The sequence below is a fragment of the Macaca mulatta genome, chromosome 19 (genome assembly GCF_049350105.2).
Source record: "Macaca mulatta isolate MMU2019108-1 chromosome 19, T2T-MMU8v2.0, whole genome shotgun sequence".
Lineage (NCBI taxonomy): Eukaryota > Metazoa > Chordata > Mammalia > Primates > Cercopithecidae > Macaca > Macaca mulatta.
The window spans coordinates 15,678,280-16,224,282 of NC_133424.1; the positions used below are offsets into that span (position 1 = coordinate 15,678,280).

Sequence of the window (546,003 nt, forward strand, 5' to 3'; positions counted from 1 at the left end):
TCAGCTACTCAGGAGGCTGAGGAAGGAGGATCACTTAAGCCCAGGAGATCAAGGCTGCAGTGAGCTATGATTGCACCACTGCACTCCAGCCTGGGGGACAGAGTAAGACCACTGTCTCTAAAACACTAGCAAATACAATAAAATAAAAATAAATGCAAAACTATTATTATCTCAAGGGCTGAATTTAGCCTATGGGTCATAGGTTGCCAACCCTGGTATAGATGGATGGAAGTGACAAGAGTTAAGGGGACAAACAAAGACCAAAAAGTGAGAGGTGAAGTGGGCTGAAAACCATCAGAAGATGAGGTGCCACAGGACCTTTGCAAATGCTGTTCCCTTTTCCCAACTCCTCCGAGTAAATTCCTGCTTGGCATTGAGATTTCAGCACAAACTTCACTTCCTCAAGGAAGCCTCCCCTAACCCCCATCGCTTGTCCAGCTACATCAGTTGCCCTAATGTTACACTCACTATCCCCTCTCTCAACATCACTCTCATCATCAGTGATCTCTTTATCACTGCAGTGGTTTCTTGGGGTGTTTTGTTTTGTTTTGAGACAGAGTCTTGCTCTGTGTCCCAGTCTGGAGTGCAGCGGGGTGCTCTCGGCTCACTGTAACCCCCACCTCCTGGGTTCAAATGATTCTCCTGCCTCAGCCTCCCGAGTAGCTGGGATTACAGGCACGCACCACCACGCCTGGCTGATTTTTTGTATTTTTAGTAGAAACGGGGTTCATCATGTTTGCCAGGCTGGTCTCAAATTCCTGGCCTCAAGTGATCCACCTGCCTCAGCCTCCCAAAGTGCTGGGATTATAGGTGTTAGCTGCCACACCCAGCCTCATCACTGCAGTGGTTTTATATTAGTTTATGTAATCCTTTGATTAATGTCTGTTTCACCCATTTGACTGAGCTGGGAGCTGGGGGCTGAAACTGTGTTATCTTGTTTATCTTTGCACCTCTGTGCCCCTGTAATTAGTACGGTAGTCAATCAACGTATATTTTCTGGCTGGGCAAGTGCCTCACGCCTGTAATCCCAGCACTTCAGGAGGCCAAAGCGGGCAATCACCTGAAGTCAGGAGTTCAAGACCAGCCTGGCCAACATGGTGAAACCCCATCCCTACTAAAAATACAAAAATCAGCCAGGCGTGGTGGCACGCGCCTGCAATCCCAGCTACTCAGGAGGCTGAGGCAGGAGAATCGCTTGAACCTGGGAGGCAAAGGTTGCAATGACCCAAAATCGTGACACTGCACTCCAGCCTGGTTGACAGAGCAAGACTCTGTCTCAGAAAAAAAAAAAAGAAAAAAAAAACTTTTTTATTCTATTTTATTTTATTTTATTTTTTGAGACGAAGTCTCACTGTGTCGCCCAGACTAAAGTGCAGTAGTGGGATCTCGGTTCACTGCAACCTCCGCCTCCCGGGTTCAAGTGATTCTCCTGCCCCAGCCTCCCAAGTGGCTGGGACTACAGGCGCCCGCCACCACGCCTGGTTAATTTTTCTATTTTTTAGTAGAGGCGGGGTTTCGCCATGTTGGCCAGGCTGGTCTCTAACTTTTTTTTTTTTTTTTGAGATGGAGTCATGCTCTGTTGCCCAGGCTGGAGTGCAGTGGCCGGATCTTAGCTCACTGCAAGTTCTGCCTCCCAGGTTTACACCATTCTCCTGCCTCCGCCTCCTGAGTAGCTGGGACTACAGGTGCCTACCACCTCTCCCGGCTAGTTTTTTGTATGTTTTTTAGTAGAAACGGGGTTTCACTGTTTTAGCCAGGATGGTCTCGATCTCCTGACCTCGTGATCCACCCGTCTTGGCCTCCCAAAGTGCTGGGATTACAGGCTTGAGCCACCGCGCCCAGCTGCTGGTCTCGAACTCTTGACCTCAAATAATCCACCCACCTCGGCCTCCCAAATTGCTGGGATTATAGGCATGAGCCACCGCACCCAGCCACAAAATATATTTTCTGAATGAATGAATGAGGAGGCAGTGTGATGGAAAGGCTTTAGGAATACCGGATGGGGCAGCCGAAGTAGACTGGGTTGGAACAAAGATACCTACAGTCAAGATTAAGTGAGAGGTGCCCTCCTCCTTTGACACCCCCAGCCTTCAGTTATGCCTGTCCCACACTCAGGTGCCTGTGGGACTGGGGACTCTGCTGAAATCAAAGAAGCCAGGTGCCTCATCCCACAGAGCAAAGCCAGCAAGATGGTGGGACTCCTTAATTTAGCAACAACAAGAGACAGAAAATAATCTGGAGATTCTCTGAAATCATACCAAGTTTGCCAGAAGAGGCTTGAGCCAATCTTATCATATATATATATATATATATATATATATATATATATATATATATATTTTTTTTTTTTTTTTTTTTTTTTTTTTGAGACAGGGTCTTGCTCTGTCGCCCAGGCTGGAGTGCAGTGGTGTGACCATGGCTCATTACAGCCTCGACCTCCTGGGCTCAAGCAATCCTCCCACCTCACCCCCCTGAGTAGCTGGGATTATAGGCACACATCACCACACATGACTGATTTTTTTTTTTGTTTTTGTTTTTGGTTTTTTTTGTATTTTTTTAGTAGAGACGGGGTTTCACTGGGTTAGCCAGGATGGTCTCGATCTCCTGACCTTGTGATCCACCCATCTCGGCCTCCCAAAGTGCTGGGATTACAGGCTTGAGCCACCGCGCCCGGCCCCATGACTGATTTTTTTATTTTTTTATACAGACGAGGGTTCACTATGTGGCCTATGCTGGTCTTGAACTCCTGGCCTCAAGCTATCCTCTCACCTTCACTCCCAAAGCGCTGGGATTACAGGTGTGAGCCACTGTACCCGGCCCTGGCCTGTATTAAGAGTACAAGAACAGACTGAGAGCAGTGGCTCACGCCTGTAATCCCAGCACTACGGGAGGCCAAGGTGGGTAGATTACCTGAGGTCAGGAGTTCGAGACCAGCCTGACCAACATGGTGAAACCCCATCTCTACTAAAAATACAAAAAGTAGCCAGGGGTGATGGCACATACCTGTAGTTCCAGCTACTCAAGGCTGAGGCAGGAGAATCGCTTGACCCTGGGAGGTGGAGGTTGCAGTGAGCCAAGACTGTGCCACTGCACTCCAGCCTGGGTGACAGAACAAGATTCTGTCTCAAAAAAAAAAAAAAAGTACAAGAACACTTCCATGTCTCCATGTGAAATTTTATTGGATGATTCAAAGCAAATCTTGAGATTCAGGAACTGAGGCTCAGAGAGGAAAAGTGACCACCCCAAGGCCACATGCCAGATCAGGGGCAGAGTGGGGGAATCCAGCTCAGGCTGGTGTGACCTCAAAACCCATCCCCACCCTCCCTCATGATGCTGGTAGCCTCCCAGGTTGGTGACTTGCCCAAGGTCACGCTGCAGTTTGGAGCAACTCAAAGCGTGTACCAGGAGGAGGGAGCAGCTCGGTATGGGACTCTGGGGAGTGAAACGTGGACAAGCCAGCAGGAGTGGCCACTTCCAGGAAAGTGTAAGAAAGATTCACTAAGATTTGGGCTGAAGGTCCCAGAGACAGGATTGGGACAATCCTCCCAATTGTCCATTTGCCAGGAACTTGGCAGGAAATGGAGGTGGTTTTGTTCATGTAAACCTTTGTGGTTGGGGTCCCAAAGGCATCCCTCACCTCTAATGATTTGCTAGAAAGACTCACAGGGCCGGGCGCGGTGGCTCAAGCCTGTAATCCCAGCACTTTGGGAGGCCGAGACGGCGGATCACAAGGTCAGGAGATCGAGACCATCCTAGCTAACACGGTGAAACCCCGTCTCTACTAAAAAATACAAAAACCTAGCCGGGCGAGGTGGCGGGCGTCTGTAGTCCCAGCTACTCGGGAGGCTGAGGCAGGAGAATGGCGTGAACCCGGGAGACGGAGCTTGCAGTGAGCTGAGATCCGGCCACTGCACTCCAGTCTGGGCAACAAAGCGAGACTCTGTCTCAACAAAAAAATAAATAAATAAAATAAAATAAAATAAAATCTGCAAAGGACCAGCCACAGTGGCTTATGCCTATAATCCCAACACCTAAGAGGCTGAGGCGGGAGGATCACTTGAAACCAGAAGTTCGAGACCAGCCTGGGCAACATGGCCAGACCCTGTCTCTACAAAAAATTTAAAAAATTAGCTAGGCATGGTGATGCACACCTGTAGTCCCAGCTACTTGGGAGGCTGAAGTCAGAGGATCACTCAAACCTAGGAGTTCAAGGCTACAGTGAGCTAGAATTGCACCACTGCACTCCAGATGGGGCAACAGAGCAAGACCGCTTTTTTTCGAGACAGCATCTGGTTCCATCACCCAGGCTGGGATGCAATGGTGTGAGCACAGGTCACTACAATTTCTGCCTCCTGGGCTCAAGCGATCCTCCCTCCTTGGCCTCCCAAAGCAATGGGATTACAAGTGTAAGCCACCATGCCTGGCCCCCATTTAAAAAAAAAAAAAAAAAAATCTGCAAAGGTAAAAGGCAGATAGAGCAGCATCTAGAAGACACCAGGCATGAGCTTCCAGCTGTTTCCTCCCGGTGGAGTTGTGCAGACAATGCTTAATTCTCACTGCCACAATGTGTAACAACAGGTGCAGAGTGTTGCTAACCAGAGGAGCTGACCCAAGCCTTGGTGTTCTGGGCTTTTTTTTTTTTTTTTTTGACAGGGTCTCTGTCACCCAGGCTGGAGTGCAGTGGTGCAATCTCGGCTCACTGCAACCTCTGCCTCCCGGGTTCAAGCAATTCTCTGCCTCAGCCTCCCGAGTAGCTGGGATTACAGGCGCCCACCACCATGCCCTGCTCATTTTTTGTATTTTTAGTAGAGACGGGGTTTCACCATCTTGGCCAGGCTGATCTTGAACTCCTGACCTCGTGATCCACCCGCCTCGGCCTCCCAAAGTGCTAGGAAGTGTTCTGGGTTCTTATTGGAGGTTGGCCACTGTATTACAATAGTTCCCCCTTCTTCGTGAGGTTTCAGTTACCTACTGTCAACAGCAGTCCAAAAATACTAAATGAAAAATTTGAGAAATAAACACTTTGGGCCGGGTGCGGTGGCTCACGCCTGTAATCCCGGCACTTTGGGAGGTCAACGCGGGCGGTTGACGAGATCAGGAGATCAAGACCATCCTGGCTAACACGGTGAAACCCCATCTCTACTAAAAACACACACAAAAAATTACCTGGGCGTGGTGGTAGGCACCTGTAGTCCCAGCTACTCGGGAGGCTGAGGCAGGAGAATGGCATGACCCCAGGAGGCAGAGCTTGCAGTGAGCCGAGATCACACCACTGCACTCCAGCCTGGGCGACAGAGCGAGACTCTGTCTCAAAAAAAAAGAGAGAGAGAGAAAGAAATAAACAATTTGTAAGTTTTTTTGTGGGTAAATAGTACGCGTATATATTTATGAATAACATGTCATATTTTGATACAGGCATGCACACATCAGGGTAAATTGGGTATCCATCCCCTCAAGCATTTATCCTTTGTGTTATCAACAATCTGATTATACTCTGTAAGTTATTTTCAAATGTACAATTAAACTACTTTTGACTACAATCACCCAGTTTTGCTAGCAATTCGTAAGTTTCTGGTTTTGGGTTTTGAGACAGTCTCACTCTGTCGCCCAGGCGGGAATGTAGTGGCACAATCTTGGCTCACTGCAACCTCCGCCTCCTGGGTTCAAGCAATTCTCCTTCCTCAGCCTCCCGAGCAGCTGGGACTACAGGTGCCCGCCACCACACCCAGCTACATTTTTGCATTTTTAGTAGAGATGGGGTTTCACCGTGTTGGTCAGGCTGGTCTCAAACTCCTGACCTCAGGTGATTTGCCCACCTCAGCCTCCCAAGTGCTGGGATTACAGGCATGAGCCACTGTGCCCATCCACAATTCATACTTTTTTTTTTTTTTTTTTTTTTTTTTTGAGACGGAGTCTCGCTCTGTCACCCAGGCTGGAGTGCAGTGGCCGGATCTCAGCTCACTGCAAGCTCCGCCTCCCGGGTCTACGCCATTCTCCTGCCTCAGCCTCCCGAGTAGCTGGGACTACAGGCGCCCGCCACCTCGCCCGGCTAGTTTTTTGTATTTTTTTAGTAGAGACGGGGTTTCACCGTGTTAGCCAGGCTGGTCTCGATCTGCTGACCTCGTGATCCGCCCGTCTCGGCCTCCCAAAGTGCTGGGATTACAGGCTTGAGCCACCGTGCCCGGCCCACAATTCATACATTTTAAATTGCATGCCATTCTGAGTAGTGTGATGAAATCTTGCACTATTCCACTCCATCCCAGCCGGGATATCAATCATCCCTTTGTCTGGCCCATCTATGCTGTAAACACCTGTTAGACCCTTACTAGCCTTGGCAGTTATGAGATCGACAAAACAGTATAGCTAGGGTTCAGTACTACCCACGGTTTCAGGAATCTCCCAGGCGTCTTGGAACATGTTCCCTGCAGGTAATGGAGGATTACTAGTGTCCTGGGACTACCATAACAAAAGACCACAGCCTGGGAGGCTTAAACAACAGAAATTTATTTTCTCATAGTTCTGGAGGCTGGAAGTTCAAGGTCAAGTTCAAGATCATTGGCAGGGTTGTTCTGCGGCTTCTCTCCAGGCCTTGGAAGTGGCTGTCTATTCCCTGAGACTTCACACTGTCTTCCTTCTATGTGTGCACACATCTGTGTCCAAACTTCCTCTTCTCGTAAGGCACCAGTCCTACTGGATTAGGACCCACCCTAAAGACATCATTTTAACGTAATTACCTCTGTCTCTAGCTCCGGGGTGTTTATCCACCAACTCCCCTTGACTGCCACAGAAGTGCTGAGCTCTGCCCAAACCTAACCAGTCCCTCCACCTGCATTTGGTCTTTCAACGAATTGGTCTGTATGTGCCTGGGGCTGGTTAACCCACCAGGTACCAAAAGCATGGCGCTTCAGGCCTGCAGTCAACGAGAAAGAAAATTGGGAGAAGAAAAATACACACATGGGGGGCTAGGTGTGGCGGCTCACACCTGCAATCCCAGCACTTTGGGAGGCCAAGGTCGGGGGATCACTTGAAGTCAGGAGTTCAAGACCAGCCTGGCCAATATGGTGAAACCCTGTCTCTACCACAAATACAAAAATTAGCTGGGCATGGTAGCACGGGCCTGTAATCGCAGCTACTCGGGAGACTGAGGCAGGAGAATCACTTGAGTCTGGGAGGTGGAGGTTGTAGCGAGCTGAGATCGCATCACTGCACCCCAGCCTGGGCGACAGAGAGAGACCCTGAAAAAAAAAATAGAAAAAAGAAAAAAAGGAAAGGAAAGAAAAGGAGAAAGGAGAAAGGAGAAAGGGAGAAAGGAAAAGGAAGGAAGAAAGGAAGAAAAATACATACATGGCCAGGAGCAGTGGCTCACACCTGTAATCCCAGCACTTTGGGAGGCCAAGGAGGAAGAGAAGACTCTAGCTCCAAATACAGTCACATTCTAAGGGACTGGGAGTTAAGACTTCAACATAGGAATTTGGCAAGGGACGGAAGGGAACATAATTTAGCCCATGGGTGTCCAATCTTTCTGCTTCTCTGGACCACACTGGAAGAAGAACTGTCTTAGGCCACACATAAAATTCACTAACACTAACAATCGCTGATGAGTTAAAAATCGCAAAAAAAAAAAAAGAAAACCTCATAGTGTTTTAAGAAAGTTTACGAATTCACGTTGGGTCACATTCAAAGCCTTCCTGGGCCACATGCGGCCTGTGGGTGGCAGGTTAAACAAGCTTGATTTAGCCCATAACAGCCACATAGATATGGCTGCCCATTTGTGTGACTGACCTTCGCTACTCAGCCTCAAGCCCCTCCAGAGGTCAAACTGATTCAGGGAGGCCCAACGCCTCCGCCGTAAAACACATTTTTGGCATAAACTCTGGCGTGACCTCCAGGTATACAAAGAGACTCTCATCACACAGGATACTCCACCAGCTTGAAGGCAAACTCTTCAGGAGCCAGACAAGGGCCAGACTTTACTTTGGAATGTGCAGGAGAGCCCAGAAGCATGGGAGGAAAGAGGCAGGAGCTAAGGATGATGTGGGGTGTCTGTCAAAGCCCTGCCCACCCAGCCACCTGTCCTCCCCTGATCAGCCACCTCTCTGCAGGCTGCTTCTGCTTCCTCTGGTATACCCAGCCTGTAAAGTCTAGAGGGTCCACTCCAGCAACCCAGGCCTGGGAGTTAGACATCAGATAAGCTTTGTTTAAGAGACAGGGCCTTAGCTGGGCACGGTGGCTCACACCTGTAATCCCAACACTTTGAGAGGCCAAGGAGGGCGGATCACTTGAGGTTAGGAGTTCTACTAAAAATTATAAAAACTAGCTGGGTGGGGTGGTGGGCATCTGTAATCCCAGCTACTCGAGAGGCTGAGGTGGGAGAATCACTTGAATCTGGGAGGCAGAGGTTGCAGCGAACCGAGACGGTGCCACTGCACTTCAGCCTGGGCAACAAGAGTGAAACCGCATCTCAAGAAAAAAAAGAGAGAGAGAGAGAGAGGGTCTCACTCTGTTGCCCAGACTAGAGTCAGTGGTGCAGTCATAGCTCACTGCAGCCTCAAACTCCTAGGCTCAAGTGATACTCCTGCCTCAGCCTCTGGAACAGCTGAGACTACAGGTGTGAACCACCATGTCCACCTGGGAGAGCTCTTGGCATGGCTGCAGGTGGCCAGTTGCTGAGTCTATCCCTGAGGCTGTGCAGAGGCCTAGCCAGCAGGAAAGTTCCACAGCCTTGCAGCTGATAAACAGAGACCACTCTGGAGGTGGCATAGAGCAACTAGAGACCCTCCTGCACCTCAGTTTCAGCTCTATAGCTGTCTGGCCAGACTTTTCCAAGGGTCAATGGGAGGCTCTGGTCAAGCAATGCTGTACCACTGTCACCCAGGTGAGACTGTGCTCTGCCTCAGGAAGCTGATTTATGATAACAGAATTCATAACCATTCATTATATACAATCATCCTCCTCTCCCTCCAGCTCCTGAATGCTACTCTGATGGATATCTCTGGGCAGCCACCTCTTTTCTGGTTCCTCTGAGTCTGACTTCCAGCCAGGGAGGCCTAGGCAGGCTGAGGTGTTCACTTTCTTCTGGAAGATGCCAGATAGAAGCAAGCCTCAGGTGTGGAAACAAATGGGAATGACCACGGCGGGTGGAGGAAGCTTGGGACCTGCTCCCCAAAATCTTCTCTATCTCCCATTCCCCAGGAACTGAGCACGGCAGGGAGCTGGTAGAATGGAGATGTAGCCCCACGGAACCACGCCCCATGCCCATAGCCTTGAAAACAGCCTAATGTATTCTTCCTTTTGCACATCAAACAGAGGCCTAGAGAGAATGTCTGTGTTTGGAGTCTGCCAGAAGCCAACCCTGAGACAAGGATTCAAGTATTTAGGAAATAAACAGGAAATACTGTAAGTGGGGTGATATGTGGGAGAGGGAAGGGAAGGAAGTCAGCAAAGAGCGTATTGATAAGCAGGTTTCTACAGTGGGCAGCTGGAGCTTAATCCCGTGGGTGAACACTAGGGGTCAGTGTAGAACATGAACCTCAATCATCCCACACAAGGGTGAGGGAGCTGGGGTATTTATCCATCAACTCCCCTTGACTACCACAGAGGTGCAGAGCTCTGCCCAAACCTGGCAGGAAATGGTCTTTTGATCTTTCAACTAATTGGTCTATATGTATCTGGGGCTGGTTAATCCACCAGGTACCAAAAGCACAGCGCATCGGGCCTGCAGCCAATGAGAACATTTAGGGGAAAGAAAATACACACATGGCCAGGTGCAGTGGCTCATACCTGTAATCCTAGCACTTTGAGAGGTCAAGGAGGAAGGATCACTTGAGGTCAGGAGTTTGAGACCAGCCTGGGCAACATAGCAAGATCCTGTCTCTACAAAAAAAAAAAAAATTTAAGTTAGCTGGGTATGGCAGTGCATGCCTATAGGCCTAGCTACTCAGGAGGCTGAGGCAAGAGGATTGCTTGAACCCAGAAGTTCAAGTCTGCAGTGAGCCATGATCACACCAATGCACCCCAGCCTAGGTGACAGAGGGAGATCATGTTTCTAAAAATAATAAGGCCAAGCACAGTGGCTCACACCTATAATCCCAGCCACTTGGGAGGCCAAAGTGGGAAGATCACTTGAGCCTAGAGGTTTGAGAACAGTCTGGGCAACATGATGAGACCCTATCTCCACAAAAAAATAGAAAAATCAGCGTGGTATGGTGGCACATGCCTGTAGTTCCAGTTGCTTGGGAAGCTGAGGCAGAAACATCACTTGAGCCTAGGAGGTTGAGGGTGCAGTGAGTTGTGGTAGTGCCATTGCACTCCAGCCTGAGCAATAGAGCAAGAAAAATAAATAAAATAATAATAATAAAGTAAATAAAAATAGCATGAAAATAATTTTTTTAAAAAATTTGAGACAGAGTTTTACTCAGTCGCCCAGGCTGGAGTGCAGTGGCATGATCTCGACACACTCCAACCTTGACCCTCCAGGTTCAAGCAATTCTCCTGCCTCAGCCTCCTGAGCAGCTGGGATTACAGGTGCCTGCCACCATGCCTAGCTAATTTTTATATTTTTAGTAGAGACAGGGTTTCACCATCTTGGCCAGGCTAGTCTTGAACTCCTGACCTCATGATCCACCCGTCTTGGGCTCCCAAAGTGCTGGGATTACAGGCATAAGCCACTGTGCCCAGCCATGAAAATAAAATTTTTTTTAAAGAAAAGAAAAAGGGCCAGGCACAGTGGCTCACCCCTGTAATCTCAGCACTTTGGGAGGCCAAGTTGGATGGATCACAAGGTCAGGAAATCGAGACCATCCTGGCCAACAGGGTGAAACCCCATCTCTACTAAAAATAAAAAAATTAGCTGGGCATGGTGGTGTGTGCCTGTAATCCTAGCTACTCAGGAGGCTGAGGCAGGAGCATCATTTAAACCAGGGAGTCAGAGGTTGCAGTGAGCCCAGATCGTGCCACTGCACTCCAGCCTGGGTGACAAAGTAAGACTGTGTCTCAAAAAAAGGGAAAGGAAGGATAAAGAAGGGAAGGGAAGGGAAGGGAAGGGGTACACATACAGGCTCTAAAATCTGTACAGCAACTAGCAAAATCCACAAGAATAAGCATACAAACATCATTGTGAAACTTAGAATTCATAACCATTTCATTACATACAATTTGCAGATAATCTGTTCTCACTTATGAAGATTTCTGATTGCTAAGAAAGAATCAGAGCCAATGGTGAATTAAATAGGCTACATGCAGGCAAATAAAGACAACAGGAAAAGTACAAAATGCAAAAAGATTTACAAAAACTAATAATAATAAATATTCATGTGGTATGTGGGTGTCATATGGGTGGGGCTAAGGGTTGCTCTCACCCCCATGTCAGACCCCAGCTCCCCTGAGACTCTGAAGTACCCCATTGGGACCTTAGTCCTGCAGCCTCTGCCCTCAACTTATAAAGAGGTATTGTCTTGACCCCTGACTTCTTTCCCCACTGTCAACAGCTGCCTCAAAGGCATCCACGCAGGGATCTCATAGGGAGGAGGGTGCACTCCACCCTTTTATAGACTGATGTCCCCCAAACACACACATCCAAGAAAAGTGAATAGCACCTAGGAGAACTGTATACCAACAGTTGTATAATGAGTATACCAATATATGCATAATGAGAGTCCCAGAAGGAGAGAAGTGAAAGGAACAGAAAGAATATTTGATGAGGCCGGGTATGGTGGTTCATGCCTGTAATCCCAGCACTTTGAGAGGCTAAGGCGGGCAGATCACTTGAGGTCAGAAGTTTGAGACCAGCCTGGCCAATATGGCAAAAAACCATCTCTACTAAAAATACAAAAATTAGCTGGGCATGGTGGCAAGCACCTGTAACCCCACCTACTTGGTAGGTTGAGGCAGGACAATCACTTGAACCCAGAAGGCAGAGGCTGCAGTGAGCCAAGATCACACCTCTGCACTCCAGCCTGGGTGACACAGTGAGACTCCATCTCAAATAATAATAATAATAATATTTAATGAAACAATGGCCAAAAACTTCCCAGAAGTCCAGAATTGATGAAAGACATTAATCTACACATCCACGAAGCTCAACAAACTCCAAGTAGGATAAACACAGAGAACCACACCAAGACACATTAAAACTAAACACACACAGCCTCCTGGTCCAGGCCTCTTGGACACCCCCTCCTATACAGACCTCCATCACCTGACACCTGATCTCCTACCTGAATATTCAGCAGTGAACAACATAGATAAGCATCACCTGATCACTTGGTGGAGCCCCAGTCTGGACAAGGAGGCAGATAAACCAGAACAAACCACTGGGACTGTTAAATTCAAGTTGTAGCAAGTGTTAGAAGAAAGGAAACTGAGTGATGTGATACTGACTAGACAGAGGTGGTGGACAGAAAGGGCCTCCCTAGAAGGTGCCATTGGACCTAAAGGATGAGAGAGAGGTAGCCTCAGAAGAACAAGGGCTTCCCAGGCAGAAGGAACCGTGTGTGCAAAGGACCTAAGGCAGAAACAGCTTGATGTGAAGGAGAACCAGAAAGGAGGCCATGGTGAGTGAATGGGCAGCCAAAGAGATGACGCTGGAAGTCTTGTTAGACCACAGTGGGAATCTGGATTTTATCCTAGGTGGGGTGAGCAGTCACAGGAACACTATTCAGCAGGATGGTGCCATAATCTGATTTCAGTTTTAAGTCCACTGTGGGTAATATATGGAGAATGAAATGCAGGGCTAAGGCAGATTATATTTTCCCAGATGGCCACAATATCTCCCACCCTACATCCATTTGTACAAAGTCACCTTGACTTGCCTCCCATGTAGAGAGGTATAGCCTGTGTCCACTTTCCTTGAATCTGGTGGCAGAAGTGACACAGCATGACACCCGAGCCTGGGTCAGAAGAGATGCAACTTCTTCCTTGTTCACTTTGAGAGGCCTGGGTGGCTGTCTAAGAAGTCTGACTACCCCAAGGCCACCATTGCTGGAAGGAAACCCGAGCCACACGGAGAGGCCTGTGTAGTTGCCCTAGTCCACAGCCCCAGCAACAGCTGATGTCAATTGCAAGACCTCTGAGTGAAGACACCTCCAGATGATTCAGGACCCCACCCTCCACCATTTTTTAGTCACCCCCTAGCCTTGGAGACTTCCCAACTGAGGTACAGGGACAGGCACTGTCAAATCTCCCCTGTCCAAACTGAACCACAGTATCTGTGAGCATCATGTAAAAGGGTATCTGAGACAAGTCTCAACAAATTTAGAAAGTTTATTTTGCCAAGGTTAAGGACACGCATGTGACACAGACTTAGAAGCTCCTGACAACATAAGCCCAGGGTTGTCAGGACCACTACCTTGATTCACGTCTGTAATCCTAGCTACTTGGGGGGCCAAGGCAGGCAGATCACTTGAGCCCAGGAGTTTTTTGTGTTTTGTTTTGTTTTGTTTTGTTTTTTGAGACGGAGTTTCATTCTTGTTGCCCAGACTGGAATGCAATGGCACAGTATCGGCTCACCACAACCTCCGCCTTCTGGGTTCAAGCAATTCTCCTGCCTCAGCCTCCCAAGTAGCTGGGATTATAGGCCTATGCCACCACCCCCAGTTAATTTTGTATTTTTAGTAGAGATGGGGTTTCCCCATGTTGGCCAGGCTGGTCTCGAACTCCCAACCTCACGTGATCTACCCGCCTTGGCCTCCCAAAGTGCTGGGATTACAGGCGTGAGCCACCACACCCAGTCAAGCCCAGGAGTTTGAGACCAGTCTGGGCAACATAATGAGACTCCATCTGTACAAAAAGTAGGGAAATTGGCCAGGTATGGTGACATGTGCCTGTAGTCCCACTTGCTGGGGAGGCTGAGGCAGGAGCATCACCTGAGCCCAAGAGGTTGAGACTGCAGTGAGCTGTGGTGGTACCAGCTAGACCAGCTTGGTCTAGTTTTATATATTTTAGGGAGACATGAGACAGCAATCGACATATGTAAGATGCATGTGGGTTTGGTCTGGGAAGGCAGGACAACTCAAACGTAGGGAGAGGGCTTCCAGGTTAAAGGTAGATAAGAGAGAAACAATTGCATTCTTTTGAGTTTCTGACTAGCCTTTCTGAATATGCAATTTACAGAGACAGTCACTTATGATAAGACTAAGATATGCCTTAGTCTGGCTTAGTGAAACAAATAGGCAAGGAAGCAATCAGATATGTGTTTGTCTCATGTGAGCAGAGGGAGTTTTGAGTTCTGCCTGTCCTTTGTCCATAAGGAATTTCCCTGTGGGCAAATTGTGAGGGAAGTGTGTAGCTCTTTTTTTTTCTTTTCTTCTTCTTTTTTTTAGACGGCATCTTGCTCTAATGACCAAGCTAGAGTGCAGTGGCACAATTTTGATTCACTGCAACCTCCACCTCCCGTGTTCAAGCAATTCTCCTGCCCCAGCCTCCCAAGTAGCTGGGATTACTGAAGCCCACCCACCATGCCTGGCTAATTTTTTTTTCTTTTCTTTTTTTTTTTTTTTTTTGTATTTTTAGTAGAGATGGGGTTTCACCATGTTGGCCAGCCTGGTTTTGAACTCCTGACCTCAAGTGATCCGTCACCTCAGCCTCCCAAAGTGCTAGGATTACAGGAGTGAGCCACCGTGCCCAGATAGCTTTTTCAACCTTGTAGCTATCTTAGGAATAGAATGGGAGGCAGGTTTGCCCTACACAGTTACCAGTTTGACATTTTCCCTTTGGCTTAGTGCTTTGGGGGCCTCAAGATTTATTTTCCTTTCACAATCACGACATGGTTGTTTTACATCATCACGTTTGGGGATGGTTTGTCAAACAGCAGTAGTAATTGGAATTTGGAGGTGAGAGAATTGAGTGGGGAAAGAGTGGCATGAGGAGACCAAGGAAGAGGCTTAAGGTGGGTTGGGTAGTGGGGACGGTCATTGAAACGAATGACACTACGGCTTGCACCAGGTTGAAGCAGTACCTGGGAAGGAGAGCGGTGAGACAGACCCAAGAGAACTTCCTGGATGCCATCACCCAGAGTCCTATCCAGGGAGGGTGGGTGAGGAGGAAGACCAGGGATCGTCACGTCCCATCGAAGCTGGAGCGGATCCGGGCACCCGGAGCCCCCATTCCATCCCCTCCCGGCCCCAGGCAACTACATCTCCCAGCATCGCCCGCTCAGGCCGCGGGAAAGGGAAAGAAAAAAAAAAAAAAAGTTTGGGCCAAGCATTCCCGGAATGTGCTTCCTGCTGGCTCGGGGTGGGGGGCGGGCGGGGAGGCCCGGGCGGGGCGGGGAGGGCGCGGGGCGGCGCGGCCGGAGCCCGGGGCGCGCACTCGGCTCGGCCCGGCCCGGGCCGCAGCATGGCCGAGCCGCTACTCAGGAAAACCTTCTCCCGCCTGCGGGGCCGGGAGAAACTTCCCCGGAAAAAGTCGGACGCCAAGGAGCGCGGTGAGCAGAGATCCGTGGGGGAAGAGAGGGCGCCGAACCCCGCCCTGCCTAGGAGCGGGGTCCCAGGGCCCCGAGGACAGACGGTGGGGGGATTAGGGGGAGCCCCCCGCACCCCGCTGCAGACTGTGGTGCCTCCAGCCAGGGGAGGGTAGGGGTCCTGGAAGGAAGGGACTGGGAGGGAGGGGGGCACGGACCGTTATGTGCAGCTGGCCGAGGATGCCAGCGCTGCGGGCTCCTTGGGAGGCCCGGGAGGGGGCCTCGCCCACGACAGGAAATGGGGCTGCGACTGAGAGCCTGGAGGGTGGAGGGGAGGAGGGGCTGGGAGGCCGGGACACTGGGGCCCAGTCAGGCTGGGCAAGGGGCATCGGAAGCCCTGGAGGCGCAGGATGGGAGATGAGGGGTGCACTCCTGCAAAGGAGAGAGGGGCGGCCCGTCAATCAGAGTAGCTGCCGCCCTCTACCTCCCACCTACTAACCGGTGACTGCAACTGCGCCTGCCTTAGCCCCAGGAAACTGTGCCCTTTATACAGATGGGGAAACTGAGGCACGGAGCAATGGGGTAATGTGCCCAGGGCCGGTGACTTAAACAGCTCTTTGGGCTTTGCTACCAATAGAGACCCTAGAGGGTAGACATGGGAGGTGACCAGAAGAGGAGTTCAGCAGGGTAGCAAGTAAAGACCTTAGAGAAATAGCTGCGTGGGATAGGGGGACCCAGGAAGGAAGGAGTTAAAGGAGGAAGGCCAGACCATTCCATGGACGTGCCCCTTCCCCCCAGGCCTTCCCAAAGATTCCCAAGGTTCCCAGGGCAGGGAGAAGGGACAGGGATGCCCAAACACAAACACACACAGGAAACAGCCCAGGACATGAGAGAGGAGAGGAGGGACGGAAGGGGAAGTCCCAAGGCATTAAGCCTGGGGGGCCTGGCCTGGGCTGAAGGACAAGGGCCCATCCCAGGATGGCGACAGAGTTTGGAAGACAGGAGGGAGGGTAAAAAGGGCAGGAGACTGGGAGTGACTGTGCTGCAGGGAATAGAGAACCCAGCTCCTCACTCCTGAGCACGTAGTGCCTGCTGTGGGCTGTGTACTTTTCCAGAAGGCTCCTGGAAGCCTCCCTGGACATGGAAATCACATCCCCCCATTTCACAGGAGAATACTGAGCCTCAGAGAGGGAAGCGACTTGCCCAAGGCCACACAAGTGCAAAGCTCCATGCCACAGTTATTGAGAGGAGAGAGGAAGTGGAGACTGGAACGCAGTACCTACGGGCCCCAGGAAGCCTGACTTAGAACCCTGAGGCTGCAGGGACGGAGTCCCCTTTTGGGATGTCAGGGATTGAGCAGGGGGCGCTCTAAGCTGATAACCGAGATCACTAGCCTGTGGCTGCCTATTCCAACCAAAAGAGCAGGATCCAAGGAACAGTGACTTATCAGGGGCGGGCCAGGGCTGTACACAGCATCCCACCCACTGATCAATTGCACAGGGCTGCTCTGCAGGAAGTGAGGGGCTGGGTCTCACTCCCCTTGCTCTCCACCAGGCCGCCCAGCCCAGCGCCCAGAGCCCAGCCCTCCAGAGCCAGAGCCCCAGGCTCCCGAAGGGTCCCAGGCTGGAGCAGAGGGGCCCCCTAGCCCTGAGGCATCAAGGAGCCCTGCACGGGGGGCCTACCTGCAAAGCCTGGAGCCCAGCAGCCGCCGATGGGTGCTGGGTGGGGCCAAGCCAGCTGAGGACACCTCTTTAGGGCCTGGGGTACCTGGCAGTGGAGAGCCCGCGGGCGAGATCTGGTACAACCCCATCCCTGAGGAAGACCCCAGACCTCCAGCACCTGAGCCCCCAGGGCCACAGCCAGGCTCAGCTGAGCCAGAGGGCCTGGCCCCCCAAGGTAAGAACAAGCTTCACATCTCCTTCCCCCAGGTGAGCACCAGCCTCACACCCCCTCCCCCTCAGGGGAGCACCAGCCTCACACCCCCTCCCCCTCAGGGGAGCACAAGCATCACATTCCTTCCCTTCAGGGGAGCACCAGCTTCACACCTCTTCCCTTCAGGGGAGCACCAGCTTCACATCCCTTCCCTTCAGGGGAGCACCAGCCTCACATCCCTTCCCTTCAGGGGAGCACCAGCCTCACACCCCCTCCCCCTCAGGGGAGCACAAGCATCACATTCCTTCCCTTCAGGGGAGCACCAGCTTCACACCCCTTCCCTTCAGGGAAACACCAGCCTCACAGCCCCTCCCCAGGGAAGCACCAGCCTCACCCTCCTCCCCTAAGCCCAGGTTCCTGGACCCTGAGGTCTGCTCTCCACACAGGTGCAGCCCCTGCCAGCCCCCCGGCCAAAGCCTCCCGCACCAAGTCCCCGGGCCCCGCCAGGCGCCTCTCCATAAAGATGAAGAAGCTGCCGGAACTGCGGCGCCGCCTGAGCCTGCGAGGCCCCCGGGCTGGCAGGGAGCGCGAGAGGGCTGCCCCTGCGGGCTCCGTCATCAGCCGCTACCACCTGGACAGCAGCGTGGGGGGCCCCGGGCGGGCAGCAGGGCCCGGGGGCACCCGGAGCCCGAGGGCCGGTTACCTCAGCGACGGAGACTCACCGGAGCGCCCAGCTGGGCCCCCGTCGCCCACCTCCTTCCGGCCCTACGAGGTGGGTCCCACAGCCCGGGCACCCCCGGCTGCACTCTGGGGCCGCCTCAGCCTGCACCTGTACGGTCTCGGAGGGCTGCGGCCAGCGCCAGGGGCCACCCCCAGAGACCTCTGCTGCCTACTACAAGTGGATGGGGAGGCCCGGGCCCGAACAGGGCCGCTGCGAGGGGGGCCGGACTTCCTGCGGCTGGACCACACTTTCCACCTGGAGTTGGAGGCCGCCAGGCTCCTGCGCGCCCTGGTGCTTGCATGGGACCCTGGCGTGAGAAGGCACCGGCCCTGTGCCCAGGGCACCGTGCTGCTGCCCACGGTCTTCCGAGGTAGGACACGTGGCTGCAGGGGAGGAGGGGCAGGGACCCCCAAACCCCACCGCCACCCCCGCAGAGTGCCTAGGGGGCTGGGCTCCGGGCAGAAGGTGTGACCTGGAGTAGGGAGGCCGGGGGGGTACATGAAGCTTCAGAGTACCCGGCTCAGGCCCTTGTGTCCTCAGGGTGCCAGGCCCAACAGCTGGCCGTGCGCCTGGAGCCCCAGGGGCTGCTCTATGCCAAGCTGACCCTGTCGGAGCAGCAGGAAGCTCCTGCCACAGCTGAGCCCCGCGTCTTCGGGCTGCCACTGCCACTGCTGGTGGAGCGGGAGCGGCCCCCCGGCCAGGTGCCCCTCATCATCCAGAAGTGCGTTGGGCAGATCGAGCACCGAGGGCTGCGGGTAAGCACCCACCCCACTCCACCCCTCTGGCCCCCAGACCTCAGACCCACTCTTCAGGACACCCTATGTACAGATGCCAGACCCCTACCCCAGGCCTGAGCCACTCCTAGCTCCAATCCCAGCCTAGACAAGGGCAGAAGGCCCCCCCTTGACTGTGGCACCCTGGGCAGAACCCATGGGTCATCCATCGATTTAATAACAGGATCCAAGCCCTCCTGGGGCTCAGAGTCTGATGGGGGAAAAGATACGACTCTAGTCATTCATAAATGTAAAACTAACTGGGACTAGAGTGGGGCGGGGGTGTACCTAGGGTCTGGGAGAGCTTAAAACAAAACCTGGGGTAGTCATGGAAAGCTTCCTGGAAGAAGCATCAGAGTTTCCTAAGTCAGAGGAGGTGGGAGCCAAGACAAGTAGTCCAAGCAGAGGGTTTACAAGGCCAGGTTGTCAAGGTAGTTCCAACCTCCCAGCCCCCAGTGTCCATTGCTGCCGTGGCCCAGAATTCCAGTGCTCACCCCACTGGGCCGATTAGTCTGTGGCCCCAGCAGGAAGATATTCACTCTCTCTTCCCGCCTCCAGGTAGTGGGACTGTACCGTCTATGTGGTTCAGCGGCAGTGAAGAAAGAGCTTCGGGATGCCTTTGAGCGGGACAGTGCAGCGGTCTGCCTATCTGAGGACCTGTACCCCGATATCAATGTCATCACTGGTCAGCATGGCCCCCTCTCCTCTGCCTGCTCACCCCCATTCAAGGCCTCACTTCAAGGCCTTGGGGCTCCTCTGGGACCTCACTCCTCCTATCTGACCTTGCTTTCACCCACCTCCTCTTCCCCCTTGTCTGTGCCCCTCCTTGGCCTTAGAAGCCAGTGGTGCCCTGACCAGAGGGGGCCCTGTGTTCACAGGCATCCTCAAGGATTATCTTCGAGAGTTGCCCACTCCGCTCATCACCCAGCCCCTGTATCAGGTGGTACTGGAGGCCATGGCTCGGGACCCCCCAAACAGAGCTCCCCCCACCACTGAGGGCACCCGAGGGCTTCTCAGCTGCCTGCCGGATGTGGAAAGAGTGAGTTGGGCCTGGTGGGAGTGATGGGACTTGAGAGTGGGCTAATTCCAATAGAATGTTTCACCCATGGCTGGGCCTGCGATGGGCATGAGCTGGCAGCAGCATCATATCCCCAAGAAATAGGTGCTATTAGCATCCCACTTCAAAGATTTGGAAACTGAGGCCCAAAGCAGTTGAGTGAGTTACCCAAGGTCACACAGCCAGGATGTGTCAAAAATGCATGCTGAATGCTGGTCTTTCAACCTACAAGGGAGGTTCCTGGCTGAGGGAACCTAGACAAGTTCCATCCCTCTCTATGCTTCAATACCTTCATCTGTAAAATGGGATTCATGGCAGCTTTGCCTTTCCAATGCTTAGTTGCCTTTGGCTTCAGTCTTCCCTCCAGCAAAATAGGCTCATAATACTAATACCTAATGATTAATAGTCTTAACCCGACCACATCCCAGCTATGAGACTGTGAACCTGCTTCCTTACTCTAGCCACCTTAGTCTCTTGCAGGTAGGTGCCCCAGGGGCCTGACTTTGTCTGACTTACATCCTCTCAACCCTCTCCCAGGCCACCCTGACGCTTCTCCTGGACCACCTGCGCCTTGTCTCCTCCTTCCATGCCTACAATCGCATGACCCCACAGAACTTGGCAGTGTGCTTCGGGCCTGTGCTGCTGCCGGCACGCCAGGCACCCACAAGGCCTCGTGCCCGCAGCTCCGGCCCAGGCCTCACCAGTGCAGTGGACTTCAAGCGCCACATCGAGGTGCTGCACTACCTGCTGCAGTCTTGGCCAGGTGAGCTCATGCCCAGGACCTGCACCACCAGTCTGAGCCAGGCTGCTGCAGTGATGCCACCTTAGGGGACCAATCAGTGTCTTGGGCTTGAAGCAGGCTACGTCCCCTCATGGAGTAAACTGGTACCTGGTTGCCTCAGCAACCAGTTCAGATCCAACCAATCTATCTGTTTTGTCTTTTTTATTATTATTATTATTATTTTGTAAAGACAGGGTTTCTCTATACTGCCCAAGCTGGTCTCAAACTCATGATCTCAAGCCATCCTCCTGCCTCAGCCTCCCAAAGTACTGGGATTATAAACTGAATCACTTTGCCCCACAGAGCAGATTCATCTTTACTTTTTTTTTTTTTTTTTTTTTTTTTTTTCCGAGATCTCTCTCTGTCACCCAGGCTGCAGTGCAGTGGTGTGACCTCGGCTCACTGCAAGCTCTGCCTCCAGGGCTCATGCCATTCATTCTCCTGCCTCAGCCCCCCGAGTAGCTGGGACTACGGGCACCCGCCACCACGCCCAGCTAATTTTTTGTTTTTTGTTTTTTTTTAGTAGAGACAGGGTTTCACCGTGGTAGCCAGGATGGTCTTGATTTCCTGACCTCGTGATCCACCCACCTCGGCCTCCGAGAGCGCTGGGATTACAGGCGTGAGCCACCGCGCCCGGCCAGTCCTGGCTAATTTTTATATTTTAAGTAGAGAGGGGGTTTCACTGTGTTAGCCAGGCTGGTCTTGAACTCCTGACCTCAAGTGATCCACCCACTTCAGTCCTCCCAAAGTGCTGGAATTACAGGCACGCACTACCAGTCCTAGCTAATTTTTGTATTTTTAGTAGAGACGGGGTTTCACGGTGTTGGCCAGGCTGGTCTTGAACTCCTGACCTCAAGTGATCCGCCTGCCTCAGGCCTCCCAAAGTGCTGGGATTACAGGCATGATCCAGGGCACCTGCTGCTATCCATCTTTGATGCAGTCAGAGGCCCTGCCTCTTGACATGCCAATCAGAGGTCTAGTCGCCTAAGCAACCAATTCTAGCTCCGCCGGTGAAACCCTGAAACGGTCGAAGGCCTCTTCCCACAGGCCAATCAGGAGCCTAGTTCCCTAAGCAGCCAATCAGAAGTCGGCTGTCTCCTCTCTGTATGACCCGCCCTGTCCCCCTTCAGATCCCCGCCTGCCCGGAGAAGCTCCAGATGTCGCGCTGTACTTACGACCCAAACGACAACCACCTCTGCACTTACCGCTGGCAGACCCCGAAGTGGTGACTCGGCCCCGCGGCCGAGGAGGCCCTGAGAGCCCCCCGAGCAACCGCTACGCCGGCGACTGGAGCGTTTGCGGGCGGGACTTCCTGTCTTGTGGGCGGGACTTCCTGTCCGGGCCAGACTACGACCACGTGACGGGCAGTGACAGCGAGGACGAGGACGTCGGTGAGCCGAGGGTCACCGCTGACTTCGAAGATGACTTCGATGCACCCTTCAACCCGCACCTGAATCTCAAAGACTTCGACGCCCTCATCCTGGATCTGGAGAGAGAGCTCTCCAAGCAAATCAACGTGTGCCTCTGAGCCAGAGGACAGGGCGGGACCCCGGTTACAAAACTGGGCGCCCGGTGGCGAAGGCGGTGCCCTGGTGACCAAAGAGAGTCAAACCTGTTGCTCAGGCCGAGCTCCTGGTTGTTAGGGAGTTACCATGGGACCAGTCGCATGTATGGCTGAGACTCATTCCCCGTTTCCGGGGCCCAGTATTTGGACACTAGTTGCGAAGTCTGGGTACTGGGGATTTTAGGGACCAGAGGTTGTGACCATCTTTCCTGAGCACCAAGGGTTTCCCCTTTTGTTGCCAAAAAGGCAGTTCTCGCGCTTGCTAGGCTGGCCTCTCTTGCCTCCCCTTGGCCGGGTCAACACCAGTTACGGTGTGCATCACCCTGGAGTGGTGAGTCACCTCTAGTCGGCCCTCTTGCTGCTGCCAACCAAATCAGTATTAGCTTTGAGCACTGCACTCTTGTTTCTCCCTCCCTTGGACGACACAAGGACTAGCATGAGGCACTGTTTGTGGGAGGCAGCCCCTATCCTGGGTTCCAGCATGGACACAGGGGCAGCCTGGGGCTTATGGAGAAACAGCTGGTTTCCCCCACCCTTTTCCCGGGAAGACCCCACGATTGGCCTCTAGTCAGCAAATGGAGATAACAGAGTCTGGCCTTTCCAATCCCCATCCCCTCATCCCCACCCCTGAAAAAAAAATTGAGCACTTAAACCCCTCTCTTTTGGAGGGGGCCCCCCAAAGCGTCAGGCTGGGGGCAGTCTGGTACGGAACATATTTATTGCCTCCATGCATGTGTGTGTGTGTCTGTGAGGACTGGTGTGCGTGGACACGTCTGGAGCAGGCGTGTGGGGCTCTTTCAGGGACCACAGAGGAGGGTGCAGTTGGCAGTGCCCAGCCACCCTGAAATCCCCAGTAATGGTGCCTCAGTGGGCCCCAGAGTTCCAGTGGGAGAGTACAGTTCCCTCCTGTCTCCCTCTTCTTTTCCGCACCTCCATCTTTGTGGATAATAAATCAATATGCACAGGTTCTGAGACTGAGTATGTGGGCCCACGTGGGCCAGAGGTGGTTTATTCAGTCTCCGTAAGAGAGGGGACAAAGGGCATAGTTGGGTCCGTGGAGAGGAGGGTCGAAGAGCTCACAAGGGAGCCTCTCTGAGCTTTGACCCCTCCATCCCCTCCTCAGGGAGGTTGTGGAGTCATCGGGCCTCATGGGATAGGCCCAGGGCAAGCAATGATGAGACTCCAAACCAGCTGGACACAGTCCAGCCGCAGGAAGGCAGCCAAGCATCCTGACCCACAAGGCCCTATACAGCAATGGAGCCATCGCGGAAGTCCGTCCTCCCAATGAGGATGTTCACCACGACCGGGTGGCCGTCTCGGCACTGCTGCTGGGCATCGTGCAGCACCTTGACCACCTGATCCTCGTTCTCCCGTGAGAGCAGCAAGCCCCGGGCCCCCAGACCCATGGCTGCCTTGTGATATTCTGAAAGAGAAGATTAAGTCAGATGGTGGCAAGGATTCAGCCCACCGCACGTGCAGCCAGCCGGGACTGAAACAGCCTCCTGTCCTCCCAACCTTGCTGAGGCCCCCTCACCAGTGTAGGCCAGGCTACAGGCCACGTTGCTGCCCAGAGACGGCACCTGCTCCCGAGAAATCTGCGTCCAGCCAGCATCATTCCCTACCAAGGCCATTACTGGGATCTACAGAAAGAAGATGAAGGCAGGCTGTAGCCTTCAGCCCCATGACTTGGCCAGCCAGAGGACAGAGACAGGGACAGGGCCTCTGCCAGACAGAAGGCTCCCTCCCCACCTCAGCCCACCCCTGGTGACATCTCCCAGAACCCCAGGCCCTAAGCTTCCCTCAGGCCAGCCCAGTCACCTTGTGTCTGACGAACGTATCAAATTCGATGAGGCTATAGCCAAAGGCTCCATCCCCAAACAGGCACCAGACCTGGTGGGGAGGGGACCCAGGATGGTTAGGGTGGATCAGGGCCCAGAGAGCAGCAAGTCTCCCAACTCCAGTGCTCAACTCCAGTGCCTCACCTCGGCATCCGGCCGGCACAGCTTGGCCCCAAGTGCAAATCCTGCGCCAACTCCCAGAGTCCCAAAGGCCCCTAAGAGGACCAAGAGCAGGTGGGTGTGAAGGCGTCCAGATGAATGGTGCCCACTGCCCCTGGCGGGAGCCTTTCCTTACCAGGATCCAGCCAGCACAGGGGGCCACGGGGCTGTACCAGATGGGCGGCAGTGCCCACAAAGTCCCCGCCATCCACCACCAGAATTGAGTTGTCAGGTAGCGTTTCCTCCACCAGCTGCAGCACCCGCACTGGGTTCAGGTGCTGGGCCACAGGCATCGCTGCCTTCTCCCTGCAACAGGACAGCGAAGGTCACCAGCGCTGGCAGCAGTGTCTGCCGGGAACCCCCTGCCCACATCCACTCCACCCAGGCCCCACCGAAAGGTCTGCTCCTTCTGCCGGTCAGCTTCCCGCAGCTCCTCCACCCAGTCTGGGGCCCATGTCTGGCCCTGAAGGCCCTCCACCAGCTTCAGCACGAAGGAACCCACATCTCCTGGGGAAGGAAGAGGACACAGCTGTGCGGAGCTGGCTTCCTCCTGTTCTTCCAGCACCAGAGGCCTCAAAACAGCAGGAAGCCAGCAGCAGCATCCGAGCGGGCAGACGGGAAGCAGGCCAGGGGTGCTCCTAGGAAAAAAACAGGTGAAACACCCCAGAACCAGGGGAGGGCAGCCCAGGTGAAAAGGGAGGTCAAGACCCAAGAAACAAGAGTTAAGGAGCACAAGGCAGGTGACAAACCCAAGCTGGCCTCGTCCCCTCCCTCTACCTCCTTCTGCCTGGGAAACAATGAAAAGAGCTACATCCACCAAGCACATCTTTCAATTCCAGGCACGTGGAAGCGCACGGCAAACGTTACTGAAGTGAACTAACAAACAGCCCGTGATGTATTTTTCACCACCCCATTTTTCAAATGATCAAATGGAGGCTCCGAGAAGGTGAGGCTCTCCCACTGTTCATCTCCAGTTCAGGCCTCCTCATTTCTGTCCTGGCCATTTTTAGCAGCCCCGCTGGCCTCCATCCGGCCCCCTTCCAGCGTGCCGTCCACGGCTGCTGAGGGGACCTTCCCAACACGGATGCAACGGTGCCACTTCTCTGCTTAACACAAGAGCGTCCTGTCGCCTAGGCTGCAGAGGAGTCAACATCCTCAGAACAATGAACAAGTTCAAGTCCAAGGGGACTCAAATAAGGGGAGGGCACAGATACAGCAGGAAGACAGAGAGGCTAAGGGGCCAAAGAGTGTGCAGTGGGCACACTGAGGGCAGTGGGCAGTGTGGGAGGGAACGTAATCACATGCATGTTTTCAAGCTTCCCTGTGTCCACCCCACCATCTGTTCCTACAGAAGCATCGATTAGGCCGGGCGCAGTAGCTCTGGTCTGTAATCTCAGCACTTTGAGAGGCCGAGGCAGGAGGATCACTTGAGGCCAGGAGTTCGACACCAGCCTGGGCAACATAGTGAGATGCTGATTCCACAGAAAAAAAAAAAAAAATTAAAAATTAGCCTGGCATGGTGGTGCAAGCTTGTAGTCCCAGCTACTCAGGAGGCTGAGGTGGGAGGATTGCTTTGAGCCTGTTGAGTTTGAGGCTGCAGTGAGCTGTGATCGCACTACTGCATTCTAGCCTGGGTGACAGAGCAAGACCTCCTCTCTAAAAAATAAAAATTAAAAAATATTAAAAAAAGAAGCATTCATCAGTTTGAGGGCCAACTATTTGTCTCTGGTTGACAGGCTGCGCCCTAGGGCAAGGTCTGGGCCTCGATCACCATACCAGGTTCAAGCCAGCTGCAGCAGAAACCAGGAGGAGAGGGACCGGAAGGAGCGCATATGTGTACGGGGGGATTAGGGGGCTCACCCTGCACAGCCTCCTGGGGCTTCCAGAAGACGTCTGAGTTGAGCAACATATCTTCCCGGTTACGATTGACAATGATGATCTTGCTGCTGTGGCTGAGGACACGGCCATACGATAGGCGAAAGTCGCACACGGTTCCTGGGGTGGAGAACAGGAATACAGTGGGTAGAGGCCCCTGTCCTCTACCTTACTTGATCCATTGTGGTGGACTGGATGCAAAAGACTCCCTGTTCCTCACCGAGTCTCCTTGCACCTGTGCCACCTGCAGTGACCTTGAAGCTCCCCACACCCCCTGAATCTGGGCTGGCCTCATGACATGCTTTGGCCAACAGGATAGGGCAGAGGCGGGTTGTATTTTCCCAGAATGGCCACAATATCTCCCACCCTACATCCACTTGTACAAGGTCACCTTGACATGCCTCCCATGGAGAGAGGTGCAGCCTGGGTCCCCTTTCCTTGAATCAGGTGGCAGAAGTGACATAGCATGACACCCGAGGCTGGGTCAGAAGAGATGCAGTTTCTTGTTCACTCTTAGAGGCCTGGGTGGGGCCAAGGAGTGTGCTCTGTCTGCGAAGTCTGATTACCCCGAGGCCATCATGCTGGGAGGAAACCCGAACCACAAGGAGAGGCCTGTGTAGTTGCCCTAGTCCACAGCCCCAGCAACAGTTGGCATCAATTGCAAGACCTCTGAGTGAAGACACCTCCAGATGACTCAGGACCCCCTCCCCCATTCCTGCAGACTCTACTTCAAGAAGCCACACAGCCTCCACTCTCTCTCTCGAACAACCACACTCCCCCAGCCCCACAGTTTTCTCATCCTTCACCAAGTCGGCTGGCCCAGGCTAGCCTACTGGAGGATGAGAAACAAGGGGGCCATGGAGACAGGGATGAAGAACCCTATGACCCCAGCTGAAGCCATCCCAGACCATCTGCAGGGCCAGCCAATCCCCATACAGGTGAGCGAGCCCAGCCTGGATCAGCACAGCTGCCTTCCTGCCTAACCCAAGAGCAGACTCACAAATGAGCCCAGTCAAAACCACAGCTACCACCTACCTTATAGGTGGGTCTTGAGAAATCAGAAATGCATTTTTAGCCATTGAGTTTGGGGATGGTTGTTACAGGGCAGTAGCTAACTGATACACCTATTATGTGTCTGGTAGGGTTCAAAGCGCTCTATGTGAAAATGTGTATCAAGTACAGTAGGTGCCCACTAGATGTTCATCCTCCTTTGTGTGAAGCTGGGTAACAGGGTGAGGGGGTTCCTGGGGGAAGGAGGGAAAGGAAGAGGCTCAGGCCCACCTGCTAGGACAATGACATCTGCCTTCTTCAGGGCCGCACTGCGGTTCTCCCGGATGTGGAGGGAGTGGTTGCGGCCTAACAGCCCCCGTGCCATCCCCCCAAGGAAGCAGGGAACACCCAGGGTCTCCACGGCAGCCCTAGGAGTCCAGACAGAGCAGAGGTCAGTGTGGCCGGGGCCTCCCGCCTCCCCAAGAGCACCCAAGGACCGGGAACTGGGAATGTGAAAACAAGGGCAGGGCTGGGGCTTCTCACCGAAGCTTGTCAGCAGACTTCGGGGTGAGCAGGGCCTGACTCCCTAGCACCATTAGGGGCCTCTTGGCCCGGCTCAGGATCTCCACACAGCGTTGAACCTGGGGCGAGAGGTGGGGCTCAAAGAATTGTCTTTTTATGTTTTTTTTTTTTTTTTTTTTTGAGACACAGTTTCACTCTGTTGCCCAGGATGGAGTGCAGTGGCGTGATCTCAGCTCATTGCAGCCTCCACCTCCCAGGTTCAAATGATTCTCCCGCCTCAGCCTCCAGAGTAGCTGGGATTACAGGCGCATGCCACCATGCCTGACTAACTTTTGTATTTTCAGTAGAGACAGGGTTTCACCACGTTGGCCAGGCTAGTTTGAACTCCTGGCTTCAAGTGATTTGCCCACCTTGGCCTCCCTAAGTGCTGGGATTACCACCGTGAGCCACCGTGTCCGACCAAAGGGCCACCCTTGAGTCGCCATGAGCACCCAAGATCAAGGCCCCAATACTGACTCAGGGAGAGGGTCAGGAGGCCCTGCTGGGTAGGGTCCTCAGACAAAAAAAGAGAGGTAATTCACCTGCTGCGGGGAAGCCTGGGGGATGTCCAGGGGCAGCGGTCCCTCGGGCTGAGGCTCCCATGCCCCAGCAAAGAGGTTGGCCAGGTAATTCTCTAAATACCTGCAAGAGGGAGGGGAAAGAACCAAGTTTCCAGAATGAACTACAAGGATTCCAGGATCTGAGGGAGGAGAGGGGCCAGGAGAAAAGCCAGGAGCAAAGTGACATGGGGACAGGGATGGGGAGTAAGAAACCTCAGGGGCAGACGAACCCTGGTGGCCAGGTCTCCAGCAGCCTGTTTCCCCTCAGTAGCCTCTGGGGTCCACCCTAACTCCACGTAGACCCTCAGAAGCAAGGAAAGCAGGCTCAGCATGCCAGGATTAAGCCTGTGGGTCCAAGAGATGTGCGCTCAAGTCCTGGCTCTGTCACTTCCTAGCTGTGCGACTTAGGGCAAGTGACTTCACCCTTCTGAGCTTCTTGCCTCTGTCAATGTAAATATGAACCTCCCTCTCCAGGTTCAAGGATCTGTCCATTTATGTCATGAGGCGCTTTGCGTAACACTCGATCCATGGGAGTTCTGAACACTATCCTCTCCTGCTTTAAACAGGACCTTCTGGTCTCCTTGCTCATTGGGCCCCAGGGCCCCAACTTTCCTGAAGGACCTGTGCAGGGCCCTGGAGACACAAAGATAGATCCTGCCCAGCCCTGCCCTCAGGGGACGCTCTGTCCAGCCAAAGAGAGACGCATGGGCATTGGCAGGAAACAGTCGGAGCTCAGAGCCAGAAGCCTCTGCTTTCACTGTCAAGGACAGGCTGAGACAGCACAGAAGCAGCCAAGGATGGAACCGTGGGAAACCCCGCAAGTAAAGAAAAGGCAAGGGAGGCTAAGGCAGGAGGACTGCTCGAGGCCAGGAGTTCAAGGCTGTGGTGAGCTATGATCATACCACTGCACTCCAGCCTGGGTGATAGAGCGAGACCCTGTCTCAAAACAAAACAAAACAAAAAAGGCAAGATAAGAGATAGCCTTGTGAGAGGCAGCCGGAGAGAGGGGCAAGGAGGAGGAGAAGGGGAGGGACTGACTGGGAATTGAAACCTCATCTCTACTAAAAATACAAAAATTAGCTGGGCATGGTGGACTGCACCTGCAATCCCAGCTACTGGGGGGCTGAGGCAGGAAAATCTCTTGAACCCGGCAGGTGGAGGTTGCAGTGAGCTGAGATCGCACTACTGCGCTCCAACCTGGGGGACAAAGTGAGACTCCGTCTCAAAAAAATAAAGAATGAGGCCATAGAACAAAATCACTACTGCCTGAGCTGACCCTCAGGGGCTTCACACACATCCGGAGTACCTGACTACCTTGTCCACTGGTGATGCCCCGTGCCTGTCCTGGAACCTGGCACATGGCTGCTGCTCGCTAAATGTATAGAAAGGAAGGGCCGAGGACAGGCAAAGGGAAGGGACTGAGGGGAAGGGAGAGAAATAGGAAGAAGAGGAAGAGGAGAAAGGAAAGGAGGAAAAAGAGAACAGGCCAGGCCCGGTGGCTTATGTCTGTAATCCCAACACTTTGGGAGGCCAAGGAGTGTGGGGAAAAGAAAGAGAGATCAGACTGTTACTGTGTCTATATGGAAAGAAGTAGACACAAGAGACTCCATTTTGTTCTGTATTTGAGATGCTGTTAATCTGTAACCCAACCCCCAACCCTGTCCTTGCAAGAGACATGTGCTGTGGTGACTCAAGGTTTAACGGATTTGGGGCTATGTAGGGTGTGCTTTGTTAAACTAGTGCCTGAAGGCAGCTTGCTGGTTAAAAGTCATCACCATTCTGTTAATCTCAAGTACCCAGGGACCCATACACTGCGGAAGGTCGTCGCAGGGACCTCTGCCTAGGAAAGCTAGGTATTGTCCAAGGTTTCTCCCCATGTGACAGTCTGAAATATGGCCTCGTGGGAAGGGAAAGACCTGATCGTCCCCCAGCCTGACACCCGTGAAGGGTCTGTGCTGAGGAGGACTAGTATAAGAGGAAAGAAGGCCTCTTGGCAGTTGATAGAGAAAAGCATCTGTCTCCTGCCCATCCCTGGGCAATGGAACATCTCAGTGTAAAACCCGATTGTATGTTCTATTTACTGAGAAAGGAGAAAACCGCCTTAGGGCTGAAGGTGTGACATGCTAGCGGAAATGCTGCTCTCTATGCACTAAAAAGGTTTATGGAGATATTTGCATATGCATATCAAGGCACAGCACTTTTCCTTAAACTTACTCATGTCACAGAGATCTTTATTCACATGTCTTTCTGCTGATCTTCTCCCTACTATGATCCTATTATCCTGCCACTTCCCCTTTTCCAAGATGGTAAAGATAACGATCAATAAATACTGAGGGAACTCAGAGACCGGTGCGGGTGTGGGTCCTCTGTATGCTGAGCGCCAGTCCCCTGGGCCCACTTTTTCTTTCTCTATACTTTGTCTCTGTGTCTCATTTCTTTTCTCAAGTCTCTCGTTCCATCTAATGAGAAACGCCCACAGGTCTGGAGGGGCAGGCCACCCCTTCAGAGGAGGGTGGATCATTTGAGGTTAAGAGTTCAAGACCAGCCTGGCCAACATGATGAAACCTCGTCTCTACAAAAAATACAAGTATTAGCCAGGCGTGGTGGCAGGCGCCCGTCGTCCCAGTTACTCGGGAGGCTGAGGCAGGAGAATGGCGTGAACCCAGGAGGTGGAGGTTGCAGTGAGCCAAGATCGCGCCACTGCACTCCAGCCTGAGCAACAGAACGAAGACTCTGTCTCAAAGAAAAAAAAAAGGAAAGGACAAAGATGTGAGGGAAGGAAAGGAGGAGGAAAGGAGAGGGCTCGAGTCTGGGCTCTGCCACTTTTTTTTTTTTTTTTTTGAGACAGAGTCTCGCACTGTCACCCAGGCTCCCAGGCTGGAGTGCCATGGCGTGATCTTGGCTCACTGCAAGCTTCACCTCCCGGGTTCACGCCATTCTCCTGCCTCAGCCTCCAGAGTAACTGGGACTACGGGCGCCTGCCACCATGCCCAGCTTTTTTTTTTTTTTTTTTTTTTTTGTACTTTTAGTAGAGACGGGGTTTCACCGTATTAGCCAGGATGGTCTCGATCTCCTGAGCTCGTGATCCACCCACCTCGGCCTCCCAAAGTGCTGGGATTACAGGTGTGAGCCACCGCTCCCGGCCTGGGCTCTGCTACTTCTTAGCTGTGTGACTTTGGGCAAGTGACTTCACCTTTCTGAGCTTCCTCCTCTGTAAATGTAAGAATGAACCTCCCTTCTGAGGTTCAAGGATCATCCTTAAGGAGGAGGAAAATGAAGAAGACGAGGGGAAAGGCGGGGAGGAAAGGGAGGAGAAGAGGAAGGAAGAGGGAGGAGGAAGAAGAGATGATGATGGAGGAGGAGGAGGAGGGCTGTCCTGAGCCTCTCCCCTCTGCTGCCTCCATGAGGGCCACCTTGCTTTTCCCACCCACCCAATTCATTCCTGCCCCAGGACCTTTGCACATGCTGTTCCTTCTACCTGGAATGCTCTCCCCACAGCTGTCTCCTCCCACTCCACAAGTGAATCAAAGGAGGATGGACACAGGCTGGAAGCTGCAGGAGAGGACGGGGGATAGAGGAGAGAATGGCAGTGGTGGGGCTATTCACCAGGAGACCACTCGGCCCACGAGGCCCTTGCGTGGCTTGGCTGGCACCATCTCCTTCTGGACCATGAAGTAGGGGTACAGCACGTCAATGGGCAGCTCCACAAACACTGGACCTGCAGGGGCAGGGAAGACGCTGAGTCCACAACATGTCCCCAGCCCCTCGGCCCCAGCACTGCTCAGCATCACCATCCTCCACCTACCTGGGGTGCCCGACTGGGCAGCAGCCATCGCAGCCCTCAGGGTGGGCACGATGTCCCTCACCCTCCGCACAGACGCACAGAACTTACAGAGTGGCCGGAAAAGGGACAGCTGATCAATGGCCTGGAGCGCACCCCGGTTCTGGCAAAGACAGAGGTGTGGTAGGGTTACCACATGAGCCCTTTAAGCCCCACCTAGGCCCCCACCAGCCCCCAAGGACTGGGTACCTGCAGCAGAGTACTGGCGGCCCCACCCAGAAGCAGGACTGGGGACTGAGCCATCTGAGCATTCTTCACCGCCGTCACTGTGTTAGTGAGGCCAGGGCCTGCTGTCACTGCCGCCACACCCACCGTTCCTGGAACACAGAGCCCATCACAGCCATGCCCACTCTCTTGGCCATTCTCCCACCTCTGAAAAACCCCAACCCTCACAGACACTGTATCCCACAGTCCAACCAATCCCCAGCCCTCTCCGCAATGCTCTCACCGGACAGGCGGGCCATAGCATCAGCAGCAAAGACGGCCGTGACCTCATGGCGTGTGTCCACCACACGGATGCCCAGTTTCTCACAGGCCACCAGCAGTGGGGAAATGTGCCCACCGACCAGCGTGAAGATGAACCGCACGCCATGGGCCCTCAGCACAGCGGCCACGTTCTCTCCACCATGCCGGACGCTTGCCTTGTCCACCTGGGCCCAAGGACAGGTGGAGCAATAAAGTTAAAGGTCAGGGCAGAGGGCAGCTGGGAAAGGGGGCAATCACCCTGCCCCAGGTAAGGGGGCAGGAGCAGGGTGAGAGGTCAAGAGAAGCTTGGTCTTGGTTAGGCATATATTATACTACACACCAGGCTCAAAGCAAGGCATAACATCTTATCAGATCCTCTTGTCACTACATCCCTCTTAAGCTGAGGACATCAAGACTTACCCAAGTAAGAATGAAAGTCCAATAGAACCCACGCTCTTAAGTGCCCCACTGTTACACTGCCTGTCTCCAGGATGGCAGGGCAATCAGGGAGAGAGGAGACGGTTATATAACCCAGGGAGTTTGCCAGGGAGCCATCTGCTGTGACTCCTGACTGTCCTCCAGTATCCCTGCAGGGCCTGGCAGCTGGGCTCCTGATTCCAGCCTCCCTGATACCCTCCTGATAGACGCTAAACAGGCCCAGGGCTTAGTTGACAGGCTGCCAGCCACCATGTGCCTGGCATAGGAGTGAGCTGCTGGCATAGACTGTGCCGAGGCCTCCCAACTCCAGCTGCCTCACAGCCCTACACATCCAAGGCTTGCTTTAAATCTCTGCAAGTCCTGAAGGTCAGTGGCATGACTCTTGGCTAGCAGAGGAAGGATCAGAGAAGGGTTTGGGGAGGGAGAGGTCAAGCTTGGTCCCTGCTAGGAGAGAAAGGGTTAAGAAGGAAGTCTGAGGAAGGGGTAAATTTCAAACAGGTGCAAGGAGTTCGGGGGAAGCCTGTGGGGTCAGCTCTTTCCAAACATGTCACCTAGGGCAAACCACCACACAATCTCTCTGAGCCTCAGCTTCCTCTTGCAGAAAATGAGGCAGAAAGAACAGCACCTACTTTCAAGGAAAAGGTTAACGGGTAGATAAGAAAGTCTACAGTACTGTCAGCAGAGGGCAACTGTTATGAAACTCACTGCCACCCCCTTGCTGGTGCCTGCCCTCTGCCGCATTTATCCCATCCAGTTTAGGGGTGCTGTCCATCTGTTCTGTGAAAAGAGTCACTGGGGAAGGAGGTAGGTGGGGTGCAAGTGCCCGGGCAGCGGCAGCTTCCATATTGTCTCTCACTAGTGGCAAAGTCCAGGCCCCCATACGCAGCGTGGCAATGGAGACGGGGCCCTGGACACAGCCTCTTACCAGTCCCTCTGGACTAGTCGGGGCTCGCTTTCCCACCCTGCGCAATGAGTGAGCTGGAAGCAGCACCACGAGGTCCCTCCCTCTTTGACTGCCCCCAGCCCACCTCCCATTCTATGTCCCGCACCTTGTGCAGCAGCTGATAGAAGAGCCCCAGGCGGTGCGCGGCGCCTAGCAAGGCGGCCACCAGCGTCCCGCAGGCCAGGAGCAGGAAGGAGGGAAATAAGCTCCCGGCAGGGGCGGCGGCCGCGGGGGTCTCCATGAGGTGGCACCTAAGAGAGAAAGGGCACTTCCCAGATTTGGGCGCGACAGGGAACCTATCCGGAAGAAATCGCGCCCCCTCTCCCAGCCCGGATTCAGGACCACGCCCCTTGCCGCCAGTTTCTGTGCGGCCACGCCCCCAACCCTGCCAGCCCACGCCCTTTGTGCGCCTAGGCTCGGAGTGAAGCCACGCCTCTCTGTGACAAGGTCACGCCCCTCGCGGGCCTAGCCCCCATCCTTTATGTCACCACCACTCCCACCCAAACTAGCCACCACAGGTCAAAGCGGCGACGACAGCACCACAGAGTTATCTTCCACTTACCTACCTGTCAGTGGACAGGCAGAAGCCCGTCCTCTTTCCACAACGGGACCCCAAAACTCAGCCCCAGGAGTGAGCCCGCCCCACGGTACGTCACCAAGAGGCACGAGGTCACGCCCCCAGGTTAGCTGGCGCGACCCTCCACGCAAGCCACGCCTCTCCCTTAGAGAGCGCACGGGCCCGAGCCTGGACCCAGACCCCGGGCTACGGGTCGAGGTCACATCGCATCAGGATGTAGTTCTCCCACACCAGCTCGACCCCCGAGGCTATGCACTTTCACCTCTAGGCTATGGCGTTGCCTCCTGCAGAATTCGGCCAGCTCCGTGTCACGTGACCCGGGAGCCCGTCCTTGCCCGGGTCGCCCACTTGGCTCAGCGGCGCCCCGTAGTCCGGCCCGATGCGCATGCGCACAGTCGGAGCCACGCTCCGGGGCCACCCGAAAGAGCCTTGCCTCTACTGGCCGCCTGGCGCACAGACCCCGCCTCCCCTCGCCTTTCATTGGCTCGCACTGCAGGCCTCACACCCATTTTATTTTTTTTAAACCTGGAGGCCACGCCCCCCGGCGGCTTCAGGATCCCAGACCTTTGGGGGCCCACCTTCCGCAGCCTTCCATTGGTCAAACAATGTAATCCCGTAGGTTCAGGCCGTCCGAACACAGCTCGCTTTCCACACCAGCGGGGCTGTATGTACCACTGCACTCTAGCCTGGGCGACAGAGCAAACCGTGTCTCACAAAATAATAATACTTAAAATGGTAAATTTTATGTTATGTATGTTTTCCACACTATAAATGAATATGCGATATATATGTGTATATTTTTTATATAATATAGTAGCAAGCAAAGGAACTCAAATTGAGTCACATTCTATAAAATGCCTAACCAGGCCTCTCTAAAACTGTCAAGGTCATGAAAAACAAAGAAAGACTGAGGCACTGCCACAGACCAGAGGCAGGAAAGGAGATGTGACAAGTAAATTAAATATAGTACCCTGGACTGGATCCAGGAATCAAGAAAAGGACAAATTTGCGGATAAAGCTAGTGAAATCCAAATAAAGTCTGGAGTTGAGTTAATAGTAATGAACCAGTGTTAATCTTTTTGTTTCAGTAAATGTTTTGTTTCAGCTTTTCTGTAAAGCTTAAAAAAAAAAAAAAAAAAAAGTCTTAGTAGCAAGGATACAGTTTTCCAGAGAGAGAGAGAAAGATGTTGTAATAGATGTAAATTCTTTCTTGGGAGACAAAGCTTTAACACGCTCCAAGACTAATTATGTGTCCTATCTCTCCCCAGATAAAGAAAGATTGTCACTAGAGAAATGTCCAAAAACCTTCTCAGCCGAAGACTGAAACAAATCAACAGTCCCTGAAACAAATATACACAGAGGACAAGTGACTTTTTTAAAAAGGGAAATGAGCCTGGCATGGTGGCCCATGTAATCCCAGCACTTTGGGAGGCCAAGGCAGGAGGATCGCTTGAGGCCAGGAATTTGAGACCAGCTGGGGCCAAAAAGTGAGACCCTGTCTCTCAAAAAAAAAAAAAAAAAAAAAACCGACCAGGTGTGGTATCTCACACCTGTAATACCAGCACATTGGGAGGCTGAGGCGGGCGGATCACGAGGTCAGGAGATGGAGACCACGGTGAAACCCCGTCTCTACTAAAAATACAAAAAATTAGCCGGGCACGTTGGTGGGCGCCTGTAGTCCCAGCTACTCAGGAGGCTGCGGCAGGAGAATGGCCTGAACCGGGAGGCAGAGCTTGCAGTGAGCCGAGATCACACCACTGCACTCCAGCCTGGGCGACAGAGTGAGACTCCGTCTCAAAAAAATAAAAATAAATAAGTAAATAAATAAACTTAGCCAGGAGGCGGAGGTTGCAATGAGCTGAGATCACGCCATTGCACTCCAGCCTGGGCAACAGAGCAAGACTCTGTCTAAAAAATTAAAAAAAAAAAAAAAAATTAGCTGAGCATGGTGGCAGGTGCTTGTTATCCTAGCTGCTTGGGAGGCTGAGAAGGGAGGATTGCTTGAACCCAAGAGGTCCTGGCTACAGTGAGCTGTGATCATGCCACTGCACTCCAGCTTGGGCAACAGAGCAAGCAAAAAGACCCTGTCTCTTAAAAAAGGGGCGGGGGTGGGGCAGAAGAGGGAACAAATACCATGTATCAAAATTGATTGATATTTAAAGAGAAATGCAACAAATTATAGAGTTAGAGGGATACAGTAAGGGCCTCTCTTAAGACGAGCAGGAGGACTCTCTAAGTAGGTGAGAGTTGAGCAGAGAGACCAGGAGGAAGTGAGGACATGGGCCCCACGAGAATCTGGGGAAAGAGTAATCCAGGTAGAGGAGATGGCACGTGTAAAGGCCCTGAGGTGGTTTATTAATTTCCTTTGACAGTCATAATACATTACTACAAATTGGGTGGCTTGAAACAACAGGAATTAATTTTCTTACACTCTGGAGGCCAGAAATTCAGCGTGGAGGCATCAGCTGGGCTATACATTCTCTGAAGATCTCTGGGGGAGGATCCTTACCTCCTCCAACTTCCAGAGGCTCCAGGCATTCTTTGGCTTGTGGCTGCGTCACTCCAGTTTCTGCAATATCTTCAGATGGCCTTATTCCCTGTGCCTGCATTTACTTCTGTTTTTTTTTTTTTTTCTTTTTTTTTTTTTGAAACAGAGTCTCACTGCGTGTCCCAGGCTGGAGTACAGTGGCGCGATCTTGGCTCATGGCAACCTCCACCTTCTGGGTTCAAGCAGTTCTCCTGCCTCAGCCTCCTGAGTAGCTGGGCTTACAGGCACACGCCACAACACCCAGCTAAATTTTTTTGTATTTTTAGTAGAGACAGGGTTTCTTTTTTTTTTTTTTTTTTTTTTTTTTTTTTTGAGACGGAGTCTGGCTCTGTCGCCCAGGCTGGAGTGCAGTGGCACGATCTCGGCTCACTGCAAGCTCCGCCTCCCGGGTTCACGCCATTCTCCTGCCTCAGCCTCCAGAGTAGCTGGGACTACAGGCGCTCACAACCGCGCCCGGCTAATTTTTTTGTATTTTTAGTAGAGACGGGGTTTCACCGTGGTCTCGATCTCCTGACCTTGTGATCCGCCTGCCTCGGCCTCCCAAAGTGCTGGGATTACAGGCGTGAGCCACCGCGCCCGGCCAGAGACAGGGTTTCACCAAGTAGACCAGAGTGGTCTCGAGCTCCTGACATTGGGCAATCCACCTGCCTCAGCCTCCCAAAGCACTGGGATTACAGGCATGCGCCACCAAGCCCAGCCCTCCTCCTCTATGTCTTATAAGGACACTTGATGTTGCATTTAGGTACCACCCTAATCCAGGATAGTCTCATCTTGAGACCCCTCACTTCTGCAAAAACATTTTCTAAATTACGTCACATTCGCAGGTTCTGAATGTACATTTTAGCATCTACCATTCAACTCATTACAAATGGGATGGGCTTTGCATGTGCAGAGAAAGTCAGGAAAGCTAGGATCGCTGGAAGAAAGAGAGCGGAGGAGGCAGGGAGGAAATGCTATCAAAGGCTGGACAAAGGCCAGACAGGTGTGATTTTACAGACTGCAGGAGGACTGCAAATTTTATTCTAAGTGAATTGGAAAGCCAGAGAGGATTTTGAACAATATGCAACCACACACAATCTGCGCGTGCTTATTCGTAGGAGCTCTATTTGCAATAGCTGAAAACTGGGGGAAAAAAAATCCCTTAAGAAAGGAGTAAACTGTGATTCACCCATACCATGAAACGCTGCTCAGCAATAGAGGGCCAACTACTAAAACGCAACAGGCAAGGTGCAGTGGCTCACGCTTGTAATCCCAGCACTTTGGGAGGCCTAGGCGGGTGGATCACCTGAGGTCAGGAGTTCGAGACCAACCAGATCAACATGGTGAAACCCTGCTCTATTAAAAATATAAAAAATTGGCCGGGCGCGGTGGCTCAAGCCTGTAATCCCAGCACTTTGGGAGGCCGAGACGGGCGGATCACGAGGTCAGGAGATCGAGACCATCCTGGCGAACACAGTGAAACCCCGTCTCTACTAAAAAATACAAAAAACTAGCCGGGCGAGGTGGCGGGCGCCTGTAGTCCCAGCTACTCGGGAGGCTGAGGCAGGAGAATGGCGTAAACCCGGGAGGCGGAGCTTGCAGTGAGCCGAGATCGCGCCACTGCACTTCAGCCCGGGCGACAGAGCGAGACTCCGTCTCAAAAAAAAAAAAAAAGAAAATATTAAAAATTAGCCAGGCGTGGTGATGGGTGCCTGTAATCCCAGCTACTCAGGAGGCTGAAGGAAGAGAATCTCTTGAACCCGGGAGGCAGAGGTTGCAGTGAGCTGAGATCGTACCATTGTACTCTAGCCTGGGTGACAAAGCAAGACTCCATCTCAAATAAATAAATATATATATATATATAAATAACTAGCCAGACATGGTGGCATGCAGCTGTAGTCCCAGATACTGGAGGCTGAGGCGGGAAGATCCCTTGAGCCCAGGAGTTCGAGGCCGCAGTAAGCCAAGATTGTCCTACTGCACTCCAGTCTGGAAGACAGAGCAAGACCCTCTGTCTTGCTAAAAACATAAAATACAACAAAACAGAAAAGCAGAGAAACACACAACACTTTGGATGAATCTCAACATAGCCTGATTGAAAGAAGCCAATCTTGGCCGGGTGTGGGGCTCATGCCTGTAATCCCAGCACTTTGGGAGGCTGAGGCGGGTGGATGACCTGAGGTCAGGAGTTCGAGACCACCCTGACCAACATGTTGAAACCCCGTCTCTACTAAAAATATTAAAAAATTAGCCAGGTGTGGTGGTTGGCGCCTGTGATCCCAGCTACTCAGGAGGCTGGGGCAGGGGAATCACTTGAACCCAGGAGACAGAGATTGCGGTGAGCCAAGATTGTACCATTGCACTCCAGCCTGAGCAACAAAAGTGAAACTCTATCTCAAAACAAAAAAGAAAGAAGCCAATTTCAAAGGTACCACTAATATGATCCATTGATACGATATTCTCCAAGAGTGACAAAACCATGCTGTGGGAGGAGAGATCAGTGTTGCCAGGGGTTAGGGAAGGGTGTTAGAATAAAAGGGGCAGCATAGAAGGTTTTGGGGGTGATAGAACTGTTTTGTATTGTGGTGGTTGCTTATGTTACAATTCTGATAGTGGTTACCTATGTTAAAATTTTTATTGAACTGAACTCTGAAAATGTTCAATTTTATTGCATGATCCTGTAAACACTAAAATTACATACATATAATTTTATACATATATGTGTAAATAAATAATTATATGCACACACACAATGTCCATAAATAAATAGTATTGTTTAAAGACACACTGGTGTCAAACCAAAGTGGTACCTTGAAGTAACCAGAAGGTTTGAAAGAGAACTGGAAGAGGGACTTAATTTCTGCCTGTTCAGTTCAAAGGCGTCTTTGATGTTACTCGCAGGAAACGCTACTGTTAAGTGTTTCAAGTCTGGGGAAGCAATGCACTTACCACACCCTCATATCCTCGTCAATCCTTATTTTTATGAGTTTCGTAGTAAGTATAGAGTCTGGAAATGTCACAGAGGGAAGCGATCATCAATGTCAGTTCCTCTCTTTGATGACTTGTGAGGCACAGAGGCGGGTGATCTCTGCAAGTCCCAGCGAGTGGTTCAGAGTTAAACTGGTTCCCAGATTTCCTGACTCTTCCCAGTGGGCATGAAATGCCTGTGTTTCTAAACGCTCCTACAGCCTTTGAGAAGGCTCCTTAGGCACTTAGAGCTCCTTCTAAACTGATGCAGGCCCCTAATCCTGGCTTTCATCTCCCTGGGCCAAGGACAGCATTGTGTAGGCTTCCAACCATCGTCATGAGGTGTGAGTCCTAACTGGCTCCACACCTGTAGGAGGTAATGCGTAACAGGGAATGGTGGAACTGGTATTTCCATCCACTCAAGCAAATAAATGAAAACCAACAAGCTCTCGCCACTGGGGAAAATAATCCACAGAAACCACAAAAACATTACTAAAGGAGTTGTTAGTAATGTATAAATGAACAGGTTCCCAAAATTTAAAAGAAAAATGGAGTCACCCTACATAACTTTCAATGTGCTCAACATGCCCCTCAAAACTGAAAAGGAGGCTGGGTGCTCATGCCTGTGATCGCAACCCTTTGGGGGGCCAAGGCGGGAGGATCGCTTAAGAGTTTGAGACCAGCCTGAGCAACTTAGAAAGACTCTGTTTCGGCCGGGCGCGGTGGCTCAAGCCTGTAATCCCAGCACTTTGGGAGGCCGAGACGGGCGGATCACGAGGTCAGGAGATCGAGACCATCCTGGTTAATACGGTGAAACCCCGTCTCTACTAAAAAGTACAAAAAACTAGCCGGGCGAGGTGGCGGGCGCCTGTAGTCCCAGCTACTTGGGAGGCTGAGGCAGGAGAATGGCGTGAACCCGGGAGGCGGAGCTTGCAGTGAGCTGAGATCTGGCCACTGCACTCCAGCCTGGGCAACAGAGCGAGACTCCGTCTCAAAAAAAAAAAAAAAAAGAAAGACTCTGTTTCTACAAACAATTTAAAAATTAGCCAGGTGTGGTGGTGTGCACCTGTAGTCCCAGCTACCTGGGAGGCTGAGATGGGAGGATTGCTTGAGCCCAGGAGTTTGAGGCTGTAGTGAGCTATGATCACGCCACTGCACTCCAGCCCAGGCAACAGAGCAAGACCTTTTCTCAAAAAAGAAAAATTGAAACCAGGCACGGGGACTCACACCTGTAATCCCAGTACTTTGGAAAGCCAAGGCAGGCAGATCACTTGAAGTCAGGAGTTCGACACCAACCTGGCCAACATGGTGAAACCCTATCTCTACTAAAAATACAAAAATTAGCCAGGCCTGGTGGCATGCACCTGTAATCCCAGCAACTCAAGAGGCTGAGGCAGGAGATTCACCACTGCACTCCAGCCTGGGCGACAGAGCAAGACTCTGTCTCAAAAAAAAAAAAAATTGAAATTGAAATCCAACATCCTGGGTTGAGCTGACCCATAGAAGCTTTTTGTTAATAGCCCAAAACTGGAAAAAACAAAATATTCCTCAAGAAGTGAATAGCTTTCAGTATTACGTTATGGCAAACCACTAGGTAAAACTGTGATGTCTTCAATAACAGAGCAGGTACTGATGGAGTCTCCAAGCTTTGGAGATGTCATTGGAAGAACTCAGACTATTTGTGTGTGTGTATTGACTACTTCTGGCTACTATTAATAATGAGAGAGATGTACTGTAGCAAGTGGAGATGGAAAGGAATAGAATTACATCAATGAGGCTGGGCCTGGTGCCTCACACCTGTAATCCCAGCACTTTGGGAGGCTGAGGCCAGTGGATTGCCTGAGCTCAGGAGTTCGAGACCAGCCTGGAGCTCAGGAGTTGGAGACCAGCCTGGGCAACACTGTGAAACACTGTCTCTACTGAAATACAAACAATTAGCAGGGCGTGGCAGTGGGCACCTGTAGTCCCAGCTACTCAGGAGGCTGAGGCAGGAGAATTGCTTGAACTTGGGAGGGGGAAGTTGCAGTGAGCCAAGATCGCACCACTGCCCTCCATCCTGGGTGAGACAGTGAGACTCTGTCTCAAAAAAAAAAAAAAAAAAAAAAAAAGAATTATATCAAGGGAGGCTCTTTCTCCATGCAGGCTACAGTTGAAATGAACTGACTGTGGTGATTCAGGGCCTCACAGGGCTTCAAAGCAAAACACCTCCTGCACCCACAAAATGAAGCATCCATGCAAGATGGCTCTGCTGAGGCAGCGGGTTCTCAGCAGCTTCCCACTTGGCACTCTCTTCTAGACCGTGAGAGTCAACCGAGGAGCAAGAGTACTGCCTCCCCTCGCAACTCTGCTTTTCAGAAAGCTAAGAGTAGCTGTCACTATGATAAGAGAATACCGCCGGGCGCGGTGGCTCATGCCTGTAATCCCAGCACTTTAGGAGGCCAAGGCGGGTGGATCACGAGGTCAGGAGATCGAGACCATCCTGGCCAACGTGGTGAAACCCTGTCTCTACTAAAAATACAAAAATTAGCTGGGTGTGGTGGCCCACGCCTATAATCCCAGCTACTCGGGAGGCTGAGGCAGGAGAATGGCTTGAACCCAGGTGATGAAGGTTGTGGTGAGCCGAGATCACACCATAGCGCTCCAGCCTGGGCAACAAGAGCGAAATTCTGTCTCAAAAAAAAAAAAAGAAAGAAAGAAAAGATGAGAGAATACCAAGGTCCAGGCATAGAGGCTGTAAGCCTGGCCTGCTTTGGCACAGTCTTTTGACTGTGATTATTTGACATTAAATAAACAATCTCAGCGGGGAGCAATGGCTCATGACTGTAATCCTAGCACTTTGGGAGGCTGAGGCGGGTGGATTACTTGAGGTCAGGAGTTCAAGACCAGCTTGGCCAACTAGTGAAAGCTCATCTCTACTAAAAATACAAAAATTAGCCTGGCATGATGGCGCATGCCTATAATCCCAGCTACTCGGGAGGCTGAGGCAGGAGAATCGCTTGAACCAGGGAGGCAGATATTGCAGTGAGCCAAGATCGCGCCACTGTACTCTAGACTGGGTGACAAAGAGAGACTCCATCTCAGAAAAATAAAATAAAATAAAATAAAATAAATAAAATAAAATAAAATAAAATAAAAACAATTTTGGCCGGGAGCAGTGGTTCATGCCTGTAATCCCAGCACTTTGGGAAGCCAAGGCAGGGGAATCAATTGAGCCCAGGAGTTTGAGAATTGGCCTAGGCAACAAAGTGAGACCCAATCTCTGCAAAAAATTTAAAAAATTAGCCGAGCATGGGGGTGCATGCCTGTGGTCCCAGACACATGGGAGCCTGAGGTACGAGGATCCCTTGAGCCCACAAGGTTGAGGCTGCAGTGAGCCATATTCACATCACTGCAGTCCAGCCTGAGTAACAGAGGAAGACCCTATCTCAAAAAAAAAAATCCCCCAAATTTGTGTCATGAGCCCACTCAAAATTGTACCAGCAAGAAATTAGATGAGAAAGCTTCAGAAATGGCCTTGGGGCATAGAAAACAATGAAGGGCCCTGCTAGAGGACAAAACCAAGGACCATGGAGGACAATGGACAAAGGACTTACTCTCTGGCAATGCTGCCCTTCAAGGAGTCTTCACAATTTCTGCCTAATAAAATTTGTATTTGTTTTGTTTTGCTTTTTACAGACTGGGTCTTTCTCTGGCGCCCAGGCTGGAGTACAGTGGCACAATCATAGCTCACTGCAGTCTCAATCTCCTGGGCTCAAGCAATCCTCCCATCTCAGCCTCCTGAGTAGCTGGGACCACAGGCACACACCATCACACCCAGATAATGTTTTGTTTCTTTTGTAGAGATGGGGTCTCACTATGTTGCCCAGGCTGTTCTCAAACTCGTGGCCTCAAGCAGTCCTCCAACCTCAGTTTCCCAAAGTGCTGGGATTACAAGCATGAACCACTGCACACCTAGTTAATTTCTGCATAATGAAAATTTCATATTGCAATTCATTGACTTTTGTGTATTTCCCATGCTTCCATTGAAGTTGGGGTTTTTTATTGTTTGGGAAATTGGGGGCAGAGGGGTTTGTTTGTTTGTTTGACTATGGTTTTATCATTTATACTACATGTAGACTAGAGGGAGCTTTCTAAGTTTGTAGGCCACCAGACCATGAGAAACCATACCAGAGCTCAATGGAGGAATGTTATATTTCAAACTGGACCAGTGAGTGGATGAGTCATGACCAGATGAGTCATGACACATCTAGACTATGTCTCTTAGATAGGGATGGTCTGTGTATGAGAATAAGGAGGTGCACGTACATTGTATGCAGTGGTACTAGTTCATCTAGTTCTGCCTGTTTAGAGAGAGGTGATTTAGATATTTCAGAACCAAGATATCTACAAGAGAAATAAACTCTTATCTTGCCAACTCAATGTTGCTAACTGGCTGCCTTTCATTGCGTATCTCTTTTAACTTAATTTCTATTTTTAGTTGTGGCAAAATACACATAACATAAACACTACCAGTAGGGTCATTTTTAAGTCTCAGTGGCATTAAATACATTCACACTGTTGTGTAACCATGACCACCACCCATTATCAGGACTCTTCCATCTTGCGAAAGTGAAACTCCATACCCATTAAACACTCACTACCCATTCTCATCTCCCTCAGGCCATGGTAACTCGTGTTCTACTTTCTGTCTCTATGAATTTGAATGCTCTGGGTACCTCATAGAAGTAGAATTATCTGGGTACCTCATAGAAGTAGAATTATACAGTACTTCTTATTTTGTTATTGGCTTATCTCACTTAGCGTACTATCCTCCAGGCTCATCCATGTCGTGTCAGAATTTCCTTCTTCTTAAGAATGAATAATATGGCCGGTCACGGTGGCTCATGCCTGTAATCTCAGCACTTTGGGAGGCCGAGGCGGGCGGATCACGAGGTCAGGAGATCGAGACCATCCTGGCTAACACGGTGAAACCCCGTCTCTACTAAAAAATGCAAAAAACTAGCCGGGCAAGGTGGCGGGTGCCTGTAGTCCCAGCTACTCGGGAAGCTGAGGCAGGAGAATGGCGTAAACCCGGGAGGCGGAGCTTGCAGTGAGCTGAGATCCGGCCACTGCACTCCAGCCTGGGCGACAGAGAGACTCTGTCTCAAAAAAAAAAAAAAAAGAATGAATAATATTCCGTTGTATGGTGGTATGTACTACACCATGTCTTATTTATTCATCCATCCACTGAAGGGCAGTTGGGTTGCTTCCAACTTTTTTGGCTATTGTGAATAATGTTGCTCTGAATATGGGTGTACAAATACCTCTTCAAGAGCTTGCTTTCAGGTTTTTTGGATGTATACCCAGAAGTAGAATTGCTAAATCATATGCTAAATCCATTTTTAACTTTTTGAGGAACCACCTGTATTCGTCCATTCTCATGCTACTGATAAAGACATACCTGAGACTGGGAAGAAAAAAAGGTTTAATTGGACTTACAGTTCCAATGGCTGGGGAGGTCTCAGAATCACGACAGGAGGCAAAAGGCACTTCTTACATGGCAACGGCAAGAGAAAATGAGGAAGACACAAAAGTGGAAACCCCTGATAAAACCCCGTCTTTACTAAAAATACAAAAATTAGCTGGATGTGGTGGCACACACCTGTAATCCCAGCTACTCGGGAGGCTGAGGCAGGAGAATTGCTTGAACCAGGAGGTGGTGGTTGCAGTGAGCCGTGATCATGCCACTGTACTCTAGCATGAATGACAGAGAGTGAGACTCCAAAAAAAAAAAAAAAAGAAAGAAAAAACCCACACAGGTTTATTATCTCAAAGTGTTTATAGATCAGGAATCTTAGTTGGGGCACAGCTACTCACAGGCTGCAATCAAAAAGTTGGCCAGAGCTGCGGTCTTATCTGAAGGTTCAAGTGGGTAAGGACCCTTTTTCTAGTTTACTTTTTTTTTTTTTTTTTTTTTGAGACAGAGTCTCGCTCTGTCGCCAGGGCTGGAGCGCAGTGGCCGGATCTCAGCTCACTGCAAGCTCCGCCTCCCGGGTTCCCGCCATTCTCCTGCCTCAGCCTCCTGTGTAGCTGGGACTACAGGCGCCCGCCACCTCGCCCGGCTAGTTTTTTGTATTTTTTTAGTAGAGACGGGGTTTCACCGTGTTCGCCAGGATGGTCTCGATCTCCTGACCTCGTGATCCGCCCGTCTCGGCCTCCCAAAGTGCTGGGATTACAGGCTTGAGCCACCGCCCCCGGCCTCTAGTTTACTTTTGTGGTTTTAGCATGAATTAAGTTACTTGAAAACTGTTGGACTAAGGGCCACTTCCTCACTGGATGTTGGCTGTAGGCTACACTCAGTTTCTTGCCTCTCCAAATAAGCTGTTGGCTTCATCAAAGCCAGCAAGAGAGAGATTTTGCTACCAAGAAAGATGCCAGGATCTTTGTAATACAATCATGGAAATGGCATCCACTCAACATTTTGATATTCTACTGGTCAGAAGCAAGTTACTCAAGAGGAGGGAATTATATGAAGTCATGACTACTGGGAGGTGGGATCATTGGGGGCCATCTTAGAGGTTCCCTGCCGTACTGTCTGCTCTTCTGTATTTTAGGGCTCCAGTGCCTGACCACTTGCTTCCCCAACTTCTAGCATCACCTTCTCTCCTTCTAGTACTAGAAAGGCATTCTCCTCCCACCTTATCCTTATAGTAAACTTTACCCTCGCTTTCCATGTGACCATGATGACAATCATTTCAAGGGAATGTGATTTATGGGAAAGTGGCAAGGATTTCAACACACACATCTGTTTAGGCTGGGTGCAGTGGCACATCCCTGTAATCCCAGTGCTTTGGGAGGCCAAGGCAGGAGAATTACTTGAGCCCAAGAGTTCCAGATCAGCCTGGGCAATGTAGTGAGATGCCATCTCTTTTTTTAAAAAATTAGCCAGGTGTTGTGTTGTGTGCCTGTAGTCCCAACTAACTACCCAGGAAGTTGAAGCAGGAGGAGCCCTTCAACCCAGGTGTTTGAAGCTGCAGCGAGCTATGAATGCATCACTGCACTCCAGCCTGGGTGACAGAGTGAGACCCTGTCTCTTTAAAAAAAAAAAAATCTGTTTAGAATTTTCAAAATAGTATCCTTGTGAGAGTCATATAATCATGTATATGTTTAAATATGCAGAATGAGCAGCAGAAATAAAAAACAGAGATGCAAGGAGAAACATTGTAAAGGCAAGGCACAGATGTCTACATGAAAAGTTAGAGTTATATGAGATGATGACTCAGTTTCCCCAGCATGATCAGAAGAGTATTGAAGGGGAGAGTTTCCCTTAGGCTTGGCCTATTTTCTTCTTAGGCAATTCTACTTGTAAGTGTATCAACTGGATTCAACAGGAAGTGGAAGACACACTGCTTCTGGATAATTTGGGGGAAGTTTTTCAAAGGGGCTCTTTGTAACGATGTGCACAAAGTTAAGGGCTGGTGCAGCACCCCAGAGCTAGCAACACTGGGGAGCTGTTAACACTTACTAATGCCTGATGGTGCAGGGAAGAGAATGCTTACAGATGCCCAGAGAAAGTGGCTTTGTAGAAGGGCCTATGGCCCCTAGTGAAGACAGCAGCCAACTACAGCAACCAGGCATCTGGTATCTCTATAGTCTCCCTGACCTTTCTTTCCTTCTGACCTCCATCTCCTGACAGTGCCTCCAATTGGCCAAACCCAACCAGAAAACCAGAGGGTGCCAAGCTCATCAATGTGGTCCATATAGGTTGGTCTCCCGAGACAGCAAGCAAAGTAGACCTTTTGGGACAAATAGAAAACACAGCACATAAAGCACTGCGCATATCATATTTTCCTGGAGAATTTTATGGTGTCAGCTTCATCATCAGTGTTCAGCAAACTTTCCTTTTTCTAATTCCACAAAGTATAAAGGTAGGTTATTGATTGAAGATCTTTCTTCTTTTTCAATGTAAGCATTCACAGCTATGAATTGCCCTCTGGGCCCTGCTTTTGCTGCATCCCATAAGTTTTAGTATGCTTTGTTTTCATTTTCATTCATCTCAAAGTACTTTCCAATCTAACATAATTGCTTCTTTGACCTCCTGGTTAAGAGCGTGTTGTTTCATTTCTGCATAGTTATAAAGTTTTGTTCTGTTACTGATTTCTTATTTTATTCCATTGTAGTCAAAGATACTTTGGATTATTTCAATCCAACATCAGCATCTAATTAAACAAAAGTGAACCACTAAAGCACAATGAGACACCACTTTACATCTATTAGGATTGATATGATTTTTGAAAACATAAAATAGGCCAGGCACAGTGGTTCAAGCCTGCAATCCCAGCACTTTGGGAGGCCAAGATGGCAGATCATGAGATCAGGAGTTCAAGACGATCCTGGCCAACATGGTGAAACCCCCTCTCTACTAAAAATACAAAAATTAGTCGGGTGTGGTGGCACGCACCTGTAGTCTCGCTACTCAGGAGGCTGAGGCAGGAGAATCACTTGAACCTGGGAGGCGGACCCTGCAGTGAGCCAAGATTGTGCCACTGCACTGCAGCCTGGGCAACAAAGCAAGACTGTCTCACAAAAAAAAAAAAAAAAAGAAAAAGATTAAAAAAAAAAAAACTACTTATTAGTGTGACAAAATAAAAGAATGCTGAGGACAGTGTCAGTCCAGATCAATGCTACTAGACACAACCTTCCACAGTCCACCCTCAAGGAGCTGCCTTAATAGCACCCTCCACTGGTGCACATCAGACACTGCAGACCACCATACATTGCAGTCAAGTCCAGGAATTGAGACAAAAGAAAAAGCATCCATTCCTGAGCTTATGCCAAGTCTCAGGCACTATTAGTTGACAAAGTCTATCTCATTTAAGGCATGGGAGTGAACCCTGTTTACCAGATGGGACAACTGAGTCTGTGGAGGTACACATGCTAATAAAAACCCTAGAGTGTCTGGGCTCAGTGGCTCACATCTGTAATCCCAGCATTTAGGGAAGCCAAGACAGGAGGCTCACTTGGGGCCAAGAGTCTGAGATCAGCCTGGGCAACAGAGTGAGCCCCTATCTGTACAAAATTAGAATTTTCAAAATTAATCGGGCACAGTGGTGAACACCTGTAGTCCCAACCATGTGGGAGGCTGAAGAGGGAGGATCACTTAAGCCCAGGAGCTGGAGGCTGCAGTGAGCCATCATTGTGCCACGGCACTCCAGCCTTGGCAACAAAGCAAGAACCTATCTCCAAAAGAAAAAAAAACTAGAATAGCATGAAACGTAAACCAGGTTTTTGTTTGTTTGTTTATTGTTTTGTTTTGTTTTGAGACTGAATTTCACTCTTGTCTCCCAGGCTGGAGTGCAATGGCGCCATCTCAGCTCACTGCAACTTCCACCTCCCGAGTTCAAGCGATTCTCCTGCCTCAGCCTCCCCAGTAGCTGGAATTACAGGCGCACATCATCACGCCCGGCTAATTTTTGTATTTTTATTAGAGACAGCGTTTCACCACATTCGCCAGGTTCGTCTCCAACTCCTGACCTCAGGTAATCTACCTGCCTCGGCCTCCCAAAGTGCTGGGATTACAGGCGTGAGCCACTGTGCCCTGCCAAGCAGGTTCTTATTTAAAAACACCGCGGCTCCGCGCCAGGCTCCTCCTCAGAGCCACCCTCACTTCCTTGTTCCTCAGAGTGTATACCACAGGGTTCAGCAGTGGCGTCACCACCGTGTAGAACACGGCCACCAGGCGGTCCTGGTCGGGGTTGGCCCCGGACTCCGGACGCAGGTAGACGATGGAGGCGCAGCCAAAATGTACCACGACCACGGTGACGTGGGCCGCGCAGGTAGAAAAGGCCTTGCGCCGGCCAGCTGCGGAGGGAATCCTCACGATGGCTGCCACGATGAAGGCATAGGAGAGGAGGATGAGGACGAAGGAGATCAGCACCACCAGGACGCTCAGGAAAAAGATGCCCAGCGCCTTGTGGGTGCTCTCGGCGCAGCTGAGCTTCAGCACCGGGGCAATGTCGCAGAAGAAGTGCTCCACGCGGTCTCCGCGGCAAAAGGGGGATGAGAAGATCATGCTGGTCTCGATCAAGGCCACCAAGAACCCACAGCAGAAAACCAGGGTTCCCAGGCAGAGGCAAGCGGTGGGTCTCATGATCATAGAGTAGCGCAGGGGGTGGCAGATGGCCACATAGCGATCATAACCCATCAGGGTAAGGAGGAAGCATTGACTGCATCCCAGACCCAGGAAGAAAAACATCTGAGCCCGACAGCCAGGGATGGAGATGGCCTGGCTCTCCATCAGCAGATGAGCCAGCATGTTGGGGATGGTGACCAGCGTGTAGCAGGTCTCTGAGAGGGACAGCACCGCCAGGAAGCGGTACATGGGAGTGTGGAGCAACCTGTCCGTATGGATGATGGTGACAATGGTGACGTTGCCACCGAGGGTGACCAGGTAGGTGAGGAAGAACAGGGTGAAGAGTGTGGTCTTCAGGTGTGGGAGGCTGGAGAATCCCACCAGCAGGAATTCTGTCACCAGCCGGGTCCCATTTTCCTGCTGCTTGTAAAGAGACAGAGAGGAGACAACAGAATGGGTAAAACAGAGTGATTCATAAAGGTCTGCAATGCATCAGGTAGCAGTGGGGAAAGAAAATCATTCCTGGCCAGGCACAGTGGCTCACGCCTGCAATCCCAGCACTTTGGGAGGCCCAGGTGGGTGGATCACCCAAGGTCAGGAGTTCAAGACCAGCCTGGCCAACACGGTGGAATCCCATCTCTACTACAAATACAAAAAACTTAGCTGGGTGTGGTGGTGGGCACCTGTAATCCCAGCTACTTGGGAGGTTGAAGCAGGAGAATCGCTTGAACCCAGGAGGCGGAGGTTGCAGTGAGCTGAGATCATGCCACTGCACTCCGGCCTGGGTGACTGAGTAAAACTCCATCTCAGAAAAATAATAATAGTAGTAATTCCTGTTTTGCAAAAACCGAAAGGGACACTCAGAAACAATAAGTCCTTTGTTTTCCTAAGAGTCACACAACTAGCAAGTGACTCTTCCACAGATAAGAAAATCAGAGGAATGTATGAGAAAATGATATTTGGTATGTGGAAGGAAAATGGTAAGTTTGAATTTCCCAAGAAACAGATGCTTGATAAGGATTCAAGAGAAAACATTCTATGTAGAAGATGATTTCAAATGACATGCGTAGGGAAGTGGGAAGTGAAACAAGCAAGGTAAACAGCCAATTCAACGCACATCACCAAGGAAGGTACTGCCGTGGGCCACTGGAATTTAATCTTATGCGCAGAACCCTTGGACGTGTCCAGGAATATACACTTCTGTGTTTTTCTACCTGAGGTATGAGGGAGCTTGGGAATATATCCACTCAGTCCCATTAGCCACTGGTTGAAGGTTTCTCTCAGGAGGCATTAAAGTGCCAGCACATGCCGCTTGCCATGTCTACAGAAAATTCAAAGTCTGGCTGCTGAGCAAGAAAACTAAGAGCCATGGGGATGTAGGTGAGAATTTTACAGGGTCTGCTATAGTTCCATGTGAAAAAGAATATCTGTCCAGGCACAGTGGCTCATGCCTGTAATCCTAACACTTTGGGAAGCCAAGGCAGTTGGATCACTTGAGGCCAGGAGTTCAAGACCAGCCAGACAAACATGGTAAAACCCCATCTCTACTAAAAATACAAAAATTAGTCAGGTGTGGTTGTGTGTGCCTGTAATCCCAGCTACTCAGGAGGCTGAGGCAAGAGAATTGCTTGAACCCAGGAGGTGGAGGTTGCAGTGAGCTAGGATCATGCCACTATACTGCAGCTTGGACAACAAAGCAAGACTCTGTCTCAAAAAAATGAAAAACCTAAGAAGGCAAATCTGAAATGAACCAAATAACACTTTCAGGAGAGTGAGGTCGGCAAGATTGTGGAATAGAAGTTTTCTGTCTTTACTTACTTCACCTACCGGAAATCCGCTGGCAACTCTTCAAAGTTAAGAATTCTATCATTAATATCAAGACCTTGGGAGTGAGGCTGAGATGCCCCCTCATACTGAAGAGCCAAAAAAAAAAAAACAGTCATGGTGAAACAGTAAGAGGAATGGTTCTCTCTGACTACACTGCCCCTCCCTGGGGCCAGCAGGACACCATATGCTGAGAGTTCTCCTGGACCCATGGTTTTTGCAGTAGAAGGGATGAGTTGGAAGTGAGCATTCAGCTTCTCTACCATTCTGGGATGCTTCACGGGTAGCTTGCTCCTATCTCGTCCCACTTGAGATGCTGGGAATGCCGGCATGGCTGGACACCAGGGGTCAGTTGGGTCAAAGAACAGCGGAGAAGGGGCTCACAGGAACCAGTTCATGGGTTTTGGTGCTTGCTCTGCATCCCCACCAACAGAGGTGCCGATATGGTTAGGATATTTGTCCCCACCCAAATCTCACGTTGAATTATACTCCCTAATGTTGGAGGTGGGGCTTAGTGAGAGGTGTTTGGGTCATGGAGGCAGATCCCTCATGGCTTGCTGCTGTTCTCACAATAGTGAGTGAGTTCTTGCAAGATCTGGTCATTTAAAAGTATGGAGCAATCCCACCCCACTCTCTCTCTTGCTCCTGCTTTTGTGATGTGAATTGCCTGCTTTCATTCTGCCTTTCACCATGAGTAATGCTTCCTGAGGCCTCCCCAGAAGCAAAGCAGATGACGCCATGAAGCATGCTGGCACCATGCTTCCCGTACAGCCTGCAGCACTCTCAGCCAATTTAACCTCTTTTCCTCATGAATTACTCAGTCTCAGGTATTTCTTGATAGCAATGCCAAGAATGGCTTACTACACTTGACACACCATAGAAACTAGCAAACAGCATCATGTGCAAGAAACATGGTGCATGTTGTTATTCCTAATAACATTACCACCCAGCCAGGGAAAACAACATCCAACTATGCCTGATCAGAGACAACTGAAGAGCCCAGCCAGCAGCCACACATGATGGCAGAGTCCAGCCAGTGCCCTTACAAGACTGTGGAGCACATTCAGAAAAATCACTCAACCTCAGAGAACAGGAAGCAGCTCAGCCCAGTTAGAGAACCCCACAGCAAAGTCTGCCTGTCCAGAGTTTCAACCAGCCAGCCCATCCAAAATTCCTAAACTAAATAATAAAGGTCTACCACAACCAAATTACACCTGCAAAGGCTGGAAAGGATGGCTATCTCCTCAAATATAAAAGCGACTACATAGGACACAGGTTTATGTTTTAAAAAAAAATGACACTACTAGAAAAAAATAATAAAGCTCCAGTAACAGACCCAGAAGAAAAGGAAATCTATAAAATGCCTGAAAATGAATTCACAATGATTCTCTAAAAGTTCAGGAGTCTAAAAGAAAATACAGATAGAAAATTAAATGAAATTTGAAAAAACTCTATAAACAAAATTAGAAGTTTGGCAAAGAAGTACAAACAATTAGAACCACAAATAGAAATCCTAGAAAGAAAAAACCGCCGGGCGTGGTGGCTCACGCCTGTAATCCCAGCACTTTGGGAGGCCGAGGTGGGCGGATCACAAGGTCAGGAGATCGAGACCATGGTGAAACCCCGTCTCTACTAAAAATAGAAAAAATTAGCCGGGCGCAGGGGCGGGCGCCTGTAGTCCCAGCTACTCGGGAGGCTGAGGCAGGAGAATGGCGTGAACCTAGGAGGCAGAGCTTGCAGTGAGCCGAGATTGTGCCACTGTACTCCAGCCTGAGCAACAGAGCTAGACTCCGCCTCAAAAAAAAAAAAAAAAAAAGAAAGAAAAGAAACAGTAAAAATTCTGTGATGACATTCACATACATTCTTTATACTTTTTTGAATTTCCCAAATTTCCTACATCAATTGCTAGTTTGTGTCAATAGAAGAAATAACATTTCTTAGAGGAATTTTTTCTCTTGATAAACTCTTCCTGGTTAATCAATCTAGTTTGACAGAGGAAGACAAAGGTTGGGGTACAGAATGCAAAACATGCTAAAACCATTTGTAACTAAAGTGTTTTGTTTTGTTTTGTTTTGTTTGAAATCGAGTCTCACTCTGTCACCCAGGCTGGACTGGAGTGCAGTGGCACAATCTCAACTCACTGCAACCTCTGCCTCCTGGATTCAAACGATTCTCCTGCCTCAGCCTCCCGAGTAACTAGGATTACAGGCATCTACCTGCCATCAAGCCCGGCTATAATTTGTAATTAAAGTTTTAAGAAATAATCTGAAGAGGGAGTGCCTGTGGAAGAAACCCTTTAAGGTATTATCACAGGCCCCCTTCAGGTATAAGCCAGCCCCTTCTTGAGCATCATATGGGAGGGAATTGGAAAGGAAACACCCCTCGATATTTGCTCAGTGTAGGAGTGTCCTCTACCACAATTAACCTGCCTCCACTTGCTTGCCTCCAGTGATGAGAAGATCACTACCTATTTTTAAAAATGCCCATTACCTAGAGCAGAAATCTTATGCTCAAGGACAGCCCCTCAGTGGCCAGCAGAAATACCAAGTAGAGCTCGGTAATTTTGCAAGCCTGGATTTGAATGCTGGTGCCTTACCAGGAACAGGGTGACCTTGGTCAGCTAATTTTGCTCCTCTGAGCTTCATCTATGAAAGTGGAGATTGATCTTGTGAAGTCACGGGTAATAGGAAGATGCCCTGACAGTGTTAGGAATCTTTTGGTCTCTAACTTTTTTTTTTTTTGAAACCGAGTCTCGCTCTGTCTCCCAGGCTGGAGTGCAGTAGTGCAATCTCGGCTCACTGCAACCTCTGCCTCTGGGTTCAAGCAATTCTCCTGCCTCAGCCTCCCAAGTAACTGGGATTACAGGTGCCCACCACCACGCCTGGCTAATTTTTTGTATTTTTAGTACAGTCGGGGTTTCACCATGTTGGCCATGGTTGGCCAGGCAGGTCTCGAACTCCTGACCTCAGGTGATCTGCCTGCCTAGGCCTCCAAAAGTGCTAGGATTACAGGCGTGAGCCACCACACCTGGCCAGTCTCTAACTTCTTGTGAGGACACCTGGGATTCTTATTCTGTGCTCTGCACTGCTTGAGAGGCAGAGCGTAGCAGGCATAATTTGCTCACATTCTCAGTCCTGGCGTCAGGATTGGAACCCAGGAGCCTGTCTCTGGAGGCTGTGCTTTCGGGACTGTGAGTTTCAGCGGCTCACCTTTCATTCCACACATCTTCATGAACAGCTCCTCTGTGCCAGGTGCTGCTGAGGGCATGAGAACACAGCAGGGAACTAAATGGGCACAGATCCCTGCCCTGGAGGAACAGAAGGTATTAGGGGAGGCAGCTGGGCAATAAGCCACAAACAGGATAACTCAACAAGTGAGTTACATCAGAGCTAAGTGCTAGAAACAGAAAAGAGGACCTAAAGGGAGAATTGGGAAATCAGGAGAGAGTAGCCATTTTTAATGGGATGGTCAGGAAAGGCCTTGTTGATGTTTAATCACAGTCAGCTCAGAATTTTTTCTTCCTTGACTACCCCAATTTTCTGATCTCAGCTCTAGGCTAAAGATGGATCAGGGTGGCTTCTCCAGCCAGGCAAAGACCCCGAATTCACAATTGAAAAAGAGTGAGGGAATGAGTCAAGAGGGAGGAGAGCATTCCAGGTAGAGGCAACAGCATGTGCAAATGCCCTGTGGCTGCACCATGCCTGGTACAGGAGCAGCAAGGAGGAATGGTGAGGGAGAGAAAATGAGGGAGAGGGAGCAGGTGAGGACAGGGAGGTGACAGGGAGGTGTTGTCTAGGCCTTGTAGGTCAAGGGGAGGATTAATCACTTACTCCTAGTGAGGTGGGAGCCGTGGAGGGCTCTAAGCAGAGGCGGGACATCCCCAGGCTCAGGTGTTCCCAGGCGCCCTCTGGTGGCTGTGGGAAAACAGTGGGCGTGAGACATTGGACACCAGGTTAAGAGGTGACTAAGCTGGTCCAGAACGATGATAATGGGACCAGTGTGGACCATGTGGGCCCATGGAGGTGGGCTGGCCATGGTGGGCACATGGAGGTGGTGAGGAGTTGCCCATCTGGATGGGTTCTGAAGGTGAAGCCCAATGGATTTCTTTCTTTCTTTCTTTCTTTCTTTCTTTCTTTCTTTCTTTCTTTCTTTCCTTCCTTCCTTCCTTCCTTCCTTCCTTCCTTCCTTCCTTCCTTCCTTCCTTCCTTCCTTCCTTCCTTCCTTTCTTTCTTTCTTTTCTTTCTTTCTTTTTTTTTTTTTTGAGACGAGTCTCACTCTGTCACCCAGGCTGGAGTGCAGTGGCGCAATCTCGGCTCACTGCCAGCCCTGCCTCCCGGGTTCACGCCATTCTCCTGCCTCAGCCTCCTGAGTAGCTGGGACTACAGGCACCCGCCACCACGCCCAGCTAATTTTGTTTTTGTATTTTTAGTAGAGACGGGGTTTCACCGTGTTAGCCAGGATGGTCTCGATCTCCTGACCTTGTGATCTGCCCTCCTCGGCCTCCCAAAGTGCTGGGATTACAGGCATGAGCCTCCGCGACCGGCCGACCAATGAATTTCTTGATGGGTTAGAAGTGAGTTTAGAGACAGGCTGTGAATGGTGGCTCATGCCTGTAATCCCAACACTTTAGGAGGCCAAGGTGCGCAGATCACTTGAGATCAGGAGTTCAAGCCCAGCCTGGCCAACATGGTGAAACCCTGTCTGTACAAAAAATGCAAAAATTAGCTGGGTGTGGTGGCACATGCCTGTAATCCCAGCTACTTGGGAGGCTGAGGCAGGAGAATCGCTTCCACCCAGGGGGCAGAGGTTGCAGTGAGCTAAGATTGTGGCACTGCACTCCAATCTGGGCAAGAAAGTGAGACTCCATCTCAAAAAAAAATTAAATAAATAAATAAATAAGTCAGGCACAGTGGTGTGCTCCTGTGGTCCCAGTTACTTTGGAGGCTGAGGTGGAAGAATTGCTTGAGCCTAGGAGGTTGAGGCTGCAGTGAGCTGTGATCATGCCACTGCACTCAGCCTGGGCAACAGAGCGAGATCCTCTTGAAAACAAAAACAAACAAACAAACAAAGCACATTTCCATTCATTCATGTATTCATTGAACAAATATTTAAATATTTTTTATTAAAAAATTTTTTTGGCTGGGCACAGTGGCTCATGCCTGTAATCCCAGCACTTTGGGAAGCCGAGGTGGGTGGGTCACCTGAGGTCAGGAGTTCAAGACCAGCCTGGCCAACATAGTGAAACCCCGTCTCTACCAAAAATACAAAAATTAGCCAGGTGTGGTGGCACACGCCTGTAATCCCAGCTACTCAGGAGGCTGAGGCGGGAGAATCACTTGAACCCAGGAGGCGGAGGTTGTAGTGAGCTGAGATCGCACCATTGCACTCCAGCCTGGGCAACAAGAGTGAGACTCTATCTCAAAAAATATTTTTATTTTTTTGAAAACAGAAGTAGGCCGGGCGCAGTGGCTCATGGCTGTAATCCCAGCACTTTGGGAGGCCGAGATGGGCGGATCATGAGGTCAGGAGATCGAGACCATCTTGGCTAACACAGTGAAACCCCATCTCTACTAAAAATACAAAAAGTTAGCCAGGCGTGGTGGTGGGCGCCTGTAGTCCCAGCTACTCGGGAGGCTGAGGCAGGAGAATGGTGTGAACCCGGGAGGCGGAGCTTGCAGTGAGCCAAGATCACGCCACTGCACTCCAGCCTGGGCGACAGAGCGAGACTTGGTCTCAAAAAAAAAAAAAAAACCAGAAGTAGGTTCAAAGAAAGGTGGTGGAGGAGCTGGCAGCATCACACTGGGGGATAGGAGCAGGGCCAGCCCACCTGGAGTTCAGCGAGAACTCTGTCCATCTCAGTATTGCTGGGGTTGGGGACACACAGCACCTAGAGCTCTCAAACCAACAACCTGGTCCCTCTCCGCTCTCATCTTGGAGGTGGCATCTGCCCCAACCCCCTGCACCCACCCCGGACAGAAGGAAAAAGAAAGGAGGAAACCCCAAATGTGGCTGAACATTAACCCTGAAACAGCTGAGGAGCTGTGACTGAGTTTGCCGAAATATGTCCAGATTGCAGGCCTGATCCAAAAGGAGGTCAATTTACAGGAGCAGAATATTCCTTATTTGCCCACCTGGAGCCCATGAAAATTGCACCCATTGAGAGCACCCAGGCTGGTTTCTTGCTTAGTGAAAGAGTTACAGGGAACCAGTAGGTGCTGAGCTCAGGGACCAAGCCAATGCCACCTCCACAGTGCAGGGGAGAGGGGACCACGTAACACTCCTGAGAGCTGTCTGGAGCCGGGAAGGCGAGCAATGCATGGGATTGGGGTCTGGAGTCTTTCCCTTTCCTCTTTCTTCTCATCAGGGAGACCCCCAAAGGCCCTTCTTCTCCCCTTTCAGCCCCACCCTAAATGACTGTGTGTGTGTGTGTGTGCGCGTGCGCGCACGTACTCATGAGACTCTAGGGCACATGCGTGTCCACACCCTACATCTTCTCTGTCTGCTTGCACACCTGTTCACACCATAACACTGTGTCTGCGTGTGTGTGACTTTTCAGGCGTCTCCCTTTGGTTCCCCCAGATGCGCCTCCTTTCCTTTCTGGGAAAATCTCATATTTTCCTCCAGCCCATGCTTTGCAGTCGGCAAAAAACGGATCAAACGCCTTTCTGGGAAACTCCATCCAAGAGTGTCACTGCTCAGCCTTTGCTGGGTTAGCTCAGTCCCTCTACAGTTTCTCTCTCTCCCCATTTGTTTGTAGATCTGAACCTTAAGGCCAGGGATGGGCCGGGGTGGCTTCTTCAGCCAGGAAATCCTCTGAATTCACACTCACCATTGCCAAGGGAGGCTCCTGCAGGGCCTGCTGGCATCGCTCTGTTCACCACCTAAAAAGGGAGGGGCTGAGGATACAGCTCCCATTATGCTGAGGGTCCCCAGAGCTGCCATCCCAGGGGTTCCCTGAACACTAACAAGTCCCACGGAGATCAGGCAGGTGCACCCTGAGGGGCTTTTCCCTCCAGGAAACTCAAGACCCCTGGGTCAGCTTCCTCAGCCCGCAGGTCCTGAATGCACAGAGCGGGAAAAGGACTAATTACCATTTCTCTTTGTGGATGACAGTCAGAAATACACTCATCACTGCATTCGTGAATGCTCCTACTACCCACCCATGCTAGGCAAGGCTGCTTCCTTAGGAAATGCACCCCCAGGCCCTGCCCTCGAAAGAGGGAGGAAGCAGTGGATCATTTGATGTTGTTCTACCAATGTTGCCCGGGCTTAACATATCTGGGTGATCTCAGCCTTCTCCATCCCTCCTTCCCTAGACCATTAATTACCAAATCAGCATTCTTCCTCTCCAAATTCTCTCTGTCCCTTCACCTCCACCCCAACTCAGGACTGCATTATTCTTACCTGTTGCAAAAACCTGCAGTGTCAACTTCCTCCAGTTTGACCTCTGCACTGACCACCAGGACAGAAAACTCAATCTGTGCTCCTCCTCTACTCATGCATCTTCCGTGGCTTGCCATTGCCCTCAAAGTTTAAAATTCCTCCATCTTCACACCCAAGACCCTTGTGATATGACCCCTGCCACCTTTTCTACCTCTAAATCCAATCATTGCTCCACTTATAACAACATTCACACATTTATTAAATTACAACAAGGAAGGAAATTCCTCCTCTGGAACTCCTACTTTAGGCAAACTCCAACTTTCCCTAAAATCTCACCTCCAGCATCACCTTCTCCAGGAAGCCTTCTATAAGAACCCCCAAGCTAGTCATATGCAGTATCTGGGCTACCAGAGGTCCTGGGTTTTCTCTTCACATTGTCTGTGTTCCTCTGTGTCTCCTGTTAGCTTGTGAGGTGTCTTGGACCTGGCCTCAGCTTATTCCTTTCTCCAGGAGCATTAAACTTAGATGATAAATCCCCTCCTTGCAATGCTCCTTTCTCTTTCTTTTCATGGTATATGCTTCTTCTCTGGCCACTCTTCCTTAGCCTCCTCCTCTTCTGACCCCTAATATGATAATTCCCCAGGGCTCAGTCCTAGACCTCTTTTCTCTCCCTAGCTGGTAAGTACAGACTCATGATTCTGTGTACCCACTCTATGCCAAAAAGCCTGCATAGTTTGGGTTTCCCCCAGACACAGACTCTGAGACAAGGATTCTAGTGAAAGTAAGTTTATTTGGGAGGTCATCCCAGATCTGAAGAAGTGAAAGTAGGAACAGAAGGAAGTTTAAAAAGCATGTCCTATCAAGTAAGTTATCCCTGTAAGCAACTGGGGTCAATCCCACTGGGGACCTCTGGGTGGCAGCATAGAACATTCACCACAGAAGGGCAAGGGAGGTGAGGTATGTATACACCCACTCCAGCTGGTCATTGTTGAGGGTTGCTCCTGAGTGCATTAATTATCCAATAATCCTGCCCTGCTGTATGTGTGGATGGAGTAAGCTTTGATGTCCAGAGAAAGCCCTCAGACAAATAGATGCAAGCACTGGATGTTGGAAATCAGGACAATATGCAGCAAAGTGGTCAGAGAAAGTGGATGTGGGCAGGGGACCAACACCATCTGCTGCATGTGGTTTGTCCACTTCATTTCTGACCATTCTTTGTCACTCTCTTTCTGTACTTTCGCTGTTCTGATATTGAAGCAGCTCATGGCTTCAACCTTGACTCTCTTCTTTCTAACTGATTAGTACAATCATATGGTTTTAAATATCACTTCTATACCAATATTCCCCAAATCTACATCTTAGATCAGCCATCCACTCTGAGCTCCAGATGCATAAATCTAACAATCCATCATCAACCAATGTGAGGTGGGATGTCAGAAAAAATGTCAGAGTATAGACCTCCTTAAAGTATGTCCTCCATAAAGAAATGAAAAAGCTAGAAAAAATTGTTAGACTAAATTTTTGAGAATTCTAGAAATTAACTAAAGTCTTGCAGCAACTCTGAGAGCATGTATTCAAAAAATTACTGAATATCAGTGAGAACAGCATACTAGTTAGCATTTTAATATATCTGGTCCTATCCCCCACTCTCCAGCTCCACGGTCATCTTGAAAAATAGCATCCCAAACTCTGGTGCAGCCTGACATCCACCAGAGAAAGCAAAATAGAGCCAGAACCCTTTCAAGCCTCATTCCCAAAGAATTGTCTTTTTTATTTTTGTTTTTGTTTTAATTTTTTTTTGAGATGGAACCTCTGGAGCCTCTCTCTGTTGCCCAGGCTGGAGTACAGTGGTGCGATCTTGGCTCACTGCAACCTCCACCTCCCGGGGTTCAAGCGATTCTCCTGCCTCAGCCTCCCAGGAAGCTGGGATTACAGGCACGTACCACCACGCCTGGCTAATTTTTGTATTTTTAGTAGAGACAGGGTTTCACCATGTTGGCCAGGCTGGTCTCGAACTCCTGACCTCAATGATCCGCCCACCTCAGCCTCCCAGAGTGCTGGGATTACAGGTGTGAGCCACTACACCAGGCCAAGAATTGTCATTATTTATCATGCTAGTGATTCCCTGCAAGATCCCACTTGCAAAGCTCTCTGTATTTGACATGGTTCTGAGATAAACCCATGCAAAAAGACTTCTCCTTGGGGGTCCTTTGTTGACAACAGCTACAGGAAAGTATTTTAGCTTCATGGATGCCTGAGGCAGTGAGTAACAGTTGAGACAAATAGATTAAACCAAAAGCTAGGGAATGAGCTGTCTATGGAGGCTTTGAAAAGCTCAGATAAGGCTGGGCACAGTGGCTCCTGCCTGTAATCCCAGCACATTGGGGGACCAAGGAAGGTGGATCACAAGGTCAGTAGTTCAAGACCAGCCTGGTCAACACGGTGACCCCGTCTCTACTTAAAAATACAAAAATTAGGCCAGGCGCAGTGGCTCGCACCTGTAATCTTAGCACTTTGGGAGGCCAAGATGGGTAGATCACCTGAGGTTAGGGTTCGAGATCAGCCTGACCAACATGGAGAAACCCTATCTCTACTAAAAATACAAAAAATTAGCCAGTCATGGTGGTGCATGCCTGTAATTCCAGCTACTCAGGATGCTGAGGCAGGAGAATTGCTTGAACTCAGGAGGTGAAGGTTGTAGTGAGCCGAGATTGTGCCATTGCACTCTAGCCTGGGCAACAAGAGCAAAACTTCATCTCAAAAAAAAAAAAAAAAATTAGCTGGGCATGATGGTGCGTGCCTGTAATCCCAGCTCTGGGGAGACTGAGGCAGGAGAATGGCTTGAACCCAGGAGGCGGAGGTTGCAGTGAGCCGAGATCATGCCACTGCACTCCAGCCTAAGCAATAAAAGTGAAACTCCATCTAAAAAAAAAAAAAAAAAAAAAGGGAAAGAAAGATTGGTAGATAGATAAATGAAAGATGATAGAAAAATAGAAAGATTCATAGATATAAATAGACAACAGAGGACAGAGAAGCATAAGATAGATATAGATGGATGAAAGATAAACGATAGATGATAGATCTAGATAGATAATAGGTAAATGATTGACATGCTAGACAGATGAGCATGCACAGAATGTAGGCAAGGAATGTTACTATACCTTGGGGCTCACAATGGTGGACAGACTTTATTGCTTCTAGGCCAAAAGGGCCAAGCAGAAGAAACAATAACCCAGACCCACAGAGGGTAGGTAGCTGGAGGGAGAGCACTGCAGGTACCCTGCAGGCAGGTAGCCAGGGAGATAAATACATTCCACCCTCTAATCCCTCACCTGTGTCTCTCATTGGCCAAACCCAAGTGGAAGGCAGAGAGTAAGGAAACCCATTGATGCCATCCACCTCGGTCATTCTCCCAGAGCACAGAAAAGAGTGGAGGAAGATGAGTGCAGATCTGGAGGCAAAAAGCACTCAGCTGTTTATCATTGTCCTCTCAGTCAAGAAACTAACTAGGATGTCAATTCCAAAGTCCCCAACCCTTCCCAACTTCAGCATGCCAATGAAATCACATACATATGAATCTTTGAATCTCATTAGTTAATTTTCCCCAATCACCAATGCAGGCTTCCTAGTCCTCAACCTAATATCCTTCCTGCAGTCATTCCAGGGAGCTCCCAGTGTGGATGAGTCTCACGTGTGCTTACAAATAAGTCAGCTCCACGAGGTACGAAAGTAGGTTCCTCCTGTGGGACACTCTTCTTCAATATTCTGTTGACATAAAGCCAAGGTTGCATGATAGAGTGGACAAAGTGGGTAGGGAGAATGATTTTCTCCGCATTTGTACAGCACTTGGGAAGAAGAATACCCAAACTTGCTTAAGCTCCAACAGATATTTTATTTTTTATTCCCAAGAATCTACTCATGCATAAAGCTAGATGGACTCCTCTTGGACCAACGATTCCAGTGCAAAGAATTTATTCACAAGATCATTCCAGAAAGCTCTAGTAGGATTGAGGAAAAGTAGGTTGCTGCTGTGTGCAACTGGGGTTTAATGCCAAAGAGCATCTGTTGGGAGACTCTGTGCATCATATCCATGAATTCCCCCAGAGAGTGGTGATGAAGCTGGGGTATTTATCCACCATCTCTCATTCATCCCTCATATGTTGAGGGTTGCTCCTGCCCCACACAAGAGGAAGTCCCCAGGTGGAAAGTCTCAGGTGTTCACAGTCAGATGCTGTAAGCAAGCACTAGAATGGTAAGTTCCAAGGGGATACAGGGGTGCACCCCCCATACATCCCCCAACTAGCCTGAAATTCCATAAAAGCAGAGACTGGGCCTATATAATTCACCATTTTATTCTCAACAACTTGTCCGGGAGTTTGCACACAGTAGGTGCCCAATAAAGGTTAGAGGGTAAGGGAATAAACATAAAATAAAGTTGAGACAAACATAAAAGAGACTGTTTCATCTTCAAAGACTTAGTCTAAAGGGGGTGGGGAGGAGTAAACATTTATTAGAAGCTTCCACAAAATTCATGCTTCTGCAAACCTGATTGCCCCTAAATGTAGCACACCAGTAGTTCCAAAGAAAAGACCTTAAGACATGCTTTAAGAAAACAACAGGTGTGATTCTGCCTCCCATGTGACAATTGGCAGTATCTGGAGACATGTTATATTGGTTGTCACAACTGGGAAAGGGGTACTGCTGGTAGCTAATGGGTAGGGACCAGAGATGCTGTTAAATATCCTACATTGCACAGGACAGCTCCCCACAGCAAAGAATGATTTGTCCCCAAATGTCAATAATGCTGAAATTAAGAAACCTTAGGTTAGAGAGTGGATACATGAACCAATTGGAGTCAACAGAAAAATCAACTACAAGGTCGAGTGCAGTGACTCATGCCTGTAATCTCAGCACTTTGGGAGGCCAAGGTGGACGGATCATCTGAGGTCAGGAGTGTGAGACCAGCCTGGCCAACATGGTGAAATCCTGTCTCTACTAAAAATACAAACATTAGCCAGACATGGAAGCGGGCACCTGTAATCCCAGCTACTCAGGAGGCTGAGGCAGGAGAATTGCTTGAACCCAGGAGGCGGGGGTTGCAGTGAGCCGAGATTGTGCCATTGCACTCCAGCCTGGGTGATAAGAACAATACTCTATCTCAAAAAAACAGGAAGAAAGTAAATAAAAGTAAAATACTAGAAGTTTCTCTCTCCCCTGGAAAGAGCAATATGGCACCTATTTTGATAACACAGAGAGAGGGCTGGAGCTGTGTGATGTAGGGAAGAGAGGTTGTACTGGGTGGAGGATGTAGATGAAACTGATGCCCAGAGAAAGTTGTAGAGATGAAGAGAAACTGAGCCATTGTTGACTACATTTGAACCACTAGATCAAATCTTCCCTGAAGTTGGTCCTTTTAATTTATATGAGCTAATAAACCCCTTTCTTGTTTAAGCCAGGAGGCTTTTGTGTCATTTGCAACCAGGAGCACTCCAACTGACAGAATCAACGAACACTAAATCCTATCCTCCTTTCCTGAAAACACCAGTGTAAACCGAACCTTGTCTTGGAGCATGATTGGTTGTGAGAAACAGAAACCCACCGAAGCTGGCACAAGTAAAGAAGTATTTATTACATGGGTCCAAGGTTATCTCCAAAACCCAAAGGAGCATGAAGTAAAAGTGAAATTCATGTAGAACCATCATCAGACACTTAGAAAGCAATTAACAAATACCTGTTGATCTCAATGGAATGAACACTCATTTAACTGGAATTGATACTGCATTGGGAGCTGAGAGAAACCCCCCAGCCCTCAAACGGTCATTTGAGCTCTCATTTCTGATTCTCCCTGAATATTAGCTTCATTCTTCTGCACTCTTTGCTCATCTGTTTGCCCACCACCTCAAATTGGCCACTGATATTTCTAAATCTAATTGTGACCTTAAGAGCTCCACCAACTGACCAGTTTCTTAGCCTCTCCATTAAAGAAGGTTCTTGAGCAAAAGAATCTGATTGGCTCAACTTAAGTCAGGTGACCACCACTGATCCAGTCGGTAGTCATCTGCCAAAAGAGGAAGCATAAGTAGACTGGCAAGTCAAATGTATTTACCCCAAGATGGGAGCTCAAGTTAGCGCTGGGTGGGGGAGATAGAAGTCCCACTGCCACCACTCCCCACCTTACCTAGACACAGACCAACAACACTGAGTGTTAACTATTCCTTTATTAGGTGGTGAGGGGAGTGGGGGCTGTACAATGCAGGGTTTGGGAATTCAGCTACACAGGGATCGTGACCAGAAGCCATATTACAAAAATAGCCTAAAAATACTTATATTCTGCCATGAGGCTGGGCCAGGGGATTACCAGGAAGAGGAAGTACCACTCAGGCAGCTCCTCCTCTTCTTGTAGTCCCACATTTACAGGGAGACAAAGGAATGCACACATCTCCCCTGGCTCCCATTTCCCACCAGCAGCCCCCTAGTTCCCAAAGGGAGGTGGCCAAGGGTGGGGCTGGGGCAGAGGGAGTTGGCAGTGGGCCCTTCCCCAGCAAGGCTATGGAACACGTCCCATCTGGAATGCAGTGAAGTGAGGGAGGTGGGGTGGGGAGGAGGCTCCCAACTCTCCCCCAACCCCTGGCCCCAGTGGGTGTGCCCAAGGGTGCCTCCTTGGTACATACCTGGGTCGTGTACTCGGTACATGGATCCCAGTCATGCCTGTATACTAGGTACACAGAATCCAGCTTGGCCGAAATGGGCCCACAGACTCAGCCCCACGGGGGCACTGGGGGGTTCCCAGGGGGAGGGAGCATCTCCATATATATATTTTGTAAAAAATAATAATAATAAGTTTGTTTAAATGAATTTGTTTCTATACAAAATGTAAAAAAAAAAAAAGAAAAAGAAAAATAATAATAATTCATTCATGTCAGAATGTAAGGAAATGAGAGGCCAGAAGGAGAGAGAAAAGAATGAAGGAAGAGAGAAGTGGGGAGGAAGGAGTTCCCAGACTCTTCACAAGACTGAGAGGGCGGGTGGTAGCCCCTACCCATTATAAATAAAGGAAGACTGAAGCCCTGGGCTGATGACCTATCTTGGTCACACTGCAAGGCAAGGATGCAGGAGGGCTGGTGAAGAGAGAAGAAGATGACAAAGACTAAAAGGAAGGAAGAGACAGAGAAAGAAAGGAGGCAGGACAGGGGTCTCTTTAGCACCCCCAAGATCTAAGAACTGACGAGCATCTCAGGCCAACACTTGCCTCTTGGGAGTGACTTCCGGCTGGGGCCCCAGCTGGGTCTGGGCCTGAGCAAGGGAGCTGGGAACAGACAAGGGAAGTGGCTGGGCAGGCAGTGCCCCAGTGGCGGTGGCCATGGCCCCGGTGGCAGTGGCTGGGCTGGGCGTGGATTCGGACCAGTCTGAGAGGGAGGGTGGTGAGGGGCTGGCCCAGTGCTCAGGGGATTCAGGGGATGGGGTCAAGTAAGGGTGCTCACTGGGAACCCGCAGGAAGCGGGCTTTTGGGGGGCTGCTGTGTGCCCCAGCCGCCGGGTACTCCTCGCCATGTCCTGGGACTGCCAGGTAAGGCGGGGGCCGCTCCTGTGGGGAGACGGGGGTCCCTGGGTTGAGCAGCTGGGGTCCCGGAGCCAGTGGCAGCAGGAATGAGGGGCCTGGCGGGGCAGGTGGGGGCAGCCGGGCCCAGTCGAGGGGGACAGCCACAGGGTTCAGCAGGCCCAGGCTGAGTACACATCCTCCAGGGGGCTGGCGACCTAGACCCGCCCGGCCTGGGCCACCAAGCTGTGCCAGAGACACTGCAGTGGCAGTGGCAGCTGCATAGGGCCCCTCAAGGGGGAAGCCACCAGGGGAAGCAGGGGGCCCACCGAAAGGCCGCGGGGAGTCCAGCGAGTCCACGGGCGACAGTGTGACCGAGCTGTCAGCCAGGGGGCCCGGGCAGGCCAGCGTCAGCTTCTTGCCCCGCCCCCGGGGCCCCTGCGGCCCCAGCCCCGCCTTCCCAGGGGGCCTCCTGCTCTTCTTGGACCCCGACTGTGTCGCTTTGAGGCCGGGGAGGAAGGCCCCTGGAGGACAGAGCAGAGGCCCCAGGCCGTGGGTACCAGGGGGGCTGCGGGGCCCACTGGGTTGATCCAGCAAGCGCACGATGTCCTGGTGCAGTCTCTCCTGGGCTACATCCCGCGGCAGCCTGTCCAAGTGGTCGGTGATCTCACGGTTGGCAAAGTGGTCCAACAGCAGCTTGGCAGCCTCGTAGCTGCCCTCGCGGGCGGCCAGGAACAGAGGGGTCTCTTCCTGGGGGGCCAGAACCCACAGAGGTCAGCAAAACCCCGGTTAAGAGTAGCAAAGTCTTCCAGCCTCTTGGGGGAGCCCGAGAGCTATGAGTTTGCACACTGGAGCTTGACAGACCTGGCTGGGTTAAATCCCGGCTGCGCTGGGGGAGCCTGGACAAAGTTCTTTCCTCTAAACCACATTCATCCATCACCTACTAAGTGCCAGGGGTCAAGGCCAGGACTGGGTGAGTTAAGCGAGGTACTCACCTTAGGCATAACCTTTTTTTTTTTTTTTTTTTTGACAGAGTCTCGCTGTGTCGCCCAGGCTGGAGGGCAGTGGCGCCATCTCGGTTCACTGCAACCTCAGCCTTCCGGGTTCAAGCGATTCTCCTCCGTCAGCCTCCTGAGCAGCCGGGATTACAGGTGTGCACCACCACACCCAGCTAATTTTTGTATTTTTAGTAGAGACAGGGGTTTACTACGTTGGCCAGGCTGTCTCGAACTCCTGACCTCAAGTATTCCACCCATCTCGACCTCCCAAAGTGCTGGGATTATAGGCGTGAACCACCACACCCAGCCATTAGGCACAAAATTTAAGGGGCCACCAAAAACTTTAGTTACCAAAGTAAATTATATTTTAATGCAATGTTTGGGGTTTTGTTTTGTTTTATTTTGTTTTTTGAGACAGAGTCTCACTCTGATGCCCAGGCTGCAGTGCAGTGGCGCTGTGCCAGTGCTGACCCCCCGTGGACCAAGGGCTGGGGCTCACCTTGCTATCCTGCATGTCCTTATTGGCTCCATTTTTGAGCAGGGCCAAAGTAGCTTCCACGTTGTTCACAGCTGCAGCCCAGTGTAAGGCTGATTTCCCTGGAGGATGAAGGGGAGAGAGGTCAGGACCAGGCTCCTCTCCTGGGGCCCCCATGTCAGGAAAGCAGAAATTGTCTAGAATGTGGCCTAGGGGTAGAGGAGGCAGGCTTGCCATGAATATCCAAGTACTTGTGTCTGGATCCATGTATGTGCAAATCTGCAAAATGACTCTTTCTGTGCAATGGGGAAGTACTCTGTGTGTGTGTGTGTGTGTGTGTGCGCGTGCGTGCGCGCACGTGTATGACTGTCTATACACAGGGGGTGCTGTGTGGACCTCCTTCAGTTGAACCTAGGGTTGTGATGTCCAATACAGTAGCCAGTCACATATGGTTCTTATTTATCCATTTATTTATTTTTGAAGCAGTGTCTTGTTCTGTCACCCAGGCTGGAGTCCATTGGCACAATCTTAGTTCACTGCAACCTCCACCTTCTGGGCTCAAGCAATTTTCCCTCCTCAGCCTCCCTACTACAGGCATGTACCACTATGCCCAGCTATTTTTTTGTATTTTTGATAGAGATAGAGTTCCACTATGTGGAACCATATTTGAGCCCAAACTGGTCTCAAACTCCTAACCTCAAGTGATCCACCAGCCTTGGCCTCCCAAAGTGCTGGGATTACAGGCATGAGCCACTGTGCCCAACCTACATGTGGTTCTTTAGATTTAAATCTAATAAAATAGGTGCCAGGACCATTCGATGGGGAAAGAATGGTCTTCTCAACTAATGGTGCTGGAACAACTGAATATTCACATCCAAAGAATGAAGTTGGACCCCTACCTCACACTTTATACAAAAATTCACTCAAAATGGATCAGAAACCTAAATATAAGAGCTCCAACTATATAACTAAACATCTAGAAGAAAACATAAAGAGTAAATCTTCATGACCTTGAATTAGGCCAAGATTCTTAGATGTGACACCAAAACCACAAATAACAATAACAACTACAAAATAGATAAATTGGACATGATCAAAATGGAAACTTCTGGCCAGGCACAGTGGCTCACACTTGTAATCACAACACTTTGGGAGGCCAAGGTGGGAGCATTGCTTAAGGCCAGGAGTTTGAGATCAGCCTGGGCAACAAAGTAAGACCCCATCTCCACAAAAAATTTGAGAATTACCCAGGTGTGCTGGCACACACCTGTAATACCAGCTACTCAGGAGGGTGGGATGGGAGGATCACTTGAGCCTGGGAGTTTGAGGCTGCAGTGAGCTATAATCACACCACTGAACTCCAGCCTGAGTGACAGAGTGATACCCTATCTCTAAAAATTAAAAAAAAAAAAAAAAAAAAGGTCCATCAATACAATGGAGTATTATTCAGCTGAACTATGCTTCAACATGGGTGAACCTTGAGAACATAATGCTAACTGATAAAAAGGCAGACAAAAATGACCACATATCATATGATTACATTTATATGAAATGTCCAGAACAGGCAAATCCATGGAGACAAAAAGCAAATCACTGGTTGCACAGCGTTGGACAGATGAGGGGCTTGGAAGATGATGGCCAAGTGGTGAGAATTTCTTTTTCAGGTGATGAAATGTTCTAAAATTGATTGTAGTAATAGTTGTACGACTCTGATTATACTAAGAGCCATTGAATTGTACACTTTAAGTGGGTGAATTGTATGGCATGTGAATCATATCTCAGTAAAGCTGTTTTTTGTTTTTTGTTTTTGTTTTTTTTGAGACGGAGTCTCGCTCTGTTGCCCAGGCTGGAGTGCAGTGGCCAGATCTCAGCTCACTGCAAGCTCCGCCTCCTGGGTTTACACCATTCTCCTGCCTCAGCCTCCCAAGTAGCTGGGACTACAGGCGCCCGCCACCTCGCCTGGCTAGTTTTTTGTATTTTTTAGTAGAGACAGGGTTTCACCAGGTTAGCCAGGATGATCTCGATCTCCTGACCTGGTGATCTGCCCGTCTCGGCCTCCCAAAGTGCTGGGATTACAGGCTTGAGCCACCGCGCCCGGCTGGTTTTTGTTTTTTTTTTTAAAGGCTGGGCACAGTGGCTCATGCCTGTAACCCCAGCACTTTGGAAGGCCAAGGCAGGCGGATCACCTGAGGTCAGGAGTTCGAGGCCAGCCTGGCCAACATTGCGAAACCCTGTCTCTACTAAAAATACAAAAAAAATAGCCAGGCATGGTGGCGGGCGCCTCTAGTCCCAGACACTTGGGAGGCTGAGACAGGAGAATCACTGGAACCCGGGTAGTGGAGGTAGCCGTGAGCCAAGATCACACCATTGCACTCCAGCCTAGGCAATAAGAGCGAGACTCTGTCTCAGAAAAAAAAAAAAAAAAAAAAGCAACACAAGGAGAAAAAGAATTAAATGAACTAAAACATTTAGTTCTTCATTTGCCCCAGCAACATTTCAAGTCACCACATGTGGCCAGTGGCTACCATATTGGACAGTGCAGAGAATAATTCCATCATCACAGAAAGTCCTATTGGCCAGCCCTGCCCTGAAGCCATGGTTCTCAACCAGGAGAAACTCCCCGACCCCGGCCCCCAGGGCATTTGGCAATGTCTGGAGACTTTTTTTTTTTTTTTTAGACAGAGTTTGTCCCCCAGGCTGGAGTACAGTGGCACAATCATGGCTCACAGCCTCAACCTCCTGGGCTCAAATGACCTTCCCACCTCAGTGTTCCGAGTAGTTAGGGCCACAGGTATGCACCACCGCACGTGGCTAATCTTTTAAAAAATTTTTGTAGAACCCACTGTGTTGCCCAGTCTGGTCTCAAACTCCTGGCCTCAAGCCATCCTCCTGCCTCTGCCTCCCAGTGTTGGGATCACAGGCATGAGCCACCACACATGGCCAGATGTGCAGGTTTATTATAATAACTTCCAGCAGGTGGAAGTAGAGTGTGTCTGTCTAACAAAGCAGGTGAAAATGAAGTGTCCAGGGGAAAGGCACTTTTTCCTAATCCCTGAGGCACCCTAAGGACTAGTGGTGACCCTGCATGACCCTGCAGGCTTCATGAAGCCTGGTTATGTGTGCATCAGCTTCAGTGATTGGGTCTCAACATGGGTATGAGTTTGCACCAACATGACCCTCGGGGCCCAGGTGACACTAACCCAGCCTAGACTTGATTCCTCTGCCAACCTACCAAGCTCATCCACAGCATTGACGTCGGCATGGCTGGCGATAAGCTCTTCCACCATGCCCTCTACTGCCAGGCGGGCCGCCAGGATCAGTGCCGTTGAGCCATCCGCCATGCGGGCATCCAAGTCTGTAGAGCGGTTTCGGATGAGAATCTAGGACAGAGTGGATGCAGCAGGAGGAGTCATGGCAGGAACAGAGGAATCAAGAACACTCCTAAGTCCCATGAAGTCTCCAACCCCCACACCCCAACCCCTGAAATTGGTGAGGTTCAGAGAGCAGCTGCTTGACAGCTACTGTACTCCCATATATCCCCATTTTCCAAATGAGAAAAAATGAGCTCTGAAAGGCAGAACTGGGGCTCAAATCCAGGTAAGTCTAAAGCCTGCCCCAGCTCCGAAGTCCAGAGGGTGTGCCTGTCTCACCTGGAAGACACCCTGGGCATCGGCTGTGACAGCTGTGTGCAGGGGAGTGCGGCCTGAGTGGTCCTGGGCATTGGTGTCTGCCCCAGCATCCAGCAGCCGCTTGGCCGCGTCAGCACGGGCATAACGGGCAGCCAGGTGCAAAGCAGTCTCGCCAGTACGGTCAGTCCGTGCCCCAAGCTGAGCCCCCTGGCAGATTAGGTCGGAGATGATGCTAGCTGATGTGTCATCTGCCTCATCCTCTTCAGTTGGCATCGGCTCCAGGGCCCCCCCACAGAAGGAAGCCAGCATTAGTGGGGTGAAGCCATCTGCGGGGACAGGAGTGTGTCAGCAGGAAGGTAAACACAGGGCCTTTTCCAGGAAATGTTATCAAGGGCACCCCATTAGGAGCTAATAGGACACATGGAAGAATGTGGATTGGCAGATCCTCCTGTCTGCACACCCACACCCAGGATGAGGATTCGTGGGCATGTGATTTATCACAGAATGACTCCTAGGGTGCGGAACATAGGACAAGGGACTCTGGGAGTCAAGCAAGTGTGCAACCTCCAGTAAATTCCCAAAGGGTTATTCCACCCTGATCCTGCACAGGGACTCTGGAACATGCATTGTACTCCAGAGTTCTAATCCAGTTCAAGGTAAAGAAACTATCCCCCTCATACCATGCATCCACTGGTTAGGAGCTGCCCCTTTCTGCCAATTCATTTCAGTATTTTAAAAGGAAAAAAAAAAAGAGCTGCCCCCAGGGACATAAAATCCCAGGCACTTCAGGCCCCAGTAGCCAGAGGGACTTCAAAAGAGAGCCACAAGTACAGGCCATTTGGAGCAAAAGCAAAATGAAGCTAAGGCAGGAATGCCCTGAAACATAGCAAAGATGGATCTGAGAGGATCAAACAACATAGACTGCTACACTGCACACACTGTACACAAGCACTTGTCCTCGTTTTTCTTAGGGAGCCACTTGCATCCAGTTCTCCATTCTCAAGTCCTGGGTAGAGACACACCTCCCCGCTGCCCCTCCTACCCTTGCCCGCTCAAGGGCAGGTAAGGGAATCAGGCTTGGTCAATTTGCATATTCCAGCCCCCTGGTCATACTGATTGGCTCAAGGATGAGCATGTGACCCTAGTCTGTCCAATCAGAATGCATCCTGAGACTTCTGCTGGCACATTAGGAAGATTTCATAAGATTGGAGTCAAAGGGTAGAGAGGGGAAAAATGAGTCCTGGATCCAAATGTGCCACTTTTAGTTACATGAGTCAATAAATCCCTTGTTTTACTTAAGCTAGCTTGAGTTGGACCTTTGTCACTTCCAACCAAGAGTGTTGCTGAACACACACCCTTCACAGAAGCTTACAGACTCCACCAGTTCTTCCCAAAACACAGACTCAGAAATAACCTCTTCCAGGTAGGATGGGTGAGGGGCATCCCTTTGGGAGGGGCACTGTCACTGACCTGGGCCACGCACATTGACATCCATGCCATCAGCATCTGCGTCGCCCTGTGGTGGTGTCAGCGCCATGGCTGGTGCCACGCGGATGTCAGCAGCAACCAGATGGTGTTGAGTCCACTGACGGCAATCCACAGCCTCCTCAGCCCCCATGCCCAGCTCCTCTACCTGGAGGGGCAGGCACCCGGAATCTCAGATCTCACCCTTTGGCTCTGGGGAGAGCCGCTGCTAGGGATGGGGCTGAGCATTCCTACAGGTTTCTCTTTAGGAGATACACATAGAGCCCTGGGAAATCATTACCATCTGCTTGGTTTTTTGTTTGTTTGTTTGTTTTTGAGGCAGAGTCTCGCTCTGTCGCCCAGGCTGGAGTGCAGTGGCATGATCTCGGCTCACTGCAACCTCCGCCTCCCGGGTTCAAGTGATTCTCCTGCCTCAGCCTCCGGAGTAGCTGGGATTACAGGCACATGCCACCGTGTCTGGCTAATTTTTTGTATTTTTAGTAGAGACGGGGTTTCACCATGTTGGCCAGACTGGTCTCGAACTCCTGACCTCAAGTGATCCGCCCCTCTCGGCCTCCCAAAGTGCTGGGATTAACAGGAAATCAATGTGTGCCACAGCCCAGGATGCTAATAAAAGGAAGACACAAGATTTCTTTCTTTTTTTTTTTTTTTTGTCTTTTTAAGTAATAAATGGCTTTAGTTATTTACGTATATATATTTTTAGAGACTGAGTCTCACTGTGTCACTCAGGCTGGAGTGCAGTGGTGCAATCATACCTCACTGCAGCCTCAACTTCCCGGTCTCAAATGATCCTCCCACCTCAGCGGCCCGAGTAGCCGGCACTATAAGCACACAGTATAAGCAGCTTGGGATAGTATCTGATCCAGGTTCAAGTTCCAACCCCGCCCCTTAGTAGATGGAAGTCTCTGGGCAAATCACATTAAAGCTCTGAGCTTCTCATTGGCAAAATCAGGATGACGCAGTCATTCCACCATGCTAAGATACCACCACAATTACATTGGGCCACCCTTTTAATACCTCTGATACCTGCTTTGGGATGGGAAAGCAGAAAGAAAAGTCTGGGCTGGGCGCAGTGGCTCACGCCTTTAATCTCAGCACTTTGGGAGGCCGAGGCGGGCAGATCACAAGGTCAGGAGATCGAGACTATCCTGGCTAATAAGGTGAAACCCCGTCTCTACTAAAAACACACAAAAAAATTAGCCGGGTGTGGTGGCAGGTGCCTGTAGTCCCAGCTACTTGGGAGGCTGAGGCAGGAGAACGGCATGAACCCGGGAGGCGGAACTTGCAGTGAGCCGAGATCGCGCCACTGCACTCCAGCCAGAGCGACAGAGCAAGACTCCGTCTGAAAGAAAGAAAAGAAAGAAAAAAAGAACGAAAAGAAAGAAAGAAAGAGAGAAAGAGAGAAAAGTCTGGGTTGAGCAAATGTTTTTATCTGTCCACTGTAATAGATGCCTCCATTTCACAACATTAAAATATGGACAGAAGAAGGGAGTTTGTAAATTGAAGTATATGTCAATAGCTACTTTATAGGGTCCTCAAAGAGATGAAATAAGATGTTTCATGTGCATTAGAGATATTCAGTGGGTGCCTCAGTAATGCTAGCAAGGGTCTGTATGGACTGAATTGTGCCCCTTCTAAAAATCATACACTGGCCAGGCATGGTGGTTCACGCCTGTAATCCCAACACTTTGGGAGGCCGAGGCGGGCAGATCACTTGAGGTCAGGAGTTTGAGACCAACCTGGCCAACATGGTGAAACCCCGTCTCTACTAAAAATACTAAAATTAGCCGGGCATGGTAGAACATGCCTATAATCCCAGCTACTTGGGAGGCTGAGGCAGGAGAATCGCTTGAATCTGGAAGGTGGAGGCTGCAGCGAGCCAAGATCACGCCACTGCACTCCAGCCTCAGCAACGGAGTGAGACCTGGTCTCAAAAAAATCAAAATCAAAATCAAAATCATACTCTAAAACCCTAAATCATATATAAAACTTCCATGTGCCTGCATTTGGAGATACGACCTTTTTTTTTAGACAGAGTCTTGCTCTGTTACCCAGGCTGGAGTGCAGTGGTGCAATCATAGCTCACTGCAGCCTCCAACTCCTGGACTCAAGCAATCCTTCTGCCTCAGCCTCCCAAGTAGCTGAAATTACAGGTGCAAGCCACCAAGCCTGGTGAGACAGGGCCTTTAAGGGGGTAATTAAGGTTATATGAGGTTATAAATGTGGGACCCTAATCCAATAGGACAGGTATCCTCACAAGAAGAGGATGGGGTACCAGATCTCTCTCTCTCTCTCTCTCTCTCTCTCTCTCTCTCTCTCTCTTTCCTCTGTGTACACAGAGGAAAGGCCATGTGAGGCTACAGTGAGAAGGCAGCCATCTGCAAGCCAGGAAGAGAGCCCTCATCAGGAACCAACCCTGATGGCACCTTGGGCTTAGACTTCCAACCTCCAGAACCGTGAAAAAACAAATTTCTATTGTTTGAGTCACCCATGCTGCAGTTTTTTTTGTTTTTTTGTTTTTTTTTTGAGACGGAGTTTGCTCTTGTTGCCCAGTCTGGAGTGCCGGGTTCAAGGGACTCTCCTGCCTCAGCCTCCCAAGTAGCTGGGATTACAGGCACCCACCACCATGCCCAGCTCATCTTTTGTATTTTTAGTAGAGATGGGGTTTCACCATTTTGGTCAGGCTGGTCGCGAACTCCTGACCTCAGGTGATCCACCTCTGTGGGATTTTTTAATGGCAGCCACAGCTGACTCATACTGAACCCAGGGCATGACTGCATGAAATGGTGCTAAGAACTGGCTCAGAGCACTTCCAGGCTAATCCCATGCTGGACAAAATAAGAACTGACAGAGATAAGGCAGACTCACTCTCTGGGATTGGGGGACACCTTCAGAAAGAGTGCAGGCTGGCCAGGACCCAGGATCCTGGCTGGGGAGGGGCAGGACGGAATGAAAGATTTTCCACCTGCCCAGAGGGACCCTTGGGGCCCCAGTGGCAAATCTCCTCCTCCCTCTGAGGTCACAGAACCACACTAAGAAGAAAACAGCATTGCAAAGCTGTGACTATTCTCTGGAGCTAGGGAGGCGGGGACAGCGGTGGCATCCCCTGATTACACCCATCATCCATTGGGGACCCCACCCAGTACCCTGAGGGGAGGGGCCAGAAGAGGGGGCAAAGCTCAGAAGAGGGGGCAGTACCTTCAGCCGCTTGGCCTCTGGGCACTCTGTGTCCATCCAGTCTGTGGCCACCTCCCCCATCAGGCTCTCACCCTTGGCCATGTTCCTGGCAGACAATGGGAAGAGGGGATGTGAGAGGGGACACTAGAGGTGTCCAGCCGGGAAGGAGGATTTGAGGTGGGGTCAGAGGTATGAGTCAGGTCAAGGCGGGGTCCAGGGCTCACAAGGTCCCCGTAGTCAGGGACAGGGAGAGAGCAGGGTTCTCACTTCATGCCCAGCGCATCTTGGCCCACGGGTTCCCGCCGGCCCTTGTGACCAGCGGCCACGTCCTTGTGCAGTGAGAAGCCCTCGGGGAACCAGAGGGTGCTGTGCTCGCGCTTGCGCCGGGCCACCATGACGCCCAGGACGAGGATGACCAGCAGCAAGACGGCACCCGCCACTAGCAGAGGCAGCAGCGGGACGCTGGGTTCTGGAGGCTCCAGCGGCTCCCCTAAGAGTAGGAAGCAAGGGGCGGGGCTTCAGTCGAGGGCGGGGCTTTGGCATCAGGGCGGGGCTTCGGCTGCCCCCAGCTTGGTCCCCGCCACCCCCTCCCCAAGGCCAGGGTCGCACCCCGCACGTCCCGCAGTGGGTAGGGGAAGTCCAGGCGCTCCACTGCTGACAGCGCTCCCAGGTAGTCAGCAGCGCTCTGGGCATCGGGGAAGCAGTGATCATTCTCAGGCGACTGCAGGCAGAGCCGGTTATCAATCTCCAGCATCACTACCGACCTGCGGGGACAGCAGGGAGGGACCAGAGGGTTCAAGAATTGCCTGATGCACCCCCTGGCACCAAGTCCCACCTTCCCTCCCCAGCGCCTGGCTCTTCACCCACAGGTTTCCATGACCCACCTGCAACCACCTGGCATCCAACCCCACTGCACCCCCAAAACGTATCTTGCTGTGGTCAGCAGTCCCCCCAGAGCCGTGAATCCAGTGGATATTGTTTTTTGGTGTTGCACCCAGGCTGGAGTGCAGTGGCGCTATCTGGGCTCACTGCAACTTCCCCTCCTGGATTCAAGCGATTCCCCTGCCTCAGCCTCCCGAGTAGCTGGGATTACAGGCATGCGCCACCACGCCCAGCTAATTTTTTTGTATTTTTAGAAGAGATGGGGTTTTACCATGTTGGCAAGGCTGGTGTTGAACTCCTGACCTCAGGTGATCCTCCTGCCTTGGCCTCCCAAACTGCTGGGATTACAGGTGCGAGCTGCCATGCCCAGCCTGTTTTTTTTTTGTTCGTTTGTTCTGTTTTGTTTTGTTTTTTGAGACAGCCTCACTCTGTCGCCCAGATTGGAGCACAGTGGTGAAATCACAGCTCACTGTAGCCTTGATCTCCCGGCCTCAAGCAATCTTTCCACCTCATTCTCCCAAAGAGCTGGGATCACAGGCATGTGCCACCATACCTGGTTATTTTTTTTTTTTTTTTTTTTTTTTGGTGTGGGGCGTGGGGGATACAGACTGGATCTCACTATGTTGCCCAGGCTAGTCTTGAACTCCTAGGCTCAAGCAATCCTCCCACCTCAGCCTCCCCAAAGTGCTGGGTTTACAGGCCTGGGCCACTACGCCCAGCTAATGGACATTGTTTGTTTTTTGTTTTTTGTTTTTGAGATGAAGTCTCCCTCTGTCGCCAGGCTGGAGTGCAGTGGCGCAATCTCAGCTCACTGCAACCTCCGACTCCCTGGTTCAAGTGATTCTCTGCCTCAGCCTCCCGAGTAGCTGGAATTACAGGCAGGTGCTACCATGCCCAGCTAATTTTTGTATTTTTAGTAGAGATGGGGTTTCACCGTGTTGGCCAGGGCATTGTTGTTTGTTTGTTAGTTTGTGTGTTTTTTGTTTTTTGAGATAGAGTTTCACTCTTCTTGCCCAGGCTGGAGTGCAATAACGCGATCTCGGCTCACCACAACCTCTGCCTCCCAGGTTCAGGCGATTCTCCTGCCTCAGTCTCTTGCGTAGCTGGGATTACAGGCATGCGCCACCACGCCCCAGGAATTTTGTATTTTTAGTATACACAGAGTTTCTCCATGTTGGTCAGGCTGGTCCCGAGGCCGAGGGGGGAGAATTGCGAGGTCAGGAGATCGAGACCATCCTGGCTAACACGGTGAAACCCCGTCTTACTAAAAATACAAAAAAAAAACTAGGGGCGTGGTGGCGGGGGCCTGTAGTCCCAGCTACTGGGGAGGCTGAGGCAGGAGAATGGCGTGAACCCGGGAGGCGGAGCTTGCAGTGAGCTGAGATCACGCCACTGCACTCCAGCCCCAGCGACAGAGCGACACTCTGTCTCAAAAAAAAAAAAAAAAAAAAGAGATGGGTGTCTTGCTATGTTGCCCAGGCTAGATTTGAATTCCTGGGCTCAAGCGATCCTCCAAGTAGCTGGGACTACAGAAATACACCATTGTGCCCGGCTTTATCTTCCATGTCTTTAAGAAGAAGAAAATTAGCCCGGCGTGGTGGCGGGTGCCAGTAATCCCAGTTACTCTGGAGGCTGAGGCAGAGAATTGCTTGGACGCGGGAGGCGGAGGTTGCAGTGAGCCGGGCAGCCTGGGCGACAGCGAGAGACTCTGTCTCAAAAAAAAAAAAAGAAGAAGAAGAAGAAGAGAAAAACCCTACACATGTCTTTAACCACTCTGCTCAGCCATTTAGCAACCTGCCTCCCCAGGAGTCAGCGCGAGACCTGGGCAATTCTACCCCAGAAGCACTAGCTCCATCTGGAGGCATTTTTTGCTCGTCACAGCCAGGAGGCGGTGCTCCTGACATCTGGTGGTAAAGGCATTAAGTGAAATGAAACACACAAGACCTGGATCAACCGCATCTCTCCTCTCCCCAGCCACGGCGGCTCTTCCAGGTGGGATCACTCACCCGATCACCTCGGGGGCCAGCTCCCGACGGGCCCGGGGTTCGGAGCCAGGACTGGGCCGGTGGTAAGGGAAGACCATGGCCTGGCCGTGCGCGTCCAGGCGGAAGCGCAGCGAGGTGCGCAGGATGGCGCTGAGTCGCTGCAGAAAGTCGGCGCTGGAACGCAGTAGCTCCTCCGGCGGCAGCAGCACTGTGAGCACCAGCACGCCGCGGGCCAGCAGGGCCGGCACCTCGCTGGCGCAGTCCAGCCCATCCCAGCCGCACTCCTCCGTGTTGCAGCCCTGGTCGCAGCGGCCGTCCGCAAAGTGGTCTGCGCAGTACTTCTCGTACACCGGGCTGGTGGGGAAGGGTGAGGCAGAGAGGGGCGGGATCAGGGGTCAGAAGAGAGGATCCCCCTCCATGCATTCACACCATAGAGCACAAAGACTCCAGATAAGGCTTGCACAGGGGACTGGAATGTATGGACCGATGTCAGGCTTTCTGCAAATCTTGTCATTCACTGGACAATTTTTTTTTTTTTTTGAGACGGAGTCTTGCTCTGTCGCCCAGGCCGTAATGCAGTTAACATGATCTCTCGGCTCACTGCAGCCTCCACCTCCCTGGTTCCAGCAATTCTCCCACCTCAGCCTCCCAAGTAACTGGGATTACCGGCATGCACCACCACACCCGTCTAATTTTTGTATTTTTAGCAGAGACAGGGTTTTACCATGCTGGTCAGGCTGCCGTTGAACTCCTGACCTCAGGTAATCCATCTGCCTCGGCCTCCCAAAGTGCTGGGATTACAGGCATAAGCCACCGTGCCTGGCCCTTGATAATTTTTTTTTAATTGATTGATTGAAATGAGGTCTTGCTCTGTTGCCCAGGCTGGAGTGCAGTGGTGTGATCATAGCTCTCTGGAGTCTCAAAACTCCTGGACCCAAATGATCCTCCCTCCTCAGTCTCCCAAGTGGCTGGGACTACAAGCCCACACCACACTCTGGGCCTCACTGGCTAACTATTAATTAATCAGTAAATACTGGCCGGGTGCAGTGGCTCACGCCTGTAATCCCAGCACTTTGGGAGGCCGAGATGGGTGGATCACGAGGTCAGGAGATCGAGACCATCCTGACTAACACGGTGAAACCCCGTCTCTACTAAAAATACAAAACTTAGCCGGGCACGGTGGCGGGCGCCTGTAGTCCCAGCTACATGGGAGGCTGAGGCAGGAGAACGGCGTGAACCCGGGAGGTGGAGCTTGCAGTGAGCTGAGATCCGGCCACTGCACCCTAGCCTGGGCAACTGAGCGAGACTCCGTCTCAAAAAAAAAAAAAATCGGTAAATACTAACTGACTGACTGCCATGTGTTGAGCACTGCTGCAGGCACAAGAATAAGGTCCAGCCACAATTCCTGGCCCACATGCAGCTAGCATTTCACTGGGTGAAGACAGACAGTAAGGGAGATACATGAGCCAAATATACAGCATCTCTATTACTCATCAATAAAATAAAAATACAGGCTGGGTGCGGTGGCTCATGCCTGTAATCCCAGCACTTTGGGAGGCCGAGGTGTATGGATCACCTGAGGTCACAAGTTCTAGGTCAGCCTGGCCAACATGGTGAAACCCCATCTCTACTACAAATACAAAAATTAGTCAGGCGTGGTGGCTGGTGCCTGTAATCCCAGCTACTCAGGAAGCTGAGGCAGGAGAATAGCTTGAACCCAGGAGGTGGAGGTTGCAGTGAGCCAAGATCACACCACTGTACTCCAGCCTGGGCAATGGGAGAGAAATCCTGTCTCAAAAAAAAAAAAAAAAAAAATATATATATATATATATATATATACACACACACACACACACACATGAGAACATGCACACACATAGTGCTGGATGGAATTAAATGCTAAGAAGAAAAATAAAGCAGAGGAAGGGCTGGGGGTGATCAGGGAGGTGCTCACTGAGAAGGTACCACCATTTCAGCAAAGACTTGAAGGAGGTGAGAGAGGAACCATGTGGGGGAAGGGAACAGCCAGGCAGTAGGAACAGCTTGTGCAAAGGCCCTGATGTGGGATCAAGCCTGGGGTATCTGGGGAATAGCTGAGAGGCCAGGGTGGCTGGAGCAGAGTGACTGGGGGGGAAGCAGAGAAGTTGGGGATATGGAGATTAATGAGGTGGAGGGTTCCAAGTGGACAGAGAGGTACACAGAGGAACAGAAGGGGCAGGGTGTAGGAATGGACAGATGGACTGCCTAGGACAGACAGAGAGAGGGGCAGAAGAGGGGCAGAGACAGTCAGGGGCAGACACAAAACAGATAGACAGCCATATAGAGGAGCAAAAAGATTGCATGGATGGACAGATTCAGCCCAAGGATGGACAAGCAGGGGTGCAGCATACACAGAGGAATAAAAGGAATTTTATTTCTTTTTTTTTTTTTTTTGAGACGGAGTCTCGCTCTGTTGCCCAGGCTGGAGTACAGTGGCCGGATCTCAGCTCACTGCAAGCTCTGCCTCCCGGGTTTACACCATTCTCCTGCCTCAGCCTCCCGAGTAGCTGGAACTACAGGCGCCCGCCACCTCGCCCGGCTAGTTTTTTGTATTTTTTTTAGTAGAGACGGGGTTTCACCGTGTTAGCCAGGATGGTCTCGATCTCCTGACCTCGTGATCCGCCCGTCTCGGCCTCCCAAAGTGCTGGGATTACAGGCTTGAGCCACCGCGCCCGGCCAGGAATTTTATTTCTTTTATTTATTTATTTATTTATTTATTTATTTATTTATTTATTTTTGGTGAGATGTATATTTACTCTTGTTGCCCAGACTGGAGTGCAATGACATGATCTCAGTGATTCTCTTGCCTCGGCCTCCCAAGTAGCTGGGATTACAGGCATGTGCCATCACGCCCGGCTAATTTTGTATTTTTAGTAGAGACAGGGTTTCACCGTGTTGCCCAGGTTGATCTCGAACTCCTGACCTCAGGTGATTTGCCCACCTCTGCCTCCCAAATGCTGGGATTACAGGCGTAAGCCACTGTGCTCGGCTGATAAAAAAAATTCTTAGGTCAGGTGCGATGGCTCAGGCCCATAATCCCAGCACTTCGAGAGGCTAAGCTGGGTGGATCGCTTTGAGCTCAGGTGTTCAAGATTAGCCTGGACAATACGGTGAAACCCCATCTCTTAAAAAAAGCACAAAAGTTACCCGGGCGCTGTGGCTCACACCTGTGGTCCCAGCTCCTCGGGAGGCTGAGGTGTGAGGATTACTTGAGCCCAGGAGGTAGAGGTTGCAGTGAGCTGAGATCACATCACTGCACTCCAGCCTGGGCCACAGAGCAAGACTCTGTCAAAAAAAAAAAAAAAAAAAAAAAAAAAAAAAAAAAAAGGTGCCAGGTGCAGTGGCTCACGCCTGTAATTCCAGCACTTTGGGAGGCCGAGGCGGGCGGATCACGAGGTCAGGAGTTCGCGACCAACCTGGCCAATATGGTGAAACCCTGTCTCTAATAAAAATACAAAAAAAAAAAAAAAAAAATTAACCAGGCGTGGTGGCAGGCACCTGTAGTCCCAGCTACTTGGGAGGCTGAGGCAGGAGAATCGCTTGAACCCAGGAGGCGGAGCTTGCAGTGAGCGGAGATCGAGCCCCTGCACTCCAGCCTGGGCAAGAGAGCGGGACTCAGTCTCAAAAAAAAAAAAAAAGGAATTCGGCTGGGCACGGTGGCTCACGCCTGTAATCTCAGCTATTTCAGAGGCTGAGGCAAGAGAATCACTTGAACCTGGGAGGCAGAGGTTGCAGTGAACCGAGATCGCGAAACTGCACTCCAGCCTGGGCCACAGAGCAAGACTCCGTCTTGCGGGGGGGAAAAAAAAGAAAAAGAAATTATTGGATGGAGAAAAGGGCAGACAAACGGGGCAGAGAAGTGCATACGCAGATAGAAACAAGAACAAGATAGGCAGGACACATGGATGAACAGACAGACGGACAGACACATGGGACACAATGATGGGCAGATAGGGTGCACAGAGAAACAGACCGGGCAAGTGGGTGGGCAGGTAGAAAGAGAGGCAGGGCCCACGGACAGACAGACTGGGATGGATGCATAGATGGATCGATCGGGTGGATGGGCTCACTTGCAAGTGCGCTCGCGGCCACCGGCGTGGCAGTCGAAGTTGTCGTAGAGGCAGGCGGGCGAGCTGCAGGCGGGGTCGCAGCGGCTGTTGTTGAAGAGGCGCCAGCACTGTAGCGCCTCGCACTGCCGCCAGGGGTCGCCCACGCTCAGCGAGCAGTCGCCGCCGTCCCAGCCGCAGCCCGGGCTGTTGCACTCGCGGTCGCAGCGCTGGTCCCCGCGCTTGGCCTGGCAGGCGGCGCGCGGGCACCGCGGCTCCTCCGAGACCTCGGGTGCCGCGGCGGGCGCCTCGCAGCGCGGCCCGGTCCAACCCTGCGCGCAAGCGCAGCGGAAGAAGGGCGCGAGCGGCGCGGGGCGGCAGGAGCCCCCGTGGAGACAGGGGGCGGCCGCGCAGCTGGCGTTGCTGGCCCCCGGCGGCGACCCCGAGAAACTGCGGCAGGAGGGCCCCGACAACCCTGGGGGGCAGGCGCAGCGCGGTCCGCGGGGCGTCTGCTGGCATGGGACGCCCACCGGGCACTGCAGCTCCCGGCAGGAGCGCGCCACCCGCTCGCAACGCGGACCCCAGAATGGCTGGGGGTCAGGTTTGGGGAGGGAGGAAAAATAGTGAAGGAGGGGAGTGGAGGGAAGGAGGAGAAGAAATGGAGGAGAGGCGAAAAAAAGAGTCAAGGGGAGAGAGGGGGAAGAGAAGAGGTCAAGATTAAGGAAGGTTGAGACCCGCCCCCCACAACCTCCCCATGTCCCACCCAACCTCTCACCTTTCCACAACGGAGACCTCACCTGGCAGACACGCCCCGCCACCCCGCCACCCCGGGAGGCCACGTTCCCCGATTACCAGCCTCACCCCCTTTTTCCTTCAAACCTCCAGGAAATGTCGGGGGCGGGGGGTTCTTTGTTTTTGAGACAGAGTGTCACTCTGTCGCCAGGCTGGAGTGCAGTGGCGCGATCTCAGCTCACTGTAACCTCTGCCTCCCACGTTCAAGCGATTCTCCTGCCTCAGCCTCCCGAGTGGCTGGGATTACAGGCGGTTGCCACTACACCCGGCTAATTTTTGTATTTTTCGTAGAGACAGGGTTTCACCATGTTGCCCAGGCTAGTCTCGAACTCCTGGCCTCAAGTGATCTTCCCGCCTAGGCCTCCCAAAGTGCTGGGATTACAGGTATGAGCTACCACACCCGTTAGAAATGTCAGCATTTTCCAGAAACTCCCTTCCCTTCGAAGTTTCCCCTAAAGCCATATCCTCCTCCTAGACACCACGCCCCACTACTCCAGAGGCCACGCCCCTACCCCGCCTCCAAAGGCCGCCACCCACACCTACCTGGGCACAGTGACAGGTGAAGGTCAGCCCACCCCCAGGACCTGGGCTAGGACGGCACTGGCCTCCATGCTGGCATGGCTGAGACTCGCAGGGAGACAGGACAGTCTGACAGCGAGGACCTGAGCAAGCAGGAACATGTAGATCAACCACAGTGGGGGAATAACAGGCCGGGTCCCAGGCCAGCCCCTTCTCCAATGCTTACCTGAGAAGCCAGCATGACAAAGACAACGGAAACCCCCGCCTGGGTCCTGCAGGCAGTCCCGGGTGTGTGCCGCGTGGCAGGCACCTGAGCGACACTCATTGATGTCTGCCTCGCAGCGCAAACCAGTGTATCCTGGGGGACAGGTGCAGCGGAAACCACCCACCAGGTCCACACAGGTGCCATTGTGTAGGCACCGGGGCCCTGAGTCCAAGGGTGGGCCTGGGCCACAGTCATCCTCATTAATCTCGCAGAGCACGCCTGGGGGAAGAAACGGGGTGGTCAGGAAGGAATGAAGACAGCCTCCCATCCTGTCCCCCAACTCTGGCCCTGGCATACCCAGCGTTCCCGGGGGACAGGAGCAGAGATAGCGGGCCACGAGGTCAATGCATGAACCCCCATGCTGGCAGGGCTGGGAGGCACATTCGTCCACGTCGTCCTCACAGTTCTCACCATTGTAGCCAGGAAGACACTTCAGTGGGGCAAGAGAGGGACCCACTCAGCTTAGTGTGACACAGACACAACTGGACATACCCATGAAGACACAAAGAACCCCAGCACGAAAGGACACACATGGATGTCCAGCGCACTACCAGTAGGTAATCCCAGAGCTTTGGGAGGCCGAGGTGGGCAGATCATCTGAGGTCAGGAGTTCAAGACCAGCCTGGCCAACATGGTGAAACCCCGTCTCTATGAAAACTACAAAAATTAGCTGGGCGTGGTGGTGGGTGCCTGTATTCCCAGCTATACGAGAGGCTGAGGCAGGAGAATCACCTGAACCCGGGAGGCAAAGGTTGCAGTGAGCCGAGATTGTGCCACTGCACTCCACTCTGGGCGACAGAGTGAGACCCTGTCTCAAAAAACAAACAAACACCCCAGATCTACCCAGAGTGACACCCACAGATATACCAAGAGTCACAAAAGCAAAAACTCAGACACATCTAGAGACATACACACACCAAGTCACAGATGCAGAGAAACGTGTGCCCAGACACACCCAAGCATGCCCACCCTCTCTTCCCTCTCCTGGGGAGCGCCCCCTTACCTCACACATGTAGCCCCCCATATAGCCACGGCACGTCCCCCCATGCTGGCAGGGCTGGGCCAAGCAAGGGTCCACTTCCTGCTCACAGTGGCTACCAGTACGGCCCTCTGGGCACACGCAGTAGTGGGAGCTGTCTTCATCCACACACTGCCCACCCGCCTGACACAGCTGCTCCAGCCGCACCCCTGCAAAGAGCAGAGTGGCACAGGAACAGAGGTAACCCCATACATCCCCCTTCTGCCTCCATCACACACATCTTCCAACATCCTTGCTAGAATAGGTCCACAGGATCGCACCCACACTCCATCAGGTTGTCGCACATCCTTCCAGCAGGCAAGGTCTCATCACTGACACACACACACATGCCTTCCACGCTCGCAGCAGCTCGGTCACACCCTGTAGCACATATACCATCCCTGCTGTCTCACAGTGACAGACACACACACCATCCCAGCCAGTTGTCACATGCTCACACACCCACACCACTCAGTCACACACCCCATCATGCCGCATAAGCTCTGTGGCACCCCCATTCGACTCACACTAGCAGGAGGTACCTGGAGGAGCCCCCTCCCGAGGCCCCACAGCCCCGCCCGCGTGCTCCCACTCACCGATCTGGGCTGCAGCCTCCCTGCAGGGCAGGCTTCGGATGTCACAGAGACGTCCGCTCCATCCCGGGGGACAAAGGCAATAGGCCCCAGTCTGGACGCAGCGACCCCCGTTTTGACAAGGCTGGCGGCTGCACCAATCCACCAGCGTCTGGAGAGGAAGCACTCAGAGTCAGTACTGGGGGGTAGGAGGTAGTCTGGGAGAAACTGTGCTCCAACTTGGCTTCTCCCTCCTAGGATCCCAGGCAGGCTCCTCCCCCAGATCCCCAGTAACTCCACCCACCTGGCACTGCGGGCCCGTGAAGCTCTGGGGGCAGGTGCAGCGGAAACCAGGGTGGGCGGCGCTGCAGACGCCCCCGTGTAGGCAGGGCCGCGAGAGGCAAGGGTCTGCCTCATGTTGGCAGTGGGCTCCTGTGTAGCCGGGACGGCACAGGCAGCTGAACGAGTTCACGCCGTCCACGCAGGTCCCGCCATTGAAACAGGAGCTGGAGCGGAAGGAGTGGGAGGGAGAATCAGGCTCCGCCCCCTCACAGGCCCCGCCCTCCTTCCTGAGTCCCACTGGAAGCGCTGAGTTCCACTGGTGGCGCTGGGGACGTCCCACTCCCTGACCCTTATCTCCGCAAGAAGCTGCAGCCCCAGCAGAAGCCAGCCAAGTCCCTTAGCCCCAATTCGCCAGGGACTTCAGCCCTAAGGTGAGAGCCACCTGGAGGCCATGCCCTCTCAGGCACCAGAGACTCCAAGGTGACCTCCAAACAGACGCCCTGCTCCTTCCCTGGCCCTGCCCCATTAGTCATCACAGTCCGCAGTGGGTATCAAGCTGAGGACTCCCCCTAGTCCTTGCTGTCCCCACTTCGTCCCAGGTCGCAGGCCCCATCCCAAGTCAGAGTCCCTGCGCTCCAAACAGAGGCCCCGCCCACCTGGGGCTGCAGTCGGGCAGGTCCTGTTCGCAGTGGAAGCCTCCGTAGCCCGGCGGGCAGGTGCAGGTGAAGGAAGCCACGTGGTCGGTGCAGGTGCCCGGGCCGCAGGGGTTGCTCAGGCACTCGTCCACGTCGCGGGCGCATCGTGGGCCGGCGAAACCAGGGAGGCAGGAGCAGGAAAAGGAGCCCACGCCGTCTTGGCACGAGCCACCGTTCAGGCATGGGTCTGCGGACAGGAGGAAGGCAGTCTGGTCACCTACTTTGCCCCCATTAGTCCAGTCTGACTGGGATATGCCTTGGATTGAGAAGAATTCAGGAGGAAACCAGGTTCAACTGGGATGGGGTGCATTTGATCAGAGGAATCTAAATCCATCCCCTTCTGTGGCCTTGTCCCCTCCTTTATCTGGAAACCTCACCTATGTGGCAAGGGCAGGATGTTGGGAGAACCAAAATGTCCCTTTAAGCTGCCGAGCAAATGCTGCTAATTGTGCCTGATCTAATTCCTGTGCTTGGGACAAGCCAAGGACAGTGGCCATTAGCCACATGTGGCTACTGAGTTCTTGAAATTGTGACTAAATGGAGATGTCCTATAAATGTAAAATACAAACTGGGTTTCAGATTTTGAAGACATGGTATGAAAAAAAAAATAGGCTGGGTGTGGTGGCACACACTTGTAATCCCAACATTTTGGGAGGCCAAGGTGGGCAGATCACTTGAGCTCAGGAGTTCGAGACCAACCTGGGCAACATGGCAAGACCTCATTTCTATAAAAAATACAAAAATTAGCTGGGTGTGGTGGTGCACACCTGTAGTCCCAGCTACTGGGGAGGCTGAGATGGGAGGATCACTTGAGCCTGGGAGATCAAGGCTGCAGTGAGTCATGACCACACCACTGCACCCTAGTCCGGGTGACAGAGTGAGACCTTGTCTCCAAAAAATTAAAAAAAGGAAAAAATGTAAAATATCTCATTAACATTTTTTATACTGATTACATGTTGAAATGACATGTTAATATATTGGGTTAAATAAAATAGATTATATACATTTATATTTATTTATTTATTTATTTATTTATTTTATTTTATTTTATTTTTTGAGATGGAATTTCGCTCTTGTTACCCAGGCTGGAGCACAATGACACAATCTCAGCTCACCACGACCTCCCGCCTCCTGGGTTCAAGTGGTTCTCCTGCCTCAGCCTTCTGAGTAGCTGGGATTACAGGCATGCGCCACCATGCAAGGCTAATTTTGTATTTTTGGTAGAGACGGGGTTTCTCCATGTTGGTCAGGCTGGTCTTGAACTTCTGACCTCAGGTGATCCACCTGTCTCAGCCTCCCAAAGTGCTGGGATTACAGGCGTGAGCCACCATGCCCAGCCGATTATATACATTCAATAAATTAAATTTAAATATATTAAATTTGGCCAGGCACAGTGGTAGTAGTTTGAGAGGCCAAGGCAGGAGGGTGGTTTGAGGCCAGGAGTTTGAGACCAGCCTAGACAACGTAGCGAGACCCCATATCTACAAAATTAAAATAAAAATATTAGCTAGGCATGGTAGTGAGTGCCTGTAATCCTAGCTACTCAGGAGGTTAAGACAGGAGGATTGCCTCAGCCCAGGGGTTCGAGACTACACTGAGCCAAAATCGCACCACTGCACTCCAGCCAGGGCGACACAGCCTCACTCTGAATAAATAATAAATAAATAATATTAAATTTAATATCTCAAGTTTCTGTTTATTTTTAATGTGACTACTAGAAAATTTAAAATTGCATATGTGCCTTGTGTTATTTGTCTATTGGGCAGCATCCCTGGGGAATCCTCTGGAGGGCCTTTTTGTTTGTTTTTTTGTTTTTGAGACAGTTTTTCCTTGTTGCCCAGGCTGGAGTGCAATGACACGATATCACCTCACCGCAACTTCCGCCTCCCAGGTTCAAGTGATTCTCCTGCCTCAGCCTCCCAAGTAGCTGGGATTACAGGCATGCGCCACCATGCCCAACTAATTTTGTATTTTTAGTAGAGACGGGGTTTCCCCATGTTGGTCAGGCTGGTCTCGAACTCCCAACCTCAGGTGATCCACCCGCCTCAGCCTCCCAAAGTGCTGAGATTACAGGCGTAAGCCACCGCGCCCGGCCTCTGGGGGGCCTTTTATCTCATACTCTGCGCATGATATTAACTTGCTTGCTCTCAAAGACGGTGCACTCAGGCCGGGTGTGGTGGCTCACACCTGTAATCCCAGCACTTTGGGAGGTGGAGGTGGGTAGAGTGCTTAAGCCCAGGAATTGGAGACCACCATGGGCAACATGGCGAAAGGCCATCTCTACAAAAAATACAAAAGATTAGCTGGGTGTGGTGGTGCGCACCTATAGTCCCAGCCACGGGGGAGGCTGAGGCACCTGAGCCCAGAGAGCGGAGGTTGCAGTGAGCCATGATCACACCACTGCACTCCAGTAACAGAGCTAAGACTGTCTCAAAAAAAAAAAAAAAAAAAAAAGAATCAGTGCACAGACTCCAGGGTTCTAAGCCCAGCTCATTCCCTGACTCGTTCCATAGCCTCGGGCTAGAAGTCACTCAACCTTCTTGGGCCTAGGTTTCCATATGAATAAAACGGGAAAAGTAAGATAACTGTGAAGATGAAATGACAGCACAGTGCCAGGCACACAGTTCAAGCTTAATGACTGTGTTCCCCAGAGCAGCACCCCCAAGAGCTCCCCTGCACTCACTGGGGTCACAGTCATTGATGTCCTGATCGCAGGAAGGGCCAGTGTACCCTCCATGGCAGGTGCAGCTGAAACTCCCTGCCAGGTTGGTGCAGATACCATGAGGGCCACAGGGTGCGGGGCCAGCACACTCGTCCACATCCTGCTGGCATCGTGGGCCTGAGGGTGGGGAGCAAGGTCACACCTAGGGTTACAGGGTATAGAGCAGGGTCCCAGGGACCTGGGGCTCAGGAAGAACCTGCAGGCCGAGATGGGTGAAGGCAAAATAAGCCATGCTGTCATTCGCGTGGGCATTTTGCATATGCAGTTTCAGAACGGTCGTCTCCCTGTCTCAGTAGGTGGCAAATACCTACTATGAGGTCTGCTCCTCCAGGAAGCTGTACCCCAAACCCCATCCTGAATCCCAGCATCTCTAGCCCCATAGCCCTTCCTCTTCCAAGCGCTGACCCACACAGGCAGCAGATCTGTGTCCAGCTCTGTCTTTCCCAGAAGGAAGCCTCTCTCAAAGGCAGAGCTGGGGATGGTCCCCCTCCAGATCCCCAGCATCAATCCCGATAGGGCAAGGGGCAGAGGAGATGGAGAGGAGGAGGGGAGAGAAGCAGGTGACATACCTTGCCAGCCCTGGGGGCAGGAGCAGACAGGCAGCTGGCCAGGGGCAGACTCGCAGCGGCCCCCATGCTCACAGGGGTTCGGGGTACAGGGGGAGAGGAGCTCACACTGACGTCCTGTGGGGGGTGGAAGAGAAGGAAGCAGAGACAGCCTTGAGGGATTCCCTGATCCCATCTCCCCCACCTCCCCCAACCCGTCCCCACTTCGATACCCACCTCCCAAGCTCCTGGAGGGAAATGATTGAAAGCAAAAAAGAAGCCAATATATGGGGAGGAGAGAGTAGAGGAGAAGAGAGATGAGGCCAATGGTGCTGGTGGGGCTGCAGAGGGAAGGTGAGGTACACACCCTGGACACCAGGGGGGCAGGTGCAGTGGAAACCTATCCCATCGCTGCTGCACGTCCCGCCGGCCCGGCAGGGCTGAGACTCACAGGCATCTCGAGCCAGGCTCTGGCTGCAGCGGGGGCCACTCCAGCCGGGCTCACACACACAGCGGAACCTGGCAGGGGAAGGTAGTCAGGCCAAGGAGGTAGGCCAGGGAGAGAAGGCGGTGTCTGAGGTTGAGAAGGGCCCTCACCCGCCAGGTGCATCATAGCAGATGCCGTGACTGCAGGGGTCATGGGCACAGGGATGGCTCGGGGGGAGGCAGAGTGGGGGCAAGGAGCCGGGCGGGCAGAGGCAGCGGAAGCCGTTTTCCCCATCCACGCAGGAACCTCCCTCGCCGCACGGGCTGGAAGCACACTCATTGATCTCCACGTTACAAAGGGGCCCTGGGGAGTAGACAAGCAATCTCACCTCAGAACAAAGGCAGCAGGGACAACCAGGGAGGGACGATCTGACCCCACTTAGCACACCCACACCCCCGAGCAAGGACAACCTCTTTTTCGTAATGCATCAGCTCTTGTGCAAATTAGGACACCCACCTCCTCAAACAAGAGCTGCCTTGCCCCAGATCATTCTGGTCCCCAAACTTCCATGAAGTCCCTTTCTTTTTCTTTTCTTCTTCTTATTTTTTGAGATAGGGTCACACTCTGTCTCCCAGGCTGGACTGCAGTGGCGTGATCATAGCTCACCACAGCCTTGACCTCCTGGGCTCCAGCGATCCTCCCATCTCAGCCTCCCGACTGGCTGGGACTACAGTTGCACACCAGCACGTCCGACTAATTGTGTGCGTGTGTGTGTGTTTATCTACTTATTGACTAATCTGTCTTGGGGAGTGTGTTTATTTTTTGTAGAGACAGGGTTTCATTATGTTGCCCAGGCTAGTCTCGAATTCCTGGGCTCAAGTGATCCTCACGTCTCAGCCTCCCAAAGTGCTGGGATTACTACAGACATGAGCCAACACACTTAGCAAAGTCTCATTCCTTTCCACCAAGAATTACTTTAGTCCCATTCAGAAATAACCTAGTCACTGAGTTTGGACACTTTCATCTGTGTTCCAGAATAATCTTTTCTTGTTTTTTTTCTTTTTTTTTTTTTTTTTTTTGTGTGTGTGTGTGTGTTTAGATGAAGTCTCACTCTGTCGCCCAGGCTGGAGTGCAGTGGCACAATCTTGGCTCAATGCCACCTCCACCTCCTGGGTTCAAGCAATTGTCCTGCCTCAGCCTCCCAAGTAGCGGGGACTACAGGCGCCCGCCACCACGCTCAGCTAATTTTTGTGTTTTTAGTAGAGACGGGGTTTCGCCATTTTGGCCAGGCTGATCTCAAACTCCTGACCTCAAGTGATCCACCTGCCTTGGCCTCCCAAAGTGCTGGGATTACAGGCGTGAGCCACCACGCCTGGCCTCCAGAATAATATCGAAACAACCTTATGCTAATGAAACAGCACAGACTCAGGGCAAAGCACGGACAACCTCGTTGGACAAGAGTCTGCAAAGATATGGGCAAAACAGGCCCACAGAAACAAGCGACTTCACCCTCGATTTAAGGACCCCCTCTCCATGGCAGCCACTTGCCCACCTGTGAAGCCAGGTTGGCAGACACAGTCGTAGCGGTTGATACCATCACGGCAGACTCCAAAGCTGCAGGGGTTGCTGGCACAGTCGTCAATGTTCACTTCGCAGTTCACACCTGGTGGCCAGGAACATGGCATGGAGCAGTCACCACTGTGCCCCCCTAAATGCAACCTTCCCAAACCCTCTGTGCCCCTTCAGGAGTGCTGTTTCTGCCCCAGCCCCCAGTTCCACCTGTAGTCCCAGAAGGGCAGCGGCAGAGGTACTTGTCCACCAGGTCTAGGCATTTGCCGCCATGGCGGCAGGGCTGGCTACGGCATTCGTCCACCTGGCTCTCGCAGCGTGTGCCCGTGTAGCCAGGGGCACAGGCACATGAGAAGCTGGCGATGCCATCCACGCAGCGACCATGGTGGCATGGGTCAGGGGAGCAGTCATCCACGTTGCGCTCACACAGCATGCCCTCAAAGCCTGCGGGGCCAAGAGTGTCAGGCTCCGCCCACTTGCCAGGGGCCTGCCCACAGGTGAGGCCTCGGACCAATCCTGGTTCAGCTCTATCTGAGGCCCTGCCCATCAAGCTGTCAGGAGGCAGGCTCAATACAGGCCCTGCCCCGCCACTTACTTCCACTCCACCCCGCTGTAAGCTCCGGAATTTGTCCCTAGCCAAGACTCTCCCACAGTTAAATCCCACCCCCAGCTGTGGCCCCACCTCCAGCCCTGTTTCTGCCCCACCCCCTACTGGAGATGTGAGCAGACGGCAGGTGACAGGGGAAGGTACTGGGCCCTCCCCATTCAGTTACATGCACCCTGTGCCCAGCCCAACCCTTTGGCTCCACGTGTAGCCTTATGTCAGTCTATATGCATTATTGGCTCCACCCCCCAACTCTGTCACTGGGTCCTGCCTTGCTACAATCCTGCCCCCAAGCTCTCCCCAAGTCTGTTATTGGCCCTGTCGCCCACAAGCCCCGCCTCCTGATTCTCGTCGGATTGTCATTGGCCCGCCTCACCCTCTGCACAGCGGCACTCGTAGCCATCAGGCTGGTCCACGCACTTGGCGCCATTCCTGCAGGGTGTGCTGGCGCATTCGTCCACGTCCAGCTGACATGTGGAGCCGCTGAAGCCTGGGGTGGGGAGTGGGATGAGCAGAGGCCCAGAAAGGCTGAGAGCAGTACACCCCACTCCAGCCCCGCCTTGTTTGGGTGGAAAAACCCATTTACTTGGATTTAAATTAACTTCAATGTGCTTCATAACCTGTGATTTCTATTGTAAGTTATCCGCTAATGTGGTTTTATAGGTTCCCACCCTGGAGTTTTCGCCCCTTCCCAGACATGTCTTTTCAGGCTCCCTCTCCCAAGGTCCTCACCCGAGGGGCAGGTGCAGCTGAAGCCGTTGACTCGGTCCTTGCAGATCCCACCGTTGACACAGGGGCTACTCTGACACTCGTCAATATCCACCTCGCAATAGGTTCCTGTGAAGCCTGGGGCAGGGCACAGGGCTTAGGAAAGTGGGGGCTGCCCTATGGTGTGAACGGGGTGCAAGGAAGGAAGTACTTCCCTTCCCTTCCTACTCATCGACAAATCCCCCGAGCCTTCGTCCCCCCTCCCACACTCCCAGCCCAACCTTAATTTTCAGCCTGGACTGTCACCCAGCTGTGGTCCCAACTGGCCCAAGGCTCATGGGTGTTCGCAGAGGCCTTGCCTTCAAACTCCTCCTTCTCTCCCCAGTCCTCATACTAAGCCCTTTCCCCAGTCCCCAGCCCCAAGCCCCAGGGCCCCCATAGCCTTTGCCCAGGCTCACTGCAAGACTGTCTGCAGGCTTCACCTTGACCTCACAGCAGCCCCAACTCTGCCTCTCTAGCCCCAACCCCTTCCCGAGAGGGTCCTAAGGCCAAGAATACTCCCAGCCCACCTGAGGTTCTACTGACTCCATTTGACCAAGCCCCCAGAATCACACAGGATTCCCTTCTGGCCCCGACCCCACCTCCCTCCGGGCTTCAGTCTCTTAAGGGTCCCACTCCAAACCCACTTCCACCCTATTCTGCTCAGCTACCCATCCGCGGGCTTATCTGGCCCCGCCCCCTGCCTCAGGACCCGCCCAGGCCACGCCCACCACCCACCTGCCATACAGATACAGGTGAACTGGCCTATGCGATCAAGGCACGTGGCCTGGTTGCGGCAGGGCCCCGACAGACACTCGTTGACGTCGGTCTCACAGCGAGGTCCAGTGTAGCCACGGCCACACTGGCACAGGAAGGAGCCCTGCGTGTTCACGCACCTGCCCAAGTGCTCGCAGGGGTTGGCGCCTGCCGGATAGAGTGCGTTCAGTGTGGGCGTGGCTGGACGGGACCCCCTCCTCTCCCCTCTTTCCTGGCCCATTCACAGACGATGGAGCTCCCCTCACCGATAGAGCACTCGTCCACATCCTGGTCACACGCCCCGCCCGTGAAACCGGGCGGACAGGTGCAAATGGCCCGGCCGTTCACTGGATTCGTGTCACAGATAGCATCCTCGTGGCAGGGGTTGCTGACACAGGCGTCATCCAGGTGACACAGGAGGCCTGGGAAGTGGTAGGCAGAAGTCATAGGCAGACCTTCCTGCTCTGCCCAAAGGGCCCACACCCCTTGCATATTGTTTTGTTGTTGTTGTTGTTGTTTTGTTTTTTGAGACGAAGTTTCGCTCTTGCTGCCCAAGCTGGATTAAAATGGTGCGATCTCGGCTCACTGCAACCTCCACCTCCCAGGTTCTTCTGCTCAGCCTCCGGAGTAGCTGGGATTACAGGCATGCGCCACCACACCCAGCTAATGTTTTTTATTTTTAGTAGAAATGGGGTTTCACCACGTTAGCCAGGCTGGTCTCAAACTCCTGACCTCAGGTGATCTGCCTGCCTCAGCCTCCCAAAGTGCTGGGATTACAGGCATGAGCCACCACGCCTACCTTCCAGTCTTTGCTTCTGTAATACCCTCTGCCATGTTATGCCCTCTTTCTATATCCATGTTCCCCTCCTAAACATGTTCTCTGATCTTTGCCACTTCCAAAGGTAACTCCCAGGAGTTCCCCAATTCCAATGGCTTCTGCATGCATCAGTGCAATGTCAGCCTCCTCCTAAGTCTCTCCCAGGCTTCCTCTCCCAGCAACTTCCCCTCTAAAGCCGCCTCCAGCATAATCTTTTTTTTTTTTTTTTTTTTTTTCTTTTTGAGACGGAATCTTGCTCTGTCACCCAGGCTGGAGTGCAGTGGCGCAATCTCGGTTCACTGCAAGCTCCACCTCCCAGGTTCACGCCATTCTCCTGCCTCAGCCTCCCAAGTAGCTGGGACTACAGACATGTGCCACCAAGCCTGGCTAATTGTTTGTATTTTTAGTAGAGACAGGGTTTCACTGTGTTAGCCAGGATGGTCTTGATCTCCTGACCTCGTGATCCACCCACCTCGGCCTCCCAAAGTGCTGGGATTACAGGCATGAGCCACCGCGCCCGGCCTCTTTTTTTTTTTTTTTTTTTTTTTTTAAATACAGGGTCTTACACTGTCTCCCAGGCTGGAGTGCAATGGCTCAATCTCAGCTTACTGCAACCTCCACCTTCTGGGCTGAAGCCATCCTTCCACCTTAGCATCCAGAGTAGCTGGGACTACAGGCATGCACTACCATGCCCAAATAATTTTTTGTATTTTTGGTAGAGACAGGATTTTGCCATGTTGCCCAGGCTGGTCTCAAACTGCTGAACTCAAGCAATCCACCCACCTGGGCCTCCCAATGTGCTGCAGTTACAGGCGTGAGCTACCACACCCAGCCTACCAAGTTTTTGTAGAGATGAGGTCTCACTATGTTGTCCAGGCTGGTCTCAAAGTCCTGGGCCCAAGCGATCCTCCTATCTTGGCCTCCCAAAGTGCTGTGATTACAGGCATGAGCCACTGTGCCCAGCCTAGCATAATCTTTCTAACACTCAAGTCAGACTTCTTATTTGCCCCCCCTAAAAACCATCCATGGCTCCCTGCAGAGAAAACAGCCACTCACCAGTCTTGCCCATGGGGCAGGCACAGTAGAAAGAAGCCACGCGGTCATGGCAGGTGGCCCCGTGGAAGCACACGGCTGTGGCACAGTCATCGATATTCTGACTGCAGCTCTCGCCTGTCCAGCCATTGACACACACGCAGCTGTGGCCACCCAGCGTGTTGAAGCAGGTACCCCCATTGTGGCAGGCGTTGGGTTGCAGCTGACACTCATCCACATCCTCCGTGCAGAACTGGCCTGTGGCAAACAGACGCAGCAGTCCAGCTACCTGGCGCATGTCCACCTGAGGCCTGCCTCCCCACTCCCTCTGGCCCCAGTGCCCACCTGTCCACTCTGGAGGGCACTGGCAGTTATAGGTGTTGACGCCATCCACGCATGTCCCCCCATTGAGACATCGGTGTCCTGGACAGTCGTCCACGTTCACTTCACAATTCTGACCCTCAAACCCTAGCAGGGAAGGGGGCAAGGATGGTCACCGTTGGGCTGGCCTGATGTCCCCGCGCCCACCCTTTTGCCTCCCCTGAGTAGGGCTCACTCACCAGGAAGACAGGCGCAGTCGTAAGTGAGGTCGCCACTCTGCCTGCAGGTGCCCCCGTTACGGCACGGTGAGGGCGCACAGGGCACCGCGGGGTTCTCACATAGAGGCCCCGTGTAGCCAGCTGGACACTGGCAGCGGAAAGAGCCAGGCGTGTTGAGGCAGGTGCCACCATGGCGGCAGGGCTCACCCACCCGGCACTCATCCACGTCACTTCGGCAGCTGCGGCCCTGGTAGCCAGGTGGACAGGAGCAGAGGAAGCGTCCATCGGGCCCCACTGAGCAGCGGGCACTGTGGGCACAAGGACTGCTGAGGCAGGGATCTGGCAGGGAGCAGTCAGGGCCTGGAGGGAACGGGACAGGGTTAGTTTGGTACTGACCACACCCCCGCCTGCCTCCCCTCCAGACTCTTCCCCTCTCACCTCGGAAGCCACGGGGGCACCGGCATGAGAATCGGGCGGTGCCAGCCACCACAGAACTCTGGCAAACACCACGGCCAGCACAGGGGCCTGAGTGACAGGGGTCCTCCAGCTGACACCGCTCACCCACCCAGCCAGGCGGGCACCTGTGGGCAGAGGTGGCTTGGTCGGGCAGCACAGGGCAGGATGGCCCCAGACACAAAGATACACACCAGACAGGCAAGAAACACACAGGGAAACAGTGCAGCAAACACACATTTGCTGGGCGCGGTGGCTCACGCCTGTAATCCCAAAACTTTGGGAGGCTGCGGCGGGCAGATCACTTGGAGTCAGAGTTCAAGACCAGCCTGGCCAACATGGTGTAACCCCGTCTCCACTAAAAGTACAAAAATTTGCTGGGCATAGTGGTGTGTGCCTGTAGTTCCAGCTACTCAAGAGGCTAAAGCAGGAGAATCACTTGAACTCCAGAGGTGGAGGTTGCAGTGAGCCAAGATCGTGCCACTGCTCTCCAGCCTGGGTGACAGAGTAAGACTCCGTCCCAAAAAAACAAAACAAAACAAAACACACATTCATTCATGCAGTGAAGATTTACTAAGTACCTACTATGTCCTGAGCAATACAAATACAGCAACAAACACAATGAAAGTGGTCCCTACCCCTCTGGATCCTTGCAGCAAGGTCCAGGCAAGGAGAACATATAGAAATAACAAATTAATATACAACATGCTGGCAGGGGGTGGTGAAAGCCATCAGAACCATGAAGGATGTAGTCAGTTGGGTGGCAGCCCCTGAAAAGATGATGTCCATGTCCCAGAACCTGTGACTAGGACCTTATTTTTTTTTTAAAATGACTCTTTGCAGATGTAATTTTTTTCTTTTCTTTTTTTTTTTTTTAAGAGACGGAGTCTTGCTCTGTCACCCAGGCTAGAGTGCAATGGCACGATCTTGGCTCACTGCAACCTCCATCTCCCAGGGTTCAAGCAATTCTTCTGTCTCAGCCTCCTGAGTAGCTGGGACTACAGGCACACGACACCACACCTGGCTATGTAGATGTAATTAAATGAGAGATGTCAAGATGACATTATTCTGAAGTATTCACCTGGGCCCTAAATTCAGTAACAAGTGTTCATACAAGCGAAAGGCTCACGACTAATCCCAACACTTTGGGAGGTCAAGACAGGACAATCACTTCAAGACAGAAGTTCGAGAACAGCCTGAGCAACATAGGGAGACCTTTTTTCCATAAAAAAAAAAAAAATACCTGGCGTGGCGGCAGGAGCCTGTAATCCCAGCTACTCAGGAGGCTGAGACAGGAGAATCGCTTGAACCCGGGAGGCGGAGGTTGCAGTGAGCCGAAATTGCACAACTGCACTCCGGCCTGGGTGACAAAGGGAGACTCCATCTCAAAAAAAAAAAAAAAAAAAGGCCGGGTGCAGTGGCTCACACCTGTAATCCCAGCACTTTGGGAAGCTGAGGCGGGCAGATCACAAGGTCAGGAGTTCAAGACCAGCCTGGCCAATATGGTGAAACCTCATCACTACTAAAAATACAAAAATTAGCTGGGTGTGGTGGTGCACACATGTAGTCCCCGCTACTCAGGAGGCTGAGACAGAAGAAGCGCTTGAACCTGGGAGGCAGAGGTTGCAGTAAGCCAAAATCATGCCACTGCACCCCAGCCTGGGTGACAGAGAGAGACTCCATTTAAAAAATAAAAATAAAAAATCAGCTGGCCGTGGTGGCTCACACTTGTAGTCCCAGCTTCTTGGGAGGCTGAGGTGGGAGGATCGCTTCAGCCTGGGAGTTGAAGGCTTCAGTGAACTGAGATTGCGCCACTGCACTCCAGCCTGGGTGACAGAGCAAGATTCTGTCTCAAAAAAATGAGACAGGCAGCCAAAAGGAGATTTGGGTGGGAGAAAGAAGAGAAGGAGACTGAGACAGGGACTGGAGTGAGACAGCCACAAGCTGAGAAACGTCTGGAGCCACCGGAAGCTGCAAGAGTCAGTTCTCCCCTGGGTCCCCATGGAGAGGCTCAGCCCTGCCGAAACCTTGATTTCAGACTTTCAACCTCCAAACTTCATGGCAATGAATTACTATTGTTCGAGCTACCCAGTTTGTGGTAATTTGTTAGAGCAGCAGTAGGAAGCTAAACCACAGGGCTAAGGGATAGAATGATGGGGTTGAGGAGGTAGAATTCTGTTTTCACAGACATTTGAAGGTAAGGAGGGGGCCATGGGGATTTATGGGGAACAGCATTCCAGGCAGAGGGAACAGCAAATCAAAAGTCTCAGACCCTTGTCCAGGCCCAGTGGCTCACGCCTGTAATCCCAGCACTTTGGGAGACAGAGGCAGGTGGATCACCTGAGGTCGGGAGTTTGAGACCAGCCTGACCAACACGAAGAAACCCCATCTCTACTAAAAACACAAAAAATTAGCTGGGTGTGGTGGCGCATGCCTGTAATCCTAGCTACTCGGGAGGCTGAGGCAGGAAAATCGCTTGAACCCAGGAGGTAGAGGTTGCAGTGAGTGGAGATAGAGCCACCGCACTCCAGCCTGGGCAACAAGAGCAAAACTCAATCTAAAGAAAGGAAGAGAGAGAGAGAGAGAGAGGAAGGAAGGAAGGAAGGAAGGAAGGAAGGAAGGAAGGAAGGAAGGAAGGAAGGAAGGAAGGAAGGAAGGAAGGAAGGAAGGAGAGAAGGAAGGAAGGAGAGAAAGAAGGAAAGAAAGAAAGGAAAGAAAGAAAGAAAGAAGGAAAGAAAGAAAGAAAGAAAGAAAGAAAGAAAGAAAGAAAGAAAGAAAGAAAGGAAAGAAGGAAGGCAGGAGAGGGAGAGGGAGGGAAGGAAGGGGAAAGAGAAAGAGAGAAAAGAAAGAAAGAAGAAAGAAGAAAGAAAGAGAAAGGAAGAGAAATGAAGGAAGGAAGAGAGAAAAGAAAGAAAGAAAGAAAGAAAGAAAGAAAGAAAGAAAGAAAGAAAGAAAGAAAGAAAAGAAAAAGAAAAGAAAAGAAAAGAAAGAAAGGAGAAAAGTTTCAGACCCCAGGATACAACCACCCAAGCACACATAGGCCCAGAAACCACAGCTACACACATAGAGGGACACACCAATTGGACCCCATGGCCTGGCCAACACTCAAGATACCAACCCACAGCATCTGAGGCGGAAATGAGCAACTCTCACTCACAGGGACAGACAGCAGGGCTCCCACAAACCCTCAAGTCCCTTCCCTGGGACTTATATAGCCTCCTATGAAGGGATGGGAAGGTGGAGGGTTGGGGAACTGACACTACTCTCGGTACCTTCATCTTTGTGGGGGTGGTCCTTCAACCTGTACCCCCCTCCCCAAGCCCACCAAGGAGTGTGAGAAATTGGAACTGGGAGGGGTTGGTCTTAAGACTGGAAATCTCCAAGGGGCTCTAGCGGGGTCAGAGGGAGGGGCTTGGAGAAGCCAGAGAGTCCTAGCTCCGCCCCCCAACGCTGCCAACCCTCACCCCCCTCTACCTCCCCCGTCCCTGGCGCGGTTGTCCTCCCTCCGGCTTGTCCCAGACGCCTGCGACTGAGCTCAACAAGCGGCTGACTCAGTCAGCGTCACCCGCAAGATCCCCCCCACCCCGGCCCCCAGCGAAACAGGTCGGGGCACGGCCGAGCAAGCAGAGATGCGGGTGGCGTTGGGAGGCGAGGGCACAGCTCCCGCCCCCTCCTCCAAGGCCCGCAGGGCGACCACTGCGGCCGCGACCGCGCGTCGGGAGGGGGCGCGCTGAGCTGGGCGCCGAGGATAGCCGGTCCCACCGCCAGGCAGGGCGCGACCCGCGCGGGCCCCCTCCCGACGCCCCGGGCGGGTTCCCACGCTCTGAGTCCCGCGCCCCCGCCGACCGGTCGGGCCGGTTCCAGCCCCAGCCCGCGCCCCGCCCCACGGCCTAAGCTTTAGGGGAGACGGAGTGGGGAGCGCAGACCTGGTCGGGGGCGGGGGGGGGCACAGCGGGTGAGGCGAGGACTAGGAGATGGGGACGAGGTCTATGGAAACTTCTGCGGTCGGAGGTGGGGAGTCTTGGGGGATCCATGGGTGGGGTGACAGCTTGGGGCATCCTTGAAAGGACTTGAGTATTTGAGACCATGAAAGAGACTCGTGGGGGTTGGGGGGCGTGTAGGCAGTGGTTCCCACAGCCCCGCTCGGAGGATTGAGCCCGCTCCACTCCGGGCGATCCGGGCTCCGGGCGCCGCGCACGCCGGTGATTCACCTGTCGAAGGGCGGGGCAGCCGCGGGCGCATTCACCTGTCGGCAGTATTCCAGGCGCGGAGCTCCACTGCGCAGGCGCCCGGCCCCACCGCTCGCCCTCCCAGGTGTGTGGCTCCAGGTAAGGTCACACTTTTCCCCATCCAGCCCCACCATCGCAGACCCTCCAGCCCCACCCAGGAAACCCCCTCAGTCAGGCTCAGCCCTCCACAAAGGTGAGCCTGAGTGGGAGATCCAGCCAAAATAAATGTAGGTGTAACTTCAAAGCAGCTCCTCTGGGTCTAAACTCACCCTAGACCCACCCAGCTTGGGATTGACCCAGTACTTGGCACACATGATGCTGAATAAATGAATACATTAATGAGTCAATTAATGGCTACTGCGTGAACTGCTGTTATTAATGATAGCATGAAAGGAGCCAAGCATTTCCTCATAACCTTGAGAGACTTCTCCTTAGAGCACCTGTTTCCTGCCTCCCTACCATTATTATTTATAATAATGCCTATGTGTTGAGCACATACTGTATTCTGAGCAGTTAATGTATGCTGAGTGCATACAGGAGTTATTATTGCCCCATTTTCCAGATGCAAAAACTGAGGCTCAAAAAGCTTGAATGCTCAAGGTGTCCCAGACCCCAGAATTCAAACTGAGCTCTTTCTGTCTCTCCTCAGCTTTTTCCCAGCCTCTGCTCTGCTCCCTGCAACCCCCTGCCTTTCCTTGCGATATCTAACAAATTGTTAGAGCCTTCTTAAATTGTTAAGCCCCTTCACAGTCGTCAGGGTGAAGCATACCCTATTTCAAAGGTGCAAGTAAGTGACAGTGTGGGACTGTATTATAGGCCTCCTATGTCCCCCACCACTAAATGTTGAGAGACGGGAGGGGCGTGGAGGGTGTGAGCCACTGCCATTGGTCCCTGAGAGTTTGTTGACTGAATAATACCTGCCTCATGGGGGGCTTTACATGTGACCTCAGGTGGCCAAGAACTGTGAAGCTGGGATTACCAGGTCTATTTTGCAGACCATGACACTGAGACATAAAGAGTTTAATTCCTAGCCGGTCAGCAACATGATGTGGGACTTGAACCCAGGCCAAGAAGACTGCAGAGCCCCTGGTCAGTTTCCAATGGGGAAACACGAGAGGTTGCCCAAGCCACACACATGTAGGAAGTGGTAGAGACATCCATGGTGAACGCAGAGGCAGAGGGAGAAGACAAATCACACCCCCCACACAGGGCCCACTGGTGGCTCTGAGCCAGGCACTCACAGGCAGGCAGCCTCCCGGGAGGGCAGCTGGGTGCAACGACCTCCATTTGCACACGGGCTTCCGTCCAGGCAAGGGGGGACTGTGTGGGGGCGAAGGAAGGTGGAGGATCAGCCAGGTGCCCAGGAACCCCAGGCCCAAGTGACAAACCCCCTCCCTCCCTCCACCAGGCAACAGCTGCATGGGGCTGGGGGCGTCTCTGCGGATGCAGGGAGTCCCCCCATCCACAGTTCCCACGGCCCCCCCGCCCCAGCCCCAGCTGTTGAGACTGCAGCTGTCCCTGCCAGCTCGAGCCCTGGGAACCACAAAGCAGGGGCGGGCAGGAGGAGGGGCTGTCTTGTGCCAGATGTGGGGGCTCGGGAAGCTGCCAGAGCCAGGATATGCAGAATGGGGTGTGCCGAGACAGGAAGTAAGGGTGCTGAGTGTTACAGGGAGGTCTGGGGCTTCAAGTCCAGGTTCAGGGGTAACAGAAGGGGAAGGGGCAGGGGGTCCTAGGGCCACAGGCCTTCCTTTCCCTGATGGGCATCTACTCCAGCCAGGCAGGCCTGCGTTGTGCTCTTGGGAGAGGGACCAAGGCATGTACCCACGAGTGAGCACAGCATCTCCAGGAGCAGCCAGCGCTGGGCGTTGCTGGAATAGGGTGTGTGTTGAAGGGAGGAGCAACTGGCACAAGGCATGTGCTGCCCTGTCCAACATCGCCATCCCTAAGGCTGTGGCCCTCTAGGGTGTGGCATAGTCTAACTGTCCTGCCAGACAGGTCCAAGGTGTGGCTGGGTCTGAGCTAGTGGAGAACTGTGTGCATTGGATCAGGTGTGGGGACACAGTGTGTACATCCATGCGTGCTCGTGTCAGAGAGAGGGTGATCGAATGAAAGGAAGATCGATAAAAACAGACGGACACAAAAGAATGAACTAGAAGCAGATAGACCAGGAGAAGACAGAGAAGGACAGAAAGAAACGGGCCGCGCGCAGTGGCTCACGCCTGTAATCCCAGCACTTTGGGAGGCCGAGGTGGGCAGATCAGAGGTCAGGAGATCGAGGCCATCCTGGCTAACAAGGTGAAACCCCGTCTCTACTAAAAACACAAAAAATAGCCGGGCGTGGTGGGGGGTGCCTGTAGTCCCAGCAACTCAGGAGGCTGAGGCAGGAGAATGGCATGAACCCAGGAGGTGGAGCTTGCAGTAAGCCAAGATCCCGCCACTGCACTCCAGCTTGGGCGACAGAGTGAGACTCCCTCTCAAAAAAAAAAAAAAAAAAAAAAAAGAAAGAAAGAAAAATAGAAAGCGGCCAGGCATGGTGGCTCACGCCTGTAATCCCAGCACTTTGGGAGGCCAAGGTGGATGGATCACCTGAGGACAGGACGAGTTTGAGACCAGCCTGGCCAACATGGTGAAACCCAGTCTCTACTAAAAATACAAAAGTTAGCTGGGCGTGGTGGCGGGCGCCTGTAATCCTAGCTACTCAGGAGGCTGAGGAAGGAGAATCTCTTGAACTCGGGAGGCGGAGGTTGCAGTGAGCCGAGATCGCACCACTGCACTCCAGCCTGGGAACACAGTGAGACTCTGCCTCAAAAAAAAAAAAAAGAAAACAAGAGGGTGAGTGACAGAATGAGTTGAACTGATCCTGAGCATGGGCGTACATGATATATGTCGCCTTCCCCACAGAACAAGCCGACTGGACACTACCACCCACACCAGGACCTGTGGGTGTTCGTGAACTCACGCTGTGGGTCTCATAACATGGGCTATGGGTCACGCTGAGCTGTAGGTAATGTGAGCCACATGTGTGTGCGTGCACGGGCTTGTGTGTCAGTCTGTATGTGGATTTGGGCATGCATCTATTGTGTCCCTGTGCAGCTACATGTGAGTCTATCTGTACATTCATGTCAGCGTGGGTGTGCCCATGTGTGTATGAGCTGCACACCCATACAGGAGTGCACAGATGTGTGTGCTGTCTGTATGCAGGCTGTGTCTGTTGTGCGTCTATGTGAACTGTGTATCTGGGTGTACAGCTGTGTGTTGGTGTGACCTGTGTGTGCACCAGTGTGTCTGTGTATGGGTTGGCTGTGTCTGTCCATCTGCATGTGTGAGCTGGGTGTAAGCATGTCCTTGAGTCTTCATCTGTGTGCTGAGTGTGTGCAGGCAGCGTGTGTAACACACCTTGCACTAGCGATGCACAGTATGTGTGATCATATTTGTGTGTGCATGTATGTCAATGTGTGAGCTGTGTGCGTGAAGCCGGGTGTGTCTTTCCTGGGCCAGGTGTGCATGTCTGCGAGTGTGCTGTGTGTGTGCTGGTTTGCATCTCTGTTACGTGACCTAGAACTGTGTGTGCCAACGAGTGTGTCACAGGCCATGTGTGTGCGCCGCTGGTCCGGCGGAGGCGGCTGCTCCTGCCCGGTCCTGTCCCGTCCGGGCCCCGGGGCTGGGCTGGGGAGGCCGTTCACTCCCGAAACCCCCATTCCACCCAGCGCCAAGCCGCACAGTGGCGTCTGGGACCCCTGGCCAGGGGCCTTGGCCGGCGCCCCTCCCCCGCCCACCAGGCCTCCCGTAGCGGTGAGGGGGGTGCCCCCGCAGCCCCCTCCCCGGCCCTGCCGCGGGTCCCGCTTTGTCTGGCAAAGAAAGCGCGAGGCCGGCCGGGGGGAGGGGGTGTCTAGACGGCGCGGCCATTGTCCCGAGCGGGGGAGGGGAGGGAGGAGAAGAGGAGGGGCGGGGGGCCCCTGGCCGGCTGGGGAGGGGCTCCGGCCGTGGGGAGGGGGCGCTGGAGCCGAAGGGGAGCACGTGAGTCCTCGCCCCTTCCCCTCCCCGTGCAGGGGCGGGGTCCCAGGGCCTCCGGGTCCCCGCGGCCAGAGGAGGGAGCGGGGCTGCGGGCGGGGGAGGGGGCGCGCGAGCCGCCGAGGCTCCGGCTCCGAATCCGGCTCCGGGTCTTGCTGCGCGCCGGTCTGGGAAGTTTTCTCCGAGTTCAGAGCTCCCAGAACTTCGCGCCCCCTCCCCACCCCCCGCCTGGCCCGGCCCGCCCCGGGTGTCGGGGGCGGGGTGGGGGGGCTTTTGTGCGAGAGGTCCCCGGCCTAGGAGTACCTGGGCCTCCAACCATAACCTATCCAGGACTCCAGGCGTGAGTTGGATGGGGACGAGTCCCGGACTCTGTACACCCTCCCCACCTCGAGTCCCTGATCCCCGCACCTCGACCTCCCAGTCTCGGACTCCTGGGTCCCTTCATCTTCTGCTCTGATCGCTCAAGGGTGCCCGTTCCTTGGGCCTCTGGGGTCCTCCTCATTCTGAACCTCTGGGACCTCCAGTACTGGCATGCAGCCCCGGGCTCCTGCGCCCCTTCCCCGACCCTGGTTCCTGCCTCCCATGAACCCCCCCAGCCCCGGCCTTGGGGGTTCTTGCACTCCCCCTCTGCCGCCCTCGTCCCATCCGCCAGGTCCCGGCCCCTCACCTGCAGCCCCAGGCCCCGCTAGCAGCAGCAGCAGGGGCAGCGCCCGCACGGGTGGCGGTGGCGGTGGCGGCGACATCGGGCGACGGCGGCGGCGACGGCCCCGGGCCCCCGGCCCCATGGCGGCCGGCCGCGACCCTCCCCTCCTCCCTCCTTCCCTGGGCTCCGGGCGCGTCCCGGGCCAGGCTCCGCGCCGCCAACTTCGCCGAAGTGAGGCGGCCGGGCCGCCCCGCCCCCAGCCCTCGAAGGCTCGCCCCGCCCCGGGGCCGGCCCAGCGCGCCCCCGCCCCCCGCCCGGCCTCCCGGGGTCCCTGCCCACCCTCCACCCGCACGGCCTGGGACGCGCGGACCCTCGGAAACCCAGGCCGAGCATGCAGTGAGACGCGGGCCGAACCCGGAGTGGCAGGCACACCCAACCTCGTGAACGCCCACGCACCCCATCCCCATCCCCCAATACACACCCAGAGCGGGACACCTCTGGAGCTGGGACAAAAACACAGCCTCCCAGAAACCTTGGAAACTGAGACCAGTCACGTCCTGAGAGGCTCATGGACCCACAGCCACCGACGCACAAATGCAAGCCCATGCACCAAGATTCCCCAAGACTCACTGATCTAAAACACTCACAAACCTAAAAGTCGACCGGGCGCGGTGGCTCACGCCTGTAATCCCAGCACTTTGAGAGGCAGAGGCGGATGGTTCACTTGAGATCAGGAGTTCGAGACCAGCCTGGCCAACATGGTGAAACCCCGACTCTACTGAAAATACAAAAATGAGCTGAGCATGGTGGTGCAGGCTTGTAGTCCCAGCTATTCGAGAGCCTGAGGCAGGAAAATCGCTTCAACCCAGGAGGCTGAGGTTGCAGTTAGCCGAAATCGTGCCACTGCAGTCCAGCCTGGGCAACAGAGCAAGATCCTGTCTCAAACAAAACAAACAAACAAACAAAAAAACCGCTAAAACCCACTCAACCAGGCCAGGAGCCTAGGAATACATTTGCAGCCTCAGACCTCAGACACACATTAGGAGTCACATGCATGCGTGTGTGCTCACACATGCACACACACACACCCTTCTTACTCTCAGCCCTCCCAGAAAGCAACCCACTTCCTCCTCACTACCCTCTGTGACTCTCAAAGCGTCTCCCGAGCCCCCTAGTCCCACCCCCATATGCCACACATCTTTGGTCCTCAGCCCATCTGGCTCAATTTGATCAATTGTCTTTTCTTGATTTTTTTTTTTTTTTTTTTTTTTTTTAGACAGAGTCTCGCTCTGTTGCCCAGGCTGGAGTGCAGTGGCTGGATCTCGGCTCACTGCAAGCTCCGCCTCCCGGGTTTACGCCATTCTCCTGCCTCAGCCTCCCGAGTAGCTGGGACTACAGGCGCCCGCCACCTCACCCGGCTAGTTTTTTGTATTTTTTAGTAGAGACGGGGTTTCACTGGGTTAGCCAGGATGGTCTCGATCTGCTGACCTCGTGATCCGCCCGTCTCGGCCTCCCAAAGTGCTGGGATTACAGGCTTGAGCCACCGTGCCCGGCTTTTTTTTTTTTTTTTTTTTTTTTTTTTTTTTTGAGACAGGGTCTGGCTGTGTCACCCAGGCTGGAGTGCGGTGGCCCTATATTGGCCCACTGCAACCTCCATCTCCCGGGTTCAAGCGAGTCTCCTGCCTCAGCCCCCATCCCCCCCAACCTGCCAGGTAGCTGGGATTAGAGGTGTGTGCCACCACACCTGGCTAATTTTTTCTTTTTCTTTTTTTTGAGACGGAGTCTCGCTCTGTTGCCCAGGCTGGAGTGCAGTGGTGCGATCTCAGCTCACTGCAAGCTCCGCCTCCTGGATTCACGCCATTCTCCTGCCTCAGCCTCCTGAGTAGCTGGGACTACAGGTGTCTGCCACCACGCCCGGCTATATTTTTTTGTATTTTTAGTAGAGACTGGGTTTCACCATGTTAGCCAGAATGGTCTCGATCTCCTGACCTTGTAATCCGCCCGCCTCAGCTTCCCAAAGTGCTGGGATTACAGGCGTTAGCCACCGCCCCCAGCTTCTATTTTTTTTTGGCAGAGACTGGGTTTTGCCATGTTGGCCAGGCTGGTCTCGAACTCCTGACTTCAAGTGATCCGCCCACCTTGGCCTTCTAAAGTGCTGGGATTACAGGCATGAACCACCACGCCCAGCCTTGATCAATTGCCTTTTCCCAAATCAGTCATGCTGCACAGCCTTCCTGCAGCTCCCTCTGTTCCGTAGAAAGAATGGGGACGCTGAGAGGCCTGGAGCCCAGCCCTGAAGGAACTTCCAGTCTGGGGAAGAAAAAGCTAGACGCACACACACGCAATGTGGTGGGCTCAGGGCTGGGCCAGAGAAAGGCATGGAATCTGGGAAGGGCCTGGGGTACACAGGTGATGGGTGAGGACTTTGCCTGGGAGGGTTATTTATTTGTTCTTTCATGTATTCAACAAGTATGGCTACGGCTCCAGCCCTATGTCACACTCTGTTCTATGGACAGGGGTGCACTCTGGAGGGCGTCCAAGAGGACATCCAGTGGGGTTTGGCCCTGAAAGGTGAGCTGGAGGGAAGACATCCCAGCAGAGGGACTGGCCCATGCCAAGAGGAAGGGGCAGAGTTGGAAGGGAAATTGTGCAGGCCAGAGGTTAAGAAAAGAAAGGAGCCATGCTTACTACTTGGTATCTGGCTTGGTGGTGAGGATCCTGGACGAAGGAATGGGTTGGGAGGAGGTGAGGTGCTGGGTTTGAGGGGATCACCTACAAGGCAGGTAAGGCTGAGCATGGGAGAACCATTCTGGTTAGAGATAGTTACATGGGTATCCCAGAAATCTTCAGACAATTGTTTTTTTTTGAGACAAATCTCCCGCTGTCACCCAGACTGGAGTGCAGTGGCGCGCGATCTCCGCTCACTGCAACCTCTGCCTCCAGGGTTCAATTGATTCTCCTGCCTCAGCCTCCCAAGTAGCTGGGATTACAGGCACACACCACAACGCCTGGCTTATTTTGCATTTGTAGTACAGACAGAATTTCACCATGTTGGCCAGGCTAGTCTCAAACTCCTGAACTCAGGTGATCTACCCTTCTCTGCCTCCCAAAGTGCTGGGATTATGGGATTACAGGCATGAGCCACCGTGCCCGCCATTTTTTTTTTTTTTTTTTTTTGAGACGGAGTTTTACTCTTGTTGCCCATGCTGGAGTGCAATGGCACAATCTCTGTTCACCACAACCTCCGCCTCCTGGGTTCAAGAGATTCTTCTGCCTAAGCCTCCCGAGTAGCTGGGATTACAGGCATGTGCCACCATGCCCAGGTAATTTTGTATTTTTCGCAGAGACAGGTTTCTCCATGTTAGTCAGGCTGGTCTCGAACTCCCGACCTCAGGGGATCTGCCCGCCTCAGCCTCCCAAAGTGCTGGGATTACAGGCATGAGCCACCAAGCCCGGACTTTTTTTTCAAGACTGAGTTTCGCTCTGTGGCCCGGTCTGGAGTGTAGTGGCGCCATCGACCCACTACAACCTCCATTCCTGGGTTCAAGCAATTCTCCTGCCTCAGTCCCCTCCCCCCAGTAGGTGGAACTACAGGCCCACACCCCCATGTCCAACTAATTTTTGTGTTTTTGGTAGAGACAGGGTTTCACCATGTTGGTCAGGCTGGTCTCGAACTCCTGACCTCAAGTGATCTACCGACCTCGGCCTCCCAAAGTGCTGGAATTACAGGCATGAGCCACCACGCCTGACCAAAATTCTTTAACTTTTTATTTGAAAATAATTAAAAACACACAAAGTTGCATGCCAGGGATGGTGGCTCACGTCTGTAATCCCAGCACTTTGGGAAGCTGAGGCAGGAGGATCGTTTGAGACCAGGAGTTCAAAATCAGTCTGGGCAACATAGCAAGACCTCCATCTCTACAAAAAATTAAAAGAAAATTAAGAGGGTGTAGTGGTGAGCGCCTGTAGTCCCAGCTACTTGGGAGGCTGAAGTGGGAGGATCACTTGAGTCTGGATGTCACTGCACTTCAGCCTGGGCAGCAGAGCAAGACCCCACTTCAAAACAAAAACAAAAACAACTGAGAGTTACAGAATAGCATGAACAACTTGTATAAGCCCTTTGTCCAGATTCACCAACCACCCACATTTTGTCACATTTGCCATATATATGTACATATATGTTATACGCATATGTATATATGCATTTTTTGACTAAATGATTTGAGAGCAAGTTGTAGACAGGATGTTCCTTTGCCTTCAGATACTTTGCTGTGTGTTTCCTAAGAACAGGGACATCCTCTTATATAAACATACTACAGTTTTTGCCCCAGTCGGTATTCAAATTTTGCTAGTTGCCCAAATAATAGGCTTTATTGGGCCAGGTACAGTGGCTCATACGTGTAATCCCAACACTTTGAGAGGCCAAGGAAGGAGGATTGGTTGAGGCCAACAGCTCAAGACTAGCCTGGGCAATATAGTAAGACCCCTGACTCTACAAAACTAGAAAAAATTAGCAGCATATGGTGGTGCATACCTGTAGTCCCAGCTACCCGGGAGGCTGAGGTGAGAGAGTTGCTTGAGCCCAGGAGGTCGAGGCTGCCATGAGCTGTGATCATGCTACTCCATTCCAGTCTGAATAACAGAGCAAGACCCTGTAGGGAAAAAAAAAAAAAACAGTGGCCGGGTGTGGTGGCTCACACCTGTAATTCCGGCACTTTGGGAGGCTGAGGCTGGCGGATCACCTGAGGTCAGGAGTTCAAGACCAGCCTGGCCAACATGGTGAAACCCCGTCTCTACTAAAAATACAAAAAGTAGCTGGGCATGGTGGCGGGTGCCTGTAATCCCAGCTACTCGGGAGGCTGAGGCACGAGAATAGCTTGAACCGAGGAGGCAGAGGTTGCAGTGAGCTGTGATCGCGACACTGCACTCCAGACCGGGTGAAAGAGCAAGATTGAGTCTCAAAAAAAAAAAAGAAAAAAGAAAAAGAAAAGAAAAAAAATTGAATCTTTTATTGCAATGTTTCTTTGCTGGCCCAGGATCTAATGCTGCATCATGAGTTGCATCTAATCCTTTTGTTTGGAGGCAGAGTCTTGCTCTGTCGCCCTGGCTGAAGTGCAGTGGCATGATCTTGGCTCACTGTAACCTCCGCCTCCCAAGTTCAACAGATTTTCCTGCCTCAGCCTCCCAAGTAGCTGGCCACCACACCCGGCTAATTCTAATCCTTATATCTCTTGATTTCTTTTAATCTGAATCGGTTCCTCAGCCTTTCTTTGTCTTTCATGACATTGACATTTTTGGAGAGCTGAGGTCAGTTGTGCAGAATGGCCAGCAGCCAGCTGGCCTGCCATTTCCTTGTGACCAGGTTCAGGCTGTGCATCTTCGGCAGAAACCACAGAAGCAATGCTGCCCGGTGCATCATATCAGAAGGTTCCTGACGTCAGTTCCCAGCATTGGCGATGTTCAGCTGTCATCACCAGGGCAAAGTTGGTCAAGTTTTCTTGCTATAAGAGTGCATTTTCCTCCCTTTCCATCCTCCCCATTTGTAAGGGGGATGAAAGTTGAATGACTGACCAGGGACTAGCATCACAGAACAGTTATCCTATAAGGAAATACACTGAGACCATGTGAATATCCTAGTACCCATTAAGCTTTCCCCCATGGATTTTAGCATCTTTTGATTATTTCTCCGGATCATTTTTTTACTTTTTTTTTTTTTTGAGAGAGTGTCTTGCTCTGTTTCCCAGGCGGGGTTCCAGTGGCACAATCATAGCTCACTGCAGCCTCGAACTCCTGGGCCCAAGTGGCCTCCCGAGTAGCTGGAACTACAAACACACCCCACAACTCCTGGGCCTTCTCTGATGCTTTTTGTTTTAATTGAGGTAAAATTCACATAGCATAAAATTAAACATTGACCATTTAAAGTATGTTCATACTGTGTGACCATCACCTCTAGTTACAGATCATTTCCATCCCTGCAAACAGAAACCTCCCCATTCTCCCTCCTCCAGGCCCTCGAACCCACTAATCCACTTTCTGTCTCTATGAATTTATCCATTCTGGGCATTTCATATCAATGGAATCATACACTATGTGGCCTTTTGTGTCTGGCTTCTGTCACTCAACATCATGTTTTTGGGGTTCTTCTGTGTCGTAGCATGGATCCAAGCTTCCTTCCTTTTAATTTTATTATTTATTATTATTATTATTATTATTATTAATTTTGAGACAGGGTCTCACTCTGTTGTGCCCAGGCTGGAGTGCAGTGGCATGATCTCGGGCTGACTGCAACCACCGCCTCCCAGGTTCAAGCAGTTCTCCTGCCTCAGCCTCCTGAGTAGCTGTGACTACAGGTACCTGCCACGACACCCAGCTAATTTTTGTATTTTTAATAGTTAATAATTCTAGTTATTTTGTAAAAATACAAACATCTTGTAATTTTAATAGAGCCTCACCATGTTGGCCAGGCTGGTCTTGGCCTCCCAAAGTGCTAGGATTATAGGCATGAGCCACTGTGCCCAGCCTTCCTTCCTTTTTATGGCTAAGTAATATTTCATTGAATGGCTATACCACACAATACTTACCCAGTCGTCCATTGATACTTAGGATGGATTTTTTTTTTTTTTTTTTTTTTTTTGAGACGGAACCTCGCTCTGTCACCCAGGGAGTGGAGTGGTTTCAGCTCACTGCAACCTCCGCCTCCTGGATTCAAGCAATTCTCTGCCTCAGCTCTCAAGTAGCTGGGATTACAGGCGCTCACCACTATGCCTGGCTAATTTTTGTATTTTTAGTAGAAACGAGGGTTTCACCATCTTGGCCAGGCTGGTCTCGAACTCCTGACCCTGTGATCCACCCGTCTCGTCCTCCCAAAATGCTGGGATTACAGGCATGAACCACCGTGCCCGGTTGGATGGATTTTTCTTTTTTAGACGGACTTTCACTCTGCCACCTAAGCCAGAGTGCGGTGGCGCAATCTCGGCTCACTGCAACCTCTGCCTCCCGGGTTCAAGAGATCATCCTGCCTTAGCCTCCCGACTAGCTGGGGCTACAGGCGCGCACCACCATGCCCAGATAACTTTTTGTATTTTTAGTAGGGACAGGATTTCACCATACTGGCCAAGCTGGTCTCAAACTCCTGACCTTGTGATCCGTCTGCCTCAGCCTCCCAAAGTGCTGGTTTACAGGCGTGAGCCACCACGCCCGGCCAGACGGATGATTTTTAAAGGCTGAAAGAGGAGGCAAAGGAGACAGAGAAAGCTTGTCAAAGAGAGGAGACAGCCGGGCACAGTGGCTCCCACCCATAATCACACTTTAGGAGGCAGACATGGGAGGACTGCTTGAGCTCAGGAGTTTCAGATAAGCCTGAGCAACATCGTGAAATCTCATCTCCATAAAAAATTTTAAAATTGCTGGGTGTGGTGGCTCACCCATGTAATCCCACCATTTGAGAGGCCGAGGCAGGAGGATCACAAGGTCAGGAGATTGAGACCATCCTGACTAACACAGTGAAACCTTGTCCCTACTAAAAACACAAAAAATTAGTCAGGCGTGGTGGCACGCGCCTGTAGTCCCAGTTACTCAGAGGCTGAGGCAGGAGAATCGCTTGAACCTGGGAGGCGGAGGTTGCAGTGAGCTGAGATTGTACCACTGCACTCCAGCCTGGGCAACAGAGTGAGACTCTGTCTCAAAAAAAAAAAAAAAAAAAGAGGCTGAGGTGGAAGGATTGCTTGAGCCCAGGAGTTCCAGGCTGCAGTGAGCTATGATCACACCACTGCACTCCAACCTGGGTGACAGAGCTGTCTCATAAAGAGAGAGTGAGAGAGAGTGCTAAGGATAAAAGCTGAGCTTGGGCACAGTGGCTCACGACTGTAATCCCAGCACTTTGGGAGGCCGAGGCGGGCGGATCATAAGGTCAGGAGTTCAAAACCAGCCTGACCAACATGGTGAAACCCTGTCTCTACTAAAATTACAAAAATTAGCCAGGCTTAGTGGCATGTTCCTGTAATCCCAGCTACTCAGGAGGCTGAGGCAGGAGAATCGCTTGAACTCAGGAGGTGGAGGTTGCAGTGAGCCAAGATCGTACCACTGCACTCCAGCCCAGAGTGCAATGAAGCCCATTGCACTTTAGCCTGTGACAAAGTGAGACTCTGTCTCAAAACAACAACAACAACAACAACAAAGAAAGTTGAATGACTGACCAGCAGCTAGCATCACTGACAACCCCTGGTCTTGCCCTGGCTTCTGAGAGGGCAGAAGGTGAAGATATTTGACCATTTCCATCTTACAGGTGCAGCCGTATAACTTTAGAAGACAGGCCGGCCACGGTGGCACACGCCTGGAATCCCAGCACTTTGGGAGGCTGAGGTGGGTGGATCACCTGAGGTCAGGAGTTCCAGACCAGCCTGGCTAACGTGGTGAAGCCCCATCTCTACTAAAAATACCAAAATTTCCTGGGCATGGCGGCCGGTGACTGTAATCCCAGCTACTCAGGAGGCTGATGTAGGAGAATCGTTTGAACCTGGAAGGAGGAGGTTGCGATAAGCTGAGATTGCACCACTGCACTCCAGCCTGGGCAACAAGCGTGAAACTCTGTCTCAAAAAAGAAAAAAAAAAAAAAAAAAAGACAGTGACTCACTGCAGCCTTTCTGGGAAAAAAGTTGAGGTTTGAAGCTAAGTCTCAAGCCAGGCGTTGCGGTGCGTGCCTATAGTCCCAGCTACTCGGAAGACTGAGGCAGGAGGATCACTTGAGCCCAGGAGTTCCAGGCTGCAGTGAACTATGATCATGACACTGCACTCCAGCTTTGGAGCAAGACTGTCTCCCAAAAAAAAGGCCTGGCTGGGCACAGTGTAGCACACCTGTAATCTCAGAACTTTGGGAGGCTGAGGCAGGAGGATCACTTGAGTTCAGAGTTTGAGACCAGGCTGGGCCATAGTGAGACTCTGTCTCTACAAAAACAAAAACAAAAAAGAAACAATTAGCTGGGTGTGGTGGTGTACACCTGTAGTCCCAGCTACTCAGGAGGCTGAGGCAGGAGGATCACCTGAGCCCAGGAGTTCCAGACTGCAGGGAGCCATGGTCACACCACTGTACTGCAGCCTGGGCAACAGAGTGACCTTGTTTCAGAAAAAAAAAAAAAAAAAACAGGAAGAAAAAGAAAAAAAAATGAACCTGGATCTCAGTGACTCCCGGCCACATGGAGTACAGGGGCAGGGTAGGGGTTGGGCAGAGGAATAGACAAAAGTTGCCTAAGAAGGGGTACACCCTGACGCACGGCGACTGTGCTGAGTCAACAGGCCCGTGGGGGCAGGCACAGATCTAGTCCTGCGTCATGCTCACCACCCAGGAAGGAAATCCAAGACCCTCAGTCCTACTTTCGGGCCCCTTGGGCCGGGAATGACCCTCTCCTTCCTAACCCTCCCCACCAACCCCCCAGCAAAAAAAAAAAACAAAAAAAACAAAACAAAACAACCATCACACCATGTCAAACCTCATCTGCACCCAGCAGGCCTTGCGCTCCCATGGTCTTTGCCTGGGCGCTTCCCTCTGCCTGAGACACCCAGCTGCACAGAAACACCCTTTTGCTTCCTCCCCAAGCGGGAACTCACAGCCACTGTGACCTCTTCAAAAATACATTTTTTTCCAGCTAGGGGGAATGTTCTGCTGTTTCTCACACAGTTCTCAGACAGGCCACCCCTTTGCCCAAGCTACTCTCTTTCTTTTTTTTTCTTTTTTTTTTTTTTTTTTGAGATGGAGTTTTGCTCTGTCACCCAGGCTGGAGTGCAGTGGTGCAATCTCAGCTCACTGCAGCCTCCACCTCCCGGGTTCAAGTGATTCTCCGGCCTCAGCCTCCCATGGAATTACAGGGGTGGGCCACCACGCCCGGCTAATTTTTGTATTTTTAGTAGAGATGGGGTTTCACCATGTTGGCCAGGCGGGTCTCGAACTCCTGACCTCAAGTGATCTGCCCGCCTCAGCCTCCCAAATTGCTGGGATTACAGGCGTGAGCCACCACGCCCAGCCTGCTTGCTCTCTTTCTTTCTCTCTATTTATTTATTTATTTATTTTATTTACTTATTTTTAATAGAGACAGAGTCTCGTTCTATAGTCCAGGCTGGAGTGCAGTGGTGCGATCACAGCTCACTGCAGCCTTGACCTTCCAGGCTTAAGTGATCCTCCCACTTCGGTCTCCCGAGTAGTTGGAATTACAGGTGCTCCCCACCAAACCCTGCTAATTTTTGTATTTTTTGTAGCGATGGGGGTCTCGCTATGTTGCCCAGGCTGATCTCAAACTCTTGAGCTTGAGTGATCCTCCCACTCTTGGCCTCCCAAAGTGCTGGGATTCCAGGCCTGAGTCACTGTGCCTGGCCCCTTATTTCTGTTTCTGGTTACCTCCTATCCATTCTTCAAGGATACCTCTCTGGGAAGTCCTCCCTGCCCCTCAGTCTGCACCCCTCTCTCCCCGACACCCCTGCTCTTCCGGTGCCCTTTTTCTCCACGGCTCAGCCTTGTTCACAAGGGGTTTGGGGTGTCTGTACCCTGGTTTGTCCCCTATTTAAAGACTAAGGGCTGGCTGGGCGCAGTGGCTCACGCCTGTCATCCCAACACTTTGGGAGGCCGAGGCGGGCGGGTCACCTGAGGGCAGCAGTTTCAGACCAGCCTGGGTAACATGGTAAAACCCCGTGTCTACAAAAAACACAAAAATTATCCGGGCATGCTGCTGCATACCTGTAGTCCCAGCAATTCGGAAGACTGAGGTGTGAGGATCGCTTGAACCTGGGAAGTGGAGATTGCAGTGAGCTGAGATCGTGCCCCTGCACTCCAGCCTGGGTGACAGACTGAGACCCTGTCTCCAAACAAAAACAAAAAACAAACAAACAAAAGACTGAGGTAGACAGAGGATGAGGTTTCTCGAGGGTCCCAGCATCCCCCAGCATGGGGTGAGCACAAAGCAGGTGACATGGGACAGTTTGGTGACTCAGGAAGGGGCTGAAGGAACTGAGAAGCCCAGCCCAGAAGAGCCACTTCAGGGCACGGTGGCTCATGCCTATAATCCCAGCACTTTGGGAGGCCAAGGCAGGCAGATCACAAGGTCAGGAGATCGAGACCATCCTGGCTAACATGGTGAAACCCCGTCTCTACTAAAAATACAAAAAATTAGCCGCGTGTGGTGGCGGGCGCCTGTAGTCCCAGCTACTCAGGAGGCTGAGGCAGGGGAATCGCTTGAACCCGGAAGGTGGAGGTTGCAGTGACCCAAGATTGCACCACTGCACTCCAGCCTGGTGACAGAGTGAGACCCCGTCCCCCCACCAAAAAAAAGCCGCCACTTTGGGGGCCTCAAACCACTCTGTTCAGTATAATTTTGCAGGCAGGGATGGTCTATGGTTCCACAGAAGGGTCTAGGGATTGAGGGGCAAAGTTAGGGCCCTCAAGGAAGGTCAGCTCCTCCCTTGGCCCATCTGAGAAGGGCCTTTCTTTCTTTCTTTCTTTCTTTTTTTCCTCTTTTTTTTTTTTTTTTTTTTTTGAGACAGAGTGTCATTCTGTCACCCAGGCTGGGGTGCAGTGGCTCGATCTCGGCTCATTGCAACTCCGTCTCCTGGGTTCAAACAATTGAGAAAGGGCTTTCTGCTGGAATGGATGCTGTAGGAGGTGCTGAGTTCCCCATCACTAGGAGCAACCAAGGACCCTGGACACACATTTCACTAGGTGGGAAGTTCAGAGTCTGTGACTGCTGATACAGCACACCGTGGTCTGTGGGAGAGGGGGCAGTAATGGTGAAAACACAGGCAGAGGACTGCACGGGGGAATACAGACTAAAAGAAGACAGACCCGGCCAGGAGCGGTGGCTCATGCCTGTAATCCCAGCACTTTGGGAGGCTGAAATGGGCAGATCACTTGAGGTCAGGAGTTCGAGACCAGCCTGGCCAATATGGCGAAACCCCACCTGCACTAAAAATACAAAAATTAGTCAGGCCTGGTGGCAGACGCCTGTAATCCCAGCTACTTGGGAGGCTGAGGCAGGAGAATCACTTGAACCCGGGAGGCAGAGCTTGCAGTGAGCCAAGATTGCACCACTGCACTCCAGCCTGAGCAACAGAGCAAGACTCTGTCTCAAGTAAAAAGAAGAAAGACATATCTACAAAGCACCCGCTCAGCCAAAGATGGGATCTCAGCTGCGGGTTCCTGCCACTGCCCTCCAGCCACGGTGGTGGGACCCACCCAAGGTGTCCAGATCCCTAGGGGACGGGGCAGTTGGAGCAACCCTTCCCATGGCCTTGCAGCCTGCAGCCGCACAGTTCCCAATGTGGTGGGGGTGGGCTTGAGCCCCCTCTCCAGCTCCTGCTGGCTGCCTTGGCTGGGGACTGCATTTCTCCTCCATGAGCTCAGTCCCTGGGGATGCGGGACCTGGGGCCAGGCCAAGACACAGCTGCTGGCCCGCTGACCAGGAACCTGAGAATGTGCCCTGGCTTTTCCTCTTGGGACTGCGGTCCCGCCCTCTGCCCAGAAGCTGGGGCCAGGTTCTCCAGCCAGGCAGTGGGCTGTGGGAGCCTAGTGAGAACCAGCAGGGGTGAGGGCAGTTGAGTGTGGGCCTTTGGCAAGTGTGGGGAGGCTGGACCCAGCCGTGTCCCCTGGACACTGCTTCCCTGGGACACTCTGACGCTTGAACCTTCCATGGCTCCCCATTGCCTAAAGTAACACAATTCCTCCCCACCTCATCAGTTTCATCTCCCTGCCTCTTGGCCTTGCCAGCCTTTGCCTGCAACGTTCCCACTGGTAGAAACATGCTTCTCATACCACAAAGGCTCCTTTCCCCTGGCTGCTTACTCTGACCCTCCAGCTCTTCTCACCTTCATTCAGTCGTTCAACAAACATTTACTGGACACTTACTTGGTGCCAGGCCTTATTGTAGGCAGAGGTGACCCAAGACAGAGCCAGTTCCTGCCCTGAGAAGGGAAACAGACAAGAAACAAACAGACAAACAAGAACCATCAAGGCCGGGCGCGGTGGCTCACGCCTGTAATCCCAACACTTTGGGAGGCAAAGGAAGGAGTATCACTTGAGTCCAGGAGTTCAGAACCAGTCTGGTCAACATAGCGAGACCCCACCTGTCTCTTCGAAAGAATTTTTTTTTTTTTTTTTTTTTTTGAGACAGAGTCTCGCTCTGTCACCAGGCTAGAGTGCAGTGGCACCATCTCCACTCACTGCAACCTCCGCCTCCTGGATTCAAGCGATTCTCCTCCCTCAGCCTCCCGAGTAGCTGGGATTACAGGCATGCGCCACCATGCCCGGCTAGTATTTTTTTTTTTTCGTTTTGTTTTGGTTTTTTTTTTTTTTTGTGTGTGTGTGTGTGTGTGTGTGTAGTAGAGACAGGGTTCACCATGTTGGTCAGGCTGGTCTCGAACCCCTGAGCTCGTGATCCACCTGCCTTGGCCTCCCAAACCGCTGGGATTACAGGCGTGAGCCACTGCGCCTGGCCTAAGGAAATCTTTTAAATTAGCCAAGCATAGGTGGTGCCTGCCTGTAGTACCATCTACTTCTGCGGCTAAGGCAGGAGGATCATTTGAGCCCAGAGTTTGAGGCTGCAGAGAGCTATGATTGTGCCACTGTACTCCAGCCTGGGCAAAAGAGCAAGACCCTGTCTTAAAAAAATAATAATAAACAGGCTGGGTATGATGGCTCATGCCTGTAATCCCAGCACTTTGGGAGGCTGAGGTGGGCGGATCGCCTGAGGTCAGGAGTTGGAGACCAGCCTGGGTCAACATGGTGAAACCTCGTCTCTACTAAAAATACAAAAATTAGCCGGGCATGGTGGCGGGTGCCTGTAGTCCCAGTAACTTGGGAGGTTGAGGCAAGTGAATCGCTTGAACCTGGGAGGTGGAGGTTGCCATGAGCCGAGATCGCACCACTGCACTCCAGCCTGGGTGACAGAGGGATATTCCATCTCAAAAAAAAAAAAAAAAAAAAAAAAAAGAAAGAAAGAAAAGAAAAGAAAAGAAACCGAAACAGAGCCATTGAGACAAGATGGTTAAATGTGAGGGAGAGCAGGGAAGTCACCCAAAGGAGAAGAGGAGCCTGCGAGGCAAACATCCAGGGCTGGGGTGTTCCAGACAGAGTGAACGGCGAGTGCAAAGGCCCAGAGGAGGAAGGAGAGGTTGGACGAGAAGAACAGTGAGGAAGCCTGGGTGCCGGGTGCAGAATGAGCAAAGTGGAGGAGGTCAGGGAAGTGGGTGGGGCTGACTCCCAAGGGACCAGAGGGTCTGGGATTCTAGCCCAAGCACAGTGAAGGTGAAGCCACTGGAGGGTTTTAGCACAAGAAGCTGATCTGATTTAGTTTACAAACAATCACTTTGGGTTTTTTTGGTTTTTTGGGGACAGAGTCTCATTCTGTCGCCCAGGTTGTAGTGCAGTGGTACGATCTCAGCTCACTGCAAACTCTGCCTCCCAGGTTCAAGCGATTCTCATGCCTCAGCCTCCCGAGTAGCTGGGACTACAGGCGCGCAGCACCATGCCCAGGTAATTTTTTTTTTTTTTCTCTTTGAGACAGAGTTTCACTCTTGTTGCCCAGGCTGGAGTACAACGGTCTGATCTTGACTCACTGCAACCTCCGCCTCCGGGTTCAAGCTGTTCTTCTGCTTCAGCTTCCCAAGTAGCTGAGATTACAACCACCCGCCATCACAGCTGGCTAATTTTTTGTATTTTTAGTAGAGTCAGGAGTTCGGCTAGGCTGGTCTTGAACTCCTGACCTCAAGTGATTCACCCGCCTCAGCCTCCCAAAGTGCTGGGATTACAGGCATGAGCCACTGCACCTGGGCTAATTTTTTTGTATTTTAGTAGAGACGGGATTTCACCATCTTTCCCTGGCTGGTCTCAAACTCCTGAGCTCAAGCAATCTACCCACCTTGGCCTCCCAAAGTGTTAGGATTACAGGCGTGAGCCACTGCGCCTGGTCGAAAAGAATCACTTTGGAAGGCCTGTCATTCTCTTCTCCCAGGGAGCCTACCCTGAGGTTTCACACAGCCTCCATCAGGGCTCTGATGACTCCATGTGATCCTGCCTGGCTCGCCCGTCAGATTGCAAGCTAGGTGAGGATCTGTCTTGATCAGTGCTAAGTCCCCCACATCCAGCACAGAGCCCGATGCACAGTAAGTGAAATCATTTTCAGCTGGATGAATGAATAAATTGGGAGTTGGGACCTGATCGTGTCCAGGGCCAGCCCTCGAGACTTCCTGAGACCCTCTGTATGCACATAGACATATCCACACCCCCTGGATCAGGGGCTAGGTCAGAGGGAAAGACTGGGGTGTTGGGGTGTGAGAACTGATGGAGGAGAAAAGGAAGTGGAGGAAGAGAAGTCGCTTTTTGTTTGTTTGGGTTTTTTTTTTGAGACGGAGTTGCACTCTTCTCACCCAGGCTGGAGTGCAATGGCACGATCTCAGCTCACCGCCACCTCTGCCTCCCGCGTTCAAGCAATTCTCCTGCCTCAGCCTCCCAAGTAACTGGGATGACAGGCAAGAGCCACTACGCCTGGCTAATTTTGTATTTTTAGTAGAGATGGGGTTTCTCCATGTTGGTCAGGCTGGTCTTGAACTCCTGACCTCAGGTGATCTGCCTGCCTCGGCCTCACAAAGTGCTTGGGATTACAGGCGTGAGCCACCGAACTCGCATATATATATATATATACACACACACACACACATATATATATATATATATATTTTTTTTTTCCCCACAGAGTCTCACTGTTGCCCAGGCTGGAGTGCAATGGTACCATCTCAGCTAACTGCAACTTCTACCTCCTGGGTTCAAGCAATTCTCATGCCTCAGCCTCCCAAGTAGCTGGAATGACAGGCACCCGCCATCATGCCCAGTTAATTTTTTTATTTTTGTAAAGACGGGGTTTTACCATGTTGGCCAGGCTGGTCTTGAACTTCTGACCTCAGGTAATCCACCCACCTCTGCCTCCCAAAGTGTTGGGATTACAGGCATGAGTCACGACGCCTGGCCTTTTTTTTTTTTTTTTTGAGAAGGAGTCTCACTCTGTTACCCAGGCTGGAGTGCAATGGTGCAATCTCGGCTCACTGCAAGCTCCGCCTCCCGGGTTTACGCCATTCTCCTGCCTCAGCCTCCCGAGTAGCTGGGACTACAGGCTCCCACCACCATGCCCGGCTAATGTTTTGTATTTTTAGTAGAGATGGGGTTTCACCGTGTTAGCCAGGATGGTCTTGATCTCCTGACCTTGTGATCCGCCCGCCTCAGCCTCCCAAAGTGCTGGGATTACAGGTGTGAGCCATGGCACCCGGCCTTTTTTTTTTTTTTTTTTTTTTTGAGACAGAGTCTTGCTCTGTCGCCAGGCTGGAGTGCAGTGGAGTGATCTTGTCTCACTGCAACCTCTGCCTCCTGGGTTCAAGCGATTCTCCTGCCTCAGCCTCCCCAGTAGCTGGGACTACAGGCGTGCGCCACCACGCCTAGCTAATTTTTGTATTTTTAGCAGAGGCGGGGTTTCACCATATTGGCCAGGATGGTCTCGATCTCTCGACCTCATGATCTGCCCACCTTGGCCTCCCAAAGTGCTGGGATTATAGGCGTGAGCCACTGAGCCCAGCCTTTTTTTTTTTTTTTTTCCCCGTAGAGATGGGGTCTTGAACTCTTGGCCTCAAGTGATCCTCCTGCCTCAGCCTCCCGAAGTGCTGGAATTACAGGCATGAGCAACCAAGCCCAGCCTGGAATTCACTTCAATGGAGCATCTGCAGCTCTGTGGTTCTGGGGAGAGGTAGAGGGGAGGTCATTCTCAACCCCTTCTGGGGGTGCTGGTTTCCCCACCCCAGAACCTTCCATTGTGTCTGACACCCTGTTCTCTGTCCTGTATTCTCAGGCCCTGGACTCTGGACCTCAGCAACCTTCCATGCCCATGGCCTCACCCTGGATCTTATCTCCCCTTGCTCACCTCTGAATTGGGATGTTCTGATGTCCCCTAACTCAGCGACCTCCAACCTCTTTGGCACCAGGGACTGGCTTTGTGAGAGACAATTTTTCCACAGACCGGGGTGGGGGTGGTTTCGGGATGATTCAAGTGATACTTTTTTTATTTTTTAATTTTTTGAGATGGAGTTTCGCTCTTGTTGCTCAGGCTGGAGCGCAGTGGCGTGATCTTGGCTCACCCCAACCTCCACCTCCCGGGTTCAAGTGATTCTCCTGCCTCAGCCTCCCGAGTAGCTGGGACTACAGGCATGTGCCACCACACCCGGCTAATTTTGTATTTTTAGTAGAGACGAGGTTTCTCCATGTTGGTCAGGCTGGTCTCAAACTTCTGATCTCAGGTAATCCTCCTGCCTCGGCCTCCCAAAGTGCTAGGATTACAGATGAGAGCCATGCCTGGCTACTGGCCCACCCCTCCCCCCCCCTTTTTTTTTTGGAGATGGAGTCTCACTCTGTTGCCCAGGCTGGAGTGCAGTGGCACAATCTCGGCTGACTGCAACCTCTGCCTCCCGAGTTCAAGCGTTTCTCCTGCCTCAGCCTCCCGAGTAGCTGGGGTTATAGGCATGCACCACCACACCCAGTTAATTTTTTTTTTTTTTTTTTTTTTTTTTTTTTTTTTTTTTTTTTTGGAGACGGAGTCTCGCTCTGTTGCCCAGGCTGGAGTGCAGTGGCCGGATCTCAGCTCACTGCAAGCTCCGCCTCCCGGGTCTACGCCATTCTCCTGTCTCAGCCTCCCGAGTAGCTGGGACTACAGGCGCCCGCCACCTCGCCCGGCTAGTTTTTTGTATTTTTTAGTAGAGACGGGGTTTCACTGTGTTAGCCAGGATGGTCTCGATCTCCTGACCTCGTGATCCGCCCGTCTCGGCCTCCCAAAGTGCTGAGATTACAGGCTTGAGCCACCGCGCCCGGCCAATTTTTGTATTTTTAGTAGAGGCAGAGTTTCACCATGTTGGCCAGGCTGGTCTCGAACCTCTGACCTCAGGTGGTTTGCCCGTCTCAGCCTCCCAAAGTGCTGGGATTACAGGCATGAGCCACCGCACGCGGTCTACATTTTTATTTATATTTATGTATTTGAGACAGAGTCTTGCTCTGTCACCCAGGCTGGAGTGCAGTGGCATGATCTCAGCTCACTGCAACCTCTGCCTCCTGGGTTCAAGTGATTCTTGTGCCTCAGCCTCCTGATTAGTTGGAATTACAGGCGTGCGCCACCATGCCCAACTAGTTTTTGTATTTTCAGTAGATAGGGTTTCATCACGTTGGCCAGGCTGGTCTCTAATTCCTGGTCTCAAGTGATCCATCTGCCTCGGCCTCCCAAAGTGATGGAATTACAGGCATGAGCCACCGCGACCAGTCTCAAACGCATTAGATTTTTTTGTGCACTTCATTTCTATTATTATTACATGGCACTATATGATGAAATAATGATACGACCATAATGTAGAGTCAGTGGGAGCCCTGAGCTTCTTTTCCTACAACTAGTTGGTCCCATCTGAGGGTGATGCGAGACAGTGACAGATCATCAGGCATTAGATACTCATAAGGAGCATGCAATCTAGATCCCTTGCATGCGCAGTTCACAGTAGGATTTGCACTCCTATGAGAATCTAATGCTGCTGCTTATCTGACACGAGGCAGAGCTCAGGTGGTAATGTGCAGAGTGGGAGGGGCTGTAAATACAGATGGAACCTTGCTGGCTCTCCTGCCACTCAGCTCCTGCTGTATGGCCCCGTTTCTCTGTGGCCTGAGGTTTGGGGACCCCTGCCCTTACTGCTCGTTTTTGCCTCCCTGGCTCCAGAAGTTTGTCCTCCTTCCTGTAGGGGCGGCACTTGTCCCCACTGTCCCAACTACCTTCCCTCCTCCATGAGAGAAGGGGAGCTCCTCCCCTAGGCTTTCATTACCTTCTTCCTTAGCCACAGGCTGAAATCTCTTCCGTGATGAAGTGAAAATCTGGCCAGGCGCAGTGGCCCACGCCTGTAATCCCAGCACTTTGGGAGGCTGAGGAGGGCAGATCACTTGAGGTCAGGAGTTTGAGAGCAACCTGGCCAACATGGTGAAACCCTATCTCTACTAAAAATACAAAAATTGGCCAGGCGTGGTGGTTCATGTCTCTAATCCCAGCACTTTGCGAGGCTGAGGCGGGTGAATCACCTAAGTTCGAGACCAACCTGGCCAACATGGTGAAACTCTGTCTCTACTAAAAATACAAAAATTGCTGGGCATGGTGGCGGGCGTCTGTCATTCCAGCTACTTGGCTAAGGCAGGAGAATAGCTTGAACTTGGGAGGCAGAGGTTGCAGTGAGCTGAGATCACGTCACTGCACTCCAGCCTGGGCAACAAGAGCGACACCTTGTCTCAAAAAAAAAAAAAAAAAAAAAAAAAAGTAGTCAGAGGAAAGTGAATAGGGGACACTAATCCTCCTGGGTCCTTCCCTGCAGGGTTGCCTCAACTTGGCTGTGTCCGTCATGCACACGACTCTCTCCCTAGGCTCTGCTAACATCCTTCCCCTTGCCCTGTCGGGAGCTTCCAGAAATGATAAGGGATCCCCAAGGATGCTTGCCCTGGGTGTCTCACCAACTCCTGTTGGTTTCCCCAAACTCTGCCCATGCCTCTCTGTGTAGTCCTTGCAGCAAACCTCCTCAAATTTTCTGGTTTGTCTTTTTTTTCATTTTTTATTTTTAGAGACTGGGTCTCACTGTGTTGCCCAGGCTGGTCTCAAACTCCTAAACTCAAGTGATTCTCTCTCCTCAGTCTCCCAAAGCTCTGGGATTACAGGTGTGAGCCTGAGTGCCTGACCGCATTACTCTGTTTGAATGTGTTCTGTTGTTTTTCCCCAAGCCTCCAATATTCCCTTGCCCATCCCTGCTTAACCTCATTCAGAGCAGCCAAGCCCTCTGTCTTCAGTCTCACTCTTGGCTTTCCTCCCTCATAACTTGGAGATTTCCATGGCTCTTGCTTGATTATCTCAGCAGTTGTTTTTTTTTGTTTTGTTTTGTTTTGGGTTTTCATTTTTTCTTTTTTTTTTGAGATGGAGTTTCGCTCTTGTTGCCCAGGCTGGAGTGCAATGGTGCCATCTCAGCTCACCGAAACGTCCGCATCCCAAGTTCAAGCGATTCTCCTGCCTCAGCCTCCCGAGTAGCTGAGATTACAGGCATACACCACCAAGCCCGGCTCATTTTGTATTTTTTTTAGTAGAAACAGGGTTTCTCCATGTTGGTCAGGCTGGTCTCGAACTCCTGACCTCGGATGATCCACCCGCCTCGGCCTCCCAAAGTGCTGAGATTACAGACGTGAGCCACCGCGTCCGGCCTGTTTTGTTTTTTGTTTGTTTGTTTGTTTTTTCTTTTTGTTTGAGACAAGGTCTCCCTCTGTCTCTCAGGCTGGAGTGCAGTGGCACGATCTCAGCTCACTGCAACCTCCACCTCCCAGGTTCAAGCAATTCTCATGCTTCAGTCTCCTGAGTAGCTGGGACTACAGGCATCCGCCACCAAGCCTAGCTATTTTTTTTTTTTTTTTTTAAGTAGAGACGGAGTTTCACCATGTTGGCCAGGCTGATCTTGAACTCCTGGCCTCAAGTGATCTGCTCACCTTGGCCTCCCAAAGTGCTGGGATTACACGAGTGAGCCACTGTGCCCGGCCTGGGTTTTTGTTTGTTTAAGACAGGGTCTTGCTCTGTTGCCCAGGCTGGAGTGCAGTGGCATGATCACAGCTCACTGTAGTCTTGACCTCACAAGCTCAAGCAATCCTCCCATCTCAGCCTCCTAAGTAGCTGGGACTGCAGGCACAAGCCTCCATGCCCAGCAGTTTAATTTTTTTTTTTTTTTTTTTTTTTTGAGACAAGGGGTCTTGCAGTGTTTCCAAGGCTGGTCTCAAAACTCTTGGTCTGAAGTGATCCTCCCTCCTCAGCCTCCCAAAATGCTGGGATTAAAGGCATGAACCACCACGCTTGTCTCTCAGCAGCTTTTGACACCAGGAACTACATCCCTATTCCTTGACACTCCTCCCTCCTCCATTGCTGGGGCACCACTTTTGCCTGGTTCACCTCCTATCTTTTTTTTTTTTTGAGACAGAGTCTAGCTCTGTTGCCCAGGCTGCAGTACAGTGGTGCGATCTTGGCTCACTGCAGCTTCCACCTCCTGGGTTCAAGCGATTCTCCTGCCTCAGCCTCCCGAGTAGCTGAGATTACAGGCGCCCACCACCACGCACAGTTGATATTTGCATTTTTAGTAGAGACAGGGTTTCACTGTGTTGGACAGGCTGGTCTCCAACTCCTGACCTCGTGATCCTCCCGCCTCGGCCTCTCAAAGTGCTGGGATTACAGGCGTGAGCCACTGTGCCTGATCTTTCTTTCTTTCTTTTCTTTCCTTCTTTCTTTTCTTTCTTTCTTTCTTTCTTTCTTTCTTTCTTTCTTTCTTTCTTTCTTTCTTTCTTTCTTTCTTTCTTTCTTTCTTTCTTTCTTTTCTTTCTTTCTTTTTCTTTCTTTCTTTTTTTTTTTTTTGAGGCGGAGTCTCCCTCTGTCGCCCAGGCTGGAGTGCAGTGGCATGATCTTGGCTCACTGCAACCTCTGCCTCCCAGGTTCAAGTGATTCTCCTGCCTCAGCCTCCCGAGTAGCTGGGACTACAGGCGTGTGCCACCATGCCCGGCTAATTTTTTGTATTTTTGATAGAGGTGGGGTTTCACCATGTTAGCCAGGATGGTCTTGATCTCCTGACCTTGTGATCCGCCGGCCTCCGCCTCCCAAAGTGCTAGGATTACAGGCATGAGCCATCGCGCCCGGCCTCACCTCCTACCTTTGTGGCCTCTCTTCTCTGTCTCTGAGGTGTTGGGGGTCCTCAGGGCTCAGTCTTGTTGTCCATTCTGCTCTAGGGAGACTTCACCCTCGCTCCCAGCTTCAGAGACTCTCTGCCGCACAATACACCGATGCTTGCTGGGCTGTTTTTGTCTTTAGCCCATAACATGCTTCTAGGTCCCTACCCTGGGATCCAGCCCTGTCAGACTGAATATATCCCAAACCTGCCTCTCTACCTTCCCATCGTATCTGCTCCTCTTCCAGTGCCTGGACTTGAGTCTCGTTCTCCACTGCCTGGACCACGCCCATCCTCCTCTGAGGCCTCCCCACCCTCCGTCTGCCCCTCTGGTCCGCCTTCTCACCATCCCCCAAGTGACATTCCAGACACACGGATCTGTCCGAGACCCTCCCCTGCTGGCATGTGAAGCCTTTTACAGTTCCACGTCTTCCGATCCCAAACTTTCCTCCCAGTCTCACGGAAATGCTAAATCATCCCTGCGTGGGAGGCTTCTGTGAGTCGGAGCCCAGCTTTGCAAAGTTCAGCTCCAAGACTGCTTCCTCCAGGGAGCCTTCCCTCCCTCCCCCCAGGTAAGTGCTCCTCCCGTTTCTCATTCCACCAGGGCCTGATCACACCCTGTTGGCAGTGTCAGAGCCCGGTTTTGTCTCCCACCATCCCTCCTAGAACTGGTGGCAGGGACAGATGAATGGATGAATGAATGAATGGGAAGTGAGAATTCTACTACTGGACCATCAATGCAGACTAGACCTCTGAATGAGTGAGGAGTGAGAGAGTGAGTGATAGAAAGTGGACTAGAGGCAGGGAGAGGGATAGGCCGATCATGGGAGAAACCCCAGGCCAAGCCCCCGAGGTCCCCGCTCCAGCCCTAAAAGATGCGCGCGACAAGCCCTTGGGCCAGGGGGGGAAAAAAAAAAAGCGGGCCGGGATTGGCTCAGGCTGGGGGAGGCGGGTCTAGGAGAGACACGAGTCTCTATTGGCTCACTCGCCAGGACTCTGCCCAATCGACGCGATCGCCTTCTCCAGAAGACCCCGCCTCCCTCCCGCCTGCAGCCGCGCAGGCGGAAGAAGGCGCCTTTCCGTCGCCCTAGCAACCGTCAGCGGAACCCCGTCGCCAGGGCAACTGACCCAGGCCTCCCGTCAGCCTTTGCCTAGGCCCCTCCGGTCACCGGGACAACCGCTACCCGTTCCGGTCAACCATCAACCCGTCCCCCGTCACCCCGGCAACCGTCGCTGGACCCACCGCCCCCTGGACGCCGTCCTGGTCCTGTCCACAGGCCTCCTCGCCCCAAACCTCCGCCGCGAGCTCCGATGTCCCGGGGCCCCACGTCTCAGTGGCTCCCTCCTCCTTCTGCCCGTCTTCTCGCCTCCCCGGGGCGGGGGGCCTTGCTCCCACCCCGGCAGGGGGGCCCCGGGTTGGGCCAGGCCCTGGGGTCCCTGCTTGGTCGGGACAGTGGGACCGCCCTGTGCTGTGGCCGCGCGCAGCCCCCCGCAGGCCTCGGCGCTCGGACTCTTGCGTGGGACTGTCCAACCGCCACAGGGAGCTCTTCAAAATGCAAGCCATGTCCCTCCCCTGCTGAAAACTCCTGGCTCCCCTTGAGAATCGAATCCAAGCTCCTCGCAGCCCCTGGCGGTCTGGCTATGTGGCCTCTTCTCTGAAGCCTCCTCGCTCACTCTGCCTTAGCAAGCCCCTGGCCTGCGTGTTGTGACTCCAGTGACCCAAGCTTCTTCCCGCCTGGGACCTTCCTAGTCACTACTTCCCACTTCCCAAAAAAGTGCATCCCAAGACGGGCACGGTGGCTCATGCCTGCAATCCCGGCACTTTGGGAGGCCGAGGTGGGAGGATCACTTGAGCCGAGGAGTTTGAGACCACCCTGTGCAGCATAGTGAGACATCTGTCTCTATAAAACATTTTTGGGGCCGGGCGCGGTGGCTCAAGCCTGTAATCCCAGCACTTTGGGAGGCCGAGACGGGCGGATCACGAGGTCAGGAGATCGAGACCATCCTGGCTAACACGGTGAAACCCCGTCTCTAATAAAAAATACAAAAAAAAAACTAGCCGGGCGAGGTGGCGGGTGCCTGTAGTCCCAGCTACTCGGGAGGCTGAGGCAGGAGAATGGCGTGAACCCGGGAGGCGGAGCTTGCAGTGAGCCGACATCTGGCCATTGCACTCCAGCCTGGGTGACACAGCAAGACTCTGTCTCAAAAAAAAAAAAAAAAAAAAAAAAAACCTTTTTGGGAAGCCGAGGCAGGTGGATTGCTTGAGGTCAGGCATTCGAGATCAGCCTGGCCAACATGGCGAAACCCCGTCTCTACTAAAATTACAAAAATTAGCCAGGTGTGGTGGCATGCGCCTGTACTCGTAGCTACTGGGGAGGCTGAGGCAGGAGAATCGCTTGAACCCAGGTGGTGGAGGTTGCAGGGAGCTGAGATCGTGCCGCTACACTGCAGTCTGGGCAACAGAGCAAGCCTCCATTCTCAAAAAAAAAAAATAAAAATAAATAAATAAATAATAAAAATTAGCCTGGCACGGTGGCATGCCCCTATAGTCCCAGCTACTCCAGAAGCTGAAGCAGGAGGATTGATTGAGCCCAGGAGGTGTAGGCTGCTGTGAGCTAAGATCACACCACTACATTCCAGCCCGGGCAACACAGTGAGACCCTGTCTCAAAACAACAATAAATAAGTGCATCCCCCAGCTAGGGTCCCACCTGCTGGTCTTCAGTGTAGCCTTCCCTGAGTCCTGTCAGCTCTCTCCTCCTTAAACTCTTTCCGGCTTACACTCTATCACTAGGACCTATAACACCGCCTGGTATCTATGTTGAGTAAAAGGATGTTGTGCTGGGCGCAGTGGCTCACGCCTGTAGTCCCAGCACTTTGGGAGGCCGAGGTAGGCGGATCATGAGGTCAGGAATTCGAGAGCAGCCTGGACAACATGGTGAAACCCCATCTCCGCTAAAAATACAAAAATTAGCTGGGTGTGGTGGCAGGCGCCTGTAATCCCAGCTGCTCAGGAGGTAGAAACAGGAGAATTGCTTGAGCCTGGGAGGCGGTTGCAGTGAGCCGAGATCGCACCATTGCACTCCAGCCTGGGCAACAGAGCAAGACTCCATCTCACACACATCACACATCACACACAAACACACACACACACACACACACACACACACAGGATGTTGTGCTGGGGATAAGGGAGGCGGATGACCAGCAGGCAGGCCCATCTCAGAGACAGGAGAATGTATTTCTCAGGGACCCTCAGTCCTCATGGTACAGGTGATGATGGTAACGTCCCCCAAAAGCCAGGCACAAGCCAGGGAGGTACAAACTGATGCTATGGTCAGCCTGGGGCTGAGTGGCACACCCTCCACATGTAACCCCCACCCCAGAGGGCTCCAGAGTCAGCAGAAACTGTGGCTAATTTGGAGCAGAAGTTTCCAGGAGCTGGAGAGGCAGGCCTCAGATCCCAGATGGCCGTTCTGGGAGCTGGTCCCTTCCTGCCCTGAATCCAGAATCTCACTTGTCCTAACAGAGACAAGAGCTGTTTTCCCAGGGATCTGAGGCAGGCCAGCCCAGGCCAGGGCAAGAGAACTTGACCTGACCAAGCCTGGGGTCATGACGGGCGTGTGAGGGAAAGGGCTTGCGGGAGCTCTCCTGGGACTGGCTGGAGAGGAATCTGCACACCCATCTGCCTGCTCATGAGGGTCTGCCCTTGGGGAGGTTGCCAGGGGCCAGGCAGGGAGGCCCCCTGCTCTTTTTTTTTTTTTTTTTTTTGAGACGGAGTCTCCCTCTGTTGCCAGGCTGAAGTGCAGTGGCGTGATCTCGGCTCACTGCAAGCTCTGCCTTCTGGATTCACGCCGTTCTCCTGCCTCAGCCTCCTGAGTAGCTGGGACTACAGGTACCTGCCACCACGCCTGGCTAATTTTTTGTATTTTTAGTAGAGACAGCGTTTCACCATGTTAGCCAGGATGGTCTCGATCTCCTGACTTCGTGGTCCGCCCACCTCGGCCTCCCAAAGTGCTGGGATTACAGGTTTGAGCCACTGCGGCTGGCCCTGACCCCTGCTCCTAAGCTAGGATTACCCTCATCAGCGCTGCCACATAGAACTTTCTTCACTGATGTGGCAATTGAGCATGTGAAATACAGCTGGTGTGGACAGGCACAGTGGCTCACGCCTGTAATCCCAGCACTGTGGGAGGCCAAGGTGGGCAGATCACTTGAGATCAGCAGTTCCAGACCAGCCTGGCCAACATGGTGAAACCCCATCTCTACTGAAAATACAAAAATTAGTCAGGCCTGGTGACGCACCTGTAGTCCCAGCTACTCGAGAGGCTGAGGCACAAGAATCGCTGGAACCTGGGAGGTGGAGGCTGCAGTGAGCTGAGACTGCATCCATTGCACTCCATCCAGCCTGGGCAACAGAGCAAGACTCCGTCTCAAGGGAAAAAAAAAAAAAAAGAAATACAGCTGGTGTGACTGAGCACTGCATTTTCATTGTATTTCATTTCCATTAACATACATTTAACTTGAACTAGCCAAATGCGGTCAGCAGTATCGTATTGAGAGTAGCACTGAGCTGAAGACCCAGGCAGGAGGTGGAAGGCGGGGACAGGAAGGTCAGGGTTTAAGGTTTGTGCAGCTATGGCAGAGAACCAACTTTGGCAAAGAGCAGAGTGAGGCCCCTTGGCATCTGGCTCCACTGGAGGAGAGGTATACCCAGTTCCCAGGGTCAAAGTTCTTGTTACACATGTATGCATCCATGCCTGTGAGTACAGGGGTTAGTGTGTCCCAAGGCACCCATAGGTGCACCTGTGTGAGATCCAGGAGTCCCATACGTATGAGCGATTCAAGAGTCCACCCATGTATGGACATTGGATGGACTCCCAGGCACAGGCAGATATGTGTGTTCCTTCCTGAGTATCCATGCCTCCTGGGCAGGCCAGCAAGGGCCACTAGTCCAGCAGGTCTTGCAAGAAGGCCCACATGTACTGGTGCATCTCCTGGGGGTTGCTCTGTGGGATCCAATGCCCCATGCCTGGCAGGATGTGGGCCTCCAAGCGGCCTGGCACAAAGCGGCTGCTGATGGCTTCCACCAGCCCCTGCTCCAAGTAAGTGTCCTTCTCCCCCCACAGCAGCAATGTGGGTGTGGCCAGCTCCTGGGGTTCCAAGGGGAAGTTCCTGTGGCCAGGACAGACAGGCAGACAGACAGGCAGAAGGATGGCTGCCTCCCACCCCCGCCCAGCCCCTGCAAATCTCCTGCGTTCATGCTTGGCATCTGGTCTTACCTGAAGAGGTTTCGGTAGTAGTTAAGGGGCCCAGTGAGGCCACCAGGCTGAGAGAAGTTATAAAGGAAGGCCTCGAGCTCGTTGGGGGTCAAGCGTGGGATGCCTGTCTTGTGGTGGGTGAGGGCGGTCTTCAGAATCTAGGTACACAGCAGGACTCTGGCTTCGGTGCCCAGTCTGCCCAGCCCTGACCTGCTTCCCTCCTCCCTTCAACCAGTACCCTCTGTACCTGGAAGTCAGACATAGACAGCAGCTTCTCGGGCAGCCAGGGCAGCTGGAACAGGAACATGTAGTGGGAACGGAAGAACTGGCTGATGTGGTGCAGGGAATAGTCTGGGATGGAAAGGTTAGGGGAGAGATGTAAGGCCTGCCCCTGGGATGGCCCCACACACCTGCACCCCTACACACACCCAGGTCAGGCACACAAGCCTCAGGAATGCCACTGCTGCCTGCCTGGGTCTGTGAAGGTACCAGACACCCCTCCTGGCGTGGGCACCAGCTACATTCCCTCCTGCCATGTTTCACTATCCACAGGATGGGGGCATCTCCTGGGAACCCCCATATCCACTGGTGTGCTTCCCCTGCCCAGGCCAGGGTGCATTTCTTCTGCTTCAGCTAACACTTATTGAGCAACTACTGCATGCCAGGCCTTGTTCTAGATACAGCAGTGAATGAGACAGACAAAACTCCCTGTTCATCCTAAGCAACTTAAGGAGACCCCTGTATCTACAAAAAAAAAAAAAAAATATATATATATATATATATGTGTGTGTGTGTGTGTGTGTGTGTGTGTGTATATGTATGTATATATATATAGGCCGGGCGCGGTGGCTCACGCCTGTAATCCCAGCACTTTGGGAGGTCAAGGCGGGTAGATCTCTTGAGGTCAGGAGTTAGACACTAACCTGGGCAACACAATGAAACCCCATCGCCACTAAAAATTAGCTGGGCATGGTGGCGCGTGTCTGTAGTCCCCGCTATTCTGGAGGCTAAGGAAGGAGAGTCACTTGAACCCAGGAGGTAGAAGTTGCTAGGCGTGGTGGCTCACTCCTGTAATCCCAGCACTTTGGGAGGCCGAGGCCAGCAGATCGCTTGAGCCCAGGAGTTCAAGACCAGCCTGGCGGCCGGGCGCGGTGGCTCAAGCCTGTAATCCCAGCACTTTGGGAGGGCGAGATGGGCGGATCACGAGGTCAGGAGATCGAGACCATCCTGGCTAACACGGTGAAACCCCGTCTCTACTAAGAAATACAAAAAATAGCCGGGCGAGGTGGCAGCGCCTGTAGTCCCAGCTACTCGGGAGGCTGAGGCCGGAGAATGGCGTGAACCCGGGAGGCGGAGCTTGCAGTGAGCTGAGATCCGGCCACTGCACTCCAGCCTGGGCTACAGAGCGAGACTCCGTCTCAAAAAAAAAAAAAAAAAAAAAAAAAAAGACCAGCCTGGCCAACATGGTGAAATCCTGTCTCTACTAAAAACACAAAATAATTAGCCGGGTATGGTGGCACACGTCTGTAGTTTCAGCTACTGAGGAGGCTGAGGCAAGAGAATCACTTGAACCTGAGAGGCGGAGGTTGCCGTGAGTGGAGGTTGCCGTGAGCTGACATTGCATCACTGCACTGCACAAAGCGAGACTCCATCTCAAGAAAAAAAAAGTGGCTGGGCATGGTGGCTCACGCCTGTAATTCCGGCACTTTGGGAAGATCATGAGGTCAGATTGAGACCATCTTGGCCAACATGGTGAAACCCCGTCTCTACTAAAATACAAAAAATTAGCCTGGCGTGGTGGACTGTAATTCCAGCTACTTGGGAGGCTGAGGCAGGGGAATCACTTGAACCTGGGAGGCGGAGGTTGCAGTGAGCTGAGATCACACCACTGCACTCCAGCCTGGCGACAGAGCAAGATTCCGTCTCAAAAAAAAAAAAAAAAAAAAAAAACCAACAAGAGAGAGAAAGAGAGAGAGCACAGTTATGACCACAATGCTGAGTATTAACATCAGGTGATATGATAGACATTGTTAACCTCCCCAGCCTCAGTTTCCTCCAGCTGGAACATGGGGATAACACAACCTTCATAAGCCCAGGAGCCTTAAGTAGGTTACTGTGTGCACGTTCCTTGTTACTGTAAACGCTATAAAAAAATGTGGATTAGTCCTAAGTGTATTGTGATTGATTTTTATTTTATTTTATTTTATTTTTGAGACAGAGTCTTACTCTGTCGTCCAGGCTGGAGTGCAGTGGTGCGATCTTGGCTCACTGCAACCTCCAATTCTCAGGTTCAAGCGATGCTCTTGCCTCAGCCTCCCGAGTAGCTGAGACTACAGGTATGTGCCACCATGGCCGGCTGACTTTTTTGTATTTTTGGTAGAGACGGGGTTTTACCATGTTGGCCAGGCTGGTCTTGAACTTCTGGACTCAAGTGATCCACCGGCCTTGGCCTCCCAAAGTGCAGGGATTACAGGCAAGAGCCACCACGCCTGACCATATTTTATTTTATATATTTATTTTTTGAGACAGAGTTTTGCTTTTGTTGCCTAGGCTGGAGTGCAATGGCATGGTTTTGGCTCACTGCAACCTCCACCTCCCGGGTTCAGGAGATTCTCCTGCATCAGCCTCCCGAGTAGCTGGGACTACAGGCATGCACCACCAATGACAATTTTTTTTTTTTTTTTTGTAGAGACAGTTGGGGTCTTGCTATGTTGACCAGACTGGTCTTGAACTCCTGGCCTCAAGTGATCCTCCCACCTCAGCGGCCCAGAGGGCTCGGATTACAGGTGTGAGCCACTGGGTCTGGCGTGTCATTAATTTCCGAATGAGGAGTTCCACAACGGAAGGGACCTGGGTTGATTGCTGCACCCTCGGCCCCTGATGTGTTGACGGGTATACAGAGAATTGCAAACACATACACATGTACCTGCCCCCTTGCACACAAGTACATCCCAGTGTCCCGGACTCCCACACACACCTTGGTACACCGACATGGGGGCACCACTGACCACAACCATCCGCTCGACCAGGGATGGGTAGTAGATGGAGAAATGCCAGGCAAGGAGGGCACCCCAGTCATGGGCCACAAGGACGCACTTGGAGTAACCTGTGGGAATCCGAGGAGCTGGCATAAGTGAGGTGCCAGGTAGGACTGAAGCAGGGGTGGGGGAAGTAGGTTCCAGCAAGGAGAAAGTGGGGGTATGTGTGTGTGCAGGATGAGGGAGGCCACGCCTAGGATGGGGGTATGTCTGCACCCAGGCCTAGGATGACATCCTTGATATCCACCAGCAACAGGTCGATCGTGTAGCAGTCCACATCCCGGGGTGCATCTGAGGGGCCGTAACCTCGCAAATCCACAGCCACAACATGGAAGCGGCTCTGGAACTCCCGGAGCTGGTAACGCCAGGAGAACCTGCCAGGCGGGTGGGGGAGAGAGGCTGAGTCAGGGCCCTCAGGTTGCACCTGCACCCTACGCCCATCAGCGACCATTGGCAACCCCTCCTTCCTGCTCTAAACTTCCCCTAAAAGGAGGATGGGGAATCCCAGGCAGAGGCAGAGGCAGAGGCTGAGGCTGAAACCAACTACACCCTGAATCCAGGGAGCCTCAATCAACCTCAGTACCCCTTTGTCCTGTCCCTTCAGAGCCTAGGGATCTGGGTATGCTGGCCAGTACCCCTGTCCCCTAGATGTTCAGCTTGTTCCGATCTACGCAGCCCTCCCCACTGCCTCTTGGGAACCCAAGCTCCACCTGCCCCCGAGTCCCGTGCGCCTCAGGCCCCTGGGCCCCAGACGTACCAGTTCTCAGGGAAGCCGTGCAGAAACAGCATGAGGGGTCCTTTGCCTTGTCCAGCCGAGACATAGTGCAGACGCAGGCCCGAGCTCTAGGGGGAGGGCACAGCCTGAAGCCTGGGGAACCCTCCCTCCCTAGGCTTGAACCGTCTCGACCCCACACGACCCCGCAGCCCCGATAGCGCCCCCGTGCGATCACCTGGAGGTTCAGGAAACCATGCTCGCCCAGCGAGGGGTCGCTCAGGCAGGCGGGGCACGCGCTCCGACGGCGTCCACAGCAGCCGCGCCGGGGCCGGCACAGCACGTGCGTGAACGCTATGCAGCCGTAGACCGCCGCGGCCACCAGCGCCACCGAGAACACCAGGCTCCACATGAAGGCGCGCAGCAGCTTCAGCGACAGGCGCGACGGCGCCAGCAGCGCGGTTACCACCAGCTCGGGCATGTCGCTGCGCTCCGGGACCACGGCGGCGCTGCCGGCCGGGGTCACCTGCAGCAGTGGCGAGGCGGTGTCAGGGCTCAGGGGCCCACCGCCTTTGGCCTGGGGCCCCTCCGTGCCGTCGGGGTTTGTGGGACGCGCTGAGGGAAGAGGCAGGCAGCTCCGACCGAAACCGCCGGAGCGCACGACTCACCTGAGTGCCAGGTAAACACCTGGGCGCGACAGGGACAGGAAATAAGGGTAGGGTGCAGAGGCTGGGGAGGAACGGGTTGGAAAGGGGGGAAAGAAATGGGCGGGGCCTAGCAGGGCGTGTGCTGGGCTTAGGACTGGGGCGGGGCCCAGGAGGACTCAGCAGCAGGTGGGCGAGGGTCTAAAGAAGGCAATTCCGACCCGGGCGCGGTGGCTCATGCCTGTAAGCCCAGCACTTTGGTAGGCCGAGGCGGGCGGATCACCTGTGGTCAAGAGCTCGAGACCAGCCTGGTCAATGTGGTGAAACCCCGTCTCTACTAAAAATACAAAAATTAGGTGGGCGTGGTGGTGGGCGCCTGTAATCCCAGTTACTTGGGAGGCTGAGGCAGGAGAATCGCTTGTACCCGGGACGTGGAGGTTGCAGTGAGCTCAGATCGCGCCACTGCACTCCAGCCTGGGTGACAACAGGGAAACTCCGTCACAAGGAAAAAAAAAAAAAAAAAAAAGGCAATTCCGAGCCCAAACCTTAAGGAGGGGATCCTGGATCCTCAGTTAAGTGGGCGGACCTGGAGTGAGGGGCGGGGCATATGCAGAGTAGGTGCGGCCTACAAGCCAGAAAGGAGAGTTGGAGTGGTAGGTGTGGCTTATGAAGGTGGGCGGGGAGAGGGTGGATCCTAGAGAAGGTGAGGCCTAACACTGGGCGGAGAAGGCGGGAGCCTGGGCCAAAGAGCTGAGGGTCGGCCTGGGTAGGGGGGGCCAATGAGACGGAGGGCGGGGCCGGGACCTAATATGGCGGGTCGGGCGGGCCTGGAAGCCGAAGAGGGACAGGCAATGCCAGATGTAGGACTAGGAGGGAGGCACGGGCGGTATTAACGGCTCGAGGAGGCTTCGGGAGACCCGGCCGACGCCCGCCTGGTGCTCCCCACCCTGGGGCGCGCGACCCTCCCCTCGGTCTGGCTCCAAAGACCTAGCAGCACTGACTTCACCCAGCTGTGGTTCCAACGGCGGGTCCAGCGGCCTCGGCCCGTCGCCGTCCTCCTGCTGGTCCAACAGGCCCACACGCCCGCCCCTGTACGTCTGTGATTGGACGGCGGCGGCCACTGATGCCCAAGCGACAGGTCCTGGCCCGGCAGCCAATCGGCAGGTGTTGAGTCCCAGGCTCCGAGAGCTGGCCAAGGAGGCGGGGATACCCTGATTCCTAGAGGGCAGGCCTGGTTCCCCCGAGGAGGACCCGACCTATTGAATCACTGGGGTTCTGGGGTTCTGGCCGAAAAAGGAAGTGGGACAGGGCCGGGTGTGATGGGGCCTAGAGTCACAGAGCCTTGCGGCCCTGCTGTCCCTGCAAGAAGCCAGCTTCTGGCCGGGCGCGGTGGCTCACGCCTGTAATCCTAGCACTTTGGGAAGCCGAGGCGGGCGGATCACAAGGTCAGGAGATCGAGACCATCCTGGCTAACATGGTGAAACCCCGTCTCTACTAAACAAACAAACAAATACAAAAAAATTAGCCGGGCGTGGTGGCTGGCGCCTGTAGCTACTTGGGAGGCTGAGGCAGGAGAATGGCGTGAACCCAGGAGGCAGAGGTTGCAGTGAGCCGAGATTGCGCCACTGCACTCCAGCCTGGGCGACAGAGCGAGACTCGGACTCAAAAAAAAAAACAAAACAAAAACAAAACCAAAAAAACCCAGCCAGCTTCTTCCTCCTATTTTGCAACCTTCTCCCGATATCCTTGAACATTTTAGGGACACCCATCACTTAACCCGTATAGCAACCCTATTAGGTCGAAGTAGCATAATCACATCCTGTAGATCATGAACCTGAAATTCGAGGATGAAGTCATTTACCTGAAGACATACATCCTGTTAAACAGCCATCCACAAAGATGTAGGGAAAAAGACAGCGATCTGTGGCTACACCTACCCTTCCTCCCGGAAGCAGCCACTGGAACGTTTTTAGCGTTTTCTTTTTTTCAGATGGGGTTTCGATCATAGCTCACTGCAGCCTCGAACTCCTGGGCTCAAACACTACAACCTGTCGTTGGAACTACAGGCCTGTGCCACCACACTCAGCTAATTTTTCAAAAACTTTTCATAGAGAGGACTTGCTATATTGTCCAGGCTGGTCTCAAACTCCTGGCCTCAAGCAATCCTCAAGCCTCCACCTCCCAAAGTGGGATTACAGATATAAGCCACCATGTCCCGCCTCTATTTCTTGACTTAATCAATGTATGACATTAGCCACAGACTTGCTCACATCACTACCCCTGGACATGCTGTTTTTTGTTTCCCTATTAGTTTCCTTTAAAAACACTCCACTTGTCTGCCGGGCGCGGTGGCTCAAGCCTGTAATCCCAGCACTTTGGGAGGCCGAGACGGGCGGATCACGAGGTCAGGAGATCGAGACCATCCTGGCTAACATGGTGAAACCCCGTCTCTACTAAAAAATACAAAAAAACTAGCAGGGCGAGGTGGCGGGCGCCTGTAGTCCCAGCTACTCGGGAGGCTGAGGCAGGAGAATGGCGTAAACCCGGGAGGCGGAGCTTGCGGTGAGCTGAGATCCGGCCACTGCACTCCAGCCTGGGCGACAGAGCCAGACTCCGTCTCAAAAAAAGAAAGAAAAAAAAAAAACTCCACTTGTCACCTCTTGCCCCTTTCCACCTCCCACTTTTATCCATATACCTTTGAACTGTCAAGGCTGCTAAACATTACTGTCCTGGGACCATAATTAAGTCCATGAAGTTGCTACTTAAAGGTGAATAGTGGTTTATGTTCTGCCTCAGTAAACAACGCATCTCGGGGCTGAATAGACCTCTATGACTACATTGCCCATAGTGTACAAACTTTTGTTCTCCCTGGATTACTTAACCACTACCTTTCTTTTGTTGTGTGATTAGCCTACATCAAAGCTTTTTTTTTTTTTGAGTTGGGAGTCTCACCAAATCACCCAAGCTGGAATGCAGTGGTGTCATGATCTCGGCTCACTGCAACCTCTGCCTCCAGGTGCAAGCGATTCTCCTGCCTCAGCCTCCAGAGTAGCTGGGACTACAGGCGTGTGCCACCACGCCCAGCTAATTTTTTGTGTTTTTCAATAGAGACGGGGTGTCACCACCTTGGCCAGGCTAGTCTCTAACTGCTGACCTCAAGCAATCCTCCCACCTCGGCCCCCCAAAAGTGCTGGGATTACAGGCATGAGTCACCGTGCCTGGCAGCTTTTTCTTTTACACCTTCCATTAAATCAATTCTCTCACAATTTAATGTTCCCAGGATCTCTCCCTCCTGACTCCGCTAATCTGGCCGCATGGGTGGTGCATGTCTTGGGAACCTCCCTTCTTCCTCTGCTACACATCACTGAACCCCAGCCCTCACCTTCCCCGCTTCTGTCTACCCTCAAACAAAAAGACAGCAGTCGTCAAAGGAGAGTAACTTTATATTCAGTACAAATGTTTATTTTTGCAATGAGAACTGCACAAAAAAAAAAAAAACCTTTTGTATATAAGTGAAAAGTCTATGAATTCCCTTCTACAAATGTCTAAAGTGTTTAATACAGCTCTCAGATTCACTGACATAATTATTGGCCAAGCGATCCGTGCATACAGTACAGTGGGGGCTTGTACACACCTCTTACTCTGGTATAGGACTAAGATTTCTAGTACTGTGGGAAGGGTTGGGAAATGGCTGGAGAAATTAAATAGATCCCAGTTCTAATTACAACCCAGTTAGAGAGACACCCATCAGGGAGGTGTGGAGAAGCCCATGGCAGAGTTAAATCTTCAGCAGGAAGGTGCAGAGAAAACTATCCAGCTCAGCAGTTGGACCCAGCCTGGGGAAGTGTCTGAACAAAACAAGGAACAAAAATGAGGGGGTGGGATGAGATGGAAGAAACCCCAAAGAACCTAAATACGTCACACTTGAAGCGGCACAGTGGTATATGAGGAAGTGCCTGAGTGGGCAGGGACATCGAGGAAGTGGGGGGCCTCTGGCTGGATGCCTGAACCACACCCTCACAGGGAGATTTGGCAGATCCAAAGACAATAAAGGACCTTTCAGGTCAAAAAGAGGGGATGTAGGTTAATAAACAGTGCTAGAAATGTTTCAGTTTGTCTCTGCATACATATAAATTATATACTTGTATCTTACATCTTAGGGGTTCTTCTTGGCCGTCAGCCGTGCCTTGTGGCTGGGGCATCTGCGTACACAGGTGGGCACACAGGCAGGGTGGCCACCTGTGGGCTTTCTGGGACAGCAATGTGCACGCGTGTGTGTATATGCATGGGGGGGTTAGGATTCTATTTCAGGGGATGTAGACTTATCTAAGAATATCTGGTTAACCCTGAGCTTAAATGAAAGGAGTAGTTAGGTTGAGGCAGGCAAGGTGGGAGAAGTGGCCCAAGACCTTTGGTGAAAGGGGGGACAGGATGGAGTAGGGTGGAGGGGAAGAATACTGTCTGGAGTTTGGCCAGGGTTCTGCTGGAGTACACCCTCCACCTCGGCCAGGGTCCACAAGGATGGGTACCGGGCTCTGCGTCACAGCTTCAGCTTGGGGTGGTTGGTATGAGCCTGCATGGCTCCTGCCCAGGGCAGACAGGGACAGGTCACAGGAGAGGGGCTAGGTAATCCCTGGCGGTAGATCCTGTACAGAGATGGTCTGGGGTCCAGGGGGTCCCCTGGGCCTAGCCTAGGCAATAGTTCACAAAGAAATGTCAGGGAGACGCCAGCATTAAAAAAGAGAGATGTGTTTATTCCATGATCAGTACAGACCAAATGCATATTCACCGTATGAAAGTCAAACCAGTCAGTGACTCCAGAGTTTGGCCAACACTGAGGCACCAGCGTCGTGGTGTAGAGTGGGTTCTCATGGCACGCGTAACCTCACCAAGGGCTCCAATTATAAAATTTAAAAAAAAAAAAAGCATGGGCAGGAGCGGCCAGCTGGTCAGGGCTGGGCGCCAGGTGGGGGAGTCTCAGTCTGTGGCACCCCCAGGGTCTGGTGCCCACCTCATCCCTTGGCCCTTCCTTTCTCAGTTAAAAAAAAAAAAAAAAAAAAAACCAACAACAACAAAAAAACCCAACTCAACACATCTGACATTAAAAAACAAAAAAGCCAACAAATGGGTGGGGGGGGAGGGGAAGGAAAAGAAATCGCAGCTTTCTGGTTTTATAATTAAAAATAGACTAATAAAGTTTGAAACTGAGTAAAATATAGGCGGATTTTTTTGTGTGTTTTGTCTTTTTTGTGGATTTTTTTGAGCTTTTTCTTTTTTTACACCAGTTTGGTGGAGTCACCAACAAACTTCAAACAAAGATATGCCAACTATGTTCACTATACAGTACAGCCACGGTCACACACTACCCACAGCGCGGTGGTAGCCGCTGCTCAATGAGGAGACGATCACACCATTTCGGAGATAAGCAGTGCCATTGTGTCTGGAGGAGAAGAGAGAATTAAAAATAAAATAGAATTCAACAAAAAATATATATAGAAAAAAAAAAAAAAAACACAGGTGGGAAGGAACTGACTTTGGTTGGCGGCCTCACTCCCCGGCCGAGGGCTACCCACACAGGACAGTTGCCTCGCTCCGGATGCCATGGACACACACACCTCCACGGCACTATTCCCTTTTGCACAAGCAAACACTTACAGAGAGCGGCTCTCAATTAAAGGCTTGTGGGGGAGGGTCGGGGGGGTCTGTTCAAGGCAAAGTCAGTGCCAGCGAGGGGGTGGGCTGGCCTCGCCCGCTTCCAGCCCACGCGGGCCTGCCCTGGCCTCCTGGGAGCGGGCGGCGATTGCTAGGGTGTGGGGAAGGACTCCTGGCGGGCAGGACGTCACGAACGTCACGTTCTTGGGGACAGAAAACCAGTCACGGTGGCGGCAGCAACGATGTCCTGTGTATACTGTGTAGACATTTGGCGGAGAGAAGGGCCTCTGCCCCGCACGTGGGGATGCAGGGCTTGGGTCCAGCCGGCACTTGCTCGTAACAAGGCGTGCGCTGAGCGGACGTCCTGTGCGGGGTGGTGGGTGGCGGGACGTCTGTCCGACCGGCCGTAAGGCAGATAGGCTCTGCAATCCTCAGCTGCCCGTCAGGCCTGCCCCGGGCATAGCATGCAGGAGGGCCAGGCCCTGAGGCATCCCCTGGCCGCTGCTCCCACCTCCACCGCCGCCCCTAACACTATGGAAAGTCAATGTTTTGCCAGAAAATCAAAGTCAAAAGCCACCTAGGTGCGCTCAGAAAAGATTTTCTTCAAATATTGACAATAGATCACTCTGGAAATTCATGTCAATGGTAGCTGCCATCTGGAGGAGAAAGGAAGGAGGGAGTCAGGAGGGTGACCTAGCCACCCTGCAGCTCCAAGTCCTCACACCCACTGCCCTCCCCAGGGCTGACCCCTCACAGCGCCCATCCCGTTCACACATAGCACTCAGGCCCCTACATCTGAGCCCAGAGGACCGCACGCTGACCAGCAGGGCCTGGGCTCCCCTGCTGCCCCTCCCTGTCCAGTCTCCAGTACCCCTTTCCCAGCTCCCCCAGGAGCTAACCCTTAGGCCAGGGTCCCCACCAGGCCTCCAGACTCACGGCTTCCCGGCGTCTTCGCTCCTGCTCCCGCTTCCGGGCCAACTCCCTCTGCTGGTCCAGCATGGACTGGGGCTGGGAGCTCTGGGCCTGGGGGGTGGCAGCGGCAGCCACTGCAGCCGCTTGTTGTTGCTGCTGCTGCTGCTGCTCCTGGCGCTGCTGCTGCTGCTGCTGCTGCTCCTGGCGCCGGCGAGCCTCTTCATGGGCCCGCCGGGCCTGCTCCAGCGCATCCTCATCCTCTCGGCTCCTGGGCAGAGGGTCCCAGTCAGCCTGGGGACTGGTGTGGCCCCAGGAGTCCCCATGCCCCGCCCAGAGCCCTCGCCCACCTCATGCGCTCCTGCCGCAGCCGCTCCTTCTCCTTCTCAGCGTGCTCGGCCTGGGCCTTCAGGGCCTTCTCACGCTCCTCCTTCTCCCGAGCAGCACGGCGAAACTGCTCAAAGCTGTCGCTGGATGACTTGGCTGTGGAGGAGGGGGTTGTTGGATGCTTCTGCACTAGGCTGGCCCAGGAGCCCATGTTCTTGATTTTCAGGTCCTGCAGAACAGAGAGGTTGGGGTGGGTGAGGGGTCTGCTGTGCCTAAAGGGCATAGCAGGGGGCATGCCCAGCATGGCACCTTCCATGGCCAAGGGGCAAACGACACCCATGGACCTCCATCCCAACCTTTTTGGGTGCAACCGGAGTCTTCGGCTCCTGCTTCTGTTTGTCCTTGTCAGGGGCCCCCGGTGGTGGTGCGTTCTGCTCGGGGGGCCGGATCACAGGCCTCCCGACATCCACAGGCTTCATCTCCGGCCCTGGAACATAAACAGCCCATGGGCCCAGGCCCACGGCGGCGCATGGTCCACCAGCCCCACAGCAAGCTCACGTCCAACACAGGCCTGGGGACCTGAGCCCTGGCTGTGGGCAGACAGGGCACTCACGCTGGGGCAGATGGACGGGGGCCTTGATGCTCTCCGGGTGCTTGGGGGGTTCCGGCCGCAGCGAGGGGCTGAAGGGCTCACTGCGGATGATGGGTGAGTGGATCTTCTCCTCCTTCACCACCACCAGGGGCTGGGGCTGGACCACGGAGGCTGCACGCAGCTCCTGAGATGGCACAGGCACAGCAGCTGGTGAGGTGAGCAGGTACCCCCGGCCCCGGTCCACGCCTGGCCCTGGAGACTATGGCCCAGCCCTGCCCGTTACCTGCTTCTTAGGCTGGACGTTTTGCTGGGGTGGAGACTGGTGGGTCAGGCTCTGGAACTGTGACATCTGGGGGGAATGTATCATAAGCGGGGAGGGGGCTTCGCGGAGGTGACCTAGGAGAGGGGACAAGGAATATGTCAAGGGGCTGGCTTAGAGCTGCAGGCCCTGGGCCACTTGGGCCCTGAGAGAATTGTCGGGAAGGAAAAGATGGGCTGGACGGAGAACCTGCACATGCCACCCAGGCCCTGGGACAAGGGTGCATCACTCCAGCTCAAGAAAGTAAAGACCCATGCAAGAGACTGGGCCTGGTGAGGACATGACCCCTCCCCCAAAGGGCTGCGTGCCCTGTGTCCCCCTGCACGTGGGTAATAACTCAGTGTGCAGCAGGGCTTTCTGGAGCCCTGTGGCACCAGTCCTGGTGTTTGACCCTCCTGTGTGCATCAGAACCATCTGGGATGCTGTGGCAAACACAGATCCTGACACATGTGGGCTTGGCAGGGCCTGGGCCCTAATACTTTTTAACCCCACAAAGCTCAGCCTGGGTTCCTGGCCCACCTGGATGACAGCAGAGGGTGCAGGACTCAGTCCTGAGGTTGGGGATGCTCAGGACCCTCCCCATGGTCCTAATTCCCCACTCAGCCTGCACGCCCCACAGAAAAGGGAAGCCTGGAATTGGCCTCCACCTGGGCCAAGTGGGGAGCAGGCAGAACAGGGCCTGGAGCTGTCTCTTTTACGAAACAGACCAGCCTGCCACCTGCATCCAACCCAAGGCTGGGAAGGATCCAGCAGCCACAGGGACTACTGGGCTCTGAATCACAGTAAGCCAGCACCTTGAGACTGCGCAGCTGGAGGAGCTGACTCCTGCCCATTCAACACATGGCCTCTCTCTGTTGGAATCCCTGCAGGCAAGGGGCCTCACCGCCCATTGACTAGCTCCAGCTCGGGACAAGCCACACTGTCCACAAAGGAGGTTGCCTCTCTGCAATGCTTTTGCTCCCAGCCTAGCCTCACACCCATCTCCTTCCACCGTCTGCCAGCACAGGCACCCTTGGGTTCTCCAGGAGTCCTGTTGGCTGGAGGCACCTATTTTCATAGGCCTGGAGCAAACCACAATGCCCCAGGTGTGGTAGATTCTCCTGCCTCTCTAGAGCCAGGACCCACTCCTAATGCCAGAAGACATTGCAGCTGCTTGGAGCCCATATGGTGGCCAGGCCCACCCTGTCCCCGCCCACTGCCCTGTGTGGCTGGTTTTCCTGGCCTTGACGTCTCCTTCAATTCTAGCACACTGGGACCACTCTGGGCACTGCCATCTCCATTCAGTGCTGGAGGGCCCCAGGTCTGGCCCGCCAGGGATCCACAGGCACACGACTGCAACAGCTTCCCACCCACCTAGGGTGGGAAGCCTTCAGCACCTGCTGAGTCTGACCTGGGCAACAGTAGGCGCCGGGGGCTGTGGTTTATAGAAACCACCCGCCTGCTGGTGGGTTCAGAGGGTGGCTCACGGATGGCTCCTGAAAGCTGGCAGGGTGCCCAGGGATGCCTGTTAAGTCTCTCTGGGAGTCTAACAACTTGGCCTTTGGCCCGAAGCTCCCAGCATGATCCCAATCCACACTCCTCTTGATGCCCCATCCTAGCCTGTTGGGGCTCGAGTCAGGGTCAGGGACCTGAAGGAGAGCTGGCTGGAGGAGACCTGCCTCAGTCCTGGTAGGCACCCGGTGCACCCAAGTGCTGGCTCTAAATGCCTTGCATTCCGTCTATTACCCCCAAAAGGAGCCTGGTCCTGCTTCGTGTGAGAACACGCACAGCCGCACAGCTGCGAAGCCCAACACCAGTGTTTCCCGAGGAGGACAGGCAGCTGTTCCTGGCTCAGGACACGCAGCGATCCACTTGGCACCTGGCAGCTTTTTTTTTTTTTTTTTTTGAGATGGAGTCTCAATCTGTCACCCAGGCTGGAGTCCAGTGGCACGATCTCAGTTCACTGCAACCTCCGCCTCCCAGACTCAAGCGATTCTCCCGCCTCAGCCTCCCGAGTGGTTGGGATTACAGGTGCCTGCCACCACGCCTGGATAATGTTTGTATTTTTAACACAGACAGGGTTTCACTATCTTGGTCAGGCTGGTCTTGAAACTCCTGACTTCAGGTGATCCACCTGCCTTGGCCTCCCAAAGTGCTGGGATTACAGGCGTGAGCCACCGCACTCGGCCTGCACCCAGCAGCTTTTGTTGAGTTAGGAGTAATCACAGCCCTGCCTTGTTGCTGATTTGCAGGTAGCACCTGGTACACGCCCAAGACAGACAGCACCATCTACACTGTTGAGGCCAGGACCCTCCACCCTAACCCTGCAGCACCACATCAGGAGGCACTGGCCAGAACCAGCCAGGACATTTTGGTTACTGACACTTAAGTGCCCAAAAAAGGTGAGAGGGTGTGGCCTGACCAATGCTGTCAATGGGAAAAAGGTGGCCTGGACTGGACTGGAGGCTGGGAACAGGTGACGAGGACAGGTCCCGGGCGGGCTCTGAGCTGCCTTTGAGCTTCCAGCGCAGTGCTCCCCACCATGGTTCTGGCTCTCCCTGAACTTCACTACTCACTCTGCTTTCTAAGTAAGCTGCTACCTGTCTGTGATCACTGCCTCTTGGAAGCATATCCTGACCCCCTTGAGGTGGATCAGGTGCCTCCCCTGGGCCCCTAGCTTCCCCACCTAGCGAGAAGTCACCTAGCATTGTCGTGCTCCTGACTCTAAGTTCTAAGAGGGACCAGAGGAACCTTATTCCGGGCGATCTCGAGTCACAAGCAAGACAGACACCTGATATACACGCTGCAGAAAGCACCAATGACCCTTCCAGGTCCCCCTCCAAACAGCCAGACTTTGAGGCTCAGCTCTGAACCCACTGCAGCCTAAAGCATGAGTTAACCCTTCCGGCTTCCTGAGGACAAAACTACAGGCCCAGCACCAGCCTCCCTAGAGTCCATAGGTGAGGGCCACTTACCGGTTGAGTAGGGGTCCGACTTGTGGTGCCGGGGTGAATGGTGGTGCTGGATGACTTGCTGAGGCTTGGCAGGCTGCGGTGGGGGTGGCTGCTGGCCCGGGGGCTGGTGGGGGGGCTGCTGGCCCTGGGGTGGTGGGGGCTGTTGGATGTGGGTGGAGAATTGCATGGGCTGCAAGTGCACGGGCCGTGGAGGGGGCTGATGCTGCTGCTGGGGCGGGGGCTGGGGCTGGGGTGGCGGGGGTGGTGGCGGCTGCTGCTGCAGCTGCTGCTGCACAGAGGGGTGGGGTGGGGGCGGCAGGGGGGGCGGGGGCTGGGACTGCACCTTCACGGAAGGGAGTAGCGGCGTAGGGGGCTGCACCTTCTGCAGCTGCTGCAGGTACAGCTGCATCTGCATGGAGGTGAGGGGTGGGGCAGGTGGCTCTTCATCCTCCAGCAATACTTGGGGTGGTTGGGCCATGGGGGGCTGTGGGAGCAGGGGTGGTTGGGTCAACGCTGGTGACACGGCTGGGGGCCGGGCGGGCTTGGGAGGCAGGGCAGCGGCTCGGTTGCTGGGCCGTGATGGCTGCTGGGGCAGTGCGTTGTGCAAAGCTGGAACGACACAATACCGAGGCGATGAGGCCTGAGCACCTGTGGCCCCAGCCTGGCCTTTCTGCTCCATCCTGACCTCATCTGGACTCCAGTGGCCTCCTACTGGCCTCCCTCAAACTGGCACTCCCTCCCCACCTACCGTGGTCTCCCACAAACTCCAGAGCAGCAGCCAGCTTCCAGAGAGGGCTTTAGGGCAGTGTCGTCCTGCCCTATGCTCTGTGTCCCCAGCTCCTGCTCCCCATGCTCACAATGGCCCTTCAGACCTCAGTGCAGAGCTTGGTCCCTCACTTGCCCGGCCGTTGCCCAGGCCCCCAAGGAAGGTGGCCCTGTCCCCATATCCCCCAGGTGAGTGCTGTCCAGGTTCCACAGGAGGAATCGCATTGCATGAGTGCACCTCCCAACCCCTGATGAGAAAAGCTACAGAGGGGTCGCAGCTCTTCTCATCTAACATGACGCCTGGCCCAGCAGGAAAAATAAGTCAAAATCTAGATTGTTACTCAAATGATCTCAGGTGTTTTAAAAACAAAAACAAAAACAAAAATCTTCTGAATCAACTTGCAAGACCTGTCGTGAAGCATCTCCTTTAACTTCCAAGATGGCCCTGAGAAACCGTGGATCTTCCCTCTAGAGACCAGAGCCGCTGAGGCTAAGCTGCCGCCCAGCCAGAGTACTCAGACACCACATAGGCGAACCGAGGCAGGAAGGGGTCTCAGCCCACACCGGGGTGGGCCACGGCTCACCTGGAGGAGAGACCACCGCGTGCTGGTTGAGATGAGGTGGAGTGCTGTGCTCAGGCGGCTGGGGCAGGTGAGGGGGCAGCTCGGGCTGCGGCAGGTGCAGGATGGGCTGGGTGAAGTGGCCGATGGGGTCAAAGACGCTGCCTGGGAGCTGGGGCTCCAGGACGGGCACCTGGGTGGCAATGAAGGGTGGGGGCGAGGACTTCATCGCCGGGGCTGCCTGCTGAGGCATGGATGGTGGGGGAGGTGGGGGCGGCGGCTGCTGTTGCTGCTGCGGAGGTGGAGGCGGTGGGGGCTGCTGGGGAGGCGGGGGCGGCTGCTGGGGCACAGGAGCCGGGGCCTGCTGCATCTGCTGATGGTGGTGATGATGGTGCTGCAGACAGAAAGACAGACAGACAGACAGACAGGCTGATGTCAGGCAGGCAGAACCGGCCAGGGCCAGACCCAGTTTCCCACATAATGGAGGATGCCCCCTGAGCCCATGTACCTTCTTCTGCTCCCTCCCGGGGTGCCCCTTCTTTTTTGACTTCGGAGCCATCTCTGCAGAGGAAAAGAGAAGGTAGTGAGGCTCTGGGGGAGAAGGTGAGTGAGCTGGCCTTGGATGGAGAAAGAGGAAAAAACAGGGCACGTTCAGGAGGACCAGTGACCCTGAGAGAGGGCAGCCGGGTTCGAAGCGGGATGAGTTGGTCATCACGGGGGAGGGAGAGACATGCGAGGCATCACCTACCCACTTGCCTGCTGTTTTTCCTAGCAGGGACTGTGCCTGAAAAAGCCTCCCCTGCCAAGCTTCAGATCACCACAGCCGCACCGGAAGCTGAGAGCTTGCCCAACGCCTCCCACTATAAAAGGGTCAGTCACTCACTATAGGGACTGAGTGCATGGCCTGGACGGCAACCTGCTCAGTTTTCCACAACTTGTGATGGCTGCAATTGGTCACATTCATCTGACAGTTGAGAAAAGAGGGGCTCTGAGAAGGGAGGAGACTTGTCTAGGGTCACATGGCTAAAAAGCAGCTTCACAGGGGCCTCCAACTGCATGGCCCTCTGAGGCCCACTCCTTTCCATTCTCCAAGGGGAAGCAGAGAGGCTCAGCTGGGGCGAGAGCCACAGGACGGTGAGGAACATATCGGCAAGGGAGAATGCAGAGAGCCCACTCCAGGAGGAAAAAAAAAGGAGCAGGCTGGCCCCCTGGGAATGACCAGCAACTAAAGAGGTAGGTGGACCTCAGAAGTCCCTGCTTTGGGACACAGTCACCATGCTGCAGACAGAAGGCAGCATGTGCCCTCGCTCCTGTGGGCTGACAGCTTGGCACCACAGTGGGGTGGATGGGTCCAGGGTGTGTCTGCCCCGGCGAGGTGTACTCAAGAGCCAGCATGCCCACCTCTGTCCCCACCCCAGAGATTTACACTAAGGGACTTTTGCCAGCTGGATGTCCCCTCACCAAACATGGATGGTGTACAGGCCCCAGTGGGGGACATGAGCCCTCGCCAGTGCTCACGGGCTGGCAGGTCACAGTCGCCAGCCACCAGATTGGAGGCCGGGCCCATGATATGGCGCCTTTTGGATTCCTGTCACTGAGAAGCACTTCATGGCACTGCCTGGCTTCGCCTGAGCTCCTTGCCAGGGTGCTGCCTCTTGCTGCTGGTGTTGGAGGACACATGCTTTGCCCAAATCGAGGCTCCTTCCACTTGGATCTGCTTCGTGGAGGGCCACGCTAAGCTTCTGTGAGGCTTGTGGCCCTCAGTGCAGCAAGACACCAAAAGGGATGGGGAAAGACCTTGTGCCCTGTAAGAGCTCACCACTCCACACGAGACAAGACACGGACACAGACCTCAGCAGCTACAGACACACGTCCTTGTACAAATGACCAGGGGCTGCAACTGGGGACACGGGGGAACCTGGGGCCCCACCTCAAACCTGCATACAGGGCTCAGGACGCTCTGGGTCAGAGTATGACATCTGATGAGAGAGAGACTGGTGTGGGTGAGACATGCCAGAAGGGAAAGCTCGGGTAGATTTGCAGAGTCAGGGCAACAGGGAGTCTGACTGCTGTGGTGCAGCGGGGAGGAACACTGGCTGCAGAGGTTGGCGGCCACAGGACCAGTGAGACCCTGCACACTAGGGAAGCAGGAAGAAAGGCCATGGCTTCTCTCCCAGCACTAATCCCAGTGTGAGGAGGTGAAGGAGCCATGGTGTCTGGGGGCATGCTGGGCATACCTTGGAGGGGACCTGGGGCAGGAGGCGGAAGGTAGCGGGAAGCAGCAGGGCCACCGTGTGAAATCTGACTAGGAGAAGCCTCGGGGATGTGTCCAGATGCAGAGTTGAGGGAGAAAGTGTGTGTGCAAGGGAAGGACATGCTGGGGCTCGCCTGTTGTCTCGTGGCCTTGGAAGAAACCTTGTTTTTTCAGTTGTAAAAGAGGAATGGCCACTCTAACCCCTCACAGCCTGCAGGCTGTAAGCAAAGGCCCACAGGAGGAGATGTAGGGATAATGTGCAGCAGGGCCTGTGGGGATTCCAGGGGGCATGTCTCAGCTGCCTCGGAAAGGCCACAGGTAATATCCTAGGGACTTGTCTCCAGGGCCCCTTGCAAGTGCTGGGGCCCCCAGGCAAGGCAGGACTAACGAGTGGGGGAGAGGTGCACGGCAGACCCCCAGGACCAGATGTCTAAAGGGGCTGGTGGTAGAGGTAGCCCCATCTGGCCCACGTGGTCTGAGCCTTGTGTCGGAGTTACCAGTAAAAGACAAGACAGGAAGTGCACAGCTTCACAACACACCAGCCCCAAGACACCCCCACACAAAACTCTCTAGAAAGGGTTACATGAAGATGGCCTCAAGTACGGTGTGATCTTTATTCCATGACAATCTTCAACTCAACACAAATTTCATCTTTACATAGGATGGTAATTGTACAAAGAAATAAAATGTTTTTTAAAAATCCGATTAAAACACTGATTCCGCCCACCCCCCAGCCCCACTCCAATGAAGGAGGCAGGATGGAGGGTAAGGTCAGGGCAGAGGAGAGGAGTCCCCGCCTGCACTGAGTGGCCGCCTCCCGCTCCTCCTCAGGACCCACAGCCAGCTGGTGCGTTGAGGCCCGGCTGGCACTTCCTGCACAGGAGGCTGCCAACAAGGAGAAGTGAGTGGGCACTGTCCTCTCTGGCTGTTCCTGGGGCACCAAGCACAGGTGACAGCTTAAGTCTAATGTGCTTTCAAGTTCAACCAGCCCTGAGCGTTCTCTGCCAGATGGAAGCCCCATGGGCAAGGAGGAGAGGGTCCCTGGACAGTGAAGTTGAAAGGACCCTGGAGGAGAGCTGGCCTGTGGCTATGGCCCATGTGCACTGTGTGTGTGCGCGCAGTGTGTGTGTGCGCGTGTGTGTGTGTGGGGCAGGGGCAGCATGCAGGCCTGACACTGGGAATCCAGGCTGCCATTTGGTCCAAGAAAGCAGAATCTTCCCAGAAAGACAATGCCAGCAGCTCCCCAACTGTCCTGTGGGAATCTGGGCATGAAGGCTCTCCCGCCTGCCCCCGTCTCAGCCAGGCGGGACTGCAACAGGAACACAACAGGCACAGGCCAAAGGGCAGCTCAGAATAGTTTGTTTGGCAAACGGAGCTTGACTGGAAGCTGGACGCCCAGAGAGGATCAAGAGCAGCCCAGGAACTCCTGAGCATCAATGCAGGCCCCGGGAGGCTCTGGTGAGGCCAGGGCCAGCCCCTGCTTCCACAGCAAATCTGGGGCAGTTGCAGCTGCTCAAGCCCAGGGAGCTGAGGAGAGCTGCCAGGGCTCCCACGCCGGCGGGGAGCCGGCACCCGAGGGCTTGCCCATGGCGACAGCCCACTTCCAGTTTCAGAAGAAGGCAGGCCTTTAGGAAGCACCCACAATCTACACTTTAAAAAAGGAGAAAAAATGAAAAGCCCCTGAAACGCAGATGCAGTTCCTTAGGGGACTTTTCATGTCAGGCAGTTTTCTGCTGAGATGCTGGATTTGTGACCAAAAAAGGGCCGGTATTTATTTTTAGAGCAAAAAAGCCTATTAGTGCCTCTGGGAGGGCTTGGATGATGTGGCCACCCTCGCCTGCCCCAACCCCAGGGGCTGTCGTTATTCTAAGGGACTGAAGATGGGAAAAATGTTCACACCGTTAACACCAATCAAAGGTGTCCATGGGGCAGTCCCTGAGGGTCTGTGACACCCTCTCCAGTCCACCAGCCCAGATCCGCCCCCCTAGAGGAGGTGGGTGGGGTGAGGTGGGGTTGGGGGATGATGGGCCCAAGGCCCTTCACCAGTGCCTGCCCGGCAGGTCCTGCACACTGCAGCCTGGTTCCAGGAGGTACTTTCCCTATGTGACTTGAGAAGAGGGAGGCCAAAGAAACTGGGGAAATGCCCGCCAGGCAACTTAAGCTTTTGGAAATGCACGGGAACAATGGAGACGGAGGAGGAAAGACTCCAAAAGGCTTAGAGTCAGCGGTGGCTCGAGCCTTATAGGGTATCAGTGAGAAACATGCTGTGGGAAGAGCCTCACTGAGCCCTCCAGGATCTAGAGGCCTTGCCTCTAAAGCTCCCACTCCTTATCTGGGACAGCTCTAGAGGTCAGAGTGTTCTTCTACACACTGAACAAGAGCTCTCCTGGACTAATGTCACTGCGAGGTTCAGGAGGGAAGTAGTTAGGGTCCAAAGTCCCAGAAAAAGAGGGATGGGACAAAGAGAGAAAACATACTTGGGGTCTGGCTTTGCACACAGAGCAGCACCACATGAATGCATGTGTGGGGGATTGTCATCACCCTCCAGGAGATGCCACCCACCCAGAGGACCCCAGAGGACCAGGGAGGCTGGGCAGGACAGCCAGGCAGTCTTTACACAGGGAGGCCCAGGCTGCTGGCCAGGCAGGCAGCCTTCCCGAAGGCGGGACTAGGCGTGTGCTGCTGGACATGACTAATCCACCCCGGGGGACAGGCCCAGGGCTCTGAGGAATTCCATAACTTGATGGAGTCCTGTCCCTTTCACGGAAGAAAATGGACTTAAGCTATAGCTTGCTGGGAAGGAATCTGGAACTGAAGACCGTTTTATTAAGAGTCCGTGTCCAATGATTAGGCAGGACCTACGTAGAGGGAGAGAGAAACCAGTGTGAGAGAAATGGTGTGGAATGTACCATTTAAGTCACAAGAACAGAAGAACTGCAGACCGAGCCAGCCTCCTGCACCCTGGTGGCTGATGGGCACAAGAACAGCACTGGAGACTGGAGCCCTGCCCCGTGCCTGGCTAACCATAGGTAGGGACAGACCCACCACCCCCTTAGAAAGGTCACAGAGGCAGAATGCATGAGTGCCTCGGAAACCACCCCCAGCCTGTTCAGCTTCTACAGAGGGGCTTTGGCCCCCACTACCAAGCTCCACGAGTGCCCTGCCTGTCTGAGCGCACGCCGGCATTTCCTTTACTGCCCTCAAGCGGCTTCTTTTGAATTTGAGTGGTGCCCCTGCCCTGTCCCACCAGACAGGTATGGCAAGCCAACTAGGCCCCTGCTGACTTTGAGCTCATCTCACATCCAGGGGCTGCGCACTGTCTATTCTCAGGGAGGCAATGCCAGCCCTTCCGCCTGGGTCCCCAAGAAAGGAGGTACCAGAATGCAGGATCCCCAGTGGAGGGGAAAGAGCAAACAGCTTCATTTCTGCATTCCTCCAGATCCCCCAAACAAAAAGTTCAAACTCTATAAAAAGCAGAACCTATTATATACACTGTTGAAGAGGAAGAAAAAAAGAAAAAGAAACACATTAAGGAATAAAGTCTTGTCCTTTCTTTCCTTTTCTGGGGCATCCAACATGGCTCCCTGGACCAGGGAGGGGCACTGGGCTTGTTCCCACCCACGCAGCAGAGCAGATGCCTCTGCTGGAGTCACGGATGCAACCGACGTGCTACTACTCCCTGGCCCCTGAGTGCGGGCATGGGAAAAACCCGCCCACTGGCGGCCTCTCACTCCGGGCCACATTCCACAAGGCTCACCCTCACCCGCCCATGAAGCCCCAGAATCCCTCCAGCTGCAAATACTGGGTGTGTAGGGGGGAGTCACCTGCCTGTGCAGACGGAAAGGCTACTGCCCCATCTTCAAGTCTCTTCCTATTCCCCCACCTTCAGGGTTCTCACCCTTCCCCTAGGTAAGCGCCACACTGTGGAGGAGGCAAGCAGCAGACCTGGAGATGCGACTAAGTGCCTCAAAGACCCTGGGGGTCAGGAAGCTGAGGCTGGTTGTGTGGTAAGAACGCCCCATGGCCTCTGTCTGCACTTCCCAGCTCGAATCTTTCCAAAACATCAAGCATTCCTTTTTCCCCTGGAGCCATTAAGAAACACCCACACACTCCAATCCTGGGAAAAGGAAGCCAGGAGACTAAAATAGCTGGACCGCGCTCCCGCTCCAACTAGAAGACCAGACCAAAGCCCAGGAGGATCTCTCACACCTCCCTGAGACCCTGTCCCAGCCCAGGTAGCTGAGGTGAAGGGGGTATCCCTAAGAGGAATATAAGCTGTGGAGACACCTCGGCTCACAAAGACCTGTGCACGACACTTGGGAAGAGCCAGATGTCAGCAATGTGACAAGTGAAAGCTAGAAGATTCCTAGGACATGCCCTGCCCCATATGCTGGGCAGACCTAACCCCGCTGCTAATGACAGCAAAGCCACAGTACTGTCCACAGCCCACCTGGGACAGTGTCTTCCTCCAGCCTGATCCCCCCAGGTCTACAGATGCCCTAGGGGTGGTGGGAGGGGGGCATTTGTGCCCTACCCCTGCCTGTCACAATACAGAACCCTCAAGCAGCTCCAGGCTTTAGCTGGAATCACAGCTCAATGAAAGACCCCAGCCCAAGCACTAGCTGGAATCAGAGGAAGTGGTAGGGCTGGCCCACTGCACTGCATGCTGCCGGGGCAGAGGGTGGGGAATACATGGTAGCCTGGGACCCAGCTGGGAAAGCAGCACCCACCCCCGCCATCCTCCTCCTGCCTGTGTTCCGTGGCTTCCTGAACTGGAGCCTGGCCGCAGAGGACCACTCCACGCCTGCATCAGTCTACAGCATCCTGGTCTATGGATAGGTGCCAGGAGGAGTGTTCAGTATCACACCCCCCAGCCTCAATCTAGTGACTCTGTTCGGTTTCTTTTGGTGATTCATGTCTCAGGGCCGTGTCAGCGGAACTAACCCCGTAGTATAAGTGACAAAAATAGGCCCTTTCAGGAATTTCGGCTCCAATCCAAATGGAAACACAAGAACAAGGGGGGTTGGGGGAAGCTGCAAATCAATTAGGCCCCAAAATACCAAAGGGAAATAATGTTCCCCCAGCCTGACCCACTCCCCCACTAAGGCAGAGCTGCCTGTAACTGGCCATGGACATCAGGGCTGCTGGACTTCCTGGACCCAGGAGAGCAGCTGCTGAAGGAGCTACGCCCCCTCTGCCACCCCGCCCTGAGAATGCAGAGTCCTGTGCAGGACAGGGCAGGAGAAGGCTCCATTTATTGGTGCCAGGATGTGGGTTCCCGCTTCGGGATCTGCCGTACAAAACCCTAGCAGCAACCCCGCCTGAGAGCAGAAGCACCCTGCCGGCCCACGACACAGCTCACTCAGTGCACACAGAAGGCAAAGGAAAGCCCCTGCTGGCCAGGACTGCGAAGACAAAAGGGAGCCAGGCAAAACCCAAGGTGGGGAGGGTGTCTGGGAAGAGGGGAAGGCCAGAGCCCAGGCAGCTGCGTGAGTGGCCAGGGCTGGACCGCCACAGCCTGGGAGCCTGGGAGCCAGCGGCTCTGAGACAGTAAATCTCGCCCTCCTTCCCGCCAGGACAGCTGTTCCCAGGACTCTCAGATTACTTGTTGCACAATCTTTCCACTTTTTTTAAAGTGGGGGAGTGAAAAAATAATAAAATCTCAGCAGCGGGAGGAGGGGTGTGGGGCACTCACTCAGGAAGCCAGGAGCGTTCCCAACTTCTCTGCCAAAGCAGAGGAGCCCAGAAGAGGGACGCAGAGGCCAAGGGCAAAGGCCACGACCACAGACTGGAAATCAGAATATGATGTCCACAGCCCTCTAAGGTGTCTTGTCTTGTGAGGGCTAAAGTAGCAACCCCATCACAACCATGCCATGTCATTTTAGTTAATCAGGTCCCCTGACAATTTCAGCATCTGGGGTTTCCACTTGGTCACTGAGATCCTTAGATGCAAAGGCTACAAAACCTCCGGTAGGAGCAGTCAGCTAGAAAACAGGAGGTGCAAAAACTCAGAGGAAGGCAAGCTGGAGGCTCGGCTGGCACCGAAAGTGAAAAGTCAGCGGCCACCAGGAATGCTAATTGGATCCAAGAATACAGCCATTCACCCCACTCACTGTGCTGCGAGTGGGGGCCCTAGCTTCGGGTGGCAGAGCCAGCCCTATCCTGGGCAGCCATGGGGTGCAGCGCCTCCTGCTGGCTGATGGATTACAAAAGCAGTGTGGGGAGAGTGCTGGTTAGAGATGAAAGTGTGAAGGATGGCGACAGGGAAGGCCACGAGGCCAGTGAGCTGCCCAGGGCATTCTGCACAGTTGTGCTAGAGAATGTGGGCATCTGGAGTCCTGGAGGGTCTTTCAGCCCACTTCAAGGCAAGTCTCCTCACTCACCTGGGAAGCAGAGGGCACCAGGCTGTCCAAGGGAAAAGGAATACTGACGAGACCCGAGGTGCCACCTGCCCCCGCCCCATCTGTGCGCACACACCTCAGAGCAACATGGCTCTCCCCAGCTGCTGTGAGGGGTCCTCAATCTTCCTTGGCACGATCAAGTTATTTACATGCACTGATTATTGACGGTTAGCATTTATTTCTAGTTAGAATAAAATCCCAGGGATGCGACAGGCCCGTGGGAAAACATGCAGGAGTCTACTGCCAAAACACAGGTTTCCCACTGTGGATGCCCATTCCCCAGCCTGCCTGAGACCCTAGGGCCAGCTCTCAGGTGGTCTGCAGCACGCCAGCTCACTGACGCAGCTGCACCAGCCTAGTGGCAACCCCGTTGGCCATAAACACAGGATGTTAGCTCCATCGCTCAGCAGGGGCTGGTCGCCAGGCCTCCTGGGCACCATGGCTCCCTCCCTATCCTCTCCTCTGCGCCAGCCTGAGCATCTGTGCCCCTGAGAATAATGAGGAAAGTGCACACTTGGAGGAGAGCAGACCCTCTCCACTCCCACCTGGCACCCAGAATCGCTACCTGCCTCCACCTCCCACTGAGGCTGCTGCTCAGAAGGTGGGCTCTAACGCAAAACCCAGGGTCCGACGTGCAGGCCCACAGGGCTTGAAGAGAAGGGACTGTTAGTTAGAATTGCAAGAGAGACACGCCAAGTCCAGGTGCGTGTGGAGTTAGGGCAGATTCAAGAGCAGCCAACACAGCAACGAGCACACTCTGGGGAGGAGCAAGCAATGGCCGGGGCCCAGCTGATGGCAGGGGCCAGCAGCAGACTGCTCCATATCCACCAGAAACCAGCGAAGTGTCTCCCTGAAGCGGCCGCACTGCATGTGACTGTGATATGGGGAAGGCCCTAGGGACACGAAGTCTCCTCTGGGGCACAAAGCTGGGTACGGTCACCTCAAGGTCAACAGCACAGCCTGGGCCCCCATGCCCACAGTCCTCATGGCCCAGCCTCGCCACCCACCATCCAGGGCTCCACAGTGTCAACGCCCTTGGCCATCTGTCCTCCATGACCAGCCCCTGGCAGGGACAGCATGACGGACAGGCTGAGAGAATGGACACTGCTGCACAGAATGCAAGGCTATCCATGGCCCCAGGGAGACGACACAGACAGGCAGACAGAGGAACCCAGCAAGTTCTGGCATGGCCGTCTCTGGGCTCTAGCATCCTGGACACAGGACTGAGCTGGTGCCGGGCACAGGTGGGAGGAGTTTGGTAAGACACATAGGACACAAGTCACCTAACCTGTTTCGGAGTCTTCGCTGTCAGAGGAGCTGGACTCACTGGAGCTCTCCGACTCTGAGGATGAGAAGCCCTTCATCTTGGAGGAGCCGGCAATCACATCAACTTTCTCAGCTGCAACCCAAGCAATGGGAGCTGGTCAGGCAGGGCCATGGCCCAGGAGGCCGCTCTAAGCCACATGCACACCCCATCCATCTGGAGGAAGGACCAGTGAGGAGCCTGTGCACGGTGGGCCCGGGGGCTGCTCCTAATTGCCAGCTGCCACTCCCAGAACTCACGTGGCCCCACAGTTCCCATGGGTAGACTGCGGACATTGGGATTTCAAGGTTCCTTCAGTCTCTCAAAGTTCCCTTTGGGGGGTTTATCAGGGATTCAAGAGACCAAGCAGAGGGGTAATTTCCTAACACAAGGTACTGCTGGGCATGAGGCTTGGATTCTCCCAGTTACTGTTCTGACAGGGGAAGAAGAGGATCCAAAAGGAACATGCTGCCCAGAGGTAAGGCAAGGCAGGGAGAGACCCCAGGGGGTCTCTCAACACAGCTGTTCAGACACACGCCGGAATCATCATGTGGTGTGCCCCAGGTAGGGGCCCAAGGATCCCAAGAGCCAGTCTGGGCTGGGGACAAAGACTGTGCAATGCCCTGACACCGGATCCTAAGTCCTCAGAGGAAAGCCGTACGCCAAGATGAGCTGTGTGACACAAAACAGCTGCGTGGAAGAGTCCAGAAAGGATGCCACACCTAACTGTCCCTGCTAGAGAGGAACAAAGGCCGGTTCAGTGCTGCATTAACCATCGGTACACAGGTCCTGGGACCCTGCAGACCCGCCTTTCCTCCTTCCCCAAAGAGGCCAGAGGAAGACTCAGCAGCAGGCAGCCTGGGTCGAAAGCAGCTCTGGTTTAGAACACAGCTTCAGGCAACAAGGTGCAGAGGGGCCCCAGACACCACCAGTCAGAGATCTAGAAAGACACTGACAGCCTAGGGGCGAGGGTGACGTCACAACCTTTCAGAGATTTCTGTGTCAAGAATACAAATATTATAATTGGAAAAAAAAAAGCGCACAGAGAGTAGACTGAGCAAGGAGGGAAGTTACTGAGGGGACCCACAGAAGGATCCCCACGCCCAGAGGGCCCAAGCACACCTTGAGGTTTCCTTTTCTTCCGCAAACAGGAGGTGACATAGCGCTCCAGCTCACGCAGTGTGGACGGCTTCAAGGTCTCAAAGTCGATCTCAATCTCATCGGGGTTGGAGTTCTTCAGCGAGGGCTCCCGTGACTGGATGATGTGCACCACGCGGCCCAGCTTCTCGCCGGGGAGCTTGTTGATGTCCAGGCTGAGCTGCCGCTTCTCCTCATAGGACATAGGCTTGCACTTGTCCTCTTCCTCCGACTCATACGTGGGAGGGGGCTTGCTCTTCATGGGCGCTGGCTCCTTCTTGCTATGAAGGGACGATGCACACATCATCAAGAACGGGCCCCCTGAGGACGCCAGGCACTCATTCCTCCACATGTATGTTGGGGTGAAGGGGTGCCAGGGGCGCCCTTCCCATACCCCCCACCCACCGGCCTTCACAGGAAACGGGGAATTGGCAACTCAATCTCTGGGAGCACCCAGTAGAGACTGAAAGTCAACTGTGATTGCAGGCTGCCTGAGTGGGGGTTGTGCTACAGCCCCATCCTTGCCGCCCATCCCCCTCAACGAAACATGGTGAGCTCCGAAGGCTCATCCTACAGAAAGGGGCAGAGACAGTGCAGCTAAGTCCTGTGTGCAAATGGCCACCAGCCTGGCCTGTGGAGTCACGCTGCAGAGGGGCAGCCTCCGCACCCAACGAGGACGGGGAGGGGCAGTGGCCCACACAGTCTCAGAGCAGGCCCTGGAAGGAGAGTCCCCACCCAGGGCAAACTCAGGGGACACAGACCTCGCACTGCTGTTGCTATTATTTTTCTTTGTCTTTTTGGGAGGAGGTTCCTTGGCTTTGCTTTTTTTATTCTCTTCCACTTCCTCTTTCCTTTTGTGCTTTTCTTTTTTCTTTTCCTTCTTGTCTTTCTCCTTTTTCTTTGGTTTGTTCTGCTGGGGCTGAGAGAGGGCTGCAAGCTGCTCGTGCACGGCTTTGAGCTATGGACCAGACAGACAAGACACACACTCAGGGCTAAGACCACTTTTCTGTCACCCAAGACCCAGGCGACTGCTCCAAAAAACATGCACCTGGGGCATCAGGGTGTGTAGGGGAGGCAGGGGGAGGGAAGGCCCCCAGCTCTGCACCTGTCATGTTAACCAGATTCCTAACAAGCCTATCTCCACCCATTCCCTCAACTCCAAAGATTGCCAGTGTCCTCCTCAACAGAGGAGCTGATCAAGCCGACAGACACTAAGTCTCACAGCCATCCTGATCCCAGAAGGAGGGCCCCTAAGAAGCTAACTAAGAGCATACAGACACGTCAGGCACGAAGGGCCTGATGACTGGCTATAGGGAGAGGAACAACCAGGTAGCCCCAGGAGAGGCGAACATCCTGGCTCAACCTCCTCCTTCCAGACATTGAAAGGATCAAGCCACCTCCTCTCTGCCCAGAAAATGGCCACGTCACTCCCCATCCCCAACTGCAAGCTCAACACAAATATCACACATACGTGCATGATCAACATGCACTTGACCTAGCAGAGGGGAAAAGGCCACAGGCGGTCCAGTGAAAATTCTGCTCCCTTGGGAACTCAGAGCCAAGAATATCTCTTAGAAACTTCGGGGGAGGCCACCCTGGTCCATGGACTCTGGGGATTAAGAATGGAGCCACCAACATCCTCACCTGCTCCTGGAGCTCAGCTAGCCGCTGGGCTCGCTCCTCCTCAGAGTCATCAGTCGAACTGTCACTGTCCGAGGAGCTATCGCTGCTGCTGTCGCTGGACGAGGGCGGGGCCACAACCTTGGTGGGAGGGGGCACTGCCGGGGAGGACACGGCCACCACTGGTTCCTCAGGCTCATCTGGCATCTTGGCAAAGCGCATTTCGAATACATCCTGGTGAGAGAAAGACACGCTGTGAGGGCTGCTGGGTACCCAGGCCGCAGCCTAGCATCACCTGGCCTCACTGGCTGCTGGGGCCAACTCAACAGAAACCAACCGAGGGCGAAAGAGGATGGTGATCCTCTCTGCCGCCAAGATGGGGGGAAGGGCCTCCGAAAACTCTTGCAACACTCCTCTCAAATCTCACTTTGAAGAGCAAGGTGGTCCAGATGTAGCCAGGCACTTACTCCCTAGAGAACACAGCCAAGGTAAAGACATGAGACCCAGGCCACCAAGGCAGCCAGCCCACTGAAGTCTGGGGGTGCTTGACAGATGGCACTGGGTCAAGGGCACCCCCAAACCGCAAAACAGCCAAAGCTCCCGCCAGGTGCGTGGTGGGGAGCAGGAGTCTGTGGCTTGAGAGGGTGTTCCAGGCAGAAGACACAGCACGTGCAGAGGTCCCTGGTGGGAGTGTGCCTGCCACAAGCACACCTCCTCTAGGGGACTAGGCTCTGTTGTAGCAGACACGGCTCTAAGTTGGTCTCCTCATTCCTCAGATCGTCCCTGCAGCACTTAACCAAGCAGGGCTGCACCACTGGAGGAGGCACCTCCAGCGCACGCGGGACAAGGTAAGAGAAGTTTAGGCAGCAGGTGTGGGGCACTGAGGACAGGCTGCAGGAGGGAACCACTGTGCGCAGGAGACCCTAAGACCTTTCAACCTAAGATCCAGTAATTAGATGGAACCACATGGGGTCATGTAGCTCAGGGAACAGCAGCCACACATGGACGCTGGGTCTGGCCACACATACTGCCAGCCAGCTAAGTCCCTGCCCTACCCTGGGGGCGCTGTGCTCAATCCAGTGATGGCTCAGGACAGAGGCAGAAGCACAGGCCTCGCTTCCCAGCAGAATTCTGGGACCTGCTTTAAACCAGGAATAAACTGATCATCGTGGAAACACACCATGGCAAGGACCTTCCCCCAAATGTGTGTCAATGCTTCAGAGAGGACCGTAGCCCTGGAACCCCATCCTGATGGCTCAGGAAACACTCCTTGAGGCTTCCTCTCCCACGCTGCTGGAGCAGACATCCCATATAACTGTGGTGTTGATTCCCTCCCCTCCAGGCCACACGGAGCATGACTTCCTTTAGCCAGTAACTTTCTTTCTTTTTATTGAGACAGTCTCACTCTGTCACCCAGGTTGGAGTGCAGTGGCGCAATCTCAGCTCACTGTAACCTCTGCCTCCCAAGTAGCTGGAATTACAGGCACACACCACCATGCCCAGCTAATTTTTGCATTTTTAGCAGAGACAGCGTTCTACCACGTTGGTCAGGCTGGTCTCCAACTCCTGATCTCAACAGATTCACTTGCCACGGCCTCCCAAAATGTTGGGATGACCAGCGTGAGCCACTGCGCCTGACCCAGTAACTTTTTCTTTCTTTCTTCCTTCTTCTTTTTGGAGATAGGGCCTTGCTCTGTTGCCCAGAGTGGAATGCAATCAGTGGCTCAATCATGGCTCACTACAGCCTCATCTTCCTGGGCTCAAGAGATCCTCCTGCCTCAGCCTCCTGAGTAACTGAGACCACCATGCCAAGTTTTTGTGCAGACAGGGTTTTGCCATCTTGCCCAGGCTGGTCTCCAATTCCTGGGATCAAGGGATCCTCCCACGATGTGGCCTAGAATGTAGCCTGAGGCCTACAGTGAAAAGTGCCAGGATTACAGGCATGTGCCACTGCACCCTGCAAATAACTTTATTCAGAAATAACTCCTTGAGCAGGTCTGAGGCAAGGAAGAAGATACACAAGAAGGGATGACCAGAGACCATCACCAGTTAACCTGCCAGGAGTAGGGCCCAAGGAGGAAAAGGTGGGGGGTTTCACATCAGACTGGAGGCCCTAGTGAGAGAGTAAGACAGATGCCTAGCCCTGCAGCACCCAGCTATGTGCCAGGTGGGTAGTGTTCTGGATGTGGGTGGTCTGAGGTCCCAAAATGACTCCAAGAGGCAGCTGGGGCCACAAGAGCTTCTGGAAGAGCCAGGCCTGCTGCCAAGCAGCAGGGAGCAGGTTAGAGAAGTGGGCCTCAGAAGTGTCAAGACATCATGAAGGGAGATAATCAGCTCTGCCTCCCAGGACAGAGGGAGTGCCCTCTACTGAGTGGTAGCTACTGCAGTGAACTAGTCTGTAAGCCTGGGCCAGCTTTGAGACATGAGGATGTCCTTGTTCCTCCCCACCAAGTGATGACTGCTGTGTAAATGGTGGGGTGGGGGCGTATAGCATTCACTCTGAGGCCTCCTTCCATTCCCTGGGTGCCCATGGCCCTGGCTCTCCAAAGGCCCCAGGAACAAAGAGCAAAGAATACAAGACACAAAGCCAGCTGGGATGAGAAACTAACATTGGTGGGACTGGGAACTGCCAGCTTCCTGGCGTGTCCAGTTGCGTGACCCCGTCATCCTTCACTTTCTCTTGGACGTGAGAACTGCTGTTGTAGCCTGAGTGGAGGGCACCCTGGGAAATCCACAAGCCAGTGGGCCCAGGGCTGCTGTAGGAAAACCTTGCTGTGTGGCTGCAACACTCACATGTCCCCAAGTAACAGCTTGATGGTAAACAGCAATGACAAGTTCCCTGTTCAAGGAGCTCACACTCTAGTTGGAAACAGAAAACCGAATGAATACATGGCAGCAATGGGTTGCCATGAGCTGGAAGTGTGCTAAGACCTAAGAGTGAAAGAACACAGTCAGGGGTGCTGTGGGGCCAGCGAGAGGAGAGTAAAACCTGATTCAAGATGCACCCAGGGCAAGCCTCTCACAAGGGAGGATGGTGATGGTGAGGGGTAGCAGGCACCAGCATCCACCATGGAACACTGAGTGCAAGCATTCTGTTGGACTGACAGAGACCCAGCTGAGGCCCAGCTCCCTGCCCGGCATCCCATAACCTACACCCCACTCCTCTGGAGGTCTGGCTCTGAGGTCATGCTTCTCAGTTTCAGCACACCCCACTGGTTTCAGACAAGTATCTTGGCTGTCAGGCTGTGGAACACAGGTTTTCTCAAGGACCTCAGAATTTAGAGGCTGAGAGAGAAAAATAAAGTGGCTCCTTTTCCAAGTAACTTTCCAGATAAATCCCACTTCTTGGGCCCAGCCAAATTAAGAGACCCAATTAAGCAGGTCCCAACAGGTCTTGAAGAGGTGAGCAAGGGCTGGGGCTTTGTCCCTCCCCTTATCTGATGGAGAATTTGCTCTCTACCCCATGTTGATGCAGAGAAAGTAGAGAGAAGTAAGAAAAACAAAGGCTGAAATGCCACAAACACAACTGCCCACTGAAGAGAAGCCTGCCCTGGAACCCTCCACATCAACTCTGCTGCTCAAAGAGAAACACCTCCGCCAAGCACTGGCAGAGAGGTACCCCTCCCCAGGGCAGGCAAAGCAGGCTGGGCCAGAGGCAGCCCACCCACAGCAACCCCTACCCCTTGCCTGCACTGGGCCCCCCTTAAGAGTGAGGCCTGTGTCTACTCCAGTCCAGCACCTGTAGCCCGTGTGTAGAAGAAACTCTTCTGCTGCAGGGTCTGTGGTGTGACAGACATCCCAGTGGCCTTGGTAAACTCTACATTCAGGCAGGTTTCCCAGAAGAAGAAAAATGCAAAAAACACTTAAAACCCAAAAATCTTTGTTGGAGAAAATCTGTGAAAAGGAGGTGGCTCCAGGGTGCAGGAGAGGACAGGAAAAATGAGATAAAAATGAAGAAGAAAGGGATAGAATGCATCAGAAGGTGCTTTCTCTTTTCTTTCTCTTAGTAAAGTAGCTCAAAACAGTCACCTGTGGTGCTGGGAGAGAATCTGTTTCTGCTGAGTTCTTCCTGTGAGGGTAGATGAAGGGCATGGGTATCAACGTGGGCAGTGTGGGCAAAAGCTGTGCCCCTGTCTTCTCAAGAGAGTGGGAGAGAGGGAGCGATGGAGGAGCTTAAGGCACAAATCTGAGGGCGCCACTGCCACTGGGCGGCACTGAACAAAACCTGCATTCAAATTTAAAAGCCTGGCCGGGCATGGTGGCTCACGCCTGTAACCCCAGCACTTTGGGAGGCTGAGGCAGGCGGATCACGAGGTCAGGAGTTCAAGACCAGCCTGACCAATATGGTGAAACCCCGTTTCTACTAAAAATACAAAAATTAGCTGGGTGTATTGGTGGGCGCCTGTAATCCCAGCTACTCAGGAGGCTGAGGCAGGCAGGAGAACTGCTTGAACCCAGGAGGGGGAGGTTGCGGTGAGCTGAGATCGTGTCATTGCACTCCAGCCTGGGCGACAGAAAGAGACTCCATCGCAAAAAAAAAAAAAAAAAAAAAGGAAAGAAATTTAAAAGCCTCAACTCCTTCAAGGATGGGAAATGCAAACATGAATGATGAAGGGGCAATGTTATTTGTGAAGAAGGCACACAGACACTACCAAAGTGAAGAGAGGGCAACAACTCCCCAAGTCACAGAAAATAAAACTAAGGAACAGGCCAGGTGCCATGGCTCATGTCTGTAATCCTGGAAGTTTGGGAGGCTGAAGTGGGTGGATCACCTAAGCCCAGGAGTTTGAGACCAGCCTGGGCAACACAGTGAGACACCATGTCTACCAAAAAATACAAAAATTAGCCAGGCATGGTGGCACACGCTCACTGTTCTAGCTATTTGGGAGGCTCAACTGAGCACAGCAGGTTGACGCTGCAGTAAGCAGAATGAGACCCCGTTTCAAAAAAAAAAAAAAAACAAACCCTAACAAAAAGTAGAAACAAAAAGCCCCAAGCCTGAGCATGCATTTAAATAACAAGAGACACATTCATACTAGTAAGAAAGAGCCCAACAAACTTCACAAGGGAAGTGTTTATCCTACCTCAAGAGTTTGAGCACGTGTCCTCTGAAGCCAAGGCAGCCCCTGATCCACGGAGAACAGGAGACACAGTGCCTTGGGTCCAGTGGGAGCAGGTATGGGGTGCTATGGTGGGGAGTCTGGGACAACACGAGGACCTAGTACAGCTAGGAGGCAAGCAGGCAGTGGGGCTCTGGTGACCTCTGCCTGGCACAGATCTGCAGGTCACCAAAGGCTTTCCAAGTCCTCACTTCTGCCCTGGAAGCAGATGGCTGTGAGAGGCAGGAGTGCAGAAGTCTGCTGAGGCCTACAATGAGCACACCAGCACCTCATGACGGCAGGTGGCCCCGCCCACAGCCTGCTCTGACCTTGAGAACAGAAGCAACCCATGGCCTCGGGGAGAAGAGGCTGGGAATTTTTATGATCATTTATCTACAGTTTTAAATAATTTAAAAAAGAAGATGGGTCTGTAATCCCAGCACTTTGGGAGTCCGAGGCAGGTGGAACACTTAAGCCCAGGGGTTCCAGAACAGCCTGTGCAACATGGCAAAACCCCACCTCTTTAAAAGAAAAGAGGCAAAATTAGTTGGGCACGGTGGTGCAAGTCTGTAGTCCCAGCTACTCGGGAGGCTGAGGTGCGAGGATCGCTTGAGCCTAGAAGGCAGAGGCTGCCGTGAGCTATGATTGTGCCACTACACTCCAGCCTGGGTGACAGAAGGAGACCCTGTCTGTTTCCAATAATTAAGACGGCCCCCCCACCCACACACACAAAAAAAGATGATAGTACTAAATATTGACTTTATTCTCCAAAATTTTTAACCCAATCTTATTAACCAAAGAAAGCCGTTTTTTTAAACTTACATATTTTTCCTTTTTTAAAAAAACAATAGTTTACACATCTATGCTGTCATCTCCCCTCCCCGTCCACACGTGTATTTCACATTGTACACCACCCAGGCTCTCAACTTGAAGGAAGTGGCCCAGGACCCCCCATCAGAATTGTGGCCATGTGGAAAAACAACCACTCTGCAGCTAGAAGGCTCTTAAGGCTCTGGTGGAAAGATGTCCACAGTGCAGATGTCCTCAGCTCACAACTGTGACAGCGCCTACTTGGCAAGAGTGCCCCCCACCCCCGAACCACTTGAGACAGGTGTGTTTTGTAGGAGAGACTGGGCCATGCACAACACACACCTGCTCTTCCAGCCAAAAGCAAATGAGTGCTGGCGGATGATGGGGGAGGGGGCCTGCAGTGGAACACCCACTCTGCTTTAACTGAATAATCTCAACTTAAAATATGTACACTAGGCTGAGTTTAGGCACTTTTTTAAAGCAACATGGCATTATCCCAAGGAAAGTGACAGAAAAAAAACTGCCAAGGCCCACAGAGATGTGATCCCACGAGGACCTCAGCTCGCTCTGCTGAGGGTGGCTGTGCCCTCCCAAGCCTCACCTGGAGCTTGCGGGCCATGGCCACCACCTCGTGGTCAGGAGGGTTGTACTTATAGCAGTTGGAGAACATCAATCGGACGTCAGCACCAAACTCCTGAGCATCACGGTACTCACGGGCCTCCAGTTTAGACTGGAAAACAAGACAGGTCCCTGTTAGCTGTGTCTGCCCAAGTGACCATGGAGAAGTAACTGGCAGCAGACGAAAGAGCTGCCTAGAGGAGCAAGTTGGTTTCTTGGCTCTCAGTTTTGTCAAGACTCTAGTGGGGGACAGGCCATCATCCCAGTTCTCAGCCTCAGGGCTGGGACTGGCCCTGCCAGCATCCCAGCTCATCTGCCTGGCTCACAGGCAGGTAGACTCAGAACCCACAGGAGGTGGAGCCTGAGCCAGAACTGAGGGGGAGAACTGATGGAGAGGGCTGGGCCCAGCTCATCATGATGACACAGTACAGGAGCTCGTCAAACGGACACAGCACTGTTCTTTGCTCTGCCTGCCCCATGTTTGGGACTCCACTCCCAGAAGAAGACACACGTAGTTAAGTTTTAAAACCAAAAAGGTCTCAAAACACTATGGTGAAAATGTCGGCACTTACAGCGTGCCTCCCACACAGAGGAGATAGCAAGGCCTTCCCCACCACAAAGAGGCTGGCAAGGCCGCCAAGTCCCAAACTCTCATGGAGCATCTACTGTGTGGGCAAGGTACCCGGGGCCCCGGGCAACCAAGGCCAGAGGGCTTGTCTTGCTTTTCCTCAGACTAGGGGAAGGGGTAGCACAGCCATCCACAGCCACAATGGCCAAGCACAGGGTCTCAGAGCACGTCCCACAGTGGCCAGCAGGGGGCGCTCAGTTTCTTCGAGTTGACAGGAAAAGCCCACGCAGCCACCGTTCCAGGCCTAGGCCTCCTCTTGGACTGGAAAGGCTAGGAAGGCTCTGATGTGGAGGGACAGCCTGCCCACCTTGTCCCTCCACTCAGGCACATCTCGCTCACCTTGATTGTGCTCATGTCCATGGGGTGCTTGATGATGTCACAGTAGTCGTGCAGGCCCAGCGCCTCCACGTCCACAGGCTTGTAGAAGGGCCAGGCATAGGCGGCGTGCTTCTTGGCAAACATCTCCTTGAGGATGCCGCTGCAGCACTTGAGCTGCTCTGAGACCTTGCTGCTCTTCTCTGGCGCTGGGTGCTGCTGAGAGTCGGGCACGTCCTTCTTTGGAGGTTTCACAGGCCGGCTGCTCTCCCGCCGCTGGCCCAGCTTGGTGGTCTTGGGCTCCGGGGGCAGTGAGGGTGGCTCGTGAATGGGGTCGATGGTGGTGGGGGTGGTGGTGTCTGCTTTCCTCTTCACTCCTTTCTTTGTCTGCCAAGAACACGGACGCCAACAGGCACAGTCAGAAGTGGCAGCCAGCACAGCTGCCCTCAGGGTCACCCCCAAAGCCATGCCCTGTCTAGGGGCCCGACATTCACGCAGGATGGACCCAAAGATAACTGCACAGGCAAAGGGCCAAGGACAGGCAGACGGTGTCCCACCACTCTGCTCTGCAGCTGGGACAGGACCTGCCTGTGGCAGGAGAAAGCATAAAACTGTGTGCTCACTTGGAAGCCAAGGGACCTCTGGAGGCTGCTTACTACCTAACACTAGGGCCTCTTCCCAAGTGCCCAGGGGAGGCACAATTCAGAGACTATTTAGATGGCACATCTGCAAATATGTACAGTCTAAATTAGAGAGGGGCAGGGGGGCAGGAACCCACTAGGAGGTGTGACACAATTATGGGATCTTTTGAGTCAGCAGGGCAGCTGCTTCTGGGCTGCAATTTCAACACAGCAAGATCTCCCCAGAAACACCCACCAGTGCCCAGGACCCAGGACAGGCTTTGTGTAAAGCATGGGCAAGGACAGGGTTGCTCTCCTCCCTGGTGACAGCAGCCCTCCAGAGTCCAGGACACTCACCTTCACAGGCTGTGGGGTGGCTGCGATGATAGGTGGGTGGCTCTGTACAGGCTGGGGAGCTGGAGCGGGTGGGGGTTGTGGCTGGGGGGGCACCGGCGGGGGTGTCTGCAGTGGCTGGGGAGGCACCACTGTCATGACAGGGGTCTGGACGATGAGGTCTGGGGTGACGGCAGGGAAGGGGTGAGGCGTGGCCTGCACAGGAGGAGGATTCGGCTGAGGGGTCTGGGTCTGCGGAGGAGTTGATGCTTGAGTTGTGTTTGGTACCGTGGAAACGCCAGGTTTTGCTGTCCCTACGAATCATAAGAAGACAGGGAGTTACAGGCCATGCTAACGTCCACACGCTGGTTGACCTTGTGGGGACACACAGCACACACAGTGAGCGCACATCTGCGTGCTGCATTTGCCTGAGAGATGAACATCCCAGACTCCACTCTGCCAAACCCGTCCACCTGTCCCTGGGGCTCAGAGAACAGCAGAAAACCGCACTTCTCATTTCCTAGGGCGTCCTGGCTGCAACTCCCAACTCAGGCACAAAGACCCCTTCATGAAGCCTGGAGGCCTAGGCTCAAGGAGCAGGAAGCACACGCTGACAGGGGACAGAGAGCGGGAAAACACTCAGAGCTTCCAGGCACAGCTGCCCTTGTTCCCAGAAGCACTGCCTTCTGAGTAAGAGCTTCTGGCAGGGAGCCGGCAGTAGCTGCCCTCGCCAAGGTTTCTGGAAACTGGCAGACCCCCACCTCCTCAAGCCACAGGGGGCAGCTGGACTGTTGCCATTCATGACTGCCTCCGGCGCTGCCTCCCAGCAGCTGTGCAGGGAGTCCAAACACACAATGGTCACGTGGCTCACCCAACCAGCTGCAAAAAGTGAGGGATTATGGTCAGAGCTCTAACAAGAGCGGATGGCCCAGGGTGCGAATGCCTGGGAGCATAACCTGGGCCACCACATCCTTCGTGTGCATGCTGGCTGCCATGAAAATGGACAAAGACACCCAGTGCCCTCATCTACCAGCTCAAGCAACACCCATGTTCTCTGTGCATCTCAAGGAGCAAGGGTGAAATTCCGCTGAGTTTCCCATTTCTCATTCCCCCGGCACAACTGCTGGACTTCTTCCAGACTGGAACAGGAGGTGCCACCAAGTCTGTCTGCCCAGTGTGCAGCCCAAACCCCTGGTCCCAGGGAGTGAGGACCAATATCCTCATGTAAGGATAAGGGATGTGACTTACATGAGGATCAGGGATGTGATCTGATATGTACAAGAGCCACAGGGTGACATGTGAGACTAGTTCTCCTTATTTACCTTTGGGTGCAGCAGGGGATGCAGCAACCCCCTTTCTGCCACCACTTCAGAACAGCATGGGAAGCCAGGTGAAAGGCTGCTGCTCAGAGAAGCAAACAACTCACACTCAGGGACCACCTTGCAAATGTCACCCTTCTGCAGCATGGAGTTGCAAAGGACAAGATGTGGACAGTAGCTGCTGGTTTCCTAGACAGAATCATTTCCTGGAGTGCGCAGCTCTGCCAGCTGGCCCCTGGAACCCTGTGTCAGTTGGGGGTGGTGACAGGCAGAAATGGATGCGGAGGGCTTTCATTTCAGATGACTGAGCATCAGAAGCAGGGATAGCTCTGACACCAGTGCATTAAGGTAATTCCAATTCCCAACCTCAAGGTTTAGAACTGAGAGTTAGTTAAAATGATTTCTGGTCATGTTAATGTCCTTAAAATGGAAAAGTAAAAACCACCTATGATACTGGTAGGGTCAAGTGTTCAAAAAATGTCAAAGTGCTTTGAAATGTTACACTTTCTTTTTATCGTAAATCCATCACCTACCCTCAGAAAAGGCAGGGCCCAATTATTTCTGCTTAGAAGAGGCCACAGGGCCACATGACCCTGTGGGATGGATCCAACACCAAACCCAATCTCACATGTCCAAACACGGCATGCAGTATATAATGTCACCATCTTCCTGCCACTCCCAGCCCCCCACCGAACTTGGAAAAGGGACAAAGGTCGGGGAGAAAGCCAATTTACTTGCTATTTCAGTACTCTACCTGCTTCTTTCCTCCCACGTCCTCTTCCTTTTGCCTGGACTATCATGATCTCGGTTTCTTCTGTGGGTAGTTCATTTATTTTTTGCAAGAAGAGCTTTTCCAGAGCTTCTGCCATTAAGACTATGTCATCTCCAGGCTGGATAAGGAGACACAGGGGTAGAGTCAGATGGCCCTCCCCTCCCCACCTTTGTAGACAGGGCACCCCATGCCACCCCCTGCCCCCAAAGCATGAAGCGTCGTATTCCGGGTCCTTCCCCGATCTGCACCCAAAGGAGCCACAATGGCTACACTACCAGGTATCACAGAGGCTTGTGTTCCCACAGGTGTGCTGAGCCTACACTTGTCTACCTACACCTCCCTCATCTTTTAAGCTCTGGCCTGTCTGAGAAGCCATCCTAATGCCTTAAGCATCTGCCAAGCTCAGCCAATCACTGAAAGGGGCCCTCCTTTGACACAATTCAGTTTCACCAGAAATACTTGAATGACACAGGATTTCTTGCCATGATACATTAGCAGGGCCCCAGCAATGCTCCCCAATGTACCCCCATGGCAGCTTACCAGGACTCTGGGCACTGCACATCTCACACTAGTTTAGGGGTCCCACTCTTGTCACCTCATCTATAACATGCTGTTCCCACTCAGTTCTAAACTGAGAGCCTGGTCTGCACATTTTGCTCAAACCTAAGTGGTGAGAGCTGAGACTTTAAAAAACACAGTAAACTTCAAGAAACTCACCTACCCATCTCTTCTGGGCATTTTTACCCACTACACCAGCAGAGGTCAAAAGCTGAGTTCTGTATAGTGTCTCCCTCCAGAGTCGTTCTATTTGAAAGGGTTGATTTTAATCACATCTGTGGTCTGAACTGTAAACAAATGATCTGGCTTCATGGCACAGCCGAGCCGAAAGGTTTGGCTACGGGGTTAGGAAGTGACCTTCAGGTCTACATGTAGGATCGGGGGGACACTTCATCTATGGCCAAGAGTTATCGACAGTCATGTCCACAGTTCCAGCAGACCATCACCCACAGAGCAACTGAGCTCTGCGCCGGCCCCATCACACCCTCTCTCACGTGGAGGTCTGTTTGGGCACACCTCTGCACAACTACATTTTAGCAGGCTCTTTCCTAACAATTTACATCACCCAAATGGACTTTGTCATGAGTCGCCACTATTCTCCTCACGCCTTCTCTACTAGACATGCTCAGGAACCAAAATCCCAAGGGCACCAGAAGCACATGCTTCAGGCTAACAAGGACAGCTTGCAAGTTCAACATGGCTAGCACCCTCCTCCCAGCAAAAAAGCCCATACCCAGCCACAGGCACAACCACAGGTCTCATTACCTCTACCTCCAAGGGTCTCCTCTTGCCAGACTCGAAGCCCAGCCACACCCAACACCCCTGCCCACGGGCTCCTGACATGCCCACTGCCGTCGCCTCTCCTCCACTCTCCCCAGGGCAGCTGGACACCCACCCCCATATCTCACCTTGTTGTAGATGTAACAATTTGTAAACATAGTGTTGAAGTCCTGGATACATTCCTGAGCATTCCAGTAATAGTTGTTTTCCAAGCGCTTCTTTATTGTTCCCATATCCATAGGCGTTTTAATGATCTTATAGTAATCCTGGAAAGCAGAGAGCAGAAGTCCAGTGTCACCTAGGCAGCCAGGCAGCACAAATGCTGGGCTGGCCAGGCTGGCCTGGGGACCTCACCCTTGGCTGCTCCACAGGTAAATCCACGGGAACCACAGCTCCTACTGGTATCAGCAAGTGATCTCGAGGGGGAACACCAAAATAAAGTGGAGTGGAGCAGGGAAGGGTTCCTGAATGCTGGAGAGTAATTCAGAGGGAAACATACACGTTTCCAACTGCTCTATCTTGGAACAGGTTGCCTTTACTGAAATGCACGTTTTTTTCTTTTTATAGATGCTAAAATATTTTCACTTTTAATAAATAAGGGGGAAACCAGGGAGCCTTTTAAAAAGCAATCCTCACCTAGTAAGAGAATCCATGGCAGGTCCTACTTGTCCCCACCATTTGAAATTTTACATGTCCATAAAATGCAAATTTCCCTGGCGCCAATGCTGGAGCCCACTCTTAACCCTTGGCCCTGGCACTCCTGCCTCCTTGTCACCATGAAGAGCTGCGGAGCATAAGCTTCCACCCTTAGTCAAGTTCACTGGACTTATGTTTCTTTCACTTGCACACAGTCTACCACTAAGGATTCTTTAGTATCCAGATACAGTTGAACGACCACGTTAACTGCCAAATGACAAATCTGGACAGCCTTTACGATCCTTAGTTTAAAAAAAAAAAAAAAAAAAAAAAAAAAAAAAAAAATTGGCCATCCCAACCCTCAAACCTTCAGATCTTACTCTCTTTAGGTGCCAAACAGAAGGAGCCAGATAACAGATGTAAATGTCTTAAAGTCCCTGAAATCAAACTGCATCATTCTCACAACTTTTTCTCTAAATCTAAACCTCTTTTCTAAAACTAAGTTCATTTTTAAAAACAACCACAGAAGGAATGTGGGGACAGATCAAGCAGTACCTGAGTTTCCAAGTCTAAGAATCACAGAGGGCCAGGCAGGGGGCTGCACCCAGACAGCAAGCCCCTGATGACTAGACCAGCTCAGGCTGTTGGCCTGACCCACTGAGAGCCAAACTTTCTGAGCCATCACCCTGACTGGGGAGAGGTGCTCCCGTAATTAAGTTTGAGTGGCGTATCAGAACCAAATCCAAGTGGAGTCCCAAGGTAGAGGCACAGGCTGCAGATGGAGAGGCTGTTGCAGGGAGGAGAGAGCAAGTATGCTAACAGCAAGCACTGAGGCCCTGCTTGGGAATGGTAGTGGACAGTGTTGGAAAGGCCAGCACAGGGGATGAGTGTGGGGTTTTGAGATGTTCTGACATCCACCAGAAAGAGACAAGGGCGACCTGCTTACATGTAAGGGTTTGGCACAGGTCATGGAACTGCCCTGGGGGTGGGGGCTACAAGTGTATGCCTGGGTACCTTAGGCAAGTGGTCAAGAGAGGAGACTGGAAGCAGACTATCGACACCACTGTCTATGCTCTGACCTCCTTCACCAAGAGAACCAAGTCTGAATAGATCTATCACAGTGGACATTTAGATTTTATTCTATGGCCAAAGGCCACTGAATTGGCCACAGTGTGTCACATGGCTCAAGGGCAAACAGAACAGTGAAGAGGAATTGGGGTGAAGACAGAGAGAACGGTGGTGAAGAGGAACTGCCAGCCTGGATAGTAAGGTTTAGGTGCATGACAGGAGATCAAAATGCGGGTGAAGACCTAGAAGGCATCAGAAAACAGACAAGGAATACTTTTTGGGGTGGCCTTAACATCTCCTGAAGAAGGAAGTCCCCGGAAAACAGCTTTAGCATGACGATGCTCCTGATCAAGCATCCCCTTTGGCTCAGCCCCCACCAAACGCCCTGAGACCACTCTCATCCAGCAAGCTCCCTCCTCTGCTCCTCACTCTTCCATCTCTGAAGACATCAGATCAGGGCCACCATGGATCAGTCCCTTCCTTTTATGTCAGAGCTAATGAGGCCAACGTCAACAGTCATAGGGACAGGTAGCTTCACACTCTGCCCAGAGCAAGAATGTCCTGGCCACTCTCCGGCCTGCACTTCAGAGACTGACCTTGAACTCCCAAACCCCATGGCCTAACCAACCACCCATACCTGTCTGTCCCGCTGGTCAGCACTGTTCCCTCAGCCTCACCTGGGATGCTGCTGCTTCCCGGCAATCTCAAGTCCCCCAGCCCTTCCTTCTCCTGTCTTCACCTTCTCAGCCCTCCCTGCTTCAGTTCCCACTGTGTCTTCTTGTAACAAGCTGACCCCCCTGCTATTCTGGCACTGATGCGTCTCCCTTCAAAGCCAAGCTTCTTGAAATGGTGGCTTCACATCCTCACCTTCGCATTCACACCGTCGCAAATCTGGTTTCTACTTCTGTATCACGTCTTCCTAAGGTCACCAATGCCCTCCTAAAGGTCAATAGGATGGTCAGGTCGGAATCCTCATCTCTTTGACCTCCCTGTAGCTTCTGATGTTGGAATCTGGGGAAATGCTCTCTTCTGTAAGCCTTCTGCCTTCCCCCCAACCCCTAAGGGCCTCACAGCGCTCTGGGTTCCACTCTAGCCCCCAGCTCCTCTCCTGGTTCTGTGCATCTGCTCTGAGAATGTCACTCTCTATTATGGACCCTGCCCAGCTTGGCTAGAGACTGGTGCAGTGAGCTCCCTCAACAGTCTCCCTCCCGCAGGCCAACACAGCTGACTGCCTCCACTCCTTATCTTGGTCAATAGAGAGTGGGGCCCCTCTTTTGCCTCCATACCTTTCCTGAGCCAGCTCAAGACCCAGACACATACTGCTCTCTTCTGATTATCTTCCCCTGAGTGCACGACACATATTCAGTGAACCAATAGCACCAGACAGTTCTTACAGACACAATGGCTTTAAACTTGGGAGTCCGGATGCCTGGCAGAGGCTAAGGCCGCTCCTATACACGAGTAGCTCTAGTGTGCACACACCAGCCTGGGTCAGTGGCTGCAACCACCTAATACACTTGCCAGGGGGTGTACGGGACTTAGCAAACAGTAAAGGACAATTTAAAGACAATTAGTCCTTGGTGCTTTAAAGAAAAGAAGAAAAACTAAAGCATTTCTTCCATCTGCTCCCTGAGGTTCAGTTGGAGATACAAGTTGTGCTTGCAGAACAGTTTGCTAGGGATATGGGCAAATGGAAAACTCTCTAGGGAAAGAGAAGAGGGGTGGGCTCACAAAAGGCACAAAAGCAAGTGTGCTGCAGTCAGAGGGAGGGAGGGCAACACCGCCTGTGCAGCTGCAGCCACAGCCACCTTTCTCCAGCTGGGGTCACCTCCATGTACTTGCGCTCCCTGGGAGGTAATCCACTATTTTTCCCCACTGTGTGCTCTGGGTGACGGTGACGATGATGCTAGGTGACTGCTATTGCGGCAAGCCAATCCCCCTCTAGCATAGTCTGATCAACTACGTCTACTTATCCTTGATCAACTACGTACACACCTGAGAAAGGAAGGGGCCAGGATGGCCAAGTGCTCTGACTTCAACTCACCATGGAACTGCAAATAGATATGTAGGCCTTCCTTTCTCCCACTGCTTCAACCTCTACACAATTTTCCCCAGGATTCCAATATCTAAGAAACCAGTTATTGTTAAGCCAATTAACTTGTTCTTTCTCCCCGATTTCAACTGATTAGAACTGCTGAAACCACTCACTCAAGGGCCGTGAAGCTCTCACCACGACTCCAAATGCATCTCCTACCCTCCCCCAGGATCTGTCCTGACCAGGAGATATGCAGGAGGAGACCCTGACGACGGCAGCCCTGGGCCCTGCCCACACTACTCACAGGGAGGTTCAGCTTGACGGCATCCACAGGCTGCTGGAAAGGCCACGCAAACTGGTGTTTCCATAGTGTCTTGAGCACCACTCTGAGCAGGTATTGCAGTTGGTTGGTCTGCCTCTTGGGCTTGTTAGGGTTGGAGGTCTCCGGGGGCGGGGGGTTGGTGCTGGCTGCGTTGGCTGGCTGAGGTTGGGCCTGGGCCTGCGTTGTAGACATTTGGGAAGTTTCTAGTCCATCCCCCATTACTGGCAGATTTCTCAATCTCGTCCCAGGGCCGCTCTCCGCAGACATGCTAGTGATCCCATCACATTCTTCACCAGGCACTCTACAAAGGAAAAGAAGAGTCCTCGTGAGAGATCAGTTAGCAGATGGGCACTGCTCAGAATGACAAGTCCTTCTGGCTGTGGTCTCCAAGGACTGAGCTCCCCTGGCAGCAGCTGGCCAGGTTGGCCAGAGGGGCCACCCCATGCTTTGACTGAAAGGGTTCCAATATCTCCTCTCCCCAAAGACTTACCCTCCAGCAGGGAGGAGACCACATACCAACAGAGGAGGCAGAGTGAGGTGGTGAGAGCCCACTAGGAACCAGCAGGGGCTCTGGGAACTATGAAGATCATGGGGAAGGAAATACAATGAAGCCACGTCTCACAAACCTGCACATCCCTTTTCCCATCTGTGAGCTTGTAGGAGATGCTGCCTGTGTGTGGAAGAGGATGATTTGCAGGCTCCCACATATGACATTTACATTAAAATTGTTTGCACTTGTCACACATGAAGCATCGAGCTAAGTCAGTAATTCCATTTGGTGGGCCAGGCAAGGAGAAGCAGGAAGGCCAGGTCCGCCCACCTATGGATGGTTCACCCAGTCCACTGCCAAGTACTCAGGGCAAAGCCATAAACTTACTAAGAATATTTTCTTGGTAACCTAAATAATACAGGTTTGCTGAGGAAAAAATCTGCATGTTTACTGCTGATAAAACAAAAATGAATCCATACTAGACCTATCATTTTCTTCTTTTTTTTTTTTTTTTTGAGACAGAGTCTTGCTCTTGTTGCTCAGGCTAGAGTGCAGTGGTGGGATCTTGGCTCACTGAAACCTCCGCCTCCCTGGTTCAAACAATTCTCCTGCCTCAGCCTCCCGAGTAGCTGGTATTATAAGTGGTCACCACCGTGCCTGGCTAATTTTTGTATTTTTAGTAGAGACAGGGTTTCACAATCTTGGCCCAGGCTGGTCTCGAACTCCTGACCTCGTGATCCACCCACCTCGGGCTCCCAAAGTGTTGAGATTACAGGTGTGAGCCACCGTGCCCAGCCGAGACCTACCATTTTTCTTAACTATAAGGCACGCCCCCAGTGGCAACACAGGTCCCTGCTGTCAGTGCCTGTCTGAACACCTGCTCTGGTACCTCCCCTCACCTGAGCAACTCCTGCTGAGGGCCACCCCAACTTTGCAAACCCTGCCACAAGCATCCTCACAAGGGTGGTTCTGAACACCTGTCCAGTTTTTCCAGTGGGACAAACCCCAAGATAGTTGCAGGTCAACAGTATGCATGTTTTTACTGCCAAATTGCCCTCTGGAAACACAACCCACCCCTTGCAGTGACTGAGTTTCCACACTGATGATTCACGAGAAAAGGCACTTGCTCAGATGTATACTGGCCATTTGCGTCCTTTTTGCGACACTTTTCTACTGGCAAAAAGTATATATATATGGTCGGCTTTTTAAACTCACTTCCAGTAGTAAGAAAAACTTTGAAAGCTCGGGGCTGACTGCATCTAACAAGCATCTCTAGTAATAAACTTAAGAACTCAGTGGAGATATCATTCTGGAATGAACTTTTAGTGGGTGAAGAAGCAGCTTTATGCCTAGCACACACTAGGCACCCGAGCTGCCAGTGAATTACTTTGTGTAATTTATTTAAACCACGATTACACAAGCTTTTTTTGTAAATGCAGTTCTGGCAAATAATCCTATTTTAAAAGTGCCAAACGGAGAATTTGCTACAAAGCAATTCCGTGGACTAGGCTGTAGAGATAGGAGGCCAGTGAGATAGGAGAAGACACAGGGACAAATGACACCAGCCACATACCAGCTTGCTGGGAACCTTGGGTCCAGTGTACCAGTCTTGGTCCAGGCACAGAAAGATTACAGGACACACCAAGTGACTGGACACAAGTATTGGTAGAAGGACAGCATCACAGACAAGGAAACACGTCAGTGGGGTTTAAACCCCACTCACATGTGGAGTCAGCTGGAGAGGGCTTCCATGCAGCAGGACCAGCAAGTCCAAAGTGACTGAAGGGGACAAGTGTGATGGGCCAAGGGGAGGGGAGGCCTAAAGGCACTGGGGAAGCCTGGATCCCGGGATGGAGGGTACACAGAGTGAGGCCAAGGAATGCCATGCAGTTTGGTTTCTACAATTAGATTTCTCCTAGAAAGCAGCTCCAGAAACACACAGCTGATGCTGCACACCAAGCACATGCCAGGTGAGTGATGGCAGGCAGGGACGGGAGCAGCCCAGCCACAAGGACACAGGCCGCCAGAGGGCAGAGCCAAGCTGTCCCAAAAGGAAGCAGCCCCCATAAATTTTCCATTAAGTAATGACGTTCTGGAAATCTTGAAGCAATGCCCCTGAGGCAAGATGAGGCCAAGGACTTCTAGAACTTCTGGGCTGGGCCATGCTTGTCTCTTTCCAAAAAGACTTACAGCAAAGCCAAGGGATGAAAACTCATGTGTGCTCTGGGCCAGTGACCACTCTTCTTCACCTTCTCACCAGGCTTAGACAGGCCCTTGACCCAAGAAAGCTGAATTTTCTTTCTTTTTTTTTTTTTTGAAACAGGGTCTGTTGCCCAGGCAGTGCAGTGATACAATCTTGGCTCACTGCAACCTCTGCCTTGCAGGGTCAAATGATTCTCCCACCTCAGCCTCCCCAGTAGCTGGGATTACAGGCGTGTACCACCATGGCTGGCTAATATTTGTACTTTTAGTAGAGATGGGTTTCACCATGTTGGCCAGGCTGGTCTCAAACTCCTGACCTCAGGTGATCCGCCCACCTCGGCCTCCCAAATTGCTGGGGTTGCAGGCGTGAACCACCACGCCCGGCCAGAAGCTGAATTTTCTGCTCACAAGAAAAAACGGTTTTCTACAGAAAACCTGACTCTTGAACCTTGCCTCATTTGGTGTTTTAAGTCATTGCAAAAGCCAAAACACCCTTCCCTAGCCAGCTCACAAGTGATGCACAGTAACAGTTAAATCCTCAAGAATGTAACACTGCTTCTGGCCTCATCCCCACTTTACAGATAGGGACACCAAGGCAGAGAGAAGTACGTGACCCAGGAGTGGGAAGACCAGGTCTAAGCAGATAGAGTGGCCCAAAACCTGGCATCTGATTCCTGGGTAGTTTAAGTTTGCCTCTGAACTAAGGAAATCCTCACTAGTGTGCTGCACACACACACACCAGAAGTGTCAAACACAGACGGTCGTGACACAGTGGCCGCCATCCTTAACACACGCCCAGGTCCCTGAGGAAAGAAACTGCTGGAGGTTGTCTGTTCGAATGTAAAGCTATGACATGTTCGACACGAGACAAACCTGGGAGCTACCAGTACCCCAAAGTTTCTTTAAGGAGGTTCTGAAGATAACAAATGAAAGTGACATCTGGCCTGGCGTGGTGGCTCACACCTTAATCCCAGCACTTCGGGAGGCCGAGAAGGGTGGATCACCTGAGGTCAGAAGTTGGAAACAAGCCTGGCCAACATGATGAAACCCCCATCTCTACTAAAAATACAAAAAATTAGCTGGGCATGGTGGCGGGCACCTGTAATCCCAACTACTCCAGAGGCCGAGGCCGGACAATTGCTTGAACCTGGGAGGCGGAAACTGCAGTGAGCCAAGATTGTGCCACTGTACTCCAGGCCTGGGCAACAAGAGTGAAACTCCGTCTCAAAAAAAGAAAAAGAAAGAAAAGAGGCCGGGCGCGGTGGCTCAAGCCTGTAATCCCAGCACTTTGGGAGGCCAAGACGGGCGGATCACGAGGTCAGGAGATCGAGACCATCCTGGCTAACACAATGAAACCCCGTCTCCACTAAAAATACAAAAAAATTAGCCGGGCGTGGTGGCGGCGCCTGTAGTCCCAGCTACTCGGGAGGCTGAGGCAGGAGAATGGCGGGAACCCGGGAGGCGGAGCTTGCAGTGAGCCGAGATCGCGCCACTGCACTCCAGCCTGGGCGACAGAGCGAGACTCCGCCTCAAAAAAAAAAAAAAAAAAAAAAAAAAAGAAAGAAAAGAAAGTGACACCCATGGCCCCATAAGGGGGATCACCATAAGATGCCTGAGACTCCTGCAACCACTCTGGGCCTGTGCAGTACCTGCACTTCAAGGGACCATACTGACCTACTGCTATGCCCACAGCTTTCCCATGACCACAGGAAAATAAGACGCTTGGGAAACTTCAAGAGCCCACTCTTACGGCAATGACAAGAAACATGAGGAAAACCAACCACTTCTAGTCTGTTATAGGGCAAGAAAGAGAGGTAGAGTGAGAACTCCTATGTGAGAGCCAGACGACTTTTCTAAGGCCCAGATTTGATGAGGTAAGCCTCCTTGGGCGAATTCTTCCCACAGCGGTTCCCCCCCACCCCCCACTGCCCCAGACCCCTAGCATCTAGGCTCCAACAGCAAGTCAGCCACCCCTGTCACCTTCAGCCTTTGATCTGCTAGCCCTACTGCCAGACAGACGGAGGGACGCAGACAGAGGCTCACAGGTGCGTGCTCTCTCTCCCTCTCTGGCCCACAGCATCTGGTGCTTCCCTAATCTCCACCTAGTGAGTTCCACGGTCAGCCCATAGTGGGCACCCCTGGGAACTGAAGGCAGGCTCATCTTTATTTCACTTTTGTCTTCCCAGCACACAGGAGGTGTACCCCCTCAGTGACCACACCCAGATTGTCATCCTAGGGCTTCCAGCTCAATCTCAAAGCTCTGGAAAAGGAAAACAGTTCATGCTCTCACATGGGTAAGTGGAGACCACCAGACACAGTCACTCACTCAGGCAACAGGTCCTAACATGCCCTGCCCTAGCACTCAGTGGTTGACATGGCATTCTCCCAAGTGATTAGGCAATACGTGGGGTGAATACCGTGGAGGAGAAGGGTAGGGCTGCTCTGGCCATGGACGAGGCCAGGAATTTGCTCTGGCCATGGATGAAGAGAGGAATTTGCACTGACCCACGGGACAGGCGGCATCTCTGAAGAAGGGACAGAGAATGAGACCAGAGGGGGAGGAAGAGTGTGTGCTCTTCTGTGGTGGGGGTGAGGCAGGCATCAGCAAGAGAAGGCACGCCTGGCATAGTTAACAGGAGAGAACATCTTCAAAGTTTTCCATTGAAAATATTAAAAAATGCTGCTCCCTCTCCACTGTCATACTGACCTGTGGCCAAAAAGCAGGAGCCACCATTGACTATGTTAAGAGTTAGCTGAAGGTCAATGGAAAAGAAAAAAATTTCGCATATTGTTTCCAATCCAAAGAAGGCTACATAATCTTTTTTTTTTTTTTTTTGAGATGGAGTCTCGCTCTGTCGCCCAGGCTGGAGTGCAGTGGCCAGATCTCAGCTCACTGCAAGCTCTGACTCCCGGGTTTACACCATTCTCCTGCCTCAGCCTCCCGAGTAGCTGGGACTACAGGCGCCCACGCCCTCGCCCGGCTAGTTTTTTGTATATTTTAGTAGAGACGGGGTTTCACCGTATTAACCAGGATGGTCTCGATCTCCTGACCTTGTGATCCGCCCGTCTCGGCCTCCCAGATTACAGGCTTGAGCCACCGCGCCCGGCCGAAGGCTACATAATCAAACTGGATGTCCTACTTTTGTATCTACTTCCAACAGAAATCCTGTATCACGTTCCCAGTGTAGAAGAAAAGGATGAAGCAAGGTTAGACAATGCTGTAGTTCCCAAACTGAGTGCCCAGGTGCCCTGGGGATGTCATGGTAAACTCAGATGGCATTGCAGGAACTATTAGCACAAGGTAGTTGATCATTTCAAACACCAGATTGCACTCTATTCCTTTCAACAATGTCACAGCCTGCAACACTTGATCAGTAAGTTGCTGTAATAAAAACCAAAGATCGCCCAGGCACAGTGGCTCACGCCTGTAATCCCAGCACTTTGGGAGGCCACGGGAGGTGGATCACCTGAAGTCAGGAATTTGAGACCAGCCTGGACAACACAGTGCAACCCTATCTCTCCCGGGGAAAAAAAAAAAAAAGTACCCAGTCTTGGTGGTGTGCACCTGTGGTCCCAGCTACTCAGGAGGCTGAGGCAGGAGAATTACTTAAATTCAGGAGGTGGAAGTTGCAGTGAGCAGAGATGGCGCCACTATACTCCAGCCTGGGCGACAGAGCAAGACTCCATCTCCAAAAGAAAAAAAAAAAAAAAAAAGCAAAGGTCATATAAAAATCAACATGAACAGGAAAGCAGGTAGTGACATCCAATCTGGTTCTAAGGTTTGAAAACTTGTGCAGCACCCAACAGGCAGACACACCCTATTAGAAAGTAACTATGGGCCGGGCATGGTGGGTCACACCTGTAATCCCAGCACTCTGGGAGCATGAGGTGGGCGGATCACCTGAGGTCACGAGTTTGAGACCAGCCTGCCCAGCTGGTGAAACCCCATCTCTACTAAAAATACAAAAAAATCAGGTATGGTGGCACCCACCTGTAATCCCAGCTACTCCAGAGGCTGAGACAGGAGAATCACTTGAACCCAGGAGGCAGAAGTTGCAGTGAGCTGAGATTGTGCCACTGCACTCCAGCCTGGGCAACAGACCAAGACTCTGCCAAGGAAAAAAAAAGGCAAAGTATGGTTATGTAAGGATAGAATATATATTATTATTATTTTTTTCAGACAGCTACACAGTTGTTGAGACACTGGTACTTATTCTGCTGCTTGTGCTTAACTACCTAATAACATTGTTGGCTATTTCCTTTGGCCTGAGAGCATCACAGAAAAAAACTGAGACGTTTAAGGATGTTGTGAACCAAGAAAATCTGGGAACCTCTGGGTTAATGAGAATAAAAACGTAAAATTTCCCTCTAAATTCATAGACCTCTGATTCAGCATGCCCTTTTTTTTTTTTTTTTTTTTTTTTAAAAAAAAAGACAGAGTTTTGCTCTTGTTGCCCAGGCTAGAGTGCAGTGGCGTGATCTCAACTCACTGTAACCTCTGCCTCCCGGGTTCTAGCAATTCTCAGGCCTCAGCCTCCTGAGTAGCTGGTATTACAGGCATGCGCCTCCACGCCTGGCTAATTTTGTATTTTTAGTAGAGATGGGGTTTCTTCATGTTGGTCGGGCTGGTCTCAAACTCCCGACCTCAGGTGATCCGTGTGCCTCGGCCTCCCCAAAGTGCTGGGATTACAGGCGTGAGCCACCGCATCCGGCTAAGTATGCCTGTTTTCAAAGATGTTCTCTGCAATCATAATATTTAAGTGAATTTTGGGGAAATTTTAGGGATAGACAGTACTTAACTGTAATGAACACAACTGTAATGTTTTATAACTCTGAGCAGGAAACAAATTGTTTCCTTGGACTAACCTTATTTACAATCTAGTCAATAGTTCAGACAAATCAAAATAGTTCAGACAAATCAAAAAAAAATCAAAAAAGAAGTAAAAAAATAAAAAAAGATGTAGAAAACAAAAAATCCAAAACCAGTTCAGAAAGTTTGAACACTCTCTGCAATGATGTAGTTCCTACTTGCAAAGTGGATGGCAGCAAGCCCTCTTCACTGGCATCCTCCATCAAGCCATAGTTCTCTTCATCGCCTGCCCCAATTAGCTCCTATCCTTTGAAGGGGCTTTCAGGGTCTCCAGACGGACTTTGTTTTGAGCCCACTCATCACAAAGCGCCTGGCCCCAAGCAACCTGTTCCCAGACCACGAAAGGAGATTAGAAAGCAAAGCAAGATAGAGATAGATACAGACATGTAGGGCAGGCTTAGTTCTGGGACTCTAAAGGCAAGCCAGAGAGGAAAAGAGAAAGACCATAAACAACTGCCCAGAATCTGCTGATTGCTGGAGATTCAGTTCCAGTGCTGTCCATCACAAGTCACTGAGAAAACCAATGGGTTGGGACCAGCTATACTTTGTATTTATAGTTCTACCTGAAGTCCTGGCCTCCCAGCAGGCCCCCTGAAACCCAATAATCCTGCCTTCATTCTGTCTGGTCTGTTCAGACTCACCCCTCTCCTAAAGTGATGGAGCACACAGGCAGAAAGACGCCAGGGAAGGCAGGAGCAGTCGCCAAGACGATGGCTGGTTAACAGAAGGCTTTCTGATTCTCCCGTAAAACCACACTTAGCAGAGCTTTATGCAAACCATCATCACACCAACCTGCACTAGGGGCCTGGAAGAGCTCCACAGGAGGTACCTGCCACTTCCTGAGCTGATACTCTTATCCAGCACTTCATCTGTATTGGCTTAGTTATTCACACAGCAACCCTAAAAAGCAGGCTGCGACTTTATCACCTTCATCATCATCCCCATGGTGACAGAGGCAGAGTGTATGATGGCCCGGTTGGCTGGACGTCACTTGGAGCAGCATGTGCTTTAAAGTCCTCTGCTCCGCAGCTGCCTCCACTCACCAAGCACACCGGCAACACCCACAAGGGGCAGAGGCCCAGTTACCCCACACGGGTCTTTGGCTTGGACAGCAGCACCACACTTTGCTGTACCCATCCGTGGCCTGCCTTCTCTGCAGAAGCAGCTGAGTGCCATGTGGCCCATAAGCTGGGTCTTAAGTCAGACTTCTAGCAGTAGTATTTCCAAAGAACTTCATCCTCCTAAACAAATCAGAGCCAAGACCTCTCCCTGCAGCACGTGGCCATCTGCTTACAATGAGACATACCCCGTGGCATAGGTGAAATCTAAAACGTACCACCCTACTGAAGCCATGAGGTGTGGGGGCAAAGGGAAGGGACACCAAGTTGTTATTTATGCTTCCCAAGCAGTAAGATGCCTGAGGGGACATGGCTTAAATTTGTTTTATTCCATACAGAGTGCTAGCCTACGCCAACTGACTACAGCCCCTCATGAAATCACAAGTTCACAGACACACATACCCTTTAGGTAGAGGAGGTCACCTCTCCACCGCTCCAAGGCTCTTGTATAAACAATTATTTTCGGGGAATGCTAGATTCTGCCCGGGGACAAAAACAAGGGGACGAGGGACCCTGACTGGTAAAAACCTGGTAATTTCTCAATATGATTCAATTTACAGCAATTTACATCTTATCTTGTCCTAGAAACATCTTTGCTAAAATGCTGGTTACACAACATCAGTATCAGAAGGTCTATTCCCCTCCTAGGTGCTACAGTGGCGGCTACTTCAAATTCATGACAGCGGCCTGTTTAATTGTGCAATCTGTGTCAGTGGGGAAGCACAAACAGGATTACTTTTCCATCTGACTGGCTCAGGCAGCTGGTGAGAACTGCGCTCGTGTCATCAGCCAGACTGCGCCACCTGGAGCCGGGCCAGTGGCCATGAGCCGAGGCAGCTCTTAGAAGCCTTAATCCTCCTTCATGCAGCATGTATACACCCCACCCCCCACCCCTTGGACCAGTCGAGTGGTGGGGCCCCATTACCTCTTGATTCTGCAGTACCTCAGACCCTGCAGCTTGCCTTGAATCAGACAAGCCAAGGCAGAGATATACTGGCCTTCCTGCTAGGGGAGAGTGTGAGCCACACTCACGCTCTCTGTTCTCCACTGGAGGGGACACCCGCACACAAGGATCTTGCAGCCAGGAGGACCAGGAAACCGGGCAGGCCACAATCTCATCAACCAGAATTCCAGTCTCTCTGCTTTTGAACCTCATCAGCAGGTTAATTAAACTAGTAGCACTGAAAATGCTGCAGCATCTTTTCCCTGCAAAAGGTGCCAGCAGCTGAAGGGACAAGTGGCTCAGGTACAGTGAAAGGTTCCATTGTTACATGTGGGTTACATCATGTTGCTGATGGGTAAATCTGGGCGGATAGATTCATGAATGTAAAATGTTCCTGTGAGAAGCATGTAGCAAAAACAAAACAAAACTTTGACACAGACAAGATCAAAACTGTTGGGCTGGCCGGGCGTGGGGGCTCACGTCTATAATCCCAGCACTTTGGGAGGCCGATGCGGGTGGATTGCCTGAGCTCAGGAGTTCGAGACCAGACTGGGCAACACGGTGAAACCCCATCTCTACTAATATTAGCCGGGCATGGCGGCATGCACCTGTAGTCCCAGCTACTCAGGAGGCTGAGGCAGGAGAATTGCCTGAACCCAGGAGGCAGAGGTTGCAGTGAGCCCAGATCGCGCCACTGCACTCCAGCCTGGGCAACAGAGTGAGATTCCATCTTCAAAACCAACCAACCAACCAACCAACCAACCAACCAAACAAACAAACAAAAACTGTTGGGTTAATAAAATGTATTCTAGCAGGGGCAGGCTAGGCTAACTTTTCCAATAAAGAGCCAGATGTGCAGGACAAACAGACGGTTAAAATATTCCATTCTGCCATCATCATAACATGAAAGTAGCCACAAATAATACTGAAACAAATGAGCCTCACAGTGTGCCAATAAAACTGGCCTGCAGGCCACAGTTTGCAGCCCATTCCATAGATTTCTAGACTTTGTGAAGGTGAGGATATATGATGTTACATTAGAAATGCAGGATGCAAAATTACAGATGAAATTAGGTAACAATGCCAGGTGGGTGGCACAAAGACCCACAGAATGAAGCCAGAGGTGGTGGCAGGTGTGTGGATGACAACACCTACTTACACTGAAAACCAATCAACCACTCGGCACACATGTAAAAACTACTCAGCCTCTATGCAATCTATCCCCTTTCACAAGCCCCTACTGGCCTCTTGGTGTCTGTCCACTTCTACTTGGTGAGCTGGCCCTTCAGGCACTACACCTGGCCAAATTACAGGCTGAAAGATTATGACAGAAATGTCATTAATTCAGGCTATGCATTCTCACTGACTCAGCTGTGCCCTTCACAGCTAAGAGTGGCATTTTCTCCTTGTTCCCTCTTTTAAAGCCATTATCCCATCTTCTTTACCTGTTTTCACTTTACACCTTTTCAGCTATTCATCTTTTTCAACAGAGCTGGTGTGGGGTATGTGGCACTGAGATTCATCTGCACCATAATATGAAACACAGCTGGATGTGCTCGCACACAGAGTCCCAAGCTCTTAGGAGGCTGAGGCGGAAGCACTGCTTGAGCTCAGCAAGGCTGCAGCAGAAAGCTATGATCATGCCACTGCACTCCAACCTAGGCAACAGAATAAGACTCTGTCTTTGAATTTATGGATTAAAACCCTGCTTTGAGAGAGACTCCAAGATGGCCAGAGAGCAATGCAGATCACAACGTGGGGGCTGGCAGTGAGCTGGGCACTTCGCTCTGCTTAAGAGGAGTGTTTCCTAGGAGGAAGACAACACAGGGGACACAATGGAGAATGAAAGACTACAAAGGCAGCAAGCGTGGGAGAGGAAATTCACTTCTTAGAGGGCACAAATAATTAAAATGAGAAAAAAGTTAAAGAGTGAAAAACAGGTTTAGTCAAACTCAGCTGATAATACAATCTTGGGCGGCCCCTGTTGTCGATCAGAAAATTTCTCCGGATGACATCACACCGGTCTTCTGCAATTTTCCCATTGCAAACAAAAGTATAAAAACTAAGCTCATAATCCTCATTTAAATTTAAAACTATAAAAACTTCCTATATACCAAACACCAGGGAAACATGTTATGCCAACTTCCATGTGAGTGGTCAAGATCATGCCCTTTGGGAATTTGGGAAGCCAAGAGGGAGATGAGTGAAACGCAAACGACAATCTGCATGGTTCATGACCACATTGCCTGTGGCCGTAATGTTCCAAACACACCAGCTTAACACACAGTCCTGTTACGTGCAAGTGGAAATAACACTGAACTCCTGAAACAGATCCACAAGTGGGAAAGGTGACATTCCAATCAACTGCTCTAATTTCACCCACTGGGAAGCAGTCGGGGTGAGTAAGCAAGAGTATATCATGCCTCTAAGTTTCTTCTCAAAGCAGCAGAGCAGTGGCTGACTCAAGGTGTCCCTGGAACCTGCCTACACTCACTGCGGATACAAAAAGGAACAGGGCTGGCCCAAGTGCTTCTAGAGACACCATGACCTAACACCCCCAGCAACATTTTAGCCATGACTACCAAGAGCCCTTGCTGGGTGGGAAAGCCAAACTAGACCTCTGACGGCCACAAGGAGATGAAGCCAGGAACAGACACACGCAGGAAAGGCAACAGCACACACTGACTCAGGATCCAGAGATACCGGACCCTGGGTACCTCGGTGAGGAGCTGACGTTAATGGGATGATCTTTTCTTCAACGATATTACCCTGGGCACTTCATCGTGATTTTAAGAGAAAGATCTGGAAAAGACGTTACACCAGTCAGTATCCAGACTCTCTCAAGAAATGGCTTTAGACAAGATGACTTTTCTTCTCATCTTGCCCTCACCACTCATCAGGTACAGAATCCAATCTATGGGGATTAGGAGGAGGAACGGCATCACTTTTCTTGAAGAAAAGGGAACACAGAATGTGACGGTAAATTAATGTCAGAGCTTCCAAAGTCCCTGGTTGACAAAGCAGGAACTGAAGACTGTGACCAGTCAGTGAGAGCTGACAGTGTCTCAAGTGCTGGATTTATATCTGATACACACCCCCAAAGGTACACAGAAGGCCATTCCTACACCTTTACAGAAGACTTCGATGGTCAATGCCTTCCTAGGGAAATAGTCAAGGGGTTCCCACCTTCCAGGCAACGTTAAATTCACTTTCAGGCTTCTCTTCCCTCAGGTAAAAGCAAGTCACCCAGATAACTCATTCCACGCACTGCTAGGAGGCCCTCCATACACATTCAGTGTCTACTTCTGTCCAGACAATTGAACTGAATCTGCCGAAGAGGGATGCTTGGAAGTAAATAGCTGTCACCCACTCATCTCAGTAACTTTCAAAATGTAAAGGTGCAGAATGAAATGAAACCCAGACCATTTCAGATGACAACAGCTAAGGAAGCAAAAAACTTGGCAGGCATCTATCACTTTGTGAGCACCACATTAGTTTGCCCTTAATTCCACCTAACTTCCACAAAGTAAATAACCCACAGAAGTCAAGTAGCCCAACTATCACACTGACAGGTGCATGGAGGTACTGGAGAGAAAAGACACACAGCGTGCCTCATCTCCTCACTGCGCGCACCCTTCCTCCTGTCTCCAGCCCTTGCAGGAAGCAGCCACTCACAGAGCAGCCCTAGGTGCTGTGCCCCAAGGTAGCCTCAGATGCAGCCAAGCTGGCATCTTGCAGACTCAAGAGTCCACCATACAATCTAAGTTTACTCCCCTGCAGATGTGGCCAGCTTGTCCTTTGAGTCCACTGAGGAGTAACAGCCACTTAACTGGTAAGGAACTTTCAGACCAACAGAAACCAAAACCCAGGGCAGCGACTATCACACTCGTATGGAACCTGTGGCACTCCCTAGGAACGCCTCATCACCTTTCTACTAAAAATCTGATTAAGTTCAGGAATTCACGTCCAGCCTGAGCAACACGGCAAAACCGTGTCTCTACCAAAAATACAAAAGATTAGCCAGGCGTGGTGGTGCACGCCTGTGGTCCCAGCTACTCTGGAGGCTGAGGAGGGAGCATCACTTAAGCCTGGGAGGCAGAGGATGCTGGGAGCCAGAATCATGCCACTGCTCTCCAATTTGGGTGACAGAGTGAGACCTCGTCAAAAAACAAAAAAAAGGAAAAAAAATCTAAGGATGTAGAAATGAGGTGCATTACACACAAAGCTTTAGACTAGGGTCCAAATACAGAATGAAAAAATATAAAAAGTGCACATCCCTGAGTAGAAAAGAGATGGCAAGATAACACATCTTTGGCTAATTTTTATTACTATTTTTTACATTTGTTTTTCGAACTCCCTGAAATACCATGAACAGAGTTATCAATCAGGAACTAAGGGGAAAAATACTTTAAAAGGACTTAAATGGCCGGGGTGGGTGGGGGCACGAAGCACAGCAGGAGAGACACCTGGCTTAGTTAGGATGGTGCCCACTCTGAATTTAATAACTGCTTCAGGAGGCGTGTGTGGGGAGAGCCAGAGAGCAACATGCTGGCAGGATGAGGCCCACGGGCCTTCCCTAGCTCCCTAAGTCATTCCCAGGTTCTCCCAGATGCCATGCTAGGCTTGTCTCATCCAGGGAGGGAGCCACATCAAGGAGGTGCCCCATTACCCTCTCCTAAGTCCCAATGCCCTCCCACCAATTCTTCCCATGCCTCTGTCCTATGGACCTAAGGCCAAAAGCCAGACAGACGGGGATAAAGGTATCTTCAGGTATCCAGTAACACACATCAGTCCAGTCGCCTCCACCCCGTGCAGGTAAGAAAAGCAGCAGAGCACCTCCCCTGCGCTAGCCTAACACGGAGGAGCCAACACAGCGCTGCAGCAAGACCATAATCAGGCACTGTGCTACTCACAGGCTGAAGGCCTAATAGCACAGAAGATGAGAAAGAGACTTCAGCAGCAGAGACAGGGTAACAGGGACATCAGGTGGAGGGCATGGGAGAGGAAGGTGGCCACTGCATGGAGGAAGTGAAACTCCATACCTGCACATCTGCGCATGGCCAACAGAAAACTAATGTGGCTACTCATGCCATTTTAAATTTCCTAGGAGCCATAACAGAGAAAGCAGGTATGCTTACCCAAAATATCCAAAATACCATTTCAACATGTAAACGTGTGACCTTTTTTTCCTTACTAAACCTGTGAAATCTAAGCGTACATGCCCCACAGTCATAGCACAATTCAGGTGCTAAATTTTCACCCAAAATATATGATCTGTATTTAGAATCCATGAAACTTGCAGCTGAAAAAGTAGATTCATATACCCAAGGTGTCCCCAACATATCTGGATGTTTTTCAATAACTAAACTGAGCATCAGCTTTGAAAATTAATTAGGATTTGATTAAAGTAAAAATTCATTTTCTTGGTAGCACTAGCCACATTTTTTGATGCTCAAGAGCCACATGGGGTTAGTGCTGACCTCACTGTGAAAATCTAAAAGGTTTCACTGGCTAGGAGGCCAAGGGCAGGCATTTTAGGAACTCCGCTCTGGGGCCACAGGGATGGCGAATACTACACATTCAGGCTGGTTAGACCCCAGTTTCCACACCTACCACTTTTATCACCCACAGATCCACCTGAGCTTTAAATCAACCTGCTCAACTAAAATATATCTGTTTAAAAGAAAACATTAACATAGCATTAGTATTAACACATCACCTGTGATGCGTGAACCTGTGTGAATGGGGGAAACATATGGGAAATCTCAACACGGGATACAATCATTGTTGAGGTTCCTGTATGCAAAAAATGTTTATGTGGTTTTAGAGGACAATGCCTTTATTCTTTTTTTAAAGACACAGTAAAAACTTTAATCATCTTATTTTTATTACGGTAAAATATATGTAACATAAAATTTACCATTTTAACCATTTTTTACTGCATAGTTTGGTGACATTCAGTACATTTATGCTACTATGCAACCATTATCCAGCTACAGAACTTTTTAATTTATGTATTTATTTTTTTTAAAAATGGGGTCTTGCTACGTTGCTCAGGCTGGTCTCAAACTCCTGGGCTCAAGCAATCTTCCTGCCTCAGCCTTCCAAAGTGCCGGGACTACAGATGAGCCACCACAACTGGGCGTTTCAGAATTCTTTCACCTTGCAAAACAAACTCTGTACTCCACATATCCATTAAACACTAACTCCCAATCCCTTCCTCCGGCAACCACCATTCTACTTTGTCTCTATGAAAGTGACTCCCATAACGTACCTAGCATGACTGAAATCACAAAGTATTTGTCCTTCTGTGGTTGTCATATTTCACTGGGCATAATGTCTTCTAGGTTCATCCATATTGTAGCACCTCTGAATTTCTTTTTTTTTTTTTTTTTTTTTTTTTGAGACAGTCTCCCTTTGTCGCCCAGGCTGGAGTGCAGTGGTACCATCTAGGCTCACTGCAACCTCCACCTCTCGGGTTCGGCTATTCTCATGCCTCAGTCTCGTGAGTAGCTGGGACTACAGACACATGCCAGCACGTCTGGCTAATTTCTGTATTTTTAGTAGGGACAGGGTTTCACCAAGTTGGTCAGGCTGATCTCGAACTCCCGACTTAGGTGATCCGCCCACCTCGGCCTCCCAAGCTGCTGGGGTTACAGATATGAACCACCACACCCTGCCTGAATTTCATTCCTTTTTAAGGCTGATTAATACTTCACATTTTGCCTATCTATCCATCCATCAATGGACACAGGTTGCTTCTATAACACCTTTTGGCTACTGTGTACAGGGCTGCTATGAACATGGGCATACAAATATATGTTCCAGTCCCCGCTTTCAAAGAGAATGCCCTTAAGAGATGTTTGCTGAAGTACATAGAGGTAATATCACATCTGCAACTTACTTTAAAAGGATTTATGGGGCGCTGGGAAGGATCGCTTGAAGCCAGGAGTTTCAGGCTGCAGTGAGCTATGATCTGCCCTCCAGACTGGGTGACAGAGCAAGACCAAGTCTCAAAAAATAATAAAAATAAATAAATAGAAAGAGAGGAGTGAAACACAAGATATAGTTATAAACTTGGACAATCACCCACCAAAAATCAGCTCCTTCCCAGAAGCTGTTTACGAGGCACAAGCAGAATTTGCCCGAACTACAGACGCTGCCCTAAGCCCATCCACACCCTCAGCTGGCTTCTCCCGCTGGTGTGCAGAGCACAGAACAGCTTCACAGTCTTCCCTTGTTTTTACCAAAACAGCTGAGCAGCTGGTGCTACACAGGCCGGTGCGCTGCCCAGCAGACACACAGGGCTGCTACAGGGAGGAAGTCAACGCCCGAGGTGGCCACTAAGCCCAGTGGCGGGTGCCTGCCCCAGCAGATGGAGGAGGGCTGAGTTCTAAGCACACTACTCTGTGAATAGCATGAATGAGCTCTTTCACTGGCACCAGAGAGAACACGCAACAGTACCATCTGCTGAGGGGAGGGAAAGTTCACAGGAGCAGGCACCGACTCCTCAGCCTTTCACAGCCACTAGGCCTCCACTGTGTCAAGGTGGCTGTTAACAGGCAAGCCCCCTCCTCCGCCCTGAACATGAGTGCTAAACAAAGTCAGCTACAGTTTCTTGGTCCATAACAACCCAGGGAAAGCAAACTGCAGAACCACATTAGAAATGCTTCACGTCTCCTACCTCAAAATACCTTTGTTCAGCAACCCCACTCCCTGACCCAGATCCCATAGTTTGTTTTCTGGGTTCTGACAACCAGTGCCCCGAGCCAGAGGCCAGGCCCCAAAGAGACAACCTAGGCAGGCTTGAGATGTTTCTCCCATGACCTTTCCAACTGATTCCAGTAGAAAGCTAGACTCCTTAGCTACTTAAAATCAGAAAATAGCCAGGTGTGGTGGCTCACGCCTGTAATCCCAGCACTTTGGGAGGCCAAGGCGGGTCGATCACCTGAGGTCAGGAGTTCGGGACCAGCCTGACCACATGGAGAAATCCTGTCTCTACTAAAAATACAAAATTGGCCGGGCGTGCACATGCCTGTAATCCCAGCTACTAGGGAGGCTGAGGCAGGAGGATCGCTTGAACCCTGGAGGCGGAGGTTGCGGTAAGCCAAGATCACGCCATCGCACTCCAGCCTGGGAAACAAGGGCGAAACTTCGTCCTTAAAAAAAATAATAATAATAAAATAAATCAGAAAATAGGTATTACTTCCCCACTCAAAACCACCCTCAAGGTAGCGGTTCGTGCAAAAGTAACTGCTGTTTTTTGTTGTTGTTAAGACCAAAACCGCAATTACTTCTGCACCATCCTAATAGATCTGATGAAACCAGGAGAATGGAAGCTAGGAAAGGTGTGGCTCACAAGCAATGGGAGAAGTGTGCTTTTAAGGACAATGGAGTGCCCAGCCTCTGGGTTCTGCCCATGGAGCACCACCCACAGCCAGGTCCCTGCCTGTACAGACAGGAAGGAAAACGGGGCCACTTCACAGGGTGCTACAGGCCTCTCAGAAAGGGGCTCAGGTAAGGGAAGGCTTTCCAACGAAGCAGCCTGAAGGGCAAGGAGTAATTCGCATTTTTGTTTTAGTTCTTGGAGAGGTTTGGTTTCAAGGCAGACAGACACATTAAAAACCGTAAAACTGCCTTAGGCTTAAGGGTGGGGCAGGGGGTCACACGCTGGACACACAAACCCCTAATGACAGAGGTGTGTGTACTTCTGAAACCCAGAAAATGACATTCCTAAGGGCTTTACTGCGGATTCATTGGGGATTAAAAAGAAGCTCCCATCGAGGCCCCCTCCTGCTCGAATGACATTTAACACCAAGAGTAAGCTGACTGATGTGGATTATTAGAAGTGTATTCAAAGTCAATGTTAAAAAGTTAGTACCAGACCATTTCAATTCTCTTCAAAACGCAGCACTGACTTATAATGGAATTTTCGATGTGACTCCACTAATCCTGTTACCACGTTAGAACACAGAAATAGAATTTGTTCCCTTGGCGTTCACTGGTTGCTATAGAAATAGCATCAAAATGCATTATACTTTCAGGTGAAGAAATGCATCATGGATGCTGAAAAAGAAAAACTGTCATCAAATCCAGTACAAACTCAAATCACTCCTTTAATAATAAATGGGTGCAAGTATACACCCAGAATACCACCCAAACAGACGTGTTCCAGCCCTAGGGAAGCAATTTCATTCATTTCAACATACAGAACAACAACCCACAGAAAGATGCTCTAGGCAAACAGCTAATCTGGCCAGGATGGGACTCCGCCTCAGACGGTAGAGCTCACAACACATACACCCGTTTCTCACTCTAAGCCTGCAGTTTACATGTTTCCATTGTGTTCCATTCTCATACCCATATGTATGAAAACCTAAGTGTAGCCCCATCTTCCCCCATAAACACAGGCTCCCTCATGAGTTGGGTTTGCTATCTCTAGGGGATGATACACAGGCTATCCTAAATTTGATTTCAACCCAAGGAAACATTTGAGAGGTTTAATAAGCGTTCTTCATAAATGAAAAAAGAAAAAAAGTCTATTACATTAAAGAGGCAGATGGTATTTTTTTTTACTGGTCCCAGATGGAAAGAAGTGGGTATCATGGCACTTCAGACCCTGCAAAACTCCTAAGTCAACGGGTTATGGTAACTGTAACCTGACCACTGCTTATCACCCAGCACACCACCACCCCCATCCTGTTCCTAAAATATGTCTACTGGGCCTGCTCCTGACTTGCTATGCCCGGCTCCTGGAGTGGGCCTATAAGGAGATGGTGTTAAGGTAAAGAACAGACTGCAAATCAGTTCCTGGTTGAGGCTAGCCAAGCAGCAGGTGCCTGGGGATGACTCAGTATCTCCATCATTTGAAGTGTTCCTGGTTTAGGTGAAAATACTGGGAGTTCTGACTCATCCTACTACATATCTTGGGAGACTGTGGGCTCAGGAGATTCAACACAAAGACAACTGCCCTCGTGGGTTCACAGGGACAGATAGACAATCAAGAATGAAAATAAAAACTAAAATTAGGAGATGGTAAACCCTACAGAAAAAAGAAGTGTAGGCAGCAGATGCGATGGCACTTTTAAAATTCCTACTCCTAATGACTTTCACAAGTGAGGCTCTGTGGTTCCTAATCTCTTCTCATTGCCTCCATATTATGCATTAAACAGGGTAACAGGCCGGGCGCGGTGGCTCACATCAGTAATTTCAGCACTTTGGGAGGCCAAGACAGCCGGATCACGAGGTTGGGAGATCGAGACCACCCTGGCTAACACGGTGAAACCCCGTCTCTACTAAAAATACAAAAATTAGCCGGGTGTGGTGGCGGGTGCCTGTAGTCCCGGCTAATCGGGAGGCTGAGGCAGGAGAATGGCGCGAACCCGGGAGGCAGAGCTTGCAGTGAGTGGAGATCGCGCCACTGCCCTCCAGCCTGGGCGACAGAGCGAGACTCCGTCTCAAAAAAAAAAAAAAAAAAAAAAAAAAAAAAAACCCACAGGGTAACAGTCCACCTAAACAATACACTTTCTCCACTGGAACATTTCATTTATGTGCAAATTGCTCTAAGGCTGGTTCCCCTGATACATAACTATTTTGAACACAGGGGCTTGTGGCTTACTTAAAACCACAGCTTTCATTTGGTGATAGCATCTTTATACTATCATCTTTAAAGATAATGAAAAAGGAGTGAATATGACTTTGAGAATTAATGTACATATATAAAAGAGCAGCTTATCAAGCAATCCCATATGACTTCAGTGGTTTGCACGCCGTACTACTTTGCCTAGACATTGATTATAATAAGCTTATGTGTATTTTCCTGAGTCAAACGAAGGTTCAGTCATCCTTGACTCTACCCTTCAGGCACGTTATGATGTCAGCAACTCCTAGGTTTACACTGTTACAGCCAGAAGGATGGCAATTCCTTCCAGTTATTTTGCTAGGTAGTGACAAAATGATCCCCTAAATAAACTGAAAGCAGTGCTGAATGACAGCCACTCAGCTAATCAAAGCCACATTTTTCATTTTACAAGTATGTTCCACCTTTAATTGGGAAACCAAGCCAAAAGGAGACCCCTTAGTTATCACAACATGCCACCATACTTAATGATCCCACCCTGGTCTTCTCTGTATCCTGGACTTCTCGGAAGTTACACAGCTCTCATAGGCCAAAGGCAAAAGAGCTTCATTTCACAGCCATCTGGAGGTGTCTTCATGACACTCAGTTATGGCTGCAGACTCAGATGACTTATCTACACCCCAAAGGGTCTGTCTCTGCTGCTGGAAATGCTGGACTCAGAAGCCCTTGGCACTAATTTGGACCACACAATGGACCATGGGGAAAACTGCCTGCCTAATAGGGCATCGTGAGCAAAAGAGAACACACCTGTAGATGTTTCTTTGAAAAGCCTGAAACATCCCCAAACTAAAAGTCTAGTTTTGGGTTTCACAATTTCGGATGTGAAAGGATTGCAGCAATGCAAGGAGGGTAACTCTGCTCACTGCTGTTAGTTAATGTCCTGCTAACTCCTCGTGGAGTTAAGTGCCCCTGAAACGGTGCTTCCTGCCAGATCACACCAAGTGCACACCTGGGCGTCCCCACAACAGCTGACTACTGTCAATGCCAAAAGTTCAAGGAGGCCAATGGCAGCACCACTCAAAAGAGGAGTGATATCCAGGCTGGAGAAAAAAAAAGAAGAAGAAGAATAAGCTCATCTTTAACTCAAAAAAAGATTAGCTGAACCTCAGGTGCCAATGTAAAAACTGAAGCTAAAAAACAAGCCTGAAACCATACAGTTTCACTTATTAAAGACACTAGAGTGGTTGTTTTAATGGCTCCTGGCTACCTGAGCCCAAATCAGAAGTCCCAGGACGGTGACACCAGATAGACCCAGGAGGGTGGCATCGGGTAAGGCCACCACAAAGCCCACACCACTGAACAGGCAGGCTTATCTCAGTTTCCAGGACACCAGATCATAAGCAGTCCATTAAAAGGAGAGTAGCAATTAAAGGCACAAGACAGGAAGCAACAGCTGGTAACTCGATAGCAGGAAAGCAGACAGCTATGTCCTCTTGCCAAAAGAAAAATCAGCCAAAAACTTAACTGCCATGGCAGAGTGTAAGGGCTTTAGCCAACCCGTGCAGGCACCACTTGTGACAGTCTCTGGTGGATATGACTGATAGTAAGGAGTCCCCAAGCTAGCAACGCGGAAGGGGTAAAGCACACCTATGTTTTAAATGTTTATTGTAAAATACACAGAATGTAAAATCTGCCAATTTAACCATTTTTAGGTGTACAATTCAGTGGCATTAAGTACATTTACACTGTTCTGCAATCATCATCACTATCCTCCTCTGGCACTTTTTCATCATTCCAAACAGAAACTCTACCCACTAAACGGTAACTCCTTAATTCTCCTGCTCGTGGTAACCACTACTTTTTGTCTATGTATTTGACTATTTTTAGTATCTCATGTAAGCTGAATCACAATATCTGCCCTTTTGTGTCTGGCTTCTTTCTCTTAGCATAATGTCTTAAGATTCATCCAAGTTGTAGCATGTGATATTGTGAAATACATATTTGGTCTTCACTGTTTCCTGGCATACAAGTCCTTAGAATCCCCAAAATTGCTAAGTGTCTTTTTGTATGCTAACGAGTAGACTGAGGGCTGCGGGCTCCTGGATAGCACAACCGGGAACAATTAAGAAATGGAGTACCATGCTAGGACATACCTTGAGTCTGAGTTTTTCGCAAATGTAACAATTTGCTCATACTCTAAAACTTAATATTTCTGTGTTGAGTAAAACACAAACGCCAAGGCAAAATGTTCTTGTTCCCTTACATTTCTGCAGCTGTAACTGATAAAGGTCTGGACATGCAGTTCACGGCAGAGGAGAGAGACTGTGGCTGCTCTGGACACATCTGGAGGACAGGCACCCAGCCCTCACGGCGCCTTCTGCCAGCTAGGTGGTAACACCTCATGTGAAGATTTCCTGGACCCATTTGCTTTCTCTCCACTCCAAAAGGAGATGAGAAGAGGAATGTTGATGTAAGTGATTTTTGCAGCAAGCACTGAACGCAAGCGAAACTTGGTTATCTTGCCACCTGGAAGGTTAGGTGTGGGAGGATGACACTAAAAGAACTGGCCCAGAAATCCAGGGCTAATTTTGTTCCCCTTTCCCACTGTTTTTGCAGAAATCTCAATATACCACAGGCAGCCAACAGTTCAGGAGAGGAACGTGCTCCAAATGTTCATCGAGCCAATTCCTGGGACTTCTCTGCCAGGTTCCCAGGGAAGAATGTTGTAAATGATGGCTGGGTGCCATGGCTAATTCAAAATGAACAGAATCACTGATCTCCTCAGAGCCTGAGTCCCTAGGGCCTGGCTGACATCCAAGGTGCCTGGGATACAAAGAGCCAGTGAGGGGTATCTGGAGTCCTGTGCGGTGAAGTAGCAGGCAGTCAAGGATACTGAAAGGTGTGTAGGCTGTCCCAGGCCCCACGCCCAGAAGGCCATTCAGAGACCAAAGAACATGACCAGCTCCAAAACGAAGATAAAAACTACGGTTCAGCTATGAATGGTTTCCCTGTCTAAACACTCAACACCATACTACTGCTTTGTGTTGTTTACAATTTCCTAGCCTGCTATTAAATAAGAGGTTCCAAAGGGGGACAAGAGCCCAGAGAACAAACCATATTGTTGAAGTTGAACCTCTGCCCATCCCAGAAAACCAGCTTGCTAGAGAAGGCTGTGCCATGTCCTACTGCAGCCTGGGGGTGCCATGGTGTTATGTCTGGTGTCTATGCAGACTGTATGCCTAGCACCTCGGGGCACTGGACATCTGACAAGAGCCCAGGGACTAAAGACAGGTCCCGCCATCTCTCTCACGAATGCACTTGCTGTTGCTAGCTCATGTGCCCTCCTGACCCTCGATTTCTTCTATCAATACACTAGGCTTTCTCTGCTGGGAATACCTTGTCCTCCAAGGCACCGTCTGACTAAAACCTTTCCTTCAAAAGGCTTTGCTTGTGTCCTCCACTTTTGCCAATTTCAAGCCTGCCTCCGGTGGCCTTCTCAACTGTTCCTGTGGCCAGAATTTGTCTTATCACAATCACAGGGTCTACTTAATGCTGAGAAACTAGATGCTTTCCCCCTTCATCTGGAACAAGGCAAGCATATTCTTTCCTACCACTCCTTTTCAATCGTACTTCAAGTCCAAACTAATGTAATAAGACAAGAAAAGGAAATGAGAGGGGCACAGATTGGGAAGGAAGAAATAGAACTGTCTTTCTGGATGTTGCGCACGGTGGTTCACGCCTGTAATCCCAGTATTTTGGGAGGCCAAGGCAGGTGGATCAACTGAGGTCAGGAGTTCAAAACCAGCCTGGCTAACACGGTGAAACTCTGTCTCTACTAAAAACACAAAAATTAGCTAGGCATGGTGGCACATGCCTGTAATCCCAGCTATTTGGAAGCCTGAGGCAGGAGAATCGCTTGAACCTGAGAACTGGAGGTTGCAGTGAACTGAGATCGTGCCATTGCAGTCCAGCCTGGGCAACAAGGGCAAACTAAGTCTCCAAAAAAAATTGTCTTTGTTCACAGATATGATTGTTTAGGTAAAGAACTCTGGCCAGGCACATCACAAGGCCAGGAGATCAAGACCATCCTGGCCAACACAGTGAAACCCTGTCTTTACTAAAAATACAAAAATTAGCTGGGCGTGGTGGCACACGCCTGTAGTCCCAGCTACTAAGGAGGCTGAGGCAGGAGAATCGCTTGAACCCGGGAGAGAGAGGCTGCAGGGGGCCCGAGATCGTGCCACTGCCCTCCAGCCTGTCGACAGAGCAAGACTCCATCTCAAAGAAAAAAAAAAAAAAGAATCCCGAACACTCCTGGATAAGAAAAAAGGCTGCAGGATACAAAAACATCAATTGCTTCCTTTTTTTTTTGGAGACGGAGTCTCGCTCTGTTGCCCAGGCTGGAGTGCAGTGGTCGATCTCAGCTCACTGCAAGCTCCGCCTCCTGGGTTTACGCCATTCTCCTGCCTCAGCCTCCCGAGTAGCTGGGACTACAGGCGCCCGCCACCTCACCCGACTAGATTTTTGTATTCTTTAGTAGAGACGGGGTTTCACCGTGTTAGCCAGGATGGTCTCGATCTCCTGACCTCGTGATCCGCCCGTCTCAGCCTCCCAAAGTGCTGGGATTACAGGCTTGAGCCACCGCGCCAGGCCAACTGCTTCCTTATATTATATACCAGCAATGCACAATTACATGTAACCACAGCATCTACCACACTGTAATGCTGTGACTGTGTTTGTTCCCCTTCTTCCAACTGCATATCAGCATGGACAGCATCTAGTGAGTGCTTCGCAGGTTGACAGCCCTCAGTGTGTGTTTGAAGAAAGCCAGAGATTAGCCACGATGGTCAGCCACACAAAGCCCAAAGCCTGGGGCAGAGACTACAGCACGATGTCTGCAGACCAGCCAGTGTGTCTTTAGACAGCAGTGGCGCAGAGAGTAAACCATGGCTGCTAAAGTGGGCAGGGAGCCAGAAGGATCTCAGATGTGAGGTAGCATCCCAAAGTGCACTCTCCTGACCGTCCAGCCACACCAAGGTTCTGAAGCACCACTCCGTCCAATGGCAGAGCTTTAAGTCGGAAAATCCAGGGGCATAAAGGGAGACAAATCAACTTATTCTAAATCCTCTGAAAATCCCCTTAACAAAGGAGTTGTGTTGACAGACTTCTCTAATCTGATGAACAACTGTTTCTCCCTGGTTCTCTAGGCATATAACCCTTTCTGCTCCCCTCTCATGCAGAGTAGGCTCTGACGGAAGATGCCCCTCCACCAACAGCCACCACATGAAACAAACATACTTAAAAGCCAGGAAAATCTTTGTTCAGATCCTGCTCCTGTGACCCTGGGCAGGCACCTCAGCCCCAGGTCCACCTTCTAGGTGGATTTTGTAACATCTACTTTGCATCTTTGTGAGGAGTAAACAGAAGAAACATAAAAGCAGCCAGCATGGCTTCTAACAGAGAGATGATGTTTAAAAGTTCCTTCCCTTCTGACACACAAAGTCACAGGATGTGATACAGCAGCAGCCCTCAGTTACATTAGCCCTCAGCCTCGTTCTTAACAAAAGACACAACATAGCATAGCAGTCAGGCCTGGCATGGTCTCCAGTTGTGCCCTCCCACTGACCAGGCTGCACAGACTCCAGAGCCTTCCAAGCTGCTCCTTCTGCAGTCCTGAATCTACTTGAGAGCTGTTGCTAAGTAAACATCAGATGGTCTATACTGCTGCTCCCTACCTTCCTGAGGAAACAACATACGCACAATACAGAGAAGCACTAAGCCACTGCCACCGCCCCCCCTCCCCCAACCCTGGCTTCACAAGAGTTTTAAAATCGCCTTAGGGTACTTCGGTTGCTTTTCAAGTCTTTTACCCATCAAAGCCTGATGCACTTCCACACATTCCTTTGTACTGTTTACTGGACAAATGCAAAGAACTAAGATACACTCTGTATTTACAGAGCTAATGGGCCTCTTTCAGAGCAAGCTGACATCTCATCTGCTTTTCGAGGTGCCTTTGCTCACAGATCAGCTTTAGTGGGAGATGCCCCACCTGCTGGCAAATGGAATATAGCTGTGGGCTCTAACCAGGAGTCCTCATTTCCTCTGTATGAAGCCAGCCTTCATCACAGCAGATGATGTAAGAGGGAGAAACCAGTTGGAAAACTGGAGGTGAAAGGGTAACGGCAGCATATAAGGACCAAGCCCAGGAAACCCAAGGGACCAGGTGCAGCAAGGGGAAAGAGGTGCTGCCTACATGTGTGCCCATCCACAACCTCAAGCATTTCTGCCATCTCGTTCTGCAAGATGAAAGAAAAGGAAGCATTACAGGAGATTCTATTAAAACCAGTGGAATCTGCAGTTGGGAGAGCCACTATGAGGCACAAGATGATGGCCTGCCTCACACAGGTTACAGCAGCACCCAATACTCCTGAGAAAAGATCCCTCTGTGCCTGCCTCTGCAGGCCCAGTGACTCACAGCAAAATTTGGACTTCATTATAAGCAACAGTTTATTAAGGTGGGCTCTGCAAAAGGCACAAACATGGGTGGATGTCCACAAACAAAAACACTTAACGTAAACACTGCTGGAATATTTGGCTTGTTTTTGCCTGAATCTTAGCTAAATCTGTACAGGATCTGTGGTTAACTCAACGGCTTTCAAGAAAAACGCAAAATGTTTTCCTTGCATTCTTAATATAAAAGCTTGCGGCTGGCCAGGCGCGGTGGCTCATGCCTGTAATCCCAGCACTTTGGGAGGCTGAGGCGGGCAGATCACGAGGTCAGGAGATCAAGACCAGCCTGCCCAATATGGTGAGACCCTGTCTCTACAAAAATTAGCCGGACATGGTGGTGGGCGCCTATAGTCCCAGCTACTCAGGAAGCTGAAGCAGAAGAATCACCTGAACCTGGGGGACAGCAGTTGCAGTGAGCAGAGGCTATACCAATGCACCCCAGCCTGGGCGACGGGGCGAGACTCCACCTCAAAAAAAAAAAAAAAAAAAAAGCCTGTGGTCACATCCCTTCTCTCCTCACCCCACCCTGAAAAAGAGATGAAAGAAATTCTATACAGCTTCCCTAACGCTTTGAACTAAGCCAAAATTATAATAATCTACTTCCCACAATCAGAAAATCAGCTTAAGAGAAAGAATGCCCAAGCCTTCAAATAATCAATCCGACTCCACCTAAGACCCAAAGAAAGAAAACAGGTCTCACACTGAGAGATCCCCAAGCAGTCCAGGATAATTTCCTAGGATTCTGACATTTGGGTAACTGCTGGCACATCATGTCACCTTTACAGGTCATACCTCAGGTGTAGCAACAACCCTCTTCTGCTGGCACAGAGCCCTTCCCCAGTCATGGTGGCACCACAAACACTTGCAGAAGTGGACACATGAGGAGCAAATATGCTCAGCTATCATGACTGCCCATTGGGGTGGCTAGGTATCCCCCACTTTGTAGAAATAGGCAGTGTCTTCAATCTGGGACAGAAGAGAGGCACTGTCACTCCTGTCTATTCCTGATCAGTGTGTCTGTCTTAAGGGAGAAGGCTCCATCACTCCATGAGAAGTGACCATCACACAGAGAATGGACAGAATGACCCTTGACATTTTAAAAAGAATTCCCCAAGACTAATGGTTGCTGGAGAGTTCTGTAACATTCACAGAAAGTCACGCAATTCTTTCCTCATGATATATGCACTCACATACCCATCAAAGTTTTTTACCCATCAAAGCCTGACACACTTCCACACATTCCGCACATAGACTGCTATGCTATGCCCACAGCAAAGCAATCAACTCAAGAGTCCCTTGGTGGTGGTGGTGGGTGGGGGATGAATGAAGAAGAGGAGGCAAACATGTAGGGCCTGGGACATCCCCACCATGGCCAAGCCCAGCTAAGAAGTTGGTTGGCACAATTTTTGGTTTATTTTGTGATCCTCAGCTTCAAGCAGAACTCTCAATATGGACACATGCAGAGAGACACAGAGAACCGGGACACATTTATAGGGACATGTTTCCATGGTTCCTTCAGTGGCCCAGAGTAAGTGGACTCCTTGGTATGATGTTCTGTTTCCTTTTCCCTAGGGCAAGGCTGCATTAACCAGCTGGCTTCACTCAGGGGAGCGGAGCCCAACATTCCAGTGCTATGTGTCCTTACGGCAAGTGGCCACCTGCTTCTGCACCTCACCCACCCAGGCCTGTTAAGGTTCATGAGCAAAACACATGACTTAATTGCCTCTCTACAGAATTGCTGTTCTACAGAGAGCGTATGAAAAGCTGCCTCTCCATCTACAAAGAGAATCCCTTGGAGTTTGCACCTGGCCAGGCACAGTAATTCACGCCTGCAATCCCAGCACTTGGGAGGCTGAGGTGAGAGGATCACTTGAGCCCAGGAGCTGGAGACCAGCTGGACACCATAGTGAAACCCCACCTCTACTAAAAAACTTTAAAATTAGCTGAGTGTGGTGGTGTGTGCCTGTAGTTCCAGCTACTCTGGGGTCTGAGGAGGGAGGACCGCTTGAACCTGGGAGGCAGAGGCTGCAGTGAGACATGACAGCCACTGCCAACTGCTGTCTGGGCAACAGGGCAAGACCCTGACCCAACAAATAAATAAAAACAAATAAAAACTCATGTGTGGGCCAGGTGTGGTGGCTCACGCCTGTAATCCCAGCACTTTAGGAGGCCAACCATTTGAGGTCAGGAGTTCAAGACCAGCCTGGCCAACATGGCGGAACCCCGTCTCCACTAAAAAAATACAAAAAGCCAGGTGTGGTGGTAGGTGCCTGTAATCCCAGCTACTCAGAGGCTGAGGTGGGAGAATTGTTCGAACCTGGGAGGCAGAGGTTGCAGTGAGCCGAGATCGCGCCACTGCACTCCAGCCTGGGTAATAGTGGGAGACTCCATCTTAATAAAAACAAAAACAATCAAACAGAACCATGTGTGGGGTAGGGCGGTGATTTAATCACCCGTAAGACAAAATAAAAAGATACATACAGCCGGGCGCGGTGGCTCAAGCCTGTAATCCCAGCACTTTGGGAGGCCAAGACGGGTGGATCATGAGGTCAGGAGATCGAGACCATCCTGGTAACACAGTGAAACCCCGTCTCTATTAAAAAATACAAAAAAACTAGCCGGGTGAGTTGGCAGGCGCCTGTAGTCCCAGCTACTCGGGAGGCTGAGGCAGGAGAATGGCGTAAACCCGGGAGGCGGAGCTTGCAGTGAGCTGAGATCTGGCCACTGCACTCCAGCCCGGGTGACAGAGCGAGACTCCGTCTCAAAAAAAAAAAAAAAAAAAAAAAAAAAGATACATACATACCAAAAAGAAGAAAGAAAACGCAGCTGGGAAGATGTTCCCTGTCACTAGTCATGAGGAAATACAAATTACAGCCACACTGATACCACTACAAGACTATGTGAATCCACTGCTTCCCACCCCTAAAACCCTGACAATATCAAGTGCTAGTGAAGATGTGCAGCGACTAAAACTCTCATCCACTGTTGATGAGGCCAAAAAATGATGCAGCCCTCCAGAAACATCTGACAGTTTCCTATAAAGCTAAAAATATAGGCCGGGCGCGGTGGCTCAAGCCTGTAATCCCAGCACTTTGGGAGGCCGAGACGGGCGGATCACAAGGTCAGGAGATCGAGACCATCCTGGCTAACACGGCGAAACCCCGTCTCTACTAAAAACACAAAAAATTAGCCGGGCGAGGTGGCGGCGCCTGTGGTCCCAGCTACTCGGGAGGCTGAGGCAGGAGAATGGCAGGAACCCGGAAGGCGGAGCTTGCAGTGAGCTGAGATCCGGCCACTGCACTCCAGCCTGGGCGACAGAGCGAGACTCCGTCTCAAAAAAAAAAAAAAAAGCTAAAAATATATTTATTTTAATGACCTAGCCATCTCACTTGCAGGTCTTTAACCAAAAGAAAGAAAAACACGTTCACGCAAAGAACTGCATGTGAATAGCTTTAGCAGCCTCATTAAGAATCACCAAAAACTAGAAACCACCCATATGTCCTTCAACTGAGAAATGCAGAAAAAGCTGGGGTCTATCCATATAATGAAACACTACTCAACAATGAAAAGGAACAACGGAAACACTCCCACTAAGTAGTCAGATGACTCTAATGAACTATGTTAACAGAAAGAAGCCTGACTCAAACTCCACCTCCCCTGCATTGTATGATTCCATTTAATATGACATTCTAGGAAAAGCAAAATCATAGAGACAGAAAACATTAATTGTTGCTGAGAGCGGCTGGACGCAGTGGCTCATGCCTATAATCCCAGCATTTTGGGAGGCTGAGGTGGGCAGACCACAACATGAGGAGTTCGAGACCAGCCTGACCAACATGGTGAAACCCTGTCTCTTCTAAAAATACAAAAATTGGCCAGGTATGGTGGTGAGCACCTGTAATCCCAGCTACTCAGGAGGCTGAGGCAGGAGAATCGCTTGAACCCGAGAGGCAGAGGTCGCAGTGAGCCAAGATCATGTCACACTGCACTCCAGCCTGGGCAACAGAGCGAGACTACGTCTCAAAAAAGGCCGGGCGCAGTGGCTCACGACTGTAATCCCAGCACTTTGGAAGGTCGAGGCGGGCGGATCATGAGGTGAGGAGATCCAGAACATCCTGGCTAACACGGTGAAACCCCGTCTCTACTAAAAATACAAAAAAATTGGCTGGGCATAGTGGCGCGCGCCTGTAGTCCCAGCTACTCGGGAGGCTGAGGCAGGAGAATGGCATGAACCCGGGAGGCAGAGGTTGCAATGAGCCAAGACCGTGCCACTGCACTCCAGCCTGGGCGACAGAAGAGACACTCCGTCTAAAAAAAAAAAAAAAAAAGTTTCTGAGTCTCACGCCTATGGTTCCAGCACATCAGGAGGCTGAGGCAGGATCATTTGAGGTCAGGAGTTTGAGAACAGCCTGGCCAACATGGTAAAACGCCATCCCCACTAAAAATAAAAAATTAGCCGGGCATGGTGGCGCAGGCCTGTAATTCCAGCTACTTGAGAATCGCTTGAACCCAGCAGGCAGAGGTTGCAGTGAGCCGAAATTGAGCCACTGTCCTCTAGTCTGGGAGACAGAGTGGGACTTGATCTCCAAAAAAAAAAAAAAAAAGGGAATTTTATTGCATACAAACTTAAGAGAATAAACAAACCACATGCAGCACCCCACCCCACCCCTGACCCCCTTCAGACCTGGTACAGAGACCCCCAGGACTGAGAGATGTTGCTTTGCAGGGAAGGCAGACAGACCTGCAAGTGCACCAGGCAAGGATAGCCCGGTCTGAACTCCAAGCTTCCATGCTAACCTGGGGGACTCCAAGTAACAGACGCTGTCAGTCTTCTGTTTCCTGTCTGTAAAACTGAGCAGCTCACCCAGGCACGGTGGCTCACCAGGTCAAGAGATCGAGACCAGACTGGCCAACATGGCAAAACCCTGTCTCTACTAAAAATGGAAAATTAGCCAGGCATCGTGGCACACACCTGTAATCCCAGCTACTTAGGGGGCTGAGGCAGGAGAATTGCTTGAGCCCAGGAGGCGGAGGTTGCATTGAGCTGAGATCGTGCCACTGCACTCCAGCCTGGACAACCGAGCAAGACTCCGCCTCAGAAGGAAAAAAAAACAGGATTAAAAAGTGCTTTTCTGAAAGGAGGGCTCTAGTTAAGGTAAACTATGGGTTCTGTGACTTGTGCTTTACACTTAAGAGAACAAAGCAGCAAGACCAACAATCTTAAAGGAGTAATACAGAGTCCACGTGGGGTACACTACCCCTGCATTCACATCTACTGGAGAAAAGAAGCTGTTCCCAGCTCAGAGTAGGGGAAAGTTAATACACAGCTATTCAAGGGTGTTTTTGTTTTTTTTTGTTTTTTTTTTTGAGCGGAGTTTCGCTCTTTTGCCTGGGCTGGAGTGCAGTGGCCAGATCTCAGCTCACTGCAAGCTCTGCCTCCCGGGTTCACGCGATTCTCCTGCCTCAGCCTCCCGAGTAGCTGGGACTACAGGCGCCTGACATCACGCCTGGCTAGTTTTTTGTATTTAGTAGAGACGGGGTTTCACAGTGTTAGCCAGGAGGGTCTCGATCTCCTGACCTCGTGATCCGCCCATCTCAGCCTCCCAAAGTGCTGGGATTACAGGCTTGTGCCACCGCGCCCGGCCTTCAAGGGTGTTTAATGTACAGACAGTTAATCTTGAGAAATCTAAATTGTGTGGCTAGTACAAAGCTACTGTTTAAAATATTTTTCATACTAATACTTCCTGGAGGACCTTCCTTGGCCCCATGTTTAAATTTTGATTAAATGTCAAACTAGTAAAACTATTTGTCTATGCATGGATGGGGAGGGGGAGAAGACGCCTAGGCGACACAGTGCCAGATTCAAAACTTCCTTGTAGCTCTGACAGTAAACACTTTCAGATTCAGAGGGGAAAAGTAGCCTTAAACAGGGCAATTCAGCCCATCTATTGAGATCATCTTATTAAAATGAGTAACTGTCATTACAATAAAATACAATACAACAATACAATAAAACACAACAAAGCCACGAAGGAAAAAGGCTGCCCAGCATTCTAGCACCTATTTGCACAATTAGCCCACAGAGTTCCTTACAAACAACATTCCCCTTATACACTCTATGTTCTGTTTTTGATGGGGCACTGTATACAGAACCTACCCGCCACCCTTAACTGTGATGCGATAACCAGAGCTCACAAAACCACTTCCCAACTGTTTCTGTCAGGATGTTTCCAGTTTTTGAAGTATCAACATTACAGGGTTGAGAAGGACCAGCAAACATTTGACAGCTAATTATTACAAAGTCCCTGATCAAGATGCCAGCAAGAACATTCACCACAACAGACTCCAGGCAGAATGCTTGGAGTGATGCCCTCTGAGACCCAAAGCACTTGCTCTCACATACGACCACCAAGGTAGGATGAAAGAGCTCAGGGTACAAAGAAATATCCACTCATCCGTCATCACTACCTCCTCTCCAGAGGTAAACCCAAAGTCCCTCTGATCGCTGACTTTTTTACACTTACCACATAATCCCGACCCACTCTATTCTGTCCCAAGTCATTCACAGAAGGCATACGGTGGTTACACAAATGCTGACGACCACCAGGTCCCCCCGATCTCCAGCCGTCTGTTTGTTTGCCCACAGGAACACACATTGTGTGCCTGGAAATAACTAAACAAGCTTTTCTGCCCAAGAAGGCTGAGCTCACTCAGTGCCTCGAGGATCCCCACCATGGTTACAAGTGCTGGCCTAACTAAACTGTACCTGGAATCAGCTTTGTGACTGTGCGGGGGTGGGGGGGCGGGGGGAATGAAACAGTTAAAACACATTCTTATGGTTTCGTTTCTATAATAAATGCATCACATATCACATGAAAACAGCTCTAGGACTGACTGAGCACCTGCCCGCTATACATTTTCCAGGCTGCCAGTGCCCTGCCAGGGGATGTGCTGAGCAGCCAAACCCAGCCTGGCCATGATGCCTGTAGTAATTTGGCAGGCAATGTACGAGCAGCAACTTTCTCAGTTAAGTGCCAACTTTCCCTGAGTGTCCACATGCTTAGGGAACAAGGTTGGACTTAAACCAACAAGCAATTACTGAATGCTTACTGAGACATGGGGCTCAACGTGTCTGTATGCTGTATTCCGACCTCACAAAAACCTTGCACATGGCAGGGATTAGTGTCTCAGTTTTGCAGCCAAGGAAGCTGATGCTAGAAAAAAAAATCAGTAATTCATCTAAGGTCACACCTGACTCCTCACCTTATACCTCCCCAAAATCATTTCCTGATGGATCAAGGGCCTAAATTGGAAAGGCAAAATCGTACAACTTTCAGAAGAAAATACAGAATATATTTCACTTCAGGATAGTGTTCTTCTCACCAACCGTAAAACAAAGATTCATAAATTCACCTACATTAAAACTAAGACCTTTTTTTTTTTGAGACAGAGTTTCGCTCTTGTTGCCCAGGCTGGAGTGCAATAGCGCCATCTTGGTTCACCGCAACCTCCCCTCCTGGGTTCAACCGACTCTCCCGCCTCAGCCTCCTGGGTTGCTGGGATTACGGGCAGGAGCCACCACGCCCGGCTAATTTTGTATTTTTAGTAGGGACAGGGTTTCTCCATCTTGGTCAGGCTGGTCTTACCTCCTGACCTCAGGTGATCCACGTGCCTTGGCCACCCAAAGTGCTGGGATTATAAGCATGAGCCACAGCACCCAGCCTGAAATGTTACTTCTTAATAAGACTTGAAAGGTGAAACTGATTCACGGGCTGCAGAATGGATGTTTTAGCATGCATGAAAACATTCATCTCCTTGTACATCTCAGTCAGAGGTCTTAGGTGACAAGGTGCATTATCAATGAGCTACAATATTTTGAAAAATATCTTCTACTAAGCAGTAGCTCTCAACAGTGGGCTTAAAATATTCTGTATTTTATATTCTGTATTTTAAATGATGCTGTAAACAGATGTGCTGTCACCCAGACTTTGTTTTTCCCTTTACAGAGCACAGGCAGAGTAGATTTAGCATAATTTAGATTCAGCATAATTTTTAAGGTCCTTGGATATTCAGAATGGCGAACGAGTAGTAGCTTCAACTTAAAGTCATCAGCTGCAGTAGCCCCTAACGAGAGGCAGCCTGTCCTTTGAAACCAAGTATTGATTTTTCTCTAGCTATAAAAGCCTAGATGGCATTTTCTTCCAATAGACTATTTTGTCTACACTAAAATGTTTACTGTAGCCACCTTTATCAATTATCTTAGCTAGATCTGGATAAGTTGCTACAATTTTTCCATCAGCACTTGCTGCTTCACCTTGCACTTTTATGTTTTGGAGATGGCTTCGTTCCTTAAACCTCATGAACTAACCTCTGCTGGTTTCAAACTTTTCTTCTGCAGCTTTCTGACCTCTCTCAGCCTCCAAATAATTGAATAGAGTTATTATGGCCTTACTAGATTAGACTTTGGCTTAAGGGAATATTGCAGCTGGCTTGATCTATCCAGACCACTACAACTTTCTCCATATCAGCAATAAGGCTGTTTCACTTTCTTATCACTTGGGCATTCACTGGAGTTGCACTTTTAATTTCCTTCAAGAACTCCTTTGCATTCACAATCTGGCTATCTGGCTTAAGCAGCCTAGCTTTTGGCCTATTTCAGCTTTCAAAATATGTTATTGGCCTTTTATCACTGTTAAAGAAAGGGTATTGCTCTGTCATCCAGGCTGGAGTGCAAGTGGCATGATCACAGCTCACTGCAGCCTCAACCTCCTAGGCTCAAGCAATCCTCCCATCTTAGCCTCCCAAGTAGCTGGGACCACAGGCGTGTGCCACCATACGTGGCTACTTTTTCCACTTTTTTGTAAAGACGGGGCCTCACTATGTTGCCCAGACTGGTCTCAAACTCCTGTCCTCAAGCGATCCTCCCAAATAAGCCTGCCAATATGCTAGGATTACAGGCATGAACCCCATACCTGGCCATTTTTAGCTTCTGACTTGGTGTAAGAGACGTGAGACTCTTCCTTTCATGTGAACACTTTAAAGGCTATTATAGGGATATTAATTGGCCTAACTTCAAGACAGCTGTGTCTCAAGGAATAGAGAGTTCTGAGGAGAGGAAAAGAGATAGGAAATAGCCAGTAGCTGGGGCAATCAGAACACAAACATTTACAGATTAAGTTCACCTTCTTATATGGATATGGTTTGTGGTTCCCCAAAGCTATGATAATGACACCCAAAATCATTGATCACAAATCATAACAGATATAATAGTCTGACACACTGGTCACATTACCAAAATGTGACACAGACATGAAGTGAGCACACGCTGTTGGAAAAATGGCACTGATAAAGACTTGTTCAATGCAGGGTTACCACAAATCCTCAATTTGTAAATTAAGAAAACTGCAATTATCTGCAAAGCACAATAAAACGAGGTATACCTATACATGCAACAAAGACAGAACTAGTAAACTCAAAATTCAGGATGGGCAAGGAAATGAAGTAGGGAAAGGAACACACACAGGAAGCAGAGGCAACTGAACTGATCAGGCCAAGTCTCCTCAAGCTGAGTGACACAAATCACAAATCAGAATCACTCAAAATTGAAGGGCTAACCAAACCACTGCACCGCCCATCACCTACAGCATGTTCAGTGAAGTAAGAGCACTGCAGGGTGAGTAGGAGCAATTCCCTCTGCTGTGCTTGACCCTCATCAGTAACAAGCAGAGCTAACCCTGACAGGTGGATGGAGTGCTTCTGCTACCCAATCTCACTGACAGGGAAACAGGCTCAAAGATTAAGCAACCTGTTCCAGATCACTGCCAATGTCTCCAAATTCCAGTGGGTGAATGTCCATTTTGAGCTACAGTACCACTAGTCACAATGGTACTAACCTGTGCGCCTGCTTAGGTAGTATATTCCATTTTCAGCAAGTTCTAATTGTCCATATAAAACACACCAGAGGTACAGAGATCTTTAAGCACAAAATGCAACACCGAGTCTATCTCATGTCCTTTCCAGGACAAGACAATGCCAAAAACGGAAACGAGTCTGGGCGCGGAAGTGAGCACCTGTAGTCCCAACTACTTGAGAGGCTGAGGAGGCAGGATCGCCTGAGCCCAGGAGTTCTGGGCTACACTGCATGGTGCCAATCAGGTGGCTGCATTAAGTCTGGCATCAGTGTGGTGACCTCGCGGGAGTGGGGACTACCAGATTGCCTAAGAAGGGGTGAACCAGCCCAGGTCAGCCAGATGCGGTGGCACACACCTGTAATCCCAGCATTTTGGGAAGCCCTGGCGGGCAGATCGCTTGAGGCCGGGAGTTCGACACGAGCCTAGCCAACAAGGCAAAACCCCATCTCTCTTAAAATATAAGCATTAACTGGGCATAGTGGCAGGCATCTGTAATCCCAGCTACTCAGGAGGCTGAGGCACGAGAACTGCTTGAACCCGGGAGACAGAGAGGTTGCAGTGAGCCAAGACTGTGCCACTGCACTCCAGCCTGGGCAAGAGAGTGAGTGAGACTCTGTCTCAAAAAAAAAAAAAAAAAAAAAAAGAAGGGCGAGGGTTGGGCGGTGAAGAAAAAAAAAGAAAGTGGGCAGGTCAAAACTCCCACGCCTATCAGTAGTGGGGTCATGCATGTGAATTGCCACTGTACTCCAGCCTGGGCAACACAGTGGAGACCTTGTCTCTTAAAAGGGCAGGTTGGCTGGGCGCAGTGGCTCACGCCTATAATCCCAACACTTTGGGAGGCTGAGGTGGACAGATCACAAGATCAGGAGACCATCTTGGTCAACATGGTGAGACCCCACCTTGACTAAAAATACAAAAATTGCCGGGAGTGGTGGCGCATGCCTGTAATCCCAGCTACTCGGGAGGCTGAGGCAGGAGAATTGCTTGAATCCAGGAGGCGGGGGCTGCAGTGAGCCGAGATCATGCCACTGCACTCCAGCCTGGCAACAGAGCTAAACTCCATCTCAAAAAAAAAAAAAAAAAAAAAAAAAAGCTGGATGTGGTGGCTCATGCCTGTAGTCCCAGTACTTTGAGAGGCCGAGACGGGCGGATCACGAGGTCAGGAGATCAAGACCATCCTGGCTAACATGGTGAAACCCCGTCTCTACTAAAAATACAAAAAATTAGCTTGGCGTGGTGGTGGGCGCCTGTAGTCCCAGCTACTTGGGAGGCTGAGGCAAGAGAATGGTATGAACCCGGGAGGCGGAGGTTACAATGAGCCGAGATTGTGCCACTGAGGTTAGGCCCGACATAGTGGCTCACGTCTATACTGTCAACACTTTGGGAGGCCGAGGTGGGCGGACTGCTTGAGCCCTTTGAGACCAGCCTGGGAAACACAGTGCATCCCCGTCCCTACAAAAATTAGCTGGGTGTGGCTGGATGCAGTAGCTCACGCCTGTAATCCCAGCACTTTGGGAGGCTAAGGTGGGCAGATCACAATGTCAGGAGTTCGAGACCAGACTGGCCAATGTGGTGAAACCCTGTCTCTACTAAAAATACAGAAATTAGCTGGGCACGATGGCGTGCGCCTGTAGTCCCAGCTACTCAGGAGGATGAGGCAGAAGAATCGCTTGAACCCAGGAGGCGGAGGTTGCAGTGAGCCAAGATTGCGCCACTGCACTCCGACCTGGACGACAGAGCGAGATTCTACCTCAAAAAAAAAAAAAAAAAAAAAAAAATCTGGGAGGCTGAGGCGGGTGGATCACGAGGTTAGGGGATTGAGACCATCCTGGCTAACACGGCAAAACCTCGTCCGTCTCTACTAAAAATACAAAAAGTAGCCGGGTGTGGTGGTGGGCGCCTGTAGTCCTAGCTACTGGGAAGGCTGAGGCAGGAGAATGGTGTGAACCCGGAAGGCAGAGCTTGCAGTGAGCCGAGATCACGCCACTGCACTCCAGACTGGGCAACAGAGCGAGATTCCATCTCAAAAAAAAAAAAAAACAAAAAAAAAAAACAAGAAGTATAAGCTGTGACACTGGAGGAAGAAAATAAAAATTTATAAGAAAAAAGAAAATGATGATAGAAAATTTTTAAAAGGGGGCAAAAAGCATTAGCTGAAACTCCTTAAACTTTAAACCTCTGAGCCAGGTGCGCTGGCTCACGCCTGTAATCCCAGCACTTTGGGAGGCCAAGGCAGACGGATCACAAGGTCAGGAGTTTGAGACCAGCCTTGCCCAGCATGGTGAAATCCCGTCTCTAATAAAAATACAAAAAATTAGCCGGGTGTGGTGGCGCACGCCCGTTGTCCCAGCTACTTGGGAGCCTGAGGCAAGAGAATTGCTTCAACCTGGCAGGTGAAGGTTGCAGTGAGCCAAGACTGCACCACTGCACTCCAGCCTGGGAGACAGAGTGAGACTCCACCTCAAAAATAATAATAAAATAAAATAAAAAACTTTAGGGCCGAGCACAGTGGCTCACACCTGTAATTCCAGCACTGTGGGAGGCCGAGGTGGGTGGATCAAGAGGTCAGGAGATCGAGACCATCCTGGCTAACACGGTAAACTCCATCTCTACTAAAAATACAAAAAATTAGCCAGGCGTGGTGGTGAGCACCTGTAATCCCAGCTACTCGGGAGGCTGAGGCAGGAGAACGGCACGAACCTGGGAGGCGGAGCCTGCAGTGAGCAGAGATTGTGCCACTGCATTCCAGCCTGGGTGACAGAGCAAGACTCCATCTCAAAAAAAACCCAAAAAACTTTAAATCTCTGGTAGGTTTAAAAGGGATCTGTGCTATCATGTGAAAGACAAACAACAATTGTTGGCAAGGATGCGGAGAAACGATGTCCAGCATATGTCCAGCAATGTAAAATGGGGCAGCCACTTTGTAAAACAGTCTGGCAGTTCCTCAAAAGGTTAAACATAGGTAATGAATGTCCCAGAAATTCCTCCCCTACGCATATGCCAAGAGAAAGGAAAACATTTCTACATAAAAAGTGTGTGTGGGCACTCACAGAGGTATTATTCATAAGAGCCAAAAACTAGAAACCAAAATATCCATGAACTGATGAACGGATAGTGTCATTTCTAAGGATACAACCAGATTTTCTGAAATTGGGGGTAGGGGAGGGGAATCAAACATGCTTCCTTCTGGAGGAGCAAACTGTGTAGTGTGGCCATCAATTCTGAGGCTCCATGCTGCCCTTCCAAGGACTAAGGGACCGTACCCAAGAATCACTGTGCCAGAGTGAAGGACAAAGCAATCAAGTCATCCAGGCAAAAGTCACAGAACACTGAGTGCGGAGAGAGGCAGAGCTTGCCAATCTGGCTTCACCAGGGGCTCCTCTCACTTCTCTGTCTCCTCAAGAGTTGGTAAGCACCCTCACACACATAACATTCCAAAACCTAAGCTTTTCTGGTTACATTCTGAAGCAATGCACAGAGAAATGTTAAGAAATGTTGATTCTGTGAGCCTTTTCAAGGTGACATCAAGACAGAAACTACTTGCTGTGGAAATTATTGTACAAAATGGGTTGGAGTGAGAAGCCCACTGATAGGATGAGTCCCTGGGAACTGATGAAAGGGTGAGATCCAATCCAGTTTTAAACCATCTCTTCTTTCTTTTCTTTTTATTTTTGGAAAGAGCGTCTCACTCTGTTGCCCAGGTTGAACTGCAATGGCGTGATCTCAGCTCACTGCAACCTCCGCCTCCTGGGGAGCTGGAACTACAGGCGCATGCCTCCATGTCCGGCTGATTTCTGGATTTTGTTTTTTTTTTTTTTTTGAGATAGAGTCTCACTCTGTTGCCGAGGCTGGAGTGCATTGGCACCATCTCGGCTCACTGCAACCTCCGCCTCCTGGGTTCAGGCCATTCTCCTGCCTCAGCCACTTCAGCAGCTGGGACTACAGGTGCCCGCCACCATGCTTGGCTAATTTCTTCTGAGTCGAGACGGGGTTTCACCATGTTAGCCAGGATGGTCTCGATCTCCTGACCTCGTGATCCACCCACCTCAGCCTCCCAAAGTGCTGGGATTAAAGGCGTGAGCCACCCCACTAGGCCGTTTTTTATATTTTTTCTGAGACAGGGTTTCACCATACTGGCCAGGATGGTCTCGAACTCCTGACCTCAGGTGATCCACCTGCCTCGGCCTCCCAAAGTGCTAGGATTACAGGCATGAGCCACTGCGCCCCACCTTAAATAGTACTTTAGGCTGTCCTGAAAGACACCTGGCTGCGCCACTGTTTGAACCATCTCCCATCTCTCATACCTTTGTGTCTGTTCTTCACAGATGCCCAATATGCATCCCCAAAATCAGTTTCCGTGTGGAGGCAGGATACGGGGAATTAAAAACCCCCCAGCAGGCTTCCACATCCACGTTCTTAGTTCTAATATGTGTTCAACAAGTAAGCAAGACAGCCGGGAGCAGGGGCTCATGCCTGTAATCCCAGCACTATGGAGGCCCAGGCAGATGGATCCCTTGAGGCCAGGAGTTTGAGACCAGCCTGGCTAACATGGTGAAACCCTGTTTGTATTAAAAACACAAAAATTAGCCAGGCATGGTGGCAAGGGGCCTGTAGTCCCAGCTACTTGAGAGGCTGAGGCACAAGAATAGCTTGAGCACAGGAGGTGGAGGTTGCAGGGAGTCGAGATCGTGCCACTGCACTCCAGCCTGGGCAACAGAGTGAAACTCCCTGTCAAAAAAAAAAAAAGTAGGCAGGTGGATATTTGCACACTCATGTTCACTGCTGCATTCTTCACAACAGCCAAGAGGTGGAAGCAACCCAACTGTCCATCAACAAAAGAGTGGAATTCTGACATGCTACAACACAGCATTTGTTGCTGGAGAACATTATGCTTAGTGAAATAAGCAAATCACGAAAGACAAATTCTAAATACTGTCTGATTTGGCCAGGCGCGGTGGCTCATGCCTGTAATCCTAGTACTTTTGGGAAGCAGAGGTGGGTGGATCACCTGAGATCAGGAGTTCAAGACCAGCCTGGCCAACGTGGTAAAACTCCATCTCTACTAAAAATACATTAAAAAAAAAAAAATTAGCCAGGCATGGTGGCGGGTGCTGTAATCCCAGCTACCTGAGAGGCCGAGGCAGGAGAATCACTTGAACCCGGGAGGCAGATATTGCAGTAAGCCAAGATCACGCCATTGCACTCAAGGCTGGGCAACAAGAACGAAATTCCATCTCAAAACAAAACAAAAGAAAACAAAAAACAAATACTGTCTGATTATGCTTATATGAAGTGACTATGGTAGTCAAACTTATAGAAACAGAAAGCAGAAGACTGGCTGTCACAGGCTGGGGGGAGGAAGGAAAGGGAAGTGATTTGAAGGATACAGTGTCAGCTTTGCAAGATGAAAACTTTCTAGTGATCTGCACAACAATATGCATATAGTTTACACTGTAAAATGGTTAGGATGTTGCATTTTATGTTTTGAATACACAGGTATTTGCATGCAGAGGCAAATGGGTTCCGCCCATATTCCTCAATACTAACGTGGGAGAATGCCCTCACAGGGCTGGGTCAAATGAAATGCTACACAAAGCAAGTGTTAATAAACACCCACTACTAATAAAAACAAACGTTGGCCAGGCGCGGTAGCTGGTTGCTCCCATTTGTAATCCCTGCAGTTTGAGAGGCCAAGACAGGCACATTGCTTCAACTCAGGAGTTCGAGACCAGCCTAGACAACATGGTGAGACCCCATCTCTACTAAAAATACAAAAAAGGGGCCAGGGGCGGTGGCTCATACCTGTAATCCCAGCACTCTGGGAGGCCGAGGCAGGCGGATCACCTGATGTCAGGAGTTCAAGACCAGCCTGGCCATGGTGAAAACCCGTCTCTACTAAAAATACAAAAAATTAGCTGGGCGTGGTGGTGCGCGCCTATAATGCCAGCTACTCAGAAGGCTGAGGCAGGAGAATCGCTTGAACCCGGGAGGCGGAGGTTGCAGTGAGCCGAGATCATGCCATTGCGCTCCAGCCTGGGCAACGAAAGTGAAAATCCGTCAGAAACAACAAAACCAAAACAAACAAACAAAAGGCTGTGCACAGTGGCTCACACCTGTAATCCCAGAAATTTGGGAGGCTAAGGCAGGTGGATCACCTGAGGTCAGGAGTTCTAGACCAGCCTGGCCAACATGAGGAAACCCCCGTCTCTCCAAAAAATACAAAATCAGCCGGGTGTGGGGGCGCATGCCTGCAATTCTAGCTACTCCGGAGGCTGAGGCAAGAGAATCGCTTAGAACCCAGGAGGCGCAAGTTGCAGTGAGCCGAGATCACACCATTGCACTCCAGCCTGGGTGACAGAGTGAGACTCACAAAACAAAACAAAAATGTAGGGCGTAGCTACTCAGGAGACTGAGGTGAGAGGATAGCTTGAGCCCGGAGGATGCAGGCTGCAGTGAGCCAAGACTGTGCCACTATGCACTCCAGCCTGGATGACAGAGACCCTGTCTCCAAAAAAAAATTGTGAATGGTGGCTGGGCACGGTGGCTCACGCCTGTAATCCCAGCACTCTGGGAGGCCGAGGCAGGCAGATCACGAGGTCAGGAGCTCGAGACCATCCCGACTAACACGGTAAAAGCCCGACTTCTCTACTCAAAATACAAAAAATTAGCTGGGCATGGTGGCAGGCACCTGTAGTCCCAGCACTCGGGAGGCTGACGCAGGAGAATGGCGTGAACCCGGGAGGCGGAGCTTGCAGTGAGCCAAGATCGCACCACTGCATTCCAGCCTGGGCAACAGAGCGAGACTCCACCTCCCAAAAAAAAAAAGTCAGACACAGTAGCTCATGACTGTAATCCCAGCACTTTGGGAGGCCAAGGCGGGCAGATCACGAGGTCAGGAGATGGAGACCACCCTAGCTAACACGGTGAAACGCCATCTCTACTAAAAATACAAAAAATTAGCTGGGTGTGGTGGCGGGCGCCTGTACTCCCAGCTACTCGGGAGGCTGAGGTGGGAGAATGGCGTGAACCTGGGAGGCGGAGCTTGCAGTGAACCGAGATCACGCCACTGCACTCCAGCCTGGGTGACAGAGCGAGACTCTGTCTCAAAAAAAAAAAAAAGTGTGAATGTCATGAATTAGTAATAACTATTTAATATATTAATATTTATATTTAATAATCTGTAATCATAGACTAAAAGCCAAGCAGGCTGCATCATTTGCCCCACAGTCTCCTAGCACATGAACTCAGCAGGCAGGAGGATGGGTGTCATCCACCTTGCTTACCGCTGACCTCCAGCACCTAGACTAGGGACCTCCAGTCCCTAGCACTCAACACAAGTAACTGCTCAATAACCAGAAACATCAAGTGCTTACCAGAAAAACCCCATGATGAGTGAGAGGGAGGAGTACACATGCCAAATTTAAGAACCTCTGCCTCAGGAACTCAGGGGCCATCCTGCCTGAAACATCGATAGGGGATATTTTCAAGTCATCTCAACCACTGGTTTACTCACTCCAGGTGGACCCACCACTGGCACCTTCTAGTACCACAGCTCAGCACTTCCCATTTTCCACACACAAACATAATGTGCCAAAATGTGCCAGTCCTTCTCCTAAAACCCTGCTCACAACATGGGGGACATGGGGATGTGGAGGCATAGAATGAATGAAATGAAAGATGTCAGATAAAGCAAATTCCAAAGAGAAGTGGGGAATTTTCTAGGCTCCAAGAACAGAGGGCAAAACTAGAAAACATGATACTTACCTAGGTCACTGGAGTTCACTCTAGGATACATTGTTTTGGAAAGAAATGCCCTTCACCATTCCCGAGATTAAAGCAAATTCACTAATCTGTGTTCTTACTACACATGGGCCTGGCTTTCTCAAGTCTGGGACCCTGCTGGGACTCCATTTCCAACATCCTATTGGGAGGAGACCTCACACCCATCCTCCTGGCGATACCCAACACCCCCAAATCTGGTCTAGAGCCACCCTTGCATTCCAGGTTTGCACATCCAACTGCTTCAATGACAGCATCCATGAGGATATCCTACAAGCTCCACATGGTCAAGGAGCTAAAGAGACCCCATTTTCTCTAAAACCTGTCAAAACAGGTTGATAACAGCACTACTGAGTGTTCCAAGCCCCCATCAAATGCCCAACTTACCACAGGGGACAGTGGCTACCAGGCTGGATAACCCAGCTGCAGAACATTCCCAACACTGCAGAAAGTCCTCCTGGACGGCACTGCTTTGGAAATTGGGTAGTAGTACACTGTAAAATAAATAAGGTCCAAACCAGACCTCGGAAGATGGAGGGAATGGGGTTTGGGGGATGTCTGGAAGAAGAATCAAATGAACTGAATGAGGCAACAGTGAGTCACAGAACCCAGGAGCTCAGGGTGCCACACAACAGGAGTGTAGATCTTATCCTATACGCAATGCAGTTTCAGGGTAGCATAATCATGTTGCAGTCATCTATTCTATTTTGATCGTGTACTTTTCAACTGGCTTACTAGTAGCACTGTGCGTGGAGTTTAATCACTTCTACCATTTTCTCTGGACTGGGTTTTTTTTTTCCCCCTCACAGGTGTTCAGAGCCAATTTCCTACTGAATGAGATCATATGTCATTTTACAAAGTCAAAGAAAAGATGTAAAAGTAAAATCCTTCAGGGCACACCTGTTAAATCAATCACCACTTTTCTAGCACAGGGGTATTAGGATCTTTGTGCAACAATCTCCACCACTGGAGACATTAGGATCTCTGAAACCCCTGCCTCACTCACTGTCATGTCTGCAGTATATACAGCACACACACGGGAAACTCCTCCGTTCACCATCAAATGCACATGCAGAACGCAGAATAGTGTCTGATTACCGAGTACATCCAGCACATACATTGGACATGGATGTTGACTGAGTCCCATTTGGTGTGTCTGAGGCAGGCAGGAAATTCCCTTGGAAACAGAATCCTTAAGGGGATGGGGGGTGGGGAAGCACCCATGAGCTAAAACTCAATTCTACCCTACAGTAAGCAGCACTTCAAGGGCCAGGCATGGTGACTCACGCCTGTAATCCCAGCATGTTGGGAGGACCAGGCATGTGAATCAGTTGAGATCAGAAGTTAAAGACCAGCCTGAAAACATGGTGAAGCCTCATCTCTACTAAAAATACCCCCCCCCCCCCCAAAAAAAAACCCAGTTGGGCGTGGTAGCAGGCGCCTGTAGTCCCAGCTACTTGGGAGGCTGAGGCATGAGAATCACTTGAACCCGGGAGGTGGAGGCTGCAGTCAGCTGAAATCACACCACTGCACTCTAGCCTGGGTGACTCTGTCTCAAAAAAAAAGCATCTCAAGACTGAGCAGCTCACCATAATCCTGAAAGATCATCCAGTTCACACCACAATTTTAACGAGCCTGGGGCACCTGGACTAAAGACACCCTCCATTTTACTGACTTCTCCCCAATCCTCCCACTTCCGTACTCACAGACTTGCGCTGAGTAGCAAAAGAAAAAATGGAAGTGAAGGCCGGGCGTGGTGGCTTACACCTGTAATCCCAGCACTTTGGGAGGCCGAGGCAGGTGGATCCCCAGAGGTCAGGAGTTAAGAGACCAGCCTGGCTAACATAGTAAAACCCTGTCTCTAATAAAAAATAGAGAAAAATCAGCCAGGCATGGTGGCGCATGCCTTTAATCCCAGCAACTCAGGAGGCCGAGGCAGGAGAATCACTTGAACCTGGGAGACGGAGGTTGCAGTGAGCTGAGACGACACCGTTCCATTCCAGCCTGGGCAATAAGAACCAAACTCCATCTCGAAACAAAAAGAGAGGAAAAAGAAAAAATGGAAGTGAAACTAAATCAAGGCAACTTGGTTCTCTAGCGGAAACTTTTTCAAGATGAAGTTAAATTCCACTCTTGTGAATGTCTTCATGAGAAACTCCTCAGGAGGGGAGCACTGTTTTTACTGACCAGATGTCTGGGTGAAAAGGAGACCTGTTCAGTCAGCGTTCTGCATCCCTCTTCTGACCATCCCCTCACCCTGCTGAGCATCTCCAAGGGACAGGTAGTTGCTTTCAGACCCGTTCAGGTCTCTGTCTAAACCTCTGCTGTCCTCACTGAAGAACCAGACTGAACGCTAGCCCCCTTCCTATGCTCCCAGTTGGAAGGTCTCTTCCCTCTCACGCTGCCTTGCCTGGACGTCTTGGAGAGCACTTCTGAGCTGTACCCTGTGCTCACTGCACATCATCCAAACCATCTGAGTTCATTGAGAACAAAGCTGAATATGGTGGATTCCCACAGCTTGTGCCACAGCAGTCAGGAGCTAGCAGGCTCTGGAGACAAGTGCTCCCAACTACTTACCAGCTCTGTGACCCTGCAACCCTGCCCAAGCGACAGCTCTCCAAGCATCAGCTTCCTCATTTGCAAAACGGGATGATACTAGTGCCCAGTGTATATGGTTGTTTTCTGAGGACTTAAGGAATGCATAGAGTCTTAGAAATATTCGCTAAGACAGAACAATCAGCACCAGTGACCTCAAGCTCAGGGTCTGGGGAGAGCAATGTGGCAGTGAAGTGACCAGGTCTGCAGCTCCCTACATCACCATGGTTGACACAGAAACTGGACTGATGGATGTTTGGCTCCACCACTTCAGAATAGGCATGCAGTAAGTAACAGAAAAAAATTAAGGAAGATGTCAAGCATTCAGTCAGAAAATGTAGTTTTTATACTTTACAGGGAAGCCTATTCATAGACAGCTATTTGCTACAAACCCTGAACTTTTCAGAGTCAACAAAGATAAGGACTGCTTTAAGGTGAACAATGGGAGTGGGGGGGCGGCAGGGGGTGGTGGTGGTGGTGTTCAGAAGGTCAGGGGAAAGAGACACAGGCCAGAAAGGGTAACCAGCTCTCACGAGTGCAAAGGACATCAGTTACCAGAGCAGACAGGCCCAAAGACTGAAGATAGGCAAGCTGCAGGCAGCATGCTATGAAACTCAAAAGGGCCCAATAGAGAGACTGCTCCAACACTGGAAATTTAAAACTGCATTCCTGGGATTACAGATAGGTGAGCTATTATTTTGAAATAGACGAACATGAAGGTGGTATTATTTCCAGGCAGCTAATCTGTCAGCTCAATGGTTTCCTACTGTCAAAAGGAAAACAAATGAAAAGTCTCATATACACACAACTCTAATACTTGGCAGCTTTTTATAACTGAAAAGTGCTTCAGAGCCAAGTAATTTTTAATGAAGATTACAAATGAAAACAACCTACACAGAGATAGCACCACCTTTCACAGAACTCTTTCACATACATGATCTTATTTCTCTTAATTACAGAATAGAAAGAGGAAATTGCTTAAGTTACAAAAATCAGGCCTGTACAGTAAGACTGCAATCCAACTGAGCAGAGAAATGGGATTAATAAAAGCCAAGACCAATGGTAAATGAATGAGAGAAAACATCCATTGGCACATACAAGTTTAATCTTCAAACTATAGAAATTATTTAGGGAGGGGTGAAAGAGTCTGTAATAGGTGCTATTCTTAGAAGTAATAAGAGTTCTTTTCCATCCTCTGACTCAACTCTGCCCCAATTACAGAAGTATGAATTATTCAAGTTTATGGTATTGTATTTCCTATTCCTTCCACCAGACAGGGATGTGAGGAAAAAGAGAGAGGCACTGTGTACACTGCTTGCTGTAGCATGCCGATATCCGTAAACATAAGCATGTCATGGTGAAGAATGGTACTTTCCCACAGGCTTTCTGCCTCAATCTGCAGGTTCAAGTGCATACATAAGCAAATGTCCCACAGCAGAGGGCACACATTAAGCCACGTAAGGGACTACAGCATAAATCTCGTAAGCCTACCCACATCCAACACCACCACATAAATAATCAGGCTGGCTAGAAACCATTCAGTTACCTTCTGCAGCAAAGGCTCCATAACAGCAGCAAATCATGGAGACAGTTTATAAACAGCAACAGCTTCAGTGAAGAGCCCTAGTACCAAGACCCTCATCTGTGGCCTCTGCAACAGACCCAATTCTGGTACATTCTCAAATTCCTTATCCCCAGGAAAGAGCACAAGCTGACAAAGTTGGGGGCACAGGAGCCCTGGGAAGGTTCACACCACTGTTGACATGTTACCTGACAACTCTGTGAAACCTCTGGAGGATTTTTACAAGGACAAACTAAAATGGGTGATCCACCCTGTTTCCAAGTTGTAAATGTCTACAAAAGAAAGATAATGTGAAAACCAGCCTGGCACAGTGGCTCACCCGTGTAATCCCAGCACTCTGGGAAGCAAAGAAGGCAGGAGGCTCGCTCAAGTCCAGGAATTCAAGACCAGCCTGGGCAACATAGGGTGACCTTGTCTCTACAAAAAAAAAAAAAAAAAAAAAAAAAGGCTGGGAGCGGTGGTGCCTCACACCCGTAATCTCAGCACTCTGGGAGGCCAAAGTGGGCAGATCACTTGAGCCCAGGAGTTGGAGCCTGGGCAACATGGCGAAACCCCGTCTCCACAAAAATACAAAAAATTAGCTGGGCATGGTGGCTCACACCTGTAGTCCCAGCTACCTGGAAGGCTGATGCTGCAGTGAGCAACTGCACTCCAGCGTGGATGACAGAGTGACACCTTGTCTCAAAAAGTAAAACTAAGCTAGGCATGGTGACACACATCTGTAGTCACAGCTACTCAGGAGGCTGAGGTGGGAGGATCACTTAAGCCTGGGAGGTCAAAGCTGCAGTGAGCCAAGATCAAGCCACTGCACTCCAGCCTGGGCAACAGAGCAAGACCCTGTCTTAAAAAATAAAAATGAAAAGTATTCAAAACCATCAAGAGGCAGGGTGAGGTGGCTCATGCCTGTAATCCCAGCACTTTGAGAGGCCGAGGCAGATGAACTGCTTAAGCCCAGGATTCCAGACCAGCCTGCCTGAGCAACATGGCAAAACCCTGTCTCTACAAAAAAATACCAAAATTAGCTGGGTGTGGTGGCCCACGCCTGTAGCTCCAGCTACTCAGGAGGCTGAGGTGGGAGGATTACCTGAGTATGGGGAGGCTGAGACTAGTTAGCCGTGATCATGCCACTCCACTCCAGCCTGGGCAACAAAGTGAGACTATCTCCAAAACAAACAAAAAAACCCAAAAAAGCCATCAATAGCCTTTTAACCAACATTGTAATAAATTTTTCTTCCTCAGAGTAAAATCAGGAAATTAATTCTGGTACCTGGTCTTTAGAGTTCAATGTTTATGCCTATGTGCATTTTTGTGGAGAGAGGATCCAAAGCATTTGTAGCATACTCAAGGAGACCTCCAGCCTCCTCTTAAGGAGTGATGATCTAGAGAGAAGCAGGGCCAGTCCCATTCTCAGCCACTAGACTCAATTATTTTGAGCCTCCTAAAGGACCGAATATTTCCAACAGTAAGAACTGTAGGAAAACAATTATTACAGTAGAACTTAACACTTGTTTTTGATTATGGAAATCTGAGAAGGCTTTTTGTAATGCTTAAGGAATGCCAAGCAGCAGACTACAAGAACCTGAGTGCGGAAACAGCTTAGTAAATAGCAAAATTACAACTGTAGCTTTTGCAGGCATGGAAGATAGATGACTCCAGTCTCCTGAAGTAACAAGTTACTCATAAAAATATACCATATAAATTATATGTTACCATATAAATAACAAGTTGTTATTTATATAACTTGTTATTTATATGGGAGAGAGACCTAATATGCAAATACAATTTCAATCTTGTAAGCATTTATTGAAACTTTATATCTACCTGGTCTCTTATCCAAGATTTTCCTGAACACTTCCTCAACTGTCTAAGCTGGTCTCACTCCTGTGCTCCCTTCAGGGCTGTTTTCCCGCCAAACTGCATCCTTCAGCCTACCCAAGTGACTCCTGAGACTTGGCATGACTTCTCCCAGAGCTCCTTCTATGCCTGACACAGGTAAGATAAACAGTGTATTTCATCTTCTATGAAAATATTTGGGATACATACATCCTTAACTATCTTCAGTCTACCCTTTGTGAGTAACTCAGTTCCGAACTATTTTCCACTAATTCTGGTTTACAAACTAGTATGCCAACCAAAATTTCTTGCTTCAAGTTCGGGAGTACATTTTACTTTCAGTATAGGACTGTGGACCAGGCATGGTGGCTCATGCCTGTAATCTCAACACTTTGGGAGGCCAAGGCGGATGGATCACCTGAGGTCAGGAGTTTGAGACCAGCCTGGCCAACGGGGTGAAACCCTGCCTCTACTAAAAATACAAAAACTAGCCGAGCATGGTGGCACATGCTTGTAATCCCAGCTACTCGGGACGCTGAGACAGGAGAATCGCTTGACCCAGGAGGTGGAGGAAGGGAGAGGGAAGGGGAGGGAAGGGGAGGGAAGGGGAGGGGAGGGGAGGGGAGGGGAGGGAGGCAGAAAAGATAGACTCTGTCCCATAGCATCCCATCTAGCATGCCTCATATCAACAAGCAAGATGCTGCTGGAGCAACTACTTGGGTTAACGGAGTGGAGGGCAGAGACCAGCTACAGGCGCCATGCTTGAGGCAAGCCAGTTAAGCATTCCCATTCTGCACATGGTCAGAGATGGGCAATGACCCAACCTAGAATCCACTGCCATCAGAGAGCACTACTGGGGAAGACTCACTCTTGACCTTGAGGTCAGAACATTAGTGATAGAGAACAAGTTCTGAAGTCATTGTGAAGCCCCTAGATTCAACTGCTTCTAAGCCTCCTGTTGCATCAGGCAACAAATCCCCTTTTGCTTCAGCTAACTTTGTTATTTATACCAGAGAGAGACCTAACTAATACAACCATTTCCTAACAGTCAACTGAATAAAGTTAGGAGAACAACATCTGAGAATAATTGACAAGTAGCTTACCACACATGCACACAAATGACACTCTACATACTTCTTGTTTCACCTGTGGCAAACTACTAGACCTTCACCACTCCATGCTTCTTCAACTTCCCTCACATCACCCCCTATAAAGTTCCTAAAATACAGTGGGTACAGGGAAGAAAAGAAACTACAGATCCACGCATTTCACCTGCTACTAGAAAGCGTATCCAGAACAGTCATCATTGGGCAAATGAAGAAACTGATTGCAAAATGGCGCGCGCACACACACACACACACACACACACACACACACAAAAATCAAGGTACTCACAACTGCCATCAAGTAGCATGGAAATCAATGTAATTCACACTCCTCTGACATGACCCCCCCCAGAAAGAAACACATTTTATCATGTACACAACACCTAAGATCAAAGCAAAGGTTTTATGAAATATCTTTGAAAATTGGGACACCCTCTGACATTTCCCTTTTCTCCCCTATACACCAACTGCAACCCACTAGATTTGTTTCATGACCCATAGGTTTAAAAACACACAACGAAGGCTGGGCGCGGTGGCTCACGCCTGTAATCCCAGCACTTTGGGAGGCCAAGGCGGGCAGATCACAAGGTCAGGAGATTGAGACTATCCTGGCTAACACAGCGAAACCCCGTCTCTACTAAAAAATACAAAACAAAGGCCAGGCAGGGTGGCTCACGCCTGTAATCCCGGCACTTTGGGAGGCTGAGGTGGGTGGAGACCATCTTGGCTAACACGGTGAAACCCCATCTCTACTAAAAATAAAAAAATTAGCTGGGCGTGGTGGCAGGCGCCTGTAGTCCCAGCTACTTTGGAGGCTGAGGCAGGAGAATGGCGTGAATCCGGGAGGCGGAGCTTGCAGTGAGCGGAGATCGCGCCACTGTACTCCAGCCTGGGCAACAGAGTGAGACTCCATCTCAAAAACAAAACAAAACAACAACAACAACAACAAAAATTAGCCAGGCGTGGTGGTGGGTGCCTGTAGTCTCCGCTACTTGGGAGGCTGAGGCAGGAGAATGGCATGGACCACGGAGGCAGAGCTCGCAGTGAGCTGAAATCGCACCACTGCACTCCAGCCTGGGCAATGGAGTGGTCTCAAAAACAAACAAACAAACATACACACAAAGAATTATTTTCTTCCAATTAATTGGGAGGCTAAGGCAGGAGGATCACTTCAACCCAGAAGTTCAAGTCCAGCCTGAGCAACACAGCAAGACCCCATCTCTTAAAAAAAAAAAAAAAAAAGAACCGCTTTCTCTTAAAATCCAGATTCTGGTCAATTTTCTCTGGAACCCAAACCTATCTGCCCTACTTTATATACGAAAAACTGAGGCTAGAGTGGATAGGCAACGGGTCCAAGGACACAGACAGATGTTCCCTGCTGACTGCCCCAGCAGCCCAGTATGGCCCAGACTGGCACCCACCACTGGGCTGGCAGGTTCCACCTCCATGTAGTTTTTTTGTTTCAACTCTCATGATAATGATCTGCTCCCACAAAATGTATGTTTCCTCGAACAGTACGTAAAATTTTCAAGTATGAAGTCCCCAAATTTTTCTCACCCTCTTCCCTTTTCTTTACACAAAACAAAACCTCAAAGGCTAATTCACCCATAGACGTGTATATGTTACTGCCTGAGAAAGAACAACTGGTGACATTAGCAACACACAAGGACATGAGAATTACTAATTCACGTTTCTGAAAATTGTGTAATACCAAGCCCAACACCACTCCCCTGGTGCTGGTTGACAGTGTACCAGTGTCTCTTGACATAAGAGCAGCTAGGAACAAATAAAGAGTTTCAGCCTTGAGTGGGGACCAAGACAAGGAAAGGAAGGTGACCACACACACTAAGTAGGAAGGGCCTGGACAGCATTTCTCACACTTTTTCAGGCAGAGAGCAAAACCAGCACTCCTTAGCCTCCATCTTTCTCGAGAGTCCCAGGCATCTTTATACAATTAGACATGAGGCCCAGGTCAGAACCCACATGGTCCCACTTTTGTCATTGTGCAGGCACACTGATCCCATTTTACAGAAGAGAAAACTGTGGCTTACACGGAGATGATGTTAACTCCCCTGAGGTCAAGGCCAGAAGGGGGCGGGGCTGGGACTGCACCCGACAGCGAACTCCATGGTGTTCTCTCTCCTTTCCCGCTCTGGTACACAGCTCCACCCAAACCCAATCAACGCTGTCTGCCACAGCCCAAGGTCCCAGAAACTTCCAGCTGGGCAGAACAGGCTAACACATGCCTGGGGCAGCGGGGGTGGGGAGGCGGAGGAGGGAGGGCGGGAAGGAATCACACAACAGTCTACACCTAGGATAAATGAAAAATAGAACAAATGTCAAATTTATTCACATTCTCTTAATTTGAAGTTAATGCTTAGATTATGTGACCAACTTCTAAAGAAATCTTTCAATTGCATTTTACACAAACAAAAGGCAACAACTTTTGTGGAACTGGATCCCAATGACTCCTAGTAAGTAACTGGAATTAACTACTTCTTCTGGCCAAAAGGCCCAAAGTCCATGAGCAGTAGCCAGGCTCCCAGTCAGGACCTCCACACATCCAGCTGCCAGGATTACTCTACCAAACTTTTCAGGGAGACCTCACATCTTCCTGGGGACCAGAATTCTTTCACCAAGCCCACATGCCAATATAATTAGAATCAGGGCCAATGGAGGCCAGAAAGATAAAAATGTTCCTGTGTTCTGGAAAAACTTTGGCCCCCCAGTGCCTTCTGGCTCTCTGACCATGTCTTTGTGTTCAGATAACCAGGTTTTCATAAGATAGGTAAGTTACGTTTTAGGCTTGAGGATACACTGAGCCAGCTTCCCCTGCTGGATCATTTCCCCAAACTCTGCAGCAAACATCCCAGGGTGGATGCCCCCAAAGCTGCTGCACCTCCACTAATCCCATTATCACTGTTCTTAATCTCATTAAAAGATAAAAACAAACACAATCCCGCTTTCAAGCACCTCTTCCACTGGTCTCCACTCAGAGCTCACTTGGAAGAGGTGGCACCTCTAGAAGGCACCTGGTAGGCCGTAGTATCACCCAGTACCATGCCCTGGATCAGCTGGTGCCCTCCTGGCTGTCAGCAGCTCTACTCTGACCCCTGGCTTCCTCTTCCCACTTCTATTCTTCACCTTGGGCAAGGACAGCAGTAGCTAACCTTGAGAGGGCACAGCACTGCTGCCAAGACCTGTGCTGTGTGCCCTCTGAGGCACTGTCTCACTTTACTCTCATCTGAAAGATGGGCCAGTGAAGCTCTGGGAAGGCTGAGTGACAGACTGAATGTCACACAGCAGGTAACAGGGCCAAGTGTCTAACCGAGGCCTGAATGTGCCGTACTGGTGTTATCAGTTTTTGGAGCAAGGCAGCAAAAATGAGATAGGACTGGAAGCCAAGAGGCTAATCAAGCCTCCAAGGTCACCCTCCCTAGAGCATTCCAGTAAGACTGGACTGGGCTCATACTGCTGGGTCAGGAGACTTGATTTCAGGAAACAAAGTCCAACTCTGGGCAGGAGAGGGTAGAAAAGTCAAAGAGCAAGAGTTTAGAGACACTTCTTCTCACCACATTAAAAAAGACACATTTTGTTTTCATACATCATAATTTATGGGAAAAAACAATGTTTAAAATCTCACCCCTATAAACAAGACACTGTCAAGCTCTGATTGGAGAAACGGAAATACATGCAACCTTTCCAGAAAATAAGTTAAATCAAGTTTTCAAAAATATACACTCCCCAATTCAAAGATAAAACACAGAAAAAAATACAGACGCGGCGGCAATCCCAGCACTTTGGGAGGCTGAGGCGGGTGGATCACCTGAGGTCGGGAGTTCCGGACCAGCCTGACCAACACGGAGAAACCCTGTCTCTACTAAAAATACAAAATCAGCTGGGCATGCAGGTGCATGTCTATAATCCTAGCTACTAGGGAGGCTGAGGTAGGAGAATTACTTGAACGCGGGAGGTGGAGGCTGCAGTAAGCCGAGATCGCGCCACTGCACCCCAGCCTGGGCAACAGAGCAAGACCTCGTTTCAAAAAAAAAAAAAAAAAGAAAACTTGGAAATCATATCCAAATGTCCAAAAATAGCAGAATTAAATTATGCTATTCATATGATAGCTAAGCACCCAGTTAAAATGGAACATTTTGGAAATGTTCACAATGTAGTATTAAAAAAAAAAAAAAAAAAAAGCCGGGCGCCGTGGCTCACGCCTGTGATCTCAACACTTTGGGAGGCCGAGGTGGGCGGATCACGAGGTCAGGAGATCCAGACCATCCTGGCTAACATGGTGTAACCCCATCTCTACTAAAAATACAGAAAAGAAGCCAGGCGTGGTGGTGGGCGCCTGTAGTCCAGCTATTTGGGAGGCTGAGGCAGGAGAATGGCATGAACCTGGGAGGCGGAGCTTGCAGTGAGCCAAGATCACCCCACTGCACTCCAGCCTGGGCAACAAAGCAACACTCCATCTTTTTAAAAAAAAAAAAAAAAAAAAAGGCTGGGCGCTGTGGCTCATGCCTGTTATCCTAATCCCAGCACTTTGGGAGGCCCAGATAGGCAGATCACTTGAGGCCAGGAGTTCGAGACCAGTGTGGCCAACACAGCAAAACCCCGTCTCTACTAAAACTACAAGAAATTATCCAGGTGTGGTGGAATGGGGAGCCTGCAGTCCTAGCTACTTGGGAGGCTGAGGCATGAGAATGGCTTGAACCAGGGAGGCAGAGGTTGCAGTGAGCCAATCTCTGCACGGGTGATAGAGTGAAGACTCCAGCATGGATGACAGAGCAAAAGTCTGTCTCTAAATAAATAAATAAAAATTAAAAACAAAGAACTTCACTACAACCCAGTTGTGTTACTCAGATACAGACAAATAAGTGGAAGGAAAGAAAATGGGATTAAGAGATCATTTTCAACCATCATTTTAACATCCTATATTTTCCAAATTCCTTAAAATGACCACGCGCTATTTTGTTTAAAGAAAAAAAAGGCTTACAATCTCGTTTTCAAATGATGTGGACCAACCAATGTTGTTCCTCTTCAGGACAAGGACAACACCAGTACAGACGGCTGCTCTGCCCTCACCCTGACTCAGAACTCTCTTCCTCTACTTCTTCAGAGTGGACTACATCCCATGAATTACACTAAGACATGTGGACATGGTTTAATTGAGGTTGGTAGCTTGTTTAGACTGAAAACAAACTGCTTTAAAACATCACCCTTTACAATAATGGAAGTGCAAGTTTGGGGTGCATCTTCTCTATGGAGTAGCATTTCAAACTGTTCTGTAACCAAGCACAATGTAAAAAAACCAAACGGTGACCAAACCATGAAGGCAGTATTACAACATGTCAACATGAGATACCCTTGCGGTTGCATTTCCTCATTCATTTAAACAGTTACTCAGTATCCCATTAAGCTTTTAACCCTTCTACTTAAGTACTAGAAAAATCAATGCCATTAAAAAGCTGCTGCATCCTCAAAAACTTGAACATAGATATATGACCCAGCAATTCCACTCCCAGATATCTGTCGCAGAGAAACTAAAATCTGTACACAAAAGGCCAGGCACAGTGGCTCACGCCCGTAATCCCAGCACTTTGGAAAGCCAGGTGGGTGGATCACACTTGAACTCCAGAGTTCAAGACCAGTCTGGCCAACATGGTGAAACACAGTCTCTAATAAAAATACAAAAATTAGCCGAGCGTGGTGGCAGGTGCCTGTAATCCCAACTACTCAGGAGAATGAGGCAGGGGAATTGCTTGAACCCAAAACCCAGAGGCGGAGGCTGCAGTGAGATGAGATCATGCCACTGCACTCCAGCCCAGGGGACACAGCAAGACCCCGTCTCAAAAAAAAAAAAAAAAATTGTACACAATTGTCAAAAAGTGAAAACAGCCCAAATGTTAACCACTAATGAACGGGTAAACAAAATGTAGCATAGCCATATAACGGAATATCATTCAGTTATAAAAAGGAATGAAGTACTGACTCACGCTACACAGCAAGAACCTTTAAAAAACAGTACAGTGAGTGAAAGATGCCAGGCACAAAAGGTTACATATTGTAGGATTCCTGAAATATCCAGAACAGGCAGATCTGTAGAGGCAGAGAGTAGATGAGTGGTTTCCAGGGGCAAAAGTGGTGGGGGGTGGGCAGGAGGATGGAGAATGATAGGTAATGGATTTCTTTTGGGGGAATGGAAATGTCCTAAAATTCGTTGCAGTGATGGCTGCAAATCTCCGTAAATACATTTAAAAACCCATGATTGTATCATGTATAACAACATTTATCTCAAAACTATTATTTTTTAAAAAAATGTTTGGTAGGATTTTACAATATTATTATGCTCAAATTATACATAATTGATGTTCAATAAACGTGAAGGATGAACACGCTAATAATAAAGACTATGCATATTAAAGTCATTATACAAACATCTTTCAGTCTTTCCTTGTACATAGTAAGGGCTCAGGGACCAATTGTAGAGACGGATTGGTCAATCATGCACACACAAAAATCAAAATATTTAAAAATGTGTTCAATGTTTAAAAAAAAAAGGATCAGGTTTTCACTGACAACATGAGATTCACATTAAGAAATGCTACCCATGTGTGTTTATTACTCACTACTCCTGCCTCTTAAAAATACTTTTTGCAGGTCAGGGTTGAACCACAGCGCAAAGCCACTCACCGCACTTCAAACTGTTAAGTGGGAAATGTCCAGTAGTGCATGGAAACACACTGCACGCCAGGCTGCTCGGACTAATAGTAAGTTTACTGCAACTCCGAGGGACCTTGGCGTTATCTGAGTTAAAACTCACATTCCTTGTAAGTCACTACTGAACAATTATGTCCACGGCTAACAACATTTTTTTTTTTTTTTTTGAGACGGAGTCTCGCTCTGTTGCCCAGGCTGGAGTGCAGTGGCGCAATCTCCGCTCACTGCAAGCTCCGCCTCCCGGGTTCACGCCATTCTCCTGCCTCAGCCTCCTGAGTAGCTGGGACTACAGGTGCCCGCCACCTCGCCCGGCTAATTTTTTTGTATTTTTAGTAGAGACGGGGTTTCATCATGTTCGCCAGGATGGTCTCGATCTCCTGACCTTGTGATCCGCCCGCCTCGGCCTCCCAAAGTGCTGGGATTACAGGCGTGAGCCACAGCGCCCGGCCGCTAACAACATTTTTAAAGCAGAATTATTTGCATTTGGCATTATAGCATGCAAGATTCTTGCTCAATTATTTCTCCAGTTTATTCATTGAGACTATTTAAGGAGCTCTTCTAGCCACAAGATACAACATAATAAAATAGGCAAAGTCAAGCAAACAAAACCCTGCCCTCATCCAACTTACATTCTGGTTTTGTCTTTTGTTTGTTTTGAGATGGTGTTCCGCTCTTGTTGACCAGGCTGGAGTGCAATGGCGTCATCTTGGCTCACCGCAACCTACGCCTCCCGGGTTCAAGCGATGCTCCTGCCTCAGCCTCCCAAGTAGCTGGGATTACAGGCATGCGCCACCACGCCCGGCTAATTTTGTATTTTTAATAGAGACGAGGTTTCTCCATGTTCATCAGGCTGGTCTTGAACTCTCAACCTCAGGTGATCCGCCCACCTCGGCCTCGCAAACTGCTGGGATTGCAGGCGTGAGCCAGCATGCCCAGCCCGTTCTGCTTTTTTTTTTTTTTTTTTTTTAAGTTAACAAAGAAATTTTATCTTTCCAAACTAATCTCTTACGTATTAAATGTCAGCACCAGCAAGGAATTCCTCACAATTCTCACCTTGCAAATATACATTCTTTTCTAGACACCAAAAATCACAAAGATTTATGAAACATTAGAGCCGTCTCCAATGGCAAGCTTATCTTTCCTTTTTACAGATTCGCCAGGGACATAAAGACAAACATGGTCTACTCTACCAGTTTAGTCAAAATCAGAAACCAAAACATTTTACATTCACAAAATACGACGGACTACACGGTAAGTTTTCAGAATCAGATTTAACAGCCCAGGGTCTTCAAATCACTGAGGTGCCAAATGGTTTTTTGCTTTAAAAACAAAACAGGCAGGGCGCGGTGGCTCCGGCCTGTAATCCCAGTACTTTGGGAGGCCGAGGCGGGTGGATTGAGAGGTGAGGAGATGGAGACCATACTGGCCAACATGGTGAAATCCCGTCTCTACTAAAAATACAAAAATTAGCTGGGTGTGGCGGCGCGTGCCTGTAATGCCAGTTACTTGGGAGGCTGAGGCAGGAGAGTTGCTTGAACCCGGGAGGTGGAGGTTGCAGTGAGCCGAGATCACGCCACTGCACTCTAGCCTGGCGACAGACAGCTAGACTGTCTCAAAAAAATTAATTAAAAACAAAACAAAATCCAACATCTCAAATCTGTAAATCTCAAGTGATTCAATAACCTGAATTGTGAAACAAGAAAATATTGTTACCCCCACCTCCTAAAGCAAAAATGCAATTTAGTACAAAGATCACAACAACTGGCTCAAAAATGCAACTTCTGGAAACAAAGTCTAAATTCCTTTAAACAATTCAATAATTTAGTGGAAATTTTACTAAGTGGCCAATGATTCTCTTGTTATTCTTAGCTAAAAATGTTCCCTCGCTGTCCTCCAGACTAGTGAAGCTACGCATATAGCACCCCAGAACAGCCAAACAATCCTTAAAACGCAGCAGCTACCTTCTTATCTTTCATCTGTAGGCACAAAGTTCCTTATCTTCAGCAATTCCACTGGGCTGACTGCTAGCAAGATACACTGAGGTGGGCTCGACTCCTTCCAGTTAAGACCAACTAAAGCCATTCTGAGACCAGCTTACTCCAGTCTGAGCCTTTAAGATACTGTGTTTCCTATCAAAGTTATTCCTATGGTGGATAACAGAGCAGCAATACATTTTTTTCAGGTTAGGCTTTGCCTTCTCCATTTGATCAATCGAGACCCTGATCAATCGAGACCCTGAGTGGTTTATCTTTCCCTGGTTGAAGTTTTTGGGGGGAAGCGGTTGGTTATCTACAAGTGAAAAGATAATCCCCACCCAAATTAAACCGAAATAAATGTTTTATAAAACTACTGACAGCCGGAAACGGTGGCTCACGCCTGTAATCCCAACACTTTGGGAAGCCGAGGAGGACGGAATACCTGAGGTCAGGAGTTTGAGACCAGCCTGGCCAACATGGTGAAACTGCCATCTCTACTAAAAATACAAAAATTAGCTGGGCGTGGTGGCGGGCCCTGTAGTCCCAGCTACTCGGGAGGCTGAGACAGGAGAATCGCTTGAACCCCGGAGGGGAAGTTGCAGTGAGCCGAAATCGCGCCACTGCACTACAGCCTGGGCGACAGAGCGAGACTCATCTCAAAAAAAAAATACATACATATATATATAGGCAAGGTCATAAAACAGATTGTGCCATCAAGATCTTTCTTGAAATTAAAAACACATTCATAAATCCTTTTGAGTATCGCTTTCTTTACAACTTCCAAACGACTACAAATTTCAAGGAATTTGTAGGGAACTTGACAGCTCCATTCATAAAAAACTCCCGACCATTGTTACAGCCCCAAAGAGCCACTGCTTTAGAGGTAAACTGCGACTTGGTTTTTGGGACCACAGACTGGTAGAGCCCTGTCGAAGGTAAGCAGACATTCCAATTCTCGTGAAGCATACATTCCAAGGGGTCACTAGCATCCAACACATACGCAGAGAAATGAGCCCAATGACCAAGACCAGACACCCCACCAGACTGCACAAAAAGTAAACAAGTAAACAAGCAAATAAAAATCTTAAAAACCAAAGCGTAGTCTCGAGTAAAAGAGAGGTCAGCCACCCAGGAGAAGCACATGACTCATGCACCGGCCTGAACCAAAGTATTTACACCGTCCACTACACCAGCGTGGGGTTTCCCATCTTCAAGGAAGGCCAAGCCTTGGGGGCATCTCAGCCGGGTGAAGCCATGCTATTTCCGTTTGGGAAGAGGGGGATCATTTTATTTCGCTGAATCACAACTCCCCCACGTCCCCACCCCAAACCACCACAACCACCACCACCACCACCACCACCACCACCACCACACACACACACAACACTGCAAATAAAATAGGCCGTTGTAAGCGCCGGCGAAAACAAAGCGCCCAGCAAGGGGCTGCCAGGCTGGGAGTGGGTGCGTCAAGCGGGCCAAGCTCGCCCCCAAGGCACCGCTACCGCCCTCGGAGGCCTGTCCTCAGACCTGCGTGCAGCGGCAGCCACCTCCCTCCGGAGGGAACTTGCCCCTTTCTCCGCAGGGCTCCGGGGATCGCCAGGAAGGTGAGGAGATGGGGGCGGGGGCGCGCTGCCCCGACCCAGGCAGAAGGACCTGGGTGCCAGAGGAAGAGCGCGCCCGGCCAGGCCCACGTGAGCGCCGGGGCCGAGCCCGCCCAGAGGACCGCAGACCGGGACGGCGGAGCTCGCGGTCCCCGCGCCAGGCCCGGACTTACCCGGGCCGGGCGCGCCGCGGACCCCGCGGCGGCCGCTTCCTCCTCCTCCTCCTCCTCCTCCTCACTTGACAAAATGGCGGCGGCAGGAAGTGCCGGGCGCCTCGGCCCGCCCCCCGCCCGCCCCCGGCCGCCCGCCCCGCCGCGGCGCCCGCGCCCCCCGCCCGCGCCCCGCCGGCCAGCCCGAGCCCGGATCCGACGGCACCAACGGCAGGGCAGCCGCAAGCGACCCCGCCGCCCCGACACCAACGGCGCAGCCAGCCCCGGCCTGGCGCGAGCGGCGCGGGAGGCCCGCAGGCCCGAGCCCGCGTAGCCCCGGCCTCCCCGCCCCCGCGCCGCGCGAATGGCGTAGGTGGCGGCGCACCGGCCCCATTACGCAATGCAGGTTACGCGGGCCGCGCCGCGAGCCCCCGCCGGCTGCCCCGCGCCGTCTGCCACTCCGAAGGGCACCGGTCCTCACCTGAGACGCTAGGCCGCACGCCGCCCCCGCCGGCCGTCCGCCCGCTGCCGCCGCCCCCTCCCCGAGCTGCCTGCGCGGCGCCGGGGCCCGCCCGCCGCTCCGCCGAGGTCACAGGCCGCGCTCGCCCGCGGGCACCGCCGGCAGCCGCCGCCGCCGCTGCCGCCGCCACTGCTTCGGCTCCTCGGCTGCGGGAGAGCAGAACAAACAGCCCAGCCGCCGCCGCCGCCGCCGCCGCCGCCGCCAGCGCACTGACGTCACCGCGCACGCTGCGCGCGCGGCCCCGCACCGCCGCCGCCCGATGTGCGCGCCCTGCCCCCGCGCCCGGCGAGAACGAGCTCTGGAGAGACAGTGGCTGCAAGGTGAGTGGGGGACGCCGCGGACTGAGGGAGGAGACCCTACAGAGCGACGGAGCGGGCTGGGGGAAACGCGCGGACTGCAGGCTGGGCCTGCGGGGAAAGATCTGAAGGCTGAGAGAGACATCCAAAATACTAAGAAAGGTCTGAAGACAGACCCTCACAGGGAAGGAGGATAGTGAGGAGGGACCCTAAAAAGACTGATGGAGGAGACGAGGAGAGAGCCCCAAGGGAGGACCCCAGGTGAGGAGGCTGAGGCGAGAGAGCTGCAATGGGGGCGCTGGGGCTGGGGTGAAGTGGAGGAAAGAAGGTGAGGAGGCTGCGAGCAAGGCCGAGGCGGATCCTCCTTGGCTGCCACTGGCCAGGGAGGTAGCACCTTTCTCCTCTTATGTCCCCCTGCTGACCTTCCTCCAACCCACCTTTTTTTTTTTTTTTTTTTTTTTTTTTTTTTTTTAATTTCTCCTCTTACATCCCCCTGCTGACCTTCTTCCAACGCACCTTTTAAAAAAAAAAAAAAAAAAAAAAAAAGACATAGTCTTGCTCTGTCCCCCAGGCTGGAGTGCAGTGGTGCAATCATAGCTCACTGCTGGCCTCAAGCGATCCTCCTGCTTCAGCCTCCCAGGTAGCTGGGACTACAGGTGTGCACCACCACACCCAGTTAACTATTTTTTGTAGAGATGGGATCTCACGATGTTGGCCAGGCTGGTCTCTGTCTCCTGGACTGAAGTGATCCTCCTGCCTCGGCCTCCCAAAGTGCTAGTATTACAGGCGTGAGCCACTGCGCCCAGCTCCTACCCATCCTTAAGACTCAACCCCAAGTCAGACCCGGCGCGGTGGCTCACGCCTGTAATCCCAGCACTTTTTGAGGCAGAGGCAGGCGGCTGGCTTGAGGCCAGGGGTTCAAGATAATCCTAGCCAACACAGTGAAACCTCGCCTCTACTAAAAATACAAAAATTAGCCCCATGTGGGCCAGGCGTGATGGGTCACTCCTATAATTCCAGCACTTTGGGAGGCCGAGGCAGGCAGATCACGAGGTCAGGAGATCCAGACCATCCTGGCTAACACGGTGAAACCCCGTCTCTACTAAAAATAGAAAAAATTAGCCGGGCGTGGTGGTGGGCGCCTGTAGTCCCAGCTTCTTGGGAGGCCGAGGCAGGAGAATGGCGTAAACCTGGGAGGCGGAGCTTGCAGTGAGCCGAGATCAGGACCCTGCACTCCAGCCTGGGCGACAGAGCGAGGCTCCGTCTCAAAAAAAAAAAAAAAAAAGCCCGGTGTGGTGGCGCATGCCTGTAATCCCAGCTACTTGGGAGACTAAGGCAGGAGAATCACATCAACCCGAGAGGCGGAGGTTGCAGTGAGCTGAAATTGTGCCACTGCACTCTAGCCTGGGTGACAGAGCAAGACTGTATCTCGAAAAAAGAAAAAGACTCAACCCCAAGTCAGCTCCAGGACGTATGTGCCTACTCTACATGTGTGAGTCCGAGAGGAAAAAACATCACATGACCTCTTCGGGGGCTTCCAAAGCACCCCACCTGGCCATGGAAGAGCTTAGTAAACATGGGGTAGTTTTGAGATTCCTAAAAGGAGGAAGTTAGGCATATGTCTCTTGCAGCTTAAAATAATACTGTGAAATTTTCAAACCTGGAAACATAACCAGTTCTCCTTCCTTTTATACTTTTACATATATATATATATATATATATTTTTTTTTTTTTTTTTTTTTTTTTTTGATACGGAGTCTTGCTCTGTCGCACAGGCTGGAGTGCTGTGGCACAGTCTCAGCTCACTGCAAGCTCTGATTCCCGGGTTCACACCATTCTCCTGCCTCAGCCTCCCAAGAAGCTGGGACTACAGGCACCCGCCGCCAAGCCCGGCTAATTTTTTGTATTTTTTAGTAGAGACGGGGTTTCACCATGTTAGCCAGGATGGTCTCGATCTCCTGACCTCGTGATCCACCCGCCTCGGCCTCCCAAAGTGCCGGGATTACAGGCATGAGCCACCGTGCCTGGCCTTATTTATTTATTTATTTTTTAAGACAAGATCTTGCTCTGTCACCCAGGCTGGAGTGCAGTGGCTGGATCATAGCTCACTGTTACCTCAAACTCTCAGTCTCAAGTGATCCTCCTACCTCAGCCTCTTTAGTGTCTGGGTCCACAGGTGTGCGCTACCATGCCCAGCTACTTTTGGTATTTTTGTAGAGAGGAGGTCTCACCATGTTGCCCAGGCTGGTCTTGAATTCCTGGGTTCAAGCGATCCATCTTCTCAGCCTCCCAAAGTGCCGGAACTATAGGTGTGAGCCACCACACCCAGCCCACTCTCTTAGCATTTTATATTCCCATCTTTAAAAATGGAAAGCAGGCTGGGCACGGTGGCTCACACCTGTAATCCCAGCACTTTGGGAGGCCAAGGCAGGCAGATCACAAGGTCAGGAGATCGAGACTATCCTGGCTAACACGGTGAAACCCCGTCTCTACTAAAAATACAAAAAATTAGCTGGGCATGGTGGCGGGCGCCTGTAGTCCCAGCTACTCAGGAGGCTGAGGCAGGAGAACGGCAAGAACCCGGGAGGCGGAGGTTGCAGAGAGCCAAGATCGAGCCACTGCACTCCAGCGTGGGGGACAGAGCGAGGCTCCGTCTCAAAAAAAAAAAATTTATCATTGTTGTTGACAATAAATGTTTTTGGAAGTAATTTGGAACTGCTGGTTTGCAAATCACATAATAAAACCCGTCACTTTACTGTAGAGTCACACTTAACTTTAGACAAAACCATATATCCAGGTTGATAACTAGATCTAACTAGATGGCTTTTGGCCATTGCTACAAATTAAATCCAACCTGGAGAAAATATTCAGGCTGTAAAGGCAGTTCCAAAAGCTGTCTCCAAAAATCGTTTGGGACAACAATGTCTCATTCTTTTTGTCTTCTGTGGTGCTTTGCCTAACTCCTCAAAGATAGCTCAAACTCAGAAACTGTTTATCTGGTTGAGTCACTTTAATAAAAATAGTCTTGTTACTTCATGGTTCACATGTTATTTATTTATTTATGAAACAGTCTCACTCTGTCGCCTGGGCTGGAGTGCAATGGCGTGATCTCGGCTCACTGCAACCTCCACCTCCCGGGTTCAAGAGATTCTCGTGCCTCAGTCTCCTGAGTAGCAGGAATTACTGGCATGTGCCACCACACCCGACTAATTGTTTTGTATTTTTAGTAGAGACGGGGTTTCGCAGTGTTGGCCAGGCTGGTCTCGAACTCCTGGCCTCAAGTGATCTGCCCACCTCGGCCTCTCAAAGTGCTGGGATTACAGGCTTGAGCCACGGTGCCCGGCTATTTATTTATTTATTAAGTTATAAAGACAAGATCTCACCCTGTCACCCATGCTGGAGTGCAGTGGCATGATCATAGGTTACTGTAGCCTCGTCCTCCTCTACTCAAGCGATTCTCCTGCCTCAGCCTCCAGAGTACGTAGGACTACACCCATGCCCCACCACACTTGGCTTTTTTTTTTTTAATTTTTGTTTGTTTGTTTGTTTTTTGTAGCAATAAGGTTTCGCTATGTTGCCCAAGCTAGAATGCAGTGGCTATTCACAGACACAATCATATCTGACTACAGCCTTGAACTCCTGGGCCCAAGCAATCCTCCTACCTCAGCCTCCTGAGTTGCTGGAACTATAGCTGCCTGCCCAGCTTAGATTTTTATTCTATGCATCAATATATGTCAATGTATAGAAATAGTTGTGTTGATGGGTGCAGCACGCCAACATGGCACAAGTATACATATGTAACAAACCTGCACGTTATGCACATGTACCCTAGAACTTAAAGTATAATAATAAAAAATAAATAAATAAATAGTTGTGTTATTTAAGCAAAAGGGATCATCCTATATCTGTTGCTTTTTGCTGTTTTCTTTTTTTTAGACAGGGTCTTGCTCTGTCACCCAGGCTGGAGTGCAGTGGTGCAATCTCGGCTCACTGCAACCTCTGCCTTCCAGCTTCAAGCGATTCTTGTGCCCCAGCCTCCCAAGTATCTGGGACTACAGACATGCGCCACCACGGCTATCTAATTTTTATATTTTTACTAGAGACAGGGTTTCGCCATGTTGGCCAGACTGGTCTCAAAATCCTGGCCTCTAATGATCTGCCTACCTCGGCCTCCCAAAGTGTTAGCATTACAGGCATGAACTACTGCACCCAGCCAGCTTTTTAAATTTAATACATATAGCTCAGAACTCCTAGACTCAAGCAATCCTCCCAGTCCACCTCAGCATACCAAATAGCTGGGACTACAGGTGCATGCCACTGTGTCTGGCTGGAAGTCATTTCATGTGAATACTTTGAGATCTGCCTTATTGGAGATGAGGTCAAGATCACATACAGTATGTTATCTTATCTAAGATAGATACGTGTATCTCAGATAACATGGTGGCTCATGCCTGTAATCCCAGCACTTTGGGAGGTTGAGGCAGGTGGATCCTTTGAGGTCAGGAATTTCGAGACTAGCCTGGCCAACATGCTGAAACCCCGTCCCCACACACACACAAAAAAAAAATTAGCCAAGCGTGGTGGTGCACACTTGTCGCAGCTACTCGGGAGGCTGAGGCACAAGAATCGCTTGAACCCAGGAGGTGGAGGTTAAGTGAGCCGAGATTGAGCCACTGCACTCCAGCCTGGGAGACAGAGCAAGACTCTGTCTCAAAAAAAAAAACAAAAACGAAACTAAAAAAACAAAGGAAAAAGAAAACATGGAGTTGTTCCTTTGGCCACATACATGCAAATCTGTAAGAAAAGTCATGTTGTAGACATCAAGGGAATGGGTACTGTTCACAAAGGAATGCCCCACAAGTGTTATCATGGCAAAACCGGAAGAGTCTACAGTGTTCCCCAGCATGCTGTTGGGATTCTTCTAAACGAACAAGTTAACGGCCAAATTCTTGCCAAGAGAATTTATGTATGTATTGAGCACATTAATCACTCTAAGAGCTGAGATAGCTTCCTGAAAGGCCTGAAGGAAAATGATCAGAAAACGAAGGAAGCCAAAGAGAAAGGTGCCCAGGTTCTTTGGAAGCATTAGCCTGCACCACCCAGAGATGCATGCTTTGTGACAACCAATGGAAATGAACCTGAGCTGCTCAAACCTATTCCCTGCTAATTCATGGCCTAATAGATGTGAAAAAACAAAAATAGGCTGGGCGCGGTGGCTCACGCCGGTAATCCCAGCACTTTGGGAGGCCGAGACGGGCGGATCACAAGGTCAGGAGATCGAGACCATCCTGGCTAACACGGTGAAACCCCGTCTCTACTAAAAAAATACAAAAAACTAGCTGGGCAAGGTGGCGGGCGTCTGTAGTCCCAGCTACTCGGGAGGCTGAGGCAGGAGAATCGTGTAAACCCAGGAGACGGAGCTTGCAGTGAGCTGAGATCTGGCCACTGCACTCCAACCTGGGTGACAGAGCGAGACTGCATCTCAAAAAAAAAAAAAAGAAAACATCAGAAAGGTCGGGTGTGGTGGCTCACACCTGTAAAACCAGCACTTTGGGAGGCTGAGGAGTGTGGATCACTTGAATCCTTTAAGACTAGTCTGGCCAACATGGTGAAATGCCACCTCTATGGAAAATACAAAAGAAATTAGCTGGGTATGGTGGCGCACACCTGTCATCCCAGCTACTTAGGAAGCTGAGGTGGGAGGGTTATCAGAGCCTGGGAGGCAGAGGTTGCAGTGAGCCACAATTGACCCTCTGGACTCCAGTCTGGGCAATGGAGTGAGACCCCATCTCAAAAAAAAAAAAAAAAAAAAAGAGAGAGAGACTGGGCTCTGTGGCTCACACCTGTAATTGCAGCACTTTGGGAGGCCAAGGTGAGTGGATCGCCTGAGGTCAGAAGTTCGAGACCAGTCTTGCCAACATGGTGAAACCCCATCTCTACTAAAAATACAAAAATTAGCCAGGTATGGTGGCGCATGCCTGTAATCCCAGCTACGTGGGAAGCTGAAGCAGAAGAATCGCTTGAACCCGGGAGGTGGAGGTTGCAGTGAGCAGAGATTGCACCACTGCACTGCAGCCTGGGAGACAGAGCAAGATTCCGTCTCCAAAAAAAAAAAAGGGGGCTGGAGGATTTGTGTCTTGAATCAATGCCTACTTTCCAGTAGGAACTTGCCCACAAAGGTACATTCTAGAATTTATAGTTAGACCTAGAGAAGGTATGTGACTCATCGAGGGTCACACATTTACACAGAGTTGAGAACCTAGATATCCTGACTCTGTCAAGATTGCTTTCATTTTTTCCCCTAGCCCAGGGGTTGACAAACTTTTTCTGGAAAGAGCCAAAAACTCAACATTTTAGGCTTAGGAGGACATATAATCTCTATAACATGGCCAATTTTTTTTTTTTTTGAGACGGAGTCTTGCTGCATTGCCCAGGCTGGAGTGCAGTGGTGTGATCTCAGCTCACCGCAACCTCCGCCTCCCAGGTTCAAGTACTTTTCATGCCCTGGTCTCCAAAGAAGCTGGGATTACAGGCATGTACCACCACACCCAGCTAATTTTTGTATTTTTATTAGAAACGGGGTTTTGCCATGTTGCCCAGGCTGCTCTTAAACTCTTGACCTCAGGTGATCTGCCCACCTCTGGTTCCCAAAGTGCTGGGATTACAGATATGAGCCCCACAGTGCCTGGCCTTTTTTTTTTTTCTTTTAGTCAGGGTCTCATTCTCTCGCCCAGGCTGCAGTTGCAGTGGTACCATCAGGGCTTACTGCAGCCTCAACCTCCTCGGCTCAAGCCATCCTCTTGCCTCAGCCTCCCAAGTTGCTGGGACTGTAGGCACATGCTACCATGCTGGGCTTTTTCTGTTTGTTTGTTTGTTTTCGTTTTGAGATAGAGTTTCACTCTCACCCAGGCTGGAGTGCAGTGGCATGGGTTTTGGCTGACTTCAACCTCTGCCTCCTGGGTTTAGATGATTCTCCTGCCTCAGGCTCCAGAGTAGTTGGGACTATAGGTGTGCGCCAACCACACCCAGCTAATTTTTATATTTTTAGTAGAGACAGGGTTTCACTATGTTGGCCAGGCTGGTCTTGAACTCCTGACCTCGTGATCCGCCTGCCTCGGCCTCCCAAAGTGCTGGAATTACAGACGCAATCCACCGTGCCCTGCTGTTTTTTTTTTTTCCTTCATTGTTTTTAGTAGAGATGAGGTTCTCATTAAGTTGCCCAGTGTGGTCTCGAACTCTAGTTACACTGTTAATTTTTGTAACTCTACCATTGTGGCACAAAAACAACCATAGATAATATGTAAACATACGGCATGAGGAGCAATAAGACGTCATGGATACTAAAATAAGAATTTCTTTTTTTTTTGAGACGGAGTCTCGCTCGGTCACCCAGACTGGAGTGCAGTGGCCGGATCTCAGCTCATTGCAAGCTCCGCCTCCCCGCCTGACTAGTTTTTTGTATTTTTTAGTAGAGACGGGGTTTCACCGTGTTAGCCAGGATGGTCTCGATCTCCTGACCTCGTGATCCGCCCGTCTCGGCCTCCCAAAGTGCTGGGATTACAGGCTTGAGCCACCGTGCCCGGCCAAGAATTTCATATAAATTTCATGAGTCACAAAATATCATTATTTTGACTTTTGTCAACCTTTTAAAAAATATAAAAACCATTCCTCACTGGAAGGCTGTTCAAAAACAGTGGCTGAGGCCGGGCACGGTGGCGGGCGCCTGTAGTCCCAGCTACACGGGAGGCTGAGGCAGGAGAATGGCATAAACCCGGGAGGCGGAGCTTGCAGTGAGCTGAGATCCGGCCACTGCACTCCAGCCCGGGCGACAGAGCAAGACTCTGTCTCAAAAAAAAAAAAAAAAAAACAGTGGCTGAGATTTATCTTGTCGGCCATAGTTTGCTGATCCTAGTTCTAGACTCTCAAGCCTAGAGAAGCAGAAATTTCTTTACATGCATCTTTTTTATTTGTTTGTTTAAGATAGTGTCTCTCTGTCACCCAGGCTGGAGTGCAATGGCACGATCACTGCAGCCTTGACCTCCTGGATCAAGCAATCCTCCTGCCTCAGCCTCCTGTGTAACTGGAACCATACGTAGGTGCATGCCACCACACTGGGCTAACTTTTGCATTTTTTGTTGTGACGGGGTTTCACCATATTGCCCAGGCTGGTCTTGAACTCCTGGGCTCAAGAGATCCTCCCGCCTCAACTTCGCAAAATGCTGAGATAGCAGCCATGAGCCACTGTGCCCAGCCTACACGTATCGTTTCTGTAATGATATAGAAGCTACTCTGCTATAATTTTTTAAAAATTGATAGACTATTTTGTTAGCAGTTTTAGGTTTACGTAAAAATTGAGACCAGGTGCAGTGGCTCACGCCTGTCATCCCAGCACTTTGGGAAGCTGAGCCAGGTGGATCACCTGAGGTCAGGAATTTGAGACCACCCTGGGCAACATGGCAAAACGCTGTCTCTACTAAAAATACAAAAAGTTAGCTGGGTGTGGCAGCGTGCACCTGTAATCCCAGCTACTTGGGAGGCTGAGGCAGGAGAATCACTTGAACTCGGGAGGAGGAGGAGGTTGCAGTGAGCCGAGACTGCGCCATTGTACTCCAGCGTGGGCAACAGAGCGAGACTCCATCTCAAAAAAAAAAAAAAAATTGAAGCCAGGCACGGTGGCTCATGCCTGTAATCCCAGCACTTTGGGAGGCTGAGGTGAGTGGATCACCTGAAGTCAGGAGTTTGAGACCAGCCTACCCAACATGGTGAAACCCCGTCTCTACTAAAAATACAAAAAATTAGCCAGGCATGGTGGCACACGCCTGTACTCCCAGCTACTCAGAAGGCTGAGGCAGAATCGCTTGAACCTAGGAGGCGGAGGTTGCAGTGAGCCAAGATCACGCCATTGCACTCCAGCCTGGGCAACAAGAGTGAAACTCCATCTCAAAAAAAAAAAAAATTGAGTGGAAAGTACAGTTTCCATATATGCCCTTAGTACTACCCTCCGCCCTATTTTCCCCAATATCAACATTAACATTAGTGTGCTACATTTGTTACAGCTGATGAGCCAGTATCCATCCAATATCAATACATTATTAACTAATGCCTGTACTTTACATTAGGGTTCACTCTGTGTTGTGTATTCTATGGGTTTTGACAAATGTATAAACACATGTAGGCCAGACATGGTGGCTCATGCCTGTAATCTTAACTCTTTAGGAGGTTGAGGAGGGGGATCACTAGAGCCCAGGAGGTCGAGACTATCATGGGCAACATGGTGAAACCTCATCTCTGCAAAAATACAAAAAAATAGCCAGCTATGGTGGCGCATGCCTGTAGTCCCAGCTACTTGGAAGGCTGAGGTGGGAGGATCACCTGAACCTGAGAGGTCCAGGCTACAGTGAGCCAAGATCACACCGCTGCATTCCAGCCTGGGCAATAGAGTGAGACCCTATCTCAAAAAATTAAAATAAAGACATGTATATACTATTATGCTTGCCAGTTTTTTTTTGTTTTTTGTTTTTTGTTTTTTTTTTTGAGATGGAATTTCACTCTTTTTGCCCAGGCTGGAGTGCAATGGCGCGATCTCGGCTCACCGCAACCTCCGCCTCCTGGGTTCAAGTGATTCTCCTGCCTCAGCCTCCCGAGTAGCTGAGATTACAGGCATGCGCCACCATGCCTGGCTAATTTTGTATTTTTAGTAGAGACGGGGTTTCTCCATGTTGGTCAGGCTGGTCTTGAACTCCTGACCTCAGGTGATCCACCTGCCTTGGCCTCCCAAAGTGCTGGGATTACAGGCGTGAGCCACCGCGCCCAGCCTTGTTTATTTGTTTTGTTTTGAGGCAAGGTCTTGCTCTGTTGCCCAGGCTGGACTGCAGTGGCATGGTCACAGCTCACCGCAGCCTCAACCTGCTGGGCTCAAGCGATCCTCCTGCCTCAGCCTCTTAAGTAGCTGGGATTATAGGTGTGTGCCACCATGCCTGGCAATTTTTTGTTTGTTTGTTTAGTAGAGATGAGGTCTCCCTATGTTGCCTAGTCTGGTCTCAAACTCCTGGACTCAAGTGATCCTCACCAAAGCCTCCCAAAGTGCTAAGATTACAGGCGTGAGCTACCATGCCTCGGACTTGCTTGCCATTGTTTTTTTTTGTTGTTGTTCTTTTTTTGTTTTGTTTTTGCTTTTTTGAGACGGAGTTTTGCTCTTGTTGCCGAGGCTGAAGTGCAATAGCTTGATCTCGGCTCACTGCAACCTCCGCCTCCCAGGTTCAAGCGATTCTCCTGCCTCAGTCGCCTGAGTAGCTGGGATTACTGAGTAGCTGTAATTACAGGTGTGCACTACCACGCCCAGTTAATTTTTATATTTTTAGTAGAATTGGGATTTCACCATGTTGACCAGGCTGGTCTCAAATTCCTGACCTCAAGTGATCCACCCATCTTGGCCTCCCAGGATACCGGGATTACAGGCATGAGCCACCGCACCCGACCTGCATTTTTTTTAGAGACAGGTTTTCGCCATGTTGCCCATACTGGTCTCAAACCCCTGGGCTCATGTGATCCTCCTACCTTGGCCTCCCAAAGTGCTGGAATTAAAGGCGTGAGTCACTATGCCCATCCAGCTGACAAAGTTTATTTTGTTTGTTTATTTTTTTCCTTTGAGAGGGAGTTTCACTGTTGTTGCCCAGGCTGGAGTACAGTGGCGCGAACTTGGCTCACCGCAACCTCTGCCTCCCGGGTTCAAGTGATTCTCCTGCCTCAGCCTCCCGAATAACTGGGATTACAGGCGTGTACCACCACGCCTGGCTAATTTTGTGTTTTTAGTAGAGACAGGGTTTCTCCACGTTAGTCAGGCTGGTCTCGAACTCCCGGCCTCAGGTAATCCGCCCGCCTCAGCCTGCTAAAGTGCTGGGATTACAGGCGTAAGCCACCGCGCCCAGCTGACAGTGTATTTCAAACCCTGCGGAGAATTGTTGTGGTCTTAATTCATTTGGGGTAATCAGTATTGTCATTCTCATTGTCCTGTGAGGAGGAATTAGGAACTTATGTCTCTCTAAGGAGGCTACAGTTTTCCTTTTGGGGACCATTGTAGTAGAAAATTCTCACATTCCCACATTTCATTTCTCCAAAGTTAGTCACTGGCCCATGTGGGTAATCTCTAAAGAGGACAAGAAGTATTTAGCAGTTATTTCAGAGATCATTTTCTGCCAGCAAATATGGGAAACTTGCATGCATTTTTGAACTCTGCCTCTTCACACCTATTTAGAGAAATGTTCCCAAGTCTTTGTAGGCATCTGAGAAGCTGAAATCCCCAGGCATTTCCCACAGGGCAGGTTCAGTTGTCATCTTGAGTGGGTAGCGTTGAACTGTGGGTGGGCTATTAAGTGAAAACATGGTGATCTGTGCACCCACAATGCCTAGGCCTTGCAGACACAAATACCCAACTCGTTGACCTGTGACTCATAGACCTAGACCCCAAAAGGAGATGTCATGTACACTCTGTTCTTTTTTTTTTTTTTTTTTTTTTTGAGACGGAGTCTCGCTCTATCGCCCAGGCTGGAGTGCAGTGGCCGGATCTCAGCTCACTGCAAGCTCTGCCTCCCGGGTTCACGCCATTCTCCTGCCTCAGCCTCCTGAGTAGCTGGGACTACAGGCGCCTGCCACCTCGCCCGGCTAGTTTTTTGTATTTTTTAGTAGAGACGGGGTTTCACTGGGTTAGCCAGGATGGTCTCGATCTCCTGACCTCGTGATCCACCCGTCTCGGCCTCCCAAAGTGCTGGGATTACAGGCTTGAGCCACCGCGCCCGGCCAAACATTTTTTAAATAGGCTGGGCGCAGTGGCTCACACCTGTAATCCCAGCACTTCGGGAAGCGGAGGCAGACGGATCACTTGGGATCAGGAGTTCAAGACCAGCCTGGCCAACAAGGTGAAACCCTGTGGCTACAAAAAATACAAAAATTAGCTGGGTGTGGGAGCGTGCGCCAGGCAGGAGAATCGCTTGAACCCAGGAGGCGGAGGTTACAGTGAGCCAAGATCACACCACTGCACTCTAGCCTGGGCAACAGAACAAGGCTGCATCTCAAAAAAAAATTTTATGGTGGTTCACACCTGTAATCCTACCATTTTGGGAGGCCAAGGTGGGTGGATCACGAGGTCAAGAGTTCAAGACCAGCCCAGCCAACATGGTGAAACCTCGTCTCTACTAAAAATACAAAAATTAGCTGGGCATGGTGGTGTGTACCTGTAATCCCAGCTACTCGGGAGGCTAAGGCAGAAGAATTGCTTAACCAGGACCCAGGAGGCACGGGTTGCCCTGAGCCAAGATTAGGCCGGCATTGCACTCCATCCTGGGCTGCGGAGCAAGACTCTGTCTGAAAAAAAGAAAAAAAAAAAGTTTTAGTCTGGGCGCGGTGGCTTACCCCAGTAATCCCAGCACTTTGGGAGGCTGAGGTAGGCGGATCACGAGGTGAAGAGATCGAGACCATCTGGCCAACATGGTGAAACCCTGTGTCTACTAAAAATACAAAAATTAGCTGGGCGTGGTAGTGCACGCCTGTATTCCCAGCTACTTGGGAGGCTGAGGCAGGAGTATCGTTTGAACCCAGGAGGTGGAGGTGGCAGTGAGCCGAGATTACGCCATTGCACTCCAGCCTGGTAACAGAGCAAGATTCTATCTCAAACAAACAAAAAGTAAATAAATGTTAAAACTTCATTTTACGGCCGGGCGTGGTGGCTCAAGCCTGTAATCCCAGCACTTTGGGAGGCCAAGGCGGGCGGATCACAAGGTCAGGAGATCGAGACCATCCTGGCTAACACCGTGAAACCCCGTCTCTACTAAAAAAATACAAAAAACTAGCCAGGCGTGGTGGTGGGCGCCTGTAGTCCCAGCTACTTGGGAGGCTGAGGCAGGAGAATGGCGTGAACCCGGGGGGCGGAGCTTGCAGTGAGCCGAGATCGCGCCACTGCACTCCAGCCTGGGGCACAGAGCAAGACTCCGTCTCGGCCGGGCGCGGTGGCTCACGCCTGTAATCCCAGCACTTTGGGAGGCTGAGGCGGGCGGATCACAAGGTCAGGAGATCGAGACCACGGTGAAACCCCGTCTCTACTAAAAATACAAAAAATTAGCCGGGCGCAGTTGTGGGCGCCTGTAGTCCCAGCTACTCGGGAGGCTGAGGCAGGAGAATGGCGTGAACCCGGGAGGCAGAGCTTGCAGTGAGCTGAGATCCGGCCACTGCACTCCAGCCTGGGCGACAGAGCGAGACTCCGTCTCAAAAAAAAAAAAAAAAAAAAAAAAAACTTCATTTTACAATAGCATCAAACAAAAAATACTTAGTAACAGGCCGGGTGCGGTGGCTCAAGCCTGTAATCCCAGTACTTTGGGAGGCCGAGACGGGCGGATCACGAGGTCAGGAGATCAAGACCATCCTGGCTAACACGGTGAAACCCCGTCTGTACTAAAAAATACAAAAAGCTAGCTGGGCAAGGTGGCAGGCGCCTTTAGTCCCAGCTAGTCTGGAGGCTGAGGCAAGAGAATGGCGTACACCCGGGAGGCAGAGCTTGCAGTGAGCTGAGATCCGGCTGCTGCACTACAGCCTGGGCGAAAGAGCGAGACTCTGTCTCAAAAAAAAAAAAAAAAAAAAAGGAACAAAAGAGGTCCTAGGCTGGGCACGGTGGCTCACACCTGTAGTCCTAGGACTTTGGGAGGCTGAGGCGGGTGGATCACAGGGTCAAGAGATCGAGACCATCCTGGCCAACATGGTGAAACACCGTCTCTATTAAAAATACAAAAATTAGCTGGGCACAGTGGCACACGCCTGTAGTCCCAGCTACTCAGGAGGCTGAGGCAGGAGAATCGCTTGAACCCGGGAAGCCGAGGTTGCAGTGAGCTGAGATCGTCCCACTGCACTGTAGCCTGGTGACAGAGCGTGATTCCGTCTCAAAAGAAAAAAAAAAATTACCTCAGTTAATCTGTAGATTTCCTGTCTGCTTCCCAGCACTTTGGGAGGCCGCGGTGGGCGGATCACCTGAGGTCAGGAGTTCGAGACCAGCCTGGCCAACATGGCGAAACCCCATCTCTACTGAAAATAACAAAAATTAGCTGGGTGTGGTGGCACCTGCCTGTAATCGCAGCTACTTGGGGGGGCTGAGGCAGGGGAATCGCTTGAACCTGGGAGGTGGAGGTTGCAGTGAGCTGAGATCGCGCCACCCCACTCCACACTGTTGACAGAGCAAAAAACTGTCTCAAAAAAAAAAAAAAATGCCGGGAGCAGTGGCTCACGCCTGTAATCCAAGCACTTTGAGAGGCCCAGGTGGGTGGATCATGAGGCCAGGAGATTGAGACCATCCTAACTAACACGGTGAAACCCTGTCTCTACTAAAAATACAAAAAATTAGCTGGGTGTGGTGGCGGGCTCCTGTAATCCCAGCTACTCAGGAGGCTGATGAAGGAGAATGGCGTGAACCCGGGAGGCGAAGCTTGCAGTTAGCCAAGATCATGCCACTGCACTCCAGCTTGGGCAACAAAGTTAGACTCTCTCAAAAAAAAAAAAGTTGGGGGGGGGGCCACACAGAATAACCAATACAATAAAACAATCTTGAAAAAGAGGAACAAACTCGGAGGAGTCACACTTCCTTATTTATGTATTCATGTTTTTATTTTATTATTATTGTTATTGAGATGGAGTCTCACTCTGTCGCCCAGGCTAGAATGCAGTGGCGGGATCTCGGGTCACTGCAACCTCTGCCTCCCCGGTTCAAGTGATTGTTCTGCCTCAGCCTCCCGAGTAGCCGGGATTACACGCTTGCGCCACCACACCTGGCTAATTTTTGTATTTTTAGTAGAGATAGGGTTTCGCCATGTTGGATGTTGGCCAGGCTGGTCTCAAACTCCTGACCTCAGGGGATCTACCTAACTCAGCTTCCCAAAGTGTTGGGATTACAGGTGTGAGCCACTGCACCCAGGCTTGTATTTATTCATCTATTTATTTTATTTTGAGATGGAGTCTGGCTCTGTCGCCAAGGCTAAAGTGCAGTGGCATGATCTCAGCTCACTGGAACCTCTTCCTCCAAGGTTCAAGCAATTCTCTGCCTCGGCCTCCTGAATAGCTGGGATTACAGGCACCTGCCACCACGCCCAGCTAATTTTTTTTGTATTTTTAGTAGAGATGGGGTTTCACCATCTTGGCCAGGCAGGTCTTGAACTCCTGATCTCATGATCCACCCGTTTTGGCCTCCCAAAGTGCTGGTATTACAGGCATGAGCCACCATGCCCAGCCTATTTATTTTTCTTGAGCACAGTCTCTGTCACTCAGGCTAGAGTGCCATGGCATGATCTCAGTTCACTGCAACCTCCACCTCCCAGGCTCAGGTGATCCTCTAATTTCAGTGTCTGCACTAACTGGAACTTCAGGCGCCTGCCACCATGCCCAGCTAATTTTTGGTATTTTCGGTAGAGAGGAGGTTTCACCATGTTGCCCAGGCTGGTCCCCAACCCCTGAGCTCAGGCGATCCACCTGCCTCGGTCTCCCAAAGTGCTGGAATTACTGGCGTGAGCCACTGTGCCTGGCAGACATCAGGTTATTTATTACTTTATTTTAATTTTTGAGGCAGAGTGTCATCACTTTGTTGCCCAGGCTGGATGGATTGCAGGTGGCATGATCTCAGCTCACTGCAATCTCCGCCTCCTGGGCTCAAACGATCCTCCCATCTCAGCCTTACCCAAGTAGCTGGGATTACAGGTGTGCGTCACCATGTCCAACTAATTTTTTTTTTTTTTTTTTTTTTTTTGGAGACAGAGTTTCACTCTTGTTGCCGAGGCTGGAGTGCAATGGCGCGATCTCGGCTCACTGCAGCCTCTGCCTCCCTCCTGAGTCCAAGCGATTCTCCTGCCTCAGCTTCCAGAGTAGCTGGGATTACAGGCACACACCACCATGCCCAGCTAATTTTTTGTATTTTTTGTAGCGACAGCTTTCACCATGTTGGCCAGGCTGGTCTCGAACTCCTGACCTCAGGTGATCCACCCACCTCGCCCTCCCAAAGTGATGGGATAACAGGCGTGAGCTACCACTCCTGGCCTGTCCAGCTAATTTTTATATTTTTAGTAGAGATGGAGTTTCACCATGTTGGCCAGGCTGGTCTCCAACTCCTGGTCTTACATGATCTGCCCACCTCAGCCTCCCAAACTGTTGGGATTACAGGCATGAGCCGCTGCCTGATTTTAAATCTTACTTCAAAGCACAATGACATAAGGATAGATATGTAGAATAATAGAACAGAGCTGACAGTGTAGAAGTAAACCACAAAGTTATATGGTCAACTACCTTTTGACAAGGGTGTCAAGACCATTCAATGGGGGAAGAAAAAATCTCTTCAACAAATACCATTGAGACAACTGGATAAACCACATGGAGTAGAGTGAAGTTGGACCCTTACCTTACATGTATATGAAAATTAACTTGGCCAGGTGCAGTGGCTGACGCCTCTAATCCCAGCACTTTGGGAGGCCGAGGCAGGAGGATCACTTGATATCAGGAGTTCGAGACCAGCCTGGCCAACATGATGAAACCCCGTCTCTACTAAAAACACAAAAAGTATCCGGGCATGGTTGCACAATCCTGTAATCCCAGCTACTCAGGAGAGTAAGGCGGGAGAATCACTTGAACCGGGGAGGTGGAGGTTGCAGTGAGCCACGATTGCGTCACTGCACTCCAGCCTGGGCGACAGAGTGAGATTCCAACTGAAAAAAAAAAAAAAAAGAAAAGGGCCGGGCGCGGTGACTGACGCCTGTAATCCCAGCACTTTGGGAGGCTGAGGCGGGTGGATCACCACAAGGTCAGGAGATTGAGACCATCCTGGCTAACAAAGTGAAACCCCATCTCTACTAAATATACAAAAAATTAGCCGAGCGTGGTGGCGGGCGTCTGTAGTCCCAGTTACTCTGGAGGCTGAAGCCGGAGAATGGCGTGAACCCGGGAGGCGGAGCTTGCAGTGAGCCGGGACCGTGTCACTGCACTGCAGTCTGGGCCACACAAAACAAAACAAAAAAATTAACTCAAAATGAACTACGGACCTAAATATGAGCTAACATTATTAAATTATTGGAATAAAACATAGAGGTAATTTTTTTTTTTTGAGACAGAGTCTCGCTCTGTCGCCCAGGCTGGAGTGCAGTGGCGCGATCTCAGCTCACTGCAAGCTCCGCCTCCCGGGTTCACGCCATTCTCCTGCCTCAGCCTCCCGAGTAGCTGGGACTACAGGCGCCCGCCACCACGCCCGGCTAATTTTTTGTATATTTAGTAGAGACGGGGTTTCACCGTGTTAACCAGGATGGTCTTGATTTCCTGACCTCGTGATCCACCCACCTCGGCCTCCCGAAGTGCTGGGATTACAGGCATGAGCCACCGCACCAGGCCATTTTTTTTTTTTTTTAGACGGAGTTTTGCTCTTATTTCCCGGGCTGGAGTGCAATGGTGTGATCTCAGCTCACCACAACCTCCACCTCCCGCGTTCAAGCCATTCTCCTGCCTCAGCTTCCTGAGTAGCTGGGACTACAGGCATGCACCACCACGCCCGGCTAATTTTGTATTTTTAGTAGAGACAGGGTTTCTCCATGTTTGTTAGGCCGCTCTCAAACTTTAAACCTCAGGTGATCTGCCTGCCTCGGCCTCACAAAGTGCTGAGATTACAGGCATGAGCCACCGAGCCCAGCTTTTTTTTTTTTTTTTTTGAGATGGAGTTTTGCTCTTGTTGCCCAGGCTGGAGTGCAGTGACGCAATCTCGGCTCACCGCAACTTCCGCCTCCGGGCTTCAAGCGATTCTCCTGCCTCAGCCTCCTGAGTAGCTGGGATTACAGGTGCCCCCATGCCTGGCTAATTTTGTATTTTTACTAGAGATGTGGTTTCTCCATGTTGGTCAGGCTGGTCTCGAACTTCCAACCTCCAGTGATCCGCCTGCCTGGGCCTCTCAAAGTGCTGGGATTACAGGCATAAGCCACCGCGCCCAGCCTAGAGGCAAATTTTGAGACAGGATCTTGCTCTATTGCCTAGGCTTGAATCTTGAATGCAGTGATGGAATCATAGCTCACTGTAGCCTTGAACTCCTGGGTTCAAGTGATCCTCCCACCATAGCCTCTCCCGAGTAGCTGGTACTACAGGTACATGCTACCATGACAACCTAATTTTTTTTTTTTTTTTTTTTTTGAGACAGAGTCACGTTCTTGTCGCCCAGTCTACAGTGCAGTGGCGCGATCCCAACTGACTGGAACCTCCACTTCCGGGGCTCAAGCGATTCTTCTCCCTCAGCCTCCCAAGTAGCTGTACAGACACGTGCCACCACGCCTGGCTAATTTTTATATTTTTGTATTTTTAGTAGAGATGGGGTTTTGCCATGTTGGTCAGGCTGGTCTCGAACCCCTGACCTCAGGTGATCAGCCCGCCTTGGCCTCCCAAAGTGCTGGGATTACAGGCTTGAGTCACTACGCCCAGCCTTTTTTTTTTTTTTTTTTTTTTTTTTAAGAGACCAAGTCTCCTTCTGTTACCCAGGCTAGAGTGCAGCGATGCAATCTCAGCTCACTGCAACCTCTGCCTCCCTCCTGAGTTCAAGCAATTCTCCTGCCTCAGCCTCCTGAGTAGCTGGGATTACAGGTGCATGCCACCATGCCAGACTAATTTTTTGTTTTGTTTCTTTTTTTTTGAGAGGCAGTCTTGCTCTGTTGCCCAGGCTGGAGTGCAGTGGCACGATCTCAGCTCACTGCAACCTCTGTCTCCCAGGTTCAAGCAACTGTCCTGCCTCAGCCTCCCAAGTAACTGGGACTACAGTCGCACACCACCATGCCTGGCTAATTTTTGTATTTTTAGTAGAGATGGGGTTTCACCATGTTGACCAGGCTGGTCTCAAACTCCTGACCTCAGGTGATCCACCCATCTCGGCCTCCCAAAGTGTTGGAATTACAGGCGTGAGCCCCTGTGCCCAGCCAATAAAATTTTTTTTTGTAGAGATGGGGTCTATGTTACCCAGGCTGGTCTCAAATTCCTAGGCTCAAGTCATCTCCCACCTTGGCCTCCCGAAGTGCTGGAAGAGTGAAATCTTCATGACCTTGGATATGACAATGGTTTTTTCTTTTTCTTTTTTCTATTTTCACAGCCTGTTGGACTGAATCACAACGGTTTTATTGATTTGTCATCAAAAGCACAATTTATAAAATAAAAAATAGACAAATTAGGCTTCATCCAAATTAAATTATTTTTTTCCCAGAAACTCACTTTTTAATTTAATTTAATTTAATTTTTCCTTTATTTTATTGAGATGGAGTATTACTCTGCCGCCCAGGCTGGAGTGCAGTGGCGTGATCTCTGCTCACTGCAACGCCTGCCTTCTGGGTTCAAGTAATTCTCCTGCCTCAGCCTCCCAAGTAGCTGGGAGTACAGGCGGGTGCCACCATGCCTGGCTGATTTTTTGTATTTTTAGTAGAGATGGGGTTTCACCATGCTGGCCAGGCTGGTCTTGAATTCCTGACTTTGTGATCCACCCAACTCGGCCTCCCAAAGTGCTGGGATTACAGGCATGAGCCACCTCGCCAAGCCTCAAAATTAAAAATTTTGTGCATTAAAGAGCACTATGAAGGGAATGAAAAGATAACCCACAGGAGAAAATATTTGCACATCATATATCTGCCAAGTGTCTAGTATTCAATATACACAAAAAATTCCTGCTATCAGCAGAAAGACAATTTGATTTTAAAATGGGCAAAGGCGAGTTGTGGTGGCTCACACTTGTAATCCCAGCACTTTGGGAGGCTGAGGCAGGAGGATGGCTTGCACCCAGAAGTTCAAGACCAATCTGGATAACAAAGGAAGAACCTATCTCTACAAAAAAAAAAAAAAAAAAAAATCAAAAAATTACCTGGGCGTGGTGGCACACGCTGGTCCCAGCTACTTGGGAGGCTGAGGTGAGAATTGCTTGAACCCAGGAAGTTGAGGTTATGGTGAGCTGTATTCATACCACTGCACTGCAGCCTGGACGACAGAGCAAGATCCTCTCTCAAAATATATAAAATGAAATAGCAAAGAACTTGTGTAGATATGCAAAGATATGCAAATGGCCAAGAAGCACATAAACAGATGCCTAACATCATGAATCATTAGGCAAATGTCAATCAAAACCACAGTGAAGCCAGGCATGGTGGCTCATGCCTGTAATCCCAGCACTTTGGGAGGCCGAGGCAGGCGGATCACAAGGTCAGGAGTTCGAGACCAGCCTGGCCAGCATAGTGAAACCCCGTCTCTACTAAAAATACAAAAATTAGCCAGGTGTTGTGGCGGACACCTGTAATCCCAGCTGCTCGGGAGGCTGAGGCAGAAGAATCACTTGAACCCAGGAAGTGGAAATTGCAGTGAGCCAAGATCGCGCCACTGCACTCCAGCTTGGGCCACAGAGCGACACTCCATCTCAAAAATAAATAAATAAAACAGAAAACAGGTACTCAAATAAACCCTTGACCATGACTGTTCCTTGCAGCACTGTTTACAATAGTAAACTCACATTAATCAGGTGAACGTATAAACAAGATGTAAAATGTACTGTATCCATACAATGGAATATTATTTAGTCATAAAAAGGAATGAAGTGAGGCTAGGTGTGGTGGCTCACACCTGTAATCCCAGCACTTTGGGAGGCAAACACAGGAGCAGTTTGGGAGGCAAAAACATAGTATAATTTTTATACTTTTAGTAGAGATGGGGTTTCACCATGCTGGCCAGGCTGGTCTTGAACTCCTGACCTCAGGCCATCCATCTGCTTCGGCCTCCCAAAGTGCTGGGACTACAGGCATGAGCCACCGCGCCTGGCTACAAGACTTTTAAAAATTAGCTGGGCAGAGTGGTGCACTCCTGTAGTCCCAGCTAATCAGGAGGCTGAAGTGGGAGGATCACTTCAAACCAAGATTTGGAGGCTGCAGTGAGCTATTGTGGTGCCACTGCACTCCAGCCTGGACAAGAGAGTGAGATCCTGCCTGTAAAAATGAAACAAAACAACAAAAAAATTATGTAGTTTCACCAAGAGATGGAAGGTGGAAGAGCCTCACTGACATTCAGACCAATTTAATGACAGGTCTTGGATTCATATATACATATATATATATATATATCTATTTTGAGATGTTTTGCTCTTGTTGCCAGGCTGGAGTGCAGTGGCACGATCTTGGGTCACTGCAACCTCTGCCTCCAGGGTTCAAGTGATTCTCCTGCCTCAGCCTCCAGAGTAGCTGGGACTACCGGCGCACAGCACCATGCCCAGCTAATTTTTATATTTTTAGTAGAGATGGGGTTTCACCATGTTGGCCAAGATGTTCTCGAGCTCCTGACCTTGTGATCTGCCCACCTTGGCCTCCCAGTCCTTGGATTACAGGCGTCAGCCACTGCACCCGACCTAATATCTTTTTTTTTGAGACAAAGTCTTGCTCTGTTGCCCAGGCTGGAGTGCAGTAGCGTAACCTCGACTCACTGCAGCCTCTGCCTCCCTGGTTAAAGCAATTTTTCTGCCTCAGCTTCCCCAGTAGCTGGGATTACAAGCATGTGCCACCACACCCAGCTAATTTTTGTATTTTTGCCATGTTGGCCAGGCTGCTCTTGAACTCCCGACTTCAAGTGATCCACCCATGTCGGCCTCCTAAAGTACCGGGAATACAGTTGTGAGCTACCATGCCTGGCCGGGTCTTGGAGTTTTAGAAGAAGGAAAAAAAGGGGCGGGGGGCCAGGTGCAGTAGCTCAAGCCTGTAATCTAGGAGGCGGAGGTTGCAGTGAGCCAAGATCACGCCACTGCACTCCAGCCTGGGCAACAGAGTGAGACTCTGTCTCAAATTAAAAAAAAAAAAAGGAAAAAAAGAAAATTAAGGAAATAAAGCAGTTCCACTAGTGATGTTTTTTTCCACTACTGATGTTCAATGCTACCAACATTTTTGCCTTAAGATAACAAGCTTAAAGAGCAGGCTCAACCTGTGATTAAGACGCATCTACGCAACATGAACGGATGCTGAGCAGAAATGACCCAGAGGCACCGTCGTCTTATCAAGCAGTTTATTTCCATTTTCAGTTCTATTGTTGACTTTTTAATAAATATTCACCTGGAATCTCCACTAAGGCTCCTCATGAGCAGGGCCCAGTTCCTAGAATGTGCATGGTGAGTTAGCCCCTGGTATACAGCAGAGGCTCAGCAAAAATTTTACTGCCTCCTAGTGACTTCCCAGTGGCGTTTCCCAACATGTGAGATGTATACAGTTCACAAGGCCACAGGGAAACCGACACAGCAGGGCCATTTCAAAAGGGGGGGTATCTTCCAATTCTTCTGATTTGAGGAAATTCTAACTGTTGTGTGCTAACCTTGAACACATGCTAGCCTCCCTTTCTCAGATTCGGAAAGGTCTAAAGTAATAGTTATTTCTCTAAAATGAAACATGTACTTCATTATATTATCGTTTTTTTTTTTTTTTTTTTTTACCGATAGCTTCTATCTATGGCAACTTATGCTGGATTATTCCATCTATGGGAATCACATCAAGTTTCCTTTTTTTTTTTTAAGAGATGGGGTCTTGCTATGTTGTCCAGGTTGGTCTTGAATTCCTGGGCTTAAGCTATGCTCCCGCCTCAGCTCCCAAAGTGCTGGGATTATTGGCATGCACCACTGAGTCTGGCCAAATTTTCTCTGTAAATACATTTGAGTGGCAGTAACCAATTTTAAAGGAAAAAAAAACTGAAGTAATCTAGAGGTGGAACACAAATGAGGTAAAATATTAGAGAAATGATTCAGCAAGGACTAAAGATTGGGGCGCAATGCCCTCTGCACAGTCTGGTTCTTGAGGCTGAGGTGGGTATGTTTCCAGTGGCGTAGGTCGGTCAGATTCTTCCGGCCTTTGAGAGCGTGTGGATGTGACGTGGTGCCACATGTGAACCAGGTGCTGCCGAGTCCTGTGAAAGTCACACACCATATGGTGCACTACAGAGGTATAGATTAAAGGCTGAAGCTTGAAACAAACAAAAATCCTCTATAGAGCAAGATACATTCCTAGTGTTGAGCTGTTCCCAACCAAAAAAGATAAAATAAGGAAAAAAATAAAACAAAAAAAGAGGCATTCCATCAGTGGCTATATTGAACAAGTAATGTATCATCAAGATATAATCACCCAACCTTTATTATTTCCAAGTGCAGTGTCAAGAGATATGTTACAGCTGCTAAGGACAATGTACTTCTTTCAAACCTGGGCAAGAAGCCACACGACTGCACAAGACAAGCCGTGAGAGGCACTGCTCAGGAGGAAATGGCTGGGTCTCTTCACCAAAATTAGTTTACAGCATATTCCAGGAGCACACGCCCTTGTACTGCTTATAAACCAAGGGAGAAGGAGCAACACCTCCATCATCCCAGTGCCTTCCCTGGCACAGGGAAATGAGCATCATTCTGTGGGAATAGCATCTTTGGACTCTGCATCAGTTTGTTCCACTTCGGCATCCGTGGCAGCTGGAGCAGGAGCAGCTCTGGTTTGGGCACTTTCTGCCTCTGCTCCCATTGTCTCGGTGCCATTTCCAGCCTCTGCAGCCTCACTTCTGGCCTTGTGGACACCCTTCTCAGGTGCCGTTCCGCAGGGCACCTGCTCTTCCAGCAGCTGTTCAGCTTGAGAATCACTACTGGCCTCCGCTGTGTCCATGGGGCCTTCGCCCTCAGCTGGCTCCCCGTTGCTCTCTGTAGCAGGCGCTCCTTCCCCATCTACAGCCCTCACTGCTGCTGTAATCACCTCGGCTAAGACGTCCGCAGCCACCTCCTCAGGTGTCTCTTTCTTATCCTCACCTCCTAAATTGTCATCTCCTTCCATTTCTGGATCAACGGTTTCACTGGTGAAGGGGTCCTCACCCTGGCCAAAGAGGAAACACAGGTCAGTGTGGTCTAAGCAGAGCTCAGGAGGCCCATGATTGCTGGGATGTCAGCTTTCCAGAACCAGCAGAGTCCACAATGAAACACTTCTGTAAGTTACACCACAGGAGTGAATCCTACATGTTCTCAGAGCCTACAGATTCAGAAAAGTGTTCCCAGATATTCTGCAATTTGTTTTTTTGAGACGGAATCTCATTGTCACCCAGGCTGGACTGCCGTGGTGTGATCTCGGTTCACCACAGCCTCCGCCTCCAGTGATTCTCCAGCCTCAGCCTCCCAAGTAGCTGGGATTACAGGCATGCACCACCACACCCGGCTAATTTTGTATTTTTAGTGGAGATGGTGTTTCTCTATGTTGGTCAGGCTGGTCTGGAACTCCAACCTCAGGTGATCTGCCTGCCTCAGCCTCCCAAAGTGCTGGGATTACAGGTGTGAGCCACCGTGCCCAGCCTGCAGTTTTTAATCAAGCATGTAACAGTGAGGAAAAGTTCACAAGACCTAGGATTTCTTAACCTGATGCTTTTTTTTTTTTTTTTTTTTTTTTGAGATGGGAGTCTCCCTCTGTCGCCCAGGCTGGAGTGCAGTGGCGCGATCTCAGCTCACTGCAACCTCCGCCTCCCGGGTTCACGCCATTCTCCTGCCTCAGCCTCCTGAGTAGCTCAAGGCGCCTGCCACCTCGCCCACTTAATTTTTTGTATTTTTAGTAGAGACAGGGTTTCCCGTGTTAGCCAGGATGGTCTTGACCTCCTGACTTCATAATCTGCCCACCTCGGCCTTCCAAAGTGCTGAAATTACAGGCGTGAGCCACCGCGCCCAGTCTTAACTTGATGTTTTTAAAAAAACGGCATGTAACAGAAGTTAACACTACATAATTTTTTAGTGTCATTAAGGTGCAGTGGCTCATGTCTGTAATCTGTAATCCTAGCACTTTGGGAGGCTGGGGCCGGAGGACTGCTTGAGCTCAGGAGTTCGAGACCAGCCTGGGCAACATGGTGAAACCCCGGCTGTACAAAATATACAAAAATTAGCCGTGCATGGTGGCACATGCCTGTAATCCTAGCTACTCAGGCGGCAGAGGCATGAGAATTGCTTGAACCCAGGAGGCAGAGGTTGCAGAACAAAAAAAAAAATTTTTTTTTTTTTTTTTTGAGATGGAGTCTCACTCTGTCTCCCAGGCTGGAGTGCGGTGGCGTGATCTCCACTCACTGCAAGCTCCGCCTCCCAGGTTCACGCCATTCTCCTGCCTCAGCCTCCTGTGTGGCTGGGACTACAGGCGCCCGCCACCTCGCCCGGCTAGTTTTTTGTATTTTTTAGTAGAGACGGGGTTTCACTGTGTTAGTCAGGATGGTCTCGATCTCCTGACCTCGTGATCCGCCCATCTCGGCCTCCCAAAGTGCTGGGATTACAGGCGTGAGCCACCACGCCTGGCCAAAAAAAAAAATTTTTTTTAAGTGTCATTTGTGCCCATAGCCTTGAGATAAATCCCCATTTTCCAGAAAAGGAACTGAGCTTCAAAGATCAGTAACTTGCCAGAGGTAACAAAACTACTACACATCAGAATGAAGATTCAAATCAAGTCTGACTCCCTCAGAAGTCAAAATTCTCCTAACTATATGCTAAAAAACTATCTATAGTCTAAAACAAGCGAACTAAAAGTTATCATTACCAGATTAGGAAACATGTTTTAAAATATGATGCTTAGGGCAAGGCACTCATGCCTGTAACCCCAGCAATTTGGGAGGTCAAGGCGGGAGGATCACTTGAGGCCAGACCAGCATGGGCAACAGTGCAAGAGTGTCTTAAAAATTAGCCGGTGTGAGGCCAGGCGCAGCGGCTCACGCCTGTAATCCCAGCACTTTGGGAGGCCGAGGCGGGTGAATCACGAGGTCAGGAGATCGAGACCATCCTAACATGGTGAAATCCCATCTCTATCAAAACTACAAAAAATTGGCCAGGAGTGGTGGTGGGCGCCTGTAGTCCCAGCTACTCAGGAGGCTGAGGCAGGAGAATGGCGTGAACCCAGGTGGTAGAGGTTGCACCACTGCACTCCAGCCTGGGCGGTAGAGCAAGACTCCATCTCAAAAAAAAAAAAAAAAAAATTAGCCAGGTGTGGTGGTGTAGTACTGCAGTCCCAGCTACCTGGGAGACTGAGTGGGGAGGATCTCTTGAGCTCAGGAATGCGAGGCTGCAGTGAGCTATCGTCCCACCACTACGCTCCAGCCTGTTAAGAGAACAAGACCCTGACTCAAAAAAAAAAAAAAAAAAAAAAAAGATGCTTAGAAGCCTGAGCCCACACTTGACTCTAGAAACTTTTACCTTGCTTCAGCTACAAAGGTAAAATCGTGAGTTATGTTTCTTCCCTCTTTTTTTTTTTTTTTGAGACAGGGTCTTACTCTGTCATCCAGGCTGGAGTGTAGTGGCACGATCTTGGCTCACTGCAACCTCTGCCCCCTGAGTAGCGGGGACCACAGGCATGGGCCACCGTGCCTGACTAATTTATGTATTTTTTGTACAGACAGGGTTTCACCATGTTGTCCAGGCTGATCTCGAACTCCTGAGCTCAAAGTGATCTGCCCACCTCAGCCTCCCAAAGTACTGGGATTACAGGTGTGAGCCACCACGCCCAGCCCAGTCATGTTTCTTAAATTGGTTATTTAGATTCTGTGCCTTTAATGGATGGAACTGTCCAATATGGAAGTGTTTAGTAACTGAGAGGAGGGCAAACAGGCCTTGCCGAAGTACTGGGATGAACACTGAGCAAAATGGGTTTCACAAGAAAGAACTGGGAGCTCTTCCAACCAGCCTTCTCTCCATGAGCACCCACTTTGGGACTTTTATATGCTGCTCCCAGCATGAAGGCTCTGGTTCCTCACTACCCCTCACCTTCAACCTCTTTCACCTTCAACCTCACTGTCCACTGGCTCTATCAGTGAAACCTCTTTTTAGCTTCTCTTCTGGAAAATTATCATCTACCTTGGATATTTTTTTTGAGATGGGGTCTCGCTCTGTCACCTGGGCTGGAGTGCAGTGGCACAATCGTAACTCCTCTAACTCCTGGGCTCAGGGATCCTCCTGCCTCAGCCTCCCAAGCTACTGGGGTTACAGGCATGAGCCATAACTCCCAGTTCTCTGCTTTCCTTTATTTTAAAGACCAGGTCTTGCTATGTTACCCAGGCTGAAGTGCAGTGGTACCACCATCACTCACTGTAGCCTCAAATTCCTGGGCTCAAGCAATCCTCCCATCCCAGCTTCCCGAGTAGGGCTAACCTTGGGTTTTTCTAAAGCACCTAAAAATCATTTGCTCAGAATTTTAAGGCTAAACAATCAGGATTTTCAAGCTGCACCACATCCCCAGAGTCCCCAGGCAAGCAGTGACTGACTGGAAATCCCAGTTGTCACGTTCCGGAGCCTGACGTACTCCAGTGTCCCTCAACTGGTCAAAAGACTCAGAAATGCTGAACGCTGCACTCTGGATTCAACTCCCTGCTCGTGGGGTTCGTCTTCCCTTTCAAAAGCTTTTCCTGTCTGTGGTACTCGCAAGCACGAACCTTGAGGTATTTCTCCAGCATCTTCACTATGTGTCTGTTGTTCAAAACACTCTTCGCCACGTGGAGACTGGTTTTCTTGAACTGTTCAGCAGCCAACTGCAAAGGGCACCAAATGTGATCTTTTAAAAATGGTAAGGATAAGCAAGAGAACAAACCAGTCAGGCTCCGCCGCGCCATCCTGAGATCAGCCCTATGCAGAGAGGCAAATCTCAAAACACCAGGCTCCACGAATCGAAAGAAGGCTCCAGAGAGACTGTGCAACCAAGACTAACAAACTGGAAAAGCTGGACAATCTTAAGAGATAAACGCAAAGATGCGCCACTGATACCCAAGTAGCACATGCAGAATCGGGGGTGAAACAAGAGTGTTCACAAATGAAAGGCGGTGTGGGCTCAGTGGAGGAAAAGGGCAAGCTCTTTCTTTTCAGTTTTTGGGGTTACACTGATTTCATAAGTTCAACAAAAGTATGACTATGCTGGGTGTGGCAGCTCACGCCTTCAGCACAATGGTCCCTTGTTTGTATACTGCTTTTCAGCTTATCTTTAACAGTACTGGGGCTGGGCGCAGTGGCTCACACCTGTAATCCCAGCACTTTGGGAGGCTGAGGCGGGTGAATGACCTGAGGTCAGGAGTTCAAGACGAGCCTGGCCAACATGGTGAAACCCCATCTCTACTAAAAATACAAAAAATTAGCCGGACGTTGTGGTGGGCACCTGTAATCCCAGCTACTTTGGAGGCTGAGGCTGAAGAATTGCTTAACCTGGGAGGCGGAAGTTGCAGTGACCTGAGATCGCACCACTGCACGCCAACCTGGGCAACAAGAGTGAAACTCCATCAAACAAACAAACAAACAAACAAAAACCAAAAAACCATAATCAAAACCAAAACACAGTACTGTGAGATGGGTGGGCAGCTTTTGACCTCCCCATTTAATAGCTGAGTAAACTAAGGAGAGAGCTGCTAACCCAGGGCCAGGAAGTGACAGGCTGCAGAGCAAACGCAGCCACAGGCACTCTTCACTGTCTGCTTTTCTGCACTGACAGCAGGTACAGCTGTGTCACTGGATAGGGCCTCTATGGTCCGCAATGCTAAAAATACTTATGATCTGACTCCTTACAAAAGAAGGTATTTTTCCAGAATCTTTAACATGTGACCCCTGGGCTCAACATTTAGCCTGAAGCCCCATCAGGTAGGTAAGGACAGAACCAGTCCTTTAGTCCAAGTCCCCTGGGCCACTCGGCTCTCAATGGCCCTTTGGTCTCAGCTTACAGAAGCCCCCAGGCCTTCAGCTACTGGGAAACTGACCTATGTGGAAATGCTATCAGGAGAATCGTAGCTACTGCATTTAATTGAGTCTAAGCAACACATTTTCTCATATTTTTATAAAAACTGAGATGAATCCTACGACTCATCGATGGAAGTGACAGACTTGAAACACAGCAAGGGCCCCTAAAGATGTTATTCCCCATAAGACACAGGAGGCTCTGAGCCGCAGCCCTGCAACGCGCACCCCAGGCAGTGTGGGAGGAAGACTCACCCTGCGGTTGTGATTGTGGTCCACGGAGTGCAGGTGCCGCTGGAGGAGCTGTGGCTGTGCAGGAATTAGCATGTCGCAGGCCAGGCAGTGAGCAGCCTCGATCTTCTTGAAGAAGTGCTCCTGGCCAATCCCTGCGAGGAAACGCATGTCTTTTAGGATCTGGGACAGCAAGTGATTCTTTCCTCCCACTCCCCAACAGGGCCCACGTTTTCTCCCTGCAACTCTAAGGAGTCAGAAGGGCATAGCCTGCCTTTCTATGGGGAGTATGGGCTAGCACATCGGCCTCTATAGCTGGGAATTCTGCACACTTCAGCTTTTCTGTTTCTCCTGGTCCTTTCTTTTCAAACCAACGAGGAAAAGACACGGACGTGCTTAACGTCAGGATATAAGCTACGATCTATGCAAGGCCACATCCGAAGGTTTCTTTCTTTCCACTGCTGCTGAGCGCTCTTCCCACAGGTCTCACCATCACCTTCTCAGCCACCTTGAGCTGGCTTTGCGCCACATTGCTTTTTTTTGTTTTTGAGATGGAGTCTCACTCTGTCGCCCAGGCTGGAGTGCAGTGGCGCGATCTCAGCTCACTGCAAGCTCCGCCTCCCGGGTTCACGCCATTCTCCTGCCTCTCAGCCTCCCGAGTAGCTGGGACTACAGGCACCTGCCACCACACCCGGCTAATTTTTTGTATGTGTTTTAGTAGAGATGGTTTCACCGTGTTAGCTAGGATGGTCTCGACCTCCTGACCTTGTAAGCCACCTGCCTCGGCCTCCCAAAGTGCTGGGATTACAGGCGTGAGCCGCCGCGCCCAGCCATTGTTTTTGTATTTTTATTTTATTTTTTGAGATGGAGTCTCACTCTGTCGCCCAGACTGGAGTGCAGTGGTGCAATCTTGGCTCACTGCAAGCTCCGCCTCCGGGGTTCACGCCATTCTCCTGCCTCAGCCTCCCAAGTAGCTGGGATAACAGGCGCCTGCCACCACATCCAGCTACTTTTTTCTATCTTTTAGTAGAGATGGGGTTTCCAGGATGGTCTGGATCTCCTGACCTCGTGATCCGCCACGCCCAGCCTCGCGCCACGTTTTACGGGTCCCGTCACATGCCTTACTACCATCCAGGACGGCACGCATCCTGGGATCACAACTCACCTTTGAAAGGATCTGGTTTTGGTTTCGCAGTTTCTTTCTCCATCAATTCCTGACGCCGCTTCTCAATTTTCTTATTTCTGTTTACAATGTATTCCTAGGTAGGGTTGGAGATGGCATAAAGTAAAATGAGAGGCTGGCATGTGTGGACATTTCTCAGCTGCCAGGGCTAGACAGGCAGCTATCAGAGCAGTTCCATGCTCAGCACAGCACTATGGCCGGAGCTCTCGGTTGTCCCCGTGACTCGGGGACTTACACAGCTGCTCTATCTGGAAAGGAAACCTTGGCCAAGTATGGCGTCTGATTTCCCTTTGTCCTTCAAGGGATCCGGCACCTGCCGGATCGATGGAAGATGAGGTGACGGGACCCAGCTGTCCTTTACCTGCAGGAACTCCACTGTCTTGTCAGGCAGCTTGGTGCTTATGAACCGCAGTGTCTCTTTGTGGAATTTGCTTTGCAGATGCTTCTGGATCTCCTCATCGTCAAAGCTACGGAACTTGCACACAGAACAAGCAAACTGAATTCTGGGGAAGGAAAACAAGGAGGGGAGTGAAGCAGGGAGCATCAGCTCACCTCTGGGGAGAGCTGAAATAGAATCAGGATTTTCAGGAATCTTTTTCTTTTTTTTTGAGACTGAGTTTCACTCTTGTTGCCCAGGCTGGAGTGCAACGGCGCAATCTCAGCTCACTGTAACCTCTACCTCCTGGGTTCAAGCAATTCTCCTGCTTCAGCCTCCTGAGTTGAGTAGCTGGGATTACAGGCCCCCACCACCAAGCCTGGCTTTTTTTTTTTTTTTGAGATGGAGTCTCGCTCTGTCACCCAGGCTGGAGTGCAGTGGCATGATCTCAGCTCACTGCAAGCTTCACCTCCCAGGTTCACGCCATTCTCCTGCTGAGCAGCTGGGACTACAGGCGCCTACCACTACGCCCAGCTAATTTTTTGTATTTTTAGTAGAGACGGGGTTTCACCGTGTTAGCCAAGATGGTCTCGATCTCCTGACCTGGTGATCCGCCCGCCTCTGCCTCCCAAAGTGCTGGGATTACAGGTGTGAGCCACTGCGCCCAGCCATTGTTTTTGTATTTTTATTTTATTTTATTTTTTGAGATGGAGTCTCGCTGTCGCCCAGACTGGAGTGCAGTGGTGCGATCTCAGCTCACCGCAACCTCCACCTCCCGGGTTCAAGTGATTCTCCTGTGTCAGCCTCCCGAGTAGCTGGGGTTACAGACGCCCGCCACCACATCAAGTTAATTTTTGTATTTTTTATAGAGACGGGGTTTCACCATGTTGGCTAGGCTGGTCTCAAACTCCTGACCTGTGATCCACCCGCCTCCGCCTCCCAAAGTGCCGGGATTATAGGTGTGAGCCACCGTACCCAGCCTATTTTTTTTTTTTTTTTTGGTATTTTTAGTAGAGACAGGGTTTTACCATGTTGGCCAGGCTGGTCTCGAACTCCTGACCTCAGGTGATCCACCCGCCTCAGCCTCCGAAGTAGCTGGGATTACAGGTGCATGCCACTGCACTCAGCTAGGGAAAGTCGCTGTTGAACCAAGAGTTCTGACTTCCCAAGGAGCAACAGAACGGCAGTTACCCAAACTTCCCCGGCTGAAGAATGGGAACACGGACTGGCAAGTATCTCAGGCAAATGATTCACATAGTAATCTGCTGACCCTGCAGCCCCGTCTGGCCCCAAAGCCCCTGAGAAAATACCGGAAAGCTGCAACTGCTCAGAACTGGGGACGCCCTAGGCTCTGGCTGGCGGCTCTTGGGGCCCAGCATCTAGCTCCACAGCTTCTCAGATGAGTTTCTCTCTGCAGCCACTGGGATGACACAAGGCAACCTCATTTTACGTGCAGACAAAACACCTCGCACAATTCAAAACACAAAACCCAAGACCAGCTCTCCCATGAGACTCCACGTAGGGACATGTCACAACCAATTCTACAGATGAAAAGGGAGACTTCTCTGTCGCGGGCTTTCGAAGCCTCCCCAAAAGTAACCACGCTGCATGGCAAGGGAGAGCAGCCTGCAGACCCCCAGGCCACCACACTGGGGTGCTTCCTCCCTGGCTGTGTCCTGGAGGCTCCTGCCCTTCTGGTGTAGGGGTACAGGCCCTGTGGCTCTCAGGACTTCACCTCTGCCAACTCCACAAGCCTAGCTTCTGACCTCTGACAAGCACCACGAAGACACGCCCACTTCTGCAGACACCCCCTATGGAGTGGCGCGAACCCAGGAGGCGGAGCTTGCAGTGAGTGGAGATCGCGCCACTGCACTCCAGCCTGGGCGACAGAGCGAGGCTCTGTCTCAAAAAATAAATAAATAAAAATAAGTCACCTCTTCATTGGAAGAACATACAAGATTAAAAAAAAAGCAAAAAGGAAGTAAAAAAATGTCACCTCTATGCCCTTCTCCCAGTACTCTGGGAGGTCAAGGCAGGAAGATCTCTTGAGGCTAGTTCAATAGCCCAAGCAACAAAGAAAGACCCCTGTCTCTTCATTATATTATTAAAGTCTAAAAAAAAAGTCATCTCAGTTTCCATGTGACACGAAAAGTCATCTACTCTATCCATCATTTATCTGTTTAAAATAACAAGGGTTTCAATGTTCCCGTACCGCTTAAGAAGAAACAGTTCCGTGTTTGGTTCCTGGCTTCATTTTGCTAAGCACTTCTCTTTCTTTTGAGATGGAGTTTCGTTCTTGTAGCTGAGATTACAGTAGTAGCTGAAATAACAGGCACCTGCCACCATGCCTGGCTAATTTTTGTAGTTTTAGTAGACAGGTTTCACCATACTGACCAGGCTGGTCTTGAACTCCTGGCCTGAAGCGAGCCGCCGGCTCAGTCTTCCAAAGTGCTGGAATTACAGGCCTGAGCCACTGCATCTCACCCCTTTTACTAAGCATTTCTTTGAACAAAATAATCACTGTCCAGGCTGGGCACAGCGGCTCACGCTTGTAATCCCAGCACTTTGGGAGGCCAAGGTGGGCAGATCACTGAGATCAGGAGTTTGAGACCAGCCTTGCCAACACAGTGAATCCTCGCCTCTATGAAAAATACAAAACTTAGCCGGGCATGGTGGCGGGTGCCTGTAATCCCAGCTACTCAGGAGGCTGAGGCGGAATGGCTTGAACCCAGGAGGCAGAGGTTGCAGTGAGCCGAGATTGCACCATTGCACTCCACCCTGGCCAACAGATCAAGACTCCATCTCAAGAACAAAAAAAAGAAAAAAAAAACCACTCTCCCATGTGAACCTTAAGGTCAAGGATTCCTCAGCATCACATGATCACTGGTAATTTCAGTTTCTAGTCGGAAGCCACTTAACTCCTGGCAGGGAGGGGCAAGCACATGGTGTGCTCATGCTGACATCCTTTGGGCTCAACATTTTGCAATCATTTTCTAGTCTGGGACAAAATCTTGATGGTAGGACCCTGTCTCTACCTGTCTCCTAGCTATGTCAAACTCCAGGGGTGGTCTGGATTTAGATAAGGTGTACGCAGGACACTGACTGAGATGCCAGACACCAGGTCAGGAGACAGGGCTGCCCCTCAGGCCTGCAGGAGAGTAACAGAGCCCCCTGCTGGGCAGTTATGGACCACACAGACCCACTAGTAAGGCTGGGACTCCAGAGGAAAACAGACACGAGTCAAACACCAGTTCTCTAAGCAAGAACAGAAACCTAACTTCACCAAAGCAACATCCCAGCCGTCCTAGAAGACAGGTAGCTTGTGTGCTGGGAGCACAAGCGATGGCCTTTTCTGCACTCTCAACGGTTTCCTGTTTTGCCTCCCACTGGTTTGGCCAGAGGAGTCAGGCTACCAGGCCCCCAGCATTGTGGAGGGAGGACAGGTGAGCTCGGGAGCGCCTCCACTGCACCAGGTCCACCTCTTCCTGTGGGGGTGTGTGCCCGTGCCTCACCTGTCGGCTGCACGGTCCCGCGTCCTGTCTCTTCTCCTTTGCTTTTCCCTTCTCTTTTTCACATCCTCGTCCTCGTCATCCTTCTCTCCTGTAACAGACAAGTCCCTTCGAGACGCTCTGAGGGGCCTGCAAAGGAGCTGAGCTCCAGGGCCTGGTCAGGGGGCTGCGGCTTGGCCACTACACCCTGTGCCCTGCCACTGCCTGCACCACGAGGCAGAGTCCAGGATGCCCCAAGGCACCGTCAGAGACTCCTGGTGGACACGGGCCTGTGGCGAGGCCAGAGTAGTCACCTCACTCCCTACATGGCCTGAGGCGGCCAGGACGGGCCAGGGACACAGCCTGCCCACCCCATATGCACCACAGCCCCCTGCTGTCTCTGTCCTCCCCATCCTGCTTGTCCAATCTCATGCCCTGCAATGGGGTCTTCTCCCAATATCACAGGAGAAGCCAATTCTCCCCGGATGAAGAGGCGGCAGCTGAAGGCCTCAAGAAGTGAAGCCGCTGCTCCGCGTCCTCTATCCCACCTCCAGGCGGACTGTGACGAGTGTCCTGGCGGCCCCGTCTGAACTAGGGCCTCAGCAGGTCTGACAGTCCTTGCTGGCCCGACCTCTATCTTCCACTCACAAAAACCGTCAGTCTAGGGCTTTCCCAGGGCTGCGTGGGAAGCAATCCTAGAAAAAAAATCTGGGAAGAGACCGACTGGTCCTCCCGTCCGTCCCCCGGGGCCAGCACAGGAGCTCCTCGGAGAGCCACGCGGCCATCGTCCCAGCGTGAGGCCAGGGACGGACGCTGAAAAAAGGTTGGAGAAGCATCTGAACTGTAACCCCTACCCCTGATGCCAGTCCCGAGACTGTCCCACGAAGATGGCGACCGGCGTGCGCTGCTCAGAAGCCTCTCAAAAGGGCGTGTGGGATTTTTGGCAAGAGGTCACTGCCTGAAACTATGACTGCTGTTTAATAGCAAAGTCATCCCGGGTAGGTAGCAGGACCTGCGCGCAACAGACATGTCACCTTTGCTTTAGCATTGTGCCGCTAAGCGCTCGGGGCGCCCCGTGCTACGGACAGGACTGCTGCGGGTCGCACGGGGGAGGACCGCAGAGGGCTGGCTAAGCCTGAACAGCAGGAGCATCTAAGCCAAGGGCCTTCAGAATGCACGGGAGCAGGGCCACTGAGGAGCCAGCCTGTGATCCTTGGGGTAACCAGCTACGGAAAGACCCACAGAACAGGTAAAGAAACAAGTGGCTTCAGGGTGAGCTCCAGGCCGTGGCACCTCAGGCCGCCCTGCCGTGGGGCTTTAAGCCTGGTCTGCTGTTGCTGCAGACCCTTTCATCTCCTGCACTGGACATGAAGAGACCTGCTGAAGGGCGCCTGCCTCTCAAAGACCCAGTGGGCCTGGTGCTCCCAACCCCGCAGCTGTCTGCTGTCACACACTTGCAGGCACAAAGCAATGTGCACTGCAGCTGCCAGTATCCCCACCACAGAGGTCCACAGCATGGCCCAGGGCAGGTGACTGAAAGAACTGGACAAAAGGAAGCCCTGGAGGAAACAGTTCAGGGACATGCACTGGCCGAGCAGGGCACAGAAGATGGGCTGGGAGCCTCTTCTCTCATGTGTCTCCTTCCCTACAAACTTCAACTGTGGTGGACACCCAAGGCTGCCCCCCATCCCCACTGCAGCCTGCATCGGGTCAGGCAGCCAGACCCGTTTCCGGTAAATGCTGCCCCAGACACTTTGAAGCAAAGTGTCGGCCGATCGCCACGGTCAAGGCCCATCTGGTGGCTGCAGCCCCTCTTCCCCCACAGCCACGGGCCCCTCCATCCAGGCCCCGGCTTGCTCAGAAGCTGGGCAGTAAGTGCGGGGCAGCCAGGAAGACACAGGAAAGCTGCAAGGGACACGGTGACGCCTACCTCTCTGCTTCCCAGAGTCGCAGAAGTCATCCTCCTGGAAAAGAGAATACACGAAGTTCGGCAGTGAGCTGGTGTGTCCACAGCTCTCCACACCCAGCCCAGTCCCTGGCCACTGCCTGGTGGGTGGTCCCACCCCAGACCTAGGTTATTATGCCACCAAGAATGAGCCACAGTGTCAGGACCACCCTCTGGGGCTCAGGACAGGGCCTGTGTGTCCTGTTATTACTCCCAGTTGCCTTCAGATATTCTGTGACGACCACCTTTCTAGAAAGCCACTCACCCACCCTCTCTCAGCTCCTCCTAAGCTGCAGAACTGCCTACCCCGTGACAAAGGCCCACCCGTACAATTCTATGAACAGAGCCTGTTCACCAACTGTAGGGAGATGGAGTCTCACTCGGGGGATGCCAGTTCCGGCATTCTTGACAGAAAATAGGTTCCACCACGTTTCCCAAGCTTTTGTTTATGTTTATACAATATCTTTTCTTTTTTTTTTTTTTTTTTTTGAGACAGTCTCGCTCTGTCTCCCAGGCTGGAGTGCAATGACGTGATCTCAGCTCACTGCAACCTCTGCCTCCTGGGTTGAAGCTATTCTCCTGCCTCAGCCTCCGGAGTATCTGGGACTACAGGTGCACGCCGCCACGTCCGGCTAATTTTTGTATTTTCAGTAGAGACAGGGTTTCACCATATTGGCCGGGATGGTCTTGATCTTGTGACGTAGTGATCCACCCACCTCGGCCTCCCAAAATACTGGGATTACAGGCGTGAGCCACCGCACCTGGCCTATATTTACCCAATGTCTTGATAACAAATCATGTATACATAAAAAAAATTCAACTGAGAATCTAAACAGAGCTGACTCCTTAGGCAGTGAACATACGGTTAAATTAAGAATCAGTAGGTTTGCAGAGATTCCTAGTCTCAACACCAGCAAAATTGGAATCAAGTGAGACTCTGAAAACCTGAAAAGCCACCGTCTCCTGCCTATGTGACTGTAAGGACTTGGGAAGGCCCTCTTTCCCACGCTGGACATCCAGGCCCTACACCTCCAACTTGGATCAGAATCTTCACTGGGGTGGCTGAGGCACCTCCCCAGGAGCTTGGGGTGGTCCCGGCTACGAACTGGCCCCACATGCTACCCGCCTGTGCCTTGTTGTGAGGATGGAAGGATGAGGACACCGGTCAGCAGCACCTGGTATGGAGCTGGCGGCAAATCAGCCTCCAGCCTGTGCTTGGAAGCTTCAGCCTACAGTCCCTGCACTTACTGGCCTGGAGACGAGGGAGAGGAACTGGGAGCTTTTTTCAGAAAGGGAATGTTTGCTCTAAGTTGAAAACATTTTTTTTGAGACAGTCTCCCTCTGTCGCCCAGGCTGTAGTGCAGTGGTGCGATCTCAGCTCACTGCAACCTCCACCTCCCAGGTTCAAGTGATACTCCTCCCTCAGCCTCCCGAGTAGCAGGGACTACAGGCACATGCCACCACTCCTGGCTAACTTTTGTATTTTTAATTGAGATGGGGTTTCACCATGTTGGCCAGGCTGGTCTTGAACTCCTGACCTCAAATGATCCACCCACCTGGGCCTCCCTAAGTGCTAGGATTACAGGTGTGAGCCACTGCGCCCGGCTAAGGTGGAAAACTTTTAGAAACCTAGCTAAAAGTCAGGGTCCTAAATCTACTCAGAGGTAGTCAAATCCACCACGGCAGCCGCTCCTGCCCCTTTGTGAGGAAGGGCGATTAAAGAAAGAAGAAATCCCACGCTAGAGGCGAAAGGGCTGCCTGGTGGACTTACACCCTTGAATTCTTCATCTCCCGAGCGGAAGTCACCAGCTGCGTCATCTGCCAGACACAAAGAGAGGAAAAGTCAGTCCCCGGAGAGTGGTCCCATCTGGTTTCCACCCTCCCAAGCTCGCCGTCCAGGGTGAGTGTGCCCTGACCACAGTGGTGGTGAAACATGCCACCCTCGAGTGTCCACGACACAGACGGGGCAGGCAGACCCCAGCAGGCAGCTGACCCATCCTACATCCGCCTGGCCCCCCTGGCCCCCAGGACATACCATTTTCGGAGAAATCTCCTTCACTGTCAAGCCGGGCCAGTTTGGTGTCTGGCTCCTCATAAAGTTGGAACTGCTTCCGTTTCCTGCCCGTGCCATCTGGTCCGAAGCGGTCAAACCCTCTCCTCTTGGGCTACAGACAACAAGCACACCCCGTGAGCTACTTACCGGGGCCGTGAAGATGCCCCACAGAAAAGAGCAAGGTTGTAAGATCAGACAACACAGGCACAAAAGGTCTTTTAAAAAGCAGTGACAACATATTTGAAACTAAAAAGAAAATCATGCTGAGTGAAAGAACCCAGGAACAAAAGGCCGCACGTTTCGTGACTCCATTTGTGCAAAATGTCTAGAACATGCAAATCTAGAGACCAGTGGTGGTTGTTGGAGGCTGGGGGGGAGGAGACGGGGGTGACTAAGGAGCAGAGGTTTCTCTTCCAGTTGACACAAATGCTAAGATTAGACTGTGGTGGTGGGGATGGTTACACAATCCTGTAAATTAACTAAAAGTCGAACTGCGCACTTAAAAACATTTAAGTGAATGTTGAGATGGGGAAATTTTACCTCGATAAAGCGCTAAAAAGAGAAGCGAAGGCAGCTGGAAGGGACCTTGTGAGGGCTTACCCGATCCCGCATCCGAGGCTGCGAGCGGCCACATCCGTAGGGCATGGTGCTGTCATAGCCGCCTGCCGCCTGCATGCCCATCACGCCGTAGTCGGGAGCCATGGACTGGGAGAAGAGGGACGGAGGCGGCCGGCTGGGGGAGGGCCCTCCCAGGCCCCGTCCACCCACGTAGTTCAGCTCGTTCCATGGCGTGGACAGGGGCTCAGAGGACGCAGCAGGGGGCACAAAGGGGTCACTGCGCATGAAGGCACCAGGGTTGCTCCGGTCCTGGAACCGGCCCTGGCCCCGGCCCCGCATGAAGCCATCAAGGGAGCCCCGCTCCCGGGCCGGGTCCCGGCATTCACTGTACTGCCCCCCAAAGCTGCCATTGCGGTCGGACCCCAGGTCGAAGTCATAGTCATAGCTGTAGCTGGGGCGGTAGGGGTTGTGCTCGGGCAGGCAGGGCCTGGAGTCATAGGACTCGAACGGCTGGAAGCGGAAGGAGCTGCAACAGAAGCACAGCCTGTTAGGGGCAGTCACCCCAGTCACCCACTGCCACACTCCCTCAGTATAACCTCAACGCCCCTACATTCAAAACAGCAAACCAAACCACCCTGCATTCCACCTAAGTGCTTGGATGGCCAACACCAACCAACACCCCCCCGGAATACTGCTGAGTGGGGGACTCAGAGCCCCTGGCCACAGGAGCAGCAGGATGCAGGAAAAAGGAGTCTCGGGGAGGTTAGCCAACAACCATGCCCAAGCCCCACCATGAAGACAAGCAAGGAAGTCCTACTGTAACACCGCTGGCCCCCCACGAGCCCAGCTCATCAATGCCACACTCAGGAGGGAGGCGAGGACAGGTCCTCCCTCAAGAGTGGGTGCCCACTCCCATGTGCACAAAGGTGGGGAGGTGTGGGGTCCCAGGGGAAGGGCTTGGGTCCATAATCACCTCTCCCGGTCCTGCATGCCCTCCCCACCGCCGCCGCTCCCGCCCCTGCCTCCTTCCTTGGACATCATGTCCAAACGCTGGTTGATCTTGGCAATGAGGGAGTCGGAATTGTCGGTGCATGGCTCTGGGCCATAAGAGGCCATGTGCACGGCAGGGCCCCCCGCCGCCAGGCCGCCATCGTTGGCCTTGGTGGCCTCCCACGAGGCTGGGCCGTAGCTGTAGGTTGCGCCTGTGGTGACACTGGTGTTCTGGGCGCCATAGTAATTGTAGTTTTCATAACCTGTCATGGGGGGAGGAGCCAAGTCAGCATGGTGGACACAACCAGGAAGGGGCACCCACTGCCACCGAGAAGGAAAAGGGGTGTGGGACCCAGTGCTGCTGGCATCATTTCACACTGCACTGTGACCTGCCAAGAGGCAGCAGGAGGTGGCCAAAGAAAGGGGCAGCCTCAGGGCCAAGCAGTGGGTTTTCCGTGCCAGACTCTAGGACCTGTTCCCCATTCTAAGCCGGGTGACTGCGTCTGGGAACAGCAGTTCCGGCTGCTGCCAGAGCACAGTCCCAGTCCTCCCCATCATGCTTCCCTGAAGCTGCCCACCACAGCCGTCTGCAGCCGCCCCAGCCCACCAACCGCTCCGTATTCACAACAGCAGCCCGGGCTGACTGTGTCCTCAGGAACAGAGCCAGGAAGTCCACGCCAAACCTCCCTGATGGGCTGAACCTACTTGGCCTTCAGATCAGACCCCCCCCCGGCACAGAAGGGCTTACCTTGCCAGCTGGCCACACCAGTTCCATATGCACCTTAGGGGAAACAAAAACACACAAGAGCCCTGTTTGCAGAACGAAGGCACTGACACCCCAGCTGTCACCCCGCTCCACCCTCCACAGTCCCAGGGCCAGGGCTTCCCTCTGCAGCGCTCAGGGAGGCACCCTTGGGTGTTCTTAGCTCACTCAACTCCTACAGAGCACTAGGCTGAGCACAAGCCAGCCTTCTCCCGTGCAAGGCCAACTTCCCGTCAGGGCAAGGGAAGGGATGCTGCACGCTCCCCAGGAAGCTCGTCTACTGTGGGCTGCTGCCCAAGAGGTTGGCCGGGTCAGGCCCCAGGCAGAGTCCTCGTAAAGGGCCAGTTCCCACCAGAAGCCAGAGTGCAGGCGCTGCCAACTGCACAGCTAGGCATTGGTGCAAAGTCACGTCCTCAACTCAAGCGAGCAAGAGGACGTTATGTGCCTCGAGCGACTTCGAAGGCCTCCCCCTGAAACACCGGGTGGTGGCTCGAAAAGCAGCCCCACTCCCCATATTGCTAGAGACAGATCTCAGACTCAGAACACAAAGGAAGCCCTCGTGCCCTGGAACACGGGCTGGCAGAAAGCAGAAAACCTTGCCAGCAGAGAGCACACAACGGCCCCCCAAACAAGCCTAGCATCGTGACCCTGACTCTAGAGTGGGGATCTGCAAAAAGTCAGGCCACACGGAGCCCACTGCCCACCTTGGCACAGCCCTTGTGATTTTCGAATTTCAGTGCTCATAAGTAAGTACCAGCACACTGCCTGTAGCCCTGTGTTCTCAGGCTCTGCCCTCAGCGAAGGGTGAATTTTACGTTTTTAAATGGTTGGGGTAAAGCTTCTAAGGTATATTCAATGACAAATTTTGACATGAAATATATCACTGACACATTGGGTCAAAACTCAGAGACTATGCAAATTAAGAAAAACTATGAGCTATAGTGAATAATATCACATAAACACTGAAACACTGGCTAATTAATTGTAGCAAATGCATCACACTAATGCAAGATTTTTTTTTTTTTTTTTTGGAGACAGGGTCTTGCTCTGTCACCCAGGCTGGAGTGCAGTGGCTCACAGCTCACTGCAGCCTTGACCTCCTGGGCTCAAGCAATCTTTCTACCTCAGCCTTCTGAGCAGCTGGGATTACAGGCACGCACTGCCACGCCCTACTAATTTTTTATTACTAGGATAAAAGGATCACTTGAGCTTGGGTCTCGAACTCCCAGGCTCAAGTGAGCCTCTTGCCTCAGCCTCCCAAACTGCTGGGATTACAGACATGAGCTGCCTCACCCAGCTAATGAAAGATCTTACTAATGAGGCTGGGTGTGGTGGCTCACACCTGTAATCCCAGCACTTTGGGAGGCCAAGGAGGGCTGATCACGAGGTCAGGAGTTCAAAGAGATCAGCTTGGTCAACATCGTGAAACCCTGTCTCTACTAAAAATACAAAAATTAGCTGGGCGCGGTGGTGGGTGCCTGTAATCCCAGCTACTCAGGAGACTGAGGCTGCAGTGAGCCGAGATCACACTCCTGCACTCTAGCCTGGGCAACAGAGCAAGACTCCGTCTCAAAAGAAAAAAAAAATCGTACTAATGAGAGACACTACACCTGAGTAGAGATATGTGGGCCTATGAAACTCTACTACTAAATCTAAAGCTGTGCTAAAAATCTGTTAATTATAGAGAAAAAACACCTTGGATATACCCTTAGCTATTTACTCAGAATAAAAATATTTTGCCAAAATAGAGGATTTAATAACACACAAAAATTATGATCTTCGAATTATATTGTCTATAAGTAACTATTGGCATTGTCCCATCCACTCTTTCACACATTTATGACTGCTTTCCTGCTACAGAGACTGTGGAGCTCATAAAGCCACAAAGATATTCACCATCTGATCCTTTACACAAAGTTTGTTGACCCCCGCTACCACCTCCCTTGACCCTGGTGACCATCAGGTTCAGCTCTGCCATGTTAGGGCCTTGAATGTAGGGGAAGCCCACGCCTCACCCGCAAAGCAGAGCCCACTTACCCTGGGTGTTGGCAGGTCCAGCACTCCATGCCCCATAGCCTGCAAGAAGCACCCCGTGAGTTAAGATTCTATTTGTCACACCAGAGAACGGGTCCTTTTAGGGGTACTCCTAAATGGATCTCCTTACAGTTCAGTGTCAGCCTTACAAGAAGGAATACCCCCCCCAACACACAAAAAAGCCACCCCACAGCTGGCTAACGGCATCATCGCATTCCACTTGGCTGAGATCAAAGCAGAAAAAGAAGGGTGGGAAGTGGGCTTGGAGGTCAGCTCCGCCTGCAGAGGGACCTTGGCCAAGTACCTCACCCCTCCAAGAGTCCATCCACAACTGAGGCTAACACAAGACAATCCATTCAGCATGAGGACACATTCCCCCACCCACCACACAGCCAGGAAACCAGTTCCGACTACTATCACAAGTACCCTGTAACTGAGAACGAGCATGGGAATTTGGTGACATAAACTGCATCTCTCTAAGCCGCACTTCCTATCACTTTTAAGCCCTCCACGGATCCCCTGGACCTTTAAGTCCCAGGGCCTTGGCCTGGCCCTAAGGCATCAGACTGCACTCTTCGACCCTCCCAACACCCCCCACCCACTATGGGATCTGTCTGGTCCCTCCAGGAAGGAGGATGGGAACTGTGTTCTCTTCATTTCTGTGTCCCTGGGGCCCAGCACTCAGCTGCGCGCGGGTGGCCACCATGCCTGTTAAATGACTTCACTTTGATGAGGCAGGAACATACCCATGTCTCCCTCACCAGAAAAAGCCCCGCCGCTAAGTGCCTAGTGTGTGCCGATACACTGCAAGCACCCAGCAAACCCTGTTGTCCCGAAGGCCATTCAGAGACAAGGGAGCTAGGCTCATGGGTTACGAGACTTGACCCAGTCATAACCGCTGAGTTTTGCCCTCTGCTATGCTATGCCTTCCCCTCCGTCATACCGCAAAGCCTTCTAAATTTGCATCCGTGCAACAGAAAGGCAGACTGCAGATTCTAACAGCAAGTAACCAACCTCGAGAGGCCGCTTCCCTGTGAAGCTCTAGTGTAAGCAGCACGCATTATTAACCTTAAAACGCTCCCCGAAACACAAGAAATCGGGGAAGCTGAACTATCTCCACTGTGTCTGAAAGGTTTTCGGGAGGTAGGAAAAGGGGATTTAAAAAACCTCTCCAAACTACGACTGAAAAAGACAATACCGGCAGAAAAGATCTGATGGGAAGGAAAGGAGAGAATGGTGAAATCTACCCAGGCTGTGGCAGACCAGGAGAGCCTTCGCTAGGACCCGGAAGACACCAAAGCACACCGCGCACGCTGCCGCCTCAGGACCGACCGCTCTCCTGTCTCTGCAATTTCTGGTGATAGGATAATTTTGCCCTGCCACTTCTCAAGATCGACAACTTCTTGAGCTCCTGCAGCCAGGATCAGACCACTAGCTTCTCTACACCCAGTCGAGCTCCACCCAGCGTGTCCCAACTATCCCCTGTGGGCAAACTTGGCTCCCAGAAGGCTCTGATTCCAGAGGCGGGGAGCAGGAAGCTCGAGAAAATCGGCCCTACTGCAGGCCAAGCGCTAAAGCCAAGCGGGGAAAGGACACGTTCCCTCTTGCACAACCCCTTGGCCCCTCCAAGCCACCGCAACGCACTGCCTACATGAGAATGGCCAATCTGTCACCAGCCCCAGGGCACAATCAGGTTTCCAGCTTTATACAAACACTCAGCATCTGCCCCTCACCATCCTGTCCCACGCCAGCACGCGCCGGCTACAGAGCTGGAGCCCAGCGAGGCTGACTCCCGCGCCGGCCGCACTCGGCCTCAATACGCAGCACCGGGGATTAAAGGCCCGACCCCGCGCAGCCCGACGGCTTCCGGGACAGGCGCCCTGGGCCTTGGGAGCCCAGCAGAGGCCCCACCCGGCCCCGAAGGCCTAGGGCAGGTCAGGAGAGGCGGCCCCAGCGGTCCACCCGTGGCCCCAGACCCAGCGCCCGGAGCCCGACCTCAGGACCCCACGCTGTAGCTCCGCCCCCTAGCGCCGCCATTTTGTGGCGTCTTCGGAAGAGGAAGCCGGGAGTGCAAACCCCGGGGTCGCCGGGGGCCGGAAGGGCCCCGCCGAAGGTGAGGGACAGAAACGGCCCGCACAGCCCAAGGCGCCCCCCATGAAGCCCACCGCGGCGTCTGCCCCAACCCCGAGTCCCGCCCGCCTCTTCGGGCCCTGGCGGCCAATCCGCACGCAGCGCCCCGGGAGCGACGGCGCCAAAGCCCAATGAGCGGCGCGCGCGCGCGCTCTGGCCGCCTCTCTGCAGGGCCCGGCTGCGGCAACCACACTCCGGACGAAGGCCCGGCCCGCGGCCGTCTGCGCAGCGGCTGCGTGGCTCGCACTCAGCCTTCGCTACCTACTCTGCACCCAGCAGCCTACACAAACCTCCGTAGCCCTGGTCCATGTCTTCAACGCGGCCCACCAGCAGCCCCTTTTACTAGGAGACCACAGCACGCATGCGTTCAACGCACCTCCGCCGTCGACTACTGGAAGACTAGGCGCACACGTCACTACTTCCGCGCGCTCCCATTGGCTGGCATTCACGAGGGTCCGCCCTCACCGTCCCAGCTAGCCTTTCGGGCTGCGAAGCTCCACCTCCGCAGCCTGTCGGGAGTTGTGGTCCCGCAGCGGTGCCCGAGGGCCCGGCCCGCGCGAATGCGCGCCCCGCCTCTCGGCCCGCGCCCCGCCCGGCCCGCGCGGCACCGTAACAGAGAAACCGGGAGGTGGGATGGGAAAACTTTATTAGGTTTGGCTTCCAGCTTCGGCCACGCGGGCCCCGCCCGCCCCGAGCTCGGGTCACGGGACGCCCCCGCCGCCCTCCTCGTCGTCCTCAACGTCGAGGCCCGGGATGCCGCGGATCTGGCGTTGCAGCGCCCCTCCCAGCAAGGGCACGGCGCCCTCCTCCTCCTCCTCTGGGGGCGGCGGCGGTGGCGGCGACACGGCGCCGGGGGCTGGCTCTGGGGGCACGGGAGGCTGCACCGGCGCGCCCTCTGCACCCTCCGAGACCCCTGCCGCTTCGCCCTGTGCCCCCTCGTCCAGGGCACCGCCCTCAGCCTCCTCCTCGGGGCTGTCGGTGAAAGGGTTCTCGCCCTGTGGGGAGGGGCGCGGACACTGAAGTGAGGGAGCACAGGCAGGGACTGAGGTGGGGACAAGCCCAGGCCAGGACCAGCGCCTCACCTTCAGGTAGCGCTCCAGCTTCTTGCTGATGAGCTTGTTGTTGAGAATACTGCGGGCCACCATGAGCGAGGACTTCTTGGACTGCTCCATCATGAGCTGCGGGCAGGGCAGAAGGGGCTGGAGAGGCTGCTCTGAGTGCCCTACAAGTTCCCGCCCCGACCCTGCCAGTTTAGAGGGACGCCCCCCTGCCCCTCCACCCACGCTTCCACCCGCTTCCACCCGGAGCGCAGCCCCACCAACGGAGGGCCACTCTACAAGCATGGAACCACAACCTATCTGATCTTTGTTCAAATTCCTTCTCCTTCCACACCACACTTACTGTAGGTAATTAAAAATACAGATCTATAGATCTCTATATATCTTTACGGCTGTATTACAGAAATCTGATTTGCTTACAAAAAAGCTATAAGCAGTGAACAAATTAAGAAACTAAGAGCCAAAGGTGCAACCCATAACAAGGTGCCAACTAGGCTAATAGGCAAGGAGCACTTTGGGACCAACGGGGAGGGTATAAAAGCAGGAACAGATATTTAATCAAACATGTCTTTTTAACCCACAGAATTCCAAGAATGAAGAATTATTCCCAGTCATGCAAGGTTGAAGAGACACTTCTATGCTGCTGGGAGGATCAACTGTTTCCATATTTTTTGGAAAGCAGTTTGACAGAATGTATGAAAAGTAAAAATCTGTTTCATTAATCCCTTCCCAGAACCTATCCTAAATTTAAGAATTGGAAACATACGTGCACACTGATTGTAGTGGTGAAAAATGGGAAAACACCTAAACGTTCCTCAGTGCAGAAAAGGTTAAATAAATTGTACATTCAAAAGAACGTCATGCAGCCCTTCAAATCGGGCTCATCTCTCCAATGGCAAAAGAAAGGTGTATAATATAGTACTGTCTGCAAAGCATGCCAGAGCCATTTTGTCTGGAAGGATTTCCGTCAGTATGCGGGGCCATTTCCTCATGGTGGGAGTACAGGCAAATCTCACTTTGATCATTATAAAAACCGTAAGCTAAAAGGAGGATATTTTTGGCGGGGTGGGAGAGCCCACTGAGTCCCGCCCACTCCATTTACATGTTTCAGAAAGCCTTCTCACTTGCTGCTTCTACTCTCTCCATCTTCATTTTTTTTTTCCTTAGCACGTTTTCTCTACTACTGGAGGAAAATATTAACAGACATCATACATGCTCATAACAAACTAAAGATACACAATTAGGATACTACTATAGACCGTTCCTCAGTGACTCTTTCTCACTTGCCAACACTTTATCCTCCTAGCTCTGGATGCCCAGATGACCACACCATAAATTCTCCCAACTGAGGCACATTTATATTGCTTCCACATTTTCTCCACAATAACCCAGCAACACCAGAATAAACCTGTACACTTCCATGCTGGTGCTTTTAATTCTAACCAGGTTTGGTTTCAAAGTGATAGTGCCCAATTAACTGCAAAACATTTCCAAGTCATGCTGCTTCCACCTGTGTTAAAAACAGTGACCTGGTCCTCCTGCCTGCCCATCAGCACTGGATGTTGTCACTGTGGGGTATTTTTGCTGTGAATGAAAGACAGAAGAATCTGTGCTGCTGCTTCCCACGGCATTTCCCTGTCCACCGGCAACTGAGTGCTCTGGTAAGCACACTGGACCACCCGCCCAGAGTCTGTAGTTTTCTAACTATTTTCTCATCTTGGTTTTATTTTTCACATTTAAATTTTCTTTTTTTTTTTTTTAGACAGTCTCGCTCTGTCACCCAAGCTGGAGTGCAGGGGCTCTCAGCTCACTGCAACCTCCGCCTCCTGGGTTTAGGCAATTCACATGCCTCAGCCTCCTGAGTAGGCGCGCACGCACCACCAGCTGATTTTTTGTTTTTTTAGTAGATACAGTGTTTTCCTATGTTGCCCAGGCTGGTCTTGAGCTCCTGAGCTCAGGACCTCCACCCATCTCAGCTTCCCAAAGTGTTAGGATTACAGGCATGAGCCACCACGCCTAGCCAAATTTTCTAGAATTTGATACAGATTGAGTATCCCTTATCCAAAGTGCTTATGACCAGAAGTCTTTCAGATTTTGGAATATTTGCATTATACTTACCAGGTGAGCATCCCTACTCCAAAAAACCCAAAATCTGAAATGCTTCAATGAGCATTTACTTTGTCATGTCTGTGCTGAAAAAGTCAGATTTTACTGGGCACAGTGGCTTGTGCCTGTAGTCTCAGCTACTCTCATGAGGCTGATGCAGGAGGATCGCTTGAGTTCAGGAGTTCAAGGCTATAGTGTGCAATGATTTCACTTGTGACCAGCCACTGCACTCCATCCTGCACAACATGGCAAGACTCAATCTCTTAAAAAAAAAAAAAAAAAAAGTTTTGGATTTCAGAGTGTTTCAGATTTTCAGATGAAGGATGAACTCAATCTATATGTGTTATGAGGTAGAGGGTCCAAAATTTTCTTTTCCAGAAATGTACAAAACAAACCATTATTTCCCTACCAAATTGGAATAGAGTTCTATAATCCCTTATCTATAAACTGGAAATCCAAAAGGCTCTAGAAAACAAGTTTTCCCCCAAAATTCCTTTGGTGGCTTTTATATGAACTGACATTACATTTTAATGTATTCCATTTATATATATGTCTTGTGAAGAATTATTCATGACTCATCTACAAGGCACTTTCCCCAGATCCTTTTGGAGAGGTTAGTGCTAATACCATATTGTCTTTCTTTTTATTTTAGAGATAGGGGTCTCACTCTGTTGCCCAGCCTGCACTGCCATTGTGTGATCATGGCTAACTGCAGCCTCAAACTCCTGGGCTCAAGTGATCTTCCCACTCTAGCCTCTTGAGTAGCTGGGACTATAGGTACTCACTCACCACCATGCCTGGCTAATTTTTTATTTTTTGTAGAGACGAGGTCACACTATGGTCAGGAGCTCCAGGGCTCAAGCAATTCTCCCACCTCAGCCTCCCAACGTGCTGGGATTGCAGGTGTGAGCCACTGTGTCCAGCCTTGCATACTGGCTTTCTGAAGCCCAAAAATGAATTCTGAGGCATCTGGCCCTAAGGTTTCAGATAAGATATCTGTACTAACTTCAACAAATGACTAAGTCTGAAACATACTGGGATCTTTTGCTAGACTCTCTATTATGGTTCCACTGTTTCATTACTGTGTTAATATCACTTTTTTGGTTTTTTAATTGCAGAAGCTTTGTAGTTTTAATCTTTTTGAAATCAATCTCTCAACTATTGTTAGACTGAATTCTACAATGTAAAACTTTAAAATCATTTCATTCAGTCCTACTCCCCAACTGAGATTTTTGACTAGAATTGTGCTGTCTATATTAATTTGGAGAGAACTGGTTTTCGTTTTGTTTCACTATAAAATCGCCCATTTAAGAACACAGAACATTCCTCGATTCATTAAGGTCTTATTTCATATCCTTGGAGTATTTGTAGTTCTTAAAGATCTCAAGCCTTTCTTCTTCTTCTTTTTTCTTTGAGACAGAGTTTTGCTCTTGTTGCCCAGGCTGGAGTGCAGTGGTGTAATCTTGGCTCACTGCGACCTCCACCTCCCCGGTTCAAGTGATTCTCCTGCCTCAGCCTCCTGAGTAGCTGGGATTATAGGCGCCCACCACCACACCCAGCTAATTTTTTGTATTTTTAGTAGAGACAGGGTTTTACTACATTGGCCAGGCTGGTCTCAAACTCCTGACCTCAGGCAATCCACCCATCTCAGCTTCCCAAAGTGCTGGAATTACAGGCGTGAGCCACCGTGCCTGGCCCTCAAGTCTTTCTTCTTAAATCTCTATTCTTAGCTATTTCATACATTGTGTGGTTATTTTAAGTAGTTTTTTTTTTTTCCATTTAAATTTCTAACTGGTTAGTACTAGAATAGAGAAACACTATTACTTTTTGTATGCTATTTTGAATCCCATCCCCTTACCAAATTCTATAAATTCTAAGAACATTTTGGTGGGATCATTCAGCTTTTCTAAGAGCATAATCTCACTATTTGCACATGAAGAGAAAAGAGTTTGCATTATACCAATAATGTTGCTAGATTTCTTTTTCTTTTTGACACAGAGTCTCGCTCTGTCACCCAGGCTGGAGTGCAGTGGCGCGATCTCAGCTCACTGCAAGCTCTCCCTCCCGGGTTCACGCCATTCTCCTGCCTCAGCCTCCCGAGTAGCTGAGACTACAGGCGCCCACCACTACGCCTGGCTAATTTTTTGTATTTTTAGTAGAGACGGGGTTTCAGTGTGTTAGCCAGGATGGTCTCGATCTCCTGACCTCCTGATCTGCCCGCCTCGGCCTCCCAAAGTGCTGGGATTACAGGCGTGAGCCACCGCACACAGTAAGTGTTGCTAGATTTCTTATGGAACCATCTCTCCAAACAAACCTTACTTATAATGTGTCTTACATAGGGATCACTACTAGATTGATAATTACTAATATTTTACTTAGCACTTTATTTATTTTTTTGAGTCAGAGTATTGCTCTGTTGCCCCGGCTGGAATGCAGTGGCATGCACAGCTCATTGCAGCCTCAACCTCCTGGGCTCAGGCAATCCTCCCATCTCAGCCTCCCAAGTAGCTGGGACCACATGCCCCAGTACCTGGCTAATTTTTTTATTTTTACTTTTATAGACCCAGGGTCTCACTATATTGCCCAGGCTGGTCTTGAACTCCTGGGCTCAAATGATCCTCCACCTCAGTCTCCCAAAGTGCTGGGATTACAGGTGTAAAGTCACTATATCCAGCCTACTTTCATATCTTTAATAATAGTAAACTAATCTACAGTTTCATTTTGGTATCATCTTTATCAGTGTTTTGGAATTAAGGTTTAAGAAGCTTCCTAAATATTAATTTGAGAGGACAGACTTCTAGCATAGCAGTCTGAGTTCCCTGGAACTACTACCTAGTGAAACTAATGAAAAGTATTAAAAAACAATGATTTAAAGTCTCTGAAAATGTTCCTAAGGACACACAGCAAATGAGAAAGATTTAACGAGGAAAAGCTACTAAAACTCAGTAAGGGCCGGGCACGGTGGCTCAAGCCTGTAATCCCAGCACTTTGGGAGGCCGAGACGGGCGGATCACGAGGTCAGGAGATCGAGACCATCCTGGCTAACACGGTGAAACCCCGTCTCTACTACAAAATACAAAAAAACTAGCCGGGCAAGGTGGCGGGCGCCTGTAGTCCCAGCTACTCGGGAGGCTGAGGCAGGAGAATGGCATAAACCTGGGAGACAGAGCTTGCAGTGAGCTGAGATCCGGCCACTGTACTCCAGCCTGGGTGACAGAGTGAGACTCCGTCTCAAAAAAAAAAAAAAAAAAAAAAAAAAAAAAAAAAAAAAAAAAAAAAAAAAAACAAACAAAAAAACTCAGTAAGAAGAATGAAGAGTTGTGATGTCTGAAACACGACCTATTGCATTCCTGCCTCCCCCAGTTTAATGTGATGGAAACTCCACTCCAGATGGTACAGCCAAGAAGACAGATCTACCCGCATCTACCCGGCTCATCTCAGTTGAGGGGTATGATATCTTCCCAGGAGGAACAGAATGTCAGCATAGGTTTTTTTGTTTTGTTTTTTTGTTTTTTTTGAGATGGAGTTGCACTCTTGGTTGCCCAAGCTGGAGTGCAATGGTGTGATCTCAGCTCACTGCAACCTCTACTTTCCAGGTTCAAGCAATTCTCCTGCCTCAGCCTTCCAAGTAGCTGGGATTACAAGTGCCTGCCACCAAGCCCAGCTAATTTTTGTATTTTTAGTAGAGATAGGGTTTCACAATGTTGTCCAGGCTGATCTTGAACTCCTGACCTCAGGTGATCTGCCCACCTTGGCCTCCCAAAGTGCTGGGATTACAGGCGTGAGCCACTATACCCAGCCGGATGTCAGTATCTCTCATCTCGCCCTCAGCTACCTATTGCTGAGATGAAGTTCTGGACAAGTATAGCTGAGAGGGAACGGTTCCTATCTTCTACCCAGCCACGCACACGAATGGAGGCTTGACCCTGGGCATGGCACACTAAGAATATGAGGGCTCACATACCCATGGTTTGTTCATAAAGCGGAGGTTCTATGCCAGGAAAGGCAAACCAAGACCGGAGGCCTACAGCCCACTGTACCTCCTCCCATGTCTCTCCTAAAGTGGCAGAGTCACTCAGAGAGAGGTACTCCATTGTCTCCATCCACAGAACTTCAGCTCAGAGATTCTGCCCAGAGTAAGAACAGGGCCTTAAATCAGTAAACTCCCAATCTCAAAGGAACTGACTTCATTGGCAAGAGTGTTGGAAAGTGCAAGACTAGGGACTCTCTCAAAAACAAAGGAAACTAGGGAGAAAAAAAGTTAAAAGGACTTTTTTTTTTCTGTCTATTTATTGGGGTTAAACACTGATAGCTTTGTTCTCCCCCCGCCCCAACTACACAGCCATAAAAAAGAAAGACTGCTAGATTTGATAGTGATATTAGCTAACCCATAGGCCAACTAGGTTACCAGAGAGGACCAGGACTAGTAAAATAGCTAAGAACAGACTCCCTGGGTTCAGAATAAATCTCAAAACAACAACCTCAAAAACCATCCCTGTTGGGCCTGGCGTAGTGGCTGATGCCAGTAATCCTAGCACTTTGGGAGGCTGAGGTGGGTGGCTCACAAGGTCAAGAGTTCGAGACCAGCCTGACCAACATGGTGAAACCCCGTCTCTACTAAGAATACAAAAATTAGCCGGGCGTGGTAGCACATGCCTATAATCCCAGCTGTTTGGGAGGCTAAGGCAGGAGAACTGCTTGAACCTGAGAGGTGGAGGTTGCAGTAAGCCAAGATCGCACTACTGCACTCCAGCCTGGGCAACAGAGCAAGACTCCATCTCAAAAAAAAAAAGAATTAGTGAAAAATTATGAGACATCCAAAGGAAACTCTGACCCAGGCACAGATAAAAAAGCAGACAATAGAAACTTCCTATGAGAGTGACCAGATGTCAACTTCAACAAAGACTTCAAAGTAGCAATAATCAATATGTTTAAAGAAAACTCAAGTAGAAGGTATGATGACACTGTCTCATGAAACAATTCAAACACAGAGAGAGAAATTATAATAACAACATATTAAATCTTAGAGCTGAAAAGTACAATAACAGACACCAAAAATCCATTTGAAGGACTCAACAGTTCTGAATTTAAGGATTAGTGAACTTCGGCCGGGTGCGGTGGCTCCCACCTGTAATCCCAGCACTTTGGGAGGCTGAGGTGGGCGAGGTCAGGTGATCAAGACCATCCTGGCTAACACGGTGAAACCCTGTCTCTACTAAAAATAAAAAAATTAGCCGGGTGTGGTGGCGGGCGCCTATAGTCCCAGCTACTTGGGAGGCTGAGGCAGGAAAATGGCGTGAACCCAGGAGGCAGAGCTTGCAGTGAGTGAGCCGAGATCGTGCCACTGCACTCCAGCCTGGGCGACAGAGCTAGACTCCGTCTCAAAAAAAAATTTTTTTAATTAAAAAAAAAAAAAAAAAAAAAAGAATTAGTGAACTTGGCCGAGCGTGGTGGTTCACACCTGTAATCCCAGCACTTTGGGAGGCCGAGGCGGGTGGATCAAAAAGAAAAAGAATTAGTGAACTTATGGATTGAAAGAGATTATACAATCTGCAGAACAGAGAGAAAAAGGTGAGGAAAAATGAACAGAGTCTCAGACAACCATGGCACACTATTAAGTGATCCAACATACGGGTAATGAGCATCAGAAGAGGAAAAAGAGAAAGGAGTAGGAAAACAAAATACTTGAAGAAACAATGGCTGAAAGCTTCGGAAGGCTGATGAAAACTGTAATCTATACATCAAAGCAGCTTAGGCCAGGGGTGCTGGCTCACGCCTGTAATCCCAGCACTTTGGGAGGCTGAGGTGGGCAGATCACAAGGTCAGGAGATTGACACCATCCTGGCCAAGATGGTGAAACCCCATCTGTACTAAAATACAAAAAATTAGCCGGGCATGGTGGTGTGCGCCTGTAATCCCAGCTACTTAGGAGGCAGAGGCAGGGGAATCACTTGAACCTGGGAGGCGGAGGTTGCAGTGAGCCGAGATTGTACCACTGCGCTCCAGCCTGGCGACAGAGGAAGACTCCGTCTCAAAAAAAAGAAAAAAAAAAAAAGAAAAAAAAAAGCAGTCCAACAAACTCCAAGTAGAATAAACACAGAGAGATGCACAAAGACATAATAAAGGTGCCAAGAGTCAAAGACAAGGGAAAAATCTTGAAAGCAGCAAGACAAATCATCATGAGGAAACCCCAATATTAGGTTAAAAGCTGACTTCTCAGCGGGGTGTGGTGACTCATGCCTGTAGTGGCGAGACCCTGTCTCTATTTTTTTTTCAAATAAAAAAAGGGAACTTTCTAGACAGACACAAATTACTAAAAATGACTATTAAAAAAACCCCAGTCCGGGCACGGTGGCTCACGCCTGTAATCCCAGCACTCCAACACTTTGGGAGGCCGAGGCAGGCGGATCACAAGATCAGGAGATCGAGACCACGGTGAAACCGTCTCTACTAAAAATACAAAAAGTTAGCCGGGCACGGTGGCGGGCGCCTGTAGTCCCAGCTACTCCGGAGGCTGAGGCAGGAGAATGGTGTGAACCCAGGAGGCGGAGCTTGCAGTGAGCCAAGATGGAGCCACTGCACTCCAGCCTGGGGGACAGAACAAGACTCCGTCTCAAAAAAAAAAAAAAAAACCCCAGAATATCCGAATATACCCTATAACAAGTGGAACCTGAATTATTAATAATATAAAAAAGCTACATTAATAATATAAAAAAACTAAATAATATTAAAAATATATAAAAAAACAGGCTGGGCACGCCTATAATCCCAGCACTTTGGGAGGCCAAGGCAGGCAGATCGCTTGAGTCCAGGAATTTGACACCAGCCTGGGTAACATGACAAAATCACATCTCTACAAAAAACTACCAAAACTAGCCGGGCATGATGACGCACATGCCTTTAGTCCTAGCTACTTGGGATGCTGAGGTGAGAGGGTTGCCTGAGCCTGAGAGGTGGAGGTTGCAGTGAGCCTAGATCACACCACTGCACTCCAGCCTAGGCGACAGAGTGAGACCCTGTCTCAAAAAAAAAAAAAAAAAAAGGTAGTTAAAGAAAAGCCAGGCCTAGATGGCTTCACAGGCAAATTCTCCCAAGCACTTGAAGAATTAATACTAGTATACTAGTTCTTCACAAACTCTTCCAAGAAACCAAAACAGGAAGAAAAATGACAACTAACTGTATGAGGCCAGTATTAATTAACCTGATACCCAAACCATGTCACTAAAACACTACAGACTATTATCTTTCATGAATATAGATGCAAAAATTCTCAACAAAATGCCAGCAAAACCAATCTAATATATAAACATAATTACACACTATGACCAAGCAGGATATATCCCAGAGATGCAAGGAAGTTTTATATCCAAATAAAAGAATGTAACATACTGTAACAACAGAATCAGAGACAAAAGTCACATGATCACCTCAACAGAGGCAGAAAAAGCATCTGACAAAGTCCAATACCATTTTAAGATAAAACATTTAATAAAACAGGACTAGAATGGAACTTCCTCAACTCAGTCAAGGGCACCTATAAAAACCCACAGCTGACATCACACTTAATGGTAAAGACTAGTGCTTTCCCTGTAAGATCAGAAAGAAGACGAGGACATCCATTCTCACCACTTCTTTTCAATACTGTATTGGAGGTTCTAACCAGGGCAATTAGGTAATAAAAAGAAATAAAATGAATCTAGATTGGAAAGGACAAGCAAAATGAACTCTATTTGCAGATGACTGATGTTGTACAAAGAAACCCCTAAGAAATCCACTAAAAACTAGGTTGGGCACGGTGGCTCACACCTGTAATCCCAGCACTTTGGGAGGCCGAGGCGGGCAGATCACCAGCAGGAGATTGAGACCATCCTAGCTAACATGGTGAAACCCGGTCTCTACTAAAAATACAAAACAACTAGCCGGGCGAGGTGGCGGGCGCCTGTAGACCCAGCTACTCGGGAGGCTGAGGCAGGAGAATGGCATGGACCCAGGAGGCGCAGCTTACAGTGAGCCGAGATCGCGCACTCCAGCCTGGGCAACAGAACGAGACTCTGTCTCAAAAAAACAAAAACAAACAAACAAAAAAAGAAATCCACTAAAAACTATTAGAACTAATATTATTTTATGTTTTTATTTTTATTTATTTATTTATTTATTTTTTGAGACGGAGTCTCGCTCTGTCGCCCAGGCTGGAGTGCAGTGGTGCGATCTCAGCTCACAGGAAGCTCCGCCTCTCGGGTTCACGCCATTCTCCTGCCTCAGCCTCCCAAGTAGCTGGGACTACAGGCGCCGCCACCACGCCAGCTAATTTTTTGTATTTTTAGTAGAGACGGGGTTTCACTGTGTTAGCCAAGATGGTCTGGATCTCCTGACCTCAAGATCCACCTGTCTCGGCCTCCCACAGTGCTGGGATTACAGGCACGAGCCACCGCGCCCAGCCCTAGGATCAATTTTGAGCTTATATTTTGCTATCACCTGCCCTGTATTTTCCAACTTTTTTTTTTGAGACAGAGTCTCGCTCTGTCTCCCAGGCTGAAGTGCAGTGGCGCGATCTCGGCTTACTGCAAGCTCTGTCTCCTGGGTTCACACCATTCTCCCACCTCAGCATCCCGAGTAGCTGGGACTACAGGCGCCCGCCACCACACCCAGCTAATTTTTTTGTATTTTTAGTAGAGACGGGGTTTCACTGTGTTAGCCAGGATGGTCTCGATCTCCTGACCTCGAGATCTGCCCGCCTCGGCTTCCCAAAGCCCTGGGATTACAGGTAGAAGCTACTGCGTCCAGCGTTTTTTTTTTTTTTTTTTTTGTGATGAGTCTCGCTCTGTCACCAGGCTAGAGTGCACTGGCACAATCTTGGCTCACTGCAACCTCTGCCTCCTGGGTTCAAGTGATTCTTCTGCGTCAGCCTCCTAAGTAGCTAGGATTACAGTTGCCCGCCATCACGCCCAGCTAATTTTTGTATTTTTAGTACAGATGGGGTTTCACCATGTTGGCTAGGAAGGTCTCCATCTCTTGACCTCGTCATCTGTCCACCTTGGCCTCCCAAAGTGCTGGGATTACACGTGTGAGCCACCACGCCCAGCCGGATTTTCCAACTTTTATTAATGACATGTAGTTTCCAGACTCTGTAGTCTTCTAACCCCTACAAGTTCCTAGCACAAGAATCTGTTTTTGGCAAGTTCCCTAAAGCTTCTGTTGCCAAAGCCAATTCACACTTTCCTTTTCTTCCCAGAACTCTTGGTGGCATTTCCCAATCCTGAGTCTCTGCAACCACCCAAGCCAGAGAGACCCCTGACACTGTCCACCATTCAGAATCATCCTATCGAAAAAGACCAGAGGGGCATTGTGATGAGCATGGGAAAAGGTGGAGAAATGCTGCTTCCCATGCTCACGCTGGATGCTAACATCTGTTCATAAACCCCACCACCCTCCTCCAGGGTGAAGACAGCCAAGCACCTCTTTGGCCCAGACCTGGTCCTGGGCCTCTTTGCTGTCCGCCGATACACAGCCCCTTCACCCCCACCTCCAACCCAGCACGTCATCCATTCAATCAAAATAGACCTACTTTGGCCTCTGTGCTAGGCACTGGAGCTACGCTGGAAAATGAGACAGAATTTGCTCATTCTCTTGCCTTATGTTCTCCATGCCCCACAACACACTTCCCCACAGCTCCCTGCTCCCTGACAATCTCAGCAGCACCACTGTCCTCCCAGTCCCCCAAGTCAGAAACCAGAGTCACCACAGGCTCCTGCTCACTCCCACATGCCAGCCTCCGGCTCCCTTCCTTCAACTGCTCTTCTCCCCTTCACTCCCAAGGTGGGGTCCCCTCTCGTCTGGAGACTGCAGCAGCTCCTCCTTGGCCCCCACCGCCCCACCTAGGTGCAGGCCTGAAGTCTCTAGTTCAACACCAACTCTAATCCTGTTAATCCCGTACTTAAAACTTGACTGCCTACAGGAACAAGCCCAGGCCTCTCAGCACAGGTCTCCTGAGCCTCGAGCCCAACCCCCTCCTCCTCCAGCAACACTTGCACTGCATCATCTCCATCTGGTTTCTGAACCTCATCTGGCGCTGGCCTTATGAACATAGAGGCCCCCATATCCCACAGAATACGTCACCTTCTCCCAGGCAGAGTCCCCGTCTCCCACCCTCTCTCTGTAGCCGTGCTGCCTGCACTGGGCTGGAAACGTCATTCACTTCCTCCTGCCTCCACTGCAGTCCCTCACGGGTAGACAGAGGTTCTAACTGCACAACCTCCCCAGAGGCCTCAATCTACCCACAGGACAGAGGGAGAGCACTGTGGCCACTCACCCTGCGGTTCCGGTTGTGATCCATGGTCTTCAGGTGCTTCTGGATGATCCCAAACTGCATGGGAATGAAGAGGTCGCAGGCTGCACAATGGGCTGCCTCTACCTTCTTCACAAAATGCTCCATGGCAATTTCTGTAGTGGGGAGGAGGGAGTCACCACTGGGCCCAGGTGCCTAAGATAGACCCAGGTGTTTGAGGAAAAAAACCACACCAGCTCCTCCTCAACTTGCCCTGCCACTTCCACCTGGGCCTGAGCCGAGACTGTTCTCCTGACCTTCCCTGGGAGAACAGAAGGGTGTCCTGACCCTGCACTGAGAATCAGGAGGGCAGGCTGAGGCCTCGCCTGGTGGGAGCGGGCTGGAAATCTCCTCACCCTGGGTCAGATCCTGGTCTCTGTAGATTTGCTGGATGAGGCCATCAAGGTCCTCTACAGTTTTTCGGAGCTCCTCTGTCTTCTTGGTCTTGTTGGTGACGTACTCCTGCAAGGAATATGAAAGTTCGTGTGGGCCGCTTTATGTTCTCAGGGGTCCAAGAAACTAAGAGCGGCTGTGTTACTCCAAGGCTCACCTGCAGAAAGTCAGCCGTCTGCTTAGGGAGCTTGGTGCCTACGTACTTGAAGTGTTCCTTGTGGAACTTGCTGTCAAGATGGCTGGCCATCTCATCCTCATAGAAGGTCCGGTATTTGCAGAGAGAACACACAAACTGGATCCTGCCACAGGAAGGAAACGAGGGGCTGAGGCTGCAAGTGTCCCAGGGGATAGTGCTGCCGCCTCACCCAACCCAGACACAAGCCCTGAAACAGGCCTTGCTCATGGGCCTCTGAAGTACGGTCCCAGCAGAGGGACAGGCTGGGACCAGTGGGGTCGGGAGTAGAAAGGGCCAGAAAGTCTGCAGGCTGCAGTTACTGCAACGTAGGGGACAGGGGAGGAGCTCTTCCTTCCCACAGGCAGGAGGCTGAAGCCTGAGACAGCAGCTGCTGCAACAGGCAACGAGTCGCTGGAAAGTTGCTGGAGGGCCTCGCTACCAAGGCTGGGCAGGAGCGTGTGCACTTGGCCCAGGTGGGGACCGGAAGGAAGGATGCCCTGGCGTGAGCCAGGTGGCCCTGAGGTGCAGAGTGGAGCACGCAGTCCCGAGGCAGGGCCCGAAAAGGTGCTGCATCTTCCTTCTGGGATCTGGGGGACTCAAAGGCCCAGCCCATCCTCTGCTCAGAATGCTTGGGGGTGGTGTCGGGAGGGATGGGAGGCAGCAGGCCTGGGCACCTGCTGCCTCATCTTCCTCTTCCAAGAAGAGACCAGTCTGAGCTGGAAGGAGGGCGCCCGCCCGGCCTGCCAGAGGGCAGCCTGGAGTCACCTGGGCGAGGTGCTCTGTCTGGGCCTGGTGTCCACAGTAGAAGCCCGGGGTCTGGGGCCTGGGCCGGAGCAGGCCGCCGTGGCAAGGGGCGGAGGAGGCCAGCCGCCACCGAGACCTCGGGGCGGGTCCCTACCTCTGCCGGACGTCCTTATCTGGGCCACGGGGTCAGCTTTGTCTGGAGAGCCCAGGGGCCGGGCGCCGGCGAGGCTGAGGAAGGTCCAGCAAGAGCAAGAGTCTGAGGCGGAGGAGGCAAGCGCCAGTGCGGGAGCCCTGAGGGCAGACAGACCCGACCAAGGGGCGTGAAGGGCTCAGCCGCAGACAGGCCCGGCCTGACAGGGCCGGCGGGCAGGGCAGAGGGCAGGCCCGAGGCTGCCACAGCCCACAGGTGCTGCCATCTCTCCTGGGCACGGCGGTGGCCTCTTGGCAGCTAGCTGGGGCGGCACAGGCGCCTTGGACCTTGAGTCTCTGATGAGCTGGCCCCCTCCCTCAGGGGCATCAGGCCCCCAGTGCACCTTGGGGTTCGTGCGCCGAGTGACCTAGCGCCGGAGCTTCTGAGCAACGGTGCCGAGCGGTGTCAGGTCTCGGCCCACAGACGCCAGCGGTCGCCAGGCGGCCGCAGAGGGGCAAGGGATGAGTCAGGCCTTGGGAGCTGGGCCTGGCGGGAAGCAGGGTCCATGCACGGCCGAGCAGGTGGCGGCTCCCAGGGGAGGCCAGAGGGCGGCGAGCTGGCAGAGCTATGGCCCTGCTCTCCTGGCGGCAGCCCCACATCGAGGCAGAGGCAGAGGGGTGGAGGGAAGCCGGTTACCTTTCCACCATGCGGTCTCGCTGCCGCTTTTTCTGCTTGTCCTGACTCTTCTTGCCTGCCTGTAACTTGCGCTTGGTCTGGCCATTCTCATCCTGAGTGGTCAGGGCCCCTGTGGGAGCAGATGGGCACTGTCACCAATTTGGCTCTGCCAGGACAGGGCAGGCCCTGTGGCCTCTGGTTGAATCACCCGCTGTTCACTCCAGCGGATCCATCGAGAATAGCTGTCCAAGCAAGGCCTCTGGCCATGAGCAGGGCTGGGTATCCTGGGCTGTGCAGGGAGTGGGTTTGGTCTAGGCCCCAAGGAGTGGCGGCCAGGTGCTGACCCGTCCACTCTCCAGGATACCCATGCTCTTTGTGCAGTGGGCCAGGAGGAGGCTGGAAAGCAAAGAGGGGGTATCTTGGTGGGGACACTGGCATATGTTCATAGGTGGTGGGATGCAGGGAGGCTGCTCACATGGCCCTGCCCACCCCCAACCGGGCACCGCGGCAACAGTGGGCTGACGCTGGATTTGCTGTTAGGTACCTGCTGGCGCTCATCACTCAGGTGGGGGGACACGGAATCCCAAACAGGGGCTGGAGAGGCGCTAAGGGAGAGGACACGCACACCAGAGCCGTAAAAACTGCACCGAGGGTCCCAGATCGGACACCAGCCACTGAGGACTCGGAACTGCGCGTTACTGAGGGACCGAGGGCAGGGGGTGTGCCTGGGGTTCCCCACACTTTTACTCGCTGCCCCCATCTGAAGGCAAAACCAATGTGCTAGGCAGGGGTCACCACCATCCACAGCCTCCGCCTGGGAAGGAGGAGGAAGAGTGGGAAGGGGGTGGAGGTGGCAAAAGAAAGCCCCCTGCCAGCGTACACCTGGGCCCACAAGGGAGGTCCCCAACTGGCTGCATGTCTTCCACAACCCTGCCCTCAGCTGGGTCCCTCCCACTGTGAGCCCCTGGAAGAGCCGCCCTAGCACCAGGCACCCCAGGAAAACTCACCCTTCTCTGAATCCTCTTTGCCTTCTTCTCTCCCATCCTCTTTTCCCTCCTCGTCCTCTCCGTCCTAACAATTTCAAATTCCAACTTTAAAACAGGTGTTTTTTTTTTTTTAAAGCAACCAAGTTTATTAGAGCAACGGTATATAGTAAAACAGCTGCTTGCTCCATAGACAGAGCAGGGCTATCCCATAAGCAGGGTGGCCCAGAGTAGCCCAGTTATTTACAATGGCTTTAAATGACAAGGCCCGGCTACGTGCCAGAAACCTCACATCCTCTCACTACCTGGTGCACAGGGGGCTGGTCCCATTTTCCAACAAAGAAACTGTGCCTCCAGCTAGGCAGCCTGTGCTTTCTGCCAGACCACATTGCCTCCCCATGCTGGTCACCATGCACACAGAGCTGACACAGCACTGCCTCTGGCCCCCAGGGACAGCACCACTCTTCAGGCCAGCTTGCCCCTCCTGCAGACAGAAAATGCCCAGCCAGAGCCACTTACCACTCTGGAGCCCTTCTCTACAGCCTCGGTGCCTTCAAGGCCCTCTGTGGCTTCCCCCTCGGTGCCCTCATCTGAAAGAGAAAAGAAGGTAAAGCTCAGCCCAGGAGCCCCCGGAGGCAGAGGGCAGCCACCCAGTACCACCCAGCTAGCTCACCATTGTCTGAGTCACTGTTGTCCGAGCAGTCTGTGCGGGTGGCTTTGCTATCCGGCTCATCAGGACTGCCGCCCTGTTTTCTCTTCTTCTTCTTGGTCTGGGTCATAAGCGGGGGAAGCTGTGTCAGGGTGCGTGGCTCCCGGCCTTTAGCTCTGCCCCAGTGGGAACTAAGCTTCCCAGAGGGGAAGGCCACCTCCACTCACCCGGAAGTCGGCTGTGGTCCAAGTCTTCCAGGTCCGCCTCATCTGCTTCATGCCATTGCCAAACCCGAAGCCAAAGCGGGAGCCGCCTGGGAAGGCGCCCCCGCCTCGCATGCCCTGGAACATGCCATACTCGGGGATGATGTTCTGGGAGAAGAGGGAGGGCAGCCGAGAGGCACCAGACATGCACTGGCCCCGGGCCCCCATGGGGTCTTCCCACATGCGCCCATAGCCTGAGGCCATCGGCCGGCCGCTCCGGGCATCCCGGGCCCAGCCCTGCGCCCTGGGACCGAAGGTGTCGTTGCCACGCATGCGGAACTGGTCGCGGTAGGCATCGTATTGGCCCTCATAGGCCATTTCCATCTCAGGGTCAAGCTCGCTGTAGTCATAGCCTGACCGGTACAGGTCGCGCTCACTCAGGACGGCCCTTGAGTCACAGGACTCATAGGAGTCATACCTGCAGAGGCATGGAGTGAGTATCAGGTGGAGTCCCTCAGGATCCCTCACCTCCAGGCGACTGCTCCTGCCCTCCCCACAATCTCCCAGTCCAGCACCCACCCTGCCCTGGTGGGGAGGCTCAATGTTCAGAAATGACAATTAAAAAGTTCCAGCCTTTCAGCTGATGTAGGGGCACCACTGCCCCAAACTTGAATGTAGCCACACACTGGCTTGGGGACCCTAAGGAGGACCGACAACTGGGGTGGAGGCTCTAGTCCAGTGAGTCTCAACGAGGGGCAGAGCTGCTCCACAGCCCTTCGGGAACATGTGCACCATCTGTGGGAGTCGCAACGCCCAAGGCTGCTCCTCATGGGGCAAGGCTGAGCACCCCAGCACCCTGCAGGCTGCAGGCAGGTCCAGCACAACGAATGTGCAGCCAGTGAGGCTGATGACACCCATGGGAAACACCGTTCTTGTCCCTCATGGCTGGGGAACCTTCGAACTCTGCAAAGTCCCTCATTACCAAAACAACTGAGACAAAAGGGGGAGTATTTCCCAGGAAAGACACTGAGAGCTTGCCCAGGGACAAGAAAAAGCTGTATTATATGATCTGGAGCCTAGAGCCAGACACCAAACTCTACATACCCTATATTGCAACTGGGAAGGCAGGCCAGACCTCCTCCCAGGACACCGAGGGCACCGCAGAGAGCTCTTTTAACCACGACTGCAGCCCGAAGCCTACGCCCCCACAGGCCTGGACCCCACACACCTCACAGGCACAAGGGCTCCCCTTGCACACTCTTCCCTAAACCTGGGCCACCAACAGGCACTGGCAGCTCTAAGAGCAGCAGCTGGTGCTGCCACTGCTCTGCTTACCCCCATCCCAGGCTCCAGGCTGTGGTAAGAAGGTGCACAGCAGCAATGCAAGCCCAAGCCTCACGTGCCAAGCCCTCAGCTCTGAGTGCTGCAGCTGTTGGGCCAGGAGTTACAGAGCCCATGGCATCAAGTCCCCTTGTGCCTGTCCCACACCCTGCCACCACAGCCCTGGGGCCTCACTTGGCCCTACCAGTGCTCAGCCAGGTGACTCCTTACTCTTGGCTCTCACTCATCTGTTAGCTGGAACTCCACTCTATCCTGTGCTAAAGATACACCCGCCCTCCTCACCAAAGCCTCGCACTGGGCACAAGCACTCCTGGGCCAAGTCCAGTTCAGTTAATGACAAACGCCCACAGCATGATGCTCTGGAGTAGGGCAGATCTGGTAGGCAAGGCCCAGCCCCACCACGTACTTGCTGCGTGCCTTCGGGGTATGACCTGCCTGCACTTCTGTATCCCCACCTGCAAAATGAGGACAGCAGCAGTTCCTCACAAGAGTGCTTCCAACAGGTACACGTTTGTAAGGCACAGGAGAGTAACCAGGAAATGCCCACACCTGCCCCGACCCTTACGTGGGGGTGGCCCAGCTCACAGTGATCAGCCCCAAACGCTCGTCCCACCCTTCACACCAAACTCCATCTGTCCTGCCCTGACACCACGCAGGACGCAAAGTCTTGAGAGAATTCCTTCCAAATGGCTGTCCTTGGAGGGAGGGGCAACCGAACACTCTGTTTTTGAGGGCACAGCGAAGGCAGCCCAATCTGGGCTTGTTCCTCCCACTCCAAGCTGGGGAAAGGCTGACCACTAGGTAGTGCGGCAGGGGTTGAGGGTGGGTGAGAGGAGACACAAGTCAGAGACGGGAAGTGCGACGGACCCCGCTGGGAGCCACAGCAGCACCAAGCAGCGGGGAGGAAGCAGACACAGAGGCGCACTCAGAAAGGAAGACGCAGTGGGCAGCAGGCAGGAGCCACCCCTGCAGAGCCTCAGCCCCTAGGCAGGTGTCCACTCACCTTTCTCCACCTGAGCCGTACACGCCTCCTTGCATCATGTCTGTCTCCAAATGCGGCACCATATCTAAGCGCTGGTTAATTCTGGATAAAACGGAATCGGCACTGGCGCTACCCGAGGCACTAGTGTTTGCATTTGTGTCAGAGCTAGGCATTTCCCAAGAGTGTGAAGTGGCCATACCATACCCATAGTTGGTGGTGTTATCCTGGCCATAGCCATAGCCATAGCCATAGCCCTCGTAGCCTGCAGTGAGGGAGACAGAGACAGACAGATGGTGGGGGCAGGCAGGCAGAGACAGAGACAAACACAGATACAAGGGTATCTTCTGTCACAGAGAGAGAAGACCCTAGCCACTGAGGCTGGAGGGACCCTGGCCATTCTGATGAGCGCCTCCTGTTAAGGAGTAGGTAACCCCAGAAACACGCCCCCTCCCCACTCCCAACCTTGGTCAAGCGGGGCAGCAGCTGAGAAACATAGCCAGAACAACCCCAAGGGACAGGACAGTGATCGCAGGAATGACACTTGCCTCTATTTGTCCCAGAGTTCCAAGTTCCATATCCTACAAAAAGTAAAAGGGCAGTTACATCTATACTTGCGTACAATACAAGGCCGTAATTCAGGTGCAAAGACAATTATTCCCAGGACCTGACTGGTCAGAGCAGGCTGCACCTCCTCTAACCGAGACGCCTTGAGCTTGCGAGCACTGTGCAAATGATCCAGGCCACTTGCTGCCCTGGTGCCTGGCTGCCTGTGGCTCTGAGCATCTGTTATTTAAGGATCCTCCTGTTCCCAATACTCTCAACTAAGGAACTTGGCTCCTACACTCCTTCCCTTAAGAGCCAGAATTAGAAGGTGACCTCCACACCCCAGGCTAAACGCTAATCAGTTTATAGCAGAAAACCCAACCCCAGTCTCCCAAGAGACTGCCTTAAAAGGGAGGGCCAACAAGCCCTTGAATTGTTGACTGTGCTGTGCTGGAACACATCAGTGAGAGAAGCCCAAGAAGCAACCCCTTACTTGAGAAAAGCTGTGGAGAGAACCATCTGGATTATCAACTTAATATGCTCTGGATTCAATCACAATACATGATAAAACCTCATTCCTTCAGGAACATAAAGCCACTGAGAAGTGACAAAGTGTAAAGTCCCCTGGGAACTCAAACACACAGTTCCTCCCCAAAGGAGGGCACAGAGCAGGTGACCCCTTTCCCTTGGTCTCTGGTGAGACCCAACAGTTGTTTCCCATTCCATGTCATCTCTGCCCCACAGACAGAGGACACGCTCAATCCAGGGCAGGGGACCGAAGCTCAGTGAGACAGATAGCAGGGCAGTTAAGTGGCAGAAGCCAGACCACAGCAGGAAGAGTATAAGTCAACTGAAAAGATGAGCCAGACAGAATAGGCAGGCTGTTGTCCTGCACTCGGGTTCCTCCACAACCTGGTGCACAAAAAGAATAGGAGAAATCAGAGAGAAGCTGAGGAACTGCTGATGACCACTATGTTTAACAAGAGAGCTCACAAAACACAAACTCTTGGGCTGGAGAAACCAAAACAGAGGCTTCTCATCCATTTGTTTATGCACACCCTGAGCACAGGGAACAGATGCTTGCAGTCCCAGGCACCGCTCAGGTATGGAGATCTGCTTATCGGTAAGTGAGACGCTAACAGCCAGAGCGCAGCAAGGGTAAGTCAGGAGTGGTGGCTGAGGAAATAGTGGCTAAGGAGCCATTCTAACAGGCAAGAGAGGCTGGCGGAGCCACATAAAGAACAATGCACATGGCTGGGTGTGGTGGCTCATGCCTGTAATCCCAGCACTTTGGGAGGTCGAGGTGGGCGGATCACCTGAGGTCAGGAGTTTGAAACCAGACTGACCAACATGGTGAAACCCTGACTCTACCAAAAATACAAAAATTAGCCAGGTGAGGTGGCACACACCTTTAGTCCCAGCTACTCAGGAGGCTGAGGCATACGAATTGCTTGAACCCAGGCAGCAGAGATTGCAGTGAGGTGAGATCGCACCACTGCACTCCAGCCTGGGTAACACAGTGAAACTCCATTTAAAAAAAAAATAGAACAACACACAGGTAGCCCAGGCAGCTACTGTATACCTGGCCAAGTGACTGTTTGTCTGTTTGTACCAGGGACAGTGGGCATTAGCTATTCTAAAGAAAATAGGAGTTGGGCGTGGTGGCTCACACCTGTAATCCCAGCACTTTGGGAGGCCAAGGCGGGTGGATCACGAGGTCAGGAGTTCGAGACCAGCCTGGCCAAAATGGTGACACCCCATCTCTACTAAAAATACAAAAATTAGCCAGGTATGGTGGTGTGCGCCTATGGTCTCAGCTGCTTGGGAGGCTGAGGCAGGAGAATCACTTGAACCTGGGAGGTGGAGGTTGCAGTGAGCCGAGATCACACCATTGCACTCCAGGCTGGGCGACTGACTGAGCAAGACTCTCTCTCAAAAAAAAAAAAAAAAAAAAAGAAAAAAGAAAAAGGAAAAGAAAAAGAAAATAGGATACGGAGGCAAAAGCAGATCCATCAGGGCTCTGCTTGTGAGGCTACAATGTGGTCACTGCAAGCTTCACCTGCTGAGGATCTGCCAGAACAGAGTGAGGAGGCACAAGGAAAGGAAGCAGGCATCAACTCCGTGAACACCACTTTACGTTTTAAGGACAGGCAGGGCCTCCCACGATGGGTAACTCTCAGGAGTCCCTCCAGGTAAACACTCACTATATGCCACTTGCTATGCCTGGAGCAACCCAGACTCCTTAATGGACATCCCAGCTGGGTGCCTTCAGGAGGAAGCCTTCATCTAGACTGGCGTTTAGGGACTCCCCAAGACCTGCCCTTTCTGAAAGAATACCCCAACTCATTTCCATCCCCAGAAGGAATGAGATCATGGTTGACAAAGGAAATGTTAAAGGTATAAATATATATATATATCTATATCTTTAAAGATATATATAATATATATATATATATATATAAAATATATGTACATATATATTTTTGAGACACAGTCTTGCTCTGTCCCCTAGGCTGAAGTGTAATGGTGTGATCACAGCTTACTGCAGCCTCGACTTCCCGGGTTCAAGTGACCCTTCTGCCTCAGCCTCCGGAGTGGCTGGGACTACAGGCATGTGCCACCATGCCTGGCTAATTTCTTATATATTTTGTAGAGATAGGGTTGTACTATGTTGCCCAGGCTGGTCTCAAACTCCTGGGGGCTCAAGCGATCCTCCCATCTCAGCCTCTCAGAGTGCTGGGATTATAGGCACGAGCCACTGCACCTGGCCAAGAACACAATTTTTAAAAGAAAAAAGGACATGGTCACAGTATGTAATATTTATGGACCAAAAATAGAAAACAATTTAACACTCAACTTAAAGGTAATAGTTAATCAGATTATAGACTACCTACTCAGTGACATATCATGTAAGCATAAAAAAAGAATTTACTGTGCCTTATGTGGCACAAGGAAATGCTTCCAACATAAAATAAAGCAGGACCAGTCAGGTGCAGTGGCTCACACCTGTAATCCTACCATTTTGGGAAGTGGGGCAGACAGATCGCTTGAGCCCAGGAGTTTGAGACCAGCCTGGGCAACACAGCAAAACACTATCTCTACAAAAAATACCAAAATTAGCTGGGCGTGGTAGGGCATGCCTGTAGTCCCAATTATGCGGGAGGCTGAGGTGGGAGGGCCACCTGTATCCAGGAGGTGGAAGTTGCAGTGAGCTGAAATTGTTCCACTGCACTCCAGCCTAGGTGACAGAGTGAGACCATATCTTAAAAAAATAAAATAAAATAAAGCAGGATCCACAATTCTATCCACATATAAAGTATTAAACTACATAAAATTAGTAAGCTGACAAAAATTAAATATTAATATGGTAGGATCTTGGCTGTTTTTCAAAATGTTATTTAAATGTTATATTGTTCTTGCAATTCAAGCCAGAAGGAAAAATAAATCCATCTCTATTCTTTCACAATTTCGTATGTAAAAAAAATCTCAAAAAGATCTACAAAAGAGCTACTAGAATAAGTGAGCTTAGCAAGGTTTATTACAAGGTCAATCTATAAGTCAAATTTCAAATATTACAAGGTAAACCTACAAATCAAATAGCAATCAAATTTCTACATATCAGCAATGAATTGAAAGTTTTTAAAAGTATCATTCACTATAGTACTAAAAACATGAAAAACTTAAGTGTAAATCTAACAAAATATGTGTAGGATCTGTGTTGAAAACTACAAAACACTAATAAATCAAAGACCTACATCAGTGAAGTGACATACTGCGTTCATGAATCAGAAGACTTGATATTGTTAAGATGTCAATTTTCTCAAACTAATCTCAAACTAACCTATAGATTCTACAGATTTGATAGATCTATAGACCCAAGGCTCTCTCGCTCAAAATCTCAGCACGAATTTTTAAAAAACTTGATAGACTGATTCTAAAATTTATATGCAAAAGCAAAGAAACTAACAATTCTGGAAAAAAGAACAAACCTGGAGGACTAATATTTCAAGATTGCTACTATCCAGTAATCAAGACTGCATTGCTGGGCCAGGCGCGGTGGCTAAGGCCTGTAATTCCAACACTTTGAGAGGCCGAGGCAGGTGGATCACATGAGGTCAGGAGTTTGAGACCAGCCTAGCCAACATGGTGAAACCAGTCTCTACTAAAAATACAAAAAGACTGTGCTGCTGAATGAAGTTTAGATGTATAGACCAATGGAACAGAATGAGAGTCCAAGAGTCCAGAAATAGAGCCACAGTAGATGGCCAACTGATTTTCAGTAAAGGTACAAAGGCATTTCAATAGAGAAAAAATAGTCCTGGCGCGGTGGCTCACACCTGTAATCCTAGCACTTTGGGAGGCTGAGGCAGGCGGATCACCTGAGATCGGGAGTTCAAGACCAGCCTGGTCAACATGGTGAAATCCTGTCTCTACTAATAATACAAAAATTAGCCGGGCATAGTGGTACATGCCTGTAATTCCAGCTATTTGGGAGGCCAAGGCACGAGAATCGCTTGAATCTGGGAGGTGGGGGTTGTGGTGAGCCGAGATCGCGCCATTGCACTCCAGCCTGGGCAACAAGAGCGAAACTCTGTCTTAAAAAAGAAAGAAAGAAAGAAAGAGGGCGGGAGCAGTGGCTCACGCCTGTAATCCCAGCACTTTGGGAGGCCAAGGTGGGCAGATCACGAGGTCAGGAGATTGAGACTATCCTGGCTAACACGGTGAAACCCCGTCTCTACTAAAAATACAAAAAAATTAGCCTGGCGTGGTGATGGGCGCCTGTAGTCCCAGCTGCTCAGGAGGCTGAGGAGGGAGAATGGTGTGAACTCGGGAGGTGGAGCTTGCAGTGAGCTGAGATCGCGCCACTGCACTCCAGCCTGGGGGACAGAGTGAGAAAAAAAAAAAAAAGAAAGAAAGAAAAAATAGCTTTTTTTTTTTTCTTTTTAAACAAATGGTGCTGGAACAATTGTATATCTACATGCAATACAAGAAGAAACCTTAGCCGATACTGCACACCTTGTGGAAAAATTAACTCAATATGGATCACAGACTAAATGTAAAACCTTAAACTAAAACACCTAAAAGAAAATTCAAAAGAAAAATCTTATAGATTTATTAGATAAAAAAGCAAAATCATCATCTATTAAAGAAAAGATTGAATTCGGCTTCAAAATTAACAACTTGTATTCTTTCAAAGATACTGACAAGAGAATAGACAAGCCACAGTCTGGGAGAAAACATTTGTAAACGGCACATCCGAGAAATGGCTTGTACTCAGAGTACGTAACCCAGAGGGGAAAGAATTCAAAAGGATGTGCAATTAGGGACTATATTTGATGAAAGGAAGAGGCAGGGAGGGCAGGACAGGGAAGCCAAGCAAACCAAGTTTCTCCTCATTTATGAAACACCCGATACCTTCTCACCCAATTTCAAAATATTTTAAGTCTTCCCTTTTTCTGGGACTAGCTGCTGCTACTTGGGAAGCTTACTTAAGTCCCTTTATGCAGTGATCCCTGAGGGCATGTTAGCTGTGTAGGATCAGTCTTTCCCCAGATCTTGGTAGTAAAAGAAATTACCCATCTCAGTAACTAAGACATTATCCTTGTTAATTCCAAAGAGGGCTCCTTCTCAACAGACACCCCTAGAGTCACAGACAACCAAAGACCAGCTTTATCAGCAGTTCCGGGCTGCCACAGCACACAGACAAAACAGACAAAACAGCATCTGTGAATCCTACTGGTGGCTACTTCTGAATTAGCTAATTAAGTGTTTCTGTCCACACTGGAAAACTCAATCAGAGATCTTCACTCAACTCCGTGTGTGTGGAGCCCGCTGGCTTGAGGTGGCCTGGCTGAGTCTCCGAAAGCTGCTAGATTCACATACTCAGCCTCTCTCCCACAGCAAGGACACGCACTACGCTGGGACTAAGTTAACAGCTTGCTCTCTCCTGGACCAATCCTTTGGACTTTTTTTTTTTTTTTTTTTTTGATATGGAGTCTTGCTCTGTTGCCAGGCTGGAGTGCAATGGCGTGATCTCGGCTCACTGTAACCTCTGCCTCCAGGGTTCAAGCGATTCCCCTGCCTCAGCCTCCTGAGTAGCTGGGACTATAGGTGGGTGCCACCATGACCAGCTAATGTTTTGTATTTAGAAGAGATGGCGTTTCACCATGTTGGCCAGGATGGTCTCTATCTCCTGACGTCAGGTGATCCACCCGCCTCGGCCTCCCAAAGTGCTGGGATTACAGGCGTGAGCCACTGTGCCCTCCTTTGGACTTTAATTGGTCACTCTGAGTCCCAGTCCCTCTCTCATGGGGATTTGAAGCCAGGCCTTTTATCAAAGAGCCTAACTTGCTCAGGAACACAGCTACTTTTCCCATAACTGTCTGAAAGGGAAGCACTAGCTATTCAAATGGCCACACCATTTCACACAAGTTTAGGTTTAAAAAAGCATGACAGGATGACAGCAAAGCCAAAGGCAACTAAGAAGACAAGGAACTGCTCTGCAAAACACTTTGGTTCCCACCAGAGGCCCACACTTACCATAATCACAGGTGGGCTGAGCACTGGTATCCGAGTATGTCGACTGCAAAGTGGTTTCAGATCCCTGGACAAAGCCTAAACATAAAGACAGTGCGGTTAATTTCCCCAAGCAAGTCACAGGGAAATGACCTGAGACTACCTAACCTTTGGTATGGGATTGCCAGCAGGCCCTTCTCTCAATGAAAAGCCATCAAAACCTCTAGATTCCACAGTTTAATTAGACTGTCAGAAAATATTAACCAATGGAAAGGCAGGTTACGTTTAACTTGCTATACCAGGAGGACTAGATTAAAAAATTAAAAAATTATTTATTTACTTTTTAAAAACAGGGTCTCACTCTGTCTGGGCTGGAATGCAGTGGCATGATCACGGCTCAGTGCAACCTCGCCTTCCAGGCTCAAACGATCCTCCTGCCTCAGCCTCCCAAGTAGCTGAGACTATAGGTTCATGCCATCATGTCCAGCTAATTTTTATATTTTTTGTAGAGATGGGGTTTCATCATGTTGCCCAGGCTGGTCTTTAATTCCTAGACTCAAGCAATCCACCCTCCTGAACCTCCCAAAGTGTTGGGATTACAGGCATGAGCCACAGAGCCTGGCCCCAAATAAAAATTTTTAAACATTTAGGTCAGTAGCCTATTCTGATAAATGAACACCCAAGTTATCATTCTGTTAAATGAGGAAACTATTCAAATTCCTGAAAAGTGAGCCACTTGGAATTCAAATAAGGATGGAGGTTAGCTTCCAAACCATGTTAAAGCAAAGAATACCCCCTCTCCCCGTCCTAAATCTGAAACACAAACTGCTTTATATTTTGGTTTTCCATTAAAAAGCGTGTATAACAATTATTTCTGGGCCGGGTGGCTATTTGTAATTTTCAGGTCATGAGTTGGCTCTGATGGGAAAGGCAAATATTGCCTCTTTTGGGCAGTACTTTGGGAGGCCAACGCGGGCAGATCACGAGGTCAGGAGATCGAGACCATCCTGGCTAACATGGTGAAACCCCATCAGGTGAATCCCCACCAGGTTGGGATTACAGGCAAATATGCTTGTCATCCCAACACTTTGGGAGGCCAAGGTGACTAGCCTGGGCAACAGGGCGAAACCTTGTCTCTACAAAAAAAAAAAAAAAAAAAAAGTCGGCTGTGGCAGCATATGCTTGTAGTCCTAGCTACTTGGGAGGCTGAGGTGGGAGTGTCACTTGAGCCCACAAGATCAAGGCTGCAGTGAGCTATGATTGCGCCACTGCATTCCAGCCTGGGTGACAGAGCAAGACCCTGTCTCAACAAAAAACAAAAAACAATTATTTCTTTTTTCTTTTTTTTGAGACGGAGTCTTGCTCTGTCGTCCAGACTGGAGTGCAGCGGCCGGATCTCAGCTCACTGCAAGCTCCGCCTCCCGGGTTTATGCCATTCTCCTGCCTCAGCCTCCCGAGTAGCTGGGACTACAGGTGCCCGCCACCTCGCCCGGCTAGTTTTTTGTATTTTTTAGTAGACACGGCGTTTCACTGTGTTAGCCAAGATGGTCTCGATCTCCTGACCTCGTGATCCGCCCGTCTCGGCCTCCCAAAGTGCTGGGATTACAGGCTTGAGCCACCGCGCCCGGCCAAAACAATTATTTCTTAAATGTAATTATTTGGGGTTGGCATGTTCATATGGAAATAAGTATTATTATGTACACATAAAATTTCCTATCTTCTCAACTCTCAAACTGTTTCTCAACATAAAATGAATTAGGGCTGAGTACTGGCTCATGCCTGTACTCAGTACTTTGGGAGGCCAACGGGGGTCGATTGGTTGAGGCCAGGAGTTCAAGACCAGCCTGGCCAACATGGTGAAACCCCATCTCTACCAAAAATACAAAAATTAGGCCGGGTATGGTGGCTCATAATCCCAGCACTGTAATTTCAGCACTGAGTGGCTGAGGCAGGTGGATCATGAGGTCAGGAGTTCTGGCCAATATGGTGAAGCCCTATTTTCTCTACTAAAAATATAAAAATTAGCTGGGTGTGGTGGTGTGTGCCTGTAGTCCCAGCTGCACAGGAGGCTGAGGCAGAAGAATCGCTTGAACCCAAGAGGTAGAGGTTGCAGTGAGCCAAGATCATGCCACTGCATTCCAGCCTGGGCAACAGAGCAAGACTCTGTCTCAAAACAAACAAACAAACAAACAAAATCCCAAAATTAGTTGGGCCCGGTGGCGCCTGCCTGTAATTCCAGGTTCTTGGGAGGGTGAGGGAGAAGAACTGCTTAAACCCAGGAGGCGGAGGTTGCAGTGAGTGGAGATCGTGCCACTGCACTCAAGCCTGGGTAACAGATCAAGACTCCATCTCAAAATAAATAAATAAATGAAATAAAATAAAATGAGTTAGTGTCAAGTAAAGAAAACTTCTACCTCTATCAGAAACCACTGCTCCTACAGACTATTATTAATCCTAATCCTGCCACTTGCTTTAAAACTACATTTAAAAAAAAAACCTCTGCAGTTAGAAATACATATATATATATATATTTATTTTGAGACGGAGTCTTGCACTAGGCTGGAGTGCAGTGGCACAATCTCGGCTCGTTGCAACCTCCGCCTCCCGTATTCAAGCGATTCTCCTGCCTCCGCCTTCTGAGTAGCTGGGACTACAGGCGCGTGCCACCGTGTCCGGCTACTTTTTTTTCTATTTTTCGTAGAGATGGGGTTTCACCATGTTAGCCAGGACGGTCTCAATCTCCTAAATTTGTGATCCACCCACCTCGGCCTCCCACAGTGCTGGGATTACAGGCGTGAGCCACCGCGCCCAGCCAGAAATACATATTTTTGAATAATTTTCTCTCAGCACTGAAATTTTGACAGATACCATAAGAGGCAGGATTTGCCTTTCCCATCAGAGCCAACTCATGACCTGAAAATTAAAGCCTTTGCCTCTAACAGCTTGTTTATATAAAAAACCTACAGAAATGCCTTCTCTTCTGTGGGTAGGCGTTCTCTTATTCGTTGACAGTCTATTTTATCTCTTAAGACCACAGCAGCAGCAGCCAACACTGAACAAGGGCTTTCCCTGCAGGATGCCAAGAACATTTATCTGCAATGATCTCATTTCATCCTCACCACAGATAAGGAGGACAGGTGGGCAAGATCCCTTACTCTGCAATTCCCCCAGGTACAAAACAGTCTGAAGACCAAGTGTTTTCTACCAGTGTGGTGCCAAAACTCATGTTGCAGCTGTTTTCACCTGTGAGAACATTTATAATCTTTCTTTGTCCTACTTAGTGCAGAATTAATGTATTTAAATACAGGGTGCTTCCCCAGACCCCACATGACTTCTCTTAAGCTAGAATTCCAAAATACATCTAGCTCCAAGGGTTCCAAAGAAGGAGCTGTGAACCCAGCTTCATCTTCACTTTCCAGAGTAGGGACTGGGCCCTGAGGAAGGATAAAACCCGAGGACACACAGATCCAGTCTTCTACCTTCCCTAAGTAAAGAGGGTAGGAATCCATTGAAATGGATTCCTTCCAGGGATCTGGACCTTCCTGAGATGCCTAAAATCCAGGCATTGTTGGTTAATAGCTATCTATAAGAAATACTGACAGCAGCTTCGAAGAGTTCACCCAGGGGAAAGCCTTATAATGTAAGAAGGACCCAGCCCCTGTGGTCTCCACTGTTTGCTCGACTAGCTTCTGGAAACTTGTTCTTTCAGCAATTGGGTCAGCAGTAAGATGGCCTCAGATTTCAGGTAATGTGGTCTGTGAGTACTGCAACGGCAAATGGCAGCCTACCACACCCTCACAAGAACACAGTCAGCAAGCTGCTGAGCAAAACATCTGTGTCTGTTCAGGGGAGAGGGGCCCTGGTTCTTCCCTAGGAAGGAAAGATGATCCATCAAACCCTCCAAATCAACGGCAATCTCTGCTCTAACTCTGTCCCCTGCACCACATGGACATTCTGCTCCACAATACTGTCTGCAAAGATCGCAGGGCAGGCCCTTCTAGAGCCAGTTTTGGCTCCTATTATGAATAAATTCTTTTTTTTTTTTTTTGAGACGGAGTCTCCCTCTGTCTCCCAGGCTGGAGTGCAGTGGCGCGATCTCGGCTCACTGCAAGCTCCGCCTCCCGGGTTCAAGCGATTCTCCTGCCTCAGCCTCCCGAGTAGCTGGGACTACAGGCGCCCTTGCCCGGCTAGTTTTTCGTATTTTTTTAGTAGAGACGGGGTTTCACCGTGTTCACCAGGATGGTCTCGATCTCCTGACCTCGTGATCCACCCGTCTCGGCCTCCCAAAGTGCTGGGATTACAGGCGTGAGCCACCGCGCCCGGACTTTTTTTTTTTTTTTTTTGAGATGGAGTTTGGCTCTTATCGCCCAGGCTGGAGTGCAGTGGTGCGATCTCAGCGCACCGCAACCTCCGCCTCCTGGGTTCAAGCGATTCTCCTGCCTCAGCCTCCCGAGTAGTGGGGACTACAGGCATGCGCCACCACGTCCAGCTGATTTTGTATTTTAGTAGAGATAGGGTTTCTCCATGTTGGTCAGGCTGGTCTCAAACTCCCAACCTCAGGGGATCCGCCCGCCTGGGTCTCCCAAAGTGCTGGGGTTACAGGCGTAAGTCACTGTGCCCAACCTAAATTCTTAGCTGGTTTATAAAGTGTTCTCTTGGTACAATTTACCAGCCTGATTAGCTCTGGATGAAAAAATAAAATATGCCCTATATGGCCCTATAAAGCTAAGTGTCAGATCATGGATTTCTTTCTATTTTCATTAGAGACAGGAGGTCTCACTGTCATCCAGGCTGGAGTGCAGTGGCACAATCACTGCTCACTATGTCCTCAGACTCTGGGGCTCAAGCGATCCTCCTACTTCAGTCTCTTGTGTAGGTGGGACTATAGTCACACACCACCAGGCCCAGCTAATTTTTGTTTTCTTTTTTCTTTTTGAGAGACAGGGTCTCACTATGTTACCCATGCTGATCTTGAATTCCTGGGCTTAAGCAATCCTCTCACTCTGAGACCATGGATTTCTAGTTCTGCAGCAACACTCCTTGCTTTTAACCAATCTCTCTTGTTAACTTTTTTTGCTCAAAGATACAAAAGCAGGCCAAATACTGGGGCTCATGTCTGTAACACCAGTACTCTGGGAGGCTGAGTTGGGAGGATCGCTTGAGCCCAGGAGTTCAAGACCTGCCTGGCAACATAGTGAGACCTCATCTCAGAAATAAAAAATTAGCCGGGCATGGTGGCATGCACATGCAGTCACAGCTACTTGGGAGGCTGAGGTGAGGTGGGAGGATCACCTGAGCACAGGAGGGCAAGGCTGCAGTGAGCTATGATGGCACCACTGCATTTCAGCCTGGGCAACATAGTGAGACCCTGTCTCAACAAAACAAAAGTTTCTCAGTGTTATACTTTTCCTTCTTTTTCCTTTTTAAAAAAGAGTATATATTTTCTTGAGACAGGATATTGCTCTGTTGCCCAGGCTGGAGTGCAGTGGCATGGTCATAGCTCAGCAATGTTGAACTCCCGGGCTCCAGCAAACCTCCCAGAGTCTCGCTGTCATCCAGGCTGGAGCGCAGTGGCGCAATCATGGCTCACTGCAGCCTCGATCTCGCATAGTTAACTTTTTATTTTTAATTTTTATAGAGAAAGGGTCTTGCTGTGTTGCCCAGGCTCTTCTCAAACTCCCGGCCTCAAGCAATCTTCCTGCCTTGGCCTCCCAAAGTGTTGAGATTACAGGTGTGAGCCACCATGCCTGATCTAAAAAAAAGAGTCTTATTTGAAGGAGTAACAGAGAGTGCCAAAAATTAAAGGATAACTGGAATTAGGTTAGGTTGCCTCCAACCTTTATTATCTGAGCCAAGAGTAGGGTGACAACCATCCTCCAAGATAGTCTCCAATCATTCTTGCCTCTTAATGTTATGTAGATCCCTCCCAACTAATAGAGGTAGCCGGTGCAACCAATAAGATCTATGAAAATGACTGAGTGTGACTTCTGGGATTTCTGCCTTGCTCTTTCTGGGATCATTCAGTCTGGGGAAAACCAGCCACCATGTTGTGAGGACTCTCTAGCAGCCAGCCATAGGGAGAGATCCATGGGGCCAAGAATTAACGGCCAGCATCAGCCCACCAGGCATGGGAGTTTAAGTCACCTTGGAGGTCGGACCTCCAGCCTCAGTCAGGCTTTCAGATGACTCTAGTCCAGATAGAGATCCTAAATGTAACCTCATGATATTCCAAGCTAGAACCACCCAGCGAAATCACCTGTCCATTCCAAACATAAGGAAACTGTGTGAGACAATAAATGTTTCTGTGATAAGTGCGGTAGCATGTCAGACCTTTGTTTGAGGGCCTGATTCTGGATATTTCTGTCCTGTTTTCCACTGCTCTCCTCTTCCCCTCTCAGTGCTAGAGATGCGGCTTCCTTTCCCACGTATAAATAAAGTAACTGGGTTCAAAAGCAGGGCGAGTTAATAAAAAGATTTACTAGTCACCTTTTATGTTTAATAATGGTTAACATTTGCTTCGAGGCCTCTAGGACTTACTCTTAAAGCTAGTAGTTGTCTGAAATGTGACTTAAAATGCCTTTGACTTTAGTGCCCTACTTCTTAAAAGGGGAAGACTCACATTATAAATTACTGTGGTTTTCAGTTTATCAAGATAAAGGAAAAACAAATCATTACTTTATTAGCTTGGCTATCTCAGTGCCCACCCAAACCCAGAACTACAGCCTACAAGATCTACAGCTGGAATTCAGGTTGGGTCATTAGTGACCTTGTAACTCAGTTTCCTCATCTATTAAAGAAAAAGAGCTCCATTACTCAGCTACCCCACAGCACCCAACCATTCATCTTCTGGTTTCTTCAGCAGTCCTGTTTTTAAAAACCATGAAACTGTCTTCCAGTTCTTGGTAAGACTTGGTGAGAATTATATTCCAATCCCAGAGAGGTGAGTAACAACCCTATAGTCTGTCCTCCTGAACTAGGAAAGTTACAGAAAGGCTCTGGCAGAGCTGCCCAACCTGGACACTACTGATGTTTGAGGCCAGATACTTCTTTGCAGTAGGTGTCATTGTGTATACCGTAGCAGGGCAGCATCCCAAGCCTCCATCCACTAGATACCAGAAGCACTCCCTCTCCCATATGTGACAACCAAAAATGTCTCCAGACATTGCCAGATGTCCTCTGGGGGCAGAATCACCCTTGGCTGAGAAGCCATTGGGCTGGGGGATGGTTGCTAGAAAAAACTGGGGTTCTTGGAAAGCTCCTGACCTGGGAGCCAGGGTAGAGGGGACTGGCACTACCTTCTTGCCTATGCAAACATAAAGTGGTCTACAAAGGAGCTCCAGAGATTCATGTTCCATTCTCAGTTCTCAACATTCCAAGTAGAATGCAGGTTACCTGGCAACCACACACGCTCAAGCCTGTAATACCCTCACCAAATGGGGAGGCCTAGTCTAAGTCTCCTGGCTGAGAATCCTCATCAGTCACTGCCAAGGGAAACCCAGGAGGCCTTGGCAATTCACCCAGTGATGATTTACAGTCGCCCAAGCATATTGCGGGGGGCGGAGAGGGGCTCTCGGATCTTATCACCCACTCTCCCTTTCAAATCTCATTGGCCTCCCACTGGCCTCTTTGGCTGATCTTCTAACAAGCCAGGCAGTTCCTGCCCGTAAGCCTTTTACAGCAAAAGCTCCCTGGGCCAGATATCTTTATTCTCTCACTCCATTTAGGTCTCTGCTCAAATGTCACCACTTTACAGAGGGCTCCAACCACTCCATGTAGTGGAGCGACCCCCGCACGGTACTGACCACCCTAAAATATATCCTACACTCGCTTATTTGCCTATTAAGATCAGTCCTCGCCTCTAAGCTGCTTGATGAAGTCTTGTCTGTATTCCCGGTGCCCAATCTGCACCAGACACGGTTCATTTGACAGACGTAGAGAGAATTAACGTGGAACCTTGTCATTCCTTGCAGTTCAGCCCCCTAGGGGCCCAAGACTCCCCGCTCAGCCCAAACCTTTCCAATATTTACTTATCCCCCTAGGGCCTGGCGCCTCTCCCAGTTCTGAAATAGACAAAAGGGGGTGGTGGGTGGGATCGGGATGGAGGTGTAGAGCTGCGGCGTTTTTGCAGAGAAACTGCGCGGGGGAGGACGCGACAATGGCGACGGCAGCCGAGCCTGCTGACTGCTCGTAAGGACCAAGGCCTGAGAAAGGGAAACCTAAGGCGTTGAGGTCCACGAACGCAGGCCAGGGACTGAGGTGGTGGGGGCGGAGACCTCGCGCGCTGAGGCCCGGGCCCACGGACACAGGCGACAGAAGCCAAGACCTCAGGCGGCTGGGAGCCGGGACGCCGGCTGCAGGCACAGAGAGCTGAGGCAACGAGGCGTGAGAGAAGCGACCCTGAGGCGACGGGCCAGCGGCGCCATTTTGTGACCGCAGGGAGGGCAGTGAACGGGCCCCAGAGGAGGTGCGGGCAAGCCTGGTGCGGCATCCGCACCTCCCTGTCCCATCCCCCACGCAGAGCCCGACCCCACCCTGCCAGGCCCACCTGTGTAGCTCATGATGGCGGGTAACACAACATCCGAGGACGCCGGCGGCTGCTGCTCTGCACATCCGACGCTGCAATAGCGGCTGCTAACCACAGGGTCTCCTCGACACACACCCGAGCCCCGCCTCCCGACCGCATTGGCCCATACCGGCCTTGGCTTCACGCCTATTGGATGATACCGCTGTCTATCTCTATGCCTCCTCCTATCAGTGGCTGGAAGCGGCTGGCAATCTCGTGAGAGCCCCGCCTTGTCCCCGCCTTCTGTTAGTCTAAGGCCTCAGTGATTGGCCTAGAGAAGCCGGCAGAGAGGCGGAGTCCTATAGCATTCGAGGGGGCGGAGCTGTGCACTACGGAAAGGCCCAAGGCCCAAGCGCGGTCGGGCTGGAGGAGCGCCAGTGCCCTGGAGACCCGCCAGAGGGAGCCGGGTCTACGGCTCAGGGCACGGCTGGGATGCCAGCTCCGCCGAGGTGCTGGATAAACCTAGCTACGTGTCTCAACTTCTCTGGCCTTCGGCTCCAAAATAAGCATAGCAAAGCCATGTTGGAATGAGAAAATTAAAACTCGGCACCAAACAAGATGCTGGACACACGTTTCAACATTACATGACAAAACGTGTGTAAAGGAATCATTCCGGGGCCAGTGCACTGAATAAACGTGATTAATCGTCACAAAACGGTAACAAATATATTTATAGGGCATATGCTTATATGTGTAATAATTCCGTTTGTATCGTGTGCCATTCAAATGCTCCTTCAAACCTGCAAGAAGCTTTTAATCCCCACTTAAAACTGAAGCCTGGAACTCATGATTTGCTCAAGGTCCTTGACAGTTACGTGTTAAAATGGGAACTTTGCTTCTAAAACCATCTTGATTCACTCTGGACTCCAGAGATCCTGCAATAGTGCAGCCGGGCACCAGTCATGTCCTCAGTCTGTTTCCTGGGCATACGGAAACCCCTGCCAGGGACAATTCATAATTGCTAGAGATGACAGAGCTACCCCAAAAAAGTACTTAACATGTGTTTGTGAAAACTCATCAAGCTGCGCAGTTACGACTTCTACACTTCGTATGTTTTAATACTTTTTTTAAGGTATGCTGCTGCTTTTTGATATTTCTTTCTTTAGGTGTAATAGTGGCATTTAAAACATTCAGAGAAACATACTGAAATACTAAGACGTTAACTGATCTTATGGCCAGGATGTGCTTCACACAATTCAGACAGGTAGAGAGCGAAGGAGGAAGCAAGGAGCTATAAGATAAACCTCTTACAGCTGAAGACATTGGTCATGGGTTGGTAAGTGATGGGTAGATGAGGGTCCATTTTACTGTTTGCTGTACTTTTGTATAGTTGGAATTCTCCATGATAAACTGTTTTAATAAAACTCCCCCACCCAGATGAGGCTTCTGCAGAACTTGCTGTCATATGGAACAAAGCCACTTATGATGTGTTAAGTGAGCAACTCCACACATGAAGCAGAGATCTGACAGATAAGCACTCTGGCTTTGGGGTTCATCTCCCTGTCAGCCTCCGGGATGCCTGCCTGTCTTTCAAACCAAGGCAGGGCCCTGCAGGTTCGTTCCTTCATGGCACTTGCCACAGCCATCATTGTACCCTGATTTGATTTCGTTTACATCCAACACCCTCACAGAGAGCACAGCTCAAAGGCTGAGACTTTGCTGCCTGAGGTGCATTAAAATGGCTTGAGCAGAGAAGAGCAATGCTCAGAAAGTTTTAGGAAAACATCCCCCTGCAAGAACTGGAGGCGACTCTTCCAGGGACACACGTGACCCTCACTTCACTGCATGATTGGTGGGGAGGAACTTGCCATGTGACTTTATAAGCTCTTGTATCATTTGTTTTTTGTTACATCTAGCCTATACCACTTTTATATTTCAAAAACTGACTTATGGGCCAGGCATAGTGGCTCATGCCTATAATCCCAGCATTTTGGGAGGATGATTGCTTGAGCTCAGGAGTTCAAGACCAGCCCGGGCAACATGGTGAAACCCCCGTCTCTACAAAAATTACAGAAATAAGCCAGGAGTGGTGGTGCACACCTGTGATCCCGGCTACCTGGATGGCTGAGGCAGGAGAATCACTTGAACCCAGGAGGCAGCAAGGTCCTACCACTGCATTCCAGCTTGGGCAACAGAATGAGACCATCTCAAAAAATAAAAAAATAAAAACTGACTTATGAAAAGTTGAAAGAGGAAGAAACACCTTTGAGTCAGCTCACAAGATGCTCTTCCTGCTTCCTAAGTCTTGGATACATCCACCCACCCACAGCACAGGATGGACAGAAGTGGTTGCAGCCTTCTGCTACCAGGCAAGATGTGCGTCCTGACCCCACAGGAGCAGATGTGCGGGCCAAGACCACCCTTGTGGGCGTGTTATTGCAGCCTGTTAACCCCTCCTTCCCAGGAAGGGGTATGATGGGAGGGCCCAGAAAGCAGGGCTGGGAGTAGAGGTGGCCCCTTCTGTCCACACGCCATGAGGTCATTCCCACTTTCCAGCACTTGGCCGTTTAGTGAAAAGGATGAGCTGAAAAACCACATGCAATAAACAAGAAGGAGCAGCCAACAAAATCTCTTAAAATCTCAGAAATGTTCAATAAACATTTGCAGAGCAAGAAAATAAATAACATCGCAAAGGAGCCAGCGGCTCCTCTTTTCCCATGTTCCTTGGGTTAGGGGTGCATGTGTCTAACTAGAAGTCACGTGTATTAAAAGCAGGTGAGTTCTAGCTCTCTACACCCCCACTGCCCCCACCAAATGCTCCCAGTGGGTCCCTGACACCTTCGCTGGTAGCTCCTACCCTTGATAAGCTCCCCTAGCCTTCAACTGCTTCTTGATCCTGGCTCCCTTCCCAGACGGGCTGCCCAGAACCCTGGTTCGTCTGCTCACTGGAGCCGCTTTGCCAGCCAGCCAGAGCCCCCCCACCAACCATGGCATAAAGCGCCAACAGCTGGGAACTTGGGCTCATCCCCAGCTGCGTCTGGTTTGCTTGGCGGCCAACGGGAAAACCCAGGGCCTCCATGGCTCTGGACAGAGGAGGCCCCGATCCCAGCCCCGGCTGCCAGCCAATGCCAGCCTGTCCACTCGACAGAAAAACACACGCTGGCTGCCTGCCCCAGGGCGTTTCCAGAAGAGAAATTTAATCTAATTTACATACTTCTAGGTACATCGATAACCAAAATGTGGCCACTGAAAAAAGTTAAAAGGTCAATCAGCTCCCGGCTTCTAGCTGGCCCAGGATTGCAAAATAAAAAGATCCACGTTCCTTATTCTCTACACAAAACGCGTTTTTAAAAAAGTGAAAGGTCTAGGGAGCTATACATAGAAAGCAACAGTGAAAAGGGAGAGGGAGCAGGAGTGGGGGAGGAGAGTCCCACCCCCCAACCCCACCCTCCAGGGCCCCAGAGCCCCTGAGGCTCTTTGGGGGGCCTTGACATGGCAGGAGGCAGCTGTCAGCTCTGAGCTCTTCCCAGCTGGGAAGGCCCCTCTGGGGGGCAACCAACAAGGATTTCCGTGGCATTGTGGGCTCAGTGGGGGGCTCCCAAGCCCCAGCAGGCCCCACAGAGGGAGCGTGGCTTCCCCTGAGCAAGCACCGTGGCATGATGTGGTCGTTCAACCCGGGAACTGGGGGTCCGGGGCAGGTCCCGGGTCTCACGAGGTGCGTGTGTGTGTGTTCGCATGTACATGCGTGTGAGAGGATATTCATGGGGGCGAGAGGGAACCAGAACAGGGGTCTTTGGGGTCTTTGCAAATGGCCACGGATGGCAGACATTGCCCTGCCTGGCTGCTAGACGGGGGAGTGCTGTCCTCCCCGTGACCAGATCGGCTGCCACCAGAGACCTGGCTGCTGCCCCTGCTGGACCAGGTGGGCATGGGCTGAAGGAAGACACCCTGTGGCCCCAGAGTCCTCAGGCTGGGGGAAGGGCAGCTAGCTGGCTCCCGGCGCCCTGGCTGTAGTGTGCCCGGCCCCCAAGGGGCGCCGGTTTGAGGTTTTGGCTTGCTCCTTTGGAAACGGAAAGAAAGAGGAAGAGGGACGAGGACACAGAGGAGGAAGAAGAGGAGACAGAGGTGGCACGAGAGGGGATCTGGAATGCTTTTGTGTTAGGGAGCCTCTGCCGCCGCTGTCTGTGCCTGCGGGGCCTGGGACTCCTCAGGCGGGGGGTCCGCTTTGGAGAAGTTCATCTCCAGGATGTGCCGCTGTAAGTGCCGCACCCACTCTTCCTGGATGGAGAGGGGGCCCTGGAATTCCACCTCACAGAACCTGCGTGGGTGAACAGAGAGAGGGAGTGGCCAGTGCTGTGAGGAGAGGCAGAAGCATAGCCTTGCCCACGTCCCTGGGCACACCTGCTGCTACTTAGTGTGGACAGAGCAAGCCCAGGAGGCGGGGGAAGAGGGGCCCAGAAGTCAGGCATTTCCCATGGACAGCCACCTCCACTCACCATGGGGTCATGTGAGCCCCTGCCTCTATGCTCAGAAGTCACTGGGACCAGCTAAGGGCTACTGGCTTCCAAGTACCCCTGCCATCTGGCAGATACATAGACTCTGAGACGGAAGAGGGCACAGAGAAGCAAATCCTACCCAATGAGCCAGGCCCCCCTCCTCCTCCTCCTCCTGTCTTCCTGGCACCTAAAGAGGCCTCACAGCACAGAGGCCTGGAGCCCAAGCTCCACGGCTCAAGACTTGGCTTTGACTCTGACTTCTGACTTGGCCTGTATGGCCTCAGGCAAGTCACCTCATGTCTCAGAGTCCCAGTTCCCTGCTCTTCGATGTACTTGTGGAGTTTGGTAAGAATTAACTAAGACCTACTTTTTTCTTGAGCCAGACACTAGTTGAGTGCTTACTTACCATGTGCCAGGCAGTTCTGAGTGCTTTATAAATATTAAATTCACTTACTCCTCGTAACAAATCTGTAAGGTAGGTTTGTTATCAACCCGCTTTTATGAGTGAGGAAATTGAGGTAAGGAACAGTTAAGTCCTTCCCTGAGGTCACTAAGCTGGTAAGTGGCAGAGTTGGGATCTGAACCCAGCTCTTGCAGGCTACAAAGCTCAGGGTGTCAGCCTTTAGCCTGAGCCCCGCCACACCCAAGGGCAGCCACTGAGGCGACACCTCCCAGCTCCCACCAGACCCTATCCTGTCCAAGGCTCTGGGTGACCAAGGCCCACTCAGGTGGTCTCCCTCCCTCCCCCAGGGGCAGCCTACCTGCATTTGAGGGTGTAGATGTTGCCCACGAACTTGACAAGTGATGTCTGGGGGGGCCGGGGCACCAGGGAGGGGACCGGCCGGACTCGGGGTGGGGGTTGCCGCACCTCCTCCAGCTTCTGCTGTAGGTCATTGGTGTCCTCGCCTCCCCGGGCTGCGGAGGCATCTGGAGGGCGGGCTTGTCGGCGTTCGAATTCTAAGGTGGAGAGAGGGACCAGAGATGAGTGGGAGGGGTGGGTGCTGCAGAGACTTGGAATACACAAGAGCTAAGGACTGATGCTACCTGGATGGGCGGGATGGGGGATGGACGGGTGAATGGGTGAGCAACTGGAGAAAGGACTAAAGGGCCACAGCAGAGCACCTGGGGAGTGGTTGGGTGGGCCTGGCAGGTGCCCGCTGCGCTCCCGACCCTCCTCCACCAGCACTCACTGTTGATGTTCTGCCGCTGGTGCTCCTCAGCCTTCACGGTGCCTGGCGGGCTGGCTGCCAGAGGCCGCTCACCACTGTCGGCTGCCCGGCCAGCCTCAGGCCCTGGCTCCCCCCCGGCACTGCGGCCGACCACGGCCAGGCCCCCGGGTGCCAGCCCCAGGGACGGCCGCTTGTCACTGTCACGGCCATGGCCGGCACTGCGGAACTTCTTGGTGAAGGGGCGGCCGCCCTGGATGTAGCTGCGGTAGGCGCCCACCTTCTGGGGCCGGTGCTTGATCCACTCGCTCAGTGTCTCGATGGGCGAGCCATTGACGCACCACTCGGTCACGCCGAACTGCCGCAGGTGTGCCCTTGCGTGGCTGGCCAGGGCCTTGCGGTTTTCAAAGTAAAGGCCACACAGCTCGCAGCAGGCCTCGGTGGCTGCGGGGCGGAGGGGGTGCTGCTGAGCCACAGCCCGAAGGGGGCAGGTGCACCCAGACGGCCCTGCACAGGCCAGGTGCCAATCCCGCCTCCCACAGAGACCCAGCCATGGGGGCCCCACTTGGGGTCAGTCCACGCTTGTGGCATTGCCTGGCCTGGCCTGGCAGGCCCTGGCGGTCGCCCTCCCGGGACCCTGCCGCCCGCTGCTTACAGGAGTGGGAGGTCTTCTCGTGAAGGGTCTTTGCCTTGAAGGGCAGTTCAGTCTGGATGTAGGTCTTGGCCTTGACCTCTGCTGGGAGGAGGCGGTCCTCCTGCAGGGGCCGCTTGGCTGCCACTGAGCCCAGGTAGCCAGTGGCTGAGGGCTTGGCCCCAGTGATGGGCGTCAGGCTGAGCTCTCGAGGAACCTGCGCCGGCCCTGCACCTGGTTTGCCTGGCCGGCCAGCCAGGGGTGACAACGGCAGTGGGGACTGCACGGGCCCAGGGGCCATGGTGGGAGGCCCATCCTCAGCCAAGGCAGGGGCCAGGTCTCCAGCCGGTGGCTCCTTCTTGATGAGGCACGGCTTGGACTTCTTCTTGAGGATTTCTCGCAGTGTGTCGATGGGCGAACCATTGACCGACCACTCGGTCACACCCATCTGCCGCAGGTGTGAGCGCGCATGACTCGACAGGCCCTTGCGGTTCTCGAAGAACTCACCGCAGAACTCACAGCGGATGTCGCGCACCGGCTCTGCCCGGGACGCTGCAGGGGATCCAGGGTAGGGGGGAGGAGGAGGAGGAGAAGGAGGCGGCGGCTGCGGGCAGGAAGCCTCCAAGCTCAAAGCCCCCATATCAGTGCCAGTTGCCTAGCTACCCCTGTCTATGCCACCCACCAGACCGCAACAGCCTGCTCCCTCATCTGGGCCTCCAGAGGCCCTTGTGTACATCTGGCTCTTCTGCTTGTTCTGTCATCTCAAATTCTAGCTGGCTTCAAGATATCTCCCTGTATGATCCTGGGCAAGTCACTTTCCCTCTCTGAGCCTCAGTTTCCTCTGCTGCAAAATGGAGATGAAAACCCCTACTTCCCAGTGTCACTATGGGAGGGTCTAAAATGGGAACAGCTCTGAGCATGGGGCACAGAGCTGGTACACAACGCACGAGAGTGCTAAAGCACAGCCTGGGCTGCCCTCACCTGCTCAGCACAGAGTAGGCATCCAATCAATCTGAGCAGAATGAACACAGTGCTGGTATCACAGGCAAGCGAGCAAGTGACATTATAAGGATGACATACAGAGTTTTCTGTAACCAGGTGTGTGCTAAGTACTTTATCCCAGTTAATCCTCAAGAAAAAAAGACAGAGTTGGGACTATGCTGATCTCCATCTTCCAAATGAGGAAACTTGCCCATGGTCACACAGAGCTAGACTGGGGAGGAACAGAGATCTTAACTCACACTTGACTCCAAATGTCAAGCACTTAATTACCAAAAAAGTCAGAAAGACACAGTTCAGACATTCACTGCCAGTCCCTACACTCCTGCTGTAGCAGACATCACTAATGGATCCCCGCAGTCATTCTCCCTAGGAGTCTGGCTGGCAGCCACTACCAATCGACGGAAATGGCACAAGAGATGGAATCTTTCTGCTGTCACTGAATGACACAATCCTGCTTCTCAAGTGAATAAAGGACAACTGAGCAGCAGCTCAGTTGCAGGGGTCTGCATAGCAAGAACATACAGCTAACCCCGTGTCCTCTCTACCTGCATGTCCTCCCTTCCAATTCAAACCTAGGCACTCTGGATACCCCCAAGGGGAGGCAGGGAGGAGACCCCTCCAACTGTTCTCCCTGCCCTACTGCGAGGTCACACTTACACAGGTTCAGGGGTGTCATGTCTTCCCGTGGCGCCCCCCAGGGACCCTCAGATGGGTGCAGTTCCCCATGAAGGGCCCCCGGCAGCATCTCCCGCTTGATCTCCACCCGTATTTGTTCAGGCTTCAGCTTCTTGGGCAAGGAGGGTGCAGCCAGGCCTGGGAACATCTTCCGGGCCGTAGGAGGAGGAGAGGCAGTTGGTGAGTGGCCCAGGGGGCTGCCTGGTGGCGGTGGCAACTTCTTGGCCAAGGGTGAGATGTGAAGGTCCGAGGGGCTGCGGGCTTCCAGTGAGCTGCCAGGACCTGTGCCGCCTATCATCTTGGCCAGGGTTTTTGGGCTTGGCCCTGGTGGGTTGGGAGGTCCGCCAGGCCGAGACTGGGTCCGTCTCTTCAGGATCTCCCGCAGCGTGTCGATGGGTGAGCCATTGACGTACCACTCGGTCACGCCCATTTGCCGCAGGTGGGAGCGCGCGTGGCTCGAGAGGCCCTTGCGGTTCTCGAAGAACTCGCCGCAGAACTCACAGCGGATGTCTCGTGCTGGCTCTGGGCCTGAGGCTGCAGCAGGAGGAGAAGGGGTCAGTTAGCATCATAGAACTGCCAGCATGGTCACCTGCAGGAGTGTCCTGGTCGGCTGGGCGTGGGCGGCAGCAACACGCCCACAGGTTAGGGTGGTGAGGGCAGGTGCAGGTAAGGGAGTGGAAGAGCGGGGCTGGGGGCCAGATACCCGGCAGGAGTGAGGGGAGGCTCCAGAGAGCACATGGGCCCTCGGTCCTGGCGGAGGAGGATGGAATCAAGATTCCATTGCTCTGTGGGTCCCAACAAGGATAGGGTGAGGCAGGGAGGGCAGCCTAGGTGCTATGTGCCATCCAGACAGGGGCAGATGTGGGTGCTTTGCACACTAAAAGGCAGGATCTCCCCACCTTGGCCTTCATTCTCAGGAAGGGTCACGGAGGTCAAAGGCCAAGAGAGAGAGCCTAGCAGCCCACTGCCAACAAGATCTCTGGGCAGAACCGGCCCACTGCCAAGGGCCCCTGTCTACTCCCTGCCCCAGCAGGGAGGGGGCTGTGACCCCCCCCCCCGGGAGGGGCTCCAGGGCCCGCAGTGAGGAGGGGGCAGCTGAAGCGAGAACCTACAGAGGTTGAGAGGAGACGGCTCCACATCAGAGGCCCAGAAAATGCCGGCGGCTGCGGCGGCCGAGAGGTCCTGCTTCCCCCAGGGGCTGGCCATACCCGCGGCCTTCAGCTTGGCCTTCTTGGCCGGCGGTGGGGGGGGGAGCAAGGAGAGGGCCGCGGAGGTGGGAGGCGGCCGCCCCGGGTGGGCCAGGGCGCCGCGCCTGGGTGGGAGGCGGATCTGGACGCCGTCCCTCCTGATGAGCCCGTGGAGCACGTCTATGGGGGATCCCTTGGCGTCCGGATCGCTGACGCCCAGGTGGCGCAGGTGGGCACGGGCGTGGCTGGACAGGCCCTTGCGGGTCTCAAACCAGGCACCGCACAGCTGGCAGTCCAGCTCTCTGCCCCCGTCACTATCTAAAGCTGCGGAGACAAAACACAGGGGGGGGTTCACGGCCGCCACCTTGGCTGGCCTTGGGGGCCTGAGGCAGGAGGGTCTGGTGTGATTTTTGGCTGCTCAGGCAGTTGGGGGGTCCAAGACTCAGGCTGCAGATTTATTTTGAAGTTTAGGAAGCAGGACATCCTATTTCCTGCCTAGCCCTTTGGCATCAAGGGGAGTGTAGAGAGCTTAAGGACGTTGGGTAGACAGGCAGTGACCAAATTCCAGATAATCGGATACTCCCAGACCCTCTCCCCTAGGATCCCTGCTATGGGAGCTGTGTGGGGGCGATGGTGGCTGCTGGACTCATGCAGCCAAGGGCAGGTGTGCCCCTGAAAGCACGGCAGACTCAGTGGAAGCAATTTCAAGGGAACATAAGGTGCCAAATGGGGGACTCCGTTGGGCAGGGGGTGAGACCCTGGGGTCACCCCCAGACTCTAATGTCCACAAAGATATGGGAAAGACTGATGTTATAACGGACGTCCTTGTTAAACCTGCTCACTGCACCTGGAGGGTTTCTTCCCAAACCCTACCTGCTGTGCCCACAGGCAGCCCAGGAGGTGGGGCTTCACTGGCAGGCAGAGAGAGCTGCCTCTGCATGGACAACCAGGGAGACTTGATGACAGGATCAACCGTGGGCACCTCCCATTAGGTGATCCCCATCTACCCAAGATGCTTCCAACTAACACTGAGAAAGCTAGGCCACAGGAACCCTGGTTACCTTCACTGCCCCTACCCACAGGCCCAGAGAAAGCCAAGAGCTGCCCCTCAGTGGCGAGCATGACCCTGGCAGGCTCAGCAGCTGCAGTGAGGCCTTCAGGGGAAGATCAGCAAAGTAAAGTGGGAGACACGATCCACATCCAAGGCGGCCCAAAAGGAGATGCAGAGGCTCGACCGATATTCTGGCCCGGCTGACCCAGGACATGGGAGCTGTAGTCCCCACCGCCCCCACCCACCCTGGGCCCTCTAGCCCAACCTGAGGTCCCGTCCCTCCCAGCGCCAGAACCTCCCTCGGCTCTCGGGACCCACACTCACTGAGGTTCAAGGGCCCCTCATCCTCAGACTGAGGCCACTGTGCCTTTGGGGAGGCCGGCCGGGGGCTCAGGGACAGCTGGGGGCTCTTGTCCTCAGGATTCTTAGGGGTAGGGGAGCCCGCCAGGGCCAGTGGTGTCTTTTTGAGGAGCGGAGAGCTGGGAGGGTGGCCCAGGCCCTTGGCCGAGAAGCCGGGAGGCGACTTGATGGCTTTGTTGACAGCAGGGGCATCCAAGGGCTTGGCCAGGGTGAGCAAGCCGGGCCGGGGTGCCCCGGCGACCACCTCCTTCAGCGAGCTGGACTTCTTAGCCAGGCCCGGGGGCAGCCCAAGGTGGGCGTCAGGCAGGCCCTTCTGCTTCACAAGCTCGTAGAGGAGGTCGATGGGTGCGCCGCTGCTCTCCGACTCCGCCACTCCCAGCTGCCGCAGGTGGGAGCGCGCGTGGCTGGACAGGCCCTTTCGGGTCTCAAAGCAGGCGCCGCAGACCTCGCAGGTGGTCAGGCTCTGGGCTGAAGGGCAACACAGAGGCCGGGAGAGCAGGTTGTGAGGCCTGCGGCCCAGCTCTCCCGCTTCTCCTCCCCCGAGAGTCCCACTCACCCAAGCTCCATGGAAGTGTTTTGCCTCCGTCAGGCCCCCCGAACCTCACAATGACCCTAACAAGGCGGAGAATAGCTTGGCTGCTTTGCCAGTGAGGGTTAGAAACTGAGGCTCAGAGAGGGAAAAGTTGTGCCCAAGGGCACACAGCAGGAGGTAGAGCCCTTCTGTCATCCAGCCAGTGGGACACCTTTCAGAACCTTTCAGGCCTACTGGGTGCCCTGGCAACAGGTTCACACAAACGCTGAGCTGCCAGCCACATGCTTCACTGAACTAAGTTCTAACCACCCTCTGTGGCTCAACTCCTGCCCGAAACACTGGTCCTTGCAGTCTCCTGCACCCTCTTCCACAGAGCCTTTATCCTTGTCTATCTGCTTCTCTGTCTCCCTGTTCCCCAACTTGAATGGCCCTCAAGAGCAAGGGCCAAATTCACTTTGTTCATCTCACCTCCCTGTCCACCCCAGGGCCCGTCACTAGTCATTAACCACCTTAGGATCAATAGACGAAGAAATGGTGTCATGCGAGAGATCACACAGCTAGCAAAGGCCAGATTCAGCAAATGAGCTGGGTCTGAGTATGAGCTCTGGACCACCACGCCCACTGCTTCTCTGGATGCTGTCCCTCACCCCATGAGGGTGCAGCTCAGGGCCATGCATGCCCAGGACAGAAGTTCAAGGGAGAAGACAGCTGAGTGCCAACCTTGGTGCCTCAAGGTGCCAGAGGGAAAACTGCGGGCAACCTGGAGCCCCACATTAACCCCAAGGCACAAGAGTACCCCTGTGAGTGTAACCAGCCTGGCCAGCATCCCCTGCCATGCCACCTGGGCCACTCACCCTTGAGGTCCTGCAGCTCCTGTTTGCTGCCATGAGGAACCTCTGCAGCCACTTTGCTGCTCAGCCGACTGGCCACCTGCTCCAGGGCCCCAGGGACAGGCAGGCTCTTCTTAGGGAGCGAGGGAGAGCCCAAGTCCATGGCCACCATTGCGTTTTCCTCAGAACCCAGGCCTGTGGGTTGGGAAGACAGGCTCAGCCCAGGCAAGTTTCAGGCTGTCTATCCCCAGAACTAAGAAGATGACCTTCTTCCTTATCCTTGATGTCTGCTGTCACTCTGCCAGGCGACTCACCCCAGGAAAGCTGAGGTTCCACCCATAACCCCCAGAACCTGTCCAATGCAGGGACACTAAGGCTGCCACTGACAGCAGACACCAGCAGCTGCTTCCACACACTACAGCATGGGCAGGTCTGGGGTGTAATGCAAATGTGAGCCCAAACTCCCATCCCGGGGGATCTCAAAGAAAAGATCTCTCTGGGCAGAACTTGTGAGGGGCAACATCTGCCTGTCTTGAGGGTGAGGGTGGGAGGCACTCAGAAAGGGAATTCAACAAAACACCAGGGTCAGGAGGCTGGAGAAGCCACGCAGAGGCAGGGAGCCAGGGAGCCAGGGACAGGGAAGTGGCTTCACAACCCTCGCCAGGAATCTCCACCAGACAAAACAGCTGGGGCTGCAGAGACAATGGGGGAACCAGGGGTGGCCTACGCATCACAAGCTGAGCCCTAAGTGGGGTAAGGTGAGAACCTGGTGTCTGCACGTACAGCGATCCGACTGCGGACAGAAAGAGTTGGAATCACAGAACTTTGTGTTAAGTTTCTGAGACATCTATCAGGTCCGAAGCATCCCTGGGTGAGGAGTGTGTGGCAGAGGAAACCCCAAGGGTGAATTTTCACGTCTAGTTTTTCAAAGGGGCCGGGGAGGCCAGTTGAACTCCAAATTTAGAGTTCAGAGAATGGCAAAGGCTCAGAGGATGAAGGAACTGTGTGCCAGATAGGGCCTTAGAGGCGTTCAGTGGGATGTAACGGGGCAGGGGGCCATGTAGGTTCCATGCTCAGTTTGAGTCTCACAGAAGCAAAGAGTAAGCGCTGAGGACTGGGGCACCCAGGACTTTGTCAAAGTCTCCGGGTCGGGTGGGCGCATCTGTCAGATGGGGCAGGGCTGAAGTGAGTTTCCGCACCGGACGGACCGGAACCGTGGCAAGGGACGCTCCCGGGGCTCCAAAGGGGGCAAGGGGCATCTGTCAGACGGGGCAAAGGTCTCAGGGAGCGGCGGAGGAGTGTTTCTGAAGCCTAGGACCCTACGAGCGGCGACAGAAGGCCCTGGGCCCACACGACTAAAGGGCCTGGGGGAGGGGGGGCGTCCCGGAGACTGGACGGAAGGCGTCGGGGGCGGCGGCACCGGCAGGCGGGATTCCGACCTTCCCCTCCCCGCACCCTCCCAAGCGCGGGCTCTTACCCGGCGCGGGAGCGGTCGCGGGCCCGGGCCCCGGCTCCGGCTCGGCCTTGGGCCCGTCCCGCGGCGGCGGTGGCGGTGGTGGCGGCGGCGGCGGCGGCGGCGGGGGTGGGGGCGGCGGCGGCGGCGCGGGGGGTGCCGCGGGGCCCGGGCTCGGGGGGCTGGGCGGGGGCGCCCCCGCGGGCGCGCGCTCCCGGGCGCCCCCCGCGCGCGGCCCCGCCGCCGCCTTGCTCTCCGCTTTTGTCACTCGGCACTGGGCGGTGGAGGCGGCCATCTTGGCTCCGGCGCACGCGGGGCGGCCGCCCCAGGCGGGAGCAGCCGAGCGCCGAGTGCCGAGTGCCGCCGCCGCCGCCGCCGAATCCTCTCTGCCCCGCCCCTCAGGGCGCGCCCAGGGTGGCCTGCCGAGTGCCGAGCGCCACGAGCAAAACGGTTCGTCTGGGCCCTGCGGGCGGACGGCTGCAGCTGCTGGAAGCTGCCCGCGCGCCCTGGCTAGCGGATACACCCATATTGGGCGCCCAGCGGCCTCTAACCGCCGCCCCAGCCCAGTCCCTGGACATCTTTACCCCTAGGATGGGAATCTTCCGGCCTCACTGAAACCCCCTTAAACAACGTCCAAACTCTTAAAAGCCTTGACGGGCGGAGCTAGGACCTGCCCTAGGACCCTGCCCCATTCCCTTTCCGGAAAGTCTCCACCTCTGAGTCGGGGATCCTGGAAAACACCTGATCTCCAACCACGAGAATCCCTCCAGTATCATCCTGGTATCCAGCCGTCCCCCGACGGTGCTGTTCCGCAGACCTAGGGGACCCCACACGGCCGGCACCACATTTCAATCACCGCCTGTTTCTCTCTCCGATTGTCCCCAGCTGTTCCTTGACAGTTGGGTGGGGCTAGAATCCGACCATTGCCCCGCCCCCAACCTGGCACCCGCCCCCTCCTGCCCACTTAGGGAGAGGGGGCAGGCTTCTAACGACAGCCTTGCAGGGCCAGTGCCCAGACGTAGCCCTAATGTTGCAAATCCTTACTTAAGGCAAGGCTTCCAGGATCTTCCCAATCACTCCTTAGCCGCCACCCCTCTGCCTCGCAGTTATTCACTGAAAGACTGGTCGTAGCTCTCCCTCCCAAGGACAAGGCCAGGGCAGTGCCAAACCTGCCTCCTCTCATCCGTAGGCTGACTCCTTATACCCCAGTGCTTCCTGCACCCCTAACCATCCTCAGAGCCAGCTCTGTCTCGCAGTCACCCCTGAGACACTACAAGCCAGGTGTGGGTGAGCTGAACGCCTGGGGGGCAGCCTTTAGCAGAAGCAAGAAGCCTGAGGTCAAGTCCCCACTCTGCCCCTCCCTGAGATGTCCCCTCACCCAGCCGCTGTCCTCTCTGAACCTCCAAGGAGAGGGGGCTTTGATGCCCCACCCTCCCCTTTGCAGGCTCATGAGTGCCCTTCAAGTGGGCTTGTGAATGGGTCTGACTGACCCCGGAGTACAGGTCTAGGTAGGACCCCAGCAGCTGCAAGTAGGAATAGTACCAAAGGGGCCGGGTGTGGTGGCTTACACCTGTAATCCCAGCACTCTGGGAGGCCAAGAGGGGTGGATCACTTGAGGTCAGGAGTTTGAGACCAGCCTGGACAACATGGTGAAACCCCGTCTCTACTAAAAATACAAAAAAAAAAAAAAAAAAAAAAAAAAAATTAGCTAGGCATGGTGGTGGGTGCCTGTAATCCCAGCTACTTGGGAGGCTGAGGCAGGAGAATAGCTTGAACCCCGGAGGTGGAGGTTCCTGTGAGCCAAGATCGTGCCACTGCACTCCAGCATGGGTGACAGAGTGAGACTCCACCTCAAACAAACAAACAAATAAAAAAACAGAAGCGGCCGGGCACGGTGGCTCAAGCCTGTAATCCCAGCACTTTGGGAGGCCGAGACGGGCGGATCACGAGGTCAGGAGATCGAGACCATCCTGGGTAACACAGTGAAACCCCGTCTCTACTAAAAATACAAAAACTTAGCCGGGCGAGGTGGCAGGCGCCTGTAGTCCCAGCTACTCGGGAGGCTGAGGCAGGAGAATGGCGTGAACCCGGGAGGCGGAGCTTGCAGTGAGTTGAGATCCGGCCACTGCACTCCAGCCTGGGTGACAGAGCGAGACTCCGTCTCAAAAAAAAACCAAAAAAACAGAAACACAACAATCTTAGTTCCACAGACTTACACTGAGGCATAAATGAGATAATACATGTTAAAATCTTAGTACAGGGGCCAGATGTGGTGGCTCAGGCCTCTAAATCCCTGCACTTTGGGAGGCTAAGGCAGGAGGACTGCTTGAGCCCAGGAGTTCCAGACTAGCTTGGGCAATACAGCAAGACCCCATCTCAAAAAAATAAAAAATTAAAATTAAAAAACCTTAGTACATAGCAAGCATTTGATAATGGAGGAACATATCAGGTCTGCCAGATAAAGCAAACATTGGTTGAAAATCTAGACTCGGCCGGGCGCGGTGGCTCAAGCCTGTAATCCCAGCACTTTGGGAGGCCGAGACGGGCGGATCACGAGGTCAGGAGATCGAGACCATCCTGGCTGACACGGTGAAACCCCGTCTCTACTAAAAAAAATACAAAAACTTAGCCGGGCGAGGTGGCGGGCGCCTGTAGTCCCAGCTACTCGGGAGGCTGAGGCAGGAGAATGGCGTAAACCCGGGAGGTGGAGCTTGCAGTGAGCTGAGATCCGGCCAGTGCACTCCAGCCTGGGCGACAGAGCGAGACTCCGTCTCAAAAAAAAAAAAAAAGAAAAGAAAATCTAGACTCTAGGCTGGGTGCAGTGGCTTACACCTGTAATCCCAGCACTTTGGGAGGCTGAAGAGGGCAGATCACTTGAGGTCAGGAGTTCGAGACCAGCCTGGCCAACATGGTGAAACCCCATCTCTACTAAAAATACAAAAATTAGCCAGGCATGGTGGTACACGCCTGTAATCCCAGCTACTCGGCAGCAGAACTGCTAGAACCTGGGAGTTGGAGGTTGCAGTGACTGAGATTGCACCACTGCATTCCAGCCTGGGTGGCAGAGTGAGACTTTGTCTCAAAAAAAAAAGAAAAGAAAATCTGGCCTGTAGGCTGGGCACATTAGCTCACGCCTGTAATCCTGGCACTTTGAGGGGCTGAGGTAGGCGGATCACTTGAAGGCAGGAGTTTTGAGACCAGCCTGGCCGACATGGTGAAAACCTGTCTCTACTAAAAATACAAAAGTTATCTGGTCACGGTGATGGGCACCTGTAATCCCAGCTACTCGGGAGGCTGAGGCAGGAGAATCACTTGAACCCCAGAAGCGGAGGTTGCAGTGAGCCAAGATTGCGCCACTCAAACAAAAAAAAAGAAAAAAAAGAAAATCTAGACTCTAGATCTGCACTATCCAATAGGATCCCCAGTAGCCTGATACTAGCTTCATTTCAACTTCTGAACAGCCATACATGACCAATGGTGTCCCTGTAAGACCGTGCAGATATCTAGAGAACATTTCCAGCCATCATCTCAGCAAGTTCTATGTAACAATGCGTCTCAAGATAGAAGATGTCATTAACAGCAAAGAATCTGGGGCCCGACTGCCTGGGTTTCAAATCCCTGTTTCACCCTTTCCAGCTGTGTGACCTTGAGCAGGTGAAACTCTCTGTGCCTCAGTTTCCTCATCTGTAAAGTGGAAGAAATAATAACCCTGCCTTATAGGATTGTTGTGAGGATGTAAATGAGTTCATGTTTGTAAAGTGCTTAGAACGATGTCTGGCTCCCAGTAAAAGCTCAGGAAGCATTTGTCAAAGTCACTGGCAAGAAAGATAGGGAAAAACTGGATCCAGAAAGAGACCTGGCCCAGATCCTGAGTGAAACAGAAAGGACACCTAAATAGCAGGTTGGTTGTAAGGAGAGTCATCAACATACTTTGTAAAGTGACTCAAAATGCTTCCAGGAAAGCTGAGTGGTGCCCCTCCAGCCCCGCCCCTCCAATGCTCTGGGCCCCTGGGAAGGATAGGGCTCCAGCACAGCCCGTCCCCTCCCCTTACCATCTCCATAGGCTGGCTCAGGGTCCTCAGCCCAGGTGGGTGGAAAGGGCACTGTGAGAGGTAAGCGGGGCCGACGGGAGGTCAGGAAGCTGCCAGGCGGACCCCCAGGCTCTCGGCCCAGGGGGCTGGGGGGCTGCTCAGCGGCAGAGGTGGCCAGCAGCTCCTGCAGGATGTTGATGGGCGAGACAGTGAGCTCCCAGTTGGTGATACCGAAGTCACGTAGGTGGGCCCGGGCGTGGCTGGAGAGGCCGGCGCGTGTGTCGAAGCCAGCCCCGCAGAAGTCACAGCGCATCAGGCTGAAGGTGCCTGGGTCAAAGTTGGCCACTGTGGAGAGAGGACAGGACTGCCTGAGGTGGGGAGGGGCTACTCCCCAGCCCCAACCCCTCCCCATACTCAGGGCTTCACCCTGGGCTGTTTGTCTTCCCCGTGGCTGTCCCTTTTGCTCCTGCCTGCCCCTCAGCTCTCAGCTCGTGTATCCTCCCACCCCATTCCAGGACGCCTAACCCTCCCAGATACCTCCTTCCTACATCTGGCAACATCAAGGAGGGACCTCTCCTGCAAAAACCCTTCTCCAGGGCCAGGTGTGGTGGCTCACGCCTGTAATCCCAGCTCTTTGGGAGGCCAGGCGGGAAGATCTCTTGAGCCCAGGAGTTTGACACCAGCCTGGGCAACATAGTGAGACCCCATCTCAATTAAAAAAAAAATAGCTGGGCATAGTGGTGCGTGCCTGTAGTCCCAGCTACTTGAGAGGCTAAGGTGGGAGAATTGCTTGAGCTCAGGAGTTTGAGGCTGCAGTGAGCTATAATTGCCTCATGGCACTCCAGCCTGGGCAACAGAGCAAGACCCTGTCCCTTAAAAAAAGAAAGAAAAAGAAATGCTTCTCTAGTTGTGGACTTGCCATCCTCTGTGAGAGTATTTGATTAATAGCCTTCTTGTGACTATTTTTACTCATGATCACCCAAGTGCTGTAAATTAAATATTTGTTGGATGAAGAAATGGACAAATGGATGTAATGCCCTCTGCTGGGAGCCTTCTCTGAGCCCTGCAACTGGAGTTAGGGACTTTGTCTCAGCTTCCCCAGCCTCCTGGTTGCCCCAGCTTTCCCCGCATCTCAGCCCTGTTCAGTCAGCGTCATCACTGCCGGGTTTCCTAGTTGTCCACCCCTTGCCCCCTACCCCTAGTGCGTAGACACACATACACACACACAGACACAGACACAGACACAGACACACACACTCGTGCTCTCTCTCTCTCTCTCTCATATACCATACTGGCACTTCCCCAAGTGGGCTGTGTGTCTGCCAATGTCAGAACCACCCAGAGTGCTCCTGTTGGAGACAGACTTCGAGAATCAGAGCCTCGTACCGTGGGAATTGACAGACCTTACAGGCAGCCTCAGGGGGTTCTGAAGCTGGCCAGGGTGGGGTGGAGGGGGTCCCACCACTCCTGGACTGGGCCATGAACTCCGAGAGTCCAAGAACTGCTATTCTGTCCACTGCTGTGTCCCCAGGTCCCCAGAACAGAGGGGAACCTTGCTCAGTAAATATTTGTTGAATGGAGGAATGAATGAAATTCTCTGCCCGAGGCTGACTCTTCTACCCACACTCCTTCCTCCAGTGGCTGGAATGGCCAGGGCACTGGGGCGTCTCCACACATCCACCGACGGGTGGCCTTTACTGCAGCTCCCAAGTCTCTCAGGAGCAGAGGCCCCAGTGTCCCCCTGCTTGGCGCTAAGGGAGAGAATTTAGATCAAGGGTAGGTTGCCCAGCCATGGGTCTCCTGGGCCTTTTAAAGTGAAGCTGCCCTACCTTTTTTCTTCTTCTTCTGGAAGGAGAACCTGCGCTCAATGGCCTTCACCTCCTCAGCGGAGATGAAATGGCGCACATTGTAGCTGACGCCCACGCGGTTCAGGTGGCCCCGGACGTGGTTGGCCAAGCCGATGCCGTTGTGGAAGCGATCGGGGCAGTAGGGGCATTTCCGTTCCTCGTGCTTCAGTGCCATGGCCGGGTCCCCATCCAGGAGTGTGTCCAACCCCAGCGGGCCGCCCAGCGGCGCGTCCAGGAGCAGGAAGTCCAGCGGGTGTGCGCCTGCCAGCCCCAGCTCCTCGGGCTGCAGCCTCGGGGGCACCCTAGCCGCCGCCATGACCTGCGGCCCCAGCTTTGCCACCAGTACAATGGGTACCATCCCTCGGAGCTGCTGCTGCTGCCCCTGGGTGGCCTCTGCTGCCTGCAGGGCCTCTCGGAATGTCCGCTTCAGCTCCAGGGCAGGCTGTGGGATGAGGCTAAGGGTGGCTAGGGGTGAAAAGACCCCATTTTCAGGAGAAAAATCCATCTCAGAGGTCAGCACCACATCCTCCTCTTCCTCCTCCTCCTCCTCCTCCTCTTCACTCCAAGGGCGCCTCCGTTCCCCCAGCCCTTGTGGGTGGACGGTGCTTTTGTTTCTCCCGAGCTGTAAGGAGTAGGGGGTGGATGCTAGTGTGGAGGGAAAGGCCAGCCTTCCAAGAGGCCTCTGGCCCACCCGATGCGGGAGTGGTTTTGACAGCGGGAAATCTCTGATGCTCAGCTGCTGGCATCCTGGGCCAAAGGCCAGGCTGGGGTCATATCCAGCAGGGTTCTCCCGCCACATGGGGGCCAAGGACGCCTCAGCTTTGCCAAAGTAGTCCACAGCAGTGTCAGGGAAGCAGGCGTGAGCATCCTGGCTAGTGCCCGGTTGGCTGGCAGGGTCCTCCTCATAAGCCTCGCCATCCTCCTCCCAGTGGTGACGGGCGTGCACCAGCCTCACGTGCTCCCTGAGCAGGCTCTCGCTGGGCGCCGGGAAACCACAGAAGACGCAGGCGCTGAGGCTGACGGCAGCTCCGTAGGGCTGATAGAGGAGGGCGCTGGCCTCAGGGCTGGGGCTGCCAGCCCCACTGCTGCCTCCAAAAGGCTCCTTGGCGGTCTGGCCTGGGGGCTCACGCACATGCAGCTTGGCGTGCTGCACATAAGCCCTGGAGGAATTGGTGCCAAAGACACATTTGGGGCACTGCAGCCGTGCCTCCCGGCCCTCGTCCCCTGGAACTTGCTTCAGCTTTTGGATCTCCTCAATGATCTTCTCCCGGGAGGCCTGGTGCAGCTGCCGGTGCTGCTCCAGAGCGGCAGGGTCGGCAAAGGCCCAGCCACACTCACCGCAGGCCAGCGGGGCCAGGTCCGCAGGGGGCTCCTGGCCTGGGGCTCGGCGGTGCTGGCTCATGTGCTCCAGGAGGTGCTCCTTCTGCTTGAAGTAGATGCTGCACTCGATGCATGGGAACACGGCCGGCTCCTCGTCCTCGTCCTCTTCTGGGCTGGCCACCCCTTCGGCCACCTCCTCCAGCAGCTCACACAGGTAGGGCCCGGTCCGGATGGGAGGCAGTAGCGGCTGCAGCCGCTCCACAGACGCCTCCGAGTTCACCGTCCAGGTCTGTGTGGCCACCTCCGAGGCTGACGTGGGTAGGCCCCACTCCGACGACTGGGCCAGCCCCTCCAGGTCCTCCAGGTCTTCTCTGCCACCCACCACCGCCATGTCCAGCATCTTCGGGGTGTCTTCCACTGGCACAAACACCCTTCTGAAGGGGGCGAGGGGTGGCGGCTGGGCAGGCAGGTCCAAGTGCAGCCCTGCATCCTGGGGGGATCCCTGCTCATCCTCATCTTGGAGCCAGTTGAACCTGGGGCGACCCTGGGGGTGTTTCTCCAAAAGCCTTGGTTCCCCCCGGTGGTGCAAGAACCTTCTAGAGCCCTCTAGCTCAGCGTGGGGGTTCATGGTTCTCACAATGACCGAGTCCTCGAATCTCCGCTCAGACAGGATGCCCTCCCCAGCCTCCTGGACAAGGGGGTGCTCCCAGGGTCCCCGGCCATCAGGGGTGCCTGGGAAATGGCCCAGGAGATGGGGTGGTGGGGAGCCCGGCCGGAAGTCCAGGCTGCCTCCATCCCAGCAGCTGCAAGGAAGTGCCAATGGGGACAGGTTAGCCATGGGCTGCAGTTTTCCTTCCTAGGGTGGTGATGGGGGTCCTCACAGGCAGTTTGAAGCAGGCCCCAGAGATCCAGCCCGAGGGCGACAGGGGTGTGGGGGTGAGGGTGGGAGGTAGGGGGAGTCCATGTGGATCCTTTCGGACCTATCGGGTCAAAAGCCAGGTTCAACTCTTAGGATGCACCTGTCCACAAAGCCTAGCCCTGCTGCATTGTCGGGGAATATGCGGAGACCACCCCTGGACCACACGGGGATGTGGCCACCTCTAAGAAGTCTGGTGGCAACAGTTAACTCTCATCTCTCCCCAGGAAGGACCCAAGCCTCTCATCTATGCTCCAGGCTGCTTCTGTCTTGGTCTTCCCCAAACTGGGGTGATTTTGCTAATTTAGTTTCACCTCTCCCTCAGATTTGGTCAAAGTTAACTTTGTGGTGGAACAGTTCAAAGGAATGTTCCTTTTCCCTGCGTCTCCCCATCTGGAAGGGCAGAGTCAGGAGAGGTGGAAGGTCCCTGCTAAGCCTTTGGCCCCAGTGATTCTGACCTTCCTGGGCAGAGGGGTGGGAGTGGGGTTGGGGGAGGCAGGGTAACCTCTCTGGGCCTCAGTTTTCCAATCCTAAAAATGGGGGTAATTCCCAAGAACTGGGAACCCCTTTGTCCTTATACAACATCTGTGGAGCTTTCTCATAGCCACCATCAACAAAAGGTGCTTGCAACATAAGGCAGGTGCTTATTTAAATGCTCACAACCACAACCTTTCAATGACCCCACAGGCTGTAGGGTGAAGATGACACAACTCAGTGCTTGAGAAATGCTTTGTTTCACCTCATGCCTGGACCAGTGTGGGTTCTTATTATGGCCATTTGTGATGGGTTCTCCCTTCCTTTTCAAGATCCTGCCTCCATCAGGGGATGCCAATCACGCTCATGGAACAGATGCGGAAAAAGTTCCATTCAGATGTTGGGTGGAGACCATAAGGTCACCTTTCTCAGCTCCATCGCTGACATGCGATACTAACAGGACCATCCTCCTGGGGCTGTGGCAAGGACTCAGTGGGGATAAACACATGTTCAGAGCGCAGCTCATAGCAGCTATTATTAATTAATTAATAATGGTATTGTTCATTCTGAGAGCTATTAGTAATCCTGATAAGCTTACTAGGACCTGGCCAGGCGCGGTGGCTCACGCCCGTAATCCCAGCTCTTTGGGAGGCTGAGGTGGGTGGATCACCTGAGGTCAGGAGTTCTCGACCAGCCTGGCCAATATGGTGAAACCCCATCTCTACTAAAAATAAAAAAACTATCCAGGCATGGTGGCGGGCACCTATAATCCCAGCTACTGGGGAGGCTGAGGCAGGAGAATTACTTGAACCCAGGAGGTGGAGGTTGCAGTGAGCTGAGATCACGCTATTGCACTTCAGCCTGGGCGATAGAGTGAGACTCTCAAAAAAAAAAAAAAAAAAAAAAAAAAAAAAAAATTACTATGACCTATTAGCAGCTGCCAAGCCATTTAATAAAGGGTAGGGACCGTCAGCATTGCTCTTGATTCCTGCTCTCACCCAGTGCCCCTTGGATCCTCAAGGCGAATTCATGAGATGCATCTTATGGACTCCATTTTGCAGATGAGAAAACTGAGGCCCAGAGAGGCATAGTATCATTCTAAGGGTCACCTGGCAGAGACAGGACTCCAAGGGTCCAACATCCAGGCTCCTGTGCCTGTGGCCCTGCTCCTGGCAGGGATAATGAGAGTTGACTGTCTGTGTTCATCCCAGACCTCCCCCAACCCCAGCACACGCCCAGGGGCTTGCCTGCCGGGAGCTGCCTCCTCCTCCTGCCTGGCCTCCTGATTCCCTCCTGTCCCCTTCTCATTCCCCAGGGGCTTCTCTGGGGCCTGGGCATGTCCTGCTTGCCCCCCTGCCCTCCCTGAGGTCAGGGCCAGCATGGCACTCACCAGCTGCTGATCCGATGGGTGGCGGAGGTGGCACGGGGGAGGGCTTCGCTGAGGCCGGGATGGGGCTGCCCGTCTGCAACAGAGAGGGGAGACCCTGAGGGGCTGGGGTCCCCCTGGCCGGGGCCCTCCACACCCCAGCTCCAGGAGCCCTGCCAGGTGCCTCGGAAGGGCCCTGCTGGCTCCCAATTCCTCTCCCTGAGAGGCCTGTGGCCTCTGCAGTCCTGAGCCCTGGAAGGGGTTTCTTTGGAGGAGTCCCCTTGACTCTCCTGGGGGACCCCAGGGGCTTGCTGCCTTCCAACCCTCCTCTCTCTCCCCCCACCCAGCAACCAGGGTGGTTTTTTACAAGACTCACCCTGCTAAAAACTCACCTGGCTTCTCATTATACCTATAATAAACACCAGACTTCTGTTTTTTGAGATGGAGTCTCACTCTGTTGCCCAGGCTGGAGTGCAGTGGCACGATCTCGGCTCACTGAAACTTCCGCCTCCCGGGTTCTAGCGATTCTCCTGCCTCAGCCTCCCGAGTAGCTGGAATTACAGGCGTGCACCACCATGCCTGGGTAATTTTTCTATTTTTAGTAGCGAGGGCATTTCGCCATGTTGACCAGGCTGGTCTCAAACTCTTGACCTCAAGCAATCCACCCACCTTGGCCTCCCAAAGTGCTAAGAATACAGGTGTGAGCCACTGTGCCCGGCCTAAAAACCAGACTCTTAGCCGCCACCTACAAGGCCCTATGAGGTCAGACCTCTGCTGGTCTCTCTAACCTCCCGTCTCTCTCCTGGCCCCTCAATGCCTCTACTCTGACTGTATGGGCCTCTTCGGGAAGCCCCAAGCCCACCTAACTCTTTTGGACCTCAGGGCCTTTGCACCTGCTATGCCCTCTGCCCAGGGCACTCATCCCTGACCGCCTAACTCAAATGAGCCCCTGTGATTTTCTCTCAGCACCTGTTTCATTTCTTTCTTAGCACTTTCTGAAATCACCTAGCTCTTTCTTGGGATGACTGCTTGCTGGGTCCCCCACTAGGATGTAGTTGCAGACCAGGGACTTTGTCGGCTTCATTCACTGTAGCATCCCAGCACCTGGCATACAGCAAGTGCTCAACAAATCCTTGCCAGATGATGAACAAGGCACCTGTTCTAACCTGAGCTGCAGAGAGCCCGTCCCTGCCTTCTGCACCCTCTCCCAGGCCTATGTCCTGAAATCCAGTCCTCTCCCGGGACCCCCTCCCCACCAACACAGATGGAGCCAACTCTCTATTATCCGCCTGTGGAGCCAATGCCTGGAGCGACCACAGGAATCCTGGCCTGCGTCTCCTCTGCCCGCCACACTTGCCTGACGCGGGTGAGCTTGCCAATCGGGGAGCAGGCCAATTGCCCGGGCCAAGGTTAACACACTGGGGGAACTTGTGCCCCATCCAGAGCCCGACAGATGCAATTGTTGGATTAGCCTCAATTTGAGGATGGTCCAGAAAAAGGGATAGGGCTGGGGCGAATTCTTTTTCCAATCCCTCATCATCCAATTGGCCCAAGAAATTGAGAGCTGACTGTTGGGAGTCAAAGGATAAAAATGGAGGTAGGATGGGGAGAGAGTGTTGACCAGAAAGGTGTGGTCACTGGCTGAGGGTCCTGCTTTGGAACCCAAGAAAAGGGTTGTGACTGTTGTGTGACCTCTGGAAGGGGTGGTGGGGGTATGGAAATTTGCATCATCTACATACAGCACAAGGTTTCTCAACATCAGCACTATTGGCATTTGGGGCCAGATCATTTTCTGGGGTGAGGTCCATCCTGTGCACTGCAGGATGGTGAGCAGCATCCCTGGCCTCCACCCTCCAGACGCCAGCATCTCCCCAGCCCTCGGTCATGACAACCAAAAGTGTCACCAAACATTACCAAAGTGTCCCCTGGAGGGGGAGGTGAATCACCCCCATTTGAGAACCACCGGGAGACACTGATGGGCAGCAGAGCTATGCTGGGGTGCAAGGGCTGGTTTTAGGATGGGGGTGTTGGAGAGGGCGTTCAGAGTTGGGAAAGAAAGGCCTGGCCCAGCCAAGGGAGTGAGGCCCCCAAGAAACAGGGTCTCTAGAGAACACATGAGTCATAGATTTGTCTTTTCTCAGGAGAGGGCAACCGGTTCGCATATAACCTGCCCTAGCACGACCTAGAGGTTTGGGTCTGAGGGTCCTGGGCATCCTGCCTCTGAGGTTCTAGGACCCCAAGCTCCCAAGATTCTGGGCGTCCCAGATTTGGTGATTCTGCGATTGCCGTTGTCTAAGAATTCCAAGAGCCAGGGGACCGCGTGGCCTCCTTGAGCAATTCCAGCGAGTCTCCTATTTTTAGTGGCAGTGACTTTGGAGGAAGCAGGCCAAGCAGTGCCCTGTGTCCAAGACACCTTGGGGGCGGGGGCTTCACCCAGAGGCCTCCACAGTTGATGGGGATCCAGGAGTCCCTATGGGTCAGACGAGGTGCTGGGTCGCAGCCCTTAGGCAGTGGCCGTGCCAAGCAGCCCTTGTTGGCTCCTGCCATCTGGGTTCCCCGAGAGAGTTTGCAAATGCTGATGGCAAGGGGTGTCCATGAGCAGCCTGAACTCCAAGCCTGGGGTTCAACTTGATAGAGTAGCCAAGAACCTAGATTCTGGAGCCAGACAGATCCAAGTTCAAGGCCCCAGGGGTGCCCTGAAGGGCGTGCCTCTCCCACTCCGAGCCTTGGTTTCTTCCTCTGTGCCATGGGAACAGCCACCGACCCAGTCTCGCAGGGCCAGCAATGGGTGCCAGCAAGATCGCAGTAAATGCTCCATCCAGAGGAGTGGCGGTGGAGGGGAAGAAGGCTGGTGGGAGGCCTGGGGGGGTCAGGGCTGGTTCAGCGATGTCTCAAGGGGGAAGCTGGTGGCTAGACCCCACAGCCTCAGGCCCGGTCACTCCATGCTCTGATTTTCTCCCCAGGCTGGGGCCCCAAGATGGCAGAAATGATGTGTCATTTGTCCCTGGGTGCCCTGTCCCCAATACAATGCCAGGCATGTAGCAGACTCTTCATCGATCCATACAGACCACCTTAGCCCCCTGAGTCTTTTCTGAACCTGGGAGGCCCAACCAGAGAGGTAGGAGCTGCAGAGGGGGTGTGGGAGCTCCGGGTAAACAGCCGTTAACGGAGGACACAGAAGGCGGCCGGCACACCCCTGCCCAGGCAGAGAAGTTTGGAGGTGGTCACTCCAGGGTGCTCTTGGGGGGCTCCGAGGGCTGAGTAGGGATAAAGGAAGGCCCAGGCTTTGGGGTAGAATAGCAGCCCCAGGGCCTGTTCCTATTTATAGGCATCACAAGACTAGTAGGGCAGGTGCCTGCGTCCCGGAAGGGGCAGATCAAGCGGACAGGGAGGGTAGTGGGAGAGACGTGGTGTCCCAAACCCAGGCATTCTTCCAAATCCAGGCTATGACCTCACTCCGAGTCAAGCCATTCCCAGCCCTGCCCCCAGCTGCTGAGGGAAACCTTCAAGGGTGGGCCTGGCCCCCCTCAGCAGCCACATTTCCCTCCTCCCCAGGCTATAAAAGAGATGCACACATGAGACCCTGGGTGATTCCCCAGAGGAAGTGAGGATGCACCTACCTGCCTGCTTTTTCCCTCTCCCCAGACCTGAGGCATCTGCCAGGTAGAGAAGAGATGTCCAATCCCTCGGAACCAGACCCAGAGAGGACACTGGGATCCCTACGGCCTGTACCCTCAGGCTCCCACAAAATCAAAGTCCCTGCCCTGCCCTGGCTGGCTATGCGACCTGGCACAAAATCCTGCCTATCTCTGAGCCGCAGTTATTAACTCAGTTATTAATGGCTTAGAGGAGGGGATTGCTAAGTTTCCCTGAGTGCTGATACTCTGGAGTTGGGTGTACCCTGTGCCCTCAGGGGTCTCACCTTGCCACCCCACTGCCTGACACCTGCAGATGCCATCAGCTACCTCTAAGCCTTTGCATGTATGCAGTCCCCTGCCTAGATGCTTGCTGCCCCCTTGGTCTGGCTCATTGTTCCTTATCCTACCGCTCACTTCCTGCAGGAACTCCTGGTTGCTCCCCGCCAGGTGCTTTCCTCATCACAGCCCCAGCCGCTGTGTCATAACACCTGGTGACATAACACTGGGTCATAACATGGTATCACAACATCTGTCTCCCCGGCCTCAGAGGGTGGGGTCTGTGAGAGCGAGGATGGTGTGTGCTCAGTCACCACTGTGCCCCGGTGTGTGGCCCCTAGAAGGTGCTGTGTATTTATAAATATCCAAGCATCATGAGTGGTAAAGGTGGCTGGAGCAGGTCAAGGATCTGCGAGGATGCAGCACGGTGGTTAAGAGTGAGGGCTGTCAAGCCATGCTACTCCCTGGCTAGGTGACCTTGGGCAATTTATGTCGCTGCTCTGGGTCTCAGTTTCCCCATCTCTGATACTGGATAATAATAACGAAGGCTACTCCACAGGGTTCTTTGGAGAAAGACAGAAGATGATCATGCAAAAGCCTTGGCATGGAGGAAGCCCTTGATTAGGTGTTTGGAGATGGGCAGGCAGCGGGGGGGGGTCTGAGGCATCAGCCCACTGTTTTCCAGGCATATCAGCCTCCTACCAGGTCCTTGGACACATCAGGCTCCTCCCCACCACAGGGCCTTTGCACTGGCTGTTCCCTCCACCTGGAATGTCCTTCCCACCATTCACTCCATGCTCCATTCAAATGCCACTCTATCAGGGAGGCTCTCCCAGGTCTCCCAGGCATGATCCTGGCACTCTGTTTAATGCCTTCACAGCATCTGTCACTACCTATCCTTCTGATATTTGTTTAGTTGCTTGTTGTCCATTTCCCCTACTAGAGTGTCAGCCGCTTGAGGGCAGGAATTCTTGCCTCTTTGGTTTACAGCTGCCTTCCCAGCACCTAGCACATACCCTGGCACACCGAAGGTGCTCAGTATTTAATGAATGAATAACACATCTGGATGTGGGGACAGTGTCAGATACCTTTTTGCTGGGTAAACCAAGGCACAAAGGGGTGGCCAGTATCCCTGACTACCCAGTCTCTCCCTAGCCGCTACAGGGTCCACGCTGTTTTGGCCCATGGCTCAGGAACAGGATACACCCAGACAGCCAGAGAGAGCTGGGATAGACTGATGGGAGTGGGGAATACCTGTGGAACAAGTGGGCTGGGGACAGGGAGTTTGGGGTGCTGAGATGGGCCTCTGGACCCAATTAGTATGCTCAGAGGAGGGAGCCAGGCTGACCTAAGTTTAAGTCCCAGCTCCACACTACCCAGTGGGGAGCCTTGGTCTGGTCACTGGCTCCCAGGACATCTGTTTTCACAACTGTCAAATAAGAAACTAAACAGAGTGCAAAGAAAAGGCTCTGGACCGAAGCAGAATCAGCATCCCAGCTCAGCTGCTACTGCGCTGGGTGACTTGGCTCTCTCTGAGCCTTGGGGAATGGGCTGGATGCTTCCTGGGGGCCACAGGGCCCATTCTCTTACCAGAGATGCCACCTCTGCCATCCAGAATGTCTCGGGGGCCCTCCTTGGTGACAGGCAGGTAATGGGTGGACCGGAAGATGCCACCTTCCCCCTCAGCAGCCTCGGCCCCACCCTCGATGTTCTCCCTCGGCATCGGGCCAGGCAGTCTCTCTGGGCCTCGGGGACGATCTGGTGCAGCTGGGTTGCCTGCCAGGGACCCCTCCATTGGATTTTCTCTGCTTGGATCCACTCAGCTGCTGGGCTGGCTCAGCGGGGCATTGTGGGCCTGGGGACAGAGAGAGAGAAGTGCTTAGGGGATGGAGGAAAGGGAATCTGCCTCAGTTTCCCCTCCCTCAAAACCTCGGTCCTCACCTTTGCAGCTCACTGCCTCAGTTTACCTCCCAGCCCAGGGGGAGCTAATGGTGTTCAGACCTTATCCACACACCTTCTCTCCCAATGGCCCCTACCCTCAGCATGCCTCCATCTCCCCATCAATAACTCTTCCCCTTTATACAGATCCTGCACTGCCTCAGTTTACCCATATTGACACATGCACACTCAGCCACCAGGTTTTCTTCCATCAATCTTTCCACTTCTCCAGACTCCTCCCTTCATTCACACACAGCTGCACTTTCCCCAGTCCTGCCCTCACACCCATGCACACGCACATCCTACTGCCATGCCTTCGTTTCCTCGGCAAGAATCCCAGCCACTTGTACACTCCGATCCTATACACCGTCAGGAGTCTCCCATCATTACCCCTTTACTTTTCTCCATTGGGTTGTCCCATACCAATGATCCCTGCACTTTCCCACACTCCAACCCTTCCCCCACACAGGACCTTAGGGTTCTCCAGCATTAACCCCTTCACCCCCCTCCACACACACAGCCTCAAGTGACCCCAGCATTAACCCTTTCGCTTCTCCCCAACATTATCCCTCATGCATACCCAGCTTGGGCTCCTCCATTCCCCCCACCCCCCAACCAAGATTGCTCTAGTCCTCGGGCGAAAGAAAACGATGGGGCTCCTGGTCCAGAAATGAGGACCCTGGGGAGCGGGGGTTGTCCTCTCTACCTATAAATACCTTCAAGGTAACGGCGGAAAGTGAAGGGCAGGAATGAGGCGCCCTCCCCAGGGAGATGGTGGGGAGGCCGGGCCCAGGCAACCGGGGCGGGGCCGGGGCGCCAGGCCTGGTTGCAGGCGCTGCCCTCGGGGGCCTGGGGATTCCCAGGGGGCTCCTCCGTGGGCTGGCAGTCTTGGTGGGGGTCCCTACCCAGGCCCGGAGGAAGCACCTGCGGTTGTCCACCGGGTGGGCACTGCCCGCGGGGAACGGGCGGGACCGCAACTTCGGAGCACTTTGGCAGCGTGGGGAGGGGGCTCCTACCCGGATGCCCCCCAGGGGTCGCAGAGGTGGGGGCTGCGCCGTGCGGGCCCACTCCTCGGGGGTCCAGGGTCCGGGGGATGCGTCCTCCGCCCGTGCACCCCGGGGCGGGAGACCCCGCGGGACGCACCGAGGTAGGGGGGACACCTGCCCCAAGACCCCCGCCCCTCCCCCCACCTGCACGGCCCCGCCCCCGACCAGGCCCCGCCCCTGAAGGCCCCGCCCCCGCCCCCGCCCCGGGGGGTCCCGCCTGGCCCGGCCCGGCCCGGGCCTCCCCCGCCCCGCTACGGCTCCGCCCCACCCGCGGGCTCCCCAGGCCGGGCCGGGCCTCACCAGGGAGGCGGCGCCGCCAGCCAGGTGCCGGGGCTCGGAGCTCCCCTCCTTGGTGCGGCCGTCGCTGCCGCTACCGCCGCTGCCGCTCCCGGTGCCGGTGCCGCGGCCTCCGCAGCCGCCGCCGCCTCCACCGCTCGGGGGACATTGTCCCTTTAAATCGCTCCCCCCGCCGCCCCGCCCCCCCGGCGCGCCGCCGTGACCTCAGCGCGACAGCCCCGCCGCGCCGCCATGATGGGGAGGTCCGGGGCGCCCCCCTCCCCCCCGCGCCGCCCCAGGGGGGGGCGGCCAGCGGGCTCGCCGCCATGTTGGGAGTGGCCAAGCAGGTCACCCTTAAAGGGCCCGCACGGCCTGAGTCCAGGGAGAGACCCCGTTACCATAACAACACCCTTGTCGTCCCACCCCCCCAATGGCTCCTCATCACCCCACTGGTACTTCCTATGGTAGACTCGCTAAAAGCTCTAAAAGAGTGGGAAGGGGGCAGAGAAGTTCCCCCACGGGTCATTGATGGGTCATTGATAGGTCATTGAAGACTCCACCCAGCCAATTTTTAACCTTTTGTCCCCTGCCCCCCATCAGCTACCTTTCAACCGCAAGCTCACTCCCTCCTTCCCAATCATCCACACTGGACTTGCCCACACCTCCATGCCCCTAGAGTTGCCCTAGGTCTTCAGTCCTAAGTCACCTTCTCCACCCAGTTCCCAGGATCACAGCTTCCAGGACTACCCCATCAGACACACATCATGGCCTGTTGTCTTGTCTGATCCACCATGTATCCAGATATCTAACCACCTAGCCATCTCACCCACTTGCTCAATCTATCAATCACTCATCTACCTATCCAATCAACTAATCACCTATCCACCCACCCCTCCAACCATCTATTAATTCACCCAAACACCCACTCAACACACCCATTCACTTCCCATCTACCCACCCATTCATCCAGCACCCAAGCAAATACTCATTTATCCACATAACCAAGCAAGTACCCAACCATCCCCACACACAACTTTCCGCCCAGCCCCCTAAACATCCATCCACCAGTTTGCCTGTTGATTTGGCCCCTCCACTAGCATGTAAGTTCCATGAGGCCAGGAGTCCTGTCTAGTTCATTATTGTTTCTGCACTGCCCAGTTCTCAGGAGTCTCAGGAGACCTCAACATATGTACATATGACATATATAATCACAACATTCAAAAAATTTTTTTCTTACTATGAACCAGGCCTTTTCTAGGCAGACATACCCAACCTGGTTAACCAACTACCCAACTACTCACCTACTAGGTCAAACATCCAGCAAATGCTAACCTATCCGTCTGCCATTTGCTCCACCCACTCTACCCCTCACCCATCCACTCACCCATGTTTTGAATGACTCGTTTACCCAATCATTCATACACAGTATGAATTTATCCGTCTCCCAGACCCATGGCCTCCATGACATGAGGAGGGCCTGAGAAGATGCTCTCACTGTGGGATTGGGAGGTTGCCAGGGTTGGAATTCATGCTTCATTGAGAAGCAGGTGCTGCCTATGACAATGGTGAATACCTTTTATCGAATGCCTTTATGTGTCCTCTCACTGTGTAGGGAACTTTACGTCCATTTCACAGATAAGAAAACGGGCTTTTAAGAGAATGAAGGTCTAAGGTAACACAGCTGGTGAGAGCTTATGTATATGGCCCTCTCCATGAGACTTCTAATTAGGGGAGAATTTGGGAGAGACGAATAGGGCTTGGGGGGGGGGGGGCAAATGCCTTAGAACTGGCAATTCTTAGTGGGCAAAGAAATCAGCAATTTTACTGAAATCAAGATTTTACTGGGCAACTTCACACTGCCAGAGTGGTTGGGACCAGCAGCTCCACTCCCCATTGTAGGCCAAGTAGGGCTAAGGCAAGGTCAGACACCCCCCCCGCCAAGACGGCTATCTCTCTGCTCCCAGACCACGTGTGGTGAGGCAGGATGGGCAGCTCAGGTGGTGTCTCCATTGAGGCAGGGTGCTTTGAGGGGCTGGGGTTGACTCCGAGACCCCCGCGTCCTTGGAGAAAGCTGCAGGCTCTGGACAGCATCCCTCAGCTGAGCCTGAGTTCTCTCCATCTCATTTAGGCGGTGTTCCTGGGGAGGCAGTGGCGATGGGGCTCAGAAACCAGGAGAGGGCTGCACCCCAACCCTCGCTCCTCCACCGCCCAGACCTGTCCCAGGGCTCAGACGGCAGTCTCACCAGGCTTTTCAGACTGTGCCCTTCATAGATTGGAAGGTTGTGCTTTGAATCAAACTCTGAGCTCCTGTGGGGGTCGGGGGATGGGGGCGAAGGTCAGAGGCTAAGGAGTCCCTTCCAGCTCCTGGTTGGAGTGGCAGGGATTCAGGGGGGCGGAGCTTGGAGTGGAGGCGGAGCTTGTTCAGACTGAAGGGCGGGGCCTAAATATGCTTGAAGAAGGGTCGGACCAGAGACTGGAATAGTTGGAATGATAGGACCTATCAATCATCCCTTGGAGGCGGGGCTTGGCCCGTCCTGAGTGGGGTCGTAACTGGGCTTGAGGGAGTGCCCAGGCTGAGATATCTCAGTGCCCGGCCCAGCCAGGTTGGGAGGGGCTGATGGAGGGGTGGGGCCTGGATGAGAGAATCTGCCAGCGTCCTAGGCCGATCTTCGGAGGGGTGGGTCCACCTGGGGGCGGGGCTCGCCAAGAGGGGCCCGGACAGATTTTTATTAGGGCGGGGCCAGCGTGGGGCTTGGTCGTGCCAGGCGTGGTTTGGGGAGGGTCTGGTCAGATCTAATTGGATCGGGCCCACCTGGGGGCGGAGCTAATGGAGAGGGCTGGGCTCACCCAGCACAGAGCCTGGAGTCCAGATCCTGCAGCTGGCCCCGCAGCTGCTCCTGCTGCTCCGTCAAGGCCCGGATGTGGGTGCTCAGCGACTCCACGAGGCGGGACAGCACTTTCTGCTCCTCACGCAGAGCGGCCACCTCGCACTGCAGCTCTGCCAACTGTGGTGGGAGAGCAGCTGTAATCTGACCCGTCGTCCCGCCCCTGTGTCTCCCTGGAGACCCTGACCTTCCAGGCCCAAGCGTTCAGCGTCATCACCGGCCTGCCTAGTTGGGGAACATCCCTCCTGCCGTACAGCTGGGGAGACTGAAGCTCAGAGAGGGTCGGGCTAGGGCCGTGGTCACACAGCGCAGCGAGCTGGGTACTTGAACCCAGGCTTACCTGGCCCTTCAGTCTTCCCCAGTCGCGTCCCCGTCCCCACTCCCCAGGCGGGGACCTGGGCCTGACCTTACCTTGTTCACAGGTCGGTGCTTGCCCAGTGCCTGGTTTCGGTCTTGCGGCTGGTCTATTTGGCGCTGCCAGGGTACCGACGGCTTCCGAGGCAGCGAGGCGGAGTCCCGGGTCCAAGGCCGGGCGCGGGGCGCCGGGCCCGTGCTCAGGGAGCCTTTGGGTCGCGGCCAGGGCCCCGCAGATTGGCGGCGGCGGGCAGGACGCCGGGTTGGGACACTCTGCGTGCGCTGCACCGGCCGGGGCCGCCGCAGGGGCCGCTCTTCGTCCGGCTGTGGCCGGGCCCAACTCTCTGAGCGGCGAACGCTGCGCAGAGACTGGCTCTTGGAGATGAGAGGGGTGTGCTTGGGGAGGTCCCGGGGGGCCAGGAAGCCGGGCTTCTCCCCTGCGGAAAGGCTAGGGGTGGGATGGAGGATCTCAGACCCTCTACTGGCCCCTGAGACGACTCCATCCCGACCTGACCAGAAGCGACCTCACCCCCAGGTGAACTTGTCCTTTTTTTTTTTTTTTTTTTTTTTTTTTTAAGACAAGGTCTTGCTCTGTCACCCAGGCTGGAGTGCGGTGACTTGATCATAGCTCACTGCAGACTTGAATTCCGGAGCTCAAGCTATTCTCCAGCCTCAGCCTCCCAAATAACTAGGACTGCTAGCGCATGCCACTACACCCAGGTATTTTTTTTTTTTTTTTTTTTTGGTAGAGATGGGGGTCTCCCTATGTTGCCCAGGTTTGTCTTAAGTTCTTGGCCTCAAGTGATCCTCCTGCCTCAGCCTCCCAAAGTGCTGGGATTACAGGCATGAGCCACTGAGCCTGGCTCCTGTCCTTGATTTCTAATAGTGTCCTCTTTATGACCCTTGACATCACTCCACCCTAACCTCTCCTCTCATCCCTGAGCTCAAACACACTGTGACCTTTGACCGGACCCTTTCTATAACCTGTGATTCCAGTCTGACCCTGGGCTTGACCTCTGCTCACAATGATGCATCTTCACCTCTGACCCCTGTCTGAGCCCTGCTCCTTCCTGTTCCCACCCATCAGACTCCAGACCAGACTTGAGGTTACCTGGAGTGGATCTGGGCCGGGGGCGGTGGGAGACGCATTGGCACTGATACAAGCACAGGCTGGCCCTCCTCGATGGCTTGCAGGATGGTGGGCAGTGGTTCCAGGGAGTCTCGGGTTGTCTGGTGAGGCATGCAGGACAGAGACTGAGCAAAATCTATGGGGTCAGAGTCTCCCAAGCCTTCTTGCCTCCCTACTCTGGGTTCAGGCCATACCTGGTCAAGCTCAGCAAAGATTGTACAGAGCTGGGCATGCAGGACAGCCAACTGGAGGGCCAGGTCACCGCTACCCTGGTAACCACTGGGTGCAGCATCCACATCCACCACGGCCACCTGGTCCAGGAAGCGTTGCATGGCTGGTCCATGTTCCTCCAGGAAGCTATTCATGAAGCCCATGTAGGCCTCCTTCTCACCGAACCTGGATCAGGGCCAGGCTGGGTGGGTCAGGTCAGGCACCTGCCACCCCCACACTCCCAGCATGGTCCCCCCCACCCCTAGCTTCCCAGCACCTACGGGGCACGGTTGGCGAGGTTCTGGATGACCTTGGCAATCAGTGTGAGGGTGCGGGCTGGGCCAGGTGCTGGATGCTCTGGTGCTAAACCAAAGAGGCTGGGTGCCAGGATGGCGGGGCACAGGAGCCGCAGGAAGAGGGAGGCGCACACCAGTCGGGGGCCCAGCACCTCAGAGCCACGTTCTTTGCATGCTTCTCGCCAGCTTGAGAACACGATGCCCAGCTCCGCAGGGAACCAGCTGGTGCAGAAGAGGCAATGAATGGTCAGATGGGGAGGCTATGGGCATAAAGGTTAAAGTCATAAGGTTGGGAGTCCCAGAAGCATTGCATGACTAGTCCATGATCCTCCAGAAAGCTATTCATGAAGGCCATGTAGGCCTCCTTTTCACTGAACCTGGGGTCTGGACTCCAGGATTGGGAATATCTGAGATAACAATGCTTGGGGTTATGAGTCAGCATGGGGCCATGGCTTATGTGTAGCTATGGCAATCACTGGGGATAATACTCTTATAGTTGGGGATACAAGGTCACATGAAGACAGAGGTTATGAGCTTGGATATACTTATAATTAGACATGAGATTGGGGAGCCAGAGTACAAGATATAAAGTAGGATTGGGGTCTGGAAGTCACCTAGGGTCAGAAGTCACTTGATTGAACTCAGGGATTAGGTATGCAGGTTAACCTAGGGTCAGAGGTCAAGGGATTGGAATCCCAGGTCTCCTGTGATCAGTTGCATGGGATTTGAGGTGGAGGGTCACTTAAAGCCAGGGATCATGGACTTGGGGCATTATCTGGAAGCAGAGGTCATAGGATTGAGATCCTATGCTAACTGGAGCCAGTGGCATGGAATTGGGTGTATGGAATCACCTGTGGTTACAGGACAAGGAATTGGGTCTCGGGTTACTTGGGGTCAGTGGTGATAGGGTTGCATGGTGACAGGGTTGCCAGATGTAGTAAATGAAACTTCAGGACATCCAGTTAAACATGAATGTCAGATAATGGAGTGATTTTTTTTATTTACATTTTTCCTTTTATTTGGGACAGGGTCTCACTCTGTCAACCAGGCTGGAGTGCTGTGGCATGATCATAGCTCACTGCAGCCTTAAATCCTGGACTCAAGCGATCCTCCAGCCTCGACTGGGAATACAGGTGCATGCCACCATGCCTAGCTCATTTTAAAAAAGCTTTTTGGAGCAATGGAGTCTTGCTATGTTGCCCAGACTGGTCTTGAACGCCTGCGCCTGGGCTCCAGCAATCCTCTTGTCTCCACCTCCCAAAGCATTGGAATTACGGGCGTGAGCCACCATGCCTGGCTCAAATGAGTAATTTTTTAGTATAAGCATGGTCCCAATAATTGCATCAAATTTAACTGAGTATCTCCTGTATTTTATCTGGCAACCCTAAACTGGGGGTTGGGGCTAGCATGGTAAGCGGGGGTGGACTAAGGGGCTGGGGCCCTGATTCTCACTCGTAGGAATGGATAATGGTTTCGAAGACCTCCTCGCAGCTGTTCCGAAGTCTGGCCTGGTGCTCTGGCAGCTCCGGGGCTGGACACTTGCTGGGGTCCACTTCACAGTCCTCAGTGGAAGCACAGAGACGCCGCACAACCTGTCCTGCAGCCCAGCACAGCCAGATAGGGGCTGGGACCATGACCACCAAAACCCACCACACCCATCCTCCAACCTTGTCTTCAGGTTATTCCGGAGGCACCCAACATCTTGGGGAGCTCCCAATTGTCCCCAGGATCCTAGCACCTCCAAAACACCACTCACTACCAGAATCCAGGTTGCTCAAGGACTCTTAGAACTTCACCCAGGTCCCCTAGCTCACCAGCAGGCCACTGACACGGACTCTTCCCCCAGCTCACCCAGGGTCTCCTGGAGGTAATCCTGTGCCACGAGCTTCATGTACTCATCGATAGCCTTGGTGGCCAATGTGTTTTCCCGGAACAGCAGCGCCTCACGGCCTCCACAGCGCGCCAGCTCCGCAGTGCCCAGGTCAGTCACCAGCGCCTAGGAAGGGCAGGGGGTCAGGTTGCACTGGATGCAGACTGAGTCCAAGGGAATTCGGATCCTTGGCTCGTCCTTCACACCAGAGGCACAGGCCCCGCCCCTCGTAGCTGATGCTTAGGCCCAGTCCTTACTGCTGGGGTTCATAACCGAGGCCAGAACTTCTAACCCTCACAGCAGAAATTTAAACCTTTTAGCGCTGGGGTTCAATCTGGGCCCCGCCCCTCATGCGTAATGCTCAGGCCCCTCTCGCAGCTGAAGCTTAGGCTCCGCCCTTCAAGGTGTCTCGCCCGTTATGAATGATAATTAGGCCCCGCCCCTCACAGCTGAAGCTCAGGCCCAGTCCTTCAAAGTGCCCCGCCCCTTACAAGTACAGCTCAGCCCCCGCCCCTCACAGCTGACGCTCAGGTCCCGCCCTTCAAGGTGCCCCGCCCCTTACGGGTGATGTTCAGGCCCCGCCCTTCTAGGTGCCCCGCCCCTTACAGGTGACACTTGAACCACGCCCCTCACAGCTGATGCTCAGGCCCTGCCCTTCAAGGTGTCTTGCCTCTTACAGGTGCAACTCAGGTCCTGCGCCCCAATTACCGCCCGAAGCGCGTTATCGGTCTACCCCTGGTCGCCCGGGTCCGCGCTGTCGCGGTGCCGCACCTGTGCCCGGCCAGTGGCCCGCAGCACGCGCACCATGGCGGCCGCCAGCTCCTCCTTGGCTTGCGCAGGCAGCGCGGGCTCCAGGGCCCCGCAGAGGCGCGCGTAGTGGAAGGTGAGGAACTCCGCCAGCTCCTTGTAGCGCTCGGACGGCAGCACACGCAGGCGACGTGCCCGAATCCGCGCCCGCAGCGCTGCGCCCGCCGGCGCCCCGAGCAGCGGGAACCAGCGCTCCAGGCCGGCGGCTGGCGCGCGTGGGGCGCCCAGCTCCTCCAGCGACAGGGCCACGCGGCCCAGCACCGCGCTTCCCGGGCCCAAGCCGCGCAGCCGCAGCGACAGGCGACGTGCAGGTGGCAGCGCCTCGAAGTGAAAGCGCTCGGCCCAGAAGAGCTGGCCTGGGCCGGCCCGAGGCGCCGTGCGTGCCAGCAGCGCGCCATCCAGCCACAGCTCGGCGCGCACGCCGGGTGCCCCCGCCGCTGCCCGGGGAAGCCCCTTCGCCTCGTGCACCCACACGCTCAGCCATGTCTCTTCCCGCTCCACGTTGTCCTGCAGATGGGAGTGGGATGGGGGAAGCGTTTTGGTTTGTTGGCACCCCAAAGAGGGCACCGCAAGTGAAGCGCGGAGCCTCAAACCTGGTGCGCTGGGTTCCTAGTGAGATTGCTGGGCCTTTGGGGAAAGAAGTGGAGCCACGGGAGTCCGGAGGTGGCTACGCGGAAGTTTTCTAAAGCTTTTCTGGGCTCTCCGGGAGAGTTCGGGGCTCCAGGGCATAGAAGAGTAGTACTGGAGTGAAGACTTCGCGATTATCTGGTAGGTAGGGCTTTGGGTGCATATAGGGTCGAGAGTGGACAGAAGGGGCGGGTCTGATATTCCCGGGGCTGGTAATAGATGGAAGGGGAGTCTTGGAGCCTTTGCAACGATGCAGGCGGGGCAGGTGCGTTGGGAGCGCGGGTTATGGAGAGAGCTGGCTTTGGGTAGAGTGGAAGGGGTGGGCCAGGCCTGTGGGCGGGGTCTCCGTGTCCCGCTTTATTGAGGGCAATGACCTGGGTGGGCTGGAATTGGCGACGAAGGTCCTCGATCCAGCGGTCTCTCTCAGCGGCCGAGCGACAAGAGAAACAGCGGCTTCCGCCCGTCCACGTTACCTGTTGGGATGGAGAATCCAACAGTGTGCGATCCAGGCCAAGGGTGAAGCCAAAGGGTGGGAGGTGGGACTGAGGTGGAACCGAGGTGGATTGTCTGCACTTACCTGAAAGCAATGGGGCTCCCCCAAGAGACTGGGGTGCAGTGGCCAGACCCGCACATCCCGCTCGGCGCCCAGGTCCAGTTCAGAGAGTGTGGCCAGCGACTCCCTAGAGCCCAGAGCACTGGGGGGCCTGGGAAGGGGGCGGGGGAGCACACGGTCATTCCTGCCTCTTCCCATCCCCCATAGCCTGAAGGGTAGAGGAAGGCCAGGAAGGACTTCAACCCAATTCGGATCCCTTTTCTACCCTGTGCCCCCTCCCCATGGCGCCTCCTTACTTTTAGCATAAACTCAACTCCTGGTGACCTATATGACCAAGTAGAGTCCAGATGTTGTTACCTCATCTCCCTCCACCTAATCCATCACTTTCTGAGCTCCAGCCTTCCTGGCCTTGTTTTATTTTATCTTATTTATTTATTTATTTATTTAAAGCAGAGTCTTGTTTAGTGCAGTGGCTGGATCTTGGCTCACTGCAACCTCCGCCTTCCAGGTTCAAGCGATTTTCCTGCCTCAGCCTCCCAAGTAACTGGGATTACAGGTGCCCACCACCATGCCCGGCTAATTTTCTAATGTTTGTGTTTTTAGTAGAGATGGGGTTTCACCACGTTGGCCAGTCTGGTCTTGAAATCCTGATCCCAAGTGATCCACCCACCTCAGCCTCACCAAAGTGTGGGAATACAGGCGTCAGTGACCGCACCCAGTCCTATTTATTTATTTATTTATTTATTTATTTATTTATTGAGACAGAGTCTCACTCTGTTGCCCAGGCAGGAATGCAGTGGCACAATCTTGGCTCACTGCAACCTCCACCTCCCAGATTTAAGCGATTCTCCTGCCTTAGCCTCCTGAGTAACTGGAATTACAGGCGTGTGCCACCATGCCCGGCTAATTTTGTATTTTTAGTAGAGATGAGATTTCACCACGTTGCCAGGCTGGTCTTGAACTCCTGACCTCAAATGTTCCACCTGCCTCTGCCTCCCAAAGTGTGGGATTACAGGTGTGAGCCACCGCACCCAGCCCTATTTATTTTTGAGACAGAGTCTTGCTCTGTTGCCCAGGCTGGAGTGCAGTGGCACGATCTCTGTGCACTGCAGCCTCAACTTCCCAGGCTCAAGCAATCCTCCCACTCAGCCTCCCCAGTAGCTGGGACTACAGGTGCCCACCACCATGCCTGGTTAATTTTTGTATTTTTTGTAGAAGTGGGGTCTCACTATATTGCCCAGGCTGGTCTTGAACACCTGGACTCAAGCAGTCTACCCACTTCGGCCTCCCAAAGTGCTACCCCTGGTCCACTTCACCCAGCCCCCTTGGCCTTGTTTTAGTTGCTTCTTTCTGCCTCTTGGCCTTTGCACTTGCTGTTACTTCTGCCTGGAATGCTTTTCCCACCCCGCTGTTGGCCTAGTTAACTTCCATCCACCCTTCAGATCTCAGCTCAAGGGTCCCTTCCCTAACCCTCCCAGACCAGTTGATTGACTTAGCTCCCATTTTAGAGTTATTGTGTCAGACTTTGCCGGCACCCTGGCTCTGTGCTACGTCATTCAATGTCCCCAGAATCAACTGATGTGGGGCAGAACACAGAGGCTACAGGGGGTGTTTGGTGTAGATTGGAATGATAGGCAAGAGGAGGAGGAGGAGGAGGAGGAGGAAGGGCCAGTGTTGAACCTCAGCCCCTCCAGCCTCTCATACATCCTTACCCATCCCGGGGCTCCGACCTGGCCTTTTTCTTCTCTTTCAGCCTCTTGAGCAACCCCTGTGGGGAAGGGAATGTCAGCTGGACAGAAATCTGTGCTCCTTCCGCAGCTCCTTCCCTCCCAAGATATCCCAGAGGATCTGCTGGTCTTGGAGGACCAACACCAAGCTCAGGCTGTATTAGCAGGAATAATAAGAGCAACCAACAGCTCCTAATTTTTTGTTCATTTGTTTTTTTAAGACAGGGTCTTGCACTGTCAGCCAGGCTGGAGTACAGTGGTGCAATCAGAGCTCACTGCAGCCTCAAATTCCTGGGCCCAAGTGATTCTCTTGCCTCAGCTGGGACTACAGGTGAATGTTACCATGTAGAATTGGGGACTTGCTATGTTGCCCAGGTTTGTCTTGAGCTCCTGGTCTCAAGCAATCCTTCTGCTTCCAGCCTCTCAAAATGTTGGGATTACAGGTGTGAACCACTGTGCCTGGGCCAAACTCCCATTTGTAAAGCATCAATCATATATTCTCATGCACTATTCATTTATTTATTTAAGACATGGAGTCTCCCCATGTTGCTTAGGTTGGTCTTGAACTCCTGGCCTCAAGCAGTGTTCTCTGCTCAGCCTCCCAAGTAGCTGGGACTACAGCTGTGCACTGCCCTGCCTGGCTCCTGCACTCTCTATTGGCTTCCCAAAAACAACCCCTAGAGAAAGATTATTTCATTAACTCCATTTGACAGACTGGGACTCTGAGGCCCAGAGAGGGTTAGCAACCTGCCCCAGATCACCCAGCAAGAGTGCCCTTTCAGCTGTGAGGGTCCAAGAGTCTTGGCTCTCCCCTCTACCTACTCCCTTCACTGGCTGCCTTACCCGAACGTTGTGGACCTGGTTGGGACCAGCATTCTCTGGTTCTGTCTTTCCAGGCATCCGATCTGTGGGTAGTTATGGGTGGCAGGTTGGGGGGTTGGAGTCATCTTAGATTCTGCCCCACTTTTAGAGCCTCCCAAATGCCCCAGGCCTTTCCACTCTTCAAGCTTACCTGGATCCCTGAAGTTCCCCATGGCCACGTGGATGCTGCCCTCGGAGCTAGCACTTCCCACCCGGGGCCTTCGGGGACCCTGTTCTCCCGCAGGAGTGGGTAGTCAGAGAGGGGAGGCAGGCAGGCAGGCAGACCGAGGGAGAGGCAGACACCTTCCCACTATCCTCCCTCCAGCCCGTACCTCTGTTCTGCCCTCCTCCTTTTTCTTTCTTCCCTCCCCTTGCCCAGGTGCCCCTTCTCACCTCCTCCTCTCCTCCAAGCAGCACCAGCTTCCCATCAAGCAGGGTGAAGCCCCCAATGTCCCAGACAGGCACGTCGGGTGTGGGGGCCTCGGGGATCTGTGGGGTAGGGGGCTCTGGCTCTGGCTCCGGCTCCAGCTCTGGGAAGAAGAGGAGGCACTGGGGGACTTAAGAGACGCTTTCTCTCCCTCAGGCCACCCTTTCCATTCCCGAAGGCTTATGGTGGGTTCCCTCCTAGGTGCCCCCCACCCCAGCAGCTGTATCGGACTGTATGACCTTGGGCAAGTTTTCATGTCTGTCTGGGCCTTGTCCCCACTAACCATGGGTAGCAGACACAGCTCACCTACCATGTGTCCAGTACCCTGTATACCACTCCACACACCTTCTTGCATTGAATCCTCCAAAGGCCATTCAAAGGGCTATGATAACAGGCTCAGAGAGGTTGAGTGACTTGCCCAGGGTCACACAGCTTGTGAGTGGTTGGGCTGGGCTTCAGTCACAAGCATTCTTCTCTCTCTTTTTTTTTTTTTCTTTGCATTCTTCTCTTAACCAAGACAACATGTGGGTCCGAGAGGTTAAAAAACAGGACCGAGTCTGGGCACGATGGCTCATGCCTGTAATCCCAACATTTGGGAGGCCGAGGTGGGGCGGATTGCTTGAGATCTGGAGTTTGAGAACAGCCTGGGCAACATAACAAGATCCTGTCTTTAAAAAATAGCCTGACGCAGCTGGGCTCCGTGGCTCACACCTGTAATCCTAGCACTTTGGGAGGCCAAGGCGGGCAGATCACCTGAGGCCAGGAGTTTGAAACTAGCCTGACCAACATGGAGAAACCATGTGTCTACTAAAAATACAAAATTAGCCGGGCGTGGTGGCGCACGCCTGTAATCCCAGCTACTTGGGAGGCTGAGGCAGGAGAATTGCTTGAACCTGGGAGGCGGAGGTTGTGGTAGCCCAGATAGTGCTATTGCACTCCAGCTTGGGCAACAAGAGTAAAACTCCGTCTCAAAACAAAACAAAACAAAACAAAAAAACCCTGACACTGTGTTGTGTGCCCATATTTCCAGTTACTTGGGAGGCTGAGGTGGGAGGATCGCTTGAGCCGCAGAATTCAAGGCAGCAGTGAGCTATGATCATGCAGCTGCACTCCAGCCTGGGCGACAGAGCAAGACCCTGTCTCTGAAAAACAACGGCAGGCCAGGCGCAGTGGCTCACACCTGTAATTCCAGCACTTTGGGAGGCCGAGGTGGGTGAATCACCTGAGGTCAGGAGTTTGAGATGACACTGGCCAACATGGTGAAACCCCGTCTCTACTAAAAATACAAAATTAGCCGGGTGTGGTGGTGCACACCTGTAATCCCAGCTACTAGGGAGGCTGAGGCAGGAGAATTGCTTGAACGCGGAGGGCAGAGGTTGCAGTGAGCCGAGATTGCACCACTTCACTCCAGCCTGGGTGAAAGACTGAAACTCTGTCTCAAAAAAACAACAGGCTGGGTGCAGTTGCTCATGCCTGTAATCCCAGCATTTTGGTAGGCTGGGGCAGGTGGATCACCTGAGGTCAGGAGTTCGAGACCAGCCTGGCCAACATGGTGAAACCATGTCTCTACTAAAAATACAAAATTAACCAGGTGTGGTGGTGCATGCCTGTAATCCCAGCTACTCGGGAGGCTGAGGCAGGAGAACCTGTTGAACCCGGGAGGCAGAGGTGCAGTGAGCTGAGATTGCACCACTGCACTCCAGCCTGGGCGAGGAAGTGAGACTCTGTCTCAAAACAGAAACAAAAACAAAATAGGAATATAAGCAGTGAGAATTAAATGAGCTTCCAGGAAACAGAAGGGCTGAATTAGCCCTCCCAGACTGCCTGTCTGTTCCCTCGTTTTTACCACCAGGAGCAATAAATGATAACTCCCACTTATTAACGGATCACTTAAAATATGCTGGGCCCTAGCCTAGTGTTACATTCCTGAGCCCTAATTCTTGCGATATCCATTACTCTTCTAGATCCCCCTATGTGACACTTAGCACCATCTGTCATTTTTTTTTCTTTCTTTCTTTTTTTTTCCCTTTGAGATGGAGTCTCACTCTGTTGCCCAGGTTGGAGTGCAGTGGAGCAATCTTGACTCACTGCAACCTCTGCCTCCTGGGTTCAAGCTATTATCCTGCCTCAGCCTCCTGAGTAACTGGGAGTATAGGCATGTGCTACCATGCCCAGATACTTTTTTTTTTTTTTTTTTTTTTGTATTTTTAGTAGAGACAGGGTTTTGCCATGTTGGCCAGGCTGGTCTCGAACTCCTGAACTCAGGTGATCCATCCGCCTTGGCCTCCCAAAGTGCTGGGATTACAGGTGTGAGCCACCATGCCTGGTCCATCTGTCATTTTCTTGTTGATGTATTTTCAGTCAATTCCACTACACTGTGAGCTCCATGGGGCAGGGAGTGTCATCCGTCTCTTTCACTAGTGTGCCCTCAGTGCCTAAATCAGGGCCTGGCACATACAATAGAAGCTCAACATCACACCTGTAATCCCAGCACTTAGGGAGGCTCAGGCGGGCGGATCACAAGGTCAGGAAATCAAGACCATCCTGGCTAACATGGTGAAACCCTGTCTCTACTGAAAATACAAAAAATTAGCCAGGCGTGGTGGCGGGCGCCTGTAGTCCCAGCTACTCAGGAGGCTGAGGCAGGAGAATGGCGTGAATCCGGGAGGCAGTGCTTGCAGTGAGTGGAGATTGCACCCCTGCACTCCAGCCTGGGTGACAGAGCGAGACTCTGTCTCAAAAAAAAAAAAAAAAAGAAAGAAAAAAGAAAAGAACTCAACAAACCTCTGCTTGAATAAATAAATGAATATGAGCAAATAAAATGATGTACTCTCCAAAATGGAGATCATTATTCTTATTGAACTGATGGAGAAGCTGAGGCTTAAGGGCTCAGAACAAAGACACGGAAGCTAGAAGGTAGAAGAGCAGGAGGCAGGCTGAGGATGGATATCCAGGTAGGAAAGGATGGGCTTGAGCCATTGAAGGAGAGACCCGTTGGGGCCAAGAGCCATTTAGCCTCTGGATAATACCACCATGGGTCTACATTCACTGTTCCGTCCTCAGATGGACGCTCTGCCCACAGGACCCTGGCAACTCCTCCTACCTTCTTCAGGGGGAAAGAGGGAACAGGGTAGCTGGGCCCCAGCCACTTCCTGCTGGGCTTTCACACTCCCCACAACTTCCTGTGTCTGTAGGGTTGATGCTCCGGAGGCAGACAAAACCCAAGCATCCGCCTTCCCAGCCCGGCCCAAGCTCAGGGTGGGGGAACCATGTACCTGGGGCCTCCTGCTCTGGCTCCGGCTCTGGCTCCGGTGGTGGGTTCTTATGCCTCCCCCAGAGGGCCTTGGAGAGTCGAAGGCGACTGGTCCGTGACTCCTTGGGAGGCGCAGATAGGACCCGACGGAATATCGAGCGAGGGGCTGGCTGGGTGCTGACCATGGGCTCCTGGTGGCTCAGGGCCCTGCCCCAGCCAGCAAAGCGGCCCCAGCGAAACCCTCCAGCCCCCTTCTCCCCACCGCGCCCTGTGTGCCAGCGATAGGAAGTCAGCGGAGAGGGGGCTGCGGGCTGGGTTTGGGAGGTCCGGCTTGGCGACGGTGGGTCCATGGTGCGGCGGGGGTGTCTCCTGGGGGGCGAGAGAGTGACAGTTGTGCCCAGTGTCTGTCCACACACTGCCCTCATCTCGGCCCTCTCCCCACTCTCAGCTCTGCCTTCAGGAATCCCCCTGCCCCCACCTCCACTGCCTCCCTTACCTTGGTTTCCTGACCAGAATCAGCAGCCGTCTGCACCCTGCCTGGCTTCCTCCCTCGGAACCCAACTCCACGTGACCCTCTCTGTCCCACCCCACCCCACAGCCAGTCTGGGAGGGCACAGTGGGGGCAGGATGCTGGAGGTTCGGGGGAGGAGAAGAGAGGAGGTGGGTTACTAGGCTTCTAGCAAGAAGGACCCAGAGTCCCTCCCTGACGGGGAGGCAGCGCTTGCCCCTCTCTCTGAGCCTCGGTTGCCTTCTCTGCAAAATGAGTACAGGCTGAACAAATGCTGGTGAGAATACAGAGCACCTAGAACTCTCAGCCACAGTTGGCCGGAGTGTAGACCCATTCGCTCGTGTTGGGAAACGGTTTGGCAGGATCTACTAACACTATTAGCTGGATCTTCTCTGACTCAGCAATTCCATCGCTGGGTAGATATCCGATAGGTATGCCCCCGCCTCCCAGTGCAATGCATAATAGCCCCACATTGGAAACAGCCCAAGTGCCCACTAGTGGAAGAAGGAATAAATTGTGATCTCTTCACACAGCCGAATATCATACAGCAGTGAGAACAAACTAATGAATAATTTAACTTGGGTGAATCACAAACAATGTTGAGCCAAAACCAAAACCAAAGCCATAAAACGCCAGTAATCTGAGCTATTCAGGAGGCTGAGTTTGGGAGGTCTGGCTTGGAGACAGTGGGTCCATGGTGGGCGGAGGGGGGTCTCCTGGGGGGCGAGAGAGTGACAGTCGTGCCCAGTGTCTGTCCACACACTGCCTTCATCTCGGCCCCCTCCCCACTCTCAGCTCTGCTGAGAGGAGGATCACTTGAGGCCAGGAGTTCAAGGCTGCAGTGAGCTGTGATCATGCCTGTGAATATTGGCAGTGCACTCCAGTCTGGGTGACATAGGGAGACCTCATATCTAACTTGTTTTCTCTTTCTCCCCTCCCTGCCCTTGGGAGACCGCATCTCTAAAAAGCAATAATAAATTAAACCCCCAAAACAATGAAGAGTATACACTTTGTGATTCCATTTACATAAAGTCCTAAATCAGGCAAAACCACATGTAACAAGTCAGGATATCAGTTTCTTTTGGAGGCACTAGTGGCTGGGAAGAGGGCACAAGGGGAGCTTCTGGAAGATGGCCAGATTTATTATTATTCTTCTTATTAATTAATTGATTTATTGAGAAGGAGTTTTGCTGTGTCTCCCAGGCTCATGTGCAGTGGCACGATCTCGGCTCACTGCAACCTCTGCCTCCTGGATTCAAGTGATTCTCCTGACTCAGCCTCCTGAGTAGCTGGGACTGCAGGTATGCACCACCATGCCTGGCTAAGTTTATGTATTTTTAGTAGAGATGGGGTTTCACCATGTTGGTCAGGCTGGTCTTGAACTCCTGACCTCAAATGATCTGCCTGCCTCAGCCTCCCAAAGTGCTGGTATTACAGGTGTAAGCCACTGTGCCCCGCCCTTATTATTATTATTATTATTTATAAATGAGGTCTGTAAAAATAATATAGATTTCATAAAATAAAAATATAATATTTATATTACATAGTAATATAATAATATATTATAAATAATATGAATATTATTATTTTTTGTAGATGAGGTCTGTCATCCAGGCTGGAGTGCAATGGTGCCATTATAGCTCACTGTAACCTCTAACTCCTGGGTTCAAGCGATCCTCTCGCCTCAGCCTCTCGAGTAGCTGGGACTACAGCTGCATGCCACCACACCCGGCTAATTAAAAATAATTTTTTTTTTGTAGAGATGGGGGTCTTGCTTTGTTGCCCAGGCTGGTCTTGAACTCCTGGCCTCAAGTGGTCCTTACACCTCAGCCCCCCAAGTAGCTGGGATAATAGGCACATGCTACCATGCCTGGCCTATTTTTTTTTTTTTTTTGACGTGAAATTCACATAACACAAATTTAGCATGTTCTTTTTTTTTAATAAGATTTTTCTTTTTTGAGACAGAGTCTTGCTCTGCTGGAGTGCAGTGGCACAATCATAGCTTACTGCATCCTTGGCCTCCTGGGCTCAAGCGATCCTCCTACCTCAGGCTCTTGAGTAGCTGGGACCACAGTTGCATGCTACCTGGCTAATTTTTAACTTTTTATCTGTTTGCTTTTTGTAGAGACGGGGCCTCACTATGTTGCCCATGCTAGTCTTGAACTCCTGGGCTCAAACAATCCTCATGCCTCAGCCTCCCAAAGTGTGGGAATACAGGAATAGCATGAGCCTCTGTGCTCAGAGAGACGAAGCCTTGTTCTGTCACCCAGGCGGGAGTGCGGTGGCTATTCACAGACATGACTGTGGGTCATTGCAACCTTGAACTCCTGGGCTCAGGCAATCCTCCTGCCTCAGCCTCCCAAGTAGCTGGGCTTGCAGGTGCATGCCACCATGCCCAGCTAATTTTAATTTTTTTTTTTTTTTTTTGTAAAGAGACAGTGTCTCACTATGTTGCCCAGGCTGGTTTCATACTCCTGGGCTCAGGTAGTCCTCCTGCCTCAGCCTCTGCAGTGGCTGGGACTGCAGATGTGTGCCACCACGCTTGGCTTAATATGTTTTATTTATTGAGCTGGGTCCTGGTTACATGGGTGTGTGCTGTTGTGGAAATTCATCAAGCTGTGCCCTTGGGAGCACTTTCTCGTATCTGTGTTAGGGTTCCACAAATGCTTACTTGAAAGCCAGAGGTGAGTAAATGCTGTTCTGGGGAATACATGAGTCAGCATAAATCCGGTCCAGGAGCGGAGTACCAGCTGGCTCCTCTCCCTCTGTGTGACCTCAGGCAAGTCATTTCCTCTCTCTGAGCCTCGGTTTCCTTATTTGTACAAGACGATAATATCAGTTTCAAAAGATTCATGTACGCCTTTGTCTAGTCAAATGTTTCCCGAGTGCCTATTATGTGCTAGGTGCTGGAGAGGCTGCAGAGAACTAACCAAACTTGGTTTCTGCGTTCCTGGAGCTGACAGATGATGGAGGTAGATAACATCCTAAACTCATACATGAGACATTTCTAGCTGGTAAGGAGGACCTAGAAGGAAATAGACTGCAATGAATGCTGAGCAAAACTGCCACTCTTTGAGCTGGAAAAATCAGGGAGGACTTCCCTGAGGAAGTGACATTTGCAGCCATTTGTATCTAGCAGATGGAATCCACTATGTCCATGTAACAAGCATTCCAAAAGTGCCAATGAATTAACATGTCCCTGAGAATAGCCCTCACCTAATAACTTTAGTGTATAAATACCCCAGCTCCCTCAACCCTTGTGTGGGATGACTCAGGTATGTGTCCTATGCTCTCCCCCAGGGCTTCCCAGTGAGACTGAGCTCTCTTGCCTACAATGGAAACTTGCTTGAAAACACATTATTTCCTGGCTGCCTCCAGTTCCCTGTGTCAGTACCTGGCTTGTTCACCTCTCTTTTTTTTCTTCTTGTTTTCTTTTCTCCCTTCCTCCCTTCCTCCCTTATTTCCTCTTTCTTTCTTTCTTTCCTTCTTCCTTTCTTCCTTCCTTCCCTCTTTTTTTCTTTGAGATAAGCTCTCACTCTGTTGTCCAGGCTGGAGTGCAGTGATATGATTATGGTTCACTGCAGCCTTGACCTCTCAGCCCAAGCAATCCTCTCACCTCAGCCTCCGGAGTAGCTGGGACTACAGGTACATAACATTATGCCTGGATAATTTTTTCTTTTTTTTGAGACAGGGTCTCACTCTGTCTCCCAGGCTGGAGTGCAGTGGTGCGATTTCAGCTCACTGCAACCTCTGCCCCCTAGGCCCAAGTGATCCTCCTACCTCAGGCATGTGCCACCACCCCTGGCTAATTTTTTGGTATTTTTGTTAGAGACAGGGTTTTGTCATGTTGGCCAGGCTGGTCTTGAACTCCTGAGCTCAGGCGACCACCCTCCTCAGCCTCCCAAAGTGTTGGGATTACAGGCACGAGCCACTGTGCCTGGCTATGCCTGGATAATTTTAAATTTTTTTTGCAGAGATGAGATTTCACTCTACTGTCCAGGTTGTTCTCGAACTCCTGAGCTCAGGTGATCCCCTTGCCTTGGCCTCCCAAAGTGCTGGGATTACAGATGTGAGCCACTGTGCCCTGCCCTGGGATCTCCTCTCAATAGACTACTTGTACTGGAATTATTGTCTTAAGGTCTGCTTTTGGGAAGACCCAAACTAGACAATGCATGCAAACACAGACATGAACAGAGACGTTCTTTCCATGCTGTCTTTATTGAAGGTTTGTGGCTGGCAGGGTCCTTGGAGGTGGCTCCCTCCTGGATCTCCGAGAGACACTCCTGGCAGGTCTTGGCTTTACAGTCTGGAAAAAGACAAGAGAGTGTGAGGCTTGGGAGTGGTTGTGGTGTGTGGCTGGGTCTGCCCTCCTGGTGGTGGAACCCTGGATCAGCGAGGGGACAGTGGCCCAAAGTGAGAGAGTGGGGACAAGATGGGTATGAGGTGGGTATGCTAGTCGATAACTTAATGAAATGGAGTGGCAGTATGTAGGTAGCACAAGATTATCCAGGTGTGATTCTAAAGTTGTTTTAGTGATGGCGACCTAAGGCTGGGATGAGGGCATCAGGTCAAAGTTGTGCTGGCATAAGAGCTGTCATCAGGGGTTAAGGAGTCAGGGACGAAACAAGCATCCTCAGAGTTGAGATTGTCTGGGCAGAGAATTGCAACACAGGATTAAGGACTGGACAGAGGTTGTGAAGGCAAAAGGTCACAGCCTGGGTTCCTGTTGTGTGGACAGAAGGCCTTCGGGTAGGGGCAGGGGTGAGATCAGAGTTCAGCGGGCTAGGATGAGGTGGTGCAGCCTGACAGGTTGTGACTTGGGTAGAGAAGCCATGAAGGCCAGGCTGAGGTTGTGAGGGCAGAGGGGCTGCTGGTAGGTGTCAGGGTCCATGACCTGGCTGTAAAGGTAGAGGTATTAGGAGCTGGGGAAAGGGCAGGCTGGCTGGGTCTGGGGCTGAGCTGAGGCCGCACAGGCAGAAGTCACAGGATCAGGGATGTTGCCTGCAGAGTGACCCGCAAAGGCTGGGCCTGGGTTGCCCTGAAAAGACGTGAGGCAGGGAAGCTGGGGGCCTGGCTGAGGCTGTGCAGGCACAGCGGTTACAGGCAGGGGGCAGGGACCTTGTGGAACTTGTGTAGACTGAGGGACGGCGGGCCGTGGTAGTGCAGGCTACGCAGACTCACCGCGGTGAAGTGCGGCCAGGTGCGCAGCAGATGGAAGAGCGCGTCGCCGGGGCAGTCGGTGCGCACCAGCTGGCGGTGGCCCAGCAGCGCGTAGTCCGGCCGCAGGAGGCCGGCGCGCACCGCACAACTCGGGAGTGTGTCGCGCACCGTGCGCAGAGCGGCCTCGGTGGGCAGCGCCGCGGTGTAGTTGCCCACTATGGCCACGCCAAAGCCGCGGGAGTTGTGGCCGAGCGTGTGCGCGCCCACCCAGTGCCAGCCGCGTCCCTCGTACACGTAGCCATCCGAACCCACCACGAAACTGCGGAGGGGAGGGAGAAGCAAGCACCATGCGGCGTCACGAGGGCCCGGGCCCTTATCCGCGCCCCTCCCGGATTCTGTTGGTGTGCCAAGGGCCACCCACCCCAAGACCGGCGCGATCGCGCCACCTCTGTCCCATCCAGCTCTGTTCCACTCTCACAACAGCTGCCACTCCAGAACCGTTCGGTTTCTCTGGATCCGCGCTTCAGTACTGGCACGCCCCTTTCTGCCCTCCTCCTCCCCACCTCTGCCTTTTCTCAAGTCCAGTTCTTGCCCAATTCAGAGCGCTTTTCTGGTTTTTGGGGGTATTTTTTTCTCCTTTTCCTTTTCCTTTTCCTTTTCCTTTTCCTTCCTTCCTTCCTTCCTTCCTTCCTTCCTTCGGGGTATTTTTTTCTCCTTTTCCTTTTCTCCTTCCTTCCTTCCTTCCTTCCTTCCTTCCTTCTTTCTTTTCTTTTCTTTTCTTTTCTTTTCTTTTCTTTTCTTTTCTTTTCTTTTCTTTTCTTTTCTTTTCTTTTCTTTTTTGATGGAGTTTCGCTTTTGTCGCTCAGGCTGAAGTGCAAGGGTGCGATCTCGGCTCACTGTCACCACCACCTCCTGGGTTCAAGCGATTCTCCTACCTCAGCCTCCGGAGTAGCTGGGATTACAGGCACCCTCCACTACGCCCATCTAATTTTTTTTTTTTTTTTTTTTTTTTTTTTTTTTTAGTGGAGACGGGGTTTAGCCATGTTGGTCAGGCTGGTCTCAGGCGATCCTCCCGCCTCGGCCTCCCAAAGTGCTGGGATTACAGGCGTGAGCCACCACACCCGGCCTCTTTCTTCTTTTCGATACGGGTTCTCACTCTGTCACTCAGGCTAGAGTGCAGAGGTGCGATCATAACTCACTCAAGCCTGAACTCCTGGGATCCAGCGATCCTCCCACGTTAGCCTGCCGAGTAGCTGGGACTACAGTTGCGCAACACCATCCCCGGCTGTTTTTGTTTTGTTTTGTTTTGTTTTTTTAATTTTTTTATTTGTAGAGATGGGGGGGGATGTCTTCCTATATCGCTCAGGCTGGTCTCGAACTCCTGGGCTCAAGCGAGCCTGCCGTCTCAGCCTCCCAAAGTGATGAGATTACAGGTGGGAGCCACCGCACCAGGCCTCTTTGTCTGTTTTAGGCCATCTCTGCCTGGCCCCAGACCCAGACTCTGCCACAGGTCCCGCTCCTCTCCCAGATCCCGCCTCCTGTCCTAGTTCTCTACCCTGACTCGAGTCCCACGGTTTAGCTATTCCCGGTCCCTGTTAAGGCCCCGCCCCTAGCCTAGGCCACGCCACCTCTCCAACTTGTCTGTCTCTATCAGGACTCCTCCTTGGTCTTGCCAGCTTTCCTAGAGTTCAGACCCGGTCCCCTGCATCAGGCTCCACCCACTCAGACCCCACCCCCGAACGTGGGCCCAGCCCCCGCCCCAGTCGGGCCCCTCCCACCTGTAGCCGATATCTTCCCAGCCTTGCGTGTCCTGGTGGTAGCGCTGCATGGAGCGCATGTTGGCTGCGCAGCGCGCGAAGTCCGTGCAGGGTGGTGCAGGCACGTAGGTGTGATGCACGTACAAGAATCCTAGCGGCAGCTGCAGCGGCGTCGGGCGGCCCTGATAAGGCGCCGCTCCCCAGCGGCAACGGGGATGGATGGCGGGGCATCCTACAGGCAAGGGGATTCAAGGCTGGGGTCAGGAAGTGTTTCTCTGCCTGCCCCCTCCACCCCCATTAAAGCGCACATACAGACCATCCCTCAGCCTCCTGTCAGATTTGGAAAGGGTCCAGTCTCACCCCACATTGGTCCTCCCTGGGCACTAACTATACTCAACTAAATCTATTTTATTTTTATTAAAAAAAATTGAGGGTGGGCCGGACGTAGTGGGTCACACCTGTAATCCCAGCACTTTGGGAGGACGAGGCGGGTGGATCACTTGAGGTCAGGAGTTTGAGACCAGCCTGGCCAACATGGTGAAACCTGGTCTCTACTAAAAATACAAAAATCAGCCAGGCATGGTGGCACATGTCTGTAACCCCAGCTACTTGGGAGGCTGAGGCATGAGATTACTTGCTTGAACCCGGGAGGTGGAGGTTGCAGTGAGCCGAGATTGTGCCATTGCACGCCAGCCTGGGCGACAGAGCAAGACTCTGTCTCAAAAAGAAAAAAAAAAAATTGGGGGTGGGGGCAGGCATGGTGGCTCACTCCTGTAATCTCAGCACTTTGGGAGGCTGAGGTGGGTGGATCGCTTGAGCCCAGGAGTTCAAGACCAACCTGGGCAACATAGTGAGACCTCATTTTCTAGAAAAAAAGAAACCAGATTTCCCAAAGCAATCTACAGATTCAATGCAAACTCTATCAAAATACCAATGTCATTTTTCACAGAATCAGACAAAAGTACCCTGAAATTTATAAGGAACCAAAAATGAGCCCAAATAGCAAAAGCAATTCTAAGCAAAATGAGCAAGGTATCACATTACCTGACTTCAAATTTTACTACAAAACTACAGTAACCAAAACAGCATGGTACTGTTACAAAAATAGACACATAGACCAATGGAATGAAATAGAGAACTCAGAAGTAAAGCCGCACACCTACAAACAATACTTTTCAACTAAGTCCACAAAAATAAGCAATCGGAAAAGGACTCCCTATTCAGTAAATGGTGCTAATGGTATGGGGACAACTGGCCAACCGTATGCAGAAGAATGAAACTGGACCCCTAACTCTTACCATATACAAAAATTAACTCAAGGCCAGGTGCACTGGCTCATGCCTGTAATCCCAGCACTTTTGGAAGCTGAGGTGGGTGGATCACCTGAGGTCAAGAGTTGGAGACCAGCCTGGCCAACTTGGTGAAACCCCATCTCTACTAAAAATATAAAAGTTAGCTGGGCATGGTGGTGGGTGCCTGTAATCCCATCTATGTGGGAGGCTGAGGCAGTAGAATCACTTGAACCCAGGAGGCAGAGGTTGCAGTGAGCTGAGATCACGCCTTGGCACTCCAGCCTGGGCAACAGAGCAAAAACTCAGTCTCAAAAAAAAAAAAAAAAAGGCCAGGCGCGGTGGCTCAGGCCTGTAATCCCAGCACTTTGGGAGGCTGAGGCGGGCGGATCACCTGAGGTCGGGAGTGCGAGACCAGCCTGACCAACATGGAGAAACCCCATCTCTACTAAAAATACAAAAAGTAGACGGTTGTGGTGGCACATGCCTGTAATCCCAGCTACTCGGGAAGCTGAGGCAGGAGAATCACTTGAACCTGGGAGGCAGAGGTTGTGGTGAGCCAACATCGTGCCATTGTACTCCAGCCTGGGCAACAAGAGCGAAACTCCATCTCAAAAAAAAAAAAAAAAAAAAAAAATTCACTCAAGATGGATTAAAGACTTACATGTAAGACGTGAAACTCTAAAATACCAGAAGAAAACCTAAGGAAAACATTTCTGAACGTTGGGCTAGGCAGAGAATTCATGACTAAGACCTCAAAAGCACAGGCAAAAGAAACAAAAATAGACAAACAGGACTTAATTAAACCAAAAAGCTTCTGCACACCAAAGACATAATCAATAGAATGAACAGTCAACTTTCAGAGTGGAAGAAAATATTTGCAAACTATGCACTTGGTAGGCGACTAATACCCAGAATTTACGAGGAACTCAAACAACTCAAGGAAAAAAAAAAAGGAAAGAAAGAAAGAAAGAAAGAAAGAAAGAAAGAAAGAAAGAAAGAAAGAAAGAAAGAAAGACCCACTAAAAAGTGGGCAAAGGACATTGATAGACATGTTTCAAAAGAAGATATACACATGGTCAATAGGCAAAGGAAAACATGCTCAACATCACCAATCATCAGAGAAATGCAAATTAAAACCACAAAGACATACCATCTTACTCTAATCATAATAGCTATTATTACAAAGACAGAAAAGCCGAGTGATGGCTCACGCCTGTAACCCCAGCACTTTGGGAGGCTGAGGTGGGTGGATCACCTGAGGTTAGGAGTTTGAGATCAGCCTGGGCCAACATGGTGAAACTCTGTCTCTACTAAAAATGCAAAAATTAGCTGGGCGTGGTGGCAGGCACCTGTAATCCCAGTTACTTAGGAGGCTGAGGCAGGAGAAACACTTGAACCCAGGAGGCGGAGGTTGCAGTGAGCCAAGATCGTGCCATTGCACTGCAGCCTGGGAGACAAGAGTGAAACTCTGTCTAAAATAATAATAATAATAATAATAATAATAATAAATTGGAACTATCATTCAATCCAGCAATCCCACTACTGGATAGCTACCCAAAGGAAAATAAATCATTATATTAAAAAGATACCTGCATTCACATGTTGATCAGGACACTATTCACAATAGCAAAGGTAGGGAATTAACTTAAGTGTCCATCAACAGAGAATTGGATAAAGAAAATATAATATATATCACAGACCTGGATGGCTCTGGGTCTGAGAGCCCTAGATGAAGATCAGGCCCAGGTTTCCAGCCAGGATGATTGCCAGGAGGCTGTCCACAGTGGTTGGCAGGAAATGGAATACTACTTAGCCATAAAAAATGAAATAATGTCAGCCGGACACGGTGGCTCACGCCCGTAATACTAGCACTTTGGGAGAACGAGGGTGAATCATGAGGTCAGGAGATGGAGACAATCCTGATAAAATGGTGAAACTCCGTCTCTACTAAAAATACAAAAAATTACCCAGACATGGTGGCACATGCCTGTAGTCCCAGCTACTCAGGAAACTGAGGCAGGAGAATTGCTTGAACCCAGGAGGCGGAGGTTGCAGTGAGCTGAGATCGTGCCACTGCACTCTCCAGCCTGGGGGACAGAGAAAAAAAAAGGAAATAATGTCTTTTGCAGCAACATGGATGGAACTGGAGGTCATTATCTCAAGTGAAACGAGTCAAACACAGAGAGACAAATACTATAAGTTCTCACTTATAAATGGGAGCTAAATAATGTGTATGCATGGATGTAGTGTGTGGAAAGATAGACAGTGGAGATTCAGAAGGGTGAGGGGGAGAGAGGAGGGAAGATGATGACAGATTGCTTAATGGGTCGATGTATGTTATTGGAGTGGTGGGTACCCTAAAAGCCTAGACTTGACCACTATGCAATCTATGCGAGTAACAAGGTCACACTCGTACCCCATAAATTAATGCAAATAAATAAAATGAAACAAAACAAAATCAGATGAACACTCTCCTATTCATCCCTCAAGGCCCAACTCTGGCATTTCCTCACCTGTGCAGCTGTCCCACCCACCCCCGACCAGATCCCTTATTGCCACCTCTGGTCTCTCCTAGTCCTCAACTTCCCTGAACATATGGAGTTGGGGGCGTCTGTATCTGTAATGGGAAGCATCATAGGGTGTGGGGAACCTCCTTACCCAGGAAGGCCTCAGTGAACTCCTTGGTAGCATTGGCGGCCACCTGGGCCAGCTGTTCTTGGCTCATGCACCGAAGCTGGGAGTGTACCGGCTCCAGCCTCTGTAGAAGGACAAGGGTTCCCCACACCTGCTGGGCCAGGATGGAGGCTGAAGTCAGAGCAGCCCCATTCTGCCGTCGGAAGTTGCTGCGGAACCCTGGGTCTCTGGCCACCCCCGCCCCATAGTACTGGCTCAGCAAGTGGCTGAGGGATGGTCGGGTCTCAGGAGTCCGGCTCAGGTAGTCTCCAAGGATGACCCCATCCAGGGCACCATTGAGGAAGGCCGTGGTTAACAGAGATGCCTTGGGGTCCAGGAGAGTAAAGGTCCGAGGGGCAGAGAGCTGGTCCCAGCAGCCCTCAGTTCCCAGGTCTGGATGGCTCTGGGTCTGGGGACCCTGGAGGAAGGTCAGGCCCAGGTTTCCAGCCAGAGTGACTGCCAGGAGGCTGTCCACCATGGTCGGGGGGGTCTTGGCTTTGGCATCTGGCAAGGAAGCTTGGACATCTGGACAACCTGTTGTAGCATCTGGAGAGTTGGCTCCAATATCTGCAGTGGTGACATCTGGAGAGGCATCCCTGAGTCCTGGGGTGGAGGTGGCTTTTACATCTGGAGCAATGGCCACAATATCTGGAAAGGTGACTCCAGCCTCCCGAGAGGTAGCCGTGCTGTCCAACGGCAAGTTTATGACCTTGCGCCCTTGCAGCCCTGCCTCCAGCCCTGCCAGCAGAGGCTCCACGGCCACAGTCGAGCCATCGGGTGCCAGCACCACCCCGTATTCCCGCCCTTCTCGCACATCATGTTGGGCCACCTCCTTGATCAGGCCTTGCAGCTCTGGGCTCAGTGGGTAGGGATCCAACTCTGCAGCACCGAGGCTCTGCACCCCCAGCAGGAAGTGGTAGAGGCGATTGTGGGGGCCAGAGTTTGAGGCTGACAGCAGCCACGCAGAAGCTGTGTGGCTGGCATTGGCAGCAGGCACCTTCTGCTCCAGCTCAGCCAGGGCCTGGATGACAGAGTCCATGAGCAGGGGCAGGGAGGCTGCAGGAGGAAAGAATGTGTTAGCCCAACCCCACCCATTGCTGAGCTTCCTCGTATTGATTCCACTTCTTCCCAATGCTCCCAGCCCTCCATCTGATAACCCCGTGACCCCCAATGCTATTCTTGTATAGATGAGGAAACTGAGGCACATAGACTGTTGCCTGTTGGCTAAAGAGCTCAGACTGTCTGTGAGTACTAGGGAGCCATAACAGGTTTATGAGCAGGAGAGAGGTGTGACCAGCCTGGCATCCTAAGACTCCTTTCTTAGGCTTAGATTTGTTTATTTGGCTGCCATAAGGAAATGGATTTTTGGGGTGCCAGGATAGAAAAGGGGAGACAGTGTGGAGGTGAGAGATGAAGGTGGCAGAAGGTAGGTAGTGACATTGCAGTGGACAAAAGTGGAAAAGTCCCCAGATCTTGAGAAGCAGAGATGGACGGTCTTTTGTGATGGATTGAAGTTAAAAGTTGGGGATGTTAGAGGGAAAGGTATTTTGAAAGATGCCTGGGACTGGCTGCGGTGGCTCAGGTGTGTAATCCCAGCACTTTGGGAGGTCAAGGTGAGAGGATCACCTGAGATCAGGAGTTCAAGGCCAGCCTGGTCAACACCGTGAAACCCCATCTCTAATAAAAATACAAAAATTAGCCAGGCACGGTGGTGTGTGCCTGTAATCCCAGCTACTCGAGAGGCTGAGATGGGAGAATCACTTGAACCCGGGAGGTGGAGGTTGCAGTGAGCCCAGATCGCGCCACTGCACTCCAGCCTGGGCAACAGAGTGAGACTTTGTCTCAAACAAACAAACAAAAACAAAAAACATAAAACAAAAAATAAACAATAAAAGGTCAGGCGCGGTGGCTCACGCCTGTAATCCCAGCACTTTGGGAGGCCAAGGAGGGTGGATCACCTGAGGTCAGGAGTTCAGGACCAGCCGGATCAACATGGCAGAACTCTGTCGCTACTAAAAATAAAAAAATTCGCTGGGCGCGGTGGCACACACCTGTAATCCTAGCTACTTAGGAGGCTGAGGCAAGAGAACTTCTTGAACCCAGGAGGTGGAGGTTGCAGTGAACACAGGACCCCCCTCACTGCATTCCAGCCTGGGTGACAGAGTGAGACTCCATCTCAAAATAAATAAATAAATAAATAAATAAAATTAAAATAAATAAATAAAATAAAAAGAAAGATGCCTGAGAGGCAGGGGGAGGAGCAGGATGGACTTGTGCCATGTTGGGGGAAATGTCAGTGGCTGAACTGCAAACCTAGAAATGCTAAGTTAGGCTCAGAGCTGGTTCAGAGATGGGTTATCAAATAATAACTAACATTCAGTAAACATTTACTATGTGCTAGCTACTAGTCTAGGTGACTTATATATTAATAGTTTAACTCATTTAATCTTCACAACCCTTGTGAATTAGGTCCTATTAGCCCCCGTCTTAGTATGTTGGTGCTGCTATAACAGAATCTCTGAGGTTGGGTAATTTATAAAAGACAGAAATTTGGCCGGGCGTGCTGACTCATGCCTGTAATCCCAACACTTTGGGAGGCCGAGGCAGGCAGATCACTTGAGGTCAGGAGCTTGAGAACAGTCTGGCCAACATGGTGAAACCCCGTTTCTACTAAAAATACGAAAGTTAGCCAGGCATGGTGGTGGGCGCCTGTAATCCCGGCTACTCGGGAGGCTGAGACAGGAGGATCTCTTGAACTCGGGAGGTGGAGGTTGCAGTGAGCTGAGATCGTGCTGCTGCACTCTAGCCTGGGCGACAGAGTGAGACTCTGTCTTTAAAAAAAAAAAAAAAAAGAAGAAGAACAGGAATTTATTTCTCACAGTTCTAGAGGCTGGGATGTCCAAGATCAAGGCACTGGCATCTGGGACTTCCCAGCCTGCAGAACTGCAAGAAAGTAAATTTCTCTTCTTTACAAATTTACTCGGTTTCAGGTACTCTGGCATAGAAGCACAAAGGGACTAAGATAGTGTCCCTTTGCAGATGAGGCATCTGAAGCACAGAGAGGTTAAATTACCTGCCTAAGGTCACACAGCAAGGAAGTGGCAGAGGCAGGATTTGCCTTTTTGTTTTGTTTTGTTTTTTTGAGATGGAGTCTTGCTGTGTCATCTAGGCTGGAGTGCAGCAGTGCTCAGCTCACTGCAACCTCCGTCTCCTGATTTCAAGTGATTTTCTGGCCTCAGCCTCCTGAGTAGCTGGGATTGCAGGTGCCTGCCACCACGCCTGGCTAATTTTTGTATTTTCAGTAGAGATGGGGTTTCACCATGTTGGCCAGGCTGGTCTCGAACTCCTGATCTCAAGTCATCTGCCTGCCTTGGTCTCCCAAAGTGCTGGGATTACAGGCCCAGCCAGAGGTAGAATTTGAATCCAGGAAGTCTTACTCGCCACACTCTCCTGTCTAGAATCTAGGTTCTTCTCCAGTCCACCACCTAATTCCTGTGTAGCTTTGTTCTTCTCTGCAAAAAAAAAAAAAAAAAAAAATACCCTTTCTGGCTTCTCCACCAAATCATTTCTCTTTCTTCCTAGACTAGCTCTTACGTCTCCTCCTCCAGGAAGCCTTCCCTACTTTTGCTCCCCAGGCCACAGATTCCTCCCCCTATCCTTGCCCTGACTCTGTGGAGCTGGGAATATCTATGTCCACATGCTGGAGGTTCTTTGAGAGCTTGAGTCTCCAGCCTCACTTCATGCAGGGCAAGACACAGATGGGACAGCAGTACACCTTCTGCGGAGCCAAGAGGTTTGGTCCCAGAACTCTACCCCCTGACTCACCTGTCCCTGGGTCTGACCACAGTAGCAATCCGAGCAGGATCCAGAGGACACCCTGGGCCATTGTTGCTGGGTTCCAGCTTCCAAGGGATATTCCTGGTTGGCCTCGGCAGAGAACCTTGGCAGTGCTGGACGGAGACAGGCACAGAGAACTGAGCAGAGCCTTTGGCCACTGTCAAAGTCCAGCGGTGAATGACAGACCTGCCTCTCGTAGAGCTGTGGGCGGGAGGCAGCAGGGACATGGGGCAGCGTACCCTGGGTCAAGGTCATCTGGGCCTCATGGTCTCCCCCAGTCTCTTCTGTCCCTCCTAGGCTGAGGTCAGTGGTCAGGAAGCCAGGCCCATCCCCAGTGGGGCCTGAAGACCAGGTGGTTCAGGCTCTATAAACTCTGCCTATTCTCCAGAGAGGTAGACCGAGGCCAGCCCAGCAAGCCCTGTCCCCTCCCCATGGTGACAGCTCTGTAGCCACTGCTGGCCACCAGAGGGGACTCTCAGCTGCCGCCTGCTCTACTGGTAAGACCAGCTGTGTTGAGGGAGAAGAGAGAAGCAGAGGCCTGAAGCTGGCACTGCCTCCTGCTTTTTTTTTTGCAACCAACACTTCAGGCTCAGGCAGAGCATGGGTGCAGGGGCCGAGGACAATGTTTGCCAAGGCCTGCTCCGAGCCCACGGGGACCAGGAGCTATCACCTCTCATCCAGTTCCAGCCCCTAATTCCAAGCCACCAGCAGTAGCTGAGAGCAGGGGTTGAGCTTGAGTGTTCAGGACCCTGGCATTGTCCCAGGAGCTGACTTCTGGACTCACCTGGACTGAGAGTGAATTGTCCTTCCTCTTCTCCGGGTGCCCGTGACTGAGACGTGCAGAATGGGCCCATCTCCCCTTTATTCTGGCATCAGGTGAGGCAGGATGACGAGACCGGGCTGTTGTGTATGTAAATTGCTTCCCTGTGGGGCTCTCACTTCAAAACCACCCCGAGGAGTTTCCAGGAGACCCACTGGACTGGGGACTCAGCCAGGGCGGGCCTGGGAATGTCCAGCCTGAGCCAGGCCTGGGATTCCCCTGGGGGCCACCCCTGGGACCTCCTCAGATGTCCTCTTTCGGGGGACCTCCCAGCAAAAAGCTGGGCACATAGTGGAGGCTCAGGATGTAGGGTGCTAAGGGATAGAATGGATGGGGGACACTTCCCAGGGGAGTCAGAGACAATGTCCTCCTCCAAGCTCGTTCCCCAAGATTTGGGGATAGGAACTCTGCTTGGTAGAACCATGTGAAGGTTGTAGGCTGAGGCAGGGACTAGGGTGAGGCATCCTCTTTGCTGCAAAATTTAAGACTGAAAATCTAAGTCACCTGTTTATATATATATATTTTAGATGGAGTCTCGCTCTGTCGCCCGGGCTGGAGTGCAACAGCACGATCTCATCTCATTACAATCTCCACCTCCCAGATTCAAGCAATTCTCCTGCCTTCCTGCCTCAGCCTACCAAGTAGCTGGGATTATAGGCATGCGCCACCATGCCTGACTAATTTTTGTAATTTTAGTAGAGACGGGGTTTCGCCATGTTGGCCAGGCTGGTCTTGAACTCCCGGGTTCAGGTGATCCACCCACCTTGGCCTCGCAAAGTGCTGGGATGACAAGCGTGAGCCACTGTGACCGGCTGATAAATAATTTTAAGACTTTTTTTAAGAACAGTTTTATTATTATTATTATTTTTAAAGATGGGTCTTGCTATGCTGGCCAGGTTGGTCTTAGACTCTGGCCTCAAGCAATCCTCCTGCTTTGGCCTCCCAAAGTGCTAGGATTTCGGGCATGAACCACTGCACCCAGCTTTATTTTAAATTTTATTATTATTATTTTTTGAGACAGGGTCTCCCTCTGTCACCCAGGCTGGAGTGTAGTGGTTAGATCTTGGCTCACTGCCACCCTGCCAGTGAGTGATTCTCCTGCCTCAACCTCCCAAAGAGCTGGAATTACAGGTGCCCTCCCACCACTTCCAGTTAATTTTGTATTTTTAGTGGAGACGGAGTTTCAGCATGTTGGTCAGGCTGGTCTCAAATTGCCGACCTCAGGTGATCCACCTGTCTTGGCCTCCCAAAGTGCTGAGATTACAGGCTTTTTTTTTTTTTTTTTTGAAACAGACTTTCGCTCTGTTGCCTAGGCTGGAGTGTAGTGGCTTTATCTCGGCTCACTGCAGCCTCTGCCTCCCAGGTTCAAGCTATTCTCCGGCCTCAGCCTCCCAAGCAGCTGGGATTGGCACCTGTCACCATGCCCAGCTGATTTTTGTATTTTTAGTAGAGATGGAGTTTTACCATGTTGGCCAGGTTGGTCTTGAACTCCTGACCTCAGGTGATCCACCCGCATCGGCCTCTATTTTTAATTTTTTGTAGAGATGAGTGTCTCGCTGTGTTGGCCAGGCTGGTCTCAATCTCTTGGACTCAAGGGATCCTCCTGCCTTAGCCTCCCAAAGTCCTGGGATTACAGGCGTGAGCCACCATGCCTGGCCTAGAGCAGTTTTAGGCTCATGGCAAAATTGAGCAAAAGTTACAGAGAGTTCTACCCCCTGCCTTGACACATGCACAGACTCTCCTATTATCACTGTCCAGCACCAGAATGGTATACCTGTTATAATCGATGAACCTTCACTGACACATCATTATCACCCAAAGTTCATAGTTTCCATTAGGGTTTGCTCTTGGTGGTGTATATTCTATGGGTTTGGACAAATGTATAATGACATGTGTCCGCCATTAGAGTGTCATATGGAGTACAGTTGACCCTTGAACAACATGGGTTTGACCTGTGCGGGTCAACTTATGCATGAATTTGTTTCAATAAAAATTACATGGACTGTGCCTGCCTCTCCTCTCTCCCCTTCCACCTCTTCCACCTCTGCCACCCCTGAGACAGCAAGACCCCTCCTCTTCCTCCTCCTCAGCCTACTCAACATGAAGATGGTGAGGATGAAGACCTTTATGATGATTCTCTACTTAATGAATAGTAAATAAATTCCTCTTCCATATTTCCTTCCTTCCTTCCTTCCTTCTTTCCTTCCTCCCTCCCTCCCTCTCTCTCTCTTTCTCCCCTTCCTTCCTTCCTTCCTTCTTTCCTTCCTCCCTCCCTCCCTCCCTCTCTCTCTTTCTCCCCTTCCTTCCTTCCTTCCTTCCTTCCTTCCTTCCTTCCTTCCTTCCTTCCTTCCTTCTTTCCTTCCTTCCTTCCTTCCTTCCTTCCTTCCTTCTTTCTTTCCTCCCTCCCTCCCTCTCTTTCTCTTTCTTTCCTTCCTTCCTTCCTTCCTTCCTTCCTTCCTTCCTTCCTTCCTTCCTTCCTTCCTTCCTTCCTTCCCTCCTTTCTCTCTCTCTCTCTCTCTCTCTCTCTCTCTCTGTCTCTGGCAGAGTCTCATTCTGTTGTCCAGGCTGGAGTACAGTGGCATAATCTCGGCTCACTGCAGAGTCCGCCTCCCGGGTTCAAGCGATTCTCCTGCCTCAGCCTCCTGAGTAGCTGGGATTACAGGTGCCTGCCACTATGCCCAGATAATTTTTGTAGTTTTAGTAGAGATAGGGTTTCACTATGTTGGGCAGGCTGATCTCGAACTCCTGACATCAGGTGACCATCCACCTCAGCCTCCCAAAGTGCTGGGATTACAGGCATGAGCCACTGCGCCGGGCACGTGGATTTTTTTCAATGAATTACATGGAGTGTGTCTGCCTCTCCTCTCTCCCCTTCCACCTCCTCCACCTCTTCCGCCTCTGCCACCCCTCAGACAGCAAGACCAACCCCTTCTCTTCCTCTTCCTCAGCCTATTCAACATGAAGATGATGAGGATGAAGATCTTTATGATGATACACTTCTACTTAGTGAATAGTAAATATTCTTCTTCTTCCATATGATTTTCTTAGTAACATCTTCTTTTCTCCCAGGTTCAAGTGATTGTCCTGCCTCAGCCTCCCGAGTAGCTGGGACTACAGGCATGCACCACCATGGTTAGCTAATTTTTCTATTTTTAGTGGAGATGGGGTTTTACCACATTGGCCAAGCTGGTCTTGAACTCATGACCCCAGGTAATACACCCACCTTGGCCTCCCAAAGTGTTGGGATGACAGGTGTGAGCCCCTGAACCCCACCAGATTTCCCTTTAAAGCTTGGAGTTGGGGCAGAGACCGCCTTGTTTTAAGCCAGGGGCATGTCATGGATGGCAGCCTCTTTCCTTAGGGTCTACTTAGGATTTGTGACCTTCTGGGGCAGGGCCCTTCCTCCAGGAAGCCTCCGTGGTTACCCCTTGCTCCCCTTACTCCCTCCCAGCTCCCTGACCTGCTGTTCCTCCCTTCAACCTAGGCTGTGCTTATAGTGCTGGAAGATTCTTTGTCCAGTTTCGTCTCCCCAAGTCTAGGAGATGCTGAGTTTTTTGGGGGTGTCCCAAAGTGCCCAGCGCAGGCTCATGACTAAGTGAGCGTCAGGGAGGGATTGCTAAATGCACAAAAAGCCTGATGAATGATGTGGGGCCAGTTTGGAGTCAGGCTCTGAAACACACACACGTACACCCACATTCAGGCAGTCACACACCAGCCCATCGGGGCTGGGCTGGGCCTGGTAGGCAGAAGGAAGGCTGGAAATCCCATAATGAATCACCCCTACCCTAGGTTTCCTCACACCTCAGGAGGCCCACTTGTCAGGTTAAATCAAGACCCCTTGGCTGGGCACGGTGGCTCACGCCTGTAATCCCAGTACTTTGGGAGGCCAAGGTGGGCAGATCACCTGAGGTCAGGAGTTCGAGACCAGCTTGACCAATATGATGAAACCCCGTCTCTACTAAAAATACAAAAATTAGCCAGGCGTAGTGGCAGGCACCTGTAATCCCAGCTACTCGGGAGGCTGAGACAGGAGAATCGCTTGAACACGGGAGGTGGAGGTTGCGGTGAGCCAAGATTGCGCCATGGCACTCCAGCCTGGGCAACAAAAGCTAAACTCCGTCTCAAAAAAAAAAAAAAGGCCGGGCGTGGTGGCTCACGCCTGTAATCCCAGCACTTTGGGAGGCCGAGGTGGGCGGATCACAAGGTCAGGAGATCGAGACCATGGTGAAACCCCGTCTCTACTAAAAATACAAAAAATTAGCCGGGCGCAGGGGCGGGCGCCTGTAGTCCCAGCTACTCGGGAGGCTGAGGCAGGAGAATGGCGTGAACCCGGGAGGCGGAGCTTGCAGTGAGCCGAGATTGCGCCACTGCACTCCAGCCTGGGCGACAGAGCAAGACTCCGTCTCAAAAAAAAAAAAAAAAAAAAAAAAAAAAAAAAAAAAAATCAAGGCTCCTCCAGGTTGCAGACAGACCAGAGGGGTCACAAGAGTAGCCACTGACTACGGAGCCGGGCCGGCTTTTGTGAGTTGTAGCATTGGCACAGACGGGCAGAGCCTTGGGTCCTGGATCTTAAGCGAGGCTGGGATGAGGCCAGAGGAGAAGGAACTTGGGGCAGGGCTGGGCTTGGGTTCAACCTCAGAGTCTACAGCATTCACTATAGTGGCACTAACGATGCTAATAATGAAGACCCTGCTACTACTGTTACAGGAAAAGGGTCCCGATCCAGACCCCAAGAGAGGGTTCTTGGATCTCGCGCAGGAAAGAATTCAGGGTGAGTCCACAGAGTAAAATGAAAGCAAGTTTATTAGGAAAGTGAAGGAATAAAGAATGACTACTCCATAGGCAGAGCAGCCCTGATGGCTGCTGGTTGCCTTTTCTTTCCTTTCCCTCCCCTCCCCTCCCCTCCCCTCCCCTCCCCTCCCCTCCCCTCCCCTCCCCTCCCCTCCCCTCCCCTCCCCTCCCCTCCCCTCCCCTTCCCTTCCCTTCCCTTTCTTTTCTTTTCTTTGACGGAGTTTCACTCTTGTTGACCAAGCTGGAGTGCAATGGAACGATCTTGGCTCACTGCAACCTCCGCCTCCTGGGTTCAAGCGATTTTCCTACCTCAGCCTCCTGAGTAGCTGGGATTACAGGCATCCGCCACCACGCTCGGCTAATTTTTTGTGTTTTTAGTAGAGATAGGGATTCGCCATGTAGGCCAGGCTGGTCTGAAGCTCCTGACCTCAGGTGATCCTTCCGCCTCAGCCTCCCACAGTGCTGGGATTACAGGCGTGAGCCACCGTGCCCAGCATGGTTGCCTATTTTTATGGTTATTTCTTGATTATAGGCTAAACAAAGGGTGGATTATTCATGCCTCCCCTTAAGACCATATAGGGTAACTTCCTATCATTGCCATGGCATTTGTAAATTGTCATAGTGCTGGGGGAGTGTAGCAGTGAGGACAACCAGAGGTCACTCTTGTAGCCATCTTGGTTTTGATGGGTTTCAGCTGGCTGCTTCTTCTTCTTTTTTTTTTTTTTGGAGGAGTTTCACTTTTGTCGCCCAGACTGGAGTGCAGTGGCGCAATCTCGGCTCACTGCAACCTCCACCTCCGGGGTTCAAGTGATTCTCCTGCCTCAGCCTTCCGAGTAGCTGAGATTACAGGCATCCGCCACCACACCTGGCTAATTTTTGTATTTTTAGTAGAGACGGTGTTTCACCATGTAGGCTAGGCTGGTCTGGAACTCCTGACCTCAGGTCATCTGCCCACCTCGGCCTCCCAAAGTGCCCGATTGCAGGTGTGAGCCACTGTGTCCGGCTGTGCAGGCTTCTTTACTGCGACCTGTTTTATTAGCAAGGTCTTTATGACCTGTATCTTGTGCCAATCTCCTATCTCATCCGGTGACTAGAATGCCTTAACTGGGAATGCAGCCCAGTAGGTTTCAGGCTTATTTTACCCAGCTCCTATTCAAGATGGAGTTGCTGTGGTTCACAGGCCTCTGACACTATTAATAAAAACTGCTGTGTGTGGGACTCTGAGGTAAGGTTTTATGTGCCTGTGCCTGTGCCTGTGGTTTTTTTTTTCCCTTTTTTTAAAAAAATCTCTGGGATTTGTTAAGCAATATCATACAGCAGAACTCAGAGAACCTCAGCTTATGAACTGGGTGTCTGTTTTTGTACAACTGTGTTTGGAGGTGAAATTCACTTAACACAAAATTCACCATTTTATTATTTATTTCTTTTTTGAGACCGAGTCTCACTCTATTGCCCAGGTTGGAGCGCAGTGGCGGGATCACGGCTCACTGCAGCCTTGACCTCTGGAGCTAAAGGGATCCCCCACTCCCAGCCTCCCAAGTAGCTGGGACTACAGATGTGCGTCACCACATCCAGCTAACGTTTTGATTTTTTGACGAGATGGGGTCTCACTTTGTCGCTTGGGCTGATCTCGAACTCTTGGGCTCAAGTGATCCTTCCACCTTGACCTCCCAAAGTGCTGGGGTTACGAGTGTGAGCCATCACACCTGGCCAAAATTTACCATTTTAAAGTGTACATTTTAGTGGCATTTAGCATATTTACAGTGTTGTGCAGTTGTCACCTCTATCTAGTGTTGGAACTGAACTGTCGATTCCTTCCTGGGCAGGGGTCGCCGCGAAGGATCACCGACACGAGATTCACAGCAGAGAGTTATTTATTACTAGCGCGCTAGGGTCCCAAGCTCTAAGTTGGCCCTGGGACCCTGACTGCTTGTTACAGGCTGTTTATATAGGCAAACACAAGTTCAAACACAGCTTAGGGCGCGAAATTCAAACAAAGCTTTAGGCGCGTGGTAATTGGGTCTGTCTATGGCCTGAGCAAGGTGTCTTGTTCTAATTGGTTAGAGCAGGACCTTATGAGGTTTTTTCTTGGAGTTGTTGATTCCGGGAACTTCGAGGCAGGGTGGGACCCCCGGAATTGGCAGGGTGGGACCCCATGAGGTTGTTTCCCGGAATTGGCAGGGTGGGACCCTATCAGGGTGGGACCCTATTGAGGCAGGGTGGGACCCTATCCAGAGCCACCTGGGGTTAATTTTTTAAGTTCTTTTTTTATGAGGCCTAGTTTCTAAGTTTTATGCGGCCTAGTTTCACTAGTTCCAAAGAATTTGCATACCCCCAAAAGAAAACTCTGTCCCCATCAGCAGTCATTCCTCACTCACCCTTCCCCTGCCCCTGGCAACCACAAATCTGCTTTCTGTCTCTATGGATTCACCTATTCTGGACATTTCAGATCAATGGAATCTCACACTATGGGCCTTTTGTGTCTTGTCTTTTTTTTTTTTTTTAAACTCAGCATCATGTTTTCAAGGTTCATCATCATAACCCGGATCAGTGCTTCATTCCTTTTCAGGGCTGCATAATATTCTATTGTGAGAAAGGATCACGATTTGTTTAGGTGATTGAATGTTTATTGGAACACACTTCCTTCCATTCGTTTACATTTCTATGGCTGTTTTCCTGCTATAATAGCTGAGTCACAAAGCAGAAAATATTTACTATCTGGCCCTGTCCCCATCAGCAGTTACTCTGCATTCCCCCTCCCACAGCCCCTGGCAACCACAAATCTGCTTTCTGTCTCTATGGATTCACTTATTCTGGACATTTCAGATCAATGAAATCTGACACTACGGCTTTTGTGTCTGTCTTTTTTTCACTCACTCAGCATCATGTTTTCAAGCTTCATTGTCATAGCCTGGATCAGTGCTTCATTCCTTTTCAAGGCTGCATAATATTCCATTGGATGACAGGCTCCCAAATTGTTTAGGTGATTGAATGTTTATTGGAACACATATTCCCTTCCATTCATTTACATAGCTATGGTGGCTGTTTTCCTGCTGTAACAGCTGAGTCACAAAGCAAAAAATATTTATTTACTATCTGGGTTTTTGTTTTTGTTTCTTTTTGAGACGGAATCTCGCTCTGTCGCCCAGGCTGGAATGTGGTGGTGCGATCTTGGCTCAGTGCAATCTCCGCCTCCCAGGTTCAAGCAGTTCTCCTGCCCTGCCTCAGCCTGGCTTTTTTTTATTTATTGATTTATTTTTTGAGAAAGAGTCTCACTGTATCACCCAGGCTGGAGTCCAGTGGCATGATCTCGGCTCACTGCAACCTCTGCTTCTTGGGTTCAAGTGATTCTCCTGTCTCAGCCTCCTGAGTAGCTGGGATTACAGGCATATGCTACCATGCCCAGCTATTTTTTTTTTTGTATTTTTAGTAGAGACAGGGTTTCACCATGTTAGCCAGGATGGTCTCGATCTCCTGACCTCGTGGTCCGCCTGCCTTAGCCTCCCAAACTGTTGGGATTACAGGCATGAGCCACCATGCCTGACCATTTTTTTGTTTTTGTTTTTAATTTTACTATCTGGTTTTTTATTTTATTTATTTATTTATTGAGACAGTCTAGCTCTGTTGCCCAAGCTGGAGTGTAGTGGCCCGATCTTGGTTCACTGCAAACTCTGCCTCCCGGGTTCACACCATTCTCCTGTCTCAGCCTCCCGAGTAGCTGGGACCACAGGTGCCTGCCACCACGCCCGGCTAATTTTTTTTTTTTTTTTTTCTTAGAGACGGGGTTTCACCATGTTAGCCAAGATGGTCTCGATCTCCTGACCTTGTGATCCACCCTCCTCAGCCTGCCAAAGTGCCTGGATTACAGGCATGAGCCACTGTGCCCGGCCTATCTGGCCTTTTAATACAAACTTTGCTAACCCCTGCTGAGCCAGCCCACCTGGATTCAAATGCCTATGCTGCTGCTTACTGGCTGGAGAAAGTGGCTTTATCTCTAGTCTTCATTTCGTCCATCTCTAAAATGGGAGAATAGTACCAACCGCATGGGGTGACTGTTAAGGATAAATGAATTGATAATGGCATAAAGTGCTTAAAACAGTACCTAGCACAGCTGAGTGTGGTGGCTCATGCCTGTAATCCCAACACTTTGGGAGGTTGAGGCGGGCGGATCACCTGAGACCAGGAGTTCGAGACCAGCCTGGCCAACATAGTGAAATCTTGTCTCTAAAAACACAAAAATTAGCCAGGCGTTGTGGTGTGTGCCTGTAATCCCAGCTATTCAGGAGGCTGAGGTAGGAGAATTGCTTGAACCCAGGAGGCAGAGGTTGCAGTGAGCCGAGATTGCTCCACTGCATTCCAGCCTGGACAGCAAGAGTGAAACTCTGTCTCAAAATTAAACAACAACAACAACAAAAACAACAAAATACCCTCAAAAAAAAAAACAAAAAACAAAAAACAAAAAAAAAACAAAAACAAAAAACCACGTGGAATGCACTTGATGAGTAGGGAGTAGAGGATGGTGGTGTCCTGGGTTCCTGTTGTCCCACCTGCCTGCCCCAGCTTCCCCAGCAAAGGTTCAGCCCAGCCCATGGGAAAAATCCATTTAATTATTATTATGGCTGGATTCCCATGTCCTAGAGGAGTCCAGACTCATAGTCATGTATTATTTCTGCATCTGGGGCACCTGTCCAAGCCCAGGGCTTCCCTGCTGGCCCCTGCTCTTCCAGTAGCCAGCTGGGCCTTAGGGCTGGGCCTGGAGCCAATCTGGAACCACAGCTAAATCATGAAAGCCAAGGTGAGCCAGCCCCCCAGTCAGTTGAACCCAGTTTACCAAAATGAGACTCAAGTCATGACGTGAGCCAATGACCACACGGCCTCCAGCTGGGGCTTTTCTGCCATCCCCAGTGGGCAGAAGTTGACTTCAATTGCATCTTTCTGGGACATCAGAGGTGAGATTTAATCTCTTAGGCACCTGGTCCTGGAACTGGGGAAGAGGAAGTTTAGTAATTCAAGACATGGGATATTGCAGAGATATGGTGAGCTTAGCTCTTGCCAGTATGCGAGGGGCCAAGACTGAGTGTGGGGGAATGGGGCCAGATGTTAGCGCTTCCTGGCGGAATATTTACGGAGCACCCACGGGCTCCTAGCTGTTATCACCCTGCTTCAGAGAATGACACAGGGCAAAGGGCTTTAAACATATCTTCTACAGAAAAATCCCAAACATATTCAAAAGTAGAGAGAATTGTAAAATGAACCCCTACGCATGCCTACCACCGAACTGACATCTTCAAATCACAATTCATCTTATTTCTTCTATACTCCACCCATTGTCTCTCTTTTGTGATATTATCTGCTGTTGACGATCATTGCCAAGATCTATTAATTCTTTTTTTTTTTTTTTTTGAAATGGATTCTCGTTCTGTCACCCAGGCTGGAACGCAGTGGCAGGATCCCAGCTCACTGCAACCTCTGCCTCCCGGGTTCATGCGATTCTCCTGCCTCAGCCTCCTGAGTAGCTGGGATTACGGGCGCACACCACCACTCCCAGCTAATTTTTTTTTTCTTATATTTTTAGTAGAGACGGGGGGGTTCACTATGTTGGCCAGACTGGTCTTGAACTCCTGACCTCATGATCTGCCTGCCTTGGTCTCCCAAAGTTCTGGGATTACAGGCGTGAGCCACCGTGCCCGGCTGCCAAGATCTATTAATTCATTGGTAGGAACAACATAATGATATTTGAGTGAAAATATTCCTCCTTCATGTATTAGCTGAAATACTTCTATAGAAAGAAACAGTCTTGGCTGGGTGTGGTGGCCCAAGCCTGTAATCCCACCACTTTGGGAGGCCGAGTGGGAGAATCACCTGAGGTCAGGAGTTTGAGACCAGCCTGGCCAACATAGCGAAACCCCGTCTCTACTAAAAATATAAAAATTAGCTGGCTGTGGTGGTGCATGCCTGTAATCCCAGCTACTCAGGAGGCTGAGGTGGGAGAATTGCTTGAACCAGCGGGGGGCGGGGGGTGGAGGTTGCAGTGAGCTGAGATCGCACCACTGCACTGCAGCCTGGGTGACAGAGTGAGACTCTATTTAAAAAAAAAAAAGATAAAAAAGAAACGGTCTCTTATCTTCCATTTGGTTACCCAGTGGTACCATCCATATGGGAAAGCCAAAATGAGTGCTTGATTCTTTTTCTTTTCTAGTTTGTTTATTTATTTATTTATTTGAGACAGAGTTTCACTCTTGTTGCCCAGGCTGGAGTGCAAGGGCGTGATCTTGGCTCACTGCAACCTCCGCCTCCCAGGTTTAAGTGATTCTCCTGCCTCAGCCTCCTGAGTAGCTGTGATTACAGGTGCCTGCCACCATGCCTGGCTAATTTTTGTATTTTTAGTAGAGACAGGGTTTCACCACGTTGGCCAGGCTGGTTTCAAACTCCTGACCTCAGGTGATCCACCCGCCTCGGCCTCCCAAAGTGCTGGGATTACAGGCGTGAGCCACTGCACCTGGCCCGTTTATTTATTTTTGAGACAGAGTCTCACTCTGTCGCCCAGGCTGGAGTGCAGTGGCGTGATCTCGGCTCACTGCAACCTCCGTCTCCGCCTCCTGAGTAGCTGGGACTACAGGCACGCACCAGCTCGCCTAACTAATTTTTGTATTTTTAGTAGAGACAGGTTTCACCATCTTGGCCAGGCTGGTCTCGAACTCTTGACCTCGTGATCCACCTGCCTTGGCCTCCCAAAGTGTTGGGATTACAGACATTAGTGCCCGGCCTCTTTTCTAGTTTTCAAAATAATTAGAGTCCCTTAACATCCTCAAAAAGTAAACACTGAGATTTTTTTCCCCTATTAGATTTACGAGCTCATTATGTCAATACATTGCAGTTTTTATCATTACTGATAATCAAATTGGCTTCCTTCTTTGGCTGGTGGGAGTCTCTTTATGTTGACACCTGAGTTCTTTTGACATGGCTCAGAGTCCTAGGTGGCTTTCTTGCTTCGTGATGTAACAAGATGTTCTAACCGGATGCTGTGGGAACATCTTGTTCATTTCTGTTCATTTCCTGCCACAGGCCTGGGATCAGCAATTTCTCCCAGGAACCCTTATTCCTTTGATTGGAAAATGAGGAATCAGCTCCACAATCAAGGAGCTGAAGTGCTCATGGCTAATAAGTTAGTTTTGTTTCTAGGTCTTTTCACTACACACAAATAGAAAATCCTTCACTATTATTTTATTTATTTATTTATTTTTAAGACAGAGTCTCGCTCTGTTGCCCAAGCTGGAGTGCAGTGGTGCCATCTCAGCTCACTACAACCTCCATCTCCCAGGTTCAAGTGATTCTCCTGCCTCAGCCTCCCGAGTAGCTGGGACTACAGGTGTGCGTCACCACACCCAGCTAATTTTTGTATTTTTAGTAGTGACGGGGTTTCACCATGTTGGCCAGGATGGTCTCAATCTCTTGACCTCGTGACCTACCCACCTCGGCCTCCCAAAGTGCTGGGATTATGGGCATGAGCCACTGTGTCAGGCCCCCCTTTTTTTTCTTTTTGAGAGGGGGTCTCCATCACCCAGGTTGGAGTGCAGCGGTCCCATCTTGGCTCATTGCAACCTCTGCCTCTCAGGTTCAAGTGATCCTCCCATCTCAGCCTCCTGAGTATTTGGGACCACTGGTGCGCCACCATGTCCAGCTAATTTTTGTATCTTTTGTAGAGACAGGGTTCCACCATGTTGCCTAGGCTGGTCTTGAACTCTTGAGCTCAGGTGATCTGCCCACCTCAGCCTCCCAAACTGCTGCGATTATAGGTGTGAGCCACCATGCCTGGCCTCCCACTACCTTTTTTTTTTTTTTTTTTTTAAATATATATATATATATAAAACATGGGCCAGGTGCAGTGGCTCACGCCTGTAATCCCAGCCCTTTGGGAGGCCAAGGCAGGTGGATCGGTGGATCACCTGAGGTCAGGAGTTTGAGACCAGCGTGGCCAACATGGTGAAACCTGTCTCTACTAAAAATACAAAAATTAGCTGGGTGTGATGGCAGGCACCTGTAATCCCAGCTACTCAGGAGGCTTGAGATATATATATATATAATGAGTTTATATGGATGCTTCCAATTCATATTTTGGACTAAATGCCTTTTATTTAGCCTGATCAATTTGATACCTGCATTTTTATTTTCCCACACTGAAAATCCAGATTCTCACCACCAACAACACATTCACTCATTTGCTTTATTCCACAATACATACACATTAATCTCAGAAGAACACACCAACAGTATCTTAAGTGATAAGGTTATGGGAAACAGTTTAACATTTTTTTTTCCCAGTCCCTTTTTATTTTGGTATATTCCACTAGGGATGTGCCATTAAATTACTGAACTAAAATTCTTTCTTTCTGATTGGTTATGCCAGTAACCTGAAGTGTTTGATTTCTAGGGATTTTTTTTTTTTTTTGAGTGTAGAAAGTATTTACTTTAAAAATTAGCTACAACAATAAAAACGACATCTCACGATAAGATTGTGTATTATAACTGCAACTATTAATAGAACCACTGTGCAATTAGAAAATACCTGAAATAGGACTGGGCGCAGTGGCTCATGCCTGTAATCCTAGCACTTTGGGAGGCTGAGGAGGGTGGATTGCCTGAGCTCAGGAGTTTGAGACCAGCCTGGGCAACATGATGAAACCCCATCTCTACTAAAATACAAAAAATTGGTGGGGCTTGGTGGAGTGTGCCTGTAATCCCAGCTACTCAGGAGGCTGAGACAGCTGAATCGTTTGAATCTGGGAGGTGGAGGTTGCAGTGAGCTGAGATTGAGCCATTGCACTCTAGCCTGGGTGACAGAGTGGGACTCCATCTCAAAAATAAATAAATAAATGAATGAATAAATAAGATACACATAAATGAATAATAAAAAAATAAATATAGTACCTTACCACATGCAACTTTGAGTTACTGGGTCATTCAGATGAAGTAATACCACATTACTTTTTTTACTGTGGTAAAATACACATAACATACAATTTACCATTTTACCCATTTTTACGCATACAGTTCTAGGGCACTGAGTACATTCATGTTGTGCAAGCATCACCACCAGCCATCTCCACAACTTTTTGACTTCCCCAGTTGAAACTCTGTCCCCATTAAACATTAACTTCCTATTCCCCACTCCCCGACAAGCCCCTGGCAACCATCATTCTACTTTCTGTCTCTATGAATTTGACTACTCTAGATACCTCATATCAATGGAATCATATAGTATTTGTCCTTGTGACTGGCTTATTTCACTTTCCCGTAATTAGATAAATGCATATATAATTCTGCCAGATATTACCAGTTTTTTCTCCCCAGGGATTACTTTGCATTCGCCATTAACTAAGCATGTGAGTGTGTAAAATACTCCCAAGCCTTTTCATTTGACCTGGTAGACTCCTACACGTTCTTTAAAACCCGTCTCTGGGCCGGGCGCGGTGGCTCACGCCTGTAATCCCAGCACTTTGGGAGGCCGAGACGGGCGGATCACGAGGTCAGGAGATCGAGACCATCCTGGCTAACACGGTGAAACCCCGTCTCTACTAAAAAATACAAAAAACTAGCCGGTCGAGGTGGCGGGCGCCTATAGTCCCAGCTACTCGGGAGGCTGAGGCAGGAGAATGGCGTGAGCCCGGGGGGCGGAGCTTGCAGTGAGCTGAGATCCGGCCACTGCACTCCAGCCTGGGTGACAGAGCAAGACTCCGTCTCAAAAAAAAAAAAAAAAAAAAAAAAAACCCGTCTCTGGCTGGTCGCGGTGGCTCATGCCTATAATCCCAACAATCTGGGAGGCTGAGATGAGAGGACCCGCTTGTGTCCAGGCGACCAGCACAGGCAACATAGCAAGACCTCATCTTTACAAAATATAAAAAAAATTAGCGGTCGGGCGCGGTGGCTCACGCCTGTAATCCTAGCACTTTAGGAGACTGAGGTGGGTGGATCACGAGGTCAGGAGTTCGAGACCAGCCTGGCCAACATGGTGAAACCTTGTCTTTACTAAAATACAAAAATTAGCCGGACATGGTGGCGCGCACTTGTAATCCCAGCTACTCAGGAGGCTGAGGCAGGAGAATCTTTTGAGCCCAGGAGGCGGAGTTTGCAGTGAGCCGAGATCGCGCCACTGCACTCCATCCTGGGTGACAGAGCCAAACTCTGTCTCAAAAAAAAAAAAAAAAAAAAAAATTAGCTGGGCATGGTGACATGCACCTGTCGTCTCAGCTACATGGGAGGCTAAGGTGGGAGGATCCCTTGAGCCCAGGAGGTTGAAAGTGCAGTGAGCTGTGATCACACCACTGTACTCTAGCTTGGACAGTAGAGTGAGACCCCAGCACAAAACAAAAACAAAAGCAAAAAACCCACCTCCAACATCCCCTTTTCCAGGAAGCTTTTCTTTCCTCTCTGGCTTCTTTTTTTGGGCTTCCCTGGTTCCAGGCTCCCTTTTGTGTTTCAGTCTTGATTCTGAGAGATTGGGAGTGACTCTGTGCAACCTGATAGTCTCTGGACTGGGAGTGTGTGAGGACTGGCCCCAGGGCTGACTCTTCTTGGAGCATTCAGCGCAGGACTGGCATGGAGAGGTGAAATCTCAGGAAGGTTTTCTGCCTAAATAACGACAGTCCCATAGCTCTGGGCATCTCTGGCTGGGCTCTCCCAGACTAGGGAAAAAGTACTAGGTCCAGTGGCCCAGTTTCCTCCGTTCTATCTCTGCCCGCTTATTGAGCCACCTGTGCCTAAGGGTGGTGACTTCACTGTGTCTGTCACTGTGTCTGTCACTTGGTCAGAGGAGTGGAACCTGTCTGAGGTAAGGAAGGCTTCCCTCCTCTCTGAGTGGAGCACCTCCTGCTTTCTGTGTCTTGATTTCTGTGTCTTGATTTTTCCAGCTGTAAAATGAGAATGATAATGTTTTCATCTCCTGGCTGTGGCAAAGGAATTGGTGAATTGAAAGCATATCTGGGAGTTAGAGACTGATCAGCCTGACCAACATGGAGAAACCTCGTCTCTACTAAAACTACAAAATTAGCCGGGCATGGTGGCGCATGTCTGTAATCCCAGCTACTCAGGAGGCTGAGGCAGGAGAATCAGGACAATTGCTTGAACCCGGGAGGCAGAGCTTGTGGTGAGCCAAGATCGTGTCATTGCTCTCCAGCCTGGGCAACAAGAGCAAAACAAACTCCATAAAAAATAAATAAATTAATTAATTAATTAAAAAAAAAAGAGAGAGAAGAAAGAAAAGAAAGCATATCAACCAACTTATCACCATTTACTTATTTACTGAGATGAAATTTATATAACATAAAATTAATTATTTTAGGCTGGGCCTGGTGGCTCACACCTGTAATCCCAGCACTTTGGGAGGCTGAGGCAGGAGGATCACCTGAGGTCAGGAGTTCCAGACCAGTTGGGCCAACATGGTGAAACCTGCCTCTACTAAAAATACAAAAATTAGCTGGACATGGTGGCAGGTGCCTGTAATCCCAGCTACTTGGGAGGCTGAGGCAGGAGAATCGTTTGAACCCGGGAGGCAATGGTTGCAGTGAGCTGAGATTGCGCCATTGCACTCCAGCCTGGACAACAGAGTGAAACTGTCTCAAAAAAAAAAAAAAAAAAAAAAAAATTAATCATTTTGAAGTGTACAATTCAGTGGCATTTAGTACATTCACAGTGTTGTGCAACCATCACTTTTATCTAGCTCCAAAATATTTTCATCACTCCAGATGGAAACCCTGTACCCACTGAGCAATTATTCCCTGTTCCCCACTCCCACCAACCCCTGACAACTACCAGTGTGCTTTTTGTCTCTATAAATCTATGCTAGGTATTTATTTTTTGAAGATAGAGTCTCACTCTGTCACTCAGGCTAGAGTGCAGTGATGTGATCTCAACTCACTGCAACCTCTGCCTCCTGGGTTCAAGCGATTCTCCTGCCTCAGCCTCCCAAGTATTTGGGATTACAGGTGTGCACCACTATGCTAGGCTAATTTTTAGTAGAGACATGGTTTCACCATGTTGGCCAGGCTGGTCTTGAACTACTAACGTCAGGTGATCTACCTGCCTCAGTCCCCCAAAGTGCTGGGATTACAGGCATGAGCCACTGCACCCTGCCAATGCTGGGTATTTCAGATCAGTGGAATCTCACACTATTTGGACTTTTGTGTCTGACTTCTCTCACCCAGCATCATGGTTTTGAGGTTCAGCCACACTGTAGCATGGAGCAGTGCTTCATTCCTTTTTGTGGCTGTATAATACTCCATTGTAGGAATATACAATATTTTCTCTATGCATCAGCTGATGGACATTTGAGTTGTTTCTACCTTTTTTTGACATAGGGTCTCACTCTGTTGCTCAGGCTGGAGTGCAGTGGCGCGATCATGGCTCACTGCAACCTCTACTTCCTGGGTTCAAGCAATTTTCCTGCCTCAGCCTCCAGAGTAGCTGGGATTACAGGCATGCGTCACCACACCTGGCTAGTGTTTGTATTTTTAGTAGAGACAGGGTTTCACCATGTTGGCCAGGCTGGTCTCAAACTCCTGGGTTCCAGTGGTCCACCCACCTCGGCCTCCCAAAGTGCTGGGATTACAGGCGTGAGCCACTGCGCCCGACCTGTTTCTACTTTTGAGGAGAATAGAAGAGTACTGCTGTGAATATGTGTGTACGTGTATTTGTTTGAGTACTTGTCTTCAATTCTTGTGGGCATTTGCCTAGGAGTGGTATTGCTGGGTCATGTGGTAACTCTATGTTTAACTTTTTGAGGGACTGCTAAACCTCACCACTTATGTTTACATACTTTATCTCACTGATGCCTCTCATAGCTATTAGGGAGAGATAGGTGGAGACTGGTTAACATCCTCATTTTGCAGACAAGGAAACTGAGGCTAGGAGAGGTGTTCCCACGCTAGCCTGAGGTTAATGGCCATCAGAATAACTTTCACCTGCTTCTGGGTGTGGTCGCTCCCACCTGTAGTCCCAGCACTTTAGGAGACTGAAGTGGGTGGATCACCTGAGGCCAGGAGTTTGAGACCAGCCTGGCCAACATGGTGAAACCTTGTCTTTACTAAAAATATAAAAAATAGCTGGGCATGGTGGCACACACCCGTAATCCCAGCTACTTGGGAGGCTGAGGTAGGAGAATCACTTGAACCTGTCTCAAAAAAAAAAAAATGTTCCCATCTGCTGAGTAGCCACTGGGTGCCACCCAGTTGCTAAGGAAGGTCTTAAGATTGACCCCCTAAGAGGCCGAGCATGGTGGCACATGGCTGTAATACCAGCACTTTAGGAGGCTGAGGCAAGAGGATCGCTTGAGGCCAGAAGTTCAAGCCTACAGTGAGCTAGGATCATTCCACTGTACTCCAGTCTGGGCAGCAGCATGAGATCCCAATCTCTAAAAAAAAAAGAAAAAAATTGATTAGCCCCGCTCCCTACCTCTGGCCCCAACATCTTTATGCTTCATGTTCTCTGGAATCTGACAGACCTGGGTGTAACACCCAACTTAGGTAAATTACTTCCTTACTCTGATTCTGTGTCTCCACCTGTAAATAATCATAATCCAAGACCCCACCTTATAGTCTTCCTGTGGAGAATGAATGTAATCACGGGGGCAGAGGCTGGAGCCTGTATTAAGCGTTTGATTTACAGATGTATCAAACAAACAAAAAGTGCTCAACTGTCCAGCAGGCACGATGACTCATGTCTGTAATTCCAGCACTTTGAGAGGCTGAGGCGGGAGGATCACTCAACTTCAGTAGTTCTAGACCAGCCTGAGCAATACAGGAAAACCCTATTTCTACAAAAATTTTTTAAAAAAATTAGCCAGGCATGGTGCTGCACACCTCTAGTCCCAGTTACTTGGGAGGCTCAGGTGGAAGGATTGCTTGAACCTGGGAGTTCGAGGCTGCAATGAGATGTGATTGCGCCACTGCACTCCAACCTGGGTGACAGAGTGAGACCCTGTCTCAAAAATAAAAAGGCCAACTGAGTCTCAGAGGGGTGAAGGAACTTGCCAAAAGTCACACAGCACCCGGATCCAGCCTGCAAGCGTTTTTGAGACATTTCCTGAAACTTCTTAACCCTTTGGAAGCTGGGGAGGAGAGGTTCCAAAAGCCAGGTTCTCCTGGGACGGAGCCTGCTGCTGCGTTACTTTGCTGTTTTTTGGGGGGAGCTGACCTTTCCCAATGCATAATCCTTGCCGAATTAGCCCGCAGTGGCCTGTGATCGCGAACAACGGCAAGTGATTCCCTGGTGGAGGTGGCGGTACCACCTTTGCTCCAACCCACTCCCACTCTCTGCTCTTCTGTTGATATCAGCACAGCTGTAGGCAGGCTGATTTCTGGAGCCTCAAATGGGGCAGAGTGCCGGGCACTTCCCTGCCTCCAGCCATTGGCTGCTGCCGGTCCGCCTCCTCTGGGGCACCCTTTCTCTTTCCCTCTCATTCTCCCTGGCACACAGGGAAATCTCGTAAGCACCTTCACTATCTGGCTTCTACCAATCCCTCTGAGTTCCGCTCCTGGGTTCCCCCTGCCCACTGGCCTCTGGCTCTTTGAGATCGCCACCCTCCCTCCAGCCCCAGGGCCTCTGCACTTACTGCCCACTTTGTTAGAATGCTCATATTCACATTTTCCCATCATTCAGGGGTCACTCAAATATCACTTCCTTCTAGACGTGTTCCCTGACTATCTTCTCTAAACCAGATTTCCGGTCCCTCCCTGTGACCTCATCCTATTTATGCAGATCCCTATCTGGTGCACTCTTATTCATCACTTGTTTATTTCGGCCTCCCCCAGTTGGATGGAAACCGTGTGAGGGCAGGAACCTGTCCCGCTTGGAGGAGCAGCATCCCCAGGGCTGCGACCAGTGCCTGGCACACCCGTTCAGGAAACATCTGTCGACTGACTGACGGCTGGGCTTATTATTATTATTATTATTATTATTATTTTTGTTTTGAGATGGAGTCTTACTCTGTCGCCCAGGCTGGAGTGCAGTGGTGCGATCTTGGCTCACTGCAACCTCCGCCTTCCGGGTTCAAGCAATCCTCCCTGCCTCAGCCTCCTGAATAGCTGGGATTACAGGTGCACACCACCACGCATGGCTAATTTTTGTATTTTTGTTAGTAGAGACAGGGTTTCCCCACCTTGGTCAGGCTGGTCTTGAACTCCTGACCTCAGGTGATCCGCCCACCTCAGCCTCCCAAAGTGCTAGGATTACATTTGTGAGCCACCGCACCCGGCCTTGGGCTTATTATTAAAAATGTGAATTTTCTTTTCTCCTAAATTGGCTCGTGAGGATGAAGGCCTTTTTCCATGCCCACCATTGGCATCTAGGGACACTCCTCAGATGGGCCACAAGAGTTCAAGCCTGTTAAGAAAAAAGAAAAAAAGAGTTCAAGTCTGACTCTGTCCTCACCAGGCTGTGTGACCTTGGGGAAGTCACTATCCCTTTCTGGGACTCCAACTAGTAAAACGAAGTTCTCATCGGGCACAGCTCATGCCTGTAATTCTGGCCCTTGGGAAGCCAAGGCAGGAGGATCGCTTGGGGCCAGGAGTTCGAGATCAGCCTGGGCAATATAGTGAGATCCTGTCTCTTAAAGTAAAAACAACACCCCCTCCCCACCAAGTTCTTAACTCACTTTCTTTTCAAAATCTGGTGAAATACACCTACTGTATACCCACACAATTAAAAAAAAAAATTTAAAAATCTGGTATAAGCTACAGCTCCCAATCTCCCCTGGAAAATGAACTCCTGATTTTGTACATGATCTTAAGGGATTTGAGACCTCTCCCCACCAAAGGCCAATGTTGGATTCCACTGAAGCCGATCAGGATTAAAATACATTTTTGGCCAGACATGGTGGCTCACGCCTGTAATCCTAGCACTTTGAGAGGCCAAGGCAGGCAGATCACCTGAGTTCAGGAGTTCGAGACCAGCCTGGACAACATGGTGAAACCCCGTCTCCACTAAAAATACAAAAAATTAGCTGGGCGTGGCAGCGTGCACCTGTAGTCTAAGCTACTCTGGAGGCTGAGGCAGGAGAATTGCTAGAACCCGGGAGGCGGAGGTTGCAGTGAGCTGAGATCGTGCCACTGCACTCCAGCCTGGGCAACAGAGTGAGACTCCATCTCTAAAAATAAATAAACAAATAAATAAATAAATAATAAATAATTTTTTTTTTTCCCCGCTGTCTCTGTCAGCAAAGATTGGAAAGGCACTTACCTCTAAGGTGCCCAGCCTCATGCTGGAAGATTCTGGGGCCCCAAAAGGCCCAAGCCCTGGGCTCTGAGGTTCCCAGCTTGGGGACAATTGCAGCCAGTCACTCTCAGCCCCCTGTGGTCAGGACTGGGCTAGCTGAAACAACCTAGATGCGAGGTAAGGTACAGCCTGGGATGGGGACATAGAAAGGTTTCTGGAAGAGGGGGTGCTGCAGGGGCTTTGAAGAATGAATAGGAGTTGGTCTCACAGGGAAGAGTATTCCAGCAGAGGAAACAGCTTTAGGGGATTGGGAGAAGGAGAAGTGTGAGAAGTAATAAGGGACATTTACACAACACTTTCCTGAGGACAGATCATGTTCACACCCACCTGCCTGTTGGAGCCTCAAGATCACCTTAAGAGGGAAGGAGGAGGACCACTCCCATTTTACAGTTGAGAAAAATGAAGCACAGAGACGCTAAGACGCTAAGACGTGTACCTAAGGCCACAGAGTTGGTAAATGTCAGAGCCAGGCCTAGATACCTGCCTGCTTCTCCTGAAAGGGAATTCTTATTAATAGAGGGACAAGGTTGCTTCTGATAGGCTGCGGGAGCTAGGGGGCGGCGGGGGTGGGGAGGCGGGAGAAGGGGAGGGAAGAATCTGATTGGCCGAGGAACTGAAAAGTAGAAGTAGTTGGTAGGGTGGGCAGACAAGCAAAGTCTGATTGGCTGGAAAGTAAGATATGGAAGTCTGATTAGGTGAGAGTTAAGAGAGTAGTTTAATTGACTAAGGCAGACTCTGATTGGCTGGAAAGTAGGTTATGGAAGTCTGATTGGGTGAGAGTTAAGAGAGTAGTTTAATTGACTAAGGCAGACTCTGATTGGCTGAGGGGTTGGAGAGCAGCGTTTAGTTGAGGGAGGGGGAAGAGGGCAGAGTCTAATCGGATGAAAAACAGGAGATTGGGGTTTGATTGACTGAGGGATATAAAAGCATTTAATTGGCTGAGGTGTGGGAGGGTGGAATCTGATTGACTGGGGGAGACTCAGCATGAAGTTTCCCCGGGGGTGTTAGCAATGTCATTTCTGCTCTCCTTCACAAATCCCGTGTCTCTGGGCCCTGCTAGGAGGAGGTGGAGATTAATCCCCGAGGACTATGGGGAAATGGAGGCAGGTGTGTGTGGAGGAGGGGAGGGGGCTGGGTCACTCCAAGCAAAGGCCAGAGAGGACACTTCCCCAGTCATACCTGCTGAGAAAGAATCTTGTTCTCCACCTTCCATCACGCCTCCTCCAGAGTGACCACTAGGATTTATGCCCCAGAAAGGTGAGGTGTCACCCAGCCCCTCTATAATTCCCAGGGAGGAAGGAGGGGTCCTCCTCCCTCCTTCCCCCTCCCCAGCAGCACCCCTTCTCCCCAATCCTCCCCCTTCCTAGGGGACCACACTCTCCATCTCTCTAGTTTCTGATGACAAGGACCTTTTCTCCCTCCACGTGCCTGCCCAAAGGCATCTTCTTGCACCCGCTGAGTTTTTTTGTTTTTTGTTTTGAGACGGAGTCTCAGTCTCGCTCTGTCACCAGGCTGGAGTGTGGTGACACGATCTCGGCTCACTGCAACTTCTGCCTCCTGAGTTCAAACGATTCTCTTGCTTCAGCCTCCCGAGTAGCTGGAACTACAGTCGCACACCACCGCGCCTAGCTAATTTTTGTATTTTTAGTAGAGATGGGGTTTCACCATGTTGGCCAGTATTGTCTCAATCTCTTGACCTTGTGATCCTCCCGCCTCGACCTCCCAAAGTGCTGGGATTACAGGCATGAGCTACCTCGCCCGGCCCCCACTGGGTTTTTATTGCTCTTATCTTCCTTCTCCACCAGGAGCTTCTCTCCCCTCCCTTCCTCTACCCCTAATCTTCCTGTTTTACTGTCTTTATCTCTCTTCCTTCACCCTCCTCCTTCTCTTCTACTCCATTAAAAACTCCAGCCTAGGCCATGCGTGGTGGCTCATGCCTGTAATCCCAACACTTTGGGAAGCTGAGGCTTGAGCCCAGGGCAACATAGTGGGACCCTCACCCCATCTCTACAAAAAAATTTAAAAATCAGCTGGGCGTGGTGGCGAGCGCCTGTAGTTTTAGCTACTTGGGAGGCTGAGACGGGAAGATCACTTGAGCCAAGGAGGTCGAGGCTGCAGTGGACTATGACTGCACCACTGCACTCCAGCCTGGATGACAGAGTGAGACCCTATCTCAAAAACAAAACAAAACCTCTAGTCTAAATGATGCCCAAGTGGAAAACCTTGGAGTTACATCCAGTCTGTCAGCAAATCCCATCAGCTCCATCTTTTATTAAACAAATCCCAAATTCTACCACCTTTCACAACTCTCAGTTCCTTCGGGGCTGGGTAGTGAGGAAGCAAGCTCTTGCTCTCCCTTTACTCTGTTCATGATATTGCAGCCAGAGGAAGCCTGTTAAAACCTCCTAGGGGATACCCCTTCTCTGCCTACAACCCTCTATGGCTCCCACCTTCCTCAGAGTAATAACCTAAGCCCTCTCAGTGGTCCCCCAGGTCCTAGACAACCTGTCCTGTCATTTCCCTGCATCTGTCTCCTCCCAGTATACCCCTCACTCACTCCGCTCCAGCTTCACTGACCTCTTGACTGTTCTTTAAAGCATGGTCCAGCCTCAGGGCCTTTACACAGGCTGTGCCCTCTGCTTGGAATGCTTCAGATCTCTGTTCAAATATCACCTCCTCAGAGAGGGCATCCACATCTCCTCACCTTGCTGGGTTTTGTTCCATAGCACATATCACATAGAATATACACTTTTAATTGATGTGTTTCTGTTTATTCACTGCAGAGCAATGTCTGGCGCTATATGCAAACTTGGCATTTGTTGAATGAATAAGTGCTGTGTGACAGCTGGGGCTGGGGACAAGGCAGAGAAAAAGAAAGATCTCTTTTACCTGCATGGAGTTTACAGTCCTATCCAGGGCTAAACAAATCATTCCAAGAGCCAGGCGCGGTGGCTCACGCCTGTAATTCCAGCACATTGGGAGGCCGAGGCGGGTAGATCACCTGAGGTCAGGAGTTGGACACCAACCTGATCAACACACTGAAACCCCATCTCTACTAAAAATACAAAATTATCTGGGCGTGATGGCACATCCCAGCTACTTGTGAGGCTGAGGCAGGAGAATCGCTTGAACTCGGGAGGTGGAGGTTGCAGTGAGCCAAGATCACAGATTGCACTCCAGCCTGGGCAGCAAGAGCAAGACTCTGTCTCAACAAAACAAAACAAAACAAAACAAAAAACAAAAAAAAAATCATTCCAAGAGCAATTTTGCTGGGAACAAGGGCACACAGGGGCTGTGGCTGCATTGAGTATGGGCTGGAACTGAGCCCAGTGACTGCATGGGAACCGCACAGTTCTAGAGCCTGGATTCCTTGACGTCTAGGTGCAAGTAATGGTGCCTATTACCACTCTTCCGCAAACTCCATCTCCAGCTCTGTGCTGTTGCCTGTCCTCTCTATAAATGTAGCTATGATCTCTCAGGTCAGGAGTTCGAGATCAGCCTGGCCAACATGGCAAAACCCTGTCTCTACTAAAAATACAAAAATTAGCCCGGCGTGGTGGCATGAAGCTGTAATCCCAGCTACTCAGGAAGCTGAGGCAGGATCATTGCTTGAACCCGGGAGGTGGAAGTTGCAGTGAGCCAAGATCGCGCCACTGCACTCCAGCCTGGGTGACAGAGCAAGACTCCGTCTCATTCAAAAAAAAAAAAAAAAAAAGGCCAGTCGCGGTGGCTCATGCCTGTGATCCCAGCACTTTGGGAGGCCAAGGCAGGCGGATCACCTGAGGTCAGTGGTTTGAGACCAGCCTGGCCAACATGGCGAAACCCTGTCTCTACTAAAAATACAAAAATTAGCTGGGCATGGTGGTGTGCGCCTGTAATCCCAGCTACTCGGGAGTCTGAGGCAGGAGAGTCGCTTGACCCCAGGAGGTGGAGGTTACAGTGAGCCAAGATTGTGCCACTGTACTCCAGCCTGGGCAACAGAGCGACAGAGGGAGACTCCATCTTAAAAAAAAAAAAGTGGCTGTGATTCCCACTTCTGCTCCCCCCTTCTTCTCTGCCCACCTCCCTCCTGAGTGATCTCACTGACCTACTGCCATGCCATCCACCGTCTTCCCAAGGCAGGTGATTCACAGATGCACTTCTCAGGAGGTGCCCTCACACTGAGCCCAGTCGCCTCCTGGGTGTCTCCCTGAATATCATCCCACGAGACTTTTAGACTGAAGGTGACCCATGATTTCCCAATCTTTTCTTAACACTGTCAACATTTGAGGCTGGATTATTCTTTGGGGGTGGGGGTATTCTGTGCATTGCAGGATGTTGAATAGCATCGCTGGCCTTCACCCACTAGATGTCAGTTGCACCACCCCCAATTCTCCCACCCCTACCTCCATCCCCCACCCAGCAGTGTGATCTCCTGATGTTGCTAAACATTCCCTGGCGGAAAACTCTGCTGTGCTGGGATGGCCCCAATCAACTGCAAACTCAAACAGCTGATGTTTGTCCAGCCTGTGCTCTGTGCCAGCAGTGGGACTGAACACCACCTCATCACGTGGGCTTCTCCTGTATTTTATCCATAGGGAGAGGGAGGCTCAGAGCAGTCATGTGACTAGCTCAAGGCCACACACCCACGAAGCCCACTCTTAGTGCTGCCGACCCTTTCACTTACTCCTCCTTCCTGGTCTCCAGCTCTTTGAGAGCAGAGAAGTCAGGCAGATGCCTTCTTTTCCTTCTCTCTTCCCTAGAACCCCGTATTTAGCCAGTGGCCAACAGAGATGACCTCCGGGACCTCATCCTTAACCCCCTCCTGGGTCTCAGCTACCCCCACCCTTTGCCTCTGTCCCCTGTAGCCACTGCAGGGGTCCCTCTCAAACGTCACTCTATGTGAATCTTTGCATTTTCCAAAGTGCTAGTAAGCTCTGCCTTGGCCAGAATTATTGGCAAAACAAAATTCATATCCCTAAAAAATAGGCTTTAATGCTGTGTTAATTACGAATAAAAAATTAATAAAAGTAAGCTCTTCCTCAGAAGTAAAAAAAAATTAAAGACACAAATAAATATAAATAATTATTTTTTAAAGTTCTAGGAGTTGGGAGAATGGCTTGAGCCCAGGAATTTGAGACTAGCCTGGACAACATAGTGAGACCCTATCTCTAAAAAAATGAAAAATATATTAGCTGGGTGTGGTGGCATGTGTCTGTAGTCCCAACTACTCAGGAGGCTGAGGCAGGAGGATGGCTTGAGCCCAGGAGTCATCCCAGCCTGGATGATAGAGTGAGACCAATCAACTAACAGGGGGCACCTCCCCTACTCAAGCACCATCCATGGCTCCCCACTGCCCACCAGATCAAGACCCAGCCATTCAAACTGGCCTTCACAGTCAACTCCTGCATCCCTCCGGCCTCCACACCTCTCACACTCCAAGGCCAGGGAAAGCCACCTGCCAAGTCACACCCTCCAGTTTCTCTGTGCTTGAGCCCTACCCCCTCTTCTGCACTTGTTGAAATCCAACCTCTCCCTGCAGCCCCAGCTCAAATGTCACATCCTGCACGTCGCCTTCCCTGACCTCATGTCTGCCTCCTCCAAGCAGCAAAACTTCAATTACTTGTGTCTCCTCTTCTTCACCTGGCGACATGCCCCACACCTTCCACGCCCTCTTCCCAAGGGCCCAGCACCAAGTGAGAGAGTATAATCGGAAAAAAGAGGGATAAGGAAGTCTTCTAAGTTTACCACCTGCTGGGGCAAGTGGAGATTCTTGTCTTCTCATCTGTCTGCCCACTTGCTGAGGTCAGCCACACATCCACCCACCGACCCAGGAGGACAGACACATCCAGAGGCGGAGCTGACTTTGTCTGGACACACCTGGAGCAGATGGGTTGGCCAAGGACAACATCCTGGTCAGAAGGTCAAGGTGTCTGGCAGTGGGTGGGGAGGAGTGGCGCGCGGGGAGCAGAACCATTCTGGTGCTGCTTGTTGAGGCTGGAGGTCTTCCTGGAGGAAGAGGGTGTTGTAGGCTGCAGAGCCTCCAGGGGTGGGTGCCGGGGAGAGGTTAGGCTCAGGATCCAGAGAGAGAGGAACGGCTGGTTCCCAAGGGCTGGGGGAGCCAGAGAATTCCTGAGGCCTCCAGAGGAGGCTTCCGGAGGGGTCAGTGGGGCCCCAGGGGTTGATGGTTTAGGGATCGCTGTCCAAACTTGGGAGCAAACCTGGAAGTAAGGGCCGTGGGGGGTGTTGGTGTGGGAGGAGGGTGGTCCAGAGCGGGACTTGGGCGCTAATGCGGCCCAGCAGCGGCAGGAGGGCGGGGAGCCTGATGGTTTGGGACTTATCGGTGTCCAAGTCTCTCTCTCTCCGTGTCTCCATCTCAGTCTCAGTCTCTTTCTCTTTCTCTCTCTCTCCACCCCTCCACACGCCTATTTCTTGTTCCCCGCTTTTCTGGGGGAAGCGCTGGCGTCCCCGCCCAGAGCCCTGCGGGGGCCCGGGGCGGGGTATCCGGCGGGGTGGATCCCTTGTCGCGGGCCGGGCGGGGTTAAAGGGTTGGGCTGCGGGACGGCGCGGTCAGATCCCAGGTAGTGGCGCCGGTGGATCCGAATCGAGGGCAGGAGGCTGAGACCCGCGGGTGAGTGCGCGCGTGATGGGGGCTGTAACCCGAGCGCCGCCGCAGCGCTGCGCTGGAACCCCAGGCTCGCGAGGTTCGGTGCCGGCCGGATGAGGGCGAAGGTCTGCGCGCATCGTCGCGGGGAGCGCAGCCAGCCACGGGGATCCCCCAGGACCCAGGACGGGGCTGCATGCCCGGGGCACTCGCGGGGAGAGGGGCACGTGGGTGTGTCCCCGACGTTTGCTGCATTTGTGCGGTTTTATTTTTTCTTCTGTCTGAGCCTGGGAGTCCTAGGCTCATCCTTTTCTCTGGGTTTCTGTGATAGGGAGGGGGCCTCCAGAAGACCCCTCTCGTGGTCAGGACATCCCAGATGGGTTCAAGCCCCGCCCTGGGACGCCTCTTTGGGGCTGAATGGGGATTCGCCGTGAGATTTCACCACTGTATGTTGTCTTGAAGGGGAGGCTGTACGTTCAACCGATGGGGTTAGGCGTGTGGTCCAACTGCTATCAGGGACCCTCTGCCCATCCACGCCAGATGCAGAGCCCCTCTATGAAAAGACGGTGTTCTTCTGGCGCCCAGAGTTGGCTCTGAGGGTTGTGTGAGGTCCTGGGGTTAGTCCCAGGTGATGTTTGTCTGATAGATGCTGGAAGGATAATGTTTTCCGGTCTCCCAGGGACCTGGTGCAGCCTGGGTATGCAGGGTGGCCGAGGCTGGCCACCTGAGGAGTCTCTGGCTGGAGAGGCCCAGGCTGAGGGCATCTCACCTCGTTCATCTGCCCGCTCACCCCTCATGCATGCACTCATTGTGTGTCTCTCACCGCCCCGTAGGCAAAGGAGATGGCCAGGGCTAGCCCCGCACCCAAAATTCCTCCTACCCTGTGCCCCTTGCCCCACCCCTTATTTCTGGGTCCTGGAGTTGTGCCCAGCCAGGGTTGGCAGCATCAAACTCTTCCTTGACTAACTCCAAACCCCAAAGAGGAGGAACCTCCCCAAATCTTCCCTACCATCTTCATTTCACAGGCAAGGAAACTGAGGGCCAGTGTCCAGTGGGAGAGCTGGGATTTGAAAACAACAAGCCCTGTTTGACCCCAAAGTCCCGGGCCACTTTTGGACGTCCCCGGCATCACCAAATAGCCCAGCTTGGGTTTCTGAATGGTAACATTAACTCTAGCCTGGTGTCCGGTGGTGACCCAGGTTGGCATCTGCAGAGGGTCTTGGATGACTTGAGAGGTATTCAGGGAATGGGACCCATCTCTCCTTCCTTCCTTCCCTCCTTCCTTCCTTCCTTCCTTCCTTCCTTCCTTCCTTCCTTCCTTCCTTCCTTCCTTTCTTTCTTCCTTTCCTTTCTTTTTTTTTTTTTTTTGTTGTTGTTGAGACAGGGTCTCACTCTGTTGCCCAGGCAGGAGTACAGTGGCATAATCATAGCTCACTGCAGCCTCGACCTCCTGGGCTCAAGCAATCCTCCTACCTCAGCCTCCTGAGTATCTAGGACTACAGGCATGCACCACCACTCCTGTCTAATTTTTGTATTTTTAGTAGGGATGGGGTTGCACCATGTTGCCCAGGCTGGTCTTGAACTCTTGGGCTCAAGTGATCCACCCGCCTCAGCCTCCCAAAGTGCAGGGATTACAGGCGTGAGCCACTGCGCCTGACTAATCTCTCCTTGTTGATAAACCTTGGACCTGATTCTCCAAACCCCAGATGTCCAGGTCACAATAATGAACATGATGGCAGCACCAACAGTAATGAGAGGTATCATTGATCAAAGGCTTACTGTGTGCCTGGAAGATTGCAGCCCCATGAGGTGGGTAAATAGGCCTTCTGTCTTAATGGATGAAGAAATCGAGGCTCAGAGAGGTGCAGACACTCACCCGAGGTAACACAGCAAAGAGGCAGAGCTTTATAGAATATTTTCTGAGGCTCATGTCCAGGTGTGGCCATACTTGGGATGGTGGGCAGAAACAATTACAGTCCTGCAATGGTCTAGATTATTAGGTTATGAAATTTCTTTTTCTGCCAGGATCCTCTTTGGGCCAAGGAAATTTTTAGCAAAAGGCTTGAATATGATCAAAGCTGCGATAGGACTGTCTTCTTTACCCCATTTGCCAACTCGGCCCTGCCTTCATTAGTCATAAATGACTCTGAAGCTCTTTCTCAGAACCTTAGAAATTTAGAGTGCTGAGTGGAGACTCAAGACCTAGAAGCCAGGCTGGGCGCGGTGGCTCACGCCTGTAATCCCAGCACTTTGGGAGGCTAAGGCTGGAGGATGGTTTTTTTGAGCCCAGGAGTATGAGACCAGCCTGGGGAATATAGGGATACCCTATATTAATTTTTTTTTTTTTTGAGGTGGAGTTTTGCTCTTGCTGCCCAGGCTGGAGTGCAATGGTGCGATCTGGGCTCACTGCAACCCCTGCCTCCCCAGTTCAAGCTATTCTCTTGCCTCAGCCTCCTGAGTAGCTGGGATTACAGGCATGTGCCACCACGCCCAGCTAATTTTGTATTTTTAGTAGAGATGGGGTTTCTCCATGTTGGTAAGGCTGGTCTCGAACTCCCGACCTCAGGTGATCCTCCTGCCTTGGCCTCCCTAAGTGCTGGGATTACAGGTGTGAGCCACCGTGCCCGGCCCTTTATTAATTTTTTTTAACAAAAGAATAAAAAAAATTAGCTGAGCATGGTGGCAGGCACCTGTAGTCCCAGCTACTCAGGAGGCTGATGTGGGAGGATCACTCAAGCCCAGGAGGGGGAGGTTGCATTGAGCCAAGATCACACCACTGCACTCCAGCCTGAAGGACAGAGCAAGACCCTGTCTAAACAACAATAACAAAAAAACCAAAAAAACAAATAATCAACAACAACAAAACAACTTAGAAGGCACCTCTCAGCTCTGGCCTTCTGCGGTCTGGCACTTTGGGGGAATGTATGAGTCTCTGGGGTAAAGCCAGCCCTCTGATGTTGAGGAATTCAAGATGGTACCATGAATCAGTGTGGATGGGAGCAGGCTGCCTTGACTAAAGGCTTGGAGTGAAAAGGAGGGCTGGGATGTAGGGTGATGGGACCAGTGTTGGGGTGCTCTTCTGTCAGGCTCCTGGCTGGTCCCAACCCCTGCAGTTCAAGAAGAGGCATGTATCTGATACCTGGCGTCGGCCTGGGTCCGTGCCCTGCATTCCTTCTTGGGAGCCCACACACCTTGTATAACAAGTCCTTAGCTGGTGAATGGCTGGGCCAACCTGACAAACCGGCGCACCCTGGGCGTGGGCCGGGACGCAGAATCAGTCACTGGCTTTCACCACCGCCAGATAATGCGGGCCCCGGCAGGGCAGGGCCACCTCTGCCAAGGCCGGCCTGCTGGATGAGATCGGGGGCTGGTGTAGATAGGGAGTGGGCATGCCAGCCGCCCACAGCATTCTGAGAGTGCCACCTTTGAACTGCTCTCACTTCTATCAAATAGCAATAATAGGAGTAGTCATCATGGCTAACATTTTGTGAGCTACGTGACAAGGCCTTTCCATACCTCATTTCACTGAGCCGTCCTAAACAACCTTAGGGGGTAGGTCCTGTTATTATCGACCCATTTCACAGATTGGCAAAGGGAGGCTGATGGCAGGGACTGGGTTCACCCAAGGCTGCTAACCTAGGGAAGAGGAGAGCTGAGATTTGAACCCAGGCCTGTTGGAGTCAAAAGTGCACATTAAATTAAATTAATTTATGTTTTGAGACAGAGTCTCACTCTGTCCCCCAGGCTGGAGTGCAGTGGTGTGATTTTGGCTCATTGCAACCTCCACCTCAGCCTCCCAAGTAGCTGGGGATACAGGCATCCACCACCATGCCCAGCTAATTTTTTTGTTTTTAGTAGAGACAGGGTTTCATCATGTTGCCCAGGTTGGTCTTGAATTCCTGACCTCAAGTGATCCTCCCTCCTCGGCCTCCCAAAGTGCTGGGATTACAGGCATGAGCCACCGTGCCTGGCCTGATTTTCTTGTTTTTTAGTAGAGATGGAGTCTCACTATGTTGCACAGGCTGGTCTCAAACTCCTTGGTTCAAGTGATCCTCCCATCTTGGCCTCCCAAAGTGCTGGGATTACGGGCATGAGCCACTTCACCCGGCTGATACCTTTCCTCCATTAACTAACTCCATAGTTTACATTAGGATTCACTCTTTGTGTTGTGCAGTAAACTAATGCATTTTTATAATTGATTAAATGTTTTTGAATGGGTGACATGTGCTCATGGTATAGGAAACCAAAAGGACTAGAAAAGTGGACAGTAGACTTAAGTTTCCCTTCCACCCCTGCCCTGAGTTCCTTCAGTCCCTTTCCAGAGGCTGCCACCATTTCTCCTGGGTCCTCAAAGCTTTCTCTCTCTCTTTTTTCTTTTCTTTTCTTTCTTTTTTTTTTTTTTTTTTAGGATTACCATTTATTGGTAACAAACATTAAGTTTTACTTACATTCCATGGGGAGAAAAATTCCAGCGTAAACAATGAATGGAGGCAGTACTTAACCCGCAGGGGTACCAGGTTTTTTATACGGACCACACACAGAGCCTCGGTGCACACACTTCTTTTTTCATTTTTATTTTTTTGAGACGGAATCTTGCTCTGTCACCCAGGCTGGAGTGCAGTGGCACGATCTCGGCTCACGGCAACCTCCGCCTCCTGAGTTCAAGCGATTCTCCTGCCTCAGCCTCCCGAGTAGCTGGGACCACAGCACACGCTGCCAAGCCCATCTAATTTTTTGTATTTTAGTAGAGATGGGATTTCACTGTGTTGTCCAGGCTGGTCGCGAACTCCTGAGCTCAGGCAATCTGCCCAACTTGGGTCTCCCAAAGTGCTGGGATTACAGGCGTGAGCCACCGCGCCCGGCCCAGTGCACACACTGTGTACAGTAACACAGCATCAAAAGCAACACAGCTATATAGAGAAACGTAGGTCATTCTTTTTAGCCCTAATGGAGATGTAATTAACAGTATCGAGGCCGGGCGCGGTGGCTCAAGCCTGTAATCCCAGCACTTTGGGAGGCCGAGGCGGGCGGATCACAAGGTCAGGAGATCGAGACCACAGTGAAACCCCGTCTCTACTAAAAACACAAAAAATTAGCCGGGCGCGGTGGCGGGCGCCTGTAGTCCCAGCTACTCAGGAAGCTGAGGCAGGAGAATGGCGGGAACCTGGGAGGCGGAGCTTGCAGTGAGCCGAGATCGCGCCACTGCACTCCAGCCTGGGCGACAGTGTGAGACTCCGTCTCAAAAAAAAAAAAAAAAAAAAAAAAAAAACAGTATCGAGCACTCTGGAAAATCAGCCTGCAGGTTTATGTGAACTACATGGAGATCATATCCTGTATTGTAGTGAAAGCTGAGTCCTCAAGAGCCGTATGTATAGATACACGACTTTTTAAAATAATATTTAAAATGGAGATCAAAGTTCATTTAAGTCCTATTTGCATTAACAAAAATAAAAACAAAATAAAAATGGAACCAAATGATCATCTAAAGTTTTAAATTCCTAAATTGCCCAATTTGTACAACTGTGGGAGACTTATTCAAGATTTTTGAAAGTCCAGGACTGTTTCAGCTGAACCAGAGGGCACACAATTTGCATCACTGAAATGGTCCTGGGTTAGTCGATGAAATAAAAATGTCTAACCACATACACATGGATATGATCTTTGTTGATTAGATTATTGATAAAGTCAGTTTCAGACAAGTTTCCAAACTATGCGATATAACTAGATACAGATGAGAAACTCTCAAATGACAATTTTATATAGTGTCGTCGGGCACGGTGACTCACGCCTGTAATCCCAGCACTTTGGGAGGCTGAGGTGGGTGGATCACGAGGTCAGGAGTTCAAGACCAGCCTGGCCAAGATGGTGAAACCCCGTCTCTACTAAAAATACAAAAACTAGCTGGGTGTGGTGGCGCATGCCTGTAATCCCAGCTACTCTGGAGGCTGAGGCAGACAATTGCTTGAACCTGGGAGGCGGAGGTTGCAGTGAGCCAAGACTGTGCCATTGCACTCCAGCCTGGGTGACAGAGCGAGACTCTGTCAAAAAAAAAAAAAAAAAAAAAAAATGAAAGAAGGAAAGGAAGAAAATTTTATATGGTATCATATCTCTTGAGATCAGGAGTTTGCAGCTGCAGTGAGCTATGATCGCACCACTGCACTTCTGCCTGGGTGACACAGCAAGACTCTGTCTCTAAAAGAAAAACTGTGACAACAAAAGAGTCTAAATTTCATTTAGAGCAACGTGGAGAGCCATGGGAGAATTTCGAGCAGGGAAGGTTCATGATCTGATTTAATTTGAGGAAGATCCCTCTGGCTGTGTGTGCAGAATGGACTTCTTGCGGGGAGAAAGGATGGAACTCTGGGGACCAGTGGGAAGGGGCCACTGCAGTGCTGACCTGATGTGGGTTGGGATGATGGGGATGGAGAAGGATGAATGGATTCTGAAGATGTTTAGGATGGACAACTGGCAGGACCTGGCAACAGATTGGATGTGGCTGAAAGAGGGAGGAAGAGGGTGAGGTGAATCTGAGGGTCTAGGAGATGCCCCCAGGGGAATGTTCCAGAGCTGGCTGGACCTGGCAGTGTTGGACACTGAGACATGGGAATTGCCTTTGAGACAGGATTGCTGAAACCACGGGGAGGGGCGAGATCCTCAGGATGTGGGCACAGAGGAAAGGGGAGACAATGTGGCTCTAAGAAGCCCCAACATTTACAAACTGAGTGAAGAAAGAAGGGCTCAAAGCAGACTGAGAAGGGGACTTTTTTTGAGACAGAGTCTCACTGTCTCACCCAGGCTGAAGTGTAATGGCACGATCTCGGCTCACTGCAACCTCTGCCTCCCAGGCTCAAGCGATTCTCCTGCCTCAGCCTCCCGAGTAGCTGGGACTACAGGTGCCTGCCACCATGCCCAGTTAATTTTTGTATTTTTAGTAGAGACGGGGTTTTGCCATGTTCGCCAGGCTGGTCTTGAACTCCTGACCTCAAGTGATCCACCCGCCTTGGCCTTCCAAAGTGCTGGGATTACAGGTGTGAGCCACTGTGCTCAGCCAGAGGAGGGGACTTTTTGAGGCTGAAGTGGAGGATGGGCAGGAGTGAGTTCCTGAAGGGCTTTGGATGTCAGGCTGAGGGGAGTAGGGAGCCATGGAGGGTGTTAGAGTATGGGAGTCACAGGCTGTTAGAAAGGGGATTGCGGTGGCTGGGATGGGAACTAAACTGCAGCCAGGTGGCTCCTGGGGGTGGATGTGATGATTCACGTGACCCCTGTTGGCTGAATGTGTTGACTTTCTGTCAGCACTTTTGAGCCTGCCAAGATGGGCTTTGGGGCCCACACCCCCTGACTGGGCTGCAGGTGAAAAGGTCACACTGGTGTGGACCCAGAGATCATCTTTTTATAGTCACCCCCAGGTACAAACAGGGAAACTGAGGACCAGGCCACATAGCCAATCAGTGAGGAGGCAGACATAGAATCCAGATGTTCATTGTGTATGTTTGTGTCTGTGTGTGTGTGTGTGTGCGCGTGCACAAGTACAAGCATGCATTTAAAAAGAAAGTCTTGGCCGGGCACGGTGGCTCAAACCTGTAATCCCAGCACTTTGGGAGGCCGAGGTGGGCGGATCAAGAGGTCAGGAGATCGAGACCATCCTGGTTAACACGGTGAAACCCTGTCTCTACTAAAAATACAAAAAAAATTAGCCAGGTTTGGTGGCGGGCACCTGTAGTCCCAGCTACTCAGAAGGCTGAGGCAGGAGAATGGCGTGAACCCAGCAAGCGGAGCCTGCAGTGAGCCGAGATCGCGCCACTGCACTCCAGCCTGGGCGACAGAGCGAGACTCTCACTTCAAGTCCCTCACTTCACTTAGGTCTCTGCTCCCAGACCCGTCCTCCAAGAAGCCCTCCTGGACCACCTTTCCTAAAGGGATTGTTCTTCATTCCCTTAACCTGTGTATGAGTTTCCTGTGGCTGCTGTAACAAAATGACCACAAACTCAGTGGCTGAAGACAATGCACACTTATTCTCTCACAGTGCTGGAGGACAGAAGTCTGAAATCCAAGTATTGGCTGTGCTCTTTCTTTTTTTAAAAATTAATTCTTCTTCTTCTTCTTCTTCTTCTTCTTCTTCTTCTTCTTCTTATTATTATTATTATTATTATTATTGAGACGGAGTCTCACTCTGTCGCCCAGGCTGGAGTGCAGTTGGGTGATCTCGGCTCACTGCAACCTCCGCCCTCAGAGTTCAAGTGGTTCTCCTGCCTCAGCCTCCCGAGTAGCTGGGATTACAGGTGCCTGCCACTGTGCCTGGCTAATTTTTTGTATTTTTAGTAGAGACGGGGTTTCACCATCTTGGCCAGGCTGGTCTTGAACTCCTGACCTCGTGATCAGCCCGTCTCGGCCTCCCAAAGTGCTGGGATTACAGGCGTGAGCCACCGCACCCGGCCTGGCCGCGCTCCTTCTGAAGGCTCTGGGGGAGGGTCTCTTCCTTGCCTCTTTCAGCTTCTGGTGGTTCCTTGGCTTGTGGACTCATCACTTGAATCTCTGCCTCCATCTTCACCATCCTCACACGGCCTTCTTCTCTTCTGCATGTCAGATCTCCCTCTGCTTTTTTTTTCTGAGACAAGGTCTCACTCTGTCACCTAAGCTGGAGTGCAGGGGTGTGATCTCGGCGCACTGCAACCTCTGCCTTCCAGGTTCAAGCGATTCTTCTGCCTCAGCCTCCTGAGTAGCTGAGACTACAGGCACCTGCCACCATGCCCGGCTAATTTTTATATTTTTAGTAGAGATGGAGTTTCGCCATGTTGGCCAAGGCTGGTCTCGAATTCCTGAGCTCAAGTGATCTGCCCACCTCAGCCTCCCAAAGTGCTGGGATTAAAGGCATGAGCCACCATGCCAAGCCTGCTTCTTTCTTATAAGGGTACTTCGGATTGCATTTAAGTCCCTCCTGGAGAATGTAGGATCATCTCCCCAGATCAAGATTCTTAATTTGGCCAAGTGCGGTGACTCACGCCTGTAATCCCAGCATTTTGGGAGCCTGAGGCAAGAGGATCACTTGAGGCCAGCAGTTCGAGGCCAGCCTGGGCAACAATAGTGAGACCCCATCTCTACAAAAATTAAAAATATTAGTTGGAGTGATGGCACATGCCTGTAGTCCCAGCTACTCAGGAGGCTGAGGCAGGAGGACCACTTGAGCCCAGGAGGTCGAGGCTGCAGTGAGCTGTGTTTTTGTGTCACTGCACTCCAGCCTGGCCGATAGAACGAGACCCTGTCTCAAAAAAACAAGAAAATCCTTAACTTGTTTGCATCTGTAAAGACTCTGGCATATAAAGTCACATTCACAGGTTCTAAAGATTAGGAAATAGTATCTTTCGCGGGGTTATGATTCAATCTCTACCCTTGCTCCACTTGTCCTCCTTCATGACATGTGTACTTATATCGCACTGCATTGTGTCTGTAATTGGTCTGCTTTCTCAAGAGCCAGGGCCATGTCTGTCTTGCTCACCATTATATCTTCAACGCCTAGAACTGAGCTAGACACATCACCAGGGCTCAAAAAGTATTTGCCCACTGCATGCTAAAGAAATGTCTGTAAGAGAGCTTAATGTGCCAGATGTGGTGGCTCATGCTTGTAATCCCAGCACTTTGGGAAGCCAAGGCAGGTGGATCACCTGAGGTCAGGAGTTCAAGACCAGCCTGGCCAATGTGGTGAAACCCCGTCTCTATTAAAAAATATAAAAATTAGCCGGGCGTGGTGGTGCGCGCCTATAATCCCAGCTACTTGGGAGGCTAAGGCAGGAGAATCGCTTGAACCCGGGAGGTGGGTGTTGCAGTGAGCCAGGATCACACCACTGCACTCCAGCCTGGGCTACGGTGCGAGACTCCATCTCAAAAAGAAAAAAGAAAACGAAAACAGCACTTAGTGAAAAGTTCTAATTAGTAGTAATTATCGCTAGCTGGCTTCCGCAGCATTGCTAGAGATAATCATTACCCATCATTAAATTGGTATGGAAAGAAATACCACCGCCGGGCACGGTGGCTCACTCCTCTAATCCCAGGACTTTGGGAGGTGGAGATGGGAGAAATGCTTAAGGCCAGGAGTTCAAGACCAGCCTGGGCAATATAGTAAGACCCCCATCTCTACAAAAAATTAAAAAAGTTAGCTGGGCATGGTAGTATGTGCCTGTAGTTCTAGCTACTCTCAGGAGGCTGAGGTGGAAGGATCCCTTGAACCCAGGAGTTCAAGGCTGCAGTGGGTTATGATTGTATCACCGTACTCCAGCCTGAGCAACAGAGCAAGACCCTGTCTCAAAAGAAGAAAAGGGAAATAAATACTCATAGTTGCTTCCTATGGAGCAGGTTACCTGGAGTTGCCTGTGTGAGAAGCAGCCCAGTTGCACATCAGCATCTCAAGTTTGGAGCGTCTGCCTGGGACCTGTGACTTGGAGTTCCTTGTACTTCCATTTGGGAAGTCGCTTCCTCCTCATCCCTATCCCTACTCCGGGCTTTCCAAAGGAAGTATCACTTACACCAGCTGGTCTGTATTTTTTTCAGAGATGAGTTCTTGCTGTGTTGCCCAGGCTGGAGTGCAGGGTCTGTTCACAGGTGTGAACATAGAGCACTACAGCCTCCAACTCCTGGGCTCAAGTGATCCTTCTGCCTCCACCTCTTTAGCAGCTGGGATTACGGGTGCTGCCACAGTGCCTAGTTTTGTGTTTTTAAAAATTTTAATTGTGGCAAAACACATACACCATGAAATTTACCATCTTAACCATCTTTTTTTTTTTTTTTTTTTTTTTTTTGAGACAAAATCTCGCTCTGTCGCCCAGGCTGGAATGCAGTGGCGCCATCTTAGCTCACTGCAGCCTCTGCCTCCCGAGTTCGAGTCATTCTCCTGCCTCAGCCTCCCAAGTAGCTGGGGCTACAGGCAACCGCCACTACACCCAGCTACTTTTTGTACTTTTAGTAGAGATGAGGTTTCACCATGTTGGCCAGGCTGATCTCGAACTCCTGGCCTCAAGTCATCCACCCGCCTTGGCCTCCCAAAGTGCTGGGATTACAGGCGTGCACCACAGCGCCTGGCCATCTTAGCCATTTTTAAGTGTACAGTTCAGTGGCATTAAGCAAATTCACAGTGTTGTGCAACCATTCCTACCATCCATCTCCAGAATTTTTTCATCTTTCCAAACTGAAACTCCATCCCCACGACACACTAATTCCTCATTCTCCTTCCCCCGCACCCCTGGAAACCCCTATTTGACTTTATGTTTGTATGAATTTGACTACTTCAGGGACCTCATACAAGTGGAATCATACAGTATTTGTCCTTTTGTGATCGGCTTATTTTTTTTCTGTTTTTCTTTTTTCTCTTTCTCTCTCTTTCTTTCTTTCTTTTTTTATTTTTTAAATTTTTATTATTATTATTTATTCATTTACTTTTTTTTTGAGATGGAGTCTCGCTCTGTTGCCCAGGCTGGAGTGCAGTGGCCGGATCTCGGCTCACTGCAAGCTCAGCCTCCTGGGTTTACGCCATTCTCCTGCCTCAGCCTCCCGAGTAGCTGGGACTACAGGCGCCCACCACCTCACCTGGCTAGTTTTTTTTTGTATTTTTTTTAGTAGAGACGGGGTTTCACTGTGTTAGCCAGGATGGTCTCGATCTCTTGACCTCGTGATCTGCCCATCTCCGCCTCCCAAAGTGCTGGGATTACAGGCTTGAGCCACCGTGCCCAGCCTTTTTTATTTTTTACTTTTATTTTTATTTTTATTTTTTTGAGACGGAGTCTCGCTCTGTCGCCCAGGCTGGAGTGCAGTGGCGCGATCTCAGCTCACTGCAACCTCTGCCTCCCAGGTTCCAGTGATTCTCCTGCCTCAGCCTCCCAAGTAGCTGGGACTACAGGCGCCCGCCACCATGCCCGGCTAATTTTTGTAGTTTTAGTAGAGATGGAGTTTCACCATGTTGTCCAGGCTGGTCTTGAACTTCTGACCTCAAGTGATCTGCCCGCCTCGGTCTCCCAATATGTTGGGATTACATCGCTGAGCCGCTGCACCCAGCCAAGAAATTTCACTTCTGCATGGGAAATGTGGTTTGGCGTTGGCTTTCAGAAGAGCTTAGCGAGGACTGGTGTGGTGGCTCATGCCTATAATCTCAGCACTTAGGGAGGCCGAGGCAAATGGATCACTTGAGATCAGGAGTTCAAGACCAGCCTGAACAACATGGTGAAACCCTGTCTCTACTAAAAATACAAAAAATTAGCTGGGAGTGGTGACGGGCACCTGTAATCCCAGCTACTCGGGAGGCTGAGACAGGAGAATCACTTGAACCCAGGAGGCGGAGTTTGCAGTTAGCCAAGTTCTTCTCTTTGCACTCTAGCCTGGGCAATAGAGTGAGACTCTGCCTCAAAAAGAAAAAAAAAAAAGAAAAGAAAAGAGAGAGAGCTAAGCTAGTCTGAACCCTTAGTGGAGGGCACTATTGGCAGGGGTGGGTGGGGCTGAGGGCTCAGGGGAGCACCTGGAGTACACACCTTTAGCTGTGATGCCTGAGGAGATAGCTGTACAGAGGGAATAACCGTCAGCCATTGGTACTGGGGGGAAGGAGAGAAGAGAACAGGACCCAGTCATTTCCAGGAATCTCCTTGGGGTGATCTGAGATTCTTGGTCCCTCAAAGTGACGATGATTGAGGGTGGCCCTTGGCAGGGCCTTGGGGGAATCCCTGCCAGCTTCTGTCTCCATTGAGTTTGAGAAATTGAGCCGGGATTTAGCGTCTTCATCTGGAAAATGGAGTGAATGATAATACCTACCTCTGAGGACTGGTGTATGATTCTGTGTTGGTCCATTCTCTCATTACTATAAAGAAAAGAGGTGTCATTGGCTCATGGTTGTGCAGGCTGGACGGGAAGCATGATGCTGGCATCTGCTCAGCTTCTCAGGAGGCTTCAGGAAAGTTACAATCGTGGCAGGAGGCAGAATAGGAGTAGCTGCGTCACTTGGCTGGTGCAGGAGTAAGAGTGAGGGGCACAGGAGGTGTTGCACACTTTTTTTTTGAAACAGACTCTTGCTCTGTTGCCCAGGCTGGAGTGCAATGGTGCAATCTCAGCTCACTGCAATGTCTGCCTCCCAGGTACAAGCGATTCTCCTGTCTCAGCCTCCCGAGTAGCTGGGATTACAGGCACCTGCCACCATGCCTGGCTAATTTTTTGTATTTTTAGTAGAGACAGGGTTTCACCATGTTGGCCAGGCTGCTGTCGAACTCATGACCTCAAGTGATCTGCCTGCCTCAACCTCCCAAAGTGCTAGGATTACAGGCTTGAGCCACCGCGCCTGGCCGGTGCTGCATACTTTTAAACAATGAGATTCCAGGCTGGGAGGGGTGGCTCATGCCTGTAATCCCAGCACTTTGGGAGGCCAAGGCCGGCAGATCGCTTGAGGTCAGGAGTTCGAGACCAGCCTGGCCAACACGGTGATACCCCGTCTCTACCAAAATATATTTTAAAAACTAGCTGGATATAGTGGTGCATGCCTGTAATCCCAGCTACATGGGAGGCTGAGATGGGAGAATTGCTTGAACCCAAGAGGCGGAGGCTGCAGTGAGCCGAGATTGCGCCACTGCACTCCAGCTTGGGCAACAAGAGCAGGACCCTGTCATCTCCAAACAAAAAACAAAAAAACCCACAACAAGATCCCATGAGAACTCACTCACTATCTAGAAGACCTCACCAAGGGGATGGTGCTAAACCATTAATGAGAAACCACCCCCATGATCCAATCACCTTCCACTAGACCCCGTCTCCAACACTGGGGATTCCAGTTCAACGTGAGGTTTGGGTGGGGACACAGATCCAAACCATATCAGATTCCCTGAGGTGAGGCTGGTACTGCCTGGAGCATGGTGGTGCCTGGAGCATGGTGGTGCCTGGAGCATGGTGGTGCATGGCACATGGCAAGGCTTTCCTGCCTGCTCACTGTTTCATTCATATTATGGTTACCTACTCGCTTTGTTTTGGTTCCTCAGGTGCTGGCCCTAAAGCAAGGATCTGAGTGCAAGTAATTTTTTTTGGGAAGTGATCGCAGAAAATACCAGCAAGGAAGAAGAAGGTGAACTCAAAAGAACTGAAAACAGGTACACAGACAAATAAATGTACACACATGTTCAGAGTAGCATATTTCATAATAGCCAAAAGGTAGAAACAGCCCAAATGTTCATCCACAGATGAAGGAGTAAAGAAAATGTGGGGCCAGGTGTGGTGGCATGCACCTGTTGTCCCAGCTACTTGGGAGGCTGAGACAGGAGGATCACAGGAGCCTGGAAGGTCAAGGCTGGAGTGAGCCGTGATCATGCCACTGCACTCCAGCCTGAGTGACAGAACCAGACCCTGTCTCAAAAGAAAAAAAAAAGGAAATGTGGAATATCCATACAATGGAATATTGCTCAGCAGTAATAAGGAATTAAGCTCTGATCGATGCCGCAATGTGGATGAACCTTGAAAACAGGATGCTGAGTGAAGGAAGCCAGACACAAAAGGCTGCATAGAATTTAATAGATTTATATGAAATATCCAGAATACTTAAATCCATAGAGACAGAAAGCAGATTAGTGGTGCCAGGGACTCCAGGGAGGGAGAATGGGAAGTGGCTACTAACAGGGATGGGCTTTTGTTTTGGGATGATGAAAATGTTCTGAAACTGACTGGGTGAGGTAGCTCACGCCTGTAATCCCAGCACTTCGGGAGGCCAAGGCGGGAGCCCAGGAGTTCAAGACCAGCCTGGGCAACATGGCAAAACCCTGTCTCTACAAAAAAATACAAAAATTAGCTGGGCCTGGTGGCATGCACCTGTAGTCCTAGCTACTTGGGAAACTGAGGTGGGAGGATTGCTTGAGCTGGGGAGGTTAAGGCTGCAGTGAGCCATGATTGTGCCACTGCACACTCCAGCCTGGGTGACAGAGGAGACCTTCTTTCAAAAAGAAAGAAAGAAAGAAGTCCTGAAATTAGACGGAGGTGGTAGTTGCATGATATATAAATGTACTGAATACCACTGAATTATTCCCTTTAAAATGATTAATTTTGTGTTATGCGAATCTCATCTCAACTAAAAAACAAGATAAAAGAAAAAGGGGGAAAGGACGTGGCCAATGAGTTTCCACTGTGGGCAGCTGGAGTTTAATCTCACTGGGGAAGCCTGGAGTGAGTGTGGAACCTATATCTCAGGTCATTGCACCTAAGGGGTGAGGGAGCTGGGGTATTTATCCACCAATGAGCCTCAGTCATTGGTTGAGAGCTGCTCCTTTGGGAGGGGGGTCTTGGTTTCCCAGCCTGACTGGCTATGCATGGGCAGAGAATGCCCTATGGTAGAGAAGTCAAGAGCGTGACCTTGCAAAAGTCAAGGCTAAGAGCATACGAGCAGGGCCCTGAGTGCATCCATCTGTCCAGCTGGCTGGAGGTCATGGCTGGGGAATGAAGAGGTATCCTTGGTGTCTGGAACTCACGTGTGCTGGGAACCTGCTGTGCACTAGGCACACCATGCCTGACCCCATGGGTCATCGCCTTGTGCATGGCACCGATCCTCTGACCCTGTGTGTCCCCAGGATGCTGCCCATCACAGACCACCTGCTGCACCTCCTGGGGCTGGAGAAGACAACGTTCCGTATATACGCGGTGTCCACCCTTCTCCTCTTGCTGCTCTTCTTCCTGTTCCGCCTGCTGCTGCGGTTCCTGAGGCTCTGCCGGAGCTTCTACATCACCTGCCGCCGGCTGCGCTGCTTCCCCCAGCCTCCCCGGCGCAACTGGCTGCTGGGCCACCTGGGCATGGTAAGTGTGGCCAGGCAGGACTGGGCTGGGCTGGGCAGGTGCAGGGTAATAGGTAAGGATGGTGGGCCTACTGGCTTCCCACAGCCTCCCAAGAATCTGGTTGGGGCTAGCAGCAGATTTATATGATGGGGTATGAGGCTGAGGCTCAGAGAGGGCAAGCAGTTTATCCAAGGTCACACAGTTGGGAGGAGGCAGAACTAACTTTAAAGATGAATTATTTTGGGAGGCTGAGGTGGGAGGATTGCTTGAGGCCAGGAGTTTGAGACCAGCTTGGGAAACATAGTGAGACCCCGTCTCTACAAAAAATACAAAAATTAGATGGGTGTGGTGGTACACGCTTGTAGTCTCAGCCACTTGGGAGGCTGAGGTAGGAGGACTGCTTGAGCTTAGGAGTTTGACACTAGCCTGGGCAACACAGTGAGAACCCATCTCTATAAGAAAAATTACAAAAATTAGCTGAGTGCAGTGGTATACACCTGTAGTCCCAGCTACTTGGGAGGCTGAGGCAGGAGGATTGTTTGAGCCTGGGAGTTTGAGGCTGCAGTGAGCTATGATTGCGTCACTGCATTCTAGCCTGGGTGACCTAGTGAGACCCTGTCTCTCTAAGAAAAAAAAAAAAAAAAGAACTCTCTCTATAATTTTATAGCTATCACTGTAGCAACAGGTACCTTTACCTTTGGAGTTTGGAATCCCAGGGTAGGGATGGAGGTGGGGAGGAGAACACATCCTCTTCTCAGTGTGGTTCCACTGTTCTCCCTTGAATGCTGTGGTCCCAGGTCAGGACTCTTATCCCTTTATTGCATTGAATTTTTTTTTTTTTTTTTTTGAGACAGGGTCTCGCTATGTTGCCTAGGCTGATCTTGAACTCCTAAGCTCAAGCAATCCTTTGGCCTCAGCCTGCTGAGTCCTTTTTAATTTTGCAGATATGTGCCAAGTATTTTTCCAGACAAATATTAACTCATTCAGTTCTCCTGACAATTCTAGGAAGTAGGTCCCATGACTAGCCCCATTTTGCATGGAAGATTACTGAGGCACAGAGAGGTTAAGTAGCTGACCTTAGGTCACACAGCTTGTAAGTGGCAGAGCTGGGGTTCAAACCCAGCATGTCAAGCTTCAGCCTCCTTGCTCTCAGTTCTACCCTCTGATGCCTCTACTTTCTGTAGTTAGTTTCTAGATGAGATAGGTTGGACTTTTCCTTTTTTTTTTTTTTTTTTGAGACAGGGTCTTTCTCTGTCACCTAGGCAGGAGTGCAGTGGTACAATCATGGCTGACTGCAGCCTCTACCTCCTGGGCTCAAGGGATCCTCCTGCCTCAGCTTCCCAAGTAACTGTGACTGCAAGCCTGCAAGCCCATGCCCCCACACCTGGCTAATTTTTGTATTTTTAGTAGAGACAGGGTTTCACCATGTTGGCCAGGCTGATCTCAAACTCCTGACATCACGTGAACTACCGTGCTCAGCCTCCCTGTTTTTAGTTCTACTCTCTGATGCCTCTACTTTCTGGATGAGATAGGCTGGACTTTCCCTTTTGGAGTTTTCTCCTTCATTTCTTCCATCCCCTCCCTTGCTCAGGCCTTATCCTCTCCTGATGGTCCATGGTCTAGCCTCCTCCTTGAGTTCCTACCTCCAGTTTCATCCCTTTAGTCCATCTCCCATCCTGGCCCCAGAGGGATTCTTGGATCCAACCACATCCCTGCCCCTGCTCACACACCCTCCATGGCTCCCTACTGCCATTCAGAAAAAGGCTGGTGTTCAAGGCCCTTTTGGCTCCAGCCTCTATCCTCCTCACTTGTTCCACCATCCCTCCCTAGCTCCATAAAATCACTTCCCACTTCTGTAACAAGGCTCCCACCTCCAAGGCCTTTGCCAAAACTATACTCTCTGTCCAGGTATCCTTCTCTGCTAGATCACCTTCTACTCATTTTTCATGCCTCATCTCCAATGCCCTTACTCTAGAAAGCCCTCTCTGGATTTGATGGTTGTCCTAGAGGGAGTGGCCAGGCTCTAGTGCCTGAAGGAGTCGGTCAGGGCCAGCTCTAAAGCCCAGCCTTGACATTGTATGTCCAACCCAGCTCCTGGGCCCATGGGGGCTGGGTGAGGCTGCAATTGAGGCTTGGGTGTGGACACAATCAGGGCTGAGCCTGACGGAGAAGGAGACACAGGAGCTAGAAAGGAGTCATTTGTTGCTTTACTCATTTGGCAATTGCTGAACCTTATCACCGGCTAGGCGCTGGGTTAGGCTCCTTTGTATCTGAACTCTTCTCTAATTCTCACAGCCTGTGAAGTGGGGATGGATCTGTCCTATTTCATGGATTCATACTTTTATAGATTTGAACACAGAGAGGTTAAGTGTCTTGCTCAAAGTCACACAGCACCTGAGGTTGGGTTTGAACTTGGATTTTTCTCACGTTGAGCCTGAAGCTTTCCTGCCTCATACAACAGGTGAGGAAGTGCAGTTTTGTAGCTAGGTGGCCTGGGTTCAGGTACTAGCTTTGCAAATGATGCCAAAGCTTGCCCATATTCCTCTCAACCCATTTTTGGATGCAGTGGCCTGATGTCCAGCCGCCAGCTCCTGCGTTCTAGGGGCTGTCTCTGGTGGCTGGAGCCTATTCTGCAGGTGAAATAAAGGCTGGGCACAGTGGCTCACACCTGCAATCCTAGCACATCGGGAGGCCAAGGCAGGAGAATTGCTTGAGCCTGGGAGTTTGAGACCAGCTTGGGCAACATAGCAAGACCCAGTTTTTACAAAAAATTTTAAAATTAACCGGGCTTGGTGGTGCATGCCTAGAGTCCCAGTGCCTGTTCTGCCACTGTTTGTTCTGTGAGCTTGGGAATTAACTTCCCCAGGAGTGACCCTCAGCCAATGACTCATGGGCATTGGTACATAAATACCCCAGCTCCCTTGCCCTCAGATGGGATGACTCTGAGATGCAATGTGCTACTCTGTCCTCCAAGGCTCCCCAGTGGGACTGAGCCCTGGTTGCCCTTGGTGGCAATTTCCTTGACAACTCATTGTTTACTGGTGGTCTTCTTTCCCTATCTCACTACCCATGTTTTTGGGGACCATCCCCCAAATAAACTACCTGCCCTAGAACCATTGTCTCAGGACTTCCTTCTGGGGGAGCCTAAACCAGAATAGTCACCTACTTAACTTGTAACTTCAGAAAAACCATTCGACCTTGCTGAGTCAAAGCTCACTGCAGCCTCGACTTCCCAAGCTCAGGTGGTTCTCCTGCCTCAGCCTTTTGAGTAGCTGTGATTACAGGCATGTTTTTTTTGAGGTGGAGTTTTGCTCTTGTTGCCCAGGCTGGAGTGCAATGGCATGATCTCGGCTCACTGCAACCTCCGCCTCCTGGGTTCAAACGATTCTCCTGTCTCAGTCTCCTGAGTAGCAGGGATTACAGGCGCCCATCACCAAGCCCAGCTAATTTTAGTATTTTTAGTAGAGACGGCGTTTCACCATGCTGTCCAGCCTGGTCTCGAACTCCTGACCTCAGGTGATCTGCTTGCCTTGGCCTCCCAAAGTGCTGGGATTACAGATGTGAGCCACTACATTTGGCTACTGTTTTTAGCTATTGAACATCAGCCAGCGTCAGGCCCATGCTGGGGCTCTTGCTTTGTTATTTCATGAATCCTTTCTGCTGCCCTCAGAGGGAGAGTTGATTCTTCTCCATTTTTTCAGATGAGGAAATGGAGGCCCAGGGAGGTGCAGCCAGCTGCCTAAAATCATCACGTAGCACTATTGGGCTTGTTTTGAGACTACAGGAGGTGGCAGGAGGAAGGCAGTGGGGGAAGCTGGGGCTGGGTACCTCCTCATTGCTCCTCCCCTACCTCTTGCAGTACCTTCCAAATGAGGCGGGCCTTCAAGATGAGAAGAAGGTACTAGACAACATGCACCATATACTCTTGGTGTGGATGGGACCTGTCCTGCCGCTGTTGGTTCTGGTGCACCCTGATTACATCAAGCCCATTTTGGGAGCCTCAGGTAGGTGCACTGGGCCTCTGAGCTATGTGTGAGTCCTCAACTCCCAGAGCCTATCTGAGATTTTAGACAGGTGGGATATCCAGAGGAAGGGTCATTTGAATAGGGCTTTGAAGGATGAATAAGAGTTCACCAAAGCAAGAATGGCAATCCAGATTGTGAGAACGGTATGGGCAAAGATGTGACAATGACTAAGAGTTCCAGGAACTTCGAGGGAATGTCCATCCATCTGGCAGTCAGAGCAAAGCATGTTTGGATAGGCAGTTTTTCCCCATGGTTTTGTTAAGTAAGTGTTACTCAATCCCTGGCCATGGCACTCCCATCATTTGGTTCTGATACTCCCATTATGGCCAGGACTCTTGGTGACTCAGCCTGCAGCCTGCTGTCATCACTTGGGCTGACTCTGACTGGCAGGGAGGGAGATGTGGAAGAATTGCTTCTTCCTTGTGCAGTCCACACCTATCCCAAGATGTGAGACTCCCAAGTGTGCTTGGCAAGCTCTTGCTCAGCCTTCGACACCCAGCTCCAATGGCCGCCTCCTCCAGGAGTCTTTCCCTGACTTCCCAGACAGACCTATTCTCAGTCCTAACCCTTTGGACCTGGGTATGTCTGTGTCCAGCTCTATCTTCCTCATGAGCGGGACTCTGGATCCTCAGTGTGGCCTTGTGTACCTGGTGTATTAGTTCGTTCTCATGCTGCTATAAAGGATTGCCCTAGACTGGGTAATTTATAAAGGAAAGAGGTTTAACTGACTCACAGTTCCGCAGGGCTGGGGAGGCCTCAGGAAACTTACAATCATGGCGGAAGGGGAAGCAAACACGTCCTTGTTCACATGACAGCAGGAAGGAGAAGTGCCAAATTAAAGGGGGAAAAGCCCCGTATAAATTCATCAAATCTCGTGAGAACTCATTCACTATCATGGAAACAGCAGCATGGGGGTAATCTACCCCATGATTCAATTACCCCCCCATTGGATGCCTCCATGACACATGGGGATTATGGGAACTATAATTCAAAATGAGATTTGGATGGGGACACAACAAAACCATATTACCTGGGCACCTCCAGAGGTATCAGAGAACACCTGAGAGAGCTCACTCTCAAATGAACCAATGAGCTCCAGTAGATCAGGTGTGGCAGTTCACACCTGTAATCCCAACACTTTGGGAGGCTGAGTCAGGAGGGTTGCTTGAGGCCAGGAGTTTGAGACTAGCCTGGGCAACATAGTAAGACCCTGTCCCTCGAAAAAAATAAATAATTACCCAGTGGCACTGATATGCACCTGTAGTCCTGGCTACTTGGGTGGCTGAGATGGGAGGATCACTTGACCCCAGGAGTTTAAGACCAGCCTGGGTAATCTAACAAGACTCCATCAATGTACAAAAACATTAAAAAATATTAGCTATGTGTAGTGGTGCGTGCCTGTAGTCCCAGCTACTCAGGAGGCTGAGGTGAGAGGATTGCTTGAGCCCAGCAGTTGGAGGCTGCAGTGAGCTGTGATTGCACCACTGCTGCGCTCCAGCCTGGGCAACAGAGCAAGACCCTATCTTTACAAAAAAATTTTAAAAATTAGCCAGGTGTAGTGGTGCATGCTTATAGTCCCAGCTACTCAGGAGGCTGAGGTAGGAGGATTGCTTGAGCCCAAGAGGTTGAGGCTGCAGTGACCTATGATTGTGCCACTGCATCCAGCATAGGCAACAGAGTGAGATCCTGTCTCTAAAAAAATTTTTAAAAAGTTAAAAAATAATATGGACAGGTACTAATAAAGGTTTTTCTTCTTCTGCCTTTTTAATATATGTTTTTCTTTCTCTTTTCCTCCTTCCCTTTATTCTTCCTCACTCTTCTCCTCCTTCTATTTCTCTCTCTACTCCTCCTCTTCCCCCCTCCTCCCTTCTCTTCTTCCTCTCCTCCTCCTTCTTCTACTTCTTCTTTCTCCCTCTTCCTCCTCCTCCTCTTCCTCTTCCTCCTCTTCCTCTTCCTCTTCCTCCTCTTCCTCTTCCTCTTCCTCCTCCTTCTTCTTCTCCTTCTCCTTCTTCTTCCCAGAGTGGAGTGCAGTGGCATGATCTCAGCTCACTGCAACCTCTGCCTCCCGGGTTCAAGTGATTCTCCTGCCTCAGCTTCGCGAGTAGCTGGGACTACGAGTGTGCACCACCACACCTGGCTAATTTTTGTAATTTTTTTTTTTTTCCCAGTAGAGACGGGGCTTCACCATATTGGCCAGGCTGGTCTTGAATTCCTGACCTTAAGTGATCCTCCCCCCTTGGCCTCTCAAAGTGCTGGTATTACAGGTGTGAGTCACAGTGCCCGGCCTCTCTTTTTCTTCTTTCTCCTTCCTCCTCCCTCCTCCTCCCACTCAGAGCATCAGTTTCCTGACCACCATCCTGCCTGGTTCTGAGACTCCAAACAGACCAAGGAGTAGCGCCCCAGGAGGGGCTGGCATGTAGCAGATGCTTAAGCCTCTTGCCCTCCCCTCCTCCAGTGGAGGTTCCCCACCAGAGAAGCCAGATAGGGAACTCCAGGATGGAGAGGGTGGGGCTGTGAGTCAGCCTGGAGTGAGGCCTTTTGGCCCCAGGGTGCCCCCACCTGGAATTACACAGATCAGGCTCCAGTCACAGACTCCACCCCCGATCAGGACCTCCTGGGGCCACACCTGGGAATAGCTTGCTGCTCTGAGCTTGGAGCTGCCATAGCCCTTGAGCCGGGAGGAGGGCCCACAGCCTGTTGGAGCCTCAGTTTCCCCTATCATCTTATGGGCCTTTGGACTAGGAAATTTTCATGAGAGAAAGTAGGTAAACGTGCCTTATAGAGAACATCATGATATATAGACATATAATTGTGGCTTGCTTTTATATCATCTTTTTAAAATCGAGGTGAAATTCATGTAACATATAATTAACCATTTACAAGTGAACAATCAGTGGTATTTAGTGTATTCACCATGTTGGGCAACCACCAGCATTCTCCAGCTTCAAAAGTTTTAATCACCCCATAAAAAAACTCTATACCCATTGAGTAATCACTTCCCATTTCCCTCCTCCTCCCGTCCCCTGGTAACCTTGAATCTGCTTTCTGTCTCTATGGATTTGCTTATTCTGGGTACATCATAGAAAGGGAATTACACAAAATGTGATCTTTTTGTGTCTGTTTTCTTTTACTCAACATAATGTTTTTGAAGTTCATTTACGTTGCAGTATGAATCAGTTTCTTCTTTTTTTTTTTTTTTTTAATTTGAGACAGAGTCTTACCCTGTCACCGAGAGGCTGGAGTGCAGTGGTGCAGTCACAACTCTTTACAGCCTTGAAGTCCTGGGCTCAAGCGATCCTCCTCCTGCCTCAGCCTTCCGAGTAGCTGGAACTGCAGGCACGCACCACCATGCCCAGCTAATTTTTATTTTTATTTTTGTAGAGATGAGGTCTTGCTATATTGTCCAGGTTGGTCATTAGGGCTGACTTCATTTCACTGTATGGATTTTGTTGTTGTTGTTGTTTATCTGTTCACCTTTTGGCTGTTGTGAATCATGCTACTATGAACATATGTGTTCAAGTTTTGGGGTGGACATATGTTTTCATTTCTCTCTTGGGTAGATACCTAGAAGTAGAATCGCCAAGTCATATGGTAATTCTGTACTTAACTTTTTTTTTTTTTTTTTTTTTTGAGACGGAGTCTCGCTCTGTCGCCCAGGCTGGAGTGCAGTGGCCGGATCTCAGCTCACTGCAAGCTCCGCCTCCTGGGTTTACGCCATTCTCCTGCCTCAGCCTCCCGAGTAGCTGGGACTACAGGCGCCCGCCACCTCGCCCGGCTAGTTTTTTTGTATTTTTAGTAGAGACGGGGTTTCACCATGTTAGCCAGGATGGTCTCGATCTCCTGACCTTGTGATCTGCCCGTCTCGGCCTCCCAAAGTGCTGGGATTACAGGCTTGAGCCACCGCACCCGGCCTAATTCTGTACTTAACTTTTTAAGGAATCACCTTGCTGTTTTCCACAGAGGGCTTGCATTAATTTTCTATTAACAGGAAACCTAAACATTTATCTCACAAGTTCTTGATGCCAATAAATCATCATTTTAATCATAGCAATAAAAATAGCCAACAGTCGGTCAATTATATATTTATAGACACACATGTTTAATGAGCACCTACCATGTGCCAGGAACACAAGAGCTTGTTGAGTCTTATAGGGATACCATGAGGGAGGATTGTTCTGTTTTCTCCTTTGGCAGTGGTAACATGTCCAGGCTTACGTATCTAGTTAGTGGCAGGGCTGGAATTTGAACGCAGACCTGGCTAGCCCGGAACCCAAGCTCTCAAACACATTGATATGCAGTTTTCTGAGCATGAGTTTCTCCATGCTGGCACTGTGTGGGGGTATTTCATACACCATCTCATCTCATCTCTCCCTCTTTTTTTTTTTTTTCTTTTTAAAGAACATTTTTTGGCCGGGCGCGGTGGCTCAAGCCTGTAATCCCAGCACTTTGGGAGGCCGAGACGGGCGGATCACGAGGCCAGGAGATCGAGACCATCCTGGCTAACACAGTGAAACCCCGTCTCTACTAAAAAAATACAAAAAACTAGCCGGGCGAGGTGGCGGGCGCCTGTAGTCCCAGCTACTCGGGAGGCTGAGGCAGGAGAATGACGTAAACCCGGGAGGCGGAGCTTGCAGTGAGCTGAGATCCGGCCACTGTACTCCAGCCCGGGCGACAGAGTGAGACTCCGTCTCAAAAAAAAAAAAAAAAAAAAAAAAAAGAACATTTTTGTAGAGACAGAGTCTTGCTGTGTTGCCCAGGCTGGTCTTGAACTTCTGGGCTCAAGTGATCCTCCTGCCTCAGCCTCCCAAAGTGCTGGGACTGCAGGTGTGAATCATTGCTCCTGGACTACCATTTCCTTTTTGCCGGAGGGGGGAAACTGGTGAGGAACGTGGACACAGACCTTCCTGGCATTGAGTGGTCAGAGTTGGAGTGGAAAAGGAACCTGAGGAGGAGAGAGCAATGGTTCAGCTGAGAAGGGAGTTTGGAGAAGGCTTCCTGGAGGAGGTGTCAGTGATGCTGGGCCTTAAAGGATGCCTAGGAGTTTGCCAGAGAAGGAGTCCCAGATGGAAAGTCCTGCCAGTGCACTGATGCAGATGTGCAAAAATTCCAGGGAAATTCAAGTGACTTACGGTGGCTGCAGTGAAGGTGATATGTTGGGGGGAATAGGAAATGAGACTGACAGTTAAGCAGGAACTGGACTGCAAAGTGAATGCACTTGTACTTTATCCTAGGAGTGACAGGGAGCCATGGGAGGTATATGAACAAGGCAGCTATTGACCAGATCTGGGTGTCAGAAAGATCCCTGTGGAGCCTATCTTGGAGTCCAGAGCGCGGAGAGGAGAGGAGTGACTGGACTCCTGCTTTCCTCTTCAATGCTGCCTCCTCCAGGAAGCCTGCTCTGACTTCCAACAGCCCTTTTTCTGAGCCCTCCTTAGCACCTACCACACTTTCTACCTTCTTGGCAGTTGCATGGCATGCCTCTGCTTCCCTTTCCTGCCCTGCTCAGGAGCTCCTCCAGGGAGGGCATAAAGCTGAGCCATCTGTGGGTCCCCAGCATCACCCAACTTGGGTTGGGCACAGAAAGGCAGCAGAAGAGGTGTGTTGAATGGGAGGATGAGTGGGCAGATGATTATGTACGCAATTGGCCAATTCCTAGGCAGTGTGTGTGTGTAGGTGGCTGAGTCACATTCAGGTAAAAGTGATACCACTCGAATTTCAGATACTTCCTTCCTGGGCCTCTGCCCATTCAGCCCCAAATTTGTTCAGTATATAGAAGGAGAATCCATCCATCCATCCATCCATGCATTCATTCATCCACTCATCCATCCACCATCCACCTATCCACTCATTCATCCATCCATCCATCCATCCATCCATCCATTCATCCATCCATCCACCATCCACCCATCCAACCATCCATTCATCCATCCATCCACCCACCCACCCACCCACCATCTATCCATCTGCTATTCATCCATCCACTTATTCTTCCATCCGTGTACTCATCTGTCCATCTACTCATCCATCCACCCATTTATTCTTTCATTCATCCATCCTTGGATTGACTTATTTATTCATTTAATAAAAACTTATTTAGCACAATATATCAGTGATCAACATGAACCCTTCTGTTAAGGAGCTTGTAACTAAGTGGATACAATCCAGAGTGATTGCTGGGTCAGGGGTGGGGAGAAGCATTCAAATTGAGACTACAGGATGAGGGAAGAGTGTTTGAGGCAGAGAGAGCAACTGGTGGAAAGTCTGAGAGAAGAGAGAGCACGTGGTCTTTTTGGGGAGCTGAGAAAAGTTCTGTGGTGCGGCTGGGCATGGTGGCTTATGCCTGTAATCCCAACACTTTGGGAGGCTGAATTTGGAGGATCACTTGAGCTCAGGAGTTCAAGACCAGCCTGGGAAATAGGGCGATACCCTGTCTATACAAAAAATGAACAAATTAGCCAGGTGTGGTGGCGTATGTCTGTAGTCCCAGCTACTCGGGAGGCTGAGGTGGGAGGATTGCTTGAATCTAGGAATTGGAGGCAGCAGTGAGCTATGATCTCACCATACACCCCAGCCTGGGTGACAGAGCGAGACCCCATCTCAAAAAAAAAAAAAAAAAAAGGTTATGTGGTGTTAGTTCTGTGATGTCGAATGGGGGATGGAAGACAGAGGTGTGTTGAGAGAGATTTGGACAAAGGCAAATCATTCAGGGCTTTGAAAATGGGCTGGTATGTGAGGGTGATGGGTGTGTAAGCAGGAAGGGGCATGGTCAGATCTGATAGTCAGATGAGATTCTCCTGGGGCCATCATGAGGGACACACTGGAGAGGGCGAGGCTGGAGGCTGGGAGCACAGGAGGTGTGATTCAGATGACCTGCTTGAGCTGGCAGAAGAAAAAGGGGGTGGATTAGGGGAAGGCTCAGGTGAAGAAGGCTATTCTGGATAGACAGCTCAGCCTCACCAAAGGTTCAGAGGGGATCCACAGCATGTGATGAGAATAGGGTTATCTGGTGTATGTTGAAGGATGAGGTGGGAGAGGCATACAGGGACCAGATGGAATTGGGTTTCAATGCCAGGCTGAACCTGAACTTTTTACAAGCGCAATGGGGAGCCATGGGAGGCGTTTGAGCAGGGAAGGCTCATATTGAGATCAGTGTTTTATAAGGATTTTTCTCGGGTAGGTGTGGAGGATGGACTGGAGGAATACAGTGGGAGGTCAGAGCCCAGTGAGGAGGCCTAAGGAAGTCATAAGCAAAGGTCAAGAGTTAGAACTCTGTTTTGAGGCCAGGCGTGGTGGCTCATGCTTGTAATCCCAGCACTTTGGGAGGCTGAGGTGGGTGGACCACTTGAGGTTAGGAGTTCGAGACCAGCCTGGCCAACATGGTGAAACCCTGTCTCTGCTAAAAATACAAACAAATTAGCTGGGCATGATGGTGGGCACCTGTAATCCTAGCTACTCAGGAGGCTGAGGCAGGAGAACCACTTGAACCTGGAAGGCAGAGGTTGCAGTGAGTGAAGATTGCACCAGTGCACTCCAGCCTGGGTGACAGAGTGAGACTCTGGAAAGAAAGAAAAAGAAAGAAAGAAAGAAAGAAAGAAAGAAAGAAAGAAAGAAAGAAAGAAAGAAAGAAAGAAAGAAAGAAAGAAAGAAAGAAAGAAAGAGAGAGAGAGAGAGAGAGAGAAAGAAAGAAAGAAAGAAAGAGAAAGAAAGAAAGACAAAGAAAGGAAAGAGAGAGAGAGAGAGAGAAAGAAAGGGAAAGAAAGAAGGGAGGGAAGGAAGGAAGGAAGGAAGGAAGGACTCTATTTGGAGTCATCATTGGCCCTTTGCCCTCCACAGCTGCCATCGCCCCCAAGGATGACCTCTTCTATGGCTTCCTAAAACCTTGGCTAGGTGAGTGTCCAGTGGGTAGGCTGGGGCTGGGGCTTCAGAGAAGAGAGGGAAGAGCGTGGGGTTCCTTGGAAGTTTTCAGAGTAACAGGAGAGGTCCCTAACCTCAGTCTTCTGGGCCCAGGGGATGGGCTGCTGCTCAGCAAAGGTGACAAGTGGAGCCGGCACCGTCGCCTGCTGACACCTGCCTTCCACTTTGACATCCTGAAGCCTTACATGAAGATCTTCAACCAGTGCACTGACATTATGCATGTGAGTCCCAAGGCTTTGTGGGAAGACGGTGTCCTGGGAGTGAGGCTCGTCCAGGCTCCAACTCATGCATGGGCAAGCCATGTGATGTCAGGAGGCCTCACTGGCTTTATCTATAAAATGAGCTCGTAGTGAAAATGCAGTCGGGTCCTTGTTAGGCTGACTCCCTGTCTCTGGTTTCCATGCACAGTCACTATGTATCTCTCTTCCAGGCTAAATGGCGGCGTCTGGCAGAGGGCTCAGTGGTCTCCCTTGATATGTTTGAGCATATCAGCCTCATGACCCTGGACAGTCTTCAGAAATGCGTCTTCAGCTACAACAGCAACTGCCAAGAGTGAGTGTGACCCTTCTTGGGACTGTGGAGCCAGCTGCTCTAGGGCAAGATAGTGGCAGGAGAAAGGGAACTCCCAGGCATTAGACAACTCTGGCCTGTGGGAGCTCTGCCACAGATGGGCCGTGTGGTTCCAGGAAACTGACCATCTCTCTGAGCTTCACTTTTTTTAAATAAAAAAAAATGGACATCATAATTCCTTCCCCAGAGTCATTGTGTGAGAATTAAATGAGATAATGTGAATCAATGGCTTGGTATATAGTAGGTAATGTTAGTAAATGCTAGTATTTTTTCATTCCACTATGAAGAGTGTGTGGTCTTTGGACAGTGTCCTCCCCACTTTCTGAGGCTCAGTTTCCTTATTTGTAAAAAAAGGATGTCAATCTCTTACTCTCTGAGAGATGCTTTAAGGATAAATTGACGTAGCACTGCCCTGGCACATAATTGATGCTCAGAGAATATTTGTTGAGTAAATGAATCAAATAATCAATGCCTTGGTTAATTCCATTCATTCATTCATTCATTCATCAAATATTCATTATGCACCTACTATGTGCCAGGCACCATGATATTACTGCTGAGGACAGGGTGGTGAACAACAGATAGTCACAGTTCTGTGAAGTTTATAGTCTAAGTGGGGACATAAGGAATAAGGGAGACAACTAATGCAAAGCTTGCCACACATAGTAGGTCCTCAGTAACAAGCTAATGACTTTGTTACTCTAGGCATTATAGGGACGTGTTCCAGTTGGATAAGGCAGAGATGGTCTTAGTAATTAAATAATTAAAGATGGCTTTAGAAATTAAATAATTAATTAATCCAAGAAATATTTACTGAGTGCCTAGTAAGGGCCAGCCCTGAACTAGGTGCTGGGAACACCATAGTCAACAAGAAAGACAAGATGTTGCTTCTCTAGAACTTCCATTTCAGTAGGAAGACAGGCAGTAACCATGAACAAGTAAGTAAACAAGAAAACGACAGACTGCAATAAGGGCATAAAAACAAGCCCACTTCAGGACTGAGGACAGCTCCCTGCAAGCATGCTTCACCCATTATTATTATCATTATTATTTTAATACAAGCTTTATTGAGAGACAATTCACATACTATACAATTTACTCACTTAAAGAATACACCTGAATTGCTTTTAGTATATCCAGAGTTGTGCAACCATTACTATAATCAATTTTAGAATATTTTCATCAATCCTCCCCCTACTCCAAGAAACTTCATACACTTTAGCAACCCTTGCCCTTTCCTTTCTCCTTCAGGTCTAGACAATCACCAATCTACTTTCTGTCTCTATAGGTTTGCCTATTACGGATATTTCACACAGATGGAATCATACAGACTTTTGTGTCTGGCTTGTTTCACCCAGCATAATGTTTTAAAGGCTCATCCATATTGTAGCATGTATCGGTTATGTATTTCTTTTCATTGATGAATAATATTCCATTTACCACATAATACCACATTTTGTTTATCCAGTCATCCATCGATAGACATTGTTTCCACTTTTTGACTACTATGAATAATGCTGCTATTAACATTCATGCACAAACTTTTGTGTGAACATGTATTTTTAATTATCTTGGCTATATACCTAGGAGCAGAATTGCTGGGTCATATGGTAATTCCAATTTAAACGTTTTGAGGAACTGCTAAACTTTATTTCAGTGGGTTTCAACATGGTACAAAGTGGTTGTACCATTTTGCTCTTCCAACCAGTGAGTGTGAGAGCTCCAGTTTCTCCACATACTCACTAACACTTGCTTGTTGTTGTTGTTGTTGTTTTGTTTGTTTGCTTTTGAGATAGGGTATTGCTCTGTTGCTCAGGCTGGAGTGCAGCCCAACACTTGTTACTATAAGTTTTGATTTTAGTCATCTTAGTGGGGTGAAGTAGTATCTCATCGTGGCTTTGATTTGCATTTCTCTGGTGACCAGTGCTGTTAAGTATCTTTTCACATTCTCATTGGTCATTTCTGTCTTTTTTGGAGAAATGCCTATTCATATCCATTGCCCATTTTAAAATAAGTTTTAAGAATTCTTTATTTATTTTAGGTACTAATCCCTTATCAGATATATAATTTGCAAATATTTTCTCCCATGCTGAGGAGTGTAGCCATTTAGCTTTAGTGATGCTACAATGACTATGCCTATGTTGAAAGTCCTTATCCCTCTTTGGGCCTGTTTAAAAATATATATGGGACCGAGTGTGGTGGCTCAGGCCTGTAACCCAGCACTTTGGGAGGCCGAGGCTGGAGGATCGCTTGAGCTCATGAGTTCGAGGCTGTGGTGGGCTATGATTATGCCGCTGTACTGCAGCCTAGGTGACAGAGCAAGACCCTATCTAAAAACTAAATAAATGAAATAAAAATAGAGTTAATATAGGGTTTCTCTTTGTTATCTACTCAATGGGGAGTGAAGGCTTATCTTAGCCAAGCCATGGGTCTTAGCCATGGGTCTTAGCCAAGCCATGGCTGTGCTGTGCTGGGGGAAGGGGCTACACTCATGGCTTCCTTTCTCCCTGGCAGGAAGATGAGTGATTATATCTCCGCTATCATTGAACTGAGTGCTCTGGCTGTCCGGCGTCAATATCGCTTGCACCATTACCTCGACTTCATTTACTATCGCTCGGCGGATGGGCGGAGGTTCCGGCAGGCCTGTGACATGGTACACCACTTCACCACTGAAGTTATCCAGGAACGGCGGCGGGCACTGCGTCAGCAGGGGGCCGAGGCCTGGCTTAAGTCCAAGCAGGGGAAGACCTTGGACTTCATTGATGTGCTGCTCCTGGCCAGGGTGAGGCTGGGCCCTGGAGGGTGGAGCCCTGCCCTCGATGGCCTCTCTAGGAATTGCGTATAAAATGATAAATGTTAGAACTCCATTAGGCATTGTGGCTCACATGTGTAATGCTAGCACTTTGGGAGGCCGAGGAGGGAGGATTGCTTGAGCCCTGGAATTGGAGATCAGCCTGGCAACACAGGGAGACCCTGTCTCTACAAAAAATCAATAAGTTGGGTGTGGTGCTGCATGCCTACGGTCCCAGCTACTTGGGAGGCTGAAGCAGGAGTGTGGCTTGAGCCCAGGAGTTGGAAGCTGCAGTGAGCTATGATGGTGCCACTGCACTCCAGCCTGGGCAACAGAGCGAGACTCTGTCTCAGAACAAAACAAAACAAAACAAAACAAAACAACACACACACGCAAAACAAAAAAAAATTCACATGGGTCTGGGATGGGGTCAGAACATGTAAGACTCACTGGGTGAGTTTTCTTGGGCTGCTATTACAAAGTATCACAAACTAAACAGCCTAAACATCAACAATTTATTCTCTCACAGTTCTGGAAGCTAGAAGTCCAAGATCAAGGTATCTGCAGGGCTGGTTTCTTCTAAGGGCCATGAAGGATGAATCTGATCCAGGCCTTGCTCCCTGGCTTGCAGAAGGCTGTCTTCTCCCTATGTCTGCAGATCATCTTTCCTCTGTGCCTGTCTCTGTCTTCTTCTCTTTGTATAAGGACACCAGTCACATTGGATTAGGGCCCTGCCCTAATGAGTTCATTTTGTCTTGATTACTTCTGCAAAGACCTCTCTCCAAACATGGTCATAGTCTGAGGTATTGGAAGTTAGGACATATGAATTCTAGCGGTGGGGCGGGGTGGGGGTGGGGGTGGGGTTAGGAGTGGGCAGGGCACCATTCAGCTCATCAAAATTGCAAAAATGAAATATATGACCTTGGGCCGGGTGCGGTGGCTCACACCTGTAATCCCAGCACTTTGGGAGGCTGAGGTGGGCGGATCACCTGAGGTCGGGAGTTCCAGACTAGCCTGACCAACATGGAGAAACCCCGTCTCTACTAAAAATACAAAATTAGCCAGGTGTGGTGGTGCACACCTGTAATCCCAGCTACTTGGGAGGCTGAGGCAAGAAAATCGCTTGAACCTGGGAGCTGGAGGTTGCGGTGAGCTGAGCTCATGCCATTGCACTCCAACCTGGTCTGCAAGAGTGAAACTCCGTCAAGAAGGAAGGAAGGGAGGGAGGGAGGGAGGGAGGGAGGGACATGACCTTGAAGAGATGAGACACTTGTATGGTCACTCACTGGTGAAGGAAGGAAGGAAGGGAGGGAGGGAGGGAGGGAGGGAGGAAGGGACATGACCTTGAAGAGATGAGACACTTGTATGGTCACTCACTGGTGTGTCTGTGGACCTTTTGGGTTCTGGATTCAAATAGTCCTGGATTCCAGTCCTGGCTCTGTCGCTTAGTGGATGTTTGACCTTAGTCATATGACTTGTCTTCCCGAGCCTCAGTTTCTCCTTTTATACCATGGTGATCATAAAACCTGATCACAAGGTTGTCAGGCATCCAGTGGGCTGTTTGGTGTTAGAGGCTGCTCAAGAAATAGGAACTCCCTTCTTCTCCTCACTGTTGACTTTCTGTCCCTCTTTCCATCTTTCTTTTCTTTTTTCTTGTTTTTTAAAAATTTAATTTAAAGTTCTAGGATAAGCTGGGCGCAGTGGCTCATGCCTGTAATCCTAGCACTTTGGGAAGCTGAGGCGGGAGGATCACCTGAGGTCAGGAGTTCGAGACCAGCCTGGCCAACATGTTGAAACACCGTCTCTACTAAAAAGAGAAAAAAAAATTAGCCGGGCGTGGTGGCATGCGCTTGTAATCCCAGCTCCTCTGGAGGCTGAGGCAGAAGAATCGCTTGAACCTGGGAGGCAGAGGTTGTAGTGAGCCAAGATTATGCTACTGCACTCCAGCCTGGGAACAAGAGAGAAACTCTGTCTCAAAAAATATTTTTTTAAATTAAATTAAATTTAAAGTTCAAGGAGACATGTGTTGGGCGTGCAGGTTTGTTACGTAGGCAAACATGTGCCATGGTGGTTTGCTGCACCTATCAACTCATCACCTAGGTATTAAGCTCTGCATGCATTTGCTATTTATCCTGATATTCTCCCTCCTACTGCCGCCCTGATAGGCCCCAAATGTGTGTTGTTTCCCTCCCTGCATCCGTGTTTTTTCATTGTTCAGCTCCCACTTATAAGTGGGAACATGTGGTGTTTGGTTTTCTGTTCCTGCCTTAGATTGCTAAGGATGATGGCTTCCAGCTCCATTCAGGTCCCTGCAAAGGACATAATCTTGTTCCTTTTTATGGCTGTATAATAATATTCCATGGTATATATGTACCACATTTTCTTTATCCAGTCTTTCATCAATGGGCATTTGGGTTGATTCCTGCCTTTGTTATTGCGAATAGTGCTGCAATGAACATACGTGTGCATGTATCTTTATAATAGAATGATTTATATTCCTTTGGTTATATACCCAGTAATGGGATTGCTGGGTCAAGTGGTCTTTGAGGAATTGCCACACTGTCTTCCACAATGGTTGAACTAATTTACATTCCCATCAACAGTGTAAAAGTGTTCCTATTCCTCCACAGCCTCACCAGCATCTCTCACCCAGGGTCTTGCTCTGTCACCCAGGCTGGAGTGCAGTGATGCAGTCATGGTTCACTGGAGCCTTGACCTCCTGGGCTTAATCCTCCTGTCTCAGCTTCACCAGTAGCTGGGACTACAGGCATGCATCACCACGCCTGGCTAATTATTTTTTTGTAGAAATGGGGTCTCACTATGTTGCCCAGGCTGGTCTTGAACTCCTAGGCTCAAGAGATCTTCCCAACTTGGCCGCCCAAAGTGTTGGGATTACAGGCGTGAGCCACCAGGCTGGGCACTTTCCATCTTTATTAGACAAGTTGCATATTTCCATCTTCCTGGAATAATTCCCCCCACAGCTTGGCTTAAGAGAGAGAAAGAGGGAAACCAGGTGTGGTAGCTCACGCCTGTAATCCCAGAACTTTGGGAGGATGAGGCAGGTGGATCACTTGAGGCCAGGAGTTCGAGACCAGCCTGGCCAATATGGCGAAACTCCATCTCTACTAAAAATATAAAAATTAACTGTGAGTGGTGGCATGTGCCTGTAATCCCAGCTACTCGGGAGGCTGAGGCACGAGAATCACTTGAACCTGAGAGTCGGAGGCTGCAGTAAGCCAAGATTGCGCCACTGCACTCCAGCCTGGGTGATAGAGTGAGACTCTGTCTCAACAACAACAAAAAAAAGATGGGGGGGAGATATCTGAGTTTTGAGGAACCCCTAGGATGCAGAGGGTGGGATGAAGTGGGCTGAGCACCCTCTACTGCCCATTCCAGGATGAAGATGGAAAGGAACTGTCAGACGAGGATATCCGAGCTGAGGCAGACACCTTCATGTTTGAGGGTGAGGATGTGGGGTGAGGCTGGAGGAGGGCAGGAAGGGGCATCATTGGCTGCAGATAGCATCTCTGCTTTCTTCAGGCAGCCTCCATTCAGATACCGTCATCCACCTGCAGGTCACGACACAACATCCAGTGGGCTCTCTTGGGTGCTGTTCAATTTGGCAAAGTATCCAGAATACCAGGAGAAATGCCGGGAAGAGATTCAGGAAGTCATGAAAGGCCGGGAGCTGGAGGAGCTGGAGTGGTGAGTGTGAGCTCAGGGGAATGGAGGGGGCAGGTTGAGGCCAGAACCTTGAGTGTAAGCCTCTTCTCTCCCACTTACTGATGGTGTGACCTCAGACAAGCCACTTTAGCTTCCTGAATTGCAATTTCTTCAACTATAAAATGGGCGTGGTGATAGTGCCTATGACTGCCTCATAATGCAGAAATTCTCAAAGTGTCCTGGTCAGCAGTTATTGAAATAATGCTGCATAACAAACAGCTCCCAAACTTAGTGGTTTACAGCCAGCAGTTATTTATTGCTTTTGTATGCACATATTTCTTGCTCTTGTCTGCTCATTACTCTAGTTGCTGCTGCTCTTGGCTAAGTGGAGTGGAGTTGCTTCCAAACTAAGAGCTGGGTTCAGATTTGCTTCATATACTTCCTCTCTGTTCTCTTTGGACCAGAGGCTACCCTGGGTCGTGCTCTTCTCAAGGCAGATTCCAGAAGCACAAAAAGTCACGAAATTTAAAAGCTTTGCTTGGGCCGGGCGAGGTGGCTCACGCCTGTAATCCCAGCACTTTGGGAGGCCGAGGTGGGTGGATCACCTGAGGTCAGGAGTTCGAGATCAACCTGACCAACATGGTGAAACCCCATCTCTACTAAAAATACAAAAATTAGCCAGACATGGTGGCGGGTGCCTGTAATCCCCCCTACTCGGTAGGAAGATACAGGAGAATCACTTGAACCTGGGAGGTGGACGTTGCTGAGGTTGCACTGCACTCTAGCCTGGGCTACAAGAGTGAAACTCTGTCTCAAAAAAAAAAAAAAAAAAAAAAAAAAAAAAAAAAAAAAAAAAAAAAAGCTCTGCTGGCACTAGAGCATTGCGTTGGCTAACAAGTCATGTGACCAAGCCCAGCATGAATGGGGCAGGACATATATATACTCCACTCACCTGAGCAGAAGGCACTGCAGAATCATACGACAAAGGGTACAGGTATATAGTTCTAATTCAGGGAGGAAGTGGAGAATCAGAACAAATAACCCAGTCTCTATCAGATTTATGCTATGTCGAGCTGATTCTGGGTGATGAAAAGAAAACACAGCGTTAGACTGGGCGCGGTGGCTCATACCTGTAATCCAAGTACTTTGGGAGGCCGATGGGGGTGGATTGCTTGAGCTGAGGTATTTGAGACCAGCCTGGGCAACATGACAAAACCCCGTCTCTACAAAAAAAAAAAACAAACAAAAATTAGCTGGGTGGGGTGGTGCATGCCTGTAGTCCCAGCTACTTGGGAGGCTGAGGTGGGAGGATTGCTTGAAGCCAGGAGGTGGAGGCTGTGGTGAGTCAAGATTATGCCATGCACTCCAGCCTGGGTGACAGAGTGAGACCCTGTCTCAAAAAAAAAAAAAAAAAAAAAAAAAAGGAAAACAAAGCCACAGCATTAAATAGCATCAACTCACATAGTGAGAAGGTTCCTTTAGGTTCTATTTCAACCTTTTACATTATGGCCTCAGGGGTACATGCTCAGTGGGGTGCAACTGTATCCTGAACGCTTTGCTAATCTTCCTTTTTAACAAAGGGAGAAGATGTCTCAGGTTTAGAGAGTTGAGCAGGAGTTGGTGTATAGCCACAATTTAATAACATGCTACTGCTTTCACAGTGGTGTTTGTATGGATGAATACCTTTATGCCAGGGAGGCTGTTCGCCCTTTATAGCAAGATGAAGTTTATTTTTTTTGAGACAGGCTGGAGTGCAGTGGCACAATCACCACTCAATGCAGCCTCAAACTCCTGGGGTCGGGCAATCCTCCTGCCTCAGCCTCCTGAGTAGGTGGGATCACAGGTGTGTGCCACCACAACTGGCTAATTTTTGAAGTTTTTTTTTTTAGAGATGGGGACTCGCTGTATTGCCCAGGCTGGTCTCAAATCCCTGAGTGCAAGTGATCCTCTTACTTTGGCCTCGCAAAGTGCTGAGATTATAGGCATGAGCGACTGTGCCCAGCCATGAAATTTCTTTGAAAGAGAACCTGGGTTGGGTGAGGTGGCTCATGCCTGTAATCCCAGCACTTTGTGAGGCCGAGGCGGGTGGATCACTTGAGGCCAGAAATTCAAGACCAACCTGGGCAACATGGTGAAACCCTGTCGCTACTACAAATACAAAAATTAGCCGGGTGTATTGGTGTGTGCTTGTAATCCCAGCTGCTTGAGAGGCTGAGGCGTGAGAATTGCTTGAACCTGGGAGGCGGAGGTTGCAGGGAGCCGAGATCGTGCCACTGCACTCCAGCCTGGACGAAACAGCAAGACTCCACCAAAAAAGAAAGAGAACCTGTTGATTTAAAGAAACTAATCTAATCTAGAACATGAACCAAGAGTTATCATTAGCCCAATTTTGGGCCCTAAAGTCCAAAGGAAAAAATATTAAGTCAATAATATAATAAGGAGATAATGCCCTTTTCTCCTCTCTTTCTCTCCTTCCTCTCTCCCCTTCCTTCCTTCCTTCCTTCCCTCCTTCCTTCCTTCCCTCCTTCCTTCCTTCCCTCCTTCCTTCCTTCCTTCCCTCCTTCCTTCCTTCCCTCCCTCCTTCCTTCCTTCCTTCCTTCCTTCCTTCCTTCCTTCCTTCCTTCCTTCTTTCCTTCTTTCTTTTCCTTCTTTCCTTCTTTCTTTCTTTTTAGATAGGCTCTCGCTCTGTGGCCCAGGCTGGAGTACAGTGGCATGATCGTAGCTCACTACAGCCTCCTGAGTAGTTGGGACTACAGGTGTGTGCCATCATGCCCAGCTCATTTTTAAACTTTTGGTAGAGTTGGGGTCTCTGTTGCCCAGGCTGGTCACGAACTCCTGGGCTCAAGTTATTCACCTGCTTCAGCCTCCCAAAGTGCTGGGATTACAGGTATGAGCCACCATGCCTGGCCTGCACCATTTTTTTTTTTTTTTTTTTTTTTTTTTTAAGACAAGAGTCTCACTCTGTCACCCAGGCTGGAGAGTAGGGGTGTGATCTCATCTCTCTGCAATGTCCGCCTTCTGGGTTCAAGTAATTCTTTTGCCTCAGCCTCCCCAGTAGCTGAAACTACAGGTGCACACCACCACACCCTCAGCTAATTTTTGTGTTTTTTAGTAAAGATGGGGTTTCGCGATGTTGACCAGGCTGATCTTGAACTCCTGACCTCAGATGATCCGCCCACCTCGGCCTCCCTAAGCGTTGGGGTTACAGGCCAGAGCCACCGCACCTATCCTGCACCAGTTTTTTAAGTACAGAAATGGACCATATAAACTGACATATTGCTGTTGCCCTGAGTCCCCTTGGCTGTCCTCGCACCTCACCTAGGTGCACCTGGGCCTCCACATAATTCATCAATTAAAGACTTAATGCTGGGCCCAGCAGAGGGCCCAGTGCTAGTGCTATTCTGAGTGGTCTGTGCTCAGATACTTTGCATCCTAAGTATTAGTACTGGCCGGGTGCTGAGGCTCATGTCTGTAATCCCAGCACTTTGGGAGGCCGAGGTGGGTGGATTGCCTGAGGTCAGGAGTTTGAGACCAGCCTGGCCGACAGGGTGAAACTCCATCTCTACTAAAAATACAAAAATTAGCTAGGCGTGGTGGCGCATGCCTGTAATCCCAGCTACTCAAGAGGCTGAAGCAGGAGAATCACTTGAACCTGCGAGGCTGAGGTTGCAGTGACCCGAGATACACAAAACACTAAATATTAGTACTGCCCACCTGTGCATAAGACAACTGCAAATGTCAGAAGTTGGGGTAAGTCTAAAATCCTAGACTGGTTTCCTGCCCAGCTGCCCCTGAGTGTGTGTGTATGTGTGTGCGTGTGTGTGTGTGTTTCATGGAGGTGGTGTCTTGGTGGTTCGGCTTCTAGTTATATCTCCATTCTCCCCAGGGACGATCTGACTCAGCTGCCCTTCACAACTATGTGCATTAAGGAGAGCCTGCGCCAGTACCCACCTGTCACTCTTGTCTCTCGCCAATGCACGGAGGACATCAAGCTCCCAGACGGGCGCATCATCCCCAAAGGTGCCCGCCATGTTCCCCCCTGCTGCTGGTGCACTGCCTCCAATGCTGTGGCTGCTCTGTTGTCCACAGGGGCCTGGCCATGCCTGCCCTAGGTGCACTATCTCTGCAGATGGGGCAGCTCTCTGTGTGCCTGCTGCTTCTGGGGTATTGGAGGAAACGCAGTTGTGTGTGCAGGGAGATAGCGCCCAGTTAGTCCAGGTGGAAAGGAAGGAAGCAGAGTCACAGGGATGGGCCTGTGAGGGTGCAGTTGGGGAGGGTCTGTTTCATTCAGTTGCCAGTTACTCCCTGGAGACCAAGCCCCGTCTTGGTGGATACTGGGGACCCTGGCTCAGGTTTTGAGCATTGCCCATTCTGGGGGAGATACAGCAGGGCACAGATGTTCCCAGGCATATGGAATCAGGAATGGGCTAAAGGGAGAGACAGGGGCTGGAGTAGCTCAAATATGGGGAGGAATGCAGGGAGGGCTGCCTGGAGGAGGGAATGTGGGAGGTGAGGCTTGGAGTGTGGAAGTAAAAGAGTGAGCATGTTTATGGAGTAGAGCCTCAGGATGCAGATTGTGAAAGGCCTGGACAGGTGATGGCGTTTGAACTCAATCCTGGGGGTAGCAGGGAGCCAATGTAGGTGCTTGAGCTGAAGAGCAATGTCAGATCTGCGAGTAAGAAAGATCCCAATGTGGCCAGTGTGGCAGCCAGAAAGAAGATGATAGGGTTCTCCTAGGGAAAGGCAGGAAGAGTGTATAGGGCAGCAGATTTTTTTTTTTTTTTTTTGAGACGGAGTCTCACTCTGTCACCCGGGCTGGAGTGCAGTGGCCGGATCTCAGCTCACTGCAAGCTCCGCCTCCTGGGTTCACGCCATTCTCCTGCCTCAGCCTCCCAAGTAGGTGGGACTACAGGCGCCCGCCACCTCGCCCAGCTAGCTTTTTGTATTTTTTAGTAGAGACGGGGTTTCACCGTGTTAGCCAGGATGGTCTCGATCTCCTGACCTTGTGATCCGCCCGTCTCAGCCTCCCAAAGTGGCAGCAGAATTTTTTAGAGGAGGATGGACAGAAGGTGGTGGCAGATGGCTCATGGGAACATCATGGCTCTAGGGAGACCCAAGGTGGGGGGGATGTTTCTGGAGGAGGCCCTGGTTCCCCTTGGCCCCACTGATCCCATCTTTCCCCATAGGAATCATCTGTTTGGTCAGCATCTATGGAACCCACCACAACCCCACAGTGTGGCCTGACTCCAAGGTGAGTGCCTGCCCCAATCCTCCCTGCCTTCAGGTCCTCCCCTCCCCTGCGCCCCAGGGAGCCAGAGAGCAGGGCCGGTTGCAGGGCCTGAGTGCACACACTCCTCACCACTCCGCATTTAGCCATTTATTCACCCGCTCATTGTTAATGCATTAGGGCAGAAAATATTTATTGAGCACCTACTGTGTGCCAGAGTGTGTGCTGGGCTCTGAAAATAGAGGATGATACTGTCTTTGTCTTCACGGGGCTCACAGTGAAGTTTTGGGGAAGATAATAATCAAATAAATAAGATTTTGGGTATTGATACATGCACAAAAGAAAGAAAAACTGGGCCAGTTCCGGTTTACAGGCGCAGTGGTTCACGCTTGTAATCCCAGCACTTTGGGAGGCTGAGGTGGGAGGATTGCTCGGGCCCAGGAGTTTGAGGCCAGCCTGGGCAACACAGCGAGACCCCCATCTCTACCAAAAAGGAAAAAGTTGGCCCAATGTGGTGGCTTGTGTCTGTAATCCCAGTGCTTTGGGAGACCAAGGTGGGAAGATTGTTTGAGGCCACAAGTTCCAGCTCAGCCTAGCCTGGGTAAGACAGTGAGACCCCATTTCTAAAAAAAAAAAAAGTTAGCCAGCCATGGTGATGCACACCTGCAGTGCCAGCCACTCAGGAGGCTGAGGCAGGAGGATCGCTTGGGCCCAGCTGCAATAGCTATGGTTATTTATTTATTTTTTTGAGAGAGTCTTGCTTTGTTGCCCAGGCTGGAGTGCGTGCGGTGGTGTGATCTTAGCTCACTGCAACCTCTACCTCCTGGATTCAAGAGCTTCTCCTGCCTCAGCTTCTCGAGTAGTTGGGATTACAGGCATGTGCCACCACGCCTGGCTAATTTTTTTGTATTTTTAGTAGAGACGGGGTTTCACCATGTTGGCCAGGCTGGTCTTGAACCCCTGAGCTGAGATGAAGCATCTGCCTTGGCCTCCCAAAGTGCTGGGATTACAAGCGTGAGCCACCGCGCCCAGCCTGCAATGAGCTATGATCCTGCTTCTGCACTCCAGCCTGAGTGAGACTCTGACTCTAACAAACAAGCAAACAAAGAGAAACAAAGACAGACAAACAAATAAATAAAAAAAAGAGATAAAAACTAGTGGATGGGGCACTTTAGCTCGAGTGGTTATGAAAGGGCTTGCTGAGGAGATGTTTGAGCTGAGACCCCAGGGGATGAAGGATCAGGGAGAAACGGGTTCTAGGCAGAGGAAATAGCAAGTGCAAAGGCCCTGAGGTGGAATCTCACTGGTGCGTGTGAACAACAGAAGGAGGCAGGTGTGGCTGCATTGCAGGAAGTGCAAGTTGGAATGGAAGAGGTAGCCCTGAGGTGCTCTCCATCCATCTTTACTGACCCCCAGAGGCTCAGGGAAGGGGGCCAGGCTGGGATGTCTCGGGCAGCCCCCAGACTCATCTCCAGGCTGTTCCTCCCTAGGTGTACAACCCCTACCGCTTTGACCCGGACAACCCACAGCAGCGCTCTCCACTGGCCTACGTGCCCTTCTCTGCAGGACCCAGGTAACCCCTCTATTTCCCCCAGTCCAAGCCAGCTGTGGACGAACAGAGGCAGGGAAAGATCAGGAATGTGCCTCTCAGGAGCAGAGACCAGATGGCACCCAGGCGTCCTTTCTGAAAACCCGGCACCCTCTCCCCAGTGCGCCAGGAGGCCCCCAAATCAGACTCTGCAATAGCATCCTGGGTATTGAGCACCGACAGTGTGTCAGGCCCTGAGTTCTGGGCGCCCACGCTCCCATTGGCTCTATGATGCCTTTGTCCCCGTTTTTACAGATGAAGGAACTGAGACTCAGAGGGGGCGCCATGTATCCAGGACACGCAGCTAGTAAGAGGCTGCACCGGGATTCAGACACTCAACCCCAAGGTCACATTAATTGAGCGATTCGTGGGGTCTCACTTTAACCCTCACCCAGCGTGGAGTTTCACTTTAACCCTCACCCAGCCCAGGATGCTTGCTTCATTTTCGAAGGAGGCATGTGACGCCCAGGGACCAGTGCTCACACAGAAGCTGGGCCTGAGCCCTGTCCTCTCTTCCTCCAGGAACTGCATCGGACAGAGCTTCGCCATGGCCGAGATGCGCGTGGTTGTGGCACTAACACTACTACGTTTCCGCCTGAGTGTGGACCGAACGCGCAAGGTGCGGCGGAAGCCGGAGCTCATCCTGCGCACGGAGAGTGGGATCTGGCTCAAGGTGGAGCCCCTGCCTCCGCGGGCCTGAGCGTGGGCGCGATCCCTGCGGATCCCAGGGGTCCAGGCCCCTCCCAGACGGGCCGAGGCCACGCCCCCGAAGGACCAGGACTCGCCCCAAAGATCCCGAGGGAATAGGCCACTCCCCTCGAAGTTCAGGTTCAGCTCCTGGATGACCAGGCACCGCTGTTGAGCAGCCTGATGGTGCTGGCCACGCCCCTCAAGGCAAGGCTCCGCCCCTTAGGGAGTCTGATCCCGCCCCTTGAGGCTTAGGTCCCGCCCCCTGAGTTCTCACACCTGTCCTGTTTGAGGGACCTGGCTCGGCCCTGCCCACTTGGGCTCAGGCCCCGCCCCCAGGATCCTGCGGATTGAGGGCCTCAGGCCACGCCCCTGCAGAGCCAGGTCTCCAGGACTTGCCCACTGAGCCTTCAGAGGACCTAAGCCCCACCTCTGACTCAGGGCTCACCCCCTACTGGCAGAACCCCTGGCAGGCTTCCAAATTGAGGAAATCTGGAGCCTGACGTCAGCGCTTTTAACCCGGATATCACCCACCTGAGGCCCTCAGCTCATGTGGGCAGACTGCTGAGGCGTGAGGCTGGATCATAGGGCTCGAGGCTGCTTACTTTTGTTGTTGTTTTGTAAACTCAGACCCCTGTAAGCCCCTTCCTTCCTCCCTTGCCCAAAGACCCTTTGCTGAGTGTTCTGTTTTTGTAGAATAAAAGCAAAGGATGCAGGCCTACCCCACCCTCCACCCCCTAACTCAGCCAGACTCTTACACGTGGAGCCCCCAGCATGGGAATGAGGGGCTCTACCAACTGAGCGAAGCAGGCTGGAAAGCCATTTGTCCTAGGACATAAACTCAGATTTTGGGGGTCAGTTTGTGTGTTCATTTATTTCATCAACAGATCACATATTGTTTGCTGGCACTGCTTCAGAACCACAGGCAGGCCCTGATTTCTGCCTTCTCAGGGGGTGGGGGACAGATGTTGAACAAATAATTCCACGTGTAAAGGTTTATTTACAACCCAGGACAGGTGCTCCAAAGGCGAGGCCCCGGGTGCTGGATGAATATAGCAGAGGGATGGGGATAGGTCAGGGAGAACTTCTTCGATGCTGGAGTGGAAGTTTAGTAGGTGACAAGGGGAGGGACAAATACTCCAGGCAGAAGGAACAGCATCTGAAAATGCCCTGAGCTGAGGGAGAGCAGAGTGTGTTTGAGGAGCTCACCAGGGGCCAGGTGGTTGGATCTGGGAAGTAGGGGCGGAATGAGGGAAGGGGCCAAATGCACGGGCTTTATGCTGAGAGCAATAGGGAGCCATGGAGAGTGTGTGAGCCAGATCAGGATAGGACATGGCCAGATCTAGGGCTGGCAGGGAGGTGACTTGTGGGGGATCACTGGGGGTTGGGACCCTGGGAAGGAGGGAAGCTGAGGTCCAGATAACAGGAAGGGCCAGGATTGGGGCGATTATCTAGCAGTGGGGGCTGAGGGGAGGGAGGTGGTAAGGGTGATGCTCAGGTATTTGGCTGAGGGAACTTGATGGTAGAGTAGGCCCTGATATGGGAATATAAAAGGTGGGGCCCAGGCATGGGGGCTTATACCTGTAATCTCAGCACTTTGGGAGGCTGAGGCTGGAGGATTGCTTGAGACCAGGAGTTAGAGACCAGCCTGGGCAACACAGTGAGACCCCATTTCCACAAAAAATAAAAAATTAGCCAGGTGTGATGGTGCACATCTGTAGTCCCAGCTACTTGGGAGGCTGAGACAGGAGGATCACTTGAGCTGAGGAGTTTGAGGCTGCAGTGAGTTATGATCATACCACTGCACTCCTGCCTGGGCAACAGAGCAAGACCCTGTTCCAAAAACAAACAAACAAAAAAAGGCGGGCAATGACAATGTCAGCAACTTTATACATATAAAACGCTACACTAAAGGAAAATGATACTGCTATTATACCACATATATATATATATAGATATACACCATCATTGTATATATAGTGGTGGTATAATAGTGGTATCATCTTCCTTTTGGGTAGCATTTGCCTGTAGACCATTTCCATCTAGGTTACTAGAGATAATAATATTAATTCAACAGGCCGGGTGCGGTGGCCCATGCCTGTAATCCCAGCACTTGGAGAGGCTGAGACAGGTGAATTACCTGAGATTAGGAGTTTGAGATCAGCCTGGCCAACATGGTGAAACCCTGTCTCTACCAAAAATATAAAAATTAGCCATGTGTGGTGGCAGGCCCCTGTAATCCCAGCTACTCAGGAGGCTGAGGCAGGAGAATTGCTTGAACCTGGGAGGTAGAAGTTGCAGTGAGCCGAGATTGCGCCACTGCACTCCAGCCTGGGGGACAGAGTGAGATTCTGTCTAAAAAAAAAAAATTAATTAATTCATCGAATATTTCTTGGGCAATCTGCCTTGAGACAGGCACTATTTGAGCCCTAGTTTCCCAGCGTTTACCTCTAGGGAGGAGACATGATAAATGATAAATAAGTAAAGAAATACGTAAATTCACACAGGGCCTTTTTGTGATGTTTTTGTGACAGAAATGGGGGAGTTCTGAATAGAGGAGGGACAAGATTTGCCATATGAACTTTTTTTTTTTTTTTGAGACAGGCTCTTGCTTTGTTGCTCAGACTGGTGTGCAGTGGTGCAACCATAGCTCACTGCAGCCTTTGCCTCCTTGGGCTCAAATGATCCTCCTGCCTCAGCCTCCTGAGTAGCTGGGACCACAGGCACATACCGCCATGCCCAGCTAATTTTTGTATTTGTTGTAGACACGGGGGTCTTACCATGTTGCCCAGGCTGGTCTTGAACTCCTGGTCTCAAGCAACCCTCCCACTTCAACCTCCCAAAGTGCTGGGATTACAGGTGTGAGCCACCATGCCAGGATTACCATAGGACTTTGTGTGCTCTGTTGAACAAAGACTGTGTGAGGCAAAGATGGGACTAGGCAGATCAGTTGGGGGTAACTGCATTCATCCAGGTGAGAGATGACGGTGGCTTCAACCAAGCTGGGGTCTTTAGAGGCGATCAAGAGCAATTGGATTCCAAGGAGGAGTGACTGTTCGCAAAGGCAGTGCCGTCAGTCTTGGTGGTGGATCAAACGTGAAGTTTGAAAGAAGTGGGGGACTCTAGGTTTGGGCTTGAACATCTGGAAAAACGGAACTGCCATCAGCTGACGTGGGGAATGCTGAGTGGAGTTGTTTTGTGGGAGATGTCAGGATGTCAGTTTCAGTTCAGAGGAATTGGACATGTCAGTTGGATATAGAGTTCTTCAATTCAAGAGAGGTTTGGGTTGGGCATGTATATTTGGGAAGCCTTGGTATAAATATTTTATATATTTTTCCAAAAACTAGAGAAGTGATTTCAAACAGGGGTGATTTTTCCTACCAGAGGACATTTGTTGTTGTTTGGAAACATTTCTGGTTGTCACAACTGGTGGTTACTATTGGCGTCTAGAGAGTAGTGACCCGGGACTCTGCTAAACATTCTACAAGACACAGGATACCTAGCTCAATAAAACAAGTAATTATCCAGTCCCAAAGGCAAACAGTTCTGCTGATTAAAAACCATGAACTGGAGAACCAAAACAAACAAACAAACAAAAACAAACAAACAAAAAACAAAAAAAAAAAAGGGAAGAAAAGAAAGCAAAATTTTAAGACTGGGTGAGATCTGTGTGTGTGTGTGTGTGTGTGTATGGAGGAAGGGCTTAAGGACTGAGCCCTGGGGGTGGTCTCCAAAGTTAATCTAACAATTATGAGGCCAGGCGTGGTGGCTCACACCTGTAATCCCAGCACATCGGGACGCCAGGGTGGGTGGATCACTTGAGGCCAGGAGTTCCAGACCAGCCTGGCCAACATGGTGAAACTCCATCTCTACTTAAAATACGAAAAATTAGGGCAGGGCGTGGTGGCTCACTCCTGTAATCCCAGCACTTTGGGAGGCTGAGGCGGGCGGATCACGAGGTCAGGAGATTGAGACCATCCTGGCTAACACCCTGTCTCTACTAAAAATAAAAAAAATCAGCCGGGCGTGGTGGTGGGCGCCTGTAGTCCCAGCTGAGCAGTAGGGCGAGACAGGAGAATCGCTTGAACCCGGGAGGCAGAGGTTGCAGTGAGCCAAGATAGTGCCACTGCACTCCAACCTGGGTAACAGAGCGAGACTCTGTCTGAAAACAAAAACAAAAACAAAACTTTTTTTTTTATTGAGTGCTTCCTGTGTGCTCTTCCCATATATTCCCATTTAATTCTCACACTGACTTGTAAGATCACTTTTTATTATTCCGTTTAACAGAGGTGGAAACTGAGCCCCCGAGTGAAGTGACTTACCCAGCATCCTTCGGTGGGGCCTCAGCGGGAGCCCTGAGTCCTTTTCTGCTCCACCCCTCAGGCTCTCAGTCCCGGTCTGGGTCCCTCGCCTCGTTTCGTAGAAGGGGGCGTCGACGGGGGTTGGGCTAGAGTTGGGGGCGTGGAGGAGATGAGCTACAGCTGGGCTGGCTGGGCTAGAGGCAGTAGCAGCGGCGTATGTCCTGGGGCGCCCCCCGGTGGCCTGTGCTGGGGTCGTCGGCCAGAATCCCCTGTCCGAGGTATTCCAGAGCGGAATGGGAAACAGACAGTCCCAGACCCTACGTGAGTCACCCGGATCTTGCAGGTGCTGCCTCTCCAACACCTCCCTCCCAACCGAGGGTCTCCAGGAGCGCATCCTTCGTCAAACACCTCCTGGACCCTTTTCTGTACAACCCCGCCGTCCACTAGCAAATAAAGTTAGCCTTGGGATCCGGCATATGTGGGTTCAATCTGGGCTCTGTTCCTTCCTAGGGGCGGCCTTGGGCACGTGACTGTCCCTCTCTGCATCTGGGCTTTTTCTTTCGTGCGAATAGTCCGGTATCATCATGCTTGTAATGCACATTGAGTTTCTGCCAAGGGCCACGAGGGTGATTAAATGAGAGTGAGAAGGGGAGGAGTAAGTTCCCTGGGTCCCCGGAGCCCTGTTACACTACTGCAAGTGTAATTCTCAAAACACCCAAGTCTGGTCCTGTCGCTGGCAGCTGTGGGACCTCCTTCCTCCTGAGTGTGAAGAACCCTCCCTCTGCTGGACAATTTGGAGACAACAGGCGCTAAGGAGTTCATTGTTCGTTCAATTTTGAGTCCGTGCATGTTTGAGTGTGCTTTGCGTATGTGTTTGGGTCCATTTGGGTAACAGTGTGTGCATGTGTTGTAGTGTGCACACGAGTGTGTGTAAACGTGTGTGTATGGGTGTGACTGTAAGTGTGTGTGCATATGGGAGGGTGTGTTGGAAGGACAGAAGAGGTGAACTCCACTGACTGAGGCACTGTAACTATCCACACCAGGCTGTGTTCCCGCTCATGGCTGGAGCCACTGTCAGAGCCCCTGCCTCTGTCCCCAGGTCTGACTTGTGCAGTGCAGGCAGGACATTCTGGAGAAATCTTGCCCTTGGAGACAGCTCTCAGTAATGACTGGTGGGTATTTGGTGGATAAATACCCCAGCTCCCTTGCTCTGGGTGTGATGACTCTCTTGCTCTGGGAGGTGCGTGTTCTATTTTGTCTCCCTGAGGTACTAGGCAGGGCTGAGCCCTAGCTACCCACAGTAGAAACTTCCTTAATAAAGGTCCCTTTAACTGCTGCTGCATTCCCTTCCCCATCCCACTTCTCCATTGTCCTAATTGTGTTTCCAGGGATCACCTCCCAAAGAAACAATAGGCAGTTGAACTCTTGTCTTATGGTCACCCTCCAGATAGAGGATTTGCACTCAACTCCTCGTATTAAGGTCTAGTTCCAGGGAACCCAAATTAAGACACTCATGTGTGCTGGCTCCTCCAATCCCCAGAAACCTATTGGTGTGCCTTTTTTTTTTTTTTTTAAACCAATGATGAATGTGAGTCTCAGAGAGGGCAAATCACTTGCCCAAGGTCACACGGCAGTGAGGAAGTGGCAGAGCCTGGCTTTGACTATAGGCTGTCTGACCACGAGCTGGGTGCTCGCTCCTCTCCTGACAGCCTCCTCCCTCCTCAAGGACATGGAAGGAGCAGGGAATAGGTTGTAAGTGTAAAGTTTGAAAGGGAAATTTTTCCACTTTCTGCTTCTGCTTCCTACCTCTGGCCCAGCAGTTTGGTGTGTTTTTTTTTTTCCAGTTTTTAAATATTGCATATATATGCATATGTATATGTGTGTGTGTGTGTGTGTATATATATATATATAAGTGTTTTCCAATGTATATAAAAGCATTTATGCATGCTACCAGTTTTTTTTTTTTTTTTTTTTTGACAGGGTCTCACTCTGTCACTCAGGCTGGAGTGCAGTGGTGTGATCTCGGCTCACTGCAACCTCTGCCTCCTGGGTTCAAGCGATTCCAGTGCCTCAGCTTCCTGAGTAGCTGGGATTACAGGAGCACCCCCATGCCCAGCTATTTTTTTTTTTTTTGTATTTTTAGTAGATACGAGGTTTCACCATGGTGGCCCGGCTGGTCTCGAATTCCTGACCTCAAATGATCTGCCCACCTTGGTCTCCCAAAGTGCTGGGATTACAGACGTGAGCCACCGCACCTGGTCTTTTTTTTTTTTTTTTTTTTGATACAGGGTATTGCTGCTCTGTTGCCTAGGCTGGAGTGCAGTGGTGCAATATCAACTCATTGCAAACTCAGTCTCCTGTGCTCAAGCAATTCTCCCACCTTAGCCTCCAGAGTAGCTGTAACCACAGGTGCATGCCATCACACCCAGATCCTTTTTTGTGTTTTTTGTAGAGATGGGGTTTTGCCTTGTTGCCCAGGCTGATCTGGTGTAGCAGGGCGAGTCGCAGACAAAACTCCTCAGACACTGGATTAAAGAAGGAAGAGGTTTTTTTATTCAGCCGGGAGCATCGGCAGACTTGCCTCTTAAGAGCTGAGCTCCCCAAAAAAGAAATTCTTGGCCTTTTTAAAGGCTTATAACTTTAACGGGTCCACGTGAAAGGGTCGTGATAAATGGAGCAAGCGTGGGAAACGTGACTGGGGACTACATGCATCAGCTGACAGAACAGAAAGTTTTACAATGCTTTTTTCATATGGTGTCTGGAATTTACAGATAGCACAAGTAGTTTAGGTCCGGGGTTGATGTTATTATTATTACTTTTTTTAACTTCTAGGGCTGGGTGGTGGTGCCAAGGTTGTCTGGCTATTTATCTTACTTTTGATTTTTTCTAACCTTTTGCTTTTTGTTTTTCCTCCTGTCTTGTGAACTAGGCAAGGTGGGGGGAGGAAGGTAGCAAGAGTAGCAGTGGTCTTTTCCCTCATTCTCCCCCTTTGAGAATTTTCACTAAATAGTGGGAGTTTTTATTTTATTTTTATTTTCTGAGTCTCTTTGTGAGACAGAGCGATAGGGTTTTATGTAATACACTTGTGCTGAAGTTTTTTGATGAACTGTGGTAGCTACAAAACCTTTTATCATTTGAAGGAGCAGGTGTAATACACAGGGGAGCAGCAAGCAAGCTTTTATTACCAGCAACACACTTATAGAGTTTTAAATTTTTTTTTTTTTTTTTTTTTTTTTTTTTTTTTTTTTTTGAGACGGAGTCTTGCTCTGTCACCCAGGCTCTGGAGTGCAGTGGCCGGATCTCAGCTCACTGCAAGCTCCGCCTCCCGGGCGGGTTTACGCCGTTCTCCTGCCTCAGCCTCCCGAGTAGCTGGGACTACAGGCGCCCGCCACCTCGCCCGGCTAGTTTTTTTTTTTTTGTATTTTTTAGTAGAGACGGGGTTTCACCGTGTTAGCCGGGATCGTCTCTCGATCTCCTGGCCTCGTGATCCGCCCGTCTCGGCCTCCCAAAGTGCTGGGATTACAGGCTTGAGCCACCGCGCCCGGCCGAGTTTTAAATTTTTTATAGCTGCAAACTATTTTCTAAATGAAGACCTAGGATCAAACCTGTGTTAAACTTGTATATGCACATGTACTAACTTTGTCATGTCTTAAGCAGGTTAGTTTTGTTACTGGGTCTTGAAAGCTTTTTCTTAGCGCGTAACACAGTATTTTTTAATAACAGAAGTTTTAAAGAACCAGATGCTTGAACTTGGGGCGTCTGTTTGGGGAAAGAATTAGTTGAAGTAAAGTCATCTTGAGGCATTAACTCTTTTGCTTTTCAAGGCCATTGGTCTTTTATGTTAGCCTTTTTATAAACATAACATGAAGAAATATCTAGGCTGCCAGCTATGTTTTCAGCCAACTGAGCAAACAGGTTTTTTTCTGTTTTTGCTAAAGAAGGAGGTTCTGGTAACTTCTGGTTTATATGTTTAAAGAATGACTGCAAGACTCCGAATTGTTGCTGGGCTGGACGGGTCTGGGTTTCCTAAGTAGTAAGTGTACAGTGGGGACACCTTATATAGGTGTTTCTTCTAGCATGGTTATGCGGGGGTAACAACAACAAAACAATGTCCAGCAAGGACAAAAGAGGTCCTTACCTGGGAAAAAGGTTGACTACAGCGACAGAAAAATAGGGAAATAGTACTACAGAAAAATAATTAGTCTTAAGATTTTTAACTACATTTACTTGCTTGACGAGTCCTCAAGCTTCAGCTGTGTGTAGACTGGTCAGCCTCTGGAGTGACCAGAGCAGGGCTGTCGTCCTCAGCAGCGGCTTGGTCTCGTCTCAGGATCAGCCAGTTGGATGATCTGCGTCCTGCTGGCTGGTCGACTTGTCCTGAGCTGCCGGTGTTAGCTGACTGTGGTGGATCCAAGACACAACACCTGCAACTTTAACAGCAGTGGGAGTGGACAAGGTTACAGGATAGGGCCCATCCTATATGGGTCCTAGAAAAATTAGATTTTACTTTAAACAGAGTCACTAGATTTAAAGGGGTGTCAGGCTTACAGGCATTTTCATTTATTTAATTATGAACACTTTGTATGGCTATTTTCTAAAGCCAGCATTTGCTTTCTTTTTTTGTTTGTTTGTTTGTTTTCTTGAGACGGAGTCTTGCACTTTTACCCAGACTGGACTGCAGTGGCCTGATCTCGGCTCACTGCAAGCTCCGCCTCCTGGGTTCACGCCATTCTCCTGCCCCAGCCTCCCGAGTAGCTGGGATTACAGGCGCCCACCACCACGGCCAGCTAATTTTTTTGTATTTTTAGTAGAGACGGGGTTTCACCGTGTTAGCCAGGATGGTCTCGATCTCCTGACCTTGTGATCCGCCCACCTCGGCCTCCCAAAGTGCTAGGATTACAGACGTAAGCCACTGCCCGGCTTGCATTTGCTTTCTTAAGGTTAATTCCTTTAGTTTCTGGAGGTCACCTTTAATTTGACCTATGATTTGGGGGTGGCCAACTGAACAAAATCTTATAGGGCAGATACCTAGTTTGTTTGGTGGGGGTGCACCTGACTCAGAGGAGGACCATAGGCAAAAACCTGATTTTATCTTAAATAAGCAAACAAGCACTAGCACGTACCGATAGCCTCCAGCATGGGGCAGTTCTATAAAGTCTATAAGCAAGTTTTCACAAGGTAGGGCTCTTTTTCCTGTTTAAGTTTCCTAGAGGAGAGGTTCTTCTCCTTCCATCCCCCCTTTGTAACTCTATTTAGTGGCTTAGCCTTCAGTGAGTAACTGGAATCCAGATACGGCAGAATCTTGCTTCTTTTAACTTCTAATGCGACCATCGGCTCCTGGGAGCCTAATGAGAAGGTGCCTAATCTGCCCTAGTCTTTGCATTCTTCAGCTCCTGTCAGCCTGATCAGATCAGTATTTGGTTCCTCCAAGGTGTGGCAGCTTTTGGCCGATGGCCTCTCTGTCTTGAGGCCTTGGCCATTTCCTTTATTGCCTTTTGAACGTTTACCCTTCTAGTGTCCTTTCTTTATGCATCTCGCACATTAATCTCTCTCTAGCCTGGTCCGGCTCTTGAATCCTTGCCTAACTTGACTTCTTTCATGTTTACATCCATGTCCACGTCCTCTCACATGGCTAAGTTTTCTTTTTATACTTACTCTTAGCCTTGTCCAGGTCTTGAATCCTTGTCTAACTTGACTTCTTTCATGTTTACATCCATGTCCATGTCCTCTCACATTGCCAAGTTTTCTTTTTATACTTACTCTTAGCCTTTCTTTTTCTTTTGCTCTTTCCCAGTTTTGTTCTTTAGTTACAGTTAACATACACTTTGGTGGCCGCTTTTATAGACTAGGAGGTATTCATGCCTGCCCCTTCTGCTTGATGTTACCCTGGGCTTGCTTTACAAATGAAGTATTTACTATATACTGATTTTCAGCAGCCTCAGGGTTAAATGGGGTGTAAAGGCAGAATGCTTTATAGAGTCCCTTATAAACTGACTTAGGCTTTTGTCAGCTCCTTCAAGTATTTCTGAAATCTTTTTTATATTACTTGCTTTTTTCTACCAACTCTTAGCTTCTACAGAAGTGCTTCTCAGTATCTCTGCAAATGGTGAAGCTGAATTGCATTCTCTGGGTATTTTCCCCCTTTTTCCTAGAGTTTAACAGGCTCTTTTCTTTTATATCATTTTTTCATTCACTTGGAGGGTTAAACAGGCATACCGAGAGTCAGTGTAAATGTTTACAGTCTTATCTTCACCGAATTAAAGCAATGAGCTCAGCTTAATGACATGTCCAGGGTTACCACCGCATACTCTGCACATCTCTCTCCTTGCGGGTTGATGAAGCTGTTCCCGTCCACGTATAGCTCCTGGTCTACTGATGCCCACGGTTGGTCCCGGAGGTCAGGTCTGCTAGAGTAAACTTGAGTCCAACACCTCTACACAGTCATGCTCGACAGGGCGCTAGCTGCCGGCAGCAAGGTGGTGAGTTCAGGGTGTTTCCAGTTTAGTAGATCAATGGTTGAAAGGGGCTGATAGATGAAAGTCTGTTGCCCCCGCCGGATGCGGGCCTGGTCATTATAACAGACAGGTCCTCGCATCTTCCTGAGAGGCATTTGCATAGCTCAAGCAAGACCAGATCTGAGATGGCCCACTTGACTATCTTGACTTCCTTCTTTGGCCTCTCGAGGCTCCGATCCTCCCCTTCGAGGTGAGACCTGGGGCGTGTTAGCTCCTGAATCTCGTTTCTGAGGGGGCTGTTGGCCTCGGCAAAGCGGGGTAGGCTGGGACATATGGAGAAAGAATTTCTATTATCTCTGGCGGCTCCTGCAAAACTGGCTTCTCTTGCTGTTTCTGGGACTGTCTGCTGGTGAAGCTGCTCTTACTTTTACTTTTGTGGCTTTTTTGCAATAAGCGGTTAAAGAGGGCTAAATTTATGCTGGTTTTGTTTATATTATATTTAAGCATGAGTCAATATAAAGGAATTTGATCTAGGTACACTGGCTGTCCTGCGATCCCTGTCACCACCTTAAATACATGGCCAATTGTTCTCTGTCTATAGTTCCTTCGGTGGGCCATCCAACACCAAAAGAGGGCAATTCTAATTCACACAGAGTTTTTAACCTCTAAGGGGTTAACTTAACTCTAGAATCTCCTGCAAAACCTTTCTTAAGTTTCTCTAACATACATTTTAATAGAGTAAGTTTTGATGATTTGATGACTTTCCTTTTATTTTCTTAAATGTTTTAACACAGTTCCTAGCGGAGCGGGCTTACTTTGTGTCTGATCTATTTTTCTCTTGAGACAAAACAACATTCACGCTACAAGAAGGAAAGGGTAAAAGGTCACTCATTCACCTCATTCACACTAAATCAAAATCAAAGGTAAAACCAAAGTGTTGCTAAAGGCACACCTGTTCGTCAAGCAATTTAAGCCAGGTCAAAATCAGAACCAAAACCGAAGTGCCAATAAAGGCACTCCTGTTTATCAAGCAATTCAAGTCAAGTCAAAATCAACACTAAAACCAAAGTATCAAGCAATTAATTCAAGTCAAGTCAAAAACAAAAACCAAAGTGCCGGTACAGGCATGCCGTGGGTGATCAGGCCACGCTTCCACTCAAATGGAGTGGGCAAGTTCCAAAGACCAGTCTTACCCAGTTTCAGATGTCTGGTCTTAAAGTGCCAGTTCCTTCCCAGTGTTCAGCCACTGTGTTGATCCTCCACGGGGGCCTGACGAGGCGTTCCACTGGGGCAAATGCCTACCCGGGAGTGCTCTCAGGATCTGCATCGCTCAAGCTGGCCAGAGTCCCCCGCAGGGATGCTCTACAGGGCAGGCATAAGCTGCCTAAGGGGCTGCCTCGACCGTCTGTTAATCACCTCGCTTCCAGTCAGGGAACCAAGAAATGTAGCAGAATGGGCTGCAGACAAAACTCCTGAGACACCGGATTAAAGAAGGAAGAGGTTTTTCATTTGGCCGGGAGCGTCAGCAGACTTGCATCTTAAGAGCCGAGCTCCCCGGAAAAGAAATTCTTGGCCTTTTTAAAGCTTACAACTTTAAGGGGTCCACGTGAAAGGGTCGTGATAAATGGAGCAAGTGTGGGAAACGTGACTGGGGGCTACATGCATCAGCTGACAGAACAGAGAGTTTTACAATGCTTTTTTCATATAGTGTCTGGAATTTACAGATAACACAAGTAGTTTAGGTCAGGGGTTGATGTTATTATTATTACTTTTTTTAACTCCTAGGGCCGGGTGGTGGTGCCAAGGTTGTCTGGCTATTTATCTTACTTTTGTTTCTTTCTAACTTTTTGCTTTCAGTCTTTCCTCCTGTCTTATGAACTAGGCAAGGTGCGGGGAGGAGGGCAGCAGGAGTAGTAGTGGTTTCCTTCCTTACTGGAACTCCTGGATTCAAGTGATCTGCCCGTCTTGGCCTCCCAAACTATTGTGATGACAGGCGTGAGCCACTGAACCAAGCCCATTATCAGTTTTTTGATGACTCCAAACTTGTTGGGAAATGTATCTCTTTCAATTATCTATTACTGTATATTGAACCACCAGGAAACTTAGTAGGTTAAAACGACATACAGGCTGGACATGGTGACTCACATCTGTAATCCCAGCACTTTGGGAGGCTGAGGCGGGTGGATCACCTGAGGTCAGGAGTTTGAGACCAGCCTGACCAACATGGGGAAACCCTGTCTCTACTAAAAATACAAAATTAGCCAGACATGGTGGCGTGAGCCTGTAATCCCAGCTACTTGGGTGGCTGAGGCAGAAGAATCTCTTGAACCAGGGAGGTGGAGGTTGCGGTGAGCCAAGATCACGCCATTGCACTCCAGCCTGGGCAAGAAGAGTGAAACTCCATCTAAAAAAAAAAAAGAGCGATATACAAGTTTTTGTTGTTGTTGTTGTTTGCTTGTTGTTTTTTGTTTTATTGTTTTTTTTGGTATGTGTATGAACTCCTATCTGTATCAGAATATATACAACTTTTAGTTTGCTCACAAATTTACCGTTTGGGCAGGGCTCAGCAAGGATGGCTTTCTCCATCCTAGACAGCATCGGTGTGGGCAGCTCATTTGAGGCTGGAAGAGATACTTCGAGGTGGCTCACTCTCATGGCTGGCAATTTGGTGCTGCCTATTTGCCAGGGGTCTGAGTTTCTCTCACGTAAGACCTCTCCACGCGGATGCTTGTGCTTCCTTTTTACATGACAGCTGAGTCCAAGGTGTCTATTTCAATGGGTGTAGAAGGAAGCTATAAGGCTTCTTATGACCTAGGCCCTGAAGTCCTAGAAGACACAGAGACAGCCCAGATTCAAGGAGTGGGAAAGTAGACTGCACCTCTGTATCAGTTAAGGTCCTTCAGAGAAACAGAATCAATAAAATCAATCAATCAATCAATCAATCAACCAATCAACAAACCAACCAATATTTATGTATTTATTTTAAGATATATCTGGGTTGGGCATGGTGGCTCATGTCTGTAATCCGGTACTTTGGGAGGCCGAGGTGGGCGGATTGCTTGAGCCTAGGAATTGGAGGCCAGCCTGGGCAATATGGCGAAAACTCACCTCTACAAAAATACAAAAATTAGCTCAGCACAGTGGCATGCAATTTTAGTTTCAGCTACTTGGGAGGCTGAGGTGGGAGGATCGCTTGAGTGCAGGAGATCAAGGCTGCAGTGAGCCGTGATCATGCCACTGCACTCCAGCCTGGGTGACAGCAAGATCCTGTCTCAAAAAAAAAAAAAAAAGCTATATCATATATTTATCTTAAGTCATATTTTCAACATCTTAAGATCTATCTATACAAAACTATAACTATATGTAAATTCATTTTAAGACAAATATCTGGCTGGTCACGGTGGCTCAGGGCTGTAATCCCAGCACTCTGGGAGGCCGAAGCAGATGGATCACCTGAGGTCAGGAGTTCGAGATCAGCCTGGCCAACATGGTGAAACCCTGTCTCTACTAAAAATACAAAAATTAGCTGGGGGTTGTGGTGGGAGCCTGTAATCCCAGCTACTCAGGAGGCTGAGGCATGAGAATAGCTTGAATCCGGGAGGCGGAGGTTGCAGTGAGCCGAGATCACGCCATTGCACTTGAGCCTGGGCAATGAGAGTGAAACTCGTCTCAAAAAAAAAAAAGAAAAAAAAAAAAGACATATATCTTTAAGGAATTTGGCTCATGCGGTTATAGGCTGGCAAATTGTTAATCTATAGCTGCAGCAGGTCACCAGGCTGGAAACTCAGGCAGGCACTGATGCTATAGTCTCAAGGCAGAATTTCTCATTTTCTGAAAAACTCAGTTTTTGCTCTAAGGCCTCTCAACTGACAGGATGAAGCTCATTCACACAATCCAGGGTAATCTCTTTTACTTGGTCAACAGATTGTCTGTAACCCCAGCACTTTGTGAGACTGAGGTGGGAGGATCTCTTGAGCCCAGGAGTTTGAGACCAGCCTGGACAACATAGGGAGATCCCATCTCTACAAATAATACAAAAATTAGTTGGGCATGGTGGCACATGCCTGCAGCCTTCCAGCTACTTGGGAGGCTGAGGTGGGAGGATTGCTTGAGCCCAGGAGGTCGAGGTTGCAGTGAGCTACGATTGCGCCACTGCACTCCAGCCTGGGTAACAGAGAGAGAACTTGTCTCCAAAAAAGAAGTCCACAGATTGTAATTATATCCACAAAACAACTCCACTGCAACACCCATTTGAGAATGTGCATTTGAGGATGGAAGCAAGAATGAACATGTGTGTCCCACCTCGTGCTTTACCCACCTGGCACAACTTCCGGGAAGGGCCCTTATGCAGAGCCCACTCCTTTATGTCATTCAGGTTCCTGCTCAAAAGTCTCCTCTTGGGACGTCCCTGCTTGATCACCGAGTCCAGAACAGCCCCCTCAGTCACTGTCTAGCTTGTCTGATTCTGCTAATTTCCTATAAGAGAAGTGGCATGTCACCGTCTCCACCACGCACTATTGGTTAAGCGACTCGAGTAGCTTGGGGCCTCAGCCTCCCAAGTAGCTGGGACCACAGGCATGTGCCACCACACCTGGCTAATTATTTTGTATTTATTATTATTTTTTTTTTGCAGAGATGAGGTCTCGCTGTCACACAAGAACTATTGGTTAATCGACTAATAGTGCATGGTGGAGGTGGTGACATGCCACTTCTGTTCTGAATCCCAGGCCAGTCCATATTCAAGGTGAAAGAAATTAAGCTCTTCCTCTTGCTGAAGACAATGACAAAGACTTTGCAGCTATTACCTTTAAGCCATCTGGGTTAGAATCTGATATTCTGCATTTTCAAGACGCTGCTGGTCCGAGGACCACATCTTGAGTATCCACTTCTTATCGCTCATGGCTAGAAAAGTCCCTTTCTTCCCTAAATTTTAAATGAGCACCTACTACGTGCCAGGATTCATTTTCACCCACGGTAATGTTTAATTACTTCATTGTGTGGCTGCAGCAAGGTTCGGCACCTCTCTGTTTTTAATCTCCCCCCTCCCTCTTCTCCCCAGACCTAGCTGGGCACCTACCCTGTTGCCTCCCACCTACTCCAAGGGGCCCTGGCCTTGCCCCTGGCTCATCTGTGGGGTGAACCAGGTGGAGCCACCCCAGTAGAGAAGGAGCAGAATCTGTGCATCTCAGCTTGCTGGCAGCTCCAGGGCCCTCCAATGTGCTGTAGGACCTGAACTGGATCAGGCAGGGCTACATGGTATGTAGGTAGCCCTTAGTTGGGGAAGGAGATTTTGGGCATCTCCCCAAAATCTGATCAATCACAGGAGGAATACCTATCCTGATTTTCTCATTCAGCAGCTCCATCCTTCAGACTTACTCCCTTGAGGACCCACACCTGTAATCCCAGCACTGTGGGAGGCCGAGGCGGGCAGATCATGAAGTCAGGAGTTGGAGACCAGCCTGGTAAATATGGTGAAACCCTGTCTCTACTAAAAACACAAAAATTAGCCAGGCATGATGGCAGGTGCCAGTAATCCCAGCTACTTGGGAGGCTGAGGCAGAAGAATAGCTTGAACCTGGAGGCGGAGCTTGCAGTGAGCTGAGATCGCGCCACTGCACTCTAGCCTTGGCGATAGAGCGAGCCTCCACCTCAAAAACAAACAAAAAACCTTTAAAAAACCCCAAACACCAAAAAACCCAAAAAACCCTGTCACCCTCATCTTAGTGCCTGAGGGCGAAGAACACCCAATACAGGATTTCAGGACAGTATTTGAACAAGATGTGCCCACTTTAAGGCCAATATGCCATTTCCCAGATAGGAAGACCCAGTCCCGGAGACCCAGCACTGCCCACAGTCAGAGCAAGGACGGGGCAGAACGAGGAATCCACCCAGAGTCCCTTGGCTCTGTCTTCCCATGTCTGCCCTCCGTCCACCCACTTCTTGCCCCCCATGCCTCCCACTCTTGCCCCCGGTGCCTCCCATCCCTCTCACTCTTGCCCCCCATGCCTCCCACCCCACCTTCTATGTTGAATAATTCTTCCCATTATAGTGATCCCAGAGTTAGCTACTTAAGAATCTTGGCCGGGCGGGGTGACTCACGCCTGTAATCCCAGCACTTTGGGAGGACGAGGTGGATGGATCGCCTGAGGTCAGGAGTTCAAGACCAGCTGACCAAAATGGCGAAACCCCGTCTCTACTAAAAACACAAAAATTAGTTGGGTGTGGGGGTGGGCGCCTGTAATCCCAGCTACTCGGGAGGCTGAGGCAGAAGAATAGCTTGAACGTGGCGGTGGAGGTTGCAGTGAGCCGAGTTCACGCAACCTCACTCCAGCCTGGGCAACAGAGCTAGACTCTGTCTCAAAAACAAAACAAAACAAAACAAACACCAAAAAAATGAAAAACCCCCACTCACCCTCATCTTAGTGGCTGAGGACTGAGAACACCCAACTGGGGATTTGAGGACAGTATCTGGACAAGATGTGCCCCCTTTAAGGCCAACGTCCCATTTCCCAGATAGGAAGACTGAGTCCAGGAGACCCAGCACTGCCCACAGTCAGAGCAACGACAGGATGCAACGAGGACTCCACCCAGAGTCCCTTGGCTCTGCTCTCCCATGCCTGACCCCGTCAGCTCCAGGCCCCTCTCACTCTTGCCCCCCATGCCTCCCACCCCACCTTCTACGCTGAGTAAGATCCTAGAGTCAGCTCCTTAAAGGTCTTGGCCAGGCGCGGTGGCTGACACCTGTAATCCTAAAACTTTGGGAGGCCGAGGCGGGTGGATCGCCTGAGGTCAGGAGTTCACCATCCTGGCTAACACGGTGAAACCCCGTCTCTACTAAAAATACAAAAAAATTAGCCAGGCGTGGTGGTGGGCGCCTGTAGTCCCAGCTACTCTGGAGGCTGAGGCAGGAGAATGGTGTGAACCCGGGAGGCGGAGCTTGCAGTGAGCCGAGATCACGCCACTGCACTCCAGCCTGGGTGACACAGCGAGACTACGTGTCAAAAAAGAAAAAAACAAAAAAAAGAGTCTTGATGAGTTCCACTTGCTGCTGAAGGCTTCTTTTCTTTTTATCTAGCTTCCTAATCCTCATTGCTGTGCATGCAAATAATTCTGCTTTGCATTAAAACAAACAAAACCGACCACAGTTTCCTGGTTTCCTCTTCCAGTTCTCTTTATCCCCAGAATCTGACCTGGGTAATCCTCAGCGAGGCTGGATTCTTTGTTCTTTGTTCCTGCTCCTAGCCGTCATGTGTCAACCCAGCCCTGGGCTGGCTGGAGGCAGGACTTGAACTTCTGCCGGGTTGTGCAGTCAGACGCCAGAGACTCCCTTCTCGAAGTCTCCTAATTCTGCACCGAAAAATGGTGCATGGCGTCCTCCCAGCCCATGTGTGGGAGATGTTTGGGTGCCAGATTGGCCTGCCTGGTCCTCCTTGCCTGACACCTGAATTCCCAACCTCATGATTTATGTGGCCTTGGCAGGGCAGGGGTAGCTGTAAACGTGGGGTCCCAGAGTCTCCTAGGCCCCAGGTTCAAGCAGGAGATACTGATCCCTGAAGATCCCGTTCCCACTCTGAACTGTGCTACTGACTTGGTTCTTCTTTGCACCCAGCTGGGACCGCCTGCAGGTTTTGGCCGGCTGTCCAGGCAGGGAGGAGGCAGCCAGGCCTATGGCCTACGGGGATTGGCTACCCCTGACTGGCCATCCCAGCCCAGCCTTGCCTAGGTGAGGGGCCAAGTACAAAGAAGCCCCAGGAGGAGGGAAGAGGAAGTTGTGTGGGACAAGCTGCTCCCGACAGAAGGTGCTAGGCTGGAACTGTCGGGGCTGGAGGGTCCTGGTCTGGGAGAGGGAGTGGCACTGCCCATGGCTGGGGTGGCTCCAGGGAGCTGGTCCTGGTGGGGCTGATGGGTTCCTGGTAACTGAAACCAAGCCCCTGGCAGCCTGTAGTGATTCAGGCTGGGCCTTTCGGGTCTCTAAGCCTTCTTCTCTCTTTCTCTCTCCCCTCTCTCTTCTTTACTGTCTTCTCTTTCCACCTCTTCTCCTGGCTGTTGCTGGGTCTCCCTCTCTGCTTTCAGCCCTTGTTCTCTCATCTCTGAGCTCTCCCTGCCTCCAGCACCTCCCGTCCCGGCCCCTGTCCAATCTCCCCGAAGCTCCCCGGGCTCTTTTCTGGGCCTCAGGACTTCATCCTCCATCCCGTCTGCCCTGCAGGATGCTGACGCTGAGCCTGTCCTGGCTGGGCCTCGGGTCGGTGGCAGCGTCCCCGTGGCTGCTCCTACTGCTGGTCGGGGCCTCCTGGCTCCTGGCCCGAGTCCTGGCCTGGACCTACGCCTTCTATGACAACTGCCGCCGCCTCCGGTGTTTCCAGCAGCCTCCCAAACGGAACTGGTTTTGGGGTCACCTGAGCATAGTGAGTGTGGCAGCAGGACGGGTCTGGGGTCTCAGGGTGGATGGACTTGTAGAGGGGCAGGAATGGGGCTCAGGGAGCTGGATATTGAGGGTGGGTTTGGGTCTGGGACATCAGAGGAGTGAGGGAGGCCGAGGGAAGCCCCTCTTCCCTCACTGACCCAACCAGATTCATTCCTCCTCTCTGTCCACTCCACGGCCCCAGGCCTTTTTCTTTCTCTCTCTTCCCCACCCTAAGCCTGCTTTGGCTCAAGTTCCTGCCTCTCTTCCCCATGTTAATGCATCCTTGTTCTACTTGGGGCTTCTAGGGTGGACTGCACAGAGCAGGTACACCCTGGCTGGCCATAATCTTTGGTTTTTTTTTTTGAGGCCGGGTCTCGCTCTGTCACCCAGGCTGGAGTGCCATGGTGCATTCATATCTCACTGCAGCCTTGACCTCCTGAGCTCAACCTATCCTCCCATCTCAGCCTCCCCAGTAGCTGGGACTACAGCTGTGCACCAACAGACCTGCTAGTTTTTTTGATTTTTTTGTAGAGACAGCATCTCACTATGTTGCCCAGAGTGGTCTCAAACTCCTGGCCTCAAGGAGTCCTCCCATCTCGGCCTCCCAAAGTGCTGGGATTGCAGGCATGAGCCACTGCACTTAGCTCAGTCCACAGTCCTTATCACTAGACTTGAGGCCTCCCAAGGGGAACAGTCCAGAGTCCACCCTCTGCCTCGCCCATCTCTGTGGGCCTCAGGCTGATGTCTACTGCTCTCTGGGCTGCTGCCTCCCCTTAGGATTTGCTATTTCCACCGACTCCACCCACAAGGCACAGCTGGGCCAGTGGAGAGATGTGGCTAGTTTCTCCCTCCCTGTCTTGACTCAGGCACTTTTTTTTTCGTATGTTTCCCCCGACCCCTAAGATATGTCAGTGGGCCCCATGGCTCGGTTTGGATAAAAGTTGACTACTTTTCCTTTCAGAAGGGATCATTCTGGCCTCTGCCCTAACAGCCCTCATCCTAGCCTCCTCCCTAGAGGACTTTCCTCCACGCTGTGCTGGCCCCCTGCTGCCAGAGTCGTACCTTGGATTGGTCATTACCCATAAGGGCGCCAACTCCAATGCCATTGATTCAAGTACCCATAAGGGCGCCAACTCCAATGCCATTGATTCAAGTGGTGCCTTCTCTGACCACAATCCCCTCTCTCCTTCCAGCTTCTCTTCACTATCTCTTATCTGTTTTTTTTTTTTTTTTTTTTTTTGAGACGGAGTCTCACTGTGCCACCCAGGCTGGAGCATAGTGGCGTGATCTCGGTTCACTGCAATCTCTGCCTCCCAGGTTCACGTGATTCTCCTGCCTCAGCCTCCCAAGTAGCTGAGATTATAGGCACCCACCATTATGTCTGGCTAATTGTTGTATTTTTAGTAGAGATGAGGTTTCACCATGTTGGCCAGGCTGGTCTCAAACTCTTGACCTCAAGTAGTCTGCCTACCTTGACCTCCCAAAGTGCTGGCATGAACCACCGCACCTGGCCCACTGCTTCTCATCTTACATCCTGTTGGGACTTCCGGTTCTCTCTACCCCTCAGTCCAGCAGCTTCTTGCAGTCCTTCCTTGGCTTACTTCCTATTATTTGCTCATGGACTGGTTTCTTGCCTATGGGGCTTTCCTTCCTGGACATTTGGAAGACCTTTGCCTTGGATGAACTCAATCGCCCATGTTCTCTCTTTATTTTTCATTTTTTATAGAGCCAGGGTCTCACTCCGTTGCCCAGGCTGGTCTTGAACTCCTGGGCTCAAGCAATCCACCTGCCTCAGCCTCCTAAAGTGCTGGGATTACAGGCATGAGCCATGGCATCTGGCCACCCATGTTCTCTTATCTCTTCTCTACAACAATATTAGAGAAGGTCACAAAGCAGGTCAGATGGGTGATATGTAAATTGCCTCCCACCCACCTCCTGTGCACCTCATTCTGCACCCAGACCTTCAGCCTGCTTGCTCTGCTCTCCACTCAAGGACAAAGAGTTGCCTCCACTCACTCCCTTTGTTTCTCTGATCACCCCTCACCTGCTCTCCACCCCATCCTGCTCTCTTGAGGTGACCGTGATCCCCTAGTCGCCATATCCCATGGACACCTCCCCGCCCCAATGCATCTACCTGCCAGCAGCTTTCTGAATTTGTGACCACTGGGTCCTTCTGAGAACCTCCTTTTTTCTTGGTTCCAGGACATTGCCCTTCCCTGGTGTCCTCTGACCTTCGTGTGTCCCCGTGTCTCTGCTGTTGGCTCCTCACTACTGGGAGATCCCCCATGGTCCTAGTCATTCCTCCCTCTTCCCTGTCTCCTGGGGTCACCTCCTTATCCAGGGCTCCAGCTTCCAAGTTGACCATCAGTTCCCTCCAGAAGTGAGCTCTAAGTTTACATCTCTCGTGAGCTGGAGGTCATTGCTTCTCTCCTCTTGGGGAGGGGCTGGTCTCAGGAACACTTCAATTCCAACTAGTTTGAATCTGAACTCATGGCCCCCCTCCCTACACTGTTCCCCATCTTGGTCTAGTCCTTCAGTTTCCCAGACTCCACCCTTTGGGGTCTCCTGATGTTCTCTTTCTCTCATCTGCACATCCTGTCCCTCAGCACGTCTGCTGCTGCTGCCTGGCACAATCTCTCCTCCGTCAGTTCCTTCTCTGAGTCCTCCTGCCTCCCCTGGCTCCATTCCCTGCCACCTCTCTCCTGGATGCCTCCCACGGGCTCCTTCGTGGTCTCCCTGTTACCACACCCAGTCCTTTCATCCACTCTCTCCTCAGCCTTGGCCAGACTTTTCTTTTCTTTTCCTTTCCCCTTTGCCCTTTTTCCTTTCCTTTCCCTTCCCTTCCTTTCCCTTCCCTTCCCTTCCCTTCCCTTCCCTTCCCTTCCCTTCCCTTCCCTTCCCTTCCCTCCCCTCCCCTCCCCTCCCCTCCCCTCCCCTCCCCTCCCCTCCCCTCCCCTCTCCTCCCCTCACTTTCTTTTCCTTTCCTTTCCTTCTTTTCTCTTTTCTTTTCTTTTTTTTTGAGACAGAGTCTCGCTCTGTCGCCCAGGCTGGAGTGCAGTGGCCGGATCTCAGCTCACTGCAAGCTCCGCCTCCCAGGTTTATGCCATTCTCCTGCCTCAGCCTCCCAAGTAGCTTGGACTACAGGTGTCTGCCACCTCGCCTGGATAGTTTTTTGTATTTTTTAGTAGAGACGGGGTTTCACCGTGTTAGCCAGGATGGTCTCGATCTCCTTACCTTCGTGTTCCGCCCATCTCGGCCTCCCAAAGTACTGGGATTACAGGCTTGAGGCACCGCGCCCGGACTCTTTCTGTTTTTTTTTTTTTTTTTTTTTTTGGAGACGGAGTCTTGCTCTGTAGCCCGGGCTGGAGTGCAGTGGCCGGATCTCAGCTCACTGCAAGCTCCGCCTCCCGGGTTTACGCCATTCTCCTGCCTCAGCCTCCGGAGTAGCTGGGACTACAGGCGCCCGCCACCTCGCCCGGCTAGTTTTTTGTATTTTTAGTAGAGACGGGGTTTCACGGTGTTAGCCAGGATGGTCTCGATCTCCTGACCTCGTGATCCGCCCGTCTCGGCCTCCCAAAGTGCTGGGATTACAGGCTTGAGCCACCGCGCCCGGCCATCTTTCTGTTTTTAAAAGGAAACCGTTTATAAAAATTACAGACAAAAGCACACAAATTACACTTACAAATCCATTAGAGATACTATCAATTGGCTAACAGGCAAAAGTTTTGCGTAGGCAGTTTGAATAAATAGAGACAGAGATTATTGACGAATTTAAGAAAATCTGTGCAATCTCATAATCAATAAAGACAATTTCAGATTTTTTTTTTTTTTGAGACAGGGTCTCATTGTGTCACCTAGGCTGGAGTGCAGTGTTGTTATCTCGGCTCACTGCAACCTCCACCTCCTGGGTTCAAACGATCCTCCTGCCTCAGTCTCCCTAGTAGCTGGGACTAAAGGCATGTACCACCATGCCCGGCTAATTTTGTATGTGTATATATATATTTTTCCGAGACGGAGTTTTGCTCTGTCACCAAGGCTGGAGTGTAGTGGCATGATCTCGGCTCGCTGCAACCTCTGCCTCCTGGGTTTAAGTGATTCTCCTGCCTCAGCCTCCAGAGTAATTGGGATTACAGGCCCGTACCACTACACCCAGCTAATTAAAAAAACTTTTTTGTGTGTGTTTTTAGTAGAGACGGGGTTTCACCATGTTGGCCAGGCTGGTCTCGAACTCCTGACCTCAGGTGATCCACCTGCCTCAGCCTCCCAAAGTGCTGGGATTAGAGGTGTGAGCCACGGCACCCAGCCGAGATGTTACTTCTTGACTATTACATTGATAAAGGCTTTAAAAAAAAACATAGAAGGCTTTCAGCGTGTAATGCTGCACCTTCATACAAAGCAGATAGGCGTGTGGATATTTATAAAATTCTTCTTCAAAGTAATTTTGCAGTATACATCAAAAACATCAAACTATACAAATAACTTATTTGGAGGGTGCTATATGCAGTTGATAATCAGGTATATGTAACGTAATTACATGAGACTTCCATTGCATTTGTTATGCTAGTGATAAAGAGTAAACATGGTTTCAAAACTAGTGAACTAATTATGGTAAAGCCATATGAACCACTGCAAGTTCCCTGAGAGCAAAAGTGATTTCACCCGCCCTATTCCCTGCTCTATCACCTGAATGTAGAATGGACACCATCTACCCTGAATAACGATTTGTGGAATGACTTGGCAGGATATGAAAACATTAATAATTATGCTTGTGAAGACTGATGGAAGAATCAAGCTACATGAAAACATGGCACAAATTTTATAGAATGAGATCTCAGGTTTTAAAATTTGTCATTGGAGTTTAAGTAAAAAGATGAGATGGCCGGTGCAGTGGCTCATGCCTGTAATCCCAGCATTTTGGGAGGCCGAGGCAGGTGGATCACCTGAGGTCAGGAGTTCGAAACCAGCCTGGCCCACATGGTGAAACCCCGTCTCTATTAAAAATACGAAGATTAATCAAGTGTGCTGATGGGTGCCTATAATCTCAGATACTCTGGAGGCTGAGGCAGGAGAATCGCTTGAACCCGGGAGGCAGTGTCCAAAGCCTGAGGGCCCTTTCTTGCCCAGCTTGCGTGTTAATCCTGTAGGACCCAAGGTCCTGTGGCTCTGGATGCCCTTGGTCATCTTTTATTACTTTTACTTATTTGCCAACCTCCATTCTTGGGATCCTTGGAGAGACTCAGGTGAGTTTCTACCTTGGAGGCACCCCCAATCTTGTGGCCACAGAAGTAGACTGAGACACTCCACATCCTCTGTGATCAGGGCTGGCTTGAAGGAGAGATGGACTGTGGGACCCTTGAGGGGAATCAGATTTTCTGGCATTGGGGCAGGCAGGCAGGCTTCCTGGAGGAGGGGTTTTTGGAAGTGGGTCTGGAACGATGAGTAGGAATTTTTTAAGCAAAGAAGAGAAAGAGAAAGATAGTTTTGTGTGGAGGTTGGGCCCACTCAAAGACTTTGAGGTGAGAGAGCAAGCCCCTGGCTTTTGAGCAGCAAGATAGAGCTTGGTGCCACCAGAGCAATCAGCGTGAGAGGCAGAGGAAAGAGGGAGAGGAGGAGATTGATTCTGAGGACAACGGGGAGCCATGGAGGGTGTGTGAACAGGAGAGGGGAATTATCAGCTGCCTGCCTCCTTCCCTTGCCCCACCTGGTTTCTCCCCCCACCCCGCCTTTTTTTAAAAGCTCCTTTCTATAGCACCCCTTGCAGAAGTATCTGCAATTCAGGTTTTGCTTCTAGAGAGCCCATACTAAGACAGTGTCTTTTGATTCTCCAGTCCCTCCTCTCCCACTCACCTGCTACTTCTGCTCTTGTTCCCTGGCTGGTTTCTACCTATTTTCTTCCACTTCCTTCTGGATCTTTCTGGGTATCTCCTTCAGTCTTTCCCAGCTGGCTCCAGCCTGGGCACGGGTGTGGGAGTGATGGGAGTATGAGACAGAACATTCTCCCATGAACTGAAATTCAGGGCTATCCTTGGGGTGGGACGTGGAGCCTGGTCTGGGGTGGTGCAGCCAGGTTTGGGAGAAGGGCTGTGTCTACATGTGCCCCCTGCTAGCTTGCTGCAAAGCTGGGGGTACCCACCTAGAGCTAGGGGCAGGAGGCTGTGCTGGGACTGGGGGACAGGGGAGAAAGTTCAATGGACTGCGATTATGAATTTGGGATAAACAGCAAGTGGGGTGAATGGTCAAGTGTTGGTGGGGAGAGACAGGGAGAGAGAGAGATGGAGAGTTGGACTTGGGAGAAACAGAGATAGGGAAAAAGATGCACACACAGAGACAGAGAGAGAAACAGTGAGAGACAGAGTGAAGGAGAGAGAGAGGAGAGGGAGAGAAAGACACAGAAAAAGGGACACATAAACAGAAAGTAAAAGAAACACATACACGCACATATCTGTATCTGTCATTGACCATATCTGTCATCTACGTAGCCATCACTCATACATCTCTCTCATCTATACCTGTCCCTCTTATCTCTCTATCCATGTATCCTATTTATCATGTATGGACTGGTCACTTACCTTTCTCTTTCTCTCATCTATCTGTCTATCCTATTATCTACCTACCTACCTACCTACCTACTACCTTTCCATTAATCTATCCTATCTGTGCATCCATACATCTATCCATCCATCTCTCCTGTTATCTACCTACCTACTTATATACCTACCTAGTACCTACCTACCTATCTACCTACATACCTACCTTCCTACTTACCTATCCATCCATCCATCCCTCCTATCTGTGCATCCATCCATGTATCCTATTATCTATCTATCTATCTATCTATCTATCTATCTATCTATCTATCTATCTATCTACTTTTTTTTTCAAGATGGAGTCTCGCTCTGTCGCCCAGGCTGGAGTGTGGTGGCATGATCTTGGCTCACTGCAACCTCCACATCCTGGGTTCAAGCGATTCTCATGCCTCAGCCTCCCGAGTAGCTGGGATTACAGGCACGTGCCACGACAACCAGCTAATTTTTGTATCTTTAGTAAAGACAGGGTTTCACCATATTGGTCAGGATGGTCTTGAACTCATGACCTCGTAATCCACCCACCTCGGCCTCCCAAAGTGCTGGGAATACACGCATTAGTCACCACACCCAGCAAGTCTATCTATCTTCTATCTATCTGCTTGTATATCTACCGACTGACCAAACTACCTACTCATATATCCATCCATCCATCCATCCATCCATCCATCCATCCATCCATCCATCCATCCATCCAACCATCCATCCATCCTATCTGTGTGTCCATCTGTCTATTGAATCTATCTATCTATCTATCTATCTATCTATCTATCTATCTATCTATCTATCATCTTCCTCCCTCCCTCCCTCCCTCCCCACCTACCTACTGATCCATCTGTGCATCCGCCCATCCTATCTGTGGGTCCATCAGACCATCTATCTTATTATCTATCTGTCTATCTGTCTGTCTGTCCGTCTGCCTGTCTATCTGTCTGTCTATCTATCTCTCTCCATCCCTTACTCCCTGTCCACCTACTTACTGATCCATCCATGCATCCACCCATCCTATCTGTGGGCCCATCCAACCATCTATCTATCTATCTATCTATCTATCTATCTATCTATCTATCCATCCATCCATCCATCTATCCATCCATCCATCCATGCATCCATCCATCATCTACATATCTATCTAGAGAAAGACACAGAGAGAGGAAGAGAGTGAGGGAACAGAGAAGCACATAGACACAGACATAGGAAGAGACAGGCAGAGACCAATATCTCAGGTCAAAGGGCTGAGTAGTTTGGGGTTGTGTGGTGGGTAGGGGGGTGCAAGGGGCAGTGGTAGCATCTGAGGCCCCCTGCAGGCCTGTTGTCAGCCTTGTCTATCCCCAGATACAGGGCAATGAGGAGGACATGAGGCTGATAGAGGATCTGGGCCACCACTTCCACGATGTCCAACTCTGGTGGCTTGGGCCTTTCCACCCTGCCCTGCATCTCATCCACCCAACGTTCGCTGCCCCTGTGCTCCAGGCTTCAGGTATCTTTCTCAGGAGGCTATGCTGCTGCCTCTTCCCTGCTTCTGCTCCCAGCCCTTCCGACCCTTGGACAGGCCATGCTGAGCAGAAAAATGGGTGCATCCAAAAGAGACCATGGCTCTGCACTAACCTGCTGGGTGACTCTGGGCAGGTCCCTGGTGCTCTGGCTGCTGAGGCTTCTTTTAGTTGTGAGTGAAGAAAACTCAACCCTGTGTGGTCTAAGCAAAGAAAGAGAATGCATTGACTGTAAAGTAAAAGTCAGGAAGTAAAAGTGAAGTCCAGGAAGGGTGGTCTTCAGGCATGGCTGGATCCAGGCCTTCATAATGCTAGTCTTCATCTCTTAGCTCTGTATCCCTCTGTGATGGTTTCACAGATGGTTTCACTCTCATGCTGTTACAGATAAGTCCCAGAAGCTCAACCCCCATGGAAAATTCCATGTAATTCCAGGAAAATTTCCAGGATTCCCCTCAATTGACCTGGCCTGGGTGCCAGGACCAATTTCTTATCCAGTCACTGCAGCTTGATTGCATAGGTTTAGGGTCATATGCTCAGCCCTGGAGCAGGGGATGAGAGTCCTCTCAACGACTTGGATTGAGAGTGGGGAAGGCATGAGGAGGATGGATGCTGGACAGGCAGATACTACCATTCACCAGACATCCATTCACCAGCCTCCCTGTGAGATAGGCATTTCCTGAGTAAGAAAACTGAGGTGCAGAGAGGCGCAATGACTTCTCAAGGTCACATAGCATATCGAGGCCTCCCTCTTAGTTCTTTTTAAAAATTTTTTTGAGACAGGGCCTCACTCATTAATGCTTAGTGTGGAGTGTGGCAGGATACTGAGGAAGGCTAAATCAAGCCTAGGTTACACGTGGGACGCTAATAGGACCAGATTTAAATCCTATCTGGGGCCCATCTGTAGTGCACGTGGAAGTCATTTTAGACTCCCACGTCCATGTCTGAGCATGTCACATCAGGACAGATCATGTATATTGTGTCCGTGTCAGAACATGTCAACGCATCTCAGGCTATGCCACATATCTCAGGTCCGTGTCAGAAAATGTCAGAGTACCGGGCAGACAGGATGTCCTCGTCCTAAGATTTTTTTTTTTTATGGAGATGGCGTCTCGCTCTATCTTCCAGGCTGGAGTGTAGTAGAATGATCTTGGCTCACTGCAACCTCTGCCTCCCCACTTCAAGCGATTCTCCTGCCTCAGCCTCCCGAGTAGCTGGGACTATAAGCACCTGTCACCCCGCCCAGCTAATGTTTTTGTACTTTTTAGTAGAGATGGGATTTCACTGTGTTGCCCAGGCTGGTTTTGAGCTCCTGAGCTCAGGCAATTCGCCGCCTCAGCCTCCCAAAGTGCTAGGATTACAGGCGTGATCCCCCGTGCCCGGCCAGGGTGCCCTAGGTCCCTGTAAAGGCATTTTGTAGAGCGTTGAGCCATGCTCAGGTATTGCAGAACATGTTGGATCAGTAGGAGCCATGCCAAGGCATGGTGGGGTGTGCTGTGCCATGTTGGGCTGTGTCATTATTGTACTGCACCACTGCAGCCTGGTCTGGTCCCCACTCTCCTCCTCTGTCTTCCCTCCTTCCTTTGCTCTTGACCCTGTTCCTGCTTTACTGGACCTGGAGGGTGGAAGTGCAAATCCCTGGCTAGGAGCCTCCCCCTACACTCAAAGTCCCTCCCCTGCCCCTCTCCATAACCCCTGATGTTCCTTATTCATGTCAGTTGCTGTTGCTCCCAAGGATACGATTTCCTATAGCCCCCTGAAGCTCTGGCTGGGTGAGTAACTAGAAGAGTGGGGATGGGGACAACCTTCTGGGGCCAGGGGAAGGTGCTGTCCTTGCCCATTGCCCTTGGCTGCCTCTACTAGGGGACGGGCTCCTGATTAGTGCCGGTGACAAGTGGAGATGGCACCGCCACCTGCTGACACCCGCCTTCCACTTCAAAATCCTGAAGCCCTATGTGAAGATTTTCAATGACAGCGCGAACATCATGCACGTGAGTGCCACAAAGCCGGGTCCCCTCTGGGGTCTTGGGAAAGGAGAAGCGACCCCAGGCAGATCTGGTCTGAAATGCTGGCTCTGTTGGGTGGCTTTGGTGCCATAGCTTTTCCTCCCCAGGCCTTGGTTTCTTCATGTGTAAAATGGGAATAATAATTTCTACTGAAAAGGTGGTCAAGATCACGTACCGAAGTGACGTTCTTGGCACATAGTAGGTGTTCAGAAGGCATTAATTACTAGTCACCCTCACAGAAGCCTTGCAAACTAAAGGCAGTTATGATGAAATTTGGATAATGGCAGGGCGCGGTGGCTCACGCCTGTAATCCCAGCACTTTTGAGGCCGAGATGGGTGGGTTATTTGAGTCCAGGAGATTGAGGCCAGCCTGGCCAACGTGGTGAAACCCCATCTCTACTAAAAATACAAAAAAAAAAAAAAAAAAAAAATTAGCCAGGTATGGTGGCGCATGCCTGTAATCCCAGCTACTTGGGAGGTGGAGGCAGGAGAATGGCTTGAATCTAGGAGGCAAAGGTTGCAGTGAACCGAGATTGTGCCACTGCACTCCTGCCTGGGTGACAGAGTGAGACCACATTTAAGAGAAAAAATTCATATAGTTGTTTCTGCATAAGAAACCACTTTAAAACTCACTGGCCTCGGTGTTCCAAGCAGACACTTCCATTTGCCCCTTATTTTCCAGGAGGCTAGCCTAGGTTCACTACCGCAGTGGAGTCTGAGTTTCAAGAGAGTGAGCAGAAACATTTTAGTACCTCCTGATGCTAGTTCAGAAGTAGCACACTAGCATTTTTACCACATTCTCCTGGCGAAACCCAGTTTCAAGACCAGCTCAAATTCAAGAAATGGAGACTCAGGTTCTACCTGCAAATGGAAGGAGGTGCCAAGTCTCATCGCCAAGCGTGAGGGGCAAAAAATTGTGGACATTTCTGCAATCACTTGCCTCTGTGCTAATGATGAGGATGATAATGATAGCTAACATTTATTGAGCACTTACTGTATACCAGAAACTATACGCCAATTCCATGATCTATGTTGTCTAATTTAATATTCACAACCCTATGAGGTAGAGATGCTCATAATTGCCACATTATGGATGAAGAAGCTGTCAGTCAGAAAGATTAGGGAGCTTGCCTAAGTTTACAGTTAGGAAGTGAGCTAAAAGTGGTGGAGAAGGGGTTCTAACCTGGTTATCTGGCACCAAAGCAGATCATTTTTTTTTTGAGATGGAGTCTCACTCTGCATCAGGCTGGAGTGCAGTGGCATCATCTCGGCTCACTGCAACCTCCGCTTCCTGGGTTCAAGTGATTCCCTTGCGTCAGCCTCCTGAGTAGCTGGGATTACAGGTGCCTGCCATCACACCCAGCTAGTTTTTGTATTTTTTAGTTGAGATGGGATTTCACCATGTTGGCCAGGATGGTTTCGATCTCCTGACCTCATGATCTGCCTGTCTCACCTTCCAAAGTGTTGGGATTAGAGGTGTGAGCCGCTGTGCCCAACCCAAAGCAGATCATCTTAACTCTTACTGAAGATTTGACAGAGGGACCTAAAGAGAACAGTGGGTTGACTAAGGGTGCATAGGCAAGGAGCAGAGCTGGAACTTGGACCCAGGTCACCTGACCCCCAGACTTGGACCTTCATGTCCTAATAGTAACAGCTTCTGTCCCTCACAAGCTTGGTCCTCCTTGGGGATGGGTACCTGGGGAAGAGGAGCAGAACTTGGTTCTGAGGGAGTCCATTCTGGAGGTTGGGGATGGGAAGGGACTCAGGGGAGCCAGGGCTCAGTTCTGGCTCTGTCCCCTTCTCGGTCCAGGTGAAATGGCAACGCCTGGCCTTGGAGGGCAGTGCCCGTCTGGACATGTTTGAGCACATCAGCCTGATGACCTTGGACATTCTGCAGAAATGCGCCTTCAGCTTTGACAGCCATTGTCAGGAGTGAGTTCTTCCCTAGGACCTGAGATCTTGGCCACGGACCCATGGGAGTAGGTTGGGGAGAGAGGACTGATCAGGGCATCTGGAAGTGCCTTCTTGGAGAAAATGAGTCAGAATTGAGCATGGAAGTACAGGGAAGGGGACAAGAAAGATCAGTTCTCCAGGTAGGTAGAACTGTTTGGGTAATGGCAGGGAGGCTAGGATGAGCAGAAGCACGTGCAATAGCCATCAAGGGGACACCTTGGAAATGAGATTGCAGGGGTCAGCAGTAGCTACAATTTAAGGATATTGAAAAGTCACGCAAAGGGGTATGAACTTTATCCAAGGCTCCCAGGGAGTCATGGGAGGCGTTTAAGAAGATAAGGGTCACAGTCAGTGCTGAGCTTGGATGTTTGACTCTGTGGATGATTGACTGTTATGTAGACACAGGAAGCAAGGAGACCGTGGAGAGGAAGAGGCCAGAGGTTGGTGGAAAAAATGGGGCAGATTTGAGAGAAACCAAGGAGAAATAGGGAGGAGCAGATGTTTCGTAAGAGGGTGGGGAGATGCCCATGATGGCCAAGCTGTGCCCTGGGGATCCGGGGCAGGAGGCAGCTCACAGACAGTAGGAGGTAGAGAGTGAAGTGTGCTTGCAGGGCACCCTTTTCTGCCTGGAATGTGGTCCTGGGATTCTGGCTAGAAGGTGCTCCCAAGCTTTCATATGTGTTTAGAAGCTGCTTCGTCTCCCTGGCCTGGCCCTGCAGGAAACCCAGCGAATATATTGATGCCATCTTGGAGCTCAGTGCCCTCATCGTGAAACGGAACCAGCACATATTCCTGCAGGCGGACTTCTTGTACTTCCTCACTCCCAATGGGCGACGCTTCCGCAGGGCCTGTGACATAGTGCACAACTTCACAGATGCCATCATCCAGGAGCGGCGCCGCACCCTCACTAGCCAGGGTGTTAATGACTTACTGCAGGCCAAGGCTAAGTCCAAGACTTTGGACTTCATTGATGTGCTCTTGCTGGCCAAGGTGGGCTTCTCTGGGATCTGAATTTCAGAAGTAGAATGGACCTTGATGTGAAATGTCAGATCCATGAACTTGGACTTGATCCAGAGGGCACTGGGGAGCCATGGAAGGTGCTTGAGGAAAGGAGGGACAAGTAAGATACATTTTAGAGGTGACTCTGGAGAAGACTTCCTAGGAGGAACAAACAGGAGGCAAGATACAAGGAAAGAGTCCTGCTAGGCAGGTCTAGTGATGATAAGGGAGGAATCTTGCCTGGAATATGGATCTTCATGAACTGTTTTAGGTTAGACTGAGGTGCCTTCATGGCTGGTGTGATTTAGAGGTCTTGTCTTGTCTCCAGGATGAAAATGGAAAGGAGTTGTCAGATGAAGACATAAGAGCAGAGGCTGACACCTTCATGTTTGGGGGTGAGGGTCCCAGGGTGTGATGTCACTAGGGGTAAGAGTGTCTCCATTCCAGGGATGTGGTGGGTGGACCCTGGATCACCCCATCCCATCTTCCTTCCCCACTTCCTCCTGAGGGCCTCAATGCATGGGCGCTGTCCACCCTTTGGTGCTGAAGCAGCCCAGAGACCCAAGCTTACCTGGCTGCCCCTCAGGCCATGACACTACGGCCAGTGGTCTCTCCTGGGTCCTGTACAACCTCGCGAGGCACCCGAAATATCAGGAGCACTGCCGACAGGAGGTGCAAGAGCTCCTGAAGAACCGTGATCCTAAAGAGATTGAATGGTGAGTGTGCAGGTTCTCATGTCCTGTTTCTGAGTCCCTCTCATTGGTTTAGTTATTCAGGTGGGAAAGGGAGAGGGTCTTATTGGTGCTTGTGCTATTACTGCCTAGTGGGAATAGGTGCAGAGCTCAGAAACAGGGCCTGGTACTCAGGGCCTGGTACTCAGCCTGGAGCAAGGGAGAAGTTCTGGGATTTTTGCCTTTACTATGTATTACAATTAAAATCATTCTTTTTTATTTTCTGTCTTTCTTTCTTTTTCTTTTTTTTTTTTGAGTTGGAGTCTCACTCTGTCTTCCAGGCTGGAGTGCAGTGGCATGATCTCCGCTGACTGTAACCTCTGCCTCCCGGGTTCATGATACTCTACTGCCTCAGCCTTCTGTGCAGCTGGGATTACAGGCGTCCGCCAATATGCCCAGCTAATTTTTGTATTTTTAATAGAGACGGGGTTTCACTATGTTGGCCAGGCTGGTCTCGAAGTCCTAACCTTGTGGCTAGCCCACCTCGGCCTCCCAAAGTGCTGGGATTACAAGCATGTGCCACCACACCCAGCCGCTTTATCTTTTGGAAAGTATTTTATTTCATTTTTATGCTATACCTTTGTAATAGATCATAATACATAGTAGATTGGATTTATCTTCTTCAATCTTTCATTTTAATTTTATCTTTTTTTCTTTGAGAGATGGGATCTCACTCTATAGCCCAGGCTGGAGTGCACTGGTGTGATCACAGCTCACTGCAGCCTTGAACTCCTGGGCGCAAGGGATCCTGACACGTCAGTCTCCTCACTAGCTGGGACCACAGGCACGCACCGCCATGCCTGGTGGATCTTTTATTCTTAAATTGACCTAGGTTTTGATGAACTTTAATTCTTCCAATTAGAACAAGATGGTTAAGTTCCTACAAAATAAAAAGCTAGATTTTTATTGTATTGCTTTGAATATGTTGATTAATTTAGAAAGAAAGGACACCTTCATAATATTAAGCCATCTCATTCTAGAGTATGGAGGGGATCTTATTAAAACAATTTCATAATCTTTATGGTGATTTTCCCCTCATCTTTTTTAGCATATTAGTTTATATTATATTATATTATATTATATTATATTATATTATATTATATTATAAATTTGAGACAGGGTCTTGCTGTGTCACCCAGGCTGGAGTGCCTGGCATAGTCTCCGCTCCCTGTAGCCTCCACCTCCCAGGTTCAAGTGATTCTTGTGCCTCAGCCTCTTGAGTAGCTGGGATTACAGGCCCATGCCACAACACCTGGCTAATTTTTTCATTGTTAATAGAGATGGAGTTTTGCTATGTTGGCCAGGGTGGTCTTGAACTCTTGGCCTCAAGTAATCAACCCGCCTCAGCCTTCCAAAGTGCTAGAATTACAGGCGTAAGTCACGGCACCCGGCCCCATTATATAATTTTAAACATTTTTAAATACAAATAGGTTAACATTTTTAAATGCAAATAGGTTAACACTTTTAAGGAGACCCTCTATGTGTTGTTTTTGCTTAGAAATGCTTCTGAAAGTACTATATCAAGTTTTCTTCTAATACTTTTGTGACTTTGGTTTTCTCGTGCTTAAATCCTTGATTCTTCTGGAATTCGTTTTGTTATTGGATTTAGGGTCAGAGGGAGGTTGGAACCGCCTTTGCAAAAATTATAACTGAGGAAATTATGACAGTGAAAGAGATCAGAACTAGTCGACTCCATCTTCCTTCTAACCTTTAAGCTGTCCTTATTCATTCCTGGGCATAGGCTGAACTAACTTTGGGAAGGGATTCAGTTCATGGTTTGAGTCTGAAACAAAATTGAATATAGCCCTTTCGCGAAAAGACCCCGTCTTGATAAATCGGCTCTTTCTAGGCAGCAAGCAAGGTGAATCCACCGGGCGGTTACAAGTTGGTGCGAGGGTCTCTCTGGGCAGCAGGAGGGCTGTGTTTGCTCCCTGGATAATTGTTGGATGTTTCCTTAGGGATGACCTGGTGCAGTTGCCCTTCCTGACCATGTGCCTGAAGGAGAGCCTGCGGCTGCATTCCCCAGTCTCCAGGATCCAGCGCTGCTGCACCCAGGACGTGGTACTCCCGGATGGCCGGGTCATCCCCAAAGGTGCCCACAGTTGGGCAGGCGGGGAGGGGTTTGGGCAGGGTGGAGGTCCCATCGTGTGGTGGGGATCCTTGTCCTGACTGCATCTCCTCCCCAACAGGAAACACTTGCACCGTCAGCATCTTTGGGATCCATCACAACCCTTCAGTCTGGCCGGACCCTGAGGTGCTACCCCTTCCCCCTTCTCCATCCCTGGGGCTTGGTCGGGGGAGAGATCTTGTCGGGGGAAGCAGATACTCCCTCTCTACTCCACCCACATCTGTGTTTTGTTTTGTTTTTTTTTTGAGAGGAAGTTTCGCTCTTGTCGCCTAGGCTGGAGTGCAATGGAGAGATCTCGGCTCACTGCAACCTCCGCCTCCCGGGTTCAAGCGATTCTCCTGCCTCAGCCTCCTGAGTAGCTGGGATTGCAGGCGCCCGCCACCAAGCCCAGCTAATTTTGTATTTCTAGCAGAGACGGGGTTTCTCCATGTTGGTTAGGTTCATCTCGAACTCCCAACCTCATGAGATTCGCCCCTCAGCCTCCCAAAGTGCTGGGATTACAGGCGTGAGTCACCGCGCCCGGCTTCACATCTGTCTTATATGGGGGTGGCTGGGTGTCCTGAGAGGCCCCCCACCCAACAGCTCTAACTCGCCCACTCCCCAGGTCTATGACCCCTTTCGCTTCGACCCAGAAAATCTCCAGAAGAGATCACCTCTGGCTTTTATTCCCTTCTCGGCAGGGCCCAGGTGAGGCTCAGGGGATTCTGAGGTGGGCATGGGGTGAGGGTGCCACAGGTGGAGACAAGGTCTGACTTGTGGGGCCACGTGTTTCAGGGAGTCTAGGGTTTGAATAAGATCCCAGGAAAAGGGAGTGTGTGTTCTCAGACTTCCTCACTCCTACGTCTGCTGGTCTGTGTTGGGGGCCGGAGTCTAGGCCAAGCTCGGCGGATATGCAAGCCCACATGGGGGTCCCAGGCACGGGGTCCCTCTCTCTTCCCCTCAACCGGATCTGGGTGGGGTTGGGAGTCCCAGGCTAGGTTCCCGGCGCGATGGGGCCGGGATGGGTGTCCTGGGCACAGTCAGAGTCCCCACCTCCTCCCCCAGGAACTGCATTGGCCAGACATTCGCCATGGCTGAGATGAAGGTTGTCCTGGCGCTCACGCTGCTGCGCTTCCGCATCCTGCCGGACCTCGCGGAGCCCCGCAGGAAGTCGGAGGTGATCCTGCGCGCGGAGGACGGACTTTGGCTACGGATGGAGCCCCTGAGCGCGAACCCGCAGTGACCCACCACTCTCAGGTCTCAGAGCCCCCGCACCCTCAGGCCTCTTTGCAGATTCCCGGGACTCAATCTGTGCCTGAGTCCCACAGCCAGCCAGCAGGGGGCGCTGGAGGACTGCAGGGATCCAGGGCCTGGCTGAGAGGGGGCGGAGTGTCTCTGAGCCAAGAGACACTTAACCCAAGTGTCTCTGAGCCAAAAGACACTTAACCCAAGGCTTGGTCTCTGACCCAAGCCTCTCTGGGTGAGCGCAGTGACCCGTGCTGAGGGCTGGTTCTCCCAGAGCCCAGGTCGGGACTGTGTCCTGTGGGCGATAGGGAGCCATGGTGGGTGTTTGAGCAGGAGAGGGACTAGGGTTGAGGAGGCACCTATGGGGCAGGTTTGAGGCTCTGAGTCACTGAGGAAAACCAGAGCGGTGCTACATCCGCACTTGGCGATCTCAATTCTCATCTCCTAATCCAGTTATTGTTTTTCTGCTCACCTTAGGGTTCTTCACTGTTTTCATTGTTCTTAAATGACTGTCCTTATTAAACAGTAATAAGCCTGGTTGGTTTACAGTGTGTCTGATCATTGAAAGTATCTGTATCGATTACAATGACTGTCATTTTTGTCATGGGGTCAGTGTTTTGGTCATCTTTGCCTGGTATTGGCTGCCATATTTGCATATTTGAAATAATATTCATAGGATTTAAAGAAGGCAGCCTTCTCTCTCTCTCTCTCTCTCTCTCTCTCTCTCTCTCTCTCTCTCTCTTTTAGACAGAGTCTTGCTCTGTCGCCCAGGTTGGAGTGCAGTGGCACAATCTCGGTTCACTGCAGCCTCCGCTCCTGGGTTCAAGCGATTCTCCTGCCTCAGCCTCCCAAGTAGCTGGGATTACAGGTGACTGCCACCACCCCCGGCTAATTTTTGTATTTTTATTTTATTTTTTTTTGGAGATGGAGTCTCACTCTGTCGCCCTGGCTGGAGTGCAGTGGTGTGATCTCAGCTCACTGCGAGTTCTGCCTCCCGGGTTCACGTCATTTTCCTGCCTCAGCCTCCCGAGTAGCTGGGACTACAGGCGCCCACCACCACACCCGGATATTTTTTTGTATTTTTGAGAGACGGGATTTCGCCATGTTGGCCAGACTGGCCTCGAACTCCTGACCTCGAGTGATCCACCTGCCTTGGCCTGTTAAAGTGCTGGGATTAACAGACGTGAGCCACTGCGCCCAGCCACAAGATGGCAGCTTTCTCTAGGGAGCAGTCTTTGGATGACAGCTGGTTGAGGTTCATGTTCAATGACGCTCTAGGCTTGTGGTGACCAAGGTCACCCAAGTAATTTAAATATAAGCTGAAATCACACTTACACGCTGTTTTGCTTTATTTTTTTCTCACCCTGAGAGATGTAGCCCTTTGAGGGCTCCACATAGGCAAGGAGGGGCTTTTTATCATTTTCCCTCCTTTTTTTTTTTTTTTTCCTGCAATCACAAAACCGTTGAAACAGAGTTTCAAATTTTCCTGATTTGAGAAATGCCTTCAGAGAGAAGGTATAGTTGATGTTCGTTTTATCTCTAGGTTTCTGTTTTTATTTGAATCCTGTTTTGTGATTTTTCACTGTCTTTCCTTTTTTAAAAAAATTTATTTTATTTTAAGTTCTGGGATACATGTGCAGGACGTGCAGGTTTGTTCCGTAGGTAAATGTGTGCCATGGTGATTTGCTGCAATGTGATTGCAGCGATGTGATTTGCTGCATGGTGATACCTACCCATCACCTAGGTATTCAACCCCACATCCATTAGCTATTTATTCTGATGCTCTCCCTCCTCCTGCCCCCACCACAGGCCCCAGTGTGTGTTGTTTCCCTTCCCGTGCCCATGTGTTCTCATTGTTGAGCTCTCACTTATGAGTGAGAACATGCGGTGTTTGGTTTTCTGTTCCTGCGTTAGTTTTCTGAGGATAATGGTTTCTAGCTCCATCCATGTCCCTGCAAAGGACGTGGTCTCGCTCCTTTTTATGACTGCGTAATACTCCATGGTGTATACGTACCACATTTTGTTTAACAATCTATCACTGATAGGCATTTGGGTTGATTCCATGTCTTTGCTATTGTTTCACTGTCTTTTCATGTCCCTTATTCATGTGAAGAATTGAAGAAGCATCCAGTTTTGTTTTGTTTTGTTTTGTTTTTTGAGACAGAGTCTCACTCTTTTGCCTAGGCTGGAGTGCAGTGGCGTGATCTCGGTTCACTGTAACCTCCACCTCCTGGATTCAAGCGATTCTCCTGCCTCAGCCTCCTGAGTAGCTGGGATTATAGGCTCCTGCAATCACGCGTGGCTAATTTTTGTATTTTTAGTAGAGACAGGGTTTCGCCATGTTGGCCAGGCTAGTCTCGAACTCCTGACTTGAAGTGATCAAACCGCTTCGGCCTCCCAAATTATTGGGACTACACGCATGAGCCACCACGCCCGGCTGCATCCAGCTTTTTAAAAATGCTGGAATTTAGTTCAAATAACTTCACTTGCTGTTAATGGAAGCAACAAGTCCAACACGGGATGTTAAATTTTCATGATCCAGTGATTACTCCACTCTGGGATGCAGTAGAAGTGATAATTGCCATTGAGTTTATAGATTTCCACACCACACCAGCCCACATCAAAATGTGAAGCAGAGTACTGCACATCAAGGCCGGGCGCAGTGGCTCACGCCTGTAATCCCAGCACTTTAGGAGGCCAAGATGGGTGGATCACTTCATGTCAGGAGTTTGGGACTAGCCTGGTCAACATACGGAAACCCCATCTCTACTAAAATTGTGAAAATTAGTTGGGCATGGTGGCGCATGCCTGTTGTTCCAGCTACTTGGGAGGCTGAGGCAGTAGAATTGCTTGAACCTGGGAGGTGGAGTTTAGAGTAAGCTGAGATTATACCACTGCACTCCAGCATGGGCAACAGAGTGAGACTCCATCTCAAAAAAAAAAAAGTAGGTAGTTGGAATCATTTTAAAACAAAACAAGGAGGGCGGAGAAAGATGGCTGAATAGGAACAGCTCCAGTCTCCGGCTCCCAGTGCGAGCGACACAGAAGACGGGTGATTTCTGCATTTTCAACTAAGGTACTGGGTTCATCTCACCAGGGAGTGCCGGACAATCAGTGCTGGTCAGCTGCTGCAGCCTGACCAGCGAGAGCTGAAGTGCAAGGGGGAAGGGAATCCCTTTTCCCAGCCAGGGGAATTGAGACACACAACACCTGGAAAATCGGGTAACTCCCACCCCAATACTGCACCTTACCAAGGGTCTTAGCTCCCACCCCAATACTGCACCTTACCAAGGGTCTTAGCAAAGGGCACACCAGGAGATTATATCCCACACCTGGCCGGGAGGGTCCCATGCCCACGGAGCCTCCTTCATTGCTAGCACAGCAGTCTGCCATCTAACTGCAAGGCAGCAGCGAGGCTGGGGGAGGGGCGCCCGCCATTGCTGAGGCTTAAGTAGGTAAACAAAGCCGCTGGGAAGCTCGAACTGGGTGGAGCCCACAACAGCTCAAGGAGGCCTGCCTGTCTCTGTAGACACCACCTCTGGGGACAGGGCACCGCTAAACAAAAAGCAGCAGAAACCTCTGCAGATGCAAAGAACCCTGTCTGACAGCTTTGAAGAGAGCAGTGGATCTCCCAACAAGGAGGTTGAGATCTGAGAACGGACAGACTGCCTGCTCAAGTGGGTCCCTGACCCCTGAGTAGCCTAACTGGGAGACATCCCCCACTAGGTGCAGACCGACACCCCACACCTCACAGGGCAGGATACACCCCTGAGACGAAGCTTCCAAAGCAAGAATCAGACAGCAACACTCGCTGTTCAGCAATATTCTATCTTCTGTAGCCTCTGCTGCTGATACCCAGGCAAACAGGGTCTGGAGTGGACCTCAAGCAATCTCCAACAGACCTACAGCTGAGGGTCCTGACTGTTAGAAGGAAAACTAACAAACAGGAAGGACACCCACACCAAAACCCCATCAGTACATCACCATCATCAAAGACCAAAGGAAGATAAAACCACAAAGATGGGGAAAAAGCAGGGCAGAAAAGCTGGAAATTCAAAAAATAAGAGCACATCTCCCTCTCCAAAGGAACACAGCTCATTGCTAGCAACGGATCAAAGCTGGACGGAGAATGACTTTGACGAGTTGAGAGAAGAAGGCTTCAGTCCATCAAACTTCTCAGAGCTAAAGGAGGAATTACGTACCCAGTGCAAAGAAACTAAAAATCTTGAAAAAAGAATGGAAGAATGGATAACCAGAATAATCAATGCAGAGAAGGCCATAAACGAACTGACAGAGATAAAAACCATGACATGAGAAATACGTGACAAATACACAAGCTTCAGTTAACTGACTCGATCAACTGGAAGAAAGAGTATCAGTGATTGAGGATCAAATTAATGAAATAAAGCGAGAAGAGAAGTCTAAAGAAAAAAGAGGAAAAAGAAATGAACAAAGCCTTCAAGAAGTATGGGATTATGTGAAAAGACCAAATCTACGTCTGATTGGGGTGCCTGAAAGTGAGGGGGAAAATGGAACCAAGTTGGAAAACACTCTTCAGGATATCATCCAGGAGAACTTCCCCAACCTAGTAAGGCAAGCCAACATTCAAATTCAGGAAATACAGAGAACGCCACAAAGATACTCCTCGAGAAGAGCAACTCCAAGGCACATAATTGTCAGATTCACCAAAGTTGAAATGAAGGGAAAAATGTTAAGGGCAGCCAGAGAGAAAGGTCGGGTTACCAACAAAGGGAAGCCCATCAGACTAACAGCAGATCTCTCGGCAGAAACTCTACAAGCCAGAAGAGAGTGGGGGCCAATATTCAACATTCTTAAAGAAAAGAATTTTCAACCCAGAATTTCATATCCAGCCAAACTAAATTTCATAAGTGAAGGAGAAATAAAATCCTTTACAGACAAGCAAATGCTTAGAGATTTTTGTCACTACCAGGCCTGCCCTACAAGAGACCCTGAAGGAAGCACTAAACATGGAAAGGAACAACCGGTACCAGCCATTGCAAAAACATGCCAAAATGGAAAGACCATCGATGTTAGGAAGAAACTGCATCAACTAACAAGCAAAATAACCAGCTAATATCATAATGACAGGATCAAGTTCACACATAACAATATTAACCTTAAATGTAAAGGGACTAAATGGTCCAATTAAAAGACACAGACTAGCAAATTGGATAAAGAGTCAAGACCCATCAGTTTGCTGTATTCAGGAGACCCATCTCACATGCAGAGACACACATAGGCTCAAAATAAAGGGATGGAGGAAGATCTACCAAGCAAATGGAGAATAAAAAAAAGCAGAAGTTGCAATCCTAGTCTCTGATAAAACAGACTTTAAACCATCAAAGATGAAAAGAGACAAAGAAGGCCATTACATAATGGTAAAGGGATCAATTCAACAGGAAGAGCTAACTATCCTAAATATATATGCACCCAATACAGGAGCACCCAGATTCATAAAGCAAGTCCTTAGAGACTTACAAAGAGACTTAGACTCCCATACAATAATAATGGGAGACTTCAACACCCCACTGTCAACATTAGACAGATCAATGAGACAGAAAGTTAACAAGGATATCCAGGAATTGAACTCAACTCTGCACCAAGCAGACCTAATAGACATCTACAGAACTCTCCACCCCAAATCAACAGAATATACATTCTTCTCAGCACCACATCGCACTTATTCCAAAATTGACCACAGAATTGGAAGTAAAGCACTCCTCAGCAAATGTACAAGAACAGAAATTATAACAAACTGTCTCTCAGACCACAGTGCAATCAAACTAGAACTCAGGACTAAGAAACTCAATCAAAACTGCTCAACTACATGGAAACCGAACAATCTGCTCCTGAATGACTACTGAGTACATAACAAAATGAAGGCAGAAATAAAGATGTTCTTTGAAACCAATGAGAACAAAGATAAAACATACCAGAATCTCTGGGACACATTTAAAGCAGTGTGTAGAGGGAAATTTATAGCACTAAATGCCCACAAGAGAAAGCTGGAAAGATCTAAAATTGACACTCTAACATCACAATTAAAAGAACTAGAGAAGCAAGAGCAAACACATTCAAAAGCTAGCAGAAGGCAAGAAATAACTAAGATCAGAGCAGAACTGAAGGAGATAGAGACACACAAAACTCTCCAAAAAATCAATGAATCCAGGAGTTGGTTTTTTGAAAAGATCAACAAAATTGATAGACCGCTAGCAAGACTAATAAAGAAGAAAAGAGAGAAGAATCAAATAGATGCAATAAAAAATGATAAAGGGGATATCACCACTGACCCCACAGAAATACAAACTACCATCAGAGAATACTATAAACACCTCTATGCAAATAAACTAGAAAACCTAGAAGAAATGGATAATTTCCTGGACACTTACACTTTCCCAAGACTAAACCAGAAAGAAGTTGAATCCCTGAATAGACCAATAGCAGGCTCTGAAATGGAGGCAATAATTAATAGCCTACCAACCAAAAAAAGTCCAGGACCAGATGGATTCACAGCTGAATTCTACCAGAGGCACAAGGAGGAGCTGGTACCATTCCTTCTGAAACTATTCCAATCAATAGAAAAAGAGGGAATCCTCCCTAACTCATTTTATGAGGCCAACATCATCCTGATACCAAAGCCTGGCAGAGACACAACAAAAAAAAGAGAATTTTAGACCAATATCCCTGATGAACATCGATGCAAAAATCCTCAATAAAATACTGGCAAACCGAATCCAGCAGCACATCAAAAAGCTTATCCACCATGATCAAGTGGGCTTCATCCCTGGGATGCAAGGCTGATTCAACATATGCAAATCAATAAATGTAATACAGCATATAAACAGAACCAAAGACAAAAACCACATGATTATCTCAATAGATGCAGAAAAGGCCTTTGACAAAATTCAACAGCCCTTCATGCTAAAAACTCTCAATAAACTAGGTATTGATGGAACGTATCTCAAAATAATAAGAGCTGTTTATGACAAACCCACAGCCAATATCATACTGAATGGACAAAAATTGGAAGCATTCCCTTTGAAAACTGGCACAAGACAGGGATGCCCTCTCTCACCACTCCTATTCAACATAGTGTTGGAAGTTCTGGCTACGACAATCAGGCAAGAGAAAGAAATAAATGGTATTCAGTTAGGAAAAGAAGTCAAATTGTCCCTGTTTGCAGATGACATGATTGTATATTTAGAAAACCCCATCATCTCAGCCCAAAATCTCCTTAAGCTGATAAGCAACTTCAGCAAGGTCTCAGGATACAAAATTAATGTGCAAAAATCACAAGCATTCTTATACACCAGTAACAGACAAACAGAGAGCCAAATCAGGAATGAACTTCCATTCACAATTGCTTCAAAGAGAATAAAATACCTAGGAGTCCAACTTACAAGGGATGTAAAGGACCTCTTCAAGGAGAACTACAAACCACTGCTCAGTGAAATAAAAGAGGACACAAACAAATGGAAGAACATACCATGCTCATGGATAAGAAGAATCAATATCGTGAAAATGGCCATATTGCCCAAGGTAATCTATAGATTCAATGCCATCCCCATCAAGCTACCAATGAGTTTCTTCACAGAATTGGAAAAAACTGCTTTAAAGTTCATACGGAACCAAAAAAGAGCCCGCATTGCCAAGACAATCCTAAGTCAAAAGAACAAAGCTGGAGGCATCACGCCACCTGACTTCAAACTATACTACAAGGCTACAGTAACCAAAACAGCATGGTACTGGTACCAAAACAGAGATATAGACCAATGGAACAGAACAGAGTCCTCAGAAATAATACCACACATCTACAGCCATCTGATCTTTGACAAACCTGAGAAAAACAAGAAATGGGGAAAGGATTCCCTATTTAATAAATGGTGCTGGGAAAATTGGCTAGCCATAAGTAGAAAGCTGAAACTGGATCCTTTCCTTACTCCTTATACGCAAATTAATTCAAGATGGATTAGAGACTTAAATGTTAGACCTAATACCATAAAAATCCTAGAAGAAAACCTAGGTAATACCATTCAGGACATAGGCATGGGCAAGGACTTCATGTCTAAAACACCAAAAGCAATGGCAACAAAAGCCAAAATTGACAAATGGGATCTAATTAAACTCAAGAGTTTCTGCACAGCAAAAGAAACTACCATCAGAGTGAACAGGCAAACTACAGAATGGGAGAAAATTTTTGCAATCTACTCATCTGACAAAGGGCTAATATCCAGAACCTACAAAGAACTCAAACAAATTTACAAGAAAAAAAATGCCATCAAAAAGTGGGCAAAAGATATGAACAGTCATTTCTCAAAAGAAGACATGCATACAGCCAGCAGACACATGAAAAAATGCTCATGATCACTGGCCATCAGAGAAATGTAAATCAAAACCACAATGAGATACCATCTCATACCAGTTAGAATAGCAATCACTAAAAAGTCAGGAAACAACAGGTGCTGGAGAGGATGTGGAGAAATAGGAACACTTTTACACTGTTGGTGGGATTGTAAACTAGTCCAACCATTATGGAAAACAGTATGGTGATTCCTCAAGGATCTAGAACTAGAAGTACCATATGACCCAGCCATCCCATTACTGGGTATATACCCAAAGGATGATAAATCATGCTGCTATAAAGACACATGCACACGTATGTTCATTGCGACACTATTCACAATAGCAAAGACTTGGAATCAACCCAAATGTCCATCAGTGACAGACTGGATTAAGAAAATGTGGCACATATACACCATGGAATACTATGCAGCCATAAAAAAGGATGAGTTCGTGTCCTTTGTAGGGACATGGATGCAGCTGAAAACCATCATTCTCAGTAAACTATCGCAAGAACAGAAAACGAAACACCGCATGTTCTCACTCATAGGTGGGAACTGAACAACGTGATCACTTGGACTTGGGAAGGGGAACATCACACACCAGGGCCTATTGTGGGGAGGGGGGATGGGAGAGGGATGGCATTGGGAGTTATACCTGATGTAAATGATGAGTTGATGGGTGCTGACGAGTTGATGGGTGCAGCACACCAACATGGCACAAGTGTACATATGTAACAAACCTGCACGTTATGCACATGTACCCTAGAACTTAAAGTATAATAAAAAAAAAAAAGTAAAAAAAAAAATAATAATAGTAAAAGAAGACTGTGTATCACCCAGAAATCCTGGACTTTGAGCTGGCTGGAGGGAGCAGATGGAATTTGGATTTGATTCGGCCTCTTGACTGATCTCTGCTTTCAGAACAGACCCCATGGTCACATTCCAGCTCCTGTCACTCTGCTAATGTCTTGCATACTGTCACCATCTGACTTGCACTTATGCAACCCAACTCCTCCCCTTCTGGAGCCACCTTCCTCTTGCTCCCTTTCACTAAGATGTCCCAATGGGCCATGTTGCCCAACCCGGATAAAAGGTGGCCACTCACTTCCCCTTTCAGAAGCCGCCCCTTGTCCGTTTCTCTCCACCAGACCTTGCCCTCTGACTTAGACCTGCTCTTCCCTTTGGGGGATGTGGCCTCAGTGTGTTCATTTGTCAATGGCAAGATTGATGGGCATGTGTACAAGGGCAGTGGGACAGTGCACAGGACACACTGGTACAGAGTCTGGTGCAGAAGCTGCTCCCAGGTGGGAGCCACCATCCTGATGGACAGTTAGGGTCACCTCTGTTCCTCTGTGGGCTGCTGAGAAGGGAAGGTTCCTATGTGCAGACCCTCTTCCATGAGAGGAACTGAAGTCCGGGTGGCCCAGCCAGAACATGAAGGGATCTGGGGACCAGCCCTAGCGCATGTCCTGAGGCCACACTGCTGCCCACAATCTACCCTTGTGGAGCCCACTCCATATGACTCTCCCTGGGCTGGAACCACCTCAGGACTAGAATACATTTTCTCTCAAGTCAAAACGGACCTCTCTGTTGCCAGACAGTGTGTCTTCTTCCTTTGCCCTGGAATGCACCCTTGGGGCTTGGAGATGTCCCTGATATAGAAGGAACAGGAGGAAGCAGAGCTTCCCTTTATCCATGCAGAATCGAGACACTGTTGACTGCAGAGGCTGCATCACCTCCAGAGGCTGCAGGCCGACCTGATTCTCCTTAGTATCAGAATCAATAGAATATATCTCTATCTATATTCATATCTATTTATCTATCTAGAAAGGGAGGTAGAGTGAATAGGGAATTTATTACGGGGATCACCTCACGTGATTAGGGAGGCTGAGAAGTTCTACAAGACACACTCTGTAAGTTGGAGAACTAGGGATGCCTGGTGGGGTAGTTGCATCTGAGTCCAAAGGCTTGAGAACCTGGAGTTCTCAAGTCCAAGGGCAGGAGAAGGTGGATGTCCCAGCTCCAGAACAGAGAGCAAATTCACCCTCTGCCTTTAGTTCTATCCATGGAGTTGCAGCAAACTCCTTCAAAGAGTGACTTATACTTGCAGAGTCAAAGGTTTCTTTTCCCACCCCACGTAGGCTTTCCGATTCCTCTAAGGGGAGTGATGCTTTATGAACGAGTGGGTGAGTGGGGAGTCAGGACCAGTGGGCCTCTAGGGCTCTGCTACACCTGTGTATGTAATTCTAAAAGCATACTCAGGGCTGTGCGCAGTGACTCACGCCTGTAATCCCAGCACTTTGGAAGGCCAAGGCAGGCGGATCATGAGGTCGAGAGTTTGAGACCAGCCTGGCCAATATGGTGAAACCCCATCTCTACTAAAAAATACAAAAATTAGCCAGGCGTGGTGGCGCGCGTCTGTAGTCCCAGCTACTTGGGAGGCTGAAGCAGGAGAATCGCTTGAACCTGGGTGGCAGAGGTTGCAGTGAGCCGAAATCTTGTCACTGCACTCCAGGCTGGCAACAGAGTGAAACTCCGTCTAAAAAAATAAATAAATAAAAATAAATAAACAAAAAAAACCACAACAAAGCACATTCAGGCCTGGTCTTTTCATTGGTTGCTGTGGGGCCTCCTTCCTCTCTTGAATATGAAAGAGGCTCCACTGGACAGTTTGGGGAGAACAGACTCCAAGGCGTCTGGATTATTAGTTTGTCTCTGTGTTTGTGTGTTTGTGTGTGTGTGTGTGTGTGTGTGTATGACAGAGAGAGAGGATGTGTGTGGGTGTGTGATTGTAGGTGTGTGTTTGTGTGCATCTGTGGGACTGCATTCACAGCACGTGCAAGTGTGTTTGTGAGTGTATGCAATTGTGTGCATGGGTGGCTGTGATCATGTGTGCATATATGTCTGTATTACACCCTGTGTTGGCGTCTGAGTGTCTGAGTGTGGTGTGCATATGTGAGTGTGTGTATGTTGTTGTCACTGAGCCACTGTAGCTGTCTACACCAGACTGTGTTCCTATTCATGGCTGGAGCCACTATCAGAGCCAATATTCTTGTCCCCAGGCCTGACCCTTGCAGTGCAGGCAGCAGATTCTCATGCCCTTGACCCTAGGTCTGGCCCTTGCAGTGCAGGCAGCACGTTCTCATGCCCTTGATCCCATTTCTCACCCTTGCAGTGCAGGCAGCACATTCTCATGCCCTTGGAAGCAGCCGTCAATAATGGGTGGTGAGTATCGGTGAGTAGGTGCCCCAGCTCCTTTACCCTGAGTGGGATGACTCTGAGGTGCATGTTCTATGCTGTCTCCCAGAGGTGCCATGCAAGGCTGAGCCTTGGCTGCCCATGGTGGAAACTATTTTAAATAAGTTCCTTTTAATTGCTACATTTCCACTGATGTTTCCTGGACTTACCTCCCAAACAAACAACTGGCAGTTGAAATTTGGCCGCCTCTAAATAAATTATTTGCACTTCAATCCTTGCATCAGGGTCTACTTCCAGGAAACCCAAACTAAGACGTGCATGTCTGCTGGCTTCTCCAGTCTCGATAGGCTTATCATTTGTGCTCTTTGTACTGAAGCGGAACATGAGGCTCAGAGAAGACAAGTCACTCGCCCAAAGTCACACAGCTGATTAGTGGCAGGCCCAGGTTTGACCATGGGTCTTCTAATCCTAAGCTTGGTGCTTGCTCTTCTCCTGAGAGACTCCACCCTACTAAAGGCCAGAGGAAACAACATAGGAAGTTCGAAGCCATCAAAGTCTCTGCTGCCTGTGCCAGAGGGAACCAAGGCTCCTAGCTGGAGTCTGTGTCCTTGTCCCGTCATTAGAGTAAAAATGGCATGCACATGCTTGCGGCTGATCATGTGCCAGGGAATGCTGTTGTAAGCACTTTACTCTTTTAAACTCACTTAATTTTTACAACAACCTTGCTATGACTTCAGGCAAGAAAACTGAGGCACAGAGAAGTAAAGAGACTGACCCAAATTCACACAGCTGGTTGAGAGTTGAACCAAGCAGCCTGTACCTGGAGTCCCTGTTCTTCACCATGACACTGTCTGGCTTCTCACAGGTCATATAGATGGAGTTCTACTACATGTCAGGCGTGATGCTAAGCAATTTCTTTTCTTTGTTTGTTTTTGTTTTTGAGACAGTGTCTAGCTCTGTCACCTAGGCTGGAGTGCAGTGGTGCAATCTCGGCTTACTGCATCCTCCGCTTTCTGGGTTCAAGTGATTCTCCTGCCTCTGCCTCCAAAGTAGCAGTGATTACAGGCGTGCTCCACCACCTCTGGCGAATTTTTGTATTTTTAGTAGAGATGGGGTTTCACCATGTTGGCCAGGCTGATCTCAAACTCCTGGCCTCAGGTGATCCATCTGCCTTGGCCTCCCAAAGTGCTGGGATTACAGGCGTGAGCCACCGTACCTGACCAGCAATTTCTTTTAAAATATAATTTGTAATTATGTATATTATATGATATATGATATAGAACATATAATATAAATTATATAATATATAATATATCATATATAATATGTATGTATTAAATATATGTATATATGTATATATTATATAGTATATATAATATATAATATGTATATATGTTTATATTATATATGTATATAATATATAATATGTATATATTATATAGTATATTGTATATATATTATATAGTATATTGTATATATATTATATAGTATATATACTATTATATATACTATATAATGTATTATATGGTATATATATTATATATACACTATATAGTATATATAATAGTGTATATATACTATATGGTATATATAATATAGTATATATACTATATGGTATATATAATATAGTATATATACTATATAATATATTATATAATACATAATATGTATAATATATTATATTATATACTATATATAAATTATATATAATATATTTTTATATATATTAGTAATTATAATTAAAATGCTGTGCAACCTTCATATAATAAAGGAAAACAATTGCTACGTGTAAGCACTGAGGACAAGACTTCTCCCTTCAACCCCCTGCTCCCATTCCAACAGCTGAGAGCATGCTTATGATATGCATGTGTAAACTTCAGCACCTACATAACTGGTGTGTTGAGGGGTCCTGTCTTTTTTGGGAATGTAGCACTTGGGTCCCGGCAGGGACCTCACAGGAGCTAAAGGAGTGGGTTTAAGAAGGGGCTGTTTGCAAAGGTGTGGGCAGGGCTAAGGGGAACCATGAGAGATGGTGCAGCACCTTGGGGGTTAGCATCCACCAAGAGCTGTCACCACTCCCAGGCTGGTGGTGCCAGGAAACAGCTGCTCCTGGAACCAAGATCTGTGGCTGAAAGAGGAGGGCAGAGAACAGACCTCATTCCCCTCTCCCCTCTGATCATCAGTGGATGCTCCCATTGACCAAACTGCCATCTGTTTATATGACTAGAGAGGCTGCAGACAGGTGTCCAAAGTCTCTTGTTGTGGTTCATTTCTGACAATGGGTCAATGCTGGCCCCTCCGATCCCACAGACTGAGGTCCACTCAGCTTCTCTATTTAGGGTGGCCCCTTGTTCACTGGCTAGGCAGACACTTGAATGAGGAACAATATTCTGTCTCTTCCTGTACTCTCCTCTGTTCCCTGTCACAGGGAGGGACTGTTGTTCACATCCTGAGTCTCTCCATCTAGGGCTGGGGGCTGGTGTTACAGGACCACCAGGTTCATATGTCTGCTGCGCAATAACAGAAAATACACTGAGACAGAAGTGTTTGCAGCAGAGAAAAAGTTTAATGATCACAGGGTGGCCGAGCTGGGAGATGGAAGGAACTCTCAAATCCATCTCCCCCAGGAGTTCTGGGCTGGAGTTTTTAAGGACTCCATGGAGGGTGAGGGATTAGAAAATGGGGGTCACTGATTGGTTGAAGAAAGGAGGATGAAATGATCAAGATGTGGAAACTGCCTTTGTTGGTGAGTGAGCCCCTCGTGGGGTCCTGCAGAATAACTGATGTCAGTAGTTTCCCTGATACGCAATACCTGAAAGAATACCTCAAATGGAGAATTCACATTTCACAATGCTTGAGACACTACCTCTAGGGCGGTTAAAGAGATCTGTAATTTTGTGACAGGGTTTATGTGATTCTAAGGCACGAGGCAGCAAACAGCTATGAGGAAGCAGTCAGAGAACAAACTGACATACGATTTTTTTTTTTTTTTTTTTTCTTGACACGGAGTCTCGCTCCGTCACCTGGGCTGGGGTGCAGTGGTGTGATCTCCACTCACTGGAAGCTCTGTCTCCCGGGTTCACACCATTCTCCTGCCTCAGCCTCCCAAGTAGCTGGGACTACAGGCGCCTGCCACCACGCCCAGCTAATTTTTTGTATTTTTTAGTAGAGATGGGGTTTCACCGTGTTAGCCAGGATGGTCTCGATCTCCTGACCTCGTGATCCACCCGCCTCAGCCTCCCAAAGTGCTGGGACTGCAGGCGTGAGTCACCGCGCCCGGCTGACATAATGATTAATGCTGAATGTGCTGCAAACTTGGTGTGTTTTTTTTCCTCCTCCCTTCTTCCATGATTAATTTTATAAAGCATATAAGTGATACAGTTGGACTGTGTTCCCACCCAAATCTCCTCTTGAATTGTAGTTCCCACAACCCATACATGTCGTGGAAGGTACCTGGGAGGTAATTTAATCATGGGGGTGGTTACTCTTATGCTGTTCTCATGATAGTGAGGGAGTTCTCATGAGATCTGATGGTTTTATAAGGGGTTTTTCCCCCTTTTGCTTGACACTTCTCCTTGCTGCTGCCATAGGAAGAAGCACATGTTTGCTTCCCCTTCCCCCATGATTATAAGTTTCCTGAGGCCTCCCCAGCCCTGTGGAACTGTGAGTCAATTAAACCTTTTTCCTTATTAAATTACCCTGTGTCTTTATTAGCAGCGTGAGAGCACACTAATACAATAGGAATGGGTCACTGGTGAGGGTGCTGGGGTTAGCTGTTCAGGACCAGCGCCACCCAATACATCCCACCCATGAGGGGTTGATGCCAACTCTTATGGGTCATCTGGACTTTTCTGAAGCTTTCCTGGGGCTGTTTTTCTCCAGCTCATCTGATCTCCTGTTGCCTCTGGCAAGAAGCTGGCAGCCCCAGCCAGTCAGTCTAGCTCTGGACATGCCTTGGGAGGCTGGCTATGATTCATGACCTTTACTGTGGTAAATGGCACTCAGTAAGCACTTTGGCTTGACTATCAGGCCAAATTTTATCAACGCCATGGGCGGGTCTGCAGGACAGCTGGTTCCTGTTTACCCCATGGACCCAAAGGGAAATTACTGAAGTCTCTCTTTATCTTGGTACAACTAAAGAAGGATGCAAGAATGGACCAACTTTTTGGGCCACTCATTTACTCCTCCTGGTGCTGGGTCTTTACACACCTGGCATGACTTTATGGGCTGGTTCTTATCCACAGGTCACTCTTCCATGTCACTCAGGTTTCTACTCAAAGGTCACCTCCTGGGGGCCCCCTGCCTGATTACCGTACCCAGAACAGCCTCCTTGGTCTCTTTCTATCTCATCTCACTCTTGTAAATTCTTTCGTCACCATCACCATTGGATTTGGTCTTATGATCTGTTGGCTTCTTCCATCAGACAGGAACACCAGGTTGGCAGTGTTGACTGAAATTAAGGCTTTGAGGCAGAAATAATTCGATAAAGGTTTATTGGAAGTCAAAAGTGAGGATCGATTGGGGAAGACACAGTAACGAATTTGAACATGCTTTAGTCTTTTATAAATTGGAATGTTTTTGTGAGAACGTTTAGGAGAAGGGAGGGGAACTCAAACAGGAGTTGTCTGTTTTTGTTTTTCTTTCTTTCTTCTTTTTTTTTTGAGACAGGGTCTCTCTCTGTCACCCAGGCTGGAGTGCAATGGTGCGATCACAGCTCACTGAAGCCTTCATCTCCTGGGCTCAAGCGATTCTCTTGCCTCAGTCTCCCAAGTAACTAGGACCACAGGTGTGCACCCCAAGCCTGGTTAATTATTATTTTGTAAAGACAGGATCTCCTTTTGTTTCTCAGACCGGTCTTGAACTCCTGGGCTCAAGGAATCCTCCCTTCTCAGCCTCCCAAAATGCTGGGATTACAGGCATGAGTCACTGTGCTCAGTTGGAGTTGTCTTTTTCATTGCAGGGTATAATATAGAGATTATAATTATTGGCTACAGATGACAACATATAGGCTAAAACATTAATATATGTAAAACAATCAGTACAACTTTATGATTTAGAAACAAATTTGTGTCTTTTTCAATGTCAATAGGTTACATATTAAGTATGTCAGCAGTTTGAGGAACTCAGGGTAAGATTTGAGGTTGGCTATGATTCATGACCTTTATTGTGATAAATGGCACTCAGTGAGCACTTTGGCTTGACTATCACGTCAGATTTTATCAGCACCACGGGCAGGTCTACAGGACGGCTGGTTCTGCGGTTCATGATTTTTCATTCAAGGACAGGAGGTAAGCCATGAATCATAAGATCTTTCTGGGATGATTAATTTGGAAGCCTGCCGAAGGTGACTTATAGGTTATTAGTTCTTTGGATAATCTTTTCAAGGAAGCAGCAATGACCAATCTCTGCTCAAGTTAGAGTAATAGGGGTTATTTGTCTTTCGCCATTGGGAAGGCTCATTTTAAAGAGGTCATGTCTTTCCAGGCTGAGGAGATAAATAATTTCGTTATTGCAGGCAGGGGAAATTGTTAGTGACATGGGGCAGGTCATGACTTGAGGCTCTGTGTTTTCCTTTGAATTGTGAGTCATATCTAGTTGTTGGGCAACCACTATTTTGGTCTTAGCTGTTGATGAATAGTTTTAAAATTCTAGAGAATTTAGGTAGAGAGAAAGGTAAATGTTTTAATTTTGTTTATAAAATTGTGTTTTACCCACTTGTAAGACATACATAGTTTAAAAGAAAAAAATTTTTTTTGATTTTGGAAAACAATATAAAAAGAATCAGCAATGTGTTAAATAGAAAGTCATGTAAATCATTTTAGTCTTTTATCAGTTCAGTCTCCTATAATTTTTGTTGTGTTTGATGTTGGGTTAATAATCCTTACGCGTAAGTTTTTATTGGAGTTTTGGACGTTTTTATTTAGTCTATAGATCATTAAATTATTAGGAATCTGTGCTGTAGAGTCTTTTATAAGAAAAGTAATTTTGGACTGGGTGCAGTGACTTATGCCTGTAATTCCAGCACTTTGGGAAGCCGAGGCGGGCAGATCATGAGGTCAGGAATTCGAGACCAGCCTGGCCAACATGGTGAAACCCCGTCTCTACTAAAAATATAAAAATTAGCCGGGCGCGGTGGTGGGCGCCTGTAATCCCTTCTCCTTGCTGCTGCCTTCGGAGGCTGAGGCAGGAGAATCACTTGATCCTGGGAGGTGGAGGTTCCAGTGATCACACCACTGTACTCCAGCCTGGGAGAGAGAGAGAAAAAAAAAAGTAATTTTGTACTAGAGTTGGTTGAAAATGTTTTCTGGGCCAGGCACGGTAGCTCGCGCCTGTAATCCCGGCATTTGGGGAGGCCAGGGCGGATGGATCACCTGGGCAACATGGCGAAACCCCATCTCTACTAAAAATACAAAAATCGGCTGGGCGCGGTGGCTCACGCCTGTAATCCCAGCAATTTGGGAGGCCGAGGCGGGCGGATCATGAGGTCAGGAGATCAAGACCATCCTGGCTAACACAGTGAAACCCCGTCTCTACTAAAAATACAAAAAATCAGCCGGGCGTGGCGGCGCCTGTAGTCCCAGCTACTCGGGAGGCTGAGGCAGGAGAATGGCGCGAACCCGGGAGGCGGAGCTTGTAGTGAGCCGAGATCGCGCCACTGCACTCCAGCCTGGGTGATAGAGTGAGACTCCATCTCAAGAAAAAAAAAAAAAAAAAAAAAAAATCAGCCGGGCATGATGGCAGGGACCTGTAATCCCAGCTACTTGGGAGGCTGAGGCAGGAGAATCGCTTGAACCTGGGAGGCGGAGGTTGCAGTGAGCTGAGATTTCACCACTGCACTCCAGCCTGGGCGACAGAGTGCAGCCTTCTCCGAAAAAAAAAAAAAAAAAAAAGGATAATGACCAGAATTATCACTGGCAGCAGCATCAAGTCAAAATCTTCAGACTTTTATAAATGTTGCATAATCTTTAAGATATTTATATTTATAACATTTATATAAATCTAATTTTAGAAAGGTTTAACATAATTAAAATTATGACTGCAAATATATTCGATATTTATAAATGTAAATAATTATTGGAACATTTATATTAATAACATATTTATAAACATGACTGAAAGATCTAGTATTATTTATCTTGTGACAACTTTTTAATATAATTTTTCAAATAAATCTAATTTTTTTAATCTACAAAGACGTTTTTTAGGATTTTGATCTTGGAGAAACCTGTAAAAGATATAAAAAGATCTAAACACCTGATCAAATTAGAATTATAGGCCAGGCACGGTGGCTCTCATCTGTAATCCCAGCACTTTAGGAGGCCAAGGCGGGCGGATCGCTTGAGCTCAGGAGTTTGAGACCAGCCTGGGCAACATGGTGAAGCACCGTCTTTACAAAAAATACAAAAATTAGCCGGGTATGGTAGTGCACACCAGTAGTCTCAGCTACTCAGGAGGCTGAGGTGGGAGGATTGCTTGAGCCCAGGAGGTCAAGGTTGCAGGGAGCCAAGATCGTGCCACTGAACTCCAGCCTGGGCAACAGAGTGAGACCCTGTGTCAAAAACACCAAAAAAAAAAAAAAAAAAAAAAAAAAAAAAAAAAAAAGAAAAAGGAAGAGAAAAAGAAAACAAATTAAAATCACAGGTCATTGTAAAATAATATTTATTTAACTAGAGTGATAATCAAAAAACTTCACAAGCATTAGAGAAAATTGTATGGATGTGAAAATCTTAACTCTTTTATTTTATTTAATTAATCTATTTATTTTTGAGACAGGGTTTTGTTCTGTCACCCAGACTGCAGTGCAGTGGTGTGAACATAGCTCACTGCAGCCTTGACCTCCTGGACTCAATCTATTGCTTCAGCTTCCCGAGTAGCTGAGACTACAGGTTTACGTCCCCACACCCAGCTTTTTTTTTTTTTTTTTGTAGATACGGGGTTTCCCTATGTTGCCCAGGCTAATCTTGAACTCCTGAGCTCAAGCAATCCACCCTCCTCGGCCTCCCAGGGTGCTAGGATTATAGGCATGAGCCACCAGTCCTGGGCTAACTCTTTTGCAGCTTAGTCTTTGTAAGTAATTAAAAACCTGATGAAGATAACACATAAATTATTGCAATAATATGTAAACTTTTTGTTTTTAAGGCCAATGACCAAAATGTAAAGACAAACCTCTTGTAGTGTGATTGTGTTTTTTTTGTTTTTGTTTTTGTTTTTTTTTTTTTTGAGACAGAGTCTCGCTCTGTTGCCCAGGCTGGAGTGCAGTGGCCAGATCTCAGCTCACTGCAAGCTCCGCCTCCCGGGTTCCCGCCATTCTCCTGCCTCAGCCTCCCGAGTAGCTGGGACTACAGGTGCCCGCCACCTCGCCCGGCTAGTTTTTTGTATTTTTTAGTAGAGACGGGGTTTCACCGTGTTAGCCAGAATGGTCTCGATCTCCTGACCTCGTGATCCACCCATCTCGGCCTCCCAAAGTGCTGGGATTACAGGCTTGAGCCACCGCGCCCGGCTTCTTTAACTTTTATTTTAGGTTCTGGCACACATGTGCAGGTTTGTTATAGGTAAATTGCATGTTGCAGGAGTTTGGTGTACAGATTATTTGATCACTAAGGTAATACGCATAGTACCCAATTGTTAGTTTTTTGGTCCTCACCTTCCTTCCCACCCTCCACCCTCAAGTAGGCCTCAGTGTCTGTTGTTCCCTTCTTTGTGTCCAAATGTCCTCAATGTTTAGCTCCTATTAAACATTTCTGCATGTGAGAACACATGTTCTGCATGTGAGAACATGCAGTATTTGCTTTTCTGTTCCTGTGTTAGTTTGTTTAGGATAATGGACTCCAGCTTCATCCATGTTGTTGCAAAGGACATGGTCTCATTCTTTTTTTCATGGCTGCATAGTATTCCATGGTGTATATGTACCACATGTTCTTCATCCAGTTGATAGATATTTAGGTTGATTCTATGTATTTGCTATTGTGACTAGTGCTGCGATGAACATACATGTGCATGTGTCTCTATGGTAGAACAATTTCTATTCCTTTGGGTATATACCCAATAAGGGGATTGCTGGGTGAAATGGTAATTCTGTTTTAAGTCCTTTGAGAAATTGCCAAACTGCTTCCCACAATGCCTGAACTAATTTACATCCCCACAAACAGTGTATAAGCATTTCCTTTTCTCCATACCCTCTCCAGCATGTTATTACTATGTATATAATTTTTACTTTTTTTTTTGTCGTTGTTGAGACGGAGTCTCGCTCTGTCACCCAGGCTGGAGTGCAGTGGCCACATCTCAGCTCACTGCAAGCTTCGCCTCCTGGGTTTACGCCATTCTCCTGCCTCAGCCTCCCAAGTAGCTGGGACTACAGGCGCCCACCACCTCGCCCGGCTAGTTTTTGTATTTTTTTAGTAGAGACGGGGTTTCACTGTGTTAGCCAGGATGGTCTCGATCTCCTGACCTCGTGATCCTCCCATCTTGGCCTCCCAAAGTGCTGGGATTACAGGCTTGAGCCACCGAGCCCGGCCTAATTTTTACTTTTTAATCATAGTCGTTCTGACTGGTGTGAGATGGTATTTCACTGTGGTTTTGATTTGCATTTCTCTAATGATGAGTGATGTTGAGCATTTTGTCATATGCTTTTTGGCTACATGTATGTCTTCTTTTGAAAACTGTCTGTTCATATCTTTTGCCTACTTTTTAATGAGGTTGCTTGTTTTTTTCTCGTAAATTTAAGTTCCTTATAGATTCTAGGTATTAGACCTTTGTTAGATGCATAGTTTGCAAATATTTTCTCCCATTCTGTATGTTGTCTGTTTACTTTGTTGATGGTTTATTTGCTGTGCAGAAGCTCTTTAGTTTAATTAAGTCTCATTTGTTGATTTTTGTTTTTGCTTTGTTACAATCGCTTTTGGCATCTTCATCATGAAATCTTTGCCTGTCCTATACTCAGAATGGCATATCCTAGGTTTTCCTTCAGGACTTTTATAGTTTTTGGTTTTACGTTTAAGTCTTTAATCAATCTTGTGTTAATTTTTGTGTATGGTATAAGCAAGGGGTCCAGTTTCAGTCTTCTGCATATGGCTAGCCAGTTATCTCAACACCACTTATTGAATAGAGGGCCCTTTTTCCATTGCTTGTTTTGTCAACTTTATCAAAGATTAGATGGTTGTAGGTGTGTGACCTTGTTTCTTGGCTCTCTATTCTGTTCCATTGGTCTATATGTTTGTATTTGTACCAGTGCCATGCTGTTTTGGTTACTGTAGCTCTGTAGTATAGTTTGAAGTTGGGTAATGAGATGCTTCCAGCTTTGTTCTTTTTGCTTAGGATTGCCTTGGCTGCTTAGGCTCTTTTTTGGTTCCATATGAATTTTAAAATAGTTTTTTCTAATTCTGTGAACAATGTCATTGGTAGTTTGATAGGAATAGCATTGAACTGGTAAATTGCTTTGAACAGTATGGCCATTTTAACAATATTGATTCTTCATATTCATGAGCATGGAATGTTTTTCCATTCGTTTGTGTCATTTCTGATTTCTTTGAGCAGTGTTTTGTGACCCTCGTTGTAGAGGTCTTTCGCCTCCTTGGTTAACAGTATTCTTAGTTATTTTATTCTTTTGTAGCTATTGTGAATGGGATTACATTCTTGATTTGGTTCTCAGCTTGGACACAATTTTTTCTTAATTAGAAATGACCCAGATGTTTAATGAGTATCTATTATTTAATTTAACCATAACGTTAAGATTTTGAATTACACAAGAATGTTTTAATAAGCATTTATCTCATTTATGCTTACCCAGTTTATTTATTTTTAATAGGTTGACTAGACTATTTGTGAGAACTTAGATATTAGACAAAGTCATTATTTAAAGTTATGTATGGTTATGTTAAACATTTTTATAGCTTGTGATTATCAGGTGTTCACCCAAGTGAGAAACTTAAATTAAAGTATGGGTATTTTGTCAACGACTCAGAAGATTTAGCTGTTTTTATTAAGCTAACAATATTAAATATCTGATTTGTTAAAATTATACAAAGATCATTTGGTTTTGACCAGATTTACAGTGTGATAACCCTTGTGTCAAACCCAAACACCTTAAAACATCCAGTGGAGAGAAATACAAAACTTTCTGACCAGTAAACTCAGGCAAAAATGTACATTGACAATTTTAAAGACATTTAAATTTTTATCTTATGAATAATTTGAACGCCAACTTATTTATTAAAGACTTCCTTAAGTCATACAAACTTGGAACAAATGTATTTGGGCTTAGTAATTTATGAGCACTCACCTATTTGTAAGCCAGTTTTGTAGCATATAGATACAACATATAACAATATATGTGCATATATTTAAACACATCTAAACAAGCATATACACACACATAAAGACTTTATAGTTTTTATTTTAGAATTTTAGTCATGAGAGAGCACTGTAAACTTACTAGTTTATAAAAGACTGTTGGATCCATATTACATCTGACAAAATTGGAACTTGTTTACTTAGCTAAACTTTATTTGTCTCAACAGACAACCTAATGAAGGCTGTGGATCAAAATGTTGGGTAAAGCAGTTCTTATGGCAGTTTGATTTTAAAAACATCTTTTGCCCCTTTTTTCTTTAGTTCTAAATGAGCTTACGGTTAAAATTTTAATGTTTATATTTTAATTAGAACTGGCTGAATTGTTAAAACACACACACACACACACACACAATCTTTGAGTAATCTTACATTAGCAATACCATAAACAGTGAGCTTTATCTCAATACCAGTAGAAAAGTTAGCAGATTTAAAATGGGCAGAAAAAAACCAGAGAATTTAGAAGGCTCTGTGTGCTAACTCTATAGTTATAAGTTGACCATCTGAGCTCTGAATTCCTTTTCTTTTCTTTCTTTTTTTCTTTCAGAAGGAGTCTTGCTCTGTCACCCAGGCTAGAGTGCAGTGGCACGATCTCGGCTCACTGCAACCTCTGCCTCCTGGGTTCAAGTGATTCTCCTGTCTCGGCTTCTCAAGTAGCTGGGATTACAGGTGCCCACCACCACACCCAGCTAATTTTTGTATTTTTAGTAGAGATGGAGTTTCGCCATGTTGGCCAGGCCGGTTTCAAAATCCTGACCTCAAGTGATCCGCCTGCCTTGTCCTCCCAAAGTCCTGAGATTACAGGCTTCAGCCACCTCGCCCGGCCCTGAATTGTAATGTAATTTGTCCATCAATTTAAAATGTATACAAGAATCAGTCATGATACATAGCCAGCTGTGGTCTCAAAAAACCTGGCATATATTAATGTTTGAGAATTTCATTTTGTTTCTTAATCTCCCAGTTTAGAAAAAATTATTGGATCTGGATTTTTTAATCTCAATGGTTACATTTTCTTTTTGTAGTTGTTCCATTTGTTCTTTTCATTTTACATTCATATATATTTTCCCCTTTTGAGGGAAGGAAATGTGTGCATTGTGAACTCCTAAAAATCTCTGCCTGAGGGATGTACGGGAGTTGAGTGAACAAGCAAAAAGGGATGAACTCATATTGTTTCCGGAACCAAGCCAGGTCTCGCTGCGTTTCCTTGAGGCCCTATAAGGAGAAGCAGACAGACTAGGAAAGAAAGGAATTTATTACTGTAACCAGACATAGGGAAAATGCCTGAGATAATTCAGACAGACCAACTCAAAGTGTTACAATTTTCTTAGTGCTTATATAGGTTGGGATTATGTGCCTATGTGCTGTATATCATTCGCCTAAGTCTACTGGTAACTAATTTTGTTTCAACTATAAGGTCAGAGGAAAAAATGCTGGCTAAGTCTGATTAAAAGGTCCTAGTACCTTCAAGGCCTGTCTACTGTGGTACTGGAGTGATTATTTCTTTTTCTCTTTTTCTTTCTTTCTTTTCTTTTCTTTTTTGTTTTTTGCTTTTTGTTTTTTGAGATGGAGTCTTGCTCTGTCACCCAGGCTGGAGTGCAGTAGCATAATCTCTGCTCACTGCAACCTCTGACTCTTGGGTTGCAGTGATTCTCCTGCCTCAGCCTCCTGGGTAGCTGGGATTACAGGTGTCCACCACCATGCCTGGCTAATTTTGTATTTTTAGTAGAGATGGGGATTTCACCATGTTGGCCAGGCTGCTCTTGAACTCCTGACTTCAGGAGATCCGCCCGCCTCGGCTTCCCAAAATGCTGGGATTACAGGCGTGAGTCACCGCGCCTGGCCTGGAGTGATTATTTCAATCTTATCTCCTTTACAGCTTGATCCAGAGAGCTTCCTCGACTCTCCAGTGAATCTATTCAAACAGCTGCCTCTGTTACCTTGACTTGTCTCAGATTCTGTTACCCAAGATGGGTCCTGGCACTAGGAATATAAGACTGCCTCTATTATTTTGACTTGTTCCAGGTTAGGGAGAAGACTGTGCAAGGCTCCTACTGACCGTATGTTTCATTTCTAACTTTGATGTCTGAGCACCTATTTCCCTAGTTTGGACTCTTTGCTCAATTTTAAGGCAGCTCTGTGGAAATGTGTCTGTGTAACAGGAGTGCTATGCAGACCTGTCTGTGTGACTGTCATGCAGGCCTGGTTGTGTGATTGTCAGCGAGAACTCTCCTGCCACAATAGCACAGCGGGTAAGAGGAGGGGGAACAGTTGGAGGTTTAGAAGCTTCTAAGTCCTATTGAAAGTTAGTCTCTCATTTAATTTTTCTGGTCCTAAGACTAGCATCTTTTTAAATTGCCCACACAAATAAATCACTTTAGGCATTTCAAAAAGATCTCCATTTCAGCCATTGTTGCTTATGACCATCCTGGGTTAGGCAGGACCACTTATCTCAGCACTTGTAAATATAAAGACTTTTAAAAATAACTTTTCATGGTTGGGTGCGGTGGCTCACACCTGTAATTCCAGCACTTTGGGAAGCCGAGGGAGGCGGATCACCTGAGGTCAGGAGTTCGTGACCAGCCTGGCCAACATGGTGAAACCCCGTCTCTACTAAAAAAAAAAAAAAAAAAAATTGGCTGAGTGTGGTGGCAGGCATCTGTAGTCTCAGGTACTCTGGAGGCTGGGATGCTGAGGCTGGAGAATCTCTTGAACCCAGGAGGTAGAGGTTGCAGTGAGCCGAGATTGCATCACTCCAGCCTGGGTGACTAGAGAGAAACTCCGTCTCAAAACAAACAAAAACAAAAAAATTTTCCCGTAACTTTTATGCATAAACCCTAACTGAGGTACAGTCAGTCTTAACAGGACCCATTTCCCATCTTGGTAGTTTTGAGTGAGATAAGCTATGTTGTGGAACAAGAATACCCTCAAGTGATCAAGATAAGATAAAACTAAGGAAAGTTTATCTCTCCTCAACCCCCGAGAGAAACCATTCACCTGCCCTAGGATTCACCCTGCCCTAGAATTCAACGAAAACCCTTACCTTAAATTTGCAGCAGTAGCTCTTATTCTGAGAGCATCGCTGCACCTCCTAGACAAGGGAGAAAGCAGCTTCAATAAGGCAGAACTTTGCCTAAAACAGGAAGTTGGTTGATTTCAGGGGAAACTTATCTGTTGCACCCAGCAGGGACATCCAAGTTGGGGGAACATGATAGATTCCTTGCATGAAGGTTGAAACCTGCTCAGATTGGTCCAGGGTGACCAGGGAGGTCACTCTGAAACACTGATGACTAGAGGCAGAAATACTTGGATAAAGGTTTATTGGAAGCCAAAGGTGAGGATCAACCCAGGAAGACGCACCAACACATTTGGATGTGTACCAGAATCTTTTACAAGTTGGAATGTTTTTATAACAAAGTTTAGGAGAAGGGAAGGGAACTCCTCATATCAGAATTGTCTGTTTTTATTGGAGGGTATAATACAGAGGTCGTAATGATTGGATACAGATTATAACATACAGGCTAAAACATTTTGTATGTAAAACCATCAGTGAAACTTTCTAAGACTGGGCACGGTGGTTTATGCCTGTAATCCCAGCACTTTGGGAGGCTGAGACGGGCAGATCACTTGAGGAGAAACTCATCACTCCTGAGGTCAGTAGTTTGAGATCAGCCTGGCCAACATGGTGAAAACCCGTCTCTACTAAAAATACAAAAATTAACTGGGCATGGTGGCACATTCCTGTGATCCCAGCTACTCAGGAGGCTGAGGCAGGAAGATTGTTTGAACTTAGGAGATGGAGGTTGCAATAAGCTGAGATTGTGCCACTGCACTCCAGTCTGGGTGATAGAGTAAGACTCTGTCTCAAAAAAAAAAAAAAAAAAAAAAAAAGAAAAGAAAAAAGAAAAACTTTATGATTTATAAATATATCAGCACCACTTCATGGTTTAGAAACAAAGGATTGTGCTTTTCCATATCAGTGGAAAATCAGAGAACACAACAGTTAGAAGAACTCATAAGATCTGAGTAATTAAAGATAAGATTTGAGAACCTCACAAGATTCTTTACTGAGGAACAGGATGTAACCCATGCATCAAGAAATCTTTCCTGGGGGTTAATTGGGAAGCCTGCCAGATGTGACCAGTAGGTTATCAGCGGAGACCTCAGACCTCGCCTGTCTTGTTCAACCTGTGTCCCAGGTCTTAGCACCATGCCTGCTACCGTTTAAGTGCTTATGTGAAGTTTGTTGTTGAGAAACTAATTACCTAAAAGTTAGAACTTGACCTCTTCCTTTTACCTAGGAGGCTGTGAGACTTAGAGGGTTACACAGCCAGCGAGTGGCAAAGCCTGGACTTGAACTCAGTTCTGCAGAAGGCAGAATGTGTTCCTTCTTGAACATTCAAGGAAAGGGGAGGTGAAACTCCAGCTAGCGGGCTGCCCGTGTGCTTGTTCTAGGGACACTCCAGGCCGATTCCTGGGAGCTGGGCCTTCATGGTGACACAGTAAGAAAAACTCACCTAGGCCGGGCGCGGTGGCTCAAGCCTGTAATCCCAGCACTTTGGGAGGCTGAGACGGGCGGATCCCGAGGTCAGGAGATCGAGACCATCCTGGCTAACATGGTGAAACCCCGTCTCTACTTAAAAAAAAATACAAAAACCTAGCCAGGCGAGGTGGCGGGTGCCTGTAGTCCCAGCTACTCAGGAGGCTGAGGCAGGAGAATGGCGTAAACCCGGGAGGCGGAGCTTGCAGTGAGCTGAGATCCGGCCACTGCACTCCAGCCTGGGCGACAGAGCGAGACTCCGTCTCAAAAAAAAAAAAAAAAAAAAAGAAAAACTCACCTATTGGCCAGGCGTAGTGGCTTACGCCTGTAATCCCAGCACTTTGGGAGGCCGAGGTGGGTGGATCACTTGAGGTCAGGAGTTTGAGACCAGCCCGGCCAATATGGTGAAACCCCGTCTCTACTAAAAACACAAAAATTACCTGGGTGTGGTGGCTCATGCCTGTAATCCCAGCTACTCAGGAGGCTGAAGCAGGATAATCGCTTGAACCTGGTGGGGCAGAGGTTGCAGTGAGCCGAGATCGCAGCATTGCACTCCAGCCTGGGCGACAAAGTGAGACTCTGTCTCAAAAAACAAAACAAAACAAAACAAAAGAACTACTTACCTATATTGTGGGTCAACTCTGTGTCCCCACTGTACCAAATCCTTATTTATTAAAAAAAAAAATTCGTTTTAATTATTACATTTATAGCAGCCCAGCTTGAAAAATGAAGCAACAGAGACATGTAGAAAGTTAAAAGGTCTCTACTTCAGTTGTAATGTCTCAAGTTCCATCATGGTATGTATATTCTTCTGGATTTTTTTCAATGTGTATACACGTGTACATACAGCCACACACACATACACTCGTATGTTTTCTATATCGATGGGACCATTACTCACATCTTTAATTTGAAACTTATTCTCTGCTCTCTCTGCCTGTGTCTGATAGAATGCTGGCAATGCTTTGTGATGCTTTAGGAGACACATTTGTCAGGTGTGAAGACTCAGGCTTAGGAATTGTTGGGTGGTGACTGAGGCTGGTCATTCTGTGGTCTGACGTACTTTCCTACTGCCCCACTCTGGGTAGGGGTGGAACGGCCCCTGCAGAGAAGCACCAGCTTCTGTTTCCCCATGAGTGACTCCCCTCCCTCCAATACTCACTAGGGGACATTCCATAAGCCAGGCTGTGTGATTTGGCCCCTGACATATTCCTGGTTGGATGAGAAATCTTGGGGAGACTCCAGATTTCTCAGGCACAAAACTCCCAGAGCAGAGAGCTCCCTCTGGACTATCCCTCCCTCCCTCAATTTCCTGTTCTGCTGCCTGGTCCAGGAATCAGGACCTTAGTGATAAACTTTGGCTTCTCCCAGGCTGCAGAGTCCTACTGGGGTGTGAGTCCTTGCTCATGGCTCATGAAAGTTCAACATCTGCTTATGGCTTCAATATTGGGCCAGATTTTGCTTCCCACCTTGAACTTCCCAAGGATGAATTGTGTGGTCCCACATGTTGGTGATCTCAGCATGAGCTTCAAAGGAACAAGAACTCATGTGCATTTTTGTGCAATCTGGGTGCCCTATCCCATGGCTGCCCTTGGAGGGTCTCCCTCTTCATTCATGTCTCTGCTAAAAGGTCACCTCCTCCTGGAAGCCCTCCCTGATTCTCTGATTTATTGGATTGTCTGATTTATTGGATCACTGCCTATCTCTTTATGTGTTGTGGTACCTTTGACAGCCAAGCACTCACTGTTGCATCCCCAGTGCCTGGAACAGTGCCTGGCACATAGTAGGTGCTCAAGAAACATATAGTTGCATGAACAGCCCTGAGAGGAATAGATTTTTCTTTTTATTTTATAACTGAAAGAAGCCCTGAGAATCAGAAAGGTTAAGGGGTTAACTCCCAGCATTCCTGCAAAGCCTGGAGCCAGGAATCTTGAAGCAAGGCTACTTAAACTTGAAGGATTGTATAGAAATCCCCTGGGGTTCTATTAAGATGCAATCCTGAGTCAGTATTTCTGGGTTGGGGCATGGGATTCTGCATTTCCTGCCAGCTGTCAAATGATGCTCATGGTGCAGGTCCGTGGACCACACTTTGAGTAACTGAACCTTACGGTTAAAGTGCATGTTGCCAGCTCCTTCTCTTCACCTCCTCTTTTTGAGGTTCTTTCCTCTGAAGATTCCTCCTCTGTCCCCCTCTAAAGCCCCTCATTCTGCATCCCATCTCCCAAATGCAATATCTGAGCCCACAGCAATTTGGGAGGCCAAGGTGGGCAGATCACGAGCTCAGGAGTTCGAGATCAGCCTGGCCAACATGGTGAAACCCCGTCTCTACTAAAGATACAAAAAATTAGCTGGGCGTGGTGATGGGCACCTGTAATCCCAGCTACTCAGGAGGCTGAGGCAGGAGGATCACTTGAACCTGGGAAGCAGAGGTTACAGTGAGCCGAGATTGCGCCAATGCACTCCAGCCTAGGTGACAGGGCAAGACTCTGTCTCAAAAACAAAACAAAACAAAACAAAATAACCTGAGCCCAGGAAGGGCAGTACTGCCCATCGTCAAAGCAAGGACAGAGCAGAAGGAGGACTCCACTCAGGGTCCCCTGGCTCTGCCTTCCCCGTCTGGACCTTGTCTGCTCACAGCTTCTCCCAGCCTTACCCTTCATGGGCCCCCTCTGTCCTCCTACGCTGAGCCCAGCATCCAGGCTGCTTTTCCAGCTGGTCTCGTTATCTCCGGAATCTGACCCTGGGTAATCCCCAGTGGGGCTGCATTCTCTGTTCCTGCTTCTATCAGTCAGGTCCTGGGCTGCTGGGAGGCAGGACTTGAATTCCTGCCAGGCTGGCAGTGGAGGGCAACAGGCTTCTGCCTCTGAATCTCCTAAATCTCCACTGAGAAATGGTGCACAGCGTTCTCCTGGCCCACATTTGGAGGGGAACCCCAGGGGTTGTTTTGGGAGAAGGCTTGGCCTCACCCAGAGCACCTGGCACCTGAACACTTCATTCCTTTACCTACCTTCCCCTGGTCTTGGAAAAGCAGGGTGGCTGCAAATTTTGGGGCTCAGATCACCATTGGCTGCCCTCCAACTTACCCTCTGCCTTACATGAGAGGTGCTGAGGACTGAGTGGCCGTGCTGGGTCATCCTGAATTGGTTCTTCTACAGCTATGGTCCCCGCCAGTCCCGGGGTTTTGATTGGCTGCCCTGGCACAAAGGAGGCATTGGCCAGCCCAGCCCAGCCCAGCCCAGCCCAGCCCAGCCTCCTACAGTGTTTCCTAGGTCTGGGGCCAGGGGCAAAAACCTCCTAGCAAAGGAGGAGAGGAGGTTGTGCGGGACAAGCTTCTCCTGACAGAAGGTGCCAGGCTGGGGGTGGCAGGGCTGGATAGGGAGGGGCACTGCCCAAGACTGGGGTGGCTCCAGGGAGCTGGCCCTGGTGATGGGTGCTTGCAGGTAGCCAGAGGTAAGTTGGCTGGTGGTTCTAGATGAGGCTGTCTGGTCTCTAGTTTCCTTGATCTCGAATTTTGTGTCACTTCTCCTCTCCCCTCTCCCGTGGCCTCTTCCCCTGAGATTCCCTGAATCTCCCTCCATGCTCTTAACCATGTTTACCCATCATCGGTCCTGGAGCTCCCCAGCCCCTTTCTTAGGCCTCAGGACCTCACCCTCCATCCCCTCTGCCTTGCAGGATGTCACTGCTGAGCCTGTCCTGGCTGGGCCTCGGGCCGGTGGCAGCATCCCCATGGCTGCTCCTGCTGCTGGTCGGGGCCTCCTGGCTCCTGGCCTGCATCCTAATGTGGACCTACACCTTCTACGACAACTGCCGCCGCCTCCGGTGTTTCCCGCAGCCCCCAAAACAGAACTGGTTCTTGGGTCACCTGGGCCTGGTGAGTGGCAGGAAGATGGATCTGGTGTCTCAGGGTAGAAGGCTGGAAAGGGGCTCGGGCTGAGGGGGTGGGCTGGGGTCTGGGACGGAGAGAAACTCACTCATTTCTCTGCTCACTCACTCATTCCACTCCTCCCTCACTCACTCTTCTATCCACTCACTCATTCCTGTCCTCCCTCACTCACTCCTCTATCCACTCACTATTCCTCTCCTCACTCACTCCTCTATTCACTCACTCATTCCTCTCCTCACTCATTCATTCCTCTCCTCACTCGCTCATTCCTCTCCTCACTCACTCATTCCTCTACCCACTCATTCGCTCATTCCTCTCCTCACTCACTCATTCCTCTATCCACTCATTCATTCCTCTCCTCACTCACTCATTCCTGTCCTCACACACTCGTTCCTCTCCTCACACACTCATTCCTCTCCTCATTCACTCATTCCTCTCCTCACTCACTCATTCCTCTAACCACTCACTCATTCCTCTCCTCATTCACTCATTCCTCTCCCCGCTCGCTCATTCCTCTCCTCACTCGCTCATTCCTCTCCTCACTAGCTCATTCCTCTATTCACTCACTCATCCCTCTCCTCACTCACTCATCCCTCTCCTCACTCACTCATCCCTCTCCTCACTCACTCATTCCTCTCCTCACTCACTCACTCCTCTCCCCGCTCGCTCATTCCTGTCCTTACTCACTCATTCCTCTCCTCACTCACTCATCCCTCTCCTCACTCACTCATTCCTCTGCTTTGCCATGCCAAGCCTTTCTCACCTCCTTGTCTAGGGGAAGCCACCCCTAGCGTGTTTTGAATTCTTTTCCTGACTGTTTTCAGTACACTAGTGAACCTCTGATGGGTTTCTGTGGGAGAGTGGGGGTTACACGGCAGGGATTCACCAATATTTCCACAATCTCCACTGCTGTACTTGAGGCCTCTTGAGCTCACTGTCTAGAACCCACTTTCTGCCTGACCCATTTGCTTGTGTCCGCCCATCTCTGGGCTGCAGTTTTCCCACAGAAAGTAGCTATACAGCCCCTGCCCTCACATCTTGACACAGCTGGGCCAGAAGAGAGAAGTGTGCCTTCTCCACCCTCCCCCTTGCAGGGGCATCTTCTTTCTCCCCACTAAGCTGTCCCCATGGGTTGTGTTGCCCAACCTGGATAAAATTTAGCCATTTACTTCCTCTTTAGAGTTATCTATGACCCTTCAGACCCTGCCCTTTCACTTAGACCTTCTGTCCCTTTTGGGGGATTTGGCATCAGTCTGTTCATTGGCAAACGGCAGGATTGATGAGTGTGTCCGCAGGTGCAGGGGGAGGGAGCACAGGACGGACTAGCTCTGAGCCTGATGTGCAGAAGGTGCCCCCTAGTGAGAGCTGCTGTTCTTCCTGACAGGCAGTTAGTGTCACCTCTTCTCCCCTGGGGGCTGCTGAGAAAGGAAGTTCCACAGTGTGCAGGCCCTTCTCCATGGGAGGACCTGGAGCCCCTGTGGCCCAGCCAGGACATAAAAGGATGTGGGGATCAGCCCTGGGGACCTGTCCTGAGGCCACATTGCTGCCCACACACCACCCTTGTGGAGCCCACCCCACATGACTATGCGTGGGCTGGAGCCACTCTCAGGATGAGAAAATCCATCCTCTTTATTCAAGGTGGACTTCTCCATGAACAGATAGTGTGTCTTCTCCCTCTTCCCTGGGATGTAGCCTTGGAACTTAGATACTGCCCCCAAGAGGAAGGAGCAGGAGGGAGTGGAGATTACCCCTATGTGTGCAGAATCTGGACATGCTGTTCATTGCAGAGGCTGTGCCACCTCTGAATCCTGCAGTGGGACCTGCTGTGGCTCCTCCTGGAAAATGTATTTTTTTCTCCAGAGTAATAGAATTAACATGATATCAGTATCTACGTCTATCTATCTATCTATCTATCTATCTATCTATCTATCTATCCATCTACCTACCTATCTATCCATCCGTCCATCTGTCTATGATCTACCTAATCTATGGAGAGACAGAAGAGGGCACTTATTGTAGGAATTGACTTGTGTTCATGGAGGCTGAGAAGTCCCACTCTATGCCTTCCGCAAGGTGGAGAATCAGGGACACTGGTGTTGCAGTTCTGTCTGGGTCCAAAGCCCTGGGAACCTGGAGTTCTAATGTCCAAGGGTAGGAGAAGATGGATGTCTCAGCTGCAGAGGAGAAAACAAATTCACCCTTCCTCCACCTTTATATTCTACCTGGACCCTCAACAGATTGGATGATGCCCACCCAGACTGGGAAGGGAAGATCTTCCTTCCCCAGTTTACCTTCAGATGCTAATCTCTCCTGAAACACCCTCACGGACATACCCAGAAATAATGTTTGACTGGATATCTGGGCATCCCTTAACCCAGTCAAGTGGACACCTACAATTAACCATCACAGGAGGTGATGGCCCTTGCCTTGCTTGCAGGTGACCCCTACGGAGGAGGGCTTGAGGGTCCTGACCCAGTTGGTGGCCACCTACCCCCAGGGCTTTGTGAAGTGGATGGGCCCCATTTTTCCCGTCATCAACTTGTACCACCCCGACACCATCCGATCTGTCATCAATACCTCAGGTACTCCTGCAGAACTTGTGGTGGTGGGCACAGGAGAATGTCGGAGGGCTTCTAGATCTCCTCATCCCCAAAGCTTCTGTGCAGCCCCTGTAGTACTCAGCCCCTTCCTTCCTGCTTCTCTCTCAGCCACCTTCCTCTTTCCTTCCTGGATTCACCAACCCTAACCCCAGTGTCTCTTCTCTCTGCCGCCATCTTCCTCACCTCCCTGTTGTTCTGGGAACCACCGGGGCCCCGAGAAGCCTTAATCCAAGACCCTGTCCTGGAGGAACCCCCAGACTTGAAGAGATGGATCGGTACAGAGACTTCATAGGGTTAGAAATGGGCCAGGAGGAGACGGGCTGTGACAGATCAGAGGAGAACAAGGTTTCTACTGGGGCATGCTAGAAGACTTCCTGGAGGAGGAGTAGCAGGAGCTGGGTCTGGAATGATGAGTGATAATTTCTTTTTAAGCAGAGGCAGGGTGATGCAGTGGGCATTGTTAGTATTCAAGGCTCCTGGCCAGGCCTGGCATTGGCCTTGTCCTTCTGCAGGCCCAGAGCAATGAGAAGGAGTTGTGGTTGGTGGAAGATCTGGGCTGCTATTTCCATGACATTCACCTCTTGTAGGTCAATTCCTTCTAACCCCATCCTGTGGCACTTCCACCGTATGCTCATTGCCCTCCTGCTCCAGGCCCCAGGAATCTCTAGTAGGAGACCCCACCCCAGCCCGGAGCCCTACCCTTGCCCTCTGCCCTTCCCATCTTTGGACAGGCCAGGATGAGCAGCAGAAGGGGTATCACCCCACAGAGACCATGGCTGAGGCCCCAAAATGCTGAGTGACTCTGGGCAGGTCTACGGCTCTCTCTGGCCGCTGAGGTATCTTTTCATTGTGAGTGGTAGGAACTCAACCCCATGAAGTCTAAGCCATTAAAGAGAACCTACTGACTGCAAAGTCCAGGGAGGATGGCCTTCAGGCACAACTGGATCCAGGTCTCACCTAGTATCATCAGAATTCTGTCTTCAACTCTTATTCTGTAAAGGTGTTTTCTAGAGTATTGACTTATGCTTGGGTGTTGCAGAACATGTTGGACCATGTAGGAGCCATGTCAAGGCATGCTTAGCATGCTGTACCATGTTAGGGTGTATCATTGCTCTATAGTGCTATTGCAGCCTAGTCCAGCCTTCTTTATGCCCCCCACCCTCCTTTCTTCGTCTGCCCATGGCCTCCTTCCTGCTATGCTGGGCTTGGAGAAAAGAAGTCCCAACCTCTGTCTGGGAGCCACCCTCCATACCTAAAGTCCCTCCTCTATCCTCTCCATGGATCCTGATGGTCTTCATTCATGTCAGATGCCATTACAGACAAGGACGTAGTCTTCTATAAGATGCTGAAGCCCTGGCTGGGTAAGTAACTGTAGGTGGACGGGATGGGGACCAACTTTTGTGCCCAGGAGAAGGTTCTGCCTTTGCCCACAGCCCTTGGCTGCCCTACTAGGGGATGGGCTCTTGTTAAGTGCTGGTGACAAGTGGAGACACCACCGTCGCATGCTGACACCTGCCTTCCGTTTCAACATCCTGAAGCCCTATATAAAGATTTTCAACAAGAGTACGAACATCATGCATGTGAGTGCTTTGAACTCAGAGTCCCAGCTGTAGCCTTGGGGTGGGGGGAACACGTACAGATTGGGTCTGGACTGTTGGCTCTCCTGGGTGGGTTTGGGGCCATTGCTCTTCCTCTCTGTGCCTTGATTTCCCCATGAGGCTAATAATCTTTACTAAAAGTGGTAGGAGCATGTGATGGACTCATGTCTCTGACACTTAGTAGGTGGTCAAAAGGAGTCAATTTCCAGATTTTTCTCACAGAAGCCATGTAAACTCAAGAAAGGAAGGATGACACTTGCATAGTAGTCATTGCTGAGTACAGATCACTTCAAAACTAATTGGTTTAGAGCAATAAGGGTTTATATTTGCTAACAAGTCTGTGGGACAGTTGGCCAGCCCTTCTGCATGTGGATGGAATCCCTCAAGGTATAAGAGCAGCTGTGGGGCAGGTAGGCAGCTTTGCTTGTACCAGCTCAGTTCTCTCACATGTTTGGAGCTTTGCTGGCTTCTGGCTGATTTAGGATGGCCTCAGCTGGGACACCTGGACTTCTCTCCATGTGATTCTCTGCCTCTAGATGACGCCCCAGGATTGCTCACATGGCAGAGACAGGATTCCAAGGCAGTGAGAGGAGGATGCAATGCTTCTCATTAGTTATTATTATTTATTTTATTTTTGAGGTGAAGTCTCGCTTTGTCTCCCAGGCTGGAGTGCAGTGGTGTGATCTTGGCTCTCTGCAACCCCTGCCTAAAGCAATTCTCCTGCCTCAGTCTCCCAGGTAGATGGAATTACCGGTGCCCACCACTACGCCCAGCTAATTGTTTGTATTTTTAGTAGAGACAGGGTTTCACCATGTTGGGCAGGCTAGTGTCGAACTCCTGACCTCAAGTGATCTGCCCTCCTTGGCCTCCCAAAGTGCTGGAATTACAGTCATGAGCCGCTGCACCCAGCCAACTTCTCACTAGTTATGGCCTTATCATTTTTGCCACATTCTATTGGCCAAAACAAACAAATAAATAAATAAAACATCCATCATGAATCAATGTGGGGCAAAATAGACTCCATCTCTTAATGGAAGTAGCTAAAAAATCACATTGCAAAAGATGTGGATGTGGGGAGAAGGGAAGAAATGGAGCCAAGTGTTTTGTAAAATAACTAGGATTTTCTTTTTCTCCTGTGAGTTGATAAATTAGCTTGTTACTTTTGCATGGATTCTGCCAGAAGACACGAAACTTCTGGGTCAAACACAAAAGTTTATTACGCATGTCTCAGCAAGTGGCACGTGCATCTTCTTGTTTTGGATCCTTTCTCTAAGCCACTCAGATTGCCTGGGGTGATAAGGTGGGCTTCCATAGATGCCTGCCATGTAGTATACTGCATGATGGGCAGGAGCATTAGGCTTAGGGAATCTGCTTTTAGAGCAAGCAGAATAAGCCTATGTGTGTCCCAGAGGAGCCATTACCTTATACCCCAAGGTTGTTCTCTGCAAACACAAGACTGAGAAATAGCCCAGATTAAGAACCTCAGGGTTGACCAGGTATGGGGGCTCATGCCTGTAATCCCAGCACATTGGGATCACTTGAGGTCGGAGTTCGAGACCAGCCTGGCCCAACATGGTGAAACCCTGTCTCTACTATACAATACAAAAATTAGCCAGGCGTGGTGGTGCGTGCCTGTAACCCCAGCTACTCAGAAGGCTGAGACAGGAGAATTTCTCGAACCCGGCAGGTGGAGGTTGTAGTGAGCCAAGATCGTGCGGCTGCACTCCAGCCTGGGCAACAGAATGAGACTCCATCTCAAAAACAAACAAACAAACAAACAAACAAACAACAACAACAAAACTTCAGGATTTTGCATTCTTGGCATGCTCAGAAAAAAGTGCTCAGGGGGATCACAGGGACTTTTTTTGTAATCAATTTATAACAATGAAGATGACTCAAGCTAATATTTGTTGAGAACTCATCATATGACAGAAATGATGTAATATGCCCATTCCATGGTATATGTGGTATCATTTAATTTTCACAGCCCTGTGAGGTAGAGGATATTTTCTACCCCACCCCCCCCACCCACCACCATGACAAATGGTGAAACTGAGGGCCAGAGAGGTTAGGGAGATTTCCCAAGTTCACCCAGCTTGTCAGTGAGTCTAAGAGAGGGGGAGAAGGGGTTCTAGCCTGGCTCCCTGGCATCAAACCAGGTCATCTTGATTGCTATTGAGGATTTGGCAGGTGAGACCTAGAAGAGGGCTATGAGTTGACCAAGGGTACACACAGCTTAGGAATCACAGCTGGGGCTTGAACCCAGACATGGGATCTTCATCTCCTAATAATAACAGCTTCCACTCTCAGCCAAGCCTAGTCCTCCCCGGGGATGGGCGTCTGGGACAGAAAACCAGGAGCCTGCCTCTGTGGGAGTCCATCCTGGTGGCTGGGGTTGCAGGGGGACTCAGAGGAGCCAGGGCCTGGCCCCAGCCCTGTCCCCTTCTCTGGCCAGGCCAAATGGCAACGCCTGGCCCTGGAGGGCAGCACCCGTCTGGACATGTTTGAGCACATCAGCCTTATGGCCCTGGACAGTCTGCAGAAATGCATCTTCAGCATTGACAGCCATTGTCAGGAGTGAGTTCTTGCCCCACGGCCTGGGAACATGGGATGGATTCGGGAGCAGGGGAAGGTGGGGAGAGCAAAGCCCAAGGAGACAAGAAGAGCCTTCCTGGAGAGATGATGAGAACTGGGCATTGAAGGACAAAGAAGGAGAGAAGGAGAGAGAGAGAGAGAGAGAGAGAGAGCGCGAGATAAAGAGAAGATTCCTCCAAACAAGTGGAACTGTTTGGGTCAAGGCAAGGAGGCTAAGATGAGCAGAGCATGTGCAACAGGGAGTTGGGAGACACTTGGAAATGAGGGTGGAGGGGTTGGCAGTAACTAGATCTTAAGGATCTTGAAAAGTCAGACAAAGGGGGATTAATTTTGTCCAAGGTTCCCAGGGAGCCATGGGAGGTGTTTGAGCAGATGAGCATCATGGTCAGTGCTGAGCTGGGACATTGGACTCTGGGACTCTATGGAAGGTTGACTATTGTGTAGATGCAGCATGCAAGGAGGCCAGGGAGAGCAGGTCTGAGTTTGGTGGAGAGAATGGGGCAGATTTGGGAGAAACTGAGGAATAATAGGCAAGAGCAGATGTTTTGTAAGAGAGAGAGGAGATGCCCATGATGGCCAAGCTGTGCCCTGAGGATCCGGGGCAGGAGGCAGCTCACAGAATGGGAGGCAGAGAGTGAAGTGTGCTTGCAGGGCACCCCTTTCTGCATGGAACGTGGTCCTGGGATTCTGGCTGGAAGGTGCTTCCAGGCTTTCATGTGTGTAAGGAGTTGCTTCCTCTCTCTGAACTGGCTCTGCAGGAAGCCCAGTGAATATATTGCCGCGATCATGGAGATCAGTGCCCTTATAGTGAAACGGAATCACAAGTTCTTCCTGTACAAGGACTTCCTGTACTTCCTCACTCCCTGTGGACGACGCTTCCTCAGGGCCTGCCGACTGGTGCACGACTTCACAGATGCCGTCATCCAGGAGCGGCGCCGCACCCTCCCTAGCCAGGGTGTTGATGACTTCCTGCAGGCCAAGGCCAAATCCAAGACTTTGGACTTCATCGATGTGCTCCTGCTGAGCAAGGTGGGCTTCTCTGGGATCCGAATTCAAGAGGTAAAATGGAGCTTCAGGTCAAATGTCAGACTGAAGGACTGAACTTGATCCAGAAGGCACTAAGGAGCCATGGAAGGTGTTTGAGGAAGGGAGGGACAAGTCAGATAAGTTTTAGAGGTGATTGCATAGAAAGCTGCATGGGAAGAACAAACAGGAGGCCGGGAGGAAGCCTGTGGGGGTAGATCTGGAAGTGACAAGGGAGGGATTTTTCTGGGATAATGGGTCTTCAGGGACTGTTTCAGTTTAGACTCCAGTGACCCCAGAGCTAGTGTGATTGGGGTTCTTTTCTCCAGGATAAAAATGGGAAAGAGTTGTCAGATGAGGACATAAGAGCAGAAGCTGACACTTTCATGTTTGGAGGTGAGTGTCTCAGTCTGGGACTAACTACAGTGGCAACAGGGGGTCTCTCCACTTCAGGGAAGTGGAGGGCCGGCCCTGAATCACTTCATTCTGCCCAACCTCCCCCTCCCCTCAACCTTCCTGAGAGCCTTAATGTATGGGAGTTGTCCACCCTCTGGGTGCTGAAGCAGTCCAGAGATTCAAGCCTGCCTGGTTGACCCTCAGGCCATGACACTACAGCCAGTGGCCTCTCCTGGGTCTTGTACAACCTCGCGAGGCACCCAGAATACCAAGAACGCTGCCGGCAGGAGGTACAAGAGCTTCTGAAGGACCGTGAGCCTAAAGAGATTGAATGGTGAGTGTAGGTGCTGGTGGCTGTTTCTGAGTCCCTCTCGTTGGTTCTTCTCCCCAGGTGGGGGAAATGGGGAGAATCTTTTTGATGATTCTGCCATTGTTACCTAGTGGGAATAGGCGTAGAGCCCAGAAACAGAGCTCTACTAATCTACCTAGCGGGGGCTAGCAAGGGTAACATTGCATGCTTTGGGGACAGAATGGTCTGGGAGTCCATATTTATTTCCCCACTAACTTGCTATGCACCATTAGTAAAATCAATTCTCTTTTCTGAACAACTTTTCTCCTTTGTAAATTGGGAGTGTGGGGGAATTGCTGTCCCACAGGGCTGCTTGGAGAATTAGTGGCAAAAACTGCAATGACTTTTGGACCAATCTAATATTATGATTTATCAAAACATTATCTTATCAATGCATGTTTGTATACTTTCCAGCCTTTTGGTATGAAAGACATGATGTGTTGAATATCGGTGTGCCATGATCATTGCTGACATGTCATCTTTGTAGAACAAATTCCTAGAAGTGCAATTGCTGAGGCAAAGACCATTTGAGTTTTACAATTCAATAGCTCTTGGGAAATCTACTCCTACACACAGATTTTGAGAATACCAAACTTCCTCATAACCTCATCAGAAGTGCCTATTATGAAACTAAAACATTTGCCAATCTGTTAGGTGCAATGTAATATTTTATTATTTTAATGAACATAATTTTAAATATGGGTAAAGTCGAGCACTGTTTTCACCTGCTAATGAGCCATCCATATCTCTTTTTCTGTGAAGTGTCAGTTTTTACATGATTTGTTTTTTCTACTTTGGGTCATACTAGTTTTCTTATTTATTTATAAAAACTCTTTACATATTAAGAACATTATTTCTTTTTTCCCTTATGCAAAATTTTTCCTCGCATTGTCTTGGACTTTATTTTTATTTTTGGTTCATTTATTTGTCACCAAATTTATTAATTTTTTTCTTTTATAATTCCTGTTTGTGTTTCTTAAAAAATTATTTAAAAAACCCTTTTATACTCTAATAGTAAAATGCAAAACTCTTGTTTGGCTTATTCTAATAGGCTTATGTATTTTTTAAAGTTTATTTATTTAACATTTTATCAATATTTTTCACATTTAGAAATTTTTCCCTTTGAAATCTATGTTGGAATCTATTTTTTCTCCAAATGTCTAATTGTCCCAACCAAGTTTAATGAATATTTTGTCCTTGTGTCATGATTCTAAATAACAACGAATTCACAAGAAACTATATATACACACATATATACATATGTATATACATATATATACATATATATGTGTATATATATATATGGTTTTATTTGTTGCCTTCATTTTGTTCTATTTATTATATAGTCCTACATGAGCAGCATGAAGTCTACTTTTAAAAACACTTTCATATTTGGTAGAATTTCTGTCTCATTACTTTCATATTTGGTAGAGTTTCTGTCTGTCTCATTTCTTTGCGTTTACAGTTTTTTTTTTTTTCCCTCGAATTCTACTTTTTCCATTTGAACTCTGTGATCAGGCTAGCTAATTTGACAAATACTTATGAAAATTTTAATTAATAAATTTTGTGGACGTTAGGTGCTAATGTTTGAGTTAACGATGTCCCTCAGTTCATGGCAAATTGTCATCATTTTTCTATGCAGTACGTATTTCTTCCCATTTATCTCGAATCTCTACTTTCAGCTCTCCAGCAATATGATTACAAAATGATGGATACTTTTATTTGTAAAATTTGTTGTTGGGGTGGATACATTTGAAAATTCTATATATGTTTTTATTTCACAGATGTGCTGGTTCTTACCTTTTCAGAAATATAGCACTATGATTCGTGCTACGTTTATAGCACCCGTGGTTTTGTGCTATGATTTGTGCTATGTAAACGTAGCACTATGATTTGCAGCACCCTCGTCCTAAGTATAGTTATCCTCTTGCTTTTAGCTGTGATCTAGTCCTTTTCTCTTCAGTTCTGTAGTGGATACCTGGACTGCTTCTACATCTCCAGTGCAATGACCATCTTTGTGCATATCTCTTTATCTGCATGTCTGATAATTTCTCTGGGATCTACAGTTGGGAACCAGCTTGCTGGGCTGTAAAACACACATCTTTCCTTGGCCATGTCCTGGTGGTTGCCTTTCATGTTGGCAGCTTCTGTGCACCCCACTATCAGTGCATGTGACCCCTCTACCCACACCTCAACCAACCTTGGCAACATCTACCTTTGGCCATTCTAGCCTCGAATAGATGTGAAGTGGTATCTCATTGTCAGCTAGCTTCCATTTCTATGATAGCTAGTGACTCTGAGCATCTCCTCTTAAATTTCTCATGTTTGAGCATTGTCTACTTTTTCACTTGGGTCACCCGTTTGTTCTCTTGCAGATTTGCAGGAATTCCTGAAGTATTCAAGATGTCGTTCTGCATATCTATCTGTCTATCTATCTATCTATCTATCTATCTATCTATCTATCTACCTATCTACCTACCTATCTTAGGCATCTTCTCTGAATCTCTTATCTCTCATTGGAATGTTAATTGGGTCCACTGTATCTTTTATTGCACAGAAATCCTTAATTTGCATGCATATTTATCGTTTATATTTTATCTTGTTTAAGCTTTTGGGGTTTTAAGAATTCCTACTCCTAAGTCACAAAAATGTCTCCTGTGTTATCATCTTTTAACGTTATAATTTTACCTTTCTCATAAAGGAAAAGACTCCACCCTGTATATGTAGTAGACAAGAACCTGTTTCTCTTTGTTCACACATTTCCGGTGGTCTGAACAACTTCCACCACACTATCCATTCTCCAGGGGCGTGTGGACCTTCCTTTAGCAGATGTTAAGTTTCCCCCTATTCACATGCCTGATTCTGAGCTCTCTAGTCTGTTCTATGGACCTGTTTTTCTGTTCTTGCAGCAGTCCCACAGTTTTTAAAAAATTATTTTATTTTTATTAGTATGCATTTGTAACATTTCTTAATATCTTGAAACTTGGGTTCCCCTTCTTCAATCTTTTATTTAAAAATTGACCTAGCTTGGGCAGGGCGTGGTGGCTCACGCCTGTAATCTCAGCACTTTGGGAGGCTGAGGTGGGCAGATCACTTGAGGTCAGGAGTTCGAGACCAGCCTGGTCAATATGGTGAAACCCCATCTGCACTAAAAATACAAAAATTAGTTGGATGTGGTGGTGCACACCTGTAATCCCAGCTGCTTGGGAGGCTGAGACACAATAATCTCTTGAACCCAGGAGACGGAGGTTGCAGTGAGCTGAGATCAGGCCACTGCACTCCAGCCTGGGTGACAGAGTGAGAACCCATCTCAAAAAAAAAAAAAAAATTGACCTAGCTCTTGATGAACTTTAAAATTCTTTCAATTAGAATAAGATTTCAAAGTTCCCAAAACAATCTAGCTAGATTTTTAATTAATTGCATGAAGTATATTGATTAATTTAGAAAGAATTGACACCTTTAGAAAAAACAGACACCAGGGAACGTCTGTAGAATCAGCATCTTCTCAATCCATCACAACCCCTCAGTCTGGCCAGATCCTGAGGTGCTGCCCCTCCCTGCTTCTCCATCCCCAGGGTCTGGTCAGGGGAGGGGTCTTGTCCCTTTACAACATGTGGTCATCCCACCCTACAGTGTGGAGTGGAGATTATTTATTCAAGTAACCTTATTAGCCCTTTGTAGAGATGTTTTTTTTTTTCCTGCTTTTGTTACCTCTTTATATAATTTTAAATGCTTTTTCATGCAAACAAATGAACACTTTTGTTCTGCCTCCTAGACTGGAGTGCAGTAGCATGATCTTGACTCACTGTAACCTCTGCCTCTCAGGTTCAAGGGATTCTCCTGCCTCAGCCTCCTGAGTAGCTGGGACTACAGGTGCCCACCACCATGCCTGGCTAAGTTTGTATTTTTAGTAGAGATGGGATTTCACCATGTTGTTCAGGCTGGTGTTGAACTCCTGACCTCAAGTGATCCATCTGCCTCAGGCTTCCAAAGTGCTGGGATTACAGGAGTGAGCCCCGCCAGAATGAGCACTTTTAAGAGACACCTTCTGAATATTGTTTTGCTCAGAAATACCTCTAAAAACACCAGGTCAATTTTTCTTCTAGTAGTTTTGTGACTTTGGTTTCCTAATGCCTACATCTTTGTTGCTTCTGGAATTAATTTTGTTATAAGACTGAGGGTCAGAGGGAGGTGGTGAGAGGGTCTCCAGGGGCAGCAGGAGGGCTGTGTTTGCTCCCTGGATAATTGTTGGGTGTTTCCTTAGGGACGACCTGGCCCAGTTGCCCTTCCTGACCATGTGCCTGAAGGAAAGCCTGCGGTTGTATCCCCCAGTCCCCACAATCACCCGTGGCTGTACCCAGGACGTGGTGCTCCCAGACAGCCGGGTCATCCCCAAAGGTGCCCACCATGGCAGGGGAGGAGGGTCCTTGGCAGGGCGGTGGTCCCAGCAGGCAGCTTGGACCTTGTCCTGACTGTCATCTCCTGCATGACAGGGAACATCTGTAGCATCAACATCTTCGCAATGCATCACAACCCCTCAGTCTGGCCAGACCCTGAGGTGCTGCTCTTCCCTGCCTCTCCATCCCTGGGGCCTGGTCAAGGGAGGGGTCTTGTCCCGGAAAATCAGATACTCTCTCTCTGTTCCACCCATATCTGTCTTATGTGGGGGTGGCTGGGTGTCCTGAGAAGCCCCACCAGCAGCCCTAACTTGCCCCCAACCCAGGTCTATGACCCCTTCCGCTTCGACCCAGAAAACATCCAGAAGAGGTCACCTATGGCTTTTATTCCTTTCTCAGCAGGGCCCAGGTGAGGCCAGGGGGTGTCTGAGGTGGGCATGGGCTGAGGGTGGCACACATGGCTGCCTTGTCAGATGCCTGACTTGTGGGACCACGTGTTTTTGTGATAGGGATTTTAAAGAAGATCCTAGGAAAAAGGGTGTGCTCAGAGCCTCCTGCCCCATCTGGTCTTATTTGGGGCTGGGGTCTGGGCTAGGCTCTGGGAATATGCAAGCCCACATGGGGGTCCCAGGCACAGTTTCCCCCGTCTGCCCCTCAAGGTGATCTGGGTGGGGTTGGGGATCCCGGGCCTGGTTTCTGGCACAGTGGGGCCGGGATCTGGGTCCTGGGCACAGTCAGACCCCCCATCCTGGCCCCTAGGAACTGCATCGGGCAGTCGTTCGCGATGGCAGAGATTAAGGTGGTCCTGGCGCTCACACTGCTGCGCTTCCGCATCCTGCCCGACCACAGGGAGCCACGCAGGACGCCGGAGATTATTTTGCGTGCAGAGGATGGACTTTGGTTGCGAGTAGAGCCCCTGGGCTGAGGTCTGCAGTGACCCACCCACCTACCTTTGCATCACCTATCTTTGCAGCAACTATCTTTTCAGATTCCTGAGAATAAATCTGTGTGGGTCCCTGTGCCTGAGTCCCGTGGAGAGCCAGTAGGGGGCGCTTGAGGACTGCAGGGATCCAGGACCTGGTTGGGAAGAGGTGGGGAGATGTCTCTGAGCCCAAGACCTTGACTGCCTCTCTGGGTGACCACAGGAACCCCGTGCTGAGGGCGGTTCTCCAAGAGCCTAAATAAAGACTCCCCCCACCCACACCAAATAATTGTGTATTCTGATATAACTTTTTGCCAATTTAGAATCCCTGTTTTTTAGCTAGGTCCATAGCAGCCTGAAATACAGATCACATTTGAAAGCCTTTCTTGAAGCTCAATTTGTTAAGTGACTGTGGCTGTCCCAGGTAGAGAAGCCAAAGATTATGTGGTAATTCTGGTAACCTTTCTTAAGAGAAAGCTGCAACAGTCTCTCTGCTCAGTCCTCCCTTCTTCCTTCCTTCCTTGCAAGTTTTTTTTTTTTTTTCTTTGAGACAGGGTCTCACTTGTCGCCCAGGCCAGAGTGCAGTGGCTCACTGCAACCTCCACCTCCTGGGTTCAAGTGGTTCTCCTGACTCAGTCGCCCGAGTAGATAGGATAACAGGTGTCTACCACCACACCCGGCTAATTGTATTTTTAATAGAGACGGGGTTTTCCTGTGTTGGCCAGGCTGGTCTCAAACTCCTGGCCTCAAGTGATCAGCCCACCTCAGCCTCCCAAAGTGCTGAAATTGTAGGTGTGAGAAAAAAAATTCTTGAGTTTCAATTTTTATTTTAGAATCAGGAGCTAACGTACAAATTTATTACAAAGGTATATCACATGATGCTGAGGTTTAGAGTATGAATGATTCCATCACCCATGTAGCGAGCATACTATCTAATAGGTAGTTTTTCAGCTTTTCCCCCTCCCTGCTTCCCCTGTCTAGTAGTCCCCAGGGTCTGTTGTTCCTATCTTTATTACCATGTGTACCCAATGCATAGCTCCCACTTATAAGTGAGAACATGCAATATTTTGTTTTCTGTTCCTGCATTAGTTTGCTTAGGATAATGGCCCCAACCTGCATCTATGTTGCTGCAAAGGACATGATTTTGTACTTTTTAATGACTGCATAGTATTTCATGGTGTATTTCTACACATTTTCTTTATCCACTCCACCATTGATGGGCGCCTGTGTTGATTCAACATCTTCGCCATTGTGATTAGAGCTACGATAAACATGTGGGTGCATGTGTCTTTTTGGCAGAATGATTTATTTTCCTTTGGGTATATACCCAGTTGTGGGATTGCTAGGTCAAATGGTAGTTCAACTCTCAGTTCTTTGAGATATCTCCTAACTGTTCTCCACACTCCATTAGTTTAGTGGCTGAACTAATTTATATTCCCTCCAACAGTGTATAAGTGTTCCTTTTTATCCATAGCCTTGGCAACATCTGCTATTTTTGACTTTTTAACAAATTGCTTGCAAGATTGATGTGGCATCTGGAGTTCCATATTGGCCCATGAGGACAGGGACTGCTATTTAGGACAGATGGGGCAGATGGCTAGAAGCAGTCAGGGTCGATGACCCTAGATCCATGCTGTGACCTGGATGTTTATATAGCCCCCAGATCCATACATTGAAGCCTAGTCTGCATGTGGTGGTATTAAGAGGGGAGTCCTCTGGGGGATGGTTAAGTTGTGAGGACTCTGCCTTCATAAGTGGGATTATCACTTACGTAGATCCGTATAACAAAGACCTGAGGGAGCTTGTTTGCCCCTTCCACCATGTAAAGACACATGCAGGGTGCCATCTATGAGGAACAGGCCCTTAGCTGACGCTGAACCTTCAGGCACCTTGATCTTGGACTTCCCAGCCTCCACAATTGTGAGCAATAAATACCTGTTGTTTATAAACTACCTAGTGTAAGTTATGTTGTCATAGCAGCCAGAATGGGCTAAGATAATCCGTATCACCTTGGAATTGTACTAAACATCACCTTGAAGTTGTATTACGAATGTCAGAATCCCAATCTGCTATTCACTAGCTGATTGGCTTGGGGAAAACTTATTTATCTCTGCAGCCATGGTTTTGTTTACCATTTAATAGTATTCACCTCATTGGGCTGCTGTGAAGACTGAACAAGTCGGTATCTACAACATCCCTGAGTCACATCTGTTGGGTATTAGTGGTCCATGAGGGTTAATTGACTCTCTTTCTCTTCTTTTTGTATCACATTTGAAGTTTTGACATTTTAAAAAATCACAAGAGGTAGCTTTAAGACTTGGGATGCATAAAATCCTTCTTTTGAGGAAAATTCATTCAAATATTTTGTGTGCTCAAAATATCGGTTATTACATCCAAGGATCTACAGTGGACTTTGGTGAAAGGTTGGCCAGAAGCTTAGAACGGAAAAAAATAATTTTTCCAGAGAGGCACGACCAGGAATTTATTCTTGTCTAAAAAGTGCAGGTCACACAGGTTTTCAGTAGCGAGAGGAAGGTAGAGGGAGTGGGCTAGGGGCCGCCCCTTTCAACACCAAGGACAGCGGCCGCGTCAGTACTTCCCCCTGTCTGACTGTAGGGGGCTCCCGCGGGGCACAGAGTCCAAGGACTGAACGCCTTTCAGGGGCCAACAGATTGGGAACCTGGAAGGATTATTGGATGCAAAATAAGAATGGAACATCGCAAAATGAAATAAATAACTATTTAATATATTCCAAGCTGAAAGTCACTTTTGTTTTTCTTCCCTTTTAAAGTTTAAGTTTCATAAATAATGCATGCTTATAGAAGAAATTGCAAGAAATAAAAATCATCCATAATTTCAAAATGTCAAAATAATCACTGTTTGCATTTTCTTACATATGCTTCCAGTTTTTAATTTATATGTGATCTTTTTACATATGAAAATATTTATTTACATCTATATAGCTGTACCTCATTTGCATGTACTTTTGTTTACAAATGCTATTTTTCTACCAAATGAGCCCATGAAAAGATGCTAGACATTGTTCCCATTATGCAAACCAAAAGCACAATGTGATGTCACCTCAATACGTACAGGATGGCTAGCATCTAAAAAGGGGAATATAGCCAGTGTTGGAGAGGATGTGGAGTAATTGAAGCCCTCATCCATTCCTGGTGTGACTGTAAAATGGTGCAGCTGCTGTGGAAAGCAGTCTGGAGATTCATGAAAAAGTGAAACATAGAATTACTATATGACCCAATTCCAAGACACCATATTCCGCTCCTAGGTGTATACTCAAAAGAATAGAAAACAGTTGTTCAAACAAAAAAGCTTGTACATGCATGCTTATAGCAGCCCTATTCACAATTGCCAAAAGGTAGAAAGAACTCAAATATCCATTAACAGATGGATGGATGAGGAAAATGTGATCTATTCGTACAATGAAATATTACTCAGCCATAAAAAGGAATGAAGTATGGATACATACTACCACCTGGATGAACCTGGAATACATTATAGTATGTTTAAGAGGTCAGATACAAAAGGTCACACAGTGTACGATGTATTTATAAGAAATGTCCATCTGGGTGCAATGGCTCATGCCTATAATTCCAGCACTTTGGGAGGCCCAGGCAGGCAGATCACTTGAGGTCAGGAGTTCAAGAGCAGCCCTGCCAAGATGGTGAAACCCTGTCGCTACTAAAAATACAAGAAAAATTAGATAGGCGTCATGGGATATGCCTGTAATCCCAGTTACTTGGGAGGCTGAGGCAGGAGAATCACTTGAACCCAGGAAGCGGAGGTTGTGCTGAGCTGAGATCATGCCATCACGCTACTGCACTCCAGTCTGGGCAACAGAGTGAGACTCTGTCTCAAAAAAAAAAAGTCCAGAATAGGAAAATCTATACAGACAGAAAGGAGATTGGTGGTGTCAGGAGCTGTGGGGAAGTGGGAATAGGAAGTGCTAATGGGGTCAGGATTTCTTCTTGGGTGATGAAGATGTTCTGGACCTAGATAGTGGTGAAGTTTCCACAATGTTGTGAATATACTAAATGCTACTAAATTGCACACTTTAAAATGGTGAATTTTATGTTATATAAATTTTACCCAAACAAAAAATGCTATTTTATCTCAAATTTTTATTAATCTGGGCTACTCACACAATATGCTATTAACATCTTTCCATGACATCAAATGATTTTATGAAACATTATTTTGTGATTTAAAAAAATATTTTGGTTATGTATTCAAACCACTCTATTTCTTAAAAATGGCATGATGTTACAAAATGATATAGAAGTGCTTTGTCTCACTTTGCAAGAATTGTCTTCATACAAGTTGACAGTTTGAGGTATCATCAGTTATAAATTGAGTAACTCTTCATCAAATAACTTTTGGGGTAAAGATTTCATTTTCAGAGCAATAGATAACAACTATTTTTTGTCTTTCTACTCAATATATGGGTAGTTTACATACCACAGTTACAGTGTTTTAGTATTCTGTGTTTGTCTATGTACTTACTATTACAGTGAGTTTTGTACCTTCAGATGATTTCTTATTGCTTGTTAACATTCTTTTCTTTCAGATTGAGGAACTCCCTTTAGCATTTCTTTTAAGACAGGTCTGCAGATTCCTTAGTTTTTGTGTGTCTGGTAAAATCTTTATTTCTCCTTCATGTTTGAAGAATATTTTTTCTGGAAATACTATTCTAGGTTAAAAGTTATTCCCTTTAGCACTTTAAATATGTCATGCCACTCTCTCGGCATATAAGGTTTCCACTGAGAAGTCTTCTGCCAGACATATTGGAGCTCCTTTGTATGTTATTTGCTTTTTTTCTCTCGTTGATTTTAGGATCCTTTATCCTTGGCCTTTGGGAGTTTAATTATTAATCTTCTTATTCTTTCTTTCTTTTTTTTTTTTTTTTTTTGAGACAGGATCTGGCTGTGTTACTCAGGCTGTAGTGCAGTGGCACGATCTCAGCTCACTGCAACCTCTGCCCCCTGGGCTTAAGCCATCCTTCAACCTCAGTCTCCCAAGTAGCTGGGACTACAGATGCACACCACCATGCTCGGCAAATATATATATTATATATATTATATATGTATAATATATATATAGATAATGTGTGTGTGTGTATATATATGGTAGATATGGGATTTTGCCATGTTGCCCAGGCTAGTCTCAAACTCCTGGGCTCAAGCAATCCACCTGCCTTGGCAATCCAAAGTGCTGATATTACAGGTGTGAGCCACCCTGCCCAGCCTAACTATTAAATGTTTTGAGGTAGTCTTATTTGGATTAAATCTGCTTGGTATTCTATAACTTTCTTGTACTTGAATGTTGATATCTTTATCTAGGTTTGGGAAGGTCTCTATTATTATCCTGATCTCTGTCCACCTCCTCTTTAAGGCCAATAATTGTTAAATTTGCCCTTTTGAGACTATTTTCTAGATTCTGTAGGCATACTTCATTTTTAAAAATTCTTTCTTTTATCTTCTCTAACTGTGAATTTTCAAATAGTCTATCTTCAAGTTCACTAATTCTTTCTTTTGCTTGATCAGTTCTGCTGTTGAGGGACTCTGATGCATTCTTCAGTATGTCAAGGGATTTTTCAGCTCCAGGATTTCTTTGGTTCTTTTAAGTTATTTCAATCTTGGTTCTTCTGAATTATTTCCATCTCTTTGTTAAGTTTACCTGATAGGATTCTGAGTTCCTTCTTTGTGTTATCTTGAATTTTACTGAGCATTCTCATAACAGCTATTTTGAATTATCTGCCTGAAAGGTCACATATCTTTGTCACTCTGGCATTGATCACTGGTGTTGTATTTAGCCCATGTGGTGAAGTCATGTTTTCCTGGATGGTCTTGATGCTTGTGAATGTTTGTCGATGTCTGTGCATTGAAGAGTTACGTATTTACTGTAGTCTTTGTGGTCTGGGCTTGTTTGTACCTGTCCTTCTTGAGAAAGTTTTCCAAATATTCAAAGGGAATGGAGTGCAGTAATCTAAGTCTTTGGTAACCACAGCTATATCTACATTGGGGGCACCCCAATCTCAGCAATGCTGGGACTCTTGCAGATTAGTAGAGGTACTGCCTTGGTTGTCTTGGGTAAGATCTGGGAAAATTCCCTGGATTCCCAGGCAGAGACTTTTCTCTCCCCTTACTTTCCCCCATACAAATGAGTCTCTCTCTCTCTCTGTGCTGACCTGTCTGGAGCTGGGGGAGGGGTGACACAAGCATCCCTGTGGCATCTACCACTGGGACTGTGCTGAGTCAGACCTGAGGCCACCACAGCACTGGGTCTTGCCCGAGGCACACAGCGACCTCTGCTTTGTTACCACCTGTGTTTCCCCAAGGCCCAAGGGCTGTACAATCAGCATGTGGTAAATCTAGCCAGGCCTTGTGACCTTCCCTTCAGTGCAGTGAGTTCCCCACGTCTCTGGTAGGTCCAGAGATACTGTCCAGGAGCTGTGACCTGGAATCAGGGACTCCAGGTGCTCCACCCCACTGTGGCTAAGTTGGTACCCAAGCTGCAAGACAAGGTCCCCTTTACTCTTACCTCTCCTTTCCTTAAGCAGAAGGAGCTTCTCCCCATGGCCACTATGGCTGGGAATGTGCTGGGTCACACCTGAAGCCCGTATGGCACTGAGTCTCACCCAAGGCCTGCAACAAGCACAACCTGGCTACCACTGATTATTCAGGGCCCATGTCCTCTTTAATCCACAGGTGGTAAATCCTGCCGGGACCAGGTCCTTCTCTTCAAGGCGGCGTGTTTCCTCTGTCCAAAGTTATGTTTAGAAATGTTGTCTGGGAGCTAGAGCGTGGAATGGGGGCCTCAGGATGCTGTCTGGTGCTCTATTCTGCTGTGGCTGAGCTGGTATCCAAGTGGCCTCTCCTGAAGCAGAAGGAAGGAGTCTCTCCTGGAGCTGCAAGCTGTGCTGCCTGGAGTTGTGGGAGGGGTGATGCTTGCCAAGACTCCCTTGGCTGCCCTGGCTGCTGCCTCACTAGGTTATGTGCACCCCAAGTTTACTGGCTCTGAACCCAGCACAGCACCAGGACTTGTCCCAGAATTGCAGTCCTCGTAGCTGGATTTACCACATACTGATTGTAGAGCCCTTGGGCCTTGAACAAACAGGTGGTAGCCTTTCGAGTTTATTTAGGACCCTGGAGCACTTTAGCCTGCAATGGTGGTACTAGCTGGAACTCAGGTTCTGACCACTGGGAGGGACAGTTCCACGCTGACTAGGGTTGGCCTAAATGCTTCCTCTGGGGGCACTGGCTAAATTCTACCCCATGTTGCTTTCTGCTGTGACAGGGCAGCACTGAGTTTCAATGCAAAGTCCCATAATCGCTGTGCTCTCTCCCCTCCACCCAAGCACACGGAGTCTCTCTCCAGCCATGAGGCCACTTCTGGGAGATGGGGAAGTGTTAGTGTAGGCAATTTAAGACTGTCTTTTGGCCAGGCACGGTGGGTCACTCCTTTAATCCCAGAACTTTGGGAGGCCAAGGCAGACAGATCACCTGAGGTCAAGAGTTCGAGATCAGGCTGGCCAACATGGCGAAATGCTGTCTCTACTAAAAATACAAAAACTAGCTGGGCGTGGTGGCATGAGCCTGTAGTCCCAGCTACTTGGGAGACTGAGGCATGAGAATCGCTTGAACCTGGGAGGCAGACGTTGCAGTGAGCTCTCGTGCCATTGCGCTCCAGCCTGGGTGACAGAGCAAGATTCTGTTTCAAAAAAAAAAAAAAAAAAAAAAAAAAGACGGTCTGTTGCACATTCTTTAGTGCTTCTTTAACTTTTTAATTTTTGTGGGTACATAGTAGGTATATGTATTTATGAGGTACACGAGATGTTTTGATACAGGCATGAAATGCATAGTAATCACATCATGGAGAATATTCATCCCCTCAAGCATTTATCCTTTGTGTTACAAACAATCCCGTTACACTCTTTTCATTATTTCAAAATGTATGATTAAGTTATTATTGACTATAGTCACCCTGTTGCACTATCAAATAATATATCTTATTATAGGTCTAATTAATTCTTTCTATCTTTTTTTGTACCCATTAACCATCCCTAACTTCCCCTCACTCTCCCACTCCCCTTCTCAGCCTCTGGTAACCATCCTTCTACTCTCTATCTCCATGAGTTCAAAGTGCCTCTTTTTTTTGATACAGTGTTAAAACCAGACACCATGATCATTCGCCTAATTTTTGGTTCTTATGAAGGTATTTTCCTGTGTGGATAGTTGGTGTATTTGGCGTTCCTGTGGAGGAGATGATCAACGGAGCATTTTATTCTGCCGTCTTGCTCTACCTCCTCCTTTTTGTGATTCAGATGAGACTCATTGACAGCTAGTGGCTAAATTTTTAAATGCAATATTTTTGGCATAAACTATATTCACACATGTAAAAAATAAAAGGCACAGTGAAAAATGTTTCTTGTACCTATGCCCTTCATTTACCCAGTCTCCCCATCTTTACAAAGGTAAACACTTTTACGTTTTCTGTATCATTTCAGAGTATATTTAGGCAAATAATACATGTAAATGAGTCTCCTTTTGTCAGGATGATGGATTGCCCCCAAATGGTCAGTTCACCTCCCTGGAGCACCACTGTAAAACCCTCACAGCTCTTGCTGTATTCAGCGTCAACTCCACCAGCCATTTCACCCACCATGTGACTCCTACAGAGGAGATGCGTACGGTGCAGAGAGGTTGAGAGATTTGCCCAAGGTCACACAGCCAGGAAATAGCAGAGCTGTATCCAAACCTAGGCCTGGTGAACATCCACAGGACCGCACGCCTCCTGCATGGTCTCAAACTCCTTCTCCTTGTCTTTGCCTGTGGACAGCCCCACTCACCTTAAAATTACATTTATGGTCTGGCACGGTGGCTCACGCCTGTAATCCCAGCACTTTGGGAGTCCAAGGCAGGAGGATCACCTGAGGTCAGGAGTTGGAGACCAGCCTGACCAACATGGAGAAATCCCGTCTCTACTAAAAATACAAAATTATCTGGGCATGGTGCTGCATGCTTATAATCCCAGTTACTCAGGAGGCTGAGGCAGGAGAATCACTTGAACCCGGGAGGCGAAGGTTGCTGTGAGCCAAGATAGTGCCATTGCACTCCCGCCTGGGCAACTAGAGTGAGACTCCATCTCAAAAAAAAAAAATACATTTACCCAGTAGGCAGTCCTTAAGAGCAGGTGTCACACAGTAGAAACTCTGTGTAGACCACGTGTCACAGAGTGGGCACACGATGAAGAGTGGGTGGCATCAGTAGGTACTCTTGATGTAGAGCCGGCAGCAGTGAGTAGGCACTCTTTATCAAGAGCAGATGAGACTCAGTAATCACTCTTTATATAGAGCAGGTGGCATCTGCAGGCACCTTTATCTAGAGCAAGTGGCATTCAATGGGCTCTCTCCCTTTTTTTTTTTTTTTTTTTGAGATGGAGTCTCACTCTGTTGCCCAGGCTGGAGTGCAGTGGTACGATCTTGGCTCACTGCAACCTCCGCCTCCTGGATTCAACCGATTCTCCTGCCTCAGCCTCCCGAGTAGCTAGGATTCCAGGTGCCCACCACCACGCCTGGCTAATTTTTGTATTATTAGTAGAGATGGGGTTTCACCATGTTGGCCAGGTTGGTCTTGAACTCTCGACCTCAGATGATCTGCCTGTCTCGGCCTCCCAAAGTGCTGAGATTACAGGCGTGAGCTACTGCGCCTGGCAAGTAGGCACTCTTTTTTTTTTTTTTTTTTTTTTTTGAGACAGAGTCTTGCTCTGTTGTCCAGGCTGGAGTGCAGTGGTGCGATCTTGGCTCACTGCAAGCTCTGCCTCCCGGGCTCGTGCCATTCTCCTGCCTCAGCCTCCCTAGTAGCTGGAACTATAGGCGCCCGCCACCACGCCCTGCTAATTTTTTTTTTTTTTTTTTTTTTTTTTTTTAGTAGAGACGGGATTTCACCATGTTGGCCAGGATGGTCTCGATCTCCTGACCTCGTGATCCACCCGCCTCGGCCTCACAAAGTGCTGAGATTACAGGCCAGTAGGCACTGTTTATGTATTGCACATGGTACTGAGTAGGCACTTTTTATGTAGCACAGGCAACAGTAGGGACTCTTCATGTAGAGCAAGCAGCACTCAGTAGGCACCCTTTATGTACAGAAGGCAGCCCACAGTAGGTACACTTTATGGAGCACAGGCAACACTCAGTAGGCACTCCTAACAGAGCAGGCAGCACTCAATAGACCCTCTTTATGTAGATCAGGGAACACTCAGTAGGGAGTCTCCATATAGAGCAGGAGGTATCAGTAGGCACTCTACATGTAGAGCACTTGGCACTCAGTAGGCATGTGTTATGTGGACAGCACCTGGTGCTCGGCGGACACTCTTCATATACAGGAGGTGGCACTCAGTAGGCACTCATTATGTGGAGCAAGTGGCACACAGTAGACACTCTATGAGGAACACCAGGCACTGAGTGTACAGGGTTAATGTAGAGCACCTGGTGCACAGTAGGCACACTTTATGGAGAGCACTTGACACAGAGTAGACGGGATTTAGCACCTGGTGCACAGTAGGCACACTTTATGGAGTGCACTTGACACAGAGTAGACAGGATTTGGCACCTGGTGCACAGTAGGCACACTTTATGGAGAGCACTTGGCACAGAGTAGATGGGATTTAGCACCTGGCGCACAGTAGGCACACTTTATGGAGAGCACTTGGCACAGAGTAGACGGGATTTAGCACCTGGCGCACAGTAGGCACACTTTATGGAGAGCACTTGGCACAGAGTAGACGGGATTTGGCACCTGGCGCACAGTAGGCACACTTTATGGAGAGCACCTGGCACAGAGTAGACGGGATTTAGCACCTGGCACACAGTAGGCACACTTTATGGAGAGCACTTGGCGCAGAGTAGACGGGATTTCGCACCTGGCACACAGTAGAAGTACTTTCCATGCAGCCTTTGTGCAGAGTAGAGACTGGCACACAACAGCTCAAGTGCTAGTTGCCACCCTTTAGTGCTGGTTGTCACCCTGCTAGTGACAACTAGCAACTAACCAGGAGTGGGAGGACAAGGAGGTGAGAAGGGTTTGGGTTGGCACAGCACAGAAATGAATGAATAAGCAGAGGAATGAGTAAGACGCCTCCCCTGCTTCTCTGCTACCCCAGACCCCAGCCCACCCCTTTACCCCCACTCCCTAAACCTCAGACCCCTCAGGAAGTCCATTCACTCTGAGACCTAGACCTGTCCTGCTGCCACACTCACCAGGCCCAGGAGACCCAAGAACCAGCTCTGTTTCGGGGGTTGCGGGAAACGGTTGCTAGTTGTCACTCCTTTTTGGGGCTCCCTCCTCTTAGGAGCCCTCATCGTCCCCCTCTAAGGCCCTCATCCAACATCCTATTTCCCAGGTGGGAAGACTGAGCCCAGGAGGGGCAGTACTGACCAGTCACAGCAAGGATGAGGCAGAATGAGGACTCCATTCAGGGTTCCCCAGCTCTGCCCTTCCCCTGCCTGGACCCTATCTGTTCCCTCTCATCCTTACCCTCCACATCCCTGCTCTGTCCTCTTACACTGAGTCCAGCCTCCAGATTTGCTCTTCCAGCTGGGCTCTTAATCTCCAGAATCTGACCCAGGTAATCCTCGGCGGGGCTGGAT

The 546,003-nt window shown here is 50.5% G+C and overlaps 13 protein-coding genes and 10 long non-coding RNA genes across 107 annotated transcripts; 9 read left to right on the forward strand and 14 right to left on the reverse strand.

Annotated features, from left to right (window-relative positions):
• Nucleotides 1-15,233: 15,233 nt before the first annotated feature.
• On the forward strand, nt 15,234-23,132 carry SYDE1 (synapse defective Rho GTPase homolog 1). Of its 2 annotated transcripts, none has more exons than XM_015123165.3 (8): nt 15,234-15,421; nt 16,952-17,293; nt 17,716-18,360; nt 18,531-18,745; nt 19,322-19,448; nt 19,642-19,802; nt 20,358-20,583; nt 21,732-23,132. In XM_015123165.3, the coding sequence occupies exons 1-8, from the start codon at nt 15,334-15,336 to the stop codon at nt 22,127-22,129; spliced, it is 2,202 nt and encodes a 733-aa protein (XP_014978651.2). In that variant the 5' UTR covers nt 15,234-15,333; the 3' UTR covers nt 22,130-23,132. The 2 variants fall into 2 exon arrangements, with proteins under 2 accessions (XP_014978651.2, XP_028695900.2); XM_028840067.2 differs by having other exon boundaries at nt 15,260-15,421; nt 17,153-17,293.
• Nucleotides 23,133-23,140: 8 nt separating this feature from the next.
• ILVBL (ilvB acetolactate synthase like) lies at nt 23,141-34,787 on the reverse strand. 5 transcript variants are annotated; one of them, XM_077976592.1, is made up of 16 exons: nt 34,669-34,726; nt 33,942-34,086; nt 32,438-32,639; nt 32,179-32,306; nt 31,954-32,092; nt 31,755-31,866; nt 28,131-28,230; nt 27,571-27,668; nt 27,319-27,455; nt 26,023-26,157; nt 24,555-24,669; nt 24,299-24,468; nt 24,148-24,218; nt 23,984-24,055; nt 23,700-23,805; nt 23,141-23,588 (listed from the first exon to the last, which is right to left on the reverse strand). In XM_077976592.1, the coding sequence occupies exons 2-16, from the start codon at nt 34,074-34,076 to the stop codon at nt 23,410-23,412; spliced, it is 1,899 nt and encodes a 632-aa protein (XP_077832718.1). In that variant the 5' UTR covers nt 34,077-34,086; nt 34,669-34,726; the 3' UTR covers nt 23,141-23,409.
• A 30,636-nt stretch (nt 34,788-65,423) lies between these two features.
• On the reverse strand, nt 65,424-106,945 carry NOTCH3 (notch receptor 3). Its single transcript, XM_015123166.3, has 33 exons — nt 106,738-106,945; nt 103,301-103,379; nt 97,816-97,958; nt 97,399-97,737; nt 97,184-97,306; nt 96,863-97,096; nt 95,256-95,411; nt 94,972-95,157; nt 94,219-94,332; nt 93,863-93,976; nt 93,093-93,326; nt 92,866-92,976; nt 91,484-91,676; nt 91,254-91,405; nt 90,911-91,024; nt 90,303-90,458; nt 87,581-87,806; nt 86,947-87,148; nt 86,667-86,814; nt 86,056-86,240; nt 85,350-85,482; nt 85,014-85,271; nt 84,812-84,930; nt 83,501-84,066; nt 79,413-79,745; nt 77,134-77,288; nt 76,792-77,014; nt 76,546-76,630; nt 73,333-73,495; nt 71,884-72,188; nt 71,466-71,613; nt 68,258-68,355; nt 65,424-67,510 (listed from the first exon to the last, which is right to left on the reverse strand). Exons 1-33 carry the CDS (start codon nt 106,853-106,855, stop codon nt 66,458-66,460), a joined length of 6,966 nt encoding a protein of 2,321 aa, XP_014978652.3. The 5' UTR covers nt 106,856-106,945; the 3' UTR covers nt 65,424-66,457.
• Nucleotides 106,946-113,322: 6,377 nt separating this feature from the next.
• On the reverse strand, nt 113,323-124,283 carry LOC144336815 (uncharacterized). Its single transcript, XR_013409134.1, has 4 exons — nt 123,313-124,283; nt 117,300-117,769; nt 113,695-114,576; nt 113,323-113,396 (listed from the first exon to the last, which is right to left on the reverse strand). It is a non-coding gene; the product is annotated as an uncharacterized LOC144336815 (long non-coding RNA).
• LOC144336816 (uncharacterized) lies at nt 119,832-297,352 on the forward strand. Its single transcript, XR_013409135.1, has 3 exons — nt 119,832-119,891; nt 123,073-123,293; nt 296,035-297,352. It is a non-coding gene; the product is annotated as an uncharacterized LOC144336816 (long non-coding RNA).
• EPHX3 (epoxide hydrolase 3) lies at nt 132,957-139,418 on the reverse strand. 4 transcript variants are annotated; one of them, XM_015123167.3, is made up of 8 exons: nt 139,143-139,418; nt 137,736-138,023; nt 137,543-137,628; nt 137,002-137,159; nt 136,725-136,853; nt 133,995-134,098; nt 133,769-133,905; nt 132,957-133,661 (listed from the first exon to the last, which is right to left on the reverse strand). In XM_015123167.3, exons 2-8 carry the CDS (start codon nt 137,976-137,978, stop codon nt 133,436-133,438), a joined length of 1,083 nt encoding a protein of 360 aa, XP_014978653.1. In that variant the 5' UTR covers nt 137,979-138,023; nt 139,143-139,418; the 3' UTR covers nt 132,957-133,435. The 4 variants fall into 4 exon arrangements, with proteins under 4 accessions (XP_014978653.1, XP_077834249.1, XP_077834250.1 ...); XM_077978123.1 differs by having other exon boundaries at nt 137,736-138,112; nt 139,143-139,240; XM_077978124.1 differs by lacking the exon at nt 139,143-139,418 and adding an exon at nt 138,166-138,870.
• BRD4 (bromodomain containing 4) lies at nt 141,581-241,483 on the reverse strand. Of its 8 annotated transcripts, XM_077978095.1 has the most exons (21): nt 241,275-241,480; nt 185,510-185,627; nt 178,809-179,127; nt 174,894-175,031; nt 173,410-173,545; nt 171,361-171,650; nt 170,408-170,770; nt 169,424-169,552; nt 162,938-163,147; nt 162,055-162,251; nt 161,279-161,574; nt 160,142-160,252; nt 150,707-150,759; nt 150,223-150,592; nt 148,895-149,482; nt 145,905-146,017; nt 145,643-145,805; nt 145,386-145,516; nt 145,053-145,258; nt 144,730-144,973; nt 142,875-144,449 (listed from the first exon to the last, which is right to left on the reverse strand). In XM_077978095.1, the coding sequence occupies exons 3-21, from the start codon at nt 179,091-179,093 to the stop codon at nt 144,381-144,383; spliced, it is 4,092 nt and encodes a 1,363-aa protein (XP_077834221.1). In that variant the 5' UTR covers nt 179,094-179,127; nt 185,510-185,627; nt 241,275-241,480; the 3' UTR covers nt 142,875-144,380. The 8 variants fall into 8 exon arrangements, with proteins under 8 accessions (XP_077834218.1, XP_077834219.1, XP_077834221.1 ...); XM_077978092.1 differs by lacking the exon at nt 185,510-185,627 and having other exon boundaries at nt 141,581-144,449; nt 241,275-241,483; XM_077978093.1 differs by lacking the exons at nt 185,510-185,627; nt 241,275-241,480 and adding an exon at nt 187,432-187,619 and having other exon boundaries at nt 141,581-144,449.
• On the reverse strand, nt 164,429-168,845 carry LOC144336807 (uncharacterized). The gene is made up of 2 exons (XR_013409125.1): nt 167,139-168,845; nt 164,429-166,458 (listed from the first exon to the last, which is right to left on the reverse strand). It is a non-coding gene; the product is annotated as an uncharacterized LOC144336807 (long non-coding RNA).
• LOC144336809 (uncharacterized) lies at nt 194,817-212,153 on the forward strand. Its single transcript, XR_013409127.1, has 3 exons — nt 194,817-194,958; nt 196,504-198,639; nt 211,190-212,153. It is a non-coding gene; the product is annotated as an uncharacterized LOC144336809 (long non-coding RNA).
• On the forward strand, nt 200,124-206,005 carry LOC144336808 (uncharacterized). The gene is made up of 2 exons (XR_013409126.1): nt 200,124-203,508; nt 205,904-206,005. It is a non-coding gene; the product is annotated as an uncharacterized LOC144336808 (long non-coding RNA).
• On the reverse strand, nt 206,942-234,846 carry LOC144336812 (uncharacterized). Its single transcript, XR_013409131.1, has 2 exons — nt 234,699-234,846; nt 206,942-208,176 (listed from the first exon to the last, which is right to left on the reverse strand). It is a non-coding gene; the product is annotated as an uncharacterized LOC144336812 (long non-coding RNA).
• Nucleotides 215,019-217,231, reverse strand: LOC144336813 (uncharacterized). The gene is made up of 2 exons (XR_013409132.1): nt 216,763-217,231; nt 215,019-215,650 (listed from the first exon to the last, which is right to left on the reverse strand). It is a non-coding gene; the product is annotated as an uncharacterized LOC144336813 (long non-coding RNA).
• LOC144336811 (uncharacterized) lies at nt 219,095-222,484 on the forward strand. The gene is made up of 2 exons (XR_013409129.1): nt 219,095-219,657; nt 219,951-222,484. It is a non-coding gene; the product is annotated as an uncharacterized LOC144336811 (long non-coding RNA).
• On the reverse strand, nt 241,552-247,424 carry LOC144336810 (uncharacterized). Its single transcript, XR_013409128.1, has 3 exons — nt 247,056-247,424; nt 244,167-245,415; nt 241,552-241,654 (listed from the first exon to the last, which is right to left on the reverse strand). It is a non-coding gene; the product is annotated as an uncharacterized LOC144336810 (long non-coding RNA).
• On the reverse strand, nt 264,763-286,461 carry AKAP8 (A-kinase anchoring protein 8). 23 transcript variants are annotated; one of them, XM_028838955.2, is made up of 14 exons: nt 286,389-286,461; nt 283,972-284,010; nt 281,920-281,952; nt 281,204-281,434; nt 280,224-280,707; nt 279,606-279,735; nt 279,342-279,388; nt 277,556-277,589; nt 275,650-275,737; nt 272,123-272,264; nt 271,744-271,837; nt 270,603-270,733; nt 269,066-269,161; nt 264,763-265,497 (listed from the first exon to the last, which is right to left on the reverse strand). In XM_028838955.2, the coding sequence occupies exons 4-14, from the start codon at nt 281,272-281,274 to the stop codon at nt 265,042-265,044; spliced, it is 1,773 nt and encodes a 590-aa protein (XP_028694788.2). In that variant the 5' UTR covers nt 281,275-281,434; nt 281,920-281,952; nt 283,972-284,010; nt 286,389-286,461; the 3' UTR covers nt 264,763-265,041. The 23 variants fall into 23 exon arrangements, with proteins under 23 accessions (XP_028694788.2, XP_014978668.2, XP_077834230.1 ...); XM_015123182.3 differs by having other exon boundaries at nt 281,155-281,434; XM_077978104.1 differs by having other exon boundaries at nt 280,209-280,707; nt 281,155-281,434.
• On the reverse strand, nt 286,728-321,582 carry AKAP8L (A-kinase anchoring protein 8 like). Of its 7 annotated transcripts, XM_015123171.3 has the most exons (15): nt 321,466-321,543; nt 312,945-313,019; nt 306,407-306,439; nt 306,066-306,123; nt 305,883-305,963; nt 303,563-304,016; nt 303,360-303,456; nt 303,206-303,276; nt 302,711-302,774; nt 301,725-301,833; nt 300,137-300,278; nt 299,943-300,048; nt 299,572-299,702; nt 287,181-287,276; nt 286,728-287,093 (listed from the first exon to the last, which is right to left on the reverse strand). In XM_015123171.3, exons 1-15 carry the CDS (start codon nt 321,476-321,478, stop codon nt 286,800-286,802), a joined length of 1,824 nt encoding a protein of 607 aa, XP_014978657.2. In that variant the 5' UTR covers nt 321,479-321,543; the 3' UTR covers nt 286,728-286,799.
• Nucleotides 311,332-321,567, forward strand: LOC144336814 (uncharacterized). The gene is made up of 3 exons (XR_013409133.1): nt 311,332-312,651; nt 313,388-313,522; nt 318,652-321,567. It is a non-coding gene; the product is annotated as an uncharacterized LOC144336814 (long non-coding RNA).
• Nucleotides 321,583-324,599: 3,017 nt separating the features above from the next.
• On the reverse strand, nt 324,600-352,054 carry WIZ (WIZ zinc finger). Of its 30 annotated transcripts, XM_077978072.1 has the most exons (14): nt 351,959-352,054; nt 350,265-350,529; nt 348,806-348,886; nt 344,785-344,857; nt 340,667-342,807; nt 338,859-339,182; nt 333,378-333,548; nt 331,956-332,459; nt 330,506-330,904; nt 329,376-329,927; nt 327,741-328,268; nt 327,110-327,529; nt 326,681-326,876; nt 324,600-325,741 (listed from the first exon to the last, which is right to left on the reverse strand). In XM_077978072.1, exons 5-14 carry the CDS (start codon nt 342,630-342,632, stop codon nt 325,582-325,584), a joined length of 5,220 nt encoding a protein of 1,739 aa, XP_077834198.1. In that variant the 5' UTR covers nt 342,633-342,807; nt 344,785-344,857; nt 348,806-348,886; nt 350,265-350,529; nt 351,959-352,054; the 3' UTR covers nt 324,600-325,581. The 30 variants fall into 30 exon arrangements, with proteins under 30 accessions (XP_077834198.1, XP_028694781.2, XP_077834195.1 ...); XM_028838948.2 differs by lacking the exon at nt 348,806-348,886; XM_077978069.1 differs by lacking the exon at nt 348,806-348,886 and having other exon boundaries at nt 340,667-342,984.
• Nucleotides 352,055-353,753: 1,699 nt separating this feature from the next.
• RASAL3 (RAS protein activator like 3) lies at nt 353,754-367,780 on the reverse strand. 9 transcript variants are annotated; one of them, XR_013409119.1, is made up of 18 exons: nt 367,430-367,779; nt 366,956-367,302; nt 363,647-363,783; nt 363,405-363,483; nt 363,236-363,297; nt 362,378-362,433; nt 360,690-360,816; nt 360,487-360,585; nt 359,450-359,992; nt 358,660-358,804; nt 358,261-358,405; nt 356,794-357,030; nt 356,497-356,698; nt 356,285-356,403; nt 355,231-355,621; nt 354,747-354,939; nt 354,178-354,277; nt 353,754-354,071 (listed from the first exon to the last, which is right to left on the reverse strand). XR_013409119.1 is itself a non-coding variant. In XM_015123185.3 (18 exons), exons 2-18 carry the CDS (start codon nt 367,281-367,283, stop codon nt 353,928-353,930), a joined length of 3,036 nt encoding a protein of 1,011 aa, XP_014978671.3. In that variant the 5' UTR covers nt 367,284-367,302; nt 367,430-367,780; the 3' UTR covers nt 353,754-353,927. The 9 variants fall into 9 exon arrangements, 6 of the variants coding, with proteins under 6 accessions (XP_014978671.3, XP_077834226.1, XP_077834225.1 ...); XR_013409120.1 differs by having other exon boundaries at nt 354,178-354,241; nt 354,782-355,044; nt 355,160-355,621; XR_013409121.1 differs by having other exon boundaries at nt 354,178-354,241; nt 354,782-354,939; nt 356,794-357,068; nt 358,199-358,405; nt 367,430-367,774.
• Nucleotides 367,781-371,640: 3,860 nt separating this feature from the next.
• Nucleotides 371,641-382,541, reverse strand: PGLYRP2 (peptidoglycan recognition protein 2). Of its 2 annotated transcripts, XM_001111934.5 has the most exons (5): nt 382,149-382,541; nt 378,309-379,379; nt 374,380-374,590; nt 372,623-372,920; nt 371,641-371,747 (listed from the first exon to the last, which is right to left on the reverse strand). In XM_001111934.5, the coding sequence occupies exons 1-5, from the start codon at nt 382,207-382,209 to the stop codon at nt 371,658-371,660; spliced, it is 1,731 nt and encodes a 576-aa protein (XP_001111934.5). In that variant the 5' UTR covers nt 382,210-382,541; the 3' UTR covers nt 371,641-371,657. The 2 variants fall into 2 exon arrangements, with proteins under 2 accessions (XP_001111934.5, XP_077834252.1); XM_077978126.1 differs by lacking the exon at nt 374,380-374,590 and having other exon boundaries at nt 378,407-379,379; nt 382,149-382,379.
• Nucleotides 382,542-409,884: 27,343 nt separating this feature from the next.
• CYP4F22 (cytochrome P450 family 4 subfamily F member 22) lies at nt 409,885-453,714 on the forward strand. Of its 3 annotated transcripts, none has more exons than XM_077976609.1 (14): nt 409,885-409,931; nt 424,618-424,725; nt 426,190-426,412; nt 430,251-430,395; nt 438,250-438,303; nt 438,424-438,551; nt 438,761-438,882; nt 441,415-441,682; nt 445,088-445,154; nt 445,267-445,396; nt 449,241-449,374; nt 450,541-450,605; nt 452,072-452,154; nt 452,692-453,714. In XM_077976609.1, the coding sequence occupies exons 3-14, from the start codon at nt 426,191-426,193 to the stop codon at nt 452,867-452,869; spliced, it is 1,596 nt and encodes a 531-aa protein (XP_077832735.1). In that variant the 5' UTR covers nt 409,885-409,931; nt 424,618-424,725; nt 426,190; the 3' UTR covers nt 452,870-453,714.
• A 17,673-nt stretch (nt 453,715-471,387) lies between these two features.
• On the forward strand, nt 471,388-489,668 carry LOC144336818 (cytochrome P450 4F3-like). Its single transcript, XM_077978127.1, has 13 exons — nt 471,388-471,411; nt 471,819-472,017; nt 479,936-480,080; nt 481,809-481,862; nt 481,954-482,081; nt 483,907-484,028; nt 484,769-485,039; nt 485,377-485,443; nt 485,635-485,764; nt 487,738-487,871; nt 487,969-488,033; nt 488,512-488,594; nt 488,952-489,668. The coding sequence occupies exons 2-13, from the start codon at nt 471,820-471,822 to the stop codon at nt 489,127-489,129; spliced, it is 1,575 nt and encodes a 524-aa protein (XP_077834253.1). The 5' UTR covers nt 471,388-471,411; nt 471,819; the 3' UTR covers nt 489,130-489,668.
• Nucleotides 489,669-519,876: 30,208 nt separating this feature from the next.
• Nucleotides 519,877-536,246, forward strand: CYP4F8 (cytochrome P450 family 4 subfamily F member 8). 2 transcript variants are annotated; one of them, NM_001194543.3, is given in 13 exon segments: nt 519,892-519,920; nt 520,248-520,446; nt 522,896-523,040; nt 524,366-524,419; nt 524,511-524,638; nt 527,112-527,233; nt 528,010-528,280; nt 528,604-528,670; nt 528,875-529,004; nt 533,284-533,417; nt 533,513-533,577; nt 533,743-533,825; nt 534,176-534,572. In NM_001194543.3, coding segments are annotated over 12 exon segments (1,563 nt in total). In that variant the 5' UTR covers nt 519,892-519,920; nt 520,248; the 3' UTR covers nt 534,342-534,572.
• Nucleotides 536,247-546,003: the final 9,757 nt, after the last annotated feature.

Coding starts and splice junctions, on each gene's coding strand:
- SYDE1 (XM_015123165.3), top strand. CDS start 15,334: ATGGCCGAGCCGCTACTCAGGAAAACCTTCTCCCGCCTGCGGGGCCGG. Junction 18,746..19,321: donor TCGAGCACCGAGGGCTGCGG/GTAAGCACCCAC, acceptor TCCCGCCTCCAG/GTAGTGGGACTGTACCGTCT. Junction 20,584..21,731: donor CCTGCTGCAGTCTTGGCCAG/GTGAGCTCATGC, acceptor GTCCCCCTTCAG/ATCCCCGCCTGCCCGGAGAA.
- ILVBL (XM_077976592.1), bottom strand. CDS start 34,076: ATGGAGACCCCCGCGGCCGCCGCCCCTGCCGGGAGCTTATTTCCCTCC. Junction 32,093..32,178: donor CCGCCAGTACTCTGCTGCAG/GTACCCAGTCCT, acceptor TGTCTTTGCCAG/AACCGGGGTGCGCTCCAGGC. Junction 24,469..24,554: donor CAGAAGGAGCAGACCTTTCG/GTGGGGCCTGGG, acceptor GTCCTGTTGCAG/GGAGAAGGCAGCGATGCCTG.
- NOTCH3 (XM_015123166.3), bottom strand. CDS start 106,855: ATGGGGCCGGGGGCCCGGGGCCGTCGCCGCCGCCGTCGCCCGATGTCG. Junction 87,807..90,302: donor CATCAATGACTGTGACCCCA/GTGAGTGCAGGG, acceptor TCCTGTCCGCAG/ACCCATGCCTGAACGGTGGC. Junction 73,496..76,545: donor CAGAGGCCAAGCGGCTGAAG/GTACTGCCCCCT, acceptor CTGCCCCTCCAG/GTAGAGGAGCTGGGCATGGG.
- EPHX3 (XM_015123167.3), bottom strand. CDS start 137,978: ATGCCCGAGCTGGTGGTAACCGCGCTGCTGGCGCCGTCGCGCCTGTCG. Junction 137,160..137,542: donor CACGGCTTCCCTGAGAACTG/GTACGTCTGGGG, acceptor CCCGCCTGGCAG/GTTCTCCTGGCGTTACCAGC. Junction 133,662..133,768: donor TACTACCGAAACCTCTTCAG/GTAAGACCAGAT, acceptor TCCTGGCCACAG/GAACTTCCCCTTGGAACCCC.
- BRD4 (XM_077978092.1), bottom strand. CDS start 179,093: ATGTCTGCGGAGAGCGGCCCTGGGACGAGATTGAGAAATCTGCCAGTA. Junction 160,253..161,278: donor GAAGAAAAGGAAACCTCAAG/GTGTGCTTGGGC, acceptor CTTGGGTTGCAG/CTGAGAAAGTTGATGTGATT. Junction 145,806..145,904: donor ACGTCCAGCCTAAGAAGCAG/GTAACGGGCAGG, acceptor GTGCCATCTCAG/GAGCTGCGTGCAGCCTCCGT.
- AKAP8 (XM_077978104.1), bottom strand. Junction 275,738..277,555: donor CGACTCTGGGAAGCAGAGAG/GTAGGCGTCACC, acceptor TGTCTGTTACAG/GAGAGAAGGATGACGAGGAC. Junction 272,265..275,649: donor CGGGACCGTGCAGCCGACAG/GTGAGGCACGGG, acceptor TTCCTTCCCCAG/AATTCAGTTTGCTTGTTCTG.
- AKAP8L (XM_077976738.1), bottom strand. Junction 300,279..301,724: donor CGAGACCGCATGGTGGAAAG/GTAACCGGCTTC, acceptor TTCCTGTGGCAG/GATCCAGTTTGTGTGTTCTC. Junction 287,094..287,180: donor AGCTGGAGCGCTACCTGAAG/GTGAGGCGCTGG, acceptor CCCTCCCCACAG/GGCGAGAACCCTTTCACCGA.
- WIZ (XM_028838948.2), bottom strand. CDS start 350,469: ATGGAGGGGTCCCTGGCAGGCAACCCAGCTGCACCAGATCGTCCCCGA. Junction 329,928..330,505: donor GCCGTCTCCTCTCAACCTCT/GTAGGTTCTCGC, acceptor CTCCTGCTGCAG/CCTCAGGCCCAGAGCCAGCA. Junction 326,877..327,109: donor CCAGCGGCAGAACATCAACA/GTGAGTGCTGGT, acceptor TCTCCACCTTAG/AATTCGAACGCCGACAAGCC.
- RASAL3 (XM_077978099.1), bottom strand. CDS start 367,283: ATGGACCCACCGTCGCCAAGCCGGACCTCCCAAACCCAGCCCGCAGCC. Junction 362,434..363,235: donor ACCAGGTCCACAACGTTCGG/GTAAGGCAGCCA, acceptor CCTTCCCCACAG/GGGTTGCTCAAGAGGCTGAA. Junction 355,622..356,284: donor CCGGCCCAGATCCACTCCAG/GTAACCTCAAGT, acceptor TCCCACCCCTAG/CCTTTCCGCAGGGGAGAAGC.
- PGLYRP2 (XM_001111934.5), bottom strand. CDS start 382,209: ATGGCCCAGGGTGTCCTCTGGATCCTGCTCGGATTGCTACTGTGGTCA. Junction 379,380..382,148: donor GTGGTCAGACCCAGGGACAG/GTGAGTCAGGGG, acceptor TTCCTCCTGCAG/CCTCCCTGCCCCTGCTCATG. Junction 371,748..372,622: donor CCTGGCCGCACTTCACCGCG/GTGAGTCTGCGT, acceptor GTCTTTTTCCAG/ACTGTAAAGCCAAGACCTGC.
- CYP4F22 (XM_077976609.1), top strand. CDS start 426,191: ATGCTGCCCATCACAGACCACCTGCTGCACCTCCTGGGGCTGGAGAAG. Junction 449,375..450,540: donor CGGGCGCATCATCCCCAAAG/GTGCCCGCCATG, acceptor CTTTCCCCATAG/GAATCATCTGTTTGGTCAGC. Junction 450,606..452,071: donor CAGTGTGGCCTGACTCCAAG/GTGAGTGCCTGC, acceptor GTTCCTCCCTAG/GTGTACAACCCCTACCGCTT.
- LOC144336818 (XM_077978127.1), top strand. CDS start 471,820: ATGCTGACGCTGAGCCTGTCCTGGCTGGGCCTCGGGTCGGTGGCAGCG. Junction 482,082..483,906: donor ACAGCGCGAACATCATGCAC/GTGAGTGCCACA, acceptor TTCTCGGTCCAG/GTGAAATGGCAACGCCTGGC. Junction 488,034..488,511: donor CAGTCTGGCCGGACCCTGAG/GTGCTACCCCTT, acceptor CCCACTCCCCAG/GTCTATGACCCCTTTCGCTT.
- CYP4F8 (XM_077976610.1), top strand. CDS start 520,249: ATGTCACTGCTGAGCCTGTCCTGGCTGGGCCTCGGGCCGGTGGCAGCA. Junction 524,639..527,111: donor AGAGTACGAACATCATGCAT/GTGAGTGCTTTG, acceptor TTCTCTGGCCAG/GCCAAATGGCAACGCCTGGC. Junction 533,418..533,512: donor CAGCCGGGTCATCCCCAAAG/GTGCCCACCATG, acceptor CCTGCATGACAG/GGAACATCTGTAGCATCAAC.